A 515,671-nucleotide genomic window follows, 5' to 3' on the forward strand; every position below is an offset into this window, starting at 1 on the left:
TTGGACTGTACTATTTCACATCAATATATTTTTATACATGATATATATGTCTGTTGAACAATTAATGCATCAGTTTTATTTTTAAATAAAAATATCTTGCACAGGACAGGACTTTAAAGAAGTGACTTGAGGTAAGATTTTATATGACCATTTGTAATTATACAACAATCATTTTATTTCTGTGTAGCTGATACAAGTGTATTATTTTTCTTCTAATTTCTTAGCCACTTTTCTCACAGTACCAGAGCTATTTAAAAGAACTAAGTTGGACAGTTCAACAACCTTTTTTCAATCTTACTGTCAAAAGTACATCTCCTTCATAGCAGTTTCTATTAAATTGAATATTCAGTGAGCTAATTTAGCTTTTGCACTTACTGGTAATGAGGCTGAGAAATAGGTCATATAAATGTAACTTGCAAACTACAAAATGCTCAGGGCTATGGTTTGTGAGGTTCAGAGTCAATGAGACATTTTCTGGAAAGCATTCTTATATTTCTGACAATTGTTTAGTCCCTGTGGATGGCCTCTGGCTTAATTAACTCTTATACATGTGCCTTGTTCTAATGCCTCAAGGTGTCTTCATCCATTAACCTTCCTGTGTGAATGAAAGAGTTTGAGGAAGAGGATGGGATCTGGGACATTAATAACACTTGAAAATAAAATGTCTTCTCAGAGCTTCACTTGGCTATTTCATATGATGTCACAATAAAGAAGAACACATCATTCCATCATTGGGTGGAAGTCCTTTTTGTCTCAGGATGTGAAGAAGCTACTGCTTATGTGCTTGCACACCCATTGAGACTGGATCCAGGGAGTCATGTCGGAGAGACAACTCACGGTTTGGGGCCAGGTCACGAATCAGTGCCTGGAATGGTTCAGGATCAGAACCAAGAAGAGTTAGAATTAGAGTTACTTATTTAGAGATACAGCGCAGAATAGGCCTTTGAGCCGCACCCACCAGCAACTCACCAATTGAACCCTAGCATAATCACGGGACAATCTACAATGAACAATTAACCTACTAATCTGTACGTCTTTGGACTGTGGGAGGAAACCCACTTAACATGAGAAGAATATGCAAATGTATAGATGATGCCGGAATTGAACTTTGAACTCTAATGCCCAGAGTTGTAATAGTATCCCACTAACCACTACACTACTGTGGTGGCCTGTTCGGGGAAACAGTGGCCAGGGTGGTCTGAGAATTTGGTAGGTGGACTGGTCAAGTAGTGTGTAGTTAAACTAAATAAAATGCAGGAGGTCTGCTTGACTTAGGTTATAGTATTGTAGAGCCAGGCAGGGAATGGCGTTATTTGATTTGAATAGTTTGACTAATAATATATTAGATTAGATTAGATTTATTTGTCACATATACATCAAAACATTCAGTGAAATGCAAACAACAGGAATTCTGCAGATGCTGGAAATTCAAGCAACACACATCAAAGTTGCTGGTGAACGCAGCAGGCCAGGCAGCATCTGTAGGAAGAGGTGCAGTCGACGTTTCAGGCCGAGACCCTTCGTCAGGACTAACTGAAGGAAGAGTAAGTAAGGGATTTGAAAGTTGGAGGGGGAGGGGGAGATCCAAAATGATAGGAGAAGACAGGAGGGGGAGGGATAGAGCCAAGAGCTGGACAGGTGATAGGCAAAAGGGGATACGAGAGGATCATGGGACAGGAGGTCCGGGAAGAAAGACAAGGTGGGGGGGGGGGGAACCCAGAGGATGGGCAAGAGGTATATTCAGAGGGACAGAGTGTAGATGTTCAGCAAAGCGGTCTCCTGCTTTCTCTGGCGGACAGAGCGTAGATGTAAGCGGAACAAGTGCTACACATGCCCTTACACTTCCTCCCTTACCACAATTCAGGGCCCCAAACAGTCCTTCCAGGTGAGGCAACACTTCACCTGTGAGTAGACTGGGGTGATATACTGCGTCCGGTGTTCCCGATGTGGCCTTTTATATATTGGCGAGACCCGACGCAGACTGGGAGACCACTTTGCTGAACATCTACGCTCTGTCCGCCAGAGAAAGCAGGATCTCCCAGTGGCCACACATTTTAATTCCACATCCCATTCCCATTCTGACATGTCTATCCACGGCCTCCTCTACTGTAAAGATGAAGCCACACTCAGGTTGGAGGAACAACACCTTATATTCCGTCTGGGTAGCCTCCAACCTGATGGCATAAACATCGACTTCTCTAACTTCCGCTAAGGCCCCACCTCCCCTTCGTACCCCATCTGTTACTTATTTTTATGCACACATTCTTTCTCTCACTCTCCTTTTTCTCCCTCTGTCCCTCTGAATATACCTCTTGCCCATCCTCTGGGTTCCCCCCCCCCCTTGTCTTTCTTCCCGGACCTCCAGTCCCATGATCCTCTCGTATCCCCTTTTGCCTATCACCTGTCCAGCTCTTGGCTCCATCCCTCCCCCTCCTGTCTTCTCCTATCATTTTGGATCTCCCCCTCCCCCTCCAACTTTCAAATCCCTTACTTACTTTTCCTTCAGTTAGTCCTGACGAAGGGTCTCGGCCTGAGACTTCGGCTGTACCTCTTCCTACAGATGCTGCTTGGCCTGCTGCGTTCACCAGCAACTTTGATGTGTGTTGATTCAGTGAAATGCATCATTTGTGTCAATGACCAACACAGCCCAAGTAGGTGCTGGGGGCAGTCTGTAAGTTTCTGGTGCCAACATAACATGCCCCACAACTTACTAACCCTAACTCATATGTCTTTTGGAACGTGGCAGGAAACTGGAGCACCCAGTGGAAAGCAATGCAATCACGGGGAAAATGTACAAACTCCTGACAGACAGTGGTGGGCATTGAACCCTGACTGTTGCACTGTAAGGCATTGTAGTAACTGTTGCACTATCGTGCTACCTGTGTCTCCGTAGGAACGTCACTGGAGGAACTGTAACACACGGCTACGTATTCCTGCACAGAATTTCAGAGTTGGGTGAAGCAGTTGAGGAATATCTATGGATTAAATTCAACCTTGGAAATTAATAGAATTTGAAACACTGGGCTATAGATCTGAGCAAAAATGTTAGCAGAAAATGCACACTGATAATTCATTTTCTCCACAAATTCCTAGTGTTATGTTTTGTAACTCCAGATATGAATAGAAAATTAAAAACGGGAGCTGGAGATACTCGTGTTCTTCGTTTTCCTTAGTGAGGTATTCACGTATGATGTGGTGATGTAATGACGTATGCCATTCACATGCTTCTTACACATAATCCATAAGGAATTATGTAAACAAAAAAATGCTTAATCAAACAATATATTACTGAAATATTAAATACACTACACCTGGCCTCTAAATTAAAAAAAACATTCAATTTGTTTAATGCTTTCCCAAAATCGTTGTCTAAACTCCATTTGGATAACTTCAGATGCAACTATTTTCTTTAATATAAGTCTGTTTTCGAGGAGGTGGGTTGATTTTATTATGCTATTTACCAGTAGTGTATAGGATGAATGTATTTCACTGTGTCACCTGACTTGGCATTTGACCTTCTCCATGTTGGTTGTCCTTTGAAATTTCAGAATCTCTCTACTATTGTAATCTGTTATCCATCCATATAAGTGATAGCTCTCGCCATCGTGTTGTTGCATGCACCCGAGAATGCAGAAACTCCCCAGTTAAATTATGGGATGTCATTGCTCTTCCATTTGCCAAGAGACATTGAAGTGACAGTGATACACTTCCACATAAGAATAGCGTTTGACCTGCACGTGTTGGTGTTTTCTTTTGCCCTTCTTGTTGGTAGAAGCTGTGCATTTGAGATGTGCTGTTGAAATTATAATCACAGTGCATTTTGTAGGCGGTACTGTTAGCAATCTCGATGAGGTGGTGGAGGGAATGAATGTTTTGGGGAGTTCACGGAGTGACAGTTAAATGGATGGCTATGTCCTGTATGGTACTGAGCCTTTTGTGATTGTAACGATTCTCAACCATGCGAGTGGTGACAATTCCACCACTCAAAGCATTGAGTACAGTAGTTGGGATGTTATGTTGAAGTTATATAAGATATTGTTGAGGTCTAATTTGGAGTATTATGTGCAGGTATAGGCATCTATGTATCGAAATTATATCAATAAGATTGAAAAAGTGCAGAAAAAAATTGCAAAGATGTTGCCAGGACCTCAGGACTTGAGGGAAAGGTTGAATAGATTTGGACTCTATTCTTGAGAGCACATGAGAATGAGGGGAGATTTGATAGAGGAAAATAAAATTATGAGGGGCATAAATAAAATAAATGTAAACAAGCATTTTGCACTGAGGTTGGGTGAAACTAAAGCTGGAACTAATGGTCATGGGTTAAGGGTGAAAGGTGGTGAGAGTGTGGAATGAGCTGCCAGCAGAAGTGGTGGATACAACATTTCAATACTTTAGATAAATGTTCAACTTCAACATTTCAACATTTAAGATAAATTTGGGTAGGTACGCGGATGGGAGGTATATGGAGTACAGGTTGATGTGACCAGGTAGATTGATAGTTGAGCACCAGATGGGCCAAAGGGCTGGATTCTGTGTTGTGGTGTTCCATGATTCTATGACGCTGCTTGTAGATGGAAGAACAGCTTTAAGGTATCAAGCGGTGACTCAATTCCCCAGTCTTTGGCATGAACTCGTACCATTTATATGGCTGCTTCAGAGGAGGTTTTGTTATAGTGACTTCTTTAATACTTATGGGAGAGTGGCAAGGCTGGGGAGGTTGCTGTGGTACTTGACAATTGTAAAGCTATTGATTGCTAAAAATGGTGTTTAGATGCTTTCTTGTAAATAATCAACATCTGGGACATATGTGAGATCAATATTATTTGTCAATTATCAGTCAATATTTGAAAATCATCTACATATATATACATGCATTTGTGGGTTGATTTGTTTGTCGTGGAGTGGCTAATGGAAATAAATATCGTGCTTTTGCAAGCATCCCTGCTATTATGAATGTATATCACCTGTTTACCTGGTGAAAAATCTATCAGCTGCTATTTTTCATTCACACTAATTAAACCAGCATTTAAAGTATGCGATGGTGTAGCGAACCAGTGACTATCTGGTCCCTTATGAAATCCTGCTTTTGATCGTCTAGCATATTCAAAATTAGATCAAAATGCTGACTAAGCTTTTACACAGGAGGAAAGGAAGCGTTGCTGCCAGTTACTCATGAAAATGATTGAGTTCCAAGTTCTATAAAAGGGTTATGCTAACAGTCAATGAGTGACAGTTGCTTAGCCTTCCACAAATCTCTTTCACCCTCAACAGTCTCTCTGAATGAGTTACTTTTTATAGAAGCAGATCTCAAAGCAAGACACTTAGTTACTTTTCCTGTCTGTTAAGTATCTGCTTAACACCATTAATTGCAAAACACTGGAACATTTACCAGGTATTATTTATAAAACTCAACTTGCCTTGTTGGTAAACACTGACATCACTTACAATTTTACAGTTTTGTGATTTAAAGATGAATGCTACTGAATGTTTACATACTGTTGTTTTTGGAAAGTTGCTGTAAGCATAATTTCATCGTCGTATAATAAGAAACTTGTTACATCCTTTCAATGAAGTTACTTGAAAAATAAATTGCCTCTAATTTATTAATAAAAATTGCTGTTTGTGGATTATTGGACAATGGATTTTCAAACTTCATTCTGAGTATTTTAGGAGAGAAAAAATAAAAGAAAGGTGAAATTAAATTATCAAGAAACATAAACTAAGAAATACTACATGCACATAAAGGAATTCAAAATTCCAATATTTTTCCCATAGGGTGGTAAAATTGGAAGTTAAGACTATGATGAAGTAACAGATATATTCATTTTACAGATCTTCTTCACATAGATTTGAATTAACTACATTCGTGCTAATATAAAAACATTTGACATAAGATAAATTTGTAATTGTCAAACTTTATGGCACAGAATGTGATTGATTAGATTCACTCCAGATGAGAAAGGTTTATTGAGATTAATCCCTCTTCACAATTCTTGATCTTTAGCTCTGTAGGCTGTGACTCCATATGTAGCCATTCAGATGTCATACCCTATAATTCAATGATCTTACATTTATGTTACCTTGATATTTATTCCTCTGGAAAGGGAAAAAATCCCTTGCTTATCACTTTATCAGGTCTCCTAAAATGATACGTGCAGTCAATTAAAATTACTTCTCAGCCTTCTTGGTCAAAAGGAAAGAAACCCAGCTTGTTCAATTTTTCCACATAACTACAATTCCCTAATAGCTTATTTTCCACTGCTGTTACACTTTCCCAGTTGTGTGGTGACCATAAATGTGCTCGGTACTCTAGGCATAGCCTAGATGGTGTTGCATAAAGACCCAGCAAGACTTTCCCACACATGAATTCTTTGCTTTACCTTATAATGGGAAGCATCCTCTATGTTTTGTTAACCTCCTTATGTATCTGATTTGCAACATGATCATTGAAGACACGTATGACAATGCCCTTATCTGCTGAGAATTCTCAGTTTCCTTTACTTTCCTTGATCTGGGTGAATGAACATTTGGCATTGTGGCCAGTTTTGCAGACGACACCAAGATTGGTAGAGGAACAGGTGGTGTTGCACAGGCAGAGATTCTGTAGAAGAACTTGGACAGGTTGGGAGAGTGGGCAAAGAACTGGCTCATTATTTATGCAGTGGGGAAGTGTGGGAGTTATGTACTTCAGTTAAAAAGAATAATTGTGCAGATTATTTTTTTTAAGTGGGGAGTAGATTTCCCCAGTGTTATTACTTCAGAGGACTGCCCTCGGCCCAACACATAAGTGCAATTATGAAGAAAGCATGGCAGCGCCTCTACTTCCTTAGGAGTTTGTGAAGATTTGGCATGACATCTAAAACTCTGAGCAACTTCAGTAGGTGTGTACTGGAGAGTATATCAACTGGCTGAATCACAGCCTGGTATGAAAATACAAATGCTCTTGAATGGAAAATCCTACAATAAGTAACGGGTAAAACCCTCCCCACCGTTGAACACATCTACATGAAACGCTGTCGCACAAAAGCAGGGAACCCCACCACCCAGGACATGCTCTCTTCTCACTGGTGCCATCAGGAAGAAGGTACAGGAGCCTCAGGACTCACACCACTAGGTTCAGGAATATTTAGTACCCCTGAACTACCAAGCTCTTGAACCAAAGGTATTAACTTAACTATCTCCATCACTGAACAGTTCCCACTACCTATAGACTAAATTTCAAGGACTCTTCACCTCATGTTCTCAATATTTATTGCCTATTTATTTATTTTTTTCTTTTTGTATTTGCACAGTTTGTGCCTTTTGCACTCTGGTTAAATGCCTGGGTTGATATAGTCTTCCATTGATTCCATTATGTATTATTCTATTATGGGTTTATTGACTATGCCCACAAGAAAATGAATCTCAGGGTTGTATATGATGACATATATGTATGTTGATAATAAATTTACTTTGAACTTTGAGCTTTGTTTCAGAAATCAGATGTGCAATGGGATTTGAAAGTCCCAGTTCAGGATTCCTCAAAATTAATTGACAGGTTGAGTTAGCAGCAAAGAAGGTAAGTGCAATGTTAGCATTGATTTGAAGAGGATGCTCTTTTGAGTCTTAACAAAGTATTGGTCAGTCTGCATTGGAATATTGCAATCAATTTTGGGTCCTACATCTAAGGAGAGACGTGCTGGCCCTGGTGAGGGTCTGAGGAGGTTGACAAGAATGATGCCTGCAATGAAGGGCTTAACATATGAGGAATGTTTGGAGCTTTGGGAGCAACTTAACAGTTGTTGTTATTGAGTCAATGATACAGGGAGCACATAGCATTGTATCTGGGAATGTAACAGGAACTAAGGGGTCCACACTGTCAGATCACTGACTTACACATAACATATCTCAGCCTCAATATTCACACAATGGACATCACTTTTAGATTGCACAGAGGATGGATTTCGGCCCCTAAATAAATAACATTCCACTATTGGCAATAGCAATTGGTCTCCTAAACAATAAAACAATCTCTGAATGCTCAGGGTTCATTGCTAAGAGTTTGAAAAGACACAAAATGGGCTGTTAAATCACTTTCACCTGTTCTACTCTATTATAAAATTACTTATCTCCATCTATCTAACCACTCTAACCACAGCGTGCATAACATTTAAAACAGAACAAACATCTCAATAACAAGTATATTGTTTTGAATACTATTTGGTGGATGGGGGGGGGGCATTTGTGGGCATTACAGGTTGGTCTTTTTTTTTAAATTGGGTTATCTCAGGTTCCTTGCTTTGCCACTGCCTGTTAAGCAAACAAGTCTCAAGGCTGTATCATTTATACATTTGTTGATAATAAATGCACCTTGAATATTTGAACCTTCCAGGAAAGGTGGGACCTGTACAAATGGGGCAATTTTCACCTAAACTAGAGAAGGTCTAGGTTTGTTTGTGCTTTTCCAGGGGCTTAAACCAGAATTGCAGGGGAATGGGACCTGGAGTGCCAGGACAGCTAGTGGAGTTGTCACGGTAAAGTAGATGTTAAGCCTTCATACAAAGACAGGAACCAAAAGATTGAGCATGGTATTACTAATGTTCTATATCAATGGAAGGAGTATTATAGGTAAGGGAGATGTACTTAGATCATGGATCAGCATGTGGAATTATGACATTGCAACCATTAGTGAGAGTTTGGGCAGGTGGGGCTCATTAGCCTTGGACGGCAGCCCACCTAGGAAAAGGAAAACTTTGATTTTAAACTTCCGCTACCTTGCGGCCATACCCACCCATGGGAAAGGCTTCAGGAGTAAACCCTGAGGAAGAAATTTGGAGCCGGGGTTCCTAAGGCGGTTTGATGTTGTTTACAAAATTCACTCTAGCAGCCTCTGCAACGACATTAGTGCCAGGCTGTATCGGCGCTTGCCCTTCCCTTGGACTACATCAGTGACGTGGAGAGGGGGAACCCTCTGCATGAGCAACAGCCAGTTCTTCAAATCTTCCTGCCCAGGCTTGCACCCTGGAGAGGACACAGTCCACCAGAGGAGCAAACCCCATGATTCCCCTGGGATCGATGGCTGCCTACTAGTGAGAGTTGGTTGCAGGAGGGGTAGGACTAGATTATGGGGTTACATTGTTTTTACATAAGCGAGGGGAAGGCATTGAAGGGGGAGGGGTGGCATTATTTGTCAGGGAAACTATCACAGCAGTGAAAAGACCAGAGTAGACTAGATGGCTCCTTTACTGAGACTATACGGGTATAACTGAGGAATAAAAAAAGAGATGATAACGTTATTATTGGGGTTATATTATGGACGAATAGTCAGCTGGATATGGAGCAGAAAATTTGTATAGAGATTGCAGATAGATGCATGAATGATAAGATTGTGTTAGTAGGAGATTTTAACTTTCCACATTTTGATTGAGACTCCCATAATTTAAAAGGACTGGATGAGATAGAGTTTATCAAATATGTTCAGGAAGTTGCCAACTAAAAAGAGTGCAATACTGGATCTCCTATTAGGGAATCAGACATTGAGGTGACAGAAGTTTATGCAGGGGAACACTTCAGATCTACTCATTAGAACTCCATGAGCTTCAAAGCAACCACAGTGTGTAATTATACTGCAAGCCTGGTTCACTGGTTTATTGGGGTGACTGACGACGGAAGCTGCATGGCCTCGGCTGTAGCAAGGACTCAGCCTCATGCCCTAGGCTTGCATGTTGCAGGAGTCCAGGAGGGGACACACCAGAGGTGGTGAGGCATCTGTGCTGGATTGAGGGCCTGCCTGCTGCTCTCCACTGTTCGCTCTGGGGGAAGACAAGCTGAATTGTGTGTGTGTGTGTGTGTGTGTGTGTGTGTTTGTCTGGGGGCTGCTGTGAACTGATTGTTTTTGCTGAAAACACACATGCATATCAATTTACAGGACGTGACTCAGGGAGTTGGACTATATACATATATATTTGTGTGAATGTATGTTTACAGTTATTTTGCAAGCTATGTTTGACTGTTGGTATTGTGTTTTGCACCTTAGCCTGGGAGGAACGCCATTTTGTTTGGCTGTATTCATGAATATTTATGTATGTTTGAACTTGAAGGAGATGGTACGGTCCTCAGGATGAGATTCTAAATTGGAGAAACTGTCAATTCTGACTGTATCAGTGAGGATCGGGTAAGTGTGGACTGGAGTAGGTTGCTTTCTGGCAAAGGGATGCTTGGTAAATGGGAAACATTCCAAAGTGAAATTTTGAGAGTACAGAGTCTGTATGTTCCTGTCAGATTAAAAGACAAGGATAACAGGTTTAGGGAGCCCTGGCTTTTGAGAAGTATTGAGGCCCTAGTAGAGAAGAAGAGGGAGGTTCATAGCAAGTATAGGCAGCAAGGAACTATCCCAAGGGCTTTGAGAGATATATTAAGGGCAAAAGAATAGCAAAGTCCATCTGAAGATCAGAGTGGCTCTTCATGAATGGAGGAGATAGGGGAGATCTTAAATCGAACTCTTTCATCTGTATTTACTTGAGAGACAGACACAGAGTCCATAGAACTGAGGCAAAGCAGTAGCGAGGGCATTGACCACATCCTGATCACAGAAGAGGATTTGCTTTTGCCATCTTGAGGCAAATTAGGCTGGATAAGTCCCCAGGGCACGTCAAGGTGTCCCCTCAGACCTTGGGAGAGGTTAGTACAAAAATTGCAGGTGTCCTGGCAGCGGTATTTAAAATGTTCTCAGCTGCGGGTGAGGTGCTGGTGGTCAGGCGGATAGCTAATGTTATTCTGTTGTTCAAGAAGGGTTCTAAGAATAAACTGTGTCAGTGAGCCCGATAGCAGTAGAGGGTGATTTATTGAAAGGTATTTTAAGGGACAAGATATATAAGTATTTTGATAGGCAAGGTCTGGTTAGAGATGGTCAACGTGGTACATCATATCTAATCAATCTAGTAGAGCTTTTCGAGGAGCTTTCCAGAAAAGTGGATAACAGAAAGGCAGTGGCAGTTTGCTACATGGACTTTAGCAAAGCCTTTGACAAAGTCTCTCATGGGAAGCTGGTCCAGAAGGTTCAGGGACTTGGCATTCATGTTAAAGTAGTAAACTGGACTCAGCATTGGCCTAGCGGGAGAAGCCAGAGAATGGTAGTAGATGGTTGCCTCTCTGACTGGAGGCCTGTGGTTAGTGATGTATCACAGGGATCGATGCTGGGTCATTGCTTTTGTCAAATATATTAAAACTGAGATTGGGGGCATAGTGGACAGTGAGGTTATCAAAGCTTCCATAAGGACCTGGACCAGCAAGAAAACAATGGTCTGTAAAATTGCAGATGTAATTTAATGCAGATAAGTGTGAGGTGTTGCTCTTTGGGAGGACAAGCCAGGGTAGGATTTGCATGGGCACTGAGGAAAGCAGTATAACAGAGGGATCTGGGAAAAAAGATCCATAAGTCTTTGAAAGTGGCATGACAGGTTCAAAGTACATTTATTATCGAAGTATGTATACATTATACAACCCTGAGATTCCACTCCTATCAGGCAGCCATGAAACAAAGACACCCAAAAACCCCATAAATCTAACACCCGTGCAGATAATAAAAACCACATCATGCCCATAAAAAAAGAATCCATAAGGAAATAAAAGAATAAAATAACCCATAAAAATAAAATGTAATGAAAAATAAGCATTATGCAACCAGTAACCACAAGCAAATAGTATTTCTGAACTGAAGTCTGCAAGGAGAGTCCCATTGTTTAGCACTGAGCTGAGTAAACTTCTCATGGAGCAGCGATCTGAACCAGCCCAAAGGTTCATAAAGGGAGCTTTTGGCACATTGGCCTTCATAAATGAAAGCATTCAGTACAGGAGTTGGAATGTTTTGTTGAAATTGTATAAGAAGTTGGTGAAGCCTAATTGTAGTATTGTGTGCATTTCTTGTCACTTACCTACGGGAAAGATATCAACGAGATTGAATGTGGACAGAGAACATTTACAATTATGTTACCGGGACTTGAGGGCCTGAGTTATGGGGTAAGATTGAATAAGTTAGGACTTCTACTCATGAAAAGAAATTACATTGATCCTTCAAAGATCTAACAGCATTTAAACCACTGTTAAAGCATAATCTGCAGCCAATGTGAGGAGTAGGTTTTATTGTCATTGTATGATTTGTTTTAATATAATTAATGGCCTGACGTTGGAAGAAAGACAAAATGTCACCAAAGTAATGAACTAAGAGATCTTTTCCCGGACTATTAAATTCTAATTCAGAGACTCTTCAGTTCTGATGTATATACAGGAAATCTAAGGACGTATTTGGGTGGATTTACTTCCTGTTGTCTGTCAGCTCCCCAACCAGCGATGAGGCAATGGAATATCAATTAGCCAAACTAATTGATTTAATGATTTAATCAGCTGGAAAATCTTCCAAGGTCTCTGATATTCATCATGGAATTAAAAGTAGACAAGTTTCTTGTTGACTCAAGGATCAGTATCAAATTACCTAGACTTTGTTTTTGTTAGCCAAACCGCAACTACGTTCCATTATTCAGGCTGTGTGTTAAAGATGGTGCTCTTCCCTGAAACCCATAACTTCAGACTTTAAAACTAGTCTTAGTTTTAGTGAAGGAATATTTGGGTATCAAACAGAAAATTAAGTTGTTAGTTCAAACATAAAAACGTAGATAATTCCATACTGTTGACTTGCAGCAGTCACACACAACTTTTAATCTATGAATTTTTTCACACATCTCCAAAGTTTCTCAGTTGCGGATGTAAAATATTCAATTTGCATACAGTATTGTAAGATTAGAAAATATGTACTTGGTATTCATCTCAACAACCCCCAATCCAGAAAGCCATGTATATGCAAACAAAATCGGTTTTAATCTTCTCCAGTGCTATTCAGTCTTTTCCCACAATCTTAAAGCAGAGAAGTGTAAGACATTGACATGATGTAAAATAATAATGCACTTTCAAAAAGGAGATAGGTTGCAATTGTTTTCTCAGTCCGAGAGATTGGCAGCCAGTGGTCACAAATTTGAAGTAATCAGCAGGGGAAATTAGCAGAAATGGTTTCCAAACCGTGGATTAAGAGCTGGAATATACTCCTTGAATGAATGGAGGAATTAGATTACAAAGCAATTTGCAAAAAAAATGTACACTTATTTGCCGAGTTATTGGGAAAAGAGTTGCTGTAAGGGACAAATAGGAGAGTTTGTCCACAGAGCTGGCATAACTGACTGTTGTGCTATGATTCGAACATCTTCTTTGACTAATTGCCTGCAAAAATTAACACACAGGATTACACCTAAAACCTAAGCTTTATCTGAATTTCTCACAAAAATGCCAGCACTTGTGTTTCATTTATCATTAATCCATTTCTCTCTCTAATGGCATAATTACTCTAGATTGAAGCTGATATTCTCCATGGTGACTGTTTCTGTGATGATGCATCAGGGAGGGCATACAATTTCCAGTATTTTTAGTACAGTAATTTGATTTGACAGTTCATAACCTCACCAGATGTATTCTGAATGAATCAATTTTCTGAACAAATTCCTTTGTGCCTACACAAGTTCAGTGGCATTTATCATTGGCATTTAGATAGGTTTACACTCGGGCAACAAATACAATATGGCAAGTTTACGGGAGAATGGAATCACAGAGAAACAGACACAAATGAGGTTGCTTCTCTAATGTGACCTAACATCTGCAATGTTTAATACACATCAGTTCAGTATGAAAATAGCAGAGTGCTTAGATATGAAATCAGTATCATGGTTTTTAACAACAGCAAAGTTATATCTTTGACTGAAATCAATTTCTTGCAAGTGATCATGACAGTGGAAAGATTTGCTTTTCTGAGTGGTAAAACAATTCTATTTTTAAGTTAAATCGCAAGCAAGAGAAAATCTGCAGATGCTGGAAATCCAAGCAACTCACACAAAGTACTGGAGGAACTCAGCAGGCCAGGCAGCATCTATGGAAAAGAGTACAGTCGACGTTTTGGGCCGAAACCCTTCGGCATGTCTCCGACTCCTCATCTTTTCTCTCCAGTCCTGATGAAGGGTCTCAGCCTGAAACGTCGACTGTTTACTCTTTTCCATAGATGCTGCCTGGCCTGCTGAGTTCCTCCAGTATTTTGTGTGTGTTGATATTTTTTAGTTGCTTTATTTGTGTTATTACATCTAATAGCTCTTAACTCTTTCTAATGTAAAAACTCTTGTTAAGCTACAATGTTTCTGTCAATATATCTTGTGCAATAAGTAAACTGAATATGTGCAGTACTGTGCAAATTTCTTAGACACACATAGACGTATTATACACATATATACAGCTAGTGTGCGTAGGGTATTTGTCAACATGGAGTGGAGTGGAATGCCTTGGGGGGGGCGTGGGACAGGTGGCAGAGAAGGAGTGCCAGGGGCAGGGGAGGGTGGGATCGGTGCGGGTGCAGACATACACAGCCCTGAGACACCAGGCAAGGTCATTTGATTCCAAACAATTGGTTTATTGATCGTTACAGATTTTCTCTCTGGTGCTTCCCACTCCCTCCCCTCTCCCTTCCCCTTTTCCAAACCATGATTCCCCTTCCTTCCCACTCTCAGTCCACAATAGAGACCCATATCAGAATCAGGTTCATCATCACTCACATATGTCATGATTTTTGTTTTGCAGCAGCAGTACAGTGCAATACATAAAATTACTACAATATTGTGCAATAGTCTTTGGGACCCTAGTTGTATATATATGCCTAAGACTTTAGCACAGTATTGTATTTACCCAAATTAGTAACAAAATAAAGCCAAGAAAACAGGCCAATGGGGCCAACTGGAGAGTTTATGTTGCAGACTAGCCAATACCAGCGGAGTCTTCCCAGCAACCGAGTCACATTAAAGCTTAACTTGTTAACACTGAATGTATTGGACTGCCTGGATCTTATAAAGATAATTTGAAAACACATACTGTTAGCAGACTGTTGAACTTTCATGGTTGTTAAGAGTGTAAATAGTCGAGTGTTCCAGTCTTGAGTGTTTAAAAGAAATTTCAACAAGGTACTTCATGGTAGGCTGATCTACATGGGATGGGAGACATGGAGACTTGATGGAGTAGTTGCAAAATTACCTTGGCCATAGAAGACAAAGGTTTGTGGTGGTAAGGGGATATTCTGACTGGAGGTTCTATGACCAATGCTCTACAAGGATTGGCACTGGGACCTCTGATGTTTGTGCTAGGTATTACTCGGATGAAAATGCAGCTTGCTGATTAGTAAGTGTTTAGATAACACAAAAATTGAGAAGCGAGGAAAGTTGTCAAAATAAATAGCAGGATATACAATAGTTGGAAATATGAGCAGAGAAATGGCAGGTGGAATTTGATGCAGACACATGTGAGGTGTGTGTAGGTCAAATGTAAGTGGAAAGTATTCAGTAAATAGCAGGATTGTTAGGAGCACTGGTATACAGAGGGATCTCGGAATGCCAGCAGAAGGAGAAGGGACTGTTAAGAAGGGGTATGGCATATTTTTCTTCATTGGTCAGGGTGCTATGCATGGAAGTCAGGAAGACATAATGCAGTTGTATAAAACTTTAGTTAGGCCAGATTTGTATACTTTGTGCAGTTCCAGAGGGAGATAGATATGTAAATGTGTGGTTTAAATAGCATCACGATTAGCAGAGATAGGTGGGCAAAAGGACCTGTCCCTGTGTTGTACTGTTCTGTGTTCTATGAGTCTTCTCGACCATGAGTGTACTTTGCAGGCAGTCTCTGTGATAGCTGATCCTGGAGTGGGGAAGGGTTGGGGTGTTCATCTGAGGTACAGCTCTGGTTTTCAATCCTCTCTGCTGTATAGATGCATGTAACGTAAAAGCAGATTCCAAAAGCTATGTTTAAGCAGCAAGTAGCTTACCCCATGACAAAGCAAAGTCCTTCTATAAGACACGTCAGAGGTGCGATGGATGAGAACGGCACCAACACGTCCTTAAGCTCAACACCTTTCAGGTCAAAGCAACCTGTCCTGGCTTCCCTTCTGACTCCCTCACTACAGGCATACTTTTGACAGAAGGATTGCTCATGTTCATTGAACTGGCTGACTGTCACCTTCTCAAGGGCAATAACCTTTGGCCCAGCTAATATCCCATTAATAAAATGGAAAGATGCCTATGGCTGACAGGTGAAGGTCAATAGGGCTTTACTGCAGTAAATAGCATACTATAGTCAAAGTTTAGAACCATCTAATATAAATGGCATTTGGATGAGATACCATATTCTAATTAAGAAGTCAAACTAAACTCTCAAAGGAATTTAACAGCTTCAGGGAAGAAAACTTCCAAGGAGAAATTAAAGAAAGGCCAAATGTTGAAATGCTGCAAGTGAATCTTCCTGCATATTGGAGTCAAAGTTGTGCAAGCCTTTCAAACTTTTTCAGCCACGTGCTAAGTGAATTATTCTTGTTGGCTTCCCCTATAGTCATGCACCAACAATTTTTTTATTTCCTTTATGTAGTAAATGGGCAATCAGCCACTGCTTCCTTGTGTAGCAAATGATTAAAGCTGAAACTTCCACAATCATCATAAATTGTCTGGCAAAGAATATGTGCAACATGCCACTATAGTAAATTCATTAGTCCTGAAAAAATGAGGGGTAAGGAAACAATACATCTCTACATTGCTGGGGAAGAGCATGTCTCATTTCAAAGTACTAAACATGGAGAACAGTTTTCCATGAAAGCATTTCTTTTATAAGATGATCATATGAAACACCTCCCTGATTAGTGCCTTACTTGGATAATGTTTGACTTACAATGTTTTACTCCTTTCATGTTTAAAGTTTCAGTACAAGCAAAGACAGCAAGAAAATAATTAAGCTCATCCACTGACTAGGTTGTCCTTCCACAAGAATTTTACATTCAAAGTTTCTTCCCGAAGCACCAATGTCCATTACTATACAAACTCACATCAGCTGTTATGCCATATGGAGTTAATGCCAGGAAAGCTACAATGAAATTGTGCAGGATAATCTCATCTCAGTGCAATTTTATATACAATATATATATATATATATGAACTATTAGAGGTCATGGTGTCAACACCAGAATTCAGAATAGGTATATAAGTATATATCTATGTATTCTTTTATATTTTACATTATGTTAATCCTATTTCAATTTCTGCACATATATTAATATATACATTAATTTGTGCCATCTGTGACAAGGATAATCTGGTTTGAAAAAGATAAACTTTGTCCTTAATCCCTTAGATAGTGGCCCCTGTCCTTCCTTTCCCAAATATCAACACTTAAGTAAAATAGCAACCATCTGGATTTCTAACATCTTTCTCTGAAATTCTAAAGATGGAGATATTTTTAAAGTTTTCATTTTTATACATATGAGTATAAAATGACTACAATTTAGGCACACAATAGCATAAGAATGTAATTTGCGGAGATAAGCTTCAAAAACAAATGCAGAAGAAAACAAAAACAATTAAAGGAACCCAAAGACACCAGAAGGAACCTCACAAAACACAGTTTCCTATTGAAATAAATCCTTTTCCTTTATTTGTTCCATTTGATTTCTTGATTAATAAATCAGTATTTTGCATTCCAAAAATATGTTGCTATTTGCACTGCATATGATAAGCAAACATTAAGTTAAAGCCATATTCTCTCATGTAGCGAAGTAACTGAAAATAACAATATAGTTTCAATCTTATATCGGATTCTTCAATGAAATCATACACAACTTTTTCACTTTCATTTTGAGGGGAAATGCTACTTGGGAAATATTGAAGGAAATAAAGATAGCCACACTTTTGAATCCGATTGGAAACTCATCAATGAATTAATTTTGATAAAGAACCAAATCACTTTGAAAGGTGATGTGACTTTTTAAGATTGTTTGGAGCTGCATTAAGACCAATAACCTCACACTTTAAAATAAAAATACAGAAATATATCTAGAGAATGCCAAAGCAAGTAAATGTAGAAGAAACTTACAATTAATACTCACTTTAAAAGAATCTATAATATGAATAAAATTATGAGAGTATGGCTTTAAATATTGTCTTTCATGATGTGTCTTAAAGCATCATACACAGAACAAATTGGGAATGTTTTCTAAAACTGTAAATTTTAAATTAACATATTACATTACTAAATACAATGGAAATGAAGAAACAAAATAAAGGAAAAAGACCAGTTTAAATGCTTGGAAGTGTCATTTAACCAATAAAACTATTATTTTAATAAAATAAGACATTGAAACATTAAAATTGTGCAGCATGGTACCTACAGACATCATGAGATGCTGCCTTTGACATTTTTTAAAAATAACCTTCCAGGCCAACAAGTTACTTATTTTTCAAAGCCGAATGGAAAATGAGAAGGAGAAAAGGAATGGGAATGAAAAAAAATCCTAGTTACCACAATAAGCATATTTGCATTTATATTAGCATCAAAGACATGGATATTTCCTTTCCTCCACATGTACTGTATTGTTGTAGGTAAATGTCCTTTAGCTGAATCCATTTAAATGCAGCATACATTTAACACTGAAGCTAAAATGAGGAATGTCTTGTCTATTTTAGCAGAATGTCAAGATGGGTTTAAACTTGGTCCTTAGTCCACCATTGAACATGCAGAAGTATCACCCAGAATAATACTGGAACAGAATTTACGGAATAACCTATTGAGAGTTCATTACAAAACATATTGGGTGTCCCATGCTTTGTTGATAAAAGACACAATATCTTGATGAGTAGTTCTCCAGCAAGAAACACTGAATGGTGGAGTGATGTTTATGGAGCAGCATTGAAACACCTAAAAACCCTGTCCCAAACTGGATTTGCATTGCTGTGCACGCAGAGAATTTTGTTTAAACAATAATGTTGATCCAGTTGGTGAGTTACTGTTCCTCTTCTCTTATTTTACAAGAGTTTAGAAAACAATTCAATGTGTTCAAAATCCATGGGGAAGGAAGACTGGTAGTTTACTAATTAGAACTCTGAAAATTAGGGTTTTTAATCCTTTATTCTGTTATATTTTACATTTGTTGAGCTGTGCATGTCATGAGGACAGCAATGTCCAGTCTGTCAGAAGATGATGAGACTCTCCTCATGAACAATGAGGTTGCCTTGTAGAATGCTGAGCAAGGATTTCAGTGTTCAATATTAACAGGGTCAGCAATAAACAAAAACTGTTAAGGTCATAAATTAGAGGGAAATCGTGGTCTTCCTTGATCAGTATCTGTACTTAAGACTGCGGATGTTTCCCTTTTTTGGGTTGGGGGAGCTGCTTGTGTCCCTCGTGGTGGTGGTATTGCTCCTGAGGACATGTGTCGGAAAAGGGACATTCTTTGTGGAACAGTGCTTCGGATGCCTCCTTGAGGACCTGGACTTTGCGTGGTTGGGATTGAAGCAGGAACTGGTGCTAATGGTTCTCCAGAGGATGGCTGTGGTCTGATCATCATTGGTGTCACCTCGTGAGGCAGAGAAGGTTGAGATGCCGAGAGAGGTCTTACATCTCTGCTTAGGTTGCTCGTTTGCAAACCCTGCGTGCTTTTGTTGGAATCGCGCCTCTGGGCAGGGCTGTGCACCGGCTGTTGTTGCATCAAGGACATCTGTGACACGTTTGGTGAACCATATTGGAAAGTTCGGCCTGCCAGAGGACTCTGAACAGAGGGACTTGGAACTGCAGCAGTAAAAGAGCTGGGTGAGGGAGCCACTGCCTGTGAGCTGGGTGACGGGGAATTCTGATTGGGTACAGTCTGAACCAGCTGAGGTGGCCTTGTGGATGGTTGAGAAGACGGCGAATAAGTATTCAAATTTGGTGAGGAAATGTGCTGAAAATCTGACTGAGCTATATTTAGTGGCTGTGACTGCATAGAAGCTCTGATGATTGAGTTGCCAGATAATGGAGGAAATACGCCGAATGATGCAGTGAGGGGTGTTTCTATGAATTGCACCATCTCCCGGTCTTGTTTCACCATCTTTTTTAGAAGCTCTGTCTCTTGGTTATCAAAAACACCAGTGTTCAGATCTCTTTGAACTTTATGTAATAGGAGAGAGTTCTTCTTCCCTAGGAAACAAGACAGAGATAAATGCAGACATGTGCAAATTGGAAAAGTTATCATTCTCCATGCATAATGACAAATTTGATAAAATTAGTGAGGATAACCCCTTAAAAACAGCATAAAAATATGGAAGGGCTATCCACCTATCTTTCCAGATGAACCCTCCTTTTTTCCCTGTATTCTGGATGTAGTTCAGTCTGGAAAAGTAAAGACGGAACCTTTTATTGACATTATAAAAATATATATTACATAAATAGCCACCATTTGGATGTGTACTCTGTTACCATATCTTATAATGCTTACATGGACCGAGTAAAAATCGAAGTCAAATAAAGATCTGTCCTGGGGAATAGATCTTTAATAAAAGTCAATACAGTGGGTTCCAGTTAACTGAGACACATCAGAACCAGTACATTTTGGCACAATTAAGTGGTTACCCCAATTGGCTGAATTTTCATGGAAATAATTAAAAAGGTATAAAAAAGACAAAATACTGTTTAACTGAGTAACACATTATGTATTTAAATGAAATTTAAAATACATTAGAGCACTATCAATACTACCACAGTATTATAACATTGTATATTAGTTCCTAAAAGTTATCGACGGAAGAATTCGTACAGAGTACTCTGCTATGTTCTTTTAATTGACTGGAAAAAAATCAGCGCAGACAACTAGTGTAGATAATGGACCACTTTCATACAATACTGTCGATAATTGCATCCTCCAAATCTTCATTTTCATTGTAACATTCAAGGTGATTGTTGATAACTTCAAATTCTTCATTGTTTCAAACTTGTTGACGCAGTGAGATCATTTCATTTTCATTCCTGGCCATTTCTGGCAACTCCAAAACCGAATGTTTGAAATCATAGTGAGCAAAATAGTTCAGAATTGTCTTGTTGCTTATCTCCCACCAACTTACATGACAAAAAAAAACAGTTTGTGTTGAACACAAACACACGTAGCTGACCCTATTTAAGAACTGTTTGCTTTAAACACAGTGTATAGTCTAACAGACCACAAGGGCATGCGATTGATGCTTGCTAGAATTTGTTTGGCCACAGTCTTCTCACCCAATTAAGCTGCATTGTGTCCCATAATAAATAAAGGAATCTTGGCTAATTTTTCAATTAATATTTGTTCCTTAAGAGTTCCAAATAAGTGGCTGCCCAATTAACCAGAATCCACTGTATGTGTATGTTATATTGAAAAAAATGGCTTGAGATACATGATGGTCCAATAGGCTCCATCACCACATATGCTATTTATTCCAAAGCATTTTATTTTGATTTTTTTTAAGAAGTGTTAGATCGCAGTTCCATGAATGAAAGTGTTGTCATAATTTGGCAATTACACTGGTCTGGTCTTTGCAACTAAAAGAAAAAAATAATCACATTGGAGAATGAAAATGGCAGCTTGAATCTGCTGTATCATTGATGTCAAAATGGAGCCATTTTGAGGAAAATTCTAATAGAAATAGGCATGTTCAGTACATTGTCAAAGTTTATTAAGAAGACATTGAGTTGCTTTACAAGCCTGTCTTCATGACAAATTCCCAATATTTTGGTGCACTGGATTTATTTATTTATTTATTCGGCAGTGGAGTGGGTCAGCAACTTTTAATTCCTTGCTGTTGTTATTTTGGAGGACATGTCTTGGGCTCAGCACGTATGTACAATTATGAAGAAAGCACGGCAATGCATCTACTTCCTTAGGAGTTTGCGAAGATTCAGCATGACATCTAAAACTTCGACAAACTTCTATAGAAGTGTAGTGGAGAGTATATTAACTGGCTACATCATTGCTTAGTATAGAAGCACCAATGCCCTTCAATGGAAAATCCTACTAAAAGTAGTCAATATGGCCCAGTCCATCACAGGTAAAGCCCTCCTCACCATTGTTCACATCTACACAAAGTGTTGTTACAGTAAAGCAGCATCCGTCATCAGGGACCCCCACCACCCAGGACATGCTCTCTTCTTGCTGCTGCCATCAGGAGCATTGGAACTCACACCACCAGGTTCGTGAACAGTTAATACATCCTCAGACATCAGGCTCTTGAACCAAATGGAATAACTTCACTCGACTTCACTTGTTCCATCATTGAAATGTTCCCACAATCCATGGGCTCAATTTCAAGGACTCCTCATTTCATGTTCTCAATGTTTATAGCTTACTTATTTATTATTCTTTCTTTCTTTCTGCATTTGCAGTTAGTTGTCTTTTGCACACTGGTTGAACACCCAAGTTGTTCTGGTCTTTTATTGATCCTATTATGGACTCGTTGAGTATGCCCACAAGAAATTAATCTCAGGGTTGAATATGGTGACATATATGTACTTGGATAGTACTTGAACTTTGAGATACAGTGAGGAATAGGCCCTTCCGGCCCTTCGAGCCACACTGCCCCGCAACCCCTGACAACTCTGATGTAACTCTAGCCTAATCAAAGGACAATTTACAATGACCAATTAACCTACTCAGTACATCTTTGGACTGTGGGAGGACACCAGATGACCCAGAGAAATCCACAGAGAGGATGTACAGAGATCTCTTACGGAAGACGTCAGGACTGAACTCCTACTCTGACATCATGTGGTGTAACAGCATTGCGGTAACCGCTATGTTCCCGTGGCACCCTGTTTCTGGATTCAGAGATAAAATTACTCCATACCTGAATTATTTGATGACAATCAAATCATTTCACACATTGCATACCAAAGCCAAGTGGTGTAAGATCCATCTAATACAGGGCATGCTGACAGTTCTTCAGGTTTGTAGCAGTGACAATTATAATCTCATTCTCGTTGAAGGGACAATGTACAAATATCTAGATAATCCAGTAGGTTTCTAGAAATTTCTTTGCAAAGCCACAGGAAATGTGTGAGGTATTAAATGAATGTTACTCTTCTGTATCCTCCAAGGAGAGAGTCATTGTATCTGGAGATTTTAGGAACAGAGTTGGTGGCATTCGGAGCCATATTATCATTGAAAAGGAGACACATTTTAACAGACATGAAGGTGGTTGATTCTTCAGGACATGACAAGATGTTTCCCACACAAGAGTGGAGGCAACTGGGGCCCTGACAAAGACTTTTAAATCTTCATTGGCCATCGGTGTTTAGGAAGCTATTGGAAAAAAAGAGTTCAGAGGAGCAGCATAACGTAGGGAAAATCAGCATGGTTTTTCTGGTGGGAGATCCTGTCTGAATCATGTAAATGATTTTTCTTCCACAGATGTAAGTAAGTACACCAAGAAAGGAAGTATGGTTGATGGACTTTAGTAAGGCATATGACAAGGTCCCACGTGGCTAGGAGGTTCGAGCCCATGGGATACAAGGCAAATTGACAAATGCAGTCCACAGTTGGCTTGCTAATAGGAAACTGAGAGTAATGAAAGAGGTTTGCTATTGCAACTGGAAGTATGTGAACAGTGGTGTACCACAGGGACAAGAAATGGACTCTTATTATTTTGTATAATTAACAACTTAGAAAATAATGTAGGAGGTATGACCAGTAACTTTGCAGGAAACACAGAGGTTGGTGGGGCTGTGGATAGTGAGAATGACATGAATCAGCAGGTAAATCGGGAAGCAGGTACTCTGTATTTCCTAATTGTACTGATCAACTTGAGATCAGCCTACTCTATAAAATGATTGGATGTGATAACCAACAGCAATCAGTAGACAGATGCAGTATAACCACATTTTTAATTTCTTCATGCTAATTGAACTTCATGAAGTGCTTGCACAACCTTTGTCTGCAAACAAAGGAAATTCAACCTAATTCAGGGCTTAATTTGTCTCTGCCATTCCATACGATCCTGGCTGATTGCGTTTCGGGGAGGAGGCTGGGGATTCGGGTGGAGATGGGGGAAAGGGATCAGCCATGGTTGAATAGTGGAGCTGACTCGATGGGCTAAATGGCCTAATTCTGCTCCTATGTCTTATAGTCTTATGACCTTATGGTCTTATCTCACGCTTTTTCACACCTGATTCCAGATCCTTTGTTCAGATATTAATTGATATCAGCCTTAATCATTTTATACATATATTTGAATATTGTAGGTAACTAAACACACATTAAATTAATTTTTGTAATCTAAAATTAAAAAAAAATTATCAGAAACAGTTGATCAGTTGATATCTGAAAGAGAAAGCAAGATAGGGAAATAGGAACAAGTTTTGGGCATAATCATTTTAAGGAATTTTCATCATTCTTTCACCATATTTGTAGCTTGTTTTTATCATATTTCATCCCATATCAATTTTTTAAATTGACACCAGTTGATTTTTGCAACTTTTACAACTCAATTTACCCACCCGGTTTAAGAGCCAATGTAAGAGAAACTTGTTGCGCTGAAAGGCAGAGAACCTTATTCATATCAAATGTTGCTAATATGATAAGAACATGCAGCTTTTTCTGAATGCAGTTTTGTTTGTGGAGAAAGGACAACACAATTAATTTCAAAAGCATTTTCCTTACACCTCACAAAGACTCCATTCTTACAGGATGGTCTGGCTCATGTTCCTCATTCAGCTCCAAAAATAGGAACAAATTGCTTCCTATGGTGTTACTCAATTCTATTTCATTTGAATTTCTCATCCAGTTTCACTCTCCCACATGCCTCTCCCATTTGTTTAACTTGACATCTAAAAGCCTTACTGTTTTTTTTGTCTTTCCATCAGTAAGGATTCCATTGAATCTAACATAATTTGCATAGTAGAAAGTAATTATTTGTCCCACATGATGAAATAAGGTCAAATTGAAAGACACAGCATCATAAGCCATCTATTATTTAAACAAATGCTAATTTTTTTCTGTCATTTACTGCTATGGTACTGTTGTAGTTCCATGAAAGTTAATGCCATTTAGGTAACTTAATCTTATCATTCTAATAGGCAAACTGAATGTGACAATGAGCAGATTCCATTTCAATTAACAATGTGAAATTTTATTTCGGGTCTGAAACAGTCCTGTTTAGAACAAATAGAAATCCCATTTAGCATACTTAGGCGAATAAAAACTAGTAGTAATACATTATTTCACACCTGGAATGTTAATTGGAACCTAATAATGCTATAAAAGGCTTTACTTTTAAAAATTTGTTTCAATTTCCATACTATTAATTCCTTTGCCATAGCTTTTAAAATTATTGTGTGGTGATTTAATTCTGGATCATCATTCAAAGTGTAGTTTCAGGCTTGCAAGCACGGGTGTGCATTTTCTGCTGGGTCAGAAGCTTTTTGGGTATAAGTCCATTCAATCAGGCACTCCAGTACAGCACTTTCAGTTTGGATATAAACCTAAGTCCTTGTCTATCATCGCAAGAGGATGGAGAAGAACCAATAGCGGCATTGTGATAAAGAAAATGGGAGATCTGCCAATACTCTGACTAATATTTATTCTTCAAGTAACAGTTAAAACAAATGATATGGTCATTTTGTTCTATTGCAGTTTGTGGAACCTTGCTGTATGTTAATTGACTACCACATTCTCCTGTAGTACAACAATAACCACACTTCAAAAGCACATCATGACAAATCACAAGTATTTTCTGTTATGAGAGACAGCATCTTATTTTCCTATGTATTACTCTATGACATGGGAGGAGACCACTTGCCCTATTATTTGCATATGTTTTTAGGTCTAAAAATGGTTAAATGCAATATGTGCAGAAAAGTAATGTGCAATATCCAAAAGAGTAATTAAGAATATATAAACTTTTCAAATTTAATAAAAATGTATTTTAATCAGAATTGGCTTTGTAATTGTATTTCTGTAGTGCAGCATGAAACATGATGAACCAAAAGGGATTGATTGTCTCTTAGTGTGGAGGGGAAAATATTATGAGCCAAATGAACAGCTGCAGATTAGTAAAACAAACAACTGGATCATTGCTAATAGCAAAACTAATGATTTATAATCTCTCAAGTGTGGTTATTGAGAACGGTTATTGCAGGGACAAATACCAGACCTGCAAAAGTTGCAGAAGTCAAATTCCTAGTGAATGTGTCAAGAATGTATCATGTGGTACGACTTTTGATAAACTATTATACCAGCCACAGCACTTTAGATCTGTGATAATAATTTTTAAGTTAAGATGTTTTTAATTTGGTAACTCATTCCTTGCTCTTTGCCCTAATAGATGGCTGTACAACGGATCTTATAGCTACCTATCTGGGTGGAAAAGAGCAGCAATCAAGTGTGTATTGTAATCAAAGTCCTCTAGCTAAAATAGTGCAGGTGGTAGGTAAGGGGTGTGATAGTCAGCTTGTATGATGTAAGAGGACTTGGAGTTTGTACGTTCTTCTTATGATAGTGTGGGATTCTTCTTGATGCTCTTATTTCCTCCCACATCCTGAACATGTGCAGGTTGATAGGTTCACTGGCTAAATGACTCCAATGTATAGGTGAGTGGAGAGCAGATAGGAGTGTGAGAGATAAATGGCACAGTCTCAATGACTCAAAGTGCCTGCTGCAGCGCCGTGCAACTCCACAACTCTGATGTTAGTGGGGGTGTTGCTGAGAGTGAATGAAATGTTGTACACAAAAGAGTAGCATTTGTAAACAGGTATGATATTCTTACTGGTGATATGGCTGCAGGCATATGTGACATTAGTGAGTTTACTACGAGCTCACTCCTGGAGTGCTGAAGGTGCATTTTACTTTACTATCTTTAAAATATTATTGAGAGTTGCAGCTTTGGTATGTGCAACCAATGATCAGAAGAAGCACTTGCCAAATGCACTGTCAGGCTGAATAACTTGTCTATAAGATGAACTTTTAGGATGAGTTGACCTATGGGTTGGCAAAGGAAAAAGTTCAAGCAAATGTCACTTGCCATGCACGACTTAGCAAGTGGAATAGCCATGGACATGTATCTGTAGAATGTAAAATAGTTTTGCTCTGGGGATGATTCTGTGCTACAGCTGGGAAACAGACAGCAGCAGGAATGGTAATAGTACGAAGTACTATTTGCATTTAAATCAAGTGGACACCATAAGTGGGTGTTGTAAGAAACCAGCAGGTCAGAAGTGTTAAACAGTGTAAAAAGTAGATAGCTTTGCTCTGGATGATAGTGAGAGATACCTAGCCTCAGAATGTCCATTTAATTGCTTGCGAAAGCAAACAACCAATAATAAGGTAGACCCCATCGCTTAGAAACAAAGAAGCAAGTATATTCATAAAGACACTTTGGAGTACTGTAAAAGTTACGGATATGAAATATGAGGAAATGGAATTAGCACAGAAGCACTTCTCAGACATCTCAGAGAATACAGATGTAAGTTCATCATGTCAATTGACCAAAAGTTGGCATATGGATACCATGATGGGTTGCTCTGATAGGATGATATCAATTTGAAATCCTTCCATCACTTTTTGCCGATTCTAACCAAGTTAGTGTTGCAAACACACTCATTCTCCAACTAATGGGTGAGATGGATAGCTGGATGTCTGGTAGAGATGATCGGGTCCAATTACCTATTGTAGTTATGGGTTGTGAGTCCTGGTAGTGGATTAGATCAAACCACTCAAATTTAAACACAAGCAATTCTGCAGGTACTGGAAATTCAAGCAACATACATCAAAGCTGCTGATGAACGCAGCAGGCCAGGCAGCATCTCTAGGAAGAGGTACAGTCGATGTTTCAACCTCTTCTCACCCTGTCTCTTGCAAAAATGCCATCCCCTTCTCGCAATTCCTCCGTCTCCGCCGCATCTGCTCTCAGGATGAGGCTTTTCATTCCAGGATGAGGGAGATATCCTCCTTTTTTAAAGAAAGGGGGTTCCCTTCCTCCACCATCAACTCTGCTCTCAAACGCATCTCCCCCATTTCACGCACATCTACTCTCCCTCCATCCTCTCGTCACCCCACTAGAAATAGGGTTCCCCTGGTCCTCACCTACCACCCCACCAGCCGCTGGTCCAACCTATTATTCTCCATAACTTCCGCCACCTCCAACAGAATCCCACAACTAAGCACATCTTTCCCTCCCCCCCTCTCTGCTTTCCACAGGGATCGCTCCCTACGCAACTCCCTTGTCCATTCGTCCCCCCCCATCCCTCCCCACTGATCTCCCTCCTGGCACTTATCCTTGTCAGTGGAATAAGTGCTACACATGCCCTTACACCTCCTCCCTCGCTACCATTCAGGGCCCCAGACAGTCCTTCCAGGTGAGGCGACACTTCACCCGTGAGTCGGTTGGAGTGATATACTGCGTCCATTGCTCCCGATGTGGCCTTCTATATATTGGCGAGATCCGATGCAGACTGGGAGATTGTTTTGCTGAACATCTACGCTCTGGCCGCCAGAGAAAGCAGGATCTCCCAGTGGCCACACATTTTAATTCTACATCCCATTCCCATTCTGATATGTCTATCCACGGCCTCCTCTACTGTAAAGATGAAGCCACACTCAGGTTGGAGGAACAACACCTTATATTCTGTCTGGGTAGCCTCCAACCTGTTGGCATGTACATTGACTTCTCTAACTTCCGCTAATGCCGCACCTCCCCCTCGTACCCCACGCGTTATTTATTTATTTACACACATTCTTTCTCTCTCTCTCCTTTTTCTCCCTCTGTTCCTCTGACTATACCCCTTGCCCATCCTCTGGGTTTTTCCCCCCCTCCCCCTTTTCCTTCTCCCTGGGCCTCCTGTCCCATGATCCTCTCATATCCCTTTTGCCAATCAACTGTTCAGCTCTTGGCTCCATCCTACCCCCTCCTGTCTTCTCCTATCATTTTGGATCTCCCTCTCCCTCTCCCACTTTCAAATCTCTTACTAGCTCTTCCTTCAGTCAGTCCTGACGAAGGGTCTCGGCCCAAAATGTCGACTATACCCCTTCCTAGAAATCACTCAAATTGATGGATTGTGCATTTGAGAAAATCGTAGCACTAGTTAGTTAAGTAATCTAGGAGCTTCTCATTGTTTGGGATGCTTTGTCACTGGGCTTGACTTGAGATGCTCCCAGAAGCTGGAGCTCACAGAAACTGCTAATCAAGGATTACTGGATGAAGCTCTAAAGTAATAACCCTGGAGAATGTGGATTTGATGACATCTGTTTCACCACCTGTTGCCAGGCATGGATTATTTCAATTACAAGAAGAAACTGGACAGCACTGGGCTTGTTTTCCCTGGAGAACAGGACGCTGAGATGGACCTGAAAGAAGTAAACAAATTTATGAGAGGCATGACGGGATGGGTAATAAGAAAGTTTTCACCAATGACAGAGGCAACTAAAAAACAAAGGGCAAAGGTTTAAGCTAAGGGGTAGGCTTAGAAGGGATCTGAGAAAAGATAGAGGGTGGCGAGGATTTGGAATTCCTTGCCTGAGAAGATGGTGCTCTTGCAATTTTTAACAGGCACTTGAATGAGCACTTAAGTCACCAAGGCTATGGATGAAGTGCTGGTAAATGTGATTAGTGTAGATAGATACACATTGTGGGAGCGCCCACTGTGTGAGTGGGCCAGTGTTACAGTGGGGAGCTCAGGCTTCAGCAAGGAGAGACGAAGTCTGTAGGTAGATTCTATTTTGTTTAATTTCTCTGTCTTTCTTTCTTATTACATGGTTAGGACAGTGGGGATGCCAGGCAGGGCAGTGAAATGCCCTCCTTGCGGGATGTGGGTAGGTAGGAAAACTTCCAGAGTCTCTGACGAGGAAGAAGTGCATCCAGCTGCAGTTACTTTCAGACAGTGTTAAGGGATCACAGCTGGAATTGGATAAACTCTGGATCATTCAGGAGGCTGAGAGGTTGATCAACGGGACTTAGAAGGAGATAGTTACATCCAAAGTGCAGGCCACAGGTAACTGGGTGGCTGCCAGCAGAGGGAGAGGGGACAGGCAGCCAGTGCAGAGTGCCTCTGTGGCTGATCCCCTCAACAACAGGTACACCACTCTGAATAGTGTTGGGGGGAGGGGGGATGACCTACCAGAGGAAAGGCACAGTGGTCAGGTGTCTGGCTCTGTGGCTCAGAAGGGGAGGGAAGGAGAATGGAGTGCAGAAGTAAAAGGAGCAGACAGGAGACTTTGTGGACATGAAGGAGAAGCTCTGATGGTATGTTAGGGATGTCTCGGATCGGGCCAAAGCATTCTAAAGGGGGAGAGTGAGCAGCCAGCAGTTGTGGTACTTATTGGTACCAAGGACATAAGTAGGAAAAGTGAGGAGGTCCTGAAGAGAGATTTTAGGGAGCGAGGTGGAAAGCTGAAAAAGCAGAACCTCCAGGTTAGTAATCTCTGGATTGCTGCCTGTGCCACATGCCAGTGAGGGTAAGAATAGGATGACTCAGCAGATGAATACATGGCTGAGTGACTGGTGCAGGACGCAGGCCTCCAGATTGCTGGATCATTGGGATCTTTTCTGGGGAAGGTATAACCTGTACAAAAGGACAAGTAGCACCTGAACACGAGGGAGATTACTATCCTTGCGGGCAGGTTTGCGAGAGCCTGGAGAGTTTATAAACAGATTTGGCGGAGGGATGGGAACTGAGTGAAAGAGCTGAGGATGGGGCAGTTGTTATGCCAGTAGACTCAGTGTGCAGTTAGACTGGGCCAGGACAGGCAGATGATAGATAATGCAAAATTGCGGTCAGTGGGATGAGTTGATGTGTAAGATGATGCCAAAATCGAAACAGGGGTGATGAATACAGGACTTAAGTGTCATAGTTCATTGCACGTTGTATACAGAATACGGTAGATGATCTTGTAACACGGTTAGAGATTGTATTGTGAGCATCACTGAGTCGTGGCTGAAAGAAGGTTTTGGTTGGGAGCTTAACATCCAAGAATATACATTGTTTCTAAAGAACAGGCAGGTAGGCAGAGGGGGTGGGGTCTCTCTGTTGGTAAACATTGAAATTAAATCCCTATAAAGAGGTAACATAGGATTGGATGATGTACAATCCTTGTGGCACACACAAAACGCTGGAGGAGCTCAGCAGGCCAAGTAGCAGCAATGGAAGGGTCCAGTTGACATTTCAGGCCAAAACCTTTCATCAGGACTGGAAAAAAAGTCTTTCATTTCCAGTCCTTGGCCCAGTACAGTCTTTTCCATAGATGCTGCCTGGCCTGCGGAGTCTCTCCAAGCATTTTGTGTGTGTTGCTCGGATTTCCAGCATCTGCAGATTTTCTCTTGTTTGTGATAAGAATCCTTGTGGGAAAAGTTAAGAAACTGCAAGGGTAAAAAGACCTTAATGGGAGTTATATTCAGGCCTTGGAAGAGAGCCAGAATATGGGGTTCAAGTTATAATAAGAGATAGAAAAGGCAGGCAAAAAGGGTAATGTTACAATAGTCAGGTGGCTTTCAAAATGCAGATAAATTGGGAAATTAGGTTGGTAATGGATCCCAAGAGATGGAATTTGTAGAATACCTACAAGGTGGCTTTTCCGAGCAGCGTGTGGATGAGCCCACTAGGGAAAAGTCAATTCTGAATTGGATGTTGTGTAAGGAACCAGATTTCATTAGGGAGTTGAAGGTAAAGGGACCCTTTGCAGTAATGATCATAATATTCACGCTACAGTTTGAAAGGGAGAAGCTAAAGTCAGATATATCAATATTTCAGAGGATTAAAGGAATTACAGAGGAATGAGAGAGAAGCTGACCAAAGTTAGTTGGAAGGGAAAATTAGCAAGAATGACAGCAGAACAGCAATGGCTGGAGTTTCTGGAAGCATTTCAGAAGGCACAGGATAGATTAATCCCAAAGATGAAGTATTCTAAATGAAGAATGAGGCACCTGTGGCTGACAAGGGATGTCAAAGACGGCATTAAAGCAAAAGAGAAGCATATAATATAGAAAAATTAGTGGGATGTTTGAGGAGTGGGAAGATTTTGAAAACCAACAGAAGGCAACAAAAAAGCTATAAGGAGAGAAAAGGTGAAATATGAAGGAAAGCTAGTCAATAATGTATCAGAAGTTTGTTTTTCTGATATGTACTGTATAAAGTAAAAGAGGGGCAAGAGTGGATATTGGACTGCTGGAAAACGATGCTGGGGAGGTAGAACAGGCACAAAGAAGTTGCAGACAAATTCAATATGTATTTTGCATCAGTCTTCACTGTGGAAGGCATCAACAGTATGCCAGAAATTCAAGAGTGTCGGGGGTCAGAAGTGAGTGAAGTTAATAAGGAGAAGATACTTGGGAAGCTGAAAGGTCTGAAGGTAGATAAGTCATCAGGTCCAGATGGACTGCACCCCAGGGTTCCGAAAGAGGTTCCTAAAGAGATTATGGAGCTGTTAGTAATGATCTTTCAAGAACCATTACATTCTGGAATGGTTCTGGAGGACTGCAGAATTGCAAATGTCATTCTTTAATAACTGTATAAGGCAGAAGAAAGGAAATTATAGGCTAGTTAGACTGGCAAGATGCTGGAGTCTATTATTAAGGATAAGTTTTCAGAGTACTTGGAGGCACAAGAATACATACGCAGAAGTCAGTATGGTTTCTTCAAGGGGAAATATAGCCTGGAAAAATCTGTTAGAATTCTTTGAGGAAACAGCATGCAGGATAGACAAAGGAGAGTCAGTGGATGTTGATTGGCTTGGATTTTCAAAAGGCCTTTGACAAGATACTGCACATGAGGCTGCTTAACAAGGTAAGAGCCAATGGTAATACAGGAAAGATACCAGCATAGAAAGTGGATTGCTGACTGGCAGGAGGCAAAGTGTGGGAAAAAAGAGGCCTTTTCTGATTGGCTGTCAGTGACTAGCAGTGTTCCACAATGTTGGAACCGCTTCTTTTCATGTTATATGTTAATAACGGATAATGGAATTGATGGCTTTGTGGTTAAGTTTGTGGACTATACAAAGGCAGGTGAAGGGGCAGGTAGTGTTGATGAAGCAGGGAGTTTGTAAAAGGTATTAGACAGACTGGGAGAATGGCAAAGAAGCAACACATGAAATATCGTATAGGGAAGTGATTGGTCATGCACTTTGGTAGAAGGCATAGAGGTGTAGACTGTTTACTAAATGGGGAGAAAATTCAACAATCACAGCTGCAAAGAGACTTGGGAGTCCTCGAGCAGGATCCCCTAAAGGGTAACTTGCAGGTTGATTAAGTGGTAAGGAAAGCAAATGCAATATTAGCATTCATTTTGAGAGGACTGAAGTGTAAGAGCAAGTATATCATGCTGGGTCTTAATAAAACATTGGTCAGACTGCACTTGGAGTATTGTGAGCAGTTCTGGGCCCCTTATCTAAGAAAAGATGTGCTGGCATTGGAGAGGGTCCAGAGGCAGTTTACAAGAATAATTCGGGAATGAAAGGGTTAACATATAAGGCACATTTGATGGCTCTGGGCCTGTACTCACTGGAGGTTAAAAGAATGAGGGGGGATCACATTGAAACCTATAGAATATTGAAAGGCTTAGATAGGGTGAATATGGAGAGGATGTTTCTTATAGTGTGGGAGTCTAGGACCAGAAAGCACAGCCTTGTAATGTAGGGACATCCATTTAGAACAGTGATGAGGTGAAAATATGTCTTTAGCCAGAGGGTGGTGAATCTATGGAATTCATTGCCACAGATGGCTGCGCAGGCCAAGTCACTGGGTATATTTTAAGCAGGTGTTGATAGATTCTTGGTCAGTCAGGGCATCAATGGATATGGGGAGAAGGCAGGAGAATGGGGTTGAGATGGATATTAAATCAGCCATGCTGGAATGACAGAGAGGACTCGATGGGCTGAATGGCCTAATTCTGCTCCTGTGTCTTATGGTTTTGTGGAAGATGGCTGGTCAAAGTTCTGCATTGTGCTGCATGACCTCTGTAACATGAGATGTGTCAACAGGGATGAGTTAATAGTGAATTTAAACAACTTTCTTCAAGGAAGTGGGTGTGGTGATAAAAACGCAGGTAGTGACTATCAAAACCACTACAGAAAGAGTTTGTTAATATCTGGATAAGAATGAAAACTTGGGATAAAAGGTGAGCTAAGCTGTTAAATTGGGACCTTCCTTGAAGGTGTTTAGTCAGGACCTGCATTATGCATGCACGCCAAAGGTATGTTAGAAAAGGTAATATTAGGATTCCATTGTAAGATGGTAATATTGATGTATAATTGACAGAATCCATAGGTAATGTTGCAGGTGAGAGGCTCGACACAGTGTGTTGTGGAGAAGCTATCTCAATTGAGTCATACAATCTGGTTGCAGTGGATAAACTGCCAAAAGTGAGAAAGGATCCTGTTTACCAAACTCTCATTGCTCATGGAAGTTGATTAACCTACCTAAAAAAACCCATCATAGATGTGGATCAAAGATCTCAGTCAGCGCTGGAATAGTTCAAGTGGCTGATTGGCCTGCTGCTGTTTCCGAGGTTAGCTTTCTAATAAGACCAGACACTCCACCTCTGGAGACTAGTTATCATGGAGGAGCCAATAAAATTTAAGTTCATTTTTCCTTTCCCTTTCTGCTTCAAAAAATTCAATTAGGTTTGTCAGACAGAGTCTGCCCTTGACAAAGTCATGCTGGCTATCTCTGATTAGTCCTTGTGTATCTAAACCTGAAATTTCAGTTACAATTTTCTTGTCAAACTTTGGAGTTAATTTACATGGGCCAGACCTGTTTTTATCCCACTGATAAAAGACATTTTAATATGACCTTAATATGACCTTTTTCAAACGATTTTTTTTTTAAACAGAGAGATACTTCACTGCAGTACATTTGGAAAGATTATGAAAAATATCCATGGACAAGTCACTTTTAAAAAGGGTCTGTGGCACGAGAGGAAGTCATATAGATGTGGCTGGGATCATAGTGTAGCAATGTCTCAATGGCACAGGCCCTTTATAAACACATTGTTGGATTATTGGCACTTTTTAACACATGGTCCCTGCTACATCTTCTCCATCCATCTTTGTCCAGCAGCGGTTGCTGGGAAACATACCCCCAGCATCTCCAACAACACCACAGCCATGCAGAATCCCTTCAGAGAAATGCAGAGTTTTATGAGATGAAAGGTCTTTGTATGGTCCTCTTCAAATGAGACCTAAGGCAGTGAGGCAGCAAGCACAGAATAAAATGAGTACCTAAAGCTTTGAGCAGCTAGGTCATGTAAGTTGATACCCACATGTTAAAATTCAAAGTTAGTTGGAAAAAAGCACATATTGGATTTCACCAAAATAAGTTGTTATCATAAGAAAAAATATTGGTTGAATTGCCCAAGATTGGGGGCAGACAGAAGATCAATAGTGTAAGAGATTCTGTACATGCTAAAAATCCAGATTAACACATGTAAAATGCTAGAGGAACTCAGCAGGTCAGACAGCATCTATGGAAGTGAATAAATAGTTGACATTTCAGGTATCAGTTTGTTCATTTCCAGAGATGCTGCCTGACCTGTATCTGTTACTCCAGAGGATCAATAGTCCTAATGAGGCCACCTACGCTGGCATTTTGGTTGAGACCCACATACACTGTACTTTAAATGACCGTCCAGCCCACCTAACAAGGACTGACTCGCGAAGCAGCTGTCAAATGTTTTAGATGTAAAAGTTAAGAACCTTCTGCAAATAAGAAAGTTCTTGTAAATAGAAATCACTGACTTTTTGGAAGCAAGAATGGATATTGTGGATAATTTTTTGATACAGTTCAAAACCACGATGAAATCCCAAATAGGTAGTTGGATTGTTGATTGCTGTTTAAAGTGTAATCATTGTTGTTCTTTAGGTAAATGAAACAGTCATCTGGTACACTGCAAAGTTCAAAGGCCCAAAAATAGCAAAGGTTCTTAACTTTGTGAATTACAAAAGTAAATGCTGGTCAGGAACCTCCTATGATTCTTCAATGTCAAGGGATCTTTCACGTCTAAGTAAGTTAGAAGCTATCAGTTTATGTTCAAACATAAGAGATTCTGCAGATGCTAGAAATCCAGAGCAACACACAAAATGATGGAGGAACTCAGCAGGTGAGGCAGCATCTATAGAGGGGAATAAACAGTTAGGACATTTTGAGCCAAGCATCAGGAGCTGGAAAGGAAGAGGGAAGAAGCCCGAATTAGGAGGTGGGTGCAGGGGAAGGAATGCAAGCTAGCAGGTGATAGGAGAAGCCATGTGAGGGGTAAGGGACAGTAGGTGGGTGGAGGGAGGGAGGGGAGGAGAGGGCAGGGTGTGAAGTGAGAAGCTAAGAGTTGGTAGATGGAAAAGGTAAAGTGCTAAAGAAGAAGGAATCTGACAGGAGTGGAGAGTGGACAATGGGAGGAAGAGAAGGGCACCGGAGGGAGCTGATGGGCAGATGAGGAGAAGGGAAGGGTAAGATGGAAGCCAGTATGGGAATGGAAAAGAGAGAGGAGGGAGAGAAATTACCAGAGGTTAGAGAAATCGCTCTCCACGCCATCAGGTTGGAGGCTACTCAGATGGATTGCAACTCAGTTTGATAGTTGATAAAGAGGAGTCTTTAACAACATAGCATTTCCTGAATATTAAGCTAAAGCAGGACTGTCCTTGTGATATGGGGAGATTTCATACACAATATGAAGCTGTTAACAGGACAAGGACAATTTACATTCTACACTTAATATCTATTTGTTTATTAAACTGCACTAAATATCACTGATTCCTATTGAAAAGGAATAATCTTTCGCCATCAAAATACTTCTACAAACTATTAAACCTCCTTTTAACTTGTTCTCCTCCAGTGAAACCAAATCTTTCTCATAAAATTCATGTATATAGGACTTTTATCACAAGATATATTGGAGTACTTTCTTCAACTGCAATGACTTTTGTAAAGTAACAAATATCTTATTAATTTTGAATACAAGGATAAAGATACAGAAACGATAAAGAAAATCACCAAATAATCTGGGTGCGGATCTATGTTGTTGAAGACACTGGAGAACTCCACTACTAGGAACCATATTTTGGGATGTTTCTACCCGATTGAGAGGGCAGAACAGTCACAAAGTTAATTGGGTCAGCAGAAAGGATGGTAACTTTAATTTAAAATTTAAGCGTCAAACTGGATTATGTGCTCAATCTTGGATTGTGACTTTCGTGACCATTGCTTCAGCAATAAATGCTATTCATTCTCCATGGCTTAAATGTTCTTTATAACAATATACAATAGTCTAACTGTGGATTTTTCAATGTTTTTATACGTATATTGTAAATTTACATCTCCGTCTATCTACATTTAAGCTCAGTTATTTATAAAACAGAACACTCTTTCCTTCTGACCATTCTCAACTTTCAATATCTTTTTATTAGGGTAGGTATTGCATTTTTTATTCAAACTAAAGTAATGCACATATATTAATCGCAAACAACAGGAATTCTGCAGATGCTGGAAATTCAAGCAACATACAACAAAGTTGCTGGTGAACGCAGCAGGCCAGGCAGCATCTATAGGAAGAGGCGCAGTCGACGTTTCAGGCCGAGACCCTTCGTCAGGACTAACTGAAGGAAGAGTGAGTAAGGGATTTGAAAGCTGGAGGGGGAGGGGAAGATGCAAAATGATAGGAGAAGACAGGAGGGGGAGGGATGGAGCCGAGAGCTGGACAGGTGATAGGCAGAAGGGGATACGAGAGGATCATGGGACAGGAGGTCCGGGAAGAAAGACGGGGGGGGGGTGACCCAGAGGATGGGCAAGAGGTATATTCAGAGGGACAGAGGGAGAAAAAGGAGAGTGAGAGAAAGAATGTGTGCATTAAAAAGAGTAACAGATGGGGTACGAGGGGGAGGTGGGGCCTAGCGGAAGTTAGAGAAGTCAATGTTCATGCCATCAGGTTGGAGGCTACCCAGACGGAATATAAGGTGTTGTTCCTCCAACCTGAGTGTGGCTTCATCTTTACAGTAGAGGAGGCCGTGGATAGACATGTCAGAATGGGAATGGGATGTGGAATTAAAATGTGTGGCCACTGGGAGATCCTGCTTTCTCTGGTGGACAGAGCGTAGATGTTCAGCAAAGCGGTCTCCCAGTCTGCGTCGGGTCTCACCAATATATAAAAGGCCACATCGGGAGCACCGGACGCAGTATATCACCCCAGTCGACTCACAGGTGAAGTGATGCCTCACCTGGAAGGACTGTTTGGGGCCCTGAATGGTGGTAAGGGAGGAAGTGTAAGGGCATGTGTAGCACTTGTTCCGCTTACACGGATAAGTGCCAGCAGGGAGATCAGTGGGGAGGGATGGGGGGGACGAATGGACAAGGGAGTTGTGTAGGGAGCGATCCCTGCGGAATGCAGAGAGAGGCGGGGAGGGAAAGATATGCTTAGTGGTGGTCCAAACTAAAGGTGTAGCTATGGGCACCCGTATGGGTCCTAGCTATGCCTGCCTTTTTGTTGGGTTTGTGGAACAATCTATGTTCCGTGCCTATTCTGGTATCTGTCCCCCACTTTTCCTTCGCTACATCGACGACTGCATTGGCGCTGCTTCCTGCACGCATGCAGAACTCGTTGACTTTATTAACTTTGCCTCCAACTTTCACCCTGCCCTCAAGTTTACCTGGTCCATTTCTGACACCTCCCTCCCCTTTCTAGATCTTTCTGTCTCTGTCTCTGGAGACAGCTTATCCACTGATGTCTACTATAAGCCTACTGACTCTCACAACTATCTGGACTATTCCTCTTCTCACCCTGTCTCTTGCAAAAACGCCATCCCCTTCTCGCAATTCCTCCGTCTCCGCCGCATCTGCTCTCAGGATGAGGCTTTTCATTCTAGGACGAGGGAGATGTCTTCATTTTTTAAAGAAAGGGGCTTCCCTTCCTCCACTATCAACTCTGCTCTTAAACGCATCTCCCCCATTTCACGTACATCTGCTCTCACTCCATCCTCCCACCACCCCACTAGGAATAGGGTTCCCCTGGTCCTCACCTACCACCCCACCAGCCTCCGGGTCCAACATATTATTCTCCGTAACTTCCGCCACCTCCAACGGGATCCCACCACTAAGCATATCTTTCCCTCCCCGCCTCTCTCTGCATTCCGCAGGGATCGCTCCCTACACAACTCCCTCGTCCATTCGTCCCCCCCATCCCTCCCCACTGATCTCCCTCCTGGCACTTATCCGAGTAAGCGGAACAAGTGCTACACATGCCCTTACACTTCCTCCCTTACCATCATTCAGGGCCCCAAACAGTCCTTCCAGGTGAGGCATCACTTCACCTGTGAGTCGACTGGGGTGATATACTGCGTCCGGTGCTCCCGATGTGGCCTTTTATATATTGGTGAGACCCGACGCAGACTGGGAGACCGCTTTGCTGAACATCTACGCTCTGTCCGCCAGAGAAAGCAGGATCTCCCAGTGGCCACACATTTTAATTCCACATCCCATTCCCATTCTGACATGTCTATCCACGGCCTCCTCTACTGTAAAGATGAAGCCACACTCAGGTTGGAGGAACAACACCTTATATTCCGTTTGGGTAGCCTCCAACCTGATGGCATGAACATTGACTTCTCTAACTTCCGCTAGGCCCCACCTCCCCCTCGTACCCCATCTGTTACTCTTTTTAATGCACACATTCTTTCTCTCACTCTCCTTTTTCTCCCTCTGTCCCTCTGAATATACCTCTTGCCCATCCTCTGGGTCACCCCCCCCCCCGTCTTTCTTCCCGGACCTCCTGTCCCATGATCCTCTCGTATCCCCTTCTGCCTATCACCTGTCCAGCTCTCGGCTCCATCCCTCCCCCTCCTGTCTTCTCCTATCATTTTGCATCTCCCCCTCCCCCTCCAGCTTTCAAATCCCTTACTCACTCTTCCTTCAGTTAGTCCTGACGAAGGGTCTCGGCCTGAAACGTCGACTGCGCCTCTTCCTATAGATGCTGCCTGGCCTGCTGCGTTCACCAGCAACTTTGTTGTATGTTGCACATATATTAATCTTCATGAACTTGTATTCATCACTTGTCTGGGCATAACATTTTCCCTGAATTCTTCTGAATTTCTGTTTACTGTTTGCCAAACCTAGTCTGATGTTCACAAAGATGCTTTAATGATTCAATGTATATTCTCCACACTACAAATTTATGAAATTCAACTCAGAAATTGATCATAATTTTAATTTTGAGTAGACAACATTGGTTTTACTATCCTTTAAATGCTATACCTAATTTTTATTTTGCATTTAACTAACAAGAAAAAAGTAATCACATAATATGTATAAAGCAATAAATTGTCGGCCAGCATTATCCCTATTATGTGATAAACTAGAGTTAAAATTATGCTTAAAGTTCATATAAATCTAACACCAGCTCTTTGCTCCTTGTTTTCCCCACTGCACAGTTTTCTTACTTTTGGAAGCTCATGGTGTACGCCGTCATACACAGGCTGAGTGATGCCACAACAACAACATCTCACTCAACGTCAGCAAGACCAAAGAGCTGATTATTGACTACAGGTGGAGTAATCCAGAGATCCATGAGCCAGTACTCAACAAAGAATCCGAGGTGGAGAGGGTCAGTAACTTTAAATTCCACTGTGTTATCATTTTCGAGGATCTCTCCAGTGTCTATCTCGCAGGTTCCATTGCAAAAAAGGCATAGCAGCACCTGCACTTTCTTAGAGGTTTGTGAAAACTCGGCATACAAACTTCTATAGATGCACGGAGGAGAATATATTGACTGGTTGCATCATGGCCTGGTATGGAAACACCAATGCCTTGAATGGAAAAAAGTTACAGAAAGTAATAGATGCAGCCCAGTCCATCACAGATAAAGCCCTCCCCACCATTGAACATATCTATAAGGAGCACTATTGCAGGAAAGCAGCATCCATCCTATTTACACATGGGCTGTTTGTACGTCTTAGTTTGTGTGTAGTTTTTCATTGATTCTATTATGTTTCTTTGTATCTACTGTGAATGCCCACAAGAAAATGAATCTCGGGGTTGTATATGGTGACATATACGTACTTTGATAATAAAATTACTTTGCCTACAATTCATTCTTTTATTTCTTCCATATGCTTCACTCATAAATTTACACATCCTCAAAGCATCATTAAGGCTTTCAGGGGCAATGAATACTTTTGACAATATAATCACCTCTGATCTACAGGTGCACTGTTCTCATTTCCACCATCATTTGCCAATACTCATAAACAACATTTATTTAACATACTCACCGTTTTGTCATTCTCCTCAATCAGACTTCTTTCTTCATTCCCATGTGGGTTTACACTGAGATTTATTTATTGATTTTCTCTCTACACACTCGTGACTATACCCATTGGTTTTTGCTTGTATCAACTGATAGCTCTTAATATTTCTCTTTAGCCATTCCACTCCTCTTTTGCAGTCCCTGCTAGAGTTGATCATTTTAAATTTCATTTCAGGTTTAGTTGACACATCTCTTAAAACATTATCTTGTCTTGTTATACAAACTTTTTCATTGTAATTTGAAAATTGCTTGTTGGAAGATATTTCACTCTTGACAATTAACCAGTTACCTATCTACTGGGTTCTGTCACATGATTCAAAGTCCTATAAAATAGTCTCTGGAGCTTGTTTCTGTGGTTATGTTCACCTTTCTTTCAGATTGTTTTTGCTTGTTTATTCATTCTTCTTTGACTTACCTGTTCTGTTAATCCTACACTCTTCTAATAATTTTATTTTGGGGTTGTTCATACCAATTGCATCCTATTTTTTTAGCAGCACTGTAATGTATTGTTTGTTGCCTTCAGTGATAAAAGATGGTATGACTAGGAGTCTGGGAGTTCTTTATGCTTTGAAATGACTGGTCTGTATACTGCACTTTAAGCAGGTAACATTCAGACATGGCTTTTGGAATAACATTGCAAACTTAATGATCCTACCGATTCTGTTCAGCCTGTCGATTGCCACAGTTTCAAATGCTCTTCGCATCATGGGGTACTGCTCCAGCACTTCGTTGAAATGATCCACGGAGAGGGAGTAGAGTCGGCAGTAGGTGTCAGCTCTCACGCTGGCTGTACGGCGGCCTTTTGTCAGTAAGCAGATTTCTAGAGGGATACAAGATGAAATAGAAATTAAGCATTGGAGGCTTAATCTGTCAGGAGCAGGCACAGATCATGTTTTCTGTTTAACCTCACTGCAAGATACTAATCTGAGGAAGGCATCAAAGGTTGTCTTACCTAGTATTTATTTCTATAATTTCAGTTGTTACAAGGGTGTTTCATAACTGTGGCCACCTGGCCTCGGGTGTGGTAATGCTGGACTACTGTAATTGATCTTTCATAGTACCGTAGGGCAGTATAAACTGAGGTTCACACATCTGATCACAACCAGAGTCCTTTATGGAAAATATACACGCTTGAATGTCAAATGCAGACATGTTGTAACTTGGCAGAGATATCTCAAATATCAGCTGACTTTCTGCCTTTTGTACAAGAAAGAGAAGCAGAAACCGAAGTAGACATGAGGACCCACATGCCCGTTCTGTCATTCCGAGAATGGTTAATCCTGTGTCACTCTGCCTCTCTGCATAATATTCTCATTTTCCATGGAGACAAATCATGTAACAGTCTTGAATTTGATCCACCAACCTTAGACTTGAATGTATTTGATACTGGCAGATCCAGGGTCATCTGAATTAGAGAATTGCAAAGTCTGCAACCCAGTGGGTAAAGAAATTTCTCTTCGTTTCAATCCTACATGCCCACCCCCACATTCCTGAGACTCTGTTCAATTATTGCTTCCCAGCCTGAGGAAAAAGCCTCTCAGAATCAACTTTGTCAATCCTGCTCAGCATCTAGTACAGCTCAATGAAATAGACTCAATAGGTTAATCATATTCAGTCTTGCATCATAGGACACCATTCCTTATCCCAAGAATCAGTCTAGTGAACCACAGTACACTGATCCCATAACTTACTTTAGGTGTGGAGACCATGCAGTATTCAAGGTAGGCTTTCACCAAAGGCACATACAACTTCAGTGACACATCATTAATCTGTATCACAACTACTGTGAAATAAAGGTCAATGTACTGTTTGTTTTTTTTTAATTGTTTGTTGTATGTTTACAACATGCATGTTTACTTGTTCAAACTGCATCAGCTCCTGTTCCTAGGTGTGAACAGCAGCTATCAGACACAGCCAACAATTGTTTATGCATATACTTAGAGGTTGAGCTCCAAGCCAGCATTCAATCTTTCCTGAGGTATTCAGGAGCATAAGCCTTGCACTTATCAATTGAAAATCGAAGGTCCTCTACCAGCACAGAGTGTAACAAAATGCTGGATGATCTCAGCAGGTTAGGCAACATCTATGGAGAGGAATACACAGTTGACATTTTAGAACAAGACTCTTCACCAGGGCTAGAAAGTAAGGGGGAAGAAGCCAGCATAAGAAGGTGGGTGGAGGAGAACAGTACAAGCTGACAAATGATAAGTGCAGCCAGGTGAGGGGGAAGGCAGGTGTGGGTGGGAGCGAGGATAAAGTGAGAAGCTGGGAGGTGACAGGTGGAAAAGGTCAAGGGCTGAAGAAGGAGAAAGGGATGGAAGGGGGCTACCAGAGAGGGGGAGAAAAGAAAGGGTAAGATGGGAGACAGAATGAGGAATGAAAAAAGACAAAAGAATGTCTTTAACCCTTTGCAGAATCCTTGTGTCCTCCTTTAGCTTCCTTTTTGACCCGACTTTATGCCATGCTAAGTCTTTTCACCTATTGTTATTAAACTGTAAATGACTGAGGGCCTAGCTACAGGCTCCTGTGGCTTGACTCACACAAATATAATAGCTACTTTGGTGAGGTACTGAACAACTGCCAGTACTCATGGAAGTGTAATCGAACACAAATGACTTCCTCAGAGTAGGGGTGATAACTGGGGAAGAATGCAAAATGGCCAATGCTGTAAAAATAAATATGGACTGTTATTTTTATGCCAATTTGAGAAAGGTATATGCAAGTACACACACACTGCTGGACTGAATGGGAAGGATCAGTGAGTCGCCCCTATGCATCCAGTACTAGTAAATGCAGGAATGAGGCTCCTCAGGAGGCAATAATGAGCAGAGCTACTGCATCAGCTCAGTAAATACTGAAAGCACAGTCACATAATGCTTTCCCCACCAAGGACATCCTCAAAAGGAGGTGCATCAAGAAGGCAGCATCAAGCACGAAGGATCCCCGCCATCTGTGTCATGCTCTCTCCTCATCACTATCACTGAAGAGAAGGAACAGGAGCCTGAAAACTTAAAATCAGTGATTCAGGAACAGCTTCTTCCCTTCGCCATCAGATAACTGAATGATCGATGAAAATTATCTTGCTATTCTTTCTTTTTGCACTATTCCTTTATTTATTGCAATTTATTCTAATTTAATGTCTTTTCACCATACTGCCGCTGCAAAACAACAAATTTGCTCGACAGCTGTAGAAGGGCATGAAAGCTACCACCTCTTACAAAGTGAAACCAAGCAATATAAGTGACAACAGGACTTCGCTTCCAGATGAGTTTAATGCTTTCTATGCTCGCTTTGACCATCAAAACACAGAGGAATAATTACGATGAGAGGGTGAGCAACTTTAAATTGCTCGGTGTTATCATTTCAGAGGATGTGTCCTGGGCCCAGCACGTAAGTTCGGATTGGCACACCATCTCTTCCACAATCTCCATCAGCACAGGTGCACCACAAGGCTGTGTGCTTAGTCTTCTGTCTACTCGTTTTATACTTATGACTGTGAGGCTAAGCATAGCTCCAGTATCATAGTTAGATCTGCTAATGATACCACCATTGTAGGCCAAATCAAAGGTGCTGATGAATAAGCAGATAGGAGGGATATAGATTAGTGCCACAACAACAACCTCTTACTCAATGTCAGCAAGACCAAGGAGCTGAATGTGGACTTCAGAAGGAGGAAAGCGAAGATCAATGAGCCAGTCCTCATTGGAGGATCCAAGTTGGAGAGAGTAAGCAACTTTAAATTCCTTGGTGTTACCATTTCAGAGGAACTCTCCTGGCCCCAGCACCTAAGTGCAATTACAAAGAAAGCGCAACAATGCCTTTACTTCCTTAGAAGATTGCAAAGATTTGGATGACATCTGAGACTTTGACAAACTTCTAAAGATGTGTGGTGGAGAGGATATTGACTGGCTGCATCACAGCCTGGTATGGAAACACCAATGCCCTTGAATGGAAAATCCTACAAAATGTAGTGGATATGGCCCAGTTCCTCACGGGTAAAGCTCTCCCCACCACTGAGCACATGTACACAGAGTGTTGTCACAGGAAAGCATCCTTAAGGACCCCCACCACCCAGGTCATGATATCTTCTCACTGCTCTCATTAGGAAGAAGGTACAGGAACCTCACCACTCACACTACCAGGTTCAGAATTAGCTATAACCCCTCAACTATCTGGCTTTTGAACCAGAGGGGATAACTTCACTTGCCCCATCACTGAACTGCTCCCACAAACTAATGACTCACTTTCAAAGATTCTTCATCTCATGTTCTCAATATTTATTGCATATTTATTTGTTAGTGTTATTATCTTAACTTTTTCTCAGGTCAAGTTGGTAAAACCTGAGGTACAGGCATAGCCAAGCACACTCATTTCTCAATTGCTAGGAGCTTTTGGACTATTCTAGTGTGTTTAGTATTGTGGCTTTCTGGAGGCTTACATAAATATTGCTATGGAGGCCTATTGAGCAGTGACTTTGAAACACCCTGTTCGTGTTCCATAGTCTTTTAAATTCCTCTTTTAATTCTGCATATTTCTGCTGTTTTTCACTTTCTGATTTCTGTATGTTGTGTGAGTTTGGAATGGCTATATCTATTAAGTAAGTTGTTCCTGCTGGTTTATCCTGCAATATTATATCTGGATGGTTATTATGGATTGACCTATCTGTAATAATCGATAGGTCATAGTATCACTTGTAGGACTCTAAAACTGGATCAGGCTTGTATCTATAGTAAGGTATGGTTTCATTAATGAGTATGGATTTTAAAGCAAGATTTTGGTGAATTATGTTTGCCACTTGATTGTGCCTGGGTAAGTAATCAGATTGAACTAAACTGCTGCAGGATCCTGTAATGTGTTGGATTGTTTCTGGTTTCTCTTGGCATTTTCTGCATTTATCAGCTTCAATTTGTTGGTATTTTATCATGTATTATTGATAACGTTTTGAGTTAACCACCTGGTTCTGTATTGCCAGAAGGAACCCTTCTGTCTCAGCAAGTGGTCTCCAAGTCTGAGCCAAGCATTCGACGCTTCCTTGTTGGCATCTGGTCTGCTCAGACTGTGGGATGTCTTCCATGTAGGGTCACGATCTTGCATTGGTTGAGATTGTCTTCTTTATTTTTCTGGGTTGTGTTTAGTAGTGTGTACTTCTTAACAGAATTGCATGTGCTCGTGTGGAGTGCTGAATCCTGTCTTTGCTGATGATAATATATCCTTAGAAGTTCTATCTGACTTGTGCATAAATTTTTATGTCTCTTCCTCCTTCTGTCATAGGTAGTGTTAGTCTAGGTGTGTTTGAAGGTACCTTGTGCTTTCTAAAATTTGTCATTTCAGTTCTTATTTTCCAGAAGGGTTTCAGACCAAGATATTATGCCAAAAATATACTAATGTGGGTACAGCAGAAGTGTTTACAGTATTGCCTTTGTTATATTTTTATTATTGAAATCTGTTTGGCCATTTTTATTAACCGTTAAAGTAAATTCTGTCAAAAGTTTTTTCCTTTATAACAGTATGATCTATTTTTTTGCTTATCGATATCTCAGATGCTTATATGTTTCATATTCATCCTTCAGTTGTATTGTATCCTATTGCTCCCTTTTATATTCTATAGCTCTATTGCACCTGTCTTAATGTTTAATGTCTGGCACTTATGTCGTCCAAAGTTCATGTTTATATCTTTTGAAAATAGTTCTACTATTTGAATTAATTGCCTTAGCTTTACTAAAGAAGAAATGTATAATTTTAAGTCATCCACATCTACAAGGTGTGTCAAAGTATAACTTGTTTAGTTGTTTCTGATTTGATACCGATTTTATTTCGATTGAGTAAATAAGAGAATGGGTTTAAAGCGAGACAAAACCATACTGGGCGTAGAGAGTTGCTCTCTAAAATGACTTGGTTTATTTTGATAACAGTTGTTGATATTGTTTTGGTTGTTCACAAATTGTGAGATTATAGTTCGCTAATGCTTAATCAGGTGTAGGAATTTCGCAGCTATTGAGTGTAGTTTAAGAATTTCTATCAACCATGAGTGTGAGACAGAATCAAATGCTTTTTAGTAGTCAATATAACAATATGAAAGAATGCTGCTTTTCTGTCAGGCTTGATTTAGAATTACAGAATCTATTATCAGCTGTTCTTTACATCTTTTCTGATCTTATGTAAGTAAATTGTGGCTATCTAAGTGAGTGGTAATCAGCTGTGAGATGCATGATGTTACAATTTTACATATAGTTTATAAACAAGTAATACAGTATATTTTGATGGGTCATTTGTTATTTCTCCTTTTGGTAACAGATATGTTTTACCTTCTGTCAAAAAATTGGACACTTTTCAGGATTTTTTAAGAAAATTGTTGATATATGTTAATAGGTATGTATGAAGGCAAGTAATTTTTTTATGCCAATAATTATAAACACTATCTCTGCTGGTACCTTTCGAGTTGTCAGTATTTTCAGTAATTGTTTTTAGAACATCCATTGTAACTTCAGGTGTTTGCATTTTTTCAATGTGTGAGTGTGTTCTTTATCCTGCCTAAAGCAGCTTGCTTCTTGATTGTGTGTCATTCTGTTTGAGGCTGATGTGAGAGCATCCCTCAGGAGGGTGAACCCAGGGAAAGCATCCAGCCTAGACGGAGTACCTGGTCGAGTATTGAAGACCTGCGCTGATCATCTAGCTGGAGTGTTCACTTTGGCAGTCTGAGGTACTCACCTGCATCAAGCAGGCTTCAATCATACAGGTGCATAAGAAGAACAAGGAAACCTGCCTCAGTGACTACCCAGTGCAAGTTCAAAGTTCAGAGTAAATTTATTATACATTTACGTCACCATAAAAATCTCTGAGATGCATTTATTGAGGGAAAATCCATAAAAAATCCAACCCTGATTAAAAGATCCATAATAGAATACTAACAATAATAGAATCAATTAGAGACCATACCAACCTGGGCATTCAACCAGTATGAAAAAGACAAGAAAGTGCAAATACAAAAAAGAATGAAATAACAATAACAAATAAATAAGCAATATATATCGAGAACATGAGATAACGAGTCTTTGAAGTTGAGTCCATAGGTTGTGGGAACATTTCAGTGATGGGGCAAGTGAAGCTGAGTGAAGCTATCCCCTCTGGTTCAAGAACCTGATGTTCGAGGGGTAATAACTGTTCTTGAACCTGGTGGTGTGAGTCCCAAGGCTCCTGTACCTTCTTCCTGGTAGTAGCAATGAGAAGAGAGCTTGTCCTGGGTGGAGGGGGTCTCTGATCATGAATGCTGCTTTCCTGCAACAACGCTTTGTGTAGATGTGCTCAATGACGGTGAGAGCTTTACTGTGATAGTCTGGGTCATCTTCACTACTTCTTGTAGGATTTTCCATTCAAGGACATTGGTGCTTCACTATCATACCAGGCTGTGATGCAGCCAGTCAATATCCTCTTCCCCACACACCTATGGAAATTTGTCAAAGTTTTAGACGTTGTGCCGAATCTTTGCAACCTCTTCAGGAAATAGAGGCGCTGTCGTGCTTTCTTTGTAATTGCACTTACATGCTGAGACCTGAACAGGTCCTCAGAAGTAATAGCAAGGAACTTAAAGTTGCTGACTCTCTCCACCTCCGATCTTCCGATGAGGATTGGCTTATGGACCTCTGGTTACCTCCTCCTGGTCAATAACCAGATCTGTGGTCTTGCTGACATTAAGAGGTTGTTTTTGTGACACCACTCAACCAGATTTTCAATCTTCCTCCTATATGCTGATTTATCACCACCCTTGACCTGGCCTGCAATAGTGGTGTCATCACCAAACCTGAATATGATAATGGTGCTGTGCTTAGCAACGCAGTTCTAAGTGTAGAGTGGGTGGGGCAGGGGTCTCAGCACCGATGCTGATGGAGATTGTGGGGAAGATGTTGATGCCAATTCGAACAGACCGGGGTCTGCAAGTGAGGAAATCAGTGAACGAGTTGCACAAGGAGGCATTGAGGCCAAGGTCTCAACGCTGAATGATTAGTTTAGAAGGAATGATGGTACTGAATGCCGAGCTGTAGTCGATAAAGAGCGTCCTGATATATGCATCTTTGCTGTCCGGATGTTCCAGGTTGATTAAAAAGCCAATGAGATAACATCTCATTGTTGCTCCGATAGGAGAGGATTCAACTCACTTCTCAGGCAGGAGTTACTATGGTTCATCAGGAACCTCTCAAAACACTTCATCACTGTGGATATAACTACTACTGGACCATAGTCATTGAGGCAGGTCACCTTGTTCTTCTTAGGAACCAGTATAATTGAAGCCTGTTTGAATTGGATGAATATCTTAGACTGCTGAAGTGAGAGATTGAACGTCTCAATGAAAACTCCAGCAAGTTAATCAGCACAGATTTTTAGTACTTGGCCAGGTACCCCATCTGGGCCAGATATTTTAAGTAGGTTCACCCTCCTTAAGTCTGCTCGCACGTCAGCCTCAGAGACTGAAATCGCAGGATCTCCGGGGCCTGCGGGAGTTCATGATGGTTCCTCTACGTCTTGATGAGCATAGAAGGCATTGAACTCATCTGGAAGCGAAACCCTGCTCTTGTCTATGTCGCTTGATTTAACTTTGCAAGAGGTGATAGAATTGAAGTTCTCCTACAACTGTCGAGAATCCTTCATTGATTCAAGTTATATTTGGAATTCCCACTCTGACTGTGAGATGGCTTTCCAGAGATTGTACCTCGACACATTGTAATTTTCTTGGTCACCAGACTTGACTCAGCAGTCTGTGGATCTCATGGTTCATCCAGGGCTTCTGGTTGGAGAAGACTCTGAACGATTTTGTGGGGACATACTCGTCTACAACTATGGTGTATTCATTCGAAATCCACAGATGAGTCCTTGAACATGGCCCAGTCCACCAACTCAAAGCAATCACATTGATGCGCCTCTGCTTCCTACAACTACCTCTTTGTTGTCCTCATCTCTGGAGCTTTGCTCTTTTGTCTCTGCCTGTATGCAGGTAGGAGAAGGACAGGCAAATGATGAGATTTACCAAAATGCAGACCGAGCATAGAACACTAGGCATCCCTTGGCTTAGTGTAACAGTGGTTTAGTGCGTTGGGATCTCTTATGCTACAGGTTATATGCTGATAGTGTACTTATATGCACAGTGATGAAGCATTTTGAGAGATTGAAGATGAAACACATCAACTCCTGTCTGACAAGCAATTTGGAACCATGGAAATCAATGGAACACCACACCAACAGGGTGGACAACCATATGCAACAGACAAGGACCTGTGATAAAAAAAGAAAGGGAAAAAAAAATAATAATAAATAAATAAGCAATAAATTTTGAGATCACGAGATGAAGAGTACTTGAATGTGAGTCTACAGTTTGAGGGTAATAAATAATTCTGAACCAGGTGGTGTGAGTCCTGAGGCTCCTGCACCTTCCTGATGGAGTGTTGTCTCACCTGGAAGGACTGTTTCTGGCCCTGAATGAAGGTGAGGGGGTAGGTGTAGTACTTTAGTCTCTTGCAAGGCTAAGGTCTGGGAGGAAGTTCAGTGGGGGTGGATGAGTGCACAAGTGGATCATGGAGGGAGTGATCCTTCTGGAAAGCAGAGAGAGGTGGGGAGGTAAAGGGATGTTTGGTGGTCAGATCCCTTTGGAAGAAGCTGCGGAGAATGATGTGTCGCAGAGGTTACATAAATATTTTTTTCCATCATACCAAGATGTTTGGGAAGATGTAACTGAGGCGATTAAGACAACTAAAGGAATTGAAAGGGTGGGTCTGGAACAACAAATCTAAGATACTCTGTTCAAAGTTGATGTGATGACACATATTTTTACTTGAAGGATATCTGAGCGCTGAAACTGCTGAGGTTGGGTCAATTTAAAATGTTAAATTTAAAGTTGTAGAGTTCGGATGTACAAGGATATTAAGAGGTCACAGAATCAGGCAGGTTGATAGAAGCAAGAAAGCAATGATGTAAATAAGAAGCTGAATGTTCCTCCCATCTATTGTCCCTTTATATGTACAGGGGAATGACTTTCTTATATGTGAGATACAGCATTACACAAGCTAAATATTTTCAGGATAAATATTTAAATTTCTTTCTTAAATCAATGAAGATTTAGTTAAAATCTGTGTCTCTTCCTTTTAAAATTAAAGAGAATCTGTACAAATTAATGAAATCTGATGAAATAATAAACCAGCATGGCAGAGATCCAACAGTCAGTAAATGCATTGCTTAGCACATTGATGAAGGAATGCCTGTTAGTTATACTGGCTTAACAGATCCCAGCTAAGCCGATCAGTGAGAGCATTTCTGTTAGTTTTGGTGCCTCCTAGAAGGTTTATTCATGTTTCTTTGGCATGATTTTCATTAGCAAGCATTTTCCCCTGCCTTCATTATATAGAAACATAGAAAATAGGTAAAGGAGTAGGCCATTCGGCCCTTCGAGCCTGCACTGCCATTCAGTATGATCATGGTTGATCATCCAAGTCAGAACCCTGTACCTGCCTTCCCCCCATACCCCCGATCCCTTTAGCCACAGGGGCCATATCTAACTCCCTCTTAAATATAGCCAATGAACTGGCCTCAACTGTTTCCTGTGGCAGAGAATTCCACAGATTCACCACTCTCTGTGTGCAGAAGTTCTTCCTCATCTCGGTCCTAAAAGGCTTCCCCTTTATCCTCAAACTGTGACCCCTCGTTCTGGACTTCCCCAACATCGGGAACAATCTTCCTACATCTAGCCTGTCCAATCCCTTTAGAATTTTATACGTTTCAATAAGATCCCCCCTCAATCTTCTAAATTCCAGAGAGTATAAGCCTAACCGATCCAGTCTTTCATCATATGAAAGTCCTGCCATCCCAGGAATCAATCTGGTGAAATCTCTTTGTACTGCCTCTGTGACAACATGACTAAGTGGTCTAAAAGCACTGTGAATAGGAATATGTTGCTTTAGATCTCACTATTGCTAAAAATTCAGACACTGTGGCTTCATTTACAGGACCGTGTCCCATTAACTGATGTTTTGAGAATCAGAGTGCAGATTTACAAGATGAAAAACATACTAGTCATCTGAATCTCACTAGCTGAAGGAAGTTGGCAACAGAATCAACCAGGGGTTTCAAAACAAAATAGTAATTTATAGGACCAAGAGAAAAGATTGGAAAATGGGACTGACTACGTTGTACGACATAGAGTTGACACAGGCTTGAAGGGCCAATTAGTACCCTGCAGTCTCATTTCACAAAATATCACATTCTGAAGAAGAAGTCCCTGAATTTATTGCTTCGTACTGATAACGTAGGTAATTTAGTTACAGAAGTGCATGAAGCATGGATACAAGCAATGCCAGCAATGCCAAGAAGTAGATGAGGAGAGAAATATTTTTTAAAAATGTGAAGACTTCCTTTCATTTGAATGTGATTAAGAATGCCTTCAAGGCAGAGAGGGAATTTAGGTAATTAGTTTAACCAGTGTCAGTGCTGGTGAAACTATCAGATTGTCTTAAAAATCTGTCTGGTTTGCTCATGCCCTTTGGAGAACAAATATACAGATTCTGAAATAAAGACAAAACAAAATGGTGAAAATACTGGAAGCACAATTTTTTTTTCAAATAACTATTTCAACATGTCTGGCCTGATTCTGACCACATCAATGTTATAAATTATTAAATGACCTATACTTATTTTAGGGAAGAATTATGGATGGACAGTGAATGTTACCTTCCTCAGCACATCTGCATCACAGAAATGAATAAAGAAAAGTCAGGAATGCTTCTGTATTATGCTAATATGCCAGCTATCAAACACGGAATGACCGGCAGTCCAAAACCTGAACAGTAAATTTTTATCTTACAGATTTGTTCTCCACAGCCTCTCAACTCAGCTATTCTGGGCTCTGTATATTGATGTAATCATGAAGAGTCATGCCAGAGGCTCTACTTCATTAGGAGTTTGAGGAGATTTTCGTATGTCACCAAAGATTCTTACAAATTTCTATAAATGTACAGTGGAGAACATTCTGACTTGATTGTATCACAGCCTGGTATGGAGGCTCCACTGTGCAGGATGGCAAGAGTCCACAGATCAGAATCAGAATCAGAATCAGAATCAGGTTTATTATCACCGGCATGTGACATGAAATTTGTTAACTTAGCAGCAGCAGTTCAATGCAATACATAATCTAGCAGAGAGAGAGAAAAAAAATAAATAAAATAAAACATAATAAATAAACAATAAATCAATTACATATATTGAATAGATTATTTTAAAAATGTGCAAAAACAGAAATACTGTATACTGTATTAAAAAAGTGAAATGGTGTCCAAAGCTTCAAAGTCCATTTAGGAATCGGATGGCAGGGGGGAGAAAGCTGTTCCTGAATCATTGAGTGTGTGCCTTCAGACTCCTACCTGATTCTAACAGTGAGAAAAGTGCATGCCTGGGTGCTGGAGGTCTTTAATAATGGACGCTGCCTTTCTGAGACACCGCTTCCTAAAGATGTCCTGGATACTTTGTAGGCTCGTACCCAAGATGGAGCTGACTAGATTTACAACCTTCTGCAGCTTCTTCCAGTCCTGTGCAGTAGCCCCTCCATACCAGACAGTGATGCACCCTGTCAAAGTGCTCTCCATGGTACAATTATAGAAGTTTTTGAGCGTATTTGTTGACATGCCAAATCGCTTCAAACTCCGAATAAAGTATAGCCACTGTCTTACCTTCTTCATGACTACATCAGTATGCTGGGACCAGGTTAGATCCCCAGAGATCTTGACACCCAACAACCTGAAGCTTCTCTCTCTCTCCACTTCTGATCCCTCTATGAGGATTGGTATGTGTTCCTTTGTCTTACCCTTCCTGAAGTCCACAATCAGCTCTTTCGTTTTGCTGACGTTGAGTGCCAGGTTGTTGCTGTGGCACCATTCCACTAGTTGGCATATCTCACTCCTGCACGCCCTCTCGTCACCACCTGAGATTCTATCAACATTGGTTGTATCATCAGCAAATTTGTAGATGGTGTTTCAGCTATGCCCAGCCACACAGTCATGTGTGTACAGAGAGTCGAGCAGTGGGCTAAGCACACACCCCTGAGGTGCGCTAGTGTTGATCATCAGTGAAGAGGATATGTTATCACCAATCCACACAGACTGTGGTCTTCCGGTTAGGAACTCGAGGATCCAATTGCCGAGGGAGGTACAAAGGCCCAGGTTCTGCAACTTCTCAAATAGGATTGTGGGAATGATGGTATTAAATGCTGAGCTATAGTCGATGAACAGCATCCTGACGTAGGTGTTTGTGTTGTCCAGCTGGTCTAAAGCTGTGTGAAGAGCCATGGAGATTGCGTCTGCCATTGACCTATTGTGACGATAGGCAAATTGCAATGGGTCCAGGTCATTGCTGAGGCAGGAGTTCAGTTCAGTCATAACCAACCTCTCAAAGCATTTCATCACTCGATGCAACTCAGCCAGTTCCATCACGGGCACAACCCTTCGCACCATTGAGGGCACGATTTCAAGAATGGGTGCCTCAACAAGGCAGCATCCATGACTAAGGACTCTCATCATCTGGGTCATGCCCTCTTCTCACTATAACCATCAGCGAGGAGGTACAGGAGCCTGAAGACCCACACTCAATGTTTCAGAAACTGCATTTTCCTCTCTGCCTTCAGATTTCTGAACAGGAATGCAGGAATAGTCGTTCCTATTTCTTGCACTGTTTATTTATTTTGAATTTTGTTATTTTGTGTCTTCGCTGCTACAACGCAACAAATTTCATGTCACACACAGTAAGTCAGTTACAATAAACCTAACTCAGGGTCTGAATTACCTCACATTCATGAGTGTCCAGAGAGGAGGGTTGCGGTGTGCGGGGGGGGGGGGTTGTCAGTAAACAATAGGGGAAATGTTGGCCAACACACACAAAATGCTGGAGGTCAAGCAACATCAGCAGGACAATATATAGTTGGTATTTCGCGCTGAGACAATTCCTCAGGATTGGAAAGGAAGGGGGCAGAAATCAGAATAAGATGGTGGGGGAAGAGTGTGGAGTACAAGCTGGCAGCTGGTAGGTGAGACCATGTGAAGAGGAAGCTGGGTGGGGGGGGGAATGATGTGAGAAGCTGGGAGGTGATAGGGAGAAGAGGCAGAGGGCTGAGGAAGAATGTATCTTATAGGAAAGTGGAGAACAGGGAAGGAGTAAGGGAACTGAAGGGAGTTGATGGGCAGGTCTTGAGGGCAGGGGAAGAAAAAGGGCAAGAGGAAAAGATAGCAATTGCTGTGGGGAGGGAAGAATCAGGGTTGCTTTTGATTCAAAGGACAGAACGGCTAATTGTAGGGAGCTGGCCTTATGCAGACTGGGGGTCAGTGCGTCCAGTGGGAGGAGGGTCCGAATGATTGAATCAAATATTTTAATTAATTTTCAAAGTCCCAGGAATGTGGTATAGAAGTACAGCCATGTTTGTTCCAGGAATACCAAAATAGATTCCATTTCTCATGCAACACTTCATGGAGAACATGGCACATTAACTAACCTACCCCACTCAATGAACAGGGGTTGAATATTTCTGACTCAGATAAACACCGTGTTGTCTGTGTTGTTCAAATGATTTCTAATTTCTATCACCATAACAGAAACAAAGACAAGTATATACCTGGCGCATGCTTTTGCTTCCATGGCAGCTTTCCCTTTCTCTTTATTCATTTGTGGAGAATTGCTTTATCTAGCTTCTTACAGATTCCAGCAGAATATACACTCAGTGGCCACTTTATTAGGTACAGGGATATAGGATTGTAGTCTGCTGCTGCAGCCTATCCACTTCAAGGTTCAACATGTTGTGCGTTCAGAGATTGTCCTCTGCACACCACTGATGTAACGTGTGGTTATGGGAGTTGCTGTCACCTTCCTGTCAGCTTGAACCATATGGCCATGCTGCTTTGACCTCTCTCAATAACAAGGTGTTTTCCCCAACAGAACTATTGTTCACTGTATTTTTTTCCTTTTTTGTTTCTCGCACCATCCTCTGTAAATTTTGGAGACTGCATATCAGCAGTTTCCGAGACAATCAAACCATTCCATCTAACACCAACAATTGTTCCGCATTCAAAGTCACTTAGATCACATTCCTTCCCCATTCTGATGTTTGGTCCGAACAACAATTGAACCTCTTGACCACGTCTGCATGCTTTTATGTATCAAATTACTGTCACCTGATTGGCTGATTAGATGTTTGTATTAACGAGTAGGTGTACCTAATAAAGTAGCCACCAAGTGTGTAGCACAGCACTAATATGTCTGATTCCTTCTTGTCCTTTGTCTCAATCAATGTTGATCTTGTTTCTATTTTTAAATTAGACATGTCCTTTTTTTTTATTTAACATGGCACTGGTTTGGAAATATGAGCAAAACAGAACTTAAAGTCATATAAATTTCCAGTTATTGGCGTCACTGATTTTAGGTTTCCAATCAACTGAATTTCCTCTTACGTTTTTCCATCCTTAAGGTACTAATTGTAGATTTAGGGCTCTAACCAACAAAGTTTCACAGCCACATATTTTGACCTTGGAGGAAATTACATTAACAGAAGAAAAGCCTTCAGCTTTCTCATTTAGTACTTCAACTGCAACCATCCAAAATGTGTTAATGAAGAATGAAGCACCTTTGACATTGGAGAGCCAGAAAATTTAGACTGTGTTGAATGTCTTCAAGCTGCTTGTGTGGCATGGACGAAACCAATCTTTTTGACGTAAGCTCCTGGTGAATACTTGGAATGCACAAGCATACAAGAACCAAGATCCACAGAAAATGGAGAATGGAAGCCTTTTGTAGATGTTGGCAAACCACCCCCAACTACAGGAGAAAAGATGTATTGCTCGACTCTCTACACGAGTGTTCTCTGAGACTGAAAGAAAATCACAAGGAAGAGTTTGGACAAACATAAAGAAGTGTACAAGAATATTCTCTGTGAGAAAGTGCAGAGAATGGAGAGGCACATCTGCTCAACTGTCTGCAATTAGGGAAAACACAGGTATTTCCCCTAGTGGTTTAAATAAATGTAATATTCTTTGTGATAAAATTGACAGCGTGGGCTGGATCATATGGCCAGTCTCTCTTTCTACTTTTAGGTGATCACTATGTACAGCTTGAAGCCCCGTCATCTTCAGACAGTCTCTTGTGTCTCCAAAGTTAAAAAAAAGCATTGTTGACCATACTGCTCAAACCGAACATAAAGTTCACCAATGACAAAACATTAGTTGGCCTCACCAACAACGATGACAAGATGGGGTACAGAGCGGAGGTACAGCAGCTTATAGAATAATGTGAGCACACCAACTTGAGCCTCAACATCCACAGGATCAAAGAGATGTTTGTGGACTTCAGGAAGGTGAAGTCTGACCACTTCTTACTGTACATAAACACATCCTCCATGGAAAATGTGAGGAGCACCAAGTCACTGGGAGTGCACAGAGCAGATAATCTCACCTAATGCCTCAGTACCAGTTCTTTAATCAAGAAAGCACAGCAGCAGCTTCATTTCTTGAGGAGATTAGGGTGAGCAAGCCACGCCCCACACACCATTCTAACCAATTTTTATAGAAGCAGCATTGAGAGTGTCCTGGGGACAACTATGTCACTGACTGGTATGGGAATTGCAAGGATCTATAAAGGATTGTGAGGACTGCTGAGAGTAACACTGGGGCCTCTCTTCTACCCATCTGAGATATTATCGGGAGCACTGCATATGCCAGCCCTTAGCATTGCAAGGATCCCACCCATCCATCCAACAATCTCTTTGGCCCTCTACCATCAGGCAGCAGATACCGTAGAATTAGGACAAGGACTGTTACAAAGGGAAATAGCTTCTTCTCCCAGGCTGTGAGATTACCGAACTACCTGCCATTACTGGTAACTTATGAAGCACCAGTAGTATTGTAGTGTTTACTTCCAACTTCTGTTGTAAATGCACCTTATGATAAGTGTCAATCTTCTGGAATATATTTTATTATTTGTAAATTTCTTTGTGGTAATATCACATTACATGTTGTGTGTGAGTTACATGTACTGTGTTGTGACCTTTGTTCAGAGTATATATGTATACAATTGAATGACAACAAACTTGAAGTTGAATGTAAAGCAAAGTTCAAGAACCAACAGGCAAACACATCAGGCTATAACTAAGAGAAGTTAAAGACAGTTTTGGATTAAAGGAAAATGTTCATTACATTGTCAAAAGAGATTGAACATAGAAACTCTACAGCACCATACAGGCCTTTTGGCCCACAAAGCTGTGCCAAACATGTCCTTACCTTTAGAAATTACCGAAGGTTACACATAGCCTTCTGTTTTCCTAAGCTCCATGTACCTGTCCAAGAGTCTCTTAAAACACCCTATCATATCCGCCTCCACCACTGTTGCCGGCAGCCCATTCCACACACTCACCACTCTCTGCGTAAAATACTTACCACTGACATCTCCTCTGTACCTACTTCCAAGCACCTTAAAACTATGCCCTCTGATACTAGCCATTTCAGCTCCGGGGAAAAGCCTCTGACTATCCACATGATCAATGCCTCTCATCATCTTGTACACCTCTATCAGGTCACCTCTCATCCTCCGTTGCTCCAAGGAAAAAAGGCCAAATTCACTCAACCTACTCTCATAAGGCATGCTCCCCAAACAAGGCAACATCCTTGTAAATCTCCTCTGTACTCTTTCTATGGTTTCCACATCCTTCCTGTAGTGAGGCGAACAGAACTGAGCACAGTACTCCAAGTGGGGTCTGACCAGGGTCCTGTATAGCTGCAACATTACCTCTCGGCTCCTAAACTCAATCCCACGGTTGATGAAGGCCAATGCACTGTATGCTTTCTTAACCACAGAGTCAACCTGTGCAGCAGCTTTGAGTGTCCTATGGACTCAGACCCCAAGATCCCTCTGATCCTCCACACTGCCAAGAGTCTTATCATTAATACTATATTCTGTCATCATATTTGACCTACCAAGATGAACCACCTCACATTTATCTGGTTTGAACTCCATCTGCAACTTCTCAGACTAGTTTTGCATAATATCGATGTCCCGTTGTAACCTCTGACAGCCCTCCACACTATCCACAACACCTTCAATCTTTGTGGTATCAGAAAATTTACTAACCCATCCCTCCATTTCCTCATCCAGGTCATTTATCAAAATCACAACTAGTAGGGATCCCAGAACAGATCCCTGAGGCACTCCACTGGTCACCGACCTGCATACAGAATATGACCCGTCTACAATCACACTTTGCCTTCTGTGGGCAAGCCAGTTCTGGATCCACAAAGCAATGTCCCCTTGGATCCCATGCCTCTTTACTTTCTCAATAAGCCTTGCATGGGGTACCTTGTCAAATGCCTTGCTGAAATCTATATACACTACATCTACTGCTCTACCTTCATCAATGTGTTTAGTCACATCCTAAAAAAATTCAATCAAGCTCGTAAGGCACGACCTGCCTTTGACAAAGCCATGCTGACTATTCCTAATTATATTATGCCTCTCCAAATGTTCATAAATCCTGCCTCTCAGGATCTTCTCCATCAACTTACCAACCACTGAAGTAAGACTCACTGGTCGATAATTTCCTGGGCTATCTCTACTCCTTTTCTTGAATAATGGAACAACATCCACAACCCTCCAATTCTCTGGAACTTCTCCCATCCCCATTGATGATGCAAAGATCATTGCCAGAGGGTCAGCAATTTCCTCCCTCACGTCCCACAGTAGCCTGAGGTGTTGTTCGTCCATCGTTGACGTCGATGAGGACCTCGACACGACCAGCGCGTGATTTGGATTTAAGTGAGGGAGAGTTGCGCAGCGTCAGCCTCACTCTCTCTTCCCAATTCCCATCTGGATCCAGTGGCAAGACAGAGTCTAGACGGCTGGAGATGGGACTAGGCGCAGTGGATGACCAGGACGTCTTCTGTGTCTTGTTCTGCTCTACACGTTCCACGACGCTTGCAGAGACCGCCTTCTTGACCGTTGGACCTTCCGTAGGTCTCGTCCGCTCAATCCGCCGGAGTCTGTCTTCACATGCTGGGATAGACAACTCCCTATCACACCGAGGGTTTGAGACCCATTGGCTACCCTCACCTGGTTTAGCCGGTTTGTCGAAGCCGTTGCCCGGGGTGTGGCCGCTGTCGCATGCAAACAGCTACGGGGAGCCACAGGTGAGAGCTGAGTGCCAGGTGGGGACCAAAGGTGGACTAACCGCCCTGAAAAGGACGCGACATGTTCCCCCACCAGAGGTGCTACCCCTCCCTGACACCCCATACAGCCTGAGGTACATCTCATCTGGTCCCGGTGACTTAACCAACTTTGATGCTATCCAAAAGCTCCAGCACTTCCTCTTCCTTAATATCTACATGCTCAAGTTTTCAAGTCCACTGCAAGTCATCCTTACAATCGCCGAAGTCCTTTTCCATAGTGAATACTGAAGCAAAGTGCTCACTAAGTACTTCCGCTATCTCCTCCAGTTCCATACACACTTCTCCACTGTCACACAGTGGAAGTTTGGGAAAAAGTATTTACCAAGAAACTGATAAAGGAAGCAAGAACAAAATTTGGAATTGCTTAGGGAGACATATAAAATCTACAGATATGTAATAAAGAGCAGCAAAAATGGGTCTCTTACAGAATGAAGCAGGAGAAATTATATTAAGGGGTAAAGTGAAATTATATTAAGGGGTAAAGTGAAATTAAACAGAAGACACAGAAAATCTCCCAAAAATAATGGAGAATGGGTCACACATGAATGTGGAGTTGAAAGAACTGTAAGAGTTAGCATGATGCTATTGCAGCTCAGGGTATTCAATTCAAGTGCCATTCTCCAATAAGTTTCTGTACATCCTCCCCGTGGGATGTATGGATTTTCTCCGGGTCCTCCAATTTTCTACCCTAGTCCAATGACCTACCAGGTGGGCTAATTGGTCATTGTAAACTGTCCCGTGATTAGGTTAGGGTTAGTCAGTTTGTCAAAGGTTGCTGGAGCAGTGCTACTCAAAGGCCGGAAGGGCCTACTCCAAGCTTTACCAGTAAATAAATATCTTACGTCCCAAGATTTTGGAAGGTATAGTAAAGAGAGAAAATGGACGCAATTGTAGTCACTTTCCAAACTCTTATATTTGTAGAATAGTTCCCAAAGATTTCAAGATAGCAAATGTAACACCGCTCTCTAAGAAAACAGGCAGAGGGGAAAACAAATACTGTTTAACTTGATATCAGTTACAGAGAAATTGCTTTAATTCATTATTAAAAAGCCGTTGTAAGACACAAAAAGTAAAGGAACTGGGGAAAGTCAATGTGAATTTATGAAAGAGAAAGTACATTCAACAGCCAGTCTATTGGGTACCTCCTGAACATAATAAATAAGCCACTGAGTGTATATTCATGGTCCGCTGTGTTGTAGGCCATCCTCTTCAAGGTTCGACATGCTGTGCATTCAGGGGTACGCTTCTGCATTGTACTAAAGTGTAGTTATTTGAGTTACTGTCACTTTCCTGTGAACTTGAATCAGTCTGGTCATTTTCCTCTGACCGTTCTCATTAACAAGGCATTTTTCCCCACAGAACTGTTGCTCACTAGAGGTTTTTTCCTCACACCATTCTCTGTAAACTCTGGAGACTGTTATGCGTGAGATTGTTATCTGAATTTCTGAGGTAATCAAACTACTCCATCAAGCACCAACAACCATTCCATGGTCACAAAGTCACTTAGATCACATTTTGTCCTCATTTGATGTTTGGTCTGAACAACAAGTTAACCTCTTGATCATGTCTACATACTTTTATGTGCATTGAATTGCTGCCACATGATTGGCTGGTTAGATATTTGCATTAATGAGCAGGTGTACCTAATAAAGTGGCCACTGACTGCATGCTTACAACTTTGGTCTTTTTTAAGGCTTTAACTCATAGAATGGATAAGGGGGAACCAGTGAACGTTGTGCATTTGGATTTTAAAAAATACATTTGATCAGATGCCTCAAAGGGATTATTGAACAGAGGTAGAGCATGTAGGATTGCAGTAACAATATTTTGGGCTGAAGGGCCTGTTTCTGTGCTGTGTTCAATGTTCTAATATACTGATGTGAACTGAGGATTGGGAAGCGGATAAAACTGAAATCAGAAATAAGCAGTCCATTTTTAGGTTGGGAGACTTCTGCAGGGAATGGAGCAGGGGCCACAGTTTTTCACAATCTGTATCATTTATTTGGATGAAAGAACCAAGTGTAATATTTGTAAGTGAAACTGAAGACAAATCTGGGCTATGCGGACGTTGCACAGAGACTCCAAGGAGATTTGCACAAGTTACTTGAATGGGCAAGGATATGGTAGACAGAGTATACTGCGTAAAAATGTGGGGTTAATTGCTTTGTGAGAAAAAAAATAGAAAGGCCAAGTATTTTTGAGTGTGCGTTGGTGTTCAGTGACACTTGGATACACGTATTACTGTAAGGTAGCTTACCAATACAGCAAGAAACTTCTAAGGCTAACTGAAGGTTGGCAATAAGTAAGGAGGATTTGAGCAACAATGTCTTCCTGGAATTCAGCTGGGCAGTGGTGAGATTGCAGCTGATATTGTGATCAGTTCTGGCTTCTCTACTTAAGAAAGGATATACTTGCAGAGGGAGGGAAACAAAGCCTCACTGGATTGTTTGCTGGGATGGGATGATGGCAGGCTTTCATACAAGGAAAGATTAAGCCACTCTACTGAGTTTAGAAAAATAAGAAATGATCTACTGAAACATTCAAAATTTTTATTATATTTGACAGCTAGATGCAGCGACGATAATCCTCTAGCTGAAGTGTAACAGTTTCAACATAGGGGGTCAGCCATCCACCCAGAGGGCTATGAGTATCAAGTTCTTTATTATGGGCCATGGAGGCTCAAGTTTCTGAGTATATTCAACACAGGGGTTGATAGATTTTTTAGATATTAATGGAATCAAGGGTGCAAAGTTAACACAGTAAAGTGTTGTGAGGTTAAATAAAGAAAAGTGGCAGTGATCTTATTGAATAGAAAAGCAAGCATAAGAAGATAAGTCTATTGCTTTTATTTCTTATGCTTTATTGAAAATTCACTGATTAAAATAATTTGTAATTGTATTTGACATTCAGAATCATTTAATAATTTATTATAATTGAAGTTAATGGTGAAAAGCCTGCATAGAAAATAAAATAATTTATTAAAACTCATAAAACATAATTAAAACATTAATGTAAAGCGATTCTTTCGACTGTAATTTGCACTCCTTCCCTATTGCCTTCTAAATGTTCCTCTCCAATATCAGTGAAGTCCTTGTGAAGTCCAAAGCAGACCTATCTGCTCGGAGTCCCTGATTTCTGCGTAACTGTTGGAATTTAATTCTGTTCAATATTTGAATGATAGGACGTACAATCAAACCTGCTGGTAGCATTCAGCAGATGAGTCAGAAATCTTGGCAGAATAACCTTTTCTTCTCACAGACCATAATGAACTGTTGAAGCTGGAACACCCATTTTATACAAAACACAGATTATTTAGCTTCTTATAAATGCAGTGATCACCTTAAATCTGCACAAACCAGGAACATCAGAGGATTAAGTAAACTTTAAAATTAACCTTTTCAAGAGTAAAATAATGAACTTACTTCTTGTAATATCTATCCAAATTCTGCAACTCAGCATAACTGCGTATTTTGACAGGTTGAACTAAGAACGAAACATGCCTGGATTCTTAATTTCTTCCCTCACAATACAAGTTTTCAAATAAAGTTATGTTATCAAGGTTAACAGAAGCTGAGAGCAATGCAATATAGAAAAGCAATAAATGTGATAATGCTGGTTGAGCCTCTACAATTCTGACTTCCTCTTCATTATTCAAGACCACTATTAAATGCAATTTAATGTAAATGCTGAATTTGTAGCTTTGAGAAAATATTTTGCTTAAGCCAAAACAGAATTAATTACCGCAGCACAAAGACAGAGAAATCGGATTTAAATAGTCTTACGAGCAGCTTCTTCACCACTGCCATCAGACTTTGAAACCAATCACCTCTTTCACATCTCCCATTCCTCTGGTGCTGTCATGTTTTCAGACTCTTAACATTATCCCTCTCGATTAGTCCATTCTTGTCACTTGAGCATTTCTTCTTGTACTACTTCACGTTGCATTGCCATCTTTGTGCCACTCAGCTGCTTTGCACTCATAATTGTATTCATAGTTGTATTTATTATTACTCCGCGAGCTTCATGTGAACAAGGATTTTCATTGCATCCTGGTATATATGATGATAAGCTAATCTGAATTTAAATCTGATTGTGCATGAAAGAGTGTATGTGGATGTGACAGCTCCTGTTCCAGGAACCAGATTAAGTTGTTGCTTGCAGCTCATTATCAAATGGCAGACACATTGCCGGCACTACCTGGGTTATCAACTGGCTCCATCCTGATTCGGGGTCATGAAGCTGATCTTTTCACACGTCACTTCGAGGCAACCAGCTGTAGGGCCTAGAAGCTGTAAAATGACCCGGTATAAAAAAAATAGCCAAAGATTTATCACATTCGTACCTTGTAGAGTCGACAAGATTTAGCAATCAAATTTGCTGAAATCAAATACTGTTTCCCTGACACTACCCTTCCCACAAATAAAAAGGGAGACACAGCTGGATGGCTTTGGAAGGTTCTTGTCTGAGTAAATGAGAGACCCAGAGACAGAGTCTCTGCTTCATCAAGACATTGCAGGCATCGAGGACAACAACAAACTATTCACAAGGACAGATGAGGTGACAATCTGCATCTCAACCAACATGATGAGCATTATTTGACTGCTAACTATCCTGAGACCCTACATTTGACTGACATATCATCTGGAGAACAGAAAATCCTGAGATTGGAGCCACTACGACTACTACGTCGACCCAGGCCTAGGGGGCCGGCGTTGGGCACGATGACGGACTCTCCACTTCTCCCTCTCCCTCATCAGTGCGTTCAGTTCATCTACATTAGCCGCGTCGCTGTCTTCTAGGAGCATGTTGACCATAGTCTTGGGAGGGCGCCCAGGGTTCATCCTCCCATGCTTGGGTTCCCATATGATGACTAGGCTGGCAGGTAGCTCGGGGTGGCGTAGACAGTGCCCCGCTAGTTGCAATCTTCTCGCCTCATTTTTACTGGTGAGCATCAGTAGGTCATCATATAGCTCGACGTTTGTCTTGTGCTCAAGAACCATCCGGAGCATTTGTGTATAGCAACCATCTAGAGACTTTCGCATAGTCTTGGTGAGTGTCCCGCATCCGTACATGAGAATAGACTCTATGACTGCTATGAAGATCCTCTTTTTAAGCCCTCTGGTCAGGTTCGACTTCCAGATTTCCTTCATGTCGTTCATAGCCCTCCACACCAGCACCTTCTGTATCTTTATGTCCTTCTCCAAACTCATCATTCTTGACCTGAGTCTAGAATGGAGCGACGTGCATCCAAACTAACTGGCATATGAATGAGAAACTGAAGCAGGTTATTTAGTCCTTTGTGTCTGCTTTGCCATTCAATAAGATCAGTGTCATCCTATATCGCTTAATTTCAATACAACCTGAAAGTCTTCCGAGCTCTGTCGTGAATTAACTCAGTAACTAAGCTTCCTATGGCCTCTTAGCTAGAGAAAACTTCATCTCTGTTCAATTCATTTTTTTTTTTGATGAGGTAGGCAGGGAGTTAAATAGCTGTGAAGAGGGATGGTGTATTAGAAATAGCAAAAAACTGAGGTCTTGTGGGTTGAACCGAGAAACAGAGAAAAGGGACAGTCAGATTGCTGAGGATGCAGCCCCTGATAGTCTGACAGAACCAAAAGCAAACAAATAGATACATTTTTGAGAAATGTGCAAAGAATGGGGCAGATGTGTATTTAATATTTCAGTAATATTGTAAATATATTGTTTGATTAAGCATTCTTGTTCATTTAAAAAAAATCATTATGGGTTATAAGTATTAATACATGAACTGGATACAAACGCCTTAACTAAAGTAAAAAACAAAATTAGACTCACGTTCCTAGCTCTCTTGTTTTCCTTTGAAGTAGATTAATGTTTTGAAGTTACCTTGAAATGAGCTCAAACTATTTTTTAAAAAAATCAGTCCACAATAACCTTGATAAGACAGCAGCCATACTGAACTTGATTTCAGGGACTAAGTCTGAGAAACTGCAAAAGGTTTGAGTTCAATTAGATTTAGTATTGTTACAGCAAAGGAAGAGATAGATCTAAAGTAACAAAAATTAAATGTTTTGCTAGACTGGAGATATCTATCTGAAGGCAAGTCATTGTTAGAGCAGAGTGATGTATTTAAGAAGAAAACGGTAAAGATTCAGAACAAATAAGTTCCAGTAAAATAGGGAACTTCCAAGTCTAAATCCACACGCATGATGAGAGATATACAGAGCAGCATAAAGCAAAGAATCACATGACAGATACTAAGGCATCAACACATGGAGCTTGAGGGAGAAAAGAAACTGCACGGAAGGTGTATGAAAAAACCTGGTGGGTAGAGTCAATTATTAAGGAATGAATGGTCCAATTAAGACAGCAACTTTGGAGTCAAAGTAGACACAGTTTTGCATTTATTTTTTATTGAGGTGAAGGATGACAAGGTCTCATCTTCAATGTGGAAAATATAAATATAAACATGGAGGACATATTGCACGGACTTGCTGGTACAGTACATTATGTTGCTATGCATTTCCATCTGACCTTGCCATGAAACCGTAGAATGACATGGCAACACAATATACGTTACTATCCGTGGTCCCTTGCAAGAATACTATGCACGCATTGGTTGAAAAGATATTTTTCTGCATAAAGATCAGTCATAATTGCTTGATCGTTCATAATGAGCTTCAAGTGCATGTTCTGTATGGTGTATAATATTTTCTGATAATAAGTTTAGTGTAGAAAAGAATTAAATTATTTAAGTTCTTAAGCAATCCATACCCAAGAGAAATCTGGCAACTAAAAGTTAGAATATTTAGCTAGCTCTTCTTACACTAGAGAAGCTGTCTAAATCTTCTTACTCCGGCTGCAGACTGCAGGGAAGCTTCATTAATGAAAGTTGAGGCATATGGTCCATGTAAAGAAACTAGTTTCTCTATTGAGGGCCATTAGCCTTTGCATCTGCTCTTCAGCTTTACACCAGGGACAGTAGCATTACTAACTAAGCCACATTTATTTGTATATGATCACCAATCTGCAGGGCAAAGGTAGTAGAATAAAAGGTTTGTCTTTTTTTTTAAATTTAAATTAATATTAATCTTTTAAATGATCTGCAACAGATAGATGTGTTTTAAATTAAAAATTTAAAAATAATTTTTAAATTTATTGGATATTTAAATGTTTTTCTTTTTATTCTTTTCTTTAAAATATAATGAGTGGTTTATATTTAATAGTGTAAGTTTAACGGTAGCGTAGCAGTTAGCATGACATGATTGCAGCTTGCAGCATTCTGGAGCTTGGAGTTCTAGTCTGGTGCCATCTGCGGTTTGTATGTTCTCCCTGCGGACCGCACAGGTTTCTTCCAAATGTTCCAATTTCCTCCCACATACCGGTTAGCATGTTAATTGGTCATTGTGAATTGTTCTATGAGTAGGCTACTGTTAAATAGGTAGGTTGCCGGGTAGTACAGCTTGTTGGACTGGAAGGGCCTGTTCCACGCTGTATCTCTAAATAAATGATAAATAAATATCTAAATAAAAATAAAAAAGATATTATGGAATTTTGCTTGTTTTTAAGAGTCTCTCTTCACGAAAGACTTTTAGAACAAACTCCCACACACACTGATGACTCTGCTTCAAGGAACGGTTCCAGGAGCAAGGCCTCACATGGTTTGGTGATCATGTAGGTGCAGGAACAGCGTGAGGCACGTGCTTAAAGCGCCATCTGGATCAGGCACAATCAAGCTTGCAGGGAATGGTTGCAAATTCTAACAAATGGTATCACACTAGCTAAGCTGCTGGCCAGCTGTCCTCCGAGATCCATTGCTGCTTTGTTTCCAATGCTCCTGTGAAGAGCCTTAGATTACTCTGCTGTGTAAAGGAGTTACACAAAGGACGTTAAAATAAAAACCAAGTTATTAAATAAACTAATTAAACTTAAAATGTGTAAAAGCCTTGGTCTAGCAGATTGTGTGCATGCCTATTAAAAGAGGCACTATTACATACATTTAATAATTGACTAGAAAAAGGCGCAGTGCCAACAGACTGGTGATAGCAGTCATTAGACTTATAATTAAGAAGGGAGGTAGAGCATGTCCAAGGAACGATAGAGAAATCAGCTCGACTCAGTAGAAGGAAAGATAACTCATTCCCCATGAAAGAGGAAAATAGAAAGACAGCTAAAACTCAAAGAATTCTTTGAAGAAGTGAAGGAGAAATTTGATACAGATAAAGTATAAGGGCAGATGGAATAAAGTGTAGGGAAGTGTATGGTAGACGGTTAAGTGTAGAAGGTAAAAGGAATAAAGGCATAGCCTATTTTTGAAACGGGAAGTGATTTCAGAAATCAGAAGTGCAAAGAGGCTTTGGAGTCTCAGTGAATGATTCCCTAAAGGTTAACTTGCAGATGACTCAGTAAAGAAGGCAAATCCAATGTTAGCATTCATTTTGAGAGGACTGGAATATAAAAGCAAGGATGTAATGCTGAAATTTATGCATTGGTCAGACCACATTTGGAGAATTGTAAGCAGTTGTGGATCCCTTATGCAAGAAGGGATGTGCTGGCACTGGAACACGTCCAGAGGGGGTTTAAGAGAATGATCCTGGGAATGAAATGGTTAATGTTCTGTATGAGGAGTGTTTGATGGCTCTCGGCCTGTACTTGCTAGTGTTTAGAAGAATGAGGGAGAATCTCATTGAAACCTACCAAATTTTGAAAAGCCTAGGTAGAGTGGGCATGGAGAGGATGTTTCCAACAGTGACAGAGTGAAGGGACGTCCCTTTAGAACAGGCATGAGGAAGAGTTTCTTTAGCCAGAGCATGGTGATTCTGTGGAATTCATTGCCACAGATGGCTGCAGAGGCCAAGTGATTGGATATACTTAAAGTGGAGATTGATAGGTTCTTAATTAGTAAGGGTGTCAAAAGTTAGAGCAAGAGAATGGAGTCGAGACCGATAACGTATCAGCATGATTGAATGGCAAAGCAGACTCAGTGAGCTGAATGGCCTAATTCTGCTTTTGATATTTTGTGGCCTTATATCTAGGCATCTAAAACTGTTTGGATACTGTAGGTCAACGAATGTGCAGTCAGGCAACAAGAAGCAGGGTGGATATCCCTCTGATGTTAAGACAGAAAGCAGGGAATATTAGTAGATTTACAGAGCTCTAAAAGATGGAGAGTGGGCCTATAAATTGTTCAAATAATTTTCATAAATTATATTTATGATTTACACTTTAGTATCAAAAACACAATTTGCAATAATGTTGTAAAACAAAGATATAATCTGGAAACAAATTTCACCACATGCATGTTAAGCATTGTGCCTCAGAGGGAAAAATTAGTAGGTTACATATTCATGAGAAAATCCACAGATGCTGGAAATGCACACACCAAGTGCTGGAGGAACTCTGCAGGCCAGGCAGCATCCATGGAAAACAGTAAACAGTCGATGTTTTGGTTGGAGACCCTTTGTCGGGACTGGAAAGGAAGGAGGAAAAGCCAGAATAAGAAGTTGGGGAGGGAGAGAGGAGGAAGAAGTACAAGGTGGCAGGTGATCACCAGGAGAGGGGGAGGAAATAATGTGAAGAGCTGGGAAGTAGGTGAAAGAGATAAAGGGCTGGAGAAGGGGAATCTGATAGGGGAGGACAGAAGACCATGAAAGAAAGGGAAGGGGGAGCAAGACCAGGTTCCATATTCCCTGGAAAATAAAGATCGGAAAGAGGAATATGAAAATGTTATCCTGGACAGTAATTGTAAGTAAATAGTGGTAGAAACATAGATTGATAATACAATATATAAATAAAATCTATCAATGTTAGATCTTAGAGCTTGAACTGAAAATTAGAAGATATTTATTAAACCTTTATTCAAACCTCTCAGATCATATTTAGAATAATGTTTGTAGTTCTGTTTCCCATATTACCGAAAAATATAGAGGCAGTGCAGAAAGTGGCAAAAAAATTAAAAGGATGTCATCAGAGCAACAAGGCTCTGATGAACTGGTGAACAGGCTGCATCTCTTTTGTCTTGAAATATATAATTCTCTGAGAAAGCAGAGAGGAGACTAAAGAACAAATCCCTAAAATCAGTCCTGCCGAAGGGTTTCGGCCCGAAACGTCGACTGTACTCTTTTCCTAGGTGCTGTTTGGCCTGCTGAGTTCCTCCAGCACTTTGTCAGTGTGGCTCGGATTTTCGGCATCTGCAGGTTTTCACTTGTTTGTCTCCAAAATTATTTCAGGTACTAAAAAAGCAAAGCATTTTGTGTTCATGGATAGCGATAAAACTATATACAATCAAATTACGATAACTATCAACGAATCAAATAGAAATTTCAAAGAAAATGATGAAAATGAGAGAAGTCATTGAAGTGATTAACAGATACTTCTAAAGGATACAAGGTAAGTATAAGAGAAAAAGGTGAAGAGGGTTATGTTGATAGACTCAAAATAATGAAAGGTTATGCAAAGAATTATGAACATTATTATGGACAATTGGACATTATGGTCTGCTTATGCTGTTATGTAAAGTTGCTGTAATACCCAGTACAAAGCTGCTTTTCCCAGTGTTGTAATGTCAAAAAGAGTTCAGTACACTTTTTGGTGTCACCAGCATAAGAGACAGTCTCTAGCAATACCTCTGTGGTAGAAAACCTTGAGGATCTCCACTGCAAATATCAGTACCACCCAACCAGTTATTGCGCACTCTCCTTTGCATGTTCCAGATCACAGAAAGAACATATGGCATCCAAGAATATGGCTAAGTCTGCAAGGAGTGTTGTTGGGGTGGTGGGGGAGGTGGTCCAGTAGTCTGGGACCCCACCCACCTTAAGTGATTGGGACAGAGGGAGAGAGGAAAAGGTTGGTCAGAGTTTGAGGAACTTATCAGATCCGGAGGTGGGCAGAGCGATAATGATGATAATGTTTAGTATGATTGTGTTGAAAGGAGAAAAGAACAAAAGTGTCATGATCAGATAACACACACAAAGTGCTGAAGAGACTCTTCAGGCTAGCAGCATCCATGGAAAAGAGTAAACAGTTAATGTTTTGTGTCGAGACCCTTTATCAGGACTGGAGAAAAAGATGAGAAGTTAGAGCAAGAAGGTGGGGGAAGGGGAGGAAAGAGTCCAAGGTGATGGGTGATAGATGAAACCAGGAGAGGGGAGGGGTGAAGTAAAGAGCCAGGGAGTTGATTGGTGGAAGATGTACGGCTGGAGAAGAGGGAATCTGATAGGAGAGGGTAGAAGACCATGGAAAAAAGGGACGGAGGAGGAGCACCAGAGGCATGTGATGGGTAGGTAAGGAGATTAAGTGAGAGAGGTAAAATGGGAATAAGACAGTAAAGGTGGAGGGGTAATTACCAGAAGTTTAAGAATTTGATGTTCATGCCATCAGGTTGGAGGCTACCCAGACAAAATATGAGATGTTGGTCCTCCAACCTGAGTGTGATCTTATCATGGCAATAGAGGAGGCCATGCACTGACATGTCGGAATGGGAATGGGAAGTAGAATTGAAGTGGGTGGCCACTGGGAAATCCCACTTTTTCTGGCGGATGGAGCATAGATGCCCCATGAGTCTCGGGAAAGATGTACTTGGTGATGGGATCAGGGGTTTTGATCAAGTGATGGATTTCTGGGAGATTGGTTGGGAGTGCAGAAGTCTGAGCTGATCAAGACATGAGATCAGGAGATGTAGTGGCTGGCACTGTGCAGGGGGCATGGATAAATAAATGAACCAATATGGTCTAGACGGAGTACATCCAAAGTTATTAAGGGAAGCTGGGGACACCTGGCCTCAACCTTCAAAATATCTACGGGGATGATGTCCAAGGACTGGAAAACTGCAAATGTTGTAGCCTTTTAAAAAATGAGGTAAATTCCAAAACTAGAGCGGAAAAATATAAGCAAAGGGTTGTCTGGGGAACATTCAGTTACATATACTCCCAAAATAGCTTGAAATGATACCCAAAGGGGGTGCTGCACATTCAATATGTGCCTCACGCAAACGATCCAAGTTCACCTAGTCAAATCATTAGAAAGGGGAATGTGATCCAAAACTGCTTGCAATTACATTCCATTACAAAAAAATGCTTAATTCTGTACATGCCACAATGAAAGAAACAGCACTTTACTTCTAAATATTAGTACTATCAAATTGATGTTCCATACTTTCACTATGATTTCTACAGACATCGGCATTGGTTTGTGGTTCTGTTGCAAGCCAGCTGTGCCAAAAATATTTGACAGAAACCATATTGGATAGGAATGACCATCATCATCCAGTACCTTTCCAGCCTGGCCACTGGGCAATGATGTTTTTTTTCCCCTCTACTGATAAGTACTGAGCAAGCTGGCTAGGAACAGGAACCATATGGTTGTAATAATCAAGGAGGCACAGAGGACTGGTACAGATGAATGAATCATAACTGTTGCCAGGAAACTATGAATAGATCAGCTTCTCTGCTAACAGTTGGGACATTGTGTTGGTGTGGAATCCTTTCTCACATGCAAGCTTGCTAGTGAGGTGATGCAAGTATACAGAGCATGTGGGATCATCCAGTGGGATTCTACACTCCATAGAGTTGCCATGTCAAAAGTAGACAAGAAACCAGCTACTGTGTAATGGACGAACCTTTTAACTGTAGACCCTTCATGCCTATTTGTGCCAATGAAGATTATATCAAGCTCAACACATGATAGGTCAGAGCAATTTCACAGTAGTGTCCTTCAAGAAATACAGAGCATTTGGTTAAAGCCTTAATGAGGACTTAACATTCCTTGCAATCTCCTAAGAACTGCCTGTTCCAATATTCTGGAGAGAACAACATGAGTGCGTGCAATTCACCTTCCTGCTGGACCCATAAATGCTCCTATTAATCTTGTAAAATGGGCAGAATACAATTCTTTTTTTTTTTTACTTTTGTTTTTTTTATTTTTGGAAAAATGAAAGAGGGGAAAAGAACCCCTACTAACTAAAACAAACAAAAATAAACAAATAAAAAAAAACATTTGGAACACAGACCCAGAGCTATACGCCATACAAGCTTCCATAAAAGAAAGACATCAATCCGCCAACCAAATCCATTTACCCAAGAATCAGAAGGGGACCATCTTAATTAACTCAAATCAAATGATAGTAGCGGGCAAAAGAGCCCCAACTTTTCTCAAAGTCAAATCGAGAATCAAAAGTTCGACTTCTGATTTTCTCCAAACTAAGACATAACATCACCTGAGAGAACCATTGTATCAAAGTGGGAGAAGAAGCATTTTTCCATTTTAATAAAATAGCCCTTCTGGCCAATAGAATGACAAATGCAATTACATATTGGTCTGATATAGAAACACCGTGAATATAATGAGGGATCATACCGAACAAAACTGTCAATTTATTAAGTTGTAAATTAATTTTTAAAGTTTTAGAAATAGTAGAAAAATTAGATTTCCAAAACTGTTTCAATACAGAACACGGCCAAAACATATGTGTCAATGTCGCTGTCTCAGTTTTACATCAATCACACTGGCTATTAACATTAGGAAATATTTTAGACAGCCTCTCCTTTGTCAAATAATAACGATGTACAATTTTAAATTGAATTAGAGAGTGACTGGCACAAATCGAAGAAGAGTTAACCAACTTCAAAATTCGCAACCAATCCTCTGTTATCAAGGTCATGTTAAGCTCTCTTTCCCAATCTTGCTTAATCTTAAGTAAATGATAATTATCTTGTGGTAATAGTAAATTATAAATTTTCCCATTGAAATCTTTCACTAAAGGGTTCATTTTTAAAATAATGTCTAACAGGTCAGAACCTTTTATATATGGAAAAGTACAATTCTGTTTTCAGGCCAACATTTTTTTCCAGAGATTTCTTTAAAACTTTAATTTTATCTTTATATTTTATTTATTTTGCATATAGTTCAGTTCCATAAGTTGAATAACGCCTGAGTTTCTTAATAGAGATAGAAGGGAAATTATTCCAGTATTAGTCAATATAAAAAATTTACACTTTATATAAATATCATGCCATCACAAATTTACATTGTGTAGTTTTTTTTCTTTCAATGTGTTCTACAGGTTGATACTGACCTCCAAAATAAGAGCCATCCGACAGCTTCATTTCCTTGTTTGATTTAGTGATGACAGTAGCCACCCCATGTTGAATGAAATACATTTTCTTCCCAATGGACCCTTCCCGCACAATATAATTTCCAGGTTGGAACACCTCAAATCTCAGCTTGCTTAACATGCTTGTCACAAAACTTGGGTCAGCGTTTGCAAACAGGGGCATGGTGGCAACCAGTTTCCGACAGTTGAAATTGACGATCTCCTGAAATAGAAATTAATGCCAAAATATTACTGAAAAGCAGCAGGCAGCATATTAACATTCTGAGCGTTAAATTTCCTACAATAGTTTGAGGATCAGGAACAGCACTGATCTTAGGAAATCTGTATAAATAAAAGATCAAACAGTAACTGTCAAATCAAGTAAAAGTTATCATTTATTTTGAATGAACCCTTTAAGTTAGCTAAACAGAACACACAGGTGAAGAGTGAAAGGGCCAAGATATTTCATTTTCATATTTTATAGAATGTCCAAACAACTTTGGAAGGGAAATAAAGGGTTATCCTCTTTCAAAATCCTCAGTATGTTCAAAATGGCACTGCTTATGGGAGTAGAGTTTTAAAAAAGAAAACCCAGAGGAAACGGTTGGTCAATAAAGCAAAACTCAACTATTACTTTCTCTAAAAAAGTTGCAGCATTGCAGCAATGACAATTGACACTGCTCCATTTTAAAAAGGGGGGCATTGACAATCATAGCAAAGGAGTTCTAAAACTTCTAAAACTCTGATCTATTTTGACCATGAAAGTCTCTGAATTTGGGAGATGGAGAAACGTGGAGAGAGACCCATTTCCTTTTGTTTTCTTGCTTCATTTTTAGATTAGATTAGATTTTCTAATAAACTGCAAAGTAGCAGGCATGAAGCAGGCATTCCTGCTGTATAGAATGGTACACAACAGCAAGTGTGGCCAAAAATCAAAGAAAAACTCTTATTACGAACTTTAAACTGATAATGCGGTACTCTGCACATTTTCCCTTTAATTGTGGCCACTCAAGGCAGTCTAACGTGCAACCTGAGATTATATTAGATCAGCAGGGTTCTGATGCAAACTCTCTGCTCCCAAAAGAACAAGATCCCCAGGAGTGCAGCTAATGATTACCTCATTATTAAAATAATTCCAGCTTGCCATTCCTCTAACAATGGAACTGGAATCCAAGTTTTTCCAATCTAAGCACATGTTATGTTCTAGTTAATGGAATTACCTGTTTAAATTCTGTGCAGGAAGGAGAATACATTTACTTTTAGTCATGTTTCCTTTTATAATTCTGTCATAACATTCCAGTAGTGCTAACACCCATTTTCACAGTAGGTCGCTGCCACCTTCACCTGAAGCAGTCTCACAGGAAGAATATTTTGCCAACGATGTACTTAGTATGAAAGTGTTCAATGCCTCTGAAATGTTTGATAGTTTGGTAAAATCCCCCCAAAACATAAGAGCAGAAAAGGCCATTCAGCCCACTGAGTTTGCTCTGCCATTCAATCAAGGCTAATTTATTTTCCCTTTCAGGCCTTCTCCTCATAACTTTTTACTCCCTTAACAATCAAGAACCTATTAACCTCCACTTTAAATAAACCCAATGACTTGGCCTCCACAGATGTCTGTGGCAATTAGTTCCACAGATTTGCCACCCTCCTCCACATGTGACAAGAGGCGAAGACAAGGATGGTTTGGACCCAAGTGCTGGAGTATCTAAGACTAGAATCTAGAGATGATAGGACACTGAAATGAAGACAGGGTGCTAAACTAGACCCTGGATGAGAATCCAAACTGATGATTGAGCACCGAACCTCAGTTCAGGTACTCTTTAAATATTAAAATTCCAGTGCCAAAACATGGCTGCCAATTAGCAGGGTGAGCCTGAATCCTTAAAGGGGACATTCTGGCTCTCCAAATGCTGGAGAGTTAGAGCATCTATACCCCGGTCGGGTGCGTGTCGTAATACCTCATCTGTTCTAAATGGATGTCCTTCTGTTCTGAGGCTGAGCCCCCTGGTCCTAGATTCTCCCACTGTTGGAAACCTCCTCTCCAGTCCATTCTGTCCAGGGCTTTCAATATTTGCTAAGTTTTAATGAGATCCCTCCCTCCAATCTTCTCAACTACAGGCCCAAAGCCATCAGACTCCTCCAGATGCTTTCATTCCCCCTGCATTAGAAAGGAAGGCAGACAGAGAGAACACTTCTTTTGTGGCTTGTGAACCCTGAACTCCGAAAGCATTTCACATCATATGAACTATTTACATGAAATGCTGTAATGTAGAAAACATATTGGCCAAAGGCAAAATACAAACAAGAATATCACAATGGCCACACAATCTGTTATCATGGTTTTGATTGAGGAATGAATTTTGATCAAGATTGCTGGGATAGTTTTGCTCATTCTCAAAATTATGCTTAAGTGCTGAGGGATTGCTTTCGTCCACCAAAAAGCACAAAAGATCCAGTGGATTATTCTGTTTCTAGAAATCTTCATTGCCAGAAATTCTTTCCTCCTAAATTACTGTTACTTTTCTACACACAAGCAGAAAATACAGCATACACTTTATTTGCTGTTACATTATTTGTCATTTTAAGAAACTATTTGCTGTTACGTTAATAGTGATTTTAAGAAAACTATTAGCTGTTATATTAGTAGTCATTTTAAGTAATGTTTGGATATTAAACACACAGCACATATTTTCCCCGTATGAACATATGAAATCATTGCAACACACCAATATCGCTGAATCAGTGAGAGCCCTGGGCTTGTTTTCCTGCAACGAGACGGTGCGATCGAGGGGTGATGGGAGACAGCGATAGTCAAACGGGTTTCCTTATGTCCAGTCTATTCCGCGATTTAGTTTTCGTTGCATTCATCGCAGAGATATGTTGGAAATGGAAGCAAAGTTTTCAGTGCTTTCATGGCTATCTCAGGATATTCAGCCTTGACTTTGATCCAGAATGCCGGCAGAGATGTTATGTCAAACATACTTTTCAGCCCGCCGTCATTTGCAAGCTCGAGGAGTTGATCTCCTTCCCGCGCTGACATGGATGACACGTGCGTAATGACCTCGTGTGCATTCAAGCTCAACAGGGCGTGACAGGGAATGAAGAAAGGTTGCCTCACGGCCCGGAAGCACATGTTTTGCGGCCCGGTGGTTGGGGACCGCTGCATTAGAGGCATTTAAGAGACTCTTACAGAGGCATGACACAGCACGTAGTAATGATGATGACGGATAGGCACATGGATGAAAGAAAAATGGTGGCTATGTGGGAGGGCAGGGACAGATTGATTGCAGAGTAGGTCAGGACAACATCGTGGGCAATCTGGTCTGTATTGTGCTGTGCTTATCTATGTTCTGGGCATTACAATGGAAGGATGAGGCAACTATGCTCGGCAAGGGAATTCAAAGACAGCATAAAAACAAAAGAGAGAGTATACAATATAGGGAAAATTAATGGGAAGCTTACGGATTAGGAAATTTATGAAAACCGACAAAAGGAAACTAAAATAGCAATGAGGGAAAAGATGAAGTATGAAGGTAAGCAAGCCAGTCTAATTTTGTGATAGGGTGCCACACATGAGGCTGCTAAACAAGGTAAGAGCAGAAGGTATTGCAGGAAATATAATAACATGAACAGAAGATTGTCCGTCCTGCAGAAGGCAAAGAGTGGGAGTAAGAGGGCCTTTTCTGGTTGGCTGCCGGGGACTAGTGGTGTTCTGCAATGGTTGTGGTTGCTGGGTCTGCTACTTTTCACATTTTTTGTCAATGATCCTGATAATGAGATTAATGGTTGTGTGACCAAGTTTGTGGATGATACAAAGATACGTAGCTAGTGGGGTAGGGGTAGTATTGAGGAAGCAAGGAGTTGGCAGAGGGACTTGGACATGTTAGGAGAATGGGCAAAGTAGTAACTGATTAAATACAGTATATGGAAGAGTATGCTCATGCATTTTTTTTTAGAAGGCATAGAGTTTTTTTCAAACAGGGAAGGAATTCCGAAATTGGAGGTGCAAAGTCTTTGTGCAGAATTCTCTAAAGGTTATCTTGCAAGTTGAGTCAGTAGTAAGCAATGCAAATGCAATGTTAGCATTCATGTTAAGAGGATGAGTATATAAAAGCAAGGATATAGTACTGAGATTATAGAAGGCATTTTTCAGACTATTTTTGGAACACTGTAAGTAGTTTTGGACCCACTGTCTAAGAAGGATGTGTTGGCATTGGACAGAGTCCAGAGAAGATTTACGAGAATGATCCCAGGAATAAAAGGGTTAACATGCACGGAGTGTTTGATGGTTCTGGGTGTGTACTTGCTAGAGTTTAGAAGAATGAGAGGGATTGCATTGTAACCTACCGAATATTGAAAGCCTGAGATAGAGTGGACATGAAGAGGGCGTTTCAAATAGTGGGAGAGCCAAGGACCAGAGGGTACAGTCTCATAATAAAGGATATTCCTTTAGAACAGGGATGAAGAGGTATTTATTTAGCCCAGGTGTGTTCAATTTATGGAACTTATTGCCACAGATGGTTGTGGAGGCCAAGTCATTGGATGAACTTAAGCAGATGTTGACAGGTTCTAGATTAGTAAAGGTGTCAAAGGTTATGGGGAGAAGGCAGGCAAATGGGGTTGCGAAGGCAGATTGAATGGAAAAGCAGACTTGTTGGGCCCAATGGCCTAATCCTGGCCTGTGGCTTAATGTCTTATGGTCTTAAAAATTATGTTTGTTAGCATGGCGTAGTAATGCACAAGGATTTGAAAATAAACATATTGATCTTACTTTGAAGTGGTATTATTTTAAAACTTTAACAATATTGGAATGGGTACTAGAATAATGGATGAAAATATAGTTTTTGCTTAAAAACTACAATTCCAATATACATTTATCTCCTGTGGGTGTTTTGATCTGATGGGGTTTACATTAGAATTCAAATAGATAAGTCCTTATATTTCTTTAATATTCAGGAAAAAGCAATTTTGTTATTTATAGAAACATCATTATTTAAATCAATAACATCTCAGAGGTACAAAAATACTTTGCTAAGTCTAGTTTCTACAAAGTGGTTTAATAGTCGTGGTTCAACTTAATGTTGTTTACATGTTACACAACTTTATGTGGAAATAGTCAACTTAGAAATTGTTCATACCAGGATGAACTCTTGACAGTTTTAAATCAAACTGGCATGATTTAAAGTTTATTTGCTTTCTCATTTTGAATAGTTCAGATTTGGTTGTCAGTGTGCCTTTAAGGAGTTAAGGAGGTTACCATGCATTCATTAAGTGTAAAGAAATGTAACTGACTCGGCACAGATTGCAGGTGAAATAAATGACATGTTTATAATTCTGAAATGTGAGACAGTACTCATGAAATTGAGGCTACAATTTGTCTTCCGTTCTGTGCTACATAGAAGGTGCTCTTCTTCCAAAGTTCTTTCCATTAAAGACACCGCAAATGAATTTGGCAAATGGAGTGCAACTTTGCAGGCACTACTAGTTTATATGCTTAGTGCACATAACAGAAGGCAATTCTACTCCAGCGTTTCCTATAATTCAGCAATCATGAACCATAGGCCACAGATGTTAATAGTGTTAAGAGTGAGATTTAGAGCAGAGGTCTGTAGAAATTCCTTTTTCAGTACAGAATCTTAAATATTGGCATCCTTCAGCTGTAGATTTGATTGGGAAATCGAAGGCAAAAGAGCTGAACAGTAGGGCAAATGGGATCAGAGGTACTTATTTGAATGATGGTATGGTGCGGGGGTTTATGTGTGTGTTTGTATGTGGGGGGGTGTGGATGGGGATTTAAGAACATGAGAATATAACAAATAGGAGAAGGCATTTAGACTGTTGAGCATGCTCTGTTAATCATTAAGATCATGATCTGCCTCAGAGCCATTTTCCTGCATTATTCCCATATTCCTAAATTTCCATATTCCAGAAATTTTTAAGAATTTAATGACTAAATCTCCACAGTTTGCCTGCGTAGAGGATTCCAAAAATTCACCAGCTGCGATGAAGGATTTCACCTCATACATAGAAACATAGAATAGTACAGCACAGTACAGGCCCTTCGGCCCACATTGCTGTGCCGACCCTCAAACCCTGCCTCCCATATAACCCCCCACCTTAAATTCCTCCATATATCTGTCTAGTAGTCTCTTAAATTTCACTAGTGTATCTGCCTCCACCACTGACTCAGGCAGTGTATTCCATGCACCAGCCACTCTCTGAGTAAAAAACCTTCCTCTAATATCCCCCTTGAATTTCCCACCCCTTACGTTAAAGCCATGTCCCCTTGTATTGAGCAGTGGTGCCCTGGGGAAGAGGCGCTGGCTATCCACTCTATCTATTCCTCTTAATATCTTGTATAACTCTATCATGTCTCCTCTCATCCTCCTTCTCTCCAAAGAATGAAACCCTAGCTCCCTTAATCTCTGATCATAATCCCTACTCTCTAAACCAGGCAGCATCCTGGTAAATCTCCTCTCTACCCTTTCCAATGCTTCCACATCCTTCCTATAGTGAGGTGACCAGAACTGGACACAGAACTCAAAGTGTGGCCTAACTAGAGTTTTATAGAGCTGCATCATTACCTCACGACTCTTAAACTCTATCCCTCGACTTATGACTTATAACACCCCATAAGCTTTCTCAACTACCCTATCTACCTGTGAGGCAACTTTCAGGGATCTGTGGACATATACCCCCAGATCCCTCTGCTCCTCTACACTACCTAGTATCCTGCTATTTACTTTGTACTCTGCCTTGGAGTTTGTCCCTCTAAAGTGTACCACCTCACACTTCTCTGGGCTGAACTCCATCTGTCACTTCTCAGCCCAGTTCTGCAACCTATCAATGTCTCTCTGCAATCTTCACCAATCCTCTACACTATCTACAACACCACTATCTGAAACAGCCTGCACTTTACTGAGACTGTGACTCTGGTTCAATACCAGCACTGAGTGATTGGACAAAATAGCTTGCTTATGTGTTGGTATTGCTATGAATTTCGATGGATTAAAACCTCTGTGAAAATTCTCAAGATAATTTGATTTCAGCATAGGTACATAAAGCCAATGGCTATCCCTTTAACTTTCCAGCAAATTACTTTGACTGCAGTCTCAGGGCTTGCATTCATGCTCATAGTTCATGCTGAATTTAAACAATCTTTTTGGTCTGGCTTTTGCACACCATCAGCCACAATTGTGAGTCCTCAGCAGGATATGGTAACCCGAAATATACATAGTATCTGAAGCAGCATTGGCTATGTGTTCTATAGTGTCATTTTCACTGCCACATTATCACTTGTCCACAGCCAGACCAATATAGGCAGGATTGAGCTTTTAGCTATGGAAAGACACATGGTGGTAAAACAAGGATAGGCCCTTCTTTTAGCCAAATCCCTAACTTAAGTATTGTTAGCTAGATCAAGCAGGACAAATTCTACAATATTTTAACGAGATCTCCAGAAGGCCAGTGTCTCCATTTGTCAAAGTAAATTTATTATCAAAGTACGTATTGGACACGTTGAATGCAGGAAGCATGTTCCCGCTGATGGGTGAGTCCAGAACCAGAGGCCACAGTTTAAGAATAAGGGGTAGGCCATTTAGGACGGAGTTGAGGAAAAGCTTTTTCACCCAGAGAGTGGTGGATATATGGAATGCTGTGCCCCAGAAGGCTGTGGAGGCCAAGTCTCTGGATGCTTTCAAGAAAGAGATGGATAGAGCTCTTAAAGATAGTGGAATCAAAGGTTATGGAGATAAGGCAGGAACTGGATACTGATTGTGGATGATCAGCCATTATCACAGTGAATGGCGGTGCTGGCTCGAAGGGCCGAATGGCCTACTCCTGCACCTATTGTCTATTGTCTATGTTATCATTTTCTTGCAGGACTTTACAGAAAAAAAGAAATGCAATAGAATTTGATGAAAAGCTACACATTAACAGACAAAGACTACAAACTGTACAAATAGAAATAAAGCTGAGAACACGAGTCCTTGAAAGTGAGTCTGTAGGTCATAGAATCAATTCAAAGTGGTACTGGTCCATGGCAGTTCAGGAGCCTTATGGTTGTAGATAAATGAGTGAACCTGGTGGTGTTGGAACTAAGGTTTCTATACCTCCTACTCAGTGGTAGTAGTGAGAAGAGGGCATGGCCTGGATGGTGGGGTTCTTTGATAATGGATGCTGCTTTCTTGTGGCAGTTCTCAATGGTTCAAGATTCAAGATTGGTTAATGTCATTTCCAGTACACAAGTGTAAAGGAGAACAAAACAATTGTTACTGCAGATCCAATGCAGCACAAAAAACACAAGATAAAGTACACAATAATTTAAAAAAATACAATAAAAATACATACATATGATAACTTATATACATAGATTGATTGTACACCCATAAACTGACACTGGGCACAGAAGTATCTGTACATTAGGTGATTCTGACATCTGAAATGATAAAGTAGAAGTGGTGGGAGGTGTGTGGAGATGTTGATCAGTCTTACTCCTTGGGGAAAGTAATGGCTTTTGAGTCTGGTGGTCCTGGCATGGATGCTGTTTAGCTTCCTTCCTGATTGGAGTGGGACAAACAGTCCATGAGTTGATGACCATCTCCTTTGTCTTGTTGACATTGAGGGAAGAGTTATTTGCCTGGCATCAGGCCGCAAGCTCTTCCACCTCCTCTCTATAGTCCATCTCATCATTGTTGGCGATGAGTCCACCACTATCGAACTTGACAGTGTGATTACTTGGATGCTTGACCGTGCAGTCACGTGTGAATAGAGTGTACAGCATTGGGCTCAGCACACAGCCCTGGAGAGCACCTGTGTTGAGGATGATGGGGAGGATACAGCGGTGTGCATCCTGACAATCGAAGGTCTGTTGGTTAGGAAGTCCAACACCCTATTGCACAGTGGTGTATTTAGACTGAGATGTAGGAGTTTATTCACCAAGGTCTGTGGGACAATAGTGTTGAATGCTGAACTGAAGTCCAGAAACAGCATTCTGACATAAGTGCCCTTGTTTTCTAGGTGTGTCAAGGCCAGGGGGATGACAGATGTGATGACATCTGTCATAGAGTGGTAGCGAGGACTGTGCCTGTAATGGACTGGGTTGTATCCACCACTTTCTATCGACTTTACCATTCCTGGGCATTGGTGTTTCCATACCAGGTTATGTAGCAATCAATTGGTACTCTCCACTGCATATCCATTGAAGTTTCTTAAGGGTTTGGTCAAAAGCCTAATTTATGCAAACTTTGAAGAAAGTAAATGGAACGTCATGACTTTTTTTTACAATGACACTTCTGTGCAAGTTCCAGAGCAGATCTTGTGAAATGTTATCACCAAGGAATTTAAAGTTACTGACCCTCTCCACCTCGGTTCCCCTAATGAGGACAGGCTCATGTACTTCCAGCTTCTTCCTCCTGCAGTCAATCAGCTCTGTAATTTTACTGATGTTGAGTCAGATGCTGCTGTTGTGGCACCACTCAAGCAAATTTTCTATCACCCTCCTAGATGCAAATTTGTTACCACCTTTAATTTGGCCAACAACAGTAGTGTTGTCAGCAAACTTAAGTATGGCATTGGAGCTGTGCATTTGTCAATAGCTCATCTTCCCTTAACTACTACCATGAGTAGTCTTCTGCAATTCCAATGAGTTTCCTTCTCATCAATTTTGGTTTCCTCCTGTGGACTGACATTAATGTCAGTAAGTCAGCACCAAAATCATCCTGGAGGAAAATCCAGCTTCTAAATATTTTTCAGATGAAAAATGGGAAGGTCAAGTTTGTCAACTAAATCATCATCTTGCTCCATTGAAGATGAAAGCACCAATTTACAAACAAAAAATCAAGGCAACCCTTTAGGTTGTTATTAGTTATATATCAGAAATGTACTGTACCTCTATTATAGCAATATGTTATCATTATGTGCCTTGTCATATGACGTGGGCGATCATGGCCTATGACCATGATTATTCTTGGCTAATTCTACAGAAGTGATTTGACATTGCCTTCTTCTGGGCAATGTCTTTACATGACAGGTAACCCTGGCCATTATCAGTACTCTTCAGAGATTGTCTGCCTGGTGTCAGTGGTTGCATAACCAGAACTTCTGATATGTATCAGCTGCTCATCTGACCATCCACCACCTGCTCCCATGGCTTCAAGTGATCCTGACTGGGGAACTAAGCAGGTGCTACACCTTACCCAAAGGTGACCAGCAGGCTAGCAGAGGGAAAAAAGCACCTTACACCGGCTATACTTTGGTAGAGACGTATCTCCATTTTGCCACCTGAATTTCAATATAACTACTCTAAGACTTAGAGTCTAAGTTCATCCAAATAGCAGATGCATTAATATATCATCCAGTGCTAAATTGCCATCATATTTTTGGGTGACAACTTGCAATCAATTTGAAAAAAAGTCAATAAATAACAAAGCATTATAGATCAAAATAGGTTGAGTTTAAGGCAAGCACCCTCTTATCTCCACAATAATGCAAGCTCTCCCAGAAAATTCACTCTATTGACATCTCATATATATTATATTCCTTTTTTTAAATTCTTTCTGAGCCCTCTCACTTTGCTTTGACAGCTTCAAAGCTAATGAATGAGATGGGGTCCCTGGTCCTAATTAGTCATTATTCATGTAGAATGTGGCTTTTTGAATCTACTTTCAATTCTACGGGGATATTGCATCTCTGCCTGAGCTATATTGGAACTGTGCTGAGGATGGTTTAAAATAGATTTTCTAAAAACCAGTTCCATGTAGTTTTCAAAAACACATGGATAGGCTAAAAGATGCACTGCACAATTCATTGGGGTATTACACAAAATATGCTGACAAAAGCTAATGCTACAAGCCTGCATCTAACATTCTTTAATCATAAAGTTTCAAACAATAATAATACTGTCATCATATATAATTACTTTTTAATCATCATGCATAGTAACTTTCATTCTCATAGATATGAGGTTTACAAAATTATGAGGGGTTATAGACAGAGTAAATGTGAATAGGCTCTTTCCACTTAGATTAGGAGAGATAAATATGAGAGGACATGGCTTTAGGGTGAAAGAGGAAAGGTTTAGGGGGAACATTAGGGGGAACTTCTGACTGTGGATATACAATGGCAAGCATTTAAAGATCGCATGGATGAACTACAACAATTGTTCATCCCAGTTTGGCAAAAGAATAAACCAGGGAAGGTAGTGCACCCGTGGCTGACAAGGGAAATTAGGGATAGTATCAATTCCAAAGAAGAAACATACAAATTAGTCAGAAAAAGTGGCTCACCTGAGGACTGGGAGAAATTCAGAGTCCAGCAGAGGAGGACAAAGGGTTTACTTAGGAAAGGGAAAAAAGGTTATGAGAGAAAACTGGCAGTGAACATAAAAACTGACTAAAAGCTTTTATAGATATGTGAAAAGAAAAAGATTGGTTAAGACAAATGTAGGTCCCTTAAAGTCAGAAACAGGTGAATTGATCATGGGGAACAAGGACATGGCAGACCAATTGAACAACTACTTTGGTTCTGTCTTCACTAAAGAGGATATAAATAATCTTCCGGAAACAGTAGGGGACAGAGGGTCTAGTGAGATGGAGGAACTGAGGGAAATACATGTTAGTAGGGAAGTGGTGTTAGGTAAATTGAAGGGATTAAAGGCAGATAAAATCCCCATGGCCAAATGGTCTGCATCCCAGAGTGCTTAAGGAAGTAGCCCAAGAAATAGTGGATGCATTAGTGATAATTTTTCAAAACTCTTTAGATTCTGAACTAGCTCCTGAGGATTGGAGGGTGGCTAATGTAACCCCGCTTTTTGAAAAAGGAGGGAGAGAGAAACCGGGGAATTATAGACCGGTTAGCCTAACATCGGTGGTGGGGAAAATGCTCGAGTCAGTTATCAAAGATGTGATAACAGCACATTTGGAAAGCGGTGAAATCATTGGACAAAGTCAGCATGGATTGTGAAAGGAAAAACATGTCTGACGAATCTCATAGAATTTTTTGAGGATGTAACTGGTAGAGTGGATAGGGGAGAACCAGTGGATGTGGTATATTTGGATTTTCAAAAGGCTTTTGATAAGGTCCCACACAGGAGAATAGTGTGCAAACTTAAAGCACACGGTACTGGGGGTACAGTATTGATGTGGATAGAGAATTGGTTGGCAGACAGGAAGCAAAGAGTGGGAATAAATGGGACCTTTTCAGAATGGCAGGCAGTGACTAGTGGGGTACCGCAAGGCTCAGTGCTGGGACCCCAGTTGTTTACAATATATATTAATGACTTAGACGAGGGAATTAAATGCAGCATCTCCAAGTTTGCGGATGACATGAAGCTGGGCGGCAGTGTTAGCTGTGAGGAAGATGCAGGGTAACTTGGATAGGTTGGGTGAGTGAGCAAATTCATGGCAGATGAAATTTAATGTGGATAAATGTGAGGTTATCCACTTTGGTGGCAAAAACAGGAAAACAGATTATTATCTGAATGGTGGCCGATTAGGAAAAGGGGAGGTGCTTAAGGGCTGTCATTATATACCAGTGTCATTATACAAAAGTCATTGAAAGTGGGCATGCAGGTACAGCAGGCAGTGAAAAAGGCGAATGGTATGCTGGCATTTATAGCGAGAGGATTTGAGTACAGGAGCAGGGAGGTACTACTGCAGTTGTACAAGGCCTTGGTGAGACCACACCTGGAGTATTGTGTGCAGTTTTGGTCCCCTAATCTGAGGAAAGACATCCTTGCCATAGAGGGAGTACAAAGAAGGTTCACCAGATTGATTCCTGGGATGGCAGGACTTTCATATGATGAAAGACTGGATGAACTAGGCTTATACTCGTAGGAATTTAGAAGATTGAAGGGGGATCTTACTAAAACGTATAAAATCTTAAAGGGATTGGAAAGGCTAGATGCAGGAAGATTGTTCTCGATTTTGGGGAAGTCCAGAATGAGGGGTCACAGTTTAAGGATAAAAGGGAAGCCTTTTAGGACCGAGATGAGGTAAAACTTCTTCACACAGAGAGTGGTGAATCTGTGAAATTCTCTGCCACAGAAACAGTTGAGGTCAGTTCATTGGCTATATTTAAGAGGGAGTTAGATATGGCTCTTGTGGCTATGGGGGATCAAGGGGTATGGAGAGAAGGCAGGTACAGGGTTCTGAGTTAGATTTCAGCCATGATCATACTGAATGGCGGTGCAGGCTCGAAGGGCCGAATGGCCTACTCCTGCACCTATTTTCTATGTTTCACACAGAGAGTGGCGGGAATGTGGAATGAGCTGCCATCTGATGTGGTAAATGCAGGCTCACTCTTAAGTTTTAAGAATAAATTGGATAGGTACATTGATGGGAGAGGTCTGGAGGGTCATGGACTGGACGTAGGTCAATGGGACTAGCGGAATAATATTTCAGCACAGACTAGAAGGGCCGAATGGCCTGTTTCTGTGCTGCAGTGCTCTATGATTCTATATGTATAGTTATCTAACTTTATTTATATTTAAGTAATACTGCTTATTGCTAACTAGGTATTTGTTTAAATGGTGATTCCTGATGATATTTTCAGCACTGGACAGGACACGTTTCTGAGAAAAATGACATCACTGATATAATCAGACTTTATCGCTATATGTTACTTTAGCCCCATTAGCTCAGCAACAATTCCCAGTAAAAACTAAATTTGATGCTATCATGATGCTCCTGGAGTTATTGTCTTAAACTGGAGCATTAAAATGAAAAAAATGCATTAGAATAAAACAGTGTAAGAAATTGTTCCAACTTAGACTACATCTGATTTTATTTAATCACCTATTGGATCTAGAATTGATTTATCGTATCTTTTGCATATGATCTTTCCAAAATTACTGGTTGAATTAACATTCAGTTTCAAAAATCCATATTATTTGCCTGGACTGTTAGGAGTTACAGAAACAAAATCCAAAGAGAATTCTGATGCATACACCAGGTTAACTCCACATCGGTTCAGTTCTGAGATTGCCTTTCCCAGAAACAATCAGGCAGTACAGTATTGTAAATAAAGTTACTGTTGCCTCATCACATGAGAATAGTACAGGAAAGATAAAATATTTATTTTTAGGCTTCTACGCACCAAAAGTAAGCGATTTTATTAACTTATGTAGGTATTTTGTTTGGAAAAGACTGGTTGGTCCGAAGAGTTGCTTCTGTACTGTATGAATATATTTGTAGGCATTGCCCTAACAACCTCACTGCTGATTATGCTGCTGTTTTTAGAGTACTGGAAGCAAATATGTTTCAGGCATATGAGCGATGCAGAGATACAAACAATCTGCTGAGGGCCGAGCAGCAACTGTGAGAGGAGAGGAAGTGTCAATGCTTTGAGATAAACAGTCTTGATGTAGGTTATGACATCAGCTTCTGAAGATGTGCTTAATAGTGGGGAGGCTATTGCCCATAATGGAGCTGCTTGAGTTTGCAACCTCTGCAGCTTTTTCCAATGCTGTGCCAATGGCATTCCATTTGAGCTCCCATTTTATTTATGCAGGGTTTGGAACAGAAGTTCGAGGAAAAATGGCTTTCTGTGTTACCTGGACCTTTTTGTCTCATTTTTTAGAATATCAATTTAACCTTCGTAACGCTCAGTTGTATTGGCTCGTATATGTCCAGGGGAAATCCAACCCAGCACCTGCCTCAACGCTTCCCACAGAGTCGGTTGCCGCCCGAATCAATCCCAAACATCATCAGCCAGCACACCCAGTACGTTTTACCAAGTACACTTTAGAGATATTACTAATTCTATGACATTAATATAAATTTGATGCAGAAAAGGAAGTAATGAAAAAAAGGCGCCAAGGCTTATCAAAGTCCAAGTTCTTCGCGCGCAACTGTTGGAGCTCAATCGATTCGTGACAACCACCCGAATCCTGTTGACTCACGGCTCGGGACCACCCGAACTGATCGACTGGAGCCCCTCCGCACGTCCGCCGTCCTCCTCGTCTCTCCTCCGACCCCCCGCCAAAAACCCCCACCGTCCTCCCCGTCTCTCCTCCGACTCCCCGCCAAAAACCCGTCCCCAGTCATACGATACAGCATTATCATCCGAAAACAAAACGATACATGACCACCCATTGGCTAATAGCTCCCTGCTATCTGTATTAACCCAAGCAACTGTCTAGCTAGAGACTTTCTCAGCATTTAACATAACAAAGAAGCATTCCCCAGTATAACATAACAAAGAAGCTATTTTAAATTTACCATACAAAAAAAAAGACCCTGTACACCTTAAAGAGAACTGGAGTGTTTTTGACATAAAATTCTGATGCTATGTTGCTGGCAACAGTTTTGAAGCAGTGTACTCAAATTGCCAATAATATTTCAGAAGAAAATATACAGGCTTGCATGTTTCACCAGCTGAATTTATGATTTGCCTCACTCATTGGGTACTTTTACATCACGAGCCACGTGAAGCACATGTCAAAAACTTATATTTAATATTATTTTTTGCTATCAATAGCTCAGGCTAGAACAAAGTAGGATTTCCACCTATGTTCTGATCATATTCTCCTATCAGGGGGAAAAACTGCATAAATATGGACAATTTCTCCTTTTGGTCCCAGGTTATGCGGAGACTAAACTAAAATATCCATGTTGCGTAAGAACCTGATTCCACCTTTGTACTGGGTAATGGCCCCGAATCTTGTGGTAGCAGTAACTTCAAATAAATTTCCAATGAGGAACCAAGAAATCCTTATTTAAACTTCGTTCTTAGGGCTTCAATTCCTTGTCATAGTTCATGCCTAATTTCATCTTTTTTTTTTAGTTGTTCTTTGATTCATCAAAATATCTGCTTCAGCCTGCAGTAAATTGAATTATGCATGGTATTTGAATAAGAATCAGAATCAGATTTAATATCACTGGCATATGTCGTGAAAGTTAACTTTACAGGAGCAGTACAATTGAATACATGATAAATAAATATAAAGAAAAAACAGAGTTACATTAAATATATATATAATAGTTAAGTTAAAATTAAGTTAGTGCAAAAATAACAGAAATAAAGAAGTATCGAAGTAGTGTTCAGTAGGGTATGCCATATGCCCTTTCTCCCAGCTTTTCTGCCAAAATCCAGCTGGCCATAGTCAGACCAGTGCAGGACTGACTGAGCCATGCCATGCCCATATCTATGGAAGAACATTGTACAGTAAAACAAAAATGAGGACTAAGCTCCTCTTTTTTGACCAAACCCCAGTCTTTGGCACTGTTAGCCAAGCAGAGCTACTTCTAAGTCAAAATTAATCCAATGTTCCTGTTGATCTATATGTTATACACACTTATTATATATGAAATGACCTACAGCCAAACTGGCATTGTGCACTTATATTCTTAATCTGGCAATCCTCAAGTAAAAGCCACAAATTTAATTAGTCAAGAAAAATAAGCCACCTTATGCTTCCCTAGATTGACTGCAGCTGCTCTCCCTCCTTCAAATGAATAGAAGATACTATATGTTCACTGGAGTGCAGATGGGAAACTGTCAGGGAAGATTTCTATCTCTGAGCGCTGAACTTGGTGATAAATTATGTCAAGAATTGCTGGCAGTTCTAAACAAAATTGCTGGCATCTTTCTGGAAAATCAGGTTCAATTTAATTCAACACAAACATGATATCAAGGTAACTCAATAAAAATCATTCCTAATTCATGTAACTTATTAATTTCATATGTTCCATATTATTTCTACCTCAGCAACATATGAACTCTACCCAAAGATTTTTGTCTCTGTCATCATGTTGAAAAGTACAAGCACAGTCAATTGGAATAAGAGAGTATTATCTGCCTCTCTCTTAGTAATGACTAGGCTGTGACAATACAGCCTCACTAACACCTCCTTATACTTGGTATTTATGTACATGGATGTCTATTGATGTCTCTCAGTAGCAGTTTAGATAGTTGTTTCAGAACTATAGCTGTGTAAAAGATCACGGTAAAAAGTGAGGCAAATGATGAAGGAAACACAGGAGACTGTAGATGCTGTAATGGAGAGAACTGGGAGATCCTCTCTTTTCAGAAGACCGGGTCTATAGCATTCAGATCAGGTGATCTTGACCTTTATACAAACTCAAGTTGACACTTCCATAAAGCCACCAGATACACTAAAAGATAGTTTGTTGCTCAGTTGTTAAGTCGAGTCCAACTCTTCCTGACCTCATGGAACATAGGGATTTCATGGCAAAATACGGAAGTAGACTACCAGGCCTTTCTTCCATACAGATACAGCTGCTGTCCAGGTTGGGACCCGGCTGGGTTTGAACTCATGACCATCTGCCTTGAAGTCCAGTGCTCATACCACTATATCACTTTTAACCTCTCCCTACCTCAGACTATAGATCCCTCCTGCTTTAAGAAGACCACTATACCACTATAATCCTGGTACCCAAGGAAAAAAAGCTAATTTACCTAAATGACTAACACCCAATGATTCTAACATCTACCATCATGGAGTACTTTAAGAGGCTGGTCATGGCACACATTGACTCCAGCTTACCAGATAACCACATCTCAGTGCAATTTGCCTATCATGAAAACAGGTCCATGCACTGGGTAAATGCTAGCCCAACACTCATCTCTGATGGCACCTAGACTGTAAGGATACATACATCAATAACTGTAGCTTATTAGCTACAGTTCTGCCTTTAATACCATTATTTCAGGCAAACTTATCACCAAACTCCTGACTCTGAGAGTCAATGCCTCCCTCTGCAACTGGATTCTTGACTCTCTACCCAACAGACTGCAATCAGTAAGGATAGGTAGGAACACCTTCACCATGAATATCACCTACACTGGTGCTGCTAAAGGATGTGTCCTCTGTCCCATATTCTGCTCCCTGTACACTCAGGACTGTGTGGCTAGATTTTGATCTAACTCCATCCACAACTTTGTAGATGGTACCAGCATAATGGGTTGCATCTCAAATAATGATGAATTGGAGTACGGGAAGGAGATAGAGAGGTTAGTGACACTCTGTCAAGATAACAACCTTTCCATCAATGTCAAGAAAAGAGCTGATTATTGACTTCAGAAAGGGGAGCAGTGTCCATGTTCCTATCTACATCAACTATGCTGAGGTTGAGAGGGTCAAGTGCTTCGGGTTTCCAGATGTGGACATCAGTAATAGCCTAGCTTAGTCCAACCACGTTGATATTATGATCAAGAAAGCCCACAAACACATCTACTTCCTCAGGGCACTAAAGAATCTGGCATGTCCCCATCGATGCTTACCAATTGTTATCGACGCACCACAGAAAGCATTCTGTCTGGGATCATAATGGATTGGTATGGGAACTGCTTTGCATCTGACCACAAGGAGCTTCAGAATTATGGACACAGCTCAGCACATCACAGGAACCAGCCTCCCTTCTAAGGACATTGTCTATATTTCTCTCTGCCTCAGTAAAGCAGTCAGTATAATCAAAGACCCCACCCACCCCAAACAATCTCTCTTCTCCAGTCTTGCATCAGACACTGATAAAAAAGCCTGAAAGCATGTACCACTAGTCCCAAAGACAGCTTCTCTCCCACTGATATCAGACCCTTGACCGGATCTCTGGTATGAGAAGATGGAGTCTTGGCCTCACAATCAACCTTGTTATGATCTTGCACTTCATCATTTACCTGCACTGCACTCTTCCAGCAGCTGTTACACTTCATTCTGCATTGTCATGGTTCTAATTTATTTTTAATTCAATACACCGTGTAATTGTTTGATCAGTATGAGTAGTATGTAAGACAAGCTTCTCACTGAATCTTGGTACACGTGACAGTAATAAACTACTGTAGGCTCGCCACCAATCAGGGGTGACCATGGATGTTGCGTCTGAGCTGCCATGCCAGGCAGGACAGTACTATATGGAGAGCAAGCTGTTGCCCATACAGCAGCCTCCCCTTCTCCTCACAGGTGACGAATCCAAAGGAGCAGCAGTGGTGATTACAGTTCGGCACCCCAGCGGTGTTGCCAGGGTTGCTGGTCAGCAGCATTACACTCAGTGTAGAGTTGTATTAGGGACCCCAGCCCTGGACTTTGCCTTGGCATTAACTCACAAGGGTTTCCCCATGAGTGGGTATAGCCGCAAGGCAGCAGAGGCTTGAGTTCAGAGTTTTCCTTCTCCTAGATCAGCTGCCAACCATGACTGGTGAGTACCATCCACCTCTGCCTCTTCTCCTGTCAGTAGTTATGTTTCCACAGGGCTTATAGCTAAGCCACATGTGAAGGCCAGGAGTGGACTTGGTTGTCAGAGGTTATGGGAGATGTATGCCACTGGGAGCATTTAATAGGTAGGGGAAGTTAATCCCTACTACACCCCCGGCTATGACAACTATAAGCAACCAATAACCAACACCAGTAAATGAAACTCAGAGGGCTCAGGCATCATCTGTGCTGGAAAAGGAATAGTAGACGATTTGGGCTGAGTATCTGTATCGAGCCAACTATGAAGCATCTGCCCACTCCACTGCTGGCAAAACCTTTCAAATGCTGAATTGCCATGTCCTAGTGTTAAATTCTGTATTAGCAGCTACTAGTTAATACACTTTATCTTTATTGGTATAATAATGTGGTGGCAGGTTGTCTTTTTCGCACTAAACTTGAGCTGGCCTTTAGTAGAGACTGATTGGATTGAACGTTTTAGGCAATCTGAAACCACAATCAAGCAAAGGTGTGGCCACAGTATTAAAGAGCAAACTGAATTCATATTGAATTCACACTATAGAGGTAGGTCACAGCACTGATGTGGAAAATGAAGGAAATACTCCACTGGTTCAAGAGGCTACTCTGAGGAAAAGGCAACGCAGAAGGAACTCCATTCTGTATTAACCTTTGCCAAAGCTATTGCAGAAGTACATTGCACTTGCATGATTTCCAGAAACAGAAAACATTTACCAGTGTTTAAAATCCAATTCCCCCATCCTCACATGTATGAACAAATTATATCCTGGATTTCCCATTTCCATTCAAGTTGGAGAAAAGGTCTAAAATCCTGGAATTCTTGCCGAATAACACTGTGAAAATAATGCTGGGGTTCATCAGCAGAAGGTGGAGTGGGCAGAATAAATTAAAGTATTTCAATAAGTTAATTAATAATAATCATAAAATCAAAATTGGGAAAGGAAAAAATTAACTCTTCAACAGTTGACACTCAAAATATAATCCTGTATCTGACAAGGACTCAGCTCTGGAATTCCCTTCCTACATATCTGTCTCTTCACTTTTGTGTAAGCTCCTTAAAATCTAACTCTTATCCCATGTCCTTACACTTCCTTCTCCGGCCTGGGGAAAATTCTTACTTGGGCACAGTCAGTGATGAGCCTTGGACTGTTTCCTATAGAAATAATGATATGCAGTACAAGTTGCTGTTATGAATTTTCATGACAGTCAGTTAATTTTGTTTATAAATTAGTGTTAAGAATTAATTACTTTAAGAACCCAATAAGTCACTGCCACATATTGTACTCTGCTTTTAAGATTAAGTTTTGTCACAACCTGGAAAGAATCCAGCTTTGGGCCTGAAAGAAAAGGAATCATTGGAGCATCAGGAATAGATAAACAAACAGCATCAGCTTCACTTTAAGCCAGGGGTTCCAAACCTGGTGTCCATGGACGCCTCGGTTAATGGTAAGTGTCCCTGGCTTATAAAGGTTGGGAACCCCTGCTTTAAGCATACCTGCTCACCTGAGCAGAGTTTTTGACATACTGCTCTTTCAGCATAGGTCCAAGTATGCATTTGTTGAGAGTTAAGTAAACTCTTTTTGCTAAGCACTGAAAATATATGGATCTCTCATCTACCCTTGAGAGCTAACTCTCACTTCTCAGTAAGGGGGCCGAGACGTAACTAAGTTGTGATATTAAGCATGCCGGGTTTCAGCCGTGGCTCATTTGTTAACACTCTGAGCAAACAGGTTGAGCAATGAAGACCTGCTCCACAGATCTGGTATCCAAAATCTAAGCTGATAGCATGAGAGTTCTATGCTGTCAGAGGTATTGCATGAAATACTAGCTGTGAAATACTAATTCCCTTCTACTCCTTTAGGCATACATCAAAGAGGAATAAGAGTTATCCATAACTTCTGGTCAATACTAAACCAATGAGTATTTAAAACTATCACGCTTATCAAAGATTCAACAGTTTAAAAGTACTTAATTGGATGAATAGTGCTCTGGGATGGTCGTAGAAATGAAAGGTCAAGAGGAAATGTATTATTATCAGTATATATTAGAGGAAAAGATTTTAATTATTTTAATTAAATTCTGTTAGTTGGTTACATTTGGCTATGGTTGGCATGGTGGCATAACAGTTGGCACTGCTGCCTCATGGATCCAGGGACCCAGCTTAGATCCTGACCTCAGGAGCTGTCTGTGTGGAGGTCGCATGTTTTCTCTGGGGTTCCCCTGGAGCACTGATTTTGTTCCGCATCCTAAAGATGTGTTAGTGTGCTGTTGACTACAACTTAGCCCTCAGTACAGGGAACTGATAGAGCTAAGAGGGCGTTGATGAGCAATATGAGCATAGAGTAATAAGCTATAGGCCTACAAGAGAAAAGTAAAAGGGAATGAGACTGATTGGGTGCTCTGCTGGTATTTGGTATGGTTTTGATATGCTGAATGGCCTCCCTCTGCACTATAGAATCATAAAATCATGTTGTCATAGAGCACTATGGCACAGTAAAAGGCCCTTCATCCCATCTAGTCCATGCCAAACTAAATCTGTAACAAATCATAATAAATCTGTCAAACTACCACGCACAATCTAATATGAAGAATAATAATCCTGTGCTTTACTGAAATGACAGACTGTAATTTTAGTATTTTGTATTAAAACACAGTTCTTCAATATAACTGTCTCACAGGATAAAAGCCTTCTTATTTCAGTCACTGAAGTAATAACAAATGTCAAAAATTCCATTAAAGTAATCTAAGCTAAGAATCTAAATTCAAAGCTTATGCTAAAAGTGACTATTATTGCTAAAAATAAAATAACTCACAAAATTGAGTCAATGCATTTAGAAATATGCTTGTTACCTCCCGAAGTGGATCATTTAATTCCTCCAGAATGTTGTCCTCATCAAAAATTTTGCCTTGGTAACGGTGCTCATAGTAATCATGAATCTTCTGCCGCATATCAGCAGGCAACTTGTGGAAGGACATGTATTGTTCTACTTGCTTGTACTGAAATGAGAAACAGAAAAGTTAGGTAAGATTAGCAGAATTGCCTTGTACTGGGAAGGGCAGAACCAAACCCCCACAGTAAGATTTTATAAAATAACGTGATGTTAACCAAATTATTGGACAAAATGAAAATTAAATACACTGGCCAAAAATGTGGACATGTAGCACTGGTTTTGTTCCATCAGCATTATCTAGCAATTGTTCACTCGCAGAGTGGAACATCTGAATCAGGTAATACCTCTCTGGAAAGCTGCTTGCAAATCACCCTTGTGCATACAAAATGTTGCTTTTGGCATCCATGGGATGACATCATTCCCTTGACAGCCTGGTCAAAACAACGTTCAGAACAAGCCATTTAAATGTACCTTCTTGGAGCAGATCACAACCCCGAGCTGAGAATCTGAAGCAAGGGGATTCTGAATGTGCCTTCTTAAAAATATACTTGCTCTTCTTGAGAAATTACCTACCCTGTCACAGCACACTTCCAGCTGTTGGGTCTTCTTCAATAGCAGACTCTGCCTCTCCCCACCAATAGACATACTCTCCACTCTTGACTTTATAGATCCTTGCTTTGACCCCACACTTCCTCTGTAAGATAGGCAAATGTGATCCTCACCTATCCCTCAACTGCCATTACACACCCCAATGTCCAGCCCTGAAGTTCTGGATTTCTTTCCCATCTAAGTGAAGTTGCAGCTCTCTCTGCCAAACATCTCTCCACCAAAAATGAAATAGTTGGGGGAGGCGTGTTGGAGATAAGGAGGAGAGAGCTTTTCTGTGAATACAAAGTGGGCAAGGAAGTTAGGCCCCTCATGCAGTGGATTAGAAGATTTGTTAGTGCAGTGTTTTTCACCAGCTGAATATGCTGTTTGAGGCATGAAGCAATTTCTAGGCCCAGTTAAATGTACTGTGCAAATACTCATCGAAGCTAATCTTTAGAAGATGGTCTCAGTCCCACCATAGTCATCTTCAGGCAAGCACACAATAGTCCTGAGACCCTGCCTGGGTGGAGAGGATCTAGAAGGGAGGGTCTTTCTCACCACCAGCCAAGCAAGATCCTAATACTAGTTTGAAATTTCTATTGATGTGCTATCCTGACAACTGAATTTGAAAGTGTGCTTAAGGATCTATCCTGTAGTAATCTACCATCTTTTTTTTCCCCAGCAGACTGCTGCTGGATTGACATATGGTTAAAGATGTTCTTCCACATAAACCTTTCTGTAAGGGATTGATGGTGTGGCACACAACAGATTTATGGAAGGTTCCACAGCAAAATGGTGATTCTCAAACTTCACTGCAGATGGAACCTGAGCATGTTGTGACATGGTGTTTTCCCACCGAGGGTCAATCATGAAACCACACACAAAGGAAACCGACAGGATGGGGGATACAGAAGTATGTTTTCCTCCTTTTCTCTTAAGCTCTGTACATCATGTCTTTGTAAATATAGCCATTTTTGTTCTCAACATGAAATGGGGTATAGCTCGGGTGACTGCTGAAGTGTAGGAGCAAGGGACTGCATCACTGCAGATGTAACCCCACCAAGTGGCAACGTTCTTTACAATACTTGAAAGGGAGTGATACGAGCTGTTGTCGATGTTCATCTCTATACTGCTGCCTAACATAAGCCTCTATGCTCCATGGAACAGACATACAGTCATAGAAAAGTCTGCACAGAAACAGGCCCTTCAGCCCATCTAGCCCATGCCAAACCATTTAAACTGCCTACTCCCATCAACCTGCCCTCCATACCCTCACCATCCATGTACCTATTCAAGCTTCTCTTAAATGTTGAAATTGAGCTTACATGCGGCTTGTTCCACACTCTCGCAACATTCTGAGTGAAGAATTATCCCCTCATGCTCCCCTTAAACTTTTCACCTTTCACTCTTAACCATTGACCTCTGGTTGTAGTTCCACCCAACCTCAGTGGAAACAGCCTGCTTGTATTTACTCTGTCTGTATTCCTCAGAATTTTCTATACTTCCATCAAATCTTCACTCAATTTTCTATGTTCCAAGGAATGAAGTCTTAACTTATTCATTTTTTCCCTTAAACTTGTGCCCTCCAGACCTGGCAACACGCTTGTAAAATTTCTCTGTACTCTTTCAACCTATTTACATCCTCTCGCTAGGTAGGTGACCAAAATTGCACACAGTACTCCAAATTAGGCCTCAGCAACGTCTTATACAACTTCAACATAACATCCCATCTCCTGCACATAGAAACAAATAAGAGCTGTGCTCTGTGTGAAAGAAAATCTGATGTCATACTGAGATAGATTTAAAAATGGAAATCTTGTAACCAAATGATTACACTTGAATGTACTTCCTTTGTAAAATTTGTTTAAAGAATAAAGTACAGTATATGTTTGGGAACAAATTGCAGAAACTGCATTGTATTGGCTTGAGGTTAAAATTAAGTTTGTTTTTCAAATTGAATACATTATCTATCATAAAACTTTGACTTCAACTATGATAATCAATTTTCACTTCATACAATATTTTCCATTCAGATGTTGGAAAGAATTACGGCATGAATTGAAGATGAACTAAAAACATAATATTAAATAGTTAATTCACTTTCAACCATTCAATAATTACAATGTTTCCATCACTATTTGTATTTGATTGCTCATCCAATCAGAAGAGGAGGATAGGAGAAAGTATTAAAGCCCATTATACTTGTGCTGATCTTTAGTTAAAGCTAACAGCAGCTTAAGGGACCCACATTCTAACTGTAATATTTTAATGAAATATGCTACATTATACACATATCATTAAGTGTACATTGAAAAAAGAACACCACAGCATCGTATAAGCTCTTCAGCCCATGATGTTATGTCGATGTTATAACCTATTCTAAGGTCAATTTAACTCTTCTGTCAAACATAGCCCTCCATTTTGCTATCATCATGTGCCAAGCTAGAGTTTCTTAAATGTCCCTAATCAACCTTTGCCACAACCCATGCACTCACCACTTTCTCTATATATAAAAAAACGACCCCTGACATCCTCCATACTTTCCTCCAGTCACCTTAAGATTATGCCCCTTTTACTAGGTGTTTCTGCCCTGGAAAAGAAGTCTCTGGCTATCCACTTAATCTAAGTCTCTTATCTTCTTGTATATCTCTATGAGGTCATCTCTCAACCCCTTTGCTCCAAAGAGAAAAGCCCTAGTTTGCTCAAACTATCCTCATAAGGCATGCTCCCTAATCCAGGCAGCATCCTGGTTAGTCTCCTCTGCATCCTCTCTAAATCTTCCACATCCTTCCTATAATAAAATGACGAGAACTGAATACAATATTCCAGGGTTTTGAACTCAAGCCCTGACTAATGAAGGCCAACACAACATATGCCTTTTTAACCATCCACAGTTTCCCCCCAAAACATCTATAATACAAATAGGAGTAAAATCATAACACCACACTACCTATCCTTTCAAGGTGAACTCCCTCCAAATGCATCAGGCAAAGACTTACAAAAGATTTCCAACATAATTTAGGCCATGTTTCTACCATTGCATACCAAGGAATGTACCAGCAATGTGCCAGCAGCTGAAGTAGGACAAGGTAAGGGAACAAGGGCTGGGAATGGTAATATGGGGATTAGCAAACCAGAGATCATGAAAAATTCCACTAAATTTTGAAAATGATTTTAATAAAATGTTAATTTGTTTTACGGGACCACAACAATTGAGTGAAGATGTTTATAAAAGGCAAGAAAGATTCACAAATTGACTCACATCCTTCTAGAAAGGAACAAGCCAATCCTTCCCAAGATCAGCCAGTCATATTCAATCCTAAATTGCACAATTTCTCTCACTGGTCCTAATGACTTACCACTTAGCCACACAGATGTAAACAAACCAACATTACCTTCAAAGGATAGAGTTCTCTTCTACCTGTATCTGCCCTGTTTTTCCAGAAACATTCCCACGTGAAGTCAGGGTTACTAATTACAAAAGGTTTTATCTTAACTAAGATCTTATATAGCTCTATTTCATTCATGTGAATTTACAGCAATTTACAGATGAAGAACAATAATTCATAAGTAGTTAATGAAATAATAAGCGTGTTTACATTCTGACACACTAAGTTTGACAGCACCTTCTGGTTCCTGGTGGGAGGCAATATTTCTGAAACGTCTTTAGAACAACAATAGCAAATTTTCAAATGGTGTCTATGGAAATCTGTTGCAATGTTTGGTCAACACATACAAAATGCTGGAGGAATTCAATGTTTAGTAATGAGATTGGATGATTAATGAACTTAATGATTAACAGTTAGTGTAGGAATATTCATCTTCTAATGTTTAGTAAGCTTTGAAAGGAATCGTATTTAATTTATTTTTCTTGTGGCTGAGAACAGATAAATCACTGAAAATACTTCACATTTTGCATAACATTTTGCATGCTGCTGCCTCAAATCCCAAGATCTGGCTCGGGGCCTGTACTGGGGATGTAACTGGCTCAAAGTGGTCCAAAGGAATCTGGCTAGGTAGCCTAACATGCCACCCTTCCACCCACCACAGCTCATCAAATCATACAGGCATTGGCAAAGCCCTATTTCTGGAGGAGCCTTATGTCCACTGCAAGCTTGAGTCCAAGAATGGATCCAACCAAGTTTCTTGCCAGCAAAGCACACAAAATGCTGGAGGAACTCAACAGGCCAGGCAGCATCTATGGGAAAGAATACTGTCAATGTCTCGAGCCGAGAACCTTCAGCAGGACTGACCCACTTAACTTTAAAATACAGAAGGAGAACTGTAGAACACTCTGTTGCATACTTATATAAAAGGCCTTGGCATTTGCCTTTTCTTCCATTTGTACCGGTACATCACAGAAACAAATCATTTGGCACAGGGATGGCATGCCAGTGTTTATGCTCCATTTGAGCCTCCTTCCATCCTTCCTCCAAAATATATAGGAATCCCTTCCTCCTAATACCTTCACCATGTCTGTTTCAGCTTGTCAATACTATTCACCAAGATCACGCTCTGTGGTCGAGAGCTACACATTGTCATCACACTTCCTGCAAAGAAGTCTGTTAAATTTGTAAGTTGTTGGATGATTATCTCATATCAATGGCCGACATTTCTGATGCTCCCCAGGAGTAGACTTAGCAGAAAGTATTCAATGCCTAAAAGTTGTGATTGAGAGGCTAAAAGCAGTATGAAAGATGTGCAAGGCCCAGAGAGCAGAAGTCCCCTGCCTTATTGGTCTTCTCCTTACTGAGTGGAATTACAGAAAAAGCATTTTTTCATAGAGAATTGGACAGTAGGGAACTCAGGATGCTAAAGTTTACATACAGATTATTTCATGCCATCGAGGTAATACACGGGAAAAGCAATAACAGAATGTCTATAATGTTACAGTTACTGAGAAGGAGTGCAGGTAGACAATAAGGTGCAAGGTCATGACAAAGTCAACTATAAGGTCAAGAGTTCACCTTATCATAGAAAAGGTCCATTCAACTGTTATAAAACAACAGGCTAAAAACTGTCCTTGAGCCTGGTGGGACATGCTCTCAGGATTTGTTTTAATCTGTAAAGCAGCCAGCATAATTCCACTGGGCAGAAGATATAAAAGCCTGAAGGCATGGATCTCTGGACTCAAGGACAGTTTCTACCTTACTGGTATAAGACATTTAAAATAGTTCCCTCGTATATTAAGTTAGACACTTAAACTTGCAGTCTATCTCATTAAGATCTTGCACCTCATTGTTTACCTGCACTGGATGTTCCTGGAGCTGTTACACTCTGTTCTGATTTGCATTATTATTGTTTTATCCTGTTCTATCTCGACACACCGTCTAATAGTCTGATCTGTATGAACGGCATGCAAAACCTTTCCAGTTCCTTAAGGGTGGCATAGCCAGAGGAAGTAGTGGGGACAAGTTCCCACTATATATTAAATGCTCCCAATAGCATGCTTCTCAAATAGCCTCAGATAATCAAGTCCAACTCGTGGCTTCACGAGTGGCCTAGCGACTAAGCCCGGTGGAACTGTTTCTACTGACAGAAAGGCAAAGGCGGGTTACTGATGCCTTAAAACTGGTCGCTTTGGGCATCAGCAGTGGCTGGCAGCTCATCTGGAAGAAGGAAAGCTCTAATCTCAAACTTCTGTTACCTTGAGACTATATCCACCCATGGGGTAGGCTGCAGGAGTAAGGTGCAAGGAGAAATCCGGAACTGAAGTCCTTAAGGCAGTCCTACGTTGAGTTCAATGCTGAGAATTCCTGTGATGCCGCTGGTGCCAAATTGTAATTGCCAAAACGCTGTGCCGCTCCTTTGGATTCATCAGCTGCATGGAAACGAGGAGCCTACTGCATGGGCAACAGCTCACTCTCCATATCATACTGCCTTGGCTTGCGCACCACAACGAGATGGCAGTATCTATATCCAAAGGGTTTCCATGCAGTTTGGTACATGGAACAACAATAAACCAATCCAGATTCTAATTCTGCCAGTCAGGAGGGGGGAACAAGAGAGAGCATCTAAAGTGGGAGGCATCTTTGATTATGTTGGCCGCTTTTCTGGCCTTGTATTTGGCAGGTGGGTATCTGGCTGCTACTGACAAATTTTCAAACCAACTTTTAATCATTTGGCAACAAAATTACTTGCTTAGTTGCTTGCTGACATTTTACTGGAGCACTTCCCTCAGGTAGAATACATGGTGTTTTAACCTCACGCATTTCACAAGCTTCCTGGTACTTTTCAATTAATAGAAGTTAAAAAAGGAAATGAGTCATAGAAGTATGTACAAAAAGTAATTATACACTCAGCATCACCTGCAATGCTTCATTTGTAATGTGAGAGAACAGAAGATAAGGCATGGATACAGACAGGCCTCATTACAACTGCAATTAATTACTTTCAAATTTATCAATAATTTAACTTATTGTTGAAGCTTGTTGTCTCCTTTATTGCTAGGGTGATTATTGCAACAATTAAAAGTTTAATATTTCAAACGCAAATTGATTAAGTTGATTAGAAATGCCAGATGGTCTTCCTGACCAGAAGAAATGAAATGAGTCCATTTCCAACAACAGCACTTTTTCATTCCAATCGTACCTAAAGTGGGACCTTCTCCTCAAAATAGACAGCACAAAGCACTGAGTCCAGCCTTTTCTAAACTCACAAACCCCTTCGACTCTGTCTTCAACCAAGAGGGATTATGGAGAATTCCAAACAAATTTTTGCTGTTTTCAGAAATTCATTACATTCCATAAAATACTACACAGTGACTTGCAAAGCATCCTCTGAACCAAGGAGTTCAACACTGACCCAGATCCAGAAGAGAGTATGTTCTCACAGCAATCTTCTTCCCAGTATTTCCCACTACAGCATTGCACCTCACTTCCAACAAGCTGCCAGCTCAAAAAATTTACAGGCCAACCAGTTAGCTGTTTAGCGTTTGTCAGCTTCATTCCAGAGCAGAGATTACGCCAGCCTCAGACGTTGATTTACAGTGGCAGACATGCTTGTGTACGTGCACAGTCAGAGACTGATCTCCTAGTTCTTAATTCCTCTTTCACAGGAAGTAGACAAAATGATGGAAACATTCCTTTACTATACCGCTCAATGCTGCCCCACAATGATCAAAAGATCTGCAGCAAAACCTTTACGTTCAAAGTAGATTTATTAAAATGTGTACAGTATTAAACCTCAAGATTCCTCTTCTTGCAGGCAATCACAAAACAAAGAAACATAATAGAACCCCTTTAAAAACAACTTCACACAACAAAGACTGTCAAACAGCCAATATGCGAAAAACAGAATAAACCGTGTAAACAACTAAAAGCAAACAAATAACTCACAGAACATTAACTGCAGAGTCCCCGAACATGACACCACAGCCACAGAGCCATTTCAATACTGAAGCACGTGAAACCAGCCCAGGAGGCTGATGCTGCAGGCCACAGCCACAGAGCCAGTTCAGTGCTGATGACTGCAGGCCATAGCCACAGAGCCAGTTCAGTGCTGATGCTGCAGGCCACGGCCACAGAGCCAGTTCAGTGCTGATGACTGCAGGCCACAGCCACAGAGCCAGTTCAGTGCTGATGACTGCAGGCCACAGCCACAGAACCAGTTCAGTGCAGATGAGTGCAGGCCACAGCCACAGAACCAGTTCAGTGCTGATGATTGCAGGCCACAGCCGCAGAGCCAGTTCAGTGCTGATGAGTGCAGGCCACAGCCGCAGAGCCAGTTCAGTGCTGATGAGTGCAGGCCACAGCCGCAGAACCAGTTCAGTGCAGATGACTGCAGGCCACAGCCGCAGAGCCAGTTCAGTGCTGATGACTGCAGGCCACAGCCGCAGAACCAGTTCAGTGCTGATGAGTGCAGGCCACAGCCGCAGAGCCAGTTCAGTGCTGATGAGTGCAGGCCACAGCCGCAGAACCAGTTCAGTGCTGATGACTGCAGGCCACAGCCGCAGAGCCAGTTCAGTGCTGATGAGTGCAGGCCACAGCCGCAGAACCAGTTCAGTGCTGATGACTGCAGGCCACAGCCGCAGAGCCAGTTCAGTGCTGATGACTGCAGGCCACAGCCGCAGAACCAGTTCAGTGCTGATGAGTGCAGGCCACAGCCGCAGAGCCAGTTCAGTTTCAGTGCTGATGAGTGCAGGCCACGGCCGCAGAGCCAGTTCAGTGCTGATGAGTGCAGGCCACGGCCACAGAGCCGGTTCAGTGCTGATGAGTGCAGGCCATGGCCACAGAGCCAGATCAGTGCTGATGATTGCAGGCCACGGCCACAGAACCAGTTCAGTGCTGATGACTGCAGGCCACGGCCACAGAACCAGTTCAGTGCTGATGACTGCAGGCCACAGCCACAGAGCCAGTTCAGTGCTGATGACTGCAGGCCACAGCCACAGAGCCAGTTCAGTGCTGATGAGTGCAGGCCACAGCCGCAGAGCCAGTTCAGTGCTGATGGCTGCAGGCCACAGCCACAGAGCCAGTTCAGTGCTGATGAGTGCAGGCCACAGCCGCAGAGCCAGTTCAGTGCTGATGAGTGCAGGCCACAGCCGCAGAGCCAGTTCAGTGCTGATGAGTGCAGGCCACAGCCGCAGAACCAGTTCAGTGCAGATGACTGCAGGCCACAGCCGCAGAGCCAGTTCAGTGCTGATGACTGCAGGCCACAGCCGCAGAACCAGTTCAGTGCTGATGAGTGCAGGCCACAGCCGCAGAGCCGGTTCAGTGCTGATGAGTGCAGGCCACAGCCGCAGAACCAGTTCAGTGCTGATGACTGCAGGCCACAGCCGCAGAGCCGGTTCAGTGCTGATGAGTGCAGGCCACAGCCGCAGAGCCAGTTCAGTGCTGATGACTGCAGGCCACAGCCGCAGAACCGGTTCAGTGCTGATGAGTGCAGGCCACAGCCGCAGAGCCAGTTCAGTGCTGATGACTGCAGGCCACAGCCGCAGAACCGGTTCAGTGCTGATGAGTGCAGGCCACAGCCGCAGAGCCAGTTCAGTGCTGATGACTGCAGGCCACGGCCGCAGAACCGGTTCAGTGCTGATGAGTGCAGGCCACAGCCGCAGAGCCAGTTCAGTGCTGATGACTGCAGGCCACGGCCGCAGAACCGGTTCAGTGCTGATGAGTGCAGGCCACAGCCGCAGAGCCAGTTCAGTGCTGATGAGTGCAGGCCACGGCCGCAGAACCGGTTCAGTGCTGATGAGTGCAGGCCACAGCCGCAGAGCCAGTTCAGTGCTGATGACTGCAGGCCACGGCCGCAGAACCGGTTCAGTGCTGATGAGTGCAGGCCACAGCCGCAGAGCCAGTTCAGTGCTGATGAGTGCAGGCCACGGCCACAGAGCCGGTTCAGTGCTGATGACTGCAGGCCACAGCCGCAGAGCCAGTTCAGTGCTGATGAGTGCAGGCCACGGCCACAGAGCCGGTTCAGTGCTGATGACTGCAGGCCATGGCCACAGAGCCAGATCAGTGCTGATGATTGCAGGCCACGGCCACAGAACCAGTTCAGTGCTGATGACTGCAGGCCACGGCCACAGAGCCAGTTCAGTGCTGATGATTGCAGGCCACGGCCACAGAACCAGTTCAGTGCTGATGGCTGCAGGCCACAGCCACAGAACCAGTTCAGTGCTGATGACTGCAGGCCACAGCCGCAGAGCCAGTTCAGTGCTGATGACTGCAGGCCACAGCCACAGAACCAGTTCAGTGCTGATGACTGCAGGTCACAGCCGCAGAGCCAGTTCAGCACTGAAGCACCTTGATCAAATCATGCAAATGCTGAAGAAAAAGTGAACAAAACCACATGGAACATGAACTGCAGAGTCCCCGAAACTGAGTCCACAGCTGCAGAGCCTGTTCATCGCTGAGGCAAGCAAAGCACATCTGCAGGGCAACGAACTGGCAGCCTGGGACTCGAGAAGTAGTCCCAAAGTTATCTTCCCTGAGATCCTTCAGACCCATTGCCAAGATAAGCAGACAAATGTAATCACCCTCTCTCAGGTCAATAACCTTAGCATTGAGGCTCTAATTGTATTCAACCTATCATAAAGGACAGGTTATACAATCCACTGGACAGTCTCTCAAAACAAAAAGGAACACATGAATCGTTGCTCCCAAAACAAGTACACACATCAAAGTTGCTGGTGGACGCAGCAGGCCAGGCAGCATCTCTAGGAAGAGGAACAGTCGATGTTTCGGGCCGAGACCCTTCGTCAGGACTAACTGAAGGAAGAGCTAGTAAGAGATTTAAAAGTGGGAGGGGGAGGGGGAGATCCAAAATGATAGGAGAAGACAGGAGGGGGAGGGATGGAGCCAAGAGCTGGACAGGTGATTGGCAAAAGGGATACGAGAGGATCATGGGACAGGAGGCCCAGAGAGAAGGAAAAGGGGGGGGGGGAACAAGTACTCTAGTTTGAATGGAAGAACCATTCCATATATATTATACAGTTGCAATGAGAGATAATTCATTCAGAGAAAAGACTGATAACATTTTTGAGCTGCAGATTGTGCTTTGTAAACTGTCAGGTGACAGTCATGTTTTAATGAATTTGCAGTGTGCAGGGGATGATGTAGGTTATCACAGATTCATGGCACAACTGTCTGCTCTTAAGATTCAGAACACATTAAAGAAGAAATATGCTTCTCTTCTCTGTATTCCAGCTACTCCTATTATGTTCTTTTATATCAACAGTATTTTGCACACCCAGCACTTGAAAAGCTGAATCATAGCTGTGATTACTGCCAGCTGTGTTCAGTACCTGGGAGAATAATTGTAACTGGGGTATAAAACAAGTAAGACAACCGTGCTGCTCCAAAGAGCCCTATATGAGGTCATTCTCGCCCTCAGCCGTCAGGCTCTAAAATGAGTCAACCTATAGCTGGGGATGTGATCTTGTAATCTTCAACTTATAAATCTTGTACATCAGGTAACGTATTCTTTCATACTTCTCTTCTAATATTTATATATCTGTGCACTAGTAATGCTACTGTGACACTGTAATTTCCTTCAGGATCAATAAAGTATTTATCTATCTAAAACATTTCCAGCATGTAAGCTCCTCCTGGTTTCAGAATCTCTAACACTATCACTTTGAAAGTGTTTTATTATTGTGAGATTATCTCACAAAACTATAGAGAGTGATACAAGGGAAATTCACCAAAGGCACCTATCTAAAAGGGAAATGAATTTTGAAATAATAAACACAAGAAAGTCTACGGATGCTAGAAATCCAAAGCACCACACACACACACACACACACACAGAATGCTGGAAGAACTCAACAGGTCAGGCAGCATCTCTACGGAAATCAAGAGATAGTCAACATTTCTGGTCGAGACCCTTATTCAGGACTGTAAGAGGAGTCTTGACCAGCAACGTTGACTAACTATTCATTTCTATAGATGCTGCCTGACCCAGTGAGTTCCTCCAGCATTCTGTGGATGTTACTGAATATTGAAATGATCATTAATACAAAATAATCTGCAGATGCCGGGATCAAAGCAACACTCACAACAGGCTGGAGAAAATCAGCAGGTCGGGCAACATCCGTGGAAATGATGAGTCGACGTTTTGGGCCGGAACTCTTCATCAGGACTGAAGAGGGAAGGGGCAGAGGCCCTATAAAGAAGGTGGGGGAGGGTGGGAAGGAGAAGGCTGGTAGGTTCAGCTGAAAAACCAGTAACGGGAAAGACAAGGGGGTGGGGGAGGGGAAGCGGGGAGGTGATAGGCAGGAAAACAATGGGTAGTAGAAGGAGGTGGAACCATGAGGGAGGTGATAGGCAGCTGGGGGAGGGGACAGAGTGAAATAGGGATACAGGAAGGGAGGGGGAGGGAATTACCGGAAGTTGGAGAATTCTATGTTCATACCAAGGGGCTGGAGACTACCTAGACAGTATATGAGGTGTTGCTCCTCCAACCTGAGCTTAGCCTCATCATGGCAGTAGAGGAGGCCATGTATGGATATATCTGCATTCAGATGAAATCCATCATAGCTCCTTTGACTTATGACTTTACCCAGGAGTGCTCTTGTGCCATTGAGTCAGATAGCATAGAAATATGGCAATCAGCCAATAAGATTCATGATCACTGCCTGGGTCCCATCCATTTTAATCCCATCATCCAGCACTCAGCCCATAGCTTTCTGTAGCTTAGCACTTGGAGTGGTTGTCTAGATACTTTCGATACGCTGTGAGCCACTCTGCTTCCACCAGTCTCTTTCACAGTGCATTCCAAATACTCACCACTTTCTAGGTGTAAAAGTTCCCCCTCCGATCCCCTCTAAATCCTCTACCCCTTACCTAAATCTATATCCTCTAGTTTTATTGTCCTCTGACACTGGGAAAAAAGTTTTCTACAGTTACCTCTAGCCTTTATAACTTGATAGATCTCAATCATGTCTCCTCATTGCAGGGAAACACGAGGGAAGGCTAATTGTCTTAGCTTTACCTCATGTTTATCTGGATAACCCCATCTACCATTTTTCTGCTTATTTTCCCAACATGTTAATATCACCCTGTAAGCCTAAGTCTACCCTACACACTGTAACAACTCTGCCAATCTCCTTGTCTTTTGTAAACTTTCTTACATCGAGATTCAAAACATCCACATATATTCCAAACACTGCATCCAGCACTGGTCACAGGCACCTAATCACAAATCAGCTCTATTCTTCCACTGTCAGTCTCATATTGTCAAGCTAATTTCAGATCCACTTTAACAATTTGCTCTGGATCCAATGGGACCTTGTTAAAAGCCTCATTGAAGTCCATGAAGGCCTTACTTTGATGCTTATTCAAAAAATTTACTATGATCGGTCTTCAGGATCTGCCCTTGTCAAAGCTATGCTGGCAATCTCTCCTGCCTTTCCAAACAAATATAAGCATGCCCCTAAATTTTTTTTCAAATACCTTTCAAAAATACTAAACACAAACTACTGGAGGAACTCAGCAGACCAGGCAGCATCTATGGAAAAGAGGACAGTCGACATTTCAGGCTAAGACCCTGCAGCAGAACGGGAGATGAGGAGTCAGATTTAGAAGGTGGGTGGGGGTGGGTGGGGGGGAGAAACACAAGGTGACAGGTGAAACTGGGAGGGGAGGGGTGAAATGAAGAGCAGAGGTGTCGATCAGTGAAAGAGCGGGGCTGGAGAAGGGGAAATCTGATAGGAGAGGACAGAAGGCCATGGAAGTAAGAAACGGGGGAGGAGCAGTAGAGGGAGGTGATGGGCAAGCAATGAGATAGGGCGAGAGAAGAAAAGGGGATGGGGAATGGTGAACGGGGGGGGGCATTACTGGAAGTTCGAGAAATCGATGTTCATTACATCAGGTTGGAGGCTACAAACGGAATATAAGGTTCTGTTCCTCTAGCCTGAGTGTGACCTCATCGCAACAGTAGAGGGGATCATGGGTGGACATATTGGAATAGGAATGGGAAGTGAAATTAAAATGGGTGGCCACTGGGAGATCCCACTTTTTCTGGCAGAGTAGGTGCCTGGCGAAACGGTCTCCCAATTTACGTCAGGTCTCACCGATATACAGGAGGCCACACCGGGAGCAGTGAACACAGCATTATGACTCCAACAGACTCACAGGTGAATTGTCACCTCACCTAGAAGGACTGTTTGGGGGTCCTGAATGGTAGAGAGGGAGGAGGTGTAGGGGCAGGTGTAGCACTTGTTCTGCTTGGAAGAGTAAGTGCCAGGAGGGAAATCAGTGGGAAGGGATGAATGGACAAGGGAGTCGTACAGGGAGTGATCCCTGTGGAAAGCAGAAAGTGGGATTGGGGGTAGGGAAAGATGTGCTTGGTGGTGAGTTCCCACTGGAGATGGCAGAAGTTACAGAGAATTATGTGCTGAATGTGGAGGCTGATGGAGCGGTAGGTGAGTACAAGAGGAACCCTATCCCTGGTGGGGTGGCAGGAGGATAGAGTGAGGGCAGACATGCATGAAATGGAAGAGATGCGGTTGAGGGCAACGTTGGTGATGGAGGGAGGAAAGCCCCTTTCTTCGAAGAAAGACGACATTTCCTTTGTTCTGGAATGAAAAGCCTCATCATGAGAACAGATGCGGCAGAGATGGAGCAATTGAGACAAGGGGATGGCATTTTTACAAGTAACAGGGAGGGAAGAGGTACAGTCCAGGAAGCTCTGAGAGTTAGTGGGTTTATAATAGACATCAGTGTATAAGCTGTCTCCAGAGATGGAGACAGAGAAGTCAAGAAAGGGAAGGGAGGTGTTAGAAATGGACCAGGTAAATTTGAGGGCAGGGTGGAAGTTGGAGGCAAAGTTGATGAAGTCGGCAAAGTCCACATGGGTGCAGGAAGCAACACCAAAGCAGTTGTCGACATAGTGTAGGAAAAGCGGGGGAATGACAATAGTGTAGGCTTGGAACAGAGACTGTTCCACAGGGCTGACAAAAAGACAGGCTTAGCTGGGACCCATGCAAGTACCAAGGGCTACACCTTTGGTTTGAAGGAAGTGGAAGGAGCCAGGAGAAATTATTAAGAGTGAGGACAAGGTCATCTCACTACAGGGAGGATGTGGAAGTCATAGAAAGGGTGCAGAGGAGATTTACAAGGATGTTGCCTGGATTGGGGAGCATGCCTTATGAAAATAGGTTGAGTGAACTCGGCCTTTTCACCTTGGAGTGACGAAGGATGAGAGGTGACCTGATAGAGGTGTACAAGATGATAAGAGGCATTGATCATGTGGATAGTCAGAGGATTTTTCCCAGGGCTGAAATGGCTAGCACGAGAGGGCACAGTTATAAGGTGCTTGGAAGCAGGTACAGAGGAGATGTCAGGGGTAAGTTTGTTACTCAGAGAGTGGTGAGTGCGTGGAATGGGCTGCCGGCGGTGGTGGTGGAGGCGGAAACGATAGGGTCTTTTAAGAGTCTCCTGGACGGCTACATGGAACTTAGAAAAATAGAGGGCTATGGATAAGCCCAGGTAGTTCTAAGGTAGGGACACGTTAGGCACAGCTTTGTGGGCTGAGGGGCCTGTATTGTGCTGAAGGTTTTCTATGTTTCTATGTTTGCACTAGGCAGAGGAGAGTGGTGGTGGAGGGGATCTGGTTGGGTCTGATGTCTGGTGTCCAGGAAGAAATAGAGAGCTTTGAGGCCTTCCTCATGGGGGATGGAGGTGTATAGAGACTGGACATCCGTGGTGAAAGTAAGATGCTTGGGGCCAGGGAAATTGAAAAGATCAAGAGTGTGTGAAGGGTCACGGATGTAGGTAGGAAGGGACTAAACCGGGGTTGGGGGGGGGGTGGGGATAAAACTGAGCCGAGGTATGAGTTTAGTAGGGCAGGAACTAGCTGAAACAATGGGACTACCTGGACAGGCAGGTTTGTGGATCCTGGGATGGAGGTAGAAATGGGAGATGTGGAGGGCAGTAACTGTAAGGTTGGTGGCAGTAAAAGGAGATCTCTACAGCTAATAAGGTCGGTGATGGTGTGGGAGACAATGGCCTGGTGTTCCTTAGTGGGATCCTGTTCGAAGGTAAGGAAACAGAGGTATTTGCCCATTTTTGCTGGGCCTCAGCAAGGTAGAGGTCAATCTGTCAGGCTACTACAGCACCCCCCTTATCTGTGGGTTTGATGGGGAGGATAAAATTAGTGCAGAGGGAGTGGACAGCAAAGTGTTCGACAGGAGTGAGGTTGGAATTGGAGAGAAGAGCGGTGAAATCGAGACAGTTAATGTCCCATCGGCAGTTGGCAATGAAAAGATCCAGAGCAGGCAGAAGACCAGAGAGGGGCAATGCTTGGATTTCCAGCATCTGCAGTATTTTTTCTTCTTTGTGTTCAAAATAGCAAGTCAGCTCACATGTCACTAATTACGAGATGCTTCCTTCCTGCCCTTCTTGAAAAGGATGACCACGTTTGCTGTCTTCCAATCATTTGGTATCCCACTGGTGGCCAGTGAAGATGAAAAAATCTCAGCCAGAGCCACAGAAATCTCTTCCCTTGCCCCCTCATTGCAGTCTGGAGTAAACCTCCCTCATCTGGTTCTGGGGATTCATGCCACTTGCCACCTGCTAATGCATCAAGCACCACCTCTTTATTTATGGAGACTTGGACTAGAATATTACCTCACCCTTCAATGAGTCCTCCTACTTCAAAGTCCACTTTGTTTTTTGGTACTGAAGGGAAGTCTTCATTTAGGACTTTACCCGCACTTTCTGGCTCAACATTTAAAATCACTTTTTAACAATGCTGTTTACATTGTAAATACATGACAGTATGAATGCACATTTTATATCTGTATTTTAATCTGTAAATTTATATTAATATAAAATTCTTTATTCACATAATTGTTGAATGTTGTTGCTTTTGTTGCATGTTGTGCCAACACACCACAGCAAATTCCTAATACGTGTAAATGTATCGGGCAAATAAAGGTGATACTTGATCCGTGATGCTGCTACTGTCCTTAATAGTCCTACTCTTTCCCTGTTTTTTTTTTGCTCATAATATAATTACAGGAACTTTTAAGCTGCAGGACAATTCCTCATCTGCTGACTACGTACACTAGTAGTAGGAGGCAGCCTGGCACTAGTGTCGTCACAGAGGTTGCCAGAGTAAAGTTGTAAACAACATCAAACTGCCTTAGGGACCCCGGCTCTGGATTTCTTCCGCGGGGTTTACTCCTGAAGCCTTTCCCATGGGTGGGTATGGCCGCAAGGCAGCTGAGGTTTAAAATCAGAGTTTTCCTTGTCCTAGGTGGGCTGCCATCCAAGTATGACAAGCCCCACCCACTCGAAGCAGCTGGTTTTGAGGGAGAACAATTTAAAGAGATATTCCCCGTGGGCAGATGTGTGAGGATGCTTTTGAGATCAGTGGAATGCCAATGTTTGTATTTATATAGGCTCTCAATTTCGAGAAGGAATCTCAATGTCTTCCTCCTCAGATGATTCAGCCTCCAAAGGCAGCATATAGTCTCTCAAGAGGGGTGCAATGATCTGCAATTTATACTCTTTCCAGCTGCAGTACATCCTTTATACCACTCTTTGCTCAGGACTAAAAGGGCTGTATAACATGTTTTCTTTTCAAAAATATCTTCTCCTTGAAGGATGGGTGATGATACTGAGAAATCCCCAGAAAACTGAAATAATTCTGTACAGTTTCATGCAAGAGGAGGTAGTCAAACCAAAGATTCATTTTCCTTTATATTCAATGAAGAGATCAAGACCCTGTTCAAAAAAAGGTCACAGCTTTGAAATCACAGCATGCAAAGCTCTGACAAGAGCGATGTATTTCAATGTCTTGCTATTTTATCTCATTCAGCATTACATGCTGAGCTATCCCTCCCTCAGTCTTGTTCCTCTCAGTTTACTTGTAGTTATACTACGGGACCTGACAGGGTGTTCCCTCGGACCTTAAAGGAGACTAGTGTTGAAATTGCAGGGGCTCTGGCAGAAATATTTAAAATGTCGCTGTTTACAGGTGAGGTGCCGGAGGGTTGGAGAGTGGCTCATGTTGTTCCGTTGTTTAAAAAAGGATCGAAAAGTAATCCGGGAAATTATAGGCCAGTAAGTTTAACATCGGTAGTAGGTAAGTTATTGGAGGGAGTACTAAGAGACAGAATCTACAAGCATTTGGATAGACAGGGACTTATTACGGAGAGTCAACATGGCTTTGTGCGTGGTAGGTCACGTTTGACCAATCTGTTGGAGTTTTTCGAGGAGGTTACCAGGAAAGTGGATGAAGGGAAGGCTGTGGATGTTGTCTACATGGACTTCAGTAAGGCCTTTGACAAGGTCCCGCATGGGAGGTTAGTTAGGAAAATTCAGTCGCTAGGTATACATGGAGAGGTGGTAAATTGGATTAGACATTGGCTCAATGGAAGAAGCCAAAGAGTGGTAGTAGAGAATTGCTTCTCCGAGTGGAGGCCTGTGACTAGTGGTGTGCCACAGGGATCAGTGTCACAGGGTCCATTGTTATTTGTCATCTATATCAATGATCTGGATGATAATATGGAAAATTGGATCAGCAAATTTGCTGATGATACAAAGATTGGAGGTGTAGTAGACAGTGAGGAAGGTTTTCAGAGCCTGCAGGGGGACTTGGACCAGCTGGAAAAATGGGCTGAAAAATGGCAGATGGAGTTTAATACAGACAAGTGTGAGGTATTGCACGTTGGAAGGACAAACCAAGGTAGAACATACAGGGTTAATGGTAAGGCACTGAGGAGTGCAGTGGAACAGAGGGATCTGGGAATACAGATACAAAATTCCCTAAAAGTAGCATCACAGGTAGATAGGGTTGTAAAGAGAGCTTTTGGTACATTGGCCTTTATTAATCAAAGTATTGAGTATAAGAGCTGGAATGTTATGATGAGGTTGTATAAGGCAATGGTGAGGCCGAATCTGGAGTATTGTACATCAAAGTTGCTGGTGAACGCAGCAGGCCAGGCAGCATCTATAGGAAGAGGTGCAGTCGACGTCTCAGGCCGAGACCCTTCGTCAGGACTAACTGAAGGAAGAGTGAGTAAGGGATTTGAAAGTTGGAGGGGGAGGGGGAGATGCAAAATGATAGGAGAAGACAGGAGGGTGAGGGATAGAGCCGAGAGCTGGACAGGTGATAGGCAAAAGGGGATACGAGAGGATCATGGGACAGGGGGTCCGGGAAGAAAGACAAGGGGGGGGGTGACCCAGAGGATGGGCAAGAGGTATATTCAGAGGGACAGAGGGAGAAAAAGGAGAGTGAGAGAAAGAATGTGTGCATAAAAATGAGTAACAGATGGGGTACGAGGGGGAGGTGGGGCCTTAGCGGAAGTTAGAGAAGTCGATGTTCATGCCATCAGGTTGGAGGCTACCCAGACGGAATATAAGGTGTTGTTCCTCCAACCTGAGGCCCCACCTCCCCCTCGTACCCCATCTGTTACTCATTTTTATGCACACATTCTTTCTCTCACTCTCCTTTTTCTCCCTCTGTCCCTCTGAATATACCTCTTGCCCATCCCCTGGGTCACCCCCCGCTCCTTGTCTTTCTTCCCGGACCTCCTGTCCCATGATCCTCTTGTATCCCCTTTTGCCTATCACCTGTCCAGCTCTCGGCTCTATCCCTCCCCCTCCTGTCTTCTCCTATCATTTTGCATCTCCCCCTCCCCCTCCAGCTTTCAAGTCCCTTACTCACTCTTCCTTCAGTTAGTCCTGACGAAGGGTCTCGGCCTGAAACGTCGACTGCGCCTCTTCCTATAGATGCTGCTTGGCCTGCTGCGTTCACCAGCAACTTTGATGTATGTTGCTTGAATTTCTAGCATCTGCAGAATTCCTGTTGTCTGGAGTATTGTGTTCAGTTTTGGTCACCAAATTACAAGTGCAGAGAAGGTTTACAAGGATGTTGCTGGGACTTGAGAAACTCAGTTACAGAGAAAGGTTGAATAGGTTAGGACTTTATTCCCTGGAGCGTAGAAGAATGAGAGGAGATTTGATAGAGGTATATAAAATTATGATGGGTATAGATAGAGTGAATGCAAGCAGGCTTTTTCCACTGAGGCAAGGGGAGAAAAAAACCAGAGGACATGGGTTAAGGGTGAGGGGGGAAAAGTTTAAAGGGATCATTAGTGGGGGCTTCTTCACACAGAGAGTGGTGGGAGTATGGAATGAGCTGCCAGACGAGGTGGTAAATGCGGGTTCTTTTTTAACATTTAAGAATAAATTGGACAGATACATGGATGGGAGGTGTATGGAGGGATATGGTCCGTGTGCAGGTCAGTGGGACTAGACAGAAAATGGTTCGGCACAGCCAAGAAGGGCCAAAGGGCCTGCTTCTGTGCTGTAGTTGCTATGGTTTCTATGGTTATAAAAGAAAAGGCTGCATTGACAATGACAGAGGAAGCATGCCAGCCTTACACTGGTCATGGACACATTCAGATATATTATGTACTTGACTTGTGGGGTGAGAACACATCTAAAGGGAAGTCACTGATCAGACAAAGACCATCAAGTGAGGGAATCTTGTCCAGGTTTGGTGAGACAGAAGAAGTGAAGAGATATAGGCTGTTTGAAATAGGAATGCAAAATGGTTCCAAATAAAATACTACAGATCCTAGTAAAATGAAAAAAATAGTAAGTGCTTGGGAGCATTCAACAGCTAAGGCGCATTATTTGTAGAATATGAAAAAGGGTCAACTTTTCAACAAAACAAAATTCAGTAATCTGTCAACCTAATGTAAAGGAATTGATGATAGTTGAGCAATTGTTCCAAGTAATGGGGGAAAGATGGTGAAGGACTGTTGTCACAGATGCAGAGAGTGGGAAACAATAAGGCAATCTACCCCATTTGCTATCCTGCACCAAAATTGATGGGAAGACACTCTTGGGGTGAAAATCTGTCTCAATCTGATAGGCATTGAATATGGCAATTCTCCAGACATTTCTGAGGATTGGGAATGCCCTCCTCACCTTCAGTTCTTTCATGAACACTTCCAGCATGTTTTCTTTGAACACTTTGGTACTCACTCTTTTGAGAGAACAACTTTCAACATATCAAAATCAAGTTTCAAGAAAAGGCAACTTCACATTAAGAGTGGCATTCCAGCTGCATGTAGGCCTATGCCACAATGACTAGAAATTGTATCTCAGAAATGATTATATTACTGATTGGATCTCAACAACTGCCGAAGGAATTGTTGCAGCTTCTCATTAGCTGCAGTCTACCATCACTGCAGGACTTGTATGTCAGGAGAAAGAAGCAGACAGAAAGAACCTTTGCAGACATTACCCACCCATCAACCTGCTTTTTCCAAAAACATCTCTCCAGGAAGTGCAAAAACTTAAAGCGATCTTAAAAGATTCTTACACTGGGCAATTAATCTCATCAACCACTTAGGCTAGCCTCTGCCTCCCACTATCTGTAACCTAATTACTGCATTGTAGAGTAAACATTATAAACCACTTTTTTATAACGCTGCTTACATTGTAAATACATGCATTTATGTACTTATATGCGCTTTATTCCAAATGTGTACTTGTACCATTTTTCCTAGATAATTCCTTATCTGCATAATTGTTGAATGTTGTTGTCTTTGTGACAGGTAGCACCAACACACCACAGCAATTTCCTAATACATCTAAAAGTGTATGCCGAATAAAGTTGTTCCTTGTTCCAACTTAGAAAGGGAACAACTGACATTGCAGATTCTCATCCTGCAAATATAATTATGCTTTAAAGATTTGTTTTTAAACTTGAGTTCACTTCCTTCAATTGCTCATTTTGCTCTTAATTATGATGGATAGACACTGTCCAGGGCCAGCAAGCCTTTTTTGCCATGTTCAGCTTTACGCACAGCAGTTGACACTCCTGGAGATCAAAATATTGTTTTTGAATAAGTTTATTCAGCTTCTTGTCATAAGTGCGAACAGTCTTCAGTTCTGAATTTAAATGGCAAGGAGTAATCAGACTGAAGTTAAAAACAAACTTTTTGCTTTGCAAACAAACAGCACTGTCCATGGAGGACAGATGCCAGTCCACAGCATGAGGCTAACTGTTTAAATAATGCAGCATAAGACAACAGGGTTATGTTAATTGGGTTGTATCAAATCAGACAACGTGGCTAAATTATTTCGTTCATGGAAGCTTGCAGACCAGATTAATACTAACACTTAACACATCAAATAGCTTATCTATCAATTGTTGGAAGGTGTGTGCACTCAAAGAGGCAGCTTCACAGTATTAATTGTGGGTATCTGGGAATGTTGTCTCCAGAAGTTTTTAGAGCACCTGTGAGAAAAGGTATCTGAAACAATTATCACATGTTTGCAAAGTCATGTGATAGAAAAAAATGCAAGACAGCAGGTAGGTTTATTAAGAATGGTTAAAGAATATCAAGAAGGTTGACAGAAAGACAGGTGAACTGGAATCCATTCTTTTACCTTCAATATATGCCACGGATGATTTGTTCATCTGCAACTCGTTGGTATGTAGTTTTAGCTTATTGGAATTGTATCTTTTCTTTAGAAATCCTTTGTATTTTAAATATCATTTGTAATTTGGAAAACTTTTATAAGATGAAAATCCTCTGTGAGTTTTAAATGTGTTTTAAGAATTTTACCTGAATTTAAACATATATCACCAAAAATAAATGAACTGTGTTTAAATTACTTGGCCGGTGAGGGGGACACCAGTCAATTAGTGAGCTCTGGCAGCTAAACTTACAATGGTGGGTAAACAGGGAAGTAAACTGGTCTTTGAAGAGTAAACATCACAGCATTCCAAATCAACTATTTCCTTTCCCATCTATCATGCCTCTTCATCATAAGTCCTCAAAACAGGATAAATCCTGTTTTAAGGTGATAGCTGTATTCTGATTGTTCGCCGTCTCCTTGGTTTCTCAGTTGCCCTTGACGTAGGGCAATCTGCCCTGACCTGCTGAGACCTGACTTCCAGCAATTTCTGTTTGTTACAATAAATAGTTCCGATGGGATTATGCCACTAGTCCAGTTCTACTCAGTGGTAAATGAATATTTAATTACATTTGTTAATTGAATTTAATGATTGTAATATTATTTAATTTATCTGGAAATTGATAGAAGAAAATCTACTCTTCGATGGAAAAATAAGTAATACTAGACGCAAATTTCTTATTACAGTCACCTTGCCGCTTCTGTTAATGGATCAGAATAAGTTAAAATTAAGCATTTTGCATAATATATATATATTATTTTACACTACTATTGAAAGTGTTAAAGATCATATTTGGCATTTTGAATCAGAAACTTTTTTTATTATGTATATTTCTGTATATAATGACTTCCTTATGAAGATAATTTAGGCATAATAGATAATAGTTTGATCTTGTTTCATATGTATTTTGCCCTCTGGTTATAAAAAGCATTATTTTTTTCTGTACTTCATATTTTTTCTACAATTATAAGCAAACACATTAGAGAATGCAATCTAATGGAAACACTTACACTTTTGTTTAATATTTGCCAAACCAAAGTGAGTTGAGTTGTGTATCAGAGGGCTATATTAATCCTGGAGGAAGATTACTGCAAGTAAATTCTTTGCTAATCCCCAGGTCACAAAATACCGTAAAGACAGATTATAAAAAAAAGAATAGTGGCTAGAACATAGAGAAGATGAGGACCATGTATAGGAACTACCGGAACATTTAAATAGATCCATAATATTCTCTTCTAATCTTCCCTTACTTCTTTTCTAACATTTGTATATTAGTGTATTTGTGCACTTGTAATGCTACTGTGACACTGTAACTTCCTTGGGATATATAAAGTATCTATCTATCTAAAAAGTTCACAATTACAACTGTCTTTTTTAAAATACATCATGCAAATGAATTTAATAAACCCATCTGTTGTGGCCACATTTCATAAAGAGATCCACAAACAGCATTCAGAAGGAAAGGAGTCATTTACATTGTGCCCAGAAGGTTCCATTTTCTTTCCTGGAACACCTGTGGACAGCAGAATGAATGACAGTAGGAAAGGGACTGGATTATATCCAATTAATATCAACACATCAATTCATTTCCTACAAGGTGCCAGATGTATTCCGGGGTAATGGAGGATCCATGGCACAGATCTGAAGCCTGAGGTTTAAGAATAGGATGGACAAATGTTACTACCCTTCCCAGTGATCCATGGGCACTGATGCATGTTTATGACCACAGGCCAAAGATAGCCTGTGAGAAGATCAATTCAAATTTGGCAGCCAATAGAGTTCACTTTATTTTCAATAGCTGCAAGGTTCAAATCAATGATTATGTGAACATTTGCCAAAAAATGTCCCATTAGTACATTAGTTTAGCTGTTAGTTGCAGTAAATTGCCCTTGTTAACAAAAAGCCTTTCCTATCAGCTATGAAGCGCTATCTAAAATTGTTTAAAATTTTAAAGATTTTTTAAAATATCAGCCAGTGGGCAAATCTCATTTGTACTATTGGACAATTGGGCTTGTGATAGAATATAATGCACACATTTTCTTGATCATTCTTAGCTGTATTGTTCTAACTAGAATGCTTTCTTTGCAATGCACTAGTCTAATCCACGGACCACTCTGTAACAAAAACACACTTACAGTAGTTAATGTTAATAAAATACTGCCAGTCTCCTCCACCAAGACAACACTCTTACTGTACAGAATTCTTAACTCACCAAGAATAAGTCACAACTAAGGGTGCTTTGTTTGAATGTCCTCGCAGGCTACATTTTATCAATGAAAGACGAAACTAATAGAATCCTCATTCAGATTCATAACACATAACAAGCAGCAGCTTTGGACTATACAAAATTAAAGTTACCCTGAAATGTATCCCTGGTCAGTAATGGTAGACACGCCACATAATAGCAGATGCTTGTTCTATTCCAACTTATGAAGGTAATTTCCTAGAAGTCAATGGAAGTGAATATTATAAGCCAGGAGAATGCACAGCCACTACCATATGGCATTATTGGTGCTACAAGCCAAAGTTGAATTCTAGACAAAAGGGATGTAGACGTCATTAACTGGGCATAAGAAAGTAAATTCTCACAGTATATAGAGATGTACTAAATTAAAAAAAAATAGAAACATTATACAATAAAACCTCAGGTAACTGTCATATTTCCAAAATTACAAATCACAATCAATCATGTGACCCAATATAAGTAATAAAATTAGAACTTAGCGCCTTGCCAATCTCACCCTGATTCCTTCTTCTCCAGCTCTATACCCTTTCTCCCATCATCTTCCAGCTTCTTACTTCATCCCCCTTCCCCCAAACATTTGGCTTCACCTATCAGATTCTAGCTTGAATTCCATCACCTCTCCCCACTTTCTTATTCTGACTTCTCCACCCCCCCCCTTCATTTTGAGTCCCAATGAAGGGTCTTGGCCCAAAACATCAACTGTTTATTTATTTCCATAGATGCTGCTTGGCCTGCTGAGTTCCTCCAGCGTTTTGTCTGGGTTGCTCACCCTGAGGAACTCCTTCAGCACGGTCTAAATCTTGGCTCAGGAGATTCCTTTGAAGAGCTGGTTAGTAAGCTGTAAGATGGCTGAAGTGGATAACAGAAGTTGTTCACTGACCCATGTCAAACACAGGGTCATACACAAGCTTGCCTTCTTTTTGAAACACCAATTGGCCTGAGGTATGCAAGACCTAGTTCATGTCTCCTGCAATGCTTCTAAAAGGGGTACAGAGAAGGTTCAAAGAGATCTAAATGACTAAGCAAAAATCTACCTTCTTCACTTAATGCACATTGCATTGGCAGTCTTCAGTCCTTTTAAAGACGTACAACAACTTGGTACCAGTTAATATTCAGAAGCTAAAGTTAATAAAAAAACCGAAGATGCTGGAAACATGAGACTAAGCAGGCCAGGCAGCGTCTGTGGAAAGAGATGCAGAATCAATGTTCAGCTCAATAACTCAACCAAAACTGAAAAAAGTGAGAGGACAAAAGTATCTTAAGTTTTATAGAATAGAAATACTGTGGAGATCAAAGAGAATGTCTATGATAGGTGGACACCAGGTATAATTGTTTATGATGAAGATAACTGGAGGAAGGGAAAAGAAACAAAATAACACTTTGAATAAATTGGGTAGGCTTCTATTCTCCAAACTTTAAAAGTAAGAGTTCGAGCATTTGGAATAATCTGATAGATGCTATACATAACAAAGATTTTCACTGTAGCTCAGTACACTACCATGTTCTTTAGATATTCTCTTCTCTCTAGCTCATAGAATCATTCAGCGGAGACAAAAGTCCCACAGCGCACAATGCCCACACTGGATATCAAGTACCACTCCATACCATTTCAATTTACCAGCGGTTTGTCAGTAATCTTCTATGTCTTGCCAATTCACTACTACTATGTCGACTCAGGCCTAGGGGGCCGGCGTCGGGCATGATGACGGACTCTCCACTTCTCCCTCTCCCTCATCAGTGTGTTCAGTTCATCTACATTAGCTGCGCCGCTGTCTTCTAGGAGCGTATTGACCATAGTCTTGGGAGGGCACCCAGCGTTCATCCTCCCATGCTTGGGCTCCCATATGATGACTAGGCTGGCAGGTAGCTCGGGGTGGCGTAGACAGTGCCCCGCTAGTCGCAGTCTTCTCGCCTTGATTTTAGTGGAGAGCATCGGTAGGTTGTTATAGAGCACGACGTTCATCATGTGCTGTTGCCAACTCACATCGAGAGCCATCCGGAGCATTCGTGTATAGCAACCATCTAGAGACTTTCGCATCGTCTTGGTGAGTATCCACGTCTCGCATCCGTACATGAGAATGGACTCTATGACTGCTATGAAAATCCTCTTTTTAAGCCCTCTAGTCAGGTTCAACTTCCTGATTTCCTTCATGTCATTCATAGCTCTCCACGCCAGGGCCTTCCGTATCTTTATGTCCTTCTCCGAACTCATCAGGTACCACTTTCCAATTCAGGTACCGCTTAAGTATTAATGAGAGTACCTGCCTCCACCATCCACTCAGGCGTGCATTCCAGATTCTAGCTGCTTTTTGTACCATGAAGTTCCCACCTAGATCCCTCCTAATGTCAAGCGTGTTACCAGAAATGTTGTTGAAGGCAAGGCAGAGGATGTTGACTACATGGACTTTAGTAAGAAAATAGAATAAGGTTTATTATCACGGGCATGTGACATGAAATTTGTTTACTTAGCAGCAACAGTTCAACGCAATACATAATCTAGCAGAGAGAGAAAAAATAATAAATAAAATAAATAATAATAATAATAAATAAACAAGTAAATCAATTACGTACATTGAATAGATTTTTTAAAACGTGCAAAAACAGAAATACTGTATACTTAAAAAAAGTGAGGTAGTGTCCAAAGATTCAATGTCCATTTAGGAATCGGATGGCAGAGGGGAAGAAGCTGTTCCTGAATCGCTGAGTGTGTGCCTTCAGGCTCCTGTACCTCCTACCTGATGGTAACAGTGAGAAAAGGGCATGCCCCGAGTCTGGAGGTCCTTAATAATGGACGCTGCCTTGCTGAGACATCGTTCGCTAAAGATGTCCTAGGTACTTTGAAGGCTAGTGCCCAAGATGCAGCTGACTAGATTTACATCCTTCTGCAGCTTCTTTCTGTCCTGTGTAGTAGCCCCTCCATACCAGGCAGTGATGCAGCCTGTCAGCATGCTCTGACAAGGTCCCAAATGGGAGGTTAGTCAAGAAGGTTCAGTTGCTTGGCATTCAAGATGAGGTAGCAAATTGGATTATACATTGGCTTCATGGGAGTAGCCAGAGAGTGATAGTAGATGGTTACCTCACTTATTGTAGGCCTATAAGTAGTGGTGTGCCCCAGGGATTGGTGCTGGGTCCATTGTCGTTTGTTCTCCATATCAAAGGGCTCAATGATAATATGATAAACAGGATCAGTAAATGCACAGATGACACCAAGATTGGGAGTGTAGTGGCGTACAAGGAAGACTATCAAAGCATACATTGGGATCTGCACCAGCTGGAAAAATGGACTAAAGAATGCCAGATGCAATTTAATGCAGACACGTGAGAGGAGCTCTACTTTGGAAGGGCAAACCTGGATAAGACTTACATGGACACACAACAGGAATTCTGCAGATGCTGGAAATTCAAGCAACACACATCAAAGGTGCTGGTGAAAGCAGCAGGCCAGCCAGCATCTCTAGGAAGAGGTACAGTCGACGTTTCAGGCCGAGACTTACATGGTGAGTGGTAGGACACTGAGGGGTACAAGAAATGGAGAGATCTGGGAATACAGATCCATAATTCCCTTAAAGTGCGTCACAGATAGGTAGGGCCATAAAGAAAACTTTTGGCACTTTGGACTTCATAAATCAATGTACTGAGTACAGAAGTTGGGATGTTTGGTGGAAGCTGTATAAGATTTTGGTGAGGGCTAATTTGGAGTATTAGGTGCAGTTTAGGTCACCTACCTACAGGAAAGATGTCAAAAAGATTGAAGGAGGGAAGACAAGGTTTACAAGGTTGCTGCCAGGATTTAAGGACCTGAGTTAGAGGGAAATATTCAAAGGTTTGCACTTTATTCCCAAGAGCATAGAGGAATGAGGGGAGATTTGATAGAGGTATACAAAATTTTGAACAGCATAAATAGAAACAATGCAAGCAGGGATTTTCCACTGTTTGAGTGAGACTAGAACTAGAGGTCATGAGTTAAGGGTGAAAGGTGAAATTATTAAGGAAACATGAGGAACTTCTTCACTCAGAGGATCATGAGTATGGAATGAACTGCCAGCGGAAGTGGTGGATGCAGATTTGATTTCAACATTGAAGAGGAATTTGGATAAGTATGGATGGAAGAGGATTTGGAGCTATAGTCTGGGTGCAGGTCAATAGGACTAGGCAGGTTAATAGTTCAGCACTGACTAGATGGGCCAAAGAGCCTGTTTCTGATTACTCTAATCCTCTTATTTCTTACCCTAAACTTATATCCACCTGCTTCAGATACATCTGCTATGGGGGAAAACTCTTCTACTCCCGACTCAGTCTAGGCTTCTCACGGTCTTCTCCTTCCCATGAAAAACAAATCTAATGTATCTTATCACTCCCTATAGATGAAACTTTCCATCCAAAGCAACATTATGGTGAATCTCCAGTCTAGATCAGGCAAACAGGATTAGTATAGTGCAAAAGGTAGGCATGGATGAGGTGAGATGAAAAGCTCAATCTTGTGCTGTTTAACTCCATGCTGCTATAACCTTCCTGTCCTATATTCTTTGTCTGGACCAAAGAAGACTTGTATCCTGTATATTTCCTTCACTAGTTTATTTGCCTATGCTGTCATCTTCAAGGATGTTTGGAATTCCTTTCAAGAATCTCTCCGTTTCTCAATACACTGTTTGAGTCTGACAATCCATTGTATATGTCGTACACCTACCAGTCTTCCCAAAGAGCATCACCTCATATTTGTCACTGTTCTGCCTGTCTTAGCAACAGATCAATAACATCCTGTAGTCTTTGACTACCTTCCCCACAATCAACAGCAGCAATCATTCATTAACCCAGTGGTACAGAAATCCTTCATATTTCTTGGATAATTTTCTCCACTGATCTTTTCCCCTCTTTCCACGTGCTTCCTCACTGTTCCAGTCCAGATCTAAGGTCATTGACCAGTAAAGTGGTCTGTTTCTTTCTTCACATGTCGCCTGACGCGCTGAAAATTTCCAGTGTTTTCTTTTGTTTCCTCCAGGAGGACTCTTGCAAACAAAAGAAGCCTAACACCTAAATTAATAGCCACAAAGCATTCTGAAACATTACTTCACCTAGGATTTTTTGGGTGGATTCCAAGAGATTTTGAATAGAGTGATAAAGTGACAGAAAAATACAGCACAGAAACAGACTCTTTGGTCCATCTAGTCTGCACAGAACCATTTAAACTGACTATTCCCATCAACCTGCAGTCAGACCATAGCCCTCCATATCCCTCCCATCCAAGTACCTATCCAAACTTCTCTTAAACGTGGAAATCAAGCTCACATGCACTACTTGCACTGGCAGCTCATTCCACACTCTCAAGACCCTCTCAGTGAAGAATTTTCCCCTCATGGTCCCCTTAAACTTTTCAACTTTCACTCTTAACCCATGACATCTAGTTGCAGTCTGCCACCCCCAGTCTCAGAGGAAAAAGCCTGCTTGCATGTACCCAGACATCCCACCTCTCCTGCAAGTTACGGGAGTCTCCGGCATATTGATAGCGGCTCCCTGACGCCTGGAAATTACATACAACATCCCGGAAATCGATTTTTTTGAGAGGGAGAGCAAGCATCCTGATTGGTCTCTCTTCGTGCTAAGTAGAGCTATCAGTTTTCTCTGTGGGCGGGCTTTACAGTCGACCTCAAAAATAATGACAGTGTTGCTTGCTGCACTGTTTGCAACAGTGACTTTTCTATTACCCATGGTGGATTAAAATGTAAAAGACATGTTGAGGTGAGTTTACCAGGTGTCATTCGTTCATTAGCATAGCCAACGTTATTTAAACTAGCTGGCTGCTAAGGAGTTATGCAATTGATGTCCTACTTGATGAGGTCAAACTCCCCGTAGACTTGCTTAAAGTTGTAATAGAATAAAAAAAAATGACCCCATAATAATATATGTACATATTTTAATGTCACATTTTCTGCATATATCCAACTTGGTTTACAGATTGGACACAATCACTAAACAAAATATTACATACACCCTTGCACCCTTGGAGGTCTTGGAGGTCGACCGGGGAGGGGAGGAATATGGGGTTCTGGGGGGCGGGGTGCGGGGGTGCTACCTCCCTGAACTGAGTTTTTGCAGGGTGGCATGTCTGATATACCCCTCATAATTTTGTTTCCCTCTACAAAACTGGCTCTTAAAGTTGCAAATTAAGGAATGATACACTAATAAATTAAGGCTTGCAAAATGGACCTTCAAGCATATTTGGTGCCAGGTTGGAAGTTGCAATTATTCTGATAACATTGGGACGTACAGTCTTTAAGAGATTGTTATCATGGCCGGCTCCCCTAGAATAGCATTAAAAGCTGATCACTGCGTTTCACAGATGCTAACTGCTTGCTAAGCTCACAGCTGCCTCATCATTTGCCTGCTGATCCCTGGAAAGTGGATTGTTTTTTTTAAAGAGACCTCCTCATGACACCCTGTGGCTGCCATGGAGATAAGGGGGAGGGGGAATTAACATCCAGCAAGGTCACTGATCAAGTGTTTAGGTCCTAATCAAGATGTCATGGTACTATCAAGTCAAAAATCACTGATATGCACAAGTACAATATATTACACTGATTAATCATTCTGTCGGGTTAATTTAAGATACCGTACTTTGTTTTTTCCCCAAGCAAGATAAGTGAAGTAGATTATACACTCGGTAGCCACTTTATTAGGTACACCTGTCTGCCTGCTCGTTAATGTAAATATCTAATCAGCCAAACACGTAGCTATAGATGTGTGGTGGAAAGTGTACCGGCTGGCTGCATTATGGCCAGGCATGGGAACACCAATGCCTTTGAGTGGAAAATCTTACAAAAGGTAGAGGATTCAGCCCAGTACATCATGAGTATCGCCCTCCCAACCACTGAGCACATTATATGAAACAATGCCGCAGAAAAGCAGCATCAATCATCAAAGATCCTCACCACTGAGGCCATGCTGTTTTCTCACTGCTGCCATCAAGTAAAAGGTACAAATGCTTCAGAACTTACAGCACCAGGTTCAAGAACAGTTACTACCCTTCAACCATCAGACTCTTGAACAAAAGGGAATAACTGCACTCATTCTATTTCTGGTGTTCCCACAACTGATGGTCTCACTTTAAGGACTCTTCATCTTGTTCTTTCATGCTCATTATTTATTCCTATTTATTTATATCTGCATTGGCACAGTTTGTTGTTCACTGATCCTGTTTACAGTTACTGTTCTATAGATTTGCTAAGTATGCCCACAGGAAAAAAAGAATCTCAGGGTTGAATGTGGTGACATGTATGTTCTCTGATAATAAATCTTTCTTTGAACTTTGAGCTTTAACAGCAACTCAATGTATAAAAGCATATGGTCAAGCAGTTCAGTTGTTGTTCAGACCTAGCATCAGAATGGGGAAGAAATGTAATCTAAGTGACTTTGATCATAGAATAATAGTTGATGCCAGATGGGTTGGTTTGAGCATCTCAGAAACTGCCGATCTCCTGGAATTTTCACACACGTTCCCAACAATTTACAGAAAATGGTGCATTAAGCAAAAAAAATCCAGTGAGCAGCAGTTCTGTGGGCAAAAATGCCTTGTTAATGGGAGAGGCCAGACTGGTTCAATGTGACACAAACATGAGAAAATCTGCAGATGTTGGAAATCCAAAGCAACACGTAAAAAATGCTGGAGTGACTCAGCTGGTCAGGCAGCAACTAGGGAAAAGAGTAAACAGTCGACATTTCGAGCCCTGAGCCTTCATCAGGACTCTAAAGGCGACAGTTCCTCAAATGATCAGGCATTAGAACAGTATGTGCCAAAGAGCAAATCTGAATGCACAGCATGTCAAATTTGAAGCGGATGGGTTATTGCAGCAGAAGACCATGAACATACATTCAGCAGCTATTGCATTAGGGCGCAGGAACCCATTCACTTCAAGGTTTAACCAATGTGTTCAGAAATGCTCTTCTGCACACCATTGTTGTATTGTGTGATTATCTCAGTTATTGTCACTCTCCTGTCTGTTTGAACCAGTCTGGCTATTCTTTGACCTCTCTCATTAAAGAGGCATTTTTTCCCCACAAAACTGCCAGACACAGGATTTTTTTTTAGTTTTTTTAAACACACCTTCTGTAAACCCTAGAAACTACTGTGCTTAAAAAAAATCCCAAGAGATTAGCAGCTTCTAAAATACTCAAACTACCAACAATCTTTCCACAATCCAAGTCACTTCAAACACATTTTTCCCCATTCTGTTATTTGGACTAAACAATAACGAAATCTTTTGACCATATATGTATGCTTTTATGCATTAAGTTGTGCCCACGTGATTAGCTGATTAGATATTTGCATTAATGAGCAGGTGTACCTAGTAAAGTGGCCACTGAGTGTACAGAGAATAAATAGAAATCAATCCAATTAGCGATGTTTTCCATATAACTAGAAGAAGGTGCTAGGTTTAAAGCTATATGGTGAAGGGCATGTTCAGTTCCAGTAGGATAGTACTTACCGTATGATATAATAGCGTAGAGACAATGGCACAAGTTATCAGCTTGCTGGCTGCCTCTGAAGGAAATGTGGAAGGAGGATTACTTCCCTTTATAGAATCCCACCCCCATCTTTCCCCACTGCCACCTGATTTTCATTCTTTGGGGTTCAATGGAATGAATTAATAGATATAGCTCCACTCTTCCAGTTTACCAGCCACCTTTTAGCTGTCAGAAGCATTTCCAGTTCTAATTCCTCAGATCCCACAAGTCTGCAGTGAACTGCCCATTTGTTTTAGTACTACGAAGGTAAGCCTACAGTCGCCGACTAAACAGACAATTTCGGTTGAAGACAGTCACATGTTGCATCATTCATGCAGATGGAACTGATTTGTGCTGTATATTTATCAGTACTTGGAAAAAACAGAAACGGTAATTTATTTGGCATGAGGCACTTGACAGATTCAGCTATCAGGAGACCTAATCTCCTCCAGCTAAGGGAGGTAAACAGCTTTTAATTCCTTGAAATTTTGTCGTTGCTAGGGTTTGAGTAAGCATGACCCAGAGAACATCCAGGATAAATTAAGCAACTCTACTTGGGGGCAAAAACAAAGTTGATTACTCCAAAGACACAAAAAAAAACTTAATGTTATACAGAACTAGCTTATAGGCCGAAGGGGTAAGAGCTCTTACCAAAAATACATCCATGGATGGCTAATGAGGTTTGGAATACAGTATCATGAAGTGAAAAAGAAGAAAAAAATACAAATAAGGCTAAATTTCACCAGATCCTTGTAATTAGAAGAGGGACTTAGAACAACGTAAAGGAACATGCACATAAAGTGAGCTACAAAAAAGATGCGAGATGCAAGGCATTATAAAATCAACCCTTTTTTTTCTTGGGAGTTTGGGATAAAGGATATGCTCTGTACAGAGTGACAACACTCCATTCTCCCACAAAAATTAGTGATATTGTAACTGAAAACAAGGAAAATAGTAAATTATAATTTGGAAGCAAGTTCAGCAGTGACATCATGGATTAAAGGTCTTGGTCTTGTGTGATATTGTTTTATGTTCCATGTAATAGATTTTCTTCATGATTACTTTGTCAGGGGAAGAATATAGCATCCTAAAGAAACTGATGTTCATCAGGAACGTGAATTCTCCAAACTAAAGAAAAATAACAATAATTAAATGAAAATCATTGGATTAAAGTGTGACAAGCCACATGAATCAGATGTTGAGAATACTGCAGGTAATTTAACTATAATCCTATGAAATCTTTTGATTTGAAATTATTTCTTTAGATTGTAAAACTCCATTATTTAAGAAAGGAGTTTTATATTAGTCTAATAAGTTATTGGGAAATTACTGGAGAATGAAACGAAGCATGGAATCAATCTACATCTTGAGAATTTTTAGTTGAGCAGAGACAACTAAATCTGACTGAATGCTTTGAAAGGACAACAAACGTTTTAGGTTAGTTGACATTTATGGGTTTACTCGTATATTCTTCCAGAAGACATTTGGAAACTCATGCAATTGACAGCAAACTATTGACTTCTTTGGGAAATTAGCTGAGGTACTCAAATCAGCAGGATCTGACTGGAACAGTTACACAAGGATTGAGTCAGAATACTTACAAGCAATTTTAAATGGTCAGATAGAAACCCATATTTCCAATGGTTCAGATAAAGGTGACTTCGGAAGCCATGCAGATTGAAGCAAAGGGATAGCAACAGATTATGCAAATGACCAGGATTGTTGTTTTCCTTAAAACCTGCTATTGATTTTTCAGATTCTATTTCTTTCACTTCATTGCTGCGATTGGTCCCATATTCCTGTTGACCCAAGAGTATGTGATCTATTTGTTTTAGAAAAACAGCAGTGTTGTTGGACAGCATCTAAAAATGAGACAACAGAGAGCATGGCACTCTGCCAAGTAGCCAAGGCCTCTGAGTACTTGAACATTCTCAGTGCATTTGTAGTTCCTTTTCTGTGCAGATCAGACAGAATGTTGGGGATTTGACAGGAATTGTTTATCACCCTTATCAGTAAATGATTTCCAGGCAACAGAAACAGAAGAATGGCACAAGGCTTCCACATGCTATTCTCAAAATAATGGTTGAAGGATTGCCCACAATGCTTAACATGTTCTTTAACAGCCATTTCTAGTATGGTGGAACCCCAAACAGTGTTATGCAGATTATGGAAAATAGCAGCGTGTTACTGTAACTGGGGCATATTGGGTGTCCAGGGAGGGGTAGCACCTCTGGTGACGGGCTTGTTGTCTCTGCCCAGGGGCAGCTCCCCCACCTGCCTCCCAGTTATCACCTGTGGCTCCAAGTAACTGTTTGCATGCGATAGTGGCCACAGCCAGGTATGCCACTTCGAAAGGCAGGCTAAACCACGTGAAGGTAGCCGGGAACCTCCAAACCTGGTGAGGTAGAGATAGGCACACCCCAGCAAGCAAAGCCAGTTCAGGTGGACTGAGCAACTGAGATCAACTACAAGATCCAAAGGCCAAGGAGACAGTGCTGCAATGCTTCGTGGAGAGCGAAGGGCTTGACAAGGCACAGAAAACACCCACTTGCAGCCGAGGAAGTACCCAGTCACGACGATTTTTCATACCATTGGACCAAGATCTTTGAGGCTTAGAGAGTAGAACTGCCCCCAATGTAACGGCTTTTTCACTATAAGCCTCCTTCCGCACAGTTTTTAAGTTATCATCGACAACAGTGAACCACCAGTGCACACAAACAACACCGTAGTTGGTTAATAACTTAAAGAACACAGAATATTGTGTTATTATTGTATGTCCATAAAACAAATCATGGACAGAATCATGAATCCACTTTTACTTCTATCAAACAACTTGTATTCTCAACCATCCAAATCCCACTTCAGGGCAAATTATGAAAAAACAATGTTTTTGGGATATTTTTAAATGCTTGAAGCTTATAAAATAATGGAACATAAACCAAACTGAATTTCATCCAGAGTTCAATTTCCTAACTTTTATTTTTGTATTGGTTTAATAAACCAGTATGTACAAGATTAATGCAACAATACAGATGGCAGATCCGTGCAGCAATTTCAGAAGCTTCCGACAGTTCACCGGATAAGCCCTGAACAAGACTAACAAGTAGTTTGAAGGACTCTGATATTAAAACAAAAACCAAATGTGCTGCTTACTTAAAAGCGTGATTAATAAGATGGATATCACCGTCTTAACCATCAGCCCTCAGAGATGGCTATGCTCCTCTGTTTGACAGAACAGGTGAATCCTGAATTTATTGCCAAACTAACCAGGCTGAAGTATTTTTGATAGCAGCCATCTTTAAGTATTAGAGGAGCTAAGACAATAATCCTGTGAAAATCTGACATATAAAGACTTCTGCAATGTGAAGTAGGAAAATCTGCTGCATGTCACTCATTGTTATCAGTATTTATTTCTAATTCAATCTTTTATAAGCAAAAACATCAGCATATGACTCTGCTTCATTTTTCTTGCGCATCTATATTTCAGCAACTTACTTCAATGCAAATTCTTTATTTTTCTCCTATATCCTGACATTTTTACGTATTTAGTTGTGTTTTTCTTAAACATTAGGATTGACATTGACTTATTGTTCACTTCCAGTAATACCTTGCATGATCAAACAATTCTTTGTTATTTTTTTCAATCTCAAATTTCATGGTTATTTCATGATTGTATTTCCAGTTGGGACAATCTTTTACCATTTTTCTTCTCAAGCCTTTTCAACTTTCAAGATAGGTTCAAGGTTTTTATTGTTTTTACATAGTTCTACCTGCAGGTCAGGTAATTATCTGTGGGCAGCATGCCTGAACTGCTCAGTTGGTGTTTGTGCCCCAAGCCTAAAGACAAATTAATGGATTAGGGAGAACCTAATTATAGACGGAGAGAAAGAAGACAGTGGGAAATACTTAAAATGGTAATCATTAGAATTTATCAGAAATATAATCTGCTTGAAGAACAAATGAATAAATAACATGATATCATAAAGCAGTAAGAAATAGAACAGAAGAGAAAACATACAACTAGAAATATTTAAAGGCTGAGATGACCAAAAAGAATATAAAGGGTCTGATTGTAAACAAAAATCATTTTGGAAAATTAAGATAAACCATTAATTTAAAATACCAAAGAACTTGAAAAGAAAATAAGTGATCAAAAAAACTATATAAAGGGGAAATTAAAATAAGGAAATAACCAGTAAAGAACTAGAACTACATGAGTCAGAAAACCAAATTATAAAATCAAGATTGCAGAATTGAAGAAATGATAGGGTTCGAAGAACAGAACCTGCCCAAGAGCAGCGGGTTTCCACCTCAGGATTTTAAGAGGGTCGGTGGATAGGGATGGGACAGATGGTATGGCATAGAGACATTTATGATGCTATTGGGACTGAACTTGGGAAGGTAAGTTGGTATCAGGTGTACACAGAGAAAGAATCAGAATCAGGTTTAATGTCACTGGCATATGTCATGAAATATGTTGTTATGTGGCAGCAATACTTTGCAATACATAATAATAAAAGCAACTGAATGACAGTAAATATATATTGTAGCACCCTGGGTCGGGGGTTGGTGGTCTACAGCCCAGCCCATCATTCCTAGTGGCCAGCACTATCTATTGTTCAGGTTTTAAAATGCTTTTGTGGGATTTAGGTGGGATGTTCAAGTTTATTTATTGTTACATTTTAGCTTGTGTTATACAGTTATTCGCATGTGTGTTTGCGGGTCACTCTGACTATAACTGGGGTATGTGATCATCTCCCCAGTGGGTTCTCTCCCCAGGTCATAATGCCTGGCCTGTTTTTGTGCTTGTCACAATAAAAAATGGTTTCTAGTTAAATGAGCTTTCTTATCTGTGATCATGGACCAAATGCTTGTCACAATATTTAAAAATTACAAATTAAATAAGTAGTGCAAATGGAGAAGAAAAAAAGTAGTGAGGCAGAGTTCATGGTTTCAATGTTCATTCAGAAATCTGATGGCAGAGGGGGAGATGGTGTCCCTGAATTGTTGAGTATGTGCTCAATGCACAATGGAAACCTGTTGGTGGTTTAAGGGGGCATTTGTGTGAGGTTCTGGATATGTTTGTTCCACTGAGACAGGGGAAACAGAGAGTTGGAACTTCTAGTCAAGAAGAAGAAAGGAGCATACTTAAAGTTTAGGAAGTGGCTCAGAAAGTACTCTTAAGGTAGCCAAGAGGAGCTTAAGAAAGGACATAAGGAAGCCAGAAGTATATATAAGAAGGCCTTGGTGAGTAGGATTAAGGAAGACCCAAATGTGTTCTATACTTGTTTGAATTGCAGTATGATGATCAGAATGATGGTAGTATTGAACAGGGATAAGAGAAGAAACATGCCTGAAGGCAGAGGAGATAGTGTAAGTCCTCAATGAATACTTTGCTTCAGTATTGACCAGTGAGAGGGACCTTGGTGAATGTGAGGTGAGTATAGAATGGACTAATGTGCTGGAACATGTTCTGTGTTCTAATATTTGGATTCTTAAACTACAGTCTTCCCATCTTCTCTGCACTGGCAAAGCATTGTTTTTGATGGGAAAATATCACATACTATTTCATCAATTAAGAAATAGGAACACTACACCTATTAGAGGGAAATTCCTGGGACCAATAATGGAGTGTGGTTGAATTCCATACATATTTACAGCTTCTAAATGAGACCTACAATGGATTTATAAAAGGTAGGCATAACTAAAGTGCCCAACTACTGTTCACAAATATTTTTTCAAGTCAAAATCCAGACAGTATTTAACAATATCTCTCATGAGGGTGCAGTTACAGAAACACAACATTAGAAAGGGAAATTACTGCTCTGGTTCCTGAATTGGCTCAATGTCTGGGAACAGCCACATAAGACACATCTCCTGGCTTAGCTTGTAAAATTTCTCTGAATGTTTCTGCAAAGCAAAGGTTCTAGTATTTCAGTACAACTCTCCTGCAATATTACATTATGCTGTTATTGAACTTTGCATTTCAAGAGGCCTGCACTTGGAAGAGGTGTAGCAGTGGCAGCAACTGTTGGAGTTCTCATTGCAAGTGCAGGCAGAGAGCAGATGACATTGCGAAAGGATGAGGAGTGTCTCACTATCATGTGGCAGGGAGGTGAGAGGTATCAGATAACCCCTCAGTGATTCCTCTGAACCCCTCCAATTCCCACTCTTAGAACTTGCAAAGAGACACTCTTTATTTGATTCCAGTTACATCCTTCCCCTCTGCCTTAATGTTAAGTATTGAAACAACTGTCAAATCAATCACATTCTTAAAATGCAGACTGAGATGCTGCAATTGAACTGCCCTGCAGACAACACCAGCAATTGCAGTAATATAATGCCAAATGGAATAAATAGTTCCCATTTAATTTTTCAGCTAAATAACTACCCCACAGAAAAAAAGACTTCACTACTCTAATTTGGTGCTTGCTCTCCTTTGGTCACAGCTGAGCTGAAGGTGTTGGCAAGCATGGCTCTAGAAATCAACAGTCTCAGAAGAACAGTGAAGAGGTATGCAAATCTTACTTTAGCAAAGAATTTCTTGGGTCAACAGATGAGATGTAGAGACTGCAAGGAATCCATTTACTTCCAGTGTTTGACTTCCCACAATTGAAATGCTTCCCCCAAATTCTGGTACCTGCAGCTTTGTTCCAGGCCACCATGTTGGCCCAGTGTTAGATCAGCACTCTCAGTTCTGTTCAGTGCCAGAGCTGAGCTCATCAAGGGCCCTTCTCTGGCATCACTAATGCCAAAGAAACGACGGCCTTCCATGAGATAACTGGGCAATCACAATGCCAGAGATCCATGGATTTTTGGACATCAAGAGAATCAAATGATTTGGGGATAGGGAAAGGAGTCTTAAAGCAGAGGATCAACCACAATCACAGTCTTTGGCAGAGAAGGCAAATAGTTTATTCTTGCATCTTATTCTTGTGTTCTTACTAGTTCAATGGAATAGAGTTATCAGATTATTAATGAGACTGTGAGCCACGTAAAGAGAAAATACCAAATAACCAAAAGATCCGTGCATTTCCCATTCAATAGTTTCTTGACATCATAAATAGAGATTCCCACTGTGATAGATGTTCACTGTCCAGGGTCTCAGGGGCTTTCGTTTTGCCAGTCTTTGTTTTCCAACACAACAGTTGAAACCTCTAGAGATCATAGAGTTGTTTTTGAGTAAACTAATATTCTTTGTTTAACTTCTGACAGTGAGACAGGCGCTATAAGAAGGCAAGACAGTGGCTATACTTTATCAGGAGTCTGAAGAGATTTGGCATGTCAACAAATACACTCAAAAACTTGCATAGTTGTACCGTGAAGAGCATTCTGACAGGCTGTATCACTGTCTGGTATGGAGGGGCTACTGCTCAGGACCGAAAGAAGTTGCAGAGGGTTGTAAATCTAGTCAGCTCCATCTTGGGCACTAGCCTACAAAGTACCCAGGACATCTTTAGGGAGCAGTGTCTCAGAAAGACAGAGTCCATTATTAAGGACCTCCAGCACCCAGGGCATGCCCTTTTCTCACTGATACCATCAGGTAGGAGATACAGAAGCCTGAAGGCACACACCCAGCGATTCAGGAACAGCTTCTTCCCCTCTGCCATTCGATTCCTAAATGGACACTGAAGCTTTGGACACTACCTCACTTTTTTTAATATACAGTATTTGCTTTTGCACATTCTTTAAAATCTATTCAATATGAGTAATTGATTTACTTGTTTATTTATTATTTTATTATTTCCTCTCTCTCTCTCTCTCTCTGCTGGATTATGTATTGCATTGAACTGCTGCTGCTAAATTAACAAATCTCACGTCACATGCCAGTGATAATAAACCTGATTCTGGTCATAAACGTGAGCCAGTCTTCAGTTCTTCATGTAGGTGGCAAGCACTAATCAGTCTGAAGTTAAAAGGACATTTTTGCAAACAAACAGCACTGTCTATACAACACAGGATGTTGGCCCACAACACGAGGGCTAATTGCTCAAGAGATTATGTTAATTGGTCTATTTCAACTCGGACAACGCTGACTAAGTTATTTAGTTCAAGGAATCTTGCAGACCAAATTAATACTATCACTTAGCACATCAAATTGTTGAGAGCAGACAGGCCTGTTAGGAATGGTAAGAACAGTAAGAAGACCATAACAGATCAGAGCAGAATTAGGCCATTTGACTCATCAACTCTGCTCCACCATTTCAACATGCCTGATCCATTTTCCCTTCAAACCTCAATCTTCTGCCTTCTCCCCAGAATTTTTCATGCCCTGATTAATCAAGAACCTATCAACCTCTGCCTTAAATATATCCAACGACCTTAACTCCTCAGCTGTCGGTGGCAATGAATTCCACAGATCCACCACCCTCTGGCTAAATAAATTCTTCCTCATGTCCACTATAAGTGCCCAGCGAGTACAGGCACAGAGGCATCAAATGCTCCTCACATAATAACCCTCCTATTCCTGGAATCATTCTCGTGAACCTCCTCAGAATCTTCTCCAAAGTTAGCAGTACTTGCCCCTCCACCTATCTTCATATCATCCACAAATTTGGCCATAAGAATGACAGGAAGACAGGGTGACTAGAATCCAGTCCTCTACCTTTGACTTTGGCGATGGACATTTCATTCATCTGCACTTGTTGTTATGCCTTTTTAGCATATAGAAATTGTATCTGTGTCTTAGAAATCATTTGTAATTAGGAAATCCTTTATATGATCGAAAACCTCTGAGTTTTAAATGTTTTAAAATTTTGTCTGGATTTAAACATGTATCACTAAAAACAAGTGAACTATGTTTAAACTACTTTGCTAGCTTGAAATATCTCCTCCTTCATAGGGAAGGCACACCTACTGCTGAAATAGCAGGTATTGGCACCAAAAAACACTAGGGAGGATAAAGAGGGAATTGAACTTTTCTCTGAAGAGTAAGAAACTACAGTATAAACCCCCCCCCTCCCCTTTAAGTGAGGGTACCCATAGCAGATCAGTAGAACTAGTAGGACTTGATGTTTCAGTCCCTATGGTAAGTCGGCACTCTCGATGTTGGCAGTGGGTTTGGAGTGGTGACAAGGAGGAAGGGTAGGCACGTCATCAGGGTCATCAGTTGGACACCCTCTTTCTTTGACTTTTCGTTGATAAGCCCACAACGTCTCCAGGGGACTCAACGGTGCTACCTGGCGTCCCAGATACACCCCCCTCAGTTCCATACCCTCCTGTCTTCATCTTGCAGCCCAGTTGTTGTCTTTCCTTTTAATCCAAATTCAATTGCTGCTTTCTTCTGCTGCGTTTGACAAGGACTTGATTTCTTGTTGGAGGGAGTAACCCCTCACCCCCATCTTCTTCAATAGACTGGCCGTAGATGTAGCAACGAATCCCCTGCATCCCACTTCTACAGGGAAAATCTTGGCCTTCCAGCCATTCTGGGCAACTTCAGTTGCCAGTTCAGAGTACTTGATCTTTTTCCTCTCATAAGTTTCTTCGACACCATCTTCCCATGGATAAGACTTACAACATCTTTGAGTTTAGAATGTCACAGTTTACATAAATCAATAAACAAATTGGTAAGTAAGCAACATGAATGGTTCAAACAACTGCATTACTTACATTGTCATATGACATCTTTTATACTCTGACATTTGTTTAAGTATTTCAGTTCATTGCTTTTAAATGATCCAGTTGAAATAACTAATATTCAGAACTTATTTCACTTAAACATTGGAAAATGAGAAAAAATATATTAGCTTCTTGCCACCACATAACTTCAATGATCATATCCCACCACTACTCTCTCTAAACTAATGATATTAATTATTTAATTAATTCTTGTCTAGTGCCTGGACTTATTAATCAGCAATTATAATTAGCCAAGCCACCGAATAAACACATTCTGCTCCTGTAAAGAAATAGAGCAAAACATTTTTATGTTGATAACATTAAATTATTGTAAAATATTAACACAATGTTGACCTTCAGCTTTATATCTGGAATATATTCTGAACGAGCGACTTACTTGACTTCTTCACACAAATATTTAACTCAGTATTATGATTATTGTCTATTAGTTCTTTTTACTGGCCACCAATTATAGTTGTACCTTACTATTCACAAAGATTGGTGAGCTGATATGATTCTTATTTATTAAGACCATCTACTCTTTACCTGCTGGCAATTCAGATTTAATCCCAGCAGCTAGATGCAATTGGTGTCTACTGTAGAGCTAATTAGTAGAATGCTGGGAAAATAATTTCCTGAGGGTTATGAAAATGCATCTCGTTCAGGTGGCCTTTATGCTCACTTCTTCATTTGATGCACTTATTAGATCTTAGGCAGCAAATTGATACCGTCCACCAAATATCAGTTGTCTGTTTTGAATGTATCCATTACAATTTAAAAATAGGGGACAGTGTTCACTGCAATACTCTCAACATGTATTTTTTTTAGTAAAATCTATGAAGAAACCTTCATTTATCCTTCAGACAATTTTTAAGGCCTTTTTTCTGGCAATATTATAGAGTTGTAGAGCATAGAACCTCACAGAAACAGGCCCTTCAGCCGATTTAGTACATGCCAGCCTGGTCATCTACCTGCAGCTGGACAATAGCCTTTCATGCCTGTCTTACCCATGCCCCTATCCAAACTTCACCGAATGTTAAAATTGAACCCGCTTCTACCACTTCCACTGGCTGCTAGTTTACACACTCACACCACTCTCTAGGGTGAAAAAATTTCTTGCTCAGATTCCCTTTAAATGTTTCAACTTTCACCCTTAACCCAGGACCTCTACTGCTAGTCTCAGCTAACATGATGGGGGGAAAACCCTGTATATACCCCTCATAGCGCAGGAAAGCTCAACAGAAATTCTTCGAGGTTCTAGTGATGAATCAGTATAGCTTACTGAAGGGCAATACTATACAACCCTGAAGATCCTGAAACATGGCAGTCTCAACAACATGTGGAAATGCACACTGTTAATGCACCATTGTTCAGCACAGACCTGAGAGAATCTGCAGATGCTGGCAATCCAAAGCAGCACGCACAAAATGCTGGAGGAACTCAACAAGCCAGGCAGCATCTTTGGAAAAGAGTATTCAGTTGAGGTTTTGAGCCAAGGCCCTTCTTCCAGACTGGAGAAGAGTCTCTGCCTGAAACGCTGACTGTTTACTCTTTTCCACAGATGCTGTCTGGCCTGCTGAGTTCCTCCAGCATTTTGTGTGTGCTGCAGTACGCTTTCAGTCCAAACTCCATTCTTGAAACTATATACATAACCCATTGTCGTGAAACCTTGTCTACACATGCCCAGCACATCTATCTGGTTACCCTCCTCCTTCCCTTTAGTTCATGGTCTACTGTCTTCTTCTATTAAATTCCTCCTTCTTCAGGCCTTTACCTCTTCCGCTGATCACTTCTCAGCTGCCTTAATGGTCGCATGATAATCCCTTAAAGAGCTCCCCAGGAATTTCACCCCTACTGAGCCAGCAGCAGCATTATTTCCCTCCCCAGCCCACTGCTCCCTCATTAGAACCACCACACAATCATTTTGCTCTATTTCTTTTTTAATCCAAGCTCTGCAACAGATGAATTGTTCTTGCTGTACACCACCTGCTTATAATTTATCTCATAATTCAAGGCACTTCAGCTGTTTAGCACATCAAATACATCAAAGTCCTTTCAAGAGATTACTCCTGAAATGGAGTTCCCACACAGTTTCTGAATGCTTGAACTGCGATTGATTTAGATACTACACTATAAGGAAAGATTGAATAAGTTAGGACTTAATTTCTTGGAGCGGAGAAGATCAAGGGGAGAGTAGAAAGAGGTATGCAAGATGTGAGGGGCATAGAGGTCATGGGTTGTGGATGAAAGGTGGAAGGTTTAAGGGAATCATGAGGGGAAACTCCTACACTCAGATGATCGTGAAAGCGTGGAACGAGTGAGTCGCCCGACAAGTGGTGCACGCGAGCTCTATTTCAAAGTTTAATAGAAGTTTGGATAGGTACAAGGGCGGCAGGGGATGGAGGGCTAAGCTCCTGGTGCAAGTCATTGGGAGTAGGCTATTTAAATAGTTTGCCATGGACTAGATTGGTTGAAGGGCCTGTTTCTGTGCCGTACTTTTCTATGACTCTATCAATGGCTGAAAGATTTTCTGCAGCAGTGAGCTGCCCTTACTTATTGCTGGCCTATCTGAAATGCTCAGATTTACCTTGCTTGTTCCCAACAGCAACATACAGAGAGAAGTTAATATCACCTGCTTTGTGCAAAGACAAAACTTCCTGCAAGGTAATCACCATCACATAGAAAAGCGTGAACAAATCCAGCCCGCAGAATAGATGAAAACACTTTTTTTCAGCAATGTAAACCACATCAAAATCATGTTAAAGCTTCAAAAATAATGAATATTTCTGACACTTAGAGTATTCTGAAATCATAAAACTACTAAAGACTCTCCAAAGTATTGAAAACTTCTTTGAACACAAAAAAGATGAAACCCAATGAAATAAATAAACAAACAATTTGAAAATTGCTCAAGTAACCCTTGTAATCAATATCTTCTATCGAAATAAGTGCTGAGGTTATGTTTATGGCTGATCCAAGTTGTTGATGCAAATTCCTATCGTAAGCGGTAAGGATCTGTTATGAGTACATGCTCCTCCAATCCAGTTTGTAATTGACAAAACCCCACAATGTGCTGACTGTGATTTCCGGAACTTTGAAATGCCAATATCTAGGCAGCAATCAGTTTATCGATATTGTACTTCTTTTTGATTGAGAATAAAGAGATGAAACAAGTAATGCCAGACAAATCTTACCCAAATTGTATGAATAGATGTTGGATTACTTCCCAGTGAGACAGAATTCGAATAGAGCGTTATATAAAGTGCTTTACATCAACTTTCAGCCAGCAACAATGATCTGACTCCAGTGGCTGATCACTCTGTGGGCATACCTGAGATCAGACTCCTTAAATAGACAATCCACTCCAAGCCTCATCATGTAAAACAGAAGATAAAAATCAAAAACAAAACCTCAAAAACTTTCTTGAAAAGGTTCAATGTCATCATGGGACTCGCTGTCCCATGACTGATAAAGTAGGGGAGGAGCTCTCTACGTGACTGCCTTGTCCACTCATCCCTTCCCATTGATCTCCTTCCTGGTACTTAACCCTGCAAGCGGGACAAGTGTTATACCTTCCCCTACACCTCCTCCCTCAGCCAAACAAGCCTTCCAGGTGAGGTGACACTGCACCTGCGAGTATGTTGAGGTCATCTATTGTATCTGGTCGCCCAGTATCTGACCACTCTACATCAGTGAGACCTGAAGCACATTGGGAGATCACTATATCAAGCACCTTCGCTCAGTCCACTACAAAAAAGATGGGAACTACCTATTTCAATTCAATTTCACATTCCCATACTGAAATGTCTGTCCATGACCTCCTCTGCTGCCACAATGAGGTAAACTCAGGCTGGAGAAGCAACATCTCATTGACACTGATTTATTTAATTTCTGTAATTATACCTCTCATGTACCTTGTTTCCCCATTCTGCATTCTGGTTACCCTCTCACCTCTTCTCTTCTCTACACATGCCCAGCACATCCATCTGGTTACCCTCCTCTTTCCCTTTAGTTCATGGTCTACTGTCTTCTTCTATTAGATTCCTCCTTCTTCAGGCCTTTACCTCTTCCACTGATCACCTCTCAGCTTAACTTTCTTCCCTCCTGCCCTGGCCACCCATGTTCCCCATCATTTGGTCCTACAATTACCTCCCCTTACTTCTTTTTCTGGTTTCTGTCCCTTTCCTTTCCAGTCCAGATGAAGGGTTTCTGCCCAAAACTTCGACTTTATTTCTCTACATAGATGCTGCATGACTTGCTGAGTTCCTCCAGCATTTTAAGACCATAAAATATAGGAGTAGAATTAGGCCATTTGTCCCATCGAGTCTGTTCCGCCATTTTATCACGGCTGATCCGTATTTTCTCTCAGCCCCAATCTCCTGCCTTCTCCCCATATCCCTTCATGTCCTCACTAGTCAAGAACCTATCCATCTCTTGTCTTAAATATATGGAAAGACTTAGACTCCACAGTCGCCTGTGGCAATGAATTCCACAGGTTCACCACTCTCTGGCAAAAGAAATTCCTCCTCATCCCTGTTCTTAAAGGATGCCCCTCTATTCTTAGGCTGTGTACTCTGGTCCTAGACTCTACCACTGTAGCAAACATCCTCTCCACATTCACTCTATCGTGGTCTTTCAACATTCAAGGGGTTTCCTTTAGGTCACCTCTCACATTTTACGTGTATAGCTCAAGATTTCCAGTATCTGTAGTATCTCTTGTGTTTAGGAAAAGAGTAATTGGTTTGATACTGAGAACCTCAAGCTCTTCATTAGGAGCACACAAAAGCCCAACGTAAATCACTGAAGGAGTGCACCACCTCACTAACTAATGACCTGCGCTAGAATATGCAAATCCTAAATTGTCCAAAGCAGCCACCTCAGAGCCTACTGAACTTGAGAATGAGTCGCTCTCGACCCCAGTAAGTTATTACAAGAAATAATTGACGGTGCAGATGTCCCCTTGTGTGAACAACTGTCATTAGATGTCTCAGACTTTGCATGTCTGATAATTGAACAGCAACTGCTGAATGGGGAAATTCTTCAGGGATTAGCTCTGGCATTGTTTAATTAGAAAACCATGTAGTAGATTATTGTTATCTCTGTTGCGACACCTACCTTTTCCTGGTACTGTCGTCTTGATGAGTCTAAGGACTGGATGAGTGCTGTTGCATGGCCAACAAACATTGCGTAGCATGTAGCTCCAACTATCATGCTCAGCATGGTTATCCAGAGATCAGACATCGACACTGGTGCCCGAGCTCCATAGCCAATGCAAAGCATGTGGCTCATCGCTTTGAACAGTGCATAGGAGTACTGCATCCCCCATGAATCATTCTGCATAGAGAGAAAGAACACTCAGTCAGCAAAAACTTCTGAAAGATTTCATTTTTCATTTTATTATTAGAAGTGTAATGGATCACTGGCTGCTGCCACATTAGACTACTAACATTCCTTCAAACCGGCCGGGATTAGCTGGCCTTGAGAGACTGCTGTTCCCTGCTGTTCTTTGTGCTTTTTTGCTTACAGATTCAGAAATTCAGAGATCATGTTGTTACTATCATTATATTTCTATTTTTATATCTGGCTCTATATCCTATCAGCTGCATTGCTTACTGTTTGATCTTTTTATAGAATCTAACCCTTATCAGTGTACGAAATCATGCATGTATAAATACAGACTGGGAAACACATGCACAAATAGTAATAACTGATACCTAAATTGTTAATAGACAGTGCAAAGATATATATGCATGACTTATTAAATTGCCTGCTTAGATATCAAGGTATTTGGATTTTAACCTCTTTTGATGAACTGAATATGTATACAATCAACACTCAATTGGATCATCTTCAAAAATGTATGGAATTCGACAAAGATGTGTTAGAAAATCACTATGATGACTTGCATACACAATCATGTAGTTGAGCAGGACCAACAGTACCCTGCAGAAGTTATATATCTATGTGCTTAACTTTTGTACGGCGCTGTATTTGTCAATGTGGAGCACAGGGTAAGATCGTAATCTGGCCAGAGCAAAGGATGTTGGGAATGGTGAGGGTGGACCGCCACAGGAGGGGTGTGAAACAGGTGGAAATGGAGTGCCATGGGCAAGAGGATGGTGCAGGTGGAGACGCACCCAGCCCTGAGACACCAGACGAGGTCATTTGATTTCAAACAATCGGTTTATTGACCATGAAAGAATGTCCGTCTGGTGCTTCCTGCTCCCTCCGATCTCCCTTCCCCTTTTCCCAACAGTGATTCCCTTCTGCCTGCTCCCTTCCCACTCTCAGTCCTCAATAGAGACTGAGAGCCATATCAGAGTGATCAGCAGCACTGGGGCTTTACAGGGGACTGTCATGTCTCCCTTTCTCTTCACCATTTACAGCTCGGACTTCAACTACTGCACAGAGTTTTGTCATCTTCAGAAGTTTTCAGATGACTCTACCATAGTTGGATGCATCAGCAAGGGAGATGAGGCTGAGTACAGGGCTACGGTAGGAAACTTTGTCACATGGTGTGAGCAGAATTATCTGCAGCTTAATGTGAAAAAGCCTAAGGAGCTGGTGGTGGACCTGAGGAGGGCTAAGGCACTGATGACCCCTGTTTCCATCCAGGGGGTCAGTATGTACATGGTGGAGGATTACAAATACCTGGGGATACGAATTGACAATAAACTGGACTGGTTAAAGAACACTGAGGCTGTCTACAAGAAGGGTCAGAGCCGCCTCTGTTTCCTGAGGAGACTGAGGTCCTTTAACGTCTGCCGGACGATGCTGAGGATGCTCTACGAGTCTGTGGTGGTCAGTGCTATCATGTTTGCTGTTGTGTGCTGGGGCAGCAGGCTGAGGGTAGCAGACACCAACAGAATCAACAAACTCATTCGTAAGGCCAGTGATGTTGTGGGGATGGAACTGGACTCTCTCACGGTGGTGTCTGAAAAGAGGACGCTGGCCAAGTTGAATGCCATCTTGGACAATGTCTCCCATCCAGTTACATAATGGACTGGGTGGGCACAGGAGTACATTCAGCCAGAGACTCATTCCACCGAGATGCAACACTGAGTGTCATAGGAAGTCATTCCTGCCTGTGGCCATCAAACTTTACAACTCCTCCCTTGGAGGGTCAGACACCCTGAGCCAATAGGCTGGTCCTGGACTTATTTCCTGGCATAATTTACATATTATTATTTAATTATTTATGGTTTATATTGCTATATTTATACTCTATTCTTGGTTGGTGCAACTGTATTGAAAACCAATTTCCCTCGGGATCAATAAAGTATGACTAATGACTAATGCCCAATGACTAATGAATCAGCTTTATTATGACTCACATGTCATGAAATGTGTTTTTTTTTGCAGCAGTGCTGCAGTACAATACATAAAATTACTACAGTACTGTGCAAAAGTCTTAGGCATCTTAGCTGTATATAGTATAATTGCCTAAGACCTTTGCACAGTATTGTACATGGTTTACAGCTTCTAAGTACAGTTTATTTTACACAGATCACTGAGAAAAATGTCAGATCTTACAGGTACTCCTTCCCTTAGGAGTTATATTTCAGCAGCATAACATACTGCCAGGGAGGTGAGGAAAATGGTGACAGAGGGAAGTCTGGACAATCCTCCATGTTGTGATCTGCCACGATGAGTTAAGCATGTGTGTCCTCACATTAGTGTGTGATCAGGGATGAATTAGGAAGAAGAGCTTGCGACATTGATGTGATTTATTTTACAAAAACCTAGAAGCAGTGATGGAACAACTAGTGACAAGGTTTCAGTTATGCTGAGCATTGTAAACAGAATTTGGCTGATGATGTGAGGATGTCAAAATGCAGACTCTTTAATAGCTAGTCTTAGAAGAACATGTTTCTAGTTTTGCTCATGTATATTCAATTAAAATGGTTGCACACATTATTTACGATATGTCAAAAATGGAATAAATAACATACATTATTTGCAATGTCATTGGTGTGCAACTGTCACCGTGAAAACAACATACAGCTGAGCGACTTTGGGAGCTTGTTCTCACCTATTAAAGAATCCAGCCAGGGTATAATGCATTTATGTATGATTTGTGCAAGAAAAACAGATGCTAATGGATCTATTTATATACTGTTATACAAAAAATGATATGGCAAATGTACATATTACATTTATATGTAAATAAATAAAATTGCTGCATATATGCATATAGCTAATATGAAAAGAAATAGTTACAGATGGGTTTAGTAATAAAATGCTGATATGGCAGTTAATATTTTTTGCATTATTTTAAGTTCAATGCCTCAATTCACCACATCAGTGGGCAAAAATAGGATATGTCTCAGTTAGTCCTGACTAAGGGTCTCGCCCTGAAACGTCGACTGCGGCTCTTCCTAGAGATGCTGCCTGGCCTGCTGCGTTCACCAGCAACTTTGATGTGTGTTGCTATGTTCTATGATGTTATCTTTAATTCTGTTTTTGCACATTTGCCACACCAGCCTAACTTCATGTCATGTTAATAGAATTACGTTATTGTAGCAAAGTGGTGCTATAAAATTAACCACATGGCAATTTAGAAACCTTGCAAGCCATTTTTTTAAAATGTATTTTGTTGCAAGTATTAAAAATATCCTGGCATTTGACTCCAGTTACACAGTGGCATATTACAGAAATTACAGAAAACACCTGATTACAATCCTGGTCAGAAGCATGATTTTAATGCCCCTTTAGCTATATCTTGTGTGGGTGCTTTTCATGACGAGTATCAAATATTCAATAATGCCTTCCACTGTTTTGTAAAGCAGATAAAATTTAACCTTACCAGCAAATCTAGCCACTTTTTCATACCTATATTTCATACATATATTTACTTAAATAAACATATCCCATTTTATCATAATCCTTTTGTTTGAAAGTAAATTGAAATATTCCCAGAAAAGCTAACCCACTTAACATTACAACTCTTAACAACAAAAGCGATAACTTTATCATTTTCCTGGTGGAAAAAAGTGTGCCTGCTTTCTGGTGTCATCAGATGCATATTGGTCAACTACTTACTTTGGGGGAAAAAAGAAGTTTAAAATAAAAATGTATGAGGTCTGTGATGAAAGTGGTGAGATCTGTTGAAATAAAGATGACTACGAACTGATCACAGGATATGCCAGTCCCTCTTAAGTAACACACACAAAATGCTGGAGGAACTCAGCAGGTCAAGCAACATCTATGGGAAGCAACAGAGAGTTGACGTTTCGGCCTGAGACCTTTCATAAGGACCAACTGATGTTTTCCTTAAAACAATCACTACTTTTCAAAGTAATTGACTATGTCTTTTGCAGAGGTTTTAACTTTCAGTAATGGTGTAAATTAAGCATTATTGGATGGTTACCTCAGCTGAACTTCCTTTAAACAGAAACAAAAACAGAAATGCCAGAAGAACTCAGCCAGTCAAGCAGCCTCAGTGGATGGAGAAACAAGTCCCCATTTCAAGTTAGGAACTCTTCCTCAGAACTTGAAGGAGTACTAAAGCAGTATTAAAGGTTGCAAAGCAGGACTGGGGGGAGGAATGTAGTGCATGAGAGAAGAGTATATATAGATAGGTTAAAACAGATCAGATGATAATGTGTACTGACCATTGGCAAAGCATTTTAAAGAAAAAGGATATCATAATGGGAAACAATGGAGAACAATTTACCTAAATTGGAGAATTCATTGTTCATTCCAGAAAACTGCGAAATAGAAGCTACTGAGGCATTAATCTGATAGTGAGGCATTGAGTATAGGAGTTGGAACATGAAGCTGCAGTTGAAAAAGTCAGTGGTGAGGCCATACTTGGATTACTGTGCACAAATTTCATTGTCTTGTTATCAGAAAGACATGGTTAAACTGGAAAGAGCACAAAAGAGATTTACGAGGATGTTGCAAGAACTAGGGGCAGGACTTATAAGGAGTAGGGAAGAGCCAATAAAAAGGTGTTAAAGGTAAAACATGTGACCAATAGCCAATGACACTGGCATGCAATATGTGATTTTGTATAAAATGAGCATAAAAGCCGAGGTTTTCACATACGAGACAGTGATGACTCTACAGGGAGATTCATCATTGTGGATGTGAGGTGCCCCATGGACATGAAGTTTCGAAATGGGACCACGAGGAACATGTGGCCAGCAGCAGAAACTCCTGTTTATCTGGTATTAGATTTCCTATTCTTTGATTGTTCATGAAAGGTCAAGAAAACTTAGTATGTGTGCACAGAGGTATTCGGTTGTATAAATTCATGTGTTCTTCCATTGAGACAATAAAGATACTTATTGGTAATTATAGATTCTCTCTGTGCCTCCCCGATCATTATTACAAGGGGTGATTCCTGTAACAGAACATAGGAGTATGAGGGACAACTTTATAGAAGCAGTAACATTCTTTTCCCCAGGGTAGAAGAGTCTAAAACTAGGGGCTCTAGGTTTCAGGTGAGAAGGGAAAGATTTAAAAAGGACCATAATGGTCAGTGAACTTATTGGGCCAATGGATCATATTATTTCATAACTCTGAGTTGCTTATTTAGCAAATATTGGAGCTAACTATGTCAGTGAAGGAAGCCACAGATGGAAAGATCAGTTTCTCCACTATAGAGAAGTCGACACAGTGAACATGAAATGCAATAATCTGCATTGGAGGAAATACTAGTGAATTGCTCTTCATCTAATGATTTTTATGTCCTTGGGTGACAAAAATGGAAGAGGTCAATGGATAAGTGTTGCACCTCCTCTGGTTGCAAGGGAAGGTGCTGTGGAACAGAGATTAGTCAATGGGGACAGAAGCGTAGATTAACAATTCAAGAAGTGAGTGGTCCCTATAAAATGCAAAACATGGAAGAGAGGGGAAGATGTGACTGGTGCTGGGATCAGGTTGGAGACTTCCCATGCAACCCAAGGAGATGTAACATCCATTTGTCTTCCAATGTAGTGTACTGCATTGGGCATTCACATCCTGTACTTATCCTTTTCCTTTAACGTATCAGTATTCATGCTCCGTATCGCTCATCGAGAACAACAGTTAAAAGATATTTGGATAAGTACCTGGAGAGGCGGTGTTCAGAAGGATATTGGCCAAATATGGGTGACCATTGTCAGCATGGAATAGTCGGGCCGAAGGGCCTGTCTCCACTCTCTAACTCTGACACAATTACACATGGACAGACTGGTAGAGACATGGAGAGTGGGTACAGCTCAGTTGCAAATTTGTCTGGAGAAGCAGTTTAATCCAGATAAGTGTGAGGCGCTGCATTTTGAGAAGTCAAATGCAAGAGGAATGTATATAATAAATGGCAGAAGCTTTCAAAGTGCTGAACTGCAGGGGGATCTCAGGTGTAAGTCCACAGCTCCCTTAAATGGCAACACAAGTGGCTAGGGTGGTGAAAAAGGCATATTACATGCTTGTCTTTATTGGTTGGCACATTGAGTATAAAGGTTGACAAGGCGTGTTTCAACTGTATAAAAGTCTGATTAGGTTACAGTATGACAATGTATGCTATTGTAATTAAATAGTTTTTAACACAACAAAAATTGGAAAACCACTGAGTCTATTTCATCTTTGACTTTACTCTAATGGCAGTAGTATCATGGATCAGTCTGCTTCTGACTGTACTTGATAAGAATGGATATGAAAAATGGTCACCATGAAAAAACGGGTCAATGTCAGAAACAAGGAAAGCTGACCATTGGACCAAGCTAGAAATTAAAATATTCAAATAATCCAATTAACACAGAGCTGCTGAATCTTCTAGTTAAGCAGCATCATTGCTCGGAAATAAGGATGACAAAAGAGGCAATAAAACTGATTGGAACACTACTGTATTTACAAATTGTCAATCAGCTTCAGTTATCTTGACATGATGATCAGTTGCAAATGTTCTGGTTGATGTCAGTACAGAGTCGATGGATGAAAGGGCTCATATCCATGCTGTTCCAAATGCTTGTGTTTTATTTTTCAGCATTAAGATTCTCTATAACTCACACTGTGCATTTAGCGTTACGAAAATGTGCTGAAGAAAGCATAAAGGGGGAGAAAACTGGAGAATTAATTTTCATTACTTTGCTGCAACTATATTCTTGAAATTATGTTCACTACAGAATACCTCCATTATTTAAGAAACAACAGTTTTCATTGTAATACCCTTTCGAACATCAACTTTAGCTAGAAACATGCAATTTTTCACAGATTATAGAGATATAGTCATTGAGCAAATAAGCCTGTGGTCCATGAAGTCTTCTCTAGCCATCAACCACTCATTACTGCTGTTCCTACATTAATCCCATTTGTTTTCTCCCGATATTCTCATCAACTGTCTTCTGATTCTATCCCTCATATACAGTATATGCAAGGTGTCGTTTGCAGAGGTAAATCTACCAGCCCGCATACTTTAGATGTGGGAGTAAACCAGAGCGCCCAGAGGAAACCAATACGGTCACAGAGAGAATATGCATCTCCTATGCAGACAGCACTCAAGGTTGACAATAAACCCGGGTCTCTGGCACTATGAAGTCGTGGCTCAAATAGCCTTGCCACTGTGCCTCCCAAAAGTAGTCTTAGCAAAGTTTACTTTTTCCTCATTTTGTGCTTCATTAACTAATTCCATTTTATAGAAGTTGTATAATTGGCTTCTACATTCCTGGGATGAAACTAAGCTGTTATCTGATGATGCTCTATGAAGCATGGTTAATGGCTTGGTTAAGTGTGCTGCACCTCACTGTTTGAATAGGTTGTCTGGAAAAGTGAATGGGGAAATAGATTAAGGAGAGAAATATGTAATGTTGTCCACTACCTCTAGAAATGTGTAATTTCCTTTAGGTAAACTGTGATAGTAAGAGAAGCTTTGAGAGAAGGATTTATCTTTCACAAGAAAACCGCACAAATATCTGGCCAGCAACTATTTTAAAGCAAATATTCTAAAAATGAATAATTAATATTTGCATAACATTCAGCACCTTTGCCAGAGTTTAATCAACTACTCAGACATTGAAGGCATTACCATCAACAAGACCCTCACATCATCAATATCGAGGGGATTGCCAATCATCAGAAACTCAATCTGACCATACACATAAACACTGCAGATAGAAGATTGGCTGACTGGCAGGAGACAAAGAGTGGGAATAAAGGAGGCTTTTCAGGCTGCCAGTGACTAGTGGTGTTCTGCAGTGGTTGGTGTTGGGACCGCTTCTTTTCACGTTATATGTTAATGACTTGGATGATGGAATTGATGGCTTTGTGGATGATACAAAGGTAGCTGGAGGACAGGTCGTGTTGAGGAAGCAGGGAATCTGCAGAAGGACTTAACCAGATTAGGAGAATGGGCAAAGAAGTGGAAATGGAACAAAATGCAGGGAGGTGTACAGTCATGTACTTTGGTAGAAGAAATAAAGACATAAAGTATTTCGTTAAATGGGAAGAAAATTCAGAAATCGGAGATACAAAGGGACATAGAAGTCCTCATGTAGGATTCTCTAAATGTTATCTTGTGGGTTGAGTCGGTGGTAAGGAAGGCGAATGCAATATTAGATTCATGTCGAGAGGACTAGAATATAAAAGCAATGATGTAATACAAGACTTTTTAAGGCATTGGTCAGACTGCACTTGGAGTATTGTGAACAATTTTAGGCCTCTTATCTATGAAAAGGGTTGCTGACATTGGAGAGCGTCCAGAAGAGATTCACAAGAATGACTCCAGAAATAAAAAGGTTAATGCATGAGGAGACTTTGATAACTCTTGGCCTGTACTACAAGTGTACTTGCCTGAATTACTCAACAGAATTTCTCAAGCCTATGAACTTTATCATCCATAAGAATGAGGATGTGGGCATGTAGAAATATTGCCATTGCATGGTTGTCACCAGATTTAAGTCCTTTCTGCATAGCACTGTGAAAAAGTTTTAACAGATGGTTTGCAGTGCTTTCAGTTTGCAGATCAGCACTTGCTTCCAAAGGACAACTGGGATTTAACAATAATTTCTGGCCTTGCCAGTGTTCCCCATATCTCACAAATGAATAAGAACAATTGCCGACATTGGAGAATTCTTTAATAATTTAACTGAATAGATAGATAGATACTTTAGTGATCCCAAAGGAAGTTACAGTGTCACAGTAGCATTATAAGTGCACAGATATAAATATTAGAAGAGAAGTAAAAAAAATAAAGTTACCATGAACAGTCTAACAGGAAGTGATCATCACTTCCCTGGCTATAGGTTGACTCACTATACAGCCTAATAGCCGAGAGTAGAAATGGCACATCTTTGAATAGTAGACCCGGTCTTTAGTGTCTAGCACTTCAATCAAGTGTGATCATCCTTAGGGCCAATAGTTCCCATGAATTTGATAAACTCTGCAATCACAGTTTCATAGCTTATGGAGGAACTAGTGAGCCCACTTAAAGCAGTTATTTTAATGTACCAAGAATTCATTATTTATCTATTGTTAGAACATATAACAAATAAATTTTGTATTTGTTACATTGTCAATTCGTGTGTCAATACATATCTAAGAGATGCTTGTTCCTGGGCAACATTTCAATAGGACAGAATATTCCACAAGGCAGTTACAAGCACTGAAGCAAAGAAGTGATAAATAACAGAAATTACTCAGATTGCAATGCTCTCACAATATTGAGATTTATAGTAATAGGACATCCAGCAGAGTTGGCTATTGTAAACCAATTTAGTGTTTCAATACGATAATAATCTACGCAACACACCTAGGAATTGGCTGACATTTCTCAGCTGGTATGGCACATCATGTACTAATCCATGATGAGCTACTAACGGCATTACATTAGTACACCATTGATACGGCTGAAGTAAATATCATAAGGAGATAAATTGAGAAGGAGTAGCTATATAACATTCAGGTTAGTTCTTAAAAACTTTTAAAACTGGAGAAATAGAAAAGATGAGAAAAATACATTGTTCATCATTTTAATATACTTGGGATATGTAATAGTTCAAAGTCAAAGTAAATTTATTATCAAAATATGTATACCACATACAACCTTGAGATTCATCTTCTTACAGGCACCCACAAGGCAAAGAAACACAATAAGCATGAAAAGCCATGTACAACAAAGACCGACAAACATCCAATGTGCAACGTGTACAAACTGTGCAAATAATAAAAAAGTAAACAAATAAAACATAGTTCAAAGTAAATTTATTATCAAAGTACATATAGCATATGTCACCATATACAACCCTGACATTTATTTTCTTGCAGGAATACTCTATAAATTCATAACAGAATAATAACCAATGAAAGACTGCAACAATATGGAGACAACCAGAGTGCAAAAGACAACAAACTGTGCAAATACAAAAAGAAAGTAATAATAATAATTACATTCCAAACACACATAACTTACAGAAAGCAATAAGTGAAAAACACCAGAAATATGTTGAATTAAAAGAGGAAATTGAAAGACTTTGGAATATGAACAGGGTACACATTACCCCAATTGTAATATCCACAAGTGGTATCATCCCAAAGATACTACACAATGGCATTAACCAATGAGGCCTACACAGTAATATTTATGTAAGTCTCCAGAAAGCTACAATATTAACTACTAGAATAGTTTGAAAGTTCCTAGCAATCGACAAATGAGCATGCTTGGCTATGCCTGTACCTCAGGGTTTACCAGCTTGAGCTGAGAAAAAATAACTATTAACAATAAATAAATAAGTAAGCAATAAATATCTAGAACATGATATGAAGAGTCCTTGAAAGTAAGTCCACAGGTTCTGAGAACAGTTCAGTGGTGGTGCAAGTGAAGTTGAGTGAAATCTGGTCCAAGAGCCTGAAGGTTGAGAGGTAATTACTGTTCCTGAGCCTGGAACATGAAACTGCCATCTCCAAAGTGCACATGTTGTGGAGTACATTCAGCACCGAGGTGAGTAAAGCCGGTCCAAGGGCCTGATGGTTACTAGGCAACCACTGCTCCTGAGCCCGGCAGCATGAAATCCAAGACTCCTACACCTCACCTTGCAGATGTACAGCTAAACGGCAGCGAAACAAATAAATAATCTTCAGTTTGTAGTATCACACAGAAAAAGACAGTTTTGTCCACTCTGTCACCAAATTTTACATATAGTTTTCAGGTTTGAGTTTAAGGATCAGATGCAGATGATCAGATTAAGTAATCACATGGACAAGTTTGCCAATGGCACAGTGGTGGTGGGGCTCATCACTATCGATGAGATGGCTACAGACAGGAGGTGGAAGAGCTTGAAGTCTGGTGCCAGGCAAATAATCTCTTCCAAAGGAGATTGTGGTCAACTTTAGGAGAACTCGCACCACTCACAGGCTTCTTTATATTGGTGGCACAGCAGTGAAAAGTATGAGCACTTTCAAACTCCTGGGACTGAACATCTCACACAAACTCTGAAGGATACCACCCACCTTGCTCATGGACTGTTTATCCTACTGCCATCAAGGAGGAGGCTATGTAATATCCATGCCAAGACCAAGGCCCCACCTCCCCCTCGTACCCCATCTGTTTTCTGCTAAGGCCCCACCTCTCCCTCGCACCCCATCTGTTACTCATTTTTATGCACACATTCTTTCTCTGACTCTCCTTTTTCTCCCTCTGTCCCTCTGAATATACCTCTTGCCCATCCTCTGGGTCCCCCCCCCCGTCTTTCTTCCCGGACCTCCTGTCCCATGATCCTCTCGTATCCCCTTTTGCCAATCACCTGTCCAGCTCTCGGCTCTATCCCTCCCCCTCCTGTCTTCTCCTATCATTTTGCATCTCCCCCTCCCCCTCCAACTTTCAAATCCCTTACTCACTCTTCCTTCAGTTAGTCCTGACGAAGGGTCTCGGCCTGAAATGTCGACTGCACCTCTTCCTACAGATGCTGCTTGGCCTGCTGCGTTCACCAGCAACTTTGATGTGTGTTGCTTGATCTCAAAATCAGTTACTTTCCCAAGCAGTAAGACTGATCAACATCACCACCCGTGTACCTACCCCTGCACAACCACAACTACTTTATCACTTCCTTTCAGTCACCTTGTGTAGTGATGCTCCTGTGCTGGCACCTCTTTATGGATATAATGTTAATCTATTGTATAAGCTCACTTATGTATTTATATTTAGATTCTTTGTATATTATTATTAAGTTCTTTACCTTACTGTAGAGTTTTTGGTGCTGTATCGGAGCCAGGGTAACAATTTTTTCATTCTCTTTTACAATTATGTATCGAAAAAATGACATTAAACACTCTTGACTTCTGAATTTCTCTATGGAAAATATATCTCCATCTAGATACTTCACAGATGTCCAAGACGTAGGTTAGAAGATGAAATAAAAGTGTGAATTTTGAATATTTGATTGAGGAATCCTTCTGGGGTATTATTCTGCCTCAGGACATAAGTTACCCCATAATTGACTTCCAGCCAGTCCCGACGTTGGCAGATAGAAAGTCGTTTGCTCTTTTACCCTAGTGGCTACTTTTTGAGACTCCGTGGCTCATTTCCTCACACATTTAATTCTGACTTCTGAGAACTTGTTTATCAAACTACTTGCTGTGCAAAGCTGCCTTCAAACTACTTCAATGTCTACAACAGTGCTCTAGCAGGGATTCGAGGAAGTTGGGGAGGACCAGAAGTCATGAGAATTCATTAAGTACTGGTACACATGGCTTCTTTCAAATTAAAATGTGATGTTATTCAAAAATACCTGGTGCAAGCCCTTGGTATCTAATCCACTTTTTACATTCAGCTGTTCCAGTGTTGTTAAGAACAACAGTGTGTGCAGCCTTTGCAGAGTGATATACATCTTCCCTTAAAGCTAATTCAGACTGCTGTGGAAAGCAATGTTCAATGCTGCACTTGAGGACTTAGCATTAGACTGAGTATCCAGCTGGATCTGTGGCACAAACAAGTGCACTGACAGAAGTGGTTCAGAGAGCATGCTCCACGTCATAGCTGTGGTTCAAAGAAAATTTATTATCAAAGTACGTACTGAATATCACTGTATAATACCTTGAGATTCATTTTCTTGCAGGCATTTACAGGAAAAGAAAGTTGTACAATAGAATTTATAAAAAACTATATAGAAAGATATACAAACAACCAATGTGCAAAAAAGACAAACTATGCAAACACAAAATAAAAATAGAAATAACAACAGAAATCAATAAGAGAAAAACACCACAGATATGCTGAATTAAAAGAGGTAATTGCAAGACTATGGAACATGAACAGATACACATTGTCCGATAGTAATATCTATAACTGCTTTCATTCCAAAGTCACGACATAACAGCATTCAACAATTGGGCCGACACAGCAATATTTATGTAAAGCTCCAGAAAGACACAATCATAAACACCACTAGAATAGTCCAAAAGTCCCTAGCAATTGTAAAATGAGTGTGCTTGGCTATGCACATACCTCAGATTTTACCAGTTTGAGCTGAAAAAAAATACAGATAGTGGTAATAATAAATATTAAATAATTAATACCGAGAACATGAGCTGCAGAGTCATTGAAAGTGATATAGCCTGTGGAATCAGTTCAGCGTTGAGTTAAGTGAAGTTATTCATTCACATTGATTCAGGAGATTGATGACGACTGTTCCTGAACCTGGTGGTGTGGGATGCAAGGCTCCTGTACCTCCTGCCCAATGGTAGTAGCGTGAAGAGAACATGACCTGGATAATGCGGGTACTTGATGTCGGATGCTGCTTTCTTGTGGCAGCGCTCCTTATAAATGTGTTCAATGATGAGGAGGACATTGCCTGTGATGGACTGGGCTGTATCCACTATGTTCTGTAGACTTCTCCATTTCTGGGCACTGGCTGTGACACAACCAGTCAGGGTACTCCCAGCTGATTGAAGTTTATCGAAGTAGTACTCAGTATGTGCACAGGGTAGGCTTCTTCTGACACTCAAAACCAATTCCAGAGCCAAAATAGGGGCTGCCAAAGCTTCCCATACTGCTCCACCTTTACTGGCATTATTATACGGAATCTCATTAAATATTTAATATTCTGACTGAGTCCAGGCAAAGGGCACATTTACCTGATCCCAGGCAGCACAATGGAGTCATAGACCACAAGCAAGCCCTTTACACCCTCCTTCCATGCCGACCTTTCTGTCCGTCTGCACTCATCCTATTTGCTTCCATTAAATTAGAACTATCACTTAATTTCAATGACTGCATCACTGTTTTCAAGTACAAAAAAAATCTAGCGTGTAATTTGTTACATAAGATTTTGAGAAAGTGGTATAAACTGCACCTTGGTGAAACGTAAACTAATAGGGTTTGAAGGCTGTAGGAGCTTCTTTTCTTACAACACAGAGACTACTGAACCTAACAGGTTTATAGTGGCTCCCAAAAGAATGATCACTTTCCCACTCTACTTTGCAACATAATCTATTCTCTCCTATGTACTCATAGACTCCCTTTTGATTCTTTTGGCACTAACGTGCACTAGGGGTAATATTCAGTGGCTAATTATGTCTTTAGAATGTGACAGGGAAACTCAAACCTCCTGGGAAAAGGAGAATATGCAGTCTCAACATAGACAGCTCTCAACTTCAGGTCTGATCATGGGCCCCTGGAGCATGCAGTGCAACAGAGCTCATGAGATACTTGTGGAGGTGGAAAAACTACGGGTGTGAATAGCTGTGTTGTGGATTTAAGACAAATGTGAGTTTTGTTCAACTGTTTGTGAATGTCAACAGAACTTTCCCTCAATGTCAAATAGCTGATACATTAATACACACAAACTGCTGGCAGAACTCAGCAGGCCAGGCAGCATCAATGGAAAAGAGTGAACAGTCAACGTTTCGGGCCGAGACCCTGCATCAGGACTGGAAATGAGAGATGGGAAGTCAGCACAAGAAGGTGGAGGGGTGGGAAGGAGTACAAGCTGGCATGTGATAGGTGAAACCGGGAGAGGGAGAGGGGTAAAGAAAAGAGCTGGGAAGTTAGTTAGTGAAAGAGATAAAGGGGTGGAGATGGGGAAATCTGGCAGGAGAGCATAGAAGGCCATGGAAGAAATGGAAGGGGGAGAAGCACCAGAGGGAGGTGATGGGCAGGTAAGTAAATGAGATGAGAGAGGGAAATGGGAATGGGGAATGGCGAAGGAGAAAGGTGAGGGGCAATTATCAGTAGGTTGAGAAATTGTTGGTCGTGCCATCAGGTTGGAGGCTGCCCAGATGGAATACAAGGAGTTGCTCCTCCAACCGTAGTGTGGCCTCATTGCAAAAGTGGAGGCGGCCATGGACTGACACGTCAGACTGGGAATGGGAAGTAGAATTCAAAAGGGCGACCACCAGGTGACCCCACTTTTTCTGGCGAATTGAGCATAGGTTCTCGGTGAGGTGGTCTCCCAATCCACGTCAGGTAGCACTGATATACAGGAGGCCACACTGGGAGCACAAGATACAGTAAATGACCCTAACAGACTCACAGGTGAAGTGTCACTACACCTGAAAAGACTGTTTGGATTGCAGCGAGGGAGAAGGTGTAGGAGCTGGTGTGGCACTTTTTCCACTTGTAAAGATAAGTACCAGGAGGAAGATCAGTGGGGAGGGAGGAATGGACTAGGGAGTTGCACAGGGAGCAGCTTCTGTGGAAAGCAGAAAGTGGGGGCAATGGAAAGAGGTGCTTGGTGGTGGGATCTTGTTGGAGATGGCAGAAGTTACAGTGAATTACGGCTGGATCCGGAGGCCGATGGGATGGGTTGGCAGTGGAAGGGGTGAGGCCAGACATGTGTAAAATGGAACAGATGCAGGTGAAGGCAACATTGATGGTGGAGGAAGGGAAGTCCCTTTCTGTGAAGAAGGAAGACATTTTATTAGTTCTGGAATGTAAAGCCTCATACTGAGAGCAGATGAAGCAGAGGTGGAAGAATTGAGAGAAGGGGCTGACATTTAGATTAGATTAGATTAGATTTTTACAAGTAACAGGGTTGGAAGAGGTATAGTTCAGGCTGATGTGAGAGTTAGTGGGTTTCTAAAAGATATCAGTGGATAAACTGCCTGCAGAGACAGAAAGATCGAGAAAGGGGAGGGAGGTGTCAGAAATGCACAGGTAAATTTGAGGGCAGGGTGGAAGTTGGAGGCAAAGTTGATGAGCTGAGCTCAGCATGGGTGCAGGAAGCAGCACCAATGTAGTTGATGTAATGTAGGAAAAGTTGGGGAGAGATTCCACTGTGTGGCTTGGAACATAGACTGTCCCACGTGGCTGACAAATGTGGGTGTCCATTGCTACACCTCTGGTTTGAAGGAAGTGGCTATAGGTATGAAGGGACTGAGGAAGGGAGGATAAAACAGAGTCAAGATATGCAGACATAAGTTCAATGGGGCAGGAAACAATGGGTGCACCTGGATAGGCGGGTTTATAGATCTTGGGAAGGAGGTAGAGACAGGTGGTGTGAGGTAAGGGAACTATGCAGTTAGTGGCAGTGGATGGGAGATCACAATAAGGTCGGTGATGGTGCAGGTGACAATAGCCTGGTGCTCCTTAGTGTGGTTCTGTTCAAGAGCGAAGTAAGAGGAGATGTCTGCGCATTGTCACCTGGCCTCAGCAAGGTAGAGGTCAGTCCACCAGACTCCTACTGCACCCCCTTATCTGTGGGTTTGATGGTGAGGTTAGGATTAGTGCAGAGAGAGTGGAGAACAGTGTGTTTGGAAGGAGTGAAATTAGAATTGGAGAGAGAAGTAGTAAAGTTGAGACGATTGATGCCTTTTGTTAGCAAAGATCCAGAGCAGGCAGACAGTATATTAGGACAGAACTTACATTTCATTTGAATAAGAAGACTGGTTTGCCAAATGAGTTGTTGTCCTATGCTTTCTCCAATTTGATCAAATTAAAGTATTGTAGTATAAATATATTCTTTTTAGACATGGCATTTGATACAATTTGATGATATAGGTAGAATAACTTGTATTACTAAGGTAATCATGTAAAGACTGAAATAATTCCATAACTTTTAATCACTCTCTCTTGCTTAATACTTTAACTTATTATTTTAAATTACAAATTTTTGCATAGCTGCAAGAGAAAAATCAATAAAGATATTAGATGATTTAATTGTCTACATCATGTGATACTCTATTATAAACTTGCAAAATGTTCTGATAGTTAGACATATTTTGTCCTACTTGCTCAGTCAAAATCCCTCGCATATTTGAATATATCAAGTTTCCTCTTAATCTCTTCTTTCCCAGCTTTTCCAATCTTTCCACATATCTGGAGATACTTATCCTGATGTCATTCTGACAAACCTCCTCTGAGATCATCCAAGATTTTCTTCCCAAAGTGCAATACCTGGTGACTTACAGTGAAGTATAAAAAGTTGTACATGACCTCCTTGTTTTTACCTTCAGAGTCTATTTACAAGACCAAGTATCCCCGATGGTTTCTTAAACATATTATCACCCTGTCCTTTCACTTTCAAAGTTTTGTGAATAATCCTCCTCTGTGTACCACCCCAACCCTTCTCCCCAAATCCCCCTGTTCTTGAATGCTGTATAAATTTGTATATTGAGCTGTTTCTGTCTGTGGTTTTCTACGAAGTGCATCCATCAGGTAATATATGTGAAAGTGCATCTACCATCCATTCGCCTAGATCACCAGTCTATTCGTTTTCCAAGTCTGCAATATCCTGTTCATTATTTTTTTCATGGTGTGTTTCTGCCACCTCTCGAAAGGTAGGTTAATAGGTCACTGTAAATTATCCTATAGATAAAAGACAAAAAACTCAGAAAGAGCAGATGACCTGGTGGGAGAGAATAAGCTGGGAAATATGGAGAGAGGAGATGGGACAGATGATCCTTCTGTTCTGTGAGCTGGCACCAACTCGATGGGCTGAATGGCTTCATTCTGTCTCCGAGTAAGCAAATACTTCATTCATATTTTTAACCGTTCTTCAATCTCCTTTACTGCTTTCTTCCAGTCTGTTAGGACATCTTAAATTCCGTAATTATGGACTATTACTTTGTAACTTCTCACCGAAATTTTCTTGAAACTTGCTCTTCCATTTCCTTATTTTAGTCTCTATTGTAAATACCTGGAGTTTGTAACTGATCCTATTCCATTTCTTGATTCTAACAAAATTGATTGTCTTTGAACAAGATGATGCTTCTCTTTAGAAAGTTACGTGACCCTTGCTTGTTCTGTTACCCTGACCTTTTCCTTCTCTCTCCCTTTTGGAAATGCTGTACTCAGAAATGCTTAGGTCCCACACATAGTATGCTTAAGCCCTTCAGCACAGCTGCTTGTCAAAGTTTTAAGTATTCTAATAACTCATCAACCTTGCCTATAACATTTCTTGTGTTAAAACACTTGCTTGACTTTTTGTGTTTTTTTTCTATTTATTGCTTTCTTTACTCTGTCCTTCCTAGTTTTCTCTATACATTGCCTGTTATGTATTGTCCTCCGGGCCAGTTTAAGAGCAGAGGAAATGCACAGATGATACATGAACCAAGGAAAAATAATGTACTCCTGAAGAAGTCAACGAATGCCACAAGTAACCCGGCAGAGAATAAAAGCACCGCACAGGAGAATGTTTTTGTTAGATAACCCAAACATTAAAAATTAAGTAGCAATTTTGAAACGGTTCAAAAGACAATCTCAGTTCTCATGCAGTAAATCAAAATATGCTTGCCTTTGGGCTCAGGACCATTTCTCAAGAAAGCCTTAGGAATATACATAAAAAAATATAACAATACTTACAACCATACCATTTAGGGACACCCAACAATCAGGGGGAAAATCCTGAAGCAATGGAACTAGAAACTGGAGACAACCATCCCAGTGGCATAACAGAAGCATCATTCCAATGAGGTTAAATATTCTCACCACAGCACTGGCAAAGTCATATGTCATATGGAATATCTGAAAGGATAAAACAAAGAAATCAGGATTTAAGCCAAGGCTTCTTTAGCATATGTCATTATTGATATTCTAAAGCAGGGCTTCCATGGACTCTTGCTTAATGGTCCATTGCATAAATAGGTTGGGAACTCCTGTTATAAAGGGTAATTGAGTTGGAACATTTGGAGACACAGAGGATTGAAGATGCTGGAATCTGAAGCAAAAACAATGAGTTCTGCAAATCAAGCAGTACTCGCAGAAGGAAATGGACAGACTTTCTCTGTTGAAATCCTTCACCTGGACCATGTAAAAGTTCTCAATCAGTCCAATTCACTCTACAGGTGCTGTCTGACACCCTGAGTTCCTTGAGTTTTTCCTTTGGATATTTGGAATAATTTAGATCACAGCAACAATTGTCATAAAAAATGGTAATAATTTTGTGGAATAAAGTTTCTGCATGTGAATTTTATATATATGGAGAGGCTTTGGTTTCTTTCTAAAATCTGGCATATATACTCAGAGTTAGATAAGGAAATTCTGTTTACCTTTGCAAAGTCATCACCAGTGATGAACTATATTCAGCAAAGAGCCTTTTCCAAAAGTTCTGATCATTAAAGCAAAGCAACTCTGTTCTTTGACAACCATCAGGTTTTTTAAATTATTTTTTAAAAATATATTCAGATTTCCATCACCCAGCATTTTACTTTTATATTACATATCGGTATTTTCTTTATTGCTTTCTGCAATCAAAGAACTTTCCAAGGCAATGAAAGCTTCAGTCATATCTTTAGTATCATGCCTGTACACACAATTGAAAACAGTAAGGAAAATGAATAAAACATCTTCAAAAATTTATTGATTTAGAGGCATAATTAATGATTGAAATTAGCTTGTAGTTAACATACTGTAGAAAGAACTCAGCAAGGGATTGACATCAAAATCAGAAATTTACTTCAGTGTCGGCTAGCTCAAACACCTTTAAACAATAGCTTTGCATTCAACTTCAACAAGACCAAGGAATTCAGGAAGGGGAAGGTGTAGGAACATAGTCCTCACTCATAAGTCATTAGTGAAAAGGACGAACTGCTTCAAGTTCCTGGGTGTCAAACTCTCGGAGCCTAGCCCAATGAAGAAGGCATGCCAGTAGCTCTGCTTCATTAGATGTGTTAAGTGACTGGTATGTCACAAAGGACTCCTGCAAGTTCAACAGATGTACAGTGGTGAGCATTCTAAGTGGTTGCATCAAAGCCTGTTATGCCAGTTCCAAAGCACAGGATCTCAAGAGGCTACAGAAGGCTGAAGATTCAGCTTGTTTTATCCCTCTTCACTCATTAAGGATATCTTCAAGAGGCAGTGCTTCAAGAAGGCAGTATCTATCATTGTGGACTCTCACCATCTGGGATATGCCATCTACTTGTGACTACCATTGCTCCTCATCATTTAAGGAACAACCTTCTCCCCTCTGCCATCAGATTTCTGAAAAGTCCATGAACAAGATCTCATTATTCTTATTTTGTATTATATATTTATTTTTATAACTTAATGTTACAAAAATTAAGTGCTACCACAAAACAACAAATTTCACGACTCATGTCAGTGATACTAACCCTGATCTGATTCTTTCTGTGGAGTGAGAAAGATGTTCTCAAATAGCTAACTTTGCACATCTGCTCTTCAACCCGAACACTCAGGTCTATTGCACTGCTTCTGCCTTGCACTTCAGCAGCACAGAAATCTGAATAATGTATGAGCACAAAACATCTCCAACATCTCATTCCCAAAGTACTTCACTGAAAGGTCATTCAAGATGGTTATTTTCACAAGATCTAGAATGGGATTTAGAGACACAAACCTTTGAGTTGAGATTCTCTGAGGTAATCAGGCACCCTTAGCAAATTTAAGAATGTTCAATAAGTCATCCATTAACCCATTTGGACATGTTTTAACTGTTGGATATTAAAGCACCATTATAATTGCGATGGTACTGTTTCTTCACGTTACAGTATTTTTGAGCTCTTGAAATAAATAAAATATAGGTATCCAACAAAAAGCATTCTTCAAGTTAATATTGTACTGTGGATATTTCACAAATACCTGATTACCATGAGCAAGGGATCATTTATTCCCACTCTGAACATGTGAATCCACTAGAAAATCATTATTAAGTTTTACCTTCGTGCTAAATTCTGATTGGATACTATTTTATTACAAGGCATTGAGCTACTAAATTATGTATGGTTGAATAAAATTATAATTTGACATTGAATTGCTTAAACATATGAAAACTACCACGTGTCTAACAGTTAAAGAAGATGTGATTTTGATGAGGATCACTCTAAAAATATTTCTATCTTTTCTGATTTCACATTTTTGAATGCTGGCGTAAATTCTACTGGCTTTGAATTATCTCTCCTTGTAAAGCACATTATCATCATATAGCAGTTGACAACGTAGCATCTGAAATCCTTGGCAAAGTCACAAACAATAGGGACAGTACACCATCATCTATATTCATACATACAATTCAGGCTTTTCTGTTCCACACATCTTTATTGGCAACACCTGCATTTATATGCATCAACATTGTAAGTGTTAATATTTTATGCACAGACATCTAAATTTTAAAGAAGTCACAAAATTGTATACTGACAAAATCACAATTTGTCACATACGTATATTTAAGACAATGGCATGTGAGAAATGCACTTCAGAGATGAGCACTTCTCTGTAGGAAATGTCACTTTTTAGGAAAAAGACATTAAACTAAGGGCTACTTTAACTTTCATTAATTCATTTAAATAGATTCTATTGCATTGTTTGAAGAGAAGAGTTTCCTGGGTCATTTTAACTTTCCTGTTTCTACTTAATGTTTCCAGCGTCAACGAATTTTGTTTCGGTATCATTGTTTACTTCACTACCACTTACCTTCAAGGGGACTAAGAAACTTGGAGAAGTTCTCTCTTCCCTCTGATGTAATTTCCATTCGTTCATCCTCTCTAAATTATGCAAGTCACTTCACAGAATGGAGCTTTGTGAAATATTTTCTTTTTCGACTTTCTTCCTTCATCTTTAAATTACCATATGGATGCTTCCTGCTCATGACTGAATTAGAAAATTTCAACAAAATAGAAATATAGAAGCATAGAAAATAGGTGCAGGAGTAGGCCATTCGGCCCATCGAGACTGCACCACCATTCAGAATGATCGTGGCTGATCATCCAACTCAGAACCCTGTACCAGCCTTCCCTCCATACCCCTGATCCCTTTAGTCACAAGGGCCATATCTAACTCCCTCTTAAATATAGCCAATGAACTGGCCTCAACTGTTTCCTGTGGCAGAGAATTCCACTGATTCACCACTCTCTGTGTGAAGAAGTTTTTCCTAATCTCGGTCCTAAAAGGCTTACCCATTATCCTCAAACTGTGACCCCTCGTTCTAGACTTCCCCAACATCGGGAACAATCTTCCTGCATCTAGCCTGTCCAATCCGTTTAGGATTTTATATGTTTCAATAAGATCCTCCCTCAATCTTCTAAATTCCAACGAGTATAAGCCTAGTCGATCCAGTCTTTCATCACATGAAAGTCCTGCCATCCCAGGAATCAATCTGGTGAACCTTCTTTGTACTCCCTCTATGGCAAGGATGTCTTTCCTCAGATTAGGGGACCAAAACTGCACACAATACTCCAGGTGTGGTCTCACCAAGGCCTTGTACAACTGCAGTAGTACCTCCCTGCTCCTGTACTCGAATCCTCTTGCAATGAATGCCAGCATACCATTCGCCTTTTTCACTGCCTGCTGTACCTGCATGCCCACTTTCAATGACTGGTGTATAATGACACCCAGGTCTCGTTGCACCTCCCCTTTCCCTAATCGGCCACCATTCAGATAATAATCTGTTTTCCTGTTTTTGCCACCAAAGTGGATAACTTCACATTTATCCACATTAAATTGCATCTGCCATGAATTTGCTCACTCACCCAACCTATCCAAGTCACCCTGCATCCTCTTAGCATTCTCCTCACTGCTAACACTACCGCCCATCTTCGTGTCATCCGCAAACTTGGAGTTTCTGCATTTAATTCCCTCATCTAAGTCATTAATATATATTGTAAACAACTGGGGTCCCAGCACTGAGCCTTGCGGTGCCCCACTAGTCACTGCCTGCCATTCTGAAAAGGTCCCGTTTATTCCCACTCTTTGCTTCCTGTCTGCCTACCAATCCTCTATCCACATCAATACCGTACCCCCAATACCGTGTGCTTTAAGTTTGCACACTAATCTCCTGTGTGGGACCTTGTCAAAAGCCTTTTGAAAATCCAGATATGCCACATCCACTGGTTCTCCCCTATCCACTCTACTAGTTACATCCTCAAAAAATTCTATGAGATTCGTCAGACATGATTTTCCTTTCACAAATCCATGCTGACTTTGTCCAATGATTTCACTGCTTTCCAAATGTGCTGTTATCACATCTTTGATAACTGACTCTAGCATTTTCCCCACCACCGATGTCAGGCTAACCGGTCTATAATTCCCCGGTTTCTCTCTCCCTCCTTTTTTAAAAAGTGGGGTTACATCAGCCACCCTCCAATCCTCAGGAACTAGTCCAGAATCTAAAGAGTTTTGAAAAATTATCACTAATGCATCCACTATTTCTTGGGCTACTTCCTTAAGCACTCTGGGATGCAGACCATCTGGCCCTGGGGATTTATCTGCCTTTAATCCCTTCAATTTACTTAACACCACTTCCCTACTAACATGTATTTCTCTCAGTTCCTCCATCTCACTGGACCCTCTGTCCCCTACTATTTCCGGAAGATTATTTATGTCCTCCTTAGTGAAGACAGAACCAAAGTAGTTACTTAATTGGTCTGCCATGTCCTTGCGCCCCATAATCAATTCACCTGTTTCTGTCTGTAGGGGATCTACATTTGCCTTAACCAATCTTTTTCTTTTCACATATCTATAAAAGCTTTTACAGTCAGTTTTTATGTTCCCTGCCAGTTTTCTCTCATAATCTTTTTTCATATTATGGTCACTCTTACCCAAGGGGCCTCTCACGACAAGATTGTTAATTAACCCTTCCTCACTGCTCAATACCAGTCTAGAATAGCCTGCTCTCTAGTTGGTTCCTCGACATGTTGGTTCAAAAAACCATCCCGCATACATTCCAAGAAATCCTCTTCCTCAGCACCCTTACCAATTTGGTTCACCCAATCCATATGTAGATTGAAGTCACCCATTATAGCTGCTGTTCCTTTATTGGACACATTTCTAATTTCCTGTTTAATACCATCTCCAACCTCACTACTACTGTTAGGTGGCCTGTACACAACTCCCACCAGCGTTTTCTGCCCCTTAGTGTTATGCAGCTCTACCCATATCGATTCCACATCCTCCCGGCTAATGTCCTTCCTTTCTATTGCGTTAATCTCCTCTCTAACCAGCAATGCTACCCCACCTCCTTTTCTTTCATGTCTATCCCTCCTGAATATTGAATATCCCTGAATGTTGAGCTCCCATCCCTGGTCACCCTGGAGCCATGTCTCTGTGATCCCAACTATATCATATTCATTAATAACAATCTGCACTTTTAATTCATCCACCTTGTTACGAATGCTCCTTGCTTGAGGAACTCAGCAGGCCAGGCAGCATTTATGGAAAAGAGTACAGTTGACATTTTGGGCTGATGAAATTTGGATTTCCAGCATCAGCAGATCTTCTCTTGTTTGTGATTAGAAAATTTCGTCCTCTTTGCTGCTAATCTCCATTCTGGTCTTACCATCACGTGGTCCATTTCTGACTTTTCTCTTCCTTTTTCAACCTCTGCCTCCACTGGAAAGGCAAGTCTAGAGATAAGAATCTTCCACAAATCCATTCTTATTCTCGATTCAACTTTTCTGACTCTCATTCTCACCATCCAACTTTCTCCACCTTTGTGGCATCTGTTGTGACAATTTCGCCTTCCATAACATTGTTTTAGATATACCTTCAATCAATAATTCTTCCCAACCATAGAGCCCTCAACTGGACTCATTCCATTTCTACACTCCGCTCTTAGCCTTTCTCTCTAATCCCACATACAGGACAGGATTCCCCTTTGTGCCCATTTTCACCTATAATTCCTTAGGAGTTAGCAGCTACTGTATACTGTAGTTTGGAAAGGTTTGGTATGTCACCAAAAACTCCTGTAAATTTCTATAGATGTACAGTGGAGAGTAGTTAAATTGGTGGCATCATTGCCTGCATTTTCAACAGGCAATGCCTCAAGACAGCAGTTTCCATCATTAAGAACCCTCACCATCTGGAACATGTCCTCTCCTCATTACTATCATTAGGAGGGGGGTGGGGAAGAGGAGACTGAACACCCAGTCTCAGTATTTTAGGAACAGCTTCTTTACCTCTGCTATCAGATTTCTGGACAGACCATGAACACTACCTCTCTAATCCTCTTTCACACCATTTATTCATTTCTTTATTATTTTAACTAATAGTGATTTTTTTATGCATTGCACTGTACTGCAGTCACAAAACAACAAATTCCATGACGTATCGATGATAATAAACCTGATTGTCATTCACCAGCTTTTCCATTCAGCAGATCATCTTCTGCAGTTTCTGGCACCATTAATGGGTTATCAGTGCCACATTTTTGCCACTTCTTTCATCCAAATCAGTTGGCTCTTATTTCTATTTATCCCACTTCGTACAGCATCTACCCCTCCAGCCCTTTACCTCCTCCTTTCTAACTGCCACTATCCCAAATATTTCCTTCCTGATAAAGCAGCTGATTCATATTAAATTGTTCCAATTTTCTATACTACATTCTCTGTCCACAATATGCTGTTCCATATGCGAGAGAGCTACAGGTTTAATGTGCATTGACTGACTCTCCTATTGAACACCTCTGCTCAGTCCACAAATGTAGCCTGGAGCTACGAGTCAGTCATTACTTTTATTGTGCATTTCACTCTCACTCCATCCGATCTGTTCTGAGTAATAGACAAGCTGATGAATCTCATCGTAACTTTAAAAAAATAGCACCTTGTTGTCACAACCAGTAAATTGTTCAGAAGAGTAACATTAAACAATATCACATTCACTAAATATGTAATTAATATTAAATATAAATTAGAAAAAAAAATTACATTTTATTCACTAGGCCTAATAATTTTCTTGGTGAAATTAAATGGCTGATCTGCAGACCAAACCCTCCCTGAGATGAAAGTAAAACATTTCAGTTCAAAACCAACTCTTTTGCTCCAAGGAGTGAAAATTACCAGCCCTAATCAACAGCCTTTATCATTTTAAATAAATTATAACCTCTACCCTAGCAGAAATGTGATAACAGATGTGACAGAAACACTCCCAAACTATCAATTGCATCTAACACCTAACTGGGTGCGATTGCACAGGCTGCCCTTCAATAAGCAAGCTAAAGACATATTTTTAACCTTCTATAGAACATAGTTCATGAAAAAACATTTCCTAAGTTCTGGATATTACCATCCATCGGGAACATTTATCAGAAGCGCCGCATATGCAGGGCCCTTAGTATTATTAAGAATCCCACCCATCCAGCTAGCATCCTCTGACTTCCTACCATCAGGCAGGAGACTACGATGCATAAAAACATGAAACTGTCAGGATGAAAAGCAATTTCTTCCTCCAGGCCATTAGGTTTCTGAACTCCCTGCTGCATTGGATTCGAAGTGTTACTGGTTAATCTGTTCCAGTACAACATTTAATATTAATGCATTTTAGTTTGTTCTTTATATGTGATTCATCTGTGGATTTAATCCTTACCTTCATAAGTTATCGTGTGTATTTGTATTAAGTGTACCACTGTGTAGTATGTTATATAAAGTGCATGTACAGTATATAGTTAAATGACAATAAACTTGATTTGACTTATTGTGTCAGGACTATTACAAGTCATGCAAAATAGGTTTATTTCCACCAGTACATACATTTTCAATTACATCAGCCAACAAATGGATCCAAATGTCTTTGACTTTCAGAAAAGTAAACTACTATATAATATGTGACTCATTTCCAAATAGAAATAACAGAATGTATCATTTTAGGATGAAGATTGCCAAATGAGTGAATAATGCTAGACATTTGATGCTCCTGCAAAATGTTTTTTTACATGCTGTTTCATCTACACCCATCTGGAGAAGTAGTGGGTATTCTATCGTACTCCAAACCCTTTTGCAAAAGCTTTTATAGATCTGAAGGTGAGCTACTTTTTATATAAAAATAGTTGCCTTTTATCTTACTTAAATTTCAGAATATCAGTAACCGCCTGGTTGACACTGTGATGAGGTTGTCAATGAAGTAGCTTGTTCTTTTTCTTGTTGAACTGTGTGGTTCATGTTCCGCTAGCCACCTGTCAGTCTACACCTGATAACGCTAGAGCTCTACTATTTGTTGGCATGCGTTGCTCACAAAATACAAACTGCAGGTACCTGACGCTATTGCTGCAATGTTACCATAACCTCAAACTGTTACTATGTCCAACACACTTGAAAAAGGAAACTGGACAATGGCACTTAATATACTGTAAGTTCAGTAGGAAGATAAATAATATCATCAACTTGGTAATAATGTTCAAAGTTCAAAGTAACTTTATTATCAAAGTGCATATATGTCACCATATACAACCCTGAGATTCATTTTCTTGCCAATATTCACAAACACAATAGAATCAATGAAAGACCACACTCAACAGGACAGATAAATCACCAATGTGCAAAAGCAAAAAGAAAGGGAAAAAAGAAATAATAATAATAAGCAATAAACACCAAAAACATGAGATGAAGAGCCCTCGCAAGTGAGTCCATAGGCTGTGCGAACAGTTCAGTGATGAGTGAGTGAAGTTATCTCCTCTGGTTCAAGAGCCTGATGGTTGAGGGGTAATAACTTCCTGAACCTGGTGGTATGGGACCTGAAGTTCCTATACCTCCTTTCTGATGGCAGCACTGAGACGAGAGCACGGCCTGAGTGGTGGGGTTTCTTATTGATGAATGCTGCTTTTCTGCAACAGTGCTCCATGTAAATGTGTTCAATGACAGGGAGGTATTTACCTGTGATTGACTACACTGTATCCACTACTTTGTTTTGCCAATACATCAGCATTGTACATCAGGACTGTGGAGATTGCTTAGGGACTATCTGTAAGGGGTTCTTGTTAGGTTTATCCCACTGAGATAGGGAAAAGTTGGTAGCGTGAAGGAACCATGGTGGACAAGAGAAATGGAACATTTAGTCAAGGGGAAGAAGGAAGCAGAAAGGTTTAGGAAGCAAAATTCAGACAGGTCTCTTTAGTGTTACAAGGTAGTCAGGCCAACCCAATGAAATATGATAGCATATTTAAATAAGCCAAGAGAGACAACAAGAGTGTAATAAAGAACTAAAAATCAACGTTGTGCAAAAGGAATAGGGCAGGGTAAGTATCACATGTCTGGTCAAGAACACTCATACCAACAATAAGAGAAAGACAATTCAGATTCCTAGGACACGTCATGCGGAAAGATGAACTAGAAAAACTCATACTCTGGAAGGACCGAGGGGAGCAAACCTAGAGGAAGACCTCGGCGTATGTACATCAAAAGCCTAACCAGGTGGCTACACATCGAGGAAATGGAAGTCATCCAAAGAACGAGGGATAGATCTATATGGAAAACCATGGTCACCAACGTTCACATCGGATATGGTACCTAGACAGGTCAAGCTAAGGGGAAGAAAAAAATAAGTTTACAAATTTTAGCCTTGAAGCTGCAAGGTGAAAAATCTATTTTGAATAGACAGTGGGGCATATCATGTTATATATTTCTGTCTCTCTATATAAATGCCATCTATAACAAAATTTTATATAGTTTAATAGCTTTCAGTAATGTACATGCTTCAGCCTTCCTTGTACAGTAGGAATGTGAAGTTTATTACTAATTACTAATAACTGATCACTTATAAATAAGTGTGGAATCATACAGATTGGATGACATGGTTCTTTGCCTTTGAAATATATTTCTGGGGCAATGAAATGTTTTAGAATGTCCTGAGATAGTGAATTAAATGCAACATTTTTATTTTCCCCCACAGCTGTATAAAATTGATACAGGTATAATACAGTGTAAAATGCTGATATTATCCTAAGTATTATGTTACTAAAGTAATGATACCAGATTTATAAAGCACACTTTTTTAGTATATATTATTTCTGTTTTTGCACGATTTTTAAACTATTCAATATAGATATACTGTATTTATTATTATTATTTTCTTTTTTTTCCTTTTATATTATGCATTGAATTGAACTGCTGCTGCTGTTAACAAATTTCACGTCAAGTGCCGGTGATAATAGACCTGATTCTGATTCTAAGGGACACTGAACTATCATTACATTCCTGGTGATTCTATTTTAGAAGTCCTATTGCGTGCATTGAAAGGATATACAGCAGAAAACTCTTGCAGGTATGACTCAATAAATGGAAGATACTGATCGTAAACAATGATTTAAAATCCTCCAACTCCTCCCATTTGATGTCATCAATGCAAGCATAATCTCCTCCCTTTTTCAATATTCCAAAGGGATCTGGATATCCAAATTCATTCTTTAGCCTCCACTGATATCCTTTCTCTCCCCCTCAGAACGTCCAGTGTAAGTACAAGAGGGTATAACAGCTTCACTTTTAACTCTGTCATCTCTGCAATCCTGGGCAACAAATACACTTTGCACTTGGACGAGTGATATGCAGGCCTTTCCTTCCATTTGCTAAACTGCACAATATAGTCTTTCTTACATCGAAGAGACAAAACATTGGAACAGTGCATTCAGTCAACGAGCATTACCCCACGCTTCCAGTCCCGTGTCTTTAAATCTCCATCTTGTTCCCACATCGATCTTTCTGTCCTTAAGTTAAACCACTCCATTAAGCTTCACCTTTCAACCAGCAAGATGTCATACCTTCACCTTCTGGGAAATGAAAAACAAGCCGGCAGCATTGAGTTTATCAATTTCAGATCCACAACATTTCTGGTAGTTTTATCTCTACCTTCTGTCCCTAATTTGTGATAAAGAAAACGTTTGCAATTCCTCCAAAATTTTGTCCCTAGTAAAAAGTCCCAACTACTTTCAATTTGGTATTTACTTTCCCTCACCTTCCACCATTCATAAACTTTTACTTTCTTCTTCCTCCCCTCCCTTTCGCTACATATTCGAGTTTGTTTTTTTATCTATTCTATTTTCCAATGTAAAAATCATCAACCGGAGAGGTTAACTCCGTTTCTCTCTATGAATCTATCCGACCTGATGATTATTCCCAGCATTTGCTGTTCTTATTTAACACTGAGACCACTGGGGAAATTTAGTAAATTACAAAAGTAGAAAATATTTTAACAGAATAAACAATAAAATGTGATTTTTTTTTTGCACTGGATCTGATCAGTACAGGCACCATAGATCTGGTACAGGTCGACCTTCACTAATCCGGCACCACTGGGACCTGAGGAGTGCCGGATTAGTGAAAATGCCAAATTACAGACGGATTACATTAAACATAATCAGTGTCGGATTATTGAAGGAACCGGATTGCAGGTAGTCGGAATAGTGAACGTCGACCTGTATTATCACTAGAGTAAATGGAAGTATTAATAATTGAGCTATTCAAATATGAGGAGCGCTAAGATGAACCACCATTAAAAATACCTGAGCTGTTTATTGGTTGCAATCCAAAAGTGACCAACAGCATGATTTACTAAAATTTACTTTCAGCCGATTTCTGGTACACAACACTTGGAGGTATAATGAATGATTTATGACTGAAAGGAAGTAATTTTTCAGAAGACAATCCGGACTGTGGTACTATGTGGAGGACAGTGGACTACAAATTTTTCTGAATAGCATTGGAATGCTTATTACAGAAGGAAGAAAGGAGAGGACAATGTCAGGAACCAAGTCTGATACAAGATACATGGATGGGAGGTGTATGGAGGGATATGGTCCATGTGCAGGTCAGTGGGACTAGGCAGAAAATGGTTCGGCACAGCCAAGAAGGGCCAAAAGGCCTGTTTCTGTGCTGTAGTTTCTATGGTTCTAAGATGTTGGAGGAACTCAGGTGGTCAGGCAGCATCTATGGGAAGGAATAAACAGTCAACATTTCAGGCTCAGACCTTTCATCAGGGCCTGGATGCAGTCCTGTTAGAAGTTCAGCAATCATACATCTTGACGAAGTCAGTAAATTTTCAAATGAAATATCCCATCAACTGCAGTACTAACCATAGAAAAAGCTAATTCCATTTTAGTTCCATTCAGGCCTCATACATCACGGGCATGGCACAGTAGCATAAAATTTAACACAATCGCTTTACAGTGAAAGCGGTCACCAATCAGGGTTTGATTCCTCTGCTGTCTGCAAGGAGTTTTTGTACATTCTCCCCATGACCTTTAGAAGCTCAGTTTCCTCCGACATTCCAAAGATGTATGGTAAGGGCTAGTAAGTTGTGTGCATGCTGTGTTTCTCTGGAAGTACGACGACACTTGAGCACAATCCTTGCTGATTTGATTTGAGACACATGACGCATTTCACTATTTGTTTCAAATATTTCAATGCACATGTGACAAATAAAGCTAATCGTTAATAGTCCTTTGTTCAACTCACCCTCACCTACTGATACCTCATTATATGCATACTTCACACCCACACGGTATAGCTAGCATAAATGTTCAATTGTTTAAGAGAGCTTAGAGGGCTATGGGTAAGCCTAGTAATTTCTAAGGTAGGGACATGTTCCGCACAGCTTTGTGGGCCGAAGGGCCTGTATTGTGCTGTAGGTTCTCTATGTTTCTGTATTCATCTTCACCACATCAGCGAAAAGCACCATCCAACAAACACTGATACATTCCCCCTTTCCTTACAGTACAACAAAGTGCATAATCAGAAGCAACTGTATCTGTGTCCTGGGAAAATGAGTGACCCTCATTGCTACATATCCTTACTTCCACGAGGAAACCACCACCCCATAACTAAAATGGTTATTGCTGAGTATGTGGATTAGTGGATTTTCAGGGCCAGGCTTGGTTCATCAGCTGCCAGTCTGGTCTTTAGTTTATGAGTGTGGCTAATGAGGAGAGGCACGATTGAAAACATTGAAAACCATGACTAATTCACCTGCACACGTCACACTTCTTAACCGTGTGAGTGCTGCACTCTCTGAAAAGGCAACACAGCAAGACTTTCTTAGATGGAAAGAAAATGCATGACGTTATATCACAGAACAGCAGGGGAAGCATCTTCAGCATCTTTCCAATTTACAAATTCCTAATAAACAGATTACTGGCTGTGAGTAAAACTGCGATGAGGATGGTAGAATCCAATGAAATCACTGGTTCACCCAAATGGTTGGTTAAACAAGGATCCTGTTAACATCAGCCTGCACAGAAGATGGGAAGAGTAAATCGTACAGAACGAAGACTTTAAAAAATCATTTTAATTTTACCGGCAACCACAAAATGGCGATGATAACAAATTAAATCAACCTTGTTCATCAATATTTTTCCAATTCAATACTCAAACTGCAAACCTGTTTACCAGTTGCATTTAGGAAGAAATACAAATTAACAACTTGGCAAAGTAAACTAGGTTTGATTGATTCATTGAGGACACAAACCAAGCTTAGTAAGCACACACACAATATGCTGGTGAATGCAGCAGGCCAGACAGCATCGATTGGAAGAGGTACAGTCGACGTTTCGGGCCGGGACCCAAGGGTCTCGGCCTGCTGCGTTCCACCAGCATTTTGTGTGTGTTGCTTGAATTTCCAGCATCTGCAGATTTCCTCAAGTTTGCGTTAGTAAGCACACAAATCTTTCACTTCTCAATTTCAGACATATATTAGTACAGATCACTTTGGAAGTTATTGTCTGCATCATCACAGTATATAGATAAAAATGACGTAGAAATCCAAAACAAGATCAATACTCTAACACACCCTTGGTCAATTAACATCAGTAGAGGGAAAAGTATATTGACATCACAGAAAAATGATTTGCTGAGCATCATTTAAAGGACCTACATCCACAACAATTCTCATGTTCTTGATCTCCTCAGTAACTTTCAATTCCTAGGCCCCGACCTTCCTATTATAACGATGGATGTTCAGTCCCTATACATTTCTATTCCCCCATCAAGAAGGCCCCAAAGTTATCTGGTTCTTTCTTAGCAAAATAACCAATCTATTCCCCTCCTCCATCTAGCAGAACTAGTCCTCATACTCAACAATTTCTCCTTCAGTTCCTCCCACTTTCTCCTACTTGAGGGGTAGTCATGAGCATCAGCATGGGCCCCAGCTATGCCTGTCTCTTTGTTGGCTATGTTCGAAGCCTTCCCTGGTAGTAATCTCCAACTCTTCCTCCACTATATTTTTGACTGTATTGGTGCTGCTTCATGCACCCATGATGAGCTCATCAATTTTGTCTCTAACTCCCCACCTTAAATTCACTTGGTTCATTTCTGACATCTCCCTCAACTTTCTCAATGTCCATCTCAAACTGTCAACCAACATCTTTTATAAACCTCTTCCCACCCTATCTCCTATAAAAATATTATTCCCTTCTCTCAGTTCCTTCGCCTCCGCTGAATCTCTTCGCAGGATGCGGACTTCCTCTGCAGGACATCAGAGACATCTTCCTTCTTCAGAGAACAAGGTTCCCCTTCCTCCACTATAGATGTTGCCCTTACCCACATATCCTCCATTTCCTGACCATCTGTGCTCACCCCAACTTCCCACTACCATACCAGTTATAGACTTCATTGTCCTTACCTACCACCGCATCCAACACATCATCCTCTGCAATTTCCACCATCTCCAAAAGAATCTTGGCACTAAACATATTTTTACCGCCCCCCCCCGACTACTTTCCACAGGGATTGTGCCCTCTGTGATTCTCTTGTCCATCATCCCTTCCGACACTTATCTCTACAAGTGGCCTAAGTGCTACACCTGCCAATTCACCTACTCCCTCACCTCCACTCAGGGCCCAAAACAATCCTTCCAGGTGAGGTAACACTTCACCTGCAAATCTGCCAGGGTAGTCAATTGTGAAAGGTGCTCCCAATGCGGCCTCATCTGCATTGCTGAGAGCCATCGTAAATTAGGGGACCATTTCACCGAGCACCACCATTCCACTTACCAAAACTGGAACATTCCGGAGGCCAATGATTCCCATTTCTATTCTGACACGTCGGTCCGTGGCCTCCTCTTGTGTCAAGATGAGGCCACCCTCAGAGTGGAGGAGCAACACCTTATATTCTGTCTGGGTAGCCTCCAACCTGATGGCATGGTCAGAAATTTTTCCCTCCCCCTCCATTTTACTACTTCCCACTCTGGCCTTTTACCTCTCTTCACCTATTACTTTCCTCTTGGTCCCCTCCTCCTTCCCTTTCTCCTACAGTCCACTCTCCTCTCCCATCAGATTCTTTGTTTCCAGCCCTTTACCTTTCCCACCCACCCATTACCTTCTAGCTATCTTCCTTCCCTTCTCCCCACCTTTCTATTCTGGCATCTTCCTCAACTCCCCCCCTCCCCACTTCTGTTTCAGTGCTGAAGAAGACATTCAGCCTGAAATATCAACTGTTTATTCATTGCCATAAATGCTGCCTGACCTGCTGAGTTCATCCGGCATTTTGTGTGTGTGGCTTTGGATTGCCAGCATCTGCAGACTTCCTCGTGTCTAGATTTTAACCTGCTAGTTTTCTGTACTAACTCTGCCTGTGCTCTTGTCTTTCAAGTTCCACAACTTGTGCAACAGAAAGAAAATTAAACCAGTGAGAACTACTGTGAAGTGGCGGCTCAAATTCTGTCCAAGTTTAGTAATAAAAGGAGAAACCGAGAGAGGACTTGGGACTAGGGGGTTATAATCAACCTGTGATCTGCTAATGTAAACTGTGGACGGTCAATGAATGTCTGGTGAAATTCTGGAAAACGATACCAGTAGTAAAAACAATTCATATCAGTGTTGAATTATTTTTTTAAAATTTCCATACCAGTAAGACTGTGACAACAGCAATCACATGTAAACTTTGTAAGTTATAAAAATAATAACAAAATAAAAACAGAATGCTGCCCTTTCGATAAATATTTTGGGTTGAGACCCTTCATCAAGTCTGACGAAGGGTATTGCCCCAAAGAGTCAGTGAGTTTATAAAAGATATTAGTAGATAGACTGTCTTTAGAGATGGAGGAAGGGAAGAGAGTAGACAAGCAAATTTGAGGGCAGGGTGGAAGTTGGAGGCAAAGTCGAGGAGCACAGGAGGAGTGCGGGAAGCAGCACTAATACAGTTGTCGATATAGCGTAGTTGGGGAGCGATGCCAGTGTGAGTTTGGAATATGGACTGTTTTATACAGCCAATGAACAGGCAGGCATAGCTGAGACCAATGCGAGTGCCCACGGCTACACCTCTGGTTGAGGGAAGTGGGAGGAGCCAAAGTAGAAATTATTGAGAGTGAGGACCAGTTCTGCCAGACAGAGGAGAGTGGTGCTGGAGGGGTCTGTTGTCCAGAAAAAAGCGGAGAGCTTTAGGGCCCTCCTGATGGGGAATGAAAGTGTATAGTGACAGTACATCCATAGTGAAAATGAGAGGAATGGAGCCAGAGAACTTAAAGTCATTGACAAGGTCAAGAGCGTGTGAAGTGTCATAGATGTAGTTTGGAAGGGACTGAACCAGGAGGTATGCAGACACAAAATCAGTGAGGCAGAAACAGGCTGGGACTCTATAAGAACCCAGCAGCATTTAGACAATAAGTCCATAAAACATAGGAGCAGAATTGGGCCATTCAGCCCATCGAGTCTGCTCCACCATTCCATCATGGCTGATCCTGGATCCCACTCAACCCCATACATCTGCCTTCTCGCTATATCCTTTGATGCCCCAAACGATCAGGAAACTATCAACTTCCACCTTAAATATACCCACGACTTGGCCTCCACCACAGTCTGTGGCAGAGCATTACACAGATTCACTACTCTCTGGCTAAAAAAAGTCCTCCTAGCCTCTGTTCTAAAGGGTCATCCCTCAATTTTGGGGCTGTGCCCTCTAGGTCTGGATATCCCCACCATAAGAAACATCGTGTATAGTCATTTCAACATTCATTAGATTTCAATGAGATCCACCTGCATTCTTCTAAATTCCAGTGAGTAAAGGCCCAAAGCTGCCAAACACTCCTCATATGTTAACTCCTTCATTCTCAGAATCATCCTCGTGAACCTCCTCTGGACTCTCTCCAATGACAACACATCCTTTCTCGGATATGGGGCCTAAAGCTGTTGACAATACTCTTAAGTGCAGCCTGACTAGTATCCTGGAAAGCCTCAAAATTATCTCCTTGCTTTTATCTTCTATTCCTCTTGAAATAAATGCCAACTTTGCATTTGCCTTCTTCACCACAGACTCAACCTGTAAATTAACCTGCTGGGAGTCTTGCATGAGGACTCCTAAGTCTATCTGCACCTCTGATGTTTGACCTTCTCCTCATTTAGATAATAGTCCGCACTATTGTTCCTTTCATCAAAATTCATTATCGTACATTTCCCAACATTGTACTCCATCTGCCACTTTTTTGCTCATTCTTCTAATTTGTCTAAGTCCTGCTGCAATCCATTGTTTCCTCAGCACTACCTACCCCTCCATCTATCTTTGTATCATCCGCAAACTTTGCCACAAAGCCATCAATTTCATTATCCAAATCATTGATGAACAATGTGAAAAGCAGCGATCCCAATACTGAACCCTGAGGAACACCACTAGTCACTGGCAGCCAACCAGAAAAGGTTCCTTTTGTTCACACTCACTGCCTCCTGGCTGTCAGCCATTCCTCTATCCAGGCTAGTGTCTTTCCTGTAACACCATAGAATTTTTATCTTGTTAAGCAACCTCGTGTGTGGCATCTTATCAAATGCCTTCTGAAAATCTAAGTAAATGACATTCACTACCTCTCCTTTGTCTACCCTCCTTCTTACTTCCTTGAAGAACTCTAACAGATTTGTCAGGCAAAATTTCCCTTCACAGAAAACATGCTGACTTTGCCTTATTTTATTTAACTTCAACTTATTTGTAGTGCTACTATACCTCTTCCCACGCTGTCAGTTGTAAAGATACGATCACCTTCTCTCAGTTCCTCCATCTCTATCACATCAGCTCTCAGCATTTCATTCCAAAATAACTGAGATGTCTTCCTTTTTCCGCAGAAAGAGGCTTCCCTTCCTCCACCATCGATGCTTCCCTCACCCACATCTCTTCCATCTTGCACACACCTGTCCTCACCCATCATCTCTCCCACCGCCACACCAGGGATAGGGTTCCTCCTGTCCTCACCTATCAGCCCACAAGTCTCTGTGTCCAGTACATAACTTCTGCTAATTTCAACAGGATCCTACCATCAAGCACATATTTCCCTCCTCCCCCAGTTTCTGCTTTCCACAGGGATCACTCCCCATGCAACTCACTTGACCATTCATCTCTCCCCTCCCCACTGATCTCTCTCCTGGTACTCATTTAACCTTGCGAGTGGAACAAGCACCACACCTGCCCCTGCACCTCCTCCCTCACTACCATTCAGGGCACAAAATAGTCCTTCCAACTGAGGTGACACTTCACCTGCGAGTCTGATGGGATCATTTACCGTGTCCGGTGCTCCTGGTAGGGTCTCCTGTTCATCGGTGAGACCCAACGTAGGTTGAGAGATGGTATTGCCAAGTACTTACGCTTTGCCCACCATAAAAAAGCGGGATCTTATAGTGGCCATCCGTTTCAATTCTACTTGCCTTTTCCATTCCAATATGTCAATCCATTGGCATCCTCTAGTGCCACGATTAGGTCACACTCAGGTTGGAGGAGCAAGCCCTTATATTCTGTCTGGGTAGCCTCCAACCTGATGGCATGAACATCAGATCTTGAACTTCCAGTAATTGCCCCCTCCCCTCTGCTCTTTCACCATTCCCCATACTTGTTTCCTTCTCTCATCTTATCTCCTTACCTGCCCATCTCCTCCCTCTGGTGCTCCTCCCTATTCCCTTTCTTCCATGGTCTTCTACCCTCTCCCAGCAGATTCCCCCTTCTCCAGCCCTGTATCTCTTTCACCAATCAACTTCCCAGCTCTTTACTTCACCCCTCTCCTCTCCTTGTTTCACCCATTACCTGCCACCTTGTACTTTTTCCTCCCCCCCCCACCCCCTGCCAACCTTCCTATCCTAACTTCTCCCCTTCCTTTCCAGTCTTAGTGAAGGGTCTCAGCACAAGACATCAACTGTTTATTCTTTTCCATAGATGCTGCCTGGCCTGCTGAGATCCTCCAGCACTTCTCGTGTTGTTGCTCTGGCTTTCCAGCATCCGCGGATTTTCTTATGCTGGTGAAATTTATTACATACATTAAGTAATGATAACTCAATCAACTCTAAATGAGAATTGGAAGTTAGTTCAGCGTATCTGGTAATACCATTACACAAAAGTAAGGAACGATTCTTACCAATAATTCATAAAGAAAATATTCAACTGGCTTTTTCTCTGAGCTCAAAAAGGTCTAATCAACCAGAGATGTTCTATTTGGTCATCCATTGGCATGAAAGAGTATTTCGTAATTTGGAGCTGACTGCCAAGAGCAAGCAGACAAAGAGTTTAGCTTCTGGATACAAGTTGTCTTGGTGAATCTGATGCCTTTATTATTCTGCCAACACAGGCCTGATGATATACTAATGGCTAAAAACACCTGAAAAATTGTAAGAGACAACACTGAGCTCTCAAAAGAAAAGCTAGTATCACTTTGTTAGGGGTTTTCCAAGAAGAATTGCAATGGAGAATATCTGAAAATTTGGTCAGTAGGTCCAATTAATACCTCATGGCCTTTCACCCACATTGAGACAATACTCAATGCCTAATGTTCCTGTCCAGGTTTCTACATGGAAATAGTGACAGAGCCAGATTTTGGGTCCCTTCTCAGGAGCACTGTGTGGAAGCTAACAGGAGATTGTTGAAGTAGTGGTAATTGCACTTGCCATTGAAAACAGAAATTTGTAGGAGTCTCCCTACAAAGATAAATGCAAGATGGTGGTTTGAATTTTTTATGTTTTTTAAATTCATTTGTAGAGATAAAGTATTCAAGTAAATGTGTTTTAAATAATTTTTGTTTGATTAAATATTTAAATCTACATAAATTGTTTTTAAATGTTTCAGTTACCAGTCTCTTGAAAATATTAAAACAGTCTTTAACGCTGGAGAGCCGTCCAAAGAGCATGGCTTCAGAATTTACCACACGAGGCCCAGTTACCTGTTACGGGCAACCCCACTGTACAGGTTGCCTGTAGCAGCCGGGCCTCCAGATTGACTGTATGGATCTTCTAAAGGTCCAGGAAGAGTGTGTGGAAAAGAATGCAGAAACTAAATCATTTTGTGCACAGTCTGGCCCAGTGTATCCTCTTGAATAAGTACTAATTTGCATGCCTTGCTTGGAAAGAACTTGTAATGTAATCCTCCTAAAATAACTACTGTAATACCAGCATAATGCAGTTGATTGGTGGTGTTTTCTGACTTCAAAAAATCTAACTAGATTTTTACATAAATTAGTTGCAGCTATTGTGCTGTACACAATAGCAGCAACTTATCCACTTGACAGTAGCTTATTCTAAACTATAATTAAATATTTCATTAATGCACTGAAACCCAGTAACACTCTGTTAGGTCAGGACAAATAATAGCCCAGAGTAATTTCCTGTAATTTTATCTTTACTGTACTATGATGACATGGAAGTGAAATAATGATTATAAAATTTGTGAGAATGGTTGATTGTAATCATTGATTTTTGTCTGCTTAATACTTCTATTGATACCTTAAGATGCCTATGAATAAGTTATTTAATGTGGGATAACTATTCCAAGCAATCTAAGAGGAGGTCTTGACACAGTGCAAAATGGATCCAAGCTGAATGTAAACAGGTTCTGATGCCTGGTCATCATTGTACATTTCAGAGGATACGTGTTGGTGTCAGCACACACTCACTCACATATATACTGTATATAAGCTCCCTCAGGCTCAAATGCCCATACCACTGTGCCTCCTACTTGCTGTACTGATTACTCTTCCTTGCCACACACACTGTCCCCTCAACCCATCATCTCCTTGATGATCTTCATCTTCAGCCTTTCCTATCCTTGAATCTTTCATTGTCCCCTCAAAGCCTGAGCCCCTTCACAACCGCCCTCAAATCTCAGACTCCAAACCCCTCCCCCTCACCAGTTCTTGCATCCTGCCTTTTGGCCCCATCCTTTCCTATCCCCTCCAAAGTACTCCTCTTCTTTTCCCTAGCTCTCGGCTCTTCTCCAACAACAACAACCCCACGTCACCAATTCCCAGCACCCTTTCTCCCTAGATCAAGGCATCGAGAAAGCCCTTTGCCAGCTCATAATCAACACGGCATCAGCAGCAAGTGAAGTTCTGAAATTTGACAGTGAGAAAATCAAATGACAAACCTGTAACTTCATCTTCCATGAAGAAGCTGACATTGTAGTCATAACAGTCTTTGAGAAAAGGGACGAGTCAGACAGTGGGAATACCCATCGGTCTCTCTACTGTCTGCCACATTGCTAAGTCCTCCCCAGAGATGGAATCACAGTGTGGATTCTGTTCACCCAGAGGAACAGGGGCATGATCTTCACCATGCATCAATTCCAAGAGAAGTAGAAGGAACCACATAAATCAACATACATAGCTCTTTTTGATCTCACTCACTGTTAAGACTCTGAGAGCAGGGGGGGACTGTGCAGCATTCTTCTCATATCTGCTTCTACAGAAATTCAGCAGCATCTTCAGCCTGCGTTCTAATGCAAGTAAAGGCACATTCACAGTCCAAGTTCCAAGCGGGCTCCTCCATTACAGCTTTATGCTGCTCATCTGATAAATGAAAAATCTCCATCAAGCATAGCATTACCCTCTAAACATATACATTCATAATAGACCCTGGAATATGTGGAGCGCATCATTTCTTTGGAACGATTTCTCAACAGGGGAGGACATTAATGATGAAATCCAGTGCAACAACACACATTTTGGCCAGTGTGGAAAATAATTTTTTGAGATCATGATTTTATAACCCAGCATTAAACAGATGATTTCTCATTCGTGCCCTCCACGTGCTTTAGGGACATGGGCCAATTACATCTGATAATCCAAATCCACCGTTAGAATAGGCTACATGATGCCATTGTCCTCTCCCAGGCCAACAACCACAACACAGAACGCCTACTTACTTTGTGTCAGCTCTTTTGGGCAAGCCACACCATTTGCATGCCTGACACCAGACTCCCAAGCCAGACACACTATCTTGAACTACATTACATCAACTGATATAGGGAACATAGAACATACTCAGGTGAAAAGAGGAAATAGTCAAGGCTGTTTTCAGATACTCCTTAAAAATATCCTTGCAGACACCCAGGAATCCAGGAATGCTTAACGTGGAGGAGCTTAATTGAGGCCGGCATAAAGAACCTTGAGTTCCTTCACTGAGAGCACGCTGAAATCCAATAGTGAAGAAGTGCTGTACCTCACTCACTCATTCCTCACCTGTGGCAAAGCCATGTCAACCTCGTCAGCAGTCTCAAAACCCACAAAATTAGGTAATCCTCAGTCCTGAGGGGCTCTCTAAGGAGAAGAGAATCAGAATACCTTGGGAGAGGATACTGGAGGAACAGCTTTGGATAAGGCACATTCAAATCTGGGATATTTTATAATACCCACCTACAGACATTACAAAATCAAGAATATTAAAATTTAATTTGTGTCAGCAAGGTTCCTGACTGTTTTCAATGTTGTCTTGTTTCTGGGGTATATTAATTATGTCCACAGTAGATCAGTTCCAGATCTTGCTACTGCCTCTCCTTCACAGCACACATTTAATATTTTATTAGAATTATTACCAGACTTAACCCAGTCTTCTGTCTAGCTTGATGGGTATATGAATCATGGAGGGAATATTGCTGACACTTTGGGAATCTGACATATGTGCTTAGTCAGCAGGCCAGATGATTGTGACATGCATGATCAGCTTTCAAATGCTTCTCAGGATGGTTCAGTTGGAAGTGCTGGCAGGTCTGAGTCAGGTCAGGGGCAGATGTTCCAGTCCAAGAACAGAGCACATAATTTAAGTAGTTGCATTGGTACAGGTCTGAAGTAAGGTTACAGAGATGTATCTTCAGATGTCAAGTCAGAGAAAGTGATCAGCCTGTTTCAATTAACTTTAAGGACTGCATAACTGTTTATCAAAAACCGATTAGTCGAGTTGTCATTGCCTTTACATTTCATGAAGAATATACCGTGCAAAATGGGCAATGTCATAGTAAATAAAAATGAAATATTATTTTGATAAGATAAAAGAGATATATGCTATGATCAAGTACAACAGAACCTAGAAAACTGGAGAAAACAGAGTACCAGATGCCAAAAACACTATATTCTATAAATTAGGATTCCACTATGAATGGATAGAGTTAGCTTTTAGCTGAAATACAAAACAGTTCATATCTGATTAGCTATTCATAACTCAGTCCTCCAAATGATCCATCCCTTCAGTTTACAGTTTGCTAGGTACACTTCAGTTATTTCTCACATTTTAGAGATAATGTAAAGAACAAAATGCTGACACTGGAATTAAGAAGCATTGTTAGAATAATGTTCTTTTTCTCTTTTATCACTGCTTAGCATTTTAGTCGTGTCAGCAGAAGATTCTTGCATATGGGATAACAGGTGAAAGCTGCCAGCAAAGTGCATACTCAGATCTGCCAGCTTCCAGAACATGAATCTGCAAACTAGATCAGAAATAGGCCACACAGCCCGTTAGTCTGCTCGATCACATAATGAAACCATAGCTGGTTCGATTCTACCTTCAGGTCTGTATTCCAGTCAATGAATAACCTTTCACCTTCTGCATTCCTGTCTATGAGCAATCTTTCACACTCTTATATTTTATGAATCAAACTATCTGTCTGAAAAACATTCATATTCTGCTTCCTCCACTTTTTATGAAAGTTCCAAAGACTCTCAGTCCTCAAGAGGGAAAAGTAAATTTCATCACTTCTGAGTTGAATGAACCTTATTTGTAAACAAGGGCATGTCACCTCTTCATTACTGCTACCGGGAAGGAAGTAAAAAGAGCCTGAAACCCCACATTCAATTATTCTAAAATAGCTTCTTCAGCTTTACCATCAGATTTCTGGATGGCCCATGAATCCATGAATACTATTTCATTATTGCTTTTGCATTATTTGTGTTTATTTATTTAGAGATACAGTACAGAACAGTTCCTTCCAGCCCAACAAACCATCCCCCCAGCAACCCACCTAGTTAACTCCAGCCTAATCACAGGAAACTTACACCTCCATACACACACACAGGGCTGGAAGTTGGAATTGAACCAGGGTCTCTGGAGTTGTAGCATAGCTGCTCTACCCAGTGCAGCACTGTACTACCTTTTCCCTCAATGGAAATTATATGTAATTTATAAGCAATTCAATGTCTTTGCACTGTACTACTGCTGCAAAACAGCTACTTTCACATAATCTAAGTTCAGATAAATCCAAATTGGAAATCTGAATATGACTCCTATTTCCGGATTGTCCCACAACAGGAAACATTTTCTCCATATTCATTCTATCAAGATATCTGTGGATCAAATAAGTTTTAATCAAATTGCACTTATTCTCCTCAGCTCCAACAGATACAAGCATAGTCAGTCCACCCTTTCAACAGTTTGTAAGTTTCCCAAGTGCAAGCCTTGCCTGTAAAGATAACTGGTCCATTCCAGATTTGTGCCCAATGAACCTCATGGGGACAGGGTATTTGGCCCAGAATATCTGTGCAGGCATGACACCACATTAAACTAATCCGTTCTGCCTGGACATGATCTGTATCTCTCTATTCCCTACACATTCACCTAAAAGCTTCGTAAATACCACAAAAGCATTTACATTAACGCGGTTCATCAAATATAAACACTGTGCTTAGTTACATAATACTCCAGATGTGGTCACACCAAACTCCTGTATAACTGAAGTGTAATTTCCCTTATTTTGTACTGCATTCCCTTGGCGGTAAGCAATAATATTCTGTCAGCTCTCCTAATTACATCCTGTGCCTGATTCATGCCTCTCACAAACTACTCAGCAGGTCTGCCAGTTCCCTCTGCACCTCAATCTCTCGCTATTTAAGTAATGTTTATTTTACCATTTTGCATGCTAAAAAGGAAATTTCACATTTTCCCCATTATACTTTGCTTGTCAGATCTTTGCCCCATAACTTAAGCTACGTAGATCCACTTCTATCCTCCTTATGCCCTGTTGACAACTTACTGCAGTACTATTTATGTGTCAACCACAAACGACAAGCATATTTTCAGTGCCTTCATCCAAACCATTTACATAAATTGCAAAAGGTTGAGGTACCACCGGTGGTGCCTGTAGCGTGTAATTCATATGTTTTGGAACCAACCTTAGTGCATGGTTCTGAGGCATCCATTCAAGTAGCAAAACATATAAACATCTACAGTCATCTAGAAAGGCTGAAGTCCAATAATTCAAAGTCTTTACCTGCTGGCAATATGCTAAATACAAGTCATACTATGGATCTTCCTAAGACACAAGCAAAGGTTGAAGCTGATAGCCTGTGCAATTCCTTTGATTGTGTAAACCAGCTCTCATAGCTGAAGCCACAGCTTGATATTCTGTGGACTTCATGTTAAATGGCTTATAACATGTACCCAGTGACATGGTGCAACTCCCCAAAGGTGGCTAGTAATTTGCAACATACATCAAAGTTGCTGGTGAACGCAGTAGGCCAAGCAGCATCTGTAGGAAGAGGTGCAGTCGACGTTTCAGGCCGAGACCCTTCGTCAGGACTAACTGAAGGAAGAGTGAGTAAGGGATTTGAAAGTTGGAGGGGGAGGGGGAGATCCAAAATGATAGGAGAAGACAGGAGGGGGAGGGATAGAGCCGAGAGCTGGACAGGTGATAGGCAAAAGGGGATACGAGAGGATCATGGGACAGGAGGTCCGGGAAGAAAGACGGGGGGGGGTGACCCAGAGGTTGGGCAAGAGGTATATTCAGAGGGACAGAGGGAGAAAAAGGAGAGTGAGAGAAAGAATGTGTGCATAAAAATGAGTAACAGATGGGGTACGAGGGGGAGGTGGGGCCTTAGCAGAAGTTAGAGAAGTCGATGTTCATGCCATCAGGTTGGCGGCTACCCAGACGGAATATAAGGTGTTGTTCCTCCAACCTGAGTGTGGCTTCATCTTTACAGTAGAGGAGGCCGTGGATAGACATGTCAGAATGGGAATGGGATGTGGAATTAAAATGTGTGGCCCCTGGGAGATCCTGCTTTCTCTGGAGGACAGAGCGTAGATGTTCAGCAAAGCGGTCTCCCAGTCTGCATCGGGTCTCGCCAATATATAAAAGGCCACATCAGGAGCACCGGACGCAGTATATCACCCCAGTCGACTCACAGGTGAAGTGATGCCTCACCTGGAAGGACTGTTTGGGGCCCTGAATGGTGGTAAGGGAGGAAGTGTAAGGGCATGTGTAGCACTTGTTCTGCTTACACGGATAAGTGCCAGGAGGGAGATCAGTGGGGAGGGATGGGAGGGACGAATGGACAAGGGAGTTGTGTAGGGAGCGATCCCTGCGGAATGCAGAGAGAGGGGGGGAGGGAAAGATGTGCTTAGTGGTGGGATCCCGTTGGAGGTGGCGGAAGTTACAGAGAATAATATGTTGGACCCGGAGGCTGGTGGGGTGGTAGGTGAGGACCAGGGGAACCCTATTCCTAGTGGGGTGGTGGGAGGATGGAGTGAGAGCAGATGTACATGAAATGGGGGAGATGCGTTTAAGAGCAGAGTTGATAGTGAAGGAAGGGAAGCCCCTTTCTTTAAAAAAGAAAGACATCTCCCTCGTCCTAGAATGAAAAGCCTCATCCTGAGAGCAGATGCGGCAGAGACGGAGGAATTGCGAGAAGGGGATGGCGTTTTTGCAAGAGACAGGGTGAGAAGAGGAATAGTCCAGATAGCTGTGAGAGTCAGTAGACATCAGTGGATAAGCTGTCTCCAGAGACAGAGACAGAAAGATCTAGAAAGGGGAGGGAGGTGTCGGAAATGGACCAGGTAAACTTGAGGGCAGGGTGAAAGTTGGAGGCAAAGTTAATAAAGTCAACGAGTTCTGCATGCGTGCAGGAAGCAGCACCAATGCAGTCGTCGATGTAGCGAAGTAATTTGCAAATTAAGAAAGCAAACTTGCCTCACTGCACATATAAATTTTCAGAGAAATGACAGTACCCATTTGAAAGACAACTTACTTATTCTGAGCAGTAAATGAATTTGTTGCAGCAGCAGGGGATTTTCTCATTTTATTTGCAGTGTCAAGTGTGGTTCATGAACAGCAATTTAAATAATGTGATTTTTGCTAAGATAATGTGATATTAAACAAACCATTTACCAATAAGCATTCTAGGTTGATTACTTCCATGGGCAGCGTTGGATAAGAACAGAGGGGAACCTGCCATTTAGAACAGTACAGCACAGGGACAGGATCTACAGCCCATGACATTGTGTCCAACTATCTAAATTAGTCATCAAATGTCCAACTAAAGTAATTCCTTCTGCCTATACAAGGTCCATATTCTTCCATTTCCTGTATATTCACATGCCTATCTAAGAGCAGCTTGAATGCCACTATATTTGCTTCCACCCCCAGACCTGGCAGTGCATTCCCGACACCCACTACCCTTCAAGTAAGAAAATCTGCCCCACACATCTCCCTTGATTTTACCCGCTCTCACCTTCATTGCAAGCCATCTAGACATGTTGAACCTGGGAAAAAGGATACTGGATCACTACTCTGTCTATACCTTTCATAATCTTATCAGACCTCCGTTCATTTTTGTAACATTTCATTATTTATTGAACTATGTAAATTTATATTTTAGCTACATTTATATTATAATCATTATTTCATGAGGAGGTGGAGGAGACTTGGTATGTCACCAAAGACCCTTGAAAATTTCTACAGATGTACCATGGTTACATCTAGCTAACCGGAAGACCATAATCCGTGCGGATTGGTGATAACACATCCTCCTCGCTGACTGGTGCACCTCAGGGGTGTGTGCTCAGCCCACTGCTCTACTCTCTATACACACATAATTGTATGGCTAGGCAAAGCTCAAATACCATCTATAAATTTGCTAACGATACAACCCTTGTTGGTAGAATCACAGGTGGTGTGGAGAGGGCGCACAGGAGTGAGATATGCCAACTAGTGGAGTGGTGCCACAGCAACAACCTGGCACTCAATGTCAGTAAGATGAAAGAGCTGATTGTGGACTTCAGGAAGGGTGAAACAAAGGAACTCATACCAATCCTCATGAGGGATCAGAAGTGGAGAGAGTGAGCAGCTTCAAGTTCCTGGATGTCAAGATCTCTGAGGATCTAACCTGGTTTCAACATACCGATGTAGTCATAAAGAAGGCAAGACAGCGGCTATACTTCATTAGGAGTTTGAAGAGACTTGGCATGTCAACAAATACACTCAAAAACTTCTATAGTTGTACCATGGAGAGCATTCTGACAGGCTGCATCACTGTCTGGTATGGAGGGGCTACTGCACAGGACTGAAAGAAGCTGCAGAAGGTTGTAAATCTCGTCAGCTCCATCTTGGGTACTAGCCTACAAAGTACCCAGGACATCTTTAGGGAGCGGTGTCTCGGAAAGGCAGTGTCCATTATTAAGGACCTCCAGCACCCAGGGCATGCCCTTTTCTCACTGTTACCATCAGGTAGGAGATACAGAAGCCTGAAGGCACACACCCAGCGATTCAGGAACAGCTTCTTCCCCTCTGCCATCCGATTCCTAAATGGACATTGAATCTTTGGACACTACCTCACTTTTTAAAAAAATATAAAGTATTTCTAATTCTGCTAGATTACATATTACATTGAACTGCTGCTGCTAAGTTAACAAATTTCATGTCTCATGCTGGTGATAATAAACCTGATTCTGATTCTGGAGAGCATTCTAACTGGTTGCATCACCGTCTGGTATGGGAGGGCCACTGCACAGGATCGGGAAAAGCTGCAGGAAGTTATAAACTCGGCCAACTCTATGATGGGCACCAGTTTTCTCAGCATTGAGGACTTCTTCAAAAGGCAATGCCTCAAAAACGCAGCATCCAACATTAAGTACCCCCATTACCCAGGACATGCCCTCTTCTCATTGTCACCATCAAGGAGGAGTTATATGAATCTGACGACACACTTAAAGTTCCAAGAACAGCTAGCTTCTTTCCCTCTGCCATATACTATTATTTTTTGGCTCTCTTTTTGAACTAATTATTTAATTTTATATATATATATATATATATATATATATATATATATACACGCGCGCACACACACACGCACGCACACACATATATACATATATATACGTATATATTTCATGTCACATGCCGGTGATAATAAACCTGATTCTGATTCTGGAGAGCATTCTAACTGGTTGCATCACCGTCTGGTATACACGTATATATAGATCTTACTTTAAATTATAGTCTTTTTATTATTATGAATTGCAATGTACTGCTGCCACGAAACAACAATTTCATGACATAGACCTGATTCTGGTTCTGATTCTGATCTCACTTCAATCCACTGCTCAAGGGAAAACAACTCAAGCTTGTCCAACCTCTCCTTATGGCACAACACTCTAAACCAGGCAACATCCTGATAAACATCTTCTTCACCCTTTGCAGACATTCCTCATCTTTCCTATAATGGGGCAACCAGAATCGAATGTGAATACCTCAGGTGCCGTCTAACAAGCGTTTACAGTGATGGCACGGTAGCATAGCAGTTAACATAACTCTTCACAGTGCCGACGGGCTGTGTTCGTGAGGAGTTTGTACATTCTCCCCGTGACCAAGTAGGTATCCTCCAGGTGCTCTGGTTTGCTCCCACAGACAGGTTAGTAGATAATTAGTAACTGGGCAGAGCAGGGTCACTGGGCTGGAAGGAGCTGTTACCATGCTGTATCCCGAAATAAAAATTAAATAAAGCTACAACACAAGTTCTCAATTCTTGGGGGAAGGTATGTTATGACTAATAAGGAGAAACCTGCCAATGTGCCTTCTTCAACAATCAATCAACCAGTGTAACCACCTTCAGCAGCGATGGACATAGACGCCAAGGTCCTGCCTTCAACAGTAGCGTGTGTCATTACATTTGACCTACCAAGGTGCAGCATTACACACTTGTCAGGTTAAACGCCATCTGCCATTTCTCCGCCCATATCTGTAACCGACCTATATCCCACTGTATCCTTTGCCAGTCTTCTATGCTATCCACAAAACCACAATCTTTGTAGTGTAAACAACAGGAATTCTGCAGATGCTGGAAATTCAAGCAACACACATCAAAGTTGCTGGTGAACGCAGCAGGCCAGGCAGCATCCCTAGGAAGAGGTACAGTCGACGTTTCAGGCTGAGACCTGACGAAGGGTCTCGGCCTGAAACGTCGACTGTGCCTCTTCCTAGAGATGCTGCCTGGCCTGCCGCGTTCACCAGCAACTTTAATCTTTGTAGTGTGATGATCTGTGGCGGGCCTGGGGGGAGGGGGAGAAGTGGTTGATGAGCTGCCCCTATATTTCTAATGACCAGCACTATTTATTGTTCTTGTGTTTAAATGCTTTCGTGGGATGTTCTGGTGGGATGTTCAAGATCATTTATTGTTACATTTTAGCTTGGAATATACAGTTATTCCCATATGTAGGTGTGCATCACCCTGATTGTAACCGGGATGTGTAATAACCACCTCTCCCATCGGTATATAAACGAGTGAGGTCGCTATCTGGGTCATAGTGCCTGGTCTGTTTTGTGTTTATCACAATAAAATGGCTGTTAAGTTCAACCGAGGGACCAAGCAGTATGCCTCCCCTGCACCCCGGGGCTGGGCTCACGAAGGCGGGACCCAGAGGGAGGACTTGGGAACTGAGCATCATTCCTTCTCAGGAAGCCCCGATGGAGCAAGTGTACCCACACTCCTCAACCTGGGGGCAAGACAAAGAGCATTTCCCATTTCCCTCGCGACCCACACAAGGGAATCCGAGACACCGCAGCCATGGCAGGATGGGCAGCATGGCAGACACCACTGGAGCACGAGGAAGAGCAAAGGGCTTCAATGATTTGTGTCTCAAGGTCACCCTGAAGCTCCCCAGATAAGACAGTACCAGCCATCTGGAGCCTTGCCTGGCGCAAATCAAATTCGGCACATGGCAAAACGGGGGGGGGGGGGGCACTGAGACGGCGGTGCACCTTGCCCTGGTACTGGAGGGAGGTACCAGCCCTTGTAGCTGTGCTGGAGCAGTGCTTTGAGCAGACGCCGCCAGAGCAAGAACTGTGCAGCAGACATCACCAAAGCCCGGGGGCATTTGCAGCAGATCTCTGCCACTGTGCTCGGCATGGTTACCCCAGATCCCTCCCGTGGCCCAGGAAGAGTTTGCCCTCCGCGCTTTTGTAAAGACACTGACACCGGAGTGCGTTCGGCGGCATGTTTGTTTGACATCACCATCATCACTGGCCGAGGTGCTGGCAGAGGCGGAGAGGGCAGAAGGAATTTCAGCCCCCCAGGGTGTTCCAGCATCGCCATGCAGGCCACGAGCCCAGGTTTGAGTCACTGAGACGGAGAAGGACACTGACAATGAGAAGGCCGTGAGACAGGTGCTGCGCCAGCCATGCCACGTGCCATGGAGCGAACTCTGCTACCTCTGTGGCGAGGCAGGCCATGTGACCCGGGAATGCCCCGCTGCATCATGCCACAGCACAGCCATCGGGAAACGCCAAGCGGGCAACGCCATCCTAGACCTCCATTGTCTCCTCTCCAGGTGGGTCGCTTGGGTGAAGAACAAGGCTTATACTTGGAATGCACGGTGGAGGGTATCAGATGTCGTGTGTTGGTGTATACAGGGTTAACCATCACCGTCATCCATCCACGTGTCCTCCCCAATGCAGACCAGCTATCCTCGCCCGGGTGATGACAATAGTGGTCCAACCGGCTACCGAGACCAGTGACTGTGCGGTAATGAGAGGGAAGAAGTGGCTGCACACATCACAGTGCGGATAAACACAGTGGAGCACGAGGTGTGGCTAGCCGACGTCCAGGAGTTCTGCATCATTGTGCTGGACTTGCAGTCCCGCCGGGGGGCAACATTACACCCCGTGCTGAAGCCACGGCTCTCCAGCAGGCCGGCACCAGGAAGCGGAATAGGAGGGCACAGCAATAGCATCCCGCCCCCCCCCCCCCACCGTCTCACTGTGGTCCGCCACAGCACAGCACAACCCACAGCAGCCAAACGCATCACAGTGAAACCAGGGGCAAGTTGCAGCAAGGTAAACCTCCCCCTCAGTGACCAGCAGCGAGGTAAACCTCCTCCTCATTGACCAGCAGCGAGGTAAACCTCCCCCTCATTGACCAGCAGCGAGGTAAACCTCCTCCTCATTGACCAGCAGCGAGGTAAACCTCCTTCTCATTGACCAGCAGCGAGGTAAACATCCTCCTCAGTGACCAGCAGCGAGGTAAACCTCCTCCTCATTGACCAGCAGCGAGGTAAACCTCCTTCTCATTGACCAGCAGCGAGGTAAACATCCTCCTCAGTGACCAGCAGCGAGGTAAACCTCCTCCTCATTGACCAGCAGCGAGGTAAACCTCCTTCTCATTGACCAGCAGCGAGGTAAACATCCTCCTCAGTGACCAGCAGCGAGGTAAACCTCCTTCTCATTGACCAGCAGCGAGGTAAACCTCCCCCTCATTGACCAGCAGCGCGGTAAACCTCCCCCTCAGTGACCAGCAGCGAGGTAAACCTCCTCCTCATTGACCAGCAGCGAGGTAAACCTCCCCCTCATTGACCAGCAGCGAGGTAAACCTCCTCCTCATTGACCAGCAGCGAGGTAAACCTCCTCCTCAGTGACCAGCAGCGAGGTAAACCTCCTCCTCATTGACCAGCAGCGAGGTAAACCTCCCCCTCATTGACCAGCAGCGAGGTAAACCTCCTCCTCATTGACCAGCAGCGAGGTAAACCTCCTTCTCATTGACCAGCAGCGAGGTAAACATCCTCCTCAGTGACCAGCAGCGAGGTAAACCTCCCCCTCATTGACCAGCAGCGAGGTAAACCTCCTCCTCCCTCACCAGCAGCAAGGTAAACCTCCCCCTCATTCACCAGCAGCAAGGTAAACCTCCTCCTCATTGACCAGCAGCAAGGTAAACCTCCCCCTCAGTGACCAGCAGCGAGGTAAACCTCCCCCTCATTCACCAGCAGTGAGGTAAACCTCCTCCTCATTCACCAGCAGCGAGGTAAACTCCTCCTCAGTGACCAGCAGCAAGGTAAACCTCCTCCTCACTGACCAGCAGCAAGGTAAACCTCCCCCTCATTCACCAGCAGCGAGGTAAACCTCCTCCTCACTGACCAGCAGCGAGGTAAACCTCCCCCTCAGTGACCAGCAGCGGGTAAACCTCCTCCTCATTGGCCAGCAGCAAGGTAAACCTCCTCCTCAGTGACCAGCAGCGAGGTAAACCTCCCCCTCATTCACCAGCAGTGAGGTAAACCTCCTCCTCATTCACCAGCAGCGAGGTAAACTCCTCCTCAGTGACCAGCAGCAAGGTAAACCTCCTCCTCATTGACCAGCAGCGAGGTAACCCTCCCCCTCATTCACCAGCAGTGAGGTAAACCTCCTCACTGACCAGCAGCGAGGTAAACCTCCTCCTCATTGAACAGCAGCAAGGTAAACCTCCTCCTCACTGACCAGCAGCAAGGTAAACCTCCTCCTCATTGAACAGCAGCAAGGTAAACCTCCTCCTCACTCACCAGCAGCGAGGTAAACCTCCTCCTCACTGATCAGCCGCAAGGTAAACCTCCTCCTCACTGACCAGCAGCGAGGTAAACCTCCTCCTCATTGACCAGCAACGAGGTAAACCTCCTCCTCAGTGACTAGCGGCAAGATAAACCTCCTCCTCATTGACCAGCAGCAAAGTAAACCTCCTCCTCAGTGACTAGCGGCAAGATAAACCTCCCCCTCATTGACCAGCAGCAAGGTAAACCTCCTCATTGACCAGCAGCAAGGTAAACCTCCCCCTCAGTGACCAGCAGCAAGGTAAACCTCCTCATTGACCAGCAGCAAGGTAAACCTCCTCCTCACTGACCAGCAGTGAGGTAAACCTCCCCCTCATTGACCAGCAGCGAGGTAAACCTCCCCCTCATTCACCAGCAGCGAGGTAAACCTCCCCCTCACTCACCAGCAGCGAGGTAAACCACCCCCTCATTGACCAGCAGCGAGGTAAACCTCCCCCTCATTCACCAGCAGCGAGGTAAACCACCCCCTCATTGACCAGCAGCGAGGTAAACCTCCCCCTCATTGACCAGCAGCAAGGTAAACCTCCTCATCACTGACCAGCAGCGAGGTAAACCTCCTCCTCATTCACCAGCAGTAAGGTAAACCTCCCTCTCACTCACCAGCAGCAAGGTAAACCTCCTCCTCATTGACCAGCAGCGAGGTAAACCTCCTCATTCACCAGCAGCGAGGTAAACCTCCTCCTCATTGAACAGCAGCAAGATAAACTCCTCCTCATTGACCAGCAGCGAGGTAAACCTCCTCCTCAGTGACCAGCAGCGAGGTAAACCTCCCCCTCATTCACCAGCAGTGAGGTAAACCTCCTCCTCATTCACCAGCAGCGAGGTAAACTCCTCCTCAGTGACCAGCAGCAAGGTAAACCTCCTCCTCATTGACCAGCAGCGAGGTAACCCTCCCCCTCATTCACCAGCAGCGAGGTAACCCTCCCCCTCATTCACCAGCAGCGAGGTAAACCTCCTCCTCAGTGACCAGCAGCGAGGTAAACCTCCTCCTCACTGACCAGCAGCGAGGTAAACCTCCTCCTCATTCACCAGCAGCGAGGTAAAACTCCTCCTCAATGACTAGCGGCAAGATAAACCTCCTCCTCACTGACCAGCGGCAAGGTAAACCTCCTCCTCAGTGACCAGCAGCAAGGTAAACCTCCTCCTCATTCACCAGCAGCGAGGTAAACCTCCCCCTCATTCACCAGCAGCGAGGTAAACCTCCTCATTCACCAGCAGCGAGGTAAACCTCCTCCTCATTCACCAGCAGCAAAGTAAACCTCCTCCTCACTGACCTGCAGCGAGGTAAACCTCCTCCTCATTCACCAGCAGCGAGGTAAACCTCCTCCTCATTCACCAGCAGCAAGGTAAACCTCCTCCTCACTGACCTGCAGCGAGGTAAACCTCCTCCTCATTCACCAGCAGCAAGGTAAACCTCCTCCTCATTGAACAGCAGCAAGGTAAACCTCCTCCTCACTCACCAGCAGCAAGGTAAACCTCCCCCTCATTCACCAGCAGCAAGGTAAACCTCCTCCTCATTGACCAGCAGCAAGGTAAACCTCCTCCTCACTCACCAGCAGCAAGGTAAACCTCCCCCTCATTGACCAGCAGCAAGGTAAACCTCCCCCTCATTGACCAGCAGCAAGGTAAACCTCCTCCTCACTCACCAGCAGCGAGGTAAACCTCCTCCTCACTGATCAGCCGCAAGGTAAACCTCCTCCTCATTGACCAGCAGCGAGGTAAACCTCCTACTCATTGACCAGCAACGAGGTAAACCTCCTCCTCAGTGACTAGCGGCAAGATAAACCTCCTCCTCATTGACCAGCAGCAAAGTAAACCTCCTCCTCAGTGACCAGCAGCAAGGTAAACCTCCTCATTGACCAGCAGCAAGGTAAACCTCCCCCTCATTGACCAGCAGCAAGGTAAACCTCCCCCTCATTGACCAGCAGCAAGGTAAACCTCCCCCTCATTGACCAGTAGCAAGGTAAACCTCCTCCTCACTGACCAGCAGTGAGGTAAACCTCCCCCTCATTGACCAGCAGCGAGGTAAACCTCCCCCTCATTCACCAGCAGCGAGGTAAACCTCCCCCTCACTCACCAGCAGCGAGGTAAACCACCCCCTCATTGACCAGCAGCGAGGTAAACCTCCCCCTCATTCACCAGCAGCGAGGTAAACCACCCCCTCATTGACCAGCAGCGAGGTAAACCTCCCCCTCATTGACCAGCAGCGAGGTAAACCTCCTCCTCATTCACCAGCAGCGAGGTAAACCTCCTCCTCAGTGACCAGCAGCAAGGTAAACCTCCCCCTCATTGAACAGCAGCGAGGTAAACCTCCTCCTCATTGACCAGCAGCAAGGTAAACCTCCCCCTCAGTGACCAGCAGCGAGGTAAACCTCCCCCTCATTGAACAGCAGCAAGATAAACTCCTCCTCATTCACCAGCAGCAAGGTAAACCTCCTTCTCATTGACCAGCAGCGAGGTAAACCTCCCCCTCATTCACCAGCAGCAAGGTAAACCTCCCCCTCATTCACCAGCGGCGAGGTAAACCTCCTCCTCACTGACCAGCAGCAAGGTAAACCTCCCCCTCATTGAACAGCAGCGAGGTAAACCTCCTCCTCATTCACCAGCAGCAAGGTAAACCTTCTCCTCATTCACCAGCAGCAAGGTAAACCTCCCCCTCATTGAACAGCAGCGAGGTAAACCTCCTCCTCATTCACCAGCAGCAAGGTAAACCTTCTCCTCATTCACCAGCAGCAAGGTAAACCTCCCCCTCATTCACCAGCAGCGAGGTAAACCTCCTCCTCACTGACCAGCAGCAAGGTAAACCTCCTCCTCATTGACCAGCAGCGAGGTAAACCTCCTCATTCACCAGCAGCGAGGTAAACCTCCTCCTCATTGAACAGCAGCAAGATAAACTCCTCCTCATTGACCAGCAGCGAGGTAAACCTCCTCCTCATTGACCAGCAGCAAGGAAAACCTCCTCCTCGGTGACCAGCAGCGGGGTAAACCTCCTCCTCAGTGATCAGCAGCAAGGAAAACCTCCTCCTCAGTGACCAGCAGCAAGGTAAACCTCCTCCTCATTCACCAGCAGCTGCACAGCGAGCAGTTGAGCAATCTCGGGCTGGCCCAGGTGAGAGAATGGCTGAGTGTGGGACACTGGCCAGAGTAGGCAGAGACCCAACACTACCTCCTCTTTTACCTCAAAAAGCCCTGGTACATCAATGCACTCAGCACTCATCTCCCTATCCACCACTTCCTTCTCCTTGGGAAATACTGATGTATAGTACTAATGAAGCACCTCAGCCACATCCTCCACATCTATGCAAATCTTCCTCTCTTTATTCTTGAGTGTTCCTACCCTCTCCTTAGTTATCCTGTTGCTCCTGCTGCATGTGTAGAATGTCTCAGGATTTTCTTTAATACTGTTTACAAATGAATCTCATGGCCCTCCTGGCTTTCCTAATTCCCTTAAGTTCTTTGCTGGCTGCGTTATTATCCTCAAGGGTTCTGTTTGATTCTTGCTTCCTAAACTTCATGCGCTTTTCCTTTTACTTCTTAACAAATTTATCACCTCTCTCGAATTTTGTTTTTCATGATACAGCACGGAATAGGCCCTTCTGGTCCTAAGCCTGAGCAACCCCAATTATCCCTAATCTAACCATGGGACAATTTACAATGAACGATTGACCTACTCGGCATGTCGTTGGACTGTGGGAGGAAATCGGAGCAGGCTGTGCCCACATATTTCATGGAGAGGATATACAGAGACTCCTTACAGATGGGACCAGAATTGACCTCCAAACTCCAACACCTCAAGCTGTAATAGCGTTGTGCTAACTGCTACACTACCGTGGCATCCATGGTTCTTTTACCTTGCCATCCTCGTCCTTCCTTCTGACTGGAATATACCTGTCTTGTGCTCTGTGCAGTTGTCGTTTTTTAAACACCCTCCACATATCAGATATGGACTTGCCCAATAATAGCTGTTCCCAATTAACTCTCTCCAGTTGCTGCCTAATGCTCTCGTAATTTGCCCCGCTCCAGTTTAATATTCTCCTGCAAGGTGCATGCTTATCTTTATCTACAGCTACCTCAAGGAGATGTGATCACTGTCTCCTCACTGCTCACCCACTGAAAGATTGGTCATCCGGCAAAGCTCATTACCCAACGCCAGGTCTAGTACAGCCCCTCCTCTCCTTGAACTATCTACATATTGATTTAAGAAACCCTCCTGCAATCAACCATTTTGTGCCTCATCTAATCTACTTGCATTAACAACATTGCAGATTATATTAGAAAATTTGAAGTCCCCCATTACAACAACCCTATTGTTTTCACACCTATCTTTAATCTGTGTGCATATCTGTTCTTCAATGTTTCAATGGCTATTGGGAGGTCTGTAGCATGATCCCATCAGAGTGATTGCACTATTCCTACTTTTGACTTTTACCTACATAGACCCAGACGATAAGCCCTCCATTATGTCCCCTCGGAGTGGAGTTGTGATATTGTCCCTGATCAGTAGTGCAACTCCCCCACCTCTTTTGCCTCCCTCACTATCTTTTCTAAAACATCAAAACCCTGAGATGTTAAGCACCTATTCCTGTCCCTCTCTAAACCATGTATTGGCCACAATCTCATAGTTTCATGTATTAATCCATGCTGAGTTCATCACCTTTAACCATAACACTATAAAACTAAAATACGCATACTCAAACTACCTCTCCCAGCGTATCCATTACTTTGCTCCTCTCTGCTTTTAACAGCCATGACATCAACCCTCCTCTCCATTCCTCTACATTCTGACTTGGTGTCTGGTTCCCATCCTCCTGCTAAACTAGCTTAAACCCATCCAAGTAACTCTAGTAAACCTCCTGACCAGGATATTGGTTTCGTTCCAGTTCATGTGCACCCATCTCTCTTGTACAGGTCACAAACCCATCCCTCTTGTACAGGTCACCCCTGCCCCAGAAGAGGTTCCAATGATCCAAGAGCATCAAACCCCGCTCCCTGCCTCAGCCACTCATTCATTCCTACTATCATCCTATTCCTGCCCTTACTAGCATGTGGCACTGGGAGTAATCCGGAGCTTACTATCTTGGAGGTCCTGTTCTTCAGCCTCTTTCCTAACTCCATGCACTCACTACACAGAACCTCTTTTCCCTTTCTACATATGTCATTGATACCAACGTGCACCGCGTGCTTCTCACCCTCCCCTTTGAGGATATTCTGCAGGCACTCTAAAACATGCTGGACCCTAGCACCTAGGAGGCAAGACCCCACTCTGGCGTCTCTCACAGAACCTCCTGTTCATCCCCCTGCCTATTGAGTGCCCCATCACTATCGTTCTGCCTGAATTTACCCTTCCCTGCTGATCTTCAGGGCCAGCCTCAACACTGCTGGCCTGGCTGCTGCTGCTGCGCCCAGATGGGTCATCTCCCCACCAGTATCCCAAAGGTGAATACTTGTTGCTGAGGGGAAATGGCCACAGGGAAACTCTGCACTGACAGCTTACTCACCTTACCTGGTGGTCACCTACCAACTATCTGAAGCCTGCACTCTTGGTGTCACCAACTAAGTGAGAATTTAACCTATGATGTATTCAGCCTCCCAGATGGTCCAGCCCCAGTTCCTTGACCTTGTCGGTCTGGAGTTGAAGTCAGGTGCACTTCCTGAAGATGTAGTCATCAGGGAGACTGGTAGGTACCTTGAAATCCCACATCAAAAGTGTAGAAATACTTAAATGACAAAATAGTACTACTGTGGCTGACAAGGGAAGTCAAAGCTATTGTAAAAGCAAAAGAAAGGTCATACAACAAAGCAAAAATTAGTGGGAAGATAGAGGATCGGGACATTTTTAAAAACCTACAGAGAGCATAAAAAAGTCATTGGAAGGGAAAAGTTGAAATATGAAAGCAAGCTAGCAAATAATATCAAAGTAGATGGCAAAAGCTTTTTCAAGTATGTTAAAAAAAAGATGAGAGTGGATATAGGACTGCTTGAAAATGGGGCAGGAGAAATAATAATAGGGGACAAGGAGATAGCAGATGAACTAAATGAGTATGTTACATCAGTCTTCACTGTGGAAGACACTAGCAGCGTGCCAGATGTTGTAGTGTGTGAAGGAAGAAAAGTGGGTGCAGTTACTATTACAAGGGAGAAGGTGCTCAAAAAGCTGAAAGACGTAAAAGTACATAAGTCACCTGGACCAGATGAACTGCACCCTAGGATTCTGAAAGAGGTAGCATCAGAGATTGTGGCAGCATTAAGAATGATCTTTCAAAAATCATTGGACTCTGGCATGGTTCCAGAGGACTGGAAAATTGCAAATGTCACTTCACTCTTTAAGAAAGGAGGATGGCAGCAGAAAGGAAATTATAGAGCAGTTAGCCTAACTTCAGTGGTTGAGAAGATGTTAGAGTCAATTGTTAAGGACAAAATGATGGAGTACTTGGTGACACAGGACAAGATAGGACAAAGTCAGCATGGTTTCCTTCAGGGAAAATCCTACCTGACAAAGCTGTTGGAAGTCTTTGAGGAGATTACAAGTAGGATAGATAAAGGGGATGCGGTGGATGTTGTATATTTGGAATTTCAGAAGGCCTTTGACAAGATGTCACACATGAGGCTGCTTACCAAGTGAAGAGCCCGTGGTACCCATGGTATTACTGGGAAGTTACCAACATGGTTAGAGCATTGGCTGATTGGAAGGAGGCAGGGAGTGGGAATAAACGGATCCTATTCTGGTTGGCAGCCAGTGACTAGTGGTGTTTTGCGGGGGTCGGTGTTGGGACCACTTCTTTTTATGCTGTATATAAATGATTTAGATGATGGAATAGATGGCTTTGTTGCCAGCTTTGCAGATGATATGAAGATTGGTGGAGGGGCAGGTAGTGTTGAGGAAACAGGCAGGATGCAGAATGACTTAGACAGATTAGGAGAATGGGCAAGAAAATGGCAAATGAAATATAACGTTGGAAAATGTATAGTCATGCATTTTTGTAGTAGAAATAAATGTGTGGACTAATTACTAAATGGGGAGAAAATCCAAAACTATGAGATGCAAAGAGACTTGGGAGTCCTTGTGCAGAACACCCTAAAGGTTAACTTGCAGGTTGAATCAGTGGTGTGGAAGGCAACTGTAATGTTAGAATTTATTTCAAGAGGTCTAGAATGCAAGACCAGACATGTGATGCTGAGGATTTATAAAGGTTCTGGTGAGGCCTCACCTTGAGTATTGTGTAGAGTTTTGGGCTCCTCATCTAGAACGAGATGTGCTGACATTGGAGGGGGTCCAGAGGAGGTTCTCAAGAATGATTCCAGAAATGAAAGGGTTATCATACGAGAAACTTTTGTTGGCTCTGGGTCTGTACTTGCCAGAATTTAGAAGGATAAGGGGGGGATCTCATTGAATCCTTACAAATGTTGAAAGGACTAGACAGAGTAAATGTGGAAAGGATGTTTCCCATGGTGGGAGAGTCTAGGACAAGAGGGCACAGCCTCAGGATAGAGGGATGCCCTTTCAAAACAGAGATGCAGAGAAATTTCTTTAGCCAAAGGGTGGTAAATTTGTGGAATTTGTTGCTATATGCAGCTGTAGAGGCCAGGTCGTTGGGTGTACTTAAGGCAGGGATTGATAAATTCTTGATTGGACATGTTATCAAAGGTTACGGGGAGAAGTCTGGGAACTGGGGTTGAGGAGGAGAAAAAGAGAATCAGCCATGATTAAATGGCGGAGCAGACGTGATGGACCAATTGGCCTAATTCTGCTCCTATATCTTATGGTCTTATCTTATAGGAGGAGCATTCCAACATCTTACCTACCCTCCTGCCTACATTGAATAAAGGACTATGGATTTGTAGACAAGGGAAAAGCTTATTTATTATCATTTGAAACCCTTGAATTTTGCTCTCACCTAGGTGACAACTCACTACTCTTAGCTTCCATCTGTTCTCGCCAAAGCCGGCCTCTCCAAGTCTCTTGCAATGGAGACAATCGTGAGGCAGAGTAGATAGCTGCTGTCTCAGCTTTCACTAAACCACCGACAGGGAGCAGCCATGGTGGACACTCTATTGTCCCTAGCTGTCTTGCTCAGATTGCTGCCAGTTATGTAAATACTGCTGCCATTGGAAGCTAATACCAAGGGCACTGGGATACTAACAACATTTCTGTGACAGTCCTCCAGCAGAATGCAAGGCCATCTGATCCCTGACCTAGGGGAATTTCAATGAGCCCAAAGAGAATAAATCAGCAGGCTTCTCTCAGGATGACAAAAGTGTCCCATCAGTCAGCTGGCTCAGGCTGCTGTCATCACAGCAGTCTGAGCTTCACAGCCATAGTTCACCTATCAGCCTGACTGCATTCACAGCATGAATGTACAAGGAACAAAGGGGGCATACAAGGTGAATTGTCATAATACTCAGCAGAAGACCCACACTCAACATTTTAGCACCAGCTTCACTCGTGCTGTCCTCAGATTTCTGACTGGTCCACATAATACTGAACGCTACCTCACCATTCTCCATTTGCAGTTTATTTATTTGCAACTTATAGTGATTTTTATGTATTGCACTGTCCTTCTGTAACGAACAACAAATTTCACAACATATGTCAGTAATAATAAACCTGGTAGGGCTCTGAAAACCTGTGCCAACCGACTGGCAGGAGTGCTCAAGGACATTTTCAATCTCTCCGAGCTGCAGCCGGAGGTTCCCACCTACTTCAAAAGAGAGGCAATCATTCCAGTGTCCTAGAAAACCAGAGTGAGCTGTCTCAATGACTACCACACAGCGGTGCTCACATCCACTGTGATGAAGTGCTTCGAGAGGTCGTTCATGGCAAGAATCAACTCCTGCTTAAGCAACGACCTATTGCCAGAGTAGGTCTACAGGGTATACAATCTCACTGGCTCTCGACTCGGCCTTGGATCACCTGGGCAATATCAATACCTACGTCAGACTGCTGTTTTTGTTGATTACAGCTCAGCGCTTAACGCAATTATGCCCTCATTCTAATTAACGAGCTCTAAAACCCTTCAAAAGGCAATGCCTCAGAAAGGCAACATCCAGCACTAAGGACCCCCATCACCCAGGTCAATACCCTGTTCTCATTGCTACCGTCAGGGAGGAGGTGCGGGAGTCTGAAGACACACAATCAACATTTCAGCAACAGCTTCTTCCCTTCTGCCAGCAGATTTCTGAATGAACAATGAACCCATAAGCACTACCTCAGCATTTCCCCCTCTCTGTCTGAACTACTTATTTAATGTGATTTTCTGTTTTATTTATACTTAGTGTAATCTATATATATTATTATTATGTGTTGGTGAGTACCGCTGTCACATAACAACAAATCTCACAACATATACTAGTGATATTAAACCTGATTCTGATTAAGTGTGTCATCAATGTTACTTGGTTCTGCATTTCATGAAAAAGAGCACACTGAGTTGCTCAGTACCAGAAGGTAGACATAAGAACACAAGCAGAAGTAGACGATTAGGCCACTCTTCTTTCCTTTAATTCCTGAACATCCAGAAACATCATTCTTTGTCTTCAATAAACAGTGACTGAGCCTGTAAAGCTCTGCTGGACTGCAAATTCCAAAGATTCACGACTATTCAAGTGATGAAATTTCTTCACATCTCTTTACTGAATGTTCCAACCCTCAGTATGAAGTTATGATTCCTGGTTCTAGCACTGGATAGAACCAGCCGACATTTACCTTGTCAAGTGCCTTAAGAATTTTGAGACTCAAGAGACCATAGCGGTGGGAATCTGGAACACCAAATGAACTGCTGGAGGAACTCAGGCAACGTTTTGGAGGCCAAGAGGTAATCAGCTGATCGGGATAGGTTTGATGCAGTGTTTCGACTCACACGTCACCTGTCCCTTTCCCTCCAAAGACGTTGCCTGACCCAGTCTTCCTCCAGCAGCTTGTTTTTCGCACTTAAGCACTTTGTATGTTTCAGTAACATCGCACCTCATTTTTTAGACTGAAGAAAGAAAAAGCCAAGTCTGCTTAAACTGTCCTCACAGAATGTTATCTCATCTGAGTGAATGCAAGTCTTTTTTTTAAAGTTATTGTTGTGTAGTGTAATAGGTAATATGCAATTTAATTATCGGGCCTATTTTCACTGAGGCTGGTAATGAAACTTCTACCAGACTTGCATCTTGTTCTACACTGAAGGAATTCCAAGATTGCTCTCATGTGGACATGCCATTATCAGTCCACCTCCAACTTTGGGAATCTGGGCACAAAAGTTAGAAAGAATTTTTCCATGTCTGGATGTCTGCAACTTAAAGTAGATTCTGCAATGGAATCGGGCAAATGACAACATAGAAGTGAAACAAGATGATTTGTTGTATGATTATGGGAGGAAGCCTTCACATATTTCTGTCAACCAAATATAAGCAGCAATGCCAGGTTAGTGCAGGGAAGTCTGTGCAATTGGCAGAAGAATAGTCATCACTTGCTTGAGTGAAAGAGCATTGTTCAGACTTGAGACTGCACTCCAGTAGTCAAGCACAGATTAATAAATTCTGGTTCTGGTCAGGACTGCTCTCCTGCATGTAATTGATAGGTTTCCTCAATGTCTTTGGATCTTCTCAAGACTTACCTCACATGACAGTGTCTCAAGGCAAGGTGTGATGACTTTGCAAGGTAAAGATGTGGCAGGTTTACTCCTCTGTAGAAATACACTGCTGGAGCACTGTTGTTTAGTACCTGGTTGAGTTTATTTTCAGGTCAATTATGGTCACCAAGATGTTTCTTCACTATGGACAGCAATAACTTTGCTACTGAGTGTCAGGCAACAATAGTAAAGAGTTCCATATGATATGGTAATTGACAAACAATGACAGGGCATTATGAGAATCAGCCACTTAAAATTTCATGGTGACAAAGCCTTCTGGCACCAGCACAGACCAACTCACTGCTTGTGCATGAAGCACTCCAGACTGTAAACTTTGCCCCATCCCCATGGCCAAGAACATCTTTGTCCTCCTGCTGCTACCACAGTGGACTCAGACTGGGCCTCATAACAGCTATAACATCCAGCAGATAACCATAAAGTGTGAGACCCTCTGAGAGCATGCTGTGGGATAAACACAAACAATCTACACAGTGAAAAATCTCAGACCGAGTGTAATGTGAAGGGTTGATTTACCTGCTGGTCAAAAGCCACTTCCACCATGCCAGCTGTTGATTGACCAGTTCGAAGGATGCAGCAGCTCTCTGCCATTGGTTGCCTTGTGTGCCACGGTACCTGTGTCTAGTTCGAGGCACCTCTGGGGTGCAAAAACAGCATGTGCAAGAGACTCACAGGCTTTCCTTTGTCATCAGGGGCTCGGCTTCACACTGAGGTCATGACCAGTTCTGAGGAACCACTGGGAAGATGTGCTGCAGATACAGGAGGGCCCACGTGCACAATTTGCTAAGTACCTGGTGAATGCTTAGTTTTGTAGTTGTGTAACGTGGGGAGACTTAATGAGGTACCAGTTGAGCTTGAAGTGTTACCTAATGTTTAGTATCATCATTTTTGTAACTTAGGGTGGCCTAGATGTTTGGTTGAATGTTTTACTCTTTGTCTGTAAATAAATAGTTAATGTGCTTGTTCATAGTCGGTGTCTTCTGCCTCACTTACCAAACCCATAAAGCTGCTTCCTCATAACACTGAGAAACTCAGTGGTCCTAAACATTTGGCACATAGTGATCTAGAAGCTCTGGCAATAATATGTTAAAAGTAACTCCAATAGTGTCCTGACTTTGCTTCAGCACACCATGACTTTGGACTTCTTAGTCCTGCAATCCTGAGTGGTCTCACCTCCTCTGGGACCCATCAACAAACTATTTTCCAGTTCAAGTTTGTTATTGTCATTCAACCATACACATGCAAAATGAAACATCATTCCTCAGGGGCCAAGGTGAAAAACACAGTACCAACAGTCACATAAATTACATAGAGTTATGGTCAGAAAGTCATAAAATAATATTAGCACAAGTCCCTGAGTGGTGTAGCCTGAATATTGATGTACAGTACGTGGATAGTGTCCTGGAGCCATGTTTCTGTAAGGTAAAGGTCTTTTCTAAAAGTAATCTGGTTTATTTTGCAGGGTGTGAAACTGGAGAACAATATTGATGGGAGAGCCGGCCTGCAGGGGTTTGCCTTTACCAAAAGGTCTAGGACATTCAGCCCATCGAGTCTGCTCTGCCATTTCATCATGATTGACTCATTTTCCTCAGCTCTAATCTATAATACTCTATAAGACCATAAGATATGGACTGGTCAAAGAACACTGAGGCTGTCTACAAGAAGGGTCAGAGCCGTCTCTATTTCCTGAGGAAACTGAGGTCCTTTAATATCTGTCGGATGATGCTGAGGATGTTCTATGAGTCTGTGGTAGCCAGTGCTCATGTTTGCTGTTGTGTGCTGGGGCAGCAGGCTAGCAGACACCAACAGAATCAACAAACTCAACAAACTCATTCGTAAGGCCAGTGATGTTGTGGGGATGGAACTGGACTCTCTGACGGTGGTGTCTGAAAAGAGGATGCTCTCCAAGTTGCCTGCCATCTTGGACAATGTCTCCCATCCACTACATAATGTACTGGGTGGGCACGGGAGTACATTCAGCCAGAGACTCATTCCACCGAGATGCAACACAGAGCATCATAGGAAGTCATTCCTGCCTGTGGCCATCAAACTTTACAATTCCTTCCTTGGAGGGCCAGACACCCTGAGCCAACAGGCTGGTCCTGGACTTAATTCCTGGCATAATTTACATGTTACTATATAATTATTTATGGTTTTATATTGCTATATTTATACTCTATTTTTGGTTGGTGCAACTGTAATGAAAACCAATTTCCCTCAGGATGAATAAAGTATGACTATGACTATGACTACCCAAGTACAGATTCCAGCGAGCTTGCCATGCTTCGATTTCCTCTCACACAGCTTCCAGCACCTCCTTGCCTGGTGGCTGTAACAGGCGACGCCACAGTACGTGAGCTGGACTGTGTAATAACCCAAGGCCACGCAGCAATTCTGCTGTCGGTTTCACTAATGAACTAAGAACACGGCACAGCAGTTTTGTGCCATCGAAGTCAATCCTATGACCATTGCAAATGCAATGTTCTGCTACCGCCAATTTCTCCGAGTAACCCAAACAGATACACCTCCTGTGCCCTTTGATGCAAGTTTCAACTGTGCGCCTTATCTGGCTGATATACGCGGCTCCGCATTCACAGGGAATCGTGTGAACACCGAGACGTCCTGAGTCCCAGGTCAGCTTTAACCTGCACAAGTTGTGATTTGAGCTTCCTTACGGGTTTGTGCATGGTATTAATCCAGTCTCTCTTCAGGATCCTGGCAATCTGTCCAGAAACCACAGAAATATAGGAAAGACAGGTGGTAGCGACGGATTCTTCCTTGTTGTTAGCATTTCTGATCCTGGAACACTGCATTCACAATGGCCATAGGATTGACTTTGACGGCACAAAACTACTGCGCTATGCCAATGCATTTTGGGACCACCTGGTGAAGGAAGGCATTAAAATAAAACTAGAGAAAAATAATTTCAACAAAGACAAAGGTCTCGCTCTAAGTAAGAACTGAAATTTGATTGTAAACAAGGTGGGACAGCAGAAACTTGATTGGATGAGGACTAACCAAGCAGGAGAGATGAATGACGGGGTCATAAATACCACCAGACCAGACATGCCCAGGCATAATCCCTGAAGAACATGGCAGTGTTTGTCCATCAAAATGTCAGTTAAAATTGATACCTGAACCCAGCTAGAAGCCTGAGAAGAGTTTGTTCATCATAAATGCTGGGAAGGCACTAGATTTTTTTTTAGTTATTTGTTCATTCATTAGTATTTCCAGTTGATGGCCACACACTTTCTGCATCTTCAGGGAGTGACCACTTCCATTCATGGTGAGCTTCAAATGCAGCCTGTCATTCCTTAAGGTGAAGAAAGCCTGCAAACCTGTAAAGTCCATTGGTCTCTTCTGTTTAATGATCCCTCCTTAACAGAAGCAGGAGACACATTCGATTGGGCTCCTTTCATTGAGTGAAGAGCAACCACTCACACAGTGAGCTCAGTTTGCAACAGATCAGTCTCTGCTACCTTGAGTACGCCAGGGATGTTCAAGTAGAGAGTGATCTTCAACAGTGTGGCAGTTTAGGCAGAAGTCCATGGTTGACCCGCACATGAAGCAACAGATGCAATTCTCTGCAGTCTTAGTACACTTCACAATCTGGAGACATCACAATGCAGAGGTTGGAAACAGTGATTTACCTCCTATAATAAGCCCTCTGGGTCTAAACCTTTCTGACCGACCTACAAAATACTAGCTTCTTTTCTAGGCCCTCCCACCTTGTCCTTGCTTGTATTCCAAGCCTACAGGGAGCACTACAAAAGCAATGATACTAGCAAATTACCAGGGCAAACCTGAGAGTGCTTACCCAGATAATGTGCTCAAAGAACCATAATTTGCTAATGTTCGCAAAATAATTCTGTGCTGGAATTCAAATCATAGCACACATCCAGTATTTCTATTTTATGGCACAAAAAATGTGTCCCTCACTTCTGCTATTTGTTTTCAAAACTTTAACAAGTCTTATGCTTCTTGAGATAATTGTGCCTGTAGACGTGGTTTCCAAATAAAGATACCCAGCTACAGCTTTGCACCAAAATGGATGACTCAACAAGAATAAAAAAAATACTGTTATTTACATATATTACCATGCAGGTAGATTCAGCCAGCAAAGCAAATTTTGCTTTAATTATTTTATGAGCAAAAGGATTTGTTGTAGTCCTTCATTCTGAATCCCAGTGAAATATGCAACTGTCACTTACATCAGGAATTTTTAAAACATTATGAAAACATTCAAGAAAGTTTTACCTTTTTGAAACAGCAGGAATGCAATGCACATAATGAGTTTGGTTTTGCAACACTTCTTCATCAATTGTGCACAAAAGCTATCCAGAATTTAATAGCGGTTTGATTAACCATTGAGGATTAAAATGAAGTGCACAATTGTGAATTACGCACAGCTACCGGAGAGTGTGAATTGATGAGACAACTAGGATCCTTTCAGCTATAATCAGATTGTTAGTTGGTGATAAGAGGTGCAATCTAACAGCACCAGTTTTGTGCCATCGAAGTCAATCCTATGACCATTGCAAATGCAATGTTCTGCTACCGCCAATTTCTCCGAGTAACCCAAACAGATACACCTCCTGTGCCCTTTGATGCAAGTTTCAACTGTGCGCCTTATCTGGCTGATATACGCGGCTCCGCATTCACAGGGAATCGTGTGAACACCGAGACGTCCTGAGTCCCAGGTCAGCTTTAACCTGCACAAGTTATGATTTGAGCTTCCTTACGGGTTTGTGCATGGTATTAATCCAGTCTCTCTTCAGGATCCTGGCAATCTGTCCAGAAACCACGGAAATATAGGAAAGACAGGTGGTAGCGACGGATTCTTCCTTGTTGTTAGCATTCCTGATCCTGGAACATTGCATTCACAATGGCCATAGGATTGATTTTGATGGCACAAAACTACAGCGCTGTGCCAATGCATTTTGGGACCACCTGGTGAAGGAAGGCGTTAAAATAAAACTAGAGAAAAATAATTTCAACAAAGACAAAGGTCTCGCTCCAAGTAAGAACTGAAATTTGATTGTAAACAAGGTGGGACAGCAGAAACTTGATTGGATGAGGACTAATCAAGCAGGAGGGATGGATGACGGGGTCATAAATACCACCAGACCAGACATGCCCAGGCATAATCCCTGAAGAACATGGCAGTGTTTGTCCATCAAAACGTCAGTTAAAGTTGATACCTGTACCCAGCTAGAAGCCTGAGAAGAGTTTGTTCATCATAAATGCTGGGAAGGCACTAGATTTTTTTTTAGTTATTTGTTCATTCATTAGTATTTCCAGTTGATGGCCACACACTTTCTGCATCTTCAGGGAGTGACCACTTCCATTCATGGTGAACTTCAAATGCAGCCTGTCATTCCTTAAGGTGAAGAAAGCCTGCAAACCTGTAAAGTCCACTGGTCTCTTCTGCTTAATGATCCCTCCTTAACAGAAGCAGGAGACACATTCGATTGGGCTCCTTTCATTGAGTGAAGAGCAACCACTCACACAGTGAGCTCAGTTTGCAACAGATCAGTCTCTGCTACCTTGAGTACGCCAGGGATGTTCAAGTAGAGAGTGATCTTCAACAGTGTGGCAGTTTAGGCAGAAGTCCATGGTTGACCCGCACATGAAGCAACAGATGCAATTCTCTGCAGTCTTAGTACACTTCACAATCTGGAGACATCACAATGCAGAGGTTGGAAACAGTGATTTACCTCCTATAATAAGCCCTCTGGGTCTAAACCTTTCTGACCGACCTACAAAATACTAGCTTCTTTTCTAGGCCCTCCCACCTTGTCCTTGCTTGTATTCCAAGCCTACAGGGAGCACTACAAAAGCAATGATACTAGCAAATTACAGCAACACACATCAAAGTTGCTGGTGAACGCAGCAGGCCAGGCAGCATCTATAGGAAGAGGCGCAGTCGACGTTTCAGGCCGAGACCCTTCGTCAGGACTAACTGAAGGAAGAGTGAGTAAGGGATTTGAAAGCTGGAGGGGGAGGGGGAGATGCAAAATGATAGGAGAAGACAGGAGGGGGAGGGATAGAGCCGAGAGCTGGACAGGTGATAGGCAAAAGGGATACGAGAGGATCATGGGACAGGAGGTCCGGGGAGAAAGACAAGGAGGGGGGAGGGAACCCAGAGGATGGGCAAGAGGTATATTCAGAGGGACAGAGGGAGAAAAAGGAGAGTGAGAGAAAGAATGTGTGCATAAAAATGAGTAACAGATGGGGTACGAGGGGGAGGTGGGGCCTAGCGGAAGTTAGAGAAGTCAATGTTCATGCCATCAGGTTGGAGGCTACCCAGACGGAATATAAGGTGTTGTTCCTCCAACCTGAGTGTGGCTTCATCTTTACAGTAGAGGAGGCCGTGGATAGACATGTCAGAATGGGAATGGGATGTGGAATTAAAATGTGTGGCCACTGGGAGATCCTGCTTTCTCTGGCAGACAGAGCGTAGATGTTCAGCAAAGCGGTCTCCCAGTCTGCGTCGGGTCTCACCAATATATAAAAGGCCACATCGGGAGCACCGGACACAGTATATCACCCCAGTCGACTCACAGGTGAAGTGATGCCTCACCTGGAAGGACTGTTTGGGGCCCTGAATGGTGGTAAGGGAGGAAGTGTAAGGGCATGTGTAGCACTTGTTCCGCTTACACGGATAAGTGCCAGGAGGGAGATCAGTGGGGAGGGATGGGGGGGACGAATGGACAAGGGAGTTGTGTAGGGAGCGATCCCTGCGGAATGCAGGGGGGGGGAGGGAAAGATGTGCTTAGTGGTGGGATCCCGTTGGAGGTGGCGGAAGTTACGGAGAATAATATGTTGGACCCGGAGGCTGGTGGGGTGGTAGGTGAGGACCAGGGGAACCCTATTCCTAGTGGGGTGGTGGGAGGATGGAGTGAGAGCAGATGTACGTGAAATGGGGGAGATGCGTTTAAGAGCAGAGTTGATAGTGGAGGAAGGGAAGCCCCTTTCTTTAAAAAATGAAGACATCTCCCTCGTCCCAGAATGAAAAGCCTCATCCTGAGAGCAGATGCGGCGGAGACGGAGGAATTGCGAGAAGGGGATGGCGTTTTTGCAAGAGACAGGGTGAGAAGAGGAATAGTCCAGAGAGCTGTGAGAGTCAGTAGGCTTATAGTAGACATCAGTGGATAAGCTGTCTCCAGAGACAGAGACAGAAAGATCTAGAAAGGGGAGGGAGGTGTCGGAAATGGACCAGGTAAACTTGAGGGCAGGGTGAAAGTTGGAGGCAAAGTTAATAAAGTCAGCGAGTTCTGCATGCGTGCAGGAAGCAGCGCCAATGCAGTCGTCAATGTAGCGAAGGAAAAGTGGGGGACAGATTCCAGAATAGGCACGGAACATAGATTGTTCCACAAACCCAACAAAAAGGCAGGCATAGCTAGGACCCATACGGGTGCCCATAGCTACACCTTTAGTTTGGAGGAAATGGGAGGAGCAAAAGGAGAAATTATTAAGAGTAAGGACTAATTCCGCTAGACGGAGCAGAGTGGTGGTAGAGGGGAACTGATTAGGTCTGGAATCCAAAAAGAAGCGTAGAGCTTTGAGACCTTCCTGATGGGGGATGGAAGTATATAAGGACTGGACATCCATGGTGAAAATAAAGCGGTGGGGGCCAGGGAACTTAAAATCATCGAAAAGTTTAAGAGCGTGAGAAGTGTCACGAACATAGGTCGGAAGGGATTGAACAAGGGGTGATAAAACAGTGTCGAGGTATGCAGAAACGAGTTCGGTGGAGCAGGAGCAAGCTGAGACAATAGGTCGGCCAGGACAGGCAGGTTTGTGGATCTTGGGTAGGAGGTAGAAACGGGAAGTGCGGGGTGTGGGAACTATAAGGTTGGTAGCAGTGGATGGGAGATCCCCTGAGCGGATAAAGTCGTTGATAGTGTGGGAGACAATGGCGTGGTGCGTTGATACTAGCAAATTACCAGGACAAACCTGAGAGTGCTTACCCAGATAATGTGCTCAAAGAACCATAATTTGCTAATGTTCGCAAAATAATTCTGTGCTGGAATTCAAATCATAGTGCACATCCAGTATTTCTATTTTATGGCACAAAAAATGTGTCCCTCACTTCTGCTATTTGTTTTCAAAACTTTAACAATTTTTATGCTTCTTGAGATAATTGTGCCTGTAGACGTGGTTTCCAAATAAAGATACCCAGCTACAGCTTTGCACCAAAATGGATGACTCAACAAGAATAAAAAAAATACTGTTATTTACATATTTTACCATGCAGGTAGCTTCAGCCAGCAAAGCAAATTTTGCTTTCATTATTTTATGAGCAAAAGGATTTGTTGTAGTCTTTCATTCTGAATCCCAGTGAAATATGCAACTGTCACTTACATCAGGAATTTTTAAAACATTATGAAAACATTCAAGAAAGTTTTACCTTTGTGAAACAGCAGGACTGCAATGCACATAATGAGTTTAGTTTTGCAACACTTTTTGGTCAATTGTGCACAAAAGCTATCCAGAATTTAATAGTGGTTTGATTAACCATTGAGGATTAAAATGAAGTGCACAATTGTGAATTACGCACGGCTGCAGGAGTGTGTGAATTGATGAGACAACTAGGATCCTTTCAGCTATAATCAGATTGTTAGTTGTTGATAAGAGGTGCAATCTAACAGCACTGGAATGAGTTAGTTGCTCCACACAGAAATAATGCTGAGGAGGGGCAGACACAGATCTCCACACACATTCTCAATCTTCCTGCGTAATGGCTCCAGCCAGATAATAAGATTTACCACTGGCTTAAAGCTGAGATGGGCCACTGCACAGGATTGATAAAAGCTGCAGAGGGTTGCAAACTCAGCCAGTTCCACCATGGGCAATTGCCTCCTCAACAGAGGGCATTTTCAAAAGGAGATGTCTCAAAAAGGCAGCATCCATCATTAAGGACTCCCATCACTCAGCTCATGCCTTGTTCTCATTGCTACCATCGAGGAAAAGTTACAGCAGTCTGTGCAGAAACAGCTACTTCCCTTCCACCATCAGATTTCTGAACCAACGCAAGAACACTACCTCACTTACTTTTGCTCTCTATTTGCACTAACTTAATTTAAATATAACATATAGACACACATATTATATACATCTTATTATAATTTATAGTTTTTATGTATTGCAAAGTACTGCTGCCACGAAACAACAAACCTCACAACATATACCAATGATATTAAACCTGATTCTATTTGAACAGTTCATTGCTCCAGTGGTAGAAATCAAAGTGCAGTAAAAGAGCTAGCCCTACATAAAAGCAAAGTTTAATAAGGCAAGTTATGTGACTACAGAATCAAAGCAGGATCAAGGTAAACAAAACTTCAAAATGTTGGCAGGACAAAATGCTCTGTTGTGATTTTACAGGTTAGTAGATTAATTGGTCACATGGGTATAATTGGGTGGCATGGGCTCGTTGGGCCAGAAGGGCCTATTACCATATTGAATCTCTTAAACAAAATGCCCTAACTCCAGTATGAATGGTGGTACGTAGGGGTCTCCTGATAATATGGATCCCCTCAACACAAAAGGCAGCAAGCTAAGAAATGAGAGGGAAGTTCGGACATAGCCGTCCAGTGTTTTGATGAATAAAAGACAGACCAATGATAATTCTTAATTCACTTTACAGCACAGAATTGCAAAATGAAATTCAAAGATTAAAGTAATGCTTTCAAGAAAAAAATGTTGAAGAAAAGCAGGGCAGAAAAATACTGTGCCAAAAAAAAAGGAGCAAATACAGAGTTATTTTTTAAACTCTTCAAGAAGGCCAGGCTTTCTGAAGCATTAGGAAACTCTCCAAATCTATCCTTTGCTTTCAGCAGAGACTTACTGATAAGTCACAACATAGACTTGATATCACATGCAAATAAAGCCTGAGCCGCTCGGGGCATGCCTTGCCACGTGCTGACTTTATTAAAGGACACATACCTCAATGCGCCTGAGGGGAACAAACTGCTGACTAGATCAAATCACCTTCAGCAGAACTGGTTTCTTATACGTAACCAGACGGAAGGCCAAGTGGCAGCACCAAGAAAATATTAAAAGCAATAGATTACTTACCTTAGGCTTACTGCCCAGTAAAATCTAAGGAGAACTTCATAGAAGCTGGCTCAGATTTTGTTATTATAAGCTTTCACTTTTAAACAAAGAGCTTAATTAACATTTTAAAACCTACTTTCCATGAGTTACATTGTTTTGGTTATAGGCAAATACTGTTTTTTTTCTCCATAAATGTTCCTCATTAATACTTTCAAGCTATTCTTGATCTATTGGTTAGCAATCAGGAGCCTGACTTAGAACACCATGACTTCCTGCCTATCTTCAGAACAACCTTGACTCTCACTATAGTATACATCCAAAGGGATGAAGCATTGTTTGATGTTCAGCCTGACTCAATTAAAAGTTTGATGAAGGGGTTCATCCAAGGATAAATACTCTCACCTATACCACCTGTCAGCACTCTTTCGTTGAGCAAGTGGCAAGAACAGGATTGGTACACTTACCTTCTGATGTCATGACCAGCATGTCATTCTCACCAGACATCTGTTAGTTCTGATAGGATCTTGTTAATAAAAGGCTGATCAAAGAACTTTCCTAGAGATGAATCTTTTCCACATAGAGTGAAATACACAAGTGTATTGTTCACCACCCTGATGTGGGAGAACCAACATTTCTGGCCAAATTCGAGGAAATTCTTTGACTGTCATGGTCCTGATCGGGGTCCCTTTAAATTTATTTTGTTTATGTTATGATCCGGACCGTTGATTCCCTGTTTTCCCGTGTCCCTCAGCCTTGGTGATTGGAGGCAATTTACTCTCGGTTGAACCGGTAGTTTATAGTCTCCAGCTTTCAGCCGCTCGGGGGAGAGCATCTGCGAAGTCACCAAAGGTATGGCGTGCCAATGTCATCTGGCCGGAGCAAGCCTTGTCTCCACCTGAAGTGAGTGCCGGTAAATTCGCCTTTCCTCACCCGAGCAACCCTGTCAAGATACCTCACCAAAGCGAGCCTGCAAAGTTTCCTCACCGAGGTCAATTAACCCGCAGGAGGGAATCAAGAACCGCTGTCCACTGTTCCCAGGCCAAGTCGAGAGCTCGCCACTACCTGGTGGCATCCAAGTACCGAGTCAAGTCCTGGCCCTGGCGGTCTGTGATTCTTGTCCTACCCCCCTGTCTGAATCCCTTCTCTGCCCCTCCCTCCTGAAGCCTTGCCTCGCCTCATCTGTAGCCCTCGCCTGCACCTCTGTCTAGTTCTATCGCCGGAGCTAGATAGGATCTGTCTGTCGTTGATTTGTACTGTCCAGTCTCATGTTAGTGTCCTGTCGAATATGAGTCCTGGCCCTATGTCCTGTGCCCAAGGAGGGGTCCTGGCTCTGTTCTGTGTGTGAGTTTTGGCCCTATGTCCTGTACCCAAGGAAGGGTCCCAGCTCTGTTCTGTGTGTGAGTTTTGGCCCTATGTCCTGTACCCAAGGAAGGGTCCCAGCTCTGTTCTGTGTGTGAGTCCCGGCCCTATGTCCTGTACCCAAGGAGGGGTCCAGGCTTTGTGTTCTGTGTATGTGTCCATGGTTCCATGTACCTGCTCTCCCGAGACCGAGGCTCTGTGTTCCCATGTTCCTCCTCTCCCTAGCCCATGTCATGTCCTTACCTGGTTCTGGGGTCCGAGCCCGAGGCAAGACCCAGGTATTGGGTCCTTGCCCAGTCTCTGGCTCGGAGTCCATACCCTAGCCTCTTCATGTCTCCTCTAGTTCTGGGAGCCGATTCTGAGTCCAAGCCCAGACCCTTAGCCCAGCCTAGTCGTAGTCCTGAGTCCTTGTCCAGTCGCTATTCCTGCTTCTGCTTTGCTCTCCTGGTATCAAACAATAAAATCAATTTAATTAACCTCACAAGATGTGTCTTGCATTTGGGTCCACCCTTGCTCCCAATGCCCCCTCATTGTGACATTGACAGGAATAGATATTGATGGAAAGCCTCAATTTCCAGTCCTTTACACCATTGAAATTCTGGATTCTAAGAAGCATCTTGTTAGTCATGTACAATAACTGAGTACTGTATTGACAAGTATATTTGAATGAGTGAACACTTTAAACAGTACACAAAACTCAAAGCCACGGTACGGATATGAAAACAGACAGAAGCGGATGCCAAGCTATCATAATCTTGATTAAGGAGGTGGGTCTCAAGTGTGTGAGACATAGGGGCGGAGGGATTTGGGAGTCAGATCTAGAGCATAGGCTCAGATGACTGGAGGCATACCTTCCAGCATCGCAGTGGTGTGGAGGAGGAGGAGGATTTAAAATCTAATCCCTTGTCCAAATGAATGCAAGGTAATTGCTTACACTCCCCCTGGCCTAATTTTGTTGTTAATTTATTATAAGAAATGTAATCTTCTTTGGCTGTTCTGCAGGCAGTGAGCCAGACTACACTGCCACGGGCTTCTATGCCTTACAGCACCAGTTTTCAATTCGTCTCCCTGCTGGAAGCGTGTATTCAAATGGACACGCTCAAGATATTCTAAATGAACCTGAACAACAAGAACGCGCACGTAGTAAGAGAGTGAAGGAAAATCAAGCTTACAATATTGTGATGTTCAAACTGACTCTGGGCAGACTCTGAAGTAGAACATAGAAACCTACAGCACATTACAGGCCCTTCAGCCCACAATGTTGTGCCGACCATGTAACCAATTCTAGAATCTGCCTAGAATTACCCTACTGCATAGCCCTCTATTTTTCTAAGACCCATGTACATATCTAAGAGTCTCTTAGAACACTCTATTGTATCCGCCTCCACCATTGCCGCCAGCATTCCACGCACCCGCCACTCTCTGTGTTAAAAACTTACCCCGACATCCCCTCTGTACCTATTTCCAAGCACCTTAAAACTATGCCCCCTCATGTTAGCAATTTCAGCCCTGGGAAAAAGCCTCCGGCTATCCATATGATTTTTACTTATCCCACAGTCACACGCCTGGCTTTGTCCAAGACTCCTTTTGTCAAATATTAAGAGAGAAATGGCATTTACTCTGCACTTTTCAGATTCTCGGCTTATTCCAGTATTATCTCATATGCCCAAACTCACAAGTCCATGAGTGGAATTTAAAAAGGAGCGTGCATGGGCTTTCGGCATATTTCCGGCAGCCCAATCGAATCAGGAGTGAGAGAAGAGGCAACCCACAGGTCCATGAGTTAGATTTAAAAAGGAGTGTTTGTGGGCATTCGCCATTTTTCAGCAGCACAATCAAATCATGATTTATTAGCAAGGGAAAAATAAAGAAAGGCAGAGACAAGCAGAGTGGCTATTGTTGGAGTGGCCATTGTGAGAGTGGACCGGTATTAGACTTCGGCTCATCAGGTTTTAGCAGGAACAAACTTGGGCGAGGCAACTATCTGGAGAGTTTCTTCTTCTTCAGAAACTTCATTCTTTGTCTGCTAGTGCACAGTCAGTGCAGTGGGAATGGCTCCAGGGGATATGTTGTCTTCTTTGTGTGAGACGTGGGAATTCGGGGAGACTTCCGGTCTACCCGATAACCACATCTGCTCCAGGTGCACTGAGCTGCAGCTCCTTAGAGAATGTGCTAAGGAACTGCAGCTGCCGCTGAGTGACCTTCAGCTCATATGGGAAAATGAGAAGGTGACAGAGAGGAGCTAAAGGGAGACTGAGCAGCCAGCAGTCTTGCTACATAATGGCACCATTGACATGGGCAGGAAAAGGGAGGAGGTTGTGAGGAGCGAATTTAGGCAGCTAGGTAGAAAGCTTAAAAGCAGGATGTCCAGGGTAGTCATCTCTGGATTGCTGTTTGTGCCACGTGCCAGTGAGAGAAAGAATAGGATGATCTGGGAAATGAATGTGTGGATGAGAAAATGGTGCCGGGGTCAGGGTTTCAGATTTCTGGGCTATTGTGATCTACTCTGGGGAAGGTATGACCTATGCAAAAGGGATGGGTTACACCTGATTCCAAGGGTTTAAACTAATTTGGCATGGTGACGTGAAACTGAGTGTTAGGGCTGAGGATGGGGCAGGTGGTTAACAAACAGATGCAATGTGTAGTGAGACTATAAGGAAGGATAGGCGATGTTAGGGTAAAATTGCAGTCAGTGGAATTAGTTGCAGTTTAACAAAGAGGACAACATTGAAAAGGTGTTATATTTGAATGCACACAGCATATGGAATAAGGTAAACGATTTTCGAGTGTAATTGGAGATTGGCAGATATGAGGTTGTAGGCGTCACTGAGTTATGACTGAAAGAAGATTATAGTTGGGAGCTTAACATATAAGGAACTTAAAGAGGGGTAACTTTGAAGGTATGAGACGTGAATTAGCTAAGATAGACTGGCAAATAACACTTAAAGGATTGACGGTGGATATGCAATGGCAGCATTTAAAGGTTGCATGGATGAACTACAACAATTGTTCATCCCAGTTTGGCAAAAGAATAAATCAAGGAAGGTAGTGCACCCGTGGCTGACAAGAGAAATTAGGGATAGTATCAATTCCAAAAAAGAAGCATACAAATTAGCCAGAGAAAGTGGCTCACCTGAGGACTGGGAGAAATTCAGAGTTCAGCAGAGGAGGACAAAGGGCTTAATTAGGAAGGGGAAAAAAGATTATGAGAGAAAACTGGCAGGGAACATAAAAACGGACTGTAAAAGCTTTCATCGATATGTAAAAAGGAAAAGACTGGTAAAGACAAATGTAGGTCCCCTGCAGACAGAAACAGGTGAATTCATTATGGGGAGCAAGGACATGGCAGACCAATTGAATAATTACTTTGGTTCTGTCTTCACTAAGGAGGACATAAATAATCTCCCAGAAATAGTAAGGGAGATGGAGGAACTGAGCGAAATACATGTTAGTAGGGAAGTGGTGTTAGGTAAATTGAAGGGATTGAAGGCAGATAAATCCCCAGGGCCAGATGGTCTGCATTCTAGAGTGCTTAAGGAAGTAGCCCAAGAAATAGTGGATGCATTAGTGATAATTTTTCAAAACTCGTTAGATTCTGGACTAGTGCCTGAGGATTGGAAGGTGGCTAATGTAACCCCACTTTTTAAAAAAGGAGGGAGAGAGAAACCGGGGAATTATAGACTGGTTAGCCTAACGTCGGTGGTGGGGAAACTGCTGGAGTCAGTTATCAAGGATGTGTTAACAGCACATTTGGAAAGCGGTGAAATGATCGGACAAAGTCAGCATGGATTTGTGAAAGGAAAGTCATGTCTGACGAATCTCATAGAATTTTTTGAGGATGTAACTAGTAGAGTGGATAGGGGAGAACCAGTGGATGTGGTATATTTGGATTTTCAAAAGGCTTTTGACAAGGTCCCACACAGGAGATTAGTGTGCAAACTTAAAGCACACGGTATTGGGGGTAAGGTATTGGTGTGGGTGGAGAATTGGTTAGCAGACAGGAAGCAAAGAGCGGGAATAAACGGGACCTTTTCAGAATGGCAGGCGGTGACTATTGGGGTACCGCAAGGCTCAGTGCTGGGACCCCAGTTGTTTACAATATATATTAATGACTTAGACGAGGGAATTAAATGCAGCATCTCCAAGATTGCGGATGACACGAAGCTGGGTGGCAGTGTTAGCAGTGAGGAGGATGCTAAGAGGATGCAGGGTGACTTGGATAGGTTGGGTGAGTGGGCAAATTCATGGCAGATGCAATTTAATGTGGATAAATGTGAAGTTATCCACTTTGGTGGCAAAAATAGGAAAACAGGTTATTATCTGAATGGTGGCCGATTAGGAAAAGGGGAGGTGCAACGAGACCTGGGTGTCATTATACACCAGTCATTGAAAGTGGGCATGCAGGTACAGCAGGCGGTGAAAAAGGCGAATGGTATGCTGGCATTTATAGCGAGAGGATTCGAGTACAGGAGCAGGGAGGTACTACTGCAGTTGTACAAGGCCTTGGTGAGACCACACCTGGAGTATTGTGTGCAGTTTTGGTCCCCTAATCTGAGGAAAGACATCTTTGCCATAGAGAGAGTACAAAGAAGGTTCACCAGATTGATTCCTGGGATGGCAGGACTTTCATATGAAGAAAGACTGGATGAACTGGGCTTGTACTCGTTGGAATTTAGAAGATTGAGGGGGGATCTGATTGAAACGTATAAGATCCTAAAGGAATTGGACAGGCTAGATGCAGGAAGATTGTTCCCGATGTTGGGGAAGTCCAGAACGAGGGGTCACAGTTTGAGGATAGAGGGGAAGCCTTTTAGGACTGAGATTAGGAAAAACTTCTTCACACAGAGAGTGGTGAATCTGTGGAATTCTCTGCCACAGGAAACTGTTGAGGCCAGTTCATTGGCTATATTTAAGAGGGAGTTAGATATGGCCCTTGTGGCTACGGGGGTCAGGGGGTATGGAGGGAAGGCTGGGGCGGGGTTCTGAGTTGGATGATCAGCCATGCTCATAATAAATGGCGGTGCAGGCTCGAAGGGCCGAATGGCCTACTCCTGCTCCTATTTTCTATGTTACTATGTTTCTATGATACACACTGTATGGAAAGGACAGGCAAGCAGGCAGGGGGTGATGTGGCTCTGTTGGTAAAAAATGAAATTAAATCCTTAGAAAGAGGTGACAGAGGATCGGAAGATGTGGATTCGTTGTGATTAAAGTTAAGGAATTGCAAGGATAAAAAGACCCCGATGAGAGTTATATACAGGCCTCCAAACAGTAGCCAGGATATGTACTACAATGGATGGGGAGAAGATGTTTCCCTTAGTGGGGGAGTCTAGGACCAGAGATCACAACCACAGAATAGAGGTGAGATAAGGAATTTCTTTAGCCAGAGAATGATGAATCTGTGGAATTCATTGCCACAGGTCGATGTGGAGGTCAAGTCATTGTGTGTATTTAAGGCAGAGGTTGACAGAGTCTTGAAATGTCAGAGTGTGAAAGGGAAGGAGAATGGGATTGAGAGGGAAATGGATCAGCCATGATGAAACTGTGGGGCAGACTCGATGGGCTGAATTGCCCAATTTTGCTCCAATGTCTGATGCTCTTATAATTAGCTTTTAAAAATCCTACAAAGAAACCACAGATGAGTATAAATGTCACCTTCCACTACTTATCCCACAAGATTGCCGAGCAAGCACTTTAGTGACAAAACAGAATTTAGTGCCAAGTTATTTAAAAGGTATTACATAAATCAAACTTAAAAGTATTCCTTTGTCTAGTTGTCTTTTACACATTCCATATATTTTTCATATAATTTTTGTCATTCTTGCTGCATGCCTCCCTGACTTTCCATATGACTCCAACCTGCTTCACTCAACTCTTCCATAACTCATTCTTGTAAATAAACACAAGAAATAGAAGTGTTGGCCATGTGTCTCCAAACCTAAAGTAACATTTACTTTCACAGCTAATGTGATGTCATCTTTGGTTTCAGCTCTCTCCTGCTCTCTCTCTTTCTCCCCCCAAACCCCACCACAATTAAGATTTGCCTCTACAAATTAGAGATTACAGACTGGAGTTGGTTTGTTTCTGTCACATTACCAGGATACGGTGAAAAGCTTTATTTTGCATGCCATTCAGACAGATCATTTCAAACATAATTACATCGATGTAGTATAAAGGGAATATATGTAATTAGATGCAGAATATGCAGTCACAGAAAAAGCACATTTCAGCTAAATAAATAAGGTGCAAGGGCTTTTATATTATAGATTCAGAGATCAGGGTTTATTGTCAACGTACAAAGGGTCTATTCAAGTGTCTTATAACAGTGGGATAGAAGTTTTGAAGTTTTTTTCTATTTTCAAATTTTTGTATCTCCTGCCCAATGGAACAATGGAGAAGAGTGAACTGACCAAGATTGGAGTGGTCCTTATTTATATTTGTTGTTTTCCGAAGGCAGCAGCAAGTGTAGCTGTAGTTAATGGATGGGAAGCTGGTTTGTGTGATGGACAGGACTGTGTTCACAGCTCTATAGAATTTATTGTGGTCTAGGGCAGAGCAGTTGCCACATCAAACAGTGGTACATCTAACTGAAATGGTCTTTGTGCTGCATCTACAGTATAACAATCAATGAAAGTCATCAAAAACATGCTGGACTTCTTTAGCTTTCTCAGGATGTAGAGGCATTTATGTGTTTTCTTGGCCATAGCCTCTACGTGGATGGAGCAGGTCAAGCTATGAGTAATAATATCATAGATATCAAAAGATAATTCACCCACAAAACTATAACCACAGTGATGTGGTGGCAGTCTAGGTTGACATGGTAGTGAAGCAGTTAGTCTCATTATTCACATAAAGTCATACTTCAGAGATTTCGAAGAGGTCACCAAAAAGTTGGATGAGGGTAGGGAACTGAAAATTGTCTATATGGAATTTAGCAAGACCTTCAACAAGTTCTAGCACAGTAGGCTGGCCTGGAAGGTTAAGATCCCATGGAATCCAGGGTGAGCTAGTTAGAAAGATTGAAAATTGGCTCAGAGTTAGGGAGCAGAGGGTGGTGGCTGAAGGTTGTCTCGTGGAATGGGGGGTAAGTGATAAGTGTGCTGCCGGGTTCAGGGCTGGGATTCTTGTTGTTCCTTATTTGCACGAATGATTTGGATGAAACTGCACAAGGTTTGCTCAAAAGTTTGCAGATGACACAAAATGATGTGTTGTTGGTAGTGAACAAAGTTATTGTAGATTGCAAGGGGATCTTGATCAGTTAGTAAAAGGACTCCAACACAGATAAGAATGAGGTAATGTAACATCAAAAGTCAAACTTGTGTCTAACTTGAGTACTGTGTACAGTTTTGGTCACTCTGTTAAAAGAAAGAAATAGTTAATGTGGAAAAGGTGTATCTGAGGATGGTGCCAGGTCAAGAGATTCTGAGCTATAGGGAGAGGTTGGCCAGGCTCGGTCATTTTTCCTTGGAAGGTGGAAGGAGGGGCAACAGTACAGAAAAGTTTAAAATTATGAGAGGCCTAGATAAGGTGGATGGCAACAGTCTTTTCCCCATGATAGGGGAGACAAAAGCTAGGGGCATAAATTTAGCGTGAGTAGGAAAAGACTTAAAAAGGAACCAGATGGGCAACTTTTTCTCCACACAAAGGATAGTGAGTAAACATAACAAGCTCTCAGAAGTGGATTGAGGTAGATGCAATAGTATTATTTAAGAAACACTTTTGTAGGTACGTGGGGAGTGGTGGTAGGAGCAGGGCTTAGCAGGATATTGGCTGAACGCAGGAAGTTATAAGCAGTTGGAGAGCACTGTGGTTGGCATGGACTCTTTGAGCTGAAGGCCTGTGTCTGTACTCTATTGCTGTACGAGTCTAATTCCAGTGAGCCAAGTTTGATCCTGAAGTTGCCACTGGTGTGGACTTTGCATGATTTGCTCATGACAACATGGGCTCCCATTTGGTTATCTAGCTTTCTCCGAAGATACACCAGTAAGTAAACCTGCTGCTGCAAGCTACCCCTTGCTGCAGATAACTGACAGAAGAATTAAAGGGGCGTTGAAGGAGCAAGTTGCAGGGCAAGGAAATCAAACTAGGTGGAGTGGTACTGAGAGAATTGCTCTGGTGCTGCTAGCATGGATCCAATGGGCTGAAATGATCTCCTACATGTCAGAATAAATAACAAAGCAGACAAAAAAAAATCCTCGGTCTGATTCCTTGGCCCATATTTATTTTACTGTGCTTCACCTTGACATGGATTGTAGCAGATTGCAACTATCTGGAAAATTACGTATAGAGAGTAGCAAACCTCTGTGTAGCAGAGATTCCAAAAGTAAAGGGCACAAATTAGGGCAAGAGGTAAAAGTTTTACTGAATGGTAGTGTAGCAGTTAGCATAACGCAGACACTGCCCCAGCAGCTCTGGTTCAATTCTGCCGCTGTCCGCCAGGAACTTGTTATGAGCTCCCTGGTGACTGTGTGGGTTTCCTCTGGTTTCCTCCTCCCTGATTCCAAAGACATATTGCTGGTCGGCTACATGGTCACATAGATGTAATTGGGCAGCAGAGGCTCGTTGGGCCAGAAGTATCTGTTAACATGCTATATCTCTAAATAAGAGGGGGACCTGAGGAAGAACACTTTGACTCAGTGGGTGATTGAAATCTAGAACGCACTGCCTGAGTAGTGGAACCATATACTCGCACACAACCATTTAAAAAGTATCCACACAAGTACTTGGGTTGCCAGTGCTATGGACCAATTGTGAGTAAATGGGAATCAGGTAGATAGGTACTGATTGTAAGTATGGACATGGTGGGCTGGAAGACCTGCTTTCATGTTGTTTGACTCTATAACTAGCCTCAGTATTCATGAGAGGGGGGATCTGCTGCAGAGAGTAGTCTGGCCAATATGGCTCTAAGGATATTGGATAACGTGGATCACTGTCCAATAATAACCACTGGAAATTCATGTGTGGATATATTATTCAATGCCTACAAAGTCAAATAGCCTTCCACAAAAACAGCATGTAGGCTTATATAATATTAACGACCAAGACTTCCGTGAAATTAGACCAAAGACCAAGGGATCATGACATATAAAATAAAGATGGTGAACATTATAAGCAAAATAATATGAGGACACAAGTTCAAGTGAAAAAATAATTAACAAGTAGACTGTGACACATTAAGGAACAATGCTAATATCACTGATGCAGAGAATTAATTTTCATCATTATATAAGGAACCCCACTGGAATCCTTAAGGTGCAAAACATTACATCAATGTCAATTTTGAACGAAATTAATGACAAAATATTTCAGTATCAACTGACACTGGTGATAATGCTATATTCAGAACCCACAGCCTGAAGAAATAACATGAGAGGTTCCTAGAGTCGCACGTAAGTATTTGTTTTCATTTCTCATCCTTCTAGATGATGCAACATGACCCCAAAAAAAACTGAGAATCTGAAGCCTGAAGAAAAAAGTTATTTTTCTCCCTCTGAATAACTCATGGTATGATAACATAAGTACAAACCATGAAAAGCACAATATCCTTACTGTAATTAAGAAGTACACAATGCTTGTGCAAAATGCATTTCCAAATGCACTCCTCAATGAGCCTACAGCCCTCACCGACTCCATGAATGACCTTACTCGGATGGAAGGAGTGAAGCCTAAGGAGAACTACAATATCCTTTTATTGACTTATTCTCAGGATATGGGTTTTTTACAAATTTCCTTCTACCAATGTGCTTAGGTCTGTCACTTGAGCTCTGGAATTTGTGCAGCAAAGCTAACTACACAATGCTACATACATGCAGTTACAGGACGTTAAGCATCAAGTGCTATGTGGTCAAGTTGGGATGGTGTGCATGGAGAGAAGAGTAGCTTCTGCCCTGGTAACTCAGCCCACAAATCCAATCCAGATGAAGGGTCTACACCCTGAAGTCTACTGTCCATTTTCCTCCATAGACGTTGTACCACTTGCTGAGGCCCTCCAGCGTTCAGTGTGTAACTTAACCTGTGGCATGACAGTGACATTTAATATGTCACAACTTCATTTCCTGTGAGATTGCAGAATCCAGCAATATCTTAAGGGAATGAAAATTAAACTTCTATGGATTGGCTCATGATCAAAGTCTGAGTTGTACAAGACAGAAATAGGCCCTTCAACCCAACACATCAATGCCAACCAAGAGGCCTATCCATATAAATCCCACATTAATCTCATATCTGTTTAAGCCTGCTCATTCCAGCACCTATTTAGATGTCCCTTCTCTGTTGCTACTAATCCCACCTCTACCACTTCTTCTGGCAGCCCATTCCAGATACAAATTACTCTTTGAGTGAAAAAATTTAACCCTTGGATCTGTCCCTATTAAGCCTCCCCCTTCTCACCTTAAACCTATGCTTTCTATATTTTGGCACTTCTATCATGAGAAATCAACACTGGCTACCTAACCTAACTATGATTATCATAAGTTTGCTACCTCTAAGCCTCCTTTATTCAGATAAAACAGATCCAACCATCCAATCTCTCCTCATAACTCCAGTCCTCTGATCCAGGCAGCATCTGTGTGCATCTTTTCAGCGCCCTCTTTAATTTATTGACCTTTTTCCTGGAGGCCAATCCTGCCAGGTAAAGATGGAAATCTAACATGAGAAATTCATTTGTTTTTGCATTACTGAGCCTTGCAATGGGTTCAATAGGTCTGATTGTTATATTCTGTTGAACACATGCCTCCCATCAGTAACCACTTATTGAATGTCTAAATTTCTGTCAATACAGACAAAGCCTCTACAGACTGTATTTGATCCAACTTGCCACGGGAGGGACCTCAGACCTTTTAACCCTGAGACCATAGAGGACGATAAACGAATAAGTTAAAGCTTAAAGATAGCAGGATTTTACCCATTTATGAGTTACAAAATAATTGAGTAATTATACAAAATGAAGATATTTTATAACAGATGTCCATTTCAGGGATCAAAAATCTTGAGCAAAAACATTAACACCTTAAGTTACCTGGAACTCCTTTAACGTGCACAGAGTGCATCTTTTAGAAACTCATCTGAACCGAACTGTGAAAAAAAAGAACTTGGTGAAAATGCATCACATTTACACCACAGGAGAAGCGAAAGTTGCAAGAACACTCTGAAACTCAATACAATTGCAAAAACATGCAGTTAAGATAGGGCCCAAAGTGCAAATGCACAGGGACAGATTGGGTAGGAATGATTGGCTTATTGCATATTAAGAACATGAAGTATAAAGAACAGAGCAATGTAATGCAAGAAGCAGAAAAATGTGATGCACAGAGAGAAGTGTGAAGGGGTATGGAGGGCTGTAGTCCAGGTGTGGGTCAATAGGACTAGGCAGGGTCACAGTTCAGCACAGACTAGATGGGCTGAAGGGCCTGTTCCTGTTCTGTAGTGCTCAGAGTGAAAACACAAAGGGAATTGTGGAATTTGATTGGTTAATGCAGTTGTACTGTTTAGTGTCATTTGGATTCTTTTTCATTATTGTCAAATTTACTGAAGTCGATGACTACAATTGTGATATTAACACTAGGAGCCAACATATAGCTGACTAAACTGCCTAAGCTTGATACTTGCTTGTGACACATTTGAGCCCTTTTAATTCGATTAATGTGATTTTCAGCCTCTGCTATAAATTAAATTCTAAGTAGCTTGCTTTTTTTACATTTTAAGTTGTTGACTATCCAGTGAAAATCTGGATTTAATGCAGTTGAAAATAAAAAACAAATTGGAAAAATTGTAATTCCAGGGCAGTAATCCATTGAAGAAATGTATATGTTATAATTGGGAGCCTCCTGTTTATTATTCTCTGCACTACAGCTTTGGGCCATGGCAACAGAACGTGGAAGAGTATTTATTCATGTTTGTGTAGCAGCTTAACCACTTACCACTACTGCTAGCTTTCCATATGTTCATCTTCAATGTCAAAGTCACTGTGCAATGATTGTCACATCAATTCAAGTAGCACCAAAAAGAAACACAAATGGTCAATAGATTATCTGAGAGGTCAACATGTGGAATACACTTGCTTGATTTTGCACTCAACTATCTAGAAATATGTTAGTAGTACATCTTTGTATCAGTAGTCTCCAAATTTCCAGATGTGCAAGATGATGAGGGCTCTGTCAGCAGATCACCACCAGGCAGGCAGTCAGTCACCTGCACTCCAGTGTTTGAATTCCCATGGACTTTACTAAGGAGAGAAAATGTAAGGAAAAGCTCTAAAGCTAAACACATCCCAACAGAGCAAAGAATGTTTCACCAAGGACAGCCACAAATCTCTTGATTTGAATGGAAGAGAATGGCTGTTAAAAGTGCTTAAGTTTGTCTAAAGTTGTATAAAATCAAACTATTTTTCAAAAGTGTTTTAGGACTCGTTTCACTAGAATTTGATTCAAAGCCTTTAATGTGCAAATCCTCATTCCTTAAGTGCTTTGAGCATTTAACAAGTCTGAACAATCTGGACACCTTGGACAGTGTTGCCTTTTGTTTCCCCACCCCCCACCCCTTCAGTGGACCCCCTTTACTCTGCTGCCTCCCCTGGTCTCCATCACCACCTAATCTCAGTATCGCAATGGAAGCCTCTCTAATCACAAAGGGCCTTTCTGTTGACAATCTTCCCAGTGTTTTCCAGAAAATCAAGATAGGGCATTCTAAAATTTACTTCAGAGTTCAGAAGCATTACGTAGAACCAGGTAAATCAAACTGATTTATGACCAGACTTATCTTGCAAAGAAAATGTGCAGAATTTTGCAAATCTGACAATGCATCATAACCACAGATGTTATAAGTAGGTTTGATATTATTGCATGGAACTTGTGCACTGAATGACCAGGGTCTGACATGTGACTGTGCAATCAGCAGTGTGCAAGTGGGTGGCTCAATGACTTTCTGCTTAGACCCAGAACAAGCAAGAGAGTGCCAGTAGGCTGACAGCAATTTGGGGATGTATGAGCAAACATCAGGAATTAGATTGGGATTTATTTAGTTCAGCACAATGCTGTGGGCCAAATGGCCGGTTCCTGAGCTGTACTACTCTAATTCCCACACATTGCCATAAAGGGTAAGAGACCCACAAGTGACAGGATGGAAACTTACAGAACAGTGCCGTTTGTTTGGAAAATGGCCACAATTATATTCTGTTCCAGAAATGTTAAGCTTCAATCATGCAGTATTGTAAAAAAAACACTATCAACACAATGACAGTGGTGAACAGAGAGGTGAAACTGGTGTGGGTAATTCCGAGTAGCACTTCAAAGGACCAGCCTGCCCACTTGATTTTTGCCTTCAGTGTAGCCTCCGCTATTTTTCTCAGGGCTATTGCTAGGCAGCAAGCATACACACTTGAATCAGGCAACAGTTCTTTAAATATACAACTGGAATCAATGGGAAACTTATATGACCCTTTATGGATAGCAACTTAGGTGAATACACCTGTTTCATCTGATGAATTAACTGAAGATCCCAAAGGCAAGTTTTATTATATTTTGAGAGATCAGGAAAACCTTTTAGTCTTTCAATGTTATATTTTGCTAATGCTTTGGAATAGCAGGTTTCAATTTCAATAATTCAGTTGTACTAACTGTAACATACGTATTTTAATCATCTTCATCGGAAAAATGATCTTGCAGCCCTTTTCTGTTTAACTATCATTCCTACCGTTAATCACTATTAATGGATGGATTAATCATTAGCAACCTTATAATCCTGCTTTATAATACCATCCTGTTATTTATTTAAGTACACATTATCTCTGAAGACGGTCTGGATCGGAAATAACATCTCCTCCACCCTGACAATCAACACTGGCGCACCTCAAGGAAGCGTGCTTAGCCCACTGCTCGACAATCTCTGGCTTTCTGGCTAGGCACAGCTCAAATGCTATCTATCAATTTGCCAATGACCCTACTATTGTTTGCAGGATTTCAGATGGTGACGAGAAGATGTTCAGGAGACATATAGGCAGCTGGCTGTGCGATGTCACACATCAACCTTGCACTTAACATCAGTAAGACAAAGGAACTGACTGTGGACTTCAGGAAGGGGAAGTTGAGGGAACACACAACAGTCTTAAGTTAGGGAATGGCAGTGATCAATTTCAAGCCCCAGGGTGTCAACATCTCCAAAGATCTATCCTGGGCCCAACATTATGATCCAATTACGAAGGCTACATTTCATGAGGAGTTTGAGGAGACTCGGTATGTCACCAAATACTCTTGCAAACCTCTACATAAGTACAGTGGAGAGAATTCTAACTGGTTGCAGCACTGCCTGGTACGGAGGAGTCACTGCACAGAATCAGAAAAAAGCTGCAGAAATTTGTAAACTTAGCCAGCTCCTCCCCTCTGCCATCATATTAGTGAATGTTCTGAATGGATGATGAACCCAAGTACACTGTCTCACTATTTATTTCCTTTTTGCTCTCATCTTGCCCTACTTACTTAATTTAATTATATACATACAGTTTTTTTTTATTACGTATTGCAGTGGACTGCTGCCGCAAAACAACAAATTTCACGACATATGCCAGTGATATAAAACTGGATTCTGATCCGGAGGACTGGGTGCAAAGGGAAGGGTCAGCCAGTTACCTTGCCAGCTTATACCACTTCCCTAAATCACATAAACCGGAGGTCATTGCACTCTGCCAACTGGCCTGCAACTGCCTGTGAGATTCTAAAGTTAGAATATAAAGCTCGTGACGCAGTCAGTTCTGTTCTATTATTACCAAAGTAGAGAAGGCAGAGCAGATTATTAGTGTAGAAGGTCAGCTGCTTACTAAGTCACACTGCAACTAATGTGCTGTGTGAGTGAGGTGTGGTCGCCATCTTAAAGTGGTGCTAACCTGCTGATTTCACAGGGAGGGAAGTAGCACTAAAGTACCTTCAGTCAAAACCATCAAACAATTGATCACAGCGACCTTCCCTTGTGATCTGTTTCATCTCAGATATACATGTCTAGTCAATTGTGCTCACGTGACATGTTATAGAGGAGATGGGAGAATGCAATGACCATAATGAAAGCCTCAAGGATGATCACTGCTCAGTCAACCTTACATTTCCAGTATTTAGGCATTCTCCCCCCCCCCCCACACCCTTTTCCAGTATTTAAATCTTTCTTTGTTTCCATCCCCTTCAGGAATGTCTTTGCAATTGTTTTTCAGCTGCATCTCCGACTCTCTCCATAGTATCACCAAATCACAACCTTATTTCATATAATGTATATTGTCAGAGACAAACAACTTGAAGACAGGCCTTTTAGCCTACCAAAGCGTCAACAAGCAGACATCTATTTTTATACCAATTTTATCTCACCCATTTCATTTCCCTGGCATTCTCATCAACTCTCTTTCTGCAAGATTTTGCACATGAGGGGCAATAATCTACATGTCAAATAACCTACCAGCCTTCACATGTTTTGCATGTGAAAATGAGTAAAATCAAACATTGAGAAGAAGGTCACTATATTTACAAGGAGAAATTCCACACTGACAACACAAAGATTAGGATTAAACTTGGGTCACTAAAGCCATGAAGCATACACTACCAGCCGCGCAACTTCATCCATCCCTTTTTTTCAGCAATCTGATAGCTCCCATTTCTGATGGAAAGTCATTGATCTAAAATGTTAACCATTTCTCCCCTTGCAGGTGCTGCTTGTTCTGAAGAATATTTCCATCTTACATCACGTTCCAAAAACAATGACCAAAAGCAAAAGATAAAGGACTACTTGTAAGAAAGTGGACAAGCTGAAATTGTGTTCCCCAGACTAAAGAGGAAAATCAGAAAGATATTCAAAATAAATAAAGGCCCTAACGCAATAAATAAAGAATTAATTTCTAGACACCAGCCTGAGACTACAGATTTAAGGTGACAGGAAAAGAACCAGAGGCAGCAAGGGTATACTTTTTAAAAACTAACACACAAATGCTGGGGAAACTCAGCACTTCAGGCTGCATCTATAGAGAGGAAGGTCAGACACAATCTCAGGGCTCCAGTGATTTGGGTTCAATCCTGATCTTTGGCTCTGTCTTCCTGTGACTACATGTGTCTCCTCCCACATCCCAAAGACATGCTGATTGGAAAAGTAACTTACTGGTGACTGGCAGAATCTGGGGAGAGATGATGAGAATGAGGGGAGAATAAAATCAGATTATTGTAGGTTTAGTGTAACTGGGTGGCTGACGGTGGCCATGGACTTGATGAGCCAAAGGTCCCGTTTCTTTGCCTTATGACTCAGGTTCAGGTGCTATGATAATGCATGGCATTTGCCACGTGATGGCATGAGTGACAGCCATCAAATATGGAGATGCCAGTGAATTTCCAACACCAACCTGAAGAAGAATAAAGCTAACAACATAAATCTGCAAAATAAAGCACAGGATCTCTGTAACATTTTCATTAATTTGTTGACCTGAGCATGGAATGAATACCTAAAACTGATTTAAGCTGAGTCCAGCTGTGTGGAAACAAAGGCTATGTGCACAGGAGCATTTCAGTTACTGCGAGACCATGCACCCACACAGTTTAGAGGGAACAGTGCTTTTGTACCTTTGTATTGATATTTCTACCACCGCAGCAGTTTTCTTTGAATTCCACAAAAGAGCACCAAGAAAATCTGGTATGGTCAAGTGTGTTGTGTTTGACTCCATCACTTTGCAACTGGGTGCGAAAATCCATCTGTCCATCTCACACTGTGCCCACAACATAGTAATTATAACCAAATTCACAAAGCTGCAAAGAGTTCAAGGAAAAGTTCAGGCCTCCTTCATGTGCTTGTTGTTCCTTTATTTTCAAAATCAATGCTGATTCATGAGCTGTGATTTGTGTTTTGAAGAATCACCAATTTCATGGTTCACGTACCAAACCGCTGAGCATCCAGCTGGCTGGTCTCCATCAGAATGGATGATGATTAATCTGGCAGGGTACGGAAAATCTGTGCCAACCAACTGACACAGGTGTTCAAAGGTATCTCCAACCTCTCAATGCTGCAGTTGGAAACTGCCACCAGCATCAAAAGGGCATCAATCATACTGGTGGCCAAGAACAGCAGGATGAGCTGCCTCAAGGCAATCCCTGGTAGCATATCTACTGTGAAGAAGTGCTTTTAGAGGTTGGTCATGGCTAGAATGAACTCCTGCCTGAGCAAGGACCTGAATCCAATGCAATTCACCCATCGCCACAATAGGTCTACAGTGGATGCGATTTCTCTGCCTTTCTACGCAGCCTCGGACCTCCTGGACAACAGCAATACCTACATCAGGCTGATATTTAATGATTACAGCTCAGCGTTCAACACCATTATCCCCTCAGCTTCAAAATCTCGGCCTCTGCACTTCCTGCTGCAACTGGATCCTTGACTTCTTCGTCAGGAGACCACGGTCAGTATGGATCTGTGATAACATCTCCTCCTCACTAACAATCAACATGGCACACCTCAAGGATGCATGCTTAGCCTATTGTTCTATTCTCTCTATACTCATCACTGTGTAGCAAGGTGCAGTGCAAACACTATCTATAAATTTGCCAATGACACAACTATTTTTTAGTAGAATTTCAGATGATGACTAGTGGGTGTACAGGAGTGAAACAGATCAGCTGGTTGAGTAGTGTCACAGCAACAACCTTGCTCTCAACATCTGTAAGGCCAAGGAATTAATTGTGGACTTCAGGAAGTGGAAGTCGAGGGAACACACAGGCCTCATTGAGGAATCAGAAGTGGAAAGGGTGAGCAGTTTCAAGTTCTGGGAGTCAACATCTCTGAAGATCTATCCTGAGCCCAACATAGATGCAATTACAAAGAAGGTATGGCAGTGGCTATACTTCATTGAGGAGAATTAGTATGTTAGTTTGAGGAGAATAGGAATTTCACCAAAGAACTCTGGCAAATTTCTACCGATGTACAGAGGAGAGCCACCATCTGGTATTGAGGGGCCATTCTACAGATGTACAGTGGAGAGCAGTCTAACTGGTTGCATCACCATCTAGTACTGAGGGGTCACTGCACAGGCATCAGAATCAGGATCAGGTTTAATATCACTAGCACATGTTGTAAAATTTGTTGACTTTGAGGTAGCAGTACAATGCAATATATGATAATAGAGAAAAACAACTGAATTACAGTAAGTACATATATTAAAACGTTAAATAAGTAGTGCAAAAATAGAAATTTTAGAAAATTGTGAGGTAGTGTTCATGGGTTCAATGTCCATTCAGAAATCGGTTGGCAGAGGGGAAGAAGCTGTTCCTGAATTGTTGAGTGTGTGCCTTCAGGCTCCTCTACATTCTTCCTGATAATAACAATGAGAACAAGGCATGACCTGGGTGATGGGGCTCGTTAACGATGGATGCCAGCTTTTTGAGGCATCGCTCCCTGAAGATGTACTCGATACTATGGAGGCTAGTACCCATGACTAAGTTTACAATTCTCTGCAGCTTAATTCGATTCTGTAGAGTAGCCTCCCCACCCACCCACATCAGATAGGATGTAGCTAGTTAGAATACTCTGCATGGTTCATCTGTAGAAATGTTCAAGTGCTTTTGATGACGTACCAAATCTCCTCAAACGCCAAATGAAATATAGCCACCATCATGCCGTCTTTGTGGCTGCACTAATAAGTTGGGTTCAGGTTAGTTCCTCAGAGATATTTACACTCGGGAACTTCAAATTGCTCACTCCTTCCACTTCTGATCCCTCTACGAGGACTGATGCGTGTTCCCTCCTCTTACCTTTTCTGAAGTTCACGATCAGTTCTTTGGTCTTACATGACTGGGAAAACGCTGCAGAAAATCGTAACCTCATTGGCAACTAGCCTCCACAGCATCTAGGACACTTTCAAACAGCGTTGTCTTAAAGGGGTGACAACTACCATTAGTTGTCCTATCACCCAGGACATGCTCTCTTCTCATTGCTACATCTCAGAGGAGGTACAGAAGCCTAAAGACACACACTTAACATTTCAGGAACAGCTTATTCCTCCCCCCCCCCCCATGAGATTTCTGAATGGAAAATGAACCCATGAACACTATCTCAGTATTTTTTCCTTTTTTTTGCACTACTTATTTAATTCTAATTTTCTCTTTTACACTGTACATATTTTTACTGTAATTTATTAGTTATTATTATTATATATTGCAATGCACTGCTGCGGCAAAACAACAAATTTCACAACATATGCCAGTGATATTAAACCTGATTCTGATTTGTCTTGCAATCTTGCACTCAACGTCAATATGACCAAGGAACTGATTATAGAATTCAAGGAGGGGAAGTTTGGAGAACACACACCGGTACTCACTGGTCAGTGGTGAAAAGTATGAGCAGCTCAAGTCCTTGTGCATCAACACCTCAGAGGATCTATCCTGAAGAAGGCAAACCATGACTCGACTTTATTAAGAGCTTGAGGAAATTTGGCACATTACTAAAGACTCTAGTAAATTTGTACATACCTACAGTGAACAGCATTCCTGCTGATTACATCATAACCTGGTATGGAGCTTCGATACACAGAATTGCTTGAGGGATGGAGCCTCAGCCAGCTCCCTACCATTGAAGACATCTTCAAAGGCTGTGCCCGAAGAAGGTGGCATCCATCACTAAGGAGCCTCACCATCCATTAGAAAGGAGATACAGAAGCCTCAGGACACACACTCACTGTTTTATGAACAGCTTCTCCCCTCTTTGGGCACGTGGCCAAGTGGTTAAGGCGTTCGTCTAGTTATCTCAAGGTCGCTAGTTCGAGCCTCAGGTGTGGCAGTGTGTTTGTGCCCTTGAGCAAGGCACTTAATCACACATTGCTCTGGTGTCTGTGTGAGGAGTGCCGCCCCACATAGACTTCCAAACTGCACCTTGTAAGGCATGAAAATGCCCGCCGCAGGCCTCTCGTGGTCTGAGTCAATGTTCCCTCCCTTCTCCCCTCCATTTTCGATTTCTGAATGGTCCATGGACACTTCTTCACTGATCCAGATGAAGGGTCTGGGCCCGAAATGTTGACTGTTCATTCCTCTCCACAGAGGCTACCTGACCTGCTTAGTTCCTTCAGCATTTTGAGTTTGTTCCACTGTATTACTATTCTTCTTCTGCATTATTTATTTTACTTTTATTCTTACTTATAATATTTAATGTGTTGACCTGTACTGCTGCCCCAAAACAACAAATTTCATGACATGTCAGTGACAATAAACCTAATTCTGACTCTGAGCACTTAACATCACCAACTTGGACTGGAGAAGAATAGCCTCTATCCCGAGAGGTTAAGGCCACCTGTCCATGCAAATGTTGGATTTGGGCACTACCTTGAGTCAACCAGGCCAGAGGAACCCAGTGGAGAGGGGGAAAAGAAGAGTTGCTAAGATATCTGAAATGAAACAATTATTTGAAGCAATCACCAGTCCAGTCAGTATCTGTGGAGAGAACAGACTAGGTTTCAGATGCGGGCCCTCAATCTGAATGAAATGTTGATTAATATCTGACTCTTGATCTGCTCTAGGTCATAAACTGAGCCTGAACATCTAAAGTTTGTACCTGCAGAAACATATGGCAGAACAACAAGGGGAAACAATTCTGGGATTACTCCAAGACCATGCCCTCCTGACGGATTTCACCGTTACATGTTGCTATATACCATTGCTAGTTCTTTAAATTCCATTGTTACTACAGCAGATCAGAGGTTAAGTATTCACCAGCTTCCTGAGTAATTTCCCCCCACACAATAAACAGTCATCGGCAATCAGATTATTATTGCCAGTTCCATTCTGCTATTACTGATAAGTACACAGATGTGTCTCTGCAATGCAATGACTCATCTTCAAATGGATATTAAGCAGTATATGAACATGAATTCAATGCACCGTGATTTTCCAACAGAATCAGAAAATGCTGAACATGCCATCATAACTCGCATGCTATAACTGTAGAATAGTGAATCAAATACTTTTGTTACATTCTGATAACATTAAAAACAGGCAGATTGGATTTCCAGCACATTTTGATGAAAACATTAACTCTGTCCCTTGCCCCACTGCTGACGACTGAACTCTAGATTATTTCCAAGATTTTGCATTTTATTTCAATTTCCCACCATTTCTTTTTAGTTTTTCCATTTTTTAGTTCCAATTTTAGTTCTAGCCATTAAGGAGACATGAAGAATAACTGCCACAGAGGTTTTGAACTCTTGTGGCTGGACAGGAAAAACTCCTCACTTATTCAAAGGACAAACAGCTGATCACTACCTCTGGTCCTGCATATCCTGGCTACTCCTGTGCCAAAGCCAGGACCTGACTGTTCAATTTCCTTCTAACCCCACTGCTTTTTGAAACCAATTTCAAAACCAGCAAGAAGAGCTGTCTGGAGGCACAAGAGATTCTGCACTCACTGGAAATCTTCTGCAACACACACAAAACAATGAAGGAACTCAGTCCAATATATAGCAATATTCTTCACTGACCTTAACAAGCCCTTTCCCTCTCTATACGAACACATATCCAGTTTCCATTGGGTATACTGATAGGATTTCATGCAGGGTAAGGAAGTTAAGTGCATCAGAAAAGTATTAAACTATCCACATCACATCATGGTGGAAGGCATACTATTTTGTACACCTACATAATAATTCCTTGACTGGATAGCAATTCACACATCATCATCATCATGTGCCATACTCTGCCAGAGCCTCGGCGACCACTTTCCTCCACTGCGATCTGTCAGCAGTCAAACCTCTGGCATCTCTGGCGGTGAGGCTGGTCCACTTCTTGATGTTGTCGATCCAGGTTGTCCTCTGTCCGCCTTGGGAGTGGCTTCCTTCTACTCTGCCTTCAAGCACTGTGCATTCCAGTGTGTCATCAGTTCTTGAGATGTGTCCGAAATAGCGAAGTTCCCTTTGGATCACGGTTTCCAGAAGTATTGGTTTCATGCCAATCTTTTCTAGGATGAAATTCTTGGATCTCCTTTCAATATATCATACCCTGAGGATCTGTCTGTATGTCCACATCTCAAATGCTGTCAAGTTATTTTCATTAGCTGCTTTTAGGGTTGATGTTTCACAGCCATATAGGGTTACTGGCCAGACGAGGCTCTTGAGGAGGCGTATCTTGGTGTCAGTGCTCACAGATCTAACTTTCCAGATGTTCCAGAGTTTGGTAGTGCTTGTGCGTGCCTTTGCTAGCCTTCACCTTATTTCCTTGCTGCATTCGTTTGTCTCATTTAGTTCTGCACCACGGTATATAAAGGAGGAGACTTGTCCAATCTTGTCGCTTCCGATGTAGATGTCAGCTTGAACCGCAGTTTGAATTGCTGGATGCTGATGTCTGATGCTCACACATCAGCATCCAAAAAAAAACATGCGCATTACATTTAAAACACACCTGTCATGCAAGATTCAGGTCAAAAGAATTTTTCAGGTAGGGGTTCATAATGCTTGGAATCCCAACTCTCTATAAACACCACTTAGTTCTGAGATTGCAGAATCCCCTGACTACACTGGCCTCACAGATTTAGGGTACCACCCCAGTGCCCAGAGACACAACATGATGGGCCATGGAATCAAGGTAATGCTGTTCCATTACCTTGATTCCATGATGTTTCATTCCAGAATGAAGATATCCTCCTTCTTCAAAGAAAGGGGCTTCCCTTCTTCCATCATCAAGGCTGCCCACAACTGCATTTTTTCCATTTCGTGCACATCTGCCCTCACTCTATCCTCCCACCAACCCAGCAGGGATAGGGTTCCTTTCGTCCTTACCTACCACTCCACCAACCTCCGCATCCAGCACATAATTCTCCGTAACCTCCACCATCTCCAATGGGATCCCAACACAATGCACACCTTTCCCTCCCCACCCCCCACTTTCTGATTTCTGCAGGGGACACTCCCTATGTAACTCCCTTGTCCAGTCATCTCTCCCCACTGATCTCCCTCCTGGCACTTATCATTACAAGCAGAATAAGTGCTACACCTGCCCACATTCCTCTTCCCTCACTAGCATTCAGGGCCCCAAACAGTCCTTCCAGGTGAAGTGACACTTCACCTCTGAGTCTGTTGGGGTCATATACTGTGTTTGGTGCTCCTCGTGTGGCCTCCTGTATGTCGGTGAGACCCGACATAGATCTGAAGACCGTTTCACTGAGCACCTACACTCCGTCTGCTAGAAGAAACGGGATCTTGCAGTGGCCACCCATTTGAATTCCACTTCCCTTTCCCATACCAATATGTCAATCCATGGCCTCTTCTACTGTCGCGATGAGGCCACACTCAGGTTGGAGGAACAACACCTTATATTCCAGCTGGGTCGCCTCCAACCTAATGGCATGAACATCGATTTCTCAAACTTCCGGTAATGCCACCCCTCCCCCTCTTCTCTATTCCCTATCCTTTTTACCCTTTCTCACCTTATCTCCTTGCCTGTCCTCTGGGGCTCCTCCCTATTTTTCTTTCTTCCATGGTCTCCTATCCTCTCTTATTAGATTCACCCTTCTCTAGCCCTGTATCTCTTTCACCAATCAACTTCCCAGCTGTTTACTTCACCCCTCTCCTTCCCCAGTTTCACCTGTCACCTTGTGTTTCTTCATCCCCTTCTTTCTAACTCTGACTCCTCATCTTTTTTTTCTCCAGTCCTGCCGAAGGGTCTCAGCCCGAAAGCTCGGCTGTACTCTTTTCCTATAGACGCTACCTGGCCTGCTGAGTTCCTCCAGCATTTTGTGTGTGTTGCTTGGATTTCCAACATTTGCAGATTCTCTCTTGTTAATGACTGACGTTCTTAACAGCAAAATAAAACAATTTATTTATTGAAACACAGCATGGAATAGGTCTTCTGAGCCATGCCACCCAGCATTCGTAAGGCCAGTGATGTTGTGGGGATGGAACTGGACTCTCTCACGGTGGTGTCTGAAAAGAGGATGCTGTCTAAGTTGCATGCCATCTTGGACAATGTCTCCCATCCACTACATAATGTACTGGGTGGGCACAGGAGTACATTCAGCCAGAGACTCATTCCACCGAGATGCAGCACTGAGCGTCACAGGAAGTCATTCCTGCCTGTGGCCATCAAACTTTACAACTCCTCCCTTGGAGGGTCAGACACCCTGTGCCGATAGGCTGGTCCTGGACTTATTTCATAATTTACTGGCATAATTGACATATTACTATTTAACTATTTATGGTTTTATTACTATTTATTATTTATGGTGCAACTGTAACGAAAACCAATTTCCCCCGGGATCAATAAAGTAGGACTATGACTATGACAATCCGCTATATTAATCCTAACCTAATCACAATTTACAAAGACCTACCGATTGTCAATTTACAATGACAATTAACCTACCAACTGGTACATCTTCAGACTGTGGGAGGAAACTGGAGCACCTGAAGGAAACCCATGTGGTCATGGGGAGAGCGTACAAACTCCTTGCAGGCAACAGCGTGAATTGAACCCAGGTTGCCTGTACTGTAAAGCGTTATGCTGACTACTACGTTACCATGTTGTGCTTGAACCAGAAATGTACATGAAATTATAGACGTCACTTATCATTTCAGAATGGTTTATACCAATACTGGTAAGCAAGGACTAACAGCACATTTTTCCCTTGAGCTCAAATTCTTCATTACGTATGGTTCCCTTTCCAGCATCATCATGACTGGACATAGAAAACTCAGGCTTCATTTCAGCACTTGGCGGCTGAGTCACCACCAAGCCAATAATAAACCTGGATGGAGGAAGCAGCATCACTGCTATTTTTTTAAATGATTAATTTTCCCAGGGACTGGATGATCACTGGAAAGGCTGGTGTTCAGCGTTCAGCAGTGGAAAATATCCAAAGACAGCACAAGATTCTAAAAGTAACGTTCACCTTTCCTTATCAAGCCTTTCAGTTACCTCCACTGCATCAGTCTCACTGAAAAAAATCACTAGCATTTCCTGGTCTTGTGCTATTCTTAACTTAAGCAAGATGATCTGTCACTCAAATTCTTCATTGCATTTTTCTCTGAGATCATTAAAAGAGATAAACTGACCTAGTATTAACCCTCTTCCTTATGTACAGATGCTAGGATATTAATGCTGGGAAATGCACAAATACACATCTTTCCATCATTAATATTTCAATTGAATATTGCTGTCCGAATATTAATGGTGTCTATTCAGTGTCTGTCATCACTTTCATGGTAAAATTCCAGAAATAGAAACTGGGCCTTGTGCCATGAGGAGAGTCCGGATGCCCTGTCATTTACCATACACGCTCCCCCTGGCTTCACTCCTCAAAATGCAGCACATTGCACTTGGAGTCATAGAATCAGAGGGTCCTAGACTAATGCAGTAAGGAAACAAGCCCTTCAGACCAACTTGTTCATGCCATCCGAGATGTTCATCAATACTAGTCTCATTTGTCATGTTTGTCTCAGATTCATATATCTGTCAAAGTGTCTTTTAAATGTAGTTATTGTACCTGTTCAACCACTCTCTCCAGCAATTCATTACATGTACTGCTTTTGTGTGGAGTCCTTTTTAAATCTTTTTCCTCTCACCTTAATCACATGCCCTCAAGTTTTTGATTTCCTTTCGTGGTGGAAAAATAATGTGTACATTCATCCTATCTAAGCCCTTCATGATGTTTTACACCGCTATAAGGTCACTCTTCAGTCTCCTTGACTCAGATAAGTAAAAGTCTAACTTGTTCAATCTCTGCCCATAATTCATGCTTTTGAGTCCAAGCAACATCCTTGCACATCTTCCTTGTATTCTTTCCAGCTTAATGATAATTTTATTAACTCGGGTAACCAAAAGCATACACAACATTCCACATCTGATCTCACCAATGCATTGAGCAACTGCAACAAAACAACCCGACATTCAGTGCCCCAACCAACGAAGGCCATTACACCCCACAAATGACTTCTTCACAACACAATCTACTCATTCTCATGCAAATTATTTATATATGGGGAACAGCAGAGGACCCAGCACCAATCCATAAAATATCAGGCCATTTGTCCCATCAAATCCGAGAGGTGCATCACTGGCTACAGTTCTGCACTCTGAAAAAAAGCCTCCACTACCATCCTGACTCCTGCCAACCAAGCGAATTTGATGTCCAATTGCTTCAGGTCATTCTAGATCCTGTGGGATCTTACCTTCTGGACCAGTCTACCACATGGGATCTTGTAAAAAACTTTACTTAAGTTCTCACAGTCAACGTCTACTGCTCTGCCCCATCAATCGTCTTGGTCATCTCTTCAAAAAGTTCAATCAAGTTTGTGCGACACTGTTTCTATGCAAAAGCCATGTCCAGTTAGCCCTTGCCTTTCCAGGTGAAAAAAGATCAGTGAGTGGCGACTGAGGAAGATAGCAATATCAATGCCAGGGTCACAGCAGCACCACAACCAACACACTAGAAGCATGAATTGATGTTTAAAAACAGAGCCGTCATCTTCAAAATTGACAGGTTTTGAAATGAAACAGGCATTAAAAAAATCAATTTTTTAAACTGCGTGATTCACATGAATGAGTGACCTGTTTGTGAGTGCTTCTTGATATCCTGTGAGAGACACAATTTCAATGCAAAATTAATTTGAACAATTCACCAAAGATAGATGAGCCACACAAAATGTACAATATAAGGAGCTCAGCAAAGTGCTTGTATGCCAGATAGGAAACAGAAACTCTACTCCAAATGTAGCAGCTGGGCTTTCAGATTGTTTAAGATGGCAAGCTAGCATGTTGCAAACATCTTTAAACTACCACGGCCACAAGTGCAAGGATGTTCAGTGACAGGCCCCTACTTTATCAATCTATTTGATGCTGAGTATTCACAAAACTATGAACAGGAACATTCCTCCTGATGTATTGTACTGGCAATAATGGACCTAGACTCACTTTAAATGCAGGTCTAGATGCATCCATTGGGTAAAATCCAAGAAATTTCAATGGGGCATGGAGGAACCCAAGATCTAATCCATAAAACTATAAGACCAAGAAGTAGAATTAAATCATTTGGCCCATTGAGTCTGTACCACCATTCCATCATGGCTGATGTATTTCTGCTCTCAACCCTATTCTCCTGCCTTCTCTCTGTAACCTTCGACATCGATACCAACGAAGAAACTATCAATCTCCATTTTAAATACACCCAGCTATGTGGCTTCCACAGCTCGTCAGTATAACATAGAACAGTACAGTACAGGTGCAGGAACAGGACCTCTGGCCCACAACGTTGTGCCAAACCAAATAACTTAGTTATCAAATGGTCAAATACACTCATCTCTGATGCTTACACAAATGTCCATATCCTTCCACTTTCCTCACATTCATGAGCCTATCTAAACATTTCTGAAAGTCCCCAATGTACCTGCCTGTACCAACATTCCAGGCATCCACCACTCTGTGTAAAAAAACTTGCCTCTCACATCTCCTTAAAAATTACCCCCTGACTTTAAAATGTATGCCCTGATTAGACATTCTAACCCTAGTGAGAAGATTATATCAGTCTACTCTATCTATGCCCCTCGTAATCTTATAAAACTCTACCAGATCTCCCCTCAGCCTCCATCGCTCCTGAGAAAACAACCCAAGGTTGTCCAAACTCTTGTTATGGCAAATGCTCTCTAATCCAGGTAGCATCCTGGAAAACCTCTTCTACACCCTCTCCAAAGCCTCTATACCCTTCCTATAATGGGACAATCAGAACTGTATACAATATTCCAGATGCAATCTAACTGGAGTTTTACAAAGCAATGCACACAGAATGCTGCAGGAACTCAGCAAGCCAAGCAGCATCAATGGAAAAAAGTAAAGTCGATGTTTCGGGCCACGACCCTTCAGCAAGACTGCTGAATTTTGTGTGTATTTCTTGGATTTCCAACATCTGCAGATTCTCTTGTTTGTGATTGGAGGTTTATAAAGCTGCAACATAACTTCCTGACTTTTGAACTGGACTAAAGACAAACATGCCAGATACCCTCTTAACCACTATATCAACATGCGTAACCACTTTTAGGGAGCTATGAACTTGGACACCAAGATCCCTCTGCTCATCAACATCGTTAAGGGTCTTGCCCTTAACAGTATCCTGTCCCTTTACACTTAGTCTACCAAGAGCCAAAACTTCATATTAGGATAGGCTATATTCTCGCTGCCATTTCTTTGCCTATATCTGCAACTGATTGATATCCTGCTGTATTCTTTGTCAGTCTTCTACACTATCCACAACAGCATCAATCTTTCTATCATCTCCAAACTTACTAGCCCACCCATCTACATTTTTATCCAAGTTATTTATATACATCACAAACAGCAAAGACCCCAGTACTGATCCCTGTGGTACGCTAATATAAGACCTCCAGCAAGAATAAGTCCCTTCGACCATTACCCTGTCTTCTATGGGCAAACCAGTTCTGAATCCAAATAGCCAATTCACCTTTGACCCCATGCATCTTAATCTTCTAGATGAGCATCCCATGAGGGACCTTGTCAATCACCTTGCATCCACAGCTCTACCTTCATCAATCACCCTTGTCACCTCGTATAAAACCTCTGTCAAATTAGTAAAACACAACTTGCCCATCACAAAGCCACCCTGGCTCTCCCTTATTAGGCAATGGATTTCCTAATGCTCATTAATCCTATCCCTAAGAATTCTCTCCAGTAACTTCCATTCCACTGATGTGAGACTCACCCAACTATAGTTTCTAGGATTATCCATGCTTGCCAATGGAACAACATTAGTTAATCACCAATCCTCCAGGGCCTTGCCTGTAGCTACAAAGTTATTGGTCAAAGCCCCAGCATCTCTTCTCTTGCCTCTCTCAGTAACCTGTGGTCTATACCAGTGGTCCCCAACCTCTGGGCCGCGGACCGACACATTGTTGCGAAGAATGCAGCGGTGCAGCAGTAGCCAGAACGCACCCAGCACATCTTTAAGAAAAAAGCCAAAATGAACAAGCTACCGGCACCTAATTAATTAGCTTGTTCATTTCGGCTTTTTTCTTAAAGATGTGCTGGGTGCGTTCCGGCTACCGCTGCACTGCTGCATTCTTCGCGGCAATGTATCGGTCCGCGGCCCGGAGGCTGGGGACCGCTGGTCTATACCATCAGGCTGTAGGGACTTATCCATCTAAAGCATCTTATTCCTTCTTTACTTTGAAGTCCTAACATATTAAGTCTTGGCACTGATCTTCAATTCCCCCCCGTCCTTCTTAGTAAATGCTGATGTAAAGTATTCATTAAGGTTCTCACCCACATCCTTCACATCAAAACAAAAGTTTCCTCCCTTTATCCCTGTGTGGTCCCACCCTCTCCCTGGTTATCTTCTTGGCCTGATGTATTTACTGAATGCCTTGGGATTCTCTTTAATCCTACTTAACAAACATTTTCCATAGCCCCTCCTGTCTTTCCTAACTCCCCTCTTGAGTCTTTTTTTCCAGCTTCTTTATAATCCTCAAGAGGTTGAATTCTAGCTTCCTAACTTTTACATACTTTTCCTTTTCCTTCTTGCCTAAATTCATCACCTTCCTCAACATCCAAATTTCTCTTACCTTGCCATCCTTATCCTTCCTTCTAACTTGAACATATAGTACCTGTTCTGTACTCAGTGCAGTTGGTCTTTAAACACTTGACACATGTTGGATGCAGACTTGCCCAAAGACAGCTGTCACCAATTCACTCCTCCTATTTCTTGCCTAATCCTCTCATAATTTGCCCTGCTCCAGTTTAATATCTCTGCAAGGTCCATACTTATCTTTATCTAGAGCTATCTTAAAATTTAAAGACGCAAACATGAGGAATTCTGCAGATGCTGGAAATTCAAGCAACACACATCAAAGTTGCTGGTGAACGCAACAGGCCAGGCAGCATCTCTAGGAAGAGGCTAAGGCCTGAAGGGTCTCGGCCCGAAACATCGACTGTACCTCTTCCTAGAGATGCTGCCTGGCCTGCTGCGTTCACCAGCAACTTTGATGTGTGTTGCCTAAAATTTAAAGAGTTGTGTTCATTGTTCTCTAACTGTTCACCCTCTGAAAGTTCCATTATCTGGCTAGGCTCAAACCCCAATACCAGATCGAGTACAGCATCTCCTCTTGTTGGATTATTTACATATTGATTTTAGAAACCCATCCTGGATGCACCTAACAAATTCTGCCCCAACTAAACAGCTAGTACTAAGAAGGTCCCAATTTATATTAGTGAAGTTAAAGTCCCCCAGAACATCAACATTATTATTTTTAAACCTTTCTTTAATCTGCCTGCATATTTGTTCCTCAATGTCCTGGCAGATATTGGGTGGGGGAGGGTGTCAGTGATTGCACCGTTCCAATCTTTGAATTCTATCCACATAGACTTCTTTCTGAGCCTCCCATTATGTCCCCTCTGATTGCAGCTGTGATATTTCACTGATTAGTGCTGCAACTCCCCCGCATCTCTTTTACCTGTAGTAATTGGGTTTTTAACCCAGCTTTCTTCGCCCTGTGTTTCAGGGTCAATGATAGTTCCAATCATGAAGAAACAAATGATTGCACATTCTGCAAGTTAGCCAGCAGTGAACCAATAGCTCAAATCTGCACACAAAGCCGCAGTCATATATCTACCCATGTAGTTCCACACCATTTCAATGCAGCACATTGGTTTTATTATCACAAGACTATATACAGTATATGTTAATTGCAATGACAGATTAGTCAGGATTGGCTTAGTGTTTGAACTCCAGTTAACAAATCTCTAGGAAACATATTTTGTGCTGTTTGCATAATCTGTCTTGGTCTTTTGTTCTTTGTCTGGCCACCAAATTGTATCATGGTAGCCAAGCATAAACATTATTAGGAAGTATTTTGTCACATGAAAGTGTATTTATGGACATTAATCAGTGAAAATGCAAATAGCAATGCACTTATGTTGTTAGATAATGAAAAGAGTGGGTGCATACTAATGCTGAACTGAATGCTCTATGCGGATAATTATTGTTGACATACGTCCTGAAATTTGTTTTGCCCCAGCAGTACAGTGCAATATGGTTCCTTAAGGTTGTCATAACAGAGGGTAGTAATGATGTAGAGCTCCCACTACCTATTAAATGCCCCTAATGCGTGCACCTCAAATAGCATCAGACAACCAAGTCCAGCCCCTGGCCTTCATGGGTAGTTTAACTACTAAGCCCAGCAGAATCATTTTTACTGAAAGGAGAAGGGGAAAAGGTGGGTTACTGGTGCCTTAAAACCAGACATTTTTGGCAAATGAAGCTTGCCAGCTGTGGTTGGCAGCTCATGTAGAAGAAGTGAAACTCTAATCTCAAACTTCCACTGTCTTGCAGCTACACCCACTCACGGGGAAGGCTTCGGGAGTAAACCCCAAGGGAAAATCCGGAGCTGGACTGTCTAAGGCAGTCCTACATTGAGTTTAGTGTTGACTGTCATCTCCTGCGACACTGCTGGCGCCAAGCTGCATAAGTTTCTGCCGTTCCTTTGGGTTCATCAGATGCACAGAGAGGAGGAGCTGGCTACATGGGTAAACAGATTGCTTTCCATGTTGCACTGCATATCTAGACAACTAGGACACAACATTCATGGTCAGCCTTGACCAATGGAGGTCTCAGTGAGAAAGAAATGTATAGAAATTACTATGATTTACAAGCATTATATATAAAGAATAAATAAACAGTGCAAATAGAGAAGGAAGTAGTAAGGTAGTGTTTGGGGCATCATGGACCATTCTGAACCCGATGCTAGAGAGGAAAAAGCTGCTTCTAAAATGTTGAATGTGTGCCCTCAGGCTCCTGTACCGCCTCATTTATAATGGTAATGAACCTAGTCATGTCCTGGATGCGAATATTCTTCATGATAGATGCCACTTTGCTGAGGATTTGTGTTATAAAGATACCCTCAGTAGTGGGCAGGCTAGTGCCTCGATGGAGCTGGCTGAGTTTACAACACTCTGTAGCATTTTCTGACCCTTTTTAATTAGTACCATCAGACCAGATGGTGATGCAATAGTCAGAATGCTCTCCGTAGTACATCAGCGGAAATTTGCTGACATACCAACTCTCCTCAAACTCCGAACTAAATGTAGCTGCTAGAGTGCACTTTTCATAATTGCATCAAAGTGTTGGGCTCAGGATATAACTTCAGAGACGCTGGCGACCATAAACTTTAGAGACTAACTACTTTCATACCAATTAAAAAATAACTGGTCAATAAAACAAAACAAACAGCATCCAAAAAGTTGAATTAGAAAAAACAGATACTATTAGCCATATTGCTTAATCTGTTCATTGCAGAAACGTCTGCCTTGAACCAGTTTGATGTTTATATTTCCTTTTACATCCCTCTGCATAAGATCTCTCAAATTAATTTCTATTATCATTGAATTCAGGCACAGTGTGAAACTCAGATCCACTGAGAAATGACAAAAATAGCCGGAATTGAGAAACCTTCTGAAAATGTTACCCAAGGGACTTTTTGAAATGAAATCAAGATTTTTTTGAAAATGTTATGTAAGCTCAATGCAACCCAATCATGTAAAAAGAAAAATGATCCTGCTAATCATTAAATATAATCCTTTTTGAAATGGTGCAAAGCAAGCATTACTGATCCAGACAGGACCATTTTTTTCCTGTCGCTCTAAAAGGCTCTCTTTTGCCGAACAACACTCTGCATCTTGTGGTAAGATCCCATGCTCCCAGCTCCCCATTACACACCGTTTCACTGCAGAATTCTTATTGTAACTTTAGATGCACTCAGTTCAACAGCTCAGACTCAAAATTCCATTCAGTGCAGTGAGATAATTGGATTTAAGAGGAGTAGCTTCAAACAAAGCTGTAGACACTTCTCCATTATCTCAAGGGCACGTTTTAAGGTTTGATTTGAATGAGATTCTCTACAGCAATCCAACCAATGTGTGACCACCTTCACAAGGAAGATTGCTCTGATGAGCATCCAGTAAGGCCAAATTCATAATCACCTCTTAATCTAGACCCTGCCCTGTTCCCATCTCAAAATCCTTTTGTGTCAACACAATACATGTACCCAGAAAGATAACTGAATGTGTTTCATAACAGATCTACAAATGGTGCTTTGATGTAAGATTAAATAAAGAAGTACTTTACCTCCTCCCATTGGTGTATATATCGAATAAGTCTTGAAAGCCGTAATAATCGTAAGAGGCTGAGGATTTTTGTAAACCTCACAATTCTTAGTGCTCTAGCAGTCTTGTAAACATCAGAATCGAATCCTTTTTCTATAATCAGAAATATATAATCCACTGGTATAGAAGAGACAAAATCTATTATAAACCAGCTCTTCAAGTACTTCCACTTGATCACCTTGGGGTCCAATATGATTTCAGCATTGTCTTCTACAACAATTCCAGTTCTAAAATTGACTATCAAGTCCAAAAGGAAGAAGGTATCAGATGCAACATTAAAAATAATCCAAATGGTGGACGTTGATTCTGTGAAGAAGGTGATTCCCACCGGAATAATTATGAGATTTCCAACCATAAGCATCAGCATTATCAAGTCCCAGTAAAACCTAAGAGAAAGGAGAGAAATAGTAAACAGTAAGCAGAAGAAACCACAACTGTTCCTATTCTTTATTTCTAATACGGTTAGGTTCGGTACCGGCAACAGAGGACTAAACTACATGAATCACCACGAAAAGATGCCAATGCATTTGTTTCAAGCTTCAGGTTTAAAACGGAATACTGCAGGCAGTGGTAATATTACTGATGTTTTCAGGAATACAGTTATTAATAAACTTTTCCGTGCTAACATTCCAGAGTTTTTCTGAGGGTGTACTGTACTGAAGGAGTTTCTGTCATTCTCCTTAAAAGATAACTCACTTGTGATTTCCAATGGATTAACAAAGATTGGCCTACTGCCTAACGTAAGGGTTATTTTCCCTCTGGCAAGTCAAAGCCATAACTGCTGACAGGACCTCTTTTAAAACATAGTGAAGGGCAAGAAATTAAACTGTTTTCTCTCCCTTCCTTCAAGTTCATAAATGGAGATCAACTATGGATTGCTGATCTACATTTCAGATTATCTTAGCATAGGTTCCTAAGATTGTCATAGCCATGGGTGGTGGTGTGGATAAGCTCCCACTATCTAAAAAGTGCTCCAAACAGTGTGCGACTTTAACAGCCTCTGACAACCAAGTCCAACTCTTGGCCTTCGTGTGTGGCTTAGCTACTAGGCCCGGCGGAACTGTTTCTACTGACAAGAGAAGGGGCAAAGGCGGACCACTGGTGTCTCAAAACCAGTTGCTTCGAGCAGGTGGGGCTCATCAGCCTTGGACGGCAGCCCGCCTAGGAGAAAGAAAACTTTGATTTTAAACCTCCACTGCCTTGCGGCCATACCCACCCATGGGAAAGGTTTCAGGAGTAAACCCCAAGGAAGAAATCTGGAGCTGGGGTCCCTAAGGCAGTTTGACATTGTTTACAAATTCACTCTGGCAACCTCTGCGACGACACTGATGCCAAGCTGTATTAGCGCTTTCCCTTCCCTTGAGCTACATCAGTGACGTGGAGAACAGAAACCCGCTACATGGACAACAGCCAGCTCTTCAAATCTTCCTGCCCGGAGAGGACACAGTCCACCAGAAGAACAAACCCATGATCCCCTGGGATCGACGGCTGCCGACTACTACTGTTCAGCACAGATTGAAGCTGGAATTTTTCTGGGTAGGACAGCATATTCCACTCTAAGCAAGGAACTTAGAAATTTAATTTACACAATTGTGGCGATATGATATGTCAAGAAACAAGGTTTTATCCTAAGTTCAATTCACTGCATCTTGCACTTTATTTTATTGTGTCTGTAAATATCACTAAGCTTATTGAATTGTTTAATCAGAGATTTGGACTTCCAAAGACCACCCCACCCCTCCCCTCCAATGAATGGTAGTGTTTTGTCCTGGTATCAATGTTCATATTCTTGACACACCATGAAAATGAGATTTATTTTGTAAATTTATACTTATCTTTACTTTTGTTGTACCAATAATTAAGTATGTTCAAGGTAATCAAAAAGATTACTTCAGCACTTCAAAACTTTGCAGCATTTTCTATCATTTCATATTTCCAGTAGCTGCAATTTTTAGTTCAATTTCAGTATTGTTTTCCCTTCTTTTCCTCTCTGACATTTTCATTTGATTTCTTCCACTTGCAATTTCTGCCACAACCTATACACACACACACACACACACATATATATATATATATAAAACACACACACACACATATATATATATATATATATACATATACACACACACGCACACACACACACTATATATACATAACATATAACAATTACAGCAGGGAAACAGGCCATCTCGGCCCTTCTAGTCCATGCCGAACTCCTACTCTCATCCAGAAACATGCTCTTTACTGTGATCCCTCTTCACTGCAACTTAAAACAGGTTTGATTTCAATCAAAATACTCTGGGTGTTATCAAGCCAGAGTGTTAATTCTTTTTCTCTCTATATAGATGCTACCTGACATGCTGAGTATTTCCAGCATTTTCTGTTTTTTTTTCCCCCAAACCACTGATCTAGAGAAATGAGAATGAATCTCACCATTGCAGCCAGGCAATTTAAATGCAATAAGTTTTTGAATAAACAGCTAGTACTGGTACTGAGAATGATTCCATCTGATTGTTATAGAAACACATTGGATTTGGAAATCTGGTATCTTTTAAAGGTCTGGTTAAACTGTACTCCCGATCTACAGCAAAAGATTGTCTTTTAACTAACCTCAGATATGCACAAACATGCTACCTTTAGGGATGAACAATTAGGATATGTGGATCCAGTGACCTCCACATCAGTGAATTAAGCAGTGCATTGGAAATTACTGCTTTGTTGTAACAAGGGTAGGAAATTTGTCATAATACTTTGCTGGCTCATATCTGTTATTTGCACCAATTAGGCCAAAAACAGCCTCTGCGTTACCTTGGACAAACACACCACCACATGTATCCTGTTATTGAAGAAACAATCTAGTTCATCAGATAATGTGTTTGTACCCATGGTCCACCAGAGGAACTAGTCTGTCACTCCAAGTCAAATCCAGTATTACTAATTTTCTAAGATATCACTCAATTAATTGCATGCAACAATCACTTTGCAGGAAGCAGAAGTAGCACAGAAATAATACTTCAGTGCTTTTATAGATTTATATTGCAAATATATACTCTCTACAATCAGGTCTATGAGCAGTAATATAAATGATATATCGACTGTATTCTGAGAGCAAAAAAAGATACGGAATCAATCAAGCTCCTAGAAATCTGTTATCGTCGTATATTGCATCAGTGATAAAGGATATGTACTCTTCATTTGGCTTTCCACCAGTACAGCTTCTACAGATGCACTCGTAATGTTTATCTATGCACAGTGACAATTTCAATATATATAACTTACAAACTAATGACTAGAAAGTGCTGCCTTCACACCTGACATGACGTTTTCCGTTATGTTTTTACAATACATTCACATAGCACAGATTAAAAATAATTTCTATAGACAATGTTTTCATTTGTTTCCACAATATTACAAAAGAAAAAGCAATTCTGCTACTTCTTAGGAGGTGGACATTTATCTTCATTGTAAAATGCACACTTTAAAAATAACGAGAAAATTTGTCTTGAAATTAGACTTCACCATTTTATGAGCATTGAATTAAGTTTCGCAAATATGACTTGTTTCCAATTGAGTAACATTAATGTAATCAAGAAACAATTTTTTTTAAACTGTTTAAAATTCATTAGGGTGATTTTCCCCCTAAATCACAATGTACGAACATTTATCTTTGACAACTGCTTTGTGCTGTTGTAAATGCTTGGCATAGGTTCCACCTTTAAAATCTAATTTCTATCTGCTAACGTGGACATAGCCACTGTGCACTGAATGGCCTCATTAGCTGCCTGACTACCAATCGGATTGTGCTGACTTGGATGGTGACCAGAAATACTTTGGCCAATTTCAAATGGTTGCTAATTTACTCTGCGATAACAACCAGCACATTCTAATGCACACAATTGCATCACAAACCATGGGAATGAGCTCAACAGACCAGGGAATAACACAAGTTTTCAAGAGTGTAAATTCAATTAATGAATAACAATCCTGCAAAGGACCTCAGTGGATCTGACAAAGCCAGGAGGGGGAACAAAAATCATCTAGTATCTCTTTTTTCACTTATGCTAAAACATGCACCAGCATCGGTGGAAACAGCCTTTGACATCCTTTGCTGCCATTCAGTTATTAATGTCTATTGTTCATGGCTTCACATGCAAAGCAACAGCGAAAACATAGCTTGAATTATTAGAGCACTATACACAATGACATCTACTTCAGTTATGTGGATTCAGCTCACGCACTTTCAGACATCCCGATGGAAACAAATGTTCCAATATATTGAACAAAGTGACCAATAGAGCACTAATGGATCTGTAATAAGTCACAAAATGGAAAATACATGATGGCAAAGAAAATCACATTGGGCATAATGAGCTATTCATTCCATCGTGAGCATGGTCATCGTTGATACTTCAAAATGTTGACTTTAGCAAAGGTATGGTTCCATTCTAACTTTTTAAACCTTACCAAAATGTCCATTCCTTGTGTACTTCCAAACTTTGAATGAAAACTGATCATTCAAGATAAAGGATCATCTTAAAGAGCACTATATTCTGACATTGTGTCCCAGGTCAGTCATTGGACGGCAAAAAAATGTGAGAAAATCACTTTCAATTCACAGCCTACGTTGCTCTGCGTGACACAGGATGGAGAAGGTCAGATGATTGACACTTACCAATTGATGATTGGATCTTGAAGCTCCCAGATATGTGTGCTATAAATTCCAAAAGGTTATGCTTCATGTTGAGATAAAAGAATCCATGGCACTGTCTTAAAGAGGAGCAGGAGACACTATTGTGATGTTCAGGACTACATCTACTACATTCCCCAATAAAGCAGATATGATAGTAATATTTAAGGGGCATTCAGACAGACAAATAAGGAAGTAGGGAATAGATTGGCATCATGGTTAACGTCAGCATAATGGGCCGAAGGGCCTGTTCCTAAGCTGTATTGCAGTCAGTGTTAACACTTGCTTCATTGTAAAAAACTCAATATTTTGATATTCCTTACCAATAAATACAGCAGGAGCATAGTAACCACAAGGACTGTAATAGTTCAACGAGATCCTCATTATCATTTGCTTGCATGAGACTAATCAATGGTTTTGCTGACATCACCACACATCGGGATTTTTTCTTTAATGAAGTTTTTTTTAATCAAAGATTGTTTCCAATCACTAAACTCTGTTGGAAATGGCAATTTGAAGGAGTCCTGTGTGGGAGCACTAATGTTCAATATATCATTTATCAGAGCACTAAATACCAGAACCCTACAAGATACTGAATTATTTCATAATGTTTCAATTCAGTCATTAATTATGGACTGCACTTTCTTTTTTGTACTGGCTGTTACAACTCCAAGTCTGGTACAATACAACTTTCTGCTTTGTTGAAGTTTTTCAGCTATCCGGTCTGATAGCACATTGGCTGGATTGAGGGATAGTATATTAGCATGCTGTGAAATGTATTAAAGATTGCCGAAGAAATATCGTATGCATTGGTCATGATCTTTCAAGAATTACTTGATTCTGGCATGATCCTGGGGGATCGGAAAATTGCAAATGTCACTCCACTCTTTAAGAAGGGAGGAAGACAAAAGAGAGGAAATTATAGGCCAGTTAGCCCAACCTCAGTGGTTGGGAAAGTGTTGTAGTCGATTATTCAGGATGAGGTTTCAGGGTACTTGGAGACTAATGATAAAGTAAGTCAAAGTCAGCATAGTTTCTGTAAAAGGAAATCTTTCCTGACAAAACTGTTAGAATTCTTTGAGGAAGTAATAAGCAGGGTGCACAAAGGAGAGGCAGTGGATGTCATTTATTTATTTTTTCAGAAGGTGTTTGATAAGGTGCTACACATGAGGCTGCTTAACAAGATACGTTCCTATGGTGTTACAGGAAATATACTGGCATGGATAGAGGAATGGGTGACAGGTAGGACACAGCAAGTGGGAATAAAGGGGGCCTTTTCTGGTTGACTGCCAGTGACTAGTGGTGTTCCTCAGGGGTCAGTATTGGGACTGCTACTTTTCACATTGTTTGTCAATGACCTAGATAATAGAATTGATGGCTTTTTGGCAAAGTTTGTGGATGATATGAAGATAGGTGGAGGAGAAGGTAGTGCTGAGGAAGCAATGCGATTTGCAGTACAACTTAGACAAATTGGAAGAATGGGTAAAAAAGTGGCAGATGAAATCCAGTGTTAGGAAATGTATGATAATGTATTTTGGTTAAAGGAACAATAGTGCAGATTATTATCTAAATGGGATTGAAAATTCAAACATCAAAGGGACTTAAGAGTCCTCGTAGAAGACTCCCAAAAGGTTAACTCACAGGTTGAGTCTGAGGTAAAACAGGCAAATGCAATGATGGCATTTATTTCAAGGGGAATAGAACAGAAGAACAAGGAGATAATGCTGAAGCTTAACAAGGCACTAGTCAGGCTGCACTTGGAGTATTTTCAACAGATCTAGGGGCCCCTTATCTCAGAAAGGATGTGCTGTCATTGGAGAGAGTCCAGAGGAGGTTCACGAGGATGATTCCTGGAATGAAAGGGTTAACATACGAAGAGCATTTAGTAGCTTTGGGTCTGTACTCATTGGAATTTAGAAGAATATGTGAGGATCTCATTGAAACCCACCAAATGTTGAAAGAACTAGATAAGGTGGATGTGGAGAGGATGTTTCCTCTGGTGGGAGAATCCAGAACTACAGGACACAGCCTCAAAATTGGGGAAACCTTTTACAACAGAAATAAGGAGATGTTTTTTAGCCAAAGAGTGATGAATCTGTGGAATGCTTTGTCACAGACTGCGGAGGAGTCCAAGTCCATGGGTACATTCAAAGCAGAAGTTGATAGATTTTTGATTGGTTAGGGCATTAAAGGATATGGCAAGAAGGCAGTTATATGGGGTTGAATGGGATCCAGGATCAGCCATGATGAAATGGTGAAGCGGATTCGATGGGCAGAATGACCTGATTCTGCTCCTATGTCTTATGGAAACCGCATAGAAATAAAAATGTTAAATCTCACTTTAAGAACTTTTTAATATTTTTGTTCATTCAATGTTGAAGTTTCTTCCCCCGAATCATTGTCTAAATTGCTAACTCTAAAAATAGTTTTCAGTCGCTGGAATGGCACTATCAAAAGTATTACAACCCCTAATTTAAGGGGTAATATCAGAGACGATGCAATAGGCAATCGCCTCTGATCTGGGCCGACATTTACGTGCCGGGCGGCACCTAATCAATTACCTTGTTTATTTCGGCTTTTTTCCTTAAAGATGTGCTGGGTGCATTCCAACCACCGCTGTATTCTTCGCAGCCCGGAGGTTGGGGACCACTAAATTATAAGTCACTTATAAGTCAATAGCATCATAACATTCTAAGTAATGTTTGGATATTAAACACACAGTGCATATATTCCTTGTATGAATATATAAAATCATTGCAACACGCCAATATCGCTGAATCAGTGGGAGCCCTGGGCTTGTTTCCCTGCAACAACATGGTCCTATCGAGGGGTGATGGGAGACAGCGATATTCGAAGGGGGTTCCTTATGTCCAGTCTATTTCGCAATTTAGTTTTCATTGCATTCATTGCAGAAAACTCCGCTTCACAGCGATATGATGTTGTTAATGGAAGCAATGTTTTCAGTGCTTTCGTGGCTATTTCAGGATATTCAGCCTTGACTTTGATCCAGATTGCCGGCAGAGATGTTATGTCAAGCATACTTTTCAGCCCACCGTCATTTGCAAGCTGGAGAAGTTGATCTTTTTCCCACGCTGACATGGATGATTCACCGGGGACATTCACTAATGGATCACGGACCCATTCCTTTGCACGTCTTGGGTCACTGATGACCTTGCGTGCATTAAAATTCAATAGTGCGTGACAGGGAATGAGGAAAGATGTAGCTGACTCATATCATTTCATATTGCCAAATCATTTCGTTTCCTCGTGGCCCGGTGGTTGGGGACCACTCTTAACACCAAGAGAGACCAATCAGGATGCTCGCTCTCCCTCTCAAAAAAATCTATTTCCGGGATATCATATTTAATTTCCGGGCATCAGGGAGGCTCCCGGAACTTCCGGGAGAGGTGGGATGTCTGCAATGAGGTTGCAGTGCTACTACAGTCCATGCAAAATTAATATTTACAATGCATGCGGTACAGCTTAATTTTTTAACAAATCCCATATTTACATGCAACAAGTGACTTTGATAGACCATAACACTTAAAGGTCATTGGCAAGCTGGGATGTAGCATTATTCAACTGCACAACAGCCCTTGGGAAAAAGCTGTTTTTCTGTCTTGGCTAAGATGTTTCTGTATCTCCTACCAGACGGCAAGCATTGAACAGACAGTGTCCAGGATGGGATGGGTCCTTAATGATGTTGTGAGTGTGCCGTAGGCATTGAGAGTTGTAGATTGTCTCCAGGTCCAGTAGTTAAATCCCATTGATGTGCTGAGCTGTCCGAATCATCCGTTGGAGATCTTTGTGATCTGCCTTGCTGCACACTGTCATTTCAGATTTGCTCTGTTGCTACTCTTCCTCAATCTATGTCCCATTGCAAAATCACAATATCCTCATCACAACTTTTGCTTCCATTTATTTTCACTCAGCAGCAAAAAAACCCTTTCCCTATAATCTTATCCAAGTTATTAATATAAATAGCAAATAACAGAGTGAAGAAATGATCCTGGGTACAACATCTTTGCAGTCTGAAAGAGAACCATTTCTTTTTTTACTGTAATAAGCTGTTCGCAATCCACACTAACGCACTTCCTGCAATACCACATACAAAATGCTGGAGGGACACAGCAGGTCAGGCAACGTCCTATCGAAAGGAATAAACAGTCGATGTTTCAGGCCAAGACCCTTCATCTGTAAATTTTGAGTCCTGTTGAATAAGGGTCTGAGCCCCAAATGCCGACTGTTCATTCTTTTCCACCTGATCTTCTAAGTTCCTCCAGCATTTTGTATGTGTTACTCTGGATTTTTGGCATTTGCAGAATCTCCTGCGTTTATGATTTGATACAATACCATGTGGTCTTGATTGTACATCAGCTTTTTACATATTTTGAAACCTTGTCAAACAAATTTTCTCCAAATACACCACAACTCGGAAGTTTGCTTCTATCTTCTCTACCTATTGCATCCTCAAAGATAACTACATTGGCCACAGTGCTGGGATTTTCTGTATGAGCCAAAAGGTAAAGTAACCTGATCTATTTATAGCAGTGCTATTCAATAAATAACTAATCCACTTATGCGCAGCAGTCAAGCAGTTTTTGTTTTCTGAAAGCAGCTACTCCGATATCAGGGAAAACCTTTAAGGTCAATAATGAAGACTGTTGGTTTGCATTTAGAAACTACATGTACTTTCACTATGATGAAACAAAAAGTGAACTGCTACTGTCTTTGCCAAAGGAGACTTTGAAAAATTATTTTTCTATGCCACCTTAACATCCAGTGAACTAAAACTTGGTATTCAGTTGTTACATTATAGAAGCTTACTATTCATCAGCACTATCGCTAACAAATAATAAGATAAATTTATCTTCTTGAAATCTCAATATTTATGCACTAGAAAGAGCAACACTGACAATAGTGTGCAGGTCATATAATGATGTCTGATTAGTCGAGCTTAATTTTCAAATTTTACTGACATGACAGAACTAGAATTGCTTTGGCATTTTATTGATTCATATCAAACTGCAGCTACATGCCAATAAACATCCAATATTTTCCATAAAATATTAGGTTGCGATGACTAAAGTTATTTCAGTTTCTTTCTTTTACTCAGTTCCTCCGCAATTACTGCATTCAATCAATGTGCACCGAAGTCTCAAAATTATAATATGAAATACTACCTTAAGATTCCTTTATAATGGTGCGTGAAATTATTGTGTTTTGTTAACTTATAATGTTAACAAAATGCATTACACATCTGCATGGTTATAATTTAAACTTGCCATTGGAATATAAATGCACTTAAAGTTTGAAGAAATAGCAATACTGTTTAATTAAGTATTTCTCAAATCTATTATCAACATGTAAAACCTCCATTTCAAACAAATGTTTTGATACTTTTCAATGTCAAAACCAATCACCTTTGAAGACAGATGAAAACTGATCCTGTAATATAATAAGCTCTGTGAATTCATCCTCAACATTCAGAATGATTAACACCCATTGCAATTACACTTATATAATTGAAAATTAATTTGGAAAGGCATATAGAATACTTTATGTTGAAGTACAAAAGAAATTTTTTGAAACCTTAACCGAAATAAATTTCATACTTAATATTCAGCTAACACTTCAATCCAATTTCCAATATGATAGTCATTAGAGTCAGAGAGACATAGACCGATAGAGAACAGAAAGTGATCATTTGTCCCCAGTGCATCTGTGCCAATGATAAATCGCCCATTTACACTTACCCTACATTAAACCCATTTTTATTCTCCCCATCCAATTACAATGATTGTTTTAATCCATGGCTACTTTGCTCAGAGGAGTTTAATTCAACTTTTCTAGCACAGACACAAAACACTATTTTTTCATATAAATAGTATGTTAGGAGAAAATGGAGGCTCAAAGGAGCATCAACAGCCTCCCTATAAAGGGATAATCAGCAGAAATGTGACAGCTGGTTTACTGAGGAAATGTACTAATTTCTAAAACTGAAAATAAATAAGAAGGTCTTTCCAGTGCTATGGTCATATTTTAATGAAGCATGTTCATTCACCATCACCACAGCAAGGTTAAGGGTGAAAGAGGAAAGTGTCAGTGTAAGAGAAGCTGCAATAAAATCACACCATCAACAGGCTTCTGATAAGGTCCACTATGCAAGCTATGAATCAGACTCCTATCGCAAATGTCAAATAACTTGTACCCATTTTCCAAGGAGTGACCAGATGCTGCCTGATAGATTGCTGCTTCTGTGCAAGCTTTTTATTTTTACACATTCAGAAAGTATTTTCTTGACAACACAATTGTTATCCTGTAACTATATTTCACTCATAGCTGCTGCACGTTTTGAGGGATAAACACAATGACAAAATAGGAGTTACAAAAGTCTCCAGCAGCAACCCTCATTACTGTAGCATAATGGTGTCTATAACTGGCCTGCTAGCATTATGACAGTTAAATAACTTTCAGTGGTTTCAATCTATTGCCAATACTGTAATAGAACCAAAATAAGGAAGACAACAATGTACAAACTTCTCACAGTTCCAAACAAGCTGAAGTGAAGGAAAGATGCTTCTTGTACTGAAGGAGGATAGAAGCAGTGATCACTGCCTCACAGTAAGGTGTACACTATTTAATTGAGATGAAGAAAAATCTCTTCATCCAGAATGCTGTGAACCTTTGGATTTCTCTATTCCAGAAAGCTGTGGATGATCAGTCGATGAACTCATTAAAAAAAAAGTCAATAGATCTCTCGATGTTAACAGAATCCAATGATATGGAATAGTGCAGGGAAATGGCATTAAAGTAGAAGATCTCCATTCACCTTGCTGAGTGGCAGAGGAGGCCGGAGGGGCCAAGTTACGTATGGTTGCCTCTACTTCCTATCTTTTTTACTCATCTTTGTATGGTCAGCAAACTTAAAAACACTACATTGTCTTCTCAACCAAGTTATTAATGTAAATTGCGAACAGCTGAAGGCTCAATATTTATCCCCGTGACACATAGCTAATTACCATCTCAAACCTAAAAAAATCCCATTAATTTCTACTGTTTTTTTGTCCTTTAAGCAAATTTCTATCCATATTAATTTTAACCTCTAATCCACTGGCACTTATTTTATCTGACAACTGTTCTGTGCTAGCTTTTGAAAATACAGGCACAAGGCATCAACTGCTCCCATTTATTTGCCCAAATATTTACGTACTCAAACCCAACTCATGATTTTCTTTTTATAAAATACACTGACTGTCGTGTCCTATTGCAATTTTTTTTAAGTGCAACATCTTGAATTTTTCAATAAATGGGAGTCTGAGATTTGCTACCTACTAGCCTTTGGAGATTGCTGCACAATTTTTCTGGGAAAGGAGTAAGAGATCCGGCACTGTGAGCATTACGGGTTTGGAAAGAGGCAGAAAAGTGGGATCTCAGAAGGTAGTAATCTTCGTATTATTCCTGGTGCTACATGCTTGTCAGGGCAGAAACAGAATGGTAGAACAGATGAAGAAATGGCGCATGGGGCAGGGTTTCCAGTTCTTGCATCACAGGAACCTCTTCTGGGTCAGGGGTGACGTGTGCAAGTGGAACGGATTGCACCTTAAATGGAGGGAACCAATATCTTGGCCAAGAGGTTCATTAGTGCTACTCGAGAAGGTTTAAACTAGCTTGGCTAAAGTGGAGGGATTGAGATGAAAGTAGATGTCATGACCAGTAAGAACAGGCAGGAATAAGACAGTAGACACAATGGGACAGACGGGTTGAAGTGTGCCATTTTAATGCTAGGAGCATTATGGGTAAGGGTGATGAACTTAGAGCATGGATTAATGATGTAGCCATAACAGAGACAAGGTTGAGAAAAGGAAAAAAAAAGATAGAGGAGGTAAAATGTGAGGGTGGAGGAGAGCTGCAGTATTATTCAGGAACAATATCACAGCTTCACTTACAGGGGACATAATGGAAGACTCATTCACTGAGCCTGCATGTGTATAACTCAAAGTTCACTGTTTATTCTACATAACTACAGAAGCAAACAGAACATTGAGAATAGATATGCAAGCAGATTAAGAAAAGTTTTAATGCTGAACAAGTGGAAAGGATACTGCAATCCATTATAATTTTCCACTTAGTCCACAAAAAATGCTGAAGTCTTGAGGAATAAGTTACATGATTTTGTAATTCTGTCTACATTTGATTCCTCTCAACCCAGTCTTAAGCTGGTTTTATTTTGTGAAACTATTGTATTGGAAAGCATGATCAAGTTTGAACAAAGAACCTCATACAACTACAATTATTATCACCATTAAGCCAACTAATAAACGAGGCATGGATCAAAACAGACATCAGATTCCCCAATTAGAGAAACCAAAATAAATCCAATCTATATGTTACCAGTTATTTTTATTGGAAAAGTAAAGTAACATTTTAATATTATTCGCCTTCCAAAAGAACCCCAAAACTGAAATCCAATCATTCCAATAAAATTGACAGACCATATTCAGCTCCCCTTATTAAAATATTGATTACAGCTCTCTGAGTAACAGCAATCAGAAATGCAATTTTTCCTCTCAGTGAGATTATAAAGTGTATGGTTTGATTGAGAGATTGGAGATTGGAAAGTGTATGGTTATGCACTTTGGCAGAAGAAATAAATGGGCAGACTATTATTTAAATGGGGAAAGAATTCAAAGTTCTGAGATGCAATGGGACTTGGGAGTCCTCGTACAGGATACCCTTAAGGTTGTCCTCCAGGTTGAGTCAGTAGTGAAGAAGGCGAATGCAATGTTGGCATTCATTTCTAGCGGAATAGAGTATAGGAGCAGGGATGTGATGCTGAGGCTCTATAAGGCACTGGTGAGACCTCACTTGGAGTACTGTGGGCAGTTTTGGTCTCCTTATTTATGAAAGGATGTGCTGACGTTGGAGAGGGTAAAGAGAAGATTCACTAGAATGATTTCGGGAATGAGAGGGTTAACATATGAGGAACGTTTGTCCGCTCTTGGACTGTATTCCTTGGAGTTTAGAAGAATGAGGGGAGACCTCATAGAAACATTTCGAATGTTGAAAGGCATGGATAGAGTGGATGTGGCAAGTTGTTTCCCATGATGGGGGAGTCTAGTACGAGAGGGCATGACTTAAGGATTGAAGGGTGCCCATTCAGAACAGAAATGCGAAGAAATTTTTTTAGTCAGAGTGTGGTGAATCTATGGAATTTGTTGCCATGGGCAGCAGTGAAGGCCAAGTCATTGGGTGTATTTAAGGCAGAGATTGATAGGTATTTGAGTAGCCAGGACATCAAAGGTTATGGTGAGAAGGCAGGGGAGTGGGACTAAATGGGAGAATGGATCAGCTCATGATAAAATGGCAGAGCAGACCTGATGGGTCGAATGGCTGACTTCTGCTCCTTTGTCTTATGGTCTTATATGTTGTTGGGCAAAAAGCTCTTCACAGTTGATTCAAAAACATTGTGTTTTGAAACTGGGTGCTTTTATAAATACTTTGCCAGAAATTGGATTGCATACCACCCAATTGTTAGCCACTGACTGTGACAGGTTTATTTTATTCCCCCAGATTAGATTGCATTCACAATTATTTCCAGGTGAAAGCATATCAACTGCAAAATTAGACAAGGCACGTGTGTGCATAATCCTGGCATCAGTGCCTCCTAATAATATCAATAGTTCATGTGCCATTTGTTCATTCTGACATAATGGCAACTCAAAACACCACACAATAATATGCCCTCTTCTCACTGCTGCCATCAGGGAGGAGGTACAGGAGTCTGATGACATACACTGAAATATTTTAGGGACAGCTTCTTCCCCTCCACCATCAGATTTTCGAACAAACTATGAATATGACCTCACCCTGTTGTTCTCTACTTCATTTTCTAAAGTTAGTTTTTATTTAGAGATACAGCACAGAACAGATCCATCTGATCCAACAAGCTGCACTGCTCAGCATCTCAGCTACTTAACGCCAGCCTAATCCCAGGACAACTTACAATGACGAATTCACCTACTAACCGGCATGTCTTTGGAACGCAGGGGGAAACCGGAGCCCCTGTGGGAAACCCACTGAGTTCACGGGGAGAATGCACAATCTCCTTACAGACAGCGCTAGTACTGAACTCCAAACTTCGGAACGCCTCACTAACCACTCCGCTATCGTGGCGCCCAAACCATTAGCACTGTATGTTTATTTATTTTTGCACCAGCTATTTGCAAACTTTTTTGCACTGTTTGTTAAATCTCTAATTGCAACTTAAAATCATTTTATGTATTATAAGATACCAGTTCCACAAAATAACTAATTTCACGACATATGCCAGTGATTCGGATGGGCAGACTCAACGGTATTAAGAACATTATGCATTGGCTTGTTGACTTGCTCATTAGCTGTAGGGATACACTGATGGACATTAGTCTGAGTAGCTTCAAAGTTCACTGCAGGCTGTTCAGTTATCTATAAAAGGTCCGCAATGTATGTGTTTAAGCTGATCATGTTACACCATTGTTACAGCAGTGCAATACTGTAGGCACCATTATGGCATGATGTGTCACTTAGATGGAAGTAAGAGGAAAAGAATATAGCCTGCTTTCAGAGAGCCCATTGGGACCACCGCATGCTACCAGGCCCTCCTTGGTGAACACGGTATTCACAGGCAATGGTTTTGTAAAACTGTCATCACAGAGGAATGAGACATTCTGTGGGTAAAATGCTGCAGAACTACTCTCGTGCTTAGACTAATTTGGAGGGCAAAGTTCGGGAGACTATCTACTTCCTCTCACAGGACCTTTCCAAGTGGTCTTAGCAGATCTCTGTCTCGTCACTGAGGTCACCCAGGTACTCTACTGCAAAGAAATGATTTCAACGAGGGACTGAGTCACAGCTCAGAGACAAACATTTATGTTCTGCTAGTTTTCCACAAAGTGCACCCACAGACTGCATGCATTGTTATTATAGGCTCCCCTTAATAAGCAGGTCCTTCTTATGCACATTCTTAATGTGCAACGTGTTGCGAATTATCAGAGAAATTCCTTCACAATGAATGCCATGCTCCAGGAGAGCAAACCTGACTCGACCCTCCTGATGGAGAATGCATTGCCAGACAATTTCAGCAACTGAGACTGCCAAAAGCGATACATCCTGGAGTCAAGAGCCGTCGAAGTGCTGGGTGATACTGGAAAATACCATTCATCGCCTGAAACTGTGCTTCCATCCAAGAGGAGCCAGAGAACATGCCAAATAGATGTAGGACTTCAACACAAGCTGCATGGTGCACAATCTAGCAAATCGCACACAGCAGCCATTGCTGGAGCAAGAGCAGCAAGGGCACTCAGCTGGTAAGCATATCACCCAAAGGCATTCGGGCAAAGGCTGAGAGTAGCACTGCCAGAGGATGCCTCTGTTTAGCAGTCACAGCTTCATCTTTCAGCTGACTGCTCGGTCGTGGATTTCCTCCGGGCGTTCCACATTCCAAAGATGCACAGATAGGGTTAGTGAGCTGCGGGTGTGCCAGAAGCACGGCGATACTTGTGAGGTGCCCAGCCTAAACCTCGTAAAATGGTGCATTTCACTGCACATTTCAATGTTACATGCGACATAGCTAATCTTTACATTTAATGCTTTACAGAGCCAGAGGCAAGATTGGGGTTCAATTTCCTGCACTGTCTGTAAGGAGTTTGTACATTCTCCCCATGGGGGTTTCCTCTCACGGGATATGTTAGTAGGTTATATCCCTACTAATGATATGTTGGTGCCAGAAGCATAACAACATTTGAGGACAACCCCCAGCACATTCTCTATGCCAGTGGCTCCCAATCTTCCCTATGCCATGGACACCTACCGCTAACCAAGGGGTCTGTGAACCCCAGGTAGGGAACACCTGCTCTATGCAAACCACACATTTCATTGTATGTTTCAATGTTCATGTGACAAATAAAGCCTGTGGTTATCTTTGAAAAATTTGTCAGTATGGTTAACATTGAAGCCTTGAAGGAAAATCTCTTCTCTTAGAAATCATGCAAAGTCATTGACCCATTGCTGATAATGTGATCTTCCTCTCACACCAATCACTACCGCCCACAAAGGACCAACAGGCATATAGCTGAATGATACTGAAAACTCTGCTCAATTACATAAATGATTCCTTGCAACAGAACTATGTCTGCAATTTGAAAACTTAGATTTCTTCATGATGGGTGATGAAGAAGATCCTGAGAGGCAGGATTTATGAACATCTGGAGAGGCATAATAGATTAGGGATAGTCAGCCTGGCTTTGTGAAAGGCAGGGCGTGCCTTATGAGCCTGATTGAATTTTTTGAGGATGAAGGTAGAGCAGTAGATGTAGTGTACATGGATTTCAGCAAGGCATTTGATAAGGTACCCCATGCAAGGCTTATTAAGAAAGTAAGGAGGCATGGGATCCAAGGGGAAATTGCTTTGTGGATCCAAAACTGGCTTGCCCATAGAAGGCAAAGAGTAGTTGTAGACAGGTCATATTCTGTACGGAGGTCAGTCAGCAGTGGTGTGCCTCAGGGATCTGTTCAGGAACCCCTACTCTTCATGATTTTTATAAATGACCTGGATGAGGAAGTGGAGGGATGGGTTAGTAAATTTGCTGATGACACAAAGGTTGGGGGTGTTGTGGATGGTGTGGAGGGTTGTCAGAGGTTACAGCGGGACGTTGATTGGATGCAAAACTGGTCTGAGAAGTGGCAGATGGAGTTCAACCCAGATAAGTGTGAGGTGGTTCATTTTGGTAGGTCAAAAATGATGGCAGAATATAGTATTAATGGTAAGACTCTTGGCAGTGTGGAGGATCAGAGGGATCTGGGGTCCATAGGACTCTGTGGTTAAGAAAGCATAAAGTCCATTGGCCTTCATCAATCATGGGTTTGAGTTTAGGAGCCGAGAAGTAATTTTGCTGTTACATAAGACCTTGGTCAGACACCACTTGGAGTACTGTGCTCAGTTCTGGTCACCACACTATAGGAAGGATGTGGAAGCGATAGAAAGGGTACAGAGGAGACTTACAAGGATGTTCAAGCAACACACATCAAAGTTGCTGGTGAATGCAGCAGGCCAGGCAGCACCTCTAGGAAGAAGTACAGTCAATGTTTCAGGCCGAGACCCTTCGTCAGGACACAGTCGACGTTTCAGGCCGAGACCCGTCGTCCTGAAGGTCTCGGCCTGAAACGTCGACTGTACCTCTTCCTAGAGATGCTGCCTGGCCTGCTGTGTTCACCAGCAACTTTGATGTGTGTTGCTTGAATTTCCAGCATCTGCAGAATTCCTGTTGCTTGTGTTGTTTGTTGTTTACAAGGATGTTGCCTGGATTGGGGAGCATGCCTTATGAGAATAGGTTGAGTGAACTTGGCCCTTTTTCCTTGGAGCGACAGAGGATGAGAGGTGACCTGATAGAGGTGTATAAGATGATGAGAAGCATTGATCATGTGGATAATCAGAGGCTTTTTCCCAGGGATGAAATGGCTAGCATGAGGGGGCACAGTTTTAAGGTGTTTGGAAGTAGGTACAGAAGAGATATCGGGGTAAGTTTTTTTTTACGCAGAGAGAGATGGGAGCATGGAATGGGCTGCTGGCAACGGTGGTAGAGGCAGAAACGATAGGGTCTTTTAAGTGATTCCTGGACAGGTATATGAGGCTCAGAAAAATACAGGGCTATGGGTAACCCTAGGTAATTTCTCAGATAAGGACAAATTCGGCACAGCTTTGTGGGCCGAAGGGCCTGTATTGTGCTGTAGGTTTTCTATGTTTCTATGTTTTTTTTTCTATGAAATACATTTTCCATAGAGGACCTTCACCCTCCAGGTGTAAACAATGGTGTGCTGAGCATCTTCACATATCTTGAAGGCATACTGTTTTTATGGAAGGCCAGCTGCATTTCATAGCAACCCTGATAAATAAAATCTTCCTCCTGGCATGCACATTATTGACCAGAAATGTATGCCACTTTGTGTAAGCATGGAAGGCATTTCCATCTGCTCTGCAGTTCCTCTCTCCTCCATGGCACCTAAAGTCAGTTGTTATTTATGTCTTTCTCTGACTTTGTACAGTTAAAGGTCCGTGACTGCACCAGATTGACCAGATCTGTAAGGCTGCAAAACAACTTTCACAACAACGTGTGAAGAATCTGTTGCTTGGATTTCCAACATCTGCAGATTGTATTTTGTTTGTGATTGAACTTTCACAACATATTTCAGAATATGATGGATGCCTCAAAAAGGCAGCATCCATCACAAAGGACCCATCGTCCAGGACATAACCTTTTGTCATTACAACCATCGAGGAGGGGGTACAGGAGCTTGAAGACAGACACCCAACAGTTCAGGAACAGCTTCTTCCACTTATCATCAGATTTCTGAATGGACAATGAACCGATGAACAATACCTCACTATCTTTTGCTCTCGTTTTGTATTATGTAATTTTTAAATATATATTTCTTATTGCAATGTATAGCTTTTAATTTTATGTATTGTAACGTACTGCTGCTGCAAAACAACACATTTCACGATGTATGCCACCAATACTAAATCTGATTTTGATTCCAATTCTGATACGTCTGTGATAATAAATCCGATTCCAGTTTTAGTGTTTCTTTGGTTGTGAGTGCAATTTTTTAATGGAATTTTAACCAGGAGACCTAATTTGGTACACACACAATCCAATAAAAAGTATATTTTCTTCAGTTCTTGGATATACACTGGCAATAAGTCACAAAATTAGTGGTTTGTTTATTATTTTAAAAATAGCTTCATTTTGTACTGGTGACTCAAAAAAAAAATGCTTTGAAGATTGCGCTGTGAGCAGCTCACCTGATACAATAACAAAAAAGCTGCCCAACATGGTGCTGAACGATACAAATCGACACCATTGTTCTGCAATCAAAAGATTGTTTTCAAGTAGTGCACCACCACATTCACAGTTCAAGTGCTCGTAACAAATGGCAAGCATTTAGACTTTGTAATCAACATGTAATCAGATATTAAGAGATCACTCTCAACTTTTTACACAGTATTCTCATTTCTTTAAGCCCTTGTTTGATCTTTGTTTCCATTCTTCAATCTGACTGGCTGTTCACCCAGCTTAATGGCATAATTGTGGTGGATATCAGGTGCTGACAGCTGATGCCTGATTGCCATTAAAATTGTAAAGACAAAAATCAAAACCATGGAGCCTATCTAATCCTCAATACAGGATTTCTTTGAAATCACGGAAGGTGCTATCATTTTGGCATGAAGGCCAGCTCGTCACATTTTTGCAAAGTACTGAAAATATTGTACTTTAAAACTAACCTTAAAATGTCCTTATATTTGCTACAGTGGTGCTAGAAAGTCCGTGAACCTGTAGGATTTTCTCTATTTCTGCATAAATATGACCTATAATGTGATTAGATCTTCACGCAAGTCCTAAAACTAGATAAAGCAAACCCAATTAAATAAATAACACAAAAAACATTTTACTTGTTCATTAATTTATTGAGAAAAATTATCCAGTATTACATATATTTGGTGGAAATATGAGAAGCTCTGCTTTCAGTAACTGGCATGACCCCCTTGTACAGCAATAACTTCAACCAAACATTTCCAATAACTGTTGATCAGACCTGCACATCAGCTTGGAGGTATTTTTGGCCATTCCCCCTTACAAAGTTGCTTGAACTCTGCAATGTTGATGGGCTTGCTTGCATGAACTGCTTGCTTCAGGTCCTTCCACAACATTTCTATAGGATTAAGTTCAAGACTTTGACTCAACCATTCCAAGACACTAATTTTCTTCTTTTTAAACCACTCTGTTGTTGATTTACTCTTGACTTTCGGATCATTGTCTTGTATTAACCAACATCTATTAAGCTTCAGGTGATAGACTGCTACCCTGATATCCTCCTGCAAAATATCTTGATACAATTTTGAATTCATTGCTCATTTAATGATTGCAAGCTGTCCGGGCCCTGACGCAGCAAAGCAACCCCAATCCAAGATGTTCCTTCCACCATGCTTCACAGCTGGGATGAGGTTTTGGTGTTGGTGTGCAGTGCCCATTTTCCTCCAAATGTAGCAGTGTGCATTTCTGCCAAAATGTTCAATGTGTGTCTCATCTGTCCAGAGAACATTGTCCCAGAAGCGTTGTAGAACAACCAGATCCTCTTTTGCAAACCTGAGACATGCAGCATTTTTTTTGGAGAGCAGTGGTTTCCTCAGTGGTGTCCTTCCATGAACACCAATCTTGTTCAATGTTTCCCTCATAGTGGGCAGATGAACAGAGAACTTAGCAAGTTCTAGAGATTTCTGCAGGTCTTTTGCTGTTACACTTCTTATTCAGCTCCTTCAGCATTGCACATTGCACTCTAGGTGTGATCTTTGCAGGAGGTCTACTCCTAGGGAGAGCAACAACTGTATTGAGTTACCTCCTTTTGTAAACCATTTCTCTTACTGTGGACTGACGAACATTCAGGTCTTTAGAAATGCTTTTGTAGTCTTTTCTAGCCTGATGCATCTCTACAATTCTTCTTCTAAGGTCCTCTAAAAGTTGTTTTGATTGAAGCATGGTGCAATGGTGCACATAAGCAGATCTTTCTTGAGAAGCACAGACTCTGTCAGTGACCTGACTTTGTGTGTCTTTTCATAGGGCAGTGCACCTCTACAACCCACACCTCCAATCTTATCTCATTGATTGGAAAACCTAACTCCAAATATCTTTTCTAGAAGGCATTACCCCAGAGGTTCACATACTTTCTCCAACAACTATATATAATATTGGATCATTTTTTCCATAAGTAAATGAACAAGTACAATGTTGTTGTGTTATTTATTTAATTGGGTTCTCTTTATCTAGCTTTAGGACTTGGGTGAAGATCTGATGACATTTTAGGTCATATTAATGCAGAAATAGAGAAAATCCTACAGGGTTAACAAACTTCCTAACACCACTGTATATTAACTCTTTAATGAAAACAAAATAAAACTAAACTAAACAAAATAAACTAATAGAACATTAAACAGTACAGGCCCTTCTGTCCATGATGTTGCCCAACCTTTTAAACTACCCCAAGATCAATTTAATGCCTCCCTCCTACAGAACCTTCCTTTTTCTATCACCCATGTACTGAGCCAAGATCTAAGTTTTTTTTTTAAATGCCCCTAATATATCTGCCATTACACCACCTTGGCAGGCGGTGCCATGCACTGACTTCTCTCTGTGTAAAGAACTTATTTCTGACATCCCCCACCCCCTATACATTCCTCAAATCAATTTAAAATTATGCTCCCACTTCACCCATATTAGCCATCTCTGCCCTGGAAAAAAGTCTCTGGCTATCCAGTCAATTTATGCCAGTTATCATCCTCTACACCTCATCTTCCTTCACTCCAAAGAGAAAAGCTCTAACTCATGCAACCTATCCTCACAAGGCATCCTCTCTAATCCAGACAACATCCTAGTAAATCTCTTCTACACTCTCCCTAAAGCTTCTACATCCTTCCTTTAATGAGACGACCAGAACACAGTACTTGAAGTATGGTCTGACCAAGGCTTTATAGAGCTGCAACACTACCTTGCAGCTCTTGAACTCAATCCCCTGACTAATGAAGATAACACACTTTCATTACCTAAGTTTGCAGATGACATGAAGGTTAGTGGAGTTCTCAACCACTATCAACTTGTGTGCCATCTTTGAGGGATTCATGCACATACACCTCAAGATCCCTCTGTTTCTCCACACTATCGAGAATCACGTTATTAATCCTGTATTCTTGCTTCAAATTTGTCCTTCCAAAGGGTATTACTTCGGACTTTTCCAAATTGAACTCCATATGACACTTATCAACCCAGCTCTACATCCTGTTACGTGTCCCATTGTAACCTACGACAACATTTTACACTATTTACAACTCCGCCAACTTTTGTATCATCTGCAAACTTACCAACCCACCCTTTCACTAACTCGTCCAACTCATTTATGAAAATCACAGAAAAGCAGGGTTCCCAGAACAGATCCTGGTGGAACACCAGTGGTCATCGAACTCCAGGTAGAATATGCTCCAACTACATCCATCCTCAGTCTTCTTTGGACAAGCCAATTCTTAATCAACACAGCTAAATTTCCCTGAGTCCCATGCCTCCTGACCTTCTAAATGAGCCTACCAAGGGAACTTTATCATATGCCTTATTAAAATATATTCACACATTTAAAAAAGGCCAAAAAATCCTGTTTTCTATGAAAATCCAATGCATCTAGTCAATGTAATAAACAGATCAAAGGTTAACAATATATTAAAGCAAATCAGTGAAGTAATGAATTTTATTAATAAATGGCAATGAAATGAAACATAACCGAAATTAAGTTTGAATAGCAGTAATGAACAGAAACCATATGAGTCGGTCTAGTAATGTTGTTATGGTATTCAACAGCACAAGTAGTGCACCAAGGAATTCTGCAAGTTTTCAAGATTTGCAAACAAGAGAATAAAAATTATCATGGTCAAGTAATAACATTTGACTGTTACCTATCAACACTGCGTTATAAATACTTGAAATAATTGTTGAATCAGAGCATTTGTTAGAAACTAAATCGCCAAATGAAATGAAACAATTAAGTTCAAGAGCTACAATTTAGTCAAGAGACAAGGGTTTTAGAGAGCAACAGACAGCAAGATTAACAGGATAACAGAACCGCTCTGGAACCAAAGGAACTAAGAAAGCTGAGGTTGACATCTGACAAGGAGCAAGGTTAGGGATTGGGCTGGCATGAGGGAGGAGGAAATTGGGCTGGCCAGGGGAAAAAGGATCAGCCATGAATGAATGACAGAGCAGATTCAATGGGCCAAATGGCCTATGGAAATACAAATGTCCCAAGGAAGAAATACTCAGGTAAAGTCCAAACTTTATGTCATGCACTACATTGTCATGAAAAAAAATGAGTAAGAGAAAACACAAAGCAGGAAAATTTCTTTTAAAACTTATGTGTAACATTCATTAACTTCCTTGTAGTGCATGGAAGCAAAAACTTTCCCTAATGATTCTAGGATTAAAGAAGAGTTATAAAAATGAGCATGCTTGTGATGGCGTCTGAAACTAAAAGTCACTTAGAATGGAGATGAAAGTACATTTTAAAAATTGGGGCCAACTTTTCAGAGCTAATGCTGTAGGCATGGAATAATCAATAAGCAAACTTGTGTCCAAATCCACAAACCAAATAGTCTATCAAAGAAAGCAGCTAATTCCTCAGAGGGCAGATACACCACATAAATTATGCTAATTAATACCAGAGAGTAAATGAACTTGTTCATTCCCAACCTCAAAGGTCAGGTGAATTCATAAACAGATTTGCATTGGCTCTTGTACCTTATTACACGTGCAAAGAAATTTCACACTTTCAACCCTTCCATTTTTTCCTTTTTTAATATTGCAGGGACAATTATGTTCTACTGTTTTCAGGTGTCAGTGCCAATTAGGCGGTATCTGACATTTTAGTAAGAAGTGTGCTGCTTCTAAAGGAGTCAGGCTTACATAATTATAAAAACATGATAATTTCTATTACTGCCAGCAGGATTCCTGAACAGATGAGATCCGTAATCATTGCAGCAGATGTTATTGGCTTATCCGATCAGTTCCAAAAAGAACAATCATCATTTAACTGTTTAAACAGAAGTATAGCTGGATACTTGAAAGATATGACCAAGCTATCTTTACAAAATCCTTCATAGTCACTGAAAAGATAAGCAGATCAGTATCTTCTCTTGGACCATCTGGTACTGAATCTTTAATTGTTCACAGTCACACATCATGAGGGTGGCCATGATGCTCACGTATCAAACACCAGACTGCCGAAACAAGCGCTGATCTCTTCTCTACCACAGGAAAAGATTACCAGGTAAATCAACAATGAGCTTAAAGCTTCCCTGAAAAAAAAATGAAGCTACCCCACAAACTCACAGGAATCCGTGGCTCATGATCACATAAGGTGGAGAAGAAACATTCAGGATGGTATTTCAAGTTGAAACTCATGCATCAGCAGAACACAGAAGCCTCACATAAGTGGCAGAAGGAGCACACCACCAGCAAGGTTTAAAAACCAACCTACATGATAAGCTCCCAAAGTGTCATCTGAGGAAGAGTCTGAAGTTCTCATTAGTTGATTAGTCACCTCAGGACTCAGAGCTGGAGGAGAAACAAGTCATCCTTGGCCCAGATGGTGGATGGAATTTTTGCACGTGTGCAGGACTAAACAACAAATTTTGAATATATCTATTTGCTGTACCACTGAAACTATCATGGCATCCAGCAGTAGATTTGAATCTCACTGGGATTTGCCACTACTGCACTGGAGGAATCATCTTTTGGGTCATGTGCCAAGTCATACTAGCTCAGGATCTGAAACTCCATTGATTTCAATGGGGATTATGGAGCAAAGGATTAGAACACAAAGGAAAAGGCGAATGATTTGATCTACTAAAAAATTTGTTTTAATGTTTTTCATTATTTGCAAGATTTAGGTGATTTAGCTGTGTTTTTTTATTTTAAAAAAAACTAATTTGTAATTTTAAAATGAAAACCTTAAATTAAACTTTTAATTGGCAGCACATCACAGCCAACCATTGCACAAGGAACTTGGTCCTAATAGTGTGCCGCTGACCCCAGAATGTTCCTCATTGCACTGTAGAGAGAGGAGGTGGTAGTTGCAAGCAGGTGAAGTGAGCCAGCAGGATCTGGTCCAAGCCCTTGTTTAGCACACTATCCTGTCAACTCAGTGCCCACATTTAAAATTTAAACTGGAATGTGGCTAGACGTTAACTCCATTTGTCTGACTAAAAACAATGCTGAACCAGCAATCTGATGCAATGCCAGTTCTGTACTCCTCTCAAATGCAAGGTTGTTAACACAAGTGAGAACCTAGCTGAAACAGAAATTCCACAGAGGAAATAAAGCAAATGAAATAATAGAGTTGACGAGTGAACATCGGTAAAATGATCGCAAATATAAAAGAGAATCTAAACATATTTTATAGATATATGAACAAGGGATGCAAACAGCAAGGTAGGAAGTGGTTTGTGTGGGTGTGTGTGGATAAGTAGGAACAAAAAAAAATCTACCAATGAAGATGGTGAGCATTGCTTAAATACTAAATGAGTCCTGTACATCAACCATCTAAGGAAAAATGACGTGGCTAAAGTCCCAGCAGAGGGTAAGAAGAAAATATGTTTGAGATTCTGGGTAGGCTACAAACTGGATACAAATAAGTTCAAGTTCAAATTCAATTGTCATTAAATATACCTATGTATACAGCTAAACAAAACATCATTCTTCCAAGGTCAAAGAAGAAGATTAAAGAGAATCCCAAGGCATTCTATACATACATCAAGAGCAAGAGGTTAACTAGGGAGAGGATGGAACTACTTAGGAATAAAGGGGAGAAATATTTCCTTGGATGAGAAGCATGTGGGTAAGGTCCATAATGAGTACTTTACAAAAGTTTTTCTCAAGGAGAAGGGAGTGGAGGTAGGGAGATCAATGCTGAGTGGATTGATATGCTCGGATATTCTGAGGTCGAAGTAGAGGTAGCATTGGGTCTTGTAAAGAGCATTAAGATAGGTAAATCCCCAGGGCCAGATGCAATAGACCCCAGGTTATTGAGAGAGGGAAGCGAAGAGATTGCTGGGGCATTGACCAATGATTTTGTGTCCTCTCCATCTACAGGCAAGGTCCCGGAGGACTGGCAATTAACCAATGTTCCATTGTTCAAGAAGGGAACCAGGGATAATCTTAAAAATTATAGCCTGGTGTGTCTCACATCAATTGAAGGGAAGTTATCGGAGAAAATTCTTTGTGGTAGGATTTATGAGCATTTGGAAAACCATGGCTTAATTAGGGAGAGCCAGCATGGTTTTGTACTCTACAAGTCATGTCTTACTAACTTGACTGAATTTATTTAAAGAGATGACGAGGGTGATTGATGAAAGCGGAGCTGTAGATATTGTCCACATGGATTTTAGTAAGGCGTTTGATAAGGTCCCACATGGGATGCTCATCCAGAAGATTAACATGCATGGGATCGAAAGTGAGTTCACCGCTTGATTCAGAAAAAGCTTACTCAGAGGGAGTGGTCAAAGAGACTTAAAAGAGGCTGGAGGTCTGTCATCGGTGGTGTTCTGCAGAGACCTGTAGTGGAACTTCTGCTGTTTGTGATGTATATAAATGAGAGAAGTGGCAGATGGAGTTTAACCTGGCCAAATGTGATGTATCGTACTTTGGTATATCAAAGTCAAAGAGACAGTGTACTGCTAAGTGCAAGATCCTGAACAGTTTTGATAAGCAAAAGGATCTTGGGGTCCAAGTTCATAGCTCCTTGATAGTGACTACAGAGATTGATTGGGTAGTTAAGAAGGCATATGACATGCTTGTCTTTATTAGTCAAGACATTGCTTCAGAAGTCAGGAAGTTATGTTGCAGCTTTATAAAACACTAATTAGTGCACACCTGGAATACTGCATACAATTCTGGTCACTCATTATATGAAGGATATTGAGGCTTTGGAAAGGGTGCATAAAAGATTTACAAGGATGTTGTCTGGATTAGAGGGCATGTGCTATAAAGGGAGGCTGAGCAAACTTAGGTATGTTTTTTTCTGGAGTGGAGGAAGCTGAAGGAAGGTCTGATAGATATTTATAAGATTATGGCAGGCATAGATAGAGTAGATGAACAATATCTTTTTTCCAAGGGTTGAAATGTCTAATGCAGCGGGCATGCATTTATGGGTGGGGGAGGGGGTAATTTCAAAGGAGATGTGAAGGGCAAGTTTTTTTTTCTACACAGAGTGGTGTGCACTTGGGATGCACTGCCTTGGGTGGTGGCAGAGGCAGACACATCAAAGACTTTCAGGAGATATTTATATAACTACATGAATGTGAGGAAAATAAAAGGCTATTGGTATTGTATAGGCAGAAAAGATTAGTTTAGTAGCCATTTGCTGACTAATTTAATTGGTTCAACACACCAATGTGTGCCAAAGGTTCCTGTCCTGTATTGTTCTATGTTCTAATATAAAAATGATAATTATATAAGAAGGAAGCTCTAGAAAGTCAAGCTGTACCTAAAGAGGACAAGCCAGCTGGTCCAGATGGGATGCATTCTCAGTAGCTACAGAACATAACAGTGTAAACTACAAAAATCCTGGTCATAACCTTCCAAATAGCTACAGATTTATGTTGGTGCAGTGAATGGGGAATTGTAAATATATACACATTTTTTTCCAAATGAAATGATATAGGGATGAATCCAGATTTAATAACTAGACAGTAATTTACTTTAGAGGTAAAGAAAATTCTAAAAACAGTAACCAGAGATAGAATTAGAAGTCACTTGGACAAGTGTGGAATGATTATAGAAGGCTAGCATTTATCTGTTAAATGAAAATTGTGCCAATATAACTTGAGAGAGAAGTTTTAATGAAGTAATGGAGAAGACTGATGCGGGACAAGTTGTTGATGCAGAATCTATGTACTTCCGAATGGCATTTTGAAAGGTGCCAAAGAATAACTTGTCAAGACAGAAAACCATAGAATAAAAGATGCCATAGCAGCATCTTGACTGAGCAACAAGAAACAGAGAGTAATGATGAAAAGTCATCACTTTTCTTACAGAATCAAAGGACCATCATTTAATGGGCATTACTGATATGGGTGTACTGGGTGAAATTTCCAATTTTTCAGATGACAAACCTTGAAGGCACTGTGAGTTATGAGCAGGATGGCAATAAACTCCAAGGAGATATAGACACACTGGCAGAATGGACAGATTAGTGGCAGACAATACTTAATGTTGAGAAATTTGAAGTGTTACTTGATGGTTGGAATGAAAAGAGGCAATTCTAAATAAAAGAGTTCAGATAGAAGTAGTGGCCTCTGCACAAGGCATCATGGGAACATCCTTGCCCACCATTGGTAGTGTCAACAGGAGGCACTGCCTCAAGAGGACAACATGTATGATCCAAAATCCCCAGCATACAGGTCAAGGTCACGCCATCTTTTTGCACCTACCATCAGATAGCAGGTGCACCACCAGGATCAAGAACAGCTTCTTCCCTTCAACCACTCGGTTCTTGAACCTATGACTGTAGTTGAGTAACATTATGATCTCTTGGCACTAAAATGGACTTTGGTCTCTTTTGTTCAAATTATGTTCCTTTTAAACTTTGTGGAGAATGGTTTAACTCATCATGCTTTCTTTGTGAATGCTGTTTTTATGATAGTGGTCTGTGATGCTGCTCAAGTAAGTAATTCATTGCACCTGTACAATGGATTATGTATATGGATTATGGATTATGGTATATGGATTAGGTATATGTACAATGGATTATGTATATGGATTATGGATTATGGTATATGGATTAGGTATATGTACAATGGATTATGTATATGGATTATGGATTATGGTATATGGATTAGGTATATGTACAATGGATTTATGTATATGGATTATGGATTATGGTATATGGATTAGGTATATGTACAATGGATTTATGTATATGGATTATGGATTATGGTATATGGATTAGGTATATGTACAATGGATTATGTATATGGATTATGGATTATGGTATATAGATTAGGTATATGTACAATGGATTATGTATATACAATGCATTTATATATATGACAGTAAACTTGATTTTGACTTCCATTGGTGATTGAAAGTAATAGGGCAAAATGGGTCAGTGTCTGAGATCCTGGGCTTTATTACTAGAGACACAGTATACAAAACCAAATAAAAGCTATAATGAACCTTTATTAAACTCTGCAATGCCCACAATCGTGATAGTCCTTCCATTTCTAATTGGCACATTCTGGAAAGGCTCTAAAGGCTTTAGATGTGGTTCCATAAAAGATTTATCAAAACATCTCCAGGCAAGACGGAGTTTTAGTTCTGTGAATAAACTGGAAAAGCTGAGGCTGTTCTCATGGAATAGAGGTGGTTTTGTGTGGCGGTCCGACATTCATATTTAAAATCGTGAAGGGACTGGACAAAGCAGACGGGGAGAAGCCCTTCCCGGTGACGGAGAGGTAAAACAAGCTTAAGGCGTATAGAATAAAGATGACTGGGAAAGAAGCAAAAATAACGAAGAAAAACTTCTTTATACAGTGGGTTGGAAAATCCATTGGAGGTGGGGTGGAGGGAGGTGGAGGTAAGTTCAATTGTACGGCTCACAAATGAGCAGGATGAACACAGGTAAGGAAAAAAAAACTTTGGAGGGCTTTGGCAAGTGAGAAGGGAACTGGGGTGAGCTGGATTCCACTCATCAGAATCGAAATGGCGGAGCTGTTAGCATTCTGCGATGAGGTGAACTGATATCCCCACAGCCTGGGCTAATTGCATTCCTATTCTCCAGTTATAAACTGTAAAATAATATCAAAAGAAACCACCAGAAACTTCCGGCGAAATAAGAACACATAAATTCTGTAGGTTATCCACAAAGATCGTTATTACACTTTGTTCATCAGAAAACAGCGGTTAGACCAAATCAAATTTATTAGCGTAACCGCTTCGAGGCAGCGTTGGGATCGGTTGATGTTTCTCAGGTGGAATTACTGTGGACCTGAGCTGGGTCACTGAACAACATTCCTGAAGTGTGACATTAGGTTGGATGCATTTTAAACCGGGTTTAACAATTTGAGCAGTGATCTCGCACTGTCACGGCCACAGCGCCGCAGATATAAAATTAATACGATCCAAGATCTCCTCTCGGGTAGTCTCACTGGCCGCCCACTTGAGTCTGAAGCACCCTGCGCAACGGCATCCACACATTTCGCGTAAATCAGACCCGGAGACTCGGCACACGCACAAAACACGCAAATTTGAGAAATGGGGTTGAAAGCCAGTAAACTGGGCGCGAATGCGTCAAAGGATGGCGAACCAATTCAAGGCAAAGAAAAGGCAGAAACCTACAGCTGACCAATCCACTGTCCACATTCTTTCACCGGGTTCCTCGCCGACGATAAGGCAGGTGGAGATGTATTTGTGTTTTCGTTTATCTGATACTGTAGCTTATGTTTGCGTTCTGTACATTCCTACAGTCTTACTGAAACTCCGTACTAACTATTCCCAACTGTCACTTTCCACTACTCCCCACCGCAGCCCCCCAGTTTGTGACCAGTAAGTTCGCACTCCTCCTCTCAGCTCTTTAGAGTGGTGGGCTCTTGACAGATTCCAGAGCCGAGCTGCTGTTGGTGACCAAGTGGAACGTGAGTTGGCAGCGTTGACCGGGGTCCTGACTCTGCCTTGTTGACAGATGTCCCCGATTATATTTGTAGGTAGAGATTAATCTGCGGGAGAAGGGGTATTCCATGTGCTTTCCTCTCCCTCCCGGGGAGGTTGGTGTGCGTGCTGCGCTGGGACCGAGGGTAGGGGTTATTCTGAGCGCAGGGGGAAGGGGGCTGCGCCGCGTAAAACCGGATATCTCCCTTAGATACGAAAGAGCCCATTTAATTCACACGAATAGCCTCGAATCACACAGCTCGCGACTTACGCTAGGCATAACATTTACAAAACTTGGACTTCGGCAGCAAGAATACTGAGACCGAAAGAACTCAAGAGGAAAAGCGTTATTTCTGGGTGCAGTAACTTGAATAAACCCTTTAACTCTTCTGCAAAGTTACTGTTTAAAGAAACTCAAATGTTGGCATACATTCCCATTGTCAATAGTTTATTTCTGTGGTCGAGCCAAGAATTATATAACATTGGGAATAAAATTCACAAAGTTATGTTACTAAGTAGCTAGAATTCATCGTTAGGGGAGCGATCGATTATTGTGGATTAACCATTATAGCCCGGGAAACTAGAAAACAGGTTGGCTTTATTTTACAGAATTAACAGAAGCAGAATTTGATCCCTCTCTGTTGCTGTAAACTGTCACAACCGTATTAGTTCGACCTAGGAGAAGCGATAGTTGACTTCCGAATGTCAGCGTTATCGGTCAGAAGCCTTGTGTATGTGGTGTGTGTATGTGTTTGGGTGTGTGTCGAGGAAGGGGTCCCTCTACATAAAGGATTTAACCCTCTCGACTCCACTAATTTCGATACAAAACAAAACTTACCGGAAATCGCTGTAGGGGTGTATAATCCAATAACCGGCCGTTTTGACTCGCTGCTGCTCTTTCTCAACTGCCCTTTGGCTGCCGAACATCCGCAGGGAAAACTTGTTGACTCCAGGTTGGAGCAGGGCGGTGAAGTGGCTCTGCATGGAGCTGTACTGCGGGAAGTCCTCGCCATCCTGTCCGAGCATTGGATCGTCTCCCGCAGCTCCCCCTTCGATCTTGAAGCCCACTGAGTTCTGCTCCTTGCCGCCCTGCCCCTGCTGCTGCTGCTGCTGGCGGTTCCTCTCCGGTTCGTCCCCCGCCTCCCTCCGGTGCCCCGCCGAGACCACACTGCCGTCCGCTTTCTGCTCCGCGCCGTAAGCCTGCTTGGCTTTCCCTTCCATGGTGGGAGGCTGCTCCTGGTGCAAAGCGCTGGAAGGCGAGTGCACGGCGCCCCTGGGACTGTACTCTCCGTTCGTGTCACATTTGGCGGTGCCCTTGCTCTGGTGCACTCCTCTGCTGCCGCTCTCGCTGCTGCTGCAACACTCTTGCACTTTGTTGTGCTTGGACAGGGTTTCCGCTGCTCCCCCTCCTGGCAGAACATTCATCCTGATGCTCTGGTTCTTCCCCCTGTCATCTTGCTTCCCCATCCTCCTGCGCTATGATGGCAGACTGGAAGGTTAGGGAGGAGTGACGGCGGCTAATCGGCTGCCTGTCGGTCTGCCTTCCTTTCCGATACCCCCTTTTGCCCCTTCCACCCCAGTACCTTTGCACGGCCAGACAGCCTGCACCGCCGTCCAACTCTCAATCCAAACTCGTCCGGATGGGACACTGAGAGGGGATGAACGTGACTTTGCCACTCAGCAGGCAATCGGCGTGACTTTGAGCCGGCACCTTGCCGATTAAAGGGACCGCGTCTGACAGAATCCAGCGACAAGGGACGGAGCCAGGTGCAAAGGTGTTGACCAGGGTGTAACGGCAGTCGTGATAAAGTGTGGAGTGCGGCATTTTCGTACATATTTCCCTACGCAGAGAATGAAATAAGTATCACGTATCCCGTCTAAATATAATTCTAACACCCCCATCAAAGATCTGCTTTCCCGCATTGCTCCTATTCTGTAGCGGTAACACTATATTCTTTATTCTGCTTTCTTTCTACTAGCTCGATGGATCTGACTGGAGAACACGCAAAGTTTTTCATTGTATCTCAGTAAATGTGATAACAAATCAATATCATATCAGTACACTTTATCCCCAGCGGGGCATACGCTGTCACGATTCACCTCCGATCTCATTTGACGACACAGCACGTTGGAGGGACTAAATAGCCGCCATCTCGTCTATGCCGCTAACAGCACAAAGGCTTGTGAAATTATTCACAAAATTGCACATTCTGACATGCTGTCTTATCTTAAAGTTCTTATTGTGAAAAGGGGGTGCAAATTATTGTAGTAAATACTGAATCACCCAGAGGAGCATTCTGCAACCTAAAATGTTCCTTTCTCCATTGCTGATGCCTGATATGCTGAAGATTTCTAGGATTTTCTGACTAAACTCCCTGAGAAATAAGGTTAGGCTATTATGCCACTTGGATCTACCTCACCATTCGGCAAGATCTTTTGGCTATATTTTCCTATTTGGTTGTCACATCACTTGATAATCTTAAATAACAAACACACAAGCTGTCGTTTTCTGTTAAATTTATGTTAATTGATGTTTATATGGACTAACGCCTGTCCCCGAGGGTATACTGTACAACAGCTGCAAAAGGCTATTTTTTTCATGGCATTTACAACTTGTGTAAGTATGGCTTTGGTAACAAAAAATTTGAACCTGAACTTTGCCAGTATTCATCAAAATAACTGTGGAGGGTGTCTTGAGTGGGGAAGGGGTAACAGTGTACAGAATTTAGCTAAAGTATATGATGCTGGAGTCCCTCAGCAGTTAGAAAATGTAACACAGAGGAGCCACAACATCTGAGTTAAAAGTAGATAATATTTCATGGATAAGCAATCACAGAGCAATTGAAGCATTGGATTTAATCCAGGCAACCTGTTCATATTCTATACCTTCACAGTATGGTCCGGGTCAATTTTGACCAGGGGCCAAGAATCCCCTCAAAACAAGTGTCCATACCAAATTTTGAACCACAGATCTATTTAGAATATATAAATACCCTATCTGACATTAATAAATGGGTGATTAATCCTTAATTAATGTTTCAGAGATCTAAAATCCATTTCAATAGATACGTGTCAAATTTGACCCAGAACAGCCTCAATGTACAAAAATTTGTAGCACCTGTACAAAAGTATAAAAATTTTAAATATTTTCATTTTTGCACGTTTTGGGTCACTTTAGGAAAAGTCATCAAATTTCGGCTAAAAAAGATGGCATTTAGGGTGTTTTTACTGGTGTCAAATGTCAAAATGGGTCAAATTTGACCCGAGCAGTATGTAAGGGTTAAGTTTTAGTGGAGTAAAACTGAATAACAGTGAACTTGTTTGGTCTACATGTTAAGTGTAACTGGTCTCTCTACTATAGGGGTAAAAAAATTCAATTCAGTACACAATATACAAATAAAGGTTTACTCACATGAAAACAGGATTGGGTAGACATGTCCAGTAGGGTAGTTTGTCTATTTAGATAACTTCTATCTCAAAGAGTAATTTCTCTGAGATGGTCTGATAGAAATGTACAAGGTATTGAATGGCATGATAGGTTTTCTACAGAGTCAGAAGTAGTAAAGATAAAATTGTCAGTGATAAGAGAATAAGGAATAAAATCTTTTCTCAGAATGTGGTTGGAATGTGGAACTCTTTACCCCAAGGAATGGATGAAGCAATTGGTATCGGTGCTTCAGGAGAAGTGGCAAAGCATATGAACAAGAATTGAATAGGAGAATTTGTTAATGAAATTTGATGAAAAATAGGAGGAAGTTTGCATAAAGCATGAACATCATTATGGACGTGTGGTTTTTGTTTTTGTTCAGTAAGTTTTTCCAATAATATATAGTAAGAGTCTTTCAGTCTATGATAAAAGTGTATGCTTATTAAGAGGTTCAGTGATACACAATGTAGTTGTGTAGCCCAGTGAGCCTTGCATCTGTGGTGGGAAAGCTGTTGGAAAAGGTTCTCAGAGATAGGACCTATGGGCATTTAGAGAATCATGGTCTGATCAGGGACAGTCAGCATTGCTTTGTGAAGGGCAGATCGTGTCTAACAAGCCTGATAGAGTTCTTTGAGGATGTGACCAGGAATACAGATGAGGAGAGTGCAGTGGATATGATCGACATGGATTTCAGTAAGGCATTTGACAAGGTTCCACACAGTAGGCTTACTCAGAAAGTCAGAAGGCATGGGATCCAGGGAAGTTTGGCCAGGTGGATTCAGAATTGGCTTGCCTGCAGAAGGCAGAAGGACGTGGTGGAGGGAGTACATTTGGATTAGAGGGTTATGACTAGTGGTGTCCCACAAGGATCAGTTCTGGGACCTCTACTTTTCGTGATTTTTATTAATGACCTGGATGTGGGGGTAGAAGGGTGGGATGGCAAGTTTGCAGATGACACAAAGGATTATTGTAGAGGATTGTCGAAGATTGCAGAGACACATTGCTAGGATGCAGAATTGGGCTGAGAAGTGACAGATGAAGTTCAACCCGGAGAAGTGTGAGGTGGTACACGTTGGAAGGACAAACTCCAAGGCAGAGTACAAAGCAAATGGCAGAATACTTGGTAGTGTGGAGGAGCAGAAGGATCTGGGGGTACATGTCCACAGATCACTGAAAGTTGCATCACAGGTAGATAGGATAGTTAAGAAAGCTTATGGGGTGTTAGCTTTCATAAGTCGAGGGATAGAGTTTAAGAGTCCCAAGGTAATTATGCAGCTCCATTAAACTCTGGTTAGGCCACACTTGGAGTACTGTGTCCAGTTCTGGTCGCCTCACTATAGGAAGGATGTGGAAGCATTGGAAAGGAGATTTACCAGGATGCTGCCTGGCTTAGAGAGTATGCATTGTGATCAGAGATTAAGGGAGCTAGGGCTTTACTCTCTGGAGAGAAGGAGGATGAGAGGAGACATGATAGAGGTATACAAGATATTAAGAGGAATAGATGGAGTGGACAGCCAGCGCCTCTTCCCCAGGGCACCACTTCTCAATACAAGAGGATATGGCTTTAAGGTAAGGGGTAGGAAGTTCAGGAGTGATATTAGAGGAAGGTTTTTTACTCAGAGAGTGGTTGGTTCGTGGAACGCACTGCCTGAATCAGTGGTGCAGGCAGATACACTAGTGAAATTTAAGAGACTACTAGACAGGTATATGGAGGAATTTAAGGTGGGGGGTTATATGGGAGGCAGGATTTAAGGGTCGGCACAACATTGTGGGCCGAAGGGCCTGTACTGTGCTGTACTTTGTTCTTTGTAGTTCAATTTCTGATCGGATTATACCCAGAGCATGACCTTGCATATTCATGAATAAACAGTTTCCAGAATGTCAGATATTTGCCTACAAGGCTGCAAATGGATTTCCATTCCTCCCTCACTTTCCAATGGGACATTTACATTTTCTTTTCCAAAAATACCATCATAAGGCTAATGAGAATCTGTCCTGAATTAGCTCCTCTCCACCTTGGCCTCACGTTGACATTTGAAGAGCCTGAAACAAAATGTTGGGATGCATATTTCCCATAAAAGCTCTTTAGATTAACACCTGCTTTCTGGGAACATTTAGCATTTCTTATTTAAGGGTTGCTAAAAAAAATTGAATACAGCAAGACATTTGGTCAATTTTTGCAATTAGGACAAAATGGGATAAATAGCTTCTTGAATGTTAGAATGATCTAGTAACTGGAATGATCATTTTATTCATGGCAACTAATAGAGTCAGGTGGAAGCTACCTCCAAACTTCAGTGCAATAGAGGTGGCCCCATCACCACCTTTTCAAGGGCAACTGGAGTAGGGCATATGTTCTGCCCTAGTCAGTGACAATAAACATCTGTGAATGAACAAAAAAATAAATTACTGTAATGCCTTATCGGGCTGCTGAAGTTATGGATGAGGTCATTGATTTACAAGCACAAGCCTAGACTACTTCTTACTGACTAAAGGTATTAAAATATAAGAAATGACAGAATCTAATGGAATGACATACTCAGGGCACCACCAGGAGAACTTACAAAAGATTTATCTCAACTACACTGTCATTATCACAATAGACCGTACTGCAATTAAAAGCTATGAGAAGAAGCCACCCTTCACAGGGGAAATATATTGCTATGGCACAGTTAAGCAATGGAGCAGCAAACAAGAGCAGATTTGTAGCTTACCCATGCACATCACACTTCAGCCAGTGAAGTAAGTACCAGTGTTGTGTTGCAGTGTAGAAACTAAGTTTTGCTTCCTTGCAGAGTGGCCAGCAGTCCCAGCCCACAAAAATCTAAAGCACTGAGAAAGTAACTTGAGTGAGGATCCTTCAGACTGCCTGCCCAGAATTAAAATCTATTCTCCAGGCCATCTGGTGTAAACACAAATTAAGTTTACTCCTATAGTGGCTCCTATCAATCATACACCTTATCACTCTGATCATTTATACACCAGACAGAGGCATAAAAAATCATGACAGGTACAGATAAGGTGAAGGCATATCGTTTTTCTGTGCAGGAAAGGGAATTAAAACCCAGTAGGCATACTTTTAAAGTTGGGAGGTATGATTTAAAAGAGACTTGAAGGGCAACTGCTTCACAAACAGGGTCTTAGCAAAATGGAAACAGCTGCCAGGGAAGTATTTGATGCAGGTACAGTAATAATAATATTTAAGATATTTGGAAAAGGTAAATGGATTAGAAGGATTTAGAGGCAAATGGGAGTAGGTAAGATGGAAATCTTGGTTGCCTTGGACAGGTGTGATCAGGGCCTGTTTCTGTGCTGTGTTTCTAACCTCCCAAGCTGTGCCTTCTACCACTAGGAAGGATAATAGCAGTAAATAAACATCATGACATGTAGATTCATCTCTAGGTTATGCACCATTTTAAACTGGGAATCTATTCTCATTGAAAAGCTGGAAGTCCCATGGCCAAGTCAACTGCCAAACTTCAACAAGGAAACTCCCTACCGCATTCTTAATAGCAGTTAATACAAGTAATAATTACTGACCAGCCAATTGTGCTAAAGAATAAAATTACTTCTTACGAAACTTGCCTAAGGCACTTATGAATCAGACCACTTTTGTGTTGATATGTTCCGAAATTGCTTTTAGTCAAGTTGAAATTCGGCAGTGGAAGTATACCATTAGATACAAATTGCTTGGCAAGAGCACATGGCTGATTGGGCAGAAATAGGATTATGCGAATATATGAAATTTCGAAATGTCAGCATTCCAGAAAGAAAATTAATAGGTATTGTGTGCAATGAGATACTAATAATAAAACATAATAAGGGGCAGCTAGAGTTGTATAAAAGAGGGATAGATGGATGTCAAGGATGGAATGCAATTTAGAAATGTAAAGTCTGACAATATGTTTGTGCATTTAGGTGCAGATGGAAAGAACGATATGAAATTCAATGCTGCTGTTCACGGAGAGCAGAAAAGAAATTGTAGCAGGGCATCCAATTCAGAACATTCCATTTAAGAAAAAATTTGTGCATAAAACATGTGGATGTCACTCATGCCATGATTCAGCATAGAATCATAGAACATTTACAACAAACTATTCTATGATTCAGTACAAAATGGGGGGATTTCTGGATTTACCAACTCTACAGTCAGTGAGCTCTAGACTTAAGCCATTTTCTGGATGAAAATAATCCTCGTCTCCACTCTAGTTGTTTGCCCCCAGGTAACTGATCCTTCTGCTAAGGGAAATGGGTCTTATGGATTTACATAATGCAATACTAGACACAGGAACCAATACAAATTTATAAAATCTTTCTCATTAACTTCATTTCATACTATCATCCCCTCAAAACTAATCAGCAAACTTGAAGACCTGGGCCTCAAAACCCCTTGTGCAATTGGATCCTGGATTTCCTCTCTTGCAGACCCCAGTCAGTCCAGATTGGTAAAAATATCTCCTCCACAACCTCCACCAGCACAGGTGCCCCAGAGGGTTGTGTGCTCACGCCGCCGCTCCACTCACTTTACGCCTAAGTACAGCTCCAACACCATGTACAGGTTTGCTGATGACAACACTATTGTAGGCCATAACAAAGGTGGTGTTGAATTAGCATACAGGAGGGGGATTGAAAATGTGGCTGTGTGGTGTCATAACAACAGCCTGTCACTCAATGTCAGCAAGACCAAGAACCTTCAGGAAAGAGAAGCTGGAGGTCCATGAGCCTGTCCTCATCGGAGGATCAGAGCTGGAATGAGTCAATAACTTTAAATTCCTGGGTGTTGCTATCTCAGAAGACCTGTTCTGGATCCATCATATGAATATAATTGCAAAGAAAGCATGACAGCACCTCTACTTCCTCAGAAGTCTGAGGAGATTCATCATGGCATGAAAAAACTTTCAAAATCTTCTATAGATGTGCAGTGTATTGACTGTCTGCATTATGGGCTGGTATGGGAACAGCAATGTCTTTGAATGGAAAATCCTACAAAAGATAGTGGATTTGGTCACAGGTAAAGCCCTCCCAACCATTGAACACATCTATATGAAGCACAGTCGAAGGAAAGCAGCATCCATCATCAAGGATCCTTACCACCAAGTCCATGCTCTTTTCTCACTGCTACCATCAGGTAGAAGGAACAAGAGCCTCAGAATTTGACCCACCAGGTTCAAGAACAGTTACTACCCATCAATCATCAGCTCTTAAACAAAAGGGGATAGCTCCGTTCATCTATTGAGGTGTTCCCACAACCAATGATCTTACTTTAAAAACTCTTTATCTGTTATTTCATGCTGTCATTACTAATTGCTATTTATTTATATTTGCATTTGCAATTTGTTGTCTCCTATGCTCTACTTGATTTTTCATTGATCCTGTTAATAGTTGCTATTCTATAGACTTGCTGAGTATGCCTGCAGGAAAAGACCCTCAGGGTTGTATGTGGTGACATATATGTATTCTGATAATAAATTTTACTTTGAACTTTGAGTATTTTTCAGTCTTATTAGCATTCCATTAATTCTCTCTGCCCCTTCTCCAGTACTACCAAATTTTTCCTGTAATTTCACAATCTGAAATGACTGTGCCTGGTACTTAATCCAATGTCATGTTTTTGTCCCACTGTCTTTAATGACTTGTGGACAAAAAACACTAACATCCCTCCATTCCTCAACACCTCACAATATCTTCCCATTTTTCTATATATTTCTTTACCTCGTTGCATTTCCTTAGTGAATTACTTCAAACTTATCTGAATCAAGTTCCTTTTGTCACTTTCCTGTCAGACTGAACAGGCCATATCTTTCTGCAATCTGGAACATCTCTGCTCACTGTCAGCAATATGACCAATTTTTTTGTGTTATCAATAAACTATATTGTAATAACTTACTTAAGCCCATCACCCCTACTGCGGCATAAGCCACAGATAGCAGTTCACCAGAGCTAGACTTTCAAGTTGACCCCAGGTGTAGCCCATCTTCGAAGATCCTTCCTCTACCAGGGATTGGTGTTTCTGTAATTAATTTGGATTTTAAGGGATGGGGTCCCATCCCAACCCTCCTCCTTTTGCAGCTTGGGTGGGACCGTCCATGACAGTGTTATGCCCCTATGTTTTAGTCTAAATCAATTGGATGCAAAACAGAAAGGAAAGGGTCAAATACTGAACCCCGTGGAACCTCATTAATAACAGCCTCCTACTGTCAAAAAGGCTGTCACAGTAATTTTGAATCCATGTTACTACTCCCCCTTGGAACTCAAGGACTTTACTTTTTTGACCACATGGGACCACTTCAAATGACTTCCTAAAATCCATTGACTCTCCTTATCACCTCCTCAAAAATTTAATCAAATTAATCAGACATGTGTTCTCTATTAATCTATGTCTTTCTAAATGAAGAATTATATAATTTCTCGCAGTTGATTCCAAAAACTTTTCCACAGCCGAAGTTAAATGAGCTATTCTGTAATTACGCTTTCTTCCGTTTTTAAACAACAACACATTGTTCACAATCCTTTCATCCTTTGATACCACTCTTACATTCAGAAAGATTGAAAAATGATGGTTAAAACCTTTGTAATTTCCGGCCTTACTTCTTATAACAATCTGAGACCTATTTCCCTGGGGTTCACGATTTATCTGGCATCAGTGATGCTAAATCTCTTAATACTTCCTCTTTGGCTACATTGTTCGTATCCAATACTTCACACCCATCTTCTTAACTACAACATTGGTATTATTCCTATAATTAACATTATGATAATTAAATCCCAGAATATTTCTATCCTACTATTTAACATGCAGAAATTTGTCTGCAAATTTGTTGCTCCAAATCCCCTGTTTATTTAGAGATCTATCATTGTTAGACCAATAATTTAATTCTCCTTTCTTCTGTTCTTTAATTTAACCCATGAGCTTCATTTGATGATCCTTCTGACATATTATTCCTTCTCACAACAGTAATTATTTCTTCAGCTACTATTGTCACCACCTCTCTCCTGCTTTCTCTCTCCCCCAACGACATCTGAAAACTTCTAACTAGAAATGTTAAACTGTTGTCCCTGCCTCCCTCAATGATATGTTTCAATACCAGCTAAAAATATCCAATAACTGTAGTTCATTTACCTTATCTATTTTACTTATTGTATCTCAGTTGTTAATAATAAGAACAGAAAAACTCAATTTTATATGTTTTCCAACCTTTGTTTTGTCTTCCTTCCGAGCTCTGACCAAATTTCTCCTTTCTGTTTCCAGCTTTGCTGATGCAATGTTTTGACCTGAAACATCAGCAATTCCTGCCCTCCCCCAAAGACACCACTAGATACTCTGAGTTTCTCCTGAAATTTCTTGTTCAGACTTTGCTTTCTTTCCTTCTGAAGCTAAACTCAGCTTCTCATCTCTCTGACAAACTGGTTTACAATCTCCCCTAAAGTAAACCTGTGCATATGGATATTGGCCCTGGCGTTTTGAGATGTAACCCACTTACTAGCAGGTTAGCTGGCAAGTTAAGAGACAGGTCAGTGATTGACTGGCAAACCAAGTGAAGGCCAGGGATAAAAGCAGAGTATGCTCTGGTAGAGAGGATGTATTGAGAAAAGTTCCTCATGAATTTGTTCTGAAGACTGACAAATAGAAACAAAATCAGGATTTATTCATTGCTGATATTGACTCAGTATTCCTAGTATTGCAATGCAGTAAGTAAAAGGAATTGATTTACCGACAAGCAATTTGAGTAAGACTATCATCTATCCATTGGGTTTTGGTGGGAGGCATAAATGAGCTGAAATATGTTCTTAGCTCTACTTTCTGACTGAATCCCTGCTGTTTTATTGGGATATATTGCTGCATTTGAGGCGTTAAAGCACCGTGACTGGAACAACAGCCAGAGTTCTAGATCAGTGATTCAGGAGTATGAATTTGAATCTCACACTGGAAGATGGGAAATTCAACAAATTCAATGTCTTCAATAAATTTTGATGTTTCGTTTTTAAAAATTCTCATAGACAACAATGATGCCAGTGATTTCCACATCCCATTTCCCATGAATGAATACTCATGGAGTCATAGAGCACAACAGCACAGAAACACACCATTTGGCCCATCTGGCCAATGCCAAACTGTTACTCTACCTAGCCCCATCAACCTGCACCTGGACCATAGTCCTCTATGTACTTATCCAAAATTCTCTTTAATGTTGAAATTGAACCTGCTTTCATTCCTCTGGCAGCTGGTTCCACATTTGTATCACCTTAGGTTCTTCTTAAATATTTCACCTCCCACCCTTAAGCTATGACCCCTAGTTCTATGAAGTTTCATCCAACCTTGTTGGAGAAAGACTGCTTGCATGAGTCCTATTTATACCCCTCATAATTCTGTATACTTCTATCAAATCTTCTCTCATTCTGCTATAAATTTTAAAAATGACATTAAGTTCTGTTTATTTCCATTCATGGAGACATTTCCTAAAATATAACTATTTGCTGGTGTTTAAAATAATCTTGTCTCCTGAATAAATGGAGAAGCTATAAAATATACTGTTTACTGTGACCTACTGTACCTTAAGACATGCCCATTTCCTAACCCAAAGGCTGACATAGTGGGGTCAGTGGACACGTTTTTTTTTATGTCAAGTGGTTTATCAGTATTTGGAGAATATAAAACATTGAGTAATGAAGTGTGCACTTTCATAAGCTTTTTCAGCAAAGACGTTAACTGTATTGAAAATGGTTAGTACACGCATTAAACAAAGTGCGATAGTGAAGCTCTTATTTACTGTTCATGGCATGGGTCAAAAGCACTAAATACCTCCAGAACACTACTACCTCTGAATTCATTTCTATATCAGGCATTACCTTAATTTGAGAATATTCCATAATCCTTTATTGTAGAAGTTTAATACTGTAAATCGAACATCAGATTTAATTAAAGAAGTAACATAAGCAGATGGCCTGTCATACTTCAGACAGAACAGCCTTCATCTCTGAAGATCCAACTTTATTGGAACAATCAGGACATTTTCTCATCACCATCCATATCAACATGGTAAGTTCATTGATGGAAAATACTTAATTCTTTATAATTAGTGGTCCTGGCTTGAAAAGGTTTTTAGATTATGTTTGAATAGATCTATTGACATACTGTATTACTTTATTTAAAATAAAAAGTAATTAGTTAAATCACTATAAAGATGATTTGGCCATATTACAGTCTATTTTTGAAATTGGCATAATATTTTGATTGGCATGTGAATAATTCATTATATGATGAAAATGTGTTGTGAAACCCTCTTCTATTGAGGAGTTGTATTTGCAGTCAAGCTAGTCTGCACCATAGTTGTGACATTCAGTCAATTAAATTTTAATTTACCAATTATGAAATGGCATGTTGGTGAAAAGTGTTTGACAGATCTTTTCTGTTGGTTTATTGTGAATATTAAATGTGACAATCTCGGTCATGTCAAAATGCACCAATGTGCAACACGTGCCCAGGACATCTTCAAAAGGTCAATGGGATGGTGTAGTGCAGAACAAATAGGGGGAGGAAAGAATGGGATTTCATTCGATAACCATCCTGTTTGACTCAATGGTTTGAGTAGCCAACTTTGAAATCAAGCTTACTGATTATTTTTGTCAATGTTTCCAATTAATTTTGCAAATTCCAGTTTATTCGATCTCACTACGGACTGAGTGTAAGCATCACTGTAAGTGTGTTATCGATAATAATCTTGACCATCTTTACTTTCTGAAATTGCTTTATGAATGCCCTCTACAATGCCTGAATCAACTTAAAATAATAGTTGTCATTCCGAGTTATTTGACATGGTTTAATGGCAAGGTTAAGCAGCAACCTTGCAATAATGGTCATTGTACACTTAGAGGTTAAAAGACCGCTGCAGCAAACTTAATATAGATGCTAAAGGAGGTGGGAGGCACCAACAGTAAAATATTCTCTCCTTGAAAAATTCTGAATAGCTTCAGCATGGATGTAAAAGAAGAACAGGAGCTTTACAACAAATACTTCCACACAAATTGTCATAAAATCCAGGACGTGATTGAAGAAGAGTACTTGCCTCATAATACTTTTCCATTGCATCCAGGTGTATTCACTTGTAAATGAAACCTCCTCACCAGGCTCATGTGAAAACATGACTTATTTGATAAATGTGTCAAGTTTGCTAGCTCTGCTAATGACCACTTTACTGGCGTAATTTACATATTACTATTTAACTATTTATGGTTTTATTACTATTTATTATTTATGGTGCAACTGTAACAAAAACCAATTTCCCCCAGGATCAATAAAGTATGACTATGACTATGACTATGACTCAGCGGTGAGAACACCACCTTCCATTAGCAATATATGTCTAGAGTTGGTATGATTTGGGGTTCAACCAAACATGAAAGTGAGGATGTTCTAATTAAGGAACATAGATAGCAAATGCTGTATAGATACTGCCCCATACACAATTATTAGTCAGCAAAAAATTACAGATTGTACAGCAGCATAAAATTATAAAGAAAGTATATTTACCAATTTTCAACTTTATCAAACAGTTAACAGGAAAAGAAAAGAAAGAGAAAAGGGTCCATTACAATTAATTCAGTCCAATGTGCACATAAACGTTGGAGCTTATTTCTGGAGTAGTCGGGTGTATCGCTTTACTGATGCGCTGAACCCACATTTTACGTGAAAGGCACCAGCCACAGTTCAAATTTCCCTCGAAGACCACCTTGAACAAACTGGCTAACTCAGGAGTACTGGCACTTCTCCTTAGAACCAATCACCTGCATGAAGCACTTCTTACAACGGGGTCACTCCTTCGAGCAGCAGTTGGCAGCATTTTCCCTTGTGCCCCACTCCACCTCTCCTTTCGAAAGACTCCATTCCAGACTACTGTCCTTCAGAAATCTCTTCCCGCCCAGCTCTCAAGTATGTTCCACGCCATCCCACTGGGCAGAAAGTTACAAACTGTACCAAGATATTCCTGATTGGCTGACACATCATTCCTAAGTTGAACAACATATCTCTAGCCAAAGCCAAAACACTCGTGCTAACAGGACACACTGGTTTTACAAGAATCGGAGGAACATAATGATCTATATTCCAGTGTCTTTTAAATGGTGGCTATAGAGATAGTGAGTGAAGAAAACAGGAACACACTAACCTGTTAATATAATCTTCATTGGAAGTATGCGCAATTTAATCAGGAATTTTGTGAAAAGAAAAGAAATGGAGTCAATGTAGATTTATAAATAAAAAATGGAAGCAGTGTGGTGTATTTATCTTTTATGAAGCTTTTAATAAGGTCCAACACAGAAGCTTGGTCAATAAAATTAGATTGCATGGATTGCATTGGGCGATATACTGATCTGGGTTGAGAATAAATTATTGGGCAGAAAGCAAAAATGAACAGTTCTTCTTCAGGTAATCAGCTGTAAATAGGAACTGGTGTTGAGTCTCATCTCCTCGTAGTCTGTTTCAAAGATCTGACTAAGTGAACCCAATGTCATATTTCCAGTTTTGATGATGACACAAAACCATGAGTAGAGGCATAAAGGTGCTTCAAAGGAATACTGACAAACTACTTGAGGGGTTAGGAAATGGTGGGAAAGGACTTTCAAACATCAGAATGGGGAAGAAATGTGATATAAATTACTTTGACTGTGGAATGATTGTTGGTGCCAGACAGGGTAGTTTGAGTATCTCAGAAACTGCTGACCTCCTGGCATTTTCACATAGAACAACCTCCAAAGTTTAAAGAGAATGGTGTGAAGCACAAAAGAAAAACATCCTGTGAGCAGTAGTTCTCTGGGCAAAAATGCCTGGTTAATGCGTGAGGTCAGTGGAGAATGGCCAGACTGATTAAAGCTGACAGCAAGGCAACAGTGACTCAAATAACCACATGCTACAACAGTGGTAAACCTTGAAGCAGATGGGCAACAGCAGCAGGGGACCACACCAGGTTCTACTTCTGCACCTAACAAAGTGACCACTGAGTATACATCTAGCAAGATGAGGTTTGGGATCCATTTGGCTGATTTTTCCAAGAGATGATGATGCATGGTCTCACCACCTCCCAGTGTTCAATCTGCTTGTTAAAGTGCTGACGGCTTGATTTTCACACTTTGCTCTGTTGTGTTCCTTTTTTAAAAACAACAATGTATTTATTTTATTCTAAAATGGTGAGCATTATGAAAAACTTTGTTCTCACATGATCAAACTGAATAATGTCCAACACAGAGTCCTTTCCCACCATCTCCCTTCCTTAATGATGTACCTCTCTCACTCAACATGAACCAGATGTACCCATGAGAGATGCCTGTCAAAATACTGCAGCCCCAGATTAAAACGGAGATTGCTATCCTTTTTGATTTATCCAAGGCACTCTTTCAAAAAGCTCTTAAGTAAAGTGGAATGAATGAGCATAATATTGTATAAGATGATAGATAGCAAATGTAGATTGGTTTCAACTTTAGGAAAACATATTTGCTTATTAAAGCTGATGGAGAACACAGGAACAACCTGTTTAATTTATATTTTTAATCCCTTTCATAACTTCCCATCATTTCAAAAATGGATTTCTAGCAGCTTTCTAATATAGTAAGTAATTTCATCTATTCCATTTAGAAAATGCCTAATGATCCGTTACTTGTTAGCATACATCATAGCCTTACCTCATACCAAAGCTGAGCAATGAATAAGTCAAATTTTGCTTCCTCCTGCATTTGATATATTATCAATATAATTTTTCATAAATGCAGGCAGTAAATCCTTGATTTTTGTTAATACTCTGCATTTTAGAGACGGATGAGATTTTTCAAATACTGGAAATCTTGAGTAGCACATACAAAATGCTAAAGAAACTCACTGGGTCAGACAGCATCTATGGATAGATATTGTGTGCTTTAAATGTTGATCCTGGGCTGAATAAGGAGGTCAAGAATATGAAGCAAAACAGAAACCACTGGGAAATTCAAGCAGAATCTCTGGAAACATTTCAAGAACCCATCTGTTTATTCAGCTAGAAGATCCCAAGGAATTACTGGAAGAGCAGGGAATTCTCTCTAATTCTTCTATTAAACAATAAATAGATTCATTGATCTTTAATCTCATTACTGTTTGAGGAATGATGCTGTTTGCCAATTGATTCTCCATTTTACATGTAACAGAAGTGTAGCACTGCATGGTAAGCACCTGAGTGAATTGATTGTAGTAAAAGTTTAAAATTACAGAGAAGTGCTCTTTTCAAGGTTATGGTTCTACTTGGTATACATATGTAATCATTGGACAAGAGAAGAGACATAAATGTCAGTTTTAACCTTTTCTCGGATATAGCTGTATTGCACTTGTACATGTGTAAACTTCCACTCAGATTTTGACCAAAAAGTAAAATTTAAAGCAAATCTTAAAATCTTTTTTTTTATTGAAAGTCTTCACATCAAACTGTAAAATAATTTTGTAGGTAGCTTAAAAATTTAATGTTTCGGTATCTTGCTTAATTATACTGCCAACAGATTCAAAGTTGCTTTGCTAAGATTTTCTATTCCAGGTGTTTTCACAAAAATGTTGAATCACTCCAAACTTGTTCATTGGATGATGCTATCATATATATGTCACATTACCGTATGTCACCAATCAAAGATCTCATGGGTTTAAATTACACTGTTGTTCAAAATATTTGTAGTTCGATAGCATGAAAAAGTACATAATAGCAACTCGCCATTGATTTTTCTTTTGATAATTATCTTCATAGAAAATCATTTATAAATATTCTAACATTCTACCAGGGATTCCACTTAGATTAGGAGAGATAAATACAAGAGGACATGGCTTTAGGGTGAAAGGAGAAAGGTTTAGGGGGAATATTAGGGGGAACTCCTTCACTCAGAGAGTGGTGGAAGTGTGGAACGAGCTGCCATCTGACGTGGTAAATAGGGGCTCACTCTTAAGTTTTAAGAATAAATTGGATAGGTACATGGATGGGAGAGGTCTGGAGGGTTATGGACTGGATGCAGGTCAATGGGACTAGCGGAATAAAGTTTTGGCACAGACTAGAAGGGCCGATTGGCCTGTTTTCTGTGCTATAGTGTTCTATGGTTCCACTGTTCTATGGATATTTAGCACTCAGTAATGATAATACAATCTGTTGAACGTATATAGAAATGCTGAATCAATGCCTATTGAGGAGTGAAGGTTAGAATTTCAAAAATAGAAACAGCAGTGTATTTGAAATTTCGAGGGAATGCAAGGTATGAAATTAAGCACCAAGTTCCTGATAATGTATCTGAGCTAGCCCCTGGCATATATTTGCTTGCAGTAGAAACTCAGAAGACAGAAAATATTGAAAGCTTTGCTTGTGGGATGATCATTTGTGTTAGTAGTGAAAATAATGTGGACTAACTGGATGGAACACAAGATTAGGGAGTTATTGTCATAGTCATAGTCATACATTATTGATCCCAGGGGAAATTGGTTTTCGTTACAGTTGCACCTTAAATAATAAATAGTAATAGAAGCATAAATAGTTAAATAGTAATATGTAAATTATGCCAGTAAATTATGAAATAAGTCCAGGACCAGCCTATTGGCTCAGGGTGTCTGACCCTCCAAGGGAGGAGTTGTAAAGTTTGATGGCCACAGGCAGGAATGACTTCCTATGATGCTCTGTGTTGCATCTCGGTGGAATGAGTCTCTGGCTGAATGTACTCCTGTGCCCACCCAGTACATTATGTAGTGGATGGGAGACATTGTCCAAGATGGCATGCAACTTGGACAGCATCCTCTCTTCAGACACCACCGTGAGAGAGTCCAGTTCCATCCCCACAACATCACTGGCCTTACGAATAAGTTTGTTGATTCTGTTGGTGTCTGCCACCCTCAGCCTGCTACCCCAGCACACAACAGCAAACATGATAGCACTGGCCACCACAGACTCGTAGTACCAAGAACATTTAGTGGTCCTGCTATAAGAAATAGGTCATAGCAAATTGACCATTTTACTCTGAAGGTCATATATTTCATTAAAATCACAGATCAAAGCCAAAGTCAAAGTCAAGTTGATTGTCAATGCACAAGTACTTGTATGCACAGGTGCGATAAAATATGTCAGGTGTAGCAGAATCACAGGCACATAGCAGCATTTAAGTAACATTCATAAGAAAAACACAAATGTAAATTATTCATGGGAAGGTCAATGAAGTCACCCTAGACTCCTGAGACTCCTGAGGTTAGAGCAGCTAGAATTCTAGGAACAGAAAGAAGGGGCACTGCCCCTATAACGGGCATTTATAAAGCATTTTTAGAGAACCAAAGGAGATATAAGAGATGTGATAAAATACCTAGTTTAAGAAATCATCATTATAAAGAAGGGGATATAATCTAAGGATAAGGGTCAATCATTTTTATTGAAATAAAAAAAATCATCTTGAATATTGGAAATTTTGGAATCTTTGGATTTTTCTGTTCCAGAGAGATGTGGATCCTCCTTGAATAAGCATATTAAAGATACAAATAGATGTATAGAAAACATAGGAATCAGAAAATATGGAGATCACATTCCAAAATTAATTTAAGGCATAAGAGAAGCTGTGACATTAAATAGTGAACTACGTGTACTTTTGCTTTGGTTTCTTGCTTTCTCGTGTAACTATTATGAAGGAAAAATAAGTGCTGAGAGGAAAGGGAGAATTTCTAGAATTTTGGAACAGTCTGCTAAAAGGCATAAGTAACAATGGTAGAGCATGGGGTCGGAGAAATAAAATGATGCCAAATAAGACCATGAAACATAGGAGAAGAATTAGGCCACTCAGCCCATCTAGTCTGAACTGCCATTCCATCATGGCTGACTTATTATCCCTCTAACCACCCCCCCCCCATTCTTCTGCCTTCTCCCCGTAACCTTTGACACCCTGAATAACCAAGAAACTATCAACTTCTGCTTTAAAAATACTCAATGACTTGGCTTCCACAGCAATCAGTTCTACAGATTCAACCACCCTCTGGATAAAGAAATTCCTCCTCATTTCCATTCTAAGTGAATGTACTTCTTTTCTGATGCTCTGCCCTTTGGTCTTACTATAGGAAATACCCTCTCAACATCCACTCTCTCTAGGCCTTTCAATATTTGATAGGCTTCTAAACTCCAGCAAGCACAGGCCCAGAGCCTTCAAGTACTCCTCATATGTTAACCCTTCCATTTCCAGAATCATTCTCATAAACCTCCTCTGGATCCCTTTTCTTAGAAAAGCAACCCAAAACTGTTCACAATACTCCAAGTGCAGTCTGACCAATGCCTTAAAAAGCCTCGTACTACATCCTTGCTCTAATATTCTAGTCGTCTTGAAATGAATACTAGCATTACATTTGCTTACCTTACCATCAACTAAATCTGCAAGTTAACCTTTAGGGAATCTTGCACAAGAACTCCCAGGACCCTTTGCACCTCTGATTTTTGAACTTTCTCTCCATTTAGAAAATAGACTACACCTTTATTCCTTCTAACAAAGTGCATGACCATATACTATCCTCCACTATATTCCATCTGCCACTTTTTTGCCCATCCTTCCCAATCTGGTCAAGTCCTTCTGCAGACTCCCTGCTTCCTCAACACTACCTGTTTCTCCACCTATCTTTGTATCATCAGCAAATGTGGCCACAAAGCCATCAATTCCATCATCCAAATCATTGACATATAACGTGAAAAGAACCAGTCCCTATACTGACCCCTGTGGAACACTACTTGTCTTCGGCAGCCAACCAGAATAAGCACTATTTATTCTGACACATTGCCTCCTGTCAGCCAGCTATTCTTCTATCCATGCTAGTGTCACTCCTGTCATATCATGGGTTCTTATCTTGTTAAGTAGCCTCATGTGCAGAACCTTGCCAATGGCCTTCTGAAACCCAAGTAAACAACATCCACTGAGTCTACTTTGTCTATCCTGCCTGTTAACTCCTTAAGGAATTCCAGCAGATTTGTTGGCAATATTTCCCCTTCAGGAAACCTTGCTGATTTTTACCTATTTTATCATATGCCACCAAGTACCCTGAAGCATCATAATAATGGAATCAAATATCTTCCCAACCACTGAAGTCAGGCTAACTGGCCTATAAGATCCTTTATCTTGCCTCCTTCCCTTCATAAAGAGTGGAGTGACATTTGCAATTTTCCAGTCATCCAGAACCATTCCAGAATCTAGTAATTCTTGAAAGATCAGTACTAATTCTTCCACATTCTCCTCAGCTGCAGTTTCAGAACCCTAGGGTGTAGTCCACCTGTTACAAGTGACTTATTTATCTTCAGACCATCCAGCTTCCAAACACCTTCTCCTCAGTAATAGCAACCACACTCACTTCTGCTCCCTGACACTCTCAAATTTCTAACATATGGCTGGTATTGTCCACAATGAATTTCTTTCTTCCCCCACTAGTACCTCTCCAATGGTTCAATATCCACTCTCACCTCTCATTTGGTCTTTATATATCTGAAGAACTTCCAGTATCCTCTTCAATATTTTTGGCTAGCTTATCTATATTCTGTCCCTTGCAAATTCGTCCCTCCCCACTGATCTTCCTCCTGGCACTAATCCTTGCAAGCGGAACAAGTACTACACCTGCCCCTACACCTCCTCTCACATTACCATTTAAGGCTCCAAACAGTCCTTCCAGGTGAGGCGACACTTCACCTGTGAGTCTGTTGAGGTAATTTACTGTGTTCAGTGCTCTTGATATGGCCTCTTGTATATCGGTAAGACTGGACATAGATTGCAAGACTGCTTTGCTGAGCATCTACGCTCCATCTGCCAGAACAAGCAGGATCTATCGGTGGTCACCCATTTTAATTCCTCTTCCCATTCCCATTCCGATACGTCCATCCATGGCCTCTTCCACTGTCGACATAAGGCCACACTTAGGTTGGTGGAACAACACATTATATTCCGTTTGGGTAGTCTCCAACCTGATGGCATGAACATCAATTTCTCAAACATCCAGTAATGCCTCTACCCCCCAACCCCCTTCACCATTTCCCATCCCCTTGTCCCTCTCTCCTGTTATCTCTTTGCTCACTCTGGTGTTCCTCCCCCTTTCCCTTTATTCTTTCTTCCATGGCCTTCTGTCTCTTTCACCAATCAACTTCCTAGCTCTTTGCTTCTTCCCTCCTCCTCGAAGTTTCACCTATCGCCTGGCATTTCTCTCTCCGCTCCCCCACCTTTCATATCTACTCCTCAGCAATTTTTTCTCCAGTCCTGCCGAAGGGTTTGGCCCGAAACATCGACTGTACTTTTTTTCCATAGACGCTCCCAGGCCTGCTGAGTTCCTCCAGCATTTTGTGTGTTGCTCGGATTTCCAGCACCTGCTGATTTTCTCTTGTATGTGATTTATCTACACGTTTCATATTTTCTCTCCTTATGATGCTGTGTGGCATTACTATCAAGCCTGAACATCTTTCCAGAAATATAGTATTCAAAAGTGATGGTAGTATTTTCATGTAGTATTTAATTGCAGTTTTAAAAATATCTGTGACAAATCTCTCACATACTTAGTATTCCAGTCCTCTTTTATCAAGGGTAATGTTATGTTACTCTTATGTGATAAGGCTGAGTACAGGGCTACGGTAGGAAACTTTGTCACATGGTGTGAGCAGAATTATCTGCAGCTTAATGTGAAAAAGACTAAGGAGCTGGTGGTAGACCTGAGGAGAGCTAAGGCACCGGTGACCCCTGTTTCCATCCAGGGGGTCAGTGTTGGCATGGTAGAGGATTACAAATACCTGGGAATATGAATTGACCATAAACTGGACTGGTCAAAGAACACTGAGGCTGTCTACAAGAAGAGTCAGAGCCGTCTCTATTTCCTGAGAAGACTGAGGTCTTTTAACATCTGTCGGACAATGCTGAGGATGTTCTACGAATCTGTGGTGGCCAGTGCAATCATATTTGCTGTTGTGTGCTGGGACAGCAGGCTGAGGGTAGCAGACATCAACAGAATCAACAAACTCATTCGTAAGGCCAGTGATGTTGTGGGGATGGAACTGGACTCTCTGACGGTGGTGTCTGAAAAGAGGATGCTGTCCAAGTTGCATGCCATCTTGGACAATGTCTCCCATCCACTACATAATGTACTGGTTGGACACAGGAGTACATTCAGCCAGAGACTCATTCCACTGAGATGCAACACAGAGCGTCATGGGAAGTCATTCCTGCCTGTGACCATCAAACTTTACAACTCCTCCCTTGGAGGGTCAGACACCCTGAGCCAATAGGCTGGTCCTGGACTTATTTCCTGACATAATTTACATATTACTATTTAATTAGTTATGGTGCAACCGTAACAAAAACCAATTTCCCCCGGGATCAATAAAGTATGACTGAAGTATGACCATTTCTTTAGGTTAGAAATTGGGCAGACAATGATGATGTAAACTTTAACAGGAGTGGGTACTATCCATGCAGGAGGAGGGTTTATCTGATGGTTTGTAATTGACTTGGAACAATATTAAGTCTCGAACTCTATGTTGGCATGCTCCTGGAGTAACAACCAATTTTAACAGAGGAAGTCTGGACCTGATATTTCTTAATGTGATCGAAACAAATGAATGATTATGAATAAAGGGGTGTCCTTTTAGAATGGAGATGAAGAGGAGTTCCTTTAGCTATAGAGTGGTGAATCTGTGGAATTTGTTGCCACAGGTGGCTGTGGAGGCCAAGTCATTGGGAATATTTAAGGCAGAGGTCGACAGATTCTTGATTAGTCAGAGCATGAAGGGATATGTGGAGAAGGCAGGAGATTGGGGCTGAGAGTGAAAATGGATCAGCCATGATGAAATAGCAGAGCAGACTCGATGGGCTAAATGACTTAATTCTGCTCCTATGATCTTATGGTTTTATGAATGACAAATACCTGAAGACGTAGTGACCAGGATGGAAAAATGAAAAGGTCTTATTAGTTACAATGAATTGCCTCTATTTTTATGATACAGAAATGAGGCTAAAATTAACTTCAAATGTTTGCCTTGGTTTTATTTTTAGTCCAGGATTTTAATTCATCCATTAACCATGTCAAACTACTGGAGAAAGGAATTCCATATGAACACTTAACGTAGTTTGATGCTATATTTCTCAAGGTCGTTGTTCAAGGCTATAGAAAGTAATGGACAGCTTGTAGTCACTTCCAAATCTCTGTCTAATTGAAAGATTCAGGTAAATCATAAAGCTAAAAATGGTTTATAATTATCAAGTGAATCCGTGGATTAAATTACAGCCTTCAGTACATTTGCTCTTTTCATGTTCTGCAATGTTTAATTTGTTTTTCTGCTTGTTATTTGTCCTTGAGTTTATTTTTATGGGTGAAAACTGACACGTACTTTTATGCCACTGAAAAATGATGACAACTTAACATTAGATGAAAATTGTCATCCATACTGGAAGCCATGAATGTATAGCATTTCTAGCTTCAGTGTTATTCCGCAAAAAAATTGTTTTCTTTCTTGTAATAAATCTTAATTGTGTTTTATTTCTAAGTGCTAAAATTATGCTTTTTTTGCAGCTGAGTAGTTGCTAAAACATAGGTTCAGATAGTATTTACAGTACATAAAACAACCTTTAAGGATTTCAGAAGTAAAAACAATCTTCCAAAAATATAAAAACAAATAAAACTTTATTCCAAATAAAATTTTAACCTATTTCCTGGTTTATAAAACAAATTTGCATCAAATTACACACAAAGTGCCAACTTCGCCCCCAAGTGGTCAGTGCTAGCCACGGCCTAATATTATTTAATGAAATTTTTTGTGTTAACAGTAATTCTATGAAATGGTCACCTCTGATTGATTCTACTCATAAGCATTAATATTAGTGACACTAATAAAAGAAGGAAGTTATAATACAATGCAATGCTTCATGTATAGTTTTAATTGTATAGTTGAATTATTTTCCTCAGCTATATTTTTTGAAATAATTTTAAATAAAAGTAACATTCTCTTCATGTATTTGGAGGATGTGTGGTGTCACTGACAATGCAGTTATTTGTTGTCCATCCCTACTCATCCTTGAGAAATACTTATTGAACCATTGCAGCTTCTTGGGTGAAGTTGATTATGGATTGCAGGGATTTTCATCTGGAGGATACTCAATGGCTATTTATTATATATACCTGCACATCAACTTATTAATGCAAATATCTAATTAGCTAATCATGTGGCAGCAACTCAATGCATCAATGCATGCAGACATGGTCAAGAGGTTCAATTGTTTCTCGTACCAAGCATTAGAATGTGTAGAAATGTGATCTAGGTGACTTTGACCATGGAATGATTGTTGGTGCTGGATGGGGTGGCTTCAGTATCTCAGAAATTGCTGACATCCTGGGATTTTCATGTACAAGTTTCTAGAGTTCACAGAGAATGCTAGAGAAAAAAAATCCAATGAGCATCAATTCTAAAGGTGAGAATGCCTTGTTAATGAGAAAGGTTAGAAGAGAATGGCCAAGCTGGTTCAAGCTAACAGGAAGGCAATAGTAACTCAAATAATCACATGCCATCACAGTAGTGTTCAGAAGAGCATCTCTGAATACACGATATGTTGAATTTTGAAGTGGATTGGGTAGCACAACTAAAGAAAACATGGTGTTCTACTCTAGTACTTAATAAAGAGGCCTCTGAACATACTTCCAAGTTCCGAGCATAACTCAAAGGGGAACAGAGAGTGAAGAAGTTCGGAAGCATCTGTTGCCCTGTCTTTAGAAGTAGTAGAAGTCACAGGGTTGGAAGTACCCAAGGAATTGTTAAGTTGCTGAAGAGCAAATTGCTTCAGAGTTCATGGAGGGATAACACATGGATTGAATTAAGTTGGCTGGAGTCTGGCTTCAAAAGCAGGACCATCAACTTGCTATTTTGTGGTGAAGATGGTGGCTAGCACACACCGATAATTGAGGGTGGGCGTATTGCTGGATACTCCTCTACCGGACAGCTGTGTGCAGGTCCAGCGGATTTCAACTGTCAGTATGACAAAGAGCGACAAACAACACAATGGGGGAATGCAGGGGCTTGAGCAGCATCTGAGTTCGTAAGAGAATTTTCAATATTTCCGATTGAAACCCTGTCCTGATGCAACATTGACAGCTCCTTTCCTCCCTCAGATACTATTCGATTCATTGAATCCCTCCAGCATGTTCAAGCTGTAGATACGTGTATGGTTGTTATTGAACAATACACATGTACACAGCTAAATGAAATATCATTCCTCTGGGTTCAAGGTGCAAAACACAGTACATGTACCCACACACAGTGGATATAGTTATGATCCAGCACATATAGTGACAAAATAATATTAGTACAAGTCCCTGAAGATTGATATGTTGACATAAAGTGCAAGATACATATTTATGTAAGACAATATAATGCTCCCAGCACTATTATAATAACACAACTATGTGAAACAGCATTTGCAGTCTCTTGTGCCTCACTGTGAAATAGGTTTGTCTCATACATTGTGACATTGCTCAACCTTTTCTTTAGCATATTGACAGGAATGCATGTAATCCTCTGTTGCAGTTTGACTCGGCTGGCTCCTCACTTCAGGTGCAATTCCCAGCATCCAATTCTTATTTAACACAAGACTATCTCTACAAGGACTATGTGGAGACCACTCATGCAAATAATATCCTGGACAAATGCACTTGAAACAGGTAGAGTGTGAGGCAAACATTGATTAAGTTCTTTCATTATCTGTCACTGACTCTGTCTGTCAATTGCATTCTTTAAGAGTCGGCCAGCTTGATCCAGTTATACCACGAGCTATTCCTAGTAAAGTAACACAACTATGTTCTGAGTCCATGCTACATACTGGAAGTGCTTCTGCAAGTGGTGTTCAAATTGGAGAAATAATGATTCATGAAGGGAAAGAAGCTGATGTGTCATTATCGGTGTGTGCCCAGCTTCAATCTGATGTCTTGAGGCTTCGTGGAACAGAATCAATATTGTGAAATCCAAGGACCATTTCTGCTCAGATACATTTGAACCCATAAATTAGGAGCAATGGAGCCCTCAAGCTTCCCCTACCAAGTAACTAGATTACAGCTGATAAGACTGTATTCATAACTCCACATGCAAGTTCATGTGTGGTGACCTTCCACCTCCTGGATTACCAAGTATCTGTCTACCATATTTTAAAAGTATTCAGGAAATCTTCTGCCACTCTGAGAAAGAGAGTTCCAAAGCCCCATGACTGTCTGAGAGGACAAAAATAGTTGTCTCATTTTTGGCTTTAATGGGCAGCTCCCACCTTGAAATTCTCCAAAAGAAAGATTCTTTCCGTAATCCCACCCTGCCTAGATGTCAAGACCCCTTAGGATATTTTATGTCTCAGTGAATATGTGCCACTGTGCAGCTATTTATTGGGATTGTGCCTGTTCTTTCGAAGAACAGGAGTTAATTACATTACATAAGAGCAAGTTCATGGTTATCAATACTGTTGATAGCGTTTTATCGGCAGAATTCAGGTTGGACGTGTTGGACAAGCTAAAATCACTAACGTGAACTATCATAACCAACTGTGCTACCAACCATTGAACACATCTACATGATATACTGATGTAGGAAAGTAGCATCTATCATCAAAGATCCTCACCACCCACGCTGTGCTTTTTTTTCGCTGTTGCCATCAGATAGAAGATACAGTTGCCTCAGGACTTGCACCATCCGGTTCAAGAACAGTTACTACCTCTTAACCATCAGGCTCTTGAACAAAAGGATAACTACACTCATCTGCTAAGATGCTCCCAAAACAAATGATCTCACTTTAAGGACTCTTTATCTTCTTATTTATTGCTATTTATTTATGTTTGTATTTGCACAGTTTGTTGTCTTCTGTGCTCTACTTGATCTTTCTTTGATCGTGCTTACAGTTTCTATTCTATAGAGTTGCTGATTATGCCCACAGGAAAAAGAATCTCAGGGTTGTGACATATACTGTATGGATTCTGAAAATAAAATTTACTTTGAACTTGGAGCCCAGCAAAGCATGCAATGATATAGTTTAAGACTCTGTTGTTTATGGGCAGAGTGACTCTGTACTAAAAAGAACATTTTCAATATTTCAGGTGAAACGTTGTGGGTTTTTCCATAAAAGATTGATATGTGTTTCTCCCAAGTGATATATTAATACTTCTTGCTATATTTCCCAGAGGCAGGTGACATCTGTGCAGTATTTCATATTATATTGTATGTGAATAAATCAGATGTCAGCTTCTTCCACTAATGAATGGTATAGGAACAATTTTAGAAATTCAAATGAAAGAATATTGGAATAAATTGCAACACTCCAGCAGCCCAGATCAGCAAACTCAGCACTAATAAAGATCTTTCTGTTCTAATGGCTCAGACATAGCCTGGTTGCAGTATTAGCCAGGACCTATTAAATACTTTAAATGATACATATTCCTCCATCCATTGTTGAGGTTTGCTTTTCAATTTTGAGAAAAGTTAATTAAGTGAAGGAGCCTGCTATGGCTCTACAGTGCTGAAAAATAAGAAACTGTTTTTATTGTTACAAATGATAATTACAGTCCAAAAAAATACAGTAGGCTCATCAACTCACGAGTCTTTTGTCTAATTTCATTCTCTTGCTCACTTGGTGTTCTCTTAGATAATGGAGACACAATAGTTTGCAGGTGCGGCAACATGAGCAAAAAGTGACATGTTGGAGGATCTCTGCAGCCCATGGAGCATCAGTGGAGGGATATGGACAGTCAGCAGTCCAAATTGTGGCCCTTCATCTGGACAGGGAATGGTTAATGGTTAGCCAGTATAAGGAGGCGTGGAGCATGACTGATGCAAGAACTGGCAGGCAGCAGGTGGATACAGGTGAGGAGAGATGTCCAGCAGGTAGTCTGTCAGGAAATGTAGCGGAGGCTGGACCCAAGAGCACAGCAGTGGACACAATGTAGTGGTAAACGATAACTTTAATAATTGACCACAAGATTGTCCTGGTGAGGAAGATAAAGAATGGTAGGGTGAAGGAACCATGGGTGACAAGTGAGGTGGAAAATCTAATCAGGTGGAAGAAGGCAGTATACATGAGGTTTAGGAAGCAAGCATCAGATGGGTCTATTGAGGAATATAGGGAAAGAAAGGAGCTTAAGAAGGGGCTGAGAAGAGCAAGAAGGGGGCATGAGAAGGCCTTGGCGAGTAGGGTAAAGGAAAACCCCAAGGCATTCTTCAATTATGTGAAGAAAAAAAGGATGACAGGAGTAAAGATAGGACCGATTAGAGATAAAGGTGGGAAGATGTGCCTGGAGGCTGTGGAAGTGAGCGAGGTCCTCAATGAATACTTCTCTTTGGTATTCACCAATGAGAGGGAACTTGATGATGGTGAGGACAATATGAGTGAGGTTGATGTTCTGGAGCATGTTGATATTAAGGGAAAGGAGGTGTTGGACTTGTTAAAATACATTAGGATGGATAAGTCCCTGGGGCCTGACAAAATATTCCCCAGGCTGCTCCACGAGGCAAGGGAAGAAATTGCTGAGCCTCTGGCTAGGATATTTATGTCCTCGTTGTGCACAGGAATGGTACCGGAGGATTGGAAGGAGGCAAATGTTGTCCCCTTGTCCAAAAAAGGTAGTAGGGATAGTCCGGGTAATTATAGACCAGTGAGCCGTACGTCTGTGGTGGGAAAGCTGTTGGAAAAGATTCTTAGAGATAGGATTTATGGGGATTTAGAGAATCATCGTCTGATCAGGGACAGTCAGCATGGCTTTGTGAAGGGCAGATCGTGTCTAACAAGCCTGATAGAGCTCTTTGAGGAGGTGACCAAGCATATCGATGAGGGTAGTGTAGTGGATGTGATCTACATGGATTTTAGTAAGGCATTTAACAAGGTTCCACACGGTAGGCTTATTCAGAAAGTCAGAAGGCATGGGATCCAGGGAAGTTTGGCCAGGTGGATTCAGAATTGTCTTGCCTGCAGAAAGCAGAGGGTCATGGTGGAGGGAGTACATTCAGATTGGAGGGTCGTGACTAGTGGTGTCCCACAAGGATTTGTTCTGGGACCTCTACTTTTCATGATTTTTATTAACGACCTGGATGTGGGGGTAGAAGGGTGGGTTGGCAAGTTTGCAGACGACACAAAGGTTGGTGGTGCTGTAGATAGTGTAGAGGATTGTCGAAGATTGCAGAGAGACATTGATAGGATGCGGGAGTGGGATGAGAACAGGCATATGAGGTTCAACCCGGAGAAGTGTGAGGTGGTACTCTTTGGAAGGACAAACTTCAAGGCAGAGTACAAAGTAAATGGCAGGATACTTGGTAGTGTGGAGGAGCAGAGGGGTCTGGGGGTACATGTCCACACATCCCTGAGTTGCCTCATAGGTGGATAGGGTAGTTAAGAAAGCTTATGGGGTGTTAGCTTTCATAAGTCGAGGGATAGAGTTTAACGGTCACGATGTAATGATGCAGCTCTATAAACTCTGGTTAGGCCACACTTGGAGTACTGTGTCCGGTTCTGGTCACCTCTCTATAGGAAGGATGTGGAAGCATTGGAAAGGGTACAGAGGAGATTTACCAGGATGCTGCCTGGTTTAGAGAGTATGCATTATGATCAGAGATTAAGGGAGCTAGGGCTTTACTCTTTGGAGTGAAGGAGGATGAGAGGAGACATGATAGAGGTGTACAAGATAATAAGAGGAACAGATAGAGTGGATAGCCAGCGCCTCTTCCCCAGGGCACCACTGCTCAATACAAGAGGACATGGCTTTAAGGTAAGGGTGGGAAGTTCAAGGGGGATATTAGAGGAAGGTTTTTTACTCAGAGAGTGGTTGGTGCGTGGAATGCACTGCCTGAATCAGTGGTGGAGGCAGATACACTAGTGAAGTTTAAGAAATTACTAGACAGGTATATGGAGGAATTTAAGGTGGGGGGTTATATGGGAGGCAGGGTCTGAGGGTCGACACAACATTGTGGGCCGAAGGGCCTGCACTGTGCTGTACTATTCTATGTTCTATTTTCTAAAATAACAAGCCACAAGAGGCCACTAAACAAGGGAGAACAGAAACTGAACGCAATAGGCAACAAGGTAAACGTCAGGCAGGGAGAGTGAAGACTAGGATCAGCAGGTTCAGGTTGGCTCATTCAATGAATGAACAAGGACTTTGAATGAAAACTGGGGTTAAGTAAGCTGCAGATGACGAGTCTAGGAACAAGTGGCAGGTGAATGCTGTTCGCTGGGTGGTGACTTGGAGGTACCTGCATCTGCAGGTTGCCGGGGGTCAGCAGGAGCAGGCCTGGCTTAGTCAGGTGGGAGAAGGAAGGGCAGAGATACCGAAACAGGCTGGGAGGTGAAAGATGAAGGCAAATGAGGGCTGCAGTGTATGGAAAGGAAGTTGCAGAAGTATAGTGGGTGATGGGAACAGAGGGGAGAAGGGGCCCTGAGGAAGAGGTTGTGGGCAATGAACAGATTGAGTAGCTGGGGGAGGGGAATGAAAATGAAATATGGGGAGGAGGATGGAATTGAAGTGGTTTGTAAAGAAGGGTGTGTGTTAAAGAGCCAGAGTAGACCAGGAGGAGAGAGAAAGGGAGAGAGGAGGTGTGGGTAACCTCAAATTGGAGCATTTTCTGTTTATGCCATTGGGCTATAAACCATCCAGGTGAAATATGAAGAGTAATTATTCTAGTTTGCCTCACCCTGTCACTGAACTAGTCTGAGGACAGAGAAGCCAGTTCAGATATTAAAATAGATTGGTTTTGCCGAAGGGTGTCGGCCCAAAACGTCGACCGTACTTTTTTCCGTAGATGCAATCCGGCCTGCTGAGTTCCTTCAGCATTTAGTGTGTGTTCATTGGAACCTGAAGCTCCAGGTGGTGGATGGAGATGGTGCAATGTATGATGCTGGGCAATGTAGTCATCCTATCTGTGTTTGGTCTCACTGATGCAGAGGAGGGTACACCAGAAACACCAAGTGCAATACACAAAGTTGAAGGAGATGCCAGCCAATCTCTGCCTCACCTGGAAATGCCATTTATGTCTCTGGATGGTTTAGGTTCTGTTGTGAATTCCTCAGGTTAGGTGAACTGTTCACCATTTCTGTCCACAAATGTTGGCAGACCTATTGAATTTCTCCTGCACTTCATTTTTCTTAGATATTCATATTTTTCTGACCTCTTTTAATAAGTAGGATAAAATGCTGGAGGAACTCAGCAGGTCTGGCAGTGTCAAAGGAGAGAAATAAAGAGTTGACATTTCAGGCTGAGGCCGTTCATTGGGAGTAGAACGGAAGGCGGAAAAAGCCAGAAGAAGAAGGTGGGAGGAGAAGCAGAACAAGCTGGGAGGTGATAGCTGAAGCCAGGTGAGAGGGAAAGTAGGTAGGTGGAGAAGAGAGAGGTGAAGTGAGAAGCTAGGAGGTGATTGGTAGAAAAGGTAAAGACCTAATGAAGAAGGAATCTGATAGGAGAAGAGAGTGAATCATTGGAGAAAGGGAAAGAGGAGGGACAGCAGAGGGAGGTGATGGGCAGGTAAAGAGAAGAGGGGGTAAGAGGGGAACCTAAACAGGGAATGGAAAAAGAGGGAAAGGGGAAGGCGTAAGGGAAGGAATTACCAGAATTTAGAGAAATCGATGTTCATGCTGTCAGGTTGAAAGCTAACCCAAATGAAATATGAGGAGCTGTTTCTCCAACCTGCGAGTGACCTCAGAGTGGCAATGGAAGAAGTCATGGCTGAGAAGCTGGTGCACGGGGCAGGGCTTCAGGTTCTTAGATCATTGGAATCTCTTCTGGGGGAGGTATGACCTGTTCAAAAGTGATGGGTTGCACCTGAACCTGAGGGGAACCAATATTCTCATGGGCAGATTTAGCTAATTTGACAGGGGTGTGGGAACCGGAATGAAGAGACTCAGGATAGGATGGATGGTAAAAAAGTAAAGATAGCATGCATTCAGACTGTCAGGAAGGGCAGGCAGGTGTTAGGACAACAGGTTGAGTATCAAATCATTAGGGATGCAGATTCAGAAAGGATAGCAAATACAGTACTCAAGGTGTTGTATCTAAATGTGTGTAGTATAAGAAATAAGGTGGATGATCTTGTTGCAATATTACAGATTGCCAGGTATAATGTTGTGGCCATCACTGAATCATGGCTGAAGGATGGCTGTAGTTGGGAGCTGAATGTCCAAGGTTACACATTATATCGGAGCGATAGGAAGGTAGACAGAGGGGGTGGTGTGGCTGTACTGGTAAAGAATGGAATCAAATCAATAGAAAGATGTGACATAGGATTGGAAGATGTTGAATCATTGTAGGTTGAGTTAAGAAACTGCAAGGGTAAAAGGACATTGATGGCAGTTGTATACAGGCCTCCCAACAGTGGCTGCGATGTGGACCACACGTTACACCAGGAAATAGAAAAGGCAAGTCAAAAGGGCAATGTTATGGTAGCCATGGGAGATTTTAACATGCAGGTCAATTGGGAAAATCAGGTTGGCAATGGATCTCAAGAGAGTGAGTTTGTTGAATACCAAAGAGATGGCTTTTTGGAGCAGTTTGTCATTGAGCCTACCAGGGGATCAGCTATACTGGATTGGGTGTTATGTAATGAACTGGAAGCGATTAGGGACCTTAAGGTAAAATAACCCTTAGGAACTAGTGATCACAATATGATTGAGTTCAACTTGAAATTTGATAGGGAGAAAGTAAAGTCTGATGTAGCAGTATTTCAGTAGAGTAAGGAAAATTACAGTGGTATGAGAGAGGAGTTGGCCAAAGTAAATTGGAAGGAGCTGCTGGCAGGGATGTCAGCAATGCAGCAATGGCGTGCATTTCTGGTAAAAATGTGAAGGTGCAGGACATATGCATCCCAAAAATGAAGAAATACTCAAATGGTAAAATAGTACAACCGTGGCTAACAAGGGAAGTCAAAGCTGTTGTAAAAGCAAAAGAAAGGGCATACAACAAAGCAAAAATTAGTGGGAAAATAGAAGATTGGGAAGTTTTTAAAAACCTACAGAGAGCAACTAAAAAAATCATTACAAGCAAAAAGATGAAATATGAATACAAGCTAGCAAATAATATCAAAATGGATAACAAAAGTTCTTTCAAGTATCTTAAAAATAAAAGAGAAATGAGAGTGGATATAGGACCGCTAGAAAATGCAGCAGGAGCAATAATAACGGGGGTCAAGGAGATGGCTGATGAACTAAATGAGTATTTTGCATCGGTCTGCACTGTGGAGGACACCAGTAGTATGCCTGATGTTGTAGTGTGTGAAGGAAGAGAAGTGAGTGCAGTTACTGTTACAAGAGAGAAGGTGCTCAAAAAGCTGAAAGACCTAAAAGTACCTAAGTCACCCGGACCAGAGGATCTGTACACTTGGGTTCTGAAAGAGGAAGCTTTAGAGATTGTTGTAGCATTAGAAATGATCTTCCAGAAATCATTTGACTCTGGCATGTGCCAGAGGACTGAAAAATTGAAAATGTCACTCCACTCTTTAAGAAAGGAGGAAGGTAGTAAAAAGGAAATTATAGACCTGACGCAGACTGGGAGATCGTTTCACTGAACCCCTGCGCTCTGTCCGCCAGAGAAAGCAGTATCTCCCAGTGGCCACACACTTTAATTCCACGTCCCATTCCCATTCTGAAATGTCTATTCACGGCCTCCTCTACTGTAAAGATGAAGCCACACTCAGGTTGGAGGAACAACACCTTATATTCCGTCTGGGTAGCCTCCAACCTGATGGCATGAACATTGACTTCTCAAATTTCTGCTAGTGCCCCACCTCCCCCTCGTACCCCATCCGTTATTTATTTATTTATATGCACACATTCTTTTTCTCTCTCTCGTTTTTCTCCCTCTGTCCCTCACACTATACCCCTTGCCCATCCCCTGGGTTCCCCCCCCTCTTTTCTTTCTCCCTAGACCTCCTGTCCCATGATCCTCTCATATCCCTTTTGCTAATCAACGGTCCAGCTCTTGGCTCCATCCCTCCCCCTCCTGTCTTCTCCTATCATTTCAGATTTCCCCCTTCCCCTCCCACTTCCAAATCTCTTACTAGCTCTTCTTTCAGTTAGTCCTGACGAAGGGTCTCGGCCCGAAACGTCGACTGTACCTCTTCCTACAGATGCTGCCTGACCTGCGGCGTTCACCAGCAAATTTTATGTGTGTTGCCTGAAATTCCAGCATTCTGCTGATTTCCTCATGTTTGGGAAATTATAGACCAATTAGCCTGACCTCAGATATTACAGTCAATTGCTAAGAATAAGGTGATGGAGTACTTGGTGACACAGGACAAGATAGTACAAAGTCAGCATGGTTTCCTTCAGGGAAAATCCTGCCTGATGAACATGTTGGAATTCTTTGAGGAGATTACGAGCAGGCTAGATAAAGGGGATGCAGTGGATATTGTATATTTGGAATTTCAGAAGGCCTTTGACAAGGTGACACACCAAGTTAAGAGCCCACTGTATTACAGGAAAGTTACTAACATGGTTAGAGCATTGGCTGATTGGTAGGAGGCAGCGAGTGGGAATAAAAAGATCCTTTTCTGGTTGGCTGCCAGTGACCAGTGGTGTTCCGCAGGGGTTGGTGTTTTTATGCTATATATAAATGATTTAGATGTTGGAATAGATGACCTTTTTTGCCAAGTTTGCAGATGATACGAAGATTGGTGGAGGGGCAGGAAATAGGTAGGAGGCAGAAGGATTTAGACAGATTAGGAAAATGGGCAACAAATGGCAAATGAAATACAATGTTGGAAAATGCATGGTCATATACTTTGATAGTAGGAATAAATGTGTGGGCTATTTTCTAAATGGGTAGAAAATCCAAAAATCTGAGATGCAAAGGTACTTGGGAGTCCTTGTGCAGAACACCTGAAGGTTAACTTGCAGGTTGAGTCTTTGGTGAGGAAGGCAAATGCCATGTTAGCATTCATTTCAAGAGGTCTAGAATACAAGAGCAAGGATGTGATGCTGAGGCTTTATAAGGCACTGGTGAGGCCTCACCCTGAGTATTGTAAACAGTTTTGGGCCCCTCATCTTAGAAAAGATATGCTGGCATTGGAGAGGGTCCAGAGCAGGTTCAGAATAATGTTTCCAGGAATGAAAGGGTTATCATACGAAGAACGTTTGATGGGTCTGGGTCGGTACTCGCTGGAATTCAGAAGGATGAGGGACGATCTTATTGAAACTTTTTAAATATTGAAAGGCCTAGACAGAGTAGATGTGGAAAGGATGTTTCCCATGATGGGAGAGTCTATGACAAGCGGGCACAGGCTCAGGATAGAGGGGTGCCCTTTCAAAACAGAGATGCAGAGAAATTTCTTTAGCCAAAGCATGGTGAATTTGTGGAATTTGTTGCCACATGCAGCTGTGGAGGACAGGTTGTTGGGTGTATTTAAGACAGATTGATAGGTTCTTGACTGGACATGGCATCAAAGGTTACGGGGAGAAGGCTGGGAACTGGGGTTGAGGAGGAGAAAAAAAAAGATCAGCCACGATTGAATGGCGGAGCAGACACAAAGGGCCAGATGGCCTAATTCTGCTCCTATGTCTTATGGTGTTATGGTCTAATATGTTGGAATGGGAATGGAGAATGCCAGGAAATCCTCCCCTGTTGCAACAGACTTACGGTTGAAGGGTTGCCTTATCTGGAAGGACTGGTTGGGGCACTGAACGGTTGTGAGGAAGACGGTGAGTGGGCAGGTGTAGCACTTGTTCCTTTTGCCAGGAGGGTTATTGGTGGGGAGCGATGAATGAAGGGAATCACAGATAGAGGGGAGTGGAGGGGTGTATTCTAGATTTCCAGCATCTACAGAGTATCTTGTGTTTTAGGTATTATGGTAAAGAATTCTATTTATTCCACGAATATATGAAATGCATGGATCAAAAAGACTGGCTGTGACATTTATTCTATTCCTTACTGTCCTGTTGACTTAACCTTCACAGTTAAGATAATCCCTAATCAAACTATAGTTTATAACTTATTGAGTGGTGAAACAAACAGATAGAAGTATAAAGGAACCTAAGGAAAAAATCTTTAAAATATTCATTTCTACCTGCTCCCAAAACTTTTCCCCTAGTGCAGGAACAACATTAATCTTGACTTACCTTGCTGCTATCTACTTGACTCTTTAACGATAAGATCTTCACCCAATCCTGAAGTGTCTCTACTGTCTTTTGAAAGCAACAAAACTCACCTAGTAAGAAGATAATTTGTGTTGAGAGGGACCTCATGAATAAGATTACTATTTTCCCTTTGCTGCTAAAAATGCAGGTAGCCAGATACATCAGGGAGTACAAGAACCCAGAACTCTGGTATTGCAAATATCTTACAGGGATGGTTGCACTTATAGGAGAAGTTGAGGCAATGGAGCGAAACAAATGCAAAGATGAAAACTTGTAGATTTGCTAGATTGGAAAACATGATGATGAACCGATGTGAGTTGGGACAGCAATGGCCAACATTAGGATGTGCTCAAGTTTACATAGGCTTCAAGTTTCAGTCCATCACAGGCAAAGCCTTCCTCTCCACTGAGAAATTTACATGGAGCACGGCCACAAAAAAAAAGCAGCATTCATCATCCAAGGTCCCCACCATCTACGCCATGCTCTCATCGGTGCAGGAGGTACAGAAGCTTTAGGTCCCACACCACCATCAGTAACAGTTATAACCTTACAACCATCAGGCTCCAGAACCGGCGTGGATAACATCATTCAGTACTACTCTGAACTAATTCTATGACCTACAGACTCACTTTTAAGGACCAGTTATAACTCATGTTCTCAGTACTTTTTTATTCAAACATTTTGTCTTTTTTTGCACGTTAGTTATTTGTAAGTCTTTGTGTATAATTTTATGTAGTGTCTCATAAAAACTTGATTGTAATTCTTTTTCTTGTAAATGCCTGCAAGAAAATAAATTTCATGGTAGTATAGGGTTGCAAACTTACTTTGAGGCAGGGAGGCCAGCCAGGGCTGCATTGAATAGTCCTCTAGAGATTACAAAGGCATGGATAAAGTTTTCAAGAGAAGACAAACCAGCTTATGACAGAAACAAGTGATCTCACAGAAATGAAACTTGGTGGTCCTGACAATATATTCCATATATTTATAAGTTATTTAAAGTTAAAAAAGTACTAATTATCTCAGTATTGTTTGGATTGAGTTTTGTTAGCTGCTGTTCGAAGTAGGCTGGCAGACACATTGCATATTAACTGAAGTAGTGAATGGAAATATTCTGCAGAAAAAAAACAGCTAATGTTTACCTGTCATTCTTCAGGAAATACTTAGCAGTTTTAAAACCATAAAACATTGCAGAGAGGAGTAGGAATGGTGGTGGGTGGTGGGAGAAGAGGGGTAGTTGTTGGTGGTGAATTAGGCCACCTTGTTCTCTTGTCCTGTTCTACGATTCATCAGGATTATGACTATCATCCTCTTTCCCCGTCCTGCTCCTACTTTGTCCCCCTGTACCTTGATATCTTTAGAATAGGAAATGTCTTTCTCCTTCTTGAAATGTTGTAATGACTTGTCCTCCATAACCTCTGGTGTTACAGAATTCCAAGGATTTACCATTCTTTGGTAGAGAATAGTTCAAAAAGGCATATTGCATTTTTAGAGGTTATATTCCTTGAACATTGATATCCCCTCTATGCATCAATCCTATCCAGTCCTGTTGGGATTTTACGGGTTTCTGTGCCTTCCTCCCTTATCCTTTTGAACTGTAATGAATGTAGTCCTACTGTAGTTGATCCAATCCATCCTCATTTTATCAATCTTGCCATTTCAGGAATCAGCCTTGTAAATCTTTGTTGAAATTACAAACTCCTGTCACCATTGTTTAACAATTGACACGTTGAATTTTTAGATTGTCTCTCATATACAAAAATACATACAAAGATATTAAACAATGAGATTTACAGAAAGATGTTTCTTGCTTGGCATTGCCACCTGCCACACCTCCAACAGTGCCCTTTGGTCAGCTACAGGGTCGACATCCGGGGCCACCCTTCAATGACATTTCGCTCCTTTAGCCCTGGTTCATCTCCTGGTGACGGAGCAGTGGCAGGGTCATCTCTCTGCCATGCCCTGCAGCTTCCAATGGGGTGAGTCAGTCCCCCAGTTTCTGTCCTTCCTCCTCAGCCACAGCCAAAAGCTGCTCTTTTCTGCCTCTTCAGCCGACTTTCTGGCGGCCCTCCTGAGCCTCGTTCCATTCACTGCCCTATCACGGAGTACTGTTGTTGTCGATGCATCCTAAATCAATAGTGACCAAAATCAATATGCTGGTTGACTGAAATCTTGAGCAAAAGACTATGCCTCAAGAAGGGTTTTGAAGTAAGAGAGAAATGTCGGAGATGAGGTGACAAAAGGAGTTCAGTGAGAAAGTTAAAGATAAAGATAAGGATTAGCTTTATTTGTCACATGTACATCAAAACATCGAAGCATACAACGAATCATCAACACAAGAGATTCTGCAGATGTTGGAAATCCAGAGTTACACATACAAAATGCCAGAGGAACTCAGCAGGTCAGACAGCATCTATAGAAGGGAATAAACAGTTGTTATTTCAGACCGAGACCTTTCTTGGCATGAAATGTCGACTGTTCATTTTTTTCTGAGATGCTGCCTGCACCGTTGAGCTCCTCCAGCATTTTGTATGTGTTACTCAAAAGTGTCAGTGACCAACACCGTCCAAATATGTGCAAGGGTCAGGCTGAATAAATTTGAGAATAAAACCAGTGGTAAACTGCGTGGAAGAGGCACAAAGAGTTGTTAGAGCAGAGATTTCCAGAAGGGTTATCAATGGGAACAAATTACAGAGATGGAGATGCTATGAAATGAATGAAACCTTTAGGTTATGCAAAAATCACCAACTCAAAACATAACTCTACCCCACCTCCTCCATCGCAAGGGCATTTTAGGATGGGTAATAAATGGTGGCCTTGCTGGTGATGCCTGGATATCATAAATTGATAAAGTAAGACATCCAATGTCTGGCAAGTTTCTTGATATAGACCTGTTTGGAACCTTATTTGGACTAGAATTTAGAGCAAAACACAAAAAAAATTACTGGAGGAACTCAGCAAGTCAGGCAGTATCTATGGAAGAGAATAAACATTTGACATTCCAGGCTGAGTCCTTTCATCAGTACTGGAATGGGAGGGGGCAGAATAAGAAGTTGGGGGTAGGGGAAGCAGTACAATCTGGCAGGTGATTGGTGAAGCCAGGCGAGGGAGAGGATGGATGGGTGGGTAGGGAAAGGGAATGAAGTCAGAAATTGGGGGATTAGGGGTTTAGCCATCTTCATTTGGGAGAAATGTGCCTGCACCTGCATGGGAACATGTACTTAGTTGTCTAACTAAAAATAAAAATGACAAAGTATTCTTTAAAAGTGGATGTCCGAAAAATATGTGTTAAATAGTTTGTGACACTTGTATTTTATAATAATGTTTATCATGCTATGCCTTGTATGCTTACTTTGCCACAGAAGAATGCAGACGTAAGGTGAAAGGTTATATTGCAAAGTGCCCCAAGTGTGAAAAGAGTAAGAGAAATGACGAAGTAAATCAAGAAGTGCGATGAGGTGGTGATGCTGGGTCTAATATGCATTAAACAGTGTGAATTGCCTTTCACTAAGGTTAAGGAACAATCAATTACTAAAGACATTATATGCTTTCCAAAGGCAAATGCAGGCATCCAAACAGTAATGTATCACAGTCTGTCACCGTGAAAGACTAGCTTAGTGACTGGTTCAGGTTTATCTAATCATCAGCATAAATGGATAGTCATATAACATGATGTCAGATGCTGACTGGGGGTTATCTGTATTCAAGGGTGTGAAGAGTGAGGTCAAATAATTTAATCAGCCCAATCCCAATCATTTAAACCACACTTGAAGAAAATAATCACATTTAATTTTTTTTTACTTTTTCAAATGCTTTCAATAGTCATAATTGTACCCTAACCAGCATGTATATTTTAGTTTAGCTGAACAGTTACAAATCTTTTAGGTGAATCTTTTAATTCCACATTTGTATGCCCAGATCATATGTCAGGAATTTAAGCATTGAGGTCAACAGACCATGCTAGATTTTCCATTCATTATTTTAATAGCCCAGAAGTCCTACAGTGTTTTCTGACCTTGACTCCTGATTCAGTTATATGTACTCTCGCTACTCAAGCTCCATGCTGGGAATTAAAAATCTGAGAAACTTACATTTTTTTCTTTGCATAACATCATTAGAAAATTAAGTAGATAACTTGTAATATTAAATTACACTTTAATATGCCCATGTTACCACTATAGCATGTCCTTTGCATGACTATAATGTTTATCAGGTAACAATTTGGATCATTTACACTTTAAGCCAATTACCTTTAACTTCATACTATCTCAGACAGCTACTGTATCTACTGCTTTCCTGCCCTGTCATGTTCATTTCTACAGTTAAATTTTGTTTCCTTGAACACAATCAATGCACTTAGTGCACAAAATAAACTTTATTAGAAACATTTGTTCTCAATATTGTACTTTTTATTAACCCTTTTGCTGTCTTTGACAATATCAATCAGTTATAAATTTCTTTCTCGGGTCAACAATCATTTTCTAAACTACTTTTGGGCATTCCTCCCTATTGCATCACAATGGCTCTGATATCTGAACAGTACAAATACAATGGAAATGTAATTTTAGGGGAGAAATCATATTAAATCAGAATCACAATCAGGTTTAATATCATTGGCATATGTTGTGAAATTTGTTAACTTAGTGGCAGCAGTACAATGGTAAATATAGAAATAAGCAGATAAATGAATTGCAGTAAGTATATGTATATTAAAGAGTTAAATTAATATTACCAGTGCAAAAACAGAAGTAATAAAAAAAGGTAGTGTTCATGGGTACGGAACATTCAGAAATCGAATAGTGGAGGGGAAGAAGCTGTTCCTGAATCGCTGAATGTGTGCCTTCAGGCTTCTGTACCTCCTTCCTGACAGTGAAAATGTGAAGAGGGCATGTCCTGGGTGATTAATTTGATAATGTTAACTTTTGCAATCTCAAAGATAATTTTCAAATTGACCTTCATAGCAATGTTAGTATCAACTAAAAATTATGAAATAAAATATAACCCATTAAGTATTCAAAAGGATACTTACTGGTACAATGAACAAACTATGTCAAAATTTTTTTAGTCCAGGTGGAAAAATATTACACTATTTCAAAGTACTCTCTAATGACTAGGGTAACATAATGGCACAACTAATGGAGCTGCTAGCTCGCAGCTCCAAGTACCAGATTTCCAGTCTTGTGTATGCTGTGCACATTCTTCCTGTAATGATGTGGGTTTCCTCTGCTAACATGGGTCAGGAGGTGTAGTTGATGAGATTATGGGAAATGTAGGATTAGTACAATTGGGTAGTTCATAGAACAGAACAGTACAGCACAGTACAGGTCCTTTGGCCCACAATGTTGTGCCGACCCTTAAACACTGCCTCCCAAATATCTCCCCACTTTAAATTCCTCCATATACCTGTCCAGTAGTCTCTTAAATTTCATTAGTGTATCTGCCTCAGGCAGTGCATTCCATGCACCAACCACTCTGTGAGTAAAAAATCTTCCTCTAATATCCCCCTTCGAACTTCCCACCCCTTACCTTAAAGCCATGTCCTCTTGTATTGAGCAGTGGTGGCCTGGGGAAGAGGCACTGGCTGTCCATTCTATCTATTCCACTTAATATCTTGTATACTTCTATCATGTCTCCTCTCATCCTCCTTCTCTCCAAAGAGTAAAGCCCTAGCTCCCTTAATCTCTGGTCATAATGCATACATCGATTCTGTGGATGCAGTCCAGAGACCCGGATGGTAGTTTGCCTCCCTGGTGGCAGGGTCCGGGATATTTCTGATCGTGTTCAAGATATCCTGAAGTGGGAGGGTGAGGAGCCAGAGGTCGTGGTACATATAGGTACCAATGACATAGGTAGGAAAAGGGAAGAGGTCCTAAAAGGAGAATATAGGGAGCTAGGAAGGGAGTTGAGAAAAAGAACTGCAAAGGTAGTAATCTTGGGATTACTGCCTGTGCCATGCGACAGTGAGAGTAGGAATGCGATGAGGTGGAGGATAAATGCGTGGCTGAGGGATTGGAGCAGGAGGCAGGGACTCAAGTTTTTGGATCATTGGGACCTCTTTTGGCGCAGGCGTGACCTGTACAAAAAGGACGGGTTATACTTGAATCCTAGAGGGACCAATATCCTGGCAGGGAGATTAGCGAGGGCTACTGAGGTGACTTTAAACTAGAATGGTTGGGGAGTGGGAATCAAATTAAAGAGGCTAGGCGAGAGGAGGTTAGTTCACAACAGGGGGATGGGAACCAGTGCAGAGAGACAGAGGGGTGTAAAGTGAGGGTAGAAGCAAAAAGTAGTAAGGAGAAAAGTAAAAGTGGCAGGCCGACAAATCCAGGGCGAGCATCAAAAAGGGCCACTTTTCAACATAATTGTATAAGGGCTAAGAGAGTTGTAAAAGAGCGCCTGAAGGCTTTGTGTGTCAATGCAAGGAGCATTCGTAACAAGGTGGATGAATTGAAAGTGCAGATTGTTATTAATGATTATGATATAGTTGGGATCACAGAGACATGCCTCCAGGGTGACCAAGGATGGGAGCTCAACGTTCAGGGATATTCAATATTCTGGAGGGATAGACATGAAAGAAAAGGAGGTGGGGTGGCGTTGCTGGGTACAGATGAGATTAACGCAGTAGAAAGGAAGGACATAAGCCGGGAAGATGTGGAATCGATATGGGTAGAGCTGCATAACACTAAGGGGCAGAAAACGCTGGTGGGAGTTGTGTACAGGCCACCTAACAGTAGTAGTGAGGTTGGAGATGGTATTAAACAGGAAATTAGAAATGTGTGCAATAAAGGAACAGCAGTTATAATAAGTGACTTCAATCTACATGTAGATTGGATGAACCAAATTGGTAAAGGTGCTGAGGAAGAGGATTTCTTGGAATGTATGCGGGATGGTTTTTTGAACCAACATGTCGAGGAACCAACTAGAGAGCAGGCTATTCTAGACTAAGTTTTGAGCAATGAGGAAGCGTTAATTAGCAATCTTGTCGTGAGAGGCCCCTTGGGTAAGAGTGACCATAATATGGTGCAATTCTTCATTAAGATGGAGAGTGACATAGTTAATTCAGAAACAAAGGTTCTGAACTTAAAGAGGAGTAACTTTGAAGGTATGAGACGTGAATTAGCTAAGATAGACTGGCAAATGACACTTAAAGGATTGACGGTGCATATGCAATGGCAAGCATTTAAAGATTGCATGGATGAACTACAACAATTGTTCATCCCAGTTTGGCAAAAGAATAAATCAAGGAAGGTAGTGCACCCGTGGCTGACAAGAGAAATTAGGGATAGTATCAATTCCAAAGAAGAGGCATACAAATTAGCCAGAAAAAGTGGCTCACCTGAGGACTGGGAGAAATTCAGAGTTCAGCAGAGGAGGACAAAGGGCTTAATTAGGAATGGGAAAAAAATTATGAGAGAAAACTGGCAGGGAACATAAAAAATGACTGTAAAAGCTTTTATAGATATGTAAAAAGGGAAAGACTGGTAAAGACAAATGTAGGTCCCCTACAGACAGAAACAGGTGAATTGATTATGGGGAGCAAGGACATGGCAGACCAATTGAATAATTACTTTGGTTCTGTCTTCACTAAGGAGGACATAAATAATCTTCCAGAAATAGTAAGGGACAGAGGGTCCAGTGAGATGGAGGAACTGAGCGAAATACATGTTAGTAGGAAAGTGGTGTTAGGTAAATTGAAGGGATTGAAGGCAGATAAATCCCCAGGGCCAGATGGTCTGCATCCCAGAGTGCTTAAGGAAGTAGCCCAAGAAATAGTGGATGCATTAGAGATAATTTTTCAAAACTCGTTAGATTCTGGACTAGTTCCTGAGGATTGGAGGGTGGCTAATGTAACCCCACTTTTTAAAAAAGGAGGGAGAGAGAAACCGGGGAACTATAGACCGGATAGCCTAACGTCGGTGGTGGAGAAACTGCTGGAGTCAGTTATCAAAGATATGATAACAGCACATTTGGAAAGCAGTGAAATCATCGGACAAAGTCAGCATGGATTTGTGAAAGGAAAATCATGTCTGACGAATCTCACAGAATTTTTTGAGGATGTAACTAGTAGAGTGGATAGGGGAGAACCAGTGGATGTGCTATTTTTGGATTTTCAAAAGGCTTTTGACAAGGTCCCACACAGGAGATTAGTGTGCAAACTTAAAGCACATGGTATTGGGGGGTAAGGTATTGATGTGGATAGAGAATTGGTCAGCAGACAGGAAGCAAAGAGTGGGAATAACCGGGACCTTTTCAGAATGGCAGGCAGTGACTAGTGGGGTACCGCAAGGCTCAGTGCTGGGACCCCAGTTGTTTACAATATATATTAATGACTTGGATGAGGGAATTAAATGCAGCATCTCCAAGTTTGCGGATGACACGAAGCTGGGCGGCAGTGTTAGCTGTGAGGAGGATGCTAAGAGGATGCAGGGTGACTTTGATAGGTTGGGTGAGTGGGCAAATTCATGGCAGGTGCAATTTAATGTGGATAAATGTGAAGTTATCCACTTTGGTGGCAAAAATAGGAAAACGGATTATTATCTGAATGGTGGCCGATTAGGAAAAGGGGAGGTGCAACGAGACCTGGGTGTCATTATACACCAGTCATTGAAAGTGGGCATGGAGGTACAGCAGGCGGTGAAAAAGGCGAATGGTATGCTGGCATTTATAGCAAGAGGATTCGAGTACAGGAGCAGGGAGGTACTACTGCAGTTGTACAAGGCCTTGGTGAGACCACACTTGGAGTATTGTGTGCAGTTTTGGTCCCCTAATCTGAGAAAAGACATCCTTGCCATAGAGGGAGTACAAAGAAGGTTCACCAGGTTGATTCCTGGGATGGTAGGACTTTCATATGAAGAAAGATTGGATGAACTAGGCTTCTACTCGTTGGAATTTAGAAGATTGAGGGGGGATCTGATTGAAACGTATAAAATCCTAAAGGGATTGGACAGGCTAGATGCAGGAAGATTGTTCCCGATGTTGGGGAAGTCCAGAACGAGGGGTCACAGTTTGAGATTAAGGGGGAAGCCTTTTAGGACTGAGATTAGGAAAAACTTCTTCACACAGAGAGTGGTGAATCTGTGGAATTCTCTGCCACAGGAAACAGTTGAGGCCAGTTCATTGGCTATATATAAGCGGGAGTTAGATATGGCCCTTGTGGCTACGGGGATCAGCGGGTATGGAGGGAAGGCTGGTGCAGGGTTCTGAGTTGGATGATCAGCCATGATCATAATAAATGGCGGTGCAGGCTGGAAGGGCCGAATGGCCTACTCCTGCACCTATTTTCTATGTTTCTATGTTTCTATACTCTCTAAGCCAGGCAGAATCCTGGTAAATCTCCTCTGTACTCTTTCCAATGCTTCCACATCCTTCCTATAGTGAGGCGACCAGAAATGGACGCAGTACTCCAAGTGTGGCCGAAGCAGAGTTTTATAGAGCTGCATCATTACATCACGACTCTTAAACTCTATCCCTCGACTTATGAAAGCTAACACTCCATAAGCTTTCTTATGAAAGCTAACACTCCATAAGCTTTCCGTGAGGCAACTTTCAGGGATCCGTGGACATGTACCCCCAGATCCCTCTGCTCCTCCACACTTCCAAGTATCCTGCCATTTACTTTGTACTCTGCCTTGGAGTTTGTCCTTCCAAAGTGTACCACCTCACACTTCTGCGGGTTGAACTCCATCTGCCACTTTTCAGCCCACTTCTGCATCCTATGAATGTCTCTCTGCAATCTTCGACAATCCTCTACACTATCTACAACACCACCAACCTTTGTGTCATTTGCAAGCTTGCCAACCCACCCTCCTACCCTACATCCAGGTCGTTAATAAAAATAACGAAAAGTAGAGGTCCCAGAACCGATCCTTGTGGGACACCACTAGTCACAACCCTCCAATCTGAATGTACTCCCTCCACCACAACCCTCTGCTTTCTGCAGGCAAGCCCATTCTGAATCCACCTGGCCAAACTTCCCTGGATCCCGTGCCTTCTGACTTTCTGAATAAGCCTACCATTTGGAACCTTGTCAAATGCCTTACTAAAATCCATGTAGATCACATCCACTGCACTACCCTCATCTATATGCCTGGTCACCTCCCCAAAGAACTCTATCAGGCTTGTTAGACATGATCTGCCCTTCACAAAGCCATGCTGACTGTCCCTGATCAGACCATGATTCTCTAAATGCCCATAGATCCTATCTCTAAGAATCTTTTCCAACAGCTTCCCCACCACAGACGCAAGGCTCACTGATCTATAATTACCTGGACTATCCCTACTACCTTTTTTGAATGAAGGGACAACACTCATCTCCCTCCAATCCTCAGGTACCGTTCCCGTGGACAACGAAGACATAAAGATACTAGCCAGCGGCTCAGCAATCTCTTCCCTTGCCTCGTGGAGCAGCCTGGGGAACATTCCGTCAGGGCCTGGGGACTTATCCATCCTAATGTATTTTAACAACTCCAACACCTCCTCTCCCTTAATATCAACATGCTCCAGAACATCAACCTCACTCATATTGTCCTCACCATCATCAAGTTCCCTCTCATTGTTGAAAGTATTCATTGGGGATCTCGCTCACTTCCACAACCTTTAGGCACATCTTCCCACCTTTATCTCTAATCGGTCCTACCTTCACTCCTGTCATCCTTTTGTTCTTCACATAATTTAAGAATGCCTTGGGATTTTCCCTTACCCTTCTTGCTAAGGCCTTCTCATGCCCCCTTCTTGCTCTCCTCAGCCCCTTCTTTGATGCTCAGCTCAAACTTGATGGACTTGTTTCCCCGTTCTATCTTTCTATGACTATGACTCTGATCAGTGAAAAGAGATGATAGAGTATCGGGAGAATGGAATTAGTGCATATGAGTACTTGATAATCAGTGCAGTCTTGATAGACTGAGGGGTCTGTGTCTATGCTGTCTCTTTCCCACTATTGGTTACTGAATTGTTATCCTGAATTTCAAAACGCAGAATCCAACACAGCTCTAATCTAAATACATTGTACTATTTTTCTCTGTTTTCCCTATACCATGTTTAAAGTGGTTCAATTTATTGTTCCATTCCATAATCATTACTTCAAGTAACCTTATTAGTAGAAAACAAAATGAGTTCTCTATATAAGCATGAAATAGTGAATGCTGGCAAATTATTCCTATCCAATATGTGGCATTAGAGCAGAACCTGATATCATGCATGCTTTTGTATTTGCAAGTAGACACAATCCAATTCAGTAAAGCAGTGAAGTGTACTCAGAATAGCAGTTCTACATCCAAATTTTAAAATAACACAATTTTGAGCTGATGAATTTGGATTTCCCTCATTTTTTTCAGGTTTCCACCCAAAGGTTGACTTTGAACCTCATACAGTTTTATTGTGGTGGATTTGCCTTCAAGCTGGTAATTGGCTGAGAATGCAGCTCTCAATCAAGATTGTGATTGGCATTGAGTGATTGTGAGTCTGAAGGAGTTTGCATCATTGAAAATGAAATCGAGCCAAGCATTTTCAAGCTATTCAAGACAAGTACTGTATAGTGGTGCAAATTGCCTAATTGTGCTTTGTTGTGTTTGAGTGATTTTAATTGTTGACAAAAGGACACTTCTTCTCTCTAACACATTTATGTAGTGTCCAAAAAAAAGAATGAGGCAGCAGGAGTATAAATGGCTTGTCAAATGATTTGACATTCGAAGCAATTTTTATTCTTGACAGGTAATGCAGGGATATATGCCAGAGAAGGAAAGGCAGAAGGTGTACAGTGTTAAGCATTTGAATCATAATGCTCATCACTTGACTGGTGAATTCTAAGTATAGGAAGATATCTCCTTGGATTTCTATTCTAATATAGAAGGGTCTCAAGAAACATTTCTCAGGTATGGAGTGTTATTTCACAAACTAATGAAACAAGGGAAACAGCAGTAAAAGATTCAATCAATGAAGGGTGCTCACACTCTCACCTTAGAGAAGTCAAAGTCCAACCTACTCAATGAGTTCTGAACAATTCCACTGACAGCTTCCATGGGAGGTTTTGATGAGGTTCCTACACCGACAAGAAAAGTCAAGCACAGCAAGCACCAGAAAATTTATTTAACCTCGCAGTTTACATCATTTACGCAAGAGGTGCAGAAGACGTTAGAAATCAAGAGCAACAAACACAAAATGCTAAGGGAATTCAGCAGGTCAGTCAGCATCAATGGGATAAATAAAGGTCAATCAACAAACAGTCAACATTTTGGGTCGTGACCATTCTTCAGGACTGGAAAGGAAGGGGGAAGGTGCTGGAATAAGAGAGTGGGGAGGAGAAGGAGAACAAGGTGGAAAGTGATAGGTAAAACTAGATAGGTGGAGGAGGGGGATGAAATAAGCTGGGAGGTGATAAGTGGAAAAGGCAAAGGAGGAATCCGATAGGAGTAAAAAATGGATCATGGGAGAAAGAGAAGGAGGAGGGGCACCAGAGGGGCATGATAGGCAGGTGAGAAGAGGTAGGAGGCTGTCATAACGGGGCACTGAAATGGACCCAAATGCAAGACACAGACACTGACGTACTAGGAACAGGACTAGGAACGCAGAACACAGAGCCTAGGTCTTGGGAGACAGAAACGCAGAACACAGAGCCTAGGTCTTGGGAGACAGGAACACAGAACACAGAGCGGGGACCCCTCCTTGGGAACAGGACATATGGCCAGGACTCATACACAGAACACAGAGAGACAGTTCCCAACACAAGGTAGCAGTAAATGGCCAGACCTACCTAGCAAAGGCATGGACAGAGACAGTTCCCAACTCAAGGAAGCAGCAAACAGCCAGACCTACCTAGCAAAGGCATAGACACAAAGAGACAGTTCCAAACAACAAAAGACAGTTCCTTATCTAGACACAGCAAAGCTCTGGTCTTGCTCCGGCAGTTGAACTTAACAAGGATACAGGCGAGGCTTCAGGGCAAGGCTTCAGGAGGAAGGGGCAGAGAAGGAATGCAGTCAGGGGGTTCCTTTGAGGTAGAAATTTCTTCATCCAGAGGGTGGAGAATCTGTGGAATTCATTGCCACAGATGGCTGTGGACGCCAAGTCATAGTACATACTTAAGTGGAGGTTGACATGTTCTTGATTAGTAAAAGGCATCAAAGTTACACATAGAGGGCAGTAGAACAAGGTTATGAGGGAAAATAAATCAGCCATGATCAAATGGCGGAGTAGATAAAAAGGGCCAAAAGGCCTAATTTTGTTCCTATGTCTTCTGGTCTTATCAGATTTACAGATACTGCGTAACCTGCTGACTATTCCAGTATTTTCTGTTTTCATTTCAGATATCCAGCATTAGCAGCTGATATAACCTCTTCTCATTACTACCATCAGGGAGCAGGTACAGAAACATGAAGACCAGCCCTCAACATTTTAGGAACAGCTTTTTTCCCTCTGCTATCAGGTTTTTGAACAGTCCATCAACCTATGAATAATATTTCAGTATTCTTTTCTTTTGAACTACAGTATTTATTTATTTTGTAATTTATAGTCCTGTTATATATTTTGCACTGCACTGCTGCCACAAAACCAATTTCACATCATATAAGAAAATGATAGTAAATCTGATTCTCATTCTGCCTCTAATTTTTGTTTATCAGCTTTCTCTAATATCAGGCTTTGCAGTAAACAGTGCCAGCTGTTTGGGTCTATTTTTTACGTATATTAATCTGTATGAGCAGCGCATATACTTTTGAGTTAGAAATGCACAGCCTACCAATGTTGGGGCAAGGAATAAGGAGCATCGTAAGTGCCTTGGGCATAAACAATTATGAAACTGGTGCCAGTCTCAGTCTCCAATACAACAGAGCAATGGAATTAGGATTTGTGCAAGAGTTGGATTGCTGGATTTCTCAAAATAGCATATTTGGGAAATCTGAAATAAAAACAGTAATTTCAGGAAACACTCAACAAGTCCTGCAGCATCTGTAAAAAGAGAAATAGTAAATTTTTTATGTTATACAGTAAATCCTGACAAAGTATCTTCAACACGAAACATTGCATTCACATCTTATGTTCTTTGATATACAATCATACAAACATGAGTATATATTTAATTGAAATTTTATTGAGTGATAACATTTTTATTTATCAAAATGTATCAGAAAGGACTTAGAAACTGGTCTTTCTCAGCTGAAAAATCTGACCTGTATTCTAGAAAATCCATGCAATGGAAATGAAACAAAAAACACATAAATACTTATTAATTGTAAGGGAATTAGATTTGGAAAATCTAAGGAATGAAACTTGGTCATTGACATGGATTTTCCTGAAAAATGGCAGCAATTATGTGTGATCCTGCAATGTTGCCATGTCACTATCAAGAAGTTCATACACTGGAATAAATACACAAGTTTCAACCTTTCTGAGAGTTCATTGCTGATGAATCACTGATTGCATTCCAACAGTGGAGTCCACTGGTAAAGCAATAACTCCTCAACTTCTTGCAACTTCCAAGCAATTAGTTTGGGAAGTCTACTCACTCCCCATCTTAGGGAAAAAGAACAACTGAGTAGGAGAGAGTTAAATTAATGCTCATCGACAACTTTTTAAATGATTCTATTACTTTAAATGCATTTGTTCTTTTCACTTTTCAATGCTTACTTTCTGAATGAAACATTTTAATAATCATTATTTTATTATAAATTTGAATGCTTTGTTATGTTTTTGAATGCTAGATATCCATGCTGTTTGATAGCTACATTAAATGGTTCAGTCTTGAATTCATTGGTTAAATAATTTTGGTGGAATTTGCAATTATAGTTTCTCATTGGCCAAGTTGAGATGGGGTTTGTGGAATCCCCGGAGGGTGGTTACGTGGCTGATTCATCACTTACAGGAAGTTCTGGGTTATTGCATTTGTGTCATTTCAGAAAAAAGTGTCATTTCAGAAAAAATAGAATGGATTGAAATGAGAAATGGTATGGAAACACCAATGCCCTCGAAGGAAAAGGCGACAAAAGTAATGGATATGGTGCAGTCTATCACAGGTAAAGATCTCCCTACCATTGAGTAAATTCACAAGGTATGCTGCTGCAGGAAAGCAGCAGCCATCATCAAGGGCCTCCTCACCATCCAGGCTATGCTCTCTTCTCACTGTTGCCATCAGGAAGGAGGAACAGGTGCTTTAAGACCCTTATCACCAGGTTCAGGAAAAATTATTACCCCTCAACTATCAGACTCCTGAATCAGAGTGGTGAATTTCACAAATCCCAATAATGAACTGATTCCACAAGCTAGAAACTCACTTTCAAGGACTCAACCACTAATGTTCTCAATAATATTTATTACTTACTTATTTATTATAATGATTTTGTTTGTATTTGCATAATTTCTTATATTTTACACATTAGTTGCGTATCTGTCTTTGTGTGTAGTTCTTTATTGACTCTATTGTGTTTCTTTGTATCTACTGTGATTCTGATTGCCATTCCTGTTCTGACATGTTGGCCCATGGTCTCATCTTGTTCCACGATGAGGCCACTCTCAGGGTGGAGGGGCAATATCTTATATTCTGTCTGGGTAGTCTCCAATTTGATTGCATATATATTGATTACTTCTTCCTGTAAATTTTTTTCCCTCCCCTCTTCTTCTATTCCCTAGTCTGGCCTCTTACCTCTTCTTACCTGTCTATCACCTCTCCCTGGATCCCATCTTCCCAAGGTCCACTCTCCTCTCCATTCAGACTCTTTGCTTTCCAGCCCTTTACCTTTCCTACCCACCTGGCTTAACTTATCACCTTCTAGCTATACTCCTTCTTCTTCCCCACCCCCCCCCCCATATTTTTATTCTGGCATCTTACCCCTTCTTTTCCAGTCCTGAAAAAAGTTCTTGACATGAAACATTGGCTGTTTATTCATTTCCTTAGTGGTTGTCTGACCTGCTGAGTTTCTCAAGCACTTTATGTGTGTTGCTTTGGATTTCCAGCATCCACAGAATTTCTCGTGTTTAATATCTACATCGGTGGATTGGCAATGGAGGAGGTCAGCATCTTGAAATTCTTGAGTGCTGACATACTGGATGACCTGTCCTGAAACCAGCCCATAGATGCAAACACACAGAAGGCATGCAGGTTTCCACCTTTCTAGCAGGATAACGGAAAGTCAGCATTTTACTGAATACTTTATCAAAGATTCTAAGTACATTTATTATCAAAGGATGTATAAAGTTTACAACCTTGAGATTTGTCTGCTTACAGGCAGCCACAAAGCAAGAAACCCAAAAGGACCCAATTAAAAAGGAATAAAGATCAACACCCAATACACAGAAAAAGAGAAAAGCCTCAAGTCATTGAAACAACAGATGCGAGTACAGCAGTCCGAACTAAATTGAGTCCTTAGATCCGAACACCCAGAGCAGCTGAAGTAGGCGCAAAGCCTCGGTCTTTGTTCACCATGTTAGCAGGGCAAGCTGCTACAAAGCTCATAGACATGAACCACAGCAGCCTGGGCTGTATCTCAGCCTCAGCACCACGGACACAGTGAGCATCGCGGGAGAGCAAGCAAAATCGGCCCGACCCTTGCCTCAGGTCCTGACACCTTGTCTTTCCAGATTATCTGGGCCGGCAATTAAATTATCCAAATACTGGATCGTGCCTCGTGTTAGGACCAGGGCGCCACTGCAGTGATATGCTTTGGGCCTAGAGAGCGTTGCCAATCCTGAAGCTGTTTGTGAACTCTTCAAATTGGCTTGACGCTTAAAACAATCGAAACTCGCACCGAAAGTCCTCCACCTTGACTCTTCCTTTCCAGATTGCTCGTTCTAACTTCATCTCCATCTGTGACCCTGCGACCATGTCTTGAAAACGTTACACTTTAACTTGGCAATGCACCAGCACAGCTCATCCCTCCAAACAGCTTCGCTTTTGTTCACCTCTTCATAGATTTGAGGTCATAGTTTACCACAATTTACTTCAGAAAAGGTGTTATTAATAATGTTTATACTTGAATTTTTTGCCTATCAAACTACCAGTCAGCTGTTATTTGCCTTCAGTAGCACCGTCTTAAACCAGTTCAGATTTCAATCTTCTATAGATATATTGTTGAAAGTAACTTGACTGGTTGCATCATGGTCTTCAATTCATTTGGAATATTCAGGAACATAAGATGTTGCAGAGTGTAATGGATTCATCCCAGTACATCAAGGCCACAACCCCTCCCACTACTGAGAATCCCTCAAACAAGTAGCATCTATCATCAAAGACCCCCGCCATCTGCACCATGTGATCTTTTCACAGCTACCCTCAGGCAGGAGGTATGGAAGCCTGAAGTCACATGTCATCAGGTTTGAGAATAGATACTTCCCTTCAACCACTCATTTATTGAAGCAACCAATACTAATCACTACCTCAGTATAGCAACACGATGACCACTTTGCAATGCAATAGATTTTGTTCATTTTTGTTCCAATTGTCATGGCCTATTATGCAAAATCCAATGCCCAGGAATGGAAAAGAGTACAGAAAGAAGGGATAATTCAGGAATCTATAGACCAGTGAGTCTCATGTCAGTGGTAGTGAAGTTATTGGAGAGAATTCTTGGGGACAGGATTTCTGAGCCTAATTATGGAAGCCAGCATGGCTTTCTGCAAGGCAAGTCATCTCTATCTAAATTGATTGAGTTTTTTGATGAGGTGATGAGAGTGATTGATGAAAGTAGAGCTGTGGATTATGCCTACGTGGATTTTAGTAAGGCACTTGACAAGGTTCCTCATGGGAGACTCATCTAGAAAATTAAAATGCATGTGATCCGTGGTGAATTGGCCATTTGGATTCAGAAATAGTTTGCCCACTGAAGACAGAGGGTGGTTGAAGGGACTTATGCTAGCAAGAGGTATGTTATTGGTGGTGTTCTGCAGGGATCTGTACTGGGACCTCTGCTGTTTGAGACCTGAATGAAAATGTAGTGGATGGGTTGGTAAGTTTGCAGAAGCTGTGAAGGCTGGCAGTGTTGTGGATAGCATAGAAGACCGGCAAATAATATAATGGGATATAGTTCAATTGCAGATATGGGCGAAGAAGTGGCAGATGGAGTTTAAGTCAATCAAATGGGAAGTGTTGCACCTTGATAGGTCAAGTGTAAAGACACGGTACACTGTTAAGAGTAAGACTTTTAACAGAGTTGATGAGCAGAGGGACTTAGGGTCCAAGTTCATTGCTCCTTAAAAATGGCTGCACAGGTTGATAGAGAGGTTAAGAAGGCATATGACATGCTTGCCTTTGTTAGTTGAGGCATTAAGTTCAAAGGTCAGTAAGTTATGTTGCAGCTTCATAAAACTCTAGATAGGCTACATATGAAGTATACATACAGTCTGGTCACCCCATTATAGGAAGGATGTTGACGCTTTGGAGAAGGTGCAGAAGAGGTTTATCAGTATGCTGTATGGATTAGAGGACATGTGCTACAATGAGAATTTGGAAAAGTTTGGATTGTTTTCTTAGGAGAAACAGAGGCTGAGGGGAGATCTGAGAGAGGTTTATAAGATTATAAAAGGCATAGATAGAGAAGGCAGACAGTATCATTTCCTCAGGATGGAAATGTCTCATTCCAGAGGGTATGCATTTAAGTTGGCTGGGGTGGGGGGTGGGTAATTTCAAAGGAGATGTAGCAGGCAAGCTTTTTACAGAGCATGGTGGGTGCTTGGAATGCACTACCTGGGGTGGTGGCTGAGCTAGACAAATTAGGGTCTTTAAAGAGACGTTGAGACTTATCCATAAAATAAGGATGCATAGAATTGGGAGTGATGTATTAGCATGGACAGAGGATTGGTTAACTAATAGAAAGCAGAGGTTTGGGATACATAGGTGTTATTCTGGTTGGCAATCACGGGTGAGTGGTGTGCCACAGAATCTGTCCTGGGCCTGCAACTGTTCACGATAAACATTAATGATCTGGAAGAGGGGGCCAACCAAGTGTAGTGTATCTAAGGCTACATCCACACTAGACCAGATAAATCCGTAACCGAAGCTTTTTCTCTCTGTTTTGACCCTCCGTCCACACTGAAACCGCCGAAGAGATTTTCCTCCCCCGAAGAGATTTTCTAAAATGCCCTCCAGAGTGTGTAAATTTGAAAACGCCGATTGTGCAGAGCAGTGTGGACGGGGTAAACGGATATTTAAAAAATGCTGTCATGACGGGCTGGAACAGATGCTGGCAGTGTGGCATTTCATTGTTTTCTTTTTTTTTAATATAATTTTTATTGAATTTTCAAAATGAATACAGGAAAAGATAGTGTCTACCCTCCCCCCCCCCATATAGTCCTACCTAAAAAAGAAGAAGAAAAAAAAAAGAAGAGCCGCCTGGGTGTTGGAAGGTTTCCACATGCTCCATGGAGTTCAAAATAAATTTGCTATACTTATTCGTTACTTTCCCCAAGGGATCAAGATCTTTATCGGAGCACTTAAATATGCCATCCTATCTTTTGTAAATAAGGGCGCCAAATATTCAGAAATGTTACATATTTATCTCTTAAATTATGAGTAATTTTTTCGAGTGGAACAGAACTAGCCATTTCATTATTCCAACGATTCATACTTAAACACGAATCAGATTTCCAAGTAACTGCTATAGTCTTCTTAGCTACTGCCAATGCAATTTTTATAAATTCTTTCTGATATTTATTCAATTTAAGTTTCGGCTTTATCCCTTCAATATCACCTAATAGAAATAATACAGGGTTATGTGGAAGTTGAGTTCCAGTAATTTGTTCCAATAAGACTCTTAAATTTATCCAAAAGGGTTGAATTTTAAAACAAGACCAAGTAGAATGTAAAAAAGTACCAATTTCTTGATTACACCGAAAGCATTTACCATAGAAACCATAGAAACTACAGCACAGAAACAGGCCTTTTGGCCCTTCTTGGCTGTGCCGAACCATTTTCTGCCTAGTCCCACTGACCTGCACACGGACCATATCCCTCCATACACCTCCCATCCATGTATCTGTCCAATTTATTCTTAAATGTTACAAAAGAACCCGCATTTACCACCTCGTCTGGCAGCTCATTCCATACTTCCACCACTCTCTGTGTGAAGAAGCCCCCCCCAATGTTCCCTTTAAACTTTTCCCCCCTCACCCTTAACCCATGTCCTCTGTTTTTTTTCTCCCCTTGCCTCAGTGGAAAAAGCCTGCTTGCATTCACTCTATCTATACCCATCATAATTTTATATACCTCTATCAAATCTCCCCTCATTCTTCTACGCTCCAGGGAATAAAGTCCTAACCTATTCAACCTTTCTCTGTAACTGAGTTTCTCAAATCCGGCAACATCCTTGTAAACCTTCTCTGCACTCTTTCAACCTTATTTATATCCTTCCTGTAATTTGGTGACCAAAACTGAACACAATACTCCAGATTCGTCCTCACCAATGCCTTATACAACCTCATCATAACATTCCAGCTCTTATACTCAATACTTTGATTAATAAAGGCCAATGTACCAAAAGCTCTCTTTACAACCCTATCTACCTGTGACGACACTTTTAGGGAATTTTGTATCTGTATTCCCAGATCCCTCTGTTCCGCTGCACTGCTCAGTGCCTTACCATTAACCCTGTATGTTCTACGTTGGTTTTTCCTTCCAACGTGCAATACCTCACACTTGTCTGTATTAAACTCCATCTGCCATTTTTCAGCCCATTTTTCCAGCTGGTCCAAGTCCCTCTGCAGGCTCTGAAAACCTTCCTCACTGTCTACTACACCTCCAATCTTTGTATCATCAGCAAACTTGCTGATCCAATTTACCACATTATCATCCAGATCATTGATATAGAAACATAGAAACATAGAAAATAGGTGCAGGAGTAGGCCATTCGGCCCTTCGAGCCTGCACCGCCATTTATTATGATCATGGCTGATCATCCAACTCAGAACCCAGCCTTCCCTCCATACCCCCTGACCCCTGTAGCCACAAGGGCCATATCTAACTTCCTTTTAAACATAGCTAATGAACTGGCCTCAACAGTTTGCTGTGGCAGAGAATTCCACAGATTCACCACTCTCTGTGTGAAGAAGTTTTTCCTAACCTCGGTCCTAAAAGGCTTCCCCTCTATCCTCAAACTGTGACCCCTCGTTCTAGACCTCCCCAACATCGGGAACAATCTTCCTGCATCTAGCCTGTCCAATCCCTTTAGGATCTTATACGTTTCAATCAGATCCCCCCTCAATCTTCTAAATTCCAACGAGTACAAGCCCAGTTCATCCAGTCTTTCTTCATATGAAAGACCTGCCATCCCAGGAATCAATCTGGTGAACCTTCTTTGTACTCCCTCTATGGCAAAGATGTCTTTCCTCAGATTAGGGGACCAAAACTGCACACAATACTCCAGGTGTGGTCTCACCAAGGCCTTGTACAACTGCAGTAGTACCTCCCTGCTCCTGTACTCGAATCCTCTCGCTATAAATGCCAGCATACCGTTCGCCTTTTTCACCGCCTGCTGTACCTGCATGCCCACTTTCAATGACTGGTGTATAATGACACCCAGGTCTCGTTGCACCTCCCCTTTTCCTAATCGGCCACCATTCAGATAATAATCTGTTTTCCTATTTTTGCCACCAAAGTGGATAACTTCACATTTATCCACATTAAATTGCATCTGCCATGAGTTTGCCCACTCACCCAACCTATCCAAGTCACCCTGCATCCTCTTAGCATCCTCCTCACTGCTAACACTGCCACCCAGCTTCGTGTCATCCGCAAACTTGGAGATGCTGCATTTAATTCCCTCATCCAAGTCATTAATATATATTGTAAACAACTGGGGTCCCAGCACTGAGCCTTGCGGTACCCCACTAGTCACCGCCTGCCATTCTGAAAAGGTCCCGTTTATTCCCACTCTTTGCTTCCTGTCTGCTAACCAATTCTCCACCCACACCAATACCTTACCCCCAATACCGTGTGCTTTAAGTTTGCACACTAATCTCCTATGTGGGACCTTGTCAAAAGCCTTTTGAAAATCCAAATATACCACATCCACTGGTTCTCCCCTATCCACTCTACTAGTTACATCCTCAAAAAATTCTATGAGATTCGTCAGACATGATTTTCCTTTCACAAATCCATGCTGACTTTGTCCGATCATTTCACCGCTTTCCAAATGTGCTGTTATCACATCCTTGATAACTGACTCCAGCAGTTTCCCCACCACCGACGTTAGGCTAACCGGCCTATAATTCCCCGGTTTCTCTCTCCCTCCTTTTTTAAAAAGTGGGGTTACATTAGCCACCCTCCAATCCTCAGGAACTAGTCCAGAATCTAACGAGTTTTGAAAAATTATCACTAATGCATCCACTATTTCTTGGGCCACTTCCTTAAGCACTCTGGGATGCAGACCATCTGGCCCTGGGGATTTATCTGCCTTCAATCCCTTCAATTTACCTAACACCACTTCCCTACTAACATGTATTTCGCTCAGTTCCTCCATCTCACTGGACCCTCTGTCCCTTACTATTTCTGGAAGATTATTTATGTCCTCCTTAGTGAAGACAGAACCAAAGTAATTATTCAATTGGTCTGCCATGTCCTTGCTCCCCATAATCAATTCACCTGTTTCTGTTTGCAGGGGACCTACATTTGTCTTTATCAGTCTTTTCCTTTTTACATATCTATAAAAGCTTTTACAGTCCGTTTTTATGTTCTCTGCCAGTTTTCTCTCATAATCTTTTTTCCCCTTCCTAATTAAGCCCTTTGTCCTCCTCTGCTGAACTCTGAATTTCTCCCAGTCCTCAGGTGAGCCACTTTCTCTGGCTAATTTGTATGCTACTTCTTTGGAATTGATACTATCCCTAATTTCTCTTGTCAGCCACGGGTGCACTACCTTCCTTGATTTATTCTTTTGCCAAACTGGGATGAACAATTGTTGTAGTTCATCCATGCAACCTTTAAATGCCTGCCATTGCATATCCACCGTCAATCCTTGAAGTGTCATTTGCCAGTCTATCTTAGCTAATTCATGTCTCATACCTTCAAAGTTACCCCTCTTTAAGTTCAGAACTATAGATGACAAATAACAATGGACCCAGCACTGATCCCTGTGGCACACCACTAGTCACAGGCCTCCACTCGGAGAAGCAATTCTCTACCACCACTCTCTGGCTTCTTCCATCGAGCCAATGTCTAATCCAATTTACCACCTCTCTATGTATACCTAGCAACTGAATTTTCCTAACGAACCTCCCATGCGGGACCTTGTCAAAGGCCTTACTGAAGTCCATGTAGACAATATCCACTGCCTTCCCTTCATCCACTTTCCTGGTAACCTCCTCGAAAAACTCCAACAGATTTGTCAAACTTGACCTACCACGCACAAAGCCATGTTGACTCTCCCTAATAAGCCCCTGTCTATCCAAATGCTTGTAGATTCTGTCTCTTAGTACTCCCTCCAATAACTTACCTACTACTGACATTAAACTCATCGGCCTATAATTTCCCGGATTACTTTTCGATCCTTTTTTAAACAACGGAACAACATGAGCCACTCTCCAATCCTCCGGCACTTCACCCGTAGACAGCGACATTTTAAATATTTCTGCCAGGGCCCCCGCAATTTCAACACTAGTCTCCTTCAAGGTCCGAGGGAACACCCTGTCAGGTCCCGGGGATTTATCCACTTTAATTTTCCTCAAGACAGCAAGCACCTCCTCCTTTTTAATCTGTACAGTTTCCATGGTCTCACTACTTGATTCCCTCAATTCCATAGATTTCATGCCAGCTTCCTTAGTAAATACAGACGCAAAAAACCTATTTAAGATCTCCCCCATTTCCTTTGGTTCCGCACAAAGCCGACCACTCTGATCTTCAAGAGTACCAATTTTATCCCTTACAATCCTTTTGCTCTTAATATACTTGTAAAAGCTCTTTGGATTATTCTTCACTTTGACTGCCAAGGCAATCTCATGTCTTCTTTTAGTCCTCCTGATTTCTTTCTTAAGTATTTTCTTGCACTTCTTATACTCCTCAAGCACCTGATTTACCCCCTGTTTCCTATACATTTCATACAACTCCTTCTTCTTCTTTATCAGAGTTGCAAAATTGGATAGATTTGAATTTAATCTATTTATTTTTTGTGGTGTAATATATAATTGGTGTAAAAAATTATATTGTACTAATCTAAGTCGAACATTTATTGTATTTGTCATACTGTCAAGACAAATCTTGACCAATTTGTTTCATCAATATTAATATTCAGATCTGTTTTCCATTTTTGTTTTGACTTATGGATTCCTTGTCTAATTGTCTGTTCTTGAATCAAATTATACATACAAGAAATAAATTTTTTAATTTTCCCTTTTTGAATTAAAGTTTCAATTTCATTAGGTTTTGGCAAAAGCATTGTTTGACCCAGCTTACCTTTTAAGTAAGCCCTTAATTGAAGGTAACAAAAGAAAGTGTTATTTGATATTTTATATTTATCCTTTAATTGTTCAAATGACATCAATATACCTCGTTCATAACAATCTCCTATAAATTTAATCCCTTTTTGGTACCAATTATATACAAGTTGATTGTCCATTGTAAAAGGAAAAAGTCTGTTTTAGAACAAAGGTCTCCTTGCTAATAAAGATTTTTGTATTTCATTATCAACATTTATCTTATTCCATAGATCAATCAAATGTGTTAATATAGGAGATTCTTTCTTTTCTCGTATACATTTAGATTCCCATTTATATATAAAATCTTCAGGTCTATTTTCTCCTATCTTGTCTAATTCTATTTTAATCCATGCTGGTTTTCGATCATCGAAAAAAGATGCAATAAATCTAAGTTGATTTGCTTTATAATAATTCTTAAAGTTTGGAAGTTGTAACCCTCCTAATTCAAATTTACATGTCAATTTTTCCAATGATATTCTTAACATTTTACCTTTCCAAAGAAATTTTCTTAACTCTTGAAAAAATTTCTGTGGCAATTGTATTGGTAATGTTTGAAACAAATACTGTAATCTAGGAAATATGTTCATTTTTACAACATTGACTCTACCTACTAACGTTATCGGTAGTATCATCCATTTGTCAAGATCTTCTTGAATTTTTTTCAATAGTGGTAAATAATTAAATTTATATAAATTCTTTACATCATTATCAAGTCTTATACCTAAATACTTTATACCATTTACCGGCCATCTAAATTGGGTTGCTAACCAACATTGACTATAGTCTCCTTTAGTAAGAGGTGAAATTTCACTTTTACCTCAATTTATTTTATAACCTGATACCTTCCCATATTCATCCAATCTAGAAGATAATTTATGTAACGAATGTTGTGGGTTTGTTAAATAAATCGAAACATCATCGGCAAAAAGATTAATATAATATTCCTCCTAATTAACTCTAAAACCCATAACATCTGGATCAATTCTGATTAATTCTGCTAATGGCTCTATCGCCAGTACAAATAAAGCAGGTGATAATGGACAACCTTGTCTAGTTGACCTTTTTAACTGGAATGGTGTTGAAATTTGAGAGTTTGTCACTACTTTAGCCTTAGGGTTAGAATTTAAAATTTTAATCCAATTTATAAAAGATGTTCCTAACCCATATTTTTCTAATACTTTAAATAAAAAATCCCATTCTAATCTATCAAATGCTTTTTCTGCATTCAAGGCTACTACTATACTCTTCTCGTCCCTTTTTTGTGCCAAATGAATTATACTGAGTAGCCGAGTTACATTATCTGCCAATTGTCTATTTTTAATAAATCCTGTTTGATCCATATGTATTAATTTTGGTGAGTGTTTTCTTGAACGCAACCCCCCCAAACAACCTAACAATTTCAGAGCAGACAACAATGAGACTGAAGCCAGAAGAGTTAGAAATGTACACACCAAATACTTTGACCCATAACTTACTGAATAAATAAGTATACTCACTTTGCCCTGTTTTCTGTCCTTGCTTGTATGAAAGTGGTTTACCTATTTATTCGAGTATTTCTCTGACAATAGATGTGTAACAGCCTAATATAACATTGTATGGAAATACAAGATAATACTGATGCAGACATGGTTTATACATTTAACAAGATGCTTTATTAATGCAACAGAGTTAGTCAGTTTTTCAATGTTCATCGTCAGCCGGGTCATACTGTCCATGAACTCCCTGTTGGTTGCCTCCATATGCTCCAGTATTTGTTTTTTTTTTTCAGTTTTAAGTCCTCCTGCATGAGAGCCAACAGCAATTCCTTTTAAGTTTTTCTAGTCCGTAACTGGACAAACGTACACCAAGTATACCGTTTCCTCTTCGCTTGTTTTCTGTAGATGTGTCCTGCGCATGCCCAGTACGAGGAGATTCACCCAAATACCCATTCTAATGTGGACGGAGATATTTTCAAAATGCCTGGTGTGGACGCCTATCATTTTTACGCGAAACCAGCGTTTTCAAGGTTATCCGGTCCAGTGTGGACGTAGCCTAAGTTTGCTGATGATACTAAATTGAGTGGAAAAGCAAATTGTGCAGAAGATACGGACAGCCTGCAGAGAGATATAGAAAGGTTAAATGAGTGTGCAAGGATTTGGCAGGTGGAGTACAATGTTTGTAAATGCAAGGTCATCCACTTTGGAAGGAAAAATGAAAGAGCAGATTATTCTTTAAATGGTAAAAATAATTGCAGCATGCTGCTGTGCAGAGGGACTAGGGGTTGCTTGTGCATGAATCACAAAAGGTTGGTTTGCAGATGCAGCAGGTTATCAAGAAGGTAAATGGCTTTAATTGCTAGAGGGATTGAATTTAAGAGCAGGGAGGCTATGCTGCAACTGTACAGGATACTGGTGAGGCTGCACGTGGAGTACTGTGTGCAGTTCTGGTCTCCTTACTTGAAGAAGGATATATTAGCTTTCGAGGCAGTGCAGAGGAGGTTCACCAGGTTGATTCCAGAGATGAAGGGATTAGACAATGAGGAGAAATTGAGTCACCTGGGACTGTACTCACTGGAATTCAGAAGAATGAGAGGAGTTCTATATAGAAATATATAAAATTATGAAAGGGTTAAATAAGATAGAGGTAGGAAAGTTGTTTCCATTGGTAGCTTGAGACTAGAACTAGGGGACATCGCCTCAAGATGCGGGGGAGTAGATTTAGGATGGAAATGAGGAGGAACTACATTTCCCAGAGAGTGGTGAATCTGTGGAATTCTCTGCCCGATAAAGCGGGGGAGACTAGCTCAGTAAATATATTTAAGACAAAGTTGGAGAGATTTTTGCATAGTAGGGGAATTGGGAAAAGTCGGGTAGGTGGGGATGAGTAAATGGCCAGATCAGCCATGATCTTATTGAATGGCGGAACAGGCTTGACGGACCAGATGGCCGACTCCTGATCCTGTTTCTTATGTTCTTATAGAAACATGAATGTGAGGGAAATTGAAGGCATGGACATTGTGTAGGCAAAAGAGCTTAGCTTAGTTGGCTTCTTGATTACTAATTTAATTGTATTGGCACAACATTGTGAGCCAAAGGACCTGTTTCTGTTCTGAAATGTTTTATGTTTTATATTCTAAAGTGGTGGACACAGCCTAGTCCATCATAGGCGAAGCCCTCCCCGCCATGAGGATGTTTACATGGAGTGCAGGTGCAAGAAGGGAGCACCCATCATATAAAGGCACCCCCCACCCCACCATGCAGGGCATACCCTCTTCCTGTTACTGCCATCAGGCAAGAAATACATAAGCCTTAGGTCCCACACCATCAGCTTCAAGAAGAGTTATTACTCTATAACCTTTGGACTCCCCTGAACTCTTGTGGATAACATCATTCACTACTAGTCTGAGCTGATACTTTAACCGTCCTGCCGAAGGGTCTCAGCCTAAAACATCAACTATACTCTTTTCTGCAGATGCTGCTTGGCCTGCTGAGTTCCTCCAGAATTTTGTGTGTGTGTGTGTGTGTGTCACTTTCATTCAAGAATGCTTTCCAACTCATGTTCAGTATTGTTTTCATTTGCACTGTATATCTATTGCATACTGGCCTTTGTTGGTATGTGTTCATGCACAGGCTTTTTGTAAAATTCAATAGTATTTCTTTTTCCCCAGAAAATACTTTAAAGAAAATGAATCTCGGTGTAGTATATGGTAACGTTTGTGTATTTTGATAATAAATTTACTTTGAACTTTGAACCTCGTGTATTTTTTTACAATTTATATTTAATTCATGTTTCTCTTTCCAATACTGTGTCTCTAATGTTAAACACCTGTAATACTACTGCGTTTCCATTGCACCTGTATATGCATGTACTTATGCACATGACAATAAACTCAACTTGAGCTGTATATATTTACTTTTGATATGTGAACACAGATTTCCAACTTAATTCAGCTAAATTTTCAATCGAGTTATGTACTTTGAATGTATGTCCTTTTGTCGGGAGCACAAAATTGAGTATGACGCACCACATCTCACAGAGTATTCAGCCACTCTATAGCCAGTCTCCTTAAGTCCCTGTTGCACCACCTATGGAAAAGTCTGCAGGTGCTCTGTTGGTCTGAACATCCACTTCAGGGCCACAGAACTGGAATGAAAAAAAAGCTATTCTCAATCTAGAGTGACTGCTTGAGAAGATAATGAAAAAAAAAAGTTACCAAAGTGAGAATACCTATGTTTGAAATACCGATGCACTTAAATTACTCTGATGCTGATGGTGGACAAGCAACATCAGACATCCTATGGGTTAGCAAGAAATTTTACAGTATTCAACATTAAAACAGATTACAGCATGTTGCATTGACTTTTTTGATATGTGTACATTAACTATGTCTTCTTTCTGGGAGTGCAGGAGCACTGAATTCTCACTTTAAATCCTTTTGACTAATATAAGGATCAGTTTACTCTTGCTTTAATAATTAAAGAAACTTGTGCTGGGATGAATCAGATTACTATGAATACCACTAAATAAAGTTCTGTTGGGCAATGCTTCCTGCTATGATGTTTGATTCTTCAGGGATGTTGGTATAACGTTGTAGTTTGCTCCATATTATGTTGTAATCTTCCATTTGACAGCAGACATCAATAGTCTTTTTATTTAATTTCAACAGAAATCAAAACTTACTCAAGAAACATTTCTTTAGAAAACTTTATTTAACAATCAAAATAGTTCCTGCAATCATTATCAGAGATAGCTTGTCTTAAATAAATGTACACATACCCAATATGACCTGACAAGTGGCTGGTTGACTCAATGATTCTCTCAGGACAGACAAAGATGTTAAGCAGTAGTAACATGGATTTTCAACCATTCATGTCATTTTAGAATATGTGCCTTAGTTTCTCTATACAGACACTTATAATAGTAATTTTTGACCATAAACAATGCAGAGGAGTTCTGTAAATCTTACAGCAACATCCATCGCTCTTTTTATTATAAGACCCTTTCGTCATCTCTATAGATTGACAAGGCTGACAGATTTCTTCGGAGCTGCAGATTCTGCCGAGGATATGAGAACAGACGTTTGATGGGGTGCACAGATGGGTAGTTTGAGTCATTTATGCTGCTCGGCTGTGTATTTCCAGTCTTCTGAATGCCATTCTGCAGGTTCCACCATTTTGGAGTTCCTCAAAAGTTAATAGAATGTTATCCCTTTTTCAAAAATCCTTGAAGTTAGTGAGGATACTTAACTTTTTCAAGAAGCTTTAAAGCAATCCTTGAATACTTTCCTATGTCAACTATAACCCCTTGCTATGACAGAGCCTGAAATAGAATGCTAACTTTAGAGGCAGCACCAGTGGTCTCTCTAGCACCGTGAGATGTCTGCTGTAAGAATCACCACTGCCCTACAGATCACAAGGTTTGTGCTGAGTTTAAGGTCTTGATTTTCCTCGACTATTTTCCTCATATGGTCAAAGATTGCACTAGCGCATTGCACCTAAAGCAATGAATAAAAGTAATCATCGATGTATGCCTTCAGTGAGAGCTCTTTTTTTCAAGTAGGAACTGAACCTTGGTTTGAACATGAGCAAAGTAAGATAATAATACAAGATTGCAGAATGAGGCTGGAAGCAACTGCATTTAGTTTCTTAAGATGCTTGGCTAGGTACCCACCTTTTCCTTAGGATATCTTTGAAAATGTTATGTGTGACTTGATTTATATATATCTTAACCTGGAGACAGGAAATAAAGAAGTGACTATTCCCACAGATTTAGAATAAATTACTCATATAGCCTCAGTTTGCACCCTCTCTCAGGCGTGATAAAGTTATTGCTTCAATAATGGCTGCAGCTTAAGAACACTAGGTATAAGACACAGGAAGCAGAAGCAGGAGTAGGACATTGGGTTCTTGCTGTCTGCCCTGTGATTCAATAAGATCATAGCTTTTTGTTCAACTCAATGCCATCGTATTGTACTCACCCAAAATCACTTGATTCTATTCATTTCTATGTATCTATCAATATGTACCTTGAATCTACACAGGTACCTCCTGTATCTAATAATGCGACCCCAAGAGGGGAACTTGGAATCGTCTTCTTCTACTGTAACCCATTCACTTCAAGGTTCAACATGTTGTGCATTCAGGAATGCTCTTCTTCACACAATCATTCCACAGTCAAAGTCACTTTGATCATATTTCTCCCCATTCTGATGTTTGGTCTGAGTCACAACTGAACATTTTGATCATGTGTACATGCTTTTATGCATTGAGTTGTTGCGACATGGCTGATTATATGTTTGCATCAACGAACAGATGTACAGGTGTACCTAATAAAGTGGCCAATAAGTATATTCAATAACTGAGCCCCTTAGTTCGATGTGGAAACCATTAGATGTAGACAATCCAACCATGGGAAATATCATCCCTGCATTTTATTCTATCATACCAAATCACAATTTTTGTCCTCAACATTAAGATCACTTTTCATTCCTCCTGATATGAGAGAGTCCCACTATACATAATCTCTCATGAAACACAAACCTTCTTATTCCTCTCCACATCCCAGGAAACAATTTGATGAATCTTTATCACATATATTTTCTTCCTTCGGTATGGACACCATACTCTAAGTATAAATCCACATACTTCATTTCTTCCTGAAACATCCCAGCACCTAAATGATGCCTAAGATATTCACAGTATCCGAAGTACATTTTATTACGAAAGAATGTATAAATTATACAACCTTGAGACTTGTTTGCTTACAGGCAGCCACAAAGCAAGAGAACTAAAAGAACCCAATTAAAACAAAAATAAGGACAAACATTCGATGCACAGTGAAAGGGAAAAAAACACAAATCATGCAAACACTAGAAATGAACAACAAAATTCTGAGCTAAAATTAATGGTAATATTAGTGGCTTATTAGTGGTAAAATTAGTGGCTCATTGAGTCTTACTTCATCTTTGCTACTCTTTGCCTTCATAAGGGGTATTAGATTAGATTTTTCTATAGATCATGAGGACACACAGTCCTCTTTTATTGTCATTTAGTAATGCATGCATTAAGAAATCATGCAATGTTCCTCCAGAAAGATATCACAGAAACACAAGACAAACCAAGACTAAAAAACTGACAAAAAGCACATAATTATAACATATAGTTACAACAGTGCAAAACAATACCATAATTTGATGAAGAACAGACCATGGGCACGGTAAAAAAAGTCTCAAAGTCTCTCAAAAATCCCATCATCTCATGCAGACAGTAGAAGGCAGAGAAACTCTCTTCCTGCCATGAGCTTCCAATGCCGCAAACTTGCCGATGCAGCACCCTGGAAGCACCTGACCACAGCTGACTCTTGAGTCCGTCCGAAAACGTCGAGCCTCCAACTAGCCCACCGACACCGAGCACCGAGCACCATCTCTGCCAAGTGCTTCAACCCCGGCCCTGGCCACAGGCAATAGGCAAAGCTGCGAATTTGATGCCTTCCTCTCCGGAGATTCTCGATCGCACAATAGCAGCGGTAGCGAAGCCAGCATTTTAAAAGTTTCTCCAGATGTTCCTCCGTGCTTCTCACGTCCGCCTCCATCAAATCAGGATTGTGCACGGTACCTATTTAACAAATACGATATCAATTCAGAGCGACCGAGTGCGCTGTGTCGCGCCACCATCTTCTCCTCCCCTCCACATTACATTCTTAGATCTGCAATTGTATTAAGACATCTTTATCCTGGAACTCAGATCCTCTTTGCAATAAAGGTCAATAGTTCATTTGCTATTCTTAACTGATTGTTATACCCACATGTTAAATTTGAATGGTTTGTGAAAGGACACATAAGTCCAACCAATACTTTTCACTTTCTCTCCACTTTTCCTCTTCTAGTTTTCCAATCAGAGTGAATATCTTCACATTCTTCTATGTTCCATGTGCCATGTCATTGCCCATTCACTTAAATTATCCATATCCCATGAAACCTTGCTGTGAAGATCTCATAACCCACAATACTACCCAACTTCACATTATGAAGAAACCTGTATGTGTAAAACTCGATTCCCGCATCTAAATCGTTATTTATGGTTTGTAAACAGCTGGAGCTCCAAAACTGATATCTATGGTACCCAGTTGTCACATTTTGTAACCCAAATGATGTGTTTATCCCCACTCTCTGTTTTCTGTGCATTAGCCAATTGTCAATCCTCAATCAGAATAGACATTTTGTAGACCTTCTGGAAGCACAAATACACCACATGCACTGGCTCCGTTAATCTTTTTTGCTTGTTACTATCAACATGATTTCTCTTTTATAAATCCCAAATGACTCTGCAAACCCTATTATTATTTTCTTCAATTCCTCTGCTGCCACATCTTAGATAATAACTTTTTTCTCTGAGAATGAAATCAGTAAATGAAGCGGCCAGCAAATATATCATGAGACATTTAGTGTCTGCGTGCAAATTCAGGAATTATTTATTTAGCCAAGAAAAGCATTTCAAATATAAATTTTTAAAAATCTCTGCCTTTACTTCAGTGCCCAGCAATGACGTGTGTGATAGTTTTGCTTCAGATACCTTTCAAACTGGTACAATAAAAATTTGCAAACGGTGCAACATATTTAAAATCAGTGCTGAAATCAAGGATCTCAAGTTTTATCCTAAAAATATATTGAAATACAATTTCAACATTCAATTCTAACCGAAACATGGAAACTCAACCATCTCAGCACCTAAATGATACCTAAAATAGGTGTGGATCATCTAGTCCACTTAATCCATCGAGCTGCATCACAATGAGATCGCCCTGAAGGTACCCCAGGAGCAGACCAGAATCCTTACTGGTACTTGCCTTCATCTGGAGTACTGGATTTCTAGCTTTGCAATCTTGAGTTACAGGGCTATAGAGGTGTGGTGCAGTTAAAATAGAAAGCAACAAATACTGGACTGAGAGTGTTGTATTTGAATGCACACAGTATAAGGAATAAAATGGACGATCTTGAAAGTCAGCTACATATTGGCAAATATGACATTGTGGCCATCTCTGAAACTTGGCTAAACGATGGCTGCCATTGGGAGTTCAATGTCCAAGGATATACAGTATATCAGAAAGATAGGTTAGTTGGCAGAGGGGGTGATGTGGCTTTGTGTATAAGAAATAATATTAAGTCATTGGAAAGAAATGACATAGGATTAGAAGGTGTAGAGTCGCTATGGAAACAACAGGAATTCTGCAGATGCTGGAAATTCAAGCAACACACATCAAAGTTACTGGTGAACGCAGCAGGCCAGGCAGCATCTCTAGAAAGAGGTACAGTCGACGTTTCAGGCTGAGACCCTTCGTCAGGACTAACTGAAGGAAGAGTTAGTAAGAGATTGCAAATGATACTCCACTATTTAAGAAGGGTGGGAGACAGCAGAAAGGAAACTATAGACCTGTTAGTCTGACATCAGTGGTTGGGAAGTTGTTGGAATCGGTTGTTAGGGATGAGATTATAGAGTACCTGGAGGCACATGACAGGATAGGCCATGCACTGAAAGGAAAGTCCTGCCTGACAAACCTACTGCAATTCTTTGAGGAAATTACAAGCAGGGTAGACAAAGGAGATGTAGTAGACGTGGTGTACTTGGATTTTTAGAAAGCTTTTGACAAGGTGCTGCACATAGAAACATAGAAACATAGAAAATCGGTGCAGGAGTAGGCCATTCAGCCCTTCGAGCCTGCACCGCCATTTATTATGATCATGGCTGATCATCCAACCCAGAACCCCGCCCCAGCCTTCCCTCCATACCCCCTGACCCCTGTAGCCACAAGGGCCATATCTAACTCCCTCTTAAACATAGCCAATGAACTGGCCTCAACAGTTTCCTGTGGCAGAGAATTCCACAGATTCACCACTCTCTGTGTGAAGAAGTTTTTCCTAATCTTGGTCCTAAATGGCTTCCCCTCTATCCTCAAACTGTGACCCCTCGTTCTGGACTTCCCCAACATCGGGAACAATCTTCCTGCATCTAGCCTGTCCAATCCCTTTAGGATCTTAAACGTTTCAATCAGATCCCCCCTCAATCTTCTAAATTCCAACGAGTACAAGCCCAGTTCATCCAGTCTTTCTTCATATGAAAGTCCTGCCATCCCAGGAATCAATCTGGTGAACCTTCTTTGTACTCCCTCTATGGCAAAGATGTCTTTCCTCAGATTAGGGGACCAAAACTGCACACAATACTCCAGGTGTGGTCTCACCAAGGCCTTGTACAACTGCAGTAGTACCTCCCTGCTCCTGTACTCGAATCCTCTCGCTATGAGGCTGCTTAGCAAGATAAGAGCCCATGGAATTACAGGGAAGTTACTAGCGTAGGTCGAGCATTGGCTGGTCGGCAGAAAACAGAGAGTAGGAATAAAGGGATCCTATTCTGGATGGCTGCCAGTTACCAGCAGAGTTCCACTTGGTCGGTGTTGGGACCACTGCTTTTTACGACGTATGTCAATGATTTGGACTATGGTATTAATGGATATGTAACTAAACTTGCTGATGATACAAAGATATGTTTAGGAGTGGGTAGTGTTGAGGAAGCAGAGAGCCTGCAAAGAGACTTAGATAGTTTAGGGGAATGAGCAAAGAATTGGCAAATAAAAGACAATGTTGGAAAGGGTATGGTCATGAACTTTGGTGGAAGAAATAAATGGGAAGATTATTATTTAGATGAGGACAAAATTCAAAATGCAGAGATGCAAAGGGACCTAGGAGTACTTGTGAAAGATACCCTAAAGGTTAACTTCCAGGTTGAGTCGGTTGTGAAGAAGGCAAATGCAATGTTGGCGTTCATTTCTCGAGGTATAGAATATAAAAGCAGGGATGTGATTTTGAGGCTCTATAAGGCACTTGTGAGACCACACTTGGAGTATTGTGTACAGTTTTGGGCTCCTTATTTTAGAAAGGATATACTGACATTGGAGAGGATTCAGAGAAGATTCACGAGAATGATTCCAGGAATTAAAGGGTTACCATATGAGGAATGTCTGGCAGCTCTTGGGCTGTATTCCCTGGAGTTCAAGAGAATGGACAGGATCTCATAGAAATATTCTGAAAGTTAAAAGGCCTGAATAGATTAGATATGGCAAAGTTATTTCCCATGGGGGGGGGGTGTTTCTAGGATAAGAGGGCACGACTTCAGAATTGGAGGACGTCCATTTAGAACTGAGACGTGGAGAAATTACTTTATTCAGAGGGAGATAGATCTGTGGAATTTGTTGCCACGAGCAGCTGTGGAGGCCAAGTCATTGAGTGTATTTAAGGCAGAGATAGATAAGTTCTTGATTAGCCAGGGCATCAAAGGGTATGGTGCGAAAGCAGGGGAGTGAGGATGACTGGAAAAATTGGATCAGCCCATGATTGAAAGGCAGAGCAGACTCAATGGGCCGAATGGACTACTTGTGCTCCAATATCTGATGGTCTTATGGTCTTACCTCAATGATGTTTATTTTCTCAGTCAATAACCCTGAATATCCAAAGATATGTGTTAGGAGCTGTAGTTGGCTCCAGATCTGGTCTCACCAATATTCCCGTACACCATATTTTCACATTTGGTTCCCAAGCAACAAGTAATAGCATTCTGTTAAATTTCCCCGAGCTTTTATTGAATGAACTGATCTTCTGTGATTCCTGCATCACTGCCCTATGAGGAAATCCATGTAGTCACAGGGAGACTGTATGAATTCCACAAAGACAGCACCAAAAGTCAAGATTGAACCTGGGTTGTGGGAACTGTGAGGCAGCAGGTCAGCGAGCTGTGCCACTGGGGTTACCTTTACAAACAGCTGGAACAAAAAGACAAAAAAGTACTACTGATCAGCAGTAGTAAAACAATAACAAGAATACTCCATTTAACACCTCAGTCTGTTGCTCTATTAAACTGGATGAAGTACCACAATTTCATTTACCAGTCTTTGTTATATATTCTAATCAGGATCTTTCTTTTTCAGACTATAAATGGATTAACAGAATTTCCGACATTCTTAATTTTAAATTGTGGAACAGAATTGACCATGATAAATTGTCCGTGAAAAGCCCGAGAGCAAAAACAATGCATGATTAAAATACTGATTTAAAGCATGTTCCATAATGATGCCAGCAACGAGCAATAGATAAGTAAAGGCTCAAAAAATTGTTTCCTTTTCTAATGAGCTAACATCAAATCAGATAGAACCTGGTAATAGTTTACATTATTATACAAAGGATTTGAGAAGGTAATGTGAGATCATTTCCATTCAATGTCCAATGGGTGACAAGGGATTTTTAACTTTATCACCACAAAAAGTTAAGAGAGAACTGACAATCTGTTGGAGGAACTCTGCAGAATGAATAGTATTTGTGAAGGGAGAGGAATTTTCAATGTTTCTATTCAATGCCCTTTATCAGGATGGAATTAAAGGAGATGTTATACAAAGAGAACCTTAAGATATGCAATTCATAACTACAAGTGTGTGATGAATCTGAGAATGTAATATCGTTTAAGAAGAATTAAGCAGCAAGGCCAGCCAATTGAGAATATATTAGGAAGCTGAAAATAGAGCAGGTGGTAACACAAGAATAATGAGCTGAATGGCATTTTCATATAATATATCGATGATTTTTCACAATTCATATATTACACTTTAATAAGGTCCTGTAACGCTCTTGATGGATGATTGAGTGCAAAGCACGCGGGAAATTGATTAGTGGAATAATATGGAAATATTGTTCAAACTGTCTCATTTGCCTCTAACTTGGAGTCACGTCTATCTGATTAGCAAAGGTCATATCTTATGAAATAGACCTGCTAAAATGAAGTTAAAAATTAGTAGATTAGTGGATCGAAGATTGATGAAAGCCTTCCAATTTTGACCTATGTTTGATCTGAAGTTGGCGATAATTTGGAAAGGTTAGGAAAAGCATGTATGAAACTTGAAACTGGTATTATAAGTTTCGAAGTATTTTCAAAAATGGTTCTGTGCATATTTGATAAAAAGCAGTTTCCACCTTGGCTTTTTGAGCTTTTTCAATTTCATTTCAATCAAATGTTTAAACAAAGTGGTAAGTAAGTAGGAATATCTATTGTTGTAATTCTCGTTTAAGCTGGTATGTTTAGTAGCAGTTTCCTTGTATTATTATGTCCTGAGTAAAGAAATAGTGAACTTAAGAAGTCCAATAACCATTTTTCATGACTGGGCTTACCTCTCGTGTGAACTAGCGAAAACAAAACATAAAATACTCAGTACTTCACAGCAGCACCTGAGGATATCCTGACGTAGAATATGGAAAATGAGACATTACTTAATTTCTGCTTCTCTCTCCATAGATGTTGCCTGATCTGCTACATATTTCTAGTTTTTCTCTCTCTTTGTTTTCAGATTTACAATACCTGCAAGATGTTGACATTTAAACTCATGAAAACTTGACATGTTTAGCTCATGTTATCAACTTAATCATCTTCACAAATACAGACCTCTTCTCCTATCCAACCTTTCATTAACATTGAAAACACTCTCTTATTAAATTATGCTTTCTCACAATTTAGTTTGTTTTAGCATTTGCATAGCTTTAGTCACTCATTCATCATGCATTTCTTTTCCATCAATCTTCAGATGATTTTGCTATTTGCTGCATCCTATGAAAAGAATTGTAAGCAGACTAAATAGGTTTCTATCCATGTCTATTCACATACTAATTGCCCCCAAACCAGTAATACTTCATCATGTGCTGAACTCTTGAATTAGCTATAGTGTTAATCACACAAGAGAACTCATATTTCTTTATTAAATCAATGTAAATTTTTTGCGGAAAGTTTTAATAAAATTAGTTTCTTTTCATGCCATCATTAGAAATGATGGCTCCAAATTGTACACAACTACAAGCACTTTGTAGCCCTTTTAATTTTTAAGTATTATTGAACTTTACTAACATCAACCTTAAATAGCTCAGAAAACTCAAATTATTCAACACTATTAGCATGTGCTGTTTCTTATTAAACATCTTTTCCATAGGAACAACCAAAATACAAGTTTATAATTCATCAATGGGCCAAATTTCTGATGTTACAATACCTCACTCCAAAGAAGTCATTCAATCAGATTGACTACAGCTCCTGGACTGAAGGTGGATGGTCACTAAGCTTTGCTTAATTGAATGATACCAGTGAAACCATCTTGGATTACTGGGTCTGTAATAGTGTTGTAAGATAATGATTGGCTATCTGAAATGCAACCCAAAATGTTTGTGCCTTACAGCTATTCCACATTAAACAGTGAACAAAGAAACAGAAACTTATGTCCTTAATTCTGTATCTGGAATTATATGTCAACAAAACAATGCACTTCAAAACAGGCTGAATAATAACCCTGATTCCAAAACATGATGTGCTAGGATTTCTTGAGCCTCATTGTTTAAGAGTGATCTGTATAACGTATCTGTACTTTAGCTATTGAATAATTCACTGTGTAGCTAGACTAGCTTATTATTAGTTTAATTGATGTTGACATATTTTTCAATGTAAAGCTGTGATCAATCTTCTTAAACTACCATCATTTTTAAGCTGATCATACCCTTGATGTTGTTGGATCAGGAATTCCAGGATTTAGACCTAGTCATGGTGAAGAAGTAACATCTAATGGAAAATCGGAGCTGACAGCATGTGATCCTGCTGCTCTTGAACGAGAGAACAGTGATTGTCATGGCCTGAGTGGTGCTCATGAACGAAGCTTGATCATTCGTTGTATTTTATCAAGTAGATGTTTACTGTAGCCACACATGGGAGTGTTGAACAGTGACTTTAGTCACTGTTATGTGAGTCTAGCAAGCAGTTCCATCAGAGATTTATTCCACTTGAATAAGAGAGACGGCGGTTGATCAGAAGTCTGACTTGAATCTGATGGATGATGGAGATGGAGATACACCAACGTACAGATTTTGGGTGCACCTACTTGACAACTAAGTTAAAATTAAGGAGGTCAGCCATCATCATATAGCAACTAGCTTCTGCCCGATCCTTGTATCGATGATACACCATAAGGATCAGAAAATATCGGAGCAGAATTAGGCCATTGAGCATACCGAGTCAGCTCTGACACTTCATCATGGCTGATTTGTTTTCCCTCTCAACCACATTCTCCTGCCTTCTCCCTATAACATTCTATGCACAGAGTAATGAAGAACCTATAAACCTCTACCTTAAATACACCCAATGACCTCGCTTCCACAACTGCCTGTGGCAATGAATTCCACAGATTCACTGCTCTCAGGCTAGAGCAATTTGTCCTCATCTCTGTTTCAAACGAGGCTGTGCCCTCTGGTCCAAGATTCCCCCACTATAGGGAACATCCTCTCCACATCCACTCTATCTTGGTCTTTCAACAGTCGATAGGATTCAATGGGATCCACCCCCCTCCCAACTACTCTTTTGAATTCCAGGGAGTACAGGCCATAAAATATCAAATGCTACTCATGCAATAGCTGTTTCATTTCCAGAATTATTCTTGTGACCCTCATCTGAACCCTCTCCAATGTCAGCACATCCTTTCTTTGATAAGGGACCTAAAACCGTTCACAATACTCCAAGTGTGGCCTCACCAGTGCCTTATAAAGCTTCAGTGTTACATCATTACTTTTAATTCTAGTCCATCTGAAATGAATGTTAACATTGCATTTGCCTTCTTCACCACCAACTCAACCTGTAAGTTAACCTTTAGGGAATCTAGCAGGAGGACTCCCAAATCTCTTTCTACTTCAGAATTTTGAATCTTCTGCCCTTTCAGAAAATAGTCTATGCTTCTGTTTCTTCTACCAAAGTGCATGATCATATACCTCTGGTATTCCATCTACCATTTCTTTGCCCATTCTCCAAATATATCTAAGTCCTTCTGCAGACTCCCTGCTTCCTCAGCACTACCTGTCCCTCCACCTATCTTCATATCATCAGCAAACCTGGCTACAAAGCCATCAATTCCGTTGTCCAGATCATTGACATATAAGGTGAAAAGAATCGGTCCCAACACAGAGCTCTGTGAAGCACCACTAGTCACTGGCAGCCAACCAGTAAAGGGGAGAGAACAACAGGGAGGGGAGCGGGGAGGGAACGCCGACTCAGACCATGAGAGGCCTGCATCGGGCATTTTCATGCCTTACAAGGTTCCCTTTATTCCCAGTCTTTGCCCCTGCCAATCACCCGCTGCTTTAACCATGCAAGTATCTTTCTTGTAATATTATGGGCTCTCATCTTGTTAATCAGCCTCACACACAACACCCTGTCAAAGACCTTCTGAAAATCTAAGTGCACAGCGTCCATTAATTCTCCTTTGTCTATCCTGCTTAATATTTCTTCAAAGAATTCCAGCAGATTTGTCAGGCAAGAATTTCTCTTAAGGAAACCATGCTAGTTTTGACCTATTTTATCATTTGCCTCCAAGTACCCTGAGACTTCATCCTTAATCCATCTGGTCCAGGTGATTTATCCATCTTCACCTTCAGACCTCTCAGCTCCCCGAGCAACTTCTTCTTAGTAACAGCAATTGTACTCACTTCTGCCCCCGACACTCAATCTTCGGCAAAACTGACAGTCTCTTCCTAGTGAAGATGGATGAAAAATACTTACTTAGTTCACCCACCGTTTGCTTGTCCCTCATTATTAGCTCTCCAGTGTAATTTTCCTGTGGTCGACTATCTACTCTTGTCTTTCTTTTACTCTACATTTCTGAAAAAATTCTTTGGTATCCTCTTTGATATTATTGACTAGCTTTCCTTCATATTTCAACCTTTCCCCTCTTATGACATTTTAGTTGGCTTCTGTTAGTTCTTAAGAGCTTCCCAATCCTCTAACTTTCAATTAACTTTTGCACCATTATATAGCCCCTGTTTTGCTATTATGTTGTTTTTGACTTTCCTTCTCAGCTACAATTGCCCCATCCTGCCTTTAGAATACATCGTCTTCTTTAAGATATACAGTATCTATCCTGCAGGTTCCTAACTGCTCACAGAAACTCCAGACATTGCTGTTCTGTCTTCATCTCTGCTAATGTCCCCATCATATCAACTTTGGCCAGCTCCTCTAGCATGCCTCTGGAATTCCCGTTACTCCACTGTAATACTGATACATCTGACTTTAGCCGCTTCGTCTTAATTGTGGGGTGAAGCCTATCATATTCTGATCACTGTCTCCTAAAGGTTCCTTTACGTTAAGCATCCTAATCAAATATGGTTCATTACACAACACCCAATCCAGAATAGCTAATCCCCTTTATGGACTCAACTACAGGCTGCTCCAAAAAGCCATTTCATAGGCATTCCACAAATTCTCTCTTTTGTGATCCAGCACTAACCTGATTTTTCCAAACTACCTGCATATTTCCCCATGGATTTCCCCATGACTATTGTAACATTGACTTTTTGACATGCACTTTAAACTCCCATTGAAATTTGTAGTCCACATCCTGACTACTGTTAGGAGGCCTGTGTATAACTCACATCAGATCTTTCTATCCTTGCAGTTTCTTAATTTTACCCACAAGGGTTCTACACATTCTGATCCTATGTCACTTTTCTTCTCAGGATTTGATATCATTGTTTGCCAAAAGAGCCACCCTACTCCCTCTGCCTACCTGCCTGTCCTATCGATACAATTGTGTCCTTGGATGTTAAGCTCCCAACTAGGATCTTCAGTGATGCCCACAATATCATGCCTACCAATACTTCACTGCACCTAAAGATCAACTACCTCATTTTATATTCTGCACGCATTCAGATAGAACACCTTCAGTCTTGTATTCATCACCCTTTTAGATTCTGTCTGCATTTTACATTGCAGCTCATCCCAATAACTGCAATTTTTACTTGTCATCTGCCTGTCCTTCCAGTCAGTCTAATTGCACACTGTGTCTAGTTGTACACCATCTACCCCACATGCAGTCCTATCACTCTGGTTCCCATTCCTCCTGCCAGTTTAGTTTGAACCCTTCCCATTAGCTCTAGCATACTTGCCAGCAAGGATATTGGTCCACCTCGGGTTCAGTCATAACCCATCTCTTTTGTACAGGTCATACCTTCTCCAGAAGAGATCCCATTGAACCAGAAATCTGAAGGACTGCCCCTGTACCAGTTCCTCAGCCATCTATTCACCAGCCAAATCATCCTATTCTTACCCTCGCTGGTGCGTGGCACAGGAAGTAATTCGGAGATTGCTACCCCGGCGGTCCTGCTTTTCAGCTTTCTACTAAGCTCCTGAAATTCTGTCTTCAGGAGTGCTTCCCTTTTCCTACTTACAGTATGTTATTGGTGCCAATATGTATGTACCTAGAATTCTGGCTGCTTGCCCTCCCCCCTTAGAATGCCATGAAGCCAATCTGAGACATTAATGATCCTAACACCTGGGAAGTAATATACCATTTTCAACACTCACAACACGCTGGAGGAACTCAGCAGGTCGGGCAGCATCCGTGGAAAAGTTCGGTCAACATTTCAGGCCAGAACCCTTCGTCAGGACCGACCTCTTCCACGGATGCTGCCCGACCTGCTGCTGAGTTCCTCCAGTGTGTTGTGAGTGTTGCTTTGACCCTAGCATCTGCAGATTATTTTGTGTTTAATATACCATTTTCATGTCCACTGAATCTTGTGTCTACTACTCTAACTATGGAATACCCTATCACTACCACAGTTCTCTTCTCTCCCTTTCCCTTCTGAGCCACAGCTCCAGACCCAGTGCCAGAGACCTGTTGCCAAGCCCATCCCTCCCCAACAGTATCTAAAGTAGTATGCTTATTATTCAGGAGAACTGTCATTAGCTGCCTTACACTAGCTGCCCATTTCCTTCCCTTTCTCTTGTCATCTAGGTTCCTGATTCCTGCCACTTAGGGGTGACTACCTCCCTGTAGCTCCTATCCATCACCTTCTCAGTTTCTCGTATAAGCCAAAGGTCATGAACTTCAGCTCCATTTCCTTAACGTATTCTCTGAGCAACTGCGGTTTGGTACTCCTGGCGTATATGCGGTTATCCTAGAGGCTGGCAGTCTCCCTGAATTCCCACATCTCACACAACAGACAGGACACTGTCCTTGGAGCCATTCTCACTGCACTAACTGATGAAGAATGCAGAAGAAACTTAGCATGCCAAAATCTCCACACTCTAACACTGGTCCACTCACTCAATAGCCACTCCAAAAATCGCCACTCTTCTTGCCCCTGCCGTATTTTTATTTGCCCTTGCTAGTGAATCACAATCCGATTGGGTGACTGGAAAAAATGAATTTAATTTATTTCTTACATCATTCACATACATAAGGAGTAAAAATCTTTATGTTATGTCTCTGTCTGAATCCGCAGCCGAAAGCCAGCAAATGCTGTTGATATCAATATCGATATAGTTGATAAAATTAAGATTCTGGTTGGTGTTGACAATTTCAGATGTTAAAGAAGAGAGGAGACAATTGATTATTTTCTCTTGTTTTTACTAATCTTTAACATCATGGTTCATTTGAACCTTAACTCCTTTATTTTTCTCCAGAACCCTAAAGGCTAATATAAGTAGGTCAGTCTCAATCATGAAATTGTCAAATAGCCATTCAAAATAATTAATTCCAAATTTCCCCCACTTATATCATGAAAAAGAGTCTCTTTAATTCACGCATCTGTGGTTTAAGTCAAATTTAATCTCATTTCAGCTCGTTCAGTTCAGTTGGAGTGAGATCAGCTATGCAATTGAAATGGATCGTTCTTGCTAATTTCATGCTAGCTGTTCCTGCTTCTTGGTCCTCATTGTGTTAATCTGTTTGCATTGATCTAGCTCCATTGCTCTGCCTCCCTTTCCTCCTCTGATGGATTCTGTTCAACAACTTTGATCAATATTTCAAAGCTCTGCCTTACTTTTATTTTCAGGATGATGGCATCAGTGATAAATCCAGCATTTGTTGCCGATGCCTGACTGCTCGCGAGAAGTTGGTGATGAGGTACCTTTAAAATACTTGAATAAACTGACTGTCTGTCCAGGACATTTCACCACATTGTTGTGGGTCTGGAGTCACATACAGACTAGGCCAAGCCAGGCCAATAGATTTCCTACCTTCAAGGTCATTAAAATGCTGGATTTGCTTTTACAATGAACCCAATACTCCAAATTATTTAATTAACTGTATTTAAGTTCTGTTGCTTCCATTGTGTGATTTGACGCTGCACCTCAGGATTGCTAGTCCAGGTGTATATATTGCCCAATAACTTAACCACAGTACCACCCCTGAAGTATATACGAGTACTCATTACCCTTTCCCTGGCTGGAAGGGCGCTCATGAATGGTGCCTCACCATATACATGTTGAACCTCGAATCTATCCTCGAAGATATATACATTGCCAGTATTTAAGGCAGTGTCTGTGAAATCGATGACAGCAGACTGTCTTATGTGAACCATTCCCATAAGCGTGGATGTACTGGCTGTGAGATACTCTGCCAGGGGCAGATTGAAGAATGAATTTTCAGTAATCACTGTGCCAATATGAATGATAGCAAATAGAGAAACAGGGTGAAGTTACCATATCACACAATTGCACAGTCAATAAGGGGAAAGACTAAACAATAAATAGGTTACAACAAGGCATTCTGACGTCTAAATTTAACCTTTTTTATTTGATCTCCCAAGATGGCTATGCTCTGGACTTCTAGAGCAACTTATACATGACTTCTTTACCACTTTTATTTCTGATGTAAAGCAATTTGACTTATTCACTTCAGTTTATAAATAGACTTGCTAATTGCTATTAATAATCAAGCTACAAATATATACTGCAGTAATGGATGAACATGCAGCTTATGCATATTTATATGAATATGCATTAATCATCTATCAAACTCTACACTGCACCCTGAGTTTGATAGATAAGTACTACGATTCAAACATTTCCTTGGTACTGAAACAATTTCCTCGTTTAAAACCAAACTGGGAGCATGGTGCATATGAAAAGCAATATATAAAAATTACATGTTTAGCAGGTGTCAATAACATTATATAAAGAATGCTTGGGAAAGTTATGTCGTCACACTTGAGTCAATGATATAGGGAACATTTGATTTCAAATATCCAAAATGTTTTAACAAATATCCAGCCACTTTTTCTGAGTGAGAAGCTGCAAAGGATTGGTGTATTCAAATCCACTATTTCCTGGATTACTGACTACCTGACAGATAGACCCCAGGTTGTACAACTGGATAGTTCTCTGTCTGAGATGGTGGTGAGTGGCACTGGAATGGCACAAGGGACCGTCCTGTCTCCGTTTCTGTTCACACACTGTACACCTCAGACCATCAGTACAGATCTGAGCCCTGTCACTTGCAGAAGTTCTCTGATGACTCTGCAGTGATTGGGTGTATGAGAGATGAGCAGCACAGAACACAGAGTACAGAGGACTGGTGGACAAGTTTGTAGAGTGGTGTGGGAGGAATCATCTGCTCCAGAATGTGGCCAAAACTTAAGGAGATGGTGATTGATTTTTGGAGGAAGAGGACTGAGATGAGTCCTGTACACATTCTGGGAGAAGAGGTTTGCGGTGATGGAGGAGTACAAATGCTTGGGTGTTCACCTTGACAACAGACTTGACTGGAAACCAACACCATGGTTGTTTACAAGAAGGGGATGAGCAGACTCTATTTTCTAAGGAAGCTGAGATCCTTTGATGTGTGCAGCAGGATGTTGGAGATCTCTTACCTGTCTGTTGTAGTGAGTACAGTCCCCTTTGTAGCTTTATGTTGGAGGATCAGTATTGGTGCAAGGGATGCAAAAAGACTAAATAAACTCATCAAAATGGCTGTATCAGTCTTTGGTTACAACCAGGATTGTTCTGAGTTAGTGGTAGAGAGGAGGTTACTAAACAAACTGTTATCTGTTATGGACAATCTGACACATCCTCTCCATGAGCTACTGAATAAGCAGCAGAACACCCTTTCAAACAGGCTCATTCAGCTCCACTGTCACAAGGATGGTTACAGAAAATCTTTCCTACCAAGTGCAATAAGCATATAAAACAGTTCATCTCTGTGCAACAGGAGAACACACATCATAGTACAATAGTCTTTACTTTATTATTTCGTCCATTATTATAGCACATAGGTAAATTACTATTGTGTATATTTTTATTCTGTACTTTATTATTAGTTAAGCCTGCACACTACTAAGTGTGTTTTTAAATGTCGCTGCTGTAACAAAAGGATTTCCAAAGGGATCAATAAAATACTTATTATTATTGTTATTTTATCTGCAGCATAAACATTCAGCACTGCGGAGAATTCTTAGGGATAAGATTTACGAGCATTTTGAAAACCATGGCCTAATTAGGGAGAACCAGCATGGCTGTGTGCAGGGCAAGTCATGTCTCACCAACTAGATGTGTTTTTGGAAGAGGTGATCGATGAAGGAAGAAGATTTTAGTAAGGCATTTGACAAGGTTGCACATGGGAAGCTCATCAAGAAGAAGTATGGGATCCATGGTGGATTGGCCTTTGGGATTTACAAATAGCTTGCCCATGGAAGATAGAGGGAAGCGGTTGAAGGGACTTATGAGGATGGAGGTCTGTGATTAGTGGTATTCCACGGGGATCTCTACTGGGATCTCTGCTCTTTTTGATGTATAAAATGATCTGAATGAAAATATAGCTGGGTAGGTTAGTAAGTCTGCAGATGGTAAGAAGATTGGTGGTATTGTTGATAGTGTAGAAGACTGTCGAAGATATAGATCATTAGATAATAAGACCAGAAGACATAGGAGGAGAATTCTGTGGCTGTGCTCACTGCCTTAAATATATCCAACATCTTGGCCTCCACAGCAGTCTGCGGCAACAAATTCCACAGATTTACCACCCTTGTGCTAAACAAACTCCTCCTCATCTGTGTTCTAAGAGGATATCCTTCTATTCTGTGGCCGTGACCTCTGGTCCTGGACTGTCCAACTTTAGGAAAGTTCCTTTCCACATCCATTCTGTCTAGGCCTTTAAACATTCAATAGGTTTCAATGAGATCCCCTATTATTCTTCCAGTTTCCAGTGAGTAAACCCAGAGCCATCAAGGATTCCCCATACATTAACCCTTTGATTCCTGGAATCATTCTCATGAACCTCTTCTAAACCCTCTCCACATCTTTTCTTAGATAAGAGGCCCAAAATTGCTTGCAATACTCTAAGTGGTTTTGACCTCAGAATTACAGTCCTTGATCTTATATTCTAGACCTCTTGAAATGAGTGCATTCGCCTTCCTTCCCAACCTACGTTAACCTTTACAGAATCCTGCACAGAAACTCCAAAGTTCCTTTGCACCTTTGATTGTTGACTTTTCTACCTGTTTGGAAAATAGTCTATGCCTTTATTCCTTCTACCAAAGTGCATGACCATAAACTTCCTGACACTATATTCCATCTACTACTTCTTTCCTCATTCTCCACATTCTATCTAAGGCCTTCTGCAAACCCCCTGCTTCCATAACACTTTCTGTGTCACCACCTATGTTCCTATCACCTGCAAACTTGGCTACAAAGGCATCAATTCCATCATCCAAATCATTGACAAATAATGAGAAAAGAAGCAGCCCCAATACCGACCTCTACAAAGTATCATTAGTTACCAGCAGCCAACCAGAAAAGACCTCCTTTATTCACACATTTTGCCTTTTTCCAGTCAGCCAGTCTTCTATTCATGCTTGTACCTTTCCTATAATGCCATGGGCTCTTGTTGAGCAGCCTCATATGTGGCACCTTGTCAAAGGCTTTCTGAAAATCTAAGTGAACAACATCCACTGACTCTCCTTTGCCTATTCTGCCTGTTAATTCCTCAAAGAATTCCAACGGATTTTTCAGGCAAGATTTCCCCTCAAGGAAACAATGCTGACTTTGACCTACTTGGTCATGTGCCTACAAATACCCCAAAACCTCATCCTTAATAATGGACTCCAGCATCTTTTCAACCACTGAAGTCAGGCTAACTGGTCAATAATTTCTTTTCTTCTGTCTCCCTCCCTTCTTAAAGAGTAGAGTGACACTTGGAATTTTCCAGTCCTCCGAAACCATTCCAGAATTTAGTGATTCTTTAAAGATCACCAGGAATGTCTCCATAATCTTTTTGGCTATTTCTTTGCGAACCCTGGGGTGTAGCCCAAATTGTCCAGGTGACTTATTTACTTTCAGACATCCAGCTTCTCAAGAACATCCTCCTTATTAATAACAACTGCACGCACTTCTGCCCATGGAACTGAATTTCTGGCATACTGCTAGTGTCTTCCACAATGAGGACTGATGCTAAATACTCATTAAGTTCATCTGTCATTTCTTTGTCCCCCATTACTACCTCTCCACTTTCATTTTCCAGCAGTCCAATATCCATTCTTGCCTCTCTTATGTTCTTTATGTATCCAAAAAAAAATCTTGGTTTCCTCTTTTATATTATTGGCTGGCTTACCTCTGTATTTCATCATTTCTCTCAATATGGCTGTTTTTCGTTGTCTTCTTTTGGTTTTTAAAAGCTACCCAATCCTCTAACTCCCCACTAATTTTTGCTATATACTATGCTCTTGCTTTTGCTTTTATGCTGTCTTTGACTTCTCTTGTCAGCCAAGGTTGTGTCATCCGCCCTTTAGAATACTTCTTCTTCTTTGGGATGTATCTATCTTGTGCCTTCCAAATTGCTCCAAGGAAGTCCAGCCACATTGCTGTTCTGCTATCATCTCCACTAATGCCCCTTTCCAATCAACTTCGGCCAGCTCCTCTCTCATGCCTCTGTAATGCCCTTTACTCCAGTCTAATACTGATACATCTGACATTAGCTTCTCCATCTCAAACTGCAGGGTGAATTCTATCATATTATGATCACTGTCTCCCAAGGGTTTCTGTACCTTAAGCTCCCGAATCTAATCTTGTCCAAGAGGAAATCTGAATTTTATAGATCACCGTTCGCATCACAAGATTACATATCAATTGTCTGTGTGGCATGAGAAGTATTAGATTTATTATAGTCCTTTGTATAATATAAGTATTATACTTCTTTTTTTAAATGATAATCTCAAATGAAAGAGAATCTGGTCATCTTTCCTTGGCATTCTCAACACCATTTCTCCCATGTTCTACATGCTGCTGGTCACCAAGACTTTATGGGACCAACACCATAAATACTGCTACTGCTTTTTCCCCTCCATAGATGCTGACTGAATGGTTGAGTTCCTCCAGCATTTTCTGTGTGTTCCATAACTTTTCTTTCTTGTAGCCTTTCTTTTTGATGTAACAATTCACATGTTGTCAGAGTTAATGGAGATTCAGTAGACAGACTCCTCTGTGTATGTGTTGGGAAATTGCCACGCTGTATGTCCACCACCAGACATGTGGTGGTGAGTCTCACCTCAAATCACCAACAGAAAATCAATAGCAAGGAGCAGCCAATAAGTTCCGGACCTCTGCCATTTATGTGGGAAATTCAAAATGCTGACAATATCTTTGAAACATATCAGTAATTCTGCCTGAAACTAGTAGCATTTCCCAGTAAACTCCAGTCTGCCTTGTAAATTCAATACACAGTACTTCACATTGTAATTGTTTCATAAAATTAGGGAAAAATTCTGAAATTTTCAACTCTTAAATTTTATTTGATTTAAATCAACAAAATATAATAGAGAAGAGCAGTGTAGTGAAAGCACACAAATAAATCTCCACATAGCTCAATTCTTCATTGATATCAACCAGGGAATAGTTACCCACACTAAAGCCCTCCTCTGTAGAGAATAAAAATTAAACCATCTGAGAGTAAATAAGATTAATTTTGGCCTGTAGCAAAATCCAGCACAAAACACCTATCGTGTAGCACAATAGCCTGATGAAACGTTATTGAAAGGTGCAGAGCTAAAGCAATGTTTCAACCTGAGACATTGACAATTCCTTCCTCTTGATGCTGCTCGATTCACTGAGCTCTTCCAGCAGACTGTTGCTTCAGATTCCAGCATCTGCAATCTCTCCGGCCTTCTTCGTAAAGGTTATCCTCGACCATTAGCTATCTTCTTGATGTAGGTCACATGCCGCATCTCTAATATAAAAAATAAATTCAACAAATTTGGTCACGTGGAAACTACCAGACAATCCTAGAACCCATCTTCTGCATGAACATTGATCAAATAGGAACCTGTTACATTATTCCAATATCTAATTAATGGATTGATTCTTAAAGCTTTCGGGCCAAACAGGAAAAAGAAATAAATAGGAGAATACATCCAGCTCCAAGCAATATTCCTCGCTTTATTTTTGGAACACTGCATAAATATGTTGTCAACCTTTCCTTAAATGCATGCCACCTTTCGATAATATTATTTGCAGAGCTAAGATTTGTTTGTGGATTAGCATTCATCAGCTCTCATGAAAATGGTACCTTCTCCTTGCTTTCAGAATGCAAGTTCAGCACTTTTACATTCTTAGATATGTATCAGGCCTTCAACTAAGCTTGAAACAGTGCAACATTTTACTGTTAAATTTTCCACCTCCAGGGCAACATTGCTCTGCAGCTGTGCTGCTGAAACTCTCACCACTGTGTCTGTTGTCTACAGCAGCAATGATTCCAGTGCTGACCTGGAATTATTCATTTTGCACAAACTTCAGCAATTTCAGATTCCAGCTGCCCATATCCTACGTGTGCCTACTCACACGTCATGACTGAGGCTGCTAGCTTACCTTGGCACCTGATCTTTTCATGCCTTAAATTTAAAATTCAGATCTTTCTCTTTCAATTCATATCACAATCTCTTGACTTACATCCCTTAAATGGCTTCTTCCCCTTCAACTTTGCCCATTTCAAGGTAGAACAATTAGTTCAGAAGAGAATCGTTTAATAATTGTCTGATTGAAAAAGTACAAACGTTTGTACATTTTGCCATTCAGGTCTGTGCCAGCTCCTTGCAGAACAGTCCAATCAGTGCTCAGCTCCTGCATTTGCTCTGTTATTTCCATGCAATACCCAACCAACTCTACTTCCACACTTTCACTTGAAGCGACTTTACTATCTTAACTCTGTGAAATTAGTTTTGATACCTATGCTTTTCACCGCGTCTTCTGGTCCTTGTACTTTGTGTTAACGCAAACAGCTGCTTTCTATTTTCCCTTCTTAACCATGTTATGATCTTACACATGTGTATTAAATCTAATTTTAGACACCTTTAGTAACCGCTTCTCCAGGTTAACATAACTAGAACCAACCATGTCTGAAGTGTCACCATTGAAAGCAAAAAAGTGCTTGAGTTCTGATGAAGGATCTTGGCCTGAAATGTCGGCTGTTTACTCTTTTCCACAGATGCTGCCTGGCCTGCTGAGTTCCTCCACCATTTTGTGTGTGTGCTTGGATTTCTAGCATCTTCAGATTTTCTTGTGGAAGTGCTTGAAATGCTTGCACTTCCCTTTCCTCTGACCTTGTCTCTCTGAGCAGTCCTACTCCTCACTACAACTGCACATTCAGCTTTTATTTCCAATTTCCAGTTTTTTTTTGGTTTTCCTTTACTTCATGAATTTTTTTTTGCACTTTTCTAGGAACTTCACAACGTTAAAGCGTAGTGACCAGAAATGAGTGCCATACTAGTGTGGCTTGAGCAGGGATTTATGATGTTTCATAATAGTCTCCTTGCTTCTGCAGTCTGGGCTTCACTTTATGATGCCTAGGATCCTATTTGCTTTACATAGCACCAAAAACATACAACCACTTTCAAAAATTTATGCCCACATGTACCCAAGTCTCTCATTTCCTGCAGACTCTTCAAAAATCTGTCCATAACATATTGCAACTGTAACATATTTTATTTTATGCACTTTGTGTGATGTGGTAACTTACTTTGAAATTATTATTCTTTTTTTTGAACATATCTTCTAATACACTACATTACAAGTTGTAACAAATATGCAGGGGATAGAAGGATTTAAGACAAGGGAAATTAAAAATCAGAAAAAGAAAAGCCATTTTGGTAAAGCAGGGGAAGTGTGCAGATAAAAATAAGAAGAGAGGGAGAGAGTATATAAAAGACAAGGACAATGACCACAGGCCTCATAAATGTGAGCAAAAGATTGATTAAAATACACAGGGAAACCAGATTAAAAGATAAGAATATGAATCAATAATTCCAAAGAAATAATTTACAATAATGAAAATGTTTTCTTTTCAGGATTAAAAATCCTAAAGATAACATTATTTGAACATTCATTTAGAACAATCTTACACTCAACGTCAGTAAGGTCCAAGAAGTGATTGTTTACTACAAGAAGGGGAAGTTGAAGGAATAAATACCAGTCCTCATCAAGGGATCAGCAGTTGAAAGAGTGAGCAGTTTCAAGCTCCTGGGTGGCAATATCTCTGAAGATCTATCAAGGGCCCAACATATTGATGCAATTACAAAGAAAACACAACAGCAGCTATATTTCATTAGGAATTTGAGAAAGTTGCATGTGTCAACAAAGAATCTTGCAAATTTCTACAGACATACAATGGAGAGCATTCTGACTGGCTGCAACTCTCTCTGGTAAGCAGTGGCCACTGCACAGGATGGGAAAAAGCTGCAGAAGGTTGCAAACTCAGCCAGCTCCATCATGGGCACCAGCCTCTCAAGCATCAAGGACATCTTCAAAAGGTGACACCTCAAAAAGGCAGCATCCATCATTAGGGACCTGCATCACCCAAGAATTGCCCTTTTCTCGTTGCTGGTAGAGGAAGGTAGAGGAGCCTGAATTCACACACTTACCAATTTAGGATCAGTTTCTTCTCCTCCACCGTAGATTTCTGACTGGATAATGAACTCATGTGCACTATCTATCTATTTTTTTTTCTCCCTTTCTGCACTATATATATATTTGTCATTGTAATTTATAGTTTTTAAAATTATTATATATTGCAATGTAGTGCTGCTGCCAGAAACAAAACTTCAAGAACTACTCACTATAGTGGCAGCAGAAAGTAATCGCAGAGGCCTCTCAGTCAACACCAAGAAGACAGAAAGCATGGTCATCTCCAGAAAGACAAACATCCCACAACGTGTGATCAAGATCGGAAATACAAACGTCAAACAAGTCAACAAATTCAAATATCTTGGCAGTCTAATAACAAGTAATGGCAGGTGTGACACAGATATCAAATACAGAATAGCAATGGCGAAAGAAGCTTTCTAAAAAATGAAGACCATATTAACAGACAGAAAGATGAGCACGTACACTAAAAACAGAATACTGCAGTGCTACACTTATTCTATCCTGACTTATGGAAGTGAATGCCGGACCATTTTTCCACCCATGGAAAAGAGACTAGAAGCAGCTGAATTATGCTTCTACAGGAGAATGTTAAAAATATCATGGACCACACACACATCAAATGAAGAAGTTCTCAGAAGAGCCCAAGCAGTTCAATCACTCATACCAATAAGAGAAAGACAACTCAGATTCCTAGGACACATCATGCGGAAAGATGAACTAGAAAAACTCATACTCTCTGGAAAGATTGAGGGGAGTAAACCTAGAGGAAGACCTCGGTTTATGTACATCAAAAGCATAGCCAGGTGGCTACACATCGAGGAAATGGAAGTCATCCAAAAAATGAAGGATCAATCTATATGGAAAACCATGGTCACCAACGTCCGCATCGGGGATGGTACCTAGACAGACAGCAGACAGTGCTGCTGCAAAACAACAAAATTCATTTCACAAGCTAGTGATATTAAACCCAATTCTGATTCTGACCTGGTTATTAAGAGAGGTTAAAAATGTCTGAATATGCTGAGGGCCACAGGAAAGGTAGTAGAAGCAACTGACAAAATAAAGCTAATTAAAATGAACTATAATGAATATGTAAAATGGAATTGATTAGCAAAATTAAACAGTAGTTGCCTTCAAGATTAATCCAGAAGAGCTGATAATGAGGCATAACAGTATGACAGAGTCATGAAGCATATACTTTGGCCTAGAAACTTAGACAGGTAAAGTAATTATCTTATACACAAGGAATCCAACAGAGCTTTGAAATTGCTGAATGTAATCTAGAATTAATCTACACAAGGTAAAATATGAATCTTTGGATTCCACGCTTCCCTGTACATCATGTTTTGATGTTTAATGTATTGAATCCAGTCACTGTGCAGCTTACATTTGACGCTGGGAAACAGAACTGTCAGCTTGTGGCACGTTAAAACAGAATTCATCCTCATGGGAGACGAAGCAATAGTGTAAAATGAGATGAAAACAATAAATAAACTGTTAATTTTCATGCAATGTTCTTACATAAATTAATGATACCAAAATAAACCAAGAAAACTCTGCACATCATAACTCAGAATTTGCTGTTTTAAAACAGGTGCTTACAGAGACAGAGATTGAATAGATTTGAATTTGTAGAATCCCCTAGATTTAGGATTGATTGGAAAATTGCAAATCTAACCATGCTATTGAAGACCGGAGGGAGAGAAACAATCAGAAACCATATAATAGTTAGCCACATATGGATAGTGAGGAAATTATTAGAATCATAGAACATAGGCCATAGAAGAGTACAGCACAGGGACAGGCCTTTCAATCCATGGTGTCTATGCTGACCATGAACTCTTCAGTATATGTATTGAAATAGGACATTTAGAAAATTGTGCTATGTATTATAAAAGAGAAATTATTTCCTCGTATTTCTTATGCTGTTATATTTTTGATATTACTGATTTCTGCAGCAGTAATGAGCAAAAATTGATTCAGTGGGTACACAACAGGCCAGCATTCATTGCTGTATCCAATTTCCTAAGCATCTTGTATTTCACCATATCAGTGTCACTGTGACGATCATTATGTCAAGCATTTGGATCACAACCGCTTAATTAAAAATGTTTGCAAGAAGCGAGGGAGGTGGTATTGTTTGCCTTTCATCACAAGCATGGTATACAGCTGTGCTGATGGACTACAATTGAGATCAGGGCCTTCAGAGTAACCGAGCAACAGAACTGATACTGCAAATGTATAGGACAGCAGCTTCTAAGGAGTTAAGAAGTAGAAATGCCTATACTTCTGTACTTGTCTGAGACACCTCAAAGTACAAAGCAGGTACTGCTCATCCTGCCTTTGCAAAATCCTTCCAATAAACTGGCAGAGCAACTGAACCCATGTAGATCTCCTCTCTCAAGCCAATGTCCTCAACATAAAGGCTCTAATTTACATTTGCAAGGAAACAAACTGTTGGAAGTACTCAGAGGGCCAAACAGTTTGTGTGGAGGCAAAGGGAGAGTCATGGTTTCAGATCAATACTCTTATCAATGTTTTGAATGACTCAGGATTTCATCCCATAATGCTGATAAATCCTGATACATGGTCTCAAATCAAACTGCTGGCCATTCTGTGGTCTCCACAGATGTTGCTCAACCCATTGAGTTCTTCAGCAGTTTGTGTACTTCTCCAGATTCCTGTATCTATGTGTCTTATTTCTCTAATTACTCATGGTGCTTCTGATGGGCAGGTCACAGTTTGCCTTTATGTCACCAAATTCCCAAAAGAACCCTTTTTTTTTTAAGAAGCTCTGTCTTGGCAAAGGATGACCAGGAGAACAGAGAAAATAACCAATAGATATTCTCAAAAGCACCATGAGAAAGTGCAGCAACCTCAGCAAGTCTTGCGAATCCAAGTTGGACTAAGCAAAATAGTGGAGCATTTGAGGTGTTATTGAGAACCTCAAATCCATTCTCCAGGAATATACAGAAACCAAGCAAAAATGGCATCTCTTAAACTGCCTGGTCACTCAGCTTACTAGAGCCCTCTGTCCAATCTATGGTAGAAACTAATCAACCATCTATGTGTCCAAAGAACTGAAGTGGAAGCAAGAAAGAAAAGAGAAAAGGGTTGAATCTTTTGCTGGGTGTCAGAAGAAGGGTAAAAGCTTTAAAAGTAGGAGTGGTAGAATTAGTTGAGAAGTTCATGGGATGGAATTTGTCATCAACAATGATCCTTCCTGCAAACCCTAGTTTGTGTGGATGCTGTATAATTTGCTACCCTGTTACAACTCAGTGCCGAGAAATAATAGACAGCACACTACCTACAATTAAAGGAAATATATTTATGAATCTTAACTAAAGGGTCAGTAAAGAGGAGAAAGCAAAAAACAAAATTGCCTATTACAATTAAACAGTCAAATGTGCACAAATTGGAGCTCAACTCTTTCAAAAGTCATACATAGTCACCAATCCTCAGTAGACCCTGGCACCTTGCTCCACAGTCCCCCACCAGGTTGAATCCTATGACCTGTTCTCTCCAGCGACGTCTCTCTTCATCTCCCGTTGAACAAAAGACCTAGATCACATCGGTATCAGGCATACAACACGAAGACACACTCCCCTCATGGATGGTTCTCATTCCAAAGTTCCTGTTATCTCTAACCATAACCCAAACACTGCTTCTACAGAAAGACCATTACGCTAGCAGTCAAACCTTTCCCAGGGTGTTATACAAATTTTTTATTATCAAGGAATATAAGTGTCACAGATCCCCAATGAGGATTGGCTTATGGCCCTCCAGTTTTCTCCTCCTGAAGTCAATATTTGTTCTTTGGTCTTGCTGACATTGAATGAGAGGTTGCTATTGTGGCATCACTCAGTCAGACTTACATTCTCCCTCCTATAGTCATAGTCATAGTCATAGTCATACTTTATTGATCCCGGGGGAAATTGGTTTTCATTACAGTTGCGTGAAAACCAATTTCCCCTGGGATCAATAAAGTATGACTATGACTATGACTAGGGTTACAAAATACACACGGACTAAGATGTTAACTGTCCTGTGCTATCACCAGTGGGATCATCTGTTGATCTGCCACCAGTCTTCAGGAGTTTCGGCCTGCTTATGATCAAGACTCCCTCGAGGTGGTGGGCCAGCAGTACTAAAGCACCACCTCCCACTGGTGAGCTTAAAAACTTGGCATCTGCCTCTATCAGAGTTGTTGGTCACTTCCATCCAACAGATAGTCTGCTCTTCAGGTGTCTATGCAACTACTGAAGAGTTTGCAGGATATGTATACACTGTCTGACTATCTGCCTCTCTGGACATACTAGGTCCACACCCATGCTGATCCTTTCTCTGCTGCCTCAGCTACAGCCCTGCTGGTTGACTTGATCTCTCTTCTAGTGAAGCCAAGGTCATGCAGCCACTTCTGGAGAGTGAACGCAATAAATCCACGGCAGCCTACTTCGAATGGATAGCATGAGACCTTCCACCCTCTGTCTCTGCACTCTGATCTTACCTCTGCATTTCTGGTTAACTTGCGCTCATGGGTTTCATCGATGTTATCTTCCCAGGGGACTGTGAGTTCTATATTAACTGTATATTAATTATATATTCTATATTAACTATATGATGATTCATCACAACCTTTGATTCTGCCAATGACAGTGGTACAATGACACTTAAATATGGCATTGGAACTGTGCTTGTCCTTGCATTCATGTATAAAGGGAGTTGAGCGGGGGCTAATCATTTAGCCTTGTGGTTCTCCTGTGCCGATGGAGATTGTGGAGGAGATGCCAGTGCCAATCCAAACTGACCAAAATCGCAAGTGAGGAAATCAAGGCTCCAGTTGCACAAAGAGGCCTAGGTCTTGAAGCTTATGGATTAGCTCTGAGGGGATGATATGATCGAATGTCAAGCTGTAGTCAATGAAGAGCATCCTGATGTTTACTGTCCAGATGTTCCAGGGTTGAGTAAAGAGAAAATGAAATGTCATTTGCTGTGGACCTGTTGCTGTGGTAGGCAAATTGGAGCAGAGCCAAATTGCTTCGTAGGCAGGAGATGATACGTTTCATCAGCAACCTCTCAAAGTAGTTCATCCTACTGCATGCACAGTGTCAGTGCTACTGGACGATAGTCATTGTGGCAGGTTACCATATTCTTCTGAAGCCATGGGAAGTACTTTTAAATTAACCAGATACTTAAAATATATTTTCAGAGTTCCTAGAAGTATTTTATTCAACTATAGGAAGAAAGGATGTGTGTGTCTCCTCAGACATGATGCTGAGGTTTGATGTGAAATACCTTTGTAAGTTCAACACAATCAGCCCAAGCTCCTGCCCCCACCCCGCTCCTCCAACTCCCGTGAACATCATGATTGTGGACAATCTACAAAATTTCATAGGATGATTTACAGTGCAATATATTGTCGACCTGTGTTAGAATTCTGACATTGTTGCCAGTTTTGTGGAATAACAATGGCAAAAACTGATAGGATGTGCTATTGCTATGCAAAATCCTCGGTTATTTGCATTCATAAAATGTGCAACATTAACTGTGTGCAAAATGTTGGCAAAGTTTCACAAAATTATTTTAACCCACTCACAAATGTCTACAAGCCAACTTTTACTTTACATTATTAAATAATCTGTTAATATTTTGATAAATATTTTGGTTGAGTGAATTTGACCTTTTCTCCTTTGAGCGACACAGGATGAGAGGTGACCTGATAGAGGTGTTTAAGATGATGAGGGATATTGATTGTGTGGATAGCCAGAGGCTTTTTCCTAGGGCTGAAATGGCTAACATGAGGGGACATAGTTTTAAGGTGCTTGGAATTAGGTACGCGGGGATGTCAGAGGTAAGTTTTTCACAAAGAGCGCGGTGAATGCATGGAATACACAGCGCTGGTGGTAGAGGTGGATACAATTGGGTATTTTAAGAGACTCTTAGATAGGTACATGGAGCTTAGTAAAATAGAGGGCTCTGCAGTAGGGAAATTCTAGGCAGCTTCTAGAGTAAGTTAAACGGTTGGCACAACATTGTGGGCCGAAGGGCCTGTAATGTACTGTAGATTCTATGATTCCAGGTATACAGATTCCATTGAATAAAAAATACACTTTCGCAGGGATGCCGAGTATTTGCTCAATGCAATGTGCCTAGAAATTTACTTTTAGTTCATAGTGCATAGTAACTTGTCTGCAAAATTCAATCCATTGACCTTAGTATACATATTTCCTGTTCATGGGGATGTACAGAGTTAGCAGAAGTCTAACTGCTGAAAGGCTATAGATGGTACCCTCAGATAAATATCACCTGTGCTGTATGGAGGAAGGTATTTTTGAAAGCTATTCCTCTCAGCTTTCAAGTCTGCACATCGGAGTGGGAAAATCAAAACAATGTAATGATGAAACCGGTCCAAGCAACAGACTTGCTCCTCATCCATCCATTCCATTTAATTTGACAGCTTTGATTGGTACCATTTATTCAACTTGGCAAAGAAGTTCAATCTGCCTTATTTAACTCATTTCCTTTGGTATTTGGGGTTGTAAAAATATTGAATAATTTAAAAACCACAGAAAGCCCATGAAAGTGAGCACCGCACTTTATTCAGACTGGCTAAGAAATAAAGAGCATTTATATTCTAAACTTTATGTAACATATGTGTAGAAGCATATGAGTTGGCTTCAGGATAGCCTTGAGTGTTAAGAAAAATATTGCTGGTAGTGGAAAACATGGGGAGAGAATTCAAAATGCAGAGATGCAAAGGGACTTGGAAGTCGTTATGAGGATACCCAAAAGGTTAACTTTCTAGTTGAGTCGGTGGTGAATCAGGCAACTGCAATGTTGGCATTCATTTCTAGAGGTATAGAATATAAAAGCAGGCATGCGATGTTGAGGCACTCGTGAGACCACACTTGGAGTATTGTGTGCAGTTTTGGGCTCCTTATTTTAGAAAGGATATACTGACATTGGAGGGGTTTCAGTGAAGATTCACAAGATTGATTCCAGGAATGAAAGGGTTACCATATGAGGAATGTCTGGCGGCTCTTGGGCTGTATTCCCTGGAGTTCAGGAGAATGAGGCAGGATCTCATAGAAACGTTCTGAATGTTAAAAGGCCTGAACAGACTAGATATGGGAAAGTTATTTCCCATGGTAGGGGATTCTAGGACAAACGGGAAAGACTTCAGAATTGAAGGATGTCCATTTAGAACTGAGACGTTAAGAAATTATTTTACCCAGAGAGAGATAAATTTGTGGAATTTGTTGTCACGAGTGGCTGTGGAGGCCAAGTTATTGTGTGTATTTAAGGCAGAGATAGATAGATAGGTTCTTGCTTAGCCAGGGCATCAAAGGGCATAGGGTGAAAGCAGGGGAGTGAGGATGACTGGAAGAATTGGATCAGCCCATGATTGAATGCTGGAGCAGACTCGATGGGCCAAACAGCCTACTTCTGCTCCTATATCTTATGGTCTTATGGCCTCAAAAGATCAGGAATTATTCTGTTTCCTGAAGGTGTTGTTCAGTTGAATCATTATGTGATGAATTACTGATTAAGGTGTCCTTTTTGCAAAGCTCAGTTGGAAATTAATGATTGATGTATAGTATTCCCAGAACAGGGTCCTACATACCTTGGCAGTGTTTGGTCTTGAAGAGCAAAGACTGCAATTGCAAGCACAGGTTGCTCACCAGTTCAATCCGCATCTACATTATGGTAGTAAAGAGGGATTTTATCATCGCCAAACAATACATTTCTCATTGTTAACAACAAAAGAGTTGCTTCACATCTCAAAGGCCTCTGAACTCTGGAGATAAAATCTGGATATTTGCAAACCGGAAAACTTGAATGAACCAGGATGTCCATTTTCTTCCGAAATCTAGGTGCAGCATTCAAATCAGGTGACCCTGATCTGTATAAGAAATCAAAATATACTCTCTATAAAACTACCAGAAGTATTAAGAGACTGTACCAGTCCAAAATCAAGTCTCTGTCCAGTCACTATATGTGGTAGGGCTTACACACCATAATGGGTTACAAAATGAAGTCAGGCAGCATTGCTAACAAAAGCACTTCTCTTCCCAAAGGTCTTAACACAATCTATGCACATTTTGAATGGAAGGAAATAGGTATGACGGTGTTTAGGGTACGGGAATCTACAGTAGCCATCATGGACAAAAGATCAGTATTCTAGTTGGCGAACCTGTGGAACTCATTGCACCCGAATCATGTCCCTGGCTACATCCTTAGGTTTTGTGTAGGTCATCTAGCAGGGGTATTTGCAGACATGTTTAACCTCTCCCTATTTCAGGCTGTTGTTCCCTCCTGCTTTAAGAGGATCACTTACCATTCCAGTACCCAAGAGAGAAAAGATGATATGTTTTCATGATACTGTCCAGTGGTTCTAACATCTACCAGTGTTCTTGGAATGCAGCAGCTCTAACTTTCCAGACAAACTTGTCCCACTACAACTTGCCTACTGGTCTACAGTAGATGCTAAACATCTGGTCCTACAATCATCTATGGAGCATCTGGATGTAAAAACACCTATGTCAGACTATTTATATTGTCTACAGTCCCACTTTCAATACTAAAACTCCAAGCAAATATATAACCATACTCTGGACACTGAGAATTAATATGTAACTGGATCCCTAACTTCTTGAACAACAGAACACAATCATTAAATAAGAGGCAGGAACACTTCTGCCATGATTATTCTAAACACTGGTGCTCCACAAGGTCGTGTCATCAGCCCCTTACTCTGCTCCCTGTACGTTCATGACTGCGTGGCCAGATTCTGCCCTAACTCCATCTATAAAATGGCAGATGATACCTCTGCAACTCAAATAATGATGGAAGTGAGCTCAGTGACACGGTGTCATGTGTCAACATCAACAAATGAGCTGGTCATTGACTTCAGGAAGGGGGGCAGTGCACGTGTTCCTGTCTATGTCAATGATGTTGAGATTGAGAGGACCAACAGCTTCAAGCTCCTAGGTGTAAACACGAGCAAAAGCCTGTCCTGGTCCAATCGCACTGATGTCATGGCCAAGAAAGCACACCAATGCTTCTGCATCCACAAGAGGCTAAAGAAATTCAGTGTCTCCCTGTTGACTCTTAACCATTTTTTTAAAGTTTATACAAGCTATAGTATATACAAGCTTTTGATTTGTCTCCTTATAGGCAGCCACAAAACAAAGAAACACAATAGAAACTATTAAAAACACTGTCAAACACTCAATGTGCATTAAAAAACAACAAATGGTGCAAATAACATTCAAAACTGAAGTTCACGAAAGTGAGTTCATAGCATGAAGTCAGTCATCACTGCAGCTGATTCACTAGTCCATTAGCTGCAGGTCACAGTCTCAGATCAATGCAGAGACGAGTAAACTTCGCAGCACAGTGAGCTGAACTGGCCCGTCCCTTGCCTCCAACCCTGACATCCTGATCTTTTCAATCAGGCCCAGCACTAAAATCATCCAAATCTCGAGTCACTCCTCGTTCTCGCACCCAGGTCCTGCCACTTCACTAAGCTCTTGGGCCCGATTCAACCCATACCAAAAATTCCCAACTCAGCCTGGTTTTTAAATTGATCAAAACTTGGGTCTTTCCTCATTCTTGGCCCCAGACCTTGGCCCCGCTGTTTCAATGCTATGTGGCCTCTGCTTGCCTCGCTTCAGTTCTGCCGCATCGAATCACATCCAAGTCCTCTCCAGCAAAGGCCAGCCCTTGGCTCATTCCCTGCTCTCATTCCCAGGCCAAGCCTCCTCAATTCGATCCTTACTCACCACACTGCAACCACCCTGCACCTTCGAGACTTCAATTCAGACTGCACAAATGCCAGGTTGTACAGGTGGTTTAACAGCTCAACTCCAAAAAAAAAAGGGAAGCTATTGATTGCAGTGATCATATCCAAGAAAAAGCATGATTAATAGAGTTATCTTTTGTTTGCTACCCAGAATTCATCACTGTGCTTCACTGGTGCCATCAGGAAATGTAGAAACAATAGAAAGCATTCTGCCTGGATGAATAGTGGCTTGGCCTGGCAACTGCTCTGTATTAGCACATCACAGGAATGAGCCTCTGCCATCTATCCTTCCCACAACATCAATAAAGCAGCCAGCATAATCAAAGACCTCACCCTCCCCAGAAATCCTCTCCTCTCCCCTCCCTCGTTGGGCAGAAGACATAAAAGCCTGAAAGCATACACCATTAGACTCAAGGACAGCTTCTGTCCCACTGATATCAGACTCTTGCATGGACCTCTTCCACAATAAGATTGACTCTTGGCTTCACAATTTACTTCATTTTGATCTTGTAACTTTATTATTTACCTGCATTACACTTTGCAGGTGGTTTTTACACTTTGTTGGTAGTTTTTACACTATGTTCTGCATTGTTATTGCTTTACCTTATTTCTAGCTCAATTCATTATGTAATGACTTCATCGGTATAAATAGTATGCAAGACAAACTTTTCACCATATCTAGGTATATTTGACAACAATAAAACAATATCCTCTGCAACATGTAGAACATATGGCATTGTGGTAATTTTCCAATATACCATAATGGTTAAGACAACCGTAACTTAACATAATACAAGTTTTGGAGCAAACAGCTTAATTCCCAATGGTGCTCATATCTTCTTCAAGATTTTTTGGCCATTTCCTGAAAGCATTCACCTTGATGAATTGCCTACATGCAGCAGACAAAGAGTTTTACAGACCAAAAACTTGTAACTAGATAGTTTATGATAAATGTTATATGGAATTAGGGCAGAGAAGTTCTTCCGTAAAATGTGCAGTTAGGCATATTTGTAAGTTAAGCAAAAGCAGAATACTGCAGATGCTGGGAGTCAGAAATAAAATGAATTACAGAAAACATTCAACTGACTGCATTGAGAGAAATGGAAATAATAGCCTTGAAATATCACAGAACTTGCCACAACCTGGAATGCATGGAGCAATCAAATTTAATGGCAGCCCCTCATTTAAAACAACTCTGCAGATCCTCACCTCAAATTTAGCTCAAATAATGGGAGTTTAACCCCTGATTTTGGTCCACCCAAAATGCAGTGGAAAACATATTGAATTTGAAAACAGAATGGCTGTGATCTGTCTAACTGATACATTTATATCATCTGTGCATATTTATAAATGTTGTAATAAACACAGAAGTCTATTCTGTGGAGATAAATTTAGTTCTGCTCCACAGTAAGGCACAATGTTTTTTGGAATGATCCCAACATGAAATTTTGACCATCTTTTTATATGAGTTCAAATATTTTGAGATGTTCAAAGTGTTCTGCATATCTTTATAACTACAATCTGATAGAAAAAGCAACGTTTACCAAACATTGCAACTTGTTTCCAAATTCAACAGCAAAATAATATAAATGAATCAGAATTAAACTAAACTTAGGAAAAATGGAAAATTGCCTAGCAGATAGGACGTCACTTTTTTGTTCTTGTGTGACCTTGGATAGCTGACCATGGATGGGATAGTGATTAAGAGCTCAGCAACCTCTCTCCTAGAATCTTCCCTGGCTGCCTTGCTTTTAGCTGCGCCCATTAATGGGCCGTTCCTTTCCTCTATCACAACTAAAATCTTAACAAGGTCTTCTTAAGAGAAATTTTACATCCGGCTAAAATCTTTGCTCATTACAGACTTTGTGTCAAAATCCCCTTTCACAAACGTGTATAAATAAGAATCTGTTTGAAATAATCCTAGATACGTTTTTTATAAGTATAATCATATTTTAAATCACAGCTGAGAGATGCTAACATACATCATTCAAGACATTATCCTTGACTCTGAGCATGCTTTCATCAATATTTGAGTCAGTAGTAAAGCAGAGATTACATAGATGCTGACTATGATCATCATGGCAGTATTTCTTTTAATTTATATTGCATGAAACAGGCATAGGTCAAATCTGATAGAAATTTTGTAAGACAGTAATTGGGATCAAGGTTGATACAAATATAGTTTCTAAAGTGTTACTTAGAGTTGGATACAAGGGTTCAATATCTAACTCCCTGCATGATATTCAATAATTGCTCAATTTTCTACTTCTAAAAGGTGGTATTCTTCTATCAATGTTCAAAATTAAAGCAAAAACAAGAAAACAAAGAAGCACATATCCTTAAATTACTAATGTATCAGTGATCTGAATTGTATTTTCTGGGGCATTCACCTGTTGCCAAGAGAACCGCACATCAGCCACCTGATTTGTGGGCCAGGCATGCATGCAGCCTGTTACAGTCGCTCCATCTAGTTTTCTTGCTTTTCTTACTTTTTAAACTTTTTTAACTTAGGTTATTTGTTGTATTTTTTTTAACCAATTTCCCCCGGGATCAATCAAGTATGACTATGACTATGACTATGACTGTTTTTTGACTGTATTTGTTATGATGTACTGGTCTGAATTGAATTGTCCTCCCTGGATTCACAAAATCTGATCGTTGGAGGTTGTGCTCTAAAGTGCAGTAAAAGGTGAGGTGGGCACAGGGTCCAATGGTAACAATTAGAACGTTTTAATATAGTGGATCCAAGCTTAACTCCATCTCAGTTAAATGAAAACAGGAAGTACTTTGTTCCTGAAATGGTGTCATGTTAAATTTGTTTGCCTATATTCCACTTTATTTTTAATGTAAACTCATCCATTAGAAGAATTGGGTTTTCAGAGACGTTTAGCGTTTTGAGCAGACGTCCCATAATTGTTAAAACCTCATAATTTCTAATGTGATCACATAGCATAAATAATGCTTCCTACTGGGAATGGATTTCCAAACACCTGCAGGGGTTTTAAAAGTTAGTATCAAATTACAGTCTTTCTGATCTTCTATTTGATGAGAAATTGCTTTCATAAAAAAAATGCAGCGATGCTAAAACCTTGTGCACTCAAGTGTATAACACAGCAATTTTTATGATACAGGAAATGCATAACAGTGAGAATGACATAACTATGACTCACTAAAATGGCCATTTCTTAATGACTTATCCTAACTTCTGAATACTCTGGGTGAAGTCTATCCTTCATAACAACACTATCACTCTATCACTCTAGTTTACCAGAAATTCAGCACTTCTGATTCAGGAGAAAACGGGGTAATTATCCAGGTTGAGGCAATGTACCTGTATGTGTACAGGTTTGCAAAACCAGAAAGGTTTCATTAAAAATTATTAACATAATCTCTGCTTCAGTGGAGGAAATATGCTGCATATTGAGATTTCTCCCCATTGCAATGAGCTCTTTGTGGAAGCTTAAGTTGATTATTATTGACAAAATTCCTAAATCCTTCCAAACCCATGTATTAAGTTATTGCATTCTGGAGATTGATTTCAGAAAATATTCTGGGAAATGTCAAAACAGCAGATTCCAAATCATAACAACAAGCTCTAATTCCTCATCTCTCTCCAGATTTTTGCCAATGCCCTCTGGTTAATGAGTTTTATGCTAGAGGAATCAACTTCCCCTTATTTACTCTATTAATATGCCTTCAGCAATAGATAATGTTTGATAATTGCTTTCAACAGTAGTCAGTGAACCGAAGGCTGTTTCAAAGGTAGGTTATGATACGTTACATCATAAACCCAGGAAAGTCATTTGGGAGATGAAATGGGATCAGTAAATGCGTCATCCGTTCAGCAATTCAATTGCGCAAAACAGAAATGTGCTTCCAAAGCATTTTCCCAGAGGCAATCTGTCATTAGTCATAAAGGCAGTTTGCCTGGAACAGTGCCAATCACTAGCAAGTGTAGGATTTTCCATTAAATCTGATTAGTTAAGGATTGAAGACAACAAACAACAGGGTTAATGTTTGATTGAAGCAATTGCTGTCAGAACTCTGCTTCATAGAATATAGCTTTAATGTAGCAATGGCAGAATCAGAATCAAAATCTGGTTTATTATCACCAACATATGTCATCAAATTCTGTTGTTTTGCAGCAACATGGACAGAGTGGATGTGGTAAAGTTGTTTCCCATGATGGGGGAGTCTATTACAAGAAGGCATGACTTAAGGATTGAAGGGAGCCCATTCAGAACAGATATGCGAAGAAATTTTTTTAGCCAGAGGGTGGTGAATCTATGGAATTTGTTGCCACGGGCAGCAGTGGAGGCCAAGTCATTGGGTGTATTTAAGGCAGAGATTGATAGGTATCTGAGTAGCCAGGGCATCAAAGGTTATGGTGAGAAGGTGGGGGAGTGGGACTAAATAGGAGAATGGATCAGCTCATGATAAAACGGCGGAGCAGACTTGATGGGCCGAATGGTTGCCTTCTGCTCCTTTGTCTTATGGTCTTATGGTCTAATATTACAGTGTAATACATTAAAGCTACTATAAGTTACAACAAGAATACACAAAAATTAAATAACAGTGCAAAAGGGGAGTAAAATTGTGAGGTAGTTCTCATGCGTTCATGGACTATTCGGAAATCTGACGGCACAGGGGAAGAAATTGTTCTTTAAGCTCTCATACCTCCTCCATGATGGTAGTTTTGAGAAGAGGCCATGTCCTGGGTGGTGAAGATCCATCATGATGAATGCTGCCTTCTTAAGGCATTGCGTTTCGAAGATGTCCTCCATAGTCGGGAGGGTTGTGCCCATGCTGGAGCTGGGTGAGTTTACAACCCTGTGCAGCTTTTTAAGATCCTGTGCTCCACACCGGTCAGCAGTGCAACCAGTCAGAATGATCTCCACAGTACATCTACTAAAATCTGTAGAGTTGAAAGAAAGTTTACTCTTACCTTTTCATAAGCATATGGTTGAAAGTCTAGGTTTCTGAAGACTGAAATAATCCCATTTTGCTTGTTTTTATGGTGGTCACAGAGTTACAGAGTCATACACAACGAAACAGGTCCCTCAGCACAACTCCATGCTGACTCTGTTGCCCTAGTTTGGACCATAGCCTTCAAATCCTCTCCTGTCCATATACTTTCCTTGATAGTTTTTAAATGTTGCTAATGTGTCTGCCTCTACCACTATTTCTAGTAACTCATTCCAAATACTCACCACACTTTGGATGAAGAGGCTGTTCCTGATGACCCCTTTAAATCTTTTGCCTCTGATCTTAAACTTAGGTCCTCTCATTTTTAAACATCTCTTCCTTGGGATAAAAGCTAGGTGTTTTCACCCTATTATCCTTCTCATAATCTTATATACCTCTATCAGGTCACCCTCAGTCCATATCCACCCTCATAGCTCTCAGTATTCAGTTCATTGTTCAAGAACACAAGTACTGTACATTGATACTAAATAAATCCAAGAAAGCTAAATAATGTAAAATTAAACCATGGACTGCCACTTGAACAGGTATTATTTAATGTTTTTAGCATCCTCCACAGTTAAAGCAGATGGAAATAATTGTTCATCATCTATCATTTCCTTATTCCCCATTATTAATACATGGAATATGTATTTATTGGGAATTATGAAATATTTTATGATATCTTAAGCTACTGCTTACCTGTCCTAATTGCAGAAATAGATGAAGCGAAGCGAAGGACCAATGTATACTTAGACTGACTCTAAACCTGGATAAGGTAACCCAGTTGTTTCCCTACTCTGTTGCCAAGACAGCATTTATTGCCTATCCTTCACTGACAGGAGAAGTTGAAACTGGACACTCTACTCCAACTGTTCTTTGTATGATTTTCACTCTGTTCAGTACTCAGGTATGGAAATGCACTCACAAAGCCGACCAGATTGACTAGTGGTGGCAGATTTGCTCCCCTAGAGTGAATCAATCATGTCACATATCATGGTCACTTGGACTGTGACCAGCTTGTTAGTTTCTTATTTTAATGCTGATGGGGATTTTCCAATCCCGCTGGCTCTGGCCAGAAGTTCATCGGGAGCTGAGGTGACTCTGTTCTACTGATTACATTGCCTTCATCAAAGGATTTCACTGGCATAAGGCCTAAACACCAGAAATACTTTAATGAAACAGTGGCAACATTTCACTGGTTTCAAAATTTGTCTGTCCCTGTCAGAGTAAGGCAAAAAGAGCATTTTTGTCACCAGTGCAATGAAGATGGAAATCACAACTTGTTGCTATACTTCCTTTGTGCTAAGTTGTATCTATTGCTCTGAAAATGATTTGGCAGCATTTAAAAAAATGTTTATTGTTGCTGAAATGCAGAATCTGAAAGATGAACTACATCTGTGTGCTGAAATAAGTGACTTGGAGTTTATAACGAACAGCCCATAGCATTTTCTTCTTACTGTCTCAACCCCAGCTTGTTTTCACTGGCTTGTAGGTTCCTCTTCCCTAGGTTGGGTTGATGGTGTGTATTGCTCTGCTAAAACCCAATCAACCATAAAATAGCATATTTTATAGAACCTTATTTTTTGGCATCTTCTCCCTTCCTTTCCAGTCCTGAAGAAGGGTCTCAGCCTGAAACGTTTATAAAAATAACATTTTCATAACTGGAATGCAAAAATACATGTAATAGAGACAGAAATACAAACGTTGTAGAATACTCAGACACTTCTACTTGCTATGTCATTCAATTGCTGAACGTTTAAGTCAGAGGCATACTTCTGACCAACTTCATACACATTCATTCCCTTTAGAGTGTAAAACCTATAGAGCTCTGCCTTGAATATAGCAAATGGGTTAAACACCAGGGATGGACAAATAGAAAATTCAGAGCATTCCCCTTGAAACTCATTATCCTTCCACAGCAGAAGGAAGTAATCATGAGACCACTGAGTCGTGCAAAGAACTTGTATAAAGAGATAAATGAACAATTTTAGAAGGAATTGCAAAGTACTGAACAAAAATTAAATTAAATCCCTCTATACCAATATCTATATTTTCAAACTGTCAAATGCAATGGATGAAGTGAGGGAAATTTTAGAATTTTAAAGAGAAATAACCATGTCATATTGCAGTACAGTAATAATGATAGCCAAAGTTTACCCTGAAGAAAAAGCAAATATATAACATTAAAGATAAAACAGCAAATTAGATCAAAATAGCGGAAAACTGTGAAGGCCCAAAATTAAAGTCCTTTGACCTGTATACACAAAACAAGGTGGGTGGTTTAATTATACAACGATAAATAAATTGGTTTGATCTGAGAGTCATTATTGAGATAAAGTTCTGATGGAAGTTGACTGGCCTGAATTGTTAACTTTGATTTTTTCTCTGTAGATGCTACCTGACCTGCTGAGGTTATTCCAATTTTATCCATTGTTGTACAGTGACCAAGGCTAAATATTCCAAGATATTTGGCTATTTATATGGAATAGCAGGAAATAGAGATGGTACAGAGTATATATGCTAGGAAAGTATGAGATTATGATATTAGGGAAATAGCTTTTCAGATCAGAAGTTGAGGAAACAGAATCAATAGGGGTGGACATAAGGAATTAAGGCTCAGGATCAGAATCAGATTTAGTATCACTGGCATATGCCATGAAATGAGTTGCTTAGTGAAAACAGTACAGTATAATACATTAAAAACTATAAATTGCAAGAGGAAATATATATATAATGTATTCATGGGTTGGGTCATTGCCCATTCAGAAATCAGAAATGGTGGAAGGGAGGAAGCTGTTCCTAAAATGTTGGGAATGTGTCTTCAGGCTCCTGTACTCCTGTACTTCCTCCCTGATGGTAGCAAGTGAGAAGAGGGTGGAGGGAAAGAAGTGAGGGAAATAATAAGAGTCAGGAAACAATTATTTTCAATAGGTTCTCTAAAATGTGACTTTGCTAATGTGTGGACCATCAAGTGAGAAATAAAGGCCATAAAATATATACGGGGAATAAATTGGCTGGGAAATACAAATTGCCATAAGTAATAATAATGACAAATTTATGGAAGATATCACAAGCAGCTCCAGGATGACAAGTTGTGAATCTAACCAGGACATAGGCAACTTTAGATCTGGTCGAGTGTACTAAGAGACAATTAATTATCAAACTTATTGTAAATGATCCACAAAGGAGTTATGATCACAACCCTTAGCTTGAATGTAATGAACTGAATGACCTTTTCCTGTGCTGTAACATTTTTATGATTCTATGTGATAGAATGTTATATTAGATTTGAGTGTCACATATTCAATTTTGTAACTAGTTTCTTATTTAAATATAAGTAATTACGTAAGTATGAGGATGAATTGGCTAAGGCAGATCTGTAAATGCAATTAGGACAGGTAAGTAGTAGCTTAAGATATCATAAAATATTTCATAATTCCCAATAAATACATATTCCATGTATTAATAATGGGGAATAAGGAAATGATAGATGATGAACAATTATTTCCATCTGCTTTAACTGTGGAGGATGCTAAAAACATTAAATAATACCTGTTCAAGTGGCAGTCCATGGTTTGGAGAAAGTGAGTGGAGAAAACAGAGAAATTGCTGTGGGTGAGAACAGTTCTACAATATGGAGGAGGGTGGTGATGAAGGGGAACAAATTAGGTTTGTTGTCCATTTAGAAGCAAAGAGCTTTAAGCCTTCCTGAAGGGTGATAGAAGTGTTTAAGGACTGGGCATACATCGTGTAAATACGCAATCAGGGTCAGGGAACATAAAGTGATTGAAATGATTGAGATCCTGTGGAGTGTCACAGATGTAGATAGAATGGACGGAATCAAAGGGGGACAAATGGAGTCAAAGGTCAAGATATGTAGGCATGAGTTCAGAGGAGCAGGAGCAGGCCGAAATAATGGGCCTACCTAGACAGTCAGATTTGATCTTGGGTAGGAAGCAGAAATGAGCAGTAAGGGGTAAGGGAATTATGATATTGGTGGCATTGGATGGGAGATCCCCTGAGTTGATGAAGTTGTCGATGGTGTGTGAGACAATGACCTGCTCCTCCTTAGTGATGTCCTGTTCAAGGTATAAGAGGAGGTGTCGGAGAGTTGCTGCCTGGTCTCAGCAAGATAGAGGTCAGTCTGCCAGACTACAACAGCATTCCACTTGACTGAGGGATGTCATTGAGATAATTCACAATTGAAAGTCACATTACAACACTGTCAAATTATGTTCATAACATAATTACTTTAGCTTATGTCTGAACTATCAAATTAAATTATGAACATTTAAATAATGAACTGGAGCTCCACTCTCTTCTTCCAGCCCACTTCATTGTTTAATAAGAACTTTTTCCTGATCAAAGCCTGAAAATCAGCCCTGACTGAATGCAGAGTAGGCTGAATGGCCTAATTCTGCTCCTTAATGTCTTATATACTTTGCATTCCTATCTAGCCATGGTAATCTTTCACCAAATGCACATTAATAAGCAATTAGAGCCTTTCTTGTTTAAGAAAGGCCATAAAACTAAGTCAGAAAATTATAGGTCAATGAGCCTGACATCAGTTGGGCAAGTTATTGGAAGGTATTCTAAGGGACCGGATATATAAATATTTAGATAGATAGAGACTGGTTAGAAATAATCAGCAAGGCTTTGTGCATGGTAGGGCATGTCTAACCAATCTTATAGAGTTATCAGGAAAGTTCATGAAGGCAAGGCAGTAAATATCGTCTACATGGATTTATCAAGGCCTTTGATAAGCTCTCGCATGGGAGGTTAGTCAAGAAAGCTCAGTTGTTTGGTGTTTAGGATGAGGTAGTCATTTGAGTTCAACATTGGCTTCACAGAAAAAGCCAGAGAATAGTAGGAGTAGATGGTTGCCTCTCTAACTGGATGCCTGTGAATAGTAGCTTGCTCCAGCAATAGGTGTTGGTTCCGTTGTTGTTTGTCATCTACAACAATGATCTGGATGATAATGTGGGTTGCAAGGAAAGCTTTTGGCACATTGGACCTTAATAAATCAAAATACTGTGTACAGGAGTTGGGATGATATGCTGAAGTTGTATATGTCATTGGTGAGAACTGATTTGGAGTATTGTGTGTAGTTCTGGTCAACTACCTACAGGAAAGAGTTGGAAGAAAATTTACAAGGATGTTGCCAGAACCTGAGGACCTGAGTTTTAGGGAAAGATTGACTAGGTTAGGACCTTATTCCCTACAGTGTATGACAGGGGTCCCCAACCTTTCTCGCACTGCGGACCGGTTCAATATTGACAATATTCTTGCGGACCGGCCGACCGGCGGAGGGAGGGGGGGAGGGTTTCCAACGGACACGAGTAGCAGTCAAATACGTTGAGTTTACCCCGAGAAAGACTACAATAACCATGAAGCCTTGCGCAGGCACCAGTGCACATGCGTGACCTACCGATTTCCCACCCACGCCCCCCACAAATCATTTTCAGCGATTCTGTTTGGGAGGGGTGTTAATCACGACCGGAATATAGGTGATAAGTGGCTAACACACTCAATTTCGTTTCTAAAAGGGTTTATCTAACGCATTTAATATTAAACACACAGCGCATATTTTCCACGCATGAATATAGTGGTAAGTCAATTATCAGGGAAGCTTCAAGTAAGTGTTGAACGAATTTCCAGTAGAAGTGGCAGAAGCAGGTTCGATATTATCATTTAAAGAAAAATTGGATAGGTATATGGACAGGAAAGGAATGAAGGGTTATGGGACTAGGTGAGAGTAGCGTTCGGCATGGACTAGAAGGGCAGAGATGGCCTGTTTCCGTGCTGTAATTATTATATGGTTATATAAGTAAGTCAACAGGATCATAACATTTTAAGTAACGTTTGGATATTAAACACACAGCACATATTTTCTCCGTATGAACATATAAAATCATTGCAACACACCAATATTGCTGAATCAGAAGGAGCCCTGGGCTTGTTTTCCTGCAACAAGATGGTCCCATCGAGGGGTGATGGGAGACAGCGATTCTCAAAGGGGGTTCTTTATGTCCAGTCTATTCTGCAATTTAGTTTTCGTTGCATTCAATACAGAAAACTCTGCTTCACAGAAAAATGTTGGAAATGCAAGCAACGTTTTCAGTGCTTTCGTGGCTATCTCAGGATATTTAGCCTTGACTTTGATCCAGAATGCCGGCAGAGATGTCATGGCAAACATACTTTTCAGCCCGCCGTCATTTGCAGGCTCGAGGCACTGATCTCCTTCCCACGCTGACATGGGTGACGCGTGCGTAATGACCTCGCGTGCATTCAAGCTCAACAGAGCATGTGAAAGGGAATGAGGAAAGGTGCAGCTGACTCATATCGCCAAATCATATCATTTCCTCGTGGCCCAGTAGCACATGCTTTGTGGCCCGGTACCGGTCCCTGGCCCGGCAGTTGGGGACCACTGGTGTAGAGGACTTGCAGCTGGATGATTTATGTCTATTTTAGTGCCTGTACGCAGGGTACACTATTTCTCATATAAACCAGATTGGAAAAAGATTCAGATTCTGCTTTGGCTTGGGGACCCAATTCACCCCAACCACAAACGGTACCACAGCATAAAAGCCAGGACCAACAGGCTTTGGGACAGCTTCTTCCACCAGGCAATCAGACTGAGTAATTTAATTTGATACAATTATATTTCTGTGTTATATTGACTGTCCTGTTGTACATACTATTTATTACAAATTGCTATAAATTGCACATTGCACATTTAGACAGAGACGTAACATAAAGATTTTTACTCCTCGTGTATATGAAGGATGTAAGTAATATTTTCAATTCCATTATGAACAATTCAGTCAGTGTTAAAAAGTTGCTTCATTCATTAACAAGCTAATAACACATTGAGTTCCTAAACACGAGGAATTCTGCAGATGCTGGAAATTCAAGCAACACACATCAAAGTTGCTGGTGAACGCAGCAGGCCAGGCAGCATCTCTGGGAAGAGGTACAGTCGACGTTTCAGGCTGAGACCCTTCGTCAGGACTAACTGAAGGAAGAGTTAGTAAGAGATTTGAAAGTGGGAGGGGGAGGGGGAGATCCAAAATGATAGAAGACAGGAGGGGGAGGGATGGAGCCAAGAGCTGGACAGGTGATTGACAAAAGGGATATGAGAGGATCGTGAGACAGGAGGCCCAGGCAGAAGGAAAATGGGGGGGAGGGGAACCCAGAGGATGGGCAAGGGGTATAGTCAGAGGGACAGAGGGAGAAAAAGGGGAGAGAGAGAAAGAATGTGTTTATATAAATAAGTAACGGATGGGGTACGAGGGGGAGGTGGGGCATTAGCGGAAGTCTGAGAAGTCAATGTTCATGCCATCAGGTTGGAGGCTACCCAGACGGAATATAAAGTGTTGTTCCTCCAACCTGAGTGTGGCTTCATCTTTACAGTAGAGGAGGCCGTGGATAGACTTACCAGAATGGGAATGGGATGTGGAATTAAAATGTGTGGCCGCTGGGAGATCCTGCTTTCTCTGGCGGACAGAGCGTAGGTGTTCAGCAAATTTCTCCTTTGGCTCCTCCTACTTCCTCCAAACTAAAGGTGTAGCTATGGGCACCCGTATGGGTCCTAGCTATGCCTGTCTTTTTGTTGGCTTTGTGGAACGATCTATGTCCAAACCTATTCCGGTATCTGTCCCCCACTTTTCCTTCGCTACATTGACGACTGCATTTGCGCTGCTTCCTGCACGCATGCTGAGCTCATTGACTTCATTAACTTCGCCTCCAACTTTCACCCTGCCCTCAAGTTTACCTGGTCCATTTCCGACACCTCCCTCCCCTTTCTAGATCTTTCTGTGTCTATCTCTGGAGACAGCTTCTCTACTGATGTCTACTATAAGCCTACTGACTCTCACAGCTATCTGGACTATTCCTCTTCTCACCCTGTCTCTTGCAAAAATGCCATCCCCTTCCCGCAATTCCTCCATCTCCGCCGTATCTGCTCTCAGGATGAGGCTTTTCATTTCAGGATGAAGGAGATGTCCTCCTTTTTTAAAGAAAGGGGCTTCCCTTCCTCCACCATCAACTCTGCTCTCAAATGCATCTCCCCCATTTCACGCACATCTGCTCTCACTCCATCCTCCCATCACCCCACTAGAAATAGGGTTCCCCTGGTCCTCACCTACCACCCCACCAGCCTCTGGGTCCAAAGTATTATTCTCCGTAACTTCCGCCACCTCCAACAGGATCCCACCACTAAGCACATCTTTCCCTCCTCCCCTCTCTCTGCTTTCCGCAGGGATTGCTCCCTACGCGACTCCCTTGTCCACTCATCCCCCCCATCCCTCCCCACTGATCTCCCTCCTGGCACTTATCTTTGTAAGCAGAACAAGTGCTACACATGCCCTTACACTTCCTCCCTTACCACCATTCAGGGCCCCAAACAGTCCTTCCAGCTGAGGCGACACTTCACCTGTGAGTCGGCTGGGGTGATATACTGCATCCGGTGCTCCCGATGTGACCTTCTATATATTGGCGAGACTCGACGCAGACTGGGAGATCGTTTTGCTGAACACCTACGCTCTGTCCACCAGAGAAAGCAGGATCTCCCAGTGGCCACACATTTTAATTCCACTTCCCATTCCCATTCTGGTATGTCTATCCATGGCCGCCTCTACTGTAAAGATGAAGTCACACTCAGGTTGGAGGAACAACACCTTATATTCCGTCTGGGTAGCCTCCAACCTGATGGCATGTACATTGACTTCTCTAACTTCTGCTAATGCCCCACCTCCCCCTCGTACCCCATCCGTTACTTATTTATACACACACATTCTTTCTCTCTCTCTCTCTCCTTTTTCTCCCTCTGTCCCTCTGACTATACCCCTTACCCATCCTCTGGAGTTTCCCTCCCCTCCCCCTTTTCCTTCTCCCTGGGCCTCCTGTCCCATTATCCTCTCATACCCTTTTGCCAATCACCTGTCCAGCTCTTGGCTCCATCCCTCCCCCTCCTGTCTTCTCCTATCATTTTGGATCTCCCCCTTCCCCTCCCACCTTCAAATCTCTTACTAGCTCTTCTTTCAGTTAGTCCTGACGAAGGGTCTCGGCCCGAAACGTCGACTGTACCTCTTCCTAGAGATGTTGCCTGGCCTGCTGCGTTCACCAGCAACTTTGATGTGTTTTGCAACACATTGTGTTGACGGTATTGTTCTTATCAACTACCCATGTTCCTGTATTCATTAATAAATTACAAAGGAGAAAAAATATCCTAATATCTGAATATTGTTACAAAATTATTAATAACTTGGTAATCTAATGATAAGAGAGTCTGAAGAGTTCCATTAATGTGGTATCATTCTCTGTTTAGTATTTCTGCACCAAGTCCTTAACACTTTCTTGCCTGTAATTGCATTGACTTCACTCTGGAACACTGTGCCCCACAGTGTTGTGGAAACTAGATCACAGGAGGTACGTACATTTTTGAAAAATTGGAGAACTGAGAGGTCTGTGGAACTGGTATGGGAAAAGAGTAGAGGCCTGAGGCAGATCAGCCATTATCAGATATAATGGAGAGACATTTTTAAATGGACAGGTTACCTACTCCTGCTCCTATTTTCAATATTCAAGATTCAAGATTTTTTAATGTCATTTCCTGTACACAGCTGTAAAAGGGGAAACAAATATTTGTTAACCCAGATCTGATGCAGCGCAAAAAACACAAAAGATAAAGAAAACAATGATAATAAAAAGCACAATAAATATAATACTTAAGATAGAGTATATGTATATGGATTGTATGTCCATAAAGTGATGCTTGGCTGTAAAGAAAAGTGACTGACAGGAAATAATAAAGTAGTGGTGGAGTTTGTTGGTGGAGCTGTTGATCATCCTTACTGCTTGGGGAAAGCATTTGTTTTTGAGTTTGGTGGTCCTGGCATGGATGCAACATAGCATCCTCCCTGTGAGGAGTGTGACAAACAGTTCATGAGGAAGGTGGGGGGGGGGGGAATCCTTTATGACATTACTAGCCCTTCTCTGGCACCTTTCTATGCACATATCCTTCATGGCAGGTAGGCTGGTGCCGATATGCATTGAGCAGTTTTCACTTCCCATTGTAGAGTCTTCCTGTCCACTGCAGTGCAGTTTCCATACCAAGCTGTGATGCAGATCATCAGGACGCTCTCTGCAGTGCATTTGTAGAATGACTTGAGTATGGATGTGCAAAGCCCAGCTCTTTTCTGCATCCACTGAAAGCAGGGGTCTTTGTGAACTTTCTTGATAGCATAGGACGTGTTTTGGGACCATGAGAGGCTGTGTGACATGTGGACTCCCGGGAATTTGAAACTGTTTGCAGTTTCCACTGGGGTGCCGCTGATGTAAAGGGGTTGTGAGTGGTGCAAATTCTCCTCTATTCGATAACCAACTCCTTTATCTTGCTGACATTAAGGAAAAGGTTATTTGTCTAACACCAGGCCTTGAGCTCTTCCACCTCCTTTCTGTATGTTGTCTCATTGTTGTTGGTGATGAGCCCCACCACTGTTGTATCATCAGTGAACTTGACAATGTGATTACCTTTGGGGGTATCCATGTTGAGGATGGCGAAGAGGGGGGAGCGGTTGTGCTTCCTGACTTTCTGAAGGCTGTTTGGTAGGAAGTGGAACACCCAGCTGCAAAGTGGTGTATATATTTGAATAATCTTGTGCGCTCATTTCCACAAATAAATGTTTTAAGATAATTTACGTATAATGTTTATCTTGAATAGAAATAATTGATCATAGATTATTCGATGATAGAAAGACACCAGGTAGTAAAAATTACTTAAGCTTACTTAATATTTGTGTCCATACCATTAAAAGATCATTCTACTTTCATTTTGACATCCATCGACTGAATCAAGCACATTAAATCAGTCTCTTATCAGATAGAATGGAACCTGAGATCCCTTTTGGAACACATGGCTATTCTTATGTTTAATGGGACTTCCGACTTAATTAGAGTTCATGTTACTTATCAAAAAAGTAAGTTTATGGACATAAGATCATGGAGAATTAAAGGTGTGAATTACATTATGGCTTTGTGATCTCAAACACCTCAAAGTGCATTTCACAATTGTAATGAATGAATAGTGACAGAGAAGATCCAATCCAGCAACAGGATAACAATGAAGTCATCTATTTCTCATGTAGTTAAATGAAGCAAAAATATTCATCAAGGCAGTGGGAATAACATTTCTATTCCTGTTTAAGGAAGTATATTGTGATCTGAGCAAGAAGGGAAACCTTTGAGTTGACAGCTCACAGTGTACCCTCCTGTGCTCAAATATCTCCTATGGGAAAAACTCACAACTTTGGTCCTGCCTCAGTTGGAAGTTGCCTAACTCTGCTGTACATTGTGCTTACACACAGAAAAAAAAGACAATGAGAGGGAGAGAAGGCAAGGCCAACAACCTGAAAGATTAAATCTTCACAGCTTGTGACTGTCTATTTTCAGCATTTTCTGTTTTTTTTTCCTATTTTAGATTTCCAGCATCTGCAGTTTTTTATTTTTCAATGGAGGAATTTTAATCCAGATTTCTGTTTGCATGTACAGCAGAAAGCTACTGTACAGACAGGATTTTAATGATTGTTGTATGCTGTCGTAGCCTGAATGTGAAAAACATTTAAAAAGTCAGGAGTCCTGATGAAGGGTCTTGGCCTGAAACATCAATTCTTTATTCCCTTCCATAGACGCAGCTTGACCTGCTGAGTTCCTTCAATATGATGTGAGTTAAATTTAAGAAGATCATGTTCACAGTTTTGTTGGAAGAGCTGGGAAGTGTTCATCTTTTCCCCTTTCTCAGACAATTCCTTGGGATCCAGTTCTTAACTTCAAGTTCAAGTTTAATTGTCATTCAACCATATATGAATACAGACAAATAAAAGAGCGTTACTCTGGGACCAAGGTGCAAAACACAGAACCATTCATAGTACAAGGCACAGACAGCACATATAAGACAGTAAAAACAGTCACACACAAAAGAGCAGTCATTTTCCCTGAGTCCATGAATGTTGCAGCAGTCTGCAGTCAAACACAATACGTCTTGTCTTCTGCCAAGCGGAAATGGAGTGCAGTACCAGCTCAGCAGTGACAGCATGCAACACCCCTCCAGGGCAGCAACCCAACTCCAACACCTCGCTCCTGGGCTGCTGCAAACTGGCCACACCATGGTTTGAGGCAAAATCCTCAGTATGACCAGGGCCACGCAGATCCCCTGCCATAGAAACATAGAAACATAGAAAATAGGTGCAGGAGTAGGCCATTCGGCCCTTCGAGCCTGCACCGCCATTTATTATGATCATGGCTGATCATGCAACTCAGAACCCTGTACCAGCCTTCCCTCCATACCCCCTGATCCCTTTAGCCACAAGGGCCATATCTAACTCCCTCTTAAATATAGCCAATGAACTGGCCTCAACTGTTTTCTGTGGCAGAGAATTCCACAGATTCACCACTCTCTGTGTGAAGAAGTTTTTCCTAATCTCGGTCCTAAAAGGCTTCCCCTTTATCCTCAAACTGTAACCCCTTGTTCTGGGCTTTCCCAACGTTGGGAACAATCTTCCTGCATCTAGCCTGTCCAATCCCTTTAGGATTTTATACGTTTCAATCAGAATCCCCCCTCAATCTTCTAAATTCCAACGAGTACAAGTCTAGTTCATCCAGTCTTTCATCATATGAAAGTCCTGCCATCCCAGGAATCAATCTGGTGAACGTTCTTTGTACTCCCTCTATGGCAAGGATGTCTTTCCTCAGATTAGGGGACCAAAACTGCACACAATACTCCAGGTGTGGTCTCACCAAGGCCTTGTACAACTGCAGTAGTACCTCCCTGCTCCTGTACTCGAATCCCCTTGCTATAAATGCCAGCATACCATTCGCCTTTTTCACCGCCTGCTGTACCTGCATGCCCACTTTCAATGACTGGTGTATAATGACACCCAGGTCTCGTTGCACCTCCCCTTTTCCTAATCGGCCACCATTCAGATAATAATCTGTTTTCCTGTTTTTGCCACCAAAGTGGATAACTTCACATTTATCCACATTAAATTGCATCTGCCATGAATTTGCCCACTCACCCAACCTATCCAAGTCACCCTGCATCCTCTTAGCATCCTTCTCACAGCTAACACTGCCGCCCAGCTTCGTGTCATCCGCAAACTTGGAGATGCTGCATTTAATTCCCTCGTCTAAGTCATTAATATATATTGTAAACAACTGGGGTCCCAGCACTGAGCCTTGCGGTACCCCACTAGTCACTGCCTGCCATTCTGAAAAGGTCCCGTTTATTCTCACTCTTTGCTTCCTGTCTGCTAACCAATTCTCTATCCACATCAATACCTTACCCCCAATACCGTGTGCTTTAAGTTTGCACACTAATCTCCTGTGTGGGACCTTGTCAAAAGCCTTTTGAAAATCCAAATATGCAACATCCACTGGTTCTCCACATTCATGAATCGGACTTGCAGCACTCCACATTAACAATGTACAAAAGGGTCTTGCAAACACAAGAAAAGCAAACAAGACAATCACTCACTGTTAGACTGCACACCTCCTTCATGTCCTCACTCTGATGCCTCTCTGACGCAGGCAGAAGCACAATCCAAACCAAGTCCAGCTCCTTCAGTTTCTCTGCAAATGAGCAACTCACTGATGGGATAGACTTATGGTACTTTAAGTTCTTAATGATCAGCAGGATCTTGCAAATACATTTATAAAGATAATAACACCTTTGGATGGCCTTGTAAAAATTGCTGTGTCTGAGCATGCCGCCATCCTACAGGAAATTAGGATCTCCACTTCAGTTCTTGGGTTACCTACATGGCTGATGAAACCAATATGGAGCTACAGACTTTGCTACAGGATAGGCATGAGGAAGGTAACAGAGCAGGTAGATTGATCATTTAAGAGTCAGTGAGCTCCATTCACCATTTATGCTTTGCCCCTGAGTCCTCCCATTTCATGGACCCAAGGTTCTCAACACCAATCACATTGTCCTCCTCCACTTTGAGCTGTTACTAGCCAAGGATTGCCAGAAGTTGGTAGCAATGGAGTAATTTTCAAGGAAGATTCAGAAAACATATTTGAATCCCTTCCTTGTACAAAAATCAAATACTGGAAATATGAAATCAAAACAGAATTTGCTGAAAAAAAACCCAAAAGATTAGGCAGCAACTGCAGAAAAAAAAAATAAGTTAATGTTTCAGGTTGAAGATGCTCATTGGAAACTTTCTTTCTCTGTCCATCTGGTAATGTCTTGATGTGGCAGAGCTTGAAATAACTTATAATTAGTGGCAGGATGAACTATTACAATTGTAAGTCTTCAGGAAGGTATGGAAAAATAGGGATCATGTAGAAATGAACACATAAGAACAAGGAAATTGAATGACATGACCAAAGCTGTTAAGATTGAGCTGAAAAAATATTCTATATATACAGAACTATTTTGATCCAACCACTGATAATTACCTATAATTACTGAGTGACTACAAGATCAGGTGGCTCTATTCAAATATTTATTGGTTATGCACATCTAATTATGATAGATGTGCAGCATTAGCACCTGAATAGCAAACTTGTCCATTCACAATCAGACCCAGGTTTAAATACCACTGGCATATAGTACGTCATGAATTTTGTTGTTTTGCAACAGCAGTGCATGGCAATACTTAATAATAAAAACTCTAAATTGCATTAGGAAGAGTGTGTGTGTACAGTATATATATATACCATCCATTGAGAAATCTGATACCAGAGGGAAAGAAACTGTTCCTGAAACATTGAGTGTGTTTCTTCAGGCTCCTGTGTCTCCACCTTGATGGTAGCAATGAGATGAGGGCGTGTCCTGGGTGATGCAGGTTCTTGATAATAGACCCCGCATTTTTGAGGCATTACCTTTTGAAGGTGACCTCAATGCAGGGGAGGCTACTGCCCATGATGGACATAGAACATAGAATAGTACAGCACAGTACAGGCCCTTCGGCCCACAATGTTGTGCCGACCCTCAAACCCTGCCTCCCATATAAGCCTCCACCTTAAATTCCTCCATATACCTGTCTAGTAGTCTCTTAAACTTCACTAGTGTATCTGCCTCCACCACTGACTCAGGCAGTGCATTCCACGCACCAACCACTCTCTGAGTAAAAAGTCTTCCTCTAATATCCCCCTTGAACTTCCCACCCCTTATCTTAAAGCCATGTCCTCTTGTTATTGAGCAGTGGTGCCCTGGGGAAGAGGTGCTGGCTATCCACTCTATCTATTCCTCTTATTATCTTGTACACCTCTAGCATGTCTCCTCTCATCGCCCTTCTCTCCAAAGAGTAAAGCCCTAGCTCCCTTAATCTCTGATCATAATGCATACACTCTAAACCAGGTAGCATCCTGGTAAATCTCCTCTGTACCCTTTCCAATGCCTCCACATCCTTCCTATAGTGAAGCGACCAGAACTGACCTGGCATCTTTTTCCAATCCTTTGTAGAGGCCTCGCCATACCAGGTAGTAATGCAACCAGTTAGAATGAGCTCCTCCCATACATCTGTAGAAATTTACGAGTGTCTTTTGTGAGATACCAAGTTTCCTTAAACTCCTAATGAAATATAGTCATTGTCTTGCCTTTGTCGTAATTGCTCCTTGTTAAAGAAAAGATTTGCTAGCATTGGAGAAAGTTCTAAAGAAGTTCAGAAGGATGATTCTGGGAATAAAAGGGTTATTATATGAGGAACATTCGATGGCTCTGGGCCTGCACTCACTGGAATTCAGAAGGATGAGGGGGGATCTCATTCAAACCCTTCGAATATTGAAAGGCCTAAACATAGTAGATCTGGAAAGGATGTTTCCCATGGTGAGGGAGTCTAGGACAAGAGGGCACAGCCTCAGGATAGAGGGGTGCCCTTTCGAAACAGAGATGTGGAGAAATTTCTTTAGCTAGCGGGTGGTGAATTTGTGGAATTTGTTACCACAGGTAACTGTGGAGGCCAGGTCGTTGTGTGTATTTAATGTAGAGATTGATAGGTTCTTAATTGGCCATGACATCAAAGGTTACGGGGAGAAGACCAGAGAGTGAGGCTGAGGAGGAGAAAGAAAAAGGATCAGCCATGATTGAATAGCAGAGCAGACCTGATGGTCAAAATGGCTTAATTCTGCTCCTATGTCTTACGCATCTATATGTTGTGTCCAGAGATGTTGACACTCAGAAACTTGGAACTGCCCACTCCTTCCGCTGCTGATTGCTTGATGAGGAATGGTGTGTGTTCCCTCGACTTCGCCTTCCTGAAGTTCACAATCAATTCCTTGGTCTTACTGACATTGAGGTTGTTGGTGCAACACCACTCAAACAGCTGATTTATCTCACTTCAATACACCTCCTCATTACTATCTGAAATTCTGCCAACAATACTTGTGACAGCTACAGATTTATAGATGGCATTTAAGTTGTGCCTACACACATAACTGTTTTAATTGTCAGCAAGGAGGAAATGTTATTTCAAATCAGTACAAACTGTTGTCTTCAGGTGAGAAAGGCAAGGATCCAGTTGCAGAGAGAGGTACAGAGGCCTAGGTTTTGGAGCTTGTTGATTAGAATTGAGGGTATGATTGTGTAAAACTGTAATCAATAAACTGCAGTCTGACATAGGTATTACTATTAACAAACAAGAGAATATCTGCAGGTGCTGGAAATCCAAAGCAACCCACACAGAATTTTGGAGGAACTCAGCATGTCAGGCAGCATCTATGGAAAAGAGTAAACATCAAAGTTTCAGCCCAAGATCCTTCATCAGGACTCAATGTTCCGATGAAGGGTCTCGGCCTGAAACGTTGACTATTTAGATTAGGTAGATTAGATTAGACTCAACTTTATTGTCATTGTGCCGAGTACAGATACAAAGCCAATGAAATGCAATTAGCACCTGACCAGAAGTGCAAAAGAATAGTATTATTTACAAAATTACTGCGAATAAAAAGTAAGTGCTACAGCACACAAATATAAAAGTACTGAGACAGTACAATATGGGTGCAATACTGCTCAGCGCTGTGATGTGAGGTTCAGCAGAGTCACAGCCTCAGGGAAGAAGCTCTTCCTGAGCCTGCTGGTGCGGGAGTGGAGGCTTCTGTAGCACCTACCGGATGGGGGGGGGGGAGAGTAAAAGGTTCATGGGTGAGATGCATCCTTGATAATGCTTTTCACCCTGCCCAGGCAGCGTTTATGGTAGATGTTCTCAATGGTGGGCAATTGGGTGCCGATAAGCCGCTGGGCAGTTTTCACAACCCGCTGGAGTGCTTTGCGGTCCAATACGGAACAATTGCCATACCACACTGAGATGCAGTGGGTGAGTATGCTCTCAATGGTACAGTGGTAAAAGTCTGTCAATATCTGCAGGAAATAAAGGTGTTGTTGCACTTTTGAGATCAGAATGGAGGAGTTCAGGGACCAGGTGAGATCATCGGAAATGTGGACACCAAGGAATTTGAAGCTTGATACACACTCCACTACAGATCCATTGATGTAGATGGGGACATGAGTGTGACTCCTAACATGCCTGAAGTCCACAATAATCTCCTTGGTCTTCTGGGTGTTAAGGGCCAGGTTGTTATCGGCACACCACGCGGCCAGGTGCTGGACCTCATCCCTCTAGGCTGCCTTGTCATCTCCTCTGATCAGGCCAACCACCATGGTGTCGTCTGCGAACTTGATTATAGAGTTAGAACCGTGTACAGGAACGCAGTCATGGGTGAAAAGGGAGTACAGAAGAGGGTTCGGCACACAGCCTTGAGGCACGCCGGTGTTCAGGGTGAGAATGGAGGAGAAGAGGTTGTCCAACTTAAGAGATTGAGGTCTGTTAGTCAGAAAGTCCAAGGTGCAATTGCAGAGGGATGAGCTGACACCAGGCTGGCGAAGTTTGGCCATCAGCTTGGAGGGGATCACAGTATTGAATGCCAAACTAAAGTCAATGAACAGCATTCTGACGTAAGAGTTGGGGCTGTCCAGGTGGGTCAGGGCAGAGTGAAGTGCTGTGGAGATGGCGTCCTCTGTAGATCTGATGGTGCGAAAGGCAAATTGATGGGGGTCCAGGGTAGTGGGCAGACAGGATTTCAGATGTGATAGAACCAGTCTCTCAAAGCACTTTGTAATGATGGGGGTCAGTGCAACTGGACGGAAGTCATTCAGGCCCGTGGCAGTGGAATGCTTCGGCACTGGCACGATGGTGGCGATCTTGAAGCTTGTGGGGACAACTGCCTGTGCCAGGGACAGATTTAAAATGTCCCTGAAGACCCTGGCCAACTGCCCTGGACAGACTCTGAGCACACGGCCAGGTATTCCATCCGGACCAGCTGCCTGCCATATATTCACCCTGCTCAGGGTGGCACAAACATCGGAGGTGGAAAGTGACAGAGGCAGTTCACCAGGTGGGAGATCCGCTTTGAGGGTGACCTCCTTGTCCCCTCGGTCAAAGCAAGCATAGAAGTAATTGAGCTCATCAGGGAGGGAAACAGAGCTGGAAGGGGGCACAGTACTAGGAAGGTACTCTCTTCTATGGATGCTGCCCGACCTGCTGAGATCCTCCAGCATTTTATGTGTGTTGCTTGGTCGTACTATTGTCCAGGTGATCCAAGACCGAGTGGAGAGTCAGTGAGATTTTTGTACAGTTTTCCTATGGTGGCAATAGACAAATTGTAGTGGGTCCACCTCCTTGTTTAGGCAGGAGTTGATTCTAGCCATGACCAACCTCTCAAAGCACTCCATCACAGTAGATGTGAGTGCCACTGGGCGATAGTTGTTAACGCAGCTCACCCTGCTCTTCTCGGGCACTTGAATGGTTGCCGCCCTTTTAAATCTGGTGGCAAACTCCCATTGCAGCAGTGAGAGATTGAAGATGTCCTTGAACACTCCCACCATTTGATTGGCACAGTTTCCAGGTACACCACCAGGGCCCGACACTTTGCAATGATTCACCCTCTCAGAAGGTGTTTTGACATCAGCCTCCGAGACAGAGATCACAGACTCACTGGCTGCTGCTGGGGTTGGCACAGGTGTAGTTTTATTCTCCCTTTCGAAGCGTGTATAAAAAGGCATTGAGCCTATCTGGGAGTGAAGCATCACAGCCAATCAGGATCTTAGGTTTCACTTTGTAGGATGTAATATCCTGCAAAGCTGTCAGAGGTGAGGTGCATCCAATTCTGTCTCTAAACTCAATCGGAACCGTTTCTTCACTTTTAAAATAGCCTTTCACAGTTTGTCACTGGATTTCTTGTGTGGATCACCAGTCTTGAATGCCACAGATATAACCTTGATCAGAATATGATTCTCATGATTCATCCACGGCTTTTCATTTGGGTTTGTTCAGCATGTTCCGAAGGCACACACTCACCCACACAGGTCTTGATGAAGTCGGTGACAAATGTAGTATATTCATTCAGGCTCGATGAAGAATCCCTGAATAATGGCCAGTCCACTGACTCAACACAGTCCTGTAAGCACTCAGCTATCTCCCTTGATCCTCACCACTGGTGCTGAGGTCTTCAGTCTCTGCCTATACACTGAGAGTAGAATTACAACCAGGTGAACAGACTTTCCAAAGTCTGGGCTTGGGATGGCACGGTACGGTAAAAGTTCTGAGAGTGGCATAACGGTGGTCAAGTGTGTTGGCTCCTCTTGTTCCACAGGTGATAAGTTGGCAGTGGTTGTTCAGAGACTTAGAAACTTAGAAACATACAAAATAGGTGCAGGAGTAGGCCATTCAGCCCTTCGAGCCTGCACCGCCATTCAGTATGATCATGGCTGATCATCCAACTCAGAACCCTGTACCTGCCTTCTCTCCATACCCCCGATCCCTTTAGCCACAAGGGCCATATCTAACTCCTTCTTAAATATAACCAATGAACTGGCCTCAACTGTTTCCTGTGGCAGAGAATTCCACAGACTCACCACTTCTTCAAACTGGTCGGGTTGAAATTTTGCAGAATTCAAGAGTGGAATATTACTTGCAATTTAAGTACATGAGAGATGATGTAGTTCAGTAGAGTATTCCTCATGTCTAGATCCATTCTGACCATTGGAGGTATAAATACACACCTGATCACAATCTATATTAAACACAAAAAACATCATTCAGCAAGGGGTTTTCAACCAATTACCTGTGTTCTTTCTTATGGGGCTACATTTCCTATAGTTACCTGGCAACTGAACAATCAGGTGGATCATTTGAAGTGTTTATCAGCTTCTCTCTGAGCAACTCCAATGATCATGTTGTTTCATTCTTCAAGACATAATGCTTCGCCATATAAATTATAAAATTGCACAGGGACACAGATAAACTATCACAGCTTTACTGTTGCAAAAGACATCTAGATTACACAACTCAATTTGGTCCTTTAATTCGGTACTACACTACTCAAATAGAATGGCTGCCACAATGTTTTATTTAGAATGCCTATTTGACCCATATCACCTTGCTTATTCCTTGCCAAGTAGCCTGACTGGTCCAGAATCTGACAGTGGGGACTTGTCTAATGATGGCCTCCTTTAAAACATGAATCATGTGGTTGTCCCTGCCTCACTATCTTGACCTAACCAGCATATTGCCCAGATACACTAGACTAAACTCACCACCTAACACGTTTATTGACCACACCATTATCCTGTCAAAACACTCTCTGACTATTCATGATTTCTCATTCGCTGTTCCCGGTTTATAAACACTGATTGTCTCTGATCAATAATCCTCTCCTCCTGATGACTGAATCTTTCTCATCAGTTCTTCATCAACAACTACCAACTCACTCTGATCATCATATCCCATTCCCGAATATCGACTACCTACTACATCACTCCTGACCACCAATCTGCTCCCAACATCTGATTGCATCCTGATGACCGATCCCATTCCCCATTTGGAATCTTTTACAAGCTATGAATCTCCTCAGTCTACCAAGTACCTATCAGTTTCCTTGAAGAGGTGTCTCGGATTGAAAATGTTGTCTGTTTATCCATTTCCATAGATGCTGCCAGACCTGCTGAGTTCCTCCAGCATTTTGTACACGTTGCTTAGGATTTCCAGCATTACAAAATTTCTTGTGTTTATAGTTTCTTTATCAATTGCTCATCCTTCTTCCAAACACAAGCTCCTCCCAGATTATTGATTCCCTTTCTGTCTACCAATGCCTCCCTTCTAACTCCAAATGCCTTTTATTGATTATTCATCACCCTCTAGCTTGCCAACATTTTCCTGTATATTAATTACCTCCATACCACCTACTGCTTCTCAACAAATCTCCATCCTGAACAATGATTTTCCTCTCCTTATTACCAACCCCATCCTGACTGTTGACTCTCCCTTCCTGACTACCAATTGCTCTTCCTTGCTAACAATCACCTTAGAACATAGAACATAGAAATCTACAGCACATTACAGGCCCTTTGGCCCACAATGTTGTGCTGACCTTGTAATCTACTCTAGAAGCTGTTTAGAATTTCCCTACTGCGTAGCCCTCAATTTTTCTAAGCTCCATGTACCTATCTAAGAGTCTCTTAAAAGACCCTTGCCCAATAAAAGATACTACTGGTAAGTTCACATTACCTAGAACAACAGCACAGATCACAAAGCTCTGATCTGCATTATAGGAGAACTTTAATCTGTACTTAAGAAGCCCAAAAAAATGAGGACGCATTATTGGTAGCAACCGAAGAACATTTTGAAAACAGCTCTCATTTTTCAGTCAGATTTAGTACACTTAAAGAAAAAGATAAAGATAGACCAGCAGTAAATATTTCACAATGAAGCCACCTAATTTTATAAGGCTCCGAAATCATTTATCAAATGTAAATGAAACTTATACTTGAAGATAAATTACCATTAGTGCAATGACAGATTAGCCAGCAGCAAAAGAAAACTACTGCAAGAAAATCAATGTTAAAGGAGTCAAGGATCTCGCAAACATATTTCTTTTTAGACAGTTGCTTACAGAAAATCTGATAACTGCCAAGCAATAGGAACCACAGATTATCTGAATTGTCATCTGAATTGTCCACCCTAACTAAACACAAAAGCATTATCTCCAAAATGGGCCATTGTTGTTGATAAAATTCAAGTTTATTTTGAATTAAATCTGCATCCTGACACGTGTGACATCCACCCATATAACATATAGAAACATAGAAAACCTACAGCACAATACAGGCCCTTCAGCCCATAAAGCTGTGCTGAACATGTCCCTACCTTAGCCATATGTGGCTACAGTGTGCATCCTTGAGCTGATGAAGGCAGCACTGGCTGCATCTACCACCTTTGTCTTCAGTGACTTCCAGCTTTGCTCTGGCACTCTAACTTTTGTTGAACCGAACTGAAGTGACAGAGGAAAGGGAGGCTGGCTCACAAATAGAGAAAGCTTGGAGACGGTGCGAAAGGGAGGTGATAGAGAAGAGATGCACTCAAACTGATGGTTTGAGTGAGATGTGTCTATTTTAATGCAGGGAGTATTATGAATAAAGCAGATGAGCTTAGAGCGTGGATCAGCACTTGGAGCTATGATGTTGTGGCCATTACAGGGACTTGGATGGTGCAGGGGCAGGAATGGCTACTTCAACTGCCAGGCTTTAGGTGTTTCAGAAAGGACAGGGAGGGAGGCAAAAGAGGTGGGGGCGTGGCACTATTGGTCGGAGATAGTGCCATGGCTGTAGAAAAGGAGGAAGTCATGGAGGGGTTGTTTATGGAGTCTCTGTGGATGGAAGTTAGGAATAGGAAGGGGTCAATAACTCTACTGGGTGTTTTTATAGACCACCCAATAGTAACAGGGACATCGAGCAGCAGATAGGGAGACAGATTCTGGAAAGGAGTAATAATAACAGGGCTGTTGTGGTGGGAGATTTTAATTTCCCAAAAATTGATTGGCATTTCCCTAGAGCAAGGGGTTTAGATGGGGTGGAGTTTGTGAGGTGGTTCAGGAAGGTTTCTTGGCACAATATGTAGATACGCCTACAAGAGAAGAGGCTGTACTTGGTTCTGGTATTAGGAAATGAACCTGGTCAGATGTCACGTCTCTCAGTGGGAGAGCATTTTGGAGATAGTGATCACAATTCTATCTCCTTTACCATAGCATTGGAGAGGGATAGGAATAGAAAAGTTTAGGGAAGTGTTTAATTGGAGTAAGAGGAAATATGAGGCTATGAGGCTATGAGGCAGGAACTTGGAAGCATAAATTGGAAACAGATGTTCTCAGGAAAACGTATGGAAGAAATGTGGCAAATGTTTAGGGGATATTTGTGTGGGTCTGTGTAGGTATGTTCGAATAAGGCAGGAAAGTGATTGTAGCATACAGGAACCATGGTGTACAAAGGCTGTTTTAAATCTAGTCAAGAAGAAAAGAGCTTACGAAAGGTTCAACAAACTAGGTAATGATAGAGATCAAGAAGATTATAAGGCTAGCAGGAGGGAGCTTAAAAATGAAATTAGGTGAGCCAGAAGGGGCCATGAGAAGGCCTTGGTGGACAGGATTAAGGAAAACCCCAAGGAAAAGAGTTAATGGGACTTACTCAGCTATAGGCACACTGAAAGTTACTTCCTTAGTCATTCATGGAGGAAGTGACATTTTTATTTACTGACTTGAATTGCTCAAATATACTCCTTATGCACCATCATGGAGTATCACCCCTCCAAACACATTTCTTAAGCCACTGCGTAATCCAGGAGGAAATCAAGGAGTTTGTGCATGAGGATTCACAGCAGAGTGAAAATCGGTGCCTAAATATAATATGAGAAAAATCTCCCTTACTAGGTTGATGTGTAAAGATGCTATTTAAATAATCCTTCCAGTGTAAAAAAAGCTCCAGATTTGATTTAATTCAATAAATTTACTGCTCTTGATTGCAGGAAAAAATATCAAATATAAAGTGGTTTTAAAATTAGAATTATAATCATTACTTTCAAAAAGATATATTTCTGATTAATCTCAAACAACAGGAATTCTGCAGATGCTGGAAATTCAAGCAACATACATCAAAGTTGCTGGTGAATGCAGCAGGCCAAGCAGCATCTGTAGGAAGAGGTGCAGTCGACGTTTCAGGCCGAGACCCTTCGTCAGGACTCCTGACGAAGGGTCTCGGCCTGAAACGTCCACTGCACCTCTTCCTACAGATGCTGCTTGGCCTGCTGCGTTCACCAGCAACTTTGATGTATGTTGTTTCTGATTAATCTGTCATATTCACTTCATACAAACGTGTAAGTTATTGGTATTATTATGATGCTATTAAAGCCTCTGATGTGAATGAAGATATGTGGTAATGAGAGTCAGTAGAATCTTTCATTGGTATTATACAGAACATGAACTAAATATAGAAAATGAGTCAAATTAAATGTTTACATCTAATGGCATTCTAACTTAATAATGACTGAATAATGCACGTGATGTTAACTTCACTCCAGATTTATCCGGAAACTGAATTATGGATATGACATTTAAATTATTCTAATTCTTCAGTAACTAGTAGATAATTTATCTACATTCGACATAGTCAAGTGAGCATATGGTTTGAAAGACAAGTTTGTAAATGGTTCTTGATCTATTTCAAACAGATGATCCAAATATTCCATTTGTTCTTTCTCAGTCACAAGTCTTTAAACTGTTTATCAGGAGTGAAATGTATGTTTGGATTTGAGCCATTGGCTAAGTTTTCAAGGATTTTGCATTTCTTTTTGATAACTGCAAGGAGATGGTTAGAGCCTTGCTTTTCAATAGTTGTATTTTAAGGGTAAATAAATGTCTTGTGATATCTTTCCATCCACAGAATACCTTTCACTGTTTTATGTCCAATTAATTATTTTGAAGTTAAAAAAAATGTTAAAAAAGCAGCAACCGAGGCAGCATTTGTGTAAAGAGAAACACAGTTAATGTTTCAGATTGAGGACCCCTCATTATGGCCTTGATGAAATGTCTGTAACATGTTTATTCATTTCAGATTCCTAATATTTGCAGTATGTTGATTTTAACTTTCTAGTTGCTCTGTAGTCAAGATTGCTATGAAGTAAATGCTGAGGAGTAACTTGGAAAAGGTATCAGTAAATGAACTAGCTTTTTGGAAATTTGTATATTTATTTCAACAGAATTGACCTAAATATGGGAAACACTGGCATTTTATAATTACTGCACTGAATTGTCACTTTAGATTAACTGTAGATCACAGGCTTTAATATGAAATTATGTTGTTCATCGATCATGTTTCTACGAAATGGCTCAGGATGTTTGCCATGTTAAAGGACCCATATGTTTACACGTTGCTGAATTATAATTAACACAAGTAAAAGTCTACAATAAGATTTACTACAAAATTTCCAGAGATCTATTTTCTATTTTGATACCTCATTGTTTACAATATAAGTAATTTGCATTTATACTCTGTGAAAGTCATATTCAATTAATCCCTCTATTTTTTTGACAAGACCCTGTTTGTTTTTCAAATATAATTCCTTTTTGAATGTTATTGGTAAATCTGCTTATACTGTCGGTTCAGGTTGATCATCCCTGATCATGACAGCTTATTGCATCCTCCTTCCTCTGCTCCTTCTGGTTTTATTTGATAAATATCTTAAATGTTATTACCAGCCATTGTGCCAGTGGAAGCAGAGGGCTGTACTGCTGAACATTGTGGGCATACTATGTCAGCAGGCGACACTTGTGGGCTACTCCCCTACACACCCTTAGCTTGTGTTTGTTGTTGACAAAAACAGCACATTTCTCTCTGGCCCTCCTTCTTCCCTTTCTCCTATGGTCCACTCTGCTCTTCCCCCCAATTCCTTCCTCTCCAGCCGTTTACATTTCCCACCCACCTAGCTTTACCCATCACCTTCTAGCGATCCTTCATCCCCTCCCCCCACCTTTTTATTCCGGTGTATTCCCTCTTCCTTTGCAGTCCTGAGGAACTGTCTTGGCCTGAAACATGGACTGTTGATTTCCAAGGATGCTGTCTGACCTGCTGAGTTCCTCCAACATCTTATGTGTGCTGTTTTGAGTTTCCAGCATTTTGTGTTAACGTTTCACTGTATGTTGCAATGTGCATGTGATAAATCACTGAATCTCTATCTGACATTTCACAATCTTTCTTACCACAAAATTGCAGTTCACTTCCAACAACCGTTCTGCTAGAGTTAAGGTAAATTTAATGCTTAAATGGGGAACTGTTCAACCTACATTGCCTCGACTTCAGAATTCCAAAACAGATGTAACTCACACCTCTATCATTGAGCTCAAGTCTGCAGCTTCACATGTCTGGAAGCCAAGCTCCAGCACCTTGTGGACTCTTTCACTGAATGGCAAAGGGAATGACTCATGTATTTGACATCCACTAAACATCTGTTCTCACTGAGCGCCATGCTCCCTTCTCACTGCTGTCAACAGTAAGGAGGTACAGAAGCCTTTGGTCCCACACCACCAGGTTCCGTAACTTTCATTATCCTACAACTGTCAAGCTCCTGAACCAGCATGGATAACATCACTCACCTCAACTCTGAACTGATTCCACAACCTGTGGATTCACTTTCAAGGACTCTACAATTCATCGTTCTCAGTATTATTTATTTACTTATTTACTTTTTTTATATTTGCATAGCTTGCCTCCTTTGGCACAATCAGTTTGTCTGTCTTTGTGTGTAATTTTTCATTGATTCTATTGTAATTCTTTATTCTACTGTGACTGCCTGTAAGCAAACAAATCTTAAGGCTGTGTAATTTATACAAGCATAAACACGAGGAATTCTGCAGATGCTGGAAATTCAAGCAACACACATCAAAGTTGCTGGTAAACGCAGCAGGCTAGGCAGCATCTCTAGGAAGAGGTACAGTCGACGTTTCGGGCCGAGACTCCTGACGAAGGGTCTCGGCCCGAAACGTCAACTGTACTTCTTCCTAGAGATGCTACCTGGCCTGCTGTGATAATTTATACAATCTTTGATAATAAATGCACTTTGAATCTTTGAATGTTAACAAGAAAATGAATCTCAAGGTGGTATGTGATGACATATATGAAATTTCAAAATTAGTTTACTTTGAACTTTGAAAATAATGTTACATGATCAGACCCAGAACAGATGGATTGCTTTCTATTCTGTGATAGACACAAATAATGAATATCATGTTTCCCTCCAATAGGACCAGAATCAGAATTAGGTTTAATATCACTGGTATATGTCTCATAGGTCACACAGCCTTCAGTCATTTAGAGAAAATTATGTTTGAAAGTCAAAATTTCAAACTGTGGAATCTGCCCACCCTCCTGTATACTTCTGAGATATGGACCAACTACACCAGGCACCTGAATGGTGAGAAACCATAAATGCAGTATCTGTAAGTTCTTCCAGATCCACTGTCAAATTTGTTCAGTGTTCACTCCTGGGCCACATCATTGAGGTTCTGATTACAACCTGATGGCTCTAGTAGTCAGGCCATTGGTTGCATGTCTGATACCTAATTCCCAAAGCATACTCTCTCACCTGAGTTTAGTCAAATCAAGGGAAAGAGTTCCAGTGATGTTCTCAAAACCTAGAACATCTTTACAACTCATTCAAATCCTCAGCCATTGACAGACCCAATGGAAAAGGAGCATTCAAGAAGGTTCTGAAAGCCTTGTCTCTAACAGGAGCTTGGAAAAGCTCAATAAAAGCAATGAGAGAAGTGCCAACTCCCATAAAACCCATCTGCGTACCCCATCACACACTCTCTGCACCACCTGCAGCCAAGTCTGCAGCTTCTTCATTGAGATCAGCCCCCTCAGAACCAATAGATCTGGACTTGAAGGCAGTCAAAGCCAAGTGTTGGACCAAACTTAAGAAAATGAATAGAACAAAATACAGTTGTCTACTGCATGAAAAACTTTACAGTGGTTACCTTACTGTTCGTATAAAATTTATTACCTCGATTTTTGCATTTCAATTTAAACGCATTCTGGAAAGAGTAATCAATTCAAAGTCAGGTTTTTTTGGAAAACAGATAAAATAGATGACATTGTGTATTCTGCAGACTGTATTGTATTGCGATGCTTCTAAAAATAGGAGAATCAGAGTAATTTTTTTATATTGGCTCCATAATTACGACAAAATTAAAGGCCAGGACAGTAAAACATGAACAAGGGAGCAAGAGTTTTTATATCTATTGTTAATTTCCATTCACGTTCGAGACAGCATATTTCATTTGTGACTTATTGCTGTTTTCCAAATAACAAATTTGAAAAATGAATATGACAATTTATAATGTTTGAGGCAAGATGGACAATGAAAATTTCAGACTTTTATTTGCTAATAATTTTAAGTCATGAACTCTTGAAATGGAATATAGTAGCAACAATAGCTGACAAGCCAGATCAGTAAATATCTGAAAAGGCAAGCTAGGTTAGCTTTTTATTCTAAATATGCTATTAAAATTTAGATATTAGCACCATGCATTATAGCCCAATACTGGATTTGGTTCTGACAGATTACAATTCCAAAACATTTCCAACTCTGCATGATTTATTTTTTGAATCAGCAGAAAATGCTTCTTTCTTTGTACAGTGTGTGTTATCAATGTGACTTTTGCACTCACCACGGCAGTCAGCTCAAGATGCTAATGTCATCTATGAGGTTTGCACTTCTTTAAAAGTGCTAGACTGTTATATTCAGACCTGCTGAAATAGCATTAAACCATGACATTCTAGTCCACTTTTGTAACTAGAATCCCACAAAATGGATTTTATTGAACTAGAATCCCACAAAATGGATTTTACTGTAATATGTGAGTCACCATTTCCCCATGAGGAAAATCTGCTTCAGGTCAACTTTGGACACATCTTATAATTACTATAATTTGGTTTAAGAAGAAACAGAAAAGGGTGAGTGTGGCAAGGAGTATCCTTCTTGGATGCAGGGTGCCATTTATGCCTGTAACATACTGCCCGTATATTTTCACTGCTGCATTGTACAGCAGGCCTCCTCCAGAAGTCAGTAGTGTCACCTTTACATTATGATTACCTGCTGGGTCAAAGGATATTGGTCACCACAATGCCACAGCGGGCACAGTTGCCACTTCACTGCTTTAGTGACCTAGGTTCAATCCAGATCTTGGGTGCTATCTGTGTAGAGTACACGCACACTGCTCTGGGTAGGTTAATTGATCATTGTAGATTGTTCTTGGTGTGTCGGTCAGTGGAAGAATCTTCAGGAGGTGAGAGGAATATCGGAAGAATTAAATAGATGAGTTTAAATGGGTGGTTGGTTTGGTGGCTGAAAATCCTGATTCCATGCTGTATGACTCTGGGACTCTGCTGTGTGTTAAGATAATCTAATCATCATTGGTAATAGAATAACTACACTTAAGGAAACATAACCTATATAATTTAAATTTTGTAAATTTAAATAAATAATCAGGCATCTATATGGTTATGGCATTTGTGGACAATGTAAACAAGCTATGGTTATCAAGGAAAAGGCACATCTGGTTTTTATGTTAATACAAAATGTACTTTCCGATCCTATTTCTTTGTATTTCATTGGCACTGATGACCTGATCAAGCACCTTTAATAAGTTAGTAGGAACCATCCCTATTAATCTTAAACAGTTTAATTTGCTTGTGTCATAACATTAAAAATGTCAGAGAAACAAGACTTCTATCTCCACGAGCAGTTTAAGCAAGTGGCTATATTCCAGCCACATAACTGGATGATTCAAAAATTAGTATTAAGTTATGATGAGAACAGGTGCTACAAAGGGAAAGAGTTGTTACATGAATGGGCATTGATCTGCCAAGTGCAGTAAAATGTGGAAAATTTAAATCTATCCATTTTATTGGGAAAAATGAAATTAAAAACCACATTAGTGGGAGATTGCAGAACTCTGAGATGCAGAAGGATCTCGATATCCTAAGACATGATTTCCAAAATAGTAATATGCAGGCACAGCAAGTAATTAGGAATGTTAACAAATTAATATTGATAGTGGAATTAAATATTAAGGTATACCATGCTTCAGTTACATAGGATACTTGTGCCAATACAACTGGAGTACTTTGTGTAGAGTTAATCTCTTTATTTAAGAGAGGATCCCTTTGCCTTGGAATCAGTTCAAGGAAGAGAGTTACTTGACTAATACTAGGAATGGATGGGTAAAATTGTAGGAAAATAATTGGACAGAATAAGCTTTTATCTACTAGAGTTTAAAAGAATGAGATTTGGTTGAAATTTACAAGTTCCTGAGAGCTCTTGCACAGGCTGGATGTGGGGAGGTTGTTTTCTCCTGCGGGGGAATCAATAGAAATTACTTTCTCAAAGGGAGAATCTATGAATATTTTTAGGGCAATGACAAGGAGCTACTTGATGCGTACATACATCTATTGATGCTTCTGGACACATCTTCAGTGATGTTCCTGGAATCATCGGGTGTTTCAGGTCTTTCAACATCATACAACCTCCTCCAGGTGACCCAGCCGGGGCTGATCAGACCTCAGCTTGTGTCCAGATGGCTAGCTACTTATGACTCCATGGCTCCCCTCTTTTGAGCCACAGCCATCTTGAGGCCCTCTCTGCCGCATCGATGGTACTGCAGATGGCTCTCCTCTTCCTCTCTCCCTCGATGCCCAAAATGCTGAAGGCTCTAACTAAAGAACGGGCTACAAATCCCCTACAGCCAACCTCCACTGGGAGACACCTCGCTCTCCATCCAGCCTGCTGACAGTTGCTGACCAGTCCTGCGTAGTTGGTAAAAGGTGGATGGAGAGGGAAGTGGAATTAAGGAGAAGATCTGCCTTCTTCTCCTTAAGAATTTTGACTCTGAAAATATTGAGGATAAACTGTCACCAAGGGACAATACAGCCATTCCAGGTTCTAAAATGGACTACCTTTTCCTATATCAACATAACTGAGCAATTTTCTATTTGACCATTAGATCAGTTCAGCAGGGAACTTGCAGGAGATGATTGTTTGAGAAAGATTGAAAATAGTGTTTAGGCAATTACAATGAGTCTGCACTGAGATTGACTCTATTGTGGGTGTATGAGTTAGCATACATGCGGTCATGATGTACACGTAAGATGGAGATAGATTTCTACAGGCATTCATATTTAAGGAACATATTCTACAGACTTCCCTGAAAGTTGGAGACAACAGCTTTAGTAAGATTAAAACAGATCAGATATCTGACAAATTTTCTGTACCTAAAATGTTGATTGTTCTGCAGATGCCTCTTGAGTTGCTGAGTGTTTCCAACATTTTCTATTTCTATTTCATATTTCCAGCATTTGCGGCTTTGTTTCTTTCTATGTGCTCTATCTAAACAAACGCAGTCAACACAGCCTCCCTTCCTGAATGAGTCATTCAATGCCAGGCAACAATCTGACAAATCTCCTTTGCACCCCCTCCATGACCTTCCTACAGTGCAGTAACAAAATTGTACACAGTGCTCCGACTGTGGCCTAATCTATATTTTATATGGCTCCTATATTCTATACCCTATCGAATGAAGGTGAGTATCCCATATGCCTTCTTCACGAACTTACTTACCTGTGTCAGAATCTACAGGGATTCTTGGACATACAGGACAAAGTCCCTCTGCTCCTCATTGATTCCCGAGGCCCACCATTCATCATATATACCCAGCCCTTTGTCATTCTCCCTTAATCTCACACTTAAGGGATTAAATTCTATCCACTATTTCTCTGCCTTTCTGTCCAACTGATGAATATCCTTCTTCCTCACTATCAGCAGTAATAGAAAATGGTGGGGTTGCTTCAAGGACCCTAAGGGAGAGCTTGTGCCAAGCATGAAAAAAAAATCTTTGAAAAGAAACAGTTAATGTTATAACCAAAAGCAAAATCTTTCCCTTTCGAAACATCACCTTGTGGTAACATTCACGAATCTGCTGGCCGAATTCAGCAGACCACATGGATGAAATATGGAACCTGGTTGTTCTGAGTGAGGATTGCTGTCTTCCTCCCTCAGCTCATGCAGTTACTTCTGACTCAGCCATTAGGGAAACTACTTCTGCTTAGCTCACTAATTCCAGGAAGCGCAATAAAGAGTTCTGCTGAAAAATTCTGACTGAATATACTTCATCCTTTTGCTCGGCATCTCAGCAACAGAAAAAAAAAGAACGGAATAAAACAGAAGTGTCAGAAGATTGGGAAAGCTGAAAAGGAGAGAATACAGACCAAGAAGACAGACTGAAAATCATTTTGGATCCTGTGGTTGTGAGAATTGCAGAAATGTTGTAATGCTTATCAGTCCCATTTTTGATGAGCATCCATGGTGAGTGTGATCATTTATTGGTATTATCGCACCATTTTTCTTTATTTTTAGAAAAAAAATGCATTTAAATCAATAGTTACCTTTAACCAGCTATTCACTCGAACTTCTTCCAGTTTTGTGCATTTGATTCTCAAGCTGTTAAGGTTAGAGAAGCCATTAATTCAGAGGATGGATCATTGATTGGGGTTTAACTGTATTTCTCCCTCTCCCTGGATGCTGCCAGACTGCTATTTCCAGAACGTTCAGATTTTACTGTAAATGTTTAATTAGGTCCCCAATGTTATCTCCAAATTGCACACCTACAGTACGTATGAAGCTTTGTAAAAACATCACATGGATTCTCAAGAGTTTCGAGAGAACGATGGAAGCTGGTAAAGACAGAAAGCCATAGAACGCTACAGTACAGAAACAGGCCCTTCTGCCTGTCTAGTCTGTACCAAACTATTAATCTATTTGCACCCAGACCATAGCCCTCCATACCCCTCCTACCTATGTACCTATCCAAATTTCTCTTCAATGTTGCAATCAAACCCAAATCCATTACTTCTGTTGGCTACACACATCAAAGTTGCTGGTGAACGCAGCAGGCCAGGCAGCATCTTTAGGAAGAGGTACAGTCGACGTTTCAGGCCAAGACCCTTTGTCCTGATGAAGGGTCTCAGCCTGAAAGGTTGACTGTACCTCTTCCTAGAGATTCTGCCTGGCCTGCTGCGTTCACCAGCAACTTTGATGTGTGTTGCTTGAATTTCCAGCATCTGCAGAATTCCTCGTGTTTGCGTTTTTAAACTTCTGTTGGCTGCTCGTTCCACACTCCTGGTAGATCCTGGCCATAAATAATAATTTTCTCTTGGAAGTGGTGCAAATTTTTCAATGCAACACTGATTTTAAATAATGATCTGAGGACCTGTATGTATTCTTTTCAATTTTTTCGTTAAAGTTCATAGAACCAGGATTTAGTACATCGTGTAGCTGGCAAGTGGAGCAATGTAGAACCACTGCCTCATAGCACCCGGAACAGTGTTCATTGCTGACCTTGGGTGCTCTCTGCATGGAGATGTCATCCTGTGCGGTGTGTTCCAAGTGCTCAGATTTACTTTCACAACCCAAAGTAAATTGCATAGGTAAGTGAGTAATAGTTGATGAAAACATGAGGATAAATATGGATTAATGTAAGAGAGGTGGAATGTGTGTTTTGTGGTCAGTGGAGATTCAATGGGCCAGACAACTTATTTCCAAGCTTTATCTCTCTATGACTCATATGTGGGTGTGAGGAAAAGGTGATGACTGGAAATAAATTTGTGAAATATGTCCACTAAGTTAATTTTAAGCATTTCCTAACTGATGACTTTCTCACTGCAGTAATATTCTAAGTTAAACATCTTGAGTGTCTCTTACTTTACAAAGGAAGTTCTGCCATTTCACAGGCATCATGTATTCTGGTGTTTAACTAAATAAACAGAGTTTGGCCAAAAACTTTTTACAAACAGTGACATGTGCCAATGAAAACCAGAGTCATACAGAAGAGAAACAAGTTCTTTGGCCCAAATTGGTCCATGCTAACCGAGATGTCCCAACTAATTTCTTCCCATCTGCCAGGCAAAATTGATTAAATTGACAATCTGAGCAGAAGTGCAGGAATTAAGTTGTCAATGTATTAGAGTTGGAGAGCGTTACCTGTGCAGGCTTGGAATGCGGACTTTTCCACACAGTTGCAGAAAAAGCAGGAATAGCTGGGGTCCATGCGAGTGCCCATGGCGACACCTTTGATTTCATGAAAGTGGGAGGGGCTGAAAGAGAAATTGTTGAGGGGAATTACCAGTTCTGTCACAAACAAAGGGTGGCAGTGGAATGGAACTGTTTAGGTATGTTGTCAAGAAAGAAACAGACTGTCTTGAGCCCTTGCTGATGGGGACGGAAGTGTACAGGAACTGGGCAACCAAGGTGAAAATAAGGCAGTCAAGACCAGGAAACTGAAAGTGCTGGAGTGATGGAGGACATGTGATATATAATGGATGTAGGTGGGAATGGACTGAACTAAGGGGAACAAAATGGAGTCAAAATATCTGGACACGAGTTCAATGGGGATAGGACCAGGAAGAAACAATGGCCCTCCTGGGATGGTTGGGCTTGTAGATCTTGGGTAAGAAGTAGACACAAGCAGTAGGGAGTGGGTGATCTATGAGGCTGGAGGCCATAGATGAGAGATCTTCAGAAGTGATGATGTTGGTAGTGGTGAAATAGTCATTGGAGTGATTCTTGTCAGTCAAGTCCTGGTTAAGGGGTGAGTGAGAAATGGCATTCGAGAGCTGTTCTCTGGCCCCAGGCCACATCCCTGGATTTGATGGTGAAGTTGGGATTGGTATAGAGAGAGTGGAGTGAATGCTTACAGTAGAGGTGAGGTTACAATAGGTGAGGGGAGTAGTAAAGGCAACATGTTTGATATCCCGACAGCAGAGAGAAATAGAGATGAAAAGATCCAGAGAGGGCAGAAGGCAGGTGCAGGGTGTTTACAGGGTGGAGGAGGGCTTACAGCAGGAGAACGAGTCATCAGTTAGGGGTAGAGAATCCTTGGAGGAGTGTCAGTTGTGTCACATGGTTAGCACAACACTGGCACCCAGGTTCAATTCCTGCTGCTGTCTGTATATTCTCCCCATGACCGGTGGGTTTCCTCCAGGTGCAGCACAGACTCATTGGGCCAGAGTACTCTGTTACTGTGCTATACCTTCAAATAAAATTGAAAAAAGTATAAATACACTGTAGGCCCAGCAATAGAGGTAATGAAAGAAGAGCTCGGCATCACACTGGGCACGTGGAACGGTGTCCTCTGATCCCCTTACTGTCCTTCCAGGTCAGTATCATTTATTATATCCATTGCTCCCAGCAAAACGTCTTCTACATCGATGATACCCAATGGAAAATGAGGGACTGCATTATTGCGTACCACCACTCCATCCACTGCAACTGCCAGGATATCCTGGGTGACACACATTTCTGATTCCCACACCAACATATCTGCCCATGGCCTCCTCTACTGCCACAATGAGGCCAGACACAGGTTGGTGGAGAAACACCTCGTATTCTACCTTGGTAGCCTCCAACCTGAAGGCGTGTAAATTGATTTTTCTAAATTCTGGTAATTACTTCCCTCTGTTTTACCAACCACTCTTTTCCCCCTCATTCTGTTGGCCCTCTCAATCCTTATCTTCCCTTCTCCCACGCTCAGTACCTGTCCTTCACCTCCCTACGACTTTCCACCTTCTTCCCTTTCTTCCATGGTCTACTGTACTAAATTCTTTGACGTTACCATTCCAGAGGATCAGTCCTGACACCAGTACGGAAGCTCAATCACAAAGAAGGCATGACAGCACCTCTTCTTTCTTAGAAGTTTGATCAGATTTGGCTTGTCATCTAAAACTTTGACAAATCTCTATAAATGCACAGTGAAAGTATCCTGACTGGTATGAAAAGACTAGTGTCCAAAAATAGAAAAGTCTACAAAAAGCGACGGGTACAGCCCGGTCCATCACAGGCAAAGCCCCCCCCCCCCCCCATCATTGGGCACATCTACAAGGAGTGCTAACACAAGAAAACAGCTCCATTCTCAAGGACCCCACAATCCAGACCATTCTCTCTTCTCATTGCTACCATCAGGAAGGAGGTCCAGGAGCTTTAGATCTAGCATTACCAAGTTCAGGAACAGTTATTATCCGTCAACCATCAGGCTCCTGAACTGGTGTGGACAACTTCACTTACCTCAAGTCTGAACTGATTTCACAATCCCTGCACACAGTTTCAAGGACTCTACAACTCAGTTCTCAGTATTATTTATTTATGCATTTTTGCACAGTTGTATAATTTTGCACATTGATTGTTTGTCAGTCTTTGTGTGTAGTTTTCAACTGATTCTATTACATTTCTCTATTATACTGTGAATGCCTGCAAGAAAGTTAATCTCAAGGTCGTATATGGTGACACATGCATACTTTGATAATAACTTTACTTTGAACTTTGACCTATCAGATTCCTTCTCCTTCCACCTACCAATTCCTAGCTTCTCACAACATTCACTTTCATTCGCCTTCTCCACTACCCTACCTTTTCCCTTATCTGGACTCACCCATCATTTGCCAGCTTGTGCTCCTTCCCCTCTCACCCACCTCACATTTTCCTTCCGGCATCTGCTCCCCTCCTTTGTAGTGTGTATGAAGGGTATTGGCCCAAAATGACTACTGTTCATTTTCCTCTTGTTCTTCTGAGTTCCTCCAGTATTTTGTGTGTGTTGCTCAAGATTTCCACCATCTGCAGAATCTCTCGTGTCTCCAATCATTCTTTACCTGTTTCACAATCATTCACCATCCAGTGATTTCTACAGCCAACTGTAGAAGCTGGTTAATTTGTTAAAGCTGGTCATTATCAAACGGTCAGAGTCAAACTTCCACCAGTGAGACTGTGCTGATTATTAAGCTCCCAGTTACACTGATCTAAAACAACTTCATTCTCCCTGCTTTCCAAAATATGAGGGACAATTTCTCGTGGTTATTTAACCCACTAATTCACATCCTTAGGGTATGGAAGGAAATCAGAGCACCCAGAGGAAACACGGAGGTATCAGGGAGAATGTGCAAATTCTATTGTGGATTGAACGAGTTGGTAGAGCTATGCAATACTCTGCTACTAACATTTGTAGGATTTTCATCCCCTTCAGACAGCCAGGCCAGTTGGTCAGATTGGCTTCCAGATCAATATCATTATCTAGATCAATAAAGACACATGCCTTTCTGGAGTTTAGAACACTCAGCCAATGATGTCCCAAGAGAAGTTATGCTGATAACTTCCTAAATAGAGTGGATGTGAGAGGATGTTTTTTCTATAGTGGTTGAGTCTAGGACCAATGGGCACTGCTTCAGAATAGATGTATGTCCACTAAGAACAGAGAGGAGGTGGAATTTCTTTCGCCAGAAGGTAGTGAATCTGTGGAATTCATTGTCATAGGCCACTATGGGGACGAACTCATTGAGTATACTTAAAGTGGAGATTGATATGTTCTTGATTAGCCAGGGCAGCAAAATTTACAAGGAGAAACAAGATAATGGTGTTAAGGGGGATAATAAATCAGCCACAATGGAATGGGGAACAAATTCAATGGGCCAAATGGCCCACATTTCTGCTCTTACGTCTTATGTTCTCAAAACAACACTTGACTTCTGTGTCCCTGCAATCTACACCCTATTTCCTCTTGAAGCCCTTGAATATATGAAACCTCACATATCTGTGCTCTTCTTATCTCTTTGTATCATTCTAATTGTTTTTTTTATTTTATTTTCTGTCATTATACACAGTCTAATGTAATCAATGTTATTGATGACATCTGAAGTCATTGGGGTAAAAGTAATCCGTATGTTTTCTATCATTCCAATCTATTTGCTGATTTTGTCCTCTCATGTTCACTCTAATTAGACTTTTCAATATTCAATAGGTTTCAGTGAGATTTCCCCTTATTCATTTAATTTCCAGTGAGTACAGACCCAAAGCCATCAAACTCTCTTCATACGTTAATCCTTTCATTTCCAGAATCATTTATGTGAACTTCTCTAATGCAAGCACATCTTTTCTTAGATAAGTGGCCCAAAACTGCTTACAATCCTCAAAGTGTGGTCTGACTAATACCTTATAAAACCTTAGCATTACATCCTTCCTCTTATTTTCCAGTCCCCTCGACAGGAATGCTAACATTGCATTCACCTTTCTTACCACCAACTCAACCAGCAAGTTAACCTCTGGGGAACCTTGCACAAGGACTCCCAGGTCTCTCTGCAACTCTCACTTGTGAATGTTTTTCCCGTTTAGAAAATAGTCTACACCTTTATTCCTTCTATCAGTGCATGACCATGCACTTTTCTACACCTTATTCCATCTACCACTTCTTTGCCCATTCTCCCAATCTGTCTATGTCCTGCTGCAGATATCCTGTTTCATTAACACTACCTGCCCCTCCACCAATCTTCGTATCATCTGTAAACTCGGCCAAAAGGCTATCAACTCCATTTTCAAAGTCATTGACATATATAACGTAAAAAGAAGCGGTCTTAACACCAATCCCTGCGGAACACCATTAGTTCCTGGCAGTCAACCAGAGAAGGCCCCTTTTATTCCCACTCTTGTATCCTGCTAGTCTGCCATTCTTCTGTCCAAGACTGATGCCAAAATTTATTTTCATCCACCATTTCCTTGTCCCCCATTACTACCTCTCCAACCCCATTTTCCAGTGATCTGATATCCACTCTCACCTCTTTCACTCCTTATATATCTGAAAATATTTTGTTATCTTCTTTTATATTTTAATGCTCCTATATGTTTTTCTTTTGGTATTTCACTCCAGCCCTTTATCTTTCCCACACACCTGGTTTCACCTATCACCTTCTAACTATCCTCCTTCCAATCCTACATCTTTTTATTATGGTATTTCCCACTTCTTTTCTAGCCCAAACTATCAACTTTTTATTTATTTCCATTGATGCTGTTTGACCTGCTGATTACCTCCAGCATTTTGTGTGTATCCTCTTTTATTTAGTTGGCTAGCTTAAATCTTTCTCCTTTTCTCTCCTCAAACACGAGGAAGTCTGCAGATGCTGGAAATTCAAGCAACACACATAAAAACTGGAAATTCAAGCAACACCCATAAAATTCTCCGTAACTTCCGCCACCTCCAACGGGATCCCACCACTAAGTCAAATCTTTCCATCCCCCACTCTCTCTACTTTCCACAGGGATCGCTCCCTATGCGACTCCCTTGTCCATTCGTCCCACCCTTCCCTTCCCACCGTCTCCCCCACGGCACTTATCCTTGTAAGCAGAACAAGTGCTACTCGTACCCTACACTTCCTCCCTCACCACCATTCAGGGCCCCAGACAATCCTTCCAGGTGAGGCGACACCTCACCTGTGAGTCGGCCGGGGTGATTTACTGCATCTGATGCTCCCGATGTGGCCTTCTATATATTGGTGAGACCCAACGCAGGCTGGGAGACTGTTTTGCTGAACACCTATGCTCTGTCCGCCAGAGAAAGCAGGATCTCCCAGAGGCCACACATTTTAATTCCACGTCCCATTCCTATTCTGATATGTCTATCCATGGCCTCCTCTACTGTCAAGATGAAGCCACACTCAAGTTGGAGGAACAAAACCTTATATTCCGTCTGGGTAGCCTCCAACCTGATGGCATGAACATTGACTTCTCAAACTTCCGTTAATGCCCCACCTCCTCTTTGTACTCCATTCCTTATTTATTTATTATAATTTTTTTTCTTTTCCCTTTTTTTCTTTTTCTCTCTTTTTTCTCCCTCTGTCCCTCTCACTATAACTCCTTGCCCATCCTCTGGGCTCCCCCCCTTTCTTTCTCCCTAGGCCTCCCGTCCCATGATCCTCTCCCTTCTCCAGGCTCGTATCCCTTTTACCAATCAACTTTCCAGCTCTTAGCTCCATCCCTCCCCCTCCTATCTTCGCCTATCATTTTGGATCTCCCCCTCCCCCTCTCAAATCTCTTACTATCTCTTCTTTCAGTTAGTCCTGACGAAGGGTCTCAGCCCAAAACGTCGACTGTACCTCTTCCTATAGATGCTGCCTGGCCTTCTCTTTTCTCTCCTTATGGTTGCCAACTCTTGGTTTTTTACATTTCCCAATCCACAAACATCCCACAAATTTTTGCTATGTTATATGTACTCTCTTTTCTTTGACTTCCCTCTTATTCCAGCTTTAGCTTCTCTCTCTCAAACTGCTGGGTGAATTCTATTGCGTTATGGTCAATTTCCCCTAAGGACTCCTTTAACTTAATCTCCCTAATCAAATCAGGTTCATCACACAACACCCAATCCAGAATTGCTGATCCCCTAGTGTGCTCAACCACAAGCTGCTTTAAAAAGCCACCTCATAACTATTCTGCAAATTCCATCACTGGGATCTGGACTACCATAACATTGCCTTGTTTGCATGATTCTTCTAGCTCCCGTTATAATTTGCACCCAACATTCTGGCTACTGTTCAGAGACCTGTATACCCTACTAACAAGGATTCTACATCTTATGATCCCATGTCACCTCTTTCTAAGGATTTGATTTCAGTTTTACCAGCATAGCCTCCCATTCCATCTCCCTACCTGCCTGTCCTTTCCATACAATGCGAATCCTTGGATGTTGTGCTCCCCACTATAATCTTTCAGCCACAACTCGGCAGTGTCCACAACACCATACCAGTCAATCTCTAACTGTACTACAAGATCATCTACCTTACTTCATATACTACGTGCATTCAAATATAACACATACAGTTGAAGCCAGAAGTTTACATACACCTTAGCCAAATACATTTAAACACAGTTTTTTACAATTCTTGACATTTAATCCTAGAAAACATTCCCTGTCTTAGGTCAGTTAGGATCACTACTTTATTTTAAGAGTGTGAAATGTCAGAATAATAGTAGAAAGAATGATTTATTTCAGCTTTTATTTCTTTCATCACTTTTCCAGTGGGTCAGAAGTTTACATATACTTTGTTAGTACTGGTAGCATCAATCCCAGAACAACAGCAAAGGACCTTGTGAAGATGCTGGAGGAAACAGGTAGACAAGTATCTATATCCACAGTAAAATGAATCCCATGTCGACATAACCTGAAAGGCTGCTCGGCAAGGAAGGAGACACTGCTCCAAAACCGCCATAAAAAAGCCAGACTACAGTTTGCATGTGCAGATGGGGACAAAGATATTACTTTATGGAGAAATTTCCACTGGTTTGAAGAAGCAAAAATTGAACTGTTTGGCAATAATGACCATCGTTACGTTTGGAGGAAAAAGGGTGAGGCTTGGAAGCCAAAGAACACCATCCCAACTGTGAAGCATGGGGGTGGCAGCATCACGTTGTGGGGGTGCTTTGCTGCAGGAGGGACTGGTGCACTTCACAAAATAGATGGCATCATGAGGAAGGAAAATTATGTGGATATATTGAAGCAAAATCTCAAGACATCAGCCAGGAAGTTAAAGCTTGGTCGGAAATGGGTCTTCCAAATGGACAACGACCCCAAGCATACCTCCAAAGTTGTGGCAGAATTGCTTAAGTACAACAAAGTCAAGGTATTGGAGTGGCCATCATAAAGCCCTGACCTCAATCTGATACAGTGGCTTTCACCTGGTAGGTTGACTGCCCCCACCAACAACAGTATCCAAAATGGTATACTTATCATTGAGAGCAATGTTCACCAGCTGTCTACTCCTTCTTTCTCTTCTGACAATCACTCATCTACCTGCCTCCTGCAACATAGTGGTGACTACCTCCCCGTACTCCTAACTATCACCTCCTCATGAGCCAAAGGTCATTAAGCTGCAGCTCCACTTTCTTAACATGGGTCTCTAAGAAGCTGCAGTTTGAAGCATTTTGTGCAGATTTAGTCATCAGGGAAACTGGAGGTCTCCCAGAGTTACCACCTCTCACACAAAGAACTTAACACTACCTCCTGGCCCATTCTCAGCGTGTTAGCTATGGGCTAATAGGACCACAAGACTATCAGAGATAGGAGCAGAATTAGCCCATTAGGCCAGTCAAGTCTGCTCCACCATTTCATCACGGCTAATCCAGTTTTCCTCTCAGCCCAAATCTGCTGCCTTCTTCCTGTATCCCTTCACGCCTTGGCTAATCAAGAATCTATCAACTTCTGCCTCCATAGCTGCCTGTGGAAAAGAATTCCATAGATTCACCACTCTCTGGCTGAAGAAATTTCTCCTTTTCTCTGTTCTAAAAGTGCATCCCTCTATTCTGAGGCTGTCTCTTCTTGTAGTAGACTATTTAACCATATAACCATATAACAATTACAGCATGGAAACAGGCTATCTCAGCCCTTCTAGTCCGCGCCGAACTCCTACTCTCACCTAGTCCCACCGATCTGCACTCAGCCCATAACCCTCCATTCCCTTCCTGTCCATATATCTATCCAATTTAACTTTAAATGACAACATCGAACCTGCCTCAACCACTTCTGCTGGAAGCTCATTCCACACAGCTACCACTCTCTGAGTAAAAAAGTTCCCCCTCATGTTACCCCTAAACTTTTGCCCTTTAACTCTCAACTCAAGTCCTTTTTTTTTAATCTCCCCTACTCTCAATGGAAAAAGCCTATCCACGTCAACTCTATCAATCCCCCTCATAATTTTAAACACCTCTATCAAGTCCCCTCTCAACCTTCTACGCTCCAAAGAATGAAGTCCTAACTTGTTCAACCATCTAACCATAGGTAATATCCTCTCCACATACACTCTGTCAAGGCCTTTCACCATCCAATAGGTATTAATTAGGTCACCCCCATTCCTCTGAATTCTAGTGAATATAGGCCCAGGACCAACAAACGCTCTTAATATGACAAGCCATTCAATCCTGGAATCATTTTTGTGAACCTCTTTTGAACACTCTCCAGTTTCAACACATCCTTTCTAAGATAAGGTGGCTAAACCTGCTCACAATATTCCAAGTGAGGCCTCACCAATGCTCTATAAAGTCTCAACATTACTTCCTTGCTTTTATATTCTCGACCTCTTGAAATGAATGCTAACATCGCATTTGCTTTCCTCACCACAGACTCAAACTGCAACTTAAATTTTTAGGGAATCCTGGACAGGGGCTCCCAAGTCACTTTGTTTCTCAGTTTTTTGTATTTCCTCTCTATTTAGAAAATAGTCAACCCTTTCATTTATTCTATCAAAGTGCATGACTATACACTTCCTGACACTGTATTCCATCTGCCACTTCTTTGCCCATTCTCCTAATTTGTCGAAGTCCTTCTGTAGCCTCTCCACTTCTTCAAAACCACTTTCCCCTCCACTTATCTTCATATTGACTGCAAACATTGCAGCAAAGCCATCATTTCCATCGTCCAAGTCATTGACATATAATGCAAGACGAATACGTCCCAATACAAACCCCTGTGAAACACCACATTAGCAACCTCATGTGTGGCTCTGGCAAGTACACATCAACCGAATATGAGGTGTTGGTCCTCCAACCTGATTTTGGCCTCATCATGGCACGAGAGGAGCTATGGACAGACATGTCAGAGTGGGAATGGAAAATTGAATTGATATGGATACCCACTGGAAGATCATGTCTTTTGCAGTAGGGTGAAGAATTGCACTGTTTTACTCAAAGGTACAGTTCCCTGCTTCTTACTGCCTGTTCCACTGTATCATGAAAATACCAGTTGTGGATATTCATTTGGTGAATGCAACTCTTAATTACAGATTAACACAAAGAAGCAATTCCTGCGATAAATTTTCTAGTGAGCAATGTTTACGAACAAACATCAGAAACATTCATAGCTTTTATTTTTAAAAGCATGTTAATTCATCTAAACAAATAAGGCAATTGCCCATCATAGAATTTCCTCTGAATCTTCTGCAGGAAGAAATATTGTGTAGGTAAGTCAGGTCAAATTCTCACAAAACTCTCAATTTGAAAGGATGCAAGACAAGTAACACCTGTCAAATGCAGTTTCTATTAAAATAACCTGAAGCAGTCTTAGTTGCAACAGCCACAGAGGTAATTTTATCTTCAATGTATCTCAGTTTTGATGCAGTAAATATAGCATAGTTTCACTGCTGCAGCTGGCTCTTTTTGTAGACAATATGAGGACAGAATGCCATCCAAAGACTCATTGAAAAGATCTCTATACCCACCGCATCACTCACCGAAAGGTTACGTTAACTTTAAGAGAAGAATATTCCTCTTAAGCTGTGGAAGAATTCATTTGCAATGAACCGTGAATTTGCTTAATACAATTTTACTTAATACAGTATTTTAGATGATCTGGAGGAGGGGCCATGACTTGTTGCAGATATTGCCAAATGTCCTTTAAAGATCTTCCATTATAGAGAATGCCACAGAGCATAAAGCAATGTGTCAAAACAAAAACAAAAATTAAAGATTACACCAGCCTCTGGCAGGAGGGGTCTGCTACACAAACAAATGTTCCGGAGTGCTGATCTTTGCTTAAAATTAAATTTAGTTTGCCTCTGAAAATTCACGGCTAACCTTGAAAAAATATTTTAACAGCCATTTTTCTTTACTTTATTTCTGTTGTGGTGGTAGAGCCCTGGCCCAAGAGCGCAAAATGAGCCAATGTTTAGCCTATGTTGGAGCGAAGTTGGAGTCGATTCAGTATAGCAGAACTGAGGCGAGGCAGAGTTGAGGTGGCAAGGCCAAAGCCCAGGCCCAAAAGCAAGGAAAGACCCATGGTTTGAAGTTTGATTGATTTAAGCAGCAGGCCAAATTGGAATGGTTGGGTACAAGCCAAATCAAGGCAGTGGTACCCAGGCATGAGAGCGTATCGAAGCAGCAGGGCCTGGGTCTGAGAGCACGGAATGATTCAAGGTTTGATCAATCTAGGTGCCGAGCTGAAAGGAAAGGTCGGCTGTGGGCTGAATCGAGGTGGCAGGACTTGAGACCAAGAGCATAGCAAGAGCATAGCTGGTCCGAAGTGAGAAACACCCTGAAATTTGGACGATTAAGTGCTGGGTAAGATTGAGAAAGTCAGGATGTCAAGGCCAGAGGCAAGGGACAGGCCAGTTCCACTCCCATCTCTGTGCTGAACTGGGGCCATGGCCCGTAACTAATGAGCTACTGGATCAGCTACAGTGATGAGTGACTTACAGCTGTGGACTTGCTTCCCTGAGCTTCAGCTGTTTGCTTGCTTTTGCATGATTCATTTTTTATTCTTCACATTGGATGTTTGTTGGTCTCTTTTAAATGGGTTCAATTGGAATTCTTGGTTTTGTGGCTGTTTGTAAGAAGACAACTCACAAGGTTGTGTATTGTTTTCATACTTTGATAATAAATGTACTTTGAACCTTGAACATGTGTAAAAGCAATGCAATGATTTGTTCTAGTGAAGCACTTTAGCATTATTTAGCAGTGCCCAAATATGCAATCACTTTAAGATTGTAGGCATTGCATTAATTCAGAGAACTAATGATTGTTGTAAATGGACATTAACAAAATGGTGTCATGGTCAAAAATAATGTCAAAATTCAATTAAAGTGTTTATCACCATGAAATTTGAGCTGTTACTTTTTGGCTAAAAATAACTGTAATGGATGAAGTGACAAAACTGAACAATATGTGGGAATTTAAAAGGCAGCAAGTCACATAATTGTCCTTCAAGTTCAAGTTTAATTGTCATTCAACCGTACATGAATACCCACGGTTACAGCCAAACAAAACAGCATTACTCCAGGCCCAAGGTGCAAAATACAATACCAAATGTCATAGAGTCGTAACATCTTAGGAAAATACAGCACAGAAACAGGCACTTTGGCCCATCTAGTCCATGCCAAACCTTCTAGTCCAAGGCAAACAGGTCCTTCAGTTTCTCAGCCAATGAGCAACTCGCTGATGGGTAGAACTGCAAGACTTTAATTTTTTAATGTCCTGCAGGGTCTTGCAATAATAGGTTCAAAAAAGGCAATAACTCTGTAGAAGCCACTGCTATCTTACCAGAAGTCGAAAAACTTCTGGAAGTTTCAAAAAAGTTCATCAAGTTCTAGGTTAAGTGGCTAAAGTGTAAATATAAAATTCAAGTTTTAATAATGCATCTCTAACTTTGGAAAGGACACAGATGAAATACAGTGCATGGTTTGGGATTTACACCGGAGAAAAACACTGAGATTCAGGAAATGGTTGCTGGGAATTGAACTGAACATATAAAGAAAGGGAAACATTTTAGAAGAATTTATTAGAGCAATAAAATAAAGATGATTTGATGAAGTCATGTTGTATTATCAAAGAAAGGGAAGGAAAAAGTCCAGAGTTGCAGATTAGAAGTTGATTGCTGACCTCCAGGTAATCATTAATATACCAAATGCATTTTTTTAGTTACTGTAGTTATTGGTGAGTGAGTGGTTTACAGCTTTAGTAGAGAGGTTCTGACGTGCTGTTCAAATGACTACTGACTCATCTTCTAAACTGTCTAGCTTTGAGGTTTGTGAATGATCCTGGAGCTCGGAAATTGCAACATCAATATTGAACTGATGCTTTAGACTTGGGCTACTCAAAAGTCTAAGTCAACTGGCATAATGTCACTCATCTCTGGAGCAACTACACTTGGCCTTGGAGCATCTAGAACAGGGTTTCTCAATCGGAGTTCTGCGAAACTCAAGGGTTCTGTGAGAGGTCACTAGGGGTTCCGCGAGAGATCGTGATTACTAAAAGTAAACATCATTTTTGGAATTTTGCGCAACACACGATGCTAGTGCTTGCAAAGGTGGGCGGTGACTGAGCATCCCCATTAGCAATCTCATTAGAGGTCTCTCAGCCCAGTATGGCAGGGCATAGTAGGACTGCGTTTATTTGGTTGAGTCCTCTCCCTCCCAAATTACCTCTTCCAACTTCTTCTGACGCGCCAATGACTGACTTATGGGAGTGAACAAACTCTACCAGGGTAGTAGAAAATTGGAAGGAAATTTTCATTCTAAAGATTGGTCAGTGTGACAATTTTTGAAGAGGAGGTGTAAGATGGAAAAGGAGGCTCCTAGGTCCAGGCCTACAGACAATTCTCATAAGGTAAATGATGAAGAAAGGACACAAAAGTGCAACAAAGGACACAAAAAGGATCAGTCTTTACAATGAAAGCTACTTATCAATGTGTTTTACATGGACTGGTGATCCAAATTGTCGTATTCCATTGTGCCTAGCTTGTGGAAAACAACTTATAAATGCACCAATGGCTCCAGCAAAATTGAAAAGACACTTAACTATAGACCACAGCCATATGATACGTAAAAATGTTAATTATTTAAACAGCTATTGGAATCTCAAAACAGAGTAAATATTTTGTTAACAAGCACAGTTTTCACATGCTAGGCCTATATTTGAGTCTGATCATGTCACATAATAGGAAAATATTTTTTCAAAGTCTTGTATAAAATTCAGTCTTAGGCTTTATTTTTATTCATTTTGCTTTGGCTTATGGTATTCACTATTCAACATTGTCAATAAACATTCATGTTATAAATAGCATTAATTAGCATCAATTTACAACCTTTATTTAAGTTAAATGAACCAAGCCTACCTTTAGAAAAATTAAATCCCATTTTGGCTTAAGCCAGTTATTTAACAGAAATTTATTATGCTTGCATTATGAGTTTTTAAAATTTATGAAAGAGAAGGAAAGAGATTAATTCCAAGAAAGTTAAGCTAAGTTCAACTACCTGTTTTTTTTTCAAGAAAGGTTGGCTAAAAATTCATTCTCTACTAAAAAGAGCATTGACGATTATTTTTAGATTCTTATATCTACAACTTACTGATCACACTAACATACCGTGAGCTGTAGATATAATAATTTTTACACAGGGTAACTCGCTCAGACCTGAAAATTATTTCAGGGTTTCCTCCAAGGCAAAATGGTTGAGAAAGGCTGATCTAGAGCATCTAAGACACCCACGGTAGGCTATTGCTTACTGACACAGCTCTACCGTCAGAACTATAATTCCAAGCAAAGTCACCTCCAAACTCCTAGACCTAGGACCCAATACCTCCTTCTGCAGACAAGATCCTTGACTTCTTGCCCAGCAGATTGTAATCAGTAAGGATGGGCACTGCTACTCATTATTCTCAGCAAAGGTGCCCCACAGTGCTTGTATCCTCAACCTCCTGCTCTACTCCCTCTACACTCAACACCATGGCCAAATTCTGCTCTAACCCTTACTACTTGTTTGCAGATGATACCACCATGGTGGCCATATCTCACATAATGGTGAGTCAGAGTAGAGGGAGGAGATACAGAGCTTAGTGACATGGTGTCAGGCCATTAAACTTCCCTCAATATCTAAAGCTGGTCATTGATTTCAGGAGGGGGGCAATGGTGAAGCACTGCACATGATCGTGTTTACATCAATGGTGCTGAAGCTGAGAAGGTCGAAACCTTCAAGTTCATAGGAGTGAAAGCCACCAATAACATGCCCCGGTAAACAATTTTTATCGGTGCACCATAGAAAGCATCCTATACAGAATGGCAACAACTCTGCCCGTAACCACAAGACACTACAGACACACAGCTGAACACATCATGAGAAACAACCTCCCCTTCATGAATTCTGTCTATACTTCTTGCTGCCACAAAAAGAAGCCAGCATGACCAAAGACCTTACCCACCCTGGAAATTATCTCTTCTCCCCTTCCACCTTCCCATCAGGTAGAAGATATAAAACCCTGAAAGCACATACTACCAGGCTTAAGGACAGTTTCTATTTTGCTGATGTAGGACTATTGACCTACTTCCCTAGTACAATAAGATACACTTTTACCTTCACAACCTACCTGGATATGATCTTACTGTCTAACTGCACTGCACTTTGTCTGTAACTGTAACACTTCATTCTGCACTCCATTATTGTTTTACCTTGTACTACCTCAGTGCACTGATCTGTATGAATGATATGCAAGATGTGATTTTCACTGTATCTAGGTACATGTGATAATACTAAATCAATTTACCAAGAACATGACAATTCAGAACACGTAACATCCAGAGATATGAAGGCAATTATGCTAAACAACTGCAGAACAGGAGGTGAAACCGGAAGTATATGAAGTCTGAGTGAATAAGTGATCCTTCGGAATCATTTTTGTTTGGAAGAGACATTTCAGAAATGTCAGCTGAACTTGAACTAAAAATTGTGAGTGGGGAGCCCAAAGGATCGAGTGAATTCATATTAAAGGAAATTTCACCTGTTTGAAGAGGTAAATGGTTATCTGATTATATTATCTGCATGCATGGTCATTTAAGAATTTAACTTACAGTAGATGATGGTTTTCTTTTTAAAAGTGTTTCAGAGTAATGCATGCATGTTTATCTGTGCATTTGGGGTATCTTTAGGTATGACTCTGATACATTGCTGTACGCACATACTGTAGTTCACTTGAATGTTTTCTACTTCAAGGATTAATGTTCCGTTCTATCTCTGTATCAGAATACTCACTGATGTAAGCAACATAAAAGAATCCCACAGGGGCTAAACAGACTCACAATTTTTTTTTTGCCAGTTTGATTCATTTGCTGTTGAGAGAGGAATAGCCAAGAAACATGCCTACAAAATCCATGACAAATCCAGATAAAATATCTGATTCAGAAAAGATTCAGCTATTCGTCAGTACTGGTCAGTGTGGGGGTGGAAATTACAAAACTCATTTATTATGTAGTCATAATACAACGTTATTTCTACAGCGTAGTCTTCTCATACTCAGGCTTAGTCATGGAAAGATCACGATCATCCATGTCATACAACACGGCACATAACAATGATGAGTCACAGAGCCTCACACACACAATTCTGGAGGAGCTCAGCAGGTCAGGCAGTATCTATGGAGAGAAATAAGCAGTTAACATTTCAGGTTGAGACCTTTCAGGACTAGAAAGAAAGGAGGAAGAAGCCAAAATAAGAATGTGGGGTGAGGGGGAAGAGTATAAGCTGGCAGGTGACAGACGAGTGGGGGGAGGAGTTGATGTGACAAGATGGGAGGTGATAGGTAAAAATGGTAAAGGAGTAAAGGACTGATAGGAGAGGAGAGTGGACCATGGGAGAAAGAGAAGGAGGAGAGACACCAGAAGGAGGTGATAGGCAGGTATGGAGAAGAGAGCCAGAATGGCAATGGAAGATAGAAGAAGTGGATAGGGTGAAATTATTGGAAGTTAGAGATATCATGCTGTCAGGTTGCTGATTATTATGTGATCTCTGAATAAGAATTGTAAAATGACAGTGGTTTTTGACTGTCTTTTCAGTGTATCTGTTGTTGGACATTAGGGATTTGATAATATTTCATTGTTTATCCAGATTCTAGATTTGTAAAGGTCGGATACATTTTTCACACGTTTAGCACATAATGTTACTTAAGCTCTCTTTCAGGATATCCATGTTGGAATCAATGGCATCTATTTTATCCTCTAATGCAGTTTAAAATTACATACATCTGCTGCTGAGAGAAAATGAAAATTCATTAAAATGGTGACTATTTCTGGAGAAAGTTGTTAAAATTTTAAAATATTGGCAAGTCTTTTACATATGTTTCTTTGTCTTGGATGTGATTCTGGAACTGTTGGAGGCTGTGATATCCTTTTTGGAGATTTTGGGTGTTCCAGTGCTCTATAGTCTCTGAGAGGATTCTGGGTGGCAGAGACAGCATGTGGGAACCTCATGGTAGGCAGGTTGCAAGCCGAATTCAACTCAATTTCTCTGATTAAAGTTTCCATTGTTCACCGATAAAAGCGACAATGGAGGTGATCATGGAAGCTCGGAGATCATTTGGGTGCTTCAGTGCTCTGCAGTCTCTGAGAGATAGAGACACCGTGCATGAACTTCATGGCGAGAAAGCTGTGGGATGGGGCTTAAGCCATTGCTCCACTCCATTTCCCTGATTAAAGCTTCCATTGTCCGCTGATTAAAGCGACGAGGGAGGTTGAATCATCGAGGTGAGTGCCAGCTATTTGTCTTTTGATCACTTTGTACCAGAGGGGGAAAGGTCTGTCACTGGGTGTGGAGAACATTGCCCAGGTTTTCTGCATTTTGGATGTGGACTTGAATGATAAACTTTCGTTCAGCTTTATAATTCTTTATATTCTGTGTTTTTCGCCCAATCTTTGGTTTTTTTTTTGGTGCAGGAGGAGGAATTTAGGGGTCAATGTGCCTGTTCCATTTTGTTCGTTTTTTGTGCAGGGAGGGGGGATTTTGGAGGTTGATGATAGAGCTGCCTTTTCTTTCTTTCTTCATTTCATTGCTACCTGGAGAAGAAGAATTTCAAGTTGTATACTTTGATAATAAATGAACCTTTGAAGTGTCCATTTTACCTTTAAATTTAATGGTAGATTTGCCTTTATTGTGGATGTGCAGCTGGGCAGACTACCAGACCAATTCAGAGATAGGGGAAGCTCAAACATGTAATTTGGGAACAGTTATTTATATGCAAGACCAGACAGTCATTGGATCTCTTATTTCAAAGCTAGAGTAAGCAGGAGAATTTTACCTTAATCCAAGAACTATCATTCTCCATTACACTGGCCCTTTGAAATAATTATCTCTGTTATTAGGTTTACATTAAAGCTGTGAAACTACCACAGCCAGTATAGCAAGTTCACACTGATACTCAGCAGAGATAGAATGTCTTTCACTATCTCATAAATGAAACATGTTTGCACTTTAAAATTAAATAATATATAGGCCACCCTGACGTTATGACAGACTTCTAATCCTGGGAGCAATTTGCAAGTCAGAAATGTGAACAAAGTTCCCTCACGGTGGAAGGTGCCTGCAGCTTGTAGCAGCTAGCAAATCCATCCCACTGTGTTCCCAAACGTTCATTCATATATACGGGCTGTACATAAGTCAGACATTCGTAACGTGGAGAGGACCTGTGTTTCATTATTAGTGCATTATAGTAGCACATGGGTGACATGAACTCTTCACTTGCTCTACCTTCTGTTACTATGTTCTAACCTAGACGAGACAGACATTCCTCCAAAAAATATTTATTTAATGACATACAGCGCAGAATAGGCCCCTCTGGCCTTTCGAGCTGCACTGCCCAGCAATCCAATTCAATCCTAACCTAATCAAGGGACAAAATACAATGAACAATCAACTTTCCAACTGGTATATTTTTGGACTGTGGGAAGAAACCAGAGCACCGGGAGGAAACCCACACAGACATGGGGAGAACAGGCCCCAAAGGGAATTGAACCCGTGTCACTGGTACTATAGAGCATTGTACGAACCACTATGCTACCATAAAAATAAATAAATAAGCTTAAGAGCCATAGCTCGCTGTGAAATGTGAAGAATATGAAGTAATAGTACACTCTAAAAGATGATAATAACAGGATAGAGTGATGATTTTATTCTTTATATTAAAACAAACATTATTCATAATAAAAAATTACAAGAGTAAACTGTGCAAGATCTTTTCATTCTTATGTTCACAACCAATGTGCTAAGTAGTGTTCTATTACATTCCTTAAAGCTAATAGGGATTGTTTCCACTCTTGTAGAACCCCTGGGGTGGTACACAAATACAAATAATAATTGGAGGCTTCCTCACCTAACCCAGCTTCTCCCCATCCAATAGTGGAAGAGCCCTATACCAAGATCTTGCAATGGCTACATCAAGCTTCAGTGAGTCCCTCAGCACGTACTCCTGCAGCCTGGAATGTGCCAGTTGGCAGCATTCCTCCACGGACATCTCAATGTGCTGACAGACCAACGAAAATCAGGTTGATCAAAGTGAATCTTTCAGTGAGTTAATGATGTTCCAGCAGTACTTGATTCCCTTCAGTGTGTCCCATGCCGGGAGTCCTCTCTCACACAGCTGCTCAGGTGGACCATTGCACAGGCCCTTGCATCTCTTTCCTCACCCTCTTCACAAACTCACGGTCCACAAAGAGGTGAGCAACCAATACAGATTAGAGAATTTTACTGGAAATTGAAATAGATGCACTGATTCGACAGTTTTTAAAATGATAAATGAATGCATTGTTCACTCAAACTGAAAGCAAATGGAGCAAAGCAGAATTCTCTGTAATTATCACTATTTGTGAAACAAATAGTGCCCATTATCATGCAGGGTGCTAACGAAACAGACGTCATGCACATGAAACTAATGTTTGACAAGAAGTATAGAAAGCAGGTAGGTCTTTGCCAACATTGATTATGATACAACCATTGTTGGTAGAATCTCGGGTGGTGATGAGAGGGCGTACAGGAGTGAGATATGCCAACTAGTGGAGTGGTGCCGCAGCAACAACCTGGCACTCAACGTCAGTAAGACGAAAGAGCTGATTGTGGACTTCAGGAAGGGTAAGATGAAGGAAAACATACCAATCGTGATAGAGGGATCAGAAGTGGAGAGAGTGAGCAGCTTCAAGTTCCTGGGTGTCAAGATCTCTGAGGATCTAACCTGGTCCCAACATATCAATGTAGTCATAAAGAAGGCAGGACAATGGCTGTACTTTATTAGGAGTTTGAAGAGATTTGGCATGCTAACAAATATACTCAAAAACTTCTATAGTTGTACTGTGGAGAGCATTCTGACAGGCTGCATCACTGTCTGGTATGGAGGGGCTGCTGCACAGGACCGAAAGAAGCTGCAGAAGGTTGTAAATCTAGTCAGCTCCATCTTAAGCACCAGCCTACAAAGTACCCAGGACATCTTTAGGGAGCGGTGTCTCAGAAAGGCAGCGTCCATGATTAAGGACCTCCAGCACCCAGGGCATGCCCTTTTCTCACTGTTACCATCAGGTAGGAGGTACAGAAGCCTGAAGGCACACACTCGGTGATTCAGGAACAGCTACTTACCCTTTGCCATTTGATTCCTAAATGAATATGAATCTTTGGACATGACCTCACTTTTTTTAAAAAATATACAGTATTTCTGTCTTTTAATCTTTTTTAATCTATCCAATTTACATAATTGATTTGCTTGTTTATTTATTATTTTTTATCTCTGCTAGATTATGTATTGCATTGAACTGTTGCTGCTAAGTTAACAAATTTCGCGTCACATGCCGGCGATAATAAACCTGATTCTGATTCTGATTCTGAAACGCCTGTGCTCTAAAGCTGAATTAAACACTCTTGAGTTTGTGTGACAATTCAGGTGGTAGAGTTGAGACCTGGCTGGAACTATGCAGGGATCATTATCAGCTGCTTGCATTTTATGTCCGGGTTGACAACTTTTAATTTTGCTCCAGATGCATGATGCTTTTCATTTTTACTTGTTTGATGCTTGTTGATGCTGGTTTTTTTAAAAAAGTTACAAGTATCATGACAGGTACTGAAGAACTTGGACCAAACTTTAAGCTTTCAGTACAAACGAGCTACAGACACCTTCATAGACATGGTGTGGAGGATCACTGGAAGAATTAGCAATGTGCATGCAGAGATGGAAGTTGCTGGAAGATTTTGTTACGATCAATACTTAAGCAGCATTCAGATACCAGTGGATGTTTACAAAAGGTTCCATTTTTCATTGGATAGGCAGCTGTTTGCAGTATAGCTTGGTTAGTTTGATACTGCACAAATAGCTGGTAATCTCAACCAGTGATATGTAAGAACAAGTTCTTTGAAGCAAAAAAATCCAAAGTACAACATAACATTAACTGCATTTCAAAGGTGTTTCATTGTGAAACATTTCGCAGTTTCCTGAAGTTCTTTTAAGCCATCTTTCTTACAACATTTTGCAATTTTATTACTTCTATACATTTTTGCAGAGACTGTCATATAAATTTTGGTCACCAAACAAAGAAAAAGTCTTTACAAAGTAATAATGACAATTAAGCATTAAACTATCTTTTAAAGTATGGTGTGTGGCAATTTGTACCTACTGTCCTCACTGAAAGTTTTATGAATTGGTGAATAAATAATGAACAGTTTCTGAGAAGTTGAATTATTAAGGCAACCTACCAGCACAGGAACTAACCTGGACATGGCAAGCTTCTTAAACCTTGAAACTATGATTTGAAACTGGCAGTCTGTAACCGTAACTCTTTGTATCGCATTGCAAGCCCTGAGATGTGAACTGATCTGACATTGACCCCTAATGTGGATGCATCATGTTTGGTATATCATAATATCAGGCTCCGTGATGGAGTTTCTGAGTGGACAAGTGTTAGTTGACAGTTCACTTCTAAAAACTCCCTTCAGAACAGTATGAATGATTAAGTTTCCTCATCTTGATGTGTCCACTCAGCTGTCTAAAGAGGAAAAAAGGAACACTTGGCTGTGACCTTACCCACTGAGTTTCAGATTTAACCTGTTTCACTATTGATTGCTATCAGCTAAACTGTTTTGGAATTTCCAATTGTTAAAAGTTAGGCATCGCATAATGTTCACATCCAATTAATGCTCACACTTACTGCAAGAAAGACAAGTTAGCACCTATATGTCAACCTACACAGCTTTACGTGTCTTAGGTTTCCTCTTCACTTGTGAGTGTGGAGTTGCAAACGGGTTATTTTAAGTATTTGCCTCAACAAGGACAATTCAGAAATTACCAGAAATATTATTTTAGGTTTTTTAATAGTAATTGAAGCACTTGGCATTCTTTTCCTTTCTACCACAATATCGATACCCTATTACGTTGTTCTAAAAGAAATCGGTTGCATTTTCACAAGACTACAAACTCTCGTTGTTTGCTTGCTGAGTTCATTGTGGAGGTCATTTTACGCCCAAAGCTAAGAAAGCTTCCTCTCACCTTTTGGTCCAGTGCCAGGATTCTGTCAGTGAGAGCGGAAAATTTAGTTTTAATTAGTGTGATTGTGAGAATGAATAAACTGTGATTAACCACAGGATTAAATGAAGACTGAGTTGTAGAGTTAGTTGCCCAGTAAAGTAATAAAAGAATATAAATATTTTTGAGTAGCTCAATAACAAATATTTTGTCTTTTTAATCTCTAATGACCTAACTGAAAATTGTCATGCTCAAATCAACAGTGGATTTAAGTTTCTGGACCTGCAATTGTCTTGAATCCTATAACACTCAGAAACTGTACTTCCAATTTTGACCCTCCCTGCTTTTGTTTATGCCATGGTAGGTTATAGTGTACCATATTATTAAATAGCTTGGTTACATCTGTAGACTGATATGCCAAGTACATGGATAGACAAAATTCCAGAATTCGCACAGAGGAACATTAACAAGCAAGGCAGAGATGGCTTGCAATTCACAACCTGAGACAGGGATACAATTTTCTCCTTGTTTTTTTAAAAATAACCTGTCTACCAATCTAGACAATCCAATTCCAGCAAAAAATAACAAGAATAGTGTCCAACATTTGTAGTCTATTGTCGGATCACATCATGTGTATCCACTTCCACATACAGAGGAAGGTCAGTGAAAATTACCAACAAAATATATCACATCACACAGGCAATTTCCATATAAGTATTGTTTGTCATGGATAATGGATCCACAAGTACACAAAAACAAGGCTGTAAATTACCTAATTCCAGGGCAAGTACTTGGATCTGAGAAGACACATGGGGAAAGGAGACAGGAGCTTGGGTACACTGTCAGAATCTAGTCAGAATGTGACCAGCCATCATACATCACTTACCCTGTAGCGAAAGAGGAAGGAATTTTGAGTGATCAAGACTAGAATGAATCAGAGGCAGATTAAATCTAATGCTAAGAATCTGAGCTATTGAATCAGATTTAGAGCAAGATCAGGTAGACCAATATATTCCAGAGGAACAACTCAAACCAAAGTCTGAAAAAATGGTAGCAAGTCAAATAAAACTTGGCTTCTAAACCAAGCCAGGGCCCTTATCTAACTGTACTTTGGAGACTTGGTTATAACCTGCTCTATTTTTTTAAGTTCATATGATCTTATAACTAGTACCAATCCCTCTTCATGTAATAATTTCTTTCTCCTTCTCCACATCCTCCTCTTTTTCTCCCTTTATCTTCTCTACTTTTCCCCATCCCAATCTCTGCCAACTCTCTTTGTGCCCCACTATTCCTTTAAATTTCCTCACTGCCCTTCCATTAAACCATTGATCCCCATTTCCTAGATTCAGGTAAGTTGAAGATATAGTATAATCTCAGAACTTGGAGAAGTTATAATTTTAAGAAACATTCAACTGAAATGTGTATTTTAGAAGCCATTTACTCTTATGTTTTACTATAGCCTCACTTTCTCCATTCATGTCACAGGACAATCATATAATGTATCAATGTCCATCACCTGCTGCACTTTGACAACTTTCTTTTAATTTTAGTTAAGTAAACAACACATTTATATTAATGCCTGATCAATGCACCAAAAACTACCAATTTGCATTTAAGTTAATTCCATGCTTTAATGCCAATCAATTTTCAATGTTAGGTTTCATCAAAGATGGCGCCAGTGGTTTTTGCAGGCCCAGATGAATTCTTCCAGTTTGTCCATGAAACAGCTTATTCTTCCTTTCTTTTATCTTTCTTTTCTTTTCAAGATTGCTGGGGTTCTGTCAGAGCCAGTGACCTACAGTTACAGCTCAAACCATGGTTCTTCGTAAGTGGTGGGTTTTTGGCCTGGCGTTTTGCTATCTCCAGGAGCGGCCTGGAAGGTGTGCACCTTTGTGGTAGATGACCTAGTTCCTTGCTGATCTCACCAACTGAAACATCAAGGGATACTGAAACATTGGGACAGCAGGCAGTGTGCGTTGACGTCAGAAGGTGGCCTCTGAACTCGAGTGATCCCTCTCCCTCTCTCTCTCTTGATGGCGAGGGAGAGCCTGTCAGTCCTTGAGTTGGGTGGCTTGGCGAACCGATGCAGAAGATTGTAATATTGAAACAGCGAGCTGCTGTTCTCTGCTCTTATTGTTGCAGGAGCAATCTCTCTCTCATTGTTGAGAGAAAACCTGTCTGAGATACCAAAGTGCTGCATTAGGGACTGTAGTTTTTGCTGGACTGTAGTTCAAGGTCTCTTGGGGGCTTTTGCTCTTGCTTGCACAGTGGGTGATGGTGGGGTTGGTGCTTCTGGTGTAAGTGTAGGGGGAGGGGGAGGGTCAGTGCTTCTGCAGCTGCTTATGCATGGGAGGAGGAGAGGGTTCTGATATTACTATCATTCATTCTCTGGGGTTTCTTGTTTTGTGAATGTCTGTGAAGAATAAGAATTTCAGGTTGTATACTGTATACATTCTCTGATATTACATTGAATCATATGAACCATCTGACCTCTATGCTGTTGTTTCATTCAGAGATCGTTCATCAATTATTTTAATCACATTTTTCAATGGAGATCAAAATCCTTCGGAAAAATAACCAAATGAAAGAGTAGTAGGGGCTTGACCCAAACATTTGATACATGTCCAGCCTTTCAAAATCCAACCTGATCCAAACCTCACTGACTGCCGTCCGGGACCTGCATTATATTATTTACTCTACACTGACAGGACTTCTGCGTCATAATTTAAGTAACTAAAATAAGACCTACCTACAAACTCAGGGGAAATCTTGACAGTTCCTGAATTTGTCAAATTCTTAAAACTTTTAAGTACCTGGAATGTTTCATATTGTCTCAAGCACTTAGAAACTGAGAACTTCTGAAAGTTCAGTTGGTTTATTGCCAAGCATAACAACAGAAATAGTTTAACTTGCACAATACAAGTTAACAAGATAATTGAAGACTTAAAATAAATTCTAAGATTTAAAATGGCATACAGTCAGTGGCTACTTTATGAGGTACCTCCTTTACTAACTATATGTTCATGCTATAGCCAATCCATTTCAAGGTTTGGTGTGTTGAGCATGCAGAGATGCTCTTCTGCACTCAACTGTGATCATGTGTGGTTAGTTAAGTTACTGCCAGCTTCCTGTAGCTTCAACCAGTTTGGCCAAGTTTCTTTGGCCTCTCTCATCAATAAGACATGTTTGCTCATAGAAATGCCATTTACTGAATGTTTTCTCAGATTTTTTTTTTGCACCATTCTCCATAAAATCTAGACTATTATGCATAAAAATCCCAAGAGATCAACAGTTTCTGACATATTCACACCATCCTTTCTGGCATCACCAATCATTTCAGGGTTAAAGTCGCTTAAGTCACATTTCTTCCCCATTCAGATGTTTGGTCTGAACAACAATCTCTTGACCACGCTTTTATGCATTGAGTTGCTGCCATGTGATTAACTGATCAGATATTTGCATTAATGCGCAGGTATCAAAGTGTACCTCATAAAGTGGCCAAAAGTGTAAGAAATAGCAATGGGACCAGGCCATTCATATCTCTTTTGCTATCCTTTCCACATTTGACTCATGGCCATCTAAACCTCTATCACGTACTTTTCTAAATGGCTTTTAATTGTTTGAGTCAGAACACAAAGATTAGTGGTGGGACAGGTTTTGTTGAGAAAGTAGGGTGTTGAAGATGGACTTGAACAGATTGGGAAAATGGACAAAGAAGTAGCAGATAGAATATAGTGCAGGAAATTGTATGGTCATGCACTTTGGTAGAAGGAATAAAGGCATAGACTATTTTATAAACAGGGCGAAAATTCAAAACTCAGAGGTTAACTTGCAGCAGAGTCAGTGGTAAGGAAAGCAAATACAATGTTGGCATGAGTTTCAAGAGCACCAGAATATAAGAGCGGGTGGGGCGGGGGAGACGCTGAGGCTTTACAAGGCATTGGTTGGACTGCACTTGGAGTATTCTGAGCAGCTTTGCACCCCTTATCTAAAAGAAGTGCTGGCATTGGAGAAGGTTTGGAAGAGGGTCACGAGAAGTATTCCAGTAATGAAAGGGTTAACGAATGAAGAGTGCTTGATGGCTCTTGGCCTGTATTCGCTGGAGCTTAGATGAATGAGGGGATGATCTCATTCAAACCTATCAAAAATTGAAAGGTCTAGATAGAGTGGATGTGGAGAGGATGTTTTCTATCATGGGTGAGTCCAGGACCAGTGGGCACAGCCTCAGAACTGAGAGAGGTTGTTTAGAACAGAGATAAGGAGGAATTTCTTTAGTCAGTGGGTAGGGAATAAGTGGAATTAATTGTCTCAGATGGCTGTGGAGGCCACGTCACTGAGTATACTTAAAGCAGAGTTTGATAGGTTCTTGATTAGTCGGGCTTCCCAAGTACAGGGAGAAGGCAGGACAGGATAATAAATCAGCCATGACGGAATGGCAAGCAGTCTTCTAGCTGTCTAGGATGCTGTCTAAGTTGCATGCCATCTTGGTCAATGTCTCCCATCCACTACATAATGTACTGGGTGGGCACAGGAGTACATTCAGCCAGAGACTCATTCCTCCCAGATGCAACACAGAGCGTCATAGGAAGTCATTCCTGCCTGTGGCCATCGAACTTTACAACTCTTCCCTTGGCGGGTCAGACACCTTGAGCCAATAGGCTGATCCTGGACTTATTTCATAATTTACATATTACTATTTAACTATTTATGGTTCTATTACTATTTATTATTTATGGTGCAACTGTAACGAAAACCAATTTCCCCCGAGATCAATAAAGTATGACTATGACTTGATGGGCCAAGTGGCCTAATTCTGCTGTTATGTCATATGGACTTATGGTCCAATGTGTCCATGTCAACAAGTATTTCTGGTAGTTCTTTCCAAATGCACACCACCCTTGCACGAAGAAGCTACCCTGATCTTGCTTTTAAATCTCTCCTCTCTGATCAGTAAACTATGTTCTCTTGTATTCTGCACCCCTTTGCTGGGAGAAAGACAATGTGCTTTCATCCTGTCCATGTCCCTCAAGATTTTATATAACCTTCACTCCTCCATGTTCCAGGAAATACAACCTGATTTCTCTCTTTCTCAATACTGACAAATATTCACACCATTTCTTTTTCCACAGATGCTGCCTGACCTGCTGAATGTTTCCAACATTTTTATTCTAGATTCCCAACAACTATGATATTTTTGTTGATTTGCAGTATTTATTAGTACCCTATCCCCTATTACTACCTCATTCCTTTAACTCACCTGAACTGAACAGCCTCTTTTCTGTCATGTGGTGGTTACCTCTATCATCCTCCTTGCAGTGTCCATTCTCAGCCAGATAGGCTACAAGAATTTCATACCTGTTGACAAATGAAAGGGCCAACATTCATCTCTGAATCTCAGTACTTGCTTCACTTACAGTTATTCTTTCCTGACCCCTTTGACTGATTGATACCTGTACAATACTTAACCTGATAATATCATTCCCTCCTGAAACAAGGTATCCAGTAACCCACAAAACTCAGATTTCAATTCATCAAATTTGAATGGAAGACTGCACAGCATTGCACTGAACTCTTCCCCTTTACGCTCCCTATTCCATGTTATTCTTGTTTTGTCTTCATGTTACTACTAAAAAGACGCTTGACTCTAAAAAGACTTTTCAGTCACTTGATTTCAATTAATTAACCAATCCTAACTGGCTACGCATATATTTGGGGGACAAAAGACTTATTGTTCACTTCTATACATTATTGCCATGTAAGCTGCAAGGTTATGGGTATTTAATTGTAAAACTAAATTAAACAAGTACCTCTTCATCATGGAAATATTATCTCCATCATATGTATCAAAGATCACTCTGGATAATAATGTACTTTTTGCCGTGTTGACAGATTTTTCCTGTGTGCATTTTTAAATGAATAAACTACCCATTAACTTTTAAAAGTTAAACTTTCTTACCAGAGGTGCTTATGGCATCTTTTTCACATTCATGGCCAAGAAAGAATTCTTACTGGCTTTCCTTAGACCCATACATGAAAATATGAATTGTGACTGTTGGACAGTTCATCCCGCTTTCTTACCATGTTACATCCATAAATTCAATTGGATGCTGTCTGCTGTCCAATGTTAAATCACTTCAAAGGTCAAAGTTCAAAGTAAATTTATTATCAATTTGCATAGAGGTCAAATACTACCCTGAGATTCATTTTCTTACATACATTCCCATTAGAGCAAAGAATTATAGTAGCATTCTTAGAATATTTTCACACAAAAACAAGCAACCAATGTACAAAGGAAGACAAACTGAAGAAAACACTTACAGCAGCTTCCAAACTTCTGCATTGATACATGCAATTCTGGTATTCTCTAAGTTACTGCAAAACCTAATTAATATCTTTTCCTGGCTCTTTTGACAAATATGCTGGCTCAATATGACAAGAAAAGGTTACCCATTTGATTTTGTTGATTATCAATAAAATATATTGAATATTATTTTGGATTAAACTTTCCAAAAGTTTAATGTAAAGCAAGCAGAACACAGTGCATTCTGACTCTTTCTACATACTGGAATTTCCTAATGAATCATTACAAATAATTATTGTATTAATTGGTATTTCTCATCCTCGTGGGAATATTGCCACTAATTCCTAACCTAAATTTGCATGCTGCACAAAGATAATCACACTATACTGGAAAATCTTTTATCTTATATCTATTTGTTTATTTTTTGATGTATTCATTTCTGGTCACCATACTTTAGGAAGGATCTGATTAAGATAGGGAGGGTGTAGAAAAGATTTGGAGGAGTGCATCCTCTAAGTCTCCTCTCTTTTCCAACTGAGATGAAATCAACTGTTCTTTTCTCTCTATAGTTGCTGCCTGACCCGTTGAGTTCCTCCAACAATTTGTTTGCTGCTTCAGTTTCTAGCATCTGCATTTTTTTTGTGGCTTCACAGAAATGTTGCCAGGAGTAGAGGGTTTAAGTTATAAGGTGAGATTTGATCGGCTGAGAGGTTTTTCCTGGAGCAAAGGAGGCTGGGGGGGGGGGGGTGATCCTATAGCAGTTTGTAACATTATGAGAGACATCATGAGGGTAGATCTTTTAGTCAGGGTAGGAATGAGAAGGGAAAGTTTTAATGGGGATTTGAGGGGCAGGTGTTTTCACATCGAGGGAGGTAGGCATGGATCAAGCTGTCACAGGAGGTGGTAGAGGCAGGTATAATTATATTTCAAAGACACTTGGACAGTATGGACAACATCTGAGGGATATGTACGAAACACAGACAAATAGGATTAGTGTGCAGTGGGTAGACGTCTTGTTCAGCATGGATAAGATAGTCTAAAATGCCTGTTTCTATGCTGTATGACTCTATGAATCAATGACTCCTCAAAATGTAAAAAAGTAAGGATTATACTCAGAATTAAATATTATATTTAGTTTTGTGTTTCAAAGAAGATTTTCTTTTTTTTCCTGTAGCCTTTTTTTGACATTATGGTGATAGGTGTTCCATTAAATAGCCAGTTCACTGAACATATCAAACAAAAGTGGCCAGTGAACAGTGAAAAAATGCTGATATTGCATATCTGAGGAAATGCCTATTTTTATATTCCTTCTCATAGAGAAACACCTTCTGGCCCCTCAAATACTTTTTTTTTAATGTTTCAATGTTTTCTTGTCAGAATATAGCCAAAGAATTTACTGCCAGCACATGCAATTTTTATATTATACCGCTCAGCACTGGATTTTTTTTCTTTCACTCTGCTGACAACAGTGTGCATGGGACATCGGTTTACTTATTTTAAACCACAACAAACATCAGTGCCCTACATAACTAAACTTTCAAAATTAAATAAGGCATGATGGCCACAACAACTTTCTCTGAATTAGTAAAAAGACATGATTTTATTCACTATATTTCACAACCACGTTGCAAAGTGGTTAGTAATAAATAACAGCTTTGAAATGCAGTCTTGTTAATCTTATCCTGCCACACTGTGCAGAACAAACTGTTCCCTACTGTACCAGCAATGGATTGATGGATCGGACTGCCGGTAGGACACATTATAAATTGAGCAGACAGAATAAATTTATGGAATAGTGTGCAGTCCCAGAATATTTCACAAAGAAGATGATCACACAAAATTGAAGATTCATGGAAGTCCAGGGATGAACTGTTTTTGACCAACAGGAGCCAGAGAGCCCTGAAAAACTATTTTGTAACCATTAATTTAAATATTATCTCGGACCGATGTTCTTATCATTACCATCTGAGCCAGATCCCCTCTTGTCTCCACATAAATGCTGTCACAAACTCTGCTTATACACATCCTGTGTATGATTTTTCTTTCACTGATTAGTTATGTTTTGTTCATAACAGGAATTGAAAGATGAAATAACACCACCCTCCCTGGCAGTTGCCAAATGCATTTACCATAAATCTGAAGAGTGAAGCTGACCCAGATGGAATCGTCAGCCGTGCCCTTAGAACCTGCACAGAGCAGCAAGAGGAGGTATTTGTGAACATTTTTAATCAATCCCTACTTCAGTCTGAGATTCCCACCTGCTTTAAGGAGACGACTTTTATAATGGTTCCAAGGAAAAACAAGGTAATGCGCCTTGATGACTATTCTCCAGAGGCTCTAACATCCACCATCATGAAGTACTTTCAGAAACTGGCCCTGGGTATCCAGCCCCCAGACCCACTGGAGTTTGCCTACTGCTAAAACAGATCTACAGAGGAATATTATCTTCTGGTCCTAAACTCATTTCCAGAGCATCCAGACAGAAACGACATCTACGTAAGGCTAATATTTATTGACACCAGCTGCATCTTCAATACGACAAGTCCATGCAAACTCATTTCCAAACACCTTGGGTCTCAACACCTCCTTTGCAGTTGAATCTTTGACTCCTTGACCAACAGACTGCGATCAGTAAATAAGGCAATCCCTCCAGCATGATTATCTTCACCAGTGGTGCCACACAAGACTGTTGCTGGGGCCTTCTACTTCACTCATTGTACTCTCATTACCACATGGTCAGTTTCTGCTCTAACTCTATTTACAAGTTGGCAGATGGTACCACCATAGTGGGCTATGCCTCAGATAACTATGAATCTGAATACAGGAGATCCCAGTGACATGGTGTCATGATAGTGATCTTTCCCTCAATATCACCGAAACAGAAGAGGGGGTCATTGTTAAGGAAGGTCGGGGGGGGGGGGCAGTGCCCATGATCCTGTTTACATCAATGGTGCAGAGGTCAAGGCATTTGAGAGCTTCAGTCAGCCAATCACATGTCCTGGAGAGTCACCAGTAAGATGAATTGTAGAGCATTGCAGACACAGCTCAGCACTCATAGAAATCAGCCTCTCCCCCCCCCCCCAATGAACTCTGTCTACACCTTGTTGACTCGGTAAAGCAGCTAGCAAAAAAAGAGATCCTTCCCACAATGGACATTCTTTTCCTTCTCCCCTCCCTTTGAATTGAATTGACTTTATTTCTTACATCCTCCACATACATGAGGAGTAAAAATCTTTACATTACGTCGCTATCTAAATGTGCAATGTGCAATCATAGTAGTTTATAATAATATATAATAAATAGAACAGTCAATCTCTTCTCTCTTCGGCTGTCCATCGAAATCCGTTGACGTCCACTCCTTTAACGGTGAGATCTTTGATGACTATACAGTACTATCCTGGACCCACAAGCTCTATTGCAGGTGGGACATGTATATGTAGTAGTGGTGGTGGTGGTAGTGGTGGCAACCATGGTTGCATTTCTCCTGGCTCTCTTCTATTGTCTTCTGGTTGTTCTTTCCATCTCCAGAATACGAACCCCATCCCTACACAGCTGTTGCCAAGTGGTACGGTCAGCAACAATATCCTCCAGGTCCTCGGGTCTAACCTTGCACTTCCTTAAAGCATTCTTCATCTGATCCTTATAGCGCTACTTCGACCTTCCAGCTGAGCATCGTCCATGATGTAGCTGGCCGTATAACACTCTGTGGGGTAGCCGACAGCAGGGCATCCTTATCACGTGCCCCAGCCACTGCAGCTGACACTGGGTTATCATGGCCTCAATACTTCTGCAGTTGGTCTTTACAAGTATTTCAGTGTGAGGCACCCGCTCACGCCAGGTAATTCCCAGGATGCGCTGGAGGCAGCTTATGTAGAAGTGCTTCAAGGACTTGATGTGACGGCTGTAGGTTATCCAAGCTTCACAGCTATAAAGGAGGGTGGTGATGCAGACCGCTTGGTATACAGTGACCTTTGTGGAGGGACGAAGGCTCCTGTTCTGAAAGACTCTACGCTGAAGTCTCCCAAAGGCAGCTGATGCCTGTTTAAAGAGGCTCTGGATGTCGTTGTCAATGCCACTATCCTCAGAGAGAATACTCCCCAGATATTTGAAAGCTGGCACTACTGACAGCTTTTCATCACCAACGGTGAAAGCAGGTAGAGTGGGTGGGACACTGGTACTCCATTGGCAAACCACTTCTGTCTTGGTGGTATTGACAGTCAGCCCCATCCTGCTGTACGCTCTCACCGCCACAGCAAGGACAGTCTGAAGATTCTCCGGAGTGTGGGCCACAAGAGCACAGTCGTCTACATACTGCAGCTCCAGGACCCACTCTCTTCGGATTTTGGTGGTTGCATGGAGCCTCCTGATGTCAAAGAGGTTGCCATCTAATCTGACGACCACTGCCACACTGCTGCTGTCTGTGAACAATCAATGTAACGTAGAAATACACTCAAATCAGTGTGAGTTAATCAGTCTGATGGCTTGGTGGAAGAAGCTGTCCCGGAGTCTGTTAGTCCTGTTTCTTATGCTGTGGTACCATTTCCCAGATGGTAGCCGCTGAAATAGATAGGAGTTGGGGTGACTCGGGTCCCCAGTGATCCTTCAGGCCCTTTTCACACACCTGTCTTTGTAAATGTCCTGAATCATGGGAAGTTCACAACTACAGATGCACTGGGCTGTCCGCACCACTCTCTGCAGAGTCCTGTGATTAAGGGAGGTACAGTTCCCAGACCAGGCAGTGATGCAGCCAGTCAGGATGCTCTCAATTGTGCCCCTGTAGAAAGTTCTTAGGAATTGGGGGCCCATACCAAACTTCCTCAACCGTCTGAGGTGAAAGAGGCGCTGTTGTGCCTTTTTCACCACACAGCTGGTGTGTACAGATCACGTGAGATCCTCGGTGATGTGGATGCCGAGGAGCTTAAAGCTGTTTACCCCCTCAGCCCCACATCTACTGATGTTAATAGGGGTTAGCCTGTCTCCATTCCTCCTGTAATCCTCAACGAGCTCCTTTGTTTTTGCGACATTGAGTAGAAGGTCCAAAAGACTGAAAACTCTTACCACCAAGCTCAAGGACAGCTTCTATCTACTATATAGACTATTTAAAAGTCTATTGAATAGTCCTTTTGTATGATAAGACACACCACTAACCTTACAGTCTACCCTGACCTGACCCCACACATTATTGTTTGCCTGCATTGCATTTTCTCTTCAACTTTAACACATTATTCACATTCTATTCTTGCTTTTCCTTTGTACTCAACATACTGATGAGTTTTTCATTGTACCTCACTACATGTAACAATAATAACTAACTGACCAATTTAATTTAATTATGTCCTAAAGCAGCAGGTTAATGGAGTTACTAGTTAAATCAGAGATCAGCTTATTCTACTTCTGATGGTACTTTCTACATAAAAAAAACCAGTAATATCCTTGTCTATATAGCTACTGAATACTTTCCATTTATTCTTTCTTCTGTTGTCCTCTCTTCGTTATTCAACCATTATTCTTACAGAATTGGGATGTTAGAGTGAGGCCAATGATTTCAATTATCTGAGAGTTTGGAGGGAAGTTACTGCAGGCCAGAAGTCAAAATGTAGCATTTGTTACATGCAGCTTAATGTGAAAAAGACTAAGGAGCTGGTGGTAGACCTGAGGAGAGCTAAGGTACCGGTGACCCCTGTTTCCATCCAGGGGGTCAGTGTGGACATGGTGGAGGATTACAAATACCTGGGGATACGAATTGACAATAAACTGGACTGGTCAAAGAACACTGAGGCTGTCTACAAGAACGGTCAGAGCCATATCCATTTCCTGAGGAGACTGAGATCCTTTAACATCTGCCGGACGATGCTGAGGATGTTCTACGAGTCTGTGGTGGCCAGTGCTATCATGTTTGCTGTTGTGTGCTGGGGCAGCAGGCTGAGGGTGGCAGAATCAACAAACTCATTCGTAAGGCCAGTGATGTTGTGGGGATGGAACTGGACTCTCTCACGGTGATGTCTGAAAAGAGGATGCTGTCTAAGTTGCATGCCATCTTGGTCAATGTCTCCCATCCACTACATAATGTATTGGTTGGGCACAGGAGTACATTCAGCCAGAGACTCATTCCTCCAAGATGCAGCACAGAGCGTCATAGGAAGTCATTCCTGCCTGTGACCATCAAACTTTACAACTCCTCCCTTGGAGGGTCAGACACCCTGAGCCAATAGGCTGGTCCTGGACTTATTTCATAATTTACTGGCATAATTGACATATTACTATTTAACTATTTATGGTTCTATTACTATTTATTATTTATGGTGCAACTGTAACGAAAATCAATTTCCCCTGGGATCAATAAAGTATGACTATGACTATGTTCCTGAATTCAACTGCATTTGACAGTGTTGTAATGAGATGGCAGATATGAATGCACATTCGAGAGTCTGAAGTGAACCTGCAGCATTTTATTTTATTATATATTCATTGTTGGGATCTGAGTGTCATGGCCAAAAGGCAGCATTTATTGCCCCTGAGAAGGCTGAGGGCAGTTGCGGGCACACTTTGCAATGCTGTAGGGTGGGAAGTTGCCTAGCACCATGGTGGCACCAATATCATTGGTCACACATCAGCCTATGCTTGAGTGTTATCTAGGTGTTTCTATGTAAAGGCACAGGCTGTTTCAGTTGCTGAGGAGATGTGGATGCAATTGCAAAAATCAGTGAATGTTCTCATTTCAGGCAATGAAAGGAATATAAAGTTGCTGAAGATTGTTGGGCATGTACACTGTGCTAAAGAACTTCTGCTCTGAGGTTCTGGGTCTGAATTGATTAATTTCCAATCACCATGAGTTTGTAAGCAAGTAACAAAAAGATTGAGGGAATTAGGAAGGTTCTTTCAAATGATATGGTGAAGGAAGTGACATTTTTATTGTTATGTTAGCCCATTGTCATTTTACAAAGGTTGTGTACTTCCATGTTACTTTAGAATGTAGTTCTGAGTATACCATGGACGTGGTAACTAAAGGAGCAACCATTATTTTGCATTAGTGAGTTTGTCTAATTAATCACACATATCATTCGCTTGCTCAAAATTTCAAATTTTTAAAGTACATTTAATATCAAAGTATGTGCTCTGTTCTGGTTGCCTCACTACAGGAAGGATGTGGAAACCATAGAAAGGGTGCAGAGGAGATTTACAAAGATGTTGCCCGGATTGGGGAGCATGCCTTATGAGAATAGGTTGAGTGAACTTGGCCTTTTTTCCTTGGAGTGACGGAGGATGAGAGGTGACCTGACAGAGGTGTATAAGATGATGAGAGGCATTGATCGTGTAGGTAGTCAGAGGCTTTTTCCCAGGGCTGAAATGGCTAGCACGAGAGGGCACAGTTTTAAGGTGCTTGGAAGTAGGTACAGAGGAGATGTCAGGGGTAAGTTTTTTTGTGTAGAGAGTGGTGAGTGCATGGAATAGGCTGCTGGCAATGATGATGGAGGTGGATACGATAAGGTCTTTTAAGAGACTGCTGGATAGATACATGGAGCTTAGGAAAATAGAGGGCTATGGGTAACCCTAGGTAATTTTTAAGGTAAGGACATGTTCAGCACAGCTTTGTGGGCCGAAGGACCTGTATTGCGCTGTGGGTTTTCTATGTTTCTATGTGTATGTTGCTATTTACTACAGGGAGATTAATTTTCTGGCTGGCATTTACAGAGTAAAGAAGAAATAGAATAGAACTTTATGTAGAACTCTACATAAACAAGGACTGACCTGTGTGCAAAAGGAAGACGAACTATGCAAATACAAATATATTGAGAATATAAGTTGTGAACAGTCCTTGAAAGTGAGTCTGTAGGTCGCAGAATCAGTTCAGAGCGGTGGCGAATGAAGATAACTGTGCTGGTTCAAGAGCTGGATTGTTGTAGGTAATAACTGTCCCTGAACATGGTGATGAGGAACCTAAGGCTTCTGTATCTCCTGCCCAATGACAGTAGCGAGAAGAGGGCATGGCCTGGATGATGAAGGTCTTTGATGATGGATGCTGCCTTCTTGCGACAGCTGTCCATGTAAGTGTACTCAGTGGTGGGAGGGACTTTGCCTGTGATGGATTGGGCTTTATCCCCTACTCTCGGTACCTTTTAACATTTCTGAGAATTGATGTTTCCGTACCCGGCAATGATGTCACCAGTTTGGATACTCTCTTCTGTGTAATTTTTCAAGGTTTTTGGTAAGATGCTGAATTTATCCAAACTTCTAAGAAAGTAGTGGCACTGCTGTGCCTTTTTTTGTGACCACTCTTAAATGTTGATCCTCTGATATATAACATCAAGTAAATTAAAGTTACTAATCCTCTCCACCTCCGTTCCCCTAATGAGGACTTATTTGGTTTTGCTGATGCTGAGTGAGAGAGGTTGTTGTTGTGACACCACTTAACAAAATTTTCAATCTATCTCCTGCATGCTGATCCCTAACCACTCTTGAACTTATATATGGTATTAGAGCTGTATTTAGCCTCATAATCATAACTATAAACTGAGTAGAGGGATATGCACACTCCACAGTGATGCGCCTGTGCCGCTGCTGAGTGTGGAGGAGATGTTATTGCCAATCTGTACAAGCTGGCATTTGCCCGGGAGGAAATCGAGGATCCATTTGCACAGTGAGGTACCAAGGCTCAGGTCTTGGAGCTTAATGATGATTTTCAAGGGATAACATTGTTGAATGCAGAACTGTAGTCAATGAAGGACATCCTGGTGTACACATCTTCACTGTCTAGGTGTTGCAGAGCTGAATGAAGAGCTAGTGAAATGGCACCTGCTGTTGACTTGTTGTGAAAGCAGACTCATTGGAACAGATTCAGGTCACTGCTCAGGAAGGAGTTGATACGCCAAATGACCAGTCTCTCAAACCACTTCTTCACTGTTTGACGGTCATTGTTCTGTGAACTAGTTACAATTGCTTGTTTGGGCTACATTGGAATAAGTTTCTGTGCAATTCACCTTAGGCTCTTTAAATTTAACCAATCATTCACATTGTGAATTGGTCTGAGGCAATATTGCAACAGAAAAACAGAGAAGCTCAGGTGGATTTTGGTATTTACAAATAGCAATGTTTTCTTCAGGTGTGCTATCAATAAATAATTCACTGTTTTTCCAATGTCAGATTTTCCTTTCCAACTATTAATGGTCAAATGTAATGGGATGTCATTTTTGACTGGTACAACACAACATAATTTCATTTACACATACTTAAAAGATTAAGCGGAGAAGGTGAGAAGGTGGGTGCCTTGCGTGCAGCATGATCGTGAAAAGCTCCATCTCTACCCACAAAGAAACATTATAGAAGCAACACCGTAAGTTCCTATGAAAGTATTTGAAGTAAAAATATTAACGCGGTTTCTGTTAAGGAAGCGACGGTTCGGGTGGCGCGCGTGCCAGCTTTTCAATTTCAAATGCGGGGTTGACTCGAGCCCAATGGTGGTTTGACGTGACCCCCTCTCCCGCTACTCGGGCAGCTGGAGACACTCGCTAAAAAAGAGAGAGCGCGTGGTCTCCAGAATGAAACAGACACTGTATATGTTTGTATTTTTTTATCAACAGCTTTCAACATACGATGTTAATGTGGAAGAGTGAACAGTAAATGGTTAACCTTACTACGACTCTGTCTTCATTGGCTCTGGTTTAACTTGCTGTTTAGTCAGAGTTTCAACACACTGCACAAGAACACTACAAGTACAGTCGATGTTTCAGGCCCGAAACGTCGACTGTACCTCTTCTTATAGATGCTGCCTGGCCTGCTGTGTTCACTAGCATTTTTTGTGTGTGTTGCTTAAAATTCCAGCATCTGCAGATTTCCTTGTGTTTGCATTTTCAAAATCAGAGATAGGAATCATTTTTGAGGGGGGTACCTTTTCAAATCAAGCCACATCATACAGGCATCAAAAAAAACCCTCCAGTTTGCTGGTTTATAACCCAAACCTTAGCCACCTTCAACACAGCACAACTGGAAGATTGAAGGGGATGGAGGAATTAGAGTAATTAAGCATAAAATGGGACTTTTGTGGGTCAAGGATCATCTAGAAATCAAACTCAGTTCCAATAGTGTTCAGACATGGAAGTCAGGTTCCTGCAGCCCTTCTCCATTAACAAGAATTATTTTCAAATTGGAAAAAAAATTCTCTGCAGCAAATTCCCGCAGGTGCAATAAAGAAAGTGGTCTGTCAGTATGATCTCTTTTGTTGTTATTGTTCAGGTAAATAATTAGCAAACAAAACCTGATACATTATTCTTAACCTTGGTGCAGCAGATATGGAAATCTCTGACAAACCCAGTATTAATTATTCATTCGTAATTGCCTATTGAAAGGTGGGGATGAGCACAGTTTTCATCTGGTGAGGTCTATGTAATGAATGAACCCACAGAACTCTCTGGAGAGGGGTTCCGGGATCCTGGATCTAAGGATATGACCTGTGACTCCACGAGTGCCATATATTTCTGTGGGTTCACTCTCCAGAAAACTGAACTGACGTCTGAAATAGTGACTGTGGGTACAGGTGCTTTTGATGGGTACGTGGTGACATTCAATTCCCCTTTTGTTCAAAATGTGCATCGAATATGTCATCAGGAAGACTTATGATGCTGCTGACTTAATTTTGTTGTCTATTATAGCATGTAAGCCCTGCATGATAGTCTGGGACTTTTTTTTTAAACTGGTATTGTCTCTTGGCATCCGTGATAGCTAATATGAAGGTCATATCTACTTTTTGTATAGGTTAGGATTATCTGATTTGGATACTACAGTCCTGGAGTTCAGTCGTGAGTGGATCTCCCATTTCAACCATCTCTTTGGTTCGGGAACTTGAATTGGCATCTTTGGTACACAATCATCTGCATGTTTACTGATAAGGTATGTAATGATGGTGGCATACTCATGCATGTTTAAGTTTGATCTCCACCTCTGCCTTTTTGCCCTTAATTTCTCAGGCATATTTTCCTCAGAGCTAAATACTTTGCTTTAAAAAGTAAGCAAAAGGTAAATACATTAAGATTTGTTGTGTTCTTGTACAATAGCTGCAAGTGTGTATTATACAGAACAGCCCCAGATAGGCTCTCCGGCCCACCACATCCACACTGGCCATGATACCAATCAAAGTAATCCTATCTGTCTGAACATACGGTGCTTTGAAAAAGTATTCAGCCCCCAGAACTATTTTCACATTTTACTGTCTCATTTTCTAAATTTAAAATATATTAAAGTATATTTTTGAGCTTATCTGCAAAGTGTTGTGCATCATGTCAAATCAAAAGAAAAATTCCAAAACCTGTCAACAATTTACTAAAAATTAAAAACCAAAATTGTGAGGCTGAAAAAGTATTCATCCCTTTGTAATTAATACACTGTCTTTCTTCAGGTGCAATACTGTATATTACTTTTCCAACTCACCCAATTTGATGATGTATAAAACTGCAGAATGACCTGTTTTCAATGAATAAATACCCCCTCTCTCTGTAAGGTCCTAAAATATGGTAGATTGTGGATAGACCAAACCAAAATGAAAACAATAGAGTATTAAAGACAAGTCAGGGAAATGATAATACGGAAGCACAAATATGGGAAAGGTACAAGACAATTTCAAAGGCACTGAATATACCTCGGAGCTCAGTGCAGTCCATCATGAGAAAGTAGAAAAAGTATGAAACCACATCCACACTGCCGAAGTCAGGCTGCCCCTCTAGGCTTAGTCATGGGGAAAGAATGGCACTTTAGGAGAGGCTTCCAACACAACCATCACTCTGGGCAAGCTGCAGAAGTTAGTGGCTTCAACTGGAGATGAAGTTCATGGTTTCACAGTCACTAAGGTATTGCACAAATAGGATAGTTATGGAAGAGTGGCAAGGAAGAAACCCGAGCTGACAAAGAGCATATCCTTGCCTGTAAGCTCTTTGCAAAGCGCCATTTAGAAGATACTGTGGAAAAGGTCTTGTGGTTGGATGAGACTGAAATGGAAATTTGGCCTCTACCTTTCTTCACAGTACATATGGCGTAAATCTAATACTGCGCCTTAGCCAGGTAACGCCATCCCTACTGTAAAGTATAGTTGACATTGAATCATGCAGTGGCGATGCTTTTCAACAGCCGGGAATGGAAATCTGGTCAGGATTGATGGGAAGATGAATGTTGCTAAATACAGAGTGATCCTGCATAAGAACCTGCTAGCCTCTTGCAGAAAGCTTAAACTGGGGAGGACATTCTTTGAGCAGGACAATGACCCAAAGCACTCTGCCGGAGCAACCATGGACTGGCTTCAAATGAAGAAAATTGATGTCCTTCAGTGGCCCATTAACAGCCCTGACCTTACCCAACTGAACATCTCTGGCAAGACTTCAAGATTACTGTCATCCACTGCTCCCCAACTAACCTGGCACAGCTTGAGCATTTTTGCAAGGAGGAATGGGCAAACCTTACTCCATCACATTAATCACGCTAATAGAGACTTATCCAAAAAGACTACTGTAATTTTGTATTAGGTTCGCGGTTCCAGCAAGTGAGATAGAAAGCGTTCTCTGCGAATGGGTGTATGAATCATTTATTTAAAAAGAATAATAATTCGACCAAACATTCATGTTCCCCAAGTAACAGACATTACAAATCTGATATATGTACATTCAATATACTTAGTTAAAAGTGAGCGCAGAGCATACCTTCCTCATTGTCTTACCTTAAACAAGAGAAGAAAAGCAAGTCCCTTCCACACGTTATTTTATTTACCCAAGATATTGGAAACTGGACACCAGGCAGCTAACAAATGAGAAGAGCAGCTACCGTTTTGAAACTAACCAATCACACTAGAAGTGACTTTGGACAATCAGAATAAGTCACGTCCCCACCGGACAACTACTGGCTGTAATATCTGCAGGAGGTGGTTAAACTAAGTTTTGAGCAAAGGGGGATGAATACTTTTGACTTGCTGACATTTCATCACTATCTATGCTTCCTATAATTCTATCACAATTAAATACTTCTATCATGTTACCTCCTCAGCCTCCAAGCCCCAGTGAAAGCAATCCAAATTTGTTCAACCTCTCCTTATAGGTAGTACTCTCTAATCCAGGCAACATCCTAGTGAACCTCTCTACAACATCTCTATAGCCTCCTCATTGTTCCTGTAATGTGGTGGCCAGAACTGCACCTAATACTCCAAATGTGGCTTAAATAAAAGTTTATAAGTTGCGACTTGCTTTAAAGTTTTATACAGCTGCAACAGTTAAAAAGAAGGTTCTCTTCTCTGGCACTCCTGGAACAGAAAACTGATTGAATTATGTTGGAAAGTGATTATATAGCCTAGCCTATAATTAGTCATCCATTAAAATTATTGTAAAAAAATATTATAGCTAATGGAATTACTGTTTCACAATATGTGCCCAGAGCACCACAGCAGGAAATTACAAGGCAGTACAGTAAATAAAATTTTCAGCTGAGAGGAAGATTCATTCTGTTTTCAGCCCAAGCGTTTTCCAGCCTTTCTTCATCTCACTCCTTAAGCACCACATTCTACTTCCCTCTCTCTCAGATACTTATCGAGCTTCCCCTAAATACTTAGCTTCCTCACGCTCGTCACACATGGAGTAAAGAAATTCATCCAGAACTTTGTTTTAAATAACTAGTAATTACCTTCTGAGATAGCTTTTCTGAAGGCCTGCTGGGAACTGCTTTGTTAGCTGCTGAAACTTGTAGACAGTTCATTACAGAGGGGAGACAAGTGGACAAGGGCATCCAATTGTTCTCTTATGATCTCCATTCAATCTATTAGAGGCCTGCTGGTGCAGCTGATGAAACGGCTTCCTCACAGTGGTAAACACCCAGATTCTATCTTGACCCCAGGTCCTGTCTGCCAGATGATAGTCCATTTTGCAACAACTTGGGAGAGTGTTCATCACCTACTGAACACAGAGGTGAATTCAAGAAAGAAACTGTTATAAATGTTAATATTTTACATGCTCACTTCACATGCTTCAGTTGATTCATTACATACAGTACATATTCAAGCTACTTTTGACATAATGATTAGAGTTTGGCGTATCTTTGCTATATAAATTTACTCAGACTGACAATTCTACTGTTTAATCTCAGTAAATACTTCCTTCCTATCTAATTCCATATGACAGCAAGCTTTGTCAAATATGTGCTTGTAATTGCCAGAGAAATTGTGTGAAAAAGGAGTTGCCAGCACTTTGTAATCACACATTGTGATCTAAGTTATTTATTTAAATATTTTTACTGAAGAATTTTGTTATAAGTGGCTGCTGAATGGTTTGCATCCCCAATTGAATGGATCTAGGGGTTAATTTGACTGACAAAGAATAGTGGGCCGTTGTCACAAAGAACTGCGATAACCAGTGCATATCTGAAAGGTACCTGCAGTTGCTTGTCATGTGCATTGGGAAAGCACCAGATCCTTTCTTTTGCATGTATTTGGCAAAATCTTGACACTTTAATTCATATATTGGAGTAATTCGCATATTCTTCCGTATTCATTACATTTGCTGCATAATAAGCAGGCAGTATAAGAAAAGGGAAAATGTTTTCCGTGCTCCAATGGACTAAATTAATTATTACTTTTAATAACATTTCTTCTACTTACTAAAGTTGGCAGTGCTGTCTGTGTAGAGTGTGTAACAAACACGGTGATGCATCTTTGCAAGCATTCACTATTCACAATGGATGACAAAACATATACCACTAATGACCAACTACCAATGGTAACATCTAGCTAACTGTAAAATGACAGTTATATGACTCATGTATTTTAAGAATAGATAGATAAGAGAAAATTTATTAGCCAGCGGAGATGCTTAAAGGCCAAAATAAAAAGCCTAGCATATTGGAAACCTGAAATGCAAATAGAAAATGTTGGAAACAGTCAACAGTTCAGGCAGTATCTGTGCGAAAGGAAACCAAGTTAACGTTTCAGGTCTGAGATGTTACCTCTGTCCTTTTTCCACAGAACTACTGAATACATCCAGCATTTCCTGTTTCATTCCAAATGTGAAATGCTATTTCATTCAATTATCCCATGACAAAATTATGTCAGCTTTGGTTCTTCTGCTAATTGCCAGAAATATGTGTACTCTCTTTGTCGACACATTTGCTGATCAATAGTTTATTGTTCTTACTTATTTCAGAGGCTCAAAGTTATCAACACTTCTTTTGAATGTCCCCTTTAACCTTTCTGCTCTAAGGAAAGTATCTCCTTCTGCAGATTCCTCATGCCTGCACCAACTCTACTGAATCTTCTTGCACTCTCTTTAAAGCATTGTTATCCTTTTTAATGAGCAGTACTTAGAAGACAACAGTGTTATGTTTTATAAAGGCTTAGTAAATTACCGTGTTTTTACTTTATTCTTCATGAATAAAGCCTAGGATTCATCATATCTTTTACTTAATTGTGTTCCCAACCTGTCATCTCAAGCTAAAAGATATATTTACAAATGTCTCATTACCTCAACATATTCCCGCAGAGCTCTTAAAATTAAACAATTCCGTTTATTTGTCTTCTCTTTATCCTTGCTACCAACATGCATCATTTTATATTAATCCACAATGACTTTTACCTGACATGTGAATTCCCTGACGTATTTCATTGCATCTCTAAGTGTTGGCCACATGCCAGGAACAGCACCATTCAAAGCTTTGTGTTCAAAGTAAATATATTAACAAAGTACATACATGTCACCATACAGAACCCAGTTTTATTTTCTTGCAGGCATTCACAGTTGAACAAAGAAATACAATAGAATCAATAAAATACTGTAAAGACCGACAGAATGAACTGCAAAAGACGACAACAGTGAAATGAGAAAAAATAATAAAAATAAACAAAGATCAATAGAATAATATAACAAAGGCAATAAACACAAAGGCTATGTCCATATTAACTTATTCTTTTGGCATAATATGTTGGTCTGAAACTAATCTGGAAAATTTACAAAGAAAATTAAGAACTGAAATGACAAATTTCAGAAAACACGATGTACATTTGACACACTTAGATAAGTCTACCTAGGCAGAGGAAGAAGAATAACAGACATGAAAAATTTGCACAACAATCAATAGAACTTCTAAGGATATATTTTCATCAGTGATAACAGGATTCAGCCTGCAATGTGAGCATATGTAATTTTAGTAAGAAGTCCACACCATTAAACTTAAATGAAAATAAATTAATCTGCAGCAGTTTAACACAATCTGATTACTTACAACCATGTGGCAAATATCAATCATCAAAACACAAACTCACAAATGACCCCATACACAACTACGAAGGGTGACTAATAAGTTTGTGACCTAAGATAGAAGGAGTCAATTTTAGAAAGCTTAGCACATTTATTTTTTAACTTAGTCCCCTCCTACATTTACACACTTGGTCCAGCGGTCGTGGGGCATACAGATCTTGGACCTCCAGAAAGTATCCACAGCACGGGTGATTGATAAGTTTGTGGCCTAAGGTAGAAGGCGATGAGTTATACAGCTCTCGTTACATGCACACGCAGTTCCACTCTTTGAGTGATTATGCAGAAAGTTTGAAGTTAATAACTCATCTCCTTCTACCTTAGGCCATGAACGTATCAATCACCCCTGAAGAGTTATTAACTGATGAGTTATTAACTTCAAACTTTCTGCATAATCACTCAACGAGATGAACTGCATGTGCAAGGACGTTTAGAGATGGAAATAGGGAGGAGCTGAGGGCAATACAGAGGGACCTGAAAGTCAGGATGAGGGAGACTAAGGAAGGTACAGGAGGAAGCTTGAGTGGAAACTCCAGCAGAACGACATGAGAGAGGTCTGGAGTGGGATAAGGACCATCACTGGGTTCCGGCAAACTAGCAACAGAGGAGCGGAAGGCAGTGTGGACAGGGCCAATGAACTTAACCTGTTCTTTAACAGATTTGACATTGTGACCCCTGCCCATCCCCCACATGAGTCATCTGTTGTCGGCCCCCAACCAACACATATTCCACTCTCCCCTCCTACCCCTCCTCACAGTCCCCAACCCTGCTCTCATGACTATACCCCTCCCCCACACGAAACCACCATGGTGGGCTTCACAGCTGAACAGGTGAGAAGACAGCTGAAACTCTCAACCCAAGCAGCAAGGCTGCAGGACCGGATGGTGTCAGTACCAGGGTGCTCAAAGCCTGTGCCCCTCAGCTATGTGGAGTACTTCACCATGTCTTCAACCTCAGCCTGAGGCTCTGGAGGGTTCCTGTATTGTGGAAGATGTCCTGCCTCGTCCCTGTGCCGAAGACGCCGTGCCCCAGCAGCCTCAATGACTACAGACCGGTGGCATTGACCTCCCACATCATGAAGACCCTGGAGAGACTTGTTCTGGAGCTGCTCTGGCCTCTGGTCAGGCCACACTTAGATCCCCTCCAGTTCGCCTACCAGCCCGGACTAGGAGTTGAGGATGCCATCGTCTACCTGCTGAACCGTGTCTACACCCACCTGGACAAGCCAGCGAGCACTGTGAGGGTCATGTTTTTTGACTTCTCCAGTGCGTTCAGCACCATCCGCCCTGCTCTGCTGGGGGAGAAGCTGACAGCGATGCAGGTGGATGCTTTCCTGGTGTCATGGATTCTTGATTACCTGACTGGCAGACCACAGTACATGTGCTTTCAACACTGTGTGTCCGACAGAGTGATCAGCAGCACTGGGGCTCCACAGGGGACTGTCTTGTCTCCCTTTCTCTTCACCATTTACACCTCGGACTTCAAGTACTGCACAGAGTCTTGTCATCTTCAGAAGTTTTCGGATGACTCTGCCATAGTTGGATGCATCAGCAAGGGAGATGAGGCTGAGTACAGGGCTACGGTAGGAAACTTTGTCACATGGTGTGAGCAGAATTATCTGCAGCTTAATGTGAAAAAGACTAAGGAGCTGGTGGTAGACCTGAGAAGAGCTAAGGCACCGGTGACCCCTGTTTCCATCAAGGGGGTCAGTGTGGACATGGTGGAGGATTATAAATAGCTGGGGATACCAATTGACAATAAACTGGACTGATCAAAGAATACTGAGGCTGTCTACAAGAAGGGTCAGAGCCATATCTATTTCCTGAGGAGACTGAGGTCCTTTAATATCTGCCAGACAATGCTGAGGATGTTCTATGAGTCTGTGGTGGCCAGTGCTATCATGTTTGCTGTTGTGTGTCGGGGCAGCAGGCTGAGGGTAGCAGACACCAACAGAATCAACAAACTCATTCGTAAGGCCAGTGATGTTGTGGGGATGGAACTGGACCCACTGACGGTGGTGTCTGAAAAGAGGATGCTGTCCAACTTGCATGCCATCTTGGACAATGTCTCCCATCCACTATATAATGTACTGGTTGGGCACAGGAGTACATTCCACCGAGATGCAACACAGAGCGTCATAGGAAGTCATTCCTGCCTGTGGCCATCAAACTTTACAACTCCTCCCTTGGAGGGTCAGACACCCTGAGCCGATAGGCTGGTCCTGGACTTATTTCCTGGCATAATTTACATATTACTATTTAATTATTTATGGTTTTATTACTATTTAATTATTTATGGTGCAACTGTAACAAAAATCAATTTCCCCGGGATCAATAAAGTATGACTATGACTATGACTATGTCACAAGAGCTGTATAACTCATCTCCTTCTACCTTAGGCCACGAACTTATCAATCACCCCTGCTGTGGACATTTTTTGGAGGTCCAAGATCTGTATGCTCTACAACCGCTGGACCAAGTGTGTAAATGTAGGAGGGAACTGTGTTGAAAAATAAATGTGCTAGGTTTTGTAAAATTGACTCCTCCTACCTTAGGCCATGAACTTATCAATCACTCCTCATATAAATACAAGACTGATCCCGTTTCAGAGTCAGAGTCCTGCAAATTGTAGTAAGACTACTCCATTAATTCAGAGAGGACAATCCATAATAGCTGTCTGGATATAATATTACAGGATAAATAAGCAAGAACAACTTACTTAATAGGTGTAGCCATTTCAAACACACATAACATACAGAAATCAATAAATGATAAACTGCAGAGATATGCTGAATTAAAAGGGGAAATTGAAGGACTATGGAACATGAACAGGGCATACATTGTCCCAACAGTAATATCTACAAGTGGTATCATTCCAAAGTCACTACGTGACAGTAATAAACAGCAATGCCTCCGTGGCAATATTTATGCAAATTGTCAGAAAGCCACATTACTAAACACCACGAGAATAGTTTGAAAGCCCCTACTAGTTGAGAAGTGAGTGCATCTGGCTTATGCCCATACTTAAGGTTTTACCAGCTGGAGCTGAGAAGAATAAAAATCCAATAAGTAATAATAATAATAACAATAAATAGCAAAAAATTAATACTGACAACATGAGTCGTTGTGTCCTTGAGAGTGAGTCACAGGTTGTGGTACCTAAATCTGAATTAGACTGACTATAGGTATCTGAAAAAAAGCTGCTCCAAACTGAGATAAATAATCCCCTAATTAATGGATCAGATCAAGGCTCTGTGTTCCTGCACATCCATGTGTGAATGTGTGGGTAATTAAACTACAAATGGGAGGAGATGGTTCCACAAGCCTTCCCATCATCAAAGACATCAGAACCCAGCCAGTGAGAACAAAATACCTCAACACAACTTTGCTCTTTAAAAAAGACTAACTTCCAGAGTTGATGAGGGAGTGACTGCCCTTGACATTAAGGCATGAAGGAGGGCTGACACAACTGAAATCAACTAGAATTAAGGGGAACTTTCTCCACAAGCTGGAGTCATATACAAGGAAAAAGGCATATGACAGCAATTGCTGAATGTCAATTACCTCCAGGACATTGATGGAAGAGTTCATCGGGGCAGCATCCTAATACCCAGTCATCTTGAACTGTTTTATTAGTGACCTTTATTCTATCATCAGATCAAGAGTGTAGCAACATTATAAATTTAGTTCCACTCATTACCCCACAGGCAGTGAAGGTAATGTGTGCAGAAATAACTGGAACACATGGATTGCTGGGTAGTAAATAATGTTCACAGGTAAGTGTCCAGTGATAACCATATTCCCTCACCATTTGGCAACATGACATTCATCAAATTTGCAACCTCCACCCCATCAATACTTTGAGGACAACATTAGGTCAGATCAGATGGTATCGTGGAAGTTTTACAGTGTGTTGTCATAGCCAGAGGTGGTAGTGGGGATAAGCTCCCACTGCCTATAAAGTGCTCCAAATGGTGTGCAACTCTAACAGCCTCTGACAACCACGTCCAGCTCTCGGCCTTCACTGTGTCTTAGCTACTAGGCCCGACGGAACTGCTTCTACTGACAAGAGCAGAGGCAAAGGCGGACCACTGGCACCTCAAAACCAGTTGCTTCAGGCAGGTGGGGCCTGTCAGCCTTGGATGACAGCTCGCCTAGGAGAAGGAAAACTCTGCTTTTAAAACTCAGCTGCCTTGCAGCCATACCCACTCATAGGAAAGGCTTCAGGAGTAAACCCCGAGGAAGAAATCTGGATCCAGGGTCCCTAACGCAATTTGATGTTGTTTACAACTTCATTCTGGTAAACTCTGCGTTGACACTGGTGCCAAGCTTGTCCTTCCCTTGGACTACATCAGTGATGTGGAGAGGGGGAACCCGCTGCATAGGCAACAGCCAGTTCTTCAAATCTTTCCCACCCAGGCTTGTGCCCTGGAGTGGACACAGACCACCAGAGGCGCAAACCCATGATCCTCTGGGATCGGCGACTACCTACTACTATTATAGTGTGAGACACATCTCCTGATTCTTCAAATGCTTTGACCCATCAAAATATACAGTTCATGGAGAGACACAACTCTCCGTGTATCTGGATGAATGCTATTCCAACAACAACCCAAGAATGGAAAACCTACAAAAAGTGATGGATACAGCCCAATCCACCACAGGGACCCTCTCCACCATTGAGCTCACCTACAAGGAACACTACCAAAAGAAAGCAGCATCCACCAACAAGCGTCTATATCCTCCAGGCCATGATCTGTTCTCATTGCTGACATACAGGAGAAGGCAAAGTCTCACACCCCCAGGTTCAGGATCAGTTAAACGCAAACACGAGGAAATCTGCAGATGCTGGAATTTCAAGCAACACACATAAAAGTTGCTGGTGAACACAGCAGTCCAGGCAGCATCTATAGGAAGAGGTACAGTCGACGTTTCGGGCCGAGACCCTTCGACAGGACTAACTGAAAAAAGAGCTAGTAAGAGATTTGAAAGTGGGAGGGGGAGGGGGAGATCCAAAATGATAGGAGAAGACAGGAGGGGGAGGGATGGAGCCAAGAGCTGGACAATTGATTGGCAAAAGGGATATGAGAGGATCATGGGACGGGAGGCCTAGGGAGAAAGAAAGCCGGAGGGGGGAATCCCAGAGGATGGGCAATAACAGATGGGGGACGAGGGGGAGGTGGGGCATTAACAGAAGTCAATGCCATCAGGTTGGAGGCTACCCAGATGGAATATAAGGTGTTGTTCCTCCAACTTGAGTGTGGCTTCATCTTTACAGTAGAGGAGGTCATGGACAGACATATCAGAATGGGAATGGGATGTGGAATTAAAATGTGTGGCCACTGGGAGATCCTGATTTCCCTGGCAGACAGAGCGTAGGTGTTCAGCGAAATGATCTCCCAGCCTGCATCGGGCTTCGCCAATATATAGAAGGCTGCATTGGGAGAACCGGACGCAGTATATCACCCCAGCTGACTCACTTTTTTATATGCTCTGTTTGTCTTCTTTTGCACATTAGTTGTTTGTCAGTCTTTATGTGCAGTTTTTTCATTGATTCTATTTTATTTCTCTGTTCTTCTGTGAATGCCTGTAAGAAATGAATTTCTAGGTACCTTTTGGTGATATACATACTTTAAAAATAAATTTACTTTGAACTTTGAACATCCATTAATATCGAAGATAAAGCAGCCCTGCTAATAATGTACCCAATCCACTATCACAACCATCAATTCCATCCAGCACCAGAACAATTTGCTGAAGAGCATGCCATCTGTTAAACACATTGCCACAGTGGCCCCCATCTTCTTTGGACTGAGGATGGGTGGTGTGATCACTGAGGAAAGAGCTTGTTGTAGTGAGCATCAGGTAGAAAAATAGAAGAGTGAGATTCTTTTGGAGCTTTGGTCAGGTTTGAGTAATGGAGAGTGTAGATCAGGGAGGCAAGTCAGTCAAGGAAAGAAACAAGGTGATAATCAAAGCGAAATCTCTGATGTGGAAACAATCAGGAGCAGGGTCAGAGAGTAAGGTGTTAAGGAGAATATTGGGGAGGGATGAGAATGTTAACAGAAAGGGTGTTAGGGTTCTAGGAAACGTGATAGAAGTGACACAAAAGATAGAATGGTCTTTATGATAGTGGCCCAGGTATAGATGAACCCCTTTAAGGAATGGCAAAGCAAGACCTGGGACGGCCTAGTAGAGTGACGAATGAAGAAAACTTTGCACTGGAAAGAATACAGTCAACACAGCTTTACTAAGCGGAAGTTTACCGAGCATAGATGGTGGTAGCAAAGCTGTGGAAACAATAGAATTGTCAGCTTTGAAGGTGATGAAGGTATAGATGAGGATCTTGGCAGCAACTGGGCTAAAACCAGGTGATGAATTCATAGAACATGACTTGATTTTCCTCCAGTATGCCTTGTCAGACTCTCTCCCTCAACACTACGTTAAATTATATTCACTGCTGATGTTATAGAAGCAATACAGGCCTTGGGATGGTGGGTGAATGGAAGTTAATGAAGTCATAGAGTAATGCAGCATGGATGCAGACCTTTTGACCCAACTCGTTCTTGATGACCATGGTTCCCAGCACGTTATTCTACTCATCCTGTTATTCTACCTGCCCCAACAACTCCCTCTGGCAGCTCGTTCCATGGATTCACCACCCCCTACCTGATGAAGTTGCACCTCAGGTCCTTTTTAAAACCTTCACCTCTCACTTTTAACCTTCTCCCTCTAGTTTTTTTTGTTCCCGTTCCCGGGGATTAAGTCTACGTGCTTTCACCCTACCTGTACCCCTCATAATGTTGTACAACTCTATAAAGTGACCCCTCATTCTCCTACATTTCCAGGAATAAATCGAGCCTGCATAATCTCTCCCCATAACTCAGGTTCTCAAGGCCTGAGAGCACCCTTGTAAATATTTTCTACACTCTTTCCAATTTAATGATGTTGTTCCGATAACAAGGCAATCAAACTAACAGCATGACGCCATTGCCGTGCCAGTGACAGGGATTCAATTACGCCACTGTCTGTAAGGAGTTTGTATGTTCTCACCATGACGGCATGGGTTTCCTCTGGGTAATCCGGTTTTCCTCCTCATTCCAAAGACGTACAGGTTAGCAAGCTAATTGGTCACATGGGGGCAATTGGCACCATGGGCTTATTGGACCAAATAGGGCTGTTACCAGAATAGATCCCTAAGTAAAGTAACATAAAAACTGTACACAATGCTCTGTGTGGTTCCATCAACATCATGTACAACTGCAACTTAGTGTGCCAATCTCTGTACTCAATGCCCTAAATAATGAAGATTATCATGCAAAACACTTTCTTCACCAGCCTGCTACCTGTGACATAGTTTTCAGCAAACTATATACTTGTACTATTAAGGACCTTGTTCCCACGCAGGTCTCCTGGATCCAATCATTCACTATATAAATGTTATCCTGGTTTGACTTTCCAAATGCAACACTTAACACTTATCTGAATCGAAAGCCATTTGTCAATCTTCAACACACTGCAATTTTTGATAACCTTCTTCCCAAACTACGATACTTATTTTATTATCATCTGAAAACTTATTAACTGTGCCTTGTATATTCACATCCAAATCTTTTACATAAAACAATAAACATGGTAAATGTCACAGCACCAACCACTGTAGTACACCACTAGTCACAGGTTTCCAGTCTGAGAAACAATCTTCTACCATCCCCTCCTGCTTCTACTGTGCTGGGGAGAAAAGGGGCAGGATTTTCAATCAAGATTTGAGCAGATAATTTTTCCTCTTAGTGTCACATTTGTTTAATCATCCTGCAGTCACATTCATTGATTCTACTCTGATGGTAGGGATGGATTTTCCGTTTGTTTTTTTTTCCGAGTGGTCCATTGCTATATTTCTGAAGTGTTGCTGAGTATTGCTAATCTATATGATTTACTTGTTGCTTTACTTTCTCAGAATTTAGATATTTTGCAGTCAAGTATATGATCTCAGTGGAAAGTTTCTTGCAGAGGTTTTCCCGTTCTAGCACTGTAACTTTCGTAGAAGTTTAGGGAATGTATTTTCATGTAGTTATCTAAATGTTGACTAAAGTTACAGGAATGAAGAAGTTCAGTAATAATTCCCAGTGCTGACCTGACATTTCTCTAAAACCTACACAAAGTTGACTTTGTTCAGTTTAGCAGCTCTGCACACCAGAGATCCAGACTTTTATGTCTTAATTGTTTTGTTGTGTTATTGGAAAACACCAGGACAGGTTGTGCTTTTTTTTTTGAAGCTCCCTCGATGCACTTATTAATCGACCAGGAACACATGACAATTTTGATTGTAAGCTACTTTTGGTTTCTTAGTTTCTATTTAGTTGATTGAAGTTTCTCATTAAAATAAATTTCCTGGCTTTCACATACCTTTACATCTTCGTATACAGCCAGTTATCAAATAGCTTTCCTGACCTAGGATTTTATGGTATAGCACCAGTTTTAACTCACATTTCTGTTTCACAAATGTTCAACCAAAGTGCTTTATTGTGCAGCATTTTCCCACTCTGAATCAGTTTAATTTAGCTCCCGGGTGCCCCTGAGATATTAAGCTGTGTGATATCCTTTGCTTTCCAATCTATCTTTTCAAACAGCATGATGTCCTTGAATTTTATATCAATTTCTTTCCTCTGAAGTCACGTTTCTAATACTCCCACTGCATCATAATTCTCCAGCTGAGATTTCTGGCATCTTATTTCTGATGCTAAAGTATACGCTCTTCTTTGTAGATTTATTTATCCTGTCAAGTTCTTGTTTCTCCAGTTATTATAGCAGTATCTACCTGCTGATTTCTGCTCATCTGAGATATGCCCTATCAAGGGAATCATTTTCTTCTTCTACTCCACCAATTCCCATCAATAATTATCCTCGCAACACTCTTGTCATTCCCATCTCACAGCTGCCTTTCCCTACACTTGACTTTGAATATAAAAGAAAACATTCTCTGTTATTCTGGAAGTCAGTATCATTGTTATGGGTTCTGAAAGAGGTAGCGTTAGAGATTCTGGTGGCATTAGAAATGATCTTTCAAAAACTGTTGGACTCTGGCATGGTGCCAGAGGACTGGAAAATTGGAAATGATACTCCATTCTTTAAGAAAGGAGGAAGGCAGCAGAATGGAAATTATAGACCAATTAGTCTGACCTCAGTGGTTGGGAAGATGTTACAGTCAATTGTTAAGGATGAAGTGATGGAGTACTTGGTGACACAGGACAAGATAGTACAAATTCAGCATGGTTTCCTTCAGGGAAAATCCTGCCTGATGAACCTGTTGGAATTCTTTGAGGAGATTATGAGTAGAAGAGATAAAGGGGATGCTGTAGATGTTGTATATTTGGACTTTCAGAAGGCCTTTGACAAGGTTCCACACATGAGGCTGCTTACTAAGTTAAGAGCCTGTGATATTACAGGAAAGTTACTAGCCTGGTTAGAGCATTAGCTGATTGGTCGGAGGCAGCGAGTGGGAATAAAAGGATCCTTTTCCTGGTTGCCTGCCAGTGACTAGTGGTGTTCCACAGTAGTCAATTTTAGGACTGCTTCTTTTTGTGCTGTATATCAATGATTTAGATGATGGAATAAATGGTTTTGTTGCCAAGTTTGCAGATGATACAAAGATTGGTATAGGGGCAGGTAGTGTTGAGGGAACAGGTAGGATGCAGAAGGTCTTAGACAGATTCGGAATGAGCAAGAAAATGGCAAATGAAATGTGATGTTGGAACATGCATGGTAGTAGAAATAAATGTATGGACTACTTTCTAAATGGGGAGAAAATGTAGGAATCTGTGATGCAGAGGGATTTGAGAGTCCTTGTGCAGAACACCATGAAGGTTAACTTGCAGGTTGAGTCGGTGGTAAGGAAGGCAAATGCCATGTTAGCATTCATTTCAAGAGGTCTACAATACAAGAGCAAGGATGTGATGCTGAGGCTTTATAAGGCACTGGTGAGGCCTCACTTTGAGTATTGTGAACAGTTTTGGGCTCCTCATCTTAGAAAAGATGTACTGGCATTAGAGAGGGTCCAGAGGAGGTTCACAAGGATGATTCCAGGAATGAAAGGGTTATCATACGAGGAACATTTGATGGCTCTGGGACTACAGTCGCTGGAGTTCAGAAGGATGACAGGAGATCTCATTGAAACCTTTCGAACGTTGAAAGACCTAGACAGAGTAGATGTGGAAAGGATGTTTCGCATGGTAGGAAAGTCTGGGACAAGAGGGAAGAGCCTCAGGATAGAGGGGTGACCTTTCAAAACAGAGATGTGGAGAAATTTCTTTAGCCAAAGGGTGGTGAATTTGTGGCATTTGTTGCCACATACAGCTGTGGAGGCCAGGTCGTTGGGTGTATTTAAGGCAGAGATTGATAGGTTCTTGATTGGACATGGCATCAAAGGTTACAGGGAGAAGGCCAGGAACTGGGGTTGAGGAGGAGATAGAAAAAAGGATCAGCCATGATTGAATGGTGGAGCAGACTCAACGGGCCAGATGGCCTAATTCTGTTCCTATATCTTATGGTCTTATTGCATACTGTTACGAGAATACACATAAAATTAAGATGTTTGCTGGCCTGGGCTAGCATCAGTGGCATCAGCAGTTGGTCTGCCACCTGCCCTCAGGGGAAGGAGAGATAAGGAACAATGGAGCAGCGTCTGGAGATGTGTAATGAAGGGACGGGAGAGAGAGCTGTCTGGAGCGGCTCCCCCTTTGAACCCTGAACTGTTTGAAGTGATGGACGGGCGATGCCCCAGCAGGGGGATAAAAAGGGACAGGTTCGCTAAGACAGCACACACGCCACCCGAGGTAACGAGACCCTGGAAGCGGTGCGCCTCTCACGAGTGGGTGAGAAGCATCAGACAACGACAAGGGTGGAAAGGTACGATCAGCGGGAACCCGGTGTGTGTCCGCCCTTGCCTGGGTGCCGGGTTCACTGCAGAGGATCGACCGCATCTGGAGGAGGGGTCACAGTCGGTGACCTCAGGTGACATCACCAAGGACCCGCCCAAAAGCTGTTTGTGAGCCATCTCGCTGGTCTGTGAGCCATCTTGCTGGTCTGTGAGTGAAGCCGTTCTGAATGATCAGTTGTTCCTGTTCTCTCTGTCTCTCTTCCCCCACCTTGTCCATCGCCATGGCAACGATTACTGCGAACTGAACTACTAACTGGACTGAACTTTGAGTCATTTTGAAATTGGTCATTTACCCCTAGACAACGATAGAGCTTGATTGATGCTGTTATCTTAATTCTGTGCACATGTGTGGTTATCATTGTTGAATTGTTGCATTTATTATCCTTTCGATTACTGTGTTGCTTGTTTCTTTAATAAAACTTTCTTAGTTCTAGTACTCCAGACTCCAACTGAGTGATCCATTTCTGCTGGTTTGGCAACCCAGTTACGGGGTACGTAACAATACTAAATATCTAATGTTGATTTGCATCTTTGCTTTCATTCTTTTCAACAAAATCTCTCCCTTTCCAAGAAATGGAATTACATTAGAGGACATTACTCCCCAGTCCAAATATCAGAGTATTGATAAAACCTTTAAAAACCAATAGTGCCATAGTTCACAAAGGGAAGCCAACTTACCTGTGTCAGTTCTTTCAATGAGTTAAAATGAAACTGGCAAAATCCTGAAAAATATTTAGCGGGCAAGACAGTGTCTGTAAAGAGTAAAGCACTGATACTCCTCTCTCCAATGACCTGTCATCAGCTTTTTCTTTGGGCTGGACAATGTAAAGATTCAGTGTTGAGCAGATATATTTAGAAGAGAAAACAAATGAAAATCTGCAGATGCTGGAAATCCAAGGAACACGCACAAAATGCCGGAGGAACCCAGCAGACCAGGCAGCATCTATGGAACAGTCTGCTGAAGACTCTCGGCCCAAAACATCGACTGTACTTTTTTTCCATAGATGCTGCCTGGCCTGCTGAGTTCCTACAGCATTTTGTGCATGATATTTAGAAGCGATTTGATTCCTATCAGAATGGAAACAAGGAAGAACCGATAGTGTGTCCATGATTTAATGTCAAATTTTACTTAATTACTGCCTTAGACTGTGGATTCCAGTGTTGATAGGAGCTGAACTAGATATACAGCAAAGAGTGTTGCCATATGTACACAATACACCATTCCTGTATGCATTCCCTAGCCAAAAGATACCCCCAGGCACCTGTCAATTCTGCTGTACTATTTGCAGTGTGTGGAACGAGGTATTGAATTTCCTATCTTAATATTCCCAAATCCCTTTGAATTTGCATTTGACTTTCACTATTGTTTCTCCCATAGTCAATGGCAGTGACAGTGAAACAAATTGTTGAGTTATTCCCACCATCTCCACTAACCACGCCAAACCTCATGCCCAGGTCCTGACTCCCTATTATCCTACATAACAATGAGATTCACCAAGTCGGAGGTTTGTGTACAGCAGCTGAAGATGTCATAGATGTTATCGGGAAAGTGAATGTTACTTTGCTGTATTTTCACTGCTGCTTTTTTGTTGGCAGCAGTTGGGTGAAAACCTCAATTTTACAGAACTCCTGGCTATTCCAGAAAGTTTTCAAATCCTGTTCTCATGTGTTACTGAAATGTCTGTGAAAATTTCACTCTACGCTGAACAAAGTTCAAAGACTTTAAAATGAAAACAAGAATGACTGACGCTTTCCGAATGAGTATAGTGTCAAAGAGCCATAATCAATCTGAAATCAACGTGCTTCAAGTCGAAGACGCTCCAGTAGTTGGAGTCATACCTTAAGAAAGAGTTGTTGGATGGGAATCAAATCTGCGCCCCCCCCCCCCCACATTGCTTCAGGAATTCAAGGAATTCATCAGAGCAGGTGACAGAAGTTTCTGTAGGGGAAAACTATTCATCTATGATCATAATGCTATTAGTTTCTAGGAAGTTATGGAAAAGGATATGTCTGGTCCTTGAGTTGAGATTCTAAATAGGAGAAAGGTCAATTTTGATGGTATCAGAAAGGATCTGGCAAGTGCGGATTGGGATAGGTTGTTCTCTAGCAAAGGCGTAGTTGGTAAATGGGAAGCCTTCAAAAATGAAATTTTAAGAATACTTAAGACCATAAGACCAAAAGTGATAGGAACAGAATTAGGCCATTCAACCCATCAAGTCTTCTCCACCATTTCATTATGGCTGATTCATTTTCCGTCACAACCCCATTGTCCTGCCTTCTTGCCATAACCTTTCACACCCTGACCTATCAACCTCCGCCTTAAATGTACCCAACGACTTGGCTTCTACACCCAACCGCAGCAATGAATTCCACAGATCAATCATCCTCTGGCTAAAAAAATCCCTCCTCATCTCTGCTCTAAATGGATATCCCTCCATTCTAAGGCTGTGCCCTCTGGTGCTAGACCATTCCACTACAGGAAACATCCTTTCTACATCCACTCTGTCTAGGCCTTTCAACATTTGATATTGTTCAATGAGATCGGCCCCCCCCCCATTCTTCTAAATTCCAGTGAGTACAGGCCCAGAGCTATCAAATGCTCCTCATTCTCGTGAACTGCCTTTGAATATTTTCCAATGTCAGTACATCCTTTCTTAGATTAAGGGCCCAAAACTGCTCCCAATCCTCCAAGTGATGCCTCACCAGTGCTTTATAAAGCTTTAGCATTACATCCTTGTTTTTATCTTCTCGTCCTCTCAAAATGAATGCTTACATTCAATTTGCCTTCCTCACCACTGAATCAACCTGCAAATTAACCTTTAGGGAATCCTGCATGAGGACTCCTGATTTTGTTCCTTCTATCCAAGTGCATTACCATACACTTCCTGACACTGTATCACCTGCTACTTCTTTGCCTATTCTCCTAATCCGTCTACATTTTTCAGCAGCCTCTACTTCCTCAACTCAACCTGTCCGTCTAACTGTCTCTGTATCGTCTGCAAACCTGGCTACAGAGCCATCAATTCCCTTTCTTCTGCCTCCCTCCCTTCTTGAAGAGTGGAGTGACATTTGCAATTTTCTTGTCCTCCAGAACTATTCCAGAACCCATTGATTTTTGAAAGATCATTACTAATGCCTCCACAATCTCTTCAGTGATCTCCTTCAGAACTCTGTGTTGTAGTCCACCTAGTCCAGGTGACTTATCTACCTCCAGTCCTTTCAGCTTCCTAAACACAGTCTCCTAGTAATAGCAATTGCACTCAATTCTGATCCCTGACACTCAAACTTCCGACATAGTGCTAGTTTCTTCCATAGTGAAGAGTGACGCAATATATTTATTCAAGTAGTCCGCCATTTTCTTGTTCCCCATTATGGCCTCTCCAGCATCATTTTCCAGTGATCTTGTATTTATTCTTGCCTCTCTTTTACTCTTTATAAATACATGTCTTTAGCTTCTCCCTCTCAAATTGCAGGGTGAAATCTATCATGTTATGATCACTGCTTTCTAAGCGCACCTTTACCTTATGCTGCCTAATCAAAACCAGTTCATCACACAACATCAAATCTAAAATAGTCTTTCTTAGTGGATTCAACCACAAGCCATTTGATAGGCATTCTACCAATTCTCTCTCTTGGAATCCAGCACCAACCTTATTTTCCCAATCTACTTGCATGTTGAAATCCTCCATTGTTGTCATGTTTTATAATTTCAAAACAGCAAAACTAATACAAAAGAAGGCTTGACACGGGAGTCCAAAATGTCAATCGAACTTCATGTTTACTTAAAAAAAATGTTTACCATGTATCACGTGGTAGTGTGATGATGTATGCAATTCACGTACTTATACATACAACCCGTAATGAATTACTTAATCAACCAAGAATGCTTAATCAACCAACATTACCAAATATTATTTAAATATTGAATACACAACAATGACTATCATAATATTGCCCTTTCGACATGCGTTTTCTCTCTCACATTGTAATTTGTAGTCCACATCTTGGCTACTGTTCAGAGCCTGTATATAACTCCTATCGCGGTCTTTTTTCCCTTGCAGTTTTTTAACTCTACTCACCAGTATTCTACATCTTCCAATCCAATGTCACCTCTTTCTAAGGAGAATTTGATTTCACCCCCTCTTGCCTACCTGCCTGTCCTTTCAATACAATGTCTATCCTTGGATGTTAAGCTCTCAAGTATGATCTTCTTTCAGCCCAGACTCAGTGATACCCACAACATCATATCAACCAATCTCTTAAACTCGCTACAAGATCATCTATCTTATTCTGTATTCTGTGTGCATTCAAATATAACACCTTCAGTTCTGTATTCATCATCCTTTTTGATTTTGTCCCCATGTTACATTGCAACTCATCCCATTGACTGCAATTTTGCCCTATCATCAGCCTCTGCTTCTTGACAGTCTCACTGCACACTGCATCTGCTTGTGTATAAATTGCCCCATTCTTAGCCCTATCAGTCTGGTTCCCATCACCCCGCCAAATTAGCTTAAACCCTCCAGCACAGAGTACTGATAATGTTGAAGGGGCCTAATTTAGAGTGTTGTGCACAAACCTGAAGCACAATACAGGCCCTTCGGCCCACAAAGCGGTGCCGAACATGTCCCTACCTTAGAACTACCTGGGCTTACCCATAGCCCTCTATTTTTCTAAGCTCCATGTACCAATCCAGGAGTCTCTTAAAAGACTCTATCATTTCTGCCTATCTACAGGAAAGATGTATACAAGGCTGAAAGAGTGCAGAGAAAATCTACAAGGACATTGCCAGGACTAGAGGACCTGAGTTACTGTACAGAGAAAGGTTGAATGGGTTCGGACTTTATTCCCTAGAACATAGAAGATTGAGGGGAGATTTGATAGAGGTGTACAAAATTATGAGGTATATAGATAGGGGAAGTGCATGCATACTTTTCCCCTGAGGTTGCATGAGACTACAACTAGAGGTGATGCATTGAGAGTGAAAGGCGAAATGTTTAAGGGAAACATAAGAGGGATCATCATCACTCAGAGCTTGGTAAGAGTATGGAATGGGCTGCCGATGAAAGTGGTGGGTGTAGGGTCGATTCAGCATTTAAGAGAAATTTGGGAAGGTACATGCATGAGAGGGGTATGGAGGACTACAGTCCAGGTTCAGGCTGATAGGACTAGGTAGATTAATGGCTCAGCACAGACAAGATGGGTCAAAGGGCCTGTTTCTGTGCTGTAATGTTCTATGACTCTATGACCCTCTTTCCACCATTTTTAAGAAGATGTCCAGTGATCATTGCATAATGTTCAACTCTTCAGCAAATGAACAATTTGTGCCTGCATGCAACAAAGCCCAGCTATCATTCAGACTGATAAATAGCCCAAAGGCTGATACAATTATGTGCCAGAAAAGTGCCAAGCAGCTATCATCTTCTGCAAGAGAAAAATCAAACTACCCACTCTTGATATTGAAAGGCCATATCATTGTGGACTACACTGCTATCAACATCACCGGAATCATTTTTAACCAGAAAGTGAACTGACCAGCTACATAAATATTGTGGCTACAAGAGCATATCAGAGGCTGGATATCCTGCAATGTAACTCACTTCCTGATACCCCCAAACTTCTCCACCAATTACATAACCCAGGAGAGTGATGGACTATTCTCCACTTACCCAAAGTGTGTGCATATCCAACAAGACTGACTCTAATTAGAACAACGTAGCCAACTCGATTGCTTCTCTGCCAAATGCACTAAATAATCCATTGTTTCCCATCGCCAGTGTAATCATCAAAATACATAGTAGTTTCTCAGCCAGTTATTCTGACAGATTTCTCCAAAACCTTCACAGCCTAGAAGTAAAAAGCTACAGGCATATGGGCACACAATCACCTGAGTTTCCCCTACAAGTCACAAATGGCCATGTCTTAAATATTCATCACTGTTTCTTCATTATAGCTGGTCTAAACTTGGAAGCCCCTTGAAGTGCTTTCATCATAATGACACAGCATGTTCGAGAAGACATTTGTCGCACATTCTGGCTTTTATCTCTTATGGCTAGGAGGGCACTTTTGTTTAAATGGAAGGATGCTGTTCCACCTAATCACGCTCAGTAGTTACGGGATGTTATGGCATGCCTAAATTTAGAAAAGATTCGTCGTTCAATTTCTGAATCTAACCAAGATTTTCAAAATTTTTGGGGGCCATTTTAAAATTATTTTCATAACTTTTCAACTTTTCATTAAAGTACAGAAGTTGGTTAATAGCATATTTTATTATCTGATAAAGATTTTTTTCTTTTTTTTCCCCTAACAGCTTCAACTTTGGTAGTGGGTGTAGATCTTTTTTTTTATATAAAATTGTTTATATTCTAATATACAAATTAATCTAATCTATATGAATATAGAGTAAGGAGTTCATTAATGTGATTCAATATACTGTATCTGGTATTATTATATTTTTTCTTTTGTTTTATAATAATATCTCTTGGACTCTGTATTCTTCTATATAGAAATCAATAAAAATATTGAAAAAGAAGACATTTGTCTATGAAGGTTCTCAGTCATCCAGGTCATTGTATATCACGCAGTAGCAAATCAACTGGACTCATTGTGTTGTCCAAAAGACATTTCACCACTCAGCTGCAAGGCTTCTTCAGTTCTGATCCAGTTTTCCAGCTTATAAACTCCGAGAGTTGTTTAAAGGTATAGCAATCACCTGAGGCTTGTTAAAAGTTGTAGAGGTAATGAGAGAGTCATTTGTCTTTTCTTTGCATGAATGGAATGTGAACTATTGTGGAGGTGCTAGAGTAGAGATGTTAGGACTGCATGGTGAGTAGCTGATAGGTGTGTTTGTAGGTTTGAAGAACACAGGGATTTGGTGTTTGTTAAAAATATTTCTGAGTTTCTCTGACTGTGCCGTGCTTTTCAAAGAAAATGGACATCTAGATATTGAAGTCTACAGGAAACCAACCCACACAGATCAGTACCTATGGTTTGACTCTCAACACCAATTAGAACATAAATTGGGAATTATCAGAACACTATATCACCGCACCAAGAATGTGCCCACCAGCATTACAACGAAAGACGGGGAGCACAAGTATTTGAGAGAAGACTTGAAAGCTTGCGGATAAATTGACTAGGCCTTTATCAAGACAGCAACAAAAACCAGCAGGGAATTCAGCCCAACAGACAGAGGGAAGGAGATAAGCATACAGAAAAACATAGCCATCCAAATATGTAGCTGGAGTTTCAGAGAAACTCAGGAGGATTTTCAACAATCACCAAATCCTTGTGTTTTTCAAACCTACAAACACACTCAGACAGAAGCTCGTCCATCCCAAGGATCCTACACCCAAACATAAACAGAGCAATATTGTATATGCTATCTTGTTCAATGAGAACTGCACAGATCTATTTATCAGTGAAACGAAAGAAGCATTTCACAAATGGATGGCCCAACATAGGAGGGCTAACCCCTCAGGTCCAGACCCAGCTGTATATTGACACCGACAGAAAAAGAGACACTCCTTTGATGATAACAACGTGCACATTTCGGACAAAGAGGACAGGAGTTTTGAAAGAGGGGTTAAAGAAGCCATCTTTGTCAAACTGAAAACCCATCCATGAACAGACGGGGTGGGGTACAACACCACCTATTGGCTACTTACAATGCAGTCCCTAACATCTCCACCCCAGCATCTCCACAACAGTTCCCACCTCCATTCATGCAAAGATAAGACTAATCAGAATCAGGTTTATTATCACCAGCATGTGATGTGAATTTTGTTAACTTAGCAGCAGCTGTTCAATGCAATACATAATGTAGAAGAGAGAAAATAAAAATAAAAATAATAATAAATAATAAGTAAATTACAGTATACATATATTGAATAGATTTTTTAAAAAAACAAGCGGAAAACAGAAATATATATTTTAAAAAGTGAGGTAGTGTTCAAGGGTTCAATGTCCATTTAGGAATTGGATGGCAGAGGGGAAGAAGCTGTTCTTGAATCGCTGAGCATGTGCCTTCAGGTTTCTATACCTCCTATCTGATGGTAACAGTGAGAAAAGAGCATGCCCTGGGTGCTGGAGGTCCTTAATAATGGACAATGCCTTTCTAAGACACCGCTCCCTGAAAATGTTCTGGGTACTTTGTAGGCTAGTACCCAAGATGGAGCCGACTAAATTTACAAACATCTGCAGTTTCTTCCGGTCCTATGCAGTCGCCCCACCCCAATACCAGACGGGGATGCAGCCTATCCGAATGCTCTCCACGGTACATCTATAGAAGTTTTTGAGTGTATTTGTTGACATGCCAAATCTCTTCAAACTCCTAATGAAGTATAGCCACTGTCTTGCCTTCTTTATAACCACATTGATATGTTTGGACCAGGTTAGATCCTTAGAGATCTTGACACTTAGGAACTTAAAACTGCTCCCTCTCTCTACTTCTGATCCCTCTATGAGGATTGGTATGTGTCCCTTCATCTTACCCTTCCTGAAGTCCACAATCAGCTGTTACATCTTACTGACGTTGAGTACCAGGTTGTTGCTGCAGCACCACTCCACTAGTTGGCATATCTCACTCCTGTACGCCCTCTCGTCACCACCTGAGATTCTACCAACAATGGTTGTACCAACAAATTTATAGATGGTATTTGAGCTATGCCTAGCCACACAGTCATCATAGAGAGTAGAGCAGTGGGCTAAACACACACCCCTGAGGTGCGCCAGTGTTGATCGTCAGTGAAGAGGATATGTTATCACCAATCCGCACAGACTGTGGTATTTCGGTTAGGAAGTCGAGGATCCAACTGCAGAGGGAGGTACAGAGGCCCAGGTTCTGCAACTTCGCAATCAGGATTGTGGGAATGGTGGTATTAAATGGTCCTCTCATAACCTCTATGACTCTTAACAACCCTCAGCTGATTGCTATAACTTCAAGCAACTCACAAAGTTTGTAAGCCAGAAAACTACCCACCATGGATCAGAACTGAAGAAGCCTCTCGGATGAGCGATGAAATGTCTTCCAGACAATACAGCAAGTCCAGTTGCCTTGATTCACTGTTGCTTGATACGTTCAAAAAGTCTAACCTTGCCAATAATGATCAGAACCAAAAATTGAAGCAGGTTGTTGCATTGAAACATCTAAGCTTCTGCGATAGATTGACAGGCTAGCAGCTGAGAAATTGATATGCCTCACCTGAGAGTTTCTATCAAAGGGACATAATGTTCAAAAAAGGTCTGAGATGAGGAGAACATTTTATTTTACATACCTAAGTGTCAATATTTTGCATTCTCTACCTTAAAGCGCTGTGGCTACCCTGCCACTGAACCTGTGCAAGAAATTTAAGGATCTTTTGATATATGGGTCATTAAGAGTTATTATGATTGTATACAAAGATATTAGTAGAGGATAAATACACTTTATATTTTATTGTCGCCAAACAATTGACACTAGAACGTACAATCATCACAGCGATATTTGATTCTGCGCTTCCCGCTCGCTGGATTACAAATCGACAGTAAATATTAAAAATTTAAATTATAGATCATAAATAGAAAATAGAAAAATGGAAAATAAGGTAGTGCAAAAAAAACTGAGAGGCAGGTCCGGATATTTGGAGGGTAGAGCCAGATCCGGGTCAGGATCCGTTCAGCAGTCTTATCACAGTTGCAAAGAAGCTGTTCCCAAATCTGGCCATATGAGTCTTCAAGCTCCTGAGCCTTCTCCCGGAGGAAAGAGGGACGAAAAGTGTGTTGGCTGGCTGGGTCGTGTCCTTGATTATCCTGACAGCACTGCTCCGACAGCATGCGGTGTAAAGTGAGTCCAAGGATGGAAGATTGGTTTGTGTGATGTGCTGCGCCATGTTCACAATCTTCTGCAGCTTCTTCCAGTCTTGGACAGGACAACTTCCATACCAGGTTGTGATGCACCCTGGAAGAATGCTTTCTACGGTGCATCTATAAAAATTAGTGAGGGTTTTAGGGGACAGGCCAAATTTCTTTAGTTTTCTCAGGAATTAAAGGCGCTGGTGGGCCTTCTTGGCAGTGGACTCTACTTGGTTGGACCAAGTCAGGTCATTTCTGATATTGACCCCAAGGAACATAAAGCTTTTGACCTGTTCCACTTGTGCACCATCGATGTAAATTGGGTCATGCAGTCCGCTACTCCTTCTGAAGTCAACAACCAATTCCTTCATCTTGCTGATGTTGAGGGATAGGTTATTGTCTTCGCACCATGCCACCAGGTTCTTAATTTCCTCTCTGTACTCAAACTCATCATTACCCGAGATACGGCCTACAATTGTTGTGTCATAAGCAAACTTATATATTGAGTTCGATGGAAACTTGGCTACACAATCATGGGTGTACAGTGAGTACAGCAGGGGGCTGAGTACACAGCCTTGTGGGGCACTGGTGTTCAGAGTGATTGTAGAGGAGAGCTTGTCCCCTATTTTTACAGCCTGGGTCCTGTCTGTGAGGAAGTTGAAGATCCAGCTGCAGATCTGAGTGCTAAGGCCCAGGTTCCGGGGCTTAGGAATCAGATTATTTGGAATGATGGTATTAAAGGCCGAGCTGTAGTCAATGAAAAGGAGCCTTACGTATGCGTCTTTATTCTCCAGGTGTTCTAAGGAGGAATGTAGGGCCAGAGAGATGGCATCTGCTATTGACCTGTTGCTCCGGTAGGTGAATTGCAAAGCGTCGAGGTTGACCGGTAGGCTGTGGTTGATGTGTGCCATAACCAATCACTCGAAGCACTTCATAGTAATTGATATCAGATCCACAGGTCGATAGTCATTCAGGCATGCCACCTTGCTCTTCTTTGGCACTGGGATTATCGTTGCCTTCTTAATACATGAGGGGATCTTAGACTGAAGCAAGGAGCAGTTGAAGATGTCAGCAAACACTCCAGCTAGCCCGCTTGCACAGGCCCGGAGAACCCGTCCCGGGACGCCATCTGGGCCTATTGCCTTCCTTGGATTTATTTTCAGGAAGGCCCTTCTAATGTTTTCCTCGGTGATGATGAATCTCGATGCCACCAGGTCAGGTTCATCCGGAGGGAGCGGGACGCTCCTCTTCTGTTCGAATCTTGCGTAGGATATGTTAAGTTCGTCAGGAAGAGAAGCGCCACAGTTATTAATACTCCCAGCCTTTTCTTTGCGCCCAGTGATCTCATTTAGACCCTGCCATTGTCTACCGGCATCCTCTGGTTAGCCTGGGCTTCCAACTTGGCTCGATATTGCCTCTTGGCACCCTTAATGGCTTTCCGGAGTTCACGCCTGGATTCCGTGTAGCGACTGGTATCCCCGGACCTAAAAGTCGCAGCTCTAGCCTTCAAAAGGGACTGGACCTCATAATTCATCCAAGGCTTCTAGTTAGGGAATACCCTGATCGTCTTGTGAGACACACAGTCCTCTGTGATAAATCATAAGTTCCTGAATGCTATACAGGTTCAAGGCATTATATCAACTACTTTTGCCTTAATTTCATTTGCATTTGTACTTAGAAGTTGCCATCCAGTTTACAATTATAGAAGTACATTGCACTTAACTTACACTAGGTTTATAACAGTCACTACACCAATGAATTTACAAATGAGCCCATCCCATAATCTCTCATATATGTGACCACTAGGTTAACTCCTGTGCTATATTGTATTGGGGTGACTGTCATCAGAGTGGGAATATCTGCCATACAAACATTGCACAGCATTATCATCATTAAATTGACTCTAAAAGAGATATTATAACATAGAAACATAGAAACATAGAAAACCTACAGCACAATACAGGCCCTTCAGCCTACAAAGCTGTGCCGAATATGTCCTTACCTTAGAAATTACCTAGGGTTACCCGTAGCCCTCTATTTTTCTGAGCTCCATGTACCTGTCCAGGAGTCTCTTAAAAGACCCTATCGTATCCACCTCCACCACTGTGGCTGGCAGCCCGTTCCACGCACTCACTGCTCTCTGCATAAAAAACTTACCCCTGACATCTCCTCTGTACCTACTCCCAAGCACCTTAAAACTGTGCCCTCTCGTGCTAGCCATTTCAGCCCTGGGAAAAAGCCTCTGATTATCATCATCTTATACATCTTTTTCTTTAACTTTGGCTGATGTCAATATTTTGTGTTACTTTTAAATTTTTTATAACGCCATCATCCCCTATTTCCATGTTTTGACATGGATGGATTTCACAAATCTAAATAATGCTTCAGGCATGAATATCAGAGTAAGATGCTTTCATTCAAGAGAAGCAGAATTTATGGAACACGACATATTTCAGGGATTGCTGACTGTGAATTGTACAGTATTAGCAATAAATTAGTAGATGTGATGGAGAAAGCTACTTGCCTGTGTGTTTTTGTAAAAATGAAGTTCACTAATTGGGGGGATGGGAATCCAAACTCTACTGCAGTTAGGACCAGGGCATTGACATTTTTGTGATTCAAGTCTTGTTACTGTCGTATCTACAGATTGCAATAATCATCTGCAGACCGGTGTCTCAGTTAAGATAAATTGATTTGTAGAAGACATCATCAATTTCAATGTATCTTTCATCTCGACAACTCTATTAAACTGTGGAATCACTTTTTGTTCTTTTAAAACGTGTTTTCTGCCCTTGTCACAGAAAAATCAATTACTGGGATTCTTCTTTTTTCAAGTTCAAGTTCAAGTTTAATTGTCATTTAACCACCATGTATACTAGCCAAGTGAAACACTGTTACTTTGAGGCCAAAGTACAACCAGAGGCTGTGGCACAAATTGGAGCCAACACCATAGGTAGAAAGAGGGAGGAGGTCTTGAAAACAGAATACAGGGAGTTAAGAAGGAAGCTGAGAAGCAGGACTTCAAGAGTAGTAATCTCAGGATTGCTGCCTGTGCCATGCGCCAGAGAGCATAGGAATAGAATGAGGTGGCACATAAATGGGTGGCTGAAGGATTGAAGCAGGGGGCAGGGATTCAGATTTCTGGATCACTGGGACCTCTTCTGGGTCAGGTGTGACCTGTACAAGAAGAATGGGTCGCACTTGAATCCGAAGGGGACCAATATCCTTGTGGGGAGGTTTGCTAATGTTATTGGGGAGGGTTTAAACTAGTTTTGCAGTGGGGTGGGAACCAAAGTGAAGAGGCAGAGGATGGGACAGTTGGCGCGCAAGTAGAGACAGCTTGTAAGGAATTTGTGCAGAAGGACAGGCATGTATTAGAGCAAAGATGCACTCAGCCTGATGGTTTGATTTTAATGCAAGGAGTGTCATAAACAAGGTGGATGAACTTAGAGGAATACGTCAATATGTGGAACTATGATGTTGTGGCCATTACAAAGATTTGGATGCCAAGTGTGCCAGGCTATAGATGTTTCAAAAAGGACAGGGAGGGAGGCAAAAAAGTTGGGGATGTGGCACTGCTGATCAGAGATAGTATCACAGCTGCAGAAAAGGAGGAAGTAATGGAGGGATTATTTACTGAGTCAGTGTGGGTTGAAGTCAGAATCAGGAAGGGGGCAATAACTCTACTTGTGCAGGTCATGCCTTATGAGCCTGTTTGAATTCTTTGGGGATGTAACAAAACACATTGATGAAAGTAGAGCAGTGGATGCAGTGTATATGGATTTCAGTAAGTATTTGTTAAGGTTCCCTGTGCAAGCCTCATTCAGAAAGTAAGGAGGCATGTGTATCCAGAATTGGCTTACTCACAGAAGGTAAAGGGAGGTTGTAGATGGTTTGTATTCTGCATGGAGGTCAGCGACCAGTGCTGTTCTGCAGGGATCTGTTCTGGGACCCCTACTCTTCTAGTGATCGGGGTGAAGAAGTAGAAGGGTGGGTTAGTAAGTTTGCTGATGACACAAAGGTTGGGGGTGTTATGGATAGTCTTGGGGGTTGTCAAAGGTTATAGCAGGACATCAATAAGATGCAGAACTGGGCTGAAAAGTGGCAGATGGAGTCCAATCCAGATAAGTGTGAAGTGGTTCATTTTGGTAGGTCAAATCTGAAGACAGAATATAGTATTAATGGTAAGACTATTGGCAGTGTGGAGGATCTAAGAGATCTTGGAGTTCATGTCCATAGGACTCTCAAAGCTGTTGCGCTGGTTGACTGTGTTGTTAAGGTGTATGGTACGTTGACCTTCATCAATCGTGGGATTGATTTCAAGAGCCATGAGGTAAAATTAGAGCTATATAAGACCTTGGTCAGACCCCACTTGGAGTATTGTGTTCAGTTCTGGTCACTTCACTACAGGAAGGATGTGGATACCATAGGAAGAGTGCAGAGGAGATTTACAAGGATGTTGCCTGGATTGGAGGGCGTAACTTATGAAAATAGGTTGAGTGAACTCGGCCTTTTCTCCTTGGAGCGAAGGAGGATGAGAGGTGACCTGATAGAGGTGTATAAGATGATGAAAGGCATTGATTGTGTGGCTAGCCAGAGGCCTTTTCCCAGGGCTGAAATGGCTAACATGAGGGGGCATAGTTTTAAGGTGCTTGAAAATTGGTGCCGAGGGGATGTCAGGGGTAAGTTTTTCACACACAGAGTAGTGGGTGCGTGGTATGAACTGCCGGCGGCGGTGGTGGAAGCGGATACAATAAGGCCTTTTAAGAGACTCTTAAATAGGTACATGGAGCTTAGAAAAATAAAGGATGATGCAGCAGGGTAATTCTAGGCATTTTCTAGAGTTGGTTACATGGAAGGCATAACATTGTGGTTTGGAAGGCCTGTAATGGGCTGTAGATTTCTATGTTCTATGTTCTAATACAGCTTGTTTTTCACTAAGCCAACACTAGTGGGCAGCACCAACTCCAGTATGGATGCCACACTGAACAGCCTCTGACACTCTTTTAGAGAGCCCAATTTCAAGTAACTTTCTTTCTATAACAATGTGTTAACCTTTGAATTATTGGGAAGATATTTTTCTTAGTCCTGAAAGGAAGGACAAATATAAGGCCAAACCTTGCTAAAGCAAGTCATCTCATGGTAATATGTTATGTGTTACAGTTTTCTGAACTCTTTCTGAAATTCCTGTGGCAAAGTTGTTGGTGAGTTGAAGGCAACAAAGAATTTCGGGTTACTTAGAGCTTTCAGGAGCTAAAAAAAGAGAAAAACTAGATTGAGAAAAATAGAGAAGAACGTGTCAAAAAGGAAACTGCATGAAAATGACACACAAATTAGTGAACAATATTGCTTTGATAGAAAACAATTGTCAAGGTAATTACTTTGTGCAGAACTGGTGGATAGGAGAAGAATGCGATGTTGACAATGAAACTCCACTATGTTGCTGTTGGCTCAGGAAAAAACTGATGATGTTTCAGTGATGTGAGAAGAAAGGATGATGGACTGAAACTACATATCACGCCAATGTGGCATAACTGTTAAAAAGCCGAAAGATTCAGACTACCAGTAGATCAACAATGGCCTTGGTAGTCATAGATCCATTCATCTATCAAAAATTAAGACTTCCCTCATAGTTGGCTGCATTGCCCTTGATTTATGAGGAGCACACAACAATACTGTTACTTTTTAGAGTTAATTTATCTCAGTAATTGAATTGTGCTCATGATAGAAACAGTAAAATCAGAACAAGTATAGACTATACCCATGACTGTGTGGCTAGGCATAGCTCAAATACCATCTATAAATTTGCTGATGATACAACCATTGTTGGTAGAATCTCAGGTGGTGACGAGAGGGCGTACAGGAGTGAGATATGCCAACTAGTGGAGTGGTGCCACAGCAACAACCTGGCACTCAATGTCAGTAAGACGAAAGAGCTGATTGTGGACCTCAGGAAGGGTAAGACGAAGGAACACATACAAATCCTCATAGAGGGATCAGAAGTGGAGAGGGTGAGCAGTTTCAAGTTCCTGGGTGTCAAGATCTCTGAGGATCTAACCTGGTCCCAACATATCGATGCAGTTATAAAGAAGGCAAAACAGCGACTGTACTTCATTAGGAGTTTGAAGAGATTTGGTATGTCAACAAAGACACTCAAAAACTTCTATAGATGTACCACGGAGAGCATTCTGACAGGCTGCATCACTGTCTGGTATGGGGGCGGGCTACTGTACAGGACTGGAAGAAGCTGCAGAGGATTTTAAATTTAGTCGGCTCCATCAGGACATCTTCAGGGAGAGGTGTCTCAGAAAGGCAGAGTTCGTTATTAAGGATCTCCAGCACCCAGGGCATGCTCTTTTCTCACTGTTACAATAGACAATAGACAATAGGTGCAGGAGTAGGCCATTCGGCCCTTTGAGCCAGCACCACCATTCACTGTGATCATGGCTGATCATCCACAATCAGTACCCCGTTCCTGCCTTATCCCCAAAACCTTTGATTCCGCTATCTTTAAGAGCCCTATCCATCTCTTTTTTGAAAGCATCCAGAGACTTGGCCTCCACAGCCTTCTGGGGCAGAGCATTCCATATATCCACCACTCTCTGGGTGAAAAAGTTTTTCCTCAACTCCGTTCTAAATGGCCTACCCCTAATTCTTAAACTGTGGCCTCTGGTTCTGGACTCACCCATCAGCGGGAACATGCTTCCTGCCTCCACTGTGTCCAATCCATTAATAATCTTATATGTTTCAATAAGATCACCTTTCAGCCTTCTAAATTCCAGAGTATACAAGCCCAGTCGCTCCAATCTTTCGACATATGACAGTCCCGCCATCCCGGGAATTAACCTTGTGAACCTACGCTGCCACGAGGAATTCTGCAGATGCTGGAAATTCAAAGTTGCTGGTAAATGCAGCAGGCCAGGCTGCATCTCTAGGAAAAGGTACAGTCGATGTTTCAGGCTGAGACCCTTCGTCTGGACCAACTGAAGGAAGAGCTAATAAGAGATTTGAAAGTGGGAGGGGGAGTAAGCTCTTCCTTCAGTTTGTCCTGACGAAGGATCTCGGCCCGAAATGTCGACTGCACCTCTTCCTAGAGATGCTGCCTGGCCTGCTGCGTTCACCAGCAACTTTGATGTGTGAACCTATGCTGTACTCCCTCAATAGCAAGAATGTCCTTCCTCAAATTTGGAGACCAAAACTGCACATGGTACTCCAGGTGTGGTCTCACCCGGACCCTGTACAGCTGCAGAAGGACCTCTCTGCTCCTATACTCAATTCCCCTTGTTATGAAGGCCAGCATGCCATTAGCTTTCTTCACAGCCTGCTGCACTTGCATGCTTGCTTTCAGTGACTGCTGTACAAGAACACCTAGATCTCGTTGTACTGCCCCTTTTCCTAACTTGACTCCATTTAGATAATAATCTGCCTTCCTGTTCTTACCACCAAAGTGGATAACCTCACATTTATCCACATTAAACTGCATCTGCCATGCATCTGCCCACTCACCCAGCCTGTCCAAGTCACCCTGCATTCTCATAACATCCTCCTCACATTTCGCACTGCCACCCAGCTTTGTGTCATAGGCAAATTTGCTAATGTTACTTTTAATTCCCTCATCTAGATCATTAATATATATTGTAAACTGCTGCGGTACCCCACTGGTCACCGCCTGCCATTCCAAAAGGGACCCATTAATCGCAACTCTTTGTTTTCTGTCAGCCTGCCAATTTTCAATCCATGTCAGTACTCTGCCCCCAATACCATGTGCCCTAATTTTGCCCACTAATCTCCTATGTGGGACTTTATCAAAGGCTCTCTGAAAGTCCAGGTACACTACATCCCCTGGCTCTCCCTCGTCCATTTTCAAAGTTACATCCTCAAAAAATTCCAGAAGATTAGTCAAGCACGATTTCCTCTTCATAAATCCATGCTGTCTCGGACCGATCCTGTTACTGCTATCCAGATGTGTCATACCTTCATCTTTTATAATTGACTCCAGCATCTTTCCCACCACCGACATCAGGCTAACTGGTCTAAAATTTCCTGTTTTCTCTCTTCCTCCCTTTTTGAAGAGAGAGACAACATTAGCCACCCTCAGGAACTGATCCTGAATCTATAGAACATTGGAAAATGATTACCAATGCATCCATGATTTCTAAAGCCACCTCCTTAAGTACCCTGGGATGCAGACCATCAGGTCCCGGGGACTTATCAGCCTTCAGACCCAACAGTCTATCCAACACCATTTCCTGCCTAATATAAATTTCCTTCAGTTCATCTATTACCCTAGGTCCTTTGGCCACTATTATATCTGGGAGATTGTTTGTGTCTTCCCTAGTGAAGACAGATCCAAAGTACCTGTTCAACTCGTCTGCCATTTCCTTGTTCCCCATATTAAATTCACATGCTTCTGTCTTCAAGGGCCCAATTTTGGTCTTAACTACTTTTTTCCTTTTCACATGCCTTTCTTTTTAAATCTTTTTATTGAATAAGTATACAAAAAAGGTAAGCCATATAAACATTAATACAATGTTAAAGTATAATAAAATTCCAAAAGGTATCAATACAAAAAAAAACTACAAACAATGTAATTTAAACATAAGAAACCAAGATAACATAATAGTATACTAAATTTTATATATATCAATGGAAAAAAAAGAAAAAAAACCCCCAAAAAAAACCCACCGTGCAACTAACTAAAAGCAAAGCAAAGCAATGGGCTAACTTGAAACCAAACAGAGTTAAACTTAAAATCACGTCCTCAATCCCGACCTCCATTAAAAACAGTGAAAAAAAACAAGAAGGGTAAATATTACATTAAATGAAAATATCGAATAAAAGGTCCCCAAATCTGTTCAAATTTAAATGAAGAATCATAAAGGTTACTTCTAATTTTCTCCAAATTCAAACATAAAATCGTCTGAGAAAACCAAAAAAAGGTAGTTGGAGCATTAAGCTCTTTCCAATGTTGTAAAATACATCTTTTCGCCATTAAAGTAAGAAATGCAATCATTCTACGGGCTGAAGGGGAAAGATTACTAGAAATTTTAGGTAGTCCAATTCACATGCCTAAAGAAGCTTTTACTATCCTCCTTCATATTCTTGGCTAGTTTACCTTCGTACCTCATTTTTCTCTGCGTATTGCCTTTTTAGTTAGCTTCTGTTGCTCTTTAAAAGTTTCCCAGTCCTCCGGCTTCCCATCAGGTAGGAGGTACAGAACCCTGAAGGCACACACTCAGCGATTTAGGAACAGCTTCTTCCCCTCTACCATCCGATTCCTAAATGGGCATTGAACCCTTGAACACTACCTCACTTTTTTAATATATATTATTTCTGGGGTTTTTTTTTACTCTCAATACAGGAGCCCCTCAGGACTGCATTCTGAGTCCCCTCCTTTACTCCCTGTTTACCCATGACTGTATTGCCACCCACATCTGCAATCTACTAATTAAATTTTGTTGATAACACTACATTAATCGGCCTTATCTCAAACAATAACAAGGTGGCCTACAGGGAAAAAGTCATCTCTCTGACACAGCGGTGTCAAGAAAACAACCTCTCCCTCAATGTCGCAAAAACAAAGGAGCTGGTTGTGGACTACAGGAGGAATGGAGACAGGCTAACCCCTATTGACATTAATGCATCTTGGGTTGAGAGGGTAAACAGCTTTAAATTCCATGGCATCCACATCACCAAGGACCTCACGTAATCTGTACACACCAGCTGTATGATGAAAAAAGCACAACAGCACCTCTTTCACCTCAGACAGTTGAAGAAGTTTGGTATGGGTCCCCAGATCCTAAGAACTTTCTGCAGGGGAACAATTGAGAGCATCCTGACTGGCTGCATCACTGCCTGGTATGGGAACTGTACCTCCTTTAATCGCAGGACCCTAGAGAGAGTGGTGAGGACAGCCCAGTGCATCTGTAGTTGTGAACTTCCCATGATTCAGGACTTTCACAGGGACAGGTGTGTAAAAAGGGCCCGTAGGATCATTGGGCACCCAAGCCATCCCATCCACAATCTATTCCAGCTGCTACCATCGAGGAAACAGTACCACAGCTTAAAAGCCAGGACCAACAGGCTTCTTCCACCAGGCCATCAGACTGATGAACTCACACTAACTTGAGTAGACTCTATATTACATTGACTGTTCTATTTATTATAAATTATTATAAATTACTATGATTGCACATTGCACATTTAGATGGAGATGTAACGTAAAGATTTTTACTCATATATGTGAAGGATGTAAGAAATAAAGTAAATTCAATTCAACGATTTTAGTCTATTCTATATACCTATACTGTAATTGATTGATTGATTGATTGATTGATTGATTCATTCTTCTATATTATGTATTGCATTGAACTGCAGCTGCTAAGTTAACAAATTTCACGACACATGCCAGTGATAATAAACTTGATTCTTATTCTATTCAATCCTTCGAACATAGAACATAGAATAGTACAGCACAGTACAGGCCTTTTGGCCCACAATGTTGTGCCGACCCTCAAACCCTGCCGCCCATATAACCCCCCACCTTAAATTCCTCCATATACCTGTCTAGTAGTCTCTTAAACTTCACGAGTGTATCTGCCTCCACCACTGACTCAGGCAGTGCATTCCACGCACCAACCACTCTCTGAGTAAAAAAACTTCCTCTAATATCCCGCTTGAACTTCCCACCCCTTACCTTAAAGCCGTGTCCTCTTGTATTGAGCAGTGGTGCCCTGGGGAAGAGGCGCTGGCTGTCCACTCTATCTATTCCTCTTATTATCTTTAACACCTCTATCATGTCTCCTCTCATCCTCCTTCCCTCCAAAGAGTAAAGCCCTAGCTCCCTTAATCTCTGATCATAATGCATACTCTCTAAACCAGGCAGCATCCTGGTAAATCTCCTTTGTACCCTTTCCAACGCTTCCACATCCTTCCTATAGTGAGGCGACCAGAACTGGACACAGTACTCCAAGTGCGGCCTAACCAGAGTTTTATACAGCTGCATCATTACATAGCGACTCTTAAACTCTATCCCTCGACTTATGAAAGCTAGCACCCCATAAGCTTTCTTAACTACCCTATCACCTGTGAGGCAACTTGCAGGGATCTGTGGACATGTACCCCCAGATCCCTCTGCTCATCCACACTACCAAGTATCCTGCCATTTACTTTGTACTCTGCCTTGGAGTTTGTCCTTCCAAAATGTACCACCTCACACTTCTCTGGGTTGAACTCGATCTGCCACTTCTCAGCCCACTTCTGCATCCTATCAATGTCTCTCTGCAATCTTTGACAATCCTCTACACTATCTACAACACCACCAACCTTTGTGTCGTCTGCACACTTGCCAACCCACCCTTCTACCCCCATATCTAGGTCATTAACAAAAATCATGAAAAGTAGAGGTCCCAGAACAGATCCTTGTGGGACACCACTAGTCACAATCCTGCAATCTGACTGTACTCCTTCCACTACGACCCTCTGCCTTCTACAGGCAAGCCAATTTTGAATCCACCTGGCCAAACTTCCCTGGATCCCATGCCTTCTGACTTTCTGAATAGCCTACTGTGTGGAACTCTGTCAAATGCCTTACTAAAATCCATATAGATCACATCCACTGCACTACCCTCATCTATATGCCTGCTCACATCCTCAAAGAACTCTATCAGGCTTGTCAGACACGATCTGCCCTTCACAAAGCCATGCTGACTGTCCCTGATCAGACGATGATTCTCTAAATGCCCAGAGATCCTATCTCTAAGAATCTTTTCCAACAGCTTTCCCACCACAGATGTAAGGCTCACTGGTCTATAATTACCCGGACTATCCCTACTACCTTTTTTGAACAAGGGGACAACATTCGCCTCCCTCCAGTCGTCTGGTACCATTCCCGTGGACATCGAGGACATAGAGATCCTAGCCAGAGGCTCTGCAATCTCTTCCCTTGCCTCGTGGAGCAGCCTGGGGAATATTCCGTCAGGCCCCGGGGACTTGTCCGTCCTAATGTATTTTAACAACTCCAACACCTCCTCTCCTTTAATATCAACATGCTCCAGAACATCAACCTCACTCATATTGTCCTAACCATCATCAAGTTCCCTCTCATTGGTGAATACTGAAGAGAAGTATTTATTGAGGACCTCGCTCACTTCCACAGCATCCAGGCACATCTTCCCACCTTTATCTCTAATCGGTCCTACCTTCACTCCTGTCATACTTTTTTTCTTCATATAATTGAAGAATGCCTTGGGGTTTTCCTTTACCCTATTCGCCAAGGCCTTCCCATGCCCCCTTCTTGCTCTTCTCAGCCCCTTCTTAAGCTCCTTTCTTGCTTCCCTATATTCCTCAATAGACCCATCTGATCCTTGCTTCCTAAACTTCATGTATGCTGCCTTCTTCCACCTGACTAGATTTTCCACCTCACTTGTCACCCATGGTTCCTTGACCCTACCATTCTTTATCTTCCTCACCGGGTCAAATTTATCCCTAACATCCTGCAAGAGATCTCTAAACATCGACCACATGTCCATAGTACATTTCCCTGCAAAAACATCATCCCAATTCACACCCGCAAGTTCTAGCCTTATAGCCTCATGGTTTGCCCTTCCCCAATTAAAAGTTTTCCTGTCCTCTCTGATTCTATCCTTTTCCATGATAATGCTAAAGGCCAGGGAGCGGTGGTCACTGTCCCCCAGATGCTCACCCACTGAGAGATCTGTGACCTGACCCGGTTCATTAGCTAGTACTAGATCTAGTATGGCATTCCCCCTAGTCAGCCTGTCCACATACTGTGACAGGAATCCGTCCTGGACACACTTAACAAACTCTGCCCCATCTAAACCCTTGGAACTAATCAGGTGCCAATCAATATTAGGGAAGTTAAAGTCACCCATGATAACAGCCCTGTTGTTTTTGCACCTTTCCAAAATCTGCCTCCCAATGTGCTCCTCTGTATCTCTGCTGCTACCAGGGGACCTATAGAATACCAGCAGAGTAACTGCTCTCTTCCTATTCCTGACTTCCACCCATATTGACTCAAAAGAGGATCCTGCTACATTACCCACCCTTTCTGTAGCTGTAATAGTATCCCTGACCAGTAATGCCACCCCTCCTCCCCTTTTTCCACCCTCTCTATCCCTTTATTGAGAATCCATTCCTGCCCTGGTGCCAGCCAAGTCTCTGTAATGGCCACTACATCTTAATTCCATGTATGTATCCAAGCTCTCAGTTCACCACCTTTGTTCCTGATGCTTCTTGCATTGAGGTACACACATTTCAGCCCTTCTACCTTACTGTCTTTACACCGTTTATTCTACTTCTCTTTCCTCAAAGCTTCTCTATATGTTAGATCTGGCTTTACTCCATGCATTTCTTTCACTGCTCTATTGCTCTGGGTCCCAACCCCCTTGCAAATTAGTTTAAACCCTCCTGACCCATGCTAGCAAACCTACCTACAAGGATATTGCTCCCCCTCGAGTTCAGGTGCAACCCATCCAATCTGTACAGGTCCCACCTTCCCCAGAAGAGATCCTAATGATCTAAAAATCTAAAACCCTGCTCCCTGCACCAACTCCTCAGCCACACATTCAACTGCCATCTCCTCCAATTCTGACCATCACTGTCACGTAGCACTGGCAGCAATCCTGAGAACACCACCCTTGAGGTCCTGTTCTTCAGCCTTCTGCCTAGTTCCCGAAACTCACACTTCAGGACCTCATCCCTCTTCCTGCCTATGTCGTTGGACCCAACATGTATCACGACTTCTGGTTGCTTTCCCTCTCATACCAGGATATCGTGCACCCGGTTAGAGACATCCCGGACCCTGGCACCCGGGCGGCAACAAACCATGCGGGTGTCCTTCTCACGTCCACAAAATCTCCTGTCTGCTCCCCTGACTATGGAGTCTCCAATGATGACAGCTCTCCTCTTCTCTGTCCCATGTTTCTGCACCACAGGGTCAGACTCAGTGCCAGAGGCCCTGCCACTGTGGCTCACACCTGGTCAGTCGTCCCTGCCAACAGTATCCAGGACGGTAAACTTATTATTTGGGGGAATGGCTACACGGGTGCTCTGCACTACCTGTCTGCTCACCTTCGCTTTCCCCCCTCTGACTGTCACCCAACGACCTGCTTCCGACAGCCTAGGTGTGACTACCTCCCTGTAGCTCTCATCTATGACTGCCTCATTCTCCCTTATGAGTCGAAGGTCATCCAGGTGCTGCTCCAGATTCCTTACACGGTCTTCCAGATCGCCCAGCCGTATGCACTTCTGGCAGATGTGACTCTGTGGGAGAGGGGCGTTCCCCAAGACTGCCACATCTCACATGAGAGGCACATCACCATCTCAGGAGGCATTGTAAAGACTAACTGTGAGCTAGCTTGTCCTCCACCACTTCTCGTCGAAGCCTTTGATCCTGTTTCTCCATTCAATATGATGACAGCTGAATATTTCAAAGATCTTTTATACTCCTAAACACTCATGAGTCACGATTGGTCTCTCCTCATGTAACAGTCTTATTAGCTTAGGAATGAATATGTTGAACCTTCTCTGCATTTGCTTTGTGGTTGTAAGGAGACAAAAATTGTTCACATTGTTGTAGGCGAGATCTCCCTGTACAATTTAACACATTACGCTGACAAATATCCTTCTACATTTGCCACGTGAAACTAATCCTTCATTTTCAGTGCATAAAACTTGTATATGAAAGATGAGTACTGTATTTTCCTGGGAGCAACGATACAATATTGATGGCACCAAATGTTCATCATTTCACAATCCAACCGGCCTCACTTGGAACAATTTTAATAATGTAAAGTGATCCTAGAATTATTCCAAGAAAAAAATGAAAACAGTGAAATAATTGCATTGCCATTTTCTGGATTATCAAATATTTATTGCATGACTAAGCAAGTACACACAACATTTACTGTGCATTGGCTGCAAGCTAATGCTAATAATACTTGGCAGAATAATCATGTTGCATAGTGATACACTACAGCTCCAAATTAATATTGCTTTGAGCCAGAAAAAGGACCATCCATCCTAGATGACAGAACTGAGAGTTAATCATCAGAGGCAATGATTTTTTTGCATTTGGCACACCGATTGAGAAGGAGCAAGCTGAGATCAACTGCTGTTGTTATTTTGGCACTTCTTGATTTCCCAAAAGAAAACTTGTCAGGATATTCAGAATTAATATTGGTGTCAGACTAGGCACAGCTTGCAGACCGTGTATCTTAACAATTTTATTTAGTAGTATCAATTTCTTGATTTACTTCCACGAACCATGATCCATTATCTCACACATGATACCCTGATACCATCCTTATGAGTTTCCTGATGGAGGAACTAACTTTTAGTTGACACAGGAACTAACTTTTGTTCGTACAGGAGGGCAAACAGTATGAATATCTTTTGGAATGAATTTGCTCTTTCATCCAGTATCAGGTTAGAAAGAAGAACAGGGAATTAGAGGGCTATATTGTATTAGAAGCTCTGCTGTGTGCAGACAAACATTGACTGCTCTCCAAGGATCAATTTCAAAGTGTCTGATGATGGTGCTAGAGTGCCCAACTATCCCTCCATAAATTATAATGATATTTGGCAATAACAGAAAGCATTTCCTTCCGGCGATCTGAGCTCAGGTTAAAAAAAAAAATCAGCCATTGGAAATTGCAGGGGTACAAGCAGTGATAAAAACTATTGGGAAGCTATCACTGGTCATGTAGAGAGTCACTTAATTAACTTTGAGACCACAGTGTGTTTCACAGGTTCCTTCAGAAATCTGTTATAATTGATGTCTTTATTGTTTGCGCCCTCCCTCCACAGAGCTGTGACATGTGGCTGCGGATGCTAATGCAGTGACATTCTGCCGTGGTCTTGCTTGTCCTTCTGCTTCTGGTGCTCTTTGAGCAGCACTTCATGGAACTCAGGCTCCGGGTCCGCATGAAGTTCTTGCTCGGGTTTCAGACTCTGATCTCCTGGAACAGGGCTTCCCAACCTTGGTCCATAGACTCTGTGATGGTGGGTGTCCAGGACATAAAAGAGTCTGGGAGCCCCTGTCCTAGCGTGTCATGCATTCTCCACAGCTGCAGCATGTACTACAAGGCACTCTGCGATGATGCAGTCACCAGAACCCTCATTCAGGTTCAAGGTTCAGATTCAGTTAGCACATGCACATCCAAAACATACAGAGAAATGCATCATTTGCATTAACAATCAACACGACTGGGGCCAGCGCACCAGTGTTGCCACACATTTCAGTGCCAACATCGCACGCCCACAGAACAACCCAGAACACAATGAAGCAGGACATACCAAGTGACAAAGCAACAGCAAAAGAAGCCCCATTCCCCCCTATCACCCAACCATCCATTCACACACATACACAGTCCTGCAACCCCAGTACAGGCCACCTGCAGCCTCTAGCCTTGACCGGTCTCATGGATTCGCAGACATCCAGAAGTTAGCAGACTTGGGGCTCCAGCTATCTGGCCTCCTGATTGACATTCAGGTTTGATCAGGACTCCTGACTGACCTTTTGGCTTTGATCTTTGGGGTTGACTCAAGAGTTGTCGATGATGATGAATAAATACCCTGGAGGAGGACCCAGGCTCCAGACTCAATGACATCTGACCATGTTCACATTGCTGGCCTTCAAACGCGGAGTGTAGGCTTAGACTCTGGCCTGTCCTCTAGCTCCCCTTCATCCCTATCCCTCAAACCTAACCTGACCCTTAACTCCCCTCCCTGTTTCCAAAACCCATGGCTTTTAATTCTGCTGCCTGTGAGGCTTTGGCTGTGGTTGGAGGTCACGTTGGTGTGAGCAGCACAGAAATGCAAGTACTCTTTGCCCCCACACCCAAGTGCATCCTTCTCGGCAGTGTGAGGACGACTGACCACTGAAAATAATTGGCATAAACTTCCTAAAGAATGAAAGCCTCGTGTATGCTCCCTAGATAAATTCTTCTTTCAATTAACAATGAATGGCCTATAGAAATGTGGAAATTTTTCCACTTACAAAAAGGTCTGGGATATTAATACCAGTCACGACAGGCGCACAATGAAGTCAAAGGCTGCCTGTGCATTCATGATAAGCAGGTTTCAGTATCTCAAATGTCATCCATTCTTCATTGAAATTAAAACAAATGAAATCGTTTTTCTATAACAGGGCACCTGACCTCCCTAATTTTGTGGTGAGCAGGAACTTGGGGGACATGGAGGGATCTGCTTGATCCACTTGTGGTGAGGCAGTTGAAATTCAATGCATCCTTGACCTCCATAGAGAGAGCAAATTAGTCACGAGACCCTCTTCCCTCAGCGACAATCTTGGAAGCACCTGAATCTGCAAATAATATTTTGCTTTCAAACAGTTCATAGTTGACACAGGAATCTCTCTGGGAGTAGCTCCCTTGCCAACTGACATATCTCTGCCTTCTGCCCCTCTTTATATTGCAGTCTAAATGGCTAGTCATTACCATAACATTACCCAAAGTAATAATATATTGCTTCTGAAGCAACCATTCCCTGAGTATCTCAGCTGCTAAATGCCGGAGTAATCTCCCTGTTAGGTTAAGCACATTTGCAGCCTTCTGAATCTCTCAGTCAGAAGCAGGTTCTTTGGCCCATCTGGTCTATGCAGACCAAGATTCCTATCTGAGCTGGTCCCATTTGCTCGCATTTGACCAATATTGCTGTAAACCTTCCTCATCCACGTGCTGAACCCGTCCAAGTACTCTTTAAATATTGCTAATGTACCTGGTTCAACCACTTCCTCCAGCAGTTCACTCCATATACTGACCACTCTATGGGTACAAATGTTGCCCCTAATCTCTCCTCTCTCACCATAACTTGATGCCCTCTAGTTCTTGTTACCCCAGTCCTGGGAAAATGACTGTGTACATTCACCCTATCTATACCTCTCATAATTTCTTACACTACTGTAAGATCACCCCTCTTTCTCCTATGCCCCAGTGAAAAATGTCTCAAACTGCTCAAATCTCTCCATAACTCAGTCCTTCAAATCCCAGCAAAATTATCTTAAATCTCCTTTGCACTCCTACCAGTGAATAGCATCCTTGTTCTAGCAGGGCAACCAAAACTGGACACAATATCCCAAATGCAACCTCATCAACACCGATGATATGACCATGGTGGGTCTCATCAGCAAGAACGATGGGTCAGCATACAGAGAGGAGATGCAGCGGCTAACGGACTGGTGCAGAGCCAACAACCTGTCTCTGAATGTGAACAAAACAAAAGAGGTGGTTGTTGACTTCAGGAGAGCACGGAGCGACCACTCTCCACTGAACATTGATGGCTCCTCCATTGAGATCGTTAAGAGCACCAAATTTCTTGGTGTTCACCTGGCAGAGAATCTCACCTGGTCCCTCAACACCAGCTCCATAGCAAAGAAAGCCCAGCAGTGTCTCTACTTTCTGCGAAGGCTGAGAAAAGTCCATCTCCCCCCCCCCCCTATCCTCACCACATTCTACAGAGGTTGTATTGAGAGCATCCTGAGCAGCTGCATCACTGCCTGGTTCGGGAATTGCACCGTCTTGGATCGCAAGACCCTGCTGCCATTAGTGAGGTCAGCTGAGAAGATCATCAGTCTTTCTTCCCGCCATTACAGACATTTACACCACACACTGCACCCGTAAAGCCAACAGCATTGTGAAGGACCCCACGCACCCCTCATACAAACTCTTCTCCCTCCTGCCATCTGGCAAAAGATACCGAAGCATTCGGGCTCTCATGACCAGACTGTGCAACAGTTTCTTCCCCCAGGCCATCAGACTCTTTAATACCCAGAGACTAGTCTGACATCTACATCATTTATTATTATTTTGTAATTTGTCCTCTACTGTGCCTATTGTCTTGCTTATTATTTATTGTACTGCCCTGCACTGTTTTGTGCACTTTATGTAGTCCTGTGTAGGTCTGTAGTCTAGTGTAGTTTTTGTGTTGTCTCACATAGTCTAGTGTAGTTTTGTGTTGTTTCATGCAGCACCATGGTCCTGGAGGAATGTTGTTTCGTTTTTACTGTGCACTGTACCAACCGTTAATGGTCGAAATGACAATAAAAAGCGACTTGACTTGACTTGAACTACAACAAAACATCCCAAATTCTATACTTAGTGCTAAACACCTTCTTTATCACCCTGTTTACTTGCGACAACATTTTCAGGGAATGTACAGAAACAGCTTGCAGTCATCTCTGAAACTCTCCAGTCAGTTCCACTGATGTATGATAATTGTGAATATGAATGGTGAGAAAACCATAAAAATAGAGCAAAGTACTGTATTCATTCTCTGATGAATTCCAATTTACTGAAACTGGGTGTACTGGAATCTGAATGAAGTTCTGGTGACTGGTGCATTGCTGGGACAACATCAGATGTGCAAGCACAGATCACACTAATATTGTTCCTAGTGTGATCTGAAAATTAGTCCTATTGTGACCTACCCCTGATATAGTATCTTTTCCTGTAATTAGCACAAGGAGATGCATTGCTTTACAGTTCCAGCTGTAAGATCGGGGTTCAGTTCCTGTGCTGTCTATAAGGAGTCTGTACGTTCTCTCCATGACCTTGTGGATTTCCTCCGGGTGCTTCGGTTTCCTCCCACATTCCAAAGACATATGGTTAGGGTTAGCAAATTGTGGGAATGCTAGTTGGCGTCTGAAGTGCTGCAATACTTGCTGGCTGCCCATCACAATCCTCACTGATTTGGTTTGATGCAAATGATGCATTTCACTGTATGTTCTGATGTACCTGTGACAAATAAAGCTAAAAAGACTAAGGTAGAGAGTAGGAGGGGGAGGGGGAGATCCAAAATGATAGGAGAAGACAGGAGGGGGAGGGATAGAGCCAAGAGCTGGACAGGTGATAGGCAAAAGGGAATACGAGAGGATCATGGGACAGGAGGTCCGGGAAGAAAGACAAGGAGGGTGGGGGGGACCCAGAGGATGGGCAAGAGGTATATTCAGAGGGACAGAGGGAGAAAAAGGAGAGTGAGAGGAAGAATGTGTGCATAAAAATAAGTAACAGATGGGGTACGAGGGGGAGGTGGGGCCTTAGCGGAAGTTAGAGAAGTCGATGTTCATGCCATCAGGTTGGAAGCTACCCAGATGGAATATAAGGTGTTGTTCCTCCAACCTGAGACTGCGTCTGGTGCTCCCGATGTGGCCTTTTATATATTGGCGAGACCCGACGCAGACTGGGAGACCGTTTTGCTGAACATCTACGCTCTGTCCAACAGAGAAAGCAGGATCTCCCAGTGGCCACACATTTTAATTCCACATCCCATTCCCATTCTGACATGCCTATCCATGGCCTCCTCTACTGTAAAGATGAATTCACACTCAGGTTGGAGGAACAACACCTTATATTCCGTCTGGGTAGCCTCCAACCTGATGGCATGAACATCGAATACTCTAACTTCCGCTAAGGCCCCACCTCCCCCTCGTACCCCATCTGTTACTTATTTTTATGCACACATTCTTCCTCTCACTCTCCTTTTTCTCCCTCTGAATATACCTCTTGCCCATCCTCTGGGTCACCCCCCTTGTCTTTCTTCCCGGACCTCCTGTCCCATGATCCTCTTGTATCCCCTTTTGCCTCTCACCTGTCCAGCTCTTGGCTCCATCCCTCCTCCTCCTGTCTTCTCCTATCATTTTGGATCTCCCCCTCCCCCTCCTACTTTCAAATCCCTTACTCACTCTTCCTTCAGTTAGTCCTGACGAAGGGTCTCGGCCTGAAACGTCGACTGCACCTCTTCCAACAGATGCTGCCTGGCCTGCTGCGTTCACCAGCAACTTTGATGTGTGTTGCTTGAATTTCCAGCATCTGCAGAATTCCTGTTGTTTAAGACTAAGGTAGATGAAGTTTCAGTTGATCCAAAGTTGATGTTCAGCTGCTATAAAGTAATGATGCCATCTCGTGGACAGAAATTGCATGGCTCCATTAAACTGCTTCTGCGTTAGAGACACACTTATAGAAGAATACAGCACAGACACTGGCTCACCCTTTGGCCCATCGTGACCAGACTGACCTTATATCCCGTCTACAACAATCCCAATTGGTCACATATCCTTTTATATTTTCCCATTTAATTGTTTCTCTAACAGCCAAAGACTGTGAAACAGAACTGAGTGTTGAATTTGACAACTGTGAAAACGTGCATGAGGATCATATAGTCTAATTAATGTAAATAGACATCATCATCTGCAGCTGACTGTGCTATTCCTTGGCCGAGTGCCATGCTGGAAGCCCGGCAAACAGAAAATAAGTGTATTGTTCCACTAAAATACAACCATGTTTAAAGCGGAATGTTACTTATTAAAAGGGAGATAGATTTTTCCTGCAAGAAATAAGACTATAGCACCATAAGGCGCAGGAAAGAAATTAAGCCATTCGGCCCATTGAATCGCTCTAGCTTTTAATTATGGCTGATATCCTTCTCCATCCCATTCTCCTTCATTCTCCCCATAACCTTTGATATCCTTACTAATCAAGAACCTATCAACCTCCACTTTAAACATGCCCAATGACTTGGCCTCCTCAGTTATTTGTAGCAATGAATACCACAGTTTCACCAGAAGTAATTTTGAATCTCAATTGTAAAATAAGTCCTTCTATTCTGAGGCTGCTCCGCCTGGTCCTAAACTCTCCAACTATTGAAAGCATCCTCTATAGGTCCAGTCTATCCAGACCTTTCTATATTCAGTAGGTTTCAACAGATTACAGAACCTGCAGTCCCCTTGTGAACTTCTGAGTAGTCTTGAAACCTGGTTTTTCATTATGCATAGCCTTATTCTCCAACAGAACTCATCTACTGACCGGGTCTATCTCCTATCCTGGTTACAGATCAGCTATGGACAGTTCTCAACACTTAAGAAGAAGGTTCATTCTTTAAGCTAACATCTAAATTATGCACAGTGTCTAGGAGGGTTAGAGACCTATTGAATTTTCTTCTTCACCCCTTTCTTGTTACTTTAACATCATATGTCCAGGTTGGCTATTTGAAAGGAGAAAAATCAGAAGTGGAGAGTTGTTATCAGAGGAGGGCAAGGTGGGAGGTGGGGAGGGCAGGGTACATGTTTGCACCAGAATCAGAATAGCGATGGAAAGGTGGTGGATGGTCATATGAGCAGCTGATGCATATCACAAGTCCTGACATCAGGCAGACAATCCCTGAAGTTTCTTGATAATGGCTGGGGTCACCCATCCTGTAAAGACACTGCTCAGAAGAATGCAATGGCAAACCACTTCTGCAGAAGATTTTGCCAAGAACAATCTTGGTCATGGAAAGACCATGATCGGCCACGTCATATGACATGACACATCACAAACGAATGATGGATAGGGAAAGGATATTACAAGGAGGATCTCTTGCAAGAACACTCGCAATTATTCTGGTTTTAGCGTCTCCACTGCCCACGATTACAGTAATGGCCACTCTAACTATAATCAACACTGTCTCCTCTGTAGGCTTAATGCCACATTCAGGCCTGTTTTCTTTTGCTTTCTGTAACTATGTGCCATCAGGCACCGCAGAAACAGATAGGTCATTCTGTGAATATTGCACATCTATTTTGGTGAATGTGTCTTTCATCTTTCAATAGCTATCAAACTGATTCATGGATTTATGGACAGCAAACCATGACAGAGCATGAGGCACACAAAATAAATATTGTCTGTGAAAAGTGATTGTTAGAGACAGCAGGTAGGTGAATATAGTACAGTATCTGAGACTGGTGGCGTAACTTGTGACTATATGGCACTTGCTGATACATTCACTGACATCATCTCCTCATCGAGTCATTTGGTTTCATACGGTGCTGCATCCAGCTCCTGGGAGTTTAAATCCTGGCTTTGAGTACTACTGTTGCATCCTCTGATTGCAAGAAGAGAAATTCTATTTTTCTAATTGTCCCCAAGTTCCTAATAGTATTTGTGTATGGTAGGGTTGACTCACTGCTACGATATACTGTACTTGACCATCTGTCACATCACTCACTTGCATGGAATGCCTATGTGATCAGACCACAGGCATCTCACTAATGCCCTTGGTGATAGGTTTCTGGTCAAAGAAGATGCTGTCTGAAGTCAGAGTTGACCATATTCCGCATCCAAGGTCACATGAAATCTTCGACACTACACAATAAGGTGACATGACAGGGGAAGCAGCATGTACCAGCAAAGGCACATGAAAGACTGGCTTCAAGGAAATTCACAACGGCGATTAACTGAGATTGATAGGTTCTTTATCCTGCTTTGATTGTAAATTTGGTTTTATTTTGTGCTGACATTTGATTTGTATTGTATCTGATGAATCAGGGTGTAGAATTTTTATTTTTCTTGAAGTTTATCTTTCCTGTACACGTAATTGTTCAGTGCATATTCCAGCATTTATGCTACAGTTGCTTCTCTATTTTTCTGGAAGCCTCTTAGTTTTCTGTAGATGTCACGCCACTTGAATCCGGCCTGTTTTATACATTTATCGTTACCCCTGGATTTTTTTGTTTTTGGTACTTCTAGTGCAGGTAGATAACCACAACTGTTTTCCATTGTATTTTCCAAGTTCTCTCAGCTCTCTCACCCATTCTTTTGTTCTTGTACTGAAATGATCATAAGCAACAAATTTTGTGCTTCATTGTTGACTTCCAAAGAATCTTTGGATGACAAAGGCATTGAGATCCAACGTTCTAGGTAGAGACTACGATAGTCAATAACTGAGAAAAGTGGGATTGTTGATGAATATGGAGTTTGAGTTTTTTTTTTCCTTTCTGTATTTGGACAATGTGTTGTCTTTTGCACACTGGTTGTCCTGTTGGTGAGAACTTCAATTGATTCTATTACGGTTATTGGATTTATTGAGTATGCCTGCAAGAAAATGAATCTCAAGTTTGTATATGGTGACATACTGTATATGTACTTTGATAATAAATTTACTTTGAACTTTTAAGAGTTATCCAAGGACAACATACTCATAGAAGATGTTTAATCTGGTTCCTCCTTTCCACTTCCCAATAAGTTGTTGGATAAAATCTCTTATTTCCATATATGCAATCGAAATAAAATGTTTATTTTTATTACCAAAGACTGAGTAGAAATTTATCCTCCAGCTTTTGTGCTAAATGAAAAATATACAGCAATAGTTGAACATTGGAGATCACTTGTGAAATTCAGTCTCATGATCATCAATGGAGATCAGTTTCAGAGCTGCAGCTACATTGCACATTTACCCCAAGGGCAAATTTCTCTCTTTAGACACAGAAGATTTTGCAGATGCTGCAAATCCAGACTACTCAATGCAAAATGCTGGAAGAACTCAGTAAGTCAAGGAGCATCAGTGAAAAGGAATAGGGAGGCAACGCTTTGAGCCAAGACCCTTCACCAAGACTGGAAAGGAAGGGAGAAGCAGCCCAAATCAACCAGAACTGCAAGTGTAGTCTAACCAACATTTTATAAGACCATTAGACAGAAGAGCAGACTTGGGCCACTTGACCCATCAAACCTGCTCATCCATTCCATCATGGCTGATTAATTTTCCCTTTCCACCCCATTCTCCAGTCTTCTCCATGGAACCACACATGTCCTTACTAATGAAGAACCTATCAACCTCTTGTTTAAATACAACCAATGACTTGGCTTCCATGACCATCTATGACAATGAATTCAACAGATTTACCACCCACTGGCTTAAAAAACTCTTCCTTATCTCTTTTCCAAAGGGTGTCATATTCAGAGTCTGTGTTCTCTGGTCCTAGACTCCTCAGCTACAGAAAACATTCTCTCCATGTCCACTCTATTTACGCCTTTCAATATTTGAATGGTTTCAATGAGAGACCCCTCATTCTTCAGCTCCAGCAAGTTCAGTACCAGAGCCATAAAATGCTCCCCTTATGTTCACCTTTTCACTCCCAGCAACATTCTCGTGAAAGCCCTCTGGACCTTCTTCAATGCCGCAAAGTTTGCAGCAAGGTTTTATATGGCTCTGACAACCTGAAACATTAACTCTGTTTCTCTTCCCACAGACACAATTTGATGTGCTGAGTATTTCTGGTTCTTCATGTTTTTGTTTTAGAAATCCAGAATTTTCAGGGCTTTTTTTTTTGTTTTCTCGAAAATGTGCACTCCCATGTAGGTGAGCGCCGAGGAGAGGTAGGACAAATTTGAGTTGCTTTTTTCCAGAGGGGAGACATGATTGATATAAGTTTATAAAATTATGACATTCTACACACACACACACACACACACACCACACACACACACAAAACATATTTGTTCAAATCTGTGGAAATAATTTAAAACAACAGACAGTTAAGTACTTTTCAAAAATGCCAAACCTGTTTACCATTCACTGGCAAGTTTGGGTTAAAATTGGTGAGTGAAGAAGAAATGGATCCATCCCAAAACTGGGCATAACAACACTGATTTGAGGCAGTTGTTAAAACAATACTTTTATTTGCAACATTCAACATACGCAGCAAAAATTTTTCAAAAATTAAACAATTTACCAAGGAACACAGATTTCACCAGTCAGTTACACTGTCATAACATTTCAGTTTCATCTATTAAACAAAACTGGATTTTCTGTTCACACCAGAAACTGGTCAAAGCTTATTTTGTTGCTATTATTATAACTTCATATTTTTGTGCAGATGTCACAAGCAGCAGCAAAACTCACTTACATTATATGACTAGTGGGAGCAGAATTCCACCATGACCCACACAGTGATTCCAGTAGACAAGCCCATAGCTAATCTACTTTCCCAGTGCCAATCCTCACAGATTTCCAATTCTCTAGCAAGTACAGCAGGCTCCGTTAAAATGGATGGGAGAAATGGCTCACGAGTAGGCAGTCAGCTGTCTCAGTAGATGGAAACATTTGCCCACTTATTATGGGGATCAGTGAAGTTCAAACAACCACAGTGCTTGTTCCATTCTCCCTTGTCAACTTTACTTAGTCCCTGACATGTTACTGACCTAAAAGAGCTGTACATTTTACTGGAAGACCCATAGTCCACTGTGCAGGCCAGCTTGTCTCCGAGTTGTAAGGCAGAATTCAGTGACAAGTTGGAGAACAAGTGCGGACTCATCCGACTTCCCACTCTTTCGATATACTCAGTGATGGAACACCTCACATCTGGCCCCTCAGCTTTATGTCCGAGCAGCACACACAAAATGCTGGAGGAACTCAGCAAGTTAGGTAGTACCCATGGAAGGGAATAACCAAAGTTTTGGGCAGAGACGCTTCATCGAACTCAGGCTCTAAGCCCAGAATGCCTCTTTAAAAAAATACTATTTTTGAAAACTATCTAAATCATTTAAAAACATTCCTGATCAAAAGAGTTGCAAAAACATTTCAAAGTAGTGGGTAGTCTGGAGGGAGGGGGCATTCTGTTCCCAGACTGTTCCACCTTTGGGATTACTACAGTTACAAGATTCTGTGACAATCGGTCTACAGGCAGAAAGCATACTATTAGAGGAATAGAAAATGTATTGAATTCAGAAATGGGCCAGACAGAATACGATTCAGCCTGGCCTGCTGAATAACTTCTTTAACTTATTTTGGACTTACAGTATTTACAGTATTTTTATTTTGTTTTTTCCCTAATGTGGTCAAATAAAAATACATATTTTCTTCTCTAAACCACAAATGCAATTAACTTATTGACATTCACCATTCATGTGTAAACCATCAAAGCATCAGGATCAGGTGAAACTGCATCGAACAAAATTTCTAACCCAACGAGTTCCAATCAATGGAAATTTGTTCCCTTATTCTGGTTTGTTGTACTTTATTAGCTAATTCTCTATTCATGCAATATATTACTCTTAATAATGTACAGTCATATCATTCACAGAAACAGATATGTGGCACCTTAATAATGCCTTTTACTAACTACTGTTTCTAATTTCTGTTCATAACTACTAGATTCCGATATTTCTAAATAAACAACAGAGATGATTTCTGAGGTAATTTCTAAGGTAATGACATGCTCGTCACAGCTTTCTGGGCAGAAGGGCCTGTATTGTGCTGTAGGTTTTCTAAGTTTCTATGATGCCCAACTAAGCAAACATTTTTCTACAATAAAAAATAATTGTGGTACCCTTCAAAAAATGTAAGGAAATTTAGCTTTTGAATAACTAATTTCCTGACAGAATCAGGTAGTCAAAATTAAGTCTTAAAGATCTGTTTTTCAAACAAAAGCCAAAGTATTAAGAGTGATTTTTGGGCCCTTATCTCAGAGGAAATGAGCTGGCATTGGAAAGGGTTCAGAGGAGTTTCATGAGAATGATCCTAGGAATGAAAGGGTTAATGTATGAGGAGCTTTTGATGGCTCTGGGCCTGTACTCACTGGAGTTTAGAAGAATGAGGATGGATCACGTGAAACCTATAAAATATTAGAAGACCTAGACGGAATGGACATGGAGAGGATGTTTCCTTATAGTGAGGAAGTCTCGGCTTGGAGGCATAGCCTCAGAATTAAAGGACATTCCATTAGAACAGAGATGAGGAATTTCTTCAGCCAGGTGAGCCTGTGGAGTTCAACGCCTCTGACGTGGTTGTCATAGGAAGTATGCGGCAAATGACTAGAAATTGTTTGATTGAGTCAGAATCACTCAGGACTTGCTGTGGTAGATAAATCTGGGTTCAAATCACTCTAAAGCAGTTTGGTGCACTTCACAATATTGTTTGAGAACCCCGGATGGCTCTAGGGCACACGTTTGGAGAAATCCAATTTCTCGGCATGAGTCCCTGTAACACAGGGTCTCATGACCTATTTTGTGCCATGAACCAATACCATTAAGCAAAGGGTCTGTGGACCTCAGGTTGGGAACGCCTGCTCTAATACAAAGGCTTTGCAATCAAAATGGTCGAAAACAGTTGTGTGTCCGGAGAGCAGTGCCTTTTTAGTCATGACTCTCTGGGTGCAGAGCCTGGAAAAAGTGACACAACAAACTTTTAACATCATAAGTCAGCGAGTTGTTTGTTATGTTTCCCCTCTCGCTGTGAAACGGGACACCTCTTTTTCCCTTATTAGGGAGAGAGAGCCTACGGGATGTCAAATTACTGGGTGAACAAATAGTTTAGTTTTTAGGGTACAGCAAGTCTGTGTCTTTATTGAAGCTTTGCTGCACACCTGAGTGCTCGATGGAGGGTGCTGATGTTTTTTTGCTGGTGGGGAGGGGTCGTTGCCTTGCTGCTGCTTGTGCCTGGGGAGGGGGGGACTTTGGGGTTCTGTCATTCATTCTTTGGGGCACTTCTGTGTTTTTGTGGATGTCTCCGAAGAAAAAGAATTTCAGGATGTATATTATATACATTTCTCTGACATCAAATGTACTTATTGAAAAGATTGGCCTCTTCCTTATTGGATTTGTGTGAATTCTTCAGAACAGCAACCTGGTCAGGGATTTTGTTTTAATTTTCTGATCAGTAGGAACGTTTTACAGACCAGCTGAAAAATATCAGTTTCAACCCTTAGCTTCTGTTTGAAAACCAGAATATTCTGCCCCCCCCCACCCCCAAGATTTAATCTGGCCTAGTTGATTCCTAAAGAGAATAATAGATATTCAAAAATAAAATATCCTCACAGTTATTGAAGACTCATGAACAAATGGTTATCTAGGCTACCTAAAGGATAGGATCACTTTTGGTAACAATCCTGGATCAATAACAGCACAAGCACAGATAATGCAAATGTTTTTCCTTTGCTCATGGCAAGGTATTTGGTATCCCAAGTGTTGGTGGGTCTCCATTGCTTCAGTTCCAGAAGAATCACAATTAGGGACAGACCCCTATTCAGTCACTCAAATGTTGGGTTAGCATTACAGACCTTTACTGATTTTTGACCAACAAACGCAAGACTGCTTGAACAATTTATAGCCAAAAATCTACATTGATCAAAATACAAAGCAACATACAATGCTGGAAATATCTGAGGTCATGCAATATCTGTGGAAAAAGATAATGTTTCAGCTGATTAATATTCATTGGCAATTATTGACCTGAAGTATTAATGTCTCTTACAATAGATCCTGACTGATCTGTTGTGTACTTCCAGCAACTTCTGGTTTT

General features: G+C 41.3%; 1 protein-coding gene across 2 annotated transcripts; it reads right to left on the reverse strand.

Moving 5' to 3' along the window:
• Positions 1 to 14,547: 14,547 nt before the first annotated feature.
• LOC134343939 (potassium/sodium hyperpolarization-activated cyclic nucleotide-gated channel 1-like) lies at positions 14,548 to 285,018 on the reverse strand. Of its 2 annotated transcripts, XM_063042900.1 has the most exons (9): positions 284,193 to 285,018; positions 252,354 to 252,777; positions 163,065 to 163,226; positions 144,464 to 144,682; positions 96,476 to 96,622; positions 74,419 to 74,659; positions 41,795 to 41,959; positions 20,188 to 20,241; positions 19,965 to 20,049 (listed from the first exon to the last, which is right to left on the reverse strand). In XM_063042900.1, the coding sequence occupies exons 1-8, from the start codon at positions 284,819 to 284,821 to the stop codon at positions 20,237 to 20,239; spliced, it is 1,992 nt and encodes a 663-aa protein (XP_062898970.1). In that variant the 5' UTR covers positions 284,822 to 285,018; the 3' UTR covers positions 19,965 to 20,049; positions 20,188 to 20,236. The 2 variants fall into 2 exon arrangements, with proteins under 2 accessions (XP_062898969.1, XP_062898970.1); XM_063042899.1 differs by lacking the exon at positions 20,188 to 20,241 and having other exon boundaries at positions 14,548 to 20,049.
• Positions 285,019 to 515,671: the final 230,653 nt, after the last annotated feature.

This window comes from Mobula hypostoma, chromosome 3 (assembly GCF_963921235.1).
Source record: "Mobula hypostoma chromosome 3, sMobHyp1.1, whole genome shotgun sequence".
Classification (NCBI taxonomy): domain Eukaryota; kingdom Metazoa; phylum Chordata; class Chondrichthyes; order Myliobatiformes; family Myliobatidae; genus Mobula; species Mobula hypostoma.

Bases quoted from the DNA above. Each gene is read 5' to 3' on its own strand.
- LOC134343939 (XM_063042899.1), bottom strand. From the start codon at position 284,821: ATGGGGAAGCAAGATGACAGGGGGAAGAACCAGAGCATCAGGATGAAT. The intron at 163,227-252,353 runs GTAAAGTACTTC...TTATCCTTTCAG, and splicing joins ATATACACCAATGGGAGGAG to ATATTCCATATGACATATGA. The intron at 20,050-41,794 runs GTAGGATCATTA...CTTGTTTCCTAG, and splicing joins CGACAGGCTGAACAGAATCG to GGAAGAAGAACTCTCTCCTA.